We start from the raw sequence: 553,481 nt of genomic DNA, 5'->3' as shown, positions 1-553,481 counted from the left end.
AAATCCCATTGTTTTTTTTTTCTCTGCTCGCCTGTGTGTGCAGGGAAGGGACTGTGCCCCATGGAGAGGGGGAATGGGGGGTTGGGATGGGAAATGCTGGCTTGGCTGGTAGACATTTGTGCTTCTCATGACCAGACAGCTTCTACGTACTGAAATATTGTTCTTCTATAGCGACACTGAGCGGTTTTTGTCCCCTTTAGGGTTTTATTCACAATGGAGGCTGCTGCTATTTTTATTTTTTTGTATTTGATAATTATTTTTTATAAAAATCTATGAAAAATAAATAATCTTCTCATCCTCCATCTCTTTTGCCTCCTTGATTCACCCAAAAGGGGGCCAGGGAGGTGGTTTGCCTGTCCCGACACCTTCGGTCTGACACTTTCTCCTCTTCCCAAACCACGGACTCTCCCAGAACAGTCACAGCCCAGTTGGAGATTTCCTTCAAATTTTGGGGTGTGTAGGGACACTCACCTCCAGTGAGTGCCACCCAGGCAGCTTTTGCTGTGCCACCAGCTGCAAGAACACTTTTGCAGAAGGTCTTCTGCTGGTTATGCTACAAACTGGGTCAAGGCTGGTCACTTTTTCTAATTAATCCACTTAAAATGTAGGGAAATCTGTGTGTCTGTGTGTGTGTGTGTGTGTGTGTGTTGGCTCACACTAGAGCCAGAGGACCATGTGGTATCCTGGCAAGAAAGTTAAAACCCAAGACAATAAAGTTACTTTAAGATTTGGGGATTTTTTTTTTTGTTTCTTTAAGCAACCAGGTAAACTTTGTACCTCTGGGCTGAGAAACCCCAGAAAGCCCTTGCCCTGTGTTTAAACCCCACTCTTCTTCCCCCAGCCATCTCTGATGGCCCCCATCGGTCTTTTCTTGGTGTCTGGTTTTTGCACAGGGACTCAGTCCCAGAGGAGGAACAGCATCTCCTGGTGACCTCAAATGTCCCCTCTAGGGCAAAGCTCCCCAGATCATGCACTCTGGAGAGCAGCCAGATTTATTGAAAAGGAGTGGTCCTTGCTGTCACCTGCTTTCTGGAGATGAACAGAGCCTGCTGGCCAACGCCAACCCTTCCAACACACACACATATCACCAAAGCCTTCCTAAAAACCTACCAATGTGCTGGTGACGTGCCCCTTACAGTCCACTTCACCCTTTTTGGGGTGGTTTTCTCCAAACCCCCATGGACTGCAGGCCAGATGAGCCCTCAGGAGATTTTGTGATGAGCCAGCTGTGCTGAGATCTTCTTCCACAGCAGTTTAGGCTTGCAGCTGCACACGCTGCTGCCAGACAGACCCTCTCCTCCTCCTCCTCCTCCTCTTCCTCCTCCTCCATCTCGTTACATAGCCACAGCTTATTGTGCAGTGAGCTGGTGGTTAACTGCATGGAAAATAGCAGAAGGAAAGTATTGGGGTGTATTTTTAGCTTATTTTCCTGCAATTTAGCACTGGGAAAAGAAAAAAAAAAAAGTCAAGTCGTTCCACGAGACTCAATGAAGTCTGGTTTCCTACGGATTCGTGTGCTACAGCCCCTAAATTCCCGCTGTGTCCTCCCAGGTGTCCTGTCTGTCTGTCTGTCTGCAGGAACCCCGGGCTCTCCCTGGGTCTTCCACCCTTCAGGCAGGGCAGGTGGCAATACACACTGGGCTTGGCCAAGGGACCTGCCCTTTTATGTCCTGATGGCCTGGCCATTCATTCGGCACAACACTGCACTCTGAGTGGCTTCTGGCATCCTTGGCAGACCTCACCTCAGCTCAGGTGCTGGTTTTCACATTCTTTGTGGGACGTTAACACTCGTGTTGCTGCTAGTCCTCTCTCAAAAGTCTGCCAGATGGACTAGGACATTCTCCAGGGGTGGCTGACCACCAGACAGCACCATTCCATCCCCCTTTTATACTAAAAGAACGGCTGAAAGAGGCTTTTTTGGACGCTGCTTCCAAGTTCCCAGCCTCTGTGGAGGTTTGCAAATCAAGGGCTGAGAGACCCTTGCCGAGGATGCATAAATAAATGTGGTTTTTCCCCCAAAGGTGACTGGAGACATCTTTACCTTCCCAGGTCCAGCAGAGCAGGTGGGCAAGGCGAGGCGCAGGACACGGCTCCATCTGTGTGTGCTGAGTGGTTTGGGACTTGGCTAACCCAGCAGGCAGATGGGCTAATGCTAAACTTGTGTGAAGACTCAGCCGAGTTCAAAGGCTGGGAGTGTTTCATCTGTGACCAAAGATGACATCAACTGGACCAAAACTATAAACAAACACTCCAGCTTGCCAGAGCCAGGGATTACTAACAGCTCCGTTTAATAGTCAGTTAAATTATCATCTGGAGTTTTACATAGTGTTACAATGATTTCTGTTGCTGTTGTTTAAAACCTTTTTTTTTTTTTTATTATTCTCTTTTTTTTTAATTAATCCAGAAGGGTTTTGTATTTCTTGCCACATGGCTATCTCACCCTAAAGCACCCTACTTTCAATCTACAGTAGTAAAACGTCACATTAGAGTTTTAATAGAACATCAAGGAACATGAATTGTAGCCATCTTTGTAAAGAAAAGGACCAAACCGTCTTTATATGTTAAATAACTCCACGACAAGTAAAAGGTAGTAATGCTATTACAGGGGTACAGACGCAGCAAAGAAAAGTTAACGACCCAGAGGTTCATCTCAGGTGAATGATTGCTCATTAATTCAGAAATAAAACAAAAAGAAAGGGCAGGGGGGTGAAGGAGGTTGCAAAAATGGTTGGAAAACAGTTCTCGTCCAGTTTTCATGTTGCTGGCAGCTTGGGAAGAATCGGGAGTCCAAGAGAGAAAATGTTGTGCAGGCCCAGCAGTAGGACCCTGCAGCAGATGTGGGTGGGGTCAGCTCTGCAGGGAATCACAGACTCATAGAGTGGTTTAGGTTGGAAGGAACCATCTTGTTCCAACCCTGCTGCCGTGGGCAGGGACACCTTCCACTAGGCCAGGGCACACCTGTTTTGGATGGGCAAGCCCCACACAACACCTGTTGCCAAGGCCAGGCCTTCAGCCATGGCACAGCCCCCCATGGCAGATCAGTCTGGTGCCCCGTGGTGGCTGCTGGCATTTGTCTGAGATGGACTCGTGTGGTAGCTGAGAGACTTGGGCAAGAAAACCCAGGCTTGGGCAAAGCTCTGACTTGTAAAGCCAGAGTGAGGAAACCAAGAAGAAAGCCCTCACAAAGCCAGGGTCACCCTGAAAATGCCCCCACAGCCGTGCCACACTGGCAGGCCCTGCCAGCACGGCGGCTGCAGGGGCACCACGGCAGGCAAACTGGCAGAACACAGCCCTGCCAGCAGCCTGCACAGTCCGTCATGGGACGAGGATGCTGAGCCCCATCCAGCTGTGCAACGGTGCTGCCAAATGACTTTGGAGGGGTGGCTTTCCCCTCACCCTCCAAATCCCAGCCCATGGGGAAGCCGGGGCCCAGGGAGCAGAGTCTGGCCCAGCTGGCTGATGATGCTGCAGGGCTTTGGTTGCCCATGCAAGGCCTTTGAAGTGTCAGCACAGAAGCAGAACAGAAATATCTGCAGAGCCTCAGCGTAAATCTTGGGGCCAGATGAAAAAGTAACCTAGGCAGGTGTGGATGCATGGGGTGTCCAGGGTTTTCCTGGCAGCGTCACAGCGAGTGGCTGGCAGACGGCACTGCTCCCATCCCTGCTGCTGCACCTAGCAAGCAATAAAAGAGAGGAGTCTGCTACCCAAAGGAAAACAGTCTGCATTTCATATAAAGACCATATACATGGTATTACTTGGCGAGAAACCAGCTGGTGTCTGCGCCAGAGCAGCCTTCGTTCAAGCATCCCTTTGAGGTGTTGAGCAGAGGTGCCCTTTGCCCAGGCCTGGATGGCTGCCCAGCTGGAAGTTAAAAGTTGTCTCAGCATCTGCTGGGATAAGCAAAAGGACAAACAGAAGTGTCTTGGCCAAGAGTCTCTCTGGCTGAAAGGAAAAGGAGTGATGACACAGTACAGATCTCCTGCCTGCAAATACCTGTGCATGGAGGTGGCACTTGGTCTTGCTCTGAGCCCTAAGCACTTGGCAGCATCAGGCACATCAAAATGTAAGGACAAACACATGAGAAAAAAGCCAAAAGGGTCCAGGAGGCTTCCTTCTTGCACAGAGCAGACGTTTGTCTGATGACCCCTGCTAGACACATTCATTACAGCAATGATACGGGGATGCCCAGGTCATACTGACTGCTGGTGGCTGCTCCCAGCCGCTCCCCAGTCCAGGCCAGCTGCCCCTGGAGAGAGGTCTGCCCATGAGAAGGAAAGAGCAAAGCACTATGTGGTCCTGCAGGAAGATACTGAACTGCTGTTGAGAAAATACAGGGATGCAGCGCTGCCAGCAGTGACCGGGTGCAGACCACAGCCGCCTCCCTCTCAACACCACGCAAATATTCAAGCCATGTCCTTGGCAGGTAGGAGGAGGAATGAAGCAGAAAATCGTATGAGACAGGCTGAAGAGTGTTCCTGCCAAGACTGAAAAAAATGAAAAGGAAATTTCTCTCTACAGGCATCGTAAAAATCCCACTGTAGGGCTCCAGTCTTGTCCGGATCAAAGGTGCACAGCTGGCAAGTCCAGAGCTGCCTCCTCTGCAAACCAGGCAGGAAGCTGAAGCTAAAAGGAACCTGCTTTCTGCCTCCAACACCATCTGCAGTGACAGGGATGTGGAGAATCATTTGCTCTGAACCAAACCGAGTGTCCCAGTACAACCCCAGCTCTCTGGCTTCAAAGAAAAAAGTTACCAGAGGAAGAGGCAGATGTGAGCCTGAACACAGGCAAGAAACACCCCCAGAAGCCTGTCCTCCATGCCCTCTCTGGGACCAGAACCTTCAGGGCCATCCTGCAGCATGGCACTGGGGTATCCTGCATCCCTCTCCCCTCACCACGCAGAGCCTGGGCTATACCATTGGTGCAGAACATCTTGTCTGTGCCACCAGGCTGCTGCTCCCCTTGCTGGGCTCTCCTCAGCAGCAGCTGGATGTTGCTTCAAAGTTTTTATTGCGGTGGGTAAAAAAAAAAAAAAAAAATAGAAAGGATTTTAAAGTTGACTTCCTAGGAGTGTGGTCCCTCAAGAAGAAAGCTCACGATGTCCAGCTGACCACCGGCCCTGAGGCCAAGCTGCTTTTGTTCTGGAGGACTCTGCATCTTGGAGCACACGTGGGTTTTGACCATGGCAGAAGAACCTGAGGAGATGGGGTCACGATGCCCCTGTCTCTTCACCCTAGCTGATGACACCACGCCAGCTCTGCCCATCAACGGCACCGCTGCTCGCTCAGGTCTCATCCAGACCTCATGCTTTACAAGAGCAAAAAACCCCATCCCAACCCTGTTGGCCATCCAGTGGCTGATTAGCTCAGCCACAACCATAAGCATCTCAACCTGACCTGCATGCTCTGCCTCCACTTTGCCTGCATCACCTGCTCTCCCATCCTGGCTGTGTCACGGTGTTTCTCCCGTGACTGGTGTCCCCCACCCTTGGGGACAGTCCCCACAGCCAGGGCAGGGATGGGGCAGGAGAAGAGGGCTGTGCCCTCCCAACCTGCCTTCTCCACCAATGCTGAGGAACCTCTTGGCAAAATGAATAAAACAAAACCAAGAAAACTGGGTCCCACAAGACTTCTAACTAGAAAGGCTTTTGGCCAAGTTGAAGAAGAAACTAATACTGAATCAGTCCTGCACAGAGCAGCCAGTTTTGCTCCCCAGTCCAAATTCTTGCCTCCAGAAACATCAGTGACACCCTCCCCCTCCATGGGTCCGTGTGTAAAACCCTCAGAAATGCCCATGGGAAGGCCAGCCTGAGAGCAGGTGCCCAGAACCCTCAGTAGTCCTTGTCACCATAGTCATTGTAAAGGACACTCAGCGTCTGCTCCTCGCACGTCTTCCTGAGGTCCCGGCTGAGCTCCGACCAGTCGAGCCCATAGGGCTTGATCTCGCTGTAGCGGCAGGCGAGGTACTTGAGGGATGAGCGCTGGAGGCTGATCTTGGGCTCCTGCAGGAGGCCATTGCACCAGCTGCTGAGGTCCCCCAGCTGCGAGAGGATGAGGCCAGCCTTCCTGCAGTGAGGGCGGGCAAGGGGAGATGCCAGGGGGGCGATGGACAGCGAGGGGTGGCGGGGGTGATGGAGACACCACGGAGAGGATGGCAGGAAGGACAGGAGGAATGTATGAGGAGAGAAAAGTAAAGATAGTTAAGGACACCATGGGAGCTCCTTGAGGGAGAAGAGATAATGCAAGAGCAACTGAGCGGAGCCTAATGCTGCCAGGACAGGAAGGGATGGCAGGGCTGGGGGGGACACACCATCCCCAAGGCAGCACTGCAAGCTAAATCCATGTGAGAATAGCCCCTACCCAGGGCAGAGATACCCATGTCACCATGGCAGTGCTGGGCCTGCTGCACTGGTCTTATGACTCACACTTCCCTGTCCTGTCCCTCTTCTTCCACCATGTGCCACCCACGCAAGGCCAGGTTTGCTGCGAGTTTGTTAAGGAGACAGTCACAGGTGTAGCTGTGAAACTCCCAGCACCTCCTTGGGGTGGATATCACCAAGGACTCAAGTGGCACCACCTGTCACTGTTGCAGCTACTGGACCCCAAATGTAACAGGATGGGAAACTGGGAGCCAATAGCACTGTGGGCAGTGGGGATAAATGCTAAAGAGTGTCAGGCGTGACATATATGGCCAGCCCAGAACAGTGTCACCATGTGTGTCCTCTCCTGTATGTGCTGCATAATCAGGAGCTATGCTGGTTCATGGCTTGGTGTAGGACACAGAATCACAAAATGGTTTGGTTGGAAGAGATCATTTTGTTCCACTCCCCTGTCCCGTGGCAGGGACACCTTCCTCTTGACCAGGTTGCTCCATGCCCCAACCTGGCCTTGAACATTTCCAGGAATGGGGCATCCACAACTTCTCCAGCCAGTGCCAGAAATGCACAGTGCTGGGACCAGCATGCCAGGACACCCCAGAAGATGAGGGAGATTTAAGAAAAGAAAAAATCCAGATCAGAACATCATGCCTGGCTCGTGAGGGTCTGTGTGGAAGGCTGAAGGTGAGATAAAAATTGCGATCCACATAGGATGCGATACCACAAGACATCAGTACAGAGAATGACACTCCCGCCACACGACTCGTAATGCTTAGCAGCAGTTTAGGAAACGTGTCCTACAGGACACTGTGCAAACCAGAAGGGATACACTGGGGCATACATCGGACACATCCAAAAATCTCTGAGGGAGCGGGGGATGTGGCAGAGCTCCCTGGTTCTTTGCACGTGTGTTTTGCAGCTTCCAGTTGTGGAGAACCACATGAAGAAAGGCAAGTCACTGCAGCAGCAGTCTGTAAAGAGCCACAACCCAGCCAAGGAAGCCTTGAGAGATGGTCAGGTGGCAGAGGGAGAGGAAGTCCAGGATGAATCCATCTTCTGCAACAGACATACAGCACACCCAGAGCATCATAACCTCAGTGCAGGCTTGTCCTGGTAGTGAGAAAGCACTAAATTACCAGCCTCTTGTATTGGATGAGACATTGGAACAGCGCAGAGGATCATGGCCAAACATGACCTAAGTAGTGTTCTCTTCTTTGCAAATTTCTCCTCTTAAAATCATGCTTCTAATGTTTTTATCAAGAGAATCAGTTCATACAGATAAAACACATTGTGTTCATTTTAAACTTGTCTCGCACTTTGGGTGATCTCCAGGGAATCTGGCAACTGTGGAGGCAGTGGATTCAAATGAAGCATCTTGGTATCTCACGTGCCTGGAAACCCAGACAAAAGTTTAAGTGATGAGCTGGGATAAGTTTCCTACCCAGCTACAAGGTCAGCTGGTGGTTTAGAATACTCAGGGAAGAGAAGATACACCCCCTTGGTAACTAACTCAGCCTCTGCTCAGCCCAGAACAGGCAGCAGTCACAAATCATGATGCTGAAGGAAAAAATCACATTCTTACTGGACATTCTTACTTAGGATAAGCCGGGAGGGCTGGTTTGACAGTTCATGGGTGTGTGTACCAACCATGAAGGAACATGCACTGCCTCTCCAAACCTCCCTCCAGGCCAGGTACACCATGGCAGAGCTGCTTGGAGAGGAATTAATTTACCCCAAGTCCAGCCAGAGCCAACCTTGGCTTTCCTGGAGAGCAAACCTTTCAAGGTTTGGATGTGACCGCAGCTCCAAGGGCCCAATCTGGAGCCACTGAAAGGTTGTCCAGTTCTGCAGCCACATGACACCTGCCACCCCAGAGCTCGTGTCCAGGGCATGCCAGAGAGTGCTTAGCATGGTGCTGGCTCTGGAGACAGACACCCAAGCTGGCCAGCCATGAGAAAATAGCCAAGCTCTCACTTGTCTTGGTCTCTGCATCTGACACCTGAGCAAGGTGCCACAAGTGCCTCTCCTCCTCCAGCATTACAGGTACCCTCATGGGAATTTCTACCTTAAATGGTCCCACAGATTTTGGCTCAAAGCCCATAGGCACCGCCAGACTTCACTAGGCTTTGCACCAAATCCAGCTTCCACTTATTGCTTGCTTTTTTCTCCATTTCCTTTCCTTATGCAAAGACCAGGACTCTCTGCATCCCTTCTCAGAGTGTGAGGGAGCGATTTGCTTTCGTAGCCTCGGACAAGTTATCTGTGCACTCATGACAAGTTATGCTTCTTCAGTCCAGTAGCCAGCACTGCCAAGAAGGGAGCTGAGTGCACCCCAAATGAGCAGAGAAGGAGGAGGCCTGGATGTGTGGAGAAGGAGGGACATGGTAGAGTCAGTCGCGTGGGTCCACATCCACGACTTCAAAGGAGCATCAGTAACAGTCAAACAAACACTGTCTGCTGGCTAAATAATGTCATCTGCAAGTGATTTGTCCTGTCACCACCAGTCTGGGTGCTTCGCCCTCGCAGACGATCAAACAGGAGGTCTGCTTTCCAAGATTTGTCATCACCAGAACCCGCTGCAGCTGCCTAAATGCCTCTTTCCAAGTAGTTCGAGCTGCAAACACTTCATCAGCAACTTGCGTCATCCTATCCTAAGCACTCCAGCGTTTCCAGAGGGTGCAGTTAACCCTCTGGCTCGTAGATCCACGCAGCAAATGGTATCATTTGGGCAACTCAGTGGCATTTCTGGCTGCTCCGTGCCAATGCACCTCTGCCTCGCGGGGCTCGAGGAGGCAGCTTCCACCCCGTGTTCTGGCTGGTCCTCGGCTTCCTCGCTGGGGCAGAGAACAGCAGTGGCAACTTTCAGCCTCTGTGATGGCAGCAGCTCTGTGACGACTCCAGTCTGCCACGTAAGGAATTTTATGTGCTCCCCATGCAAATCACCACAACAGATGTCAGATGGTCTGTGCAAACTGGGGCTGGATTTCACATCTGGAAGTGGAGACAGAGCGGCATCCCCACAGCTGGGACTGAGACAAAGGTGAGACGTAAGTCCAAGCCTGCTGATCCCACTTGGTGTCAGGGGAATGAGGCAACCCTGGGCAGAGGAGCTGCTGGGAGCCTCTGCCCTAGAAATGGCAGACATCTGTGCTGGGATGTCACTACTGAGCTTGGAGGTTGTGCCTCAAAGAGCTCATATTTCTTAGGACACAAATGGAAAAGGGGAAAGAGAAGAGACCCCAGCTTCGCTCCAGGGCGTGAAGGACCTGGGCATGACCAGGAGACAAGTCCAAGGCACTAAATGCAAGACAGGCACAAGCTATTTGCTGAGTGTCTCTGACTGACTAGCAGAGGTTTGGAGGACAGAGAATGTACAGAGAATCTCCTGTCCTCTGCTAGAAACACACAAGTGATCACCTGGAGAAGCAGGGCTGGAAGACAGACAGTGGTGAGACCAGCAAGAGGAGGTATGGGGCGTGGTGTAAGGTGGAGGCCATGAATTTCACACACAGGAGCTCCTGTTGACGTACATTTGAAAGTAACCCTGATTTCCAGATGAGGTCACAGCTCTGGTTCTTTGGAGGCCAGATGCTATGAAACACCACTGCAGCCCACGCAACCTCTCAGCCCAGCTTGCTAAACTGACTGGAATCATCTGCGTTACTGGGAAACCACGCAGACTAAAGCAGATGCTGAAGGACACGGGGAGAAGGGAACATCTGGCTATCTCCACAAGCCTGGGACATTCTCAGGCAGCTGGAGGGGCTTCAGTGACCTGGAGAAGCCTGAGGAGAAGACCTGGTGCCCATGAAGGCACAAAGGGACTATTTCAGACAGGAAGAGCTCAGGACACACTCCTCCAAAACCTGCTGTGGCAGCTCAGCACTGCCTGGGCACCAAAAACACTCGTGTCACCCCCACACAACCACAGATGTGGACCAAAAGTGAGGAAATGCACAATTCAGACCTCAAGTCAGTCCTCTGCCTGCTGGGGACCAGAAGTTGACAGAGCTCAGCACACAGAGGTGCATTCAACTCAAGCCAAAGCCCAGGAAAAGGCAGAATCCGATCTCCACTCCTCAAAGGGGCATTATTTTTCCAAGACCTTCTGCCTTTTTGCCTGTGGCATCAGCTACCAAGGGAAAGAGAGAATCCCATCCCTTTGCCACTCTGCATAGCACGAGCATACTTGGCCACACTCTAGGGACAGTGTGGGGCTGAGGGGATGGACAAGGACGCTGGGTTGACAACAGTCAGCCACTTTCCACCTTGTCCTATGTTCATGCTCCTTGCACGTGCACAGCATCCAGCAAAACAGAAACCCCACTGTGACACTCTATCACCCATCATCGTGTCATGACACTTGCTAAAGAGATGCCTTCCTGGTGGCCAATATCCATGAGGGACAAGCTTGCTGATGGGCAGGCCTGCCTGCCTAGCCAGCTCAGCTCCCGAGCCTACCTGGGCCCCAGCTCATCTTCACAGCGCCAGGTGAACTCCCCAAAGCTCTCGTAGTGCTGGTTGTAGTGGTAAAGGACTCGGTGGAGGCTGGGGGAGCCCAGGTCCAGCAGAGTGTTGTAGGCTGTCTGCTGCTCCTTGCCGCTCGTGTAGCCGTTGAAGAGGTTGTAGATCTTGTCTGCTATTTCTGGGCAGAAGGACAGGGGGTGTTCAGGGGGGGGCAAGGAAAGGCATGAATAAAGCCCACCAGGCTTTATTATATATATAAAGCTCAGTAGCTCAGTTCTAGGGAAACCAAGACCAGAACCAAGATTTGTCCAATGAGTTATGATTTATATCGTATCAGGACAAGGTCCCAACAGAGGAGCAACAGACTAGACGGCATTCCCTGGACTCAGCCCAGGTTAGCTTCCCACAATTTGGTCTAATTAAGAGAAGAAATGGGTGGCACCATCAGGTAGTGTTAGTGAAACACCATTTATTCACTTTCAGAGGACATATGCCTCCTGAGGCCCCCCATCTCAGCCCTCCACACCACGGGGCAGCTCCTGGGCCACGGTGGGTGCAGGAGATGTTACAGCCAGGACACGAGACGTGTATGGGACTGTGCTGGAAGGGAGAACTCCCTGCTGTCAGTCCCAAGCACCACAGTCCAGCAGCTCCCTCCATCTCACCTTGAGCTTTCACATCATCTACCACAGGGCAGGGCGTCTTGACCGTCACATCACTGGACCTGGAACGTCTTCCTGTGTTGTCAACTCCCCAGAGTGTGAACCTGGATGAGAAGGGAAAAAACTGAAGCTCTGGGCTCCCAAGACCACATGGAAATACATCAAGGCAGCATCAAGCAGGATGACCACAGTCAGGGTGTCGGCACTGCCACAGGCGTGGCACAGGACACTCACATGTAGGTGGTGTCGGGCTCCAAGCAGCGGATGATGAGGGAGATGGTGGAGGAGAGTCTGTCAGGCACTTGGGCTGGCATGGCACAGGGTGACTTGGCACCAGAGATGATGTCATCCACGAAGCTCAGCACCGTCTCTAGGGAGAGAGGGGAGGATGTGCCACTGGCGATGACACAGGTGTCCCCAGGGCTGTGGAGAGCCTGTGCCTGCTACCACACAGGCTGCCTGGTGCCAAGGGCGACCAAGGCTAATGCATGAAGTTGGGGTAAAGCTGGACCCATTGCTTTTCCAGCAGAGTTCACCCCCATGGTATGGAGCTGCCCCTTCTGCAGCATGGTGGGCAGGAGAAGGGCTGCTCTCTCTTCCACAGGATGTTTGACTTGTTGCAGCATCCCCTTGCAAAGAGGAACATCTCCATCTTCTAACATCTCCGTCCCACTCTCCCTAGAGAAGCAGTGGAGTCCCCACTCACCTGTCTCCACCTTGGAGTGGTCCATTCTGTCGGTGACCTTCTCCTGGCGGAGGAGGTAGTCGACGATCTGCACCCCAATGGGGGGCTCCGAGTGGCCCCACTCCAGTACCACCAGTGTGCTGCTGGGCTCATGTACAGTGGAGAGACGCAGGCTGGGGGACAATTTTTGCATTACTCTCTCACAACAAAAGGGATTCAAAGCCATTAACTCACAGCAGAGAGCAACCTCAGGAGAGAAGTGACTTCCCCTCCCTTTCCCCTCCTGGCTCTGGGCGTGCTGGTCCAAAGGACTCATTCACTGGGGTTGCTTTACCAGGGTGGATCCACAGCCAGCTCTGCAGTCCTCAGCTGAACTTAGAAAAGACACTGCAACTCTGTACTCTCTGCCTGATTTCCAGGTCACCCATCAGTTTGCAAACCCATCCCATAAAGGCACACAAGCCCCACCACCTCCTGCCACCACACTGTTGGCCATGACCACCTCTTTGCAGACCCATTGCACCAAAGAGCCACGCTGGGCACGTGTGGAGACCTACATGGGGTGTGGGAGAGGCGCACAGGTGGGCAGCCCGTCAGCCCCGAAGGCACTCGAGTCACAGCGGCACCAGTCCTCGATGACATCCCCGCTGCCCGAGCACCACAGCAAGCTCATGGTGGCCTCCTGCAGGAGCTGGGAGAGAGGAGAAGGGGTTGAGCACTGGGCAGGCAAGCTCCCATCCCGCCAGCGTTTGTGCCAGTGTTCATCCATCCCCTGGTGGGCTCAGCACAGTCCATCCACCCTGGAGAGCAGGGCTGGCCAATGGGCAAGGGCTGCCACGGCTTGACATGATGCCATCTGGGCAAGCTGCCTCCAAAGACAACCACGCCGCCGTCCTGCCACCCCTCCTGCCCACTCCGCCACCCCCAGCACGCGGCTCCTCACCCGCTGGGTCTGGTTGTTGGTGACCAGCTCGTAGAGGGGGGCTGCTTTGGTGACCTCCAGCAGGATGGGCTCGGCTGGCACGTCGGGGCTGGAGGCGGCGTGGCAGAGCGGGCAGGAGGAGGGGCAGCGCCCGCGGCTCTGGCACTCCATCCGCACGCCGGCTGCCATGCGCTTGGTGCCGGACTCCGAGAGGCTGGCGATGTACTCGGGGAATGTCAGCACCTTGGGGTCCCGCTCCCGCTCCTCTGACTCGTCTGAGGGGGAGTTGCCTGGAGAAGGGGGGGAAAAAAGTGACACCAGGGTGGGCTCCAAGCCATGGATGATGGAATATGAGGGGGCTGGAGCTCTGCCTTCCACCCAGGAGAGAGGCAGTTCTTCCAAAGAGCTCCCTGTATCCTTAAGAGCTGTTTGCTCTGTAGGGATGGAATGCTCACTGGTGTTCAGAGGAGGAATCAGGACTGAAAAGCCCACCCTGGCCTCTGTGACTGCAGGTCCTCTGGTCTCCCGGTGCCTCAGTTTCCCCAGCCCCATCCCTACACCTGGCCTGGGACAGACCACCCTTGCAGCAGGTCCCCACGAGAGGGAGCCTCCTTCACGTGGCTGGACACTCGTGAAGGACCTGCCTGGGCACCTTCACATCACACTGACTCCCCACCAGAGCCCCCTGCCGAGCTGCTCTCCTGCAGAAGCCCTCCTGGCCCTACAGCTGAATTCTCCACTCCTCTCCTTCGGATCCCAACCAAAACTGATGCCACAGAGCGCTTTGGAGACCAGAGACAAAGAGTGTCAGGCCAGGGGGAACAGCAGTGATGCTGACCTGCGGCCCCCCCACAAAGGTCTGCAGTCAGCAGCACCGAAGAGCTCAGAGTGAGCAGGGAAGACCTGCCAATGCTGCCTCATGATGCCCAGAAAGCTCCCGAGATGGCTGCAAACCCACTGAGCCCCCGTCCAGCCCCTCCAGCCCTCTTACACTCAGTCCCCACTCAGGGAAATGGAGATGGGGAGCAGGTTCTACCCTGCCAACCCTCAGGTGACCCTGCAACCTAACAGGCTCAGAAAACAACAGTGCAGCAGGAAAGCATCGACACAGTCTATGCTTTTCCCAGCTCTGCACAAGGATGCCTGACACTGGGTGCCACCATGTCCCCAAGGCACAGGGCAGCGAGCCAGACCCTGCACTCAGTGGCCTTTTCTCCAGCGTTCCCACAGCAGGAAGTATTTTGGCACAAGAGTCCAGTATCTTCAGCCCTTGCACAGAAGTCAAAAAGGTAAAATCTGCCCATTGCTGCTGCGCCCTGGGTAGCATCACCCTGCCATGGCGAGCCTTGCCATGACGGGAAACAGTGCTCTGCACACAAAACCCCTGCCAAAGGATGGCCCTGGATTTATACAGAAGAAAGAGGGGCCTAGAGGGACCACTGACAGCAGTTGGTGGGGTTGGAGGAAGCTGAAGGACAACCAGGCAAAGCCTCACCCCCAAGGACAGGCTCAGGCCATCGCTAGTGGTCACTTGGCACGGGCTGGCTGCTGTGGGGAGCCACCATGGAGCATGTCCATGGCTCAATAGGAAAGTCTCCCTATAGCAAGGATCTGTGGAGAAACAGGCCAGCACTAGCCCGTCCTCGAGGCTCCTGCAAAGAAAACAAGGCTGTTAAAACAAAAGCTGGGACACAAAAGTGTTGCTCTGCTCCCCCAGGAAGCTGGAGATGGATCACTTTAGGCTGGCTGTGAATTGCAGCTTAGCAGGCACTGAGGAAAAGCAGAGGAGCCGGGGAATGATTTGTCTCTTGCAATTTCTCAATCAATATCCAGCCCCTGACGTTTGCAAACAAAAAGCAAAGGAAGGAAAGTGGCAGGTGCCGGAGTGAAACCGAAATGTGATATTGTGGGTAGGAAAAGGCTGCCAGACCTGAAAAGCCTCCAAGCAGGAAAATCAAAGAGGAGGAAATTGCAGGAGAATAAAAGAAGTACTTGTAATCAAGAGGTGCTACATCTGGAGACAGCCTACAGCCAAAACAGCAACGGGTCTGTACTCTTCCTGGTGGGCTTGTGAAGAAGTCCAGACTCCAGGAGGCCTGAGCCCACAGGGTCCAGACTCAGGCTTTGAAAGAAGCCCTTCCCACACAAGAGCCCTGGGGACATAACAAATGTCTCTGTGGCTGGGACATAGCAAGAGCAGCACCACAGGCTGGTGCCAATACTGAGAATTAGGAAGCTTCATGATGGAAATGATGTGTCTGTCATGGTGCCTGTGAGCTCCAAGCCCACGCTGCTTGCACCTGGGAATTCCTGGGCAGGAGCAGCAAACCAAGATCACCTAAAAAGCAGCAGCTCTGCTCAGCATTCCCCATGTCCAGGCTTGGGAGCTGGCTTTTGCTTGCTGCCCAAGCCTGGCTGCTGCAACCCACCATGCCCAGCACAGGCAGGAAAATGCCTGCAGGCAGCTTTGCTGAGGCCAGCACAAGAGACTGCAAAATCACAGAATCTGAGAATAGTTTGGAATGGGAGGGACATTGAAGACCATCTCGTTCCAGTCTCCTGCCACGAGCAGGGACACCTTCCACTAGACCAAGTTGCCATGGTCCTGAGGACAGATGACAGCAGGCAGGAGTTAGGCTGCCTCAGCTTTTGTAAAGCTGCCATTCCAAGCGGGCACCACCTCTTCTTCCACTGGGGATCCCTCACAGCTCACTGCAGCCAGGGCACCGGAGGAGATGCAGCAGTGCCAGATGCCCTCTGCACCATGAGGAACTTCCCAGCTCCCAACTAATTCCCAGGCATTAAAAGCACAGTGCTGACAGCCCGGGAGAAGGAAACACATTGGAGGGAGGAAAGTCTGGCTGTGGGATGCAAGTGGAAGAGAGCAGATATGGCAGAGACAAAAGGAAGGGAAGAACAAGATTAAAGACAACAGTTAAGTCCAGAATGAGGCAGGATGGCTTGGCAGGGTTGGTGCACTTGTTTTTCATCTCCCTGGGGCTGTGGGTATTGATCTTTCTTTTTGGCCTGGACTAGTCCCTGCTGCAATCCATGGGAATCCTCTGTCTGGCTCCAAAGGGTGAAAGAGCAGGGTCTAAGTGAGACAATGACGTGGGAGACGCAGTCCTGGCACAGGCAGGGCACTTTCCTTGCTGTGCCAAAAGCAAACCCCCGCTTCCCACTCCCCTGGGGTGGCTGTGAGTGCCCTTTCCAAGGGTAAGCAGGACTCCTACCTTTGCTGATGTCCTCATACTCCAGCCAGAGCTGCCGCTGGACCTGCCTGTTGGGATACCAGATGGAGCAGGACTCCTCGAAGCCGTACACTGCCTCCTGGATGTAGTGGTTGCCAAACTGGTCCAGCAGCGCCACGAAATCTCCACGGGAGGTAGCTCCATCCAGAGAGTGGAGAGCATTGCTGAAGGCTGGGAAGTAGATGGAGGAGACACCCAGCTCCCAGAGCCCATCAAGCCCTTGCCACCTCCCTACACACTTGCAATGGGCAACCAGCCTTTGAGCCCATCACCTGCCAGCAGAAGGCTACATCACCTCTTGCCATCCTTCCTCCCCTTATTCCGCCTGTCCCTGCACACTTACACTGGGAGATGGTCATCTGGTTGAGCCGGACATGGTACATGATGGACTGCACCTTCCAGTGCTGCAGGAGGGGGTACCCAGACACCTCGCTGAAGTTCACCATCCCTGCCAGAGAAGGGACACAGGGACTCAGTGCCACTGGCTAGCCATACCTCACTGTGGGCATGGCTGCAGCCCTTCGTGCCTGGGGCAACACAGCCAGCAAGGTGGGAAGAAGCCAGGGAAAAGGGTTGTGTACACACCACATGCCCCCAGGGAGGCACTGAGAGCTGAGGGTCAGGTGGTCCCCAGAAATTAAAATGATGGCTTTGAAGGAAAACACGTAGGCTTGTTTCATTCTGCCGTCTGGGGCTCTGCGCTGGGAGATAATGAGCCTCCTCCTCCATCCCCTCCTGCCTCCTTCCCAGTGCCCACTCCCAAGGCATGCCCAGGTGTGCTAATTATTTCACTAATGAGAGCTGCGCTTTTTAATGAGCTGTTTGCAGGCCTGGGAACGGTCACCGTCACGCCACGCGTGCCCAAGTGCGACTGGCCAAGAGACCCTGGGTCCCTTTCGGCTGGGACTGAGCTAAGTGGGCAACAGATGGACGGGGAAATGGCTCGCCTGTTGATGCTAATGTTCCTTCAGGACATTATGGAAATGCTGGGGCTGAACAGGACCCAGGGCTTGTCCTTCTCCTTCAAAGACATCCTGTTCTTCAGCCATGTTAGCTGTGGGAAGCCAGAAATTCATGGAGGCCACGGGCTGGGTGGCCACTTATTCCTGCCCAAGGCCCATGGCAGCTCAGCTTCCACGAGCAGAGGGACAGAGAGGCCACCAAGGCTCAGACAAAGGCCCAGCACGGGACCTGAAGGGTGCTCACAGCTCTGAATTTGGTGACCAGAGCATCCCCAGAGTGCCACAGCAGGATGCTGGGACAGGCCACCCCCTCCCTCGCAGCTCCGGTGCTGCACAGCCTGCACGTCACGCCTCCGCCCGGCAAACTCTGCTGCTAAACAGGCACCCAGCAGGAGTTCAGGAGGATAACAGCGGGCATCCCCCCCTCTGAACAAGAACTGAAGGCAGAGGATAAGCAGGATAAGATCCTTTGCCTTCCAGCGCCTCTCTCTTCAGCGCTGGCTGCTGCCGACAGCTTCAAAGCCTTGCTCTTCCATGCAAAGTGTTTATGTAAAAACAGCCCTTCCTTACTCAGCAGCTCTGCCTCCCGTGTATTCACAGCCATATCCAGATCTGCTTCTGACAAGCACAGAATATTTTACTTATTTTCCTTTTTTTCCCCCTTTTTTTTTTTTTTTTTTCTTTTTTTTCCCCCCTTAATCAGCCACAAATGCCAGCAGAGCAGTGGGAAATGAATAGGATAATTTACTGGCTTTTACCTCCCCAGCATAACTGCCAGTGAAGTGCTGGTCCCACTGTGATGCTGGGGCTGAGGTGGCAGTGCCTTCCTTACATCCATGTCACAGGCAGGAGAGCCCCACTGGCAGGCAGGTGTTCTCCAGCATCCCCAGGCAGGGTGGAGCATCCCCAGGGAAGCAGGAGTGACCCACCCATCCAGCTCTCTTGGGGAAGCTCAGCCCTGCAAGATCCCACCAGCACCCTCCTCCCTGGTGAACCCGCCTGCACGCACACCTTCATCACCATGCACCCTGTCAGGGCAAGCAGCACCCACCAGACCCTGGATACAGCCCATGGGTGCTCCCCAAAATCCTCCTGGAAGCTCTGCCAGGCAAAGGGAATGCACAAGGTCTCGTATGAGACCAAAACACCTTACTAACCACATCCTATCCTTAGTAGCTTCTCGATGCCTGGGCCCTTTCAGCCAACAGCAACAAACACCAAGGAAACAAAGGTTATTTATGGGTGCTGGCAACTTGGAGAAAAGGCAGATCCTTGAAGGCTCTCTGGGAACCCACGATAACTTATCACTTGTGGCCCGTGATGCTCTGGCACAGCAAACCAAAACATTTTGGTTTGGTGGCACTGGGTTCATTACATTAGCAAAGAAATCAAAGGTAGCTGGAAAACTTTTTTTGCTTCCGAAAAAAAACCCCAAGAAAAATCCTTTTGCAAATGCCCCAAATATTTGATGGATGCTGGAGCTTTTACACCCCACAATTAATTTACAGCCTTTGCCTCTCCTTCATTTTTAATGCCTTCCTCTTAGGCTGCTGGTTCCTCTACATGCAGCTGAGCATGGGATGCTGAAGCCAGACTAGATATATCCCATGGTAGATACATCCTGTGGGAGGTTCAGGTGCTGAAGCTGGACAAGCTGGCAGCTGCCTCACTGGGAGAGACACGAATCTGGCTGGACTCACTCACCAGTGAGGAACTCAGGGTCGGGCATGGGGTCGGAGAGCTCCTCTTGGCACTGGTTCTCCAAGGGCACTGTGGCCACCACCAGCCCATCCGGCAGCTGCTGCTCCAGGCCCCGGGCAAAGTTGTTCTGCCTGGAAGTGGATTGCAGAGAGAAGAGCAAGGCTGGAGGACAGCAGAAATGACTGGGATCATCCCTGCCAGCGAGGGACCCATCCCAAAGAAACGCCTGGCACTTCTCCTTTCCTTCAGGCACAGATTAAAAAGATGTCTGCTCTTGAAGGCAAGTGTCAGATGCGCCCTCCCCACCAGCCTCTCCATCTTCTGCAAGGCGAAGCCAGACACAGATGGACCAGGCAGCCTGCTAAGGTCCAGCCCCAGGCTCCTTCCCATGCCTTCTTCAGTGAGGTCTGACCCTGCTGGGGTCCCCTCCCTACGTCTGCAACTCACCTGAACGTCCCTTTGAGCACCTGCCCCGGTGCCACCTCCTTGGAGTGGTTGTTGTAGCCATAGAAGATCTCCCCGAAGAGCGTCTGGTTCATGGGCAGCTCGCGGGGCTCGCCGCAGTCCCCCACCTCAGGGCACGACTCCGAGATCAGCTGGCACGACCGCCCGTCCGTGCCCAGCTTGTAGTCCTCGATGCACCTGGGAAGCCAGCACAGGCCCCACTGTCAGCTGCAGCCCCCCACAGTGGGGACAGCCACAGGAACCGAGGAGACCCCCTCCATCCCAACCCTACAAGCTCGGGGCGGCAGCAGCAATGGACAGCAGCACCTGTGGCCAGGGAGGTGGTGGGTCACTCACCCACAGAACATGAGGATGTTGTAGAGCAGGGGGTCTTCGGGCAGGGGGACCATCTGCTGCAGGCACAGCTGCTCGCAGCCCCCGTTGAAGCCATCGGAGCAGTCCACGCCGACGTGACGGTCATAGCAGCCCGTGCCATCCTTCATGGGGCTCAGCCCCGTTGGGCACTAGCAGGGTGGGGGAAGTAAGAGGTGAAAAACCCTGGGAAGAAATCTGTCTCTGGGGCTGAGGTGGAAGGCAGGGCTCCAGCACTGCTCTCCACTGGAAACTGCAGCCTGAGCAGTGCTCAGGGGCTGCAGGGAGGACAGCAGCAGCACCATCCATGGCTGAAGATATTCCTCCTGCACCAAAGCCTCTTTGCAGCCCTCAGGAGCATATCCCCTGAGGTGGGAGCCCTCCAAGCCATCCCCCACCAAGGCAATGTGCTGGTATCAACCCCACTCTCCAGCAACCCAGCTCCGGTGACCAACAAAGCAGCACTGCCCTTTCCAAACCCACTGTTTGTCCACACAGCCTCATCACCCCAATGTCCAGCTCTGGTGACATTGCAACAGTGCGCCCCAGCCCCACAGATTTGGGGCAGAGCAGCTGTGGTGGTGCCAGGGCACACACGTGAGTGATATGGAGCCTCCCCCAGAGCCAACAAACAGATGGACTCTTACTGCCTCGTCTGTGTGTGTGTGTGCAGCAACAGAGGAGATGCCAGCCCAAAAACATCTTCCTGCTACAAAATCAACCTCAAAATATCCACCCTGAAGTGGCATTAAGGGAGGAAGGATTCCCTCTCTGGCCCCCCCTTCCTTGCTCACGCACCACACAGCCCGTCGAGTCCAGCTTGCGGTCCGAGATGCAGCGGAAATTCTTGCTGCAGCCCCCGTTGTCCCGGGAGCAGTCACGAACGGGGCCAAAGGAGTCGAGAAGGACCTCCAGGCTGTCGAAGGAGGACGAGGTCATCAGCTCTTCCCTGCGAGGAAGAGGAGGAGGAGGAGGTGTGTCACTGCTTCAACGAGACGTTGTGGACGCATGCACGACCGTGGCTGCTGCGTGGGTTTTTCCAGAGCTCAGGTTTTCCTCAGGCTGACAGTGAACTGGATGGCAGCCAAGCTTTTAGAAGGATGCCGGAGCTACTGAGATAAGGAGGAATACTGCCAAAGGCTCAGCTTTGCAGGCACTAAACAGGGGTAGGTTAATGGATGTACTCATCTCCACCTGCAGAACGTGGGATGGGGATCCCAGCTCTGTTTGCTGAAGGCCCTCCTGAACTCCCTCACCCTGCTGTCCCACCTACCTGACCTCCACTGCATCCTCCATCACCGTCATGTCAGTCTTGCACTTGGCTGAGGGGTTGATGGCCAGCTCGGCCGGTGGGATGACGAAGCTCTTGCTCAGGGGCAGCCACATGCCCTCCCCCAAGGTGTAGGTGAACCTGCCAGGGAGAGCAGGGCACAAGGGGAAATGCTGAGCCTGGAAGGTTGTCTCTGCCCAAAACCAAGCCCTTGAGCCTCCCTGCTGCCCTGCAGGGATGCCAGCCCAAACTAAGGTGTGTGGGCAGGGTAAAGTGGGGTGGCTCCTCCAAATACACCCAATGATTCCCAAAAATAGCGTGTAAGTTAAGTAATTTAAAAACAAAAGGCACTTTCATTTTCCATAGAAACCCTCCTTCAGAGCCGAAAACTCAGCCCTCACCGTGAACAGAGAGGAGGAGCGGACGGCTGGGTACCCAGCACCCACATGGCAGCAGCAGGGGCATCTTCCCAGCCATGCTCACGTGTCCCCAGGAGGTGGCACAGGACAGCCGTGCTCAGCCCTGCCAGCTGGGCCTCCTGCATGAGTTGTATTTAAGCCCCAAAATGTGCTGAGCAGGTTGGCTTCACCACTTACCGAAAAATCTTGTCAGAGGGCTGCTCGCCCAGCACCAAGTCAAAGCCGCGCTGGAAGATGGTGTACGGCCACGGCCTGGAAAAGGAACCCAGTAGGATCACACCGGCCTCGTGTCCCCACTGCCGCTCACAGCCCAAAAGGCTTCCCCTGCTTAGCCCCCAACTCACTTGCAGAAGGGTCCTAGGGTAGGATGACTCAAACCAAGCTGGGACAAGGGGATAAAATAGCCTCAGATCTGAGATCTCAATTTTGGGGTCCCTGCGACATCAGACTCTCATCCCAGCCCCAAGCTGCCAATAGGCCAGTGATGTATCGCAACTGGATTTTGGGGGTACGGTGCACTCCAGCCACCCCCACATCCCTTCATGCTTGGTACCACCTGCCTGCTCCTGTTTTAGGGATTTGCATCACAGCTATGGAGCTGCAAAAACAAAACCAAACTGCAGCTGGACCCTCTCTCTGCGAGGCTTTTGCCAGGGAGCACATCAAGCCTGGGACCGCAGTTTCACCACCTGCCTTATTACCCTCGTGCTTCATTGTTCCAGGAGGGGGAGCTTTGCAAAGGGGACTGAGAGGCAAGGTGGAAGCTTGGAGCCAAGCAGGAGGCTGGAGAGCTGATGGCCCCATGCCCTCCACCCCTGCTGTTGTAGATAGCACAGGGTGATGAATGATGAGCCACTAAGATTTGGAGGCCGGTGCCTTTCAGTGGGACACCCTTTGGGACATGAACCCCCAGCAGCACAGCCCTGCTGGCAGACTGTCACTTGCAGAGCGAGACTGACAGGAGACCCAGCCATGGTGGGCTTTGAATGAGGCAACATGAACCCCGCTCCCGAACCCCAAAACTCCAAATCCCCTTTGCAAGAGCTCAGAGCTGGGGAGAGAAGGAGATTTTCCATCCCATCGCATCACTGCTGCTAAAATTCAGAGTCAGAGTGTCAGGTGCCAGTGACAAGCCCAGGGATTTTCTCTAGAGGCTCTCCTGCACAAGCACTTTAATTTGTAATCTGAAGTTATTTCAGCCAGGACAAAAATAATAACGATAAAGAAATCCCGACTGCAGGATTACAGCACGCCTTCTCATTTCTTCGCTGGGATACAATGCTGTTCTCCTGCCCAGTCAGCTGGGAGCTGGGGATTACATTCAGCCCACAGATCGGATTGCCTTGAACGAGGTCAGCTTCGGCCAGAAAGAGATGTGCTCCTTGTGTCTCGCCAACACCTCGAATGCTTCACGCCTCCACCTTCCAGTGCTCCTGCAGATGGGTTTTATTCTTGCTTCTGAGGAGCACGTCGGGCCGGGAACAAAAGCAGAGGCTGTACAGAAGCGAGGTATTGTTCCCCCTCAACTCGGGTGGAAAAGTGGTTGTGGAGAGCTGCTCTTGGCTTGCAGCAGAGCTCAGAGCTGGGGCACGTGCTGCAGAAGCACGGTGGCTGCCAGGCCCCCGCCTGGTGGCACATCTGGGAGCCCATAGATGCCAACACACCCAGGACATGGAGCCAGTCGTGTGTTTGGACCCGCCTGGGAGATTGAAATCAGCACCCAAGGCCATGTCGTGTCCACCCAGGATGCAATTCCCAAATGTGGCTAAAATTCTTGTAATCATAGAGTCCCAGAATGGCCAGGGTTGAAAGGGACTTCAAAGATCATCTCATTCCATCTCCCTTCCACTAGACCAGGTTGCTCCAAGCTCCATCCAGCCTGGCCTTGGACACTCCCAGGGATGGGGCTGACACAGCTTCTCTGGGCAACCTGTGCCAGGGCCTCAGCACCTTCACAGTGAAGATATTACGATGAAATTCTAATACCTAATCAAACCTGTCCTCTGTCCGTTTGAACCCATTACCTCGGTCCTAACCCTACATGCCCTCGTAAAAAGGGATGATGGCTTTGATCCAGGGAAGAGGTTTCTGTGCTCCAGGAAGGGACTGTGTGGCATCTCCCCAGCCTGCCGCACTTTTCCCTTAATTGGGGTGAAAAGAAAAGCCCCTTCAATGCAATGTTCAGCCTTTAGCTACATCCCTACATGGCAAGAGAGAGCCAGTGTTGCCAGGCACCACTGAGTCTGTGAGGACATGCACCTTCTGCAGAAAGGCCCTGGGACGTCCTCCACACAAGAACTCCGGCTCAACGAGCGACACTCACCCATCCTCATCTCCAAGGAAGCTCTCCAGGAGCTCAGCACTGATATTTCCACCCACTCACTCTTGCTGACTTCTGCCTTCTGCTGCAGAGGACCGGGCAGCATTTGCTCCCCCAGGCACACCTTACCTCCCCCACAGGGCCTTTTGCCCCTGGTGCCTCTGCCACTGTTTCACCTCCTCCTTCCTCTGCACGTGTCCCCACATGGCTGCCTCCCTCCCCACATGGATGTGTCCCTCCCCACACTCCCCACACGGCTGTCTCCCCGCCTGCTTTCTGCAATCACTGGAGGCACCTCACTGCTCTGGTTTGGGTTGTTCTCGGTGGGCATTTTGGCTGCGTGGTCTTTGGAGCTCACAAAGAAAGGTGGGACCAATCAGCAGCTCTGCAGCTGATCAGGTTGGATTAAATGGGCCAGAAATGACAGCTCTCAGCTCCCTGCAAGCCTTAGCACTCAGGCAGGCATCTGAAACAACAAACTGGGGGATTACCGGGGCAACTGAGAACCAGCAAATTCCCCACACTCAGCCAGCAAGCTCCCAAGGCTGAAGTGCTGCCAGTGCGTCCCCAGGATGATCTTAAGCCTCTTGGCTTTTCCAGACGGACCATTATCTGGATGCTTTGCTCCACATCTGGGCTTGAATGGAAGCTCACAAAACACCTGCTAAGCCCTCCAAACCTGGAGCTGCTGGTGATGCTTTGAACCAGCTCAACAGGGCCCCGGCCATGCTTCAATTGCAGCCTCCAAGGGATGAGGCCAGACTGACTTCTAGCATCAAGAACTGTGCTCCAGCTTGTCCTCACTGCCTGCAAAACTCTTCCAGACAAGATGGGTGGGAGGAGGAATAAGCCCAGCGCTGGCAGGACGCGACCACCAGGAGCTAACCTGGAGCAGCTGGTTTGAGAGGAGCTGGCAAGAGGCTGGAGGGGCTGCAGGAGAGGGTCTCTGCAGAAGGCACGAGAAGCTGCTGCACAGGAGTTTGACTGAAATGTCACTAGCAGAGAAAGCAGTTGGTTGGTACACGCTGAGATAGGTGACTTCACATCTGGTCCCCTGACCTTCTGTGCTCTTCAGGGTTTCCAGCCAGTGTGCAGCACAAGGATGGCCACGCCAAACCCCATCGTGGCCACAAAGCACCAGCTCCAAGTGCCTGCCGGGACAGAGCTGCACCTGCGATCCCACCCCTTCCCCGGCAGCTCAGGAGCTCAGGCCCAGGGTGAACAGACCAGAGCATCCCCACGGCACCTGTGCCCCTCCTGCACCCCAGGACCCCGAAGTGGGGACCCATGGAGACCCAGCACCTGGGTCTTGTTAGAGATTGTATAGTATCAGTTATCTTTCTGTTATTATTTTTTTTAGCTGGACCCAGCACCCAGACCCTGCCGGCGGAAGGGCAGCGAGCAGATGTCACACGAGCACCTCGGCCCATTGCGGCTCCTCCCCAACTTCGCTTTGCAACAGCTTTGCTCGGGTTTCAGCTGCTGGTGCCTCTCCCCTTCCCACCCCCCACCCCTCCCGCCCTGCCATCCCTTGCAAGCAGCTCTTTATTATTAAAAATGCTAATGCTGGCACTTTCTCCCTGGGCTGCCCATAAATCTGCGAGGAGAATGAGGCGGGAGGAGGAGGCGGATGGGTGGTTTGGTGAAAAGGATCTGAAAGAACGAGGAGCTTTTTATCACGCTGTCCTTCAGCTTGCAAAGCCGAGGCACGTAGCAGGGGATGGAAAGAGGCAAGGAAAAGAAAAAACAAGATAGAAAAAGGGGTGGGGGAAAAAAAAGGGAGAGAAAAAAAAAGGGAGAGAAAAAAAAAAAGACTTTGGGCAGGAAAAGTGCTGTCCTTGTCACTTCAGTGTGTCCCTCGCTCTTCTGTGGGATGGGGAGCAGATGATGAGCGGGGATGGGATAGGAGGAGCAGGTGCACTGCCAGGATGGGGATATGTGTGTGCGGAAGAGGCGGGATGGGGACAGGAGGGGACGGGAGGGGACCTGGGGGAGCAGGGCACAGGCTGATGCACTAATTCGGGTCCTGTGATGGAGTGAAAAAACATCTGCAAGGCTGCGGGCGGGCGGGGGAACAGGGGTGGGGCAGTTTGCCATCTGTTACAGCAGGATGAGAGCACCCAGCCTGACATGTTCACCATGTCACCTTAAACTGGCTTAAAACCTCCCCAGGCCAGGGTGAAGCCCCTTAGAAGTTGAAAGAGTAAATTGATAAAGACTCCTTCAATGCAGAGCACCTTAAATCTCAGCGGGGGAGGCTGAAAAGAGCACCCAGGGAACTGCTTGTGCAGAGGGGAAAGCCACATGTGTGTGTGATGGATCTAAGGGCTGGGATGAAAAAGTACAAATGCAGGCAGGTAACAGTTTATTAACTAAAGACAGAATGAACTGGTTTGATTTTTGGCGAAGTTATACCACAAAAAGAACCACAGAAATTTGGTTTGATGAGCAGAGATGAAGCAGGGCTGGTAGGACTGCTAGAAACTGCATCCTACTCGGGAAACATTAGAGTAAGAGCCGAAAAGCAGCTAATTAACAATGCATATCAAAGCAGGGAGACAGACTGTGAACACACAAGCAGCACCAGACATATTTGTTTAAAACAGCTGAAGAGCAGCACACACACACCAAAAAAAAGAAAAAAAAAAAAAAAAGAAAAAGCAGCTGATCAAATGTATCTGCTACCCATGATCAAAAAGACCTGAGTTTTTGAAAAACTGAAGAAGGTTTAGGGTCCGGACACGCTGGGTAAAAGATGCAGTGCGGAGGCGTGGATCTCAGCCTGGTACCCAAAATACACACAGCACAAAAAGCTTCTCACTGCCATCACCAATGAAGTACAAAGATGAATTCGCCTTCATGAGCAAAATTAGATGCTACTGAGCGAACAGACACCGAGCCAACTTGTCAGCACTGTAAATAAAAACAAACCAACGGCAAAACTAGCTAAACCAAAGGGTTGAAATGAGTTTTCAGATAAAAAGGCCACCCTGAGAAAACAGAAGAGGTCATCTCCAGAACACGTCCCTCCCAAGTTTGCCAAGGGATTTGGCAAATCGTGCTCTGTTGACCAAGCGCCAACATGGTTTCCCTGGGGACTGACCCGTGGTGGCAGCACATCACTCCAGCACTGGAGGGCTCAGAGCATATTAGACAAACAGTGGTCAGAAACTATTCAGGCACAGCTGATTTTACCTTGGCATGGGGGCAGAGAGCAGGAGATTTGCAGACATCTCTTTCAGGTGAGCCTGCAGGCCACCCGGTTGGGCTGGAGCTGGGAGTGAGCTGGTGAGCCCAACAAAAGACAGCATGGCAGCTCAACCTCCACCCCAAAAAACAAAAATACCAGCTTACAGCTACAAGTTACTCAGCTAAACAGGCTCTGACAAGATGGTTCTGCTAGGCTAAAGAGACTTCATCACAGTCATGACCTTGTGGAGGCCAAAGGTTCATGTAGAAGAGACCTCCAGCACCACAAGCCCTTCCAGGCAGAGTTGCACTAAGCAGCACCTGGACATCAGGAACAGAGAGCAGAGGAGGAAAAAACCTCTCATTAAACACCAAGCTGCCCTCAGCATCATGATGCTTAGTGTGAACATGCTTTCAAGAGCCCCTAAAAATAGCGGAAGCTGCAGGTAGGGATGGTGAAGTGTGGTTTCAGCTGCTACCATTTTGTGAAACAAAAATCTGATGAGTTCAAGGGAGAAACACAAAATGACCCCGGTTTCAGGTGGCTTCAGAGAGTTTTCTAAGGATGGTGACCCTGCAGCATTGGAGCCTTCTCGATAGCCCAGACAAGGGCAGAAGGACTTTGACAGCCCCACCATGGTTTAGGGCTGTGTTGTACCTCAGGGAAAAGGAGAACTGCCAGGTTTCTCCACCCCAAACAGAAAAATACTTTGGAAATGCTGCACATGATTTGTCATAGTCAACTCCAGTATATAAGAAGAAACACAGGAGAAGATGCACCCTGGCCAGGTATGGATCCTGTTGCAGGAGAAAAGGCAGAGGCTCCTGTGGGAGCATCAGGTTGGAGACGGATCTAAAAAAGCAGCCCCAAATCCCCCAGAGGAACAGAGGAGGTCCTGAGCACCTTTCAGGTGGGCACTGCTGAGGCCAAAGCTGCGTCAGGAGATGCAAACAGGTCCAGGGGGCTTCAGGAAGGTATCAGTCCTTCTTGCCCTTGGCTTCTCTCCAGCTTGTTGCCATCTCTATTTTTTCCCAATTTACCTGAAAGCAGCACCTTTTTCTCTGCTTTGCCTTAAGAAAGCGAAGCAGCTAAATCAGGAAAAAGCTAGAGAAGGGCAGTGTGCATGGAGGAAAAGCGTGAAGCTGCAGACCCACGCCCAGGAGCAAAGGAGAAGCAGAGGGTCAGGAAGCCAATGTTTCTCCACAGTGCTTATCCCATTTTATTACTAGCCTCGATGGACAAAGTCAATTTGCTTTTTGCAAGGTGGTGGGCAAAAAAGCTGCTCTGATGGAGGCAGAGGCTGGCACCAAAGCCACGTGTGGTCATGGGTGGCTGTGGGCTCTTTCCACCCACTCTGAGACACTCCTAAACACAACATATCCTCACACAGGCAAATCCCTGGCAGGGGAACACCCCCCACACACCCCAGCCCATTGCTCAGTGCCTCTTACGAGATGGCACAGAGGAGCTGGGGTCACCCCTCCTGGACACTGGCCCCTGGGGACAAACAGGACAAGGAGCTGTATTTCTGCCTGTGTTTTCCTGGCCCAGCAGAGGTACCTTGCAGAGGTTTGGGGACCATCACCACACCATGCAGCACATCCTCAGCACGGGGCCAGCCGTGCCATGAGCATCACCCCGGCTCAGGGCACCCAGAGCAACAACTTGTCCAACACAGTTGGTGCTCCACGCTGGGTTTAGTTGCTAAATTGCCTTTAAAAGGATAAAAACCAGAGAGGGGGCTGGAGACGGAGCAGCAGTGCTTCCCCCAGGGCCGCAGTTCAAAGGGACACAGCAGGGCCGGCCGGCACTGACAGCCCCCCAGCACAGCCACACGGAGCGGGGAGACGCCAAACCCAGCCTTTGATGATCTTTCTCTCCCCACTGGGAAGACTAATGACTTCAGAGAGGACATCCTGACATGTGCAGGGCCACCAGCGATCCAGCTGCGGCATAATGAGGTAAGGGGATAAAGAAGGGTTTGGAGGTGCCGTGGGACCTCTGAATTTGGGGGTGTCTTGGCTTTCTGCACACCACCTCCAGCCATTCCAGGTGCACCTCACAGAGACGTGAGGGTTGGGGGACAGATGGAGCACCCCCTTGAGGATCAGAGAGAGATGGGAACTTTTGGAATGCACCGCCGAATTGGTGCTGAAACACCAGAATCATTTCCCTTAGCACCTGCAGGGGTGTGAAGCTGGGAGCAGACCGTGACTCCTGTTCCCTCAGCCACAGTATCAGAGCATCTCATTTTCCCAGTTTTCAACGGGGACCTCGGCCCGACCTCAGCCCTCCTCTGATGCCTCACACACCCAAAAGGAAAGCCCCACAAAGCGCAGGATGCCCAGGATAGCGTGCACAAGGCAGCAGGGGAGGAACAACCTCCATCTTCTCCAGGGGGTGTTCACTCTAAAATGTGACAATGGCTTCTTCTACATCATTCCCGATTATTTCAAAGAACAGAAATCCTCACCTCCCACAGACCTGCTGCAGAGCCCAGCTGTGTGCTGACCTTACAGTTCACTGAGGTCCCTCTAACTCTGCCACCCAAGAAGTTACCACAGCCCCGCTCTGCTGCTCTGGAAGCCCAGCAGCTCCATGTCAGGACCCTCCAAGCCGGGGCACTCACCCCTGGTTCGTCCCCCACTCGTTCCGGATGCAGAGGTGCTTGTGCACAGGGTCCTTCATGTAGCCTTCATAGCAGAGACATTCCCCTGTGGAGACAGGGACATGAGGGGCGTGGGAGAACACACATGGGAAGGCTTTCCATGTGCTCCCCTGCCCACTGCAGCCTGCAGCCACCCCAGGGCACCTGGCAGCTCCAGATTGCACATGGAGAAGATGAGGAAGCACCTTCCCACCACGGCAGGGTTCCGGAGGCAGAGGTGAGCTCACAAACCCACCCCAACCTCGACGACACTTACCAGTCTCGGGGTCACACTGGTGCTCACAGGGGTCGAGGAGGCGCCGGGCGCAGAGGTCCAGGGCCCAGGGCCCACTGGAGTTTTGCTGGGAGAAGAGGACGACCTGTGCTGGGTTCAGCCAGTCACTGGCATCCAGCTGGCTCCCCTCCAGCAGGATGAACCGGCTTCCTGCCACCAAGACAAGGGGAGTCAGTGCCAGCAGCCTGCTGCTGTACCCTCCACCCCACGATGGTCCCCTGCATCCCATAAGGGACCCCTCCATCCCGTGCTGTTTTCCCCCTCATTCCTGTGATGGGTCCCTCCATCCCCTGCCCATTCACTCCATCCTGAGGCAGTCCCCTCTGTTCCACAAGGAATCCTCTGTCCTGTGCCCATCCTGTCTGCCCTATGACAGCCCCCTCCATCCCATACCTGTCTTCTCTATCCTATGACAGCTCCCTCCACCCTGTGCCTTTTCCCTCTGTCCCACAGCAGCCATTTCCATCCCACATCCCTTCCCCTTGGTCCCACACTGAGGTCTGATCCCTCTGTCCCACAGTGTCCTACATCCCATGATGGTCCACTTAATCCCATATCCGTTCCCCTCCAACCCACATTAGTCTCCTTGGCCCTATGCCCACCCCCTCCATCCTGCACCAAGCCCTGTGTCCCCCAACAGCCATCTCCACCCTGTGTCTGTCTCTTCTGTCCTGTGCCTATCTCCCCCATCCCGTACCCCTCCATCCCTTGCTCCCAGCATGGTATACCCTCCATCTCACACCAGACCCCTCTGCCATGGACCCACCCCCTCCACCCCATAACAACCACCTCTGTCTTCCACCCATCCCCTCTGTGCTGTGCCCACACCCTCCATCCCATGCCCACTCCCTCTGTCCCACACTGGTGCCCTCCATCCATGCCTGTTCCTCTGTCCTGCCCCCATCCCGTCCATCATTCCCCCCCTCTCCTCCATGACACCTCACAGAGTGGGGCAGGAAGAAATGGGGAAGGCCACGGGGTGCTCACCGTCAGCGATCAGGTGCTCAGGGACGTGGAGGGTGATCTTGACGACCAGGGGGCAGTTCATGTGGGAGGAGCACACCAGGCTGATGACACAGCTCGTCACACTGATGAGGGTCAGCGTGGTCTTGTTCACAGGGCTCCGGGGAGACCCCACTGCAAAAACAAGGGAGCACAGTCAGACCTGACACCTGCAGGACCTGGGAAGATCTCCAAGTGCAGCCAGGGGACCTCAGGATGCAGAGACCCTGCCCAGCCCCCAGGAAATCCAGCATCAACCGAACCAAATGGAGTCACTTTGGACTTTGAAAAGCATGAAGCAGCCTTTGCCATGGGATTCTCCATCCCTCTCCCCCGCTGTGACTAGGATCCTCCAGATCCCCCAGAGCCCTGGCTCTCCCACACCCTGCACTGCAGCATGCTGAGAACTTTGCAGCAGCAGAGCTTTAAAGCAGAGCAGAGATATTGAGGGGAAAAACAGGCAAATGCAGTATCCTGGTCTTCCCCACTCCTTCTTGGCACTTCACTTGGGTTAATTTTGTCATGACAACAGGCTCATGAATGCTCTTGAGAAAGCACTAGAGAGCCCTAACTGCTCAGGGCATGCAGGTCTTTGACTTTTAATCTTTCAGCTGAAGAAGCTGAATGGGAAAAAAACTGGCTGGAGACAAAGCCTGAATCAGCCTCCCAGCACCAGCTAAAGGAGATGCCTCTCAGTCTCGCCACTCCCAGAAAAACAAGGCATCATCCAGCAAACAAGGCTCAACGAGGGAAAACAGACCCTAACTTCCCTCTTGGGAAGAGGAAAGCTCCCAGAGGGATGGTGCAGGGCAGTGGGGCAAGACTCCTGCCTGGGGCCTGAGGCTGTGCCCATCCCCTGGTGCACGTACAGCTGGTGTGTGCACGGTGCTGGAGCAGACCCCGGCAGCACCGTGCTGAGCAGCAGCACGGGAACGCAGGGGCCAGCTTTTGAAGCGTGTTCCTCATTAATATACACCCGTGCCAGGCAGCAGCCTCCAGCAAAACATCAGAATACATTTCATCCTCTGCTGAGAAGCTCCACCGGGGAGCAGCAGCAGCCTGCTGTGGAGCAGGGACTGGTGCCTGCCTGCGGCAGCCGCGATGGCACTTGGGCTTCCATCTTTTTGCCAATGCAAAGGCTCCAAACCCAGAGAAGCAACGGCAAATTAAAGCCAGAGGGGTCACGGCTCATCACCCACCTCGGCTGCGCCTCCGGCTCCGCGAGGGGTCCGTGTAGAAGGTCAGCTGGGGATCGGTGTCTGCCTCTGTCCCCGAGTCCCCCTCGGGGTTGAGAAATGCCGAGCCAGCTGCAGGGGACACTGAGTGTAGTCATGGAGGGGTTGGCACCGTGCCACCCCACACCTTGGCACCCTGCATCACCCTTCAGGGAAAGCCTTGCCCTAAAGACCAGAAGCCCCATCTGCCAGGTGCAGCAGGGACAGCATCTGTTCCCCTGCCTACCACACACAGCCAGACCCCCCCACCATGGGTTACCTTGCAACTTTTCCCCATGGCTGTGCCATGATCCTGAAATATTTACTGGGGCAAACACCCGCTGCGTCTTTGTAACCAACCGGCCCAACATCATTTGCATCCTTGCAGGCAGCACATTTTCTGCTCCTCCCCAGCCAAACCCTCTTTTCCACGCTCTCGCCCAACTCTGGCCCTGTTTCTCCATCCCAGGGGAGGGTGGGTTGCTGGAATGTGGGTGGGTGGAAGCCCAAGGCACTCCATCCACCCCGGGGACCGCCCTACCTCGCGCTTTGTTGTTGATGCGCTTGCGCTGGCTGCTGGAGGTGTGGGACAGCAGCGTGGCCTGCTGGTGGTTCGAGTCCACGGGGCTGGTGGCAATGATGTTGTCCTTGTACTTGTTCATCAGGGACAGCTTGGCGTTATCGCTCCCTGAGCAGGAAGAATTGAAGGGAAAATATTTCAGGGATAAAGCTTTATAAAAGGGAGGGAGGTGAGAGAAGGATTTCCTTGGATCCATCTCTAGATCATCCCGAGGTGATCAAGGTGCTGAAGCCAATGAGCTGAGCTGCCCCCAACGCACACTCATGAACAACTCAAATCCTGAAGAGGACTGGCACCTCCACCAAACTAGCCAAAAGCTGAGAAATTAACAGCCTCTCAGGGCACTTCTTCATATGCAGGAGAGCATTAGGAACCACACCATGATCTTCCCAAACTATGTCTCAGCTGAGTTGGATGGCTCAGTCAGTGATGTGGCCAAAGAACAGTTTTGTTACAAGCCTCAAAGAATCCCTGCTGGTGATCAGAAGGCAGCATTAACTCTGAATCGTACTGATGGCAAGTATAATTTTCCTACTAAAAACCTCAGCTGAAGAAGACACCAGAAATCTGGGGATACAAGAGGGAAGTTTGGGGGTCACAATGGGATAGCATGGAGGGAACCCCATTCTGGTTCTCTGTCAGGCTGCAGGAACCACAGCCTTTCCCCACAAAGCTGCATTGTCCCAGCCATGTCCCACTCAGCAGGGACTGCTCTCAGCTGGCTGCAAGGTCTCCCAGCAGTGGAAGCGCCTTCAGGCAACCACCAACATCTCACACCTGATGAAAACCCAGAGAAACGGGGAAAATGCTCAAGGGAAAACACGTGCCCGGAACTGTGGAGAGAAGACAAGTTGGAAAGGACCCGGCTCAGCCCGTGCCCACCTGGTGTGAGGTCCATGCCGGCCTTCTCATTGCAGCCCTGCAGCGAGTCCAGGGTGCGGGTGACCTGGCTGGCGAAGTCCTCGCCGCCGTTCATGCACTCGCGCTGCAGGTGGTGCCGCAGGTCGGTGATGTCGTACTCGTAGCCGTCCAGGATGGGCGTCTCGCGGATGCTGAGCGTCCCGCTGGAGTTGTGGCCCTGCACGCGGGCGTTGCGCAGGCTCTCCCGCCCGTGGCCCCCGATCAGCACCGAGGGGATGTAGTGGATCTCGTTGGCCGCCTCGGCGCTGGCGCTCTTCTGGGGCTGCGGCACGCGGCGCCGCTTGCACCACCGCCGGCGCGTGTAGAGGATCATCACCAGGCAGAGGATGGAGAGCAGCAGGGCGATCATCCCTCCCTGCGGGGCACCAACGAGAGCAGGGATCAGCCGGGGACCGCCACCGGCCGTGCCCTGGGACACAAACACCCCAGGTGTGCTCCAGGGTGGCCAAAGCAAAGGAATTGGCAAGGGGAGCCTGATCACACCAAGAGTGTGCTGGCACTGGGAGCACCCAGTGCTGGCCAAGGGCTCCCAGATGGAGCCTGCCTCAGGCTGGACCACTTTTGAAGTTGCCACCGAGGCATGAAAAAGCAGCATTTAAAGCAAAGCGTGTCTTGTTTCACTCTCCTGCCTTTGAGAACAGAGATCAGCTTTATTCCAGGCAAATGCTCCTACGGGCAACTTTTTCTGACCCATTTCCAACCACTTTCAGTGCTGTCACTCTCAATCTTGGGAGTTTTTCCCAGGGTATCCGGCAGAAATTGCAGTGCAGATTAAAAGAGATCAAGGCTTGGGACAGGCAGATGACTGAAGTGTTGTTTGGGGAACATCTTGGGGGGAAGAGGCTGAAAAAGCTCCTGTCCCACAGGAACAGACCCCAAAAGAGCACCTGGCATCCTGCCATCCTGCCACTGTCCCCAGGATCACCGTCCTGCAAGATGTCACCCAGAGAGAGGGCGGTGAGATGAAAGCCCCAAACTGGCCCTTTATGCACAGTCCACCACGAATTATAACAATATTAACAATAATAACAATAATAACAATAATAACAATAATAACAATAATAACAATAAAAAGCATGCAGAGCCAGCTAAGAGCTCAGAGTCCATCCACAGCTCCCTGCTCTTTCCTAAGCAACAGGTGATCTTGAGAAAATAAAATAATAGTAATAATCTGCTCCATTAGGATAAAACATTAAGGGAATTATTGGATGAGAAGCAGGAAAGGCAGCTGGAAAAGGAAGTTTAATGGCCATTACAGTTTAATCCACTTTCATTTCCAGAATAATGCAGCTGTGATGCACCCTCCCAGCCTCCTTCCCAACTTTCTCTAAAAACAAAAAAAAAAAACCAAAACAAAAAAAAAGAAAGAAAGAGGAAACAACTCCAGGGATTAAGGAGACCGTCAGTCCTGCAGAAGAGGGGGGGCTGGCTGGCATCCTTCTGGCCAGCAGCCTACAGCCAGGAAGTCGGAAAATCTTTCTGAGGCTGAAAACTGGCCCTGGATCGTAGAAATCAGAGAAACCTACAACGGTTTTGATTGGAAGGGACCTTAAAATTCACCTCATTCCAACCCCCATGCCAAAGGCAGGGAACCCTTCCACTGTCCCAGGTCACTCCAAGCCCTGTCCAGCCTGGTCTTGGACACTTCCAGGGATGGGGCAGCCACAGCTGCTCTGAGAACTCTCTGCCAGGGCCTCAGCACCCTCATAGGGAAGAATTTCCTCCCAACATCTAATCTAAATCTCCTCTGTGCCAGTCTAATTCCATCACTGCACGCCTTTGTATAAAGTGCCTGGCACAGTCACGCAGAATTTTTTGGTGGTGAGTGAGCGCCTGTTTCTATATCGTGCTCCAGTCCCTACGAGTTCCTGTGATCCATAAATAAGTGGGGACTGTCCCCATCCCCACCAGAGGTGGCCTCCTCTGTCATGGCTCTCTGTCACCCTAGGGAAAGTCCACCTGCAGGTGGGGTGACGAGCAGGTAGGAGGAATACCAGGGCATTCCTGGCTTTCCTTCACCCTCCGAATGCAAATTAAGTCCCCCAAGCAGCAGCGAGCTCTGCCATACGCCTGTGCTGGTGAACAGGAGACACCAAGCCAGAGCTCGAATCTGGTGGATGCTCATTTTTTTCAGACAGCGGCTGTGGGTTTACAAAAGAGACTTATCATTTCATTGAAACTGAATTTCTTCTGCCCCGATAGTCTGAGAGCTCAGACTATCCCTGAGAAAAGCAGCCTGTGGACCGCTGAGATTTCAAGAGGCTCTGAGAGGAGGATGAAAGCCAGAGCTGAAGTCTTCCCCACCCACTGCCTGTTGGAGAGGGTCAGGGCATCACCTCAGACCCCCGTTTTCCCTCCACAGGAGCACAGAAATCCTGCTCTGTCTCATTCCCCCCAGTCCGTGTGATGGCTGTGAGAGCAGCCCTGCACTGGATGGGTGTGGGAGCGCTCCTCGCCCGGTCCCCGAGCAGACCTTGGTCACGGTGGATGCAATCCCTCGCTCACACTTCTCCTCTTGGCAACCACGCAGCAAAGAAAGAAAACCAGCCTTGAGAACTCCACGTGATCCTGACTCCTGGCACAAAAGCCAACCTCTATCTGTCACAGAGTAAGGATGCTGTCGGAGCGGAGCCGAGGGTGACGGGGAAAAAGAGGCAGAGGAGGACTCAATGTGTGTGTGCACGTTTTGGTGTGACAGCAGTGAGCTGCAGACATCCTTTTCATCAGCTCAACAACAAGCCTTGATCCAGGCACTCCTGCCTTGATCTTGGGATACAGCAGTGCCCAAGAAGACCAAGACCACGGTGGGGCCAGCCTCTCCAGGGGTGATGCGCTCTCCTAGGAGCAGCTGGGAATGGACAGCAAAATAGAGGTAGTGGTACAAGATGTTTTTGGGAGTGGCTTTGCAAACGATTTTTTTTCCCTCAGACTAATCAAGCACAAATGATGGAGGAGAAACCTGGCCTGGGGCTGCAATCTGGAAGAGCAATTGAAGCTCTTATTAGGGTAGACACCATTGAACAGCCTGTTTGCAGCCTCGGCAACCCGTTGGCTCCGGCTAATTATCTTCCAAGTGGCACAAAAATTGTAGGATTCTTGAAATTGTTTCCAATGTAACAAAAAAACCCCAATCAACACACTGCAGATCTTTCCCCAACACATAGATCTCTCCTTTCTCTGCCACCAAAACCTTGTCTCTGTGTATCTGGGTGGGGGAGTATTGCTGTGCAACCTCGACACATGAGATGCTCTTGCTGTGAAACCATGGCCGCGGGGCTGCCACGCTGATAGAAGTGGTGGTGACAGTGCCTGGTGGCACCGTGACACCTGCTGTGCGTCAGGGCAGAGGGCAGCAGGCACCGTGCACTGGGCAAAGGGCTCCTGACAAGTCAGTGTGAATTAACCCTGGGTTAATGTGCTTGAAACCCTCAAAGCACAGAACCCCCGGGGGCAAATGTATTTTCGAAGTGATGCAAGCTAAGGGAGAGGTTTAAAGCAGCCTGTTAAGGCACTTAGCATTCACCACTCAGAGAGGTGACCAGGGCATCCTAACCACCCCAAAGGTGGGCACAGTTCCCCATCCTAGGGCAGCTGGAGCCAGATGGGAGAATAATTGGCTTTTCATAAGCCACTGTATTTTCTACAGGCTTCTGGACAGCTAAACGGGGGCTGCCTTCCCATCACATACCATGACAGAGATGTGGAGGATCCTCAGCTCCTCCTCTGCCGACTCAGTCTGGGGTTCCTCTGTGGGGTCGAAGCCGGGCAGATTGGGGGCCCCGTCCTGGTGGTGGATGTGGAAGAGCAACGTGCCATTCTCCAGCCACTGCTGCCGCCAGCGCACCAGTGGGATGTCATCCGTGTTGCCTGAGATCTCTGCAAGAGCAAAGCTGGTCAAGGGGGAAATGTGGAGCAGAGGGTTTGTGGGAGACATTCACCTCTTCCCAAAAAATTGGTGGAGGGACCAAAGGATGCACACCCTCCAGTCACCTCCTGCCAGCACCGTGGCTGCCCCTACATAACCCCACAGCCTGAAGGGCTAAAGCAGAGTAAAACCATATTTCTGGGTATAATCCAGACGTAGGCCTCTCCAAAAATGCAGCTGTGGTGCAGGGAGAGAGCACTTACTGACAGCAGTAACCCAGCAGCATCCTCCCAGCTCCAATTTGGACAGGTTTCACCCACACACTTCATGTTAAACGCAGCTTCAGACATTGGGAGCACAGGATACAGGACAAATTCTCAGCAGCATGATAGGATCATTGGGACCACATCACAAATTATTGCAGACTAAATACTTCCCATCCTTTGTGAACAGTGAAACATGGACGTGGCTGCCATCCCACCTACATCCCTGACTTTGAGGCAATTTCAGAGGTTTTCGGTTTTCAAGCGTTTTTTACAGCTCTCCACCCAGGACTCAGCCCAGAGACCTGCAGAGGTACCTGCAGCTTCTGCCCAAGCAACCCTGTTCTCCCTAAGTACCCTTCATTTCAGAGTTTGGGGCAGTGAGACAGATGGACACAGATGGGCTGAGGTGTCACGACAGGAGAGGACACCCAGGCAGGAAGAGCAGCTGAGGACAGGGACACGACATGTTCTCCAGGACACCAAATGCCAAATCGAACCAAATTCATGTGGCTGCCTCCGAAATTTCAGGGACACCCTACAGCTGGGTCTCAGCCAAAGACAGGGTGGCACCAGCACATTGCTAGGAGAGATGGACACTCTTTCAGTCACTACCTCCCTCTCAGACCAGATCAGCTTGATCCCCATCTCACACCACCCTGATCTCAGCCATCAGCTCGAGCCTGCCATTTGCCTGTTAGCTGTTTTTCGTGGAAATAGCAGATTTTGTTGGGATGACCATAAAAAACACGATGAGCTTCCCAGTGATGCGCAGCTTCCCCTCCTGTCTCTGCCCCATTGATGGCAGTGGGAAAGAGCCCGTCTGGCTTTGCAAATTATCATCTTTATTTTGCTTGTTTCATGCTGCCTTCAAATGAAAACTGGAATTCAATTACAGTGCTGAAAAACAACATTTTAAATTTGCTGTTAATTAATTTCATTAGGCTGCCTTAAGTGAGCTGGCTGCTGGGGGAGGTGGGGAGGGGGGCAAGATCTGCATCAGGAGCCAGGTTCATCCTCCCAAACTGATTTGATTAATCAAAAGAAGCATTAGCCACAGCAAGTGAATTGGCAGACTGTTTGTGCTCAGCACGGGCCGTGTTCCTGATCAGCGCACTTGGAGCGTCCCGAGCACAGGGATGCTGAGCGCTCCACGGCGCCGACGGGAAGCAAAACCCAGAGTTAAGTCACCAAGAAGCCAGAAGCACTTCTGAAATTCCCTCTAACTGCTGAGCTGTGTGTTTGGGGACACAGATCCCCCCTTTGAAAAGCCGGTCCTGGGAGCCGGGAGGATTTGAAGCAGCAGATCTCCTCCTCTCCCACATGGTCTTTATTCATGGACTGAGAGGGGGAAACAAGCTTGCCCGCTTTCCCAACTCCCCAGGGCTTCTCAACGTCGAATGAACCAGCTCAAATGGAAGAAAACACTCTCCCTGCACCTGCCTGCTAACGTGAAATTAGGAGTAATTAAGGCAAGAGCTTTTATGCACAACAGGAACTCAACGTTCTGACATTTGGAAAAAATGTAAATACCAGCATTTGCTCCATTGTAAAGAGTGAAAATAATAGATACTAAGTATGTGACATTGTGACATTTAGAAAGCTAGAGTTAGAGATGTTTTCCCCCTGATCTGACATATCATTGTAAAAGCAGCACCCTTCAGCTCATTAATATTTGAGAAGAAATCCTTGATGGGAGTTATTTAAATGATTAATAGATTATAGTAAATTTCAGCCTTAAAATAGGTTGTCATAATTTCAAATTTATTTAAACAGGCTTATTTTTTAAAAGAAAAATATATTTCAATAAAAAATGGATTCTTGTTTTAGACGAGCACAATCCAGCCACAGAGCCTGAGCGCATTATCCTCTTTCACCAGACACCACGACAGGGCCCTGCAGCATTGCACACAAGTCACAAGCACAAGAGACAAAGGAAAACACCCCAGAAATCAACTGCCATCACCCCAGACTGGCAGGCTACGAGCCCTCCATCGCACTGCAGGACAAGGCTGCTCCACCACCTCTGCTCCTGCCCTGGCAAAGGCTCCTGAGGCAGTGCCTGGGTGAGAGAGCTTCCTCCTTGCACCTTCTCCTCCTCTCCTCAAGTGTGTTAGCAACGTGTCAGCTGCCTCTATCCTACTCCATTTCTGCTTGAAAAAATTACACATAGAAATGCTTTCCTGCATCCATGAAGCTCTCTTGGAGTTCTGTTTAAGCAAGACCAAGACAAGACCAAGACCAAGCTTCCTCCCTAATGTAGAATCTCTTTACTCTCTCTTCTCCCAGTCCAATGGATTTTACTTTTCCCTCTGTCTTGCTCTCCAAGCAGACAACTCACCACCTGGTGGGAGATGCTGCGGTGACCCCTGTAGCCAAGTGGGATGATTTATCTGGATGTCCTAGGGCACCAGCTCTGCTGTGGAGCTGGCAGGTGCCAACCCTGCTGACCAGCTTGTACAGCTGGGACAGGATGTCCCAGAGGAGGCAGAAAAGTAGGCAGAAAGCCAAAAATAATAAAAAAAAAAAGGGGCAGGGGGGAGAGGAAAATTTCAAGTTCAAAGTTTGAAAGATATTGATGAAAAGCCTGGTCCCTGCATGGCTTTCATTAAGGCCTTGGATAGGAAGCCATTAGCACTGGTATTAACTTCTTGCACCTCTGTTAAAAAATAGCCTGTCTGAGTCAGAGGTTAATAACAGTAGGAGGCCACTAATTAGGCTGTGCTGCATTCACCTGGTATCAAACGTGGCCCAGGTCCTTCATATCTGCAGGAGCAGCAGCCTCCAAAGGGCCCGGCTGATGCTTTCAACATCCCGGCCGCGGCTGCTCCCCTCCCAGACCATCTGCGAGGGGAGGGAGCGGGGAGAGAAAAGTTCTGCAGGAGCAGTTGGAGGAGAGGACGAAGGACCAGACTGAAGGTGCTGGAGGTGTGGGGATTTATACCTGCTTCATTCTTGATTATCCCAAACAGCCTCATTTCCCTTGGGACAGCTGTCCCACACAAAGCAAATCCTGTCCTTCTGGAGGCAACACCTCTGCACGTCCCAATTATGGGAGGCAACACCCCTGTCACAGCCCAGTTCTGCACCTGAGCTGGTGTGGTGCAACATCAAAACCATGGCCCATGAGCCTGGTGCTGACATGGACCCATTCCCACATCCTCATGCCCCCATCGAGACCTGGCATGGTGGCACACGAGGAGAACAGCTCTCCTCAAAACTCACATCAGCATTTTGATGAAAAAACACCCAGCAAAACAATTTTCCTCTCCATTTGGAAGCGTTTTGCACTAATAGACGCCTCCAATAAGTCAAATGAACTCTGCCATAATGCTGGTCTCCGCAGACTCATTTCATACAGCCAAGCACAGATTTTGACTTGGACTTGTATTTCCTCGTTAACATTTAAACCTGCCTTATTTTCCACCTGGAGCCTGACTGCGTTTTTATTTAAGTTCCCCATTAGCTAAGGCTTTTGCTCCATGCCTAAACCACACATATCCTTCAAAGGGCTCGAACTCAGCTAAATCCAGCCTTGCACTCCTCCGAGGGTCTCCAGTGTCTGAAGTGACTCAGGAGACCTCCCCACCATGAGTCACTTGCTCTCTCTGTTGGGACCTCAGGCCTTGATTTCTACCAATTCAGATGTCAAAACGCTTATCTTGATACTTAACTCATTTATACTTCCAGGGTTTTAGTGACAGATCATTCATGGGATAATATTCATGTTTTTATGGGCCTGTTTAAGAAATTCACATTCATCACTGACTATCCATATTTCATTTGCATTTTTTCCTGTCTCCAGTCTCAGGTAGGAAAACCAGCTCATTCTGCAGGTCACTCTGCCTTTTCAAGACAACCCAGCTTTTCCATACCAGCAAACATAAACCTCACTGTATATATTAGGAACCCACTTCACGGGAGAAGGCCCCTTGGGGGAAAATCTCCAAAAGACTCATGGACATGGGAGAACATAAAGGTTCAAGGAAAAGGCAGTGGTGATCTCCTTGGAGCTACCCTCAGGCTAGGTCAGAGAGATCACCCCACCACGATGCCTGCGCGTGAGGCTGGTACACGTGAAGCCATGAGGTGCCACAGCAAGGCTGACAGCTAACCAGGTGTCTCCTCGGAATGCAGGGTGCCTTTGCTTTTGGGAAGGTCACCAAGCAGTTACATTTCAAAGCTGTGGCCACGCCTTAGCCTTGAACTGGGGTTTTTGTTCGGAAACACCAGAGCTCTAACCCCTCCCTTTCTTTAAAAGCAAACCCTCCATCACTCCGGGAGCTGCACAGCCTTTTTCAGAGCAAAGGACACTGATTCATCATTAGCGGGCCTCAGGCGACCGGGTTTGCCCTGCAGATGCTGACCCTACAATGTGACAGCCCCCGCTGCTCTGCCCTGCCCCGCGAGCCCAAGGGCGTGCCCAACCACACCTGTGCCACAACATCCCCCAGGCTGTTTCTCCATCACATTGGACCTAAAGCTGGGAGAAACAGCAAGCAGATCGGGACATTGGCTGGTGTTTGAGTTTCACTCCTGTCTCCTTACTTTGGTCCCATCTGCCGTAACTGTGAACTACTGAGGAAATGTGGGAAGAGAGGCAGATCCACCTCCTGGACCAACACACGAGTGACATGGTCGTGTTGGGAAGAACCCAAATGCCCACCCACCCACGGCAGGGAGCAAAGGCAAGACAAAGAGAATGTGTGACTCCACTGCCAAGATGCAATGCTGATATAAAAACCCCAGAAAGGACCACGTCTGTAGTTGACCTCTCACCCTGCAATGCTATCACATCACGTCTTCTAGAGGGAAAATCAGGTCTCCGTGGAAAGATTCCAAATGATGGAGAGGCTCCCAGTCAGCCATGGAAAATTCCTGCCCTGGCTAAATTGTCTCCCAGCAAATCAGCGAGAAGGAGGGCACAAACCCCTCAGCTCAGATGGTGCTCACCTACGAACCGCAGAACTCCACCAACACAACCACTATCACTCCCAAAGGGTGAGCAACTCGAGAAGAAAACCTTGAGGAAACCAGAGGAGACCCCAATTTCTATAAAAGCTCTCGTGCATCAAGGAAATTAAGGGCCAGTAAATTCTGCTTGTGCCCTGGAACCACTTTGTCAGAGGAAGCAGTAGGTGCACCAGTAAACATGGGTCACCCAACGCTGTAAACCAGTAGATAAGGGTGATCCAACTTGATGGACTCGTTTCAAAGAGCACTTGTCAAAATCCACCCTCAAAGTTTCCCGAAGCACCGAAGTGGTGTTGGGATAAGAAGGAAAGTCGTCTTGAAGCCCACCAGGTTGGGGAGGAGCAAGGGTTTAGTTTTCACAATGAAAGGAGGTTACCAAGAAGCCCCACGGAGATCTTTGTCAGGCCCTCGGCTGCTCAGAAACACTCTGGAAGAGGAGGCGAATGACAAAGTTGGTCACCAAGGCTAAATTTAGTCTTCTCAAAGCTAAAGCTGAGAAGTGCAGGCAAAGAAGTGGGCAGGTGAAACTCAACCTTGGTGAAAGCAAGCTGATCTGGAATCCTGCAAGTGATATTGAGGCCAACCATCTCGAAACGGAGGAGGCAAAGCTTGGCAGGTTTGGAGGAGGGGTACAAGGAGGATGAGATGTTGCAAATGGCTTTGTGAAGAGGAGAAGCCAACTGTGTTAGGACTCCTCAGTGAAGGAAACAAACGACAGAGTGAGGACGTGATAAAAGCCTATAAAGCCATCGGGCCCATGGAGCAGTGGGAAAGGAATGGTTATTCACTATTTCTCGCTTTGCAAGGATTTACATGGGTAAAAACTAACAAAAGGTTCTTTTTCATCCACCATAAAGCATGAAAGCACTGCGAAAGGTACTGAATTCAGGGAAGGCAGAGCCACCAGCAGCGATTGAGCCAGAGAGCCCAGAGGCACATCCTAGGCTAAGAAATCCCTGCAGCACAGACCTCGGCAGCAGGGAAAGGACCATATAGAGAAATGCTGCGGTTTTAACATTTTTTTCTCAATCATCAGTGGTGGCTGGAGATGCCAAGGGACAACAAACCATTATCCCCCACACTGCCCAGTCTCTTGGGGTTAAGAGTGACTGCAAAGCCAGCCTTGTGCTACCCAGGCCACCATTCAAGGATGCATCCCGCATCCACATGTCCCTTTGGGAGTGGTTGAGACCCTCTGCTCCCCCAGGCACCGCCTCACGGGAGGAGGAGGTACCCCAGGGCAGCTCCCTCCTAGTGACAGAGCCTCTCAACACCCCCTTTCCAAATCCCAGCCCTCTGTGCTGTCAGACCCTACAGACCCAAGACGCTTGCCAAGATTCCCTTCAGCTTTCCAAGCCAGCCAGCAATTTTCACAGGGAGGCAAAGGACTATTTATATCCATCACGGACTGGCAGGGGAGGTAATGGCTGGCCACTCCAGCCCATCTGCCAGGCACTTAGCAGGACATCGGAGCACATCGTACAGGCGAGGTCAGGCAGTGGTGGTGGGACCAGCAGGGGACAGTGATGACATGGACTGCACCTCAAGGGTAAACTCCAGCTCACTCCTGCATACTCATCTGCGTAAGTGCTCATTGTGCCAAGGCCAAGAGGTCAGGAAAATTAGGTGTTATTTTGGCATTTCATTCGGCTCAGCACAGGAAACAAGGGCAGCCACTTGTTCCTCATCTCCCAGGGGGAGAGCCACAGCCTGTTGGTTTTCTGAGGCGTGGGATGGATGAGGTGGCCCTCCCAGGGAGTGAAACGGGACCAAAATAACCTTGTCCGCTCTCCTATCCACAGCGAGGCCAAGAGCTTTTCCAAGAGGTGATCCTCCTCTTCCTCCCACCTGCCCTGGAGGGAGCAAGGCTGGTCTTGGGGGAAGGGATGGGTAAGGCAGGCATGGGCTGCTGCCAACTGCAGCCTAACACCATAAACTCTTTGGTGTTTAGGAGCTCTTACACGATTTCAAGCTCCATTTTCAAGTTTGTGGGGAGGCTTTGAAAGATGGAAAAGGGAGAATGAAAGGGAAAAAAAAAAAGAAGAAGGAAGAAAGATGTAGAAGGGGAAAAAGTTAACTGTGCTTCCTGAATTTATCACTCTTGAAAGAAGAGCTTGTCAAGACGGCCAGAGACCAGCCAGTGCATGGTGATCAATGGGAAGACTTTTGGGTCTAGTCAAGCCTGTTTGAGATTTACGGGACCTGAATAGGGGCATAAATCCATTGCCGCCCGACGAAAATGGAGGTAATTAAATCTGCAGGTGTATATAATTGTCATATTGATGATCTATATAAATCAGCGGAGCCAGCAGAGGCACAAAGCACACACTGGGCACAGAGGAGCTGTTTGCCCACCTGCCTGGCCAGGGGAAAGGGCTGGTGGGTGCAGGACACAGCCCTGGGGCACCCACCTCACCCATATGGCTCTGCCCATTGCTGTGGCTGCAACCTCCTCCTCCACAAGAGACTCCCTCCAACTGCCCCCACAGGCAGCAAAAGCAGCAGGACCCTCCACCCCCTTCACCCACCTGCAGCCTCATGCTGGCTACTACAGAATCTCCTGTGACTGCAGGAGGGTGAAGAGAGGACCACAAGCATGGAGAAGCCCGGCCGTGGACATCGTGGGGGGTTCTTTGCAGCTGCTTTGAAGCTCTGAGCCCAAGTGCAAGTGGGGCACTGACTTGATCTTTTAGCAACACTTCTTTTTTTTCTTTTTTAATTTATTTTAACCTTTGTTATTTTGGGAACTTTGAAGCCTAAGCTGCTCCGAGGCAGCTGCCTTTGTAGGAAGGACAGAAAGCGCAGAGCGGGGATTTGAAAGAGGGAGAGAAACAGGGAGGGGAAGAAATGGTGCTTCACAGCTGAGGTCTGCAACAGCTCCTTCACAGCTTCGCCCACATCCCAACAAACCCACCCCGAGAGGCACTTGGGGCCCTGCAGGAAACCTGGATGCAAAATGACCGTGGTGCCTTCCACTTCTCTAGCACTGTGAAGCAGAGAAACCTCAAAGGCCTTTGCAGACCCGCACACACCTTCTCCCTCTGTCCCAATATCCCAGTGGGATGTCCCTGCGTCCCCGGGGTGGGTGCAGAGCATCCTCTCCAGCCACCACAGCCCAGCCCCGCTCGGGGCCACGGGGGTGCATTTCCTCCTGCCGTGCCACCGGGGACAGGGACACGAGGGAAGGCTTTCCTGTCGTCTCCACCAGCCAAGGCCCCTCACACGTGCCCACGGGCAAACGTCGCACCCCAAGCTGAGCGCCATGTATGTGCAGCAACTGGATAATTAAAAATTAAGGGAGAGCTTCTGCATTGCAGTCCGAATTATGTAACAGCGCTCCTGGGTTCCAGCACCCATCAGCTTTAGTGCCCTCACACGGCAGCACGGCCCTGCCTGCATCCACCTGTCTTTCCAGGTAGGGCTCACACCCTTGGCAGGGAAGTGGAAATCCCAATGTCACAACCACAGGCAGAAAGTTCCCTTGCACTTGCAGAGGGAAAAAAAGAGAAGGAAAGTCTGCTTATTCTCTTGGTGCAGCGCTGAAACTGGAGATGGACAGAAAAAAAGGGATGGAGTTGGGGTGCTTCAGCCCAGCCAAGTGCAAAAGAGTCACCCTGGCCAGGACAGCACTCCCATGATCATGACCAGGGAGTTTCTAAGCGAGGGGCTGCTGTCTCTCACTCCTGCACCAGAGAAGCAGCAGCCCACTTCAGTAAACAGGCAGCAAACAAAATCAAATCAAGGAGAGGAGTCAGCTGTATTTTCAGCATCTCAAGAGCAAAGAGCCCTGCTGGACTCTGAGCACCAGTAACCGCAAACTCCTGCATTTACAGCCACATCTTTGCCTTAACCCTGCCAGTTCTGGCTGCTGCTGCAGGGCTCAACAAGCCAGCCTGCCACTTCCTCCTGCCACCTCCTCCTGCCTTCTCCTCCTGGCACCTCCTCCCTTTCTTGGCCAGAAACCCACTGACTGCCCAGCCATGTCCCTTGCAGTGCTACTCCCAGGACCTGGATGCTGCCATCTGGTGTGAAGCCAGCCATTAATTCCTGCTGTGATCACTCCAAAAGGCACTTCACCAGGCTCTGTGAAGCCACCAAAGGTGCTGTGGCTCACACCCATGGCCAGTGGCTCTGCCATCACTGCTCCTAGTGCCCCTTGGCTTCTGTGTGGCTCCTGCAGTTATTTGCTCCCTCCTGGGCCTGTGCCTCTCCTCCCTCCTCACGGTCCTTCCTTTCCTGCCCTCCCTCCATCTCCCTGGTGCTTCCCTACTGCTGGCACGGCAGTTTCACATCCACGCTGCCTTTCACCCCCCAACACGTGAAAGCTGGGAAGACCCAGCCCTGAGCTGTAATTACAAGGAGGTCAGATACATCCCAGGCTGCCCGTGCCCTTGCCATCCCATGGGGAGACGAGCTGCACTTCCCAGGAACCGCCGCATCCCCCATGCAGCCACCAGCCCCGGTTCCTGCAGGACACCCCCTTCTCTTCCTCCCAGTTTGTGCCACGGGCTGTGGGGGCATGCTGGGGCTGAGGCTGAGCCCTCCAGAGATGTTAGCCAGAGATGTGCCTTGCTCTGCAAGCACAAAAAGGTGGAAACGTGACAACACCAGCTGTGGAAGCCAGCCCAAGTGCGAGGCTGACTCCCCTCCCCAGCTCACAGGCATTCCCACCATCCACGGAGGGGGCTGAGCTATTTCTCCTGCCCACCAGGTCTGAGTGCACCAGGACCACAGCACACCCCAGAGGAGAGCAGCTCCTGCTGAAAAACTATCAAGATTGGTTTCATCTTTTCCTGGAAGGATGTTTCAGGCACTGCCTCGCTTGCAGGTGCTTGGACTCACATCTCAGGCCACAGAAGCTGCACCTGGGCGTGAGCTGGGATGAGATCCTTGCTCATGGAGCAGCAGAGACATTGATAATTCCTCCCGGATTCACAGGCCACACGTCATGTCTGCAAAGACAAACTCCTGGCTTACCCCCTGGGCCAGCAGGGAAGCCAGCAACTCCGTGGCAGCAAGACAGCTCTCCAGTCCCCTCACTGCTCCCCTCCAGAGCTCTCCCAGTGAGGCAAAAGACAGAGCCCAGCTATTTCTGGCTCAGCAACATAGGAAAGGGTGGGAGGTGCAGCACAGGGATGGGAAAACAGCTCTGCATTGGCACAACCACCACTGGGAAAGCAGTGCCCAGGGGAGCTCGGGGCCAGCCCAGGGCAGTGGGAGGCACGGCAGCCTCTCCAAAAGTCCAAACAGGAGATTTCCCAGAGGCTGCAGGCACTGGGGACATCATTAGGGGAGCAAACGGGCCGAGAGCACCGCAGCAATTTACAGACCCTGCGGCCACTGCCGCACAGTAGAGGCTGGCAAGAAAATTTGGGAGTGGGATGTCTCCCCTCCGCAAGCATCCCCCTTCCCTACCGACCCTGCCATGATGCTGCCCTTCCTGCAGGAGAAAGGGCACCACCTCATCCTGCCACCCTCACGAGGACAATTTCCCCTGGCCCATGCTGAGCCACCCATTCCCACGCTGGAGCTGCAACCCGCGGTGCTCTTCCGTATCCTCACCCCTCCTGCAGTGCCCTGAACCCTTCACCCGCACCATCCCCTCCCAAACACTCCACGTATGCAGCCACAAAGGGTGCTTTAATCCTTAAGCCACCTCTCCTAAAACCTACCCTGCCTCCTGCCCCGTGCTGGAGCAACCCCGTTGGAGGAGGGCATTTGGTGGCTGCGGGGCAGCGGCACCGGGAAGCACCAGGCGCCTGCCAGCCCGGGAAACCGGTTCCCAGCACCATACCCTCACTCTCCCACTCCCCTTGGGATGCCAAATTAATTGCCTTGTCTCCTGGAGCTTTTAGCTGGAGCAAATAAAAGAAAAAGGGGGGTTGCCAAAACCCATAATAAGGTCTCCAGTTCCTCTGAGCTACAAGGGCTGCTTTAAATTTCGGGGTTTTTTTCTTTTTTTTTCTTATTTGAAGGAGGTTTCCATGGTAACTGTCTCCCATCACACAAGAGCCTGTCCCGGGGATATTTCGGGGTTGCTAATATCTGCCTTCCCAGGCAGCCACTGTGTTGTGACGGTGACATCGCAGCTGGGTCCTTTCAGCAGGGCAGGAGGGCAGGGATGCAGGAGAGAGGAAAAGGAGGTGCGGCTCCCGAAAAACAAGGTCAAGATCCTGCCTATACCTGGTTTACCCTGCCTGTCAGGCAGGCCTCCATCCCAAAGGGCTCTGGCAAAACAGGTTTTGCTTGGACCACTGCCTTGATTTGGAAAGCACTCCCAAGGCAGTGCAGCCCTCACTGGGCCAAGCAGACGTGACCTGTCCAAGTAAGAGCAGGGGCACAGCCTCTGTGGCACCTTCTGCCACCTTCTCCTGCCCTTCCCCCAACCCTTAGGAAGAAACTCTTTCCTATGAGGGTGGGGAGGCCCTGGCACAGGGTGCCCAGAGAAGCTGTGGCTGCCCCTGGATCCCTGCAAGGCCAGGCTGGATGGGACTTGGAGCTGCCTGGGATAGTGGAAGGCATCCCTGCCCGTGGCAGGGGGTGGAATGGGATGAGTTTTAAGGTCCCTTCCAATCCAAGCCATTCTACAGTTCTAGGATTCTCCAATTCCCTTCCTCCACCAGGTTAGTTTTCAGCTGGACCAGCTCCCTGCAGGAGCAAAGCCAGCTCTCTGCATCCCCCAAGCTGCTTGCTCTGCTACGCTCGTTAGCCATCCTAATTACTGAGATGCCTCAGAGCTGGCCAGAAAAGGGGCTGCGTCCCCTCTTGCATCGGGGCTGCGGACCCCAAACTTCTGTGACCTGTGTGCCACCACCAGCTAGAGGGTTCCTCAAGGATCCTGTACTTCCCCTTGATTATAAACATCTAAAAAAGCCCCTGCCCACTCTCCAGTGGATCTCAGGCTCTGCAGGCAGGAGCCATGGAGGGATGGGGCTCAGAGCCCTTCCTCAGCCCATCACCAGCAAACGAGACCCCACAGCAAAGCAAGTGTGGGGTCAGCTTAACCACGGACCAGGCTCCAAAGGGCCCAGCACCAGGTGAGCATCCATCCCAAGGACCCCCTGCTGCAGGGCAGGAAACCAGGATCAGAAATCCCAACGCAGCCCAGAGGAGCAGGGCACGCTCTCCTTTTGGTGATTTCTCAGCCAAAAGTCATAGTGGGACAGCCAGAGCCTGGCAACCAAAAATCTTATTCCCTTATCTAGACAAATCCCTCAGCTGCTGCTTGGGGTGAGCCACCGGCCACAGCTGCAGAGATGCCAGAGCCCAGCAGCTTGGATGGAGAAGGACAACCAGTCTTAAGTGACAGAGCCGTCATCATCCAGGCACTGCCTTAATCCCACCAGGAAAAAAATCCTTCCTTTGAAGGACTGCTCTGCAGCAAGGCTCCAAGAGAGATGGTTTCAGTCTCTGTCTAGCTGGCTAAGCAACCATGAAAAAAAAGTAAGACATAGTAGAATATAAAATTAAACAGAATGAAACAAAATAGACTAGCACAGAATAAAAAAATACAATACAATACAATACAATACAATACAATACAATACAATAAAATACAATAAAATAACATAACATAACATAACATAACATAACATAACATAACATAACATAACATAACATAAAATATGGGATGCAGCCCAGGAGCTAATGCCACTGGCACATGGAGAGGAGGGTAGAGGTGAGACAGTGGCATCAGGGAGGCGTATGGCTCCAGCAGCGGAACCACAGCCAATTCCAGGGCTGTAAAACCTACCACAAATCCTTGGGGGTCTTTGAGGAGTGCCCACATGGGCAGCCCGGCCTCCAAAACTGGGACAGGTCTCAGGGCAGGAACAGGACCAAGCCCGAGCGTCCCTGCCTGGACGTGGGCTGCGACATTCAGGAAGGGAGACAAAAGAGGGGGCCAGGCCCCGCAGCCCCCTTGGCTGAGTGCTGGCTCCCTGCCCAGCCTGCCAGACCCCGACACCCCCATGGAAAGGCCAAGCAGCCCCACATCCCACTCCCCCCACTGCTTTCTGGGTCAGCGAGATCCCCTCCCAGCCCCGCTGCCGCTGGAGCCAGCTGGATGCGCGGTTGCTGTGGCAACGGGTTCCCAGAGACGAAATCCTTATTTCTTACTTTTTTTTCCCCTTGGTTAAGGAACAAAAATATACAAGAGGCCCTGTATATCCACCGTGCCACCGAAACCTCCGTGCCCAGCGAGACAGAGGCAGTGGGCACAGCATGGGGGCAAAGGATGGGGACACAGTGTACAGCGTGCCCCCAGCACCCCCAGCCTGGCCACAGGGGACTCCCTGCTCCTCCCCGGGGTGCTGTCAGCTTTCCTGCAGCATTTTCCACCCTGCCACGAGGTTTGAAGGGCTGCTGATAGCTGAGGCTGGTGCTGGGCTCTACTGCCTGGAAGAGGGCATGGTACCAGGCATGGGGTGTCCCTGGTGCTTCAGTGGCTCTGAGCAGGTCACCTCACCCACTCTGGACCTAGCTGGAAAAGGGATGTGGTTACGCTGCGTGGCCAAGAAGAGGGGCTGGAATAGGGTCCCACCAGCAGTTTTCCCCCCATTATTAAATCAGCTATTAGATCTTGCTATTAGAGGAGCATGTCTTGTCCCACCAGGTGCTCCAGGGCAGGGCCAGGGTAGGATGCATCCCCTTGATAGATCCCTCTCTGCTTTGCTGGGGACTCTGGAAGCCCCCAGGCCTTGGTGACACACATCTCACACAGCAGACCAGACACCCAGCAGCACTCTGGGTGCTACAGCAGTGTTCCACCACCAGCAGCAACCACTCCAGGAGGATGGAGGAAGAAGGTGGCACCCCTGGATTTTCAGCAGACATACACCCCAGGCATCCATCTCAAATCCATGGGAAGGGGGGTTCGGACCCCAGCCAGGTGATCAGCTGCTGGCAGCAGGAAGGAACTCGGTGAATCCCACTTCCAGGATGGGTGTTGCTGAGGGGCAGGAGGGCAGCTGAGATGGGGTGTTTTGGGTTCCCTTCCCCACCACAGCTCCTGGGACCTCCCCAGGCAGATTCCCCCGCTGCCCTCCAACAAGATGCCAGCAGCTGTCCCCACGCCGGGCCTGCCAGAGCACAGATCACACCGGCGGGTTTCAGAGCACGCGACAGTGTCCAGGATCAAAGCCAAGTTCAATTAATGGCTCACAATCTCATTAGAGAAATTATTTCAGGATCTTGAGTAAAAGTCCGATATATCCACTCCATTCCATTAGTCAGGCTCATTTAGTAATTCAATCAATCTAAGCAAGGCAATTGAGCTCCCCTGGTACAATTTAACTTGGTTATTCTCTAGGTACTTCAGAATTTCTTGGTATTTGCTTCATTATTTCACCATTACGCCAGTTTCCAGGTGCAAGGTTCACACTGTGGGCCCCACGGTGGAGCCAGCCCTGCTGCAGCCCTCTGCCATGCCCTGGTCTCTCAGGATGGTGACATGTGATGGGAAGGGGGCTGATCTGGTGGTGACACCCCTGGGAATTAAGTCAAGCCAGGGAATGGCACCGCAGCACCCCAAGAACTGTTTCCCACCATGGGGAGCTGGGACCAAAGGGCTGCCCTGTGTGCCAACAGCTTCGGGACCCACAGCCAGCGTCCAGATCTAGGTGAGAGGAACAAAACTCAATGGGATGCTCCTCTCACTTGGCGTGGAACTGGAAAAAACCCGGGGATAATGCAACCCTGCAGCCCCTTGGTTCCTGCTCCCCTCCTCCGGGGCCTTTTAGGAGCTGGGGGTAGAGGGCAGAGCGGGAGGACACAATCTCCAGCAGGGCAGCACACAGCAGCGGGGAGGTGTGTGGGACGAGGGTGAGAGCCCACGGGTGTCACCTCTGGCCGCTGCCCCGCGCAGCCTGGCCGGAGAGCCGGGCCGGCCGGGCGCTCCGCTGGCCGTCGCCCCGATTAGCAGCAGCCACATCCCTGCAACCCCCCTGCTATGCTGTTATTAACCCAGGGAAGTCAGGGCCAGAGCCTCCAGCGGTAGAGCCAAGAGCTTAGCTAGGATTTAACCAAAAAAAAAAAAAAATTTATTAGATATTTCAGGGAGATAGTCAGGAGCAGTTAAATATGCCCAGCTCATCGGTGCCTTTGAAAAATCTCACCCCTCTAAAAAATTAGAATTGATTTTGTATTTAAAAAGGAATCTATTTAATTTAAAAGTAAGATAATTTGAAATCATGACAGCTTGTATTAAGGCTGGAGTTTATGATAATCTATTAAAGTCATTGAAGTTAAGAACCGTCTCCCATCCTCTGCTGCTGAGGCTCCCGAGAGGGCAGCGGGGAGTGGGAAGTCGGGAGATGAGGGGCTGCACTGCCCTATTTCAGAGCACACCAGCCGGGCTGGAAACCCGGAGAGGCAGAAAAAGCTCCTTCAGCTCCTCCACACTCAGGGGAAAAAAACAAACAGGACACAAGAAACCATCCAGTATTTCAAGATCTTGAAATATGTGGCACCCAGAAAGCACGAGTTCAACCCACCAGCTCCGCTTTCTCATTCCTCAAGTCGATTTTACACTCAAAAAGGTATCTCAAGACTTTACTTTTCAAACATTTATTGCATTACAGAGAAGGTGAAGGAATCAAAGACACCGTCTTTGGCGCGGCTTTTAATTGCATCACAAATCTCCGTCGAGCCCAAGGGGCTGAGGGAGGCCAGCATGCTCATAAATACCCCTCTTGCTGCTTTACAACCTGCAAAGGATGGGGCCCAAAAAAATTAGCAGCCTGCAGGAGTGTGAATCCAGTTAATGACATATCAGATGTGGCTGGATGCTGCTGAGCCAAGCAGTGAGGGAGAAGGGGGTGTGAAGGCGAGCGGACAGGGAATATTGAGCTGCAAATTAGCATTTCTTAATGGCCAACAACCCAGCAAAACACTTCCTCCCTTCAGGAAAAAATACACCCAACGCAACAAACACGAGACGAGATGAAAGGCCACTGCTCCAAATGAAGGTTTCCCCGATCTAAAGCAGGATGAAAGCAGGTGATTTGAAATGCAGGCAGCCCCGTGCGCAGCAAGCGGCCCCATCTCGGCTCCCACACCCTCGGCACATCCCGAAAATTCAGGAGGTGGGAGAAAACCCCGCAGCAAAATGGGGAGATGGTGTTGGAGTCCCTCTGGGGAGAAGCACAGAAACCAGTGTGGGGTTTGTTGGCAAGAGCCCCGAGCTGCTCCCAGGCAGTCGCAGGCAGCAAGGCAGCACGAGCGCAAGCATGGCCCAGCGCAATTAAAACTCACTCCACTCATTAGCAAAAAGAGCTACAAAGCCTTTGTCCGAGCATCTCGCCTGCTCCTAAACCAGGGGTAGTAACCCCACAGACAGCCCACCTGCTTCTGGAGGAACAGGGGAGCAGACACGGGGTCTGGGAGATCTGAGCACAGCTGTCTGTGGCACCGGGGAGGACACAGCAGGGAGGGTGAGCCCCAGGAAAGGTGCGTGGACAGCAGGCAGCAAGCACTGCCTCACCCTCTCGTGGAAAGATAAATATAAACCTCATCATTAATTTATGCTACCAGAGCTTCTCACCAGGGGTTAGCAGGGATCAGGAGTCACTGGTGTTTTTGGCATGCCCACTTCAACAACCCCCCCAGCACGTGAGTTTTAATGAGCACAACAGGTGGCTCTCCAAGGACCCCATTCTCTAAACACTCCAGCACACCTTTAGTTGGGAGAAAGATCCATGTATCCATCAGTGGGATGCCTGGTTTGGCCACTGGGGCAGGGAGGTGCCACCAAGGCAGGGGAACCACACATGCCAGTGTCTGTGAAAACTAGCTCAAAGAACAAGCTTGAAAGCCCTCACATTATTTAGGAGGAATTTGAGAGGGACACCAGGACTGGAGGCAGGGCTCCCTGACCCAGAGCCTTTCCCAGCTGCTTCCCTCACTCATTCCCCTGCCACGGCCCCAGCCTGCTGTAGCCATCTACCTGCATGCTCCCACCCTCTCTGAGGGGAAACTGAGGCATGGAGAGACCCCCAAGGGAGCTGATAGAGAGCCCACATGGCAGAGCCAAGGCGCCAGTGCCATGAGCCTCTGTGAAGCACTTCATGGTGCTCCCAGCCCAAACCCAGGCCCTTTCTGATCAGGGGCAGCACCTGGGTCTGGTCCAAGGTTCTGTCAACCAGCATGGAGCTCACCTTCCCTTGGGAACCCCGGCCCTGGGCACGAGCCCTGGATCTGAACGCCACCAGAGCAGAAGAAGCAGCTGCCCAGCTGCCCCTGGTTCAGACACCGAACCAGGCCACGCTCAGCAAGTGTGTGGGGATCATCACCTCTCCAAGACATTATTCATTATACATCCAAACTCAGCGAGGTGGGTGCAATGAAGGGGTCTAGTGTTTGCCAGGGATGGTGCAAGCAGCACTGTGTGAAGCCACATTCCTGGAGGGATGCTCAAACACACCCTCCAGGGCTTGTGAGAACACAAATGGCCACCCACAGAAGTCCCAGGCACCAACCTGACACAGCCATGCCCCCAGCAAGTGTGCAGTGACAGCACTGATGCTCTTGGGTTTTTTGGGCTGGGGGACCCCCAGATCCAGAGGTTGCAGCCTCTGAGTTGCCAACTGTGGGTCTTGCAAGACTTCTGTGCATTTCAGAGTTTCTGCCATGCAAAAGCAGTGTCCAGGCTAATAGTGGTGGTGGTAGTAGTAGAAGTAGTACTAGCAATAAAAATGATAATAATAATAATTTTAAAAAACACCCCACATGGTAAAGCAAGACAAAACAGTAACACCCACAGATGGCAAAGTGACCATGCCAGCTTCAAAGCAAGCCCTTTCCTCACAGGAGAGAGGGAGATGTAACATGGCATTCCCCAGTAGTCACCAAGCCGAACTCCTGGCAAACCCCACAAGGTGCCCCCACCTGCCAGCCCAGCCCCAGCATTCCAGGCAGGAAGACTTGCCCTGGGATCACCTCTGCGTCTCCACAGCTCAAACCCCTGCATGCTGGGCACAGCACCATGCACCCTCATGTTTTTGGGGGATCCGTGTCCCAAGCAGCAATGCCCCAGAGAGCCTGGCCAGCACCAGGACATCGAGGTGCACTGGCACAGGGCTCATCATCCTTGTATTTGTCTGGCAGCAGAGAGCAGAAGGAGGCAAAAGCAAACCCCTGCCAGGCATCATCAGTGCAAGCCCTGGCTGCAGTGGGGGCTGCCAGGGCAGGCAGGTTCTTCCCTGCGCTGCCCAGCGTGTGGCACCTCAGGATTTGAAAAATCCCTGAGGAAAACCCTACAGTATGAACTGGGCTCATGCCCAGGAACCTCCTCCCGGTCCCCACCCAGGTGTTCCCTGCTGGCAGCACCCGAGGCCCCGGGGCCTATCGGGGTCTGGCTCCACGGGATCTGGTCCGAGGGGGACAGGAGACAAGCGCTCGGGTGGCCTTTGGGGCATCAAGGTGGCGGGGCTGGCGGCCGTGCCCGCGTCCCCCTGCATCCGCAGCGCTGCCGCCTTGTTGCCACAGCAACGCTCTCCGGCCTCCGCTGCAGCATCCCGCGGCACGGGGCTGGGACCGGGAGCCAGGCGCGCACCACAGCCCGCTGCCCCTCCCCACACCGCCCCTGGGCTCCCGCAGAACATCCCCGGCTGCCCCCACACAGCCTTCCCACGGCATCGGCAGCCCCACGCCTGCCTGTGCCTTTCTCCCGGGGAGAAGGGGGGTGCCCACACAGCAGCCAGTGCTGCCCCATGTCCACCCAGCAACCAGAACTGGGGGAGTTTAGCACGTGGAGGGGTCCACAGGCCATGGAAGTGATGAATTGCTGGGAAGAAAAAGCCAATCTGGGGTCACTGCTGTAAACAAGGGTCACATCAAGCAACACACCAGCACCTCATTTTTGGGCCAACATCCAAACAAGGGTGGCATTTTAAAACCTTCATGGGACACCCAAGGTGTACCCAGAGAAGCAACAGATGGACAAGGCTTGCAGAAGGTGGCACAGCCAATTTTGGGGCTGCTGGGAAAGAGATTGTGGCTTTTGCCCAGGGCAGGACGTTACATGTGGGCAACGAACTGATGTTCTGCACCAATGTCACCAAAAATGAAACATCTCAGTGACTCGCTCCAGGTGGTGAGGAGGGAAGTGGGTCCCTGTACGCACAAGGGGTGCAGGCCTCGCTCTGCATAAACAAAGGAGCAAATTGTTGGCTTTTTTTGGTGGAAGAAAACTTAAGGAGCCCATGAGATAAGGGCAGATGAGCCTCACCAAGCGGATGAAGAGCAGGTGGGAACCACCCAGACCATGTGAATAGGCCAGAGCCTAAAACCTGGGGGCAGAAGCACTTGGAGGCAGCATACACAGGCAGGATGGGATATATTGGGCAGCGGAATAATTTTCCATCAGGCTGCAGGAAAGGTGACTCTCTGCTCAGGGGCAGACAAAGCAGAAACCCTGGCCTCCAGCCGGGCACGCTGGGAGCAGGCCGTGGGCTTCCTGCCAGCACAAGCCGCCGGTGGCCATCGATCGAGCCGGGGACGAGCCCCGTGGGTGACTACCTGGGCATGCATCGAGCACCCCAGGCCTGCAGCATCTCCAGCCGCGATGCTGCAGTGGGTGAACCGGCACCGGGGAGAACCGGCCCCGGGGCTGAGATGCTGCTGCAGCGGGGTGAACCGGCCCCGGGGCCGAGCAGCCGCAGGGCGCCCGCCCGCCGGTGCGGCAGGGAGGAGCCCCGCCGCCGGGGATGCTCGGGGCCCCGCCGCGCTCCCGCAGGCTCACCCAGCACGAAGTAGGGCAGCTCCGTGTTCTCCAGGTCGTCCACCACCACCATCTCGCCGGGGAAATCGTTGCGGACCGAGAAGAGCAGCTTGGGCTCGGCGGCCGAGGGGCCGTGCATGATGCTGAGGTCGTTCTCCCGCAGGAAGGGCAGCGCCGACACCGTGATGCTCTTCAGCTTGCACTCCAGCTCCTTGGCCGCCGCCTCCGCCGCCGCCTCGGCGGGGCCGCTGCCCGCGGCCAGGCAGCACCCGGCCAGCAGCGAGCACAGCCCGGCCAAAGCCATCTTGGAGCCCCGCGCCCGCTCCCGGCGCCGGGCGGGAGGCGGCGGCGAGGGGCGGGGACCGCGGCCCGGCACCTCCCCGTGCGGCGCGGCTCGGCACGGCCCGGTTCCTCCGGCCCCCCGCCTCTCGCTGCCTCCTCTCCCCCCATTCCCCCCCACCAGTCCCCGGGAAACAGGGAGAGCTGCGGAGCGGTGCGGTGGCGGGAGGGACGCGGGACTGCCCGGCCTCCTCCTGCACTGGGAATAGCGTGCGGGTACCCCCCACCCCAGGAGAAATTACAGAACTCCGAAATCCCAGACTTCAAAAATCCCAGGAGAACTCCCCAGACCTCAAAAATCCCACGAGGTGTCATGGAAGGCAAAGCCCCAGAAGAAGTCACTGACCTCCAAAATCCCAGAAGAAGTCACAGACCTCCAGAGTCCCAGGAGAAGTCATGGACCCCAAAGCCCCAGAAGAAGTCACAGACCTCCAAATCCCCCAAGTGCATGTGTTAAATATATATCATTGTCTGTATGTGTAAATACACATATACAAATATACATATATACATATGTGTGTGTATATATATATATATATATATATATATATATGGAGTGTAAGGGCAACCCCAAACCTGCTGGATTTGGATCTTTTTGCCAGATCTGGATGCTTTTTATTTTCACTCTAAGTGAGCACAAAGCAGCCCTGACAGCTTGTCTGACAGCCACACCTTGCTGCAGACACCTGTGGTCCCCCTGCAGCCAAAATCTCCTGATGGAAAATGTTCTCTTCTTCCACTGTGGGGGAAATGCCCAGTCCTCGTCCCAGCAGGAATACATGGCCATGGTCTGCTGGTGTGGATTTTCCCCCTGGGAGCCTCCTGATGGCAGACAGCTCTGGGACAGGGTGTGGAGGCATCCCTGACCTGGAAGCAGAGCTCCCACCCCAAGCTCCACACCATCTCCTCACAGGGGACGTCGTTCCATCCCACCTGGCACCTCCAAAAAAACCCACACACAGCAGATACTTGCAATTTTTTGTACTTTTTTTTTGTGGAGCTTTCCATCTCCTCTTGTGAGGGCTTCCCGAAATTCGCCCTCCCTCATGTGTGCCAGCTGTGAAGCTTAACACGCCCCAGGGTCGGCGTGGAGGGGGACAGTACTGTGCCCCACGCACCCCAAGCAGTGGGTGCTTTTCCCCAGACTGATCTGTAACACCCCTGTATTTTTACCTTCCGTGACAATTCGGGCAGGAAGAACTATGCTCACCAGAGATTACCCACGTTCAACAACCAGAGTAAAGCACTGAACTGAGCCAGTGAGGATGCAGTGGGGTGAGTTTCAGCAGTGCTGTCTCCCCCCGGCGCCAACTGGCTCAGGATCAGGAGAAATCAGGAAAAATCAGGAAAAAAAAAACCAACCAAACAAAAAAACCCCCAAAAATAAAGAAAGCAAATGGGGAAAATTTGGGAAGGAAAATCAGGGAAAAATAACGATAAACAAGCAGAGGTGTTTTGTAGGATGTGGCTCTCCTATTGTGCTCCTTCTGGGGAGCACAGGGAAATCCCATTGGATGACTTCCACAAGGCCCTTTCACTGCTCTTCTTTCACCAGGCGACACAAACTCATTAAAAGGAGCTTTTTCACTCTGAAAAAAATAAAAAAAAAAAAGGTGCCATTGCATTATTTAGAGGCTCTTTCTACCCTCCCGTTTGGAAACAGGATGCACCCCCAGGAGCGGTGCCCCTGGAATGCCTAACGACGTGCGGAGAGGAGCGAGGAAGGGGCTCGGTGGGAGGTGTGAAGAATACAGATGGATAAATAGAACACACGTTAAAAAACCAGCCGAGAGCAGTAAATCTGGTGTCACTGACCGCGTCCTCCTGCTGCTCGCCGGGAATGACCAGCCCATGAGGCTGCCCAGAGAACCTGTGCACGTGGATCCCTGGAAATGTTCGACGCCGTGTTGGATGGGGCTCGGAGCAGCCTGGTCTAGCGGAAAGGGTGGCCGACGGTGGCGGGAGGTCGGAAGGGGCTGATCCCCAGGGTCCCTCCCCGCCCCGCCATTCCCGGCTCCCTCACGCCGGCCTCGCGCCCCTGGATCGGCGGGAGGAGGGAGCGGGAACGCCCGCCCCGCCCCGCCGCGCCCGGCCAATGGGAACGCGCGGGGCCGCCGGCTGCGCCTCTGATTGGCTGCGGCCGCTGCATATATTATGGCGCGGCGCGGCGGCCCCGGGAGCGCGGCGGACCCGGCGGCGGCGGAGGCTGTCGTGAGGGCGGCATGGTGGGGGCGCCGCCGGGGGCCGCCCGGCCATGGGGCAGCGCCCGGGAGGCAGCGGCGGGGCAGCGCCCGGGGCCGCTGAGCCGGAGCGGATCGCAGCGGGACGGGACGGAGAGGCGGCCGGTGCCCCGCCGGCGCTGATTTGGAGCCTGGGGTGAGTCTGCGGGGTCGCGGGGAGGAGCTGGGGGACGGGGGTGAGCCGGCGTGGGGATCCCGCCGGTGGTGGGGTGGGGAAGGAGCGGTGCGGGGGGAGCGGCGGCCCCGCAAGGGCGGGATCCCGGGTACCAGCGCCGGCTCGCTCGGTGACCTTGGTCAAGTTGTGTCCCCGCTCGGGGCTCGCTTCGCAGCCTCCCCGGCGAGGTCGGGTGTAGGGGAAGGCACCGCGTCCTTCCCCGGGCGGGAGCCACCCCGGCGCGGGGCCCGACAGGCGACGGACGGCTGCGACCGGCCCGCTGGGACCGGGTGCTGGCGGGCTGCCGGGATGCCCGGGATGCTGGGACCTGCCGCTGCGTGCTGAGTGCGCTGCTCGGTGTGAAGTGCCGGTGTGAGACAGCCCGCGCCCGCAGGGACCGGGGGAGATGCCCCCGCAAATGTTAAAACAGACATTTCTCCGATGGGCACCGATCAGTCAATAGCCTGTGGGGGGAATCGCCCGTTCTCCGCACCGCAGGGCCCCGCTCCACCACCCCGAGCATCGGGTCGAGCAGTGGGTGCGTGACCCGTCGGGAGGTGTTTGCTCGCCTCGGGCGCCTCGCCGGCACAGCACCAGCAGCTCCGGGAGCCGGGGGGCCCCGCTGCGAGGCTCCGTTCCCTTCCCTAAACACTCGTATTTTCAATAAGAAACAAAACTCTGGGTCTTTAAAGCGCTGGAGAGCATCATCTCTCGGCGCAGCGATGCTCACCCTGCCCTGTCCCTCCCCAGGGGACCCGCGTGTCGCCGCCCGGCAGCGGCAGTGGCGGGTCCCGGGGTGCCCCCGCTGTGGTCCCGGGGCCGGGCACGGTGAGCCTGGGCGCTGCGGGGCCGGGTGGGACCCGCCGGCAGATGTCAGTGTCCCCTCTCTGTCAGCAGCCAGGAGGGTCCCTGCCAGCCCCGGAGATGTTGCAAGGAGGCCCCTGCACTTTTTCTGAAGCGGAGCTGTCTTTGGTGGCCAAACTGTTCAGTGACAGTTTGGAGACCTGGCGAGCAGCAGGGTGCTGGAAAGGGGAGTGGCCCCACTCCCCTCAGAGGAGGGCTCCCTCTCTCTGCCCAACACCAGCCACCCACCACCTTATTTGTCCTGTGCCGCTAACGTTGAGCTACACTTGTGCATCACTGCCCGTCCATGACACTTGTCACCCGTGTGAAGGCAAGGGAGGGAAGGGAAGCAGTGTTCCCCACCCTGCACTGTCCCCAGCTCCTGCATGAGGCTGGTCCTGGGCACGCAGGGTCTGTTAGGGGGAAGGAGCCATCCTCCCTGGGGAGGAGGCTGCAGGGCTGCTCTTTTCCCCCATGCCTTTGTGTGCAGGGATGCTCTTCCCTAGTCCCAGAGATCCATCTGCAGGGATTCTTCAGTCTGAGAGCTCAGCGCATGGTGAGGAAGCCGGTGCTGCTGTTGCTGTCACTGTGCTGGGGGGGGAATTGTATTTTGCACATTGTTCTATTTAAGAAGCTTTTTGCCTGTAGGTGTGAAAGTCTTGGGTGTGCAGAGCCAGAGGGCAGAACACATGGCACTGGTGCGACTCGCTGCACGCAGCTGCCATCTCCCCTGACAGCGGCCCAGGCTTCAACTCATTTGATGTCTTATGCAAATCCTTGGCTCCCTGAGTCCTGGGATTTTCTGCTATTTTCCTTTACTCTCATCTTCAAGTGTCTTGCTCTTGAGGATGTGAAGAAAAGCTAATAAAAGGAACCCAAGTCGTTGAGCCCTACAGGTTTTCTAACCAGTCTCATGAGCTGAGAGGAGGGCAGCGACTTGGAGTCCCTCGGCTGTAGCGACTGAACAGGCTACTGGGGGTGGCTTGTGGGAGCCCAGCCAGAATCTGTTTGCAGCCACCGTGGTGATCTTCATCGCCGCGGCTCCGGCAGGACGGACGGCTCCGAGGTGGCTGTCCCCACGCTGGCTGCCTGGAGCCGTGGCTCCGAGGCCGGCTGCCAGGTGGCTGCCAGCACCCCGCCGTGCCCACTTTGCCAGCGATTACCGCGCTGCTGTCGCTCCGGCGGTGCCTGCTTCGCTCTCTTAATTACCCCGGCAGATCAATGAGGCCCTGGCGCTTCCTCGGGAGCGTGCGGATGCGAGCCCGGCGATGCAGCTCCTTGTAAACCACAGTCGAGCCAGGGCAGGGGGCAGGGGAGACGGCGCAGGCAGGGAGAGGCTGGGCTGGCTGTAGGGGAGGTGGGTCCCACAAAGCCCCAGGCAAGACGGGTGGCTCCGGAGCAGTGGGAGCATCCTGCAGAAATGGAGCCCTTTGGGATTGTCTGTCCCGAGGTGTGCAAGCGGCAGAGCAAGAGGTGGCCTGGGCGCCTGCGTGAATTCATAGGCACGGCTCGGCCAAGTCAATCCACTTGAGAGGCTAAACTGCACTTAGCCTTTGCCCAGGCTCTTTTAAGTGGCCTTAATTTGATAAAGCTTTTCCATGTTTAATGAGAAGGTGACTCAGTCACCCAGTTTGATGTTCATGCCCACTAAAAGGCATCCCCAGGGAGCTCGAGACCCCTCCCTATTGCTCCTGCACGGATGCAGCTTTGCTCCCACTGTGCCCCAGGGACCAGCCCCTGCGGCTGGGCACGTCCCACAGCTCTGACACCAACTGGTGTCCTGTACCTGCCACAGGCAGTGGGGTTTGCTTTGGCTCTGGGCTTCAGCTCAGCGTGTACACAGGGAGTTCCAGAGTCCATCTGGAATCTCCCTGTGCTTCCCAATGGCACCTGGCAAATACCACTGCCCCCCTCCCCAGTGTGTGCTTCCCAGTTTCTGTATCTCGAGATCTGCTCCTGCAGCATGAAAGGGCACAAATCAATGTTAACGTCCCTAACAATTAGCTAACGTCTTAATTATCGAACTCAGCCTGATTAGGTGAGCTAATGGTGGAGCACGTGGCTCTGGAGATGCCGTCGGCATGGAAGCAAGCGGGACCTCGGCAAAGCTCCGATGTTAGGCTGAGGATGTTGCTGCTGTCACTCTGAGCTCCAAGGGCAGTAGAGAGAGGCTTTTGCAGCTTATCTGAGCATCCCCATCCCCATCTCGCTCCCTCCTTCAGCCTCTCGAGCCATTTTGGATGAGGACGCCATCGCAGAAGTGGCCCCGCTGCCATCCCCAGGGTGGGGGGTGCCTCTAGAAATTGCCACAAGCTCTTTTTAAGATGTAGCTCGTGACAAGTGACAGTGTGGGCCATGCATCAGCCATCACTGGGGGAACACCGGAGTGTTCTGCTGCAGGCAGCAGAGACACAGCGGGCTGCAAGGGGCTTGGGAGGAGTTGGCCGTGAAGGAGGTTGTGGTCCTAGGAAAATTTGCCAAGAATATTTGCTTTGGAACTCTTCTTCCACTGCTTTGGGGTTTTTATGGAAGGGGGAAGAGGAGAAAAAAAATTAACAAGCTGGAAGTTTTCCAACTTTTGTGATGCAAAACCCTAAATCAAAAGGAAGAAGAAAAAAAGAGTTGTCAGATGCTTCTCATCAAACCTTCATTTTTTTGGATCAAGGAAAAGTGATAAGAAAGTTATTTCTAGCTCTAGTAGTAAGGTCAAGGGTTGTTTCTAAAGAGCTTTACTCTCCCCAGCATCCCAGGAGGATGCTGGTGTGAGCATGTGGAGCTGCACCCCGAAAAGCATTGCCCCAACCCCACAGAGCAGCAGTGGAGCCCCCCTTCCCCCCAGATCAGAGCCAGTTCCCCCCCAGCTGTAGGGACTGGGGACTGTACGGAACTATGGCAATATCTGCACATATTTATTTTATGTAACTCCTGATCAATAGGAGGAAATAAATTATCCCAGCTGACAGTGGTGCAGGAAAGCTGCTCCGTGGGGACACAGTGCTGCATAGCTCAGCGCAGCCCCCACACAGGCTCTCCTTGCCCGTTCCTGCCTGACTTGGGACTTCCAGTTCCTGTTGGCAAGGATGCGGGCGTGCGTCAGCGCCTGTCCCCAAGCAGGAGGCTCCCTCGGAGGTGCCGCCACACACGGTGTAAATAAGAGGGACGTGTGAATAAAAGCTCACTTAGCGAGGCTGGAAACTTTGCTTCATTTCAGGAGGGAATCTTCATTGGTTTGGCACCAGTTTGCCCCAGCCAAGCTCTGGAAATATCAAATCCTATTTTTAATGCTCTGTAGTAAAACATGAAGTAGCCACAGGGACACATCCCATGCTCAGCCTCGATTCTCAGAACAAGCTCCCCAGGGAAGGCATCAGAGCAGGCTGAAATGGTTTCTCGCTGGTCTGGGGACCACAGCCTAAGGGAAAAGGTGGCCCAAAGTGTGTCTATCCATAATATCCATCCCCATGATGGTGAGACAGATGTTTGCTGCCTTAGCCGTGGTCCTGTGGTGGGAGAGGGGATTAGGAGGGGAAGGACAGCATGGGGAGCCCCTCTTGGCAAAGGCACACAGAGGTGCCCCCCCCCCCCAGAGTGGTGATAGCAAAGGGCTGGGTAGTGCTGGTGGGAAGCAGTTAACATCTAGGATGGTTTGATGGAAAAGACAGTGCTCTGCCTGGTGTGTCCCACCCCCAAAAAATCCCCTCTGTGTTTTGAATCAAAGGAAGGATACTCCGATACCCTTCTGATTTCACACCAGGAAAGCCTCGGAGGGCGGTGACGTGAGTGGTGCAAAATCATCCCTGCCAGTCTGTGGTGGTGTGAAGTGGTGATGGATGAGGCCAATGTCCCATGGCACTTGTGGGAAAGCATCCCCTTCAACCACTTAAAATCCCCTTTAACATCCCCTCTAAGACCTAGGCGAGTACAGACCCCTGTGGGGGGAGGGACACAGCCAGGGAGCAGCCCCTGCTCAGACCCACCTCAGCTGGACGTGGGTCAGGAGCCACTTAAAACCCATGGATGATGGCAGGGGACGAGGAGATGGGGTGTGTTCGTGAGGCAACAGGCAGAGTCCCACTGCACCCAATATTTAAACAAGGTGTTTTGCTGTCACAGCCATATTTAATGCTACAAGCAGTGTGTTTCCATGGGCAGGGTTTAGAAAGATGCTGTTCAAGGATGCTTTACCCTCAGCTTCTCAGCAGAGATCCAGAGTGCTGCTTTCCTCCTTGCTGTGTCGGACAGGGATCAAATCACGGAGGGTTTAGCCTCTGGCCAGTATCTAAACCATCCATGGGGTTTGCTGCCAGAGCCTGGCTCCCACCATTCCTTCCTGGACATGGCAGCTTGTCATGGGTCAGCACAGCAGCAGGACCCATGGCTGCAGGCAGCATGGACCTGGGGGGCTTTAATCTTGAGCTCTGAGGATCCCTTTGGTCCCCAGGCCACATCAATGTTTAATTGCACCAGCACATATTGCTGGGGAGGGGAGCAGGGTGCAGGTCTGCTTCAGGCAGACTCTGCATCCCGTCTGCCTGCTTCCCCTCGGGCCGGCTCTGGTTGCAGGCACGGAGGATTACAGGGCAGCCAAAATGCCTCAGCTGCTCAGCCACCACCCTCACGGGGCAGCACAAGCACCTCTGTGAGCCACTGGCATCGGGTCCTGCCGCGTTTTGGGGGTGTCAGGTGTTCCCTCCAACACTTGAGGCACAGAGTGAGGAAACCAGCCTGGCATTGCCTGTCCTCCACCGCAGCATGGGGGCTGACGGTTTGGGCCAGGATTTGGTCGCAGTCGTGGCCGTGGGGGACTCCACGTGCCAGGAGCAGGAGGCAGTGACTGGGCTCTTATGTGGCTGCCTGCCAGGCTGGGGGAAACCAGGGTGACATGTGAGAAAAGAGTGTGGGGGAACAGAATAAGCCCTGCCTGATGCTCCTGCCCACCCCACTGCCCTGGCACCCAAAACTGGTGATGCGAAAGTCTCAGCTTTTGTTTAAAATTCACAGGGCCCCAGCCTTGAGGGCTGAACGAGAAGCTGAGAAAGCGTAATCAAAGGGCACCCTTAAGGGTTTAAAAATAGAAGAGAGGGAGAAAAAAATTTAAAAATCATATTATTACATGTTAAAGCATGATGATTCATCCAGCAAAGCCCTGTTGGGAGAACGCAGGGTTGGTGTGCGCTCAGCAGGGACGGGCATTTGGGCTCCAGGCCCCCACCAGCCGCCTTCCTGGAATAAAAACCATCCTCCCTGGCAGCCCTGCAGCCATAGGGTCCCTGCTTTGAGGCAAACAGCTGTTGTTGCCTCAAAACACACCTTGATTTGGCCAGACCTTGCAGCTCCCCAGCTCCCACTTTCACTGGCAAAGGCTATGGCCTTGTGGTTGCTGCTCCCCGAAAAGCTCCATCTTTACTTTGCACCCAAAACACCACTTCCATCAGCCCAGCCAACCTTGGAGTGGACATCCATCCATCCATCATCTCAGCCAGTAGCAAGGACACCAAGAAAAGTATGACATCAACCACACATGGTCCAGTCCATACCTGGAGAAGCTCATTTTCCCAGCTCCCCATGATTATTATTGTTAGCCCCCCTGAACTGAGCTGCACGTGCTCATGACGTGTGTCCCCACAACGCAGGGTGCAGGGGCAGCCCGCCATCCCCACCGCACGGGCACCCCACAGCAGCAAGCTTGGCTTGGCAGGCTGATGTACGGCAGAGAAAAGCATAAAGAAAAAGCCAGAAATTCCTCAAACAGCCATTAGCCAGCATTTCATTTAACTTCAGCAGCACCCCCCCAACTAACCCAGCACCCCCAATCCCATAAACTCCTGTGGCATGACCAGTCCGTGCCTGATGCGTGGCTCTCCCTGGAGCGCAGCTTTCCCTCTGTCAGCATCCCAGCAGGCGTTCCAAAGCTTGCGGCTGCTCCTGGTTTGAATCCCTGCCGCTGTCCTCACGGGCTTCCCTGCTCGGCGTTGCAGGACAGGGCCGTCCCGGAGGATCGCCGCGGGGTGAGAGAATGAAGAAGCCGGCCGGGCAGCAGCAGGATGGGGCGGCAGGACCTCCCACGTGCTGACGGGCCCCCGCCGATGCTCCCGTGGCCGCTGGCCCTGCTGGCCCTGAGCGCCTGCTGCCGCTGGGGAGTGGCCGGCGGGGCGGGCAGCACCGTGCCCCAGGGCCATGCAGCCCCGGCGGCCCCCTCCTCTTCCTCCTCATCCTCCTCTCCCTCCGTCCGGGCACCCCTCGACTGGCTCCTCACCGACCGGGGACCCTTCTACCGAGCTCAGGAGTACGTGGACTTCATGGAGCGCTACCGGCAGGGTTTCACCACCAGGTACAGGATCTACAGGTGAGAGGCTGCGGGCAGGCCGGGAGGGGGCTGCGGGGGCACGGCAGAATGGAGGCAGACCCTCCCTAATCCACACGAGCAGACCCCCACGTGCGGGAGGAGGCTGTCCATCGGGTGGGTGGATGTGAGATGCTGCTTTTCCAGGGAATATAATAGCAGCCCCCCCAGGATGCTCGTGGTGTGGCCAGGCTGGGCTCCGGGCAGGATTTGCCCTAAGCTGGGAGGGATTTGGGGCACAGGTTGAGATGGAATCAGCCCTTATGGCAGGAGGATGGGTCTCATGTGTACTCCAGTCCCTTTGGGCATCCTCCACCTACTGATCTCCTGCCCCGAGGTGGAAACTGGGAACAGCAGAAGGGGCAGTGTGCATGTGGTGTCCACCTTCTAGGCCCTTTGGACAAAGATGCTCTTTTGTCCTTTCTTCATGCACAAAGCCATCTCTGTGCTAAATTACTGAACCTGCTTAGACTGGCAGTCCCCTGGGGCTGGGATGCTGCTGGGGCTTGAGAAGAGCCACCCTGACTGACCCCCTGGCGTGTCCCCAGTGCCATCAGCCCACAGACTGCTGCAGTGGGATGCTGGATGCATGGGGGCCGAGGCTGGGAGAGGGTTTCCTGCCAGCAGAGAACTAGGTTTGGCAGCAGTAGGGTCCGCTCACCACAGCAAAGGGCCAGCCCATGACAGCCTCTGTGGGAAACCCTCTCCACTCCACAGCCTCCTGGACCTAACTGGGACTGTCACCTCTGGCTAATGAGCCCTTTTCCCTTCCACTCCCCACCGGTGCTGAGCCCTGGGGGCTTCAAACAGTGGAGCAAAGCCTGGCCACTGCCTCCCGGGAACGCCGACGTGGGTGCCGGGATTGCAGCCTTGTTTTGCAGCCCGGCACCCCCAGGGAGCTCCTCTCCTCTTCCCTGTGTGCTGACGCTGCCATGCCGAGGGACCGGCGTCCTCCAGGGATGCTGCCGGTGACGGTGGTGGGACAGGAAGCAGCAGCCAGAGGGACAGCAGCCGGCTCACACCTCCCCGGAGGCAGAGAACTTGCCGGCAGCCCTCGGGGCTTGCTTTGCCTGTGGGATGGAAGGGGGAAAATTGGCAGCCCAGCCCCGAGGGAGTGTGTGTGCAAGGGGAGAGGCAGCATCCCCCCCCACCGCCTCATCCCCAGCTCTGCTACTGGCCCCAGCATCCCATCTTCTGGGCCCAAAAATCATGATGGGAGGCAACCTGTCATCTGCCAAGACCAGCAGCTGCTGCTTTGCACCCATCCCTCCTCCTCCCTCGCTCTCCATCTTTTCCCATCCAGCCCCAGCAAAACTGTCTGAAAGCCACCGCCTGGTTTTAATTAGAGCAAAATGCCAAAGATTAGGCTGAAATTTGCTGCCGGTTGTTTACGAGGCCGTGGGGTTTTGGAGGCTGGGCAGCTGCTCCCTAGGGCTGGGCAAGGCTGGGGGGGCACATTCACAGCATCTGGGGCTCTGAGAGGACCCACCACCAGCTCCACCACATCCCAATGCCTCCAGCTTCCCACAAAACGCTGCTGATATTCAAAACCAGGATACCCCCAGGTGCTGGATTTTCACCTGGATCCACAGGCATAGGGCTGGAGGAGGGATGAGATCTAAACAGCCCAATGGGCTGGCAAAGGGTCTAGCCCTGCCCTGGGCTGTGATTAATGCCTGCCGGAGGTGCTGGATTAATCAATATCAGGCATCTCCGCTGCTTGTAGCTCTTTATCACCATCAATGGCTCAGGGAGGGACGGCGCTTTTGTCCTGGCTGGATCCATAGCTGGCAAGGGCGTGCAGCAGGTCCTTCACTTCCGATGGGGAGGTCGGGGTGATTCTAACTGGAGTTTTCCACCTGTCCTGAGCTGGAAATCAGGGACAGAAGGAAGGAGAGCATGCGTGTGCTACGGCCAGACCCACCTCACACCCTCTCCCCACTGCTGCTCTCCTCCCACAGAGAGTTTGCCCGTTGGAAGGTGAATAATTTGGCCTTGGAGAGGAAAGATTTCTTCAGCCTACCACTTCCCCTGGCCCCCGAATTCATCCGCAACATCCGGCTGCTGGGGCGTCGGCCCAGCCCCCAGCAGATCACTGACAGCCTCATCAAAAAGTATGGGACACACTTCCTGCTGGCTGCCACGCTGGGAGGTGAGTGCTGGGGGTGCCCGGTCCTGCTCACCCCCCTCGCTCAAGGGCTGCGAGAGGAGGGGAGTGGGGAAAGAAGCACTGCGGGAGAAACACGGCCAAGAAAGGGAACGGGGGGAGCCCAGCAGCCTCCCAAAAGTCTTGCCTGTCCCCCCAGGAGAGGAGTCCCTGACCATTTTTGTGGACAAGCGCAAGCTGAGCCGGAGGGCAGAGCCTGCGGGGGCGGCTGGGAACAGCTCGGGGGTCTCGCTGGAGACCCTGCACCAGCTGGCAGCCTCCTACTTCATCGACCGGGAGAGCACCCTGCGCCGGCTGCACCACATCCAGATTGCCACGGCCGCCATCAAGGTAGGCGAGGGGGCTCGGAGGGGACAGCGCGGGGACACTGCGGCCCCGCGCCTCACTAGCGGCCCCTCGCTGCTGGCCAGACCTAAAACCAGCATCACCCAGAGAGGAGAGAGCAGGGAAAGTTAACATATTCCCATTATTTATGGGAAATTGGGCACGCTAATAAAGGCACATTTTTCAGAGGGCTGCAGGCGGGGCTGCCGCCTGTCAACAAGCTAATTAGCAGATAATTCGTTCTCCTCTCCGCCCATGGCCATCCCTGCTACGAGGAGTGGGGCATGGCCAGCGTGGTCAGGGATTATCTGCAGCACTCCCAGCGGGGTAGCGCGCCCTGCGTCCCCTCTTGTATCCCTGACCACCTGCGTGTCCCTGCCTTAGGTGACAGAAACACGGACAGGGCCACTCGGCTGCAGCAACTATGACAACCTGGACTCGGTGAGCTCCGTCCTGGTGCAGAGCCCCGAGAACAAAGTGCAGCTCCAAGGTAGGGCTGGGCTGGTGGGGATGTGGGGGAGGACAAGTGCTACCGTGGGATGCTTGTGGGTGCACAGGGGCTTGCAGGGGAGGATGCTGGCACGAGATGCTGCTTCTAATTTCAGGGCTGGGGAGGAGGGGGGATGAAAATAATGAAAGCTGGGCAGGATGAGGTTGTTGTTTGTCTGCCAAGAGGAGCCAAGATCGATGCAGAGCCCAGACAAGCGGCTCCACAGCAAATTGATATGATAATCGTGCGAGGGTGGGAGCCCGGGGAGGGGGGAGGCTGGTGCCCTCCTCGGCCGGGTGCTGTTTGAGGGGCTCCGTGCGTGCCCTGATGCTCTCGGGGCCGCTCCCACCTGCAGGGCTGCAGACGGTGCTCCCCTCCTACCTGCGGGAGAGGTTCGTGGCGGCCGCCCTCAGCTACATCGCCTGCGGCTCTGCCGGGGAGCTGGTGTGCCGCCGCAGTGACTGCCGCTGCCAGTGCCAGCCCGCCTTCCCCCGCTGCAACTGCCCCGAGGCCGACATCCAGGCGCTGGAGAGCAGCCTGGCCCAGCTCGGGCGAGCCTGGGAGAGCCACCACAGCCAGTTCGAGGAGTCAGGTGAGGCTGGGGAGACCCCAGCAAGCACCTCCTTCCCCTTGCGAGCAGCCCGATCTGGGTGGTGCGTGTCTGGGGGTGTCTTCTCACCGTGGAGACCTCGGAGCTTGGGTGGAGGGAGGTTGCTTTCAGCTCCACCTTCACCGCTTGTCCTCCGGGGTCTGCTGACGCCGTCCCCTTCTCCCCACAGAGGAGTTCCAGGCCCTGGTGAAGAGACTCCCCACAGACCGTTTCCTGAACAGGACGGCCATCTCCCACTTCTGGGCTATGGATCTGGATGTCCAGCATCGCTACCAACAGCTGGGCACCAGCCTGAAGCTGCTCTCCAGGAAAACCTACCGACTCATCCGGCGGCTCTTCAACCTCAGCAAACGCTGCCACCGGCAACCTCGCTTCAAGCTGCCAAAGGAGAGGTAGGGTGCCATGGCATCCCTTGCTGGGGACGCTGCCCCGTGCCCTGAGCGTGGCTCAGAGCCAGGGTCCACCTCCCTGTGGCCGGGACTGGAGAAGCTCCCACCTGGGAGGGATGCCTGGGGGTGAGCAGGCAGCAGGATTGGCTGTACCAGCTTGGAATGTGGCCCTGAGATATCAGGTCCAAACCTGAAGGTGAAAAATGGGGCTTGGTTCATGGGGGGGCCACCAGCAGAGCAGGAAACAAACCCAGGGTGGGCACTCTTCCGTCCCTAGGGAAAGTCAGTCGTGTCCCAAAAGATGCCACCTAAGCCTCTGTTCTCCCATGTCTCCTCTGCACCAGGTCCCTCCCTTTCTGGTGGAGCCGCGCACAGTCGCTCCTGTACTGCAGCGAGACCACCGTGCCTGGGACCTTCCTGGAAGAAAGCCACAGCTGCACCTGTCCCTCCGAGCAGCCCTCCTGCCAGGGCTCCATACCGTGTGCCTTGGGCGAGGGGCCGGCCTGCGCCAGCTGTGCCGAGGACAACAGCACCCGCTGCGGGACCTGCAACCACGGCTACGTGCTCACCCAGGGCTTCTGCCGCCCCGAGGTGGCCGACTCACTGGAGCACTACCTGGGGCTGGAGACGGACCTGCAGGACCTGGAGCTCAAGTACCTCCTGCAGAAACGGGACAGCCGCATCGAGGTGCACTCCATCTTCATCAGCAACGACATGCGCCTGGGCAGCTGGTTCGACCCCTCCTGGAGGAAGCGCATGCTCTTGACCCTGAAGAGCAACAAGTACAAGCCCGGGCTGGTTCACGTCATGCTGGCCCTCTCCCTGCAGATCTGCCTCACCAAGAACAGCACCCTGGAGCCCGTCATGGCCATCTATGTCAATCCCTTTGGGGGAAGCCACTCAGAGAGCTGGTTCATGCCTGTCAATGAGGGCAGCTTCCCAGACTGGGAAAGGACTACCGTAGATGCCTCTGCCCAGTGCCAAAACTGGACAATCACCTTGGGCAACAAGTGGAAGACCTTCTTTGAAACGGTCCACGTCTACTTGAGGAGCCGCATCAAGTCTCTGGATGACAGCTCCAATGAGACAATCTACTATGAACCCTTGGAGATGTCAGATCCCTCCAAGAACCTGGGGTACATGAAAATCAACAGCTTGCAAGTCTTTGGCTACAGCCTGCCCTTTGAGCCGGACGCTATCCGTGACCTGATCCTCCAGCTGGACTACCCCTACACCCAGGGCTCCCAGGACTCAGCCATGCTCCAGCTGCTGGAGATCAGGGACCGGGTGAACAGGCTCTCACCCCCTGGCAAAATCCGCCTCGACCTCTTCACTTGCTTGCTCCGGCACCGGCTCAAGCTGGCCAACAACGAGGTGGCGAGGATCCAGTCCTCCTTGAGAGCCTTCAACGCCAAGCTGCCCAACGCGCTGGAGCAGGAGACGGGCAAGCTGTGCAGCTAACGGCCGGGAGCACTCAGGCCTCGGCGCCAGGGGGCTGCGAGGAGAGACTTCCTGGGGAGGAGAGAGAAATAACCACCCTAAAAATTTAAATCAAGGCCTTACCTTAGTGCCAACTGCGTGCTTCCATGGTACACCCAGCAACTGGCCAAAGAGACACAGGGCTCCAGCAAATGGAGGATGCCAGTGGGACTAAGGAGGAGGGATGGCTCATGCCGTGCAGACTGGCTCTGAGTGCGGGAACGATGCCACCGTGGCCACCACAGAGGTGGCTGGGGAGGCGTGCCGATGGCCCAGGGGGATGCGGCTTGGCCAGAGGCAGCTGCTGGTCCTGCCCAGAGCAGGTGCCCAACCCACCATAAGGATCCCCCAGTGGCAGCCTCCTCGCCACCCCAGCTTTTGTAGTCTTTTTAAGAGGTTTCTACTGGCACCTTTGCCTTTGCATCCCCCGTGATCCATCCCGCAGCCGTGCCCTTGCACACGGTGCTGGTGGGGCTCCACAGCGCAGGCCCTCGAGACCCCACAGGTCTCCCCAGGGGCCTCTCCACGAGCACCTCGTGTCTGCTGCGGTGCCGAGGCGCCGTCTCACCCCTTGCCTGGGAAGGACCTGGCACCTGCGCCGGGAACGCTGCCATCACAGACACCGGCGGAGACCTCTGGGCCACAATTCCCCATGAAACAAAAAGAAAACAACAAAAAAAAAACTAATGCAAAAGAAAGAAAAAGAAAAGAAATGTTTTATTTATGTATTTATTTATTTGGTTTGTTTGGGACAGGTTTTTTTAAGCCTATTTATTTGGGGAGTGTCATTTCTTGTCAGTGGCTCCAGCCAAGAGACATCTTAGTAAAATGTATCTGTTTAATATATTTTTTAAAAAATGCCTTTTTTGAGCAAAAGAGCAACCAAAACCAACTGAGATTAAAAAAAAAAAAAAAAAAAAGAAAGAAAAGAACAGAACAGTTACTGTCATCCCTAGCCCTGGCTTTCCCCGTGCTCTGTGGCTCCCCTCCCTCCCTTCTTCCCGGTGCTGCTGCCGCTGCTGTACTCGGTGCCTGACCGGAATATCAAGCAGTGGAGCTGCCCGGCTGTCAGATGGGAACGCTGGGTACCCAGACAAGCAGAGCTCACCGCTCCGGTGGCTGCCCTCATTCCTTGGCCGAGGATGAGCCAGGGAGAGGAAGGAGCCGACCCTCCGAGGGCAGTGTCCCCAAGGCAGGGCGTGCAGACAGAGGGGGTGGTGCAGGGGAAGGGAGAGGGGCGGGGAAAGTATCGGCGTGCAGATCTGAGCCCGCTTTCTAATCCTCCACAGCTGGCAAAACTTGTCTGCTTGGATGCTGCAAAGGCGGTGGAAACCTGAACTCATCCATCCTGCTTCTGTCACCCGCCTCTCCTCCATCCTCGGGCTGGGCAGATAAAGAGATAAGCGGGAGGAAAATAACACCAGGAGAGATAAAGAGACAGACAAGAGGAAAATAAAGCGGGGATAGATAAACCATACTTGCTATTTATATTCCCTGTCTAATCTATCAATCCATCAGGCTGGCTATTGTGGTTATAGCAGCCCTCAATCTGTCACCTAGTCTTCTGTTTTCCACGCATCTGTCTTCCTTTGCCCACCTCTCCTCTCTTTCTCCCAGTCCTAAAGGGAAAAAAATCAGGCGATTAAACACACCAGGATGAAATGAGAAGTCAAAGCCATCCTCTGGGCTCCCCGGGGAAAGCTGGCAGACATCAGCCTGGGGATGGGGAGGGTGCAGGCAGGAGGGCCGGCAGTGCTCCTGAGCAGGCAGGGCTGCCAGGCAGGTTCCCAGCCAGTGAAATTGTTTGGGCTTCTGCCGTACATCTTCCATCTCATCTCTTCTTGGTTGCCCAGAGAAGCTGTGGCTGCCCCATCCCTGGAAGTGTCCAAGGCCAGGTTGCATGAGGCCTGTAGCAATCTGCTCTAGTGGAAGGTGTCCCCGCCCATGAAAAAGGAGCTGTAAGGTGTCTTCTAACCCAAACTGTTTCTAGGGTTCTCCCCATCCTCATGTGGGCCATGTGTCAGGCTGACATTCCTTGACTCCATCCCATCTCCTCCAGACAGAGCATTTCCTACCATGTTTTTTGGTGCTGTGAACCAGTCCCACATCCTAAACCCACCTGAACATGAATGCAAGAGCTGTCGGGATGACTGGCAGCACCTCGAGGAGCCTCTGTCCAAGGCACGGTGGGGCAGCTTCCACCCATCAAGGGATGGACCCCGGACTTCTCTGGCTTCATGTAGGCTCCAGGTGGAGGCAGGTGATGCCCGAACAGTCCCGCATGTGAGGACAGAGGGGGATGAAGGCCATTTGCTTTTAATTTGATACAAAAAATAAAAAGGGTGGAGTAGGGGGAGGCAGGCAGCTGCAAGGATGAGCTATCAGCTCTTTGCATCCTCAGCAGCTGCCCCTGGGGCTGCACTCTCCTCTCTCCACAGCCCCTAGCAAGATCCATGATCTATTGCCCAAAAGCACCAAGTTTGGCCCGAATTGCCAATTCCCATTAAGAAGGAGGCTGTGCGTGGCATTCCAAGGCTGGCAGCTGGCACAGCCGTGTCTCAGCACAAAGCACCCCATTGGGAAGCACAGGGACAGGCAGACAAGGCCTTGCTCATCCTCCCCCAACACCATGGGGCTGCACCCCCTCTTCAACCCAGCAGAGAGAAAGACAGAGTTGGTTCCTTGAATTTGGCTGCTAAATTGCTGTATTTTGAGTGAGAGCCGCTTCCACCTTTTTAGGGATGTGCTTGAGTTAAAGGAAGAACAGCAGCAGCAGCAGCAGCAGCAGCAGCGTGCATGCCCTGGGAGGGGACTACCAGGCTGCGTGGGAATCTCAGCTGGAAGCAGCCGGGTCCTCCCGTCCCTGTTCAGCAATTAAGGCGCTCAGTGGAGGTGATTAAAAGGATGAGGTTAATAACTGGAGGTCAGCATTTGATTACTTGGGAGTGCTTTGCCCTGCACAGAACAGCGCTGATGGCAGCGGGGCTGGCTGAAGCACCAGCAGGATCTGGCCTCAGGATGGAAGCAGCCAGCGTGCCACCCTGCACCAGGAATTCAGCATCAAACCCATTAGGTTTTAAAAACTGGTGTGTTTGGGGTTGTCCTTTTCTAGGCTCTGTATTTGTACGAGATCCTCTGCAGTATGAAAGCCAGAAAATGGCCTTTAACGAGCTGAGCTCCTCACTTGCTTGACTGCAGACACTCTGGTTCCCTCCTGACACTCTGCCGGGGAAAAGGAGGCCAGGGAAAGGCCAGGATGTTTCACCCCCAGCCCAGGCAGCAGGATGGGGTTATCTGTGCAGCTCTCCCAGGGCAGAGAGAGCTCATGGCCCCCAGGTTGGGGCTGGTCCTGCCTCCATCTCCCACCCTGAGGCAGCCAGTGATGGGCTGTGATGGGCTGCACCTGAGCAAGCAGCTCACCGCTCCACCTGTGTAACCCACACACTTTTCCCCCTCCTGTCTGCACCCCTTTTCTGCAGCACCCAGTGTGGCCCTGTGTGCCATCAGGTGCTGCCTTCGGCCTCCTGGCCAAGGGCACCTCCACATCAGGCTGGCCCCAAACAGCAAGGACAGTTTTTCCATGAAGAGCCAGGATGGAGAGAGGCTGTGAGGCTAAGTCTGCATTCTTGCTCCAGCCTGCCTCAGTTTACCCTTTGTGGCTCCCAGCTAATGCCGTGTCAGAGAAGAACACGGATGCACAGGAAGGAAAACATCCCAGGGGAGGAGGGAGAGCTGGGAGGGTTCCAGGCGACATGCTTCCCTGGCAGAAACTCTTTTGCTTTGTATGCAAACAGCACACTGGTGCAGATGTTGCTTTTAATCCATCCCCGTGGTCTCTGAGTTCGGGCTGCAGGATGGGCAGGAAGTGGGAATCAGACGTTTGGCTTGGCAGGAAGCTTCACGCTGAGCATTTTGCCCGGGGCTTCTCCGGCTCCGTTAGCCACACGGAACCACCAGGCAGCTGCCAGCAGACCTGCCCTGGGTCTGACAGCGTTTCTGGGGGAGGCAGGAGATTCCAAGCTGCCTGTGGCCCTCTCTGCCCTAGCACGGGGCCGCTCTGGCTCCTTCCTGGTGACTCAGTTTTGCTGCAAGTACCAGAGATGCTCCTGGGCACACGTGGGATCACCTCTCCCTCTCCCAACTAACCCAGCAGATGGTGGGATGTGATCCCTGGGAAATGGGCATCCCTAAGTTGGGCAGTGCCGTGGCCCAGAGCTGCTCTGCCAACACAAGCCCACAGGAACTTGCCACCATTCTCTCAACACGCCAGGCCTGTGGGTTGGTGGGGTTTGCCACCAGCCCCCCTTGCTTCCCCTGCCTCTCCAAAGCCCAGCGACATCTGCACAGCCAAGAGGCATCCCAAAACCTCGCCGGCTCTTTTCAGCCTCATATTTTTGTTTTTCCTCCCCCTTCTCCTGACAAGCTCAGAAGTGCAGTCAAGGTGGCAAATTAGCACCAGAACCTCGTTAATTGGCAGGCAGGAGCCTTCTCCTGCTGTTTGGGCTGTCATCAGCTGCTTCAGCACATTCTCAGCTTCTCTCTCTTTCAGTCTATTTTCTCCCTTCCACGGTGGGCTGTTTTTCCTCTCTGCCATCTCTTTCAAAGCCATCGAGGGCTCTCATCCCCCCGTGCTGTGCTCCCTGGTGTTTTCTCTCAGGAGAGGATTTACAGGGCCTGTGGTAAATGGTCACTTCTTAAAGGAACATGAGGGGAAAATTAACAACCTCTTGAAATGGTGGTGACCTTGGCTTCTCCCTCCTTCTTCCTCCTCCTCAGCCTCCCGCCACAGTCTCTGAAGGAGGTAGGACAATCAGCACAGAGCAGGCAAGAGGAAGGTTTCTGCAAGCCCAGGCATGCAGGAGATGTCCCAGCCACCCTCCTGTGTCCCCACTAGGAGCTCAGTGAGAACCTGGGATGTCTCAAGCTGGTGCGGACCTCAGGAAGCCCCAGTCCCAGTTCCTCAGCTCACTTCTTCCCTCCCCACCAACTCCTCCTTAAGCAAAGATGGAAAAGCATAACCTCACCCCCCCAACCCCACTGCCTGCACCAGCCTGTGGCCTCCTCGAGTGCCCTCAGCTGCTCCCAGCTCTTAAGGAGAACCTGGAGACCTCTTTAGACACCATCAAATAAAGTCCCTTCACAGCACCCCATTCTGCAAGCGGAAAAATTTGCAGAGGACCAGGGATGACGATGGCAAATTGCTTTCTCCACCCTGAGCTCACGGCTGGGAGCTGCTGCTGCCAGCAGCAATATCCCCATCCATTAAATACGGGTGCCCTGCCCTAGAGTGTCACCACAGCCGGTGTAAATCAGCCGTGCTGGAGCCAGGGACACAGCAATCCACAGCCAGGAGCCCGGCTGGAGGACTTACCTCATCCACTGCACCCTGACCCCCGCCCGGGAGAGAGCCCCCCTGGGGCCCTGAGGCCTCAGAGCTGCCCCAGGACAGTGCTTCCCCAGGACCTCTGGGCTGTGCTCCTGGACCAAGGGCTGAGGTGGTCAGATTTTGGTGGGATGATGGGGTGAGGTCTGGAGGGATTTTCCTGTAGGGTGGAATAAAATCCCAAACGAATCTGCAAGGCAGACCTTTTGCTCCTACTGCGTATGCCAGGAGTGGAGACTGGCTGGATGGAAAGAAAGAAGGAGAAAAATCAGTCAAATTATTTTTAAAAGTGCTCTCCCAGCCTACAGGCATCCTCTTCTCTGTACACAAACCCTCCTGGGATACGCAAACCCTCCCAGCCCATCTGCCTCAGAATCAGCAGTGCTTGCTACATCAGCTACCACCTTCCAGCTTTTCCCTTAAAGTGATTCCCTGCAACGGTTCCTCACCCTTTCCTTGCCCCTGGTGGTGTTGATCTGCTCAGGAAGGTGGGAATTGAAGGAAATAAAGGGTCTCAGGGGCCTATTTCCCCACCTGTAGCCCATTTTATCGCTGGGAGAGCCCACGCCACTGAGGATTTATCTCCCACCTTATTTTCCCAAACTAGTTTCTGTGTTTGTTTTACCAGCATAGCAGTAAAAAAGTGTGGCACATAAACCACCCCAAATAGTGTCCAGGGATGTGAAATCCTATAAATCCCAGGAGGCTGCTGGGAGAAGAGTGTTGTTCAGATCAGGCCTGCTCCATTCAAGTCATCTCCTCACAGGCCATAAATCAGGGGGCTCCTCCAAAGCCCACAAAACTCTGTTAAAAAGAGATTCCTTCTCTCCTGAGCCTTGGCAGTGGTGTTGGGAGCAATGCTCTCAGAAAGGCTCCTGGGGGAACAGAATCAGTGATTACCCAAATTAGTTTCTAATAGCTTTTATCTCCTAATTTCTACTTTGTCAAGTGCTAAAACCCATTAATAATCAAGAGACCATGTGGAAAAACATTTAACATCCCAGCTGCCAAGAGCTCCCACCCTGTCACACTCCAGCACAGTTACAGAAGAGGAGGAAAAGCATAAAGTATTATTTTTTCTTCTTAAATCCAACTCTCCAGTTAAACTGTCTCCTGCTTTGGCTGATCAGCAGGATAATGGGACAAATCCATTTATGGTGCAGTAGATCCTTCACCTCCCACCATGCTCCTCTCCTGCCCTTGCTGGACAAAGATTCCCCACATGCCTCGTCCCTGTGTTGGTTCCTTCCTGGAGGGACCCAAAGGTTGGTGGCCAAGGTTTGTAACACTCTTGATGCAGCCTGTACTTACCATCCAAATGCAGGCAGGATGCTGCTCTCCATGGAATAGGCATGTCCACACAGTCCTCTGTGGGTTGAGGTTGGGGTGGACCATTTCCACCCCAGGGCTGGTTCTTTCCAGTCTGCAACAGCTCTGCCAAAATACTGCAGCCCTTAATCCCAGCCCCTTAAGTCTCTCAGCTTTATTCATTCTTTATCTCGGCCCTGCAGAGCCGACCTCAGCCCTCCAGCCACAGCTCTCCCTGCTCAGGTGGAAATCCACCCCACAGCTCTCCCTGCTCAGGTGGAAATCCACCCACGCCCTGCTTCAGTTTGCATCACCACCTCTCTCCTAATCACCTGTTTGAACAGTTGAATGGGCTTCTAATAAAATATTGCATTTCTGAAGCTCCCCATGATGGAATAATTCCTGCTGGCATCCCCAGAGGGATGCGCACAACTGCTGCCCGGCGTCGCCCGTGGCTTTCCCTCTGTGTCTGGGCTGCTTCCCCAGCAGCAGCATGCTGGAAAGAGGAGGGAAACACAGCCCTGCATCCAACCCAGAGGTTGTTGCCTGAGCAACGGCAGAGGTGGGCACAGGGATCCAGGAGGCACTGCCAGAGGTGAGCTTTGGACATGATTGCCAGAGGGTTCCAGGCACGCTGTAGGGAAAAACGTAGGAGCAAGGAAGGAACTGGGGTGTTGCTGCATGAACAGGTGGCTGTGGGACCTGCTGGGAGCAGGGAGGATAGGGGAGGCTGAGGGAGGATGAGCAGGGTCAGTGCCTGCAGCATCCATCATCCCAGCTGTGTGGCTGTGGGTGGTGTTGGAAGGCACAATCCCAGAACCAGGGCGGATGTGGGACAACCTGGTTTAAAGAGCACTGTTGTCCAACATCCCCTGGCCTTACCACATTTGTCCTTCGTCTCTTGCCAAGAGGATGGTGACCTGAAGAAGGAGATGCAGACGCTTTTCTTTGCAGCTTAACCATTACTCAGAGGCAAAATCAAGAGTGACTGACCCAGTACAGCAAACCCAGTATCCCCAAAGAACCAGTAAGTCCTCATTTCCACCTGACTGGGAATCCATCGGCCTGCCCAAGGCCTGATGGGCACATGAGGACCCTGTCCTGAGCCCCTGTGCCTCAAACAGCCCGGGTTCAGGTGCTGGCCTCACAGAAGTGAGCACATTGCAGTGGCACTGTGACCACCTTGGGGCTGGACCCCTGCCAGCCAGGATCTGGCCTTTGTTAGGACATCAGTCCCTCAGTGACTCTCCTGGTAAAGGCTGGCACATCACTACCACCGTGCACACTCATCCCCCTGCTTCCTTCTCCAGAAGCAAGGCTGGGTGTCTGGTTATGGATTCATTCCTGTTTTGCTGTTGGCTCACACATCATTAAAGAGCCGCTGCGATGTTGGCTCGGGAGCTGCGGGCTCCGCGCGCTCCTGAGCCACCCACTGACAGCTGCTCTGTGGTCACAGCCATACGTGGACTTAATGGATGTGGACTCCACCACGGAAATCCTTCTGGGGCATCCCTAGGGATGTGCAACATCACCCAGGAGCAAACCCCTGCGCGGGCTTTCTTACAAAGTGGCGGAATCCACGTCATCTGATCACGAGGTGATGGGATGCTGGGATGGGAGTGCTTTCCAGGGTTTTGCCCCTAACCAAGAGAGATTTAGTTGCTGGGGGTGGGGGTGTAGTAAGGTCACAAACTGAAATATATCCAGACACATACAGTACGTAAAACTACAGTCTGTTTCCCCTCTAATTGGTAATAAATGTAAATGTTTAGTTATGCCTGGCTTGGGAGCTATGAAAAACACATCTGGCTGGCTGGTTTTCCTGCCTGCCATCTGTAGCCAAAAGGAAAAGCAAGAGGTGCATGTGTGAGCACCTGAGGAAGGCAGTGCCAGCAGAGAGGGAGTGGGAGCAGGAGAGAGGAGGAGGAGGAGGATTGCTGGAGCAGGTTGGCACCAGAGGGTGGTTTCTGGCCAGAGCTTTTCCCTGCTCATGGGGACCTCCAGGTTTTGCATCTCCTCTCTGTTCTTGCTCCTCTCCCAGGTAATGCAACCCACAAAGGAATGGCTCATGCCTTCCAGAGCTGCTGACACAGAATTCCCTGGCACTGATGGGAGAAACAAAGCCAGAAAGCTCCAGGAGGTCTCCTCCTGGCCATTAATTACCATTAACCAGAAGCTCTGATCAGATCAAACCTTGAGCAGTGCCTTATGCATCTCTTCATGCAACACAAAGACCTCACAGCTGAAACAGTCAGACCACGCTGGTGAGGAAGGGATGCTCTGTCCCCCCTGCTCCTGTCTCAGAGCCATGCTCAGGATGCAGCACCATCCCCACCAGTTAAAGACTGGGAGGAAACCACTGACCTAGAGAAGTAAATATAGCCCCTTTTCAGCTCTAAAAACTTTCTCAATGCCAGGTCCCCACGGCTGGGGAAGTTTGGAGAGCTGAAAAAACTACTGAGCGCAGAAAAACAGGTTTGGTACAGAATTAAGCACAGGGGGAGGCATAGATTCCCCCTCTCCACTGCACCTGGTTTCCTGCCCTCTCCCAGAAGCTGCTCCAATGCCATCACCACCATTCCTTGCTGGACTCACACCTGCCCCATCCCAGCTGGAGTTCTGGGCACCCAGCAACCTTCCTCCTCCTCCTCCCCTGCCCGCCTGGTTCACTCTTATTCTGGCAGCGCCGCCTCTTACTTTGAAGCAGGCTTTTCTTGGAGAAGCAGCTCCGCTTCCCAGACCGTCCCCAAAGAGCCTGCGAGTGCTCGCTCTCTCCCGTCCCTCCTCCTGCCTTGATCAAGGCTGAAGGCTGAAATCCAAGTGCATTGATCAAAGCGGCTTCTTCGGGCGAGATTCACTGGCGAGGAAAAGCAACAGTTGTTGCGGAGCTGCTCCAAGGGGCCAGCGGTTCCGTGCCAGGAAAGGGATGGGAGGAGGTGGCAAGGACTCCACGGCAGCCAGGGCAGCGCAGCAAAGGGGTTTTCACCCGTGCTGAGGTGGTGGGCTGCCACAGGGGAGGGGGGAGCCGCCTGCTCCCAAAGCAGCCAGATGTCCTTCTTATGGGCCCTCCGTGGGAAAGACGCAACTTTACATGCGGCTGGGACGGAGATGAGTACCGCCTGGGCACGGTGTGCCGTGCCCGAGGTCTTTTGCCTTGAGACAAAAGCCCCCCGTTCTTAGGGGGCAGCCTGAAAGCAGCTCAGACTGCCCGCAGCCCTGGAAGAGCCGAGCGCTGGCAGGCCCAGCCGGCAGGCCCTGCCTCGGCGCCGAGCCCTGGGGCCCGGTGCCAGGTGCTCCTGCCAAGGTGAAAGCGGAGAGATCAGGCGGCCAGATGGCATCCTCCCACAAAAACAACCACCGGGACACACACCAGCTCATCTGCCACCGAGGGCCGGAGCCGGCCCGATGCGGCTGCCCTGAGGAGGGTGCCCCAGGGGGGAGGGGGCAGCAGGAGCAGGGCCAAAGCCCGGTGTAACTCAACCAAACCCATCTACAGTTCCCCAGCAAAACACAGAGCCTTCAAAACACCGGGACAGGCCCTCCTGAGAGGTCACACCGGCCCCCGGTGACTGGGGACACCCACCTTGGTCACTGCTGCCCGGCTGGCCGACAGCTGGGGCCACAGCACCTCATGCCCTGCTGGAGTCAATCCCCACTAGCTCCAGCTCTCAGAGCCGGCAAATCCAGGTCTCCAAGGTCAGGCCGTCAGCATGTGCAGCTCCAGGAGATTTACACCAGCCGTGAGGTCTGTCCGTCTGTGGGAAAGGGTCAGGTGTGGCTGGTGCGGGAGGAAAGGCCAGCAGTGACATTGGCATGCTGCTCCTGGCAGCCTCCAAGCCGCTGCAGCAGCTGCCTTTGAGCACTTTTCATCTAATTCAATGAAAATGAGATGTTCGAGTGAATGAAGATAATTTAATAATGAATAGCTCCAACTTATCGGAGAAGCTCTCCATCCCTGCCTGACAGTCGCTGCCTCTAAGTGCAGTTTAATAAGGGAATCACCATCACTCAGCCCTGTGGTAGCAAATCAACATTTCGCTACTCAGGGAAAAGACTCTGCACTTTCCTAAAGGGTGAAGCTATTTCTCAGGGAGCCTAAACTCTGTTGGGGTTTAAAAGGAAAAAAGGAAGAAAAATAGGAAAAAAAAAAAAAAAAAAGAAAGAAAAGGAATAAAAAAAGCAGAGGAAAATAATGAGCCAGCAAAGCAGCCCATCTTCAGAGGCAAAATGTAATTAAAAATAAAAGCCAGCTTGAAGAAGGCTGTAAGTCATCACAAGCAGCAGCCAACGCTGCGAGCAACAGCGATGCTGGCAGAGCCTGTGAGCACACAGGGGGTCCTGAGGCTGCACTGAGCCAGGGCAGCATCTCAGCAAGACATTTCCATCCATCAGGGTGCTGCATTTTCCAGCCAGGACTAAGATGTCCCCGCTGCCTCGGTGGCTGGGACAGGGCAGCATCATCCACCTGTGCCAGCTCTGGGGATACGCTCCCAGCCTCCAACACCGCGGAGAAGTGCTGCTGGTCGTCTCCACCCAGAATCACTCAGTCTATACAGCAAAACCAGAAAATGCCCACAGAACATGCTCAGTGATGATGGATTGAGCTGGGAAGCATCCCTGCAACGATAACAGGACTACACACAGGTCTCGCCAGCTGGGCAGGCAGCCTTTGTGTCCCTATCCTGCTGCCCGACAGCAGGCAGCCCTCATCCATGCCGGGAAATTCCACCAGCGAGTTATTTCCTCAAGGCATGGGTCTGCATCCTACCCAGTATCGATCCAGGCAGAGGAGGGCTGCGTCCCGCCCGGCGCTGCCTGCTGCCGCGCGGGCAGAGGGAGGTGTGAGGCGCGGGATGCCAGGCCCTGCGGATTCCTGCTGACACCTGCCAGCGTTGAGCGCTTAATTATTAATTGCATTTCCAGTAGCAATTGTTGCTCGTGCCGATGGAGTTGGACTAGACATCACAAGCAATTAGCAGCCCCTCCGCTGGCGTTGCCGGTACCTGCTTAACGCTCCGCTCACGTCCTGCGCGGGCTGCGGCGCCGGGAAGGGGGAACCATTCCCATCTCTGCTCGGAGCCGCCACACGCCCAGGCTGTGCACGGTGGGCACGGGCAGCAGTGCTGCCACCAGCCACGGGCCAGCCCTGCCGTGGCGCTGGCGTTGTCCCCTCCTGTGGAGGAGGACACGCTGGGCATTGGCTGCTGTGCATCCGTGTGCCACCGATAGCCATCCCTCGGAGGCACCAGGGCCTCAGACAGGTCTCCTGGGCAAGCAAAGCCATGAGCAGGAGAGGTGGGAGCTACGGCAGAGGAGCCAGCTCCAAATCCAGTCCCGGGCAGAGCGATCTCAGGGCCAACCTCACCTCTGCCGTGGCTCAGGTGTTCAATCAAATTAATTTTTATCATAACCAAAGTGACTGGTCAGTGGAGTCCAAGTGGGCTCTTCCTGCTCATTGAAACCGTTTCATAGCTCAATTTTGGGAGCTTATTTTCCACTTCATTGAGTGCCATGTTACTGCAAATGAATATATTCCTTGGTTGGTGTGATGGAAAATACAGCTGTAAATGCTTTCTGCTTCATTTGGGTAAAGAGCTCCAGATAGGACTAAGTATAAAGAGAATTTAAATGCTCAACTTCATTAAAAAAGTTGTTTCCCATTCTCTTTCTTCCTGAAAATACAGGGCTGCTAGCGGAGAGAGCAAAAGAAGGCTTTAAATTTCCATCAGTGTCATGCTAACCCAGATCACTCCCCACCCGTGACTGATGGCAGACGTTTGCCAGGAGCTTGTGCTGCAGAGGCTCAGACGAGTGGGAGGAGGAAGGCAGAGGATGGGATGCCCCGTGCTGAAGCCCAGGGTCACGCCATGCCCCTCTGTTTACCTCTATAACTACCTCTGTGATTCCTTTCAGGCAGTTGTAGAGAGCAACATGGTGCCTCCTGAGCCTCCTTTTCTCCAGGATAACCACACCCAGCTCCCTCAGCCACAAGAATTGTGCTCCAAACCCTTGTCCAGCTCTGGTGCCCTCCTCTGAACATGTTCCAGCACCTCAAAGTCTTTCTTGTAGCAAGGGGCCCAAAACTGAACACAGGATTTGAGGAGGATTTGATGCCTCAGCAGTGCCAAGTACAGGAATGAAGTGCTGCCTCTTCCCATAGCCATAAGCCCTCCTGGCTTGTTGTCCTTCCCAGATCCCTCTCCAAGCTACTCAGCAGCCTAGCAGACTCCTTGGTATCCCCCTGGGCCAAAGCAGGGAGAGGATCCTCCTGCTCCAGCTGGGACTGGCAAAGTCACCGAGAGCAATCCCACATCATGCAAAATCTGAACCGATTTCTGCCCTGGAAGTAAAGGGCCACTGCAGCCCAGGGAGACACCTCAACAAATCTTGGGAATCTTGAGCCTTCCAGATCCCAGTAGGCCAGGATGTCAGGTTGTGCTCTGCTCTTACCCAATACTGGCAGAGTGAGGGGAGACTTTGATCTCAGCTAAATCCAATTTCAACCCAGGAGGAAATGCACTCTAGGTTCCCAGGGTTTACCCAGAAACCAGTCATCTCCACAGAGCTGTGGCAGAGCAGGCAGGATGAGTGATAGGCAGCAGGATTACAGCTGATGGCAGGATAAACAGAGTTCACTTAAATCACAGGATAACCACCTATTGCAAGTTTGCTAGATTTCAAGCTGCAACTTCTTACCTCCCAAAGTGGAATTGGTGGGAATGAGTTCCATGTAAGACTCACAGAAATAACTGAAGTTAATCCAAGCTTCCATTTGAGTGGAGAAGCCAGGAGCAAAGTGACATCCATGGCTCTCCAACCTCTAACAAGCTGCTCCACACAGACTGGTCAAACCAAAGGGACCTGGGTCCAACAACACCACGGATAGTAAGAAAGAGCCACAACAGCCTCCCTGACCAGCCTGACACCAGCCTGGCACCCTCACATCATCCAGCTGGAATCCCACCACCCACTACGCCACAACCTTCCCTGGCATCCACCACCATTTCAATAGCTGGCAGCAGGTGTGAACAATTACCACCCAAAACCTGGATGAAGGACAACATGATGTAGTTATCACCCTAATGCCATTTCAAGACTATCACCACGGGCTGGAAGTAAAACTTCAGCTGAGTGAGTTTAATAAGCATACCTAATGTAATATTTGCAGGGAAGAGCCAGCTGGCTTTAGGAAGGATTAGGGTGGCTTTGCAGCTTTGTGTAGCTTTACATGGGATATTTCACATGCAACAGATAAAGCAGGAGGAGCCCGCGATAGCCGCAGACCCCGATCGCGCCAGCAGCCTGTAATGCTGCCTCCCATCTCCTGTTAAGTAGGAGATTACATGCTCAGAGACCTGGTAGCACTGGATCCTTGCTCTGGTTGCCTCCACCATGGTGGCAGCCAGCAGGGTCTCCACCCTCTTGGCCATGGCCAGACACTGTGTCATCTCTCAGGCAGACAGCTGAAACCTGCTGAAGGCATCACATCGTTCTCCACCAGTGCACAGCAGGCTCCAGGCCTGCAGATTCATCCTCCTTGGAGGTGCTCCCCCATCTCCGCCCACTCTGGATGGGAAGAGATCCCAGAGGGACCTGGGACTGGGTTAACTGGGCTCACAGAAGCCCAGCTCTAGGTGCACCAGCCCCCCATGGTGTGGTGAATCCATGTTCCCTCTCCACTTGATGCCTTCTCCAGCCTGGGAGCCTTCACCAGCTCTGACCCCCAGAAGTGACCAGGCCCCTCAAGTCTTGTGCCTCCCTCCAGTGGGAATTACTACTGCCAGGACAGCAGTGGGTAAGGAGTCACCAGGGATTTTCAGCTGGTCCTGCTGGTTCCTGCACCCACAGGGATGGAAATCACAGGGAAGGCAGGTGACTGCACGACAGCTCAAGGGATCTACTGCACATGGCCAAGGCCTGAAACACCCAGCCACAGGGCACCAGGAAGTGAGCGTTTTATTCAGGTCTAGAGACCTTCCTAAGCCTAACAGATATCCAAAATGATTCTTTACAAAGGACTAAAAAAACAGAAAAGAGCTTCGCAAGTCTCAGGTTCCGGTGTGGTTATCCAAAGCAGAAGGTGCCTGTCAGCACCTGAGAGCACAGACTGCCCTGGGGCCAGCCAGGCCTTAGGTAATATCCTATATAAAGCTCCTGCCTCCATGTGCTGCCCTGGAGAGCTCCTTGGAAATGCTGCCTTACTGCCTTGAGATGCATCAGGTTTTGCTTGGCTTTGAACCACCGGGTCACCTTGTTGTTAATTAATGCACCGCTAAAATTATGTTTGGGGGCTACTAAGGTTTATTGGGTAGAAAATTATTTCAAATACAGAGAGCAGGCAGTAAAGACTGGAAATATGTTTTCAAGTATAAAGCTAATTGCTACAGGGAATCCCTCTGGGATCCATTTGGAGCCCTTGCTTTTTTATTTCCTTCCTCCGCTAACGACCTGGCCAAGGTTTGTAGAACAGCGAGCGCACAAGTGATTGCTGGTGGTGGGGTGCCCTCCTTGCACACTGGCAGCTGGCACGGGGGGATCCACAGTGTCCCCACAGTGGTCCTCAGCCACGTGCCCTGTCACAGCAGACCAGGGCAGCCTGGCAAACACAGAATCATCGTTAATGTTGGGAAAGAGCTTTAAGGCCATCGAATCCAACTGTTAACCCAGCACTGCCAAGCCCACCCGGTGCCCACCCACCCACTTTTGGAAGGCTTGCAGGAATGGTGACTCACCACATTGCTGTTCCAATGCTCAACCACTCTTTCAGTGAAAAAAATTTTTTCCAATATCCAATCTAAACCTTCCCTGGAGCAACTTGAGAACATCTCCTTTTGTCCTGTCACTCGTTACCATGGTGGCAACCTTGCTGGATCCAGCTCTGCTCTCAGCCGTGGGGCTGCTTGTCATCCTTCTGTTCTCTGGATGAGCTCAATGAGCCACAGGAGAAGCCTATCCCACCCTCCTGCTGACGTGGTTGTTTCTGGAGAGGAACCCCAAGAAAGGGATCTGCTGCTTTCAGGAAAGCCTCGTGCAAGTCCCATAGACACACCAGTGCTGGCAACTGCACTTCAAGTCTCCATGAGTCCAGAAGCAAAACCGTCCAGATGCAGCCTGGAAAGTAAGACTGGCCTAAGGCCAGACCTGTGACCAAAGGACGTTGCTTTAACATCCCAGAGGCCCCAAAGTACCTGTTTGTCTGAGAAAAGATGTCCTGCCTGATATCCTGCAAGCCTCCAGCCATCCCAGTAGGAAGCAGTGAATCCTCCTTTCCAGGGAGGTGTCCACTTCTCACAGGCGCATGTAAAGTAAAGTAAAAATGCAGTAACTTTCCAGCCCAGGCTCAGCCACAGCTGGATCAGCAAGGGCCAAGAGGGGTTACCTTGCTGAGGGTGCTGAGGGGCAGGGGCTCCCTGGCTCTGAAACTCCAAGGCCAGGCCCTGCTGCCCTGCCCCGGGCAGGGACACCACACACGGCTGCCCGGAGAAGCGTTCGCACACGCCTAAGTGCTTTTCTGGACCACAGCCCGAGAGAACTGAGGGGGCTTGAGTGGCACAGATGGCATTTTTCTTCTTTGTTTTTTTAATTTTTGCCCTGATGATGCCCTCTGAGATGTAAGTAAGTGCACGGTGGTGACCCCGACAGGTGCCTGACCTGGACACACAGAGAACAGTTCTATTCATAAAACCATCCTGTTCCCCGCTCACTTTGGTGATGGGGGAACACACTGAACTGCCTCACTTGCTATGTTGGGCCACTACTTTGCTCTATTTAATTTTGCTTCCTAGAAGAAGCATCTCTCCCTCTAACTGCTCCTTATTCCAGTGCCTCTGAGGCACGCAAGGTTCCAACACAAGCCAAGCATCAGGATCCTGCTCCCAAGTCTGGGCTTGGAGGGTCTGGACAGCAGCAGGGCCACCAAGGAATTTGGAGGTCTGCTCAACCATCACCGGGAGATTTTGATGGTCCAAGCCTGTTACAGTCACAAGCCAGGCAGGGCAGGCTGGAATCACTCAGAAACTGGGATTTGCTGGTGCTCCCTCTTCCCCCGGGGAAGCAGCATCCCTAGGAGCGTGACAGCAGCCAGCAGTGCTGTGGAAGAGATGCTCCATCTCCTACCGAGTTGGCCAGCACAGAGAAATGAAAATGGTGCCATGCTGCCCAAAACCACCCACTCTCTAGAATTTCCCCTTCCAGAAAATACCAACAGAAAAAACCCAATTCACAGCCAAAACCAACCCCCTTAAAAAAAAAAAAAAATCCATTTGTGGTGAAGGAGGCTGTGCCCAGCAATCATGGCCAGGCTCTGGCTGTCATTCCTGACATGAACGCACTGGAATACAAAACCAAATAATTTCATCACTACTGGATTTTATTTCACTTCCTGCTCCCATGGCTGTCTCTCCTGCCTGGACCAAAGGCTTTTGAGGCAGGAACTGGCTCTCCCCAGGAAAATCTCATATTGCTGGTGCTTACAGCCTCCACTCGGGTTGTCCTATGCAGGGCCAGGAGCTGGACTCAATGATCCTTCTGGGCCCCTTCCAGCTCAGGATATTCTGTGATTCTACGACTCTGTGGCAGGGGTGCTCCTGTCATTAGTAGCCAAGTGAGGGACCACATACACTTGAAAGCAAAGCACAGTTCCAAGACCTCTTCATCTGCTGCAGCCCGTGTTAGGCAGCACCGTGCCCAGGCGGCATCACCTCACCGCGCAATTAGTGTGGGGTCATAAACCTTTCCTTTGACCGTGCCCTGAGCGTGGAGCCGGTGCTTACAGGCTCCCCGACCCCGCAGTTCAAACAGCTTGGTCTCAGCCTTGGCAGCAGGAGCACGTCAGCTCCAGTGCTACAGAAACAACTCGCTTTGAAATGCAGATCCTGCCCCGCTTTGTTCCCGCATCTTTGTAGGTGCCGGATTTACAACGCCCTCGCATCTTGATCACTGGCCTTACACCAAGGCCCCCTGCACCGCCCGTGTGTGATGAGCTCTTGTTAGTGTTCAGGACCACGCAAACCCCAGGAGCCTTTTGCCTCCCTCGGCTGCTCTTGACTGATGCTCAGGCAGGGAAATGTGGTGGTGCAAAGCCCGGGGTCAGCAGCAGCCGGACGGATCAGAGGACGCTTTTCAAGTTCAAGTCCTTGGTTCAGAAAGCCGCTCAGAGGAGCAGCCGTTCACGTGTCTGTCCTGGTGCCATCGCAGGGGAGATATCACGAGTGAGAGAAAATCACTGCTCACGCACCAGCAGCTGGAGATACCAGCCCCCCTCCGGGCATGGGCAATCCTTTCACAACGGGAAGCCACATCCCAGAGAGCTTCAGATGGAGATGGATTTGGGATCCCCGCGATGCTGACCACCTCCCCCCGATGCAGGTGCCTGCCCCAGCCTGTCTCCCCTGTCCTCGACCAGCGAGCACAAGCTGCCAAGGGGAATGTGGCTCACAGTCTGCTGGCAGACGCCCCATCCTTTTCAATTACGTGCAGTCCAATTCCCATCACGAGGAGGGGAGCCAGGAGGAAATGCCACCGAAGTCAGCAGAGTCGTGCTGCATGGTTTGGAGGAGCAGGAGGAGATGCTAAGCCTGGCCTACACGCATCATCCGGGTCTCTTATATCTGCCCCGCGCCGGCTCAATCCTCATTTAAATTTATGGCATCCGTTCCCAAACTAGCAGGAGGTGTTTATAATTAATAAGAGGGATGTGGGGAGATGTGTCCTTTTTTCTTCTTTAAAGCCAAACATCAGACAGTGTTCCAGCCTCTGCTCCCTGTGATGCAAAGCCTGCTCCAAAACCTGGTCCCCAGCTGCCATCCTAAAAGCCAAACCACAGGGCCTTGGCCCCAGCAAACATCCCCCATTACAACACACAGAGCTGATTTAAACTTTTCCCAGGCTAAAGCCTTAATGATTCGTGAGCTTGGAGCCCTCAGCCCAGTTTAGCCCGCTTACAGAAGTGGGCACCGCACTGTCTGGGGTGCAGCCAACACACCCCAAAACTTTGGCAGCCACCAGCCCAGGGAATGTATGCTACAGGGCTGTTCCTGCTGGCCCAATTCCCACATGAGAGGAATGAGCCCCCTTTTTACTACCTGTCCTCGCCCCAGGCTTAGGACAGCATGGAAGGGCAGATCAGGATAGCCAGCAGCCACTCAGGATTTCCATCCCAGCACATCTGTTAGACCTGGAGACAGGGCCATGCCCCAAGCTGTAGGACAAGCCCAAGGGAAGTCCAAGAGCCACCACTGTAATGTGGCATGGGAAGCGACCAAGGAAGATAAGCTGCTCTGTGAATTTCTTAGGGCCCTGTAACAGCAGAAAAATTATTCCAGAAAGCTGTAAGATCTGCGGGAGCCTCCAGGCACCAGAAGGAAGCCAAACAAAGCCCTGTGCTCCCTGTTGGCTGGCCAGGGACATTGCTCCCTGCCCTCAGACACAGTTCCAGCTGTGGCCACTCTCCACCACCTCAGAGAGAGACAGGACCACCACCAAACCCAGGAGCCAAATTAGGCCCCAGGGGAGACGAGGATTCCTCCCTGGACTCTGAGGAGGACAGCAGACACCCTGAAGTGAGGGATTAACATATGACAAAGACAGCACAAACGAAGATCAATCCAGTCTCGCTTCAGCACACCAGGTACCCAAGGACTCTCCCCTCTGGAAAGGCTCTGAATGAATAATCCTTCCCATGAATATCAAGAGCTATCTTGAAACAGTGGCTGTCCCTTCCCACCCACCAGCCCTTTTGAAGGCCACTCCAGAAGGATCTCTTTCAAGCATCAGAAATTACTTTTAAAATCCAGTTGAAATTTATTTATGGCCAGCTTATCACACAGGGACTCATCTTTCCTGACCAGAGTCCTTACAAAAGCCAGTGCATTAACAACTGATGTCTTTCAAACCCTACTGGGGGTTACACCTAATCCCACTTTCTATAGTCAGCCCGGGATGCAGACAAAGGATTTGCCCTGTCCTGAAGGGAGACCTTTGATAGGATCCCCAGCCCTCTCCTTCCTCTTGGGAGGAGCAGGGAGGCAGAGTGACTGGATATCTTAAAGCCTACTTTAACACCCCAAAAGGATGTATTTGTAGACTTTGTAGCTGAAGCACCATCAATTTTTATTTCTTCTGCACCGAGGCTATTTTGGGTTTGTCTGGCACTGAGACCACGCCAGCAGAACCCGGCCCTTCCTGTGTGCAGAGCCGAGTCAGGAGGAGCAAACGCAGATACCTGGGATGGGAAGAGGTCCCTGCTACCTGCAGGATGGCATGGCTGCCCTTCCAGCCCAGCCCACAGGGGTTACAGATGTTTCTTAGGCTCCCTCCTGCTTTCTAAGTGGTTTCTAACTCCCACTTCATCCCAGGACCATTAAGCTTCTGAGATCTCTTAGAAACCTAAATAAAAAGCCAGAGACTTTAAAGAGACTTGTAGCCAGTGGTGGAAGGGAATGCTATCCATCTCCAGGAGTAGATGCTGAGGGGGTGGAAAACCAGTGCCAAGCCTCTGGGACCTCCTGGATATACAGAGAGTGTCAGGGTGGCCCGGGACCTGGCTGCCAGAAGGACACCACAGACAAACAGCTCACCTGGACCATCTTTCATGGGGACACAGGAATTCAGAGGGTCCTTCCACCCCAGTAAAAGTTTGGGATTTAGATGCTCAGCGATATGGTTGAAACAATTTCCTTGATCTTTTATTACCCTGGTAAATAATTTATTGGGACAGGCATTTTAAAAAATCCCATAAAAGACCTATAAAACATATTTATCACACAAAAATAACCCTGCTCCTTGGCTCCAACCAACAAGCTGAAAACTTGTTTGTATACTTCACTGCACATAAACTAACCAATGCCTTGTGACAGCTTTAAGCTTTTTAACAGCTCTCTCCCTGCTGCTTTTTATTTCCATTTTTCTCTCTGTGAATTCACAAGGTAAAAAAAAGAAGAACCTGCCAAAACAGGAGAGGCTTCTGCTCTTGGGCAGATACTGACAGTCAGGAGCTGCCCTCCCAGTTTTCCCGACACCTGGAAAATTTAACAAATGATGCTTCTTTTGGCTGAAAACCACAGCTCAAAGTTGTGGTTGTTTGGAGTAAGTTGGGACGCAGGGGTTGGCAGATGTGCACAGAGGGACAGATGCGTGCGTGACTGAGGTGCCAGTGGTACAGGCATCAAGCCACCTCTTTGTGCCTCAGTTTCCCTCCTGAGATCATGAGCACTTCTATCACATTCTGCTGGCAGAGGGCAGGCTCCCTTTTTTTTTTTTTTGTCCAAGCCTTGAATAAATGGAGAATTCAAAGAAAAGGCTGAGGAAGGAGTTTTCCCACCCAAAACACGCAGCAGCCACAGGCACCAAAGCTTTTAAGCTTTTTGGCACTCCCTCGGACACCAGGGGATCCAGCTGGATGAAGCCTGGCCAGCAAGATGAGAGCTCAGCCTGCTGCCAAGGTACAAAACCAGAACCCAAACCACACTGATTGCTGCAGGCAGGATTCCTGGTGCCAGGCAGTCACACAGATCCAGAGGGAGACCTCCCACATCCCCTGCGCTGTGCCCACAAACCCAGACCTCACCCGGGACAGCTCTGCTCAGCAAAATGCCAGCACACACAGGTGACCTGGCACGGGCTGACCAACCTGGGGATGGTCTGAGGTGGGTTTCTCCTCTTCCCAGGAGCAAGGGCAGCTGTGGGAGCAGCAGTAAGGCCAGACTGAGTCTGGAGCTACCCTGCATCACTCTTCCAAGCGTGCAGAGAAGCACTGGAAGGAGAGGGAGCACAGCCCTCTGGGTCAGCAGCGCTGGCCATCAGGGCTGCCAAGGCACACAGACACCCAGGCACACACAGAGCCTGCTCCAGATGGCATGTGGCAGAGGGAGCCAGGAGCAGTCTGGGTCACAGCGCTCCCCATGCAGGACTTGGCTCTTCCCCATCCCCAGGCATCTCCAAACCCCCTCATGCTGGTCCTGGTTCCAACACAGGAGCAACAGAATCCAGTTAAAAGCCTTTTAAGGGCTCAGTCAACACCCCAGCTGTGCTCCCCGCTTCACTGGGCTTCCCCTTCTGCCGTCCCAAAGCCCACACCAGGCACTTGAGCTACAGCTGCTTTCCTACCTGTGTGAGCCAGAACGCTGCTGTCCACACTGGCTGGTTCTCCATAAGGCTGCTCTCTGCCTCCACCATGTTCTCTACAGAGAGATCAGAAATTCAGAGCAAACTCAACCAAAAGGGCCGTTTGATGAAGAACGAGCTCTGAGAAGGTGCTTAGTGGTCAAAGTAAGCCGTGGCTGGGGTCTCTGCATGCTAGGCATCCCTTCTGCCCAGCTCCAGTGCCACCCTGGTACACTTACAGGGCATGGGAGAACTCATCCAAGCCAGGGAAGGTTCTCCAGCTCCAGTGCAAGCCAGTCTCTCAAGCAGACTAAAGCCCAGCAGGGCACCAGCTGGTCTGTGCTCATGGAGGCTGGGATGGGTGGCATGGATCGGTGGGGCAGGGAGAGCCTTTCCTATCAGATCCCCAGTGTTGTCACTTCTCTCTGACACCTCATCCCCTTCCTAACACTTCCCCGCTCCCCAGTGCTGTCACCACCTTTCCCCAATGCCAGCAAGACCCGTGGAGCCCAGCTGGTCTGGACAGCCCCGTGCCCACCATCCCACGCAGCTCAGCACAGGGCCCAGCAGGACACACTACGCTGGGGGGAGGCCAGCAAGGACCTACCGCCCACAGCAGCACAGCAGGGACAGCAGGCTTCCCTCCTTCCTCCTCACGGGACCTTCATCATTGCCAGCAGTGGAAGGAAGCAAAATGGGCACCATGAGCTGCAGTATGGGTTAGAGCCCTCCAAGTTTCCTGGGATGGAGATACAGCTGTGGACCTGAATGGGTCCTTTTGGCCAGGGGACAGCCTTTCCTGGGGCTCCAGGCTCAACTCCGGGGCCTCTCCCACCTTCACCGGGTCCCACAGCTTCTTTGGCTGCCATTTCTGAACTGATGAGCACATTAGCAGTTAAGTCCATTTGCAGATTTAAAAGTCAAACCCTGCCACAGGAAATTAAAAGATAATGCAAAGAATTATTTTAAAAAATTAATCTTTATTACTCTCCACTCCCAAGCTGCTAATAAAAAAAATGTGTTCCTCATGCAGTCTCTATAAAAACAGGTTATAAAGCAGAGGAAGAGAGGAAGGCAGATGCTTTAAAAAGGCATCTTTCATCCCTCCGCCCTGCCAGCCGTAACCATCCATCTGCACCCACGTGTCAGCTCCCAGCAGTTTCCAACCCAGCCAGCCCCCTTTACCCCACAAGGCAATTATTCCCCATTTCCATCTGGTCCCCCTTGTCCTCCCTGTTTTACATCTCCAGGAGATGAGCAATCTGAAGGAGAGAGCAGCCTAGAAGGTGGTTTAATGGCACACCCTCCTTGCTCCAGGTACCTCCGAGCCCTGTACAAAGCAGGATGAATTACAGCTCATTACAAAAAGGGCAGGCACTTGGGAAGTAAACAACGCAGCTATTACAGGTGCAGCAACAGTTCCACAGCACCGGGGCAGGGCTGACACATGCGGGAAACCATGCCTGAGAGAGAGGTCAAGGATGCTTGGCAGCTCTCAGAAACCACTGAAGAGGCTGAGAGGGAGGTGGCAACTGCAAGAGTTTCTTCTGAAAATGCTTCTCTCTAAGGCTGTGCTCAAGAAAGCAGCTCAGTCCTTGATATTCTACCTGCAGCTGCAGCTGGAGCCCATGGAGTCAGAAATGGGGCTGCAAACCACTTCTGTGTCGTGATACCAGGAACAAGTCAGCTGGGCTTTGGTAGGACCAAGAGTAACCACAACTGAGGAGGAGCACCCAATTTAGGATGTGAGAGAGATGAAGAAGCAAGGGGCAGCAAACCCACCAGCTATGCCTGTGCTGCAGTAGAAGAAACAGCCACAGGCACAGATCTGTGTCCCCCCAGCCCTCTGGCCAGCCTAGGGGTGTGCCTGGCCAGGAGAAGACCCACCACCAGTGCTCCTGCCAAAGCAGTGCCCCTGGGTCTGGTGGGAACACAGCCAGGCCAGGAAGGAGAAGGTGCTTCACAAAAAGAGAGCTGAGGGACCAAGAGCTGCTGCATTGCACCACAAGCACACCATGAAAGCTGCTCCATGCCCAGAGCTGGGCCAAAGGAGCCAGCCCTGAGCAAACCCCAGAACACGCCCTGATGGCTCCAGGGGAGCTGCAAAGGCCAACCTCCCCATCCTCAGATCAGCACCAACCCACCCTCAGGCCTCCCCCAGCAGCACACAGTGGGTTTATCCCAGGTACGGCAGCTCCACACCTTCTCCTCACTGGGGATAAAGGGAGTACTTGGCTTTTTCTGACTCCAGGAGGGGCAGGTGCACCTGGAAATGAAGCGCTGGCAAGGAGCAGGTGCTGGAGGTGGAGGAAGGAGAAAGGCAGAAGCACAAGCAGGCTCACCCACGATGAAGGAGAACCCCCTGGGAGGGACAGTGCCTGCGGCGCTGCCGCCCGGGACACCTGTGGTCCCCAGCACGGGCAGGAGCACAGGGGGACGCCGCAGCACGGCAAGGCAGGAGGTGGCTTTCCGAGGGGAGGCTGACTATGATTGATGGTGCCGTGCTGTGCTCTCAGTGATGTAGAAAATTAGAGAGAGATGGCTTCAGATACGGACCCATCTGAGACACTTGTGTCCATCTCCTGTACACAGGCGCCTCTCCCGGGAGCTCTCCCGCCGGCTCGCAGGCTCATTATTCAGAGTGCTGAACTGGGACAAGCAATGCTATTTTACTGCTACTTCTTTTCTGCCCCCAAACTACTGGATTGGAATATTCTTGGGAACATGTAAGGCGTTGATTTCCTTGCTCAGCTACTTGAAGGAAAGTTTGGTTCTCCTCAACTAGGAAAAAGCAGCCCTTCACTTTTTCTTTTCTCTCCCCAACCAAAGCTGGGAAGAGCCTTTATAAAATACAGGAGCCATTTTCTAAGATGGAAATAGCTTCCTTAAAAACAGTGAGTCATGCTCCACACCAGGATGGATCTGATAGCTGGTACTCTACTAATGTAGCCTTGTGCTATTGTCCTCCTGGCAGGATGGTCCCTTCTTGGCTTCCAATCCCTTTGCCATTTAACCTGTTCCTGGTTTATTGTGGCTGCTTTTGTCTTTCCACTGCTTCTCTGCCAGATGACAAAAGAATTTTACAATGGTCCTTAAGTGGGTTTTAAAAAAATCCACATAGGCTTCCACATGAAATGAAGAAGCCAGTGGTCTAGATCAGCACAGGCTGATGTGTCTTCAGGAGAGGTGTCTTCAGGAGAGGAGTCACACCGCAGACAGGACACCCCTGGGCCCTTGACTTCAAACAGTGCTGCCCCTCAGTAGCAGACAACCAGCTTCTTCCCAGACAGGCACAGCATCTGAGCTCACATTCCTTTATTCCCAACATTTTCCATGTTGGTCTAGAAATGGTAGAGGAACCTCTCTGACTGCTGCCCAAACAATCCCAAACAGGCCTTACAGTCCTGCAGCCAGTCACCTTTCTTCAAACTCCCCTGGAGCTCCAGGCACCTACACCAGCCCAGGCTCTTCCACTTTGCAAGCATGGCTAGAGGAGACCGACCAAGATGTTGGATGTGGGAACTCCCGCCTCTGGAAAGGGCAGGGAAATGGTTTGGTCTCCTTCATGACTCCAGACTGAGCCCCTGGTTTCTCCTGCCAACTCTCCAGCCTAGGGCAGCTGACCTTGTTCCCATGGCAAAAGGGCAGGTTTCTTTTTTTAGCTCTCGAGAACAGCTTCAAACTGCCCTGCTTTGAAGCCCACCACCCAACACAGATGTCCAGGCCCCTGAACCTGGGAGCCCCTCCCAAGATGACAGCAGCTAAACCCAACCCTGCTTGTCTCCTTTGCTGAAAGGACAAGGATGCCACCAGCTGCAGCCCTGCCAGGGCTCTGAGCATCCCTTGGGTCACAGGGCACAGAGGGATGGCAACAAGCAGCAAACGCCAAATTCAAGCCGAAGTCTGAAGCACTCAAGAAATCCCTGTAGGGAGACGATTTGGAACAAAGCATTCCTCTTCCTCCCTTCCTCCCACACCCACCAGAGACTGACCCCAGTGCCTGCTACCAATTTTCCCAATGGTGGTTAGTCATCTGCCCTTTGGAAGTCCCTTCTGGGGGTGCAGAACAAATCCCAAAACACCATCTCCCCTTTCCCCATCTGCTAATGGCTTCCCTCCACCCAGGCTGAGCCTCCCCCAGCCTGAGCTAATGGTAGGGAATTAGCATTAAAATGATGGCTTGCTATTAGCGGTGCCTCAGCTCCCCATCACGCTCCAGGAACAGCAAATGACAGGCTGTGATTTCCCCACCGCGGTGCAGGGGAGAAGGAACAACGGCAGCCAGAAGTGCTGAAGACATCCAAGGAAAGTTTTAGGCTCATCTCTCCCACCCCAGCAGCCCTTTCCCTTCGCCATCCCCGTCGTGCTCATCCACCGCACAGGCAATCCTACAAACAGATGGCACCTGGGCAGGAAAGCAGACAAATTGGCTCCCACCTGCAGGAGCACTAAGAGCTTTCAAAGCCCGCTCGCCAAGAGCCCTGCGGGGTGGAAATGCCGGAGGAATCTGCCGTCGGTCGCCTTCCTCGTGGCTCAATGGCTCCGGCTCCATCCTTGCCTGGTGGCAGGCGTGCAGCTGGCTCCTCATGGGAGCTGGTGGCAGGAGGAGACCGTCGCTGTGTCCTGGATCGAATGGAAGAAGCAATTCAGGCTGAGCATCGATGGAGCGATGCTTTATTCCGTGTCAGCACAATGCTTCGGTTTGGAGGGCTCGCAGCCTGCAGCGAGAGGGTTTTCGTGGGTCCCCACTGAACATCCATCTGCTTGTCAAAAAACGAGCTCAGCTCAAGCTGTCTGCTCTTTCTTCCTGCCAAAGTGGGGGTCTGCCCTCCCAGAAACCTCCCCTCCTTGACCAGATAACTGTGGCAAGAGCATGGACAGCCTCATTTCATCTTCTGCCTGCCTGCCTGCTCCTCTGAGCCCACCTGGCTGCAAGCTTCTCTGTACACAGGGGTGAGGGAAGCAGCTCACGTACCAGCCTGCAGAAAGCCAAGAGGCAGGAGCAGCTCAGCAAATCCATGGGCGTCAGAGCAGGCTGTCAGCTCCCTTTGGGCCCCTGAGTGAGCCTGCAGTTACACAGCATAGATGGTGAACTCTTCCTCACAGAGCCCCACGGCGCTGGTCACTGGCAGCAGGGAAAGGGGACACAGCCAGGCTGAAATGTGCAGGAGCATTTGGGTGCTTTTGTGAGTCGTGCATGACTGCTCAAAAATTCCAAAGCTGCATTCTAAGCCACTTAAGGTCAAACTGGTGGCCAGCAACAGGACCCGAAGGAACAGCATGAAGTTGTGTCAAGAGGGGTTTAGGTTGGATATTAGGAAAATGTACTTCACCCAGAGGGTGGTTGCACACTGGAACAGGCTCCCCAGGGCAGTGGTCGTAGCCACAAGCCTGCCAGAGCTCAAGGAGTGTTTGGACAATGCTCTCAGATACATGGTGGGATTGTTGGGGTGTCCTGTGCAGGGACAGGAGTTAGACTTGATGATCCTTGTGGATTCCAACTCAAGATATTCTATGATTTGACAAAACAATGCCCTTCCCTCTACCTCATCCTTAACTCTCTTTAGAAGTACCTGGACCAGCAAATGTCCTCAAGCCCCAGCCTGCCAAAGGCATTGTCGTGGGCCTAAGAGGTGGGATGCAAAAGGCAGAGGGAAAAGAATAGTAGTAAAAAGCAGGATAAAACAGGTTTCCCCTTCCCCAGCATTCCCACCAGCAGCTGGGATGTGGGAGCAAGGAGGACTCGTCTGATGATGGATGAGAGAGAACTGATCCTTGGTAAGGCAGAGCAGGAGCAGAGAGAAGCACAGCTCCCAAAGGCGATTCTCACACCTCCTTGGGATGAGAAAAACAACCATGAGAGGCAGCAGAAGCCCTTCTCCCTGCATGTTTGGAATTCATCTCTGGCCTGTCAGGGGGGCCACGATCCAACCGCACATTTGTATATTCACTGAGCCGTACACCCAGCTCAGGCAGACTCCTGACAGATGCAGATGGGAAGGCCATTTTTCATAAAGTGAGAGAAAAAACGGAAACAAGAAAAAATAGCAAAACAAAGAGAGGCTCAGGCATCAGCTGGAAAAGATACAACAGGATCAGGGCTGAGAGAGAAGCAGAGTCAGATTAAACTTTTGGCTCTTCAAGCACACTAAGAGGCCAGTCCCCTTCCTCTGTTTTCCACTGCGGCCTAGCAGCAGCAGGTGCCTTCATCCTTTTCTCCATAACCAGCTGAAAAATGAAAACAACACGAAGGCTTTGCTGAGCTGGCCCTTGGGGACAGATGCTGGTAGAGGGGCTGCCAGAGCAGGTAGGCACAGGCACCTTTCTCCAAGATCAGCTCCGGCTCAGAGGAGGTGCGAGACAGCCCACAGAGAACATGAACCATTAACATGTACGTCTGCCCCTCATACCCTGACCTAGCTTAGGCCTGGCCCTAAAGAGCATAGGGGCCCCCAGGGCTCTGAGGGGACATCCCTGGCAGACCTCCTGCTGGTGCAAGCCTGCCAGCATGGCAGAGGACCACTCTGTGCAATGCTGCCATGGTGGCAAACACAGCAGCTTCCCCGTTTGTCTCAGGCAGTGACAAGGGGCTTCCCTCTGTCCCAGGTCACCATGCAGCCAAGAGGCACCAGTGACATGGAGCTGCTGACCCAGGCAGCAGAAGTGCTGCTCGGCACAGTGTGTGCTGTCCCCTCAGCAGCACGTGTGTGCCTGCCCTGCTCAGCACCAGGCGCCAGCGGGTCCCAACGCAAGCGAAGGGGAAGGACAAAGAAGAATTACCCTCACGGAGGGGAGGATTTCTCCTCTGCCAGTGACATTCTGCTGTTGTCACCGCCAGCCATAACATCACCCTCTTGATGCGAAATCTAAGTTGACAGTGATACAGGAAAGGAGCCGAGAGGGCAGCCAACTCTGCCCAGCCCTCTTTGTGACCCCAAATCTCCCATAGCTTCCAGCCTCTGCATGGAGCAGAGCCAGCACCTCATTACCAGGTTACTAAGCAAGTAGATATTCCTTTTCCAGAGCCACGGAATAATATTTTCTTGCAGTTATCCATCCTTCTGGACAGCTCCGAGGAGGATTTCATTTTGGTCTCTGCTGCATCCTCTTTGGTTCTGAAATGAGAAACAGATGCTGGAGCCCACACCTCCTTTGCAAAACAACACATGCAGCCATAAGCTGAAGTCACCAAACCCTGAAGAGCTTCTGGTGAGAAAGTCCAGGTGCCTTCAGACTCACTGGAGGTGCATTGAGCCCCACTGATCCCTGCTGCCTGCAGCATTTCCAGCTGATATTCGTTCTCTTTGTCCCAGGAAAAGGCAAGCACAGGGCTGGGCAGCAAGGCTTGGTGAAGGTTACTGCTGAGACCTGGCAGAAATGTCACCCAGCAACACGTTTCAAGAAAGATTCATCCCCACGCAGCTTGGCTCCATAATAAAAGTGTCAGAGCAGCTGACTTGCTTCCCCCATTCTCACTGCATACAGATTTATCCTGTCTCAGGTCTCTCTCCCTCCATAAGCCAGCACGTGCCTTTCCTTTCAATAGGCTGGCAGTGAAACTCAGCCAGCTGAGAACGTAGGGGGAAAGGGAATACAAGAAAGGTGAAGGCATCATAGGGGGGAAAATGCTCAGGAGCCAGGTTTCCCTCTCATTTTGGCTGCTCTCAGTTCTGAAATGGAGGAGGGTGACATGAGAGGTAACTTAACATGGGAATGCTCCAAAACCAGCAGCCATTTGTTCTGATGTTCCAAACCAATTCCCCAGCTGCCAGGCTGTGTCACCTACCTCTCAAGGAGCTCAAATCCCATTCCTGATAAAACCCCTCCCAAAAGGCATAAATATCTCTGAGCCTTCACCCTCCCAGCCAGGGAGCCCCTTCTCAGAGGGCTGTGCATGTGGTGGGCACCCAGGGAGCAGGGAGAGGAGAGATGGGGCTCCCTCTGAGTCAGAGTCTCAGGCTGAGAACCAGCTTACCTTCACCACGGAGACGTGATGTTAATGCAGCACCACAGGCAGCCCCTGAGAGAGAAGAGTCTGCAGGGAATTAAAAAAAAAAAAAAAAAGAGAGAAAGAGATATTAATGGTCCTTCACAAACAACTAAAAATACCCAGAATGGCCAGAGTTTCTTTTGGATTTTTTTTTCTTTTCTTCCCCCACCTTCTGCCCAAAGGAATGTGCCACACAAATTAAAATGATTTACCTCCAACCTGCAAGATAGGACCAGGCAAGGCATCCTTCAGCTGTGAGTGAAAGAGATGGAGCCTGCCTTTGTCAGGAGCACGCCAGCCCCAGGGAGGCGAGGTGGTGGGGGATGGCAGACAGAGCTGAAGGGATCCTGTTGGTTAATTCCCAGTAACTGGGACAGACAGGTCTGTGCCAGGCACTCAGCTGGGGGCCAGGGGGTGTTTCATCAACACAAAGGAGACATCAACAGCAGAAGTGAATCCTGGGCACCTCAACTGCCTTGGGGGGGATGCAGAGTAGGAGCAAAGGGCTGTGGAACAGCTTTCCCTGGAGCAGAGAAAGCCTCTCCTACCACCAAGGCAGTGCTATTAAATTTGCAAAACGTATTGCAGGAGGCAGAGGCTGTGATACCTCCTGGACCCATGGACTTTATCACCCAAGGACATGGTTCTCCTGGCCCACGCCAGGGCACCCACTCAGGCACGTGCCCTAGCACAGGCTTTCTCCTTGCAGCTGAGAGAGTATTTCTAGCAGTGAGAGCTCATAGGCAGGAGGAAAACCAAGACCACCGCTGCCAGACTATCAAAGTGCCGCTTTGCTGTGTCCCAGCTGTCTCTCCCATCTCTCCCATCTGGCTGCAGCCAGCACTCAGAGCACTGCAGGCAGCCCCAGCTCTGCAGTGAGCATCCCCCGTCCTGTTAACAGCAGGCAGGCGAGAGGCCTGGCAGCCGAGGTGAAGGGCCACTTCATCTTCCTCACGTTCTCCTCTGCTAATGAAAATGTTTCTCCAGCGTGTCCTCAGGAAGGTTCCCTTCAGCCCCAGCCCTCGTGTGATTGAAGGCTAATCTCTGTTACTCTTGGCTGAATGGCAGCCCGTGAGGAAGGTGATGTATTGTGTTTCCCTTCAACTCGACATTTAATGGTGCTGGCAAAAGAAGAAAAAGCACCAGATGTTTCTAGGCTGAAAGTGAACTCCTCCCAAAGCACTGAGAGGTCAGGGCAGGAACAGGGGCCTCGTGGACTGGGAACAGAGGTGCACCCCTTTGAATTCCAGCCCGCTTTGAAAGCCCACTTGGCATGCCAGCATCCTCCCTCTCAGAGGCAGTCCAGCTGATAGCAGTGGTCACAGGAGGCAACAGGTCCTCCTGCCAGCCCATGGGACATGACTGGCCTCCAGTGAACTCCCCATCATCAGTGCTGGTCAGCACAGGGGTCTGGGAGAGAGGCCGAGGTCTAGAGTGCAGACTTTTTGGGAGGAAAGCACGTGACAGAGGCTCAGCACTCACAGGTTCCTCTGGCTGGCTCCAAACTTAGTCACTGAAGCCTCAAGATGTGAAGTCCTTCAATCTGTGATGTTAGCTTCCTTTTAAAATGCTTGGAGACCTCCTGATTAAAAAAAAAAAAAAAAAAAAAGAGAGAAAGAATTAGGGTTGCAATCCTTTTGCCTTTGTGCTGCTTGCACTCAAGGAGACACCTGGCTCCATGACACACTTTGTCCTCTGCTCCACAGCTCTGCAAACACACTCCAGACCGCCCCCACCACCTGCTGCTCTCCTGCTGTTTCTCCCCTCGTTGGAACCACCCAATTGTCTATCATGGCATGTCTATCTAGGCCCTCCACCTGCAAAGCTTTGCAGCTTTTCTGGTCCTTTTTTGCCCCTAAAAACCCACTATCAGCATTTGTTGAGGACACCCTAACACAGCATAAAATCTCCTGTTTGCTTTCCCTTCTCCCAGTGGCACTTGTTGTGCGGTGTTTACCATGGACCACACCAAATACATCCCCCAACAGCTAAACCTGGAGAAGGAGAAGAAGGAGAAATTAAGAAAACACACAGGATGAAAAAGAAAAAACTTCCAATTACTGGCAATTAGTTCTACTTGATCACCCACTGTGCACTGTGCCCCAGATACAAATTGCTCTGGCAGGGTGGCACAGCTTGTACCTGCGCACACAGTGCACAGGTGAGCACACAGGCTGTTTGGTGAAGGGATTCCAACCTACTTGGACACCTATTTGGGCTCAGCTGGCTCCAGCCTTTCTGAGGGTCTCATACACACCAGTCAAATCAGAGCTGATGCTCTCCTCCGCTCCCACAAGCCATGGCCCAAGTCCTGGAGCAGAGGCAAGGCACTTGCTTGGAGCCGAGGCCTGCCATGAGAGACTGCCCAAGGGATGTCCATCTTCATTTCCAGGCTCACCTGTGCGGGTTCTCTGGCAGTTTCTCCTTCCCAGGAGACATGCCAGCTCCAGAGAGCAGTTGCAGGCGGCACAGCTCTGCCAGAGATGCCTTCCCCCCACGGGAGGACACGCTCTGCTCCCAGCCACAGGGAAGGCGGAGGCACCCAGCACGCTGCTGCAGTGGAGGAGGCACTCAGCCAGCCACTAATGCTTCCTTACTGTCTTGGAGCAAAGGGATAGATTAGCTTTTATTAGCTCCTATGAAGAGCACATCACTCCTGCCCTTTCCTCCTCACACAAGGCTCACGCACAGGCTCAGCTGTGCTGCAAGTGAAGCAGAACCAACTCACCTACGTGCTGGCGGCCCCAAACTCCTCTTGGGTCTTGTATAAATCTTACAGATCTTAAATCTTAAGCAAGCTGGGAGTTGGGGTAGAGCAATCCTCCTAAGGGTGCTGCAGGTGCTGCCCAGAAGTACTTCAGAAAAGATGGATGCTTGGCTTTTACATCCGATCTCTCAGGTGGCACCGTGCACGGCCTGAAGGAGGGCACGGTCTTCACGCCAGCCGAAGCAAAGCCAAGGCACAGTCCCAGAGCAGAGACCCAACCCCGGGTTTGTTATCTGGGAGATGGTCCGTGGCTTCCTGCCGCACTGTGCTGTACCCCCGACCCCCAGCACCCAGCCAGCAGCGCGGCTGAGGGATGGTGCTGCTCCGGAGAAGTCTCTCTAAAGTCGCTCTGGGGCTTGTTAGCAGGGTGATAAAGGGGATGAATGGCCTCAGAGAAACGCTCTGTCTCCTGCTGTGGCATTCATTATCCTTTAGCCAGGCAATTCTTCACACCAGCCAGGAGCTCTGGGCTGGCTCGTTTATCGTCCGCGGGGGCTGTTTCCCACAAGAGGCCACGCTCGGCACTCGCTGCTCGCCCCAGGCAGCTCGAACGTGCCCGAGGAGCGGCAGCAGGGGCTGGGGCAGAGCGCCGGGGCTCATCCCCTTCCTCCCACACAGCCAGATTGGCTTTCCCAAACACTCAACTCCGTGACCCCAGCCACAGCTGCCCCCGTCCCCAGATCTGTGCATTTTCAGCCTGATTTCCCAAGGAGGGCAAAGCATATGCAATCCTGCTGCATCAGTCTGTCCTCTGCCCACTCCCCAGCAACTTCTGACACTGCAAACAGATTTCAAGCTGATGTGACAGAGCAACAGAGGTCTTGGAGACAGCCAGAGTCTATAAATTTCATGGAAACAGACCACCAAACAGAGGAGACATTATTAGCACCTTCCAAACTGTAGTGTATCATCCCTTATTAGACATCAGACAATTTGTGTGGGAGAGATGCCATAAATATCCCAGGAAAGGGAGATGCTCCATTCAGCACAAAAAACTTACTGGACACCAGAGACTCCAAACCCAAACCGTACATCCAGAGAAGATGGGATTTCATGGATCCCACTGTACACAGGACCAGCAGGAGAAGGTTTCAGGCCTGTTTGGCTGATAGGAGAGCCAGCCAGCTAAGATGGCACGTTAGCCTTTGGAAAGCCCATGGAAATGGAATGTGTGCCCTTCCCTTGTCCTTCTTTGAGAGACCAAGCCAAGGTCCTCCTGCATTTCCAGCCTTAATTGCCCTCCCAGACTTATGGATGAGTTCAGCTGCTGCCTAAAGTGGAAGTGACATGCCCAGCTCCAAGGGGAAGAACTGATGGGCAGAGCAGCTCCCTTGCCCCCCCAACTCCTCCCATTGCCTCTCCACTGCATGGACAGAGGTTTTACCTTCCAGAAAGATGTTTCATCCACAGACTGCTGCCAGGAAAGGCCAGGAAGGCAGCCCAGAGTCCAAGCAGTGCCCAGTGAGCTCTCAGCAGGATCACTGACACATCAAGCTGCCCATCACAGCGTTGACTGATGGGAGCCCGTTCCCCCACAAGCAGGGCCTTGCTGCCCACCAGACCCACACACCAGCTCCAGCATGGGGCTGGCAGGTAGCAGCATGTGTCCTTCCCCCAGCAGGAAAGAGGAGTCCTCAGAAACCCTTCTTCTTCCTTCTGAAGGCTGAAGGGGACTCACCAGCCTCCTTGTTCTCCCTTTAGAGCCAATTAAAGTTCTCACGTCACCCAGTGTGATGCAACCTTGCTAAGGCTGAGCCCGGCATTTCAGGGTTGCCTGACCCCTCTGCGAGAAAGCCAAACCGTATATGCCATTTGGGGATAGAGCAGGGTGATCCCTGTGCTCGTTTAGGATCTGCACTGATAACCCAGGCGTTATCTGTTCGCAGTGTCATTTCCAGCCTCGGGCATTCCAGAGCCCTGGAGGAAGCTGAGAAGTGACAAATAACCTTTTTCCCCTCCAGCTCATTTGTGACACTATCCCAGCTGGCCAGACACGTTTTGGGACTTCTCTGATTCACCTGGTAAAGGTCAAGTCCCAGGAGATGCCTTCAGCCTAGTGGATCATGTATCACTTGTACCTGTGGGGCTTCAGCTCTGCAAAAAGACAATTTAAACGTGCTACAGCACATCCTTTATTCAAAAAAAGAGGGATTTACACTCCAGGGGTGTTGACTCCCTGTTCTGCCCAACAAAAAGAGGGATGGGGGCTGAATTCAAGCTTGTGTTCATTAGAGTAGAAGAAAAAAAGAAAAAAAGAAAATCCAGAAATCCAGTCACTCTATCCTAATTGTTCTGATCCAACCTCTCACAGTGTTGCATTGAGCTAAGGGGCCGCACCTGAAAGTGTGCCAAGAGCGGCATGAAATGTTAATGTTGCAATTAAAACAATATGAATATTGCAGCACTGCTCTGCTGCTTCCCATCCACTGAACAATTCCCACTCAATAGAAGTCAAGTTACATTTCAGGAAATAATGAGGTCTGCTAATTAAGTCTGGCCTAGGAAGACAGTAGTCTTAAAAGGAGAAAAAAATATTCAGATGCCCCCAAAATGTGTACATTTGCTGCTTATTACCTGCAAAGGGGAGTCATTAATGCTGCTCAGTGCCAGGATCACAGGTCAGAGCCACTGTCTTATTGCCCACATCGAGAGGAAGTTCTCTTTGTAATGATGAAATGCATAAGTCATGACCTGCCTTGTCCCCAGGCACGGAGCAGGGAATGCCAGGCTGACATTCAGCTGCCACAGGACAGATCCCAGATTATACCCAGGGAAGGGAATTTTCCTCCCCAGCCATTCACACAACTGAGTGACAGTGACACTGGCTTGAGCTGGTGGAAGCCACAGGGAAAGTGACCCCCGGGTCAGTCCTGGCAGGACAAAGACTTACCAGGATCATCTTGTGTTTTAACTCTAAAAAGAGGCAACAGAGGATTCCCCCCTCCTGCCCCCTGCATCCATCAGACACAAGCACGTGTTGCAATAACATGAGGACACAGAACAGCCTAGAGACAGGAAACATTGGGCTCCAGGGGTCCCAAAGGAAGCTGGCATCAACACACTGCTCCCACGGCCTCCCCATCCTCTTGTTTTTCAGAATATCCCCAAATTTCTTTATCTGTGGCAGTTGCTGGGGCTGCTGCCTCATCTCCCGTGTTGCTCCCAGCTGGGTAACTGCAGGGAGAGGTTGGGCAGGGAGGGTCCATGAGCATGAGTATTTCATGGGAAGAGCAGAAGACTGGGAACAGGCCTACCACGCCATCCTGCTGATCTGATGACATGTCTTTTTGATGACATTGTCTTTTCTCTTTCTCAGAGTTTCAGGAGCACACAAGAACCACTCATCCTCCAGGCCCAAACTCTGCCATCACTCCCAAGCTGACCAACCTGCATGGAGCTGTCCAGGGGACACAGAGGAGCTTGCTGTGCAAAGAGGAGGCTACAGCAGCCCAGACCTCTCCAACCCCTTCCCTAACCTACTTCCCCAAACTCCAGAGGAAAACTCATCCAATGGAGGGGTGAGGGAGGCCAGTGGAGTCCTGGTTCATTCCTTGGCCTCTGCTGACATTCCAAACTTCAGCCTGTCTTTAATACAGGCAACCTTTGTGGTAAGTTCCAGACAGAGACTGAGCCATGCTAACCAAACTTGGCAAGACAATGATCCAAATCAGGGGGAGCTCAAAGCATCAGGAGGGAAACACTTCATTTGAAAGAGGAGAAAAACCCAGATGAAAAGATCAGAAAGGACTTTCCAGGCCCTGGACTGTCCTAAGGGATTCAGGTACCATTTCTATACCCATCTGTGAGAAGTAAACCTATCTGGCCACCAAGGCACACCCAGGTGGATGTCCCCACCTTGTTGCCACCAGCAGCAGCTCACTGTTTTGTGGATGGGTAGGTGGTCTCCTCCCTTCTGACCACTTCTCACTCTATTTCCAGACGAACCAGCACTTGCTGCTACCAAGTGTCTGTTCTGCAATAAAGAGCAATAAACATGCCAGAGTAATTAATGTCTTAACAACTTATTACAATCCTCAGATAATTAATCACAAAAGCTAAACATGCTGTCTCACCCTCCTAATGTGTTAATGCTCTAATTATTATGCCTCAATTAAGGGAAAGTCAGCGCTCCTTGCTTAGAAGTGCATGTTTAATAAGGGTGCCTGAATGCAGGCGAGTCGGAGTGGGAGGCAAGGGGGCGATGGGGGTTAAGGAAGAGGACACCATTTTTAATGAGGTTTCATGGGTGGCTCGAGGCAAGGAATTGACAGCTCCTATCTGGGATCTCACACACGACTGCACGTGTAACTGGAGGCCATCTGTGGTGCTCTGCTTCCCGCCAGACTATTTATAGGAAAAGCAGCACGTGGGGCACAGAGAAGGCAGGGACTGGAGATGAGCAGTCACACCACAGATCTGGCCAGCACCAGGCAGCAGAGGTGGCAGCTCTCATTAAAGGAGTGGTGGTCTCCTCTATGCAGCCCACTTCTTGCTCTATTTCCAGACAGACCAGCACTTGCCACTGCTCCTCACCCCTGCAAAGCATCCCCACTGCCCAAGCCTCTCCACCCAGCCCTATTTCCGTGGTACTCCTTGCCTCCAATCAAGCTAACTCTGGGACATCTCATGGAGATGATAAGAACAGCCTCAGCCCCCACACACCGGGATTACTCTTGGGATGTTACAGATCAGCTCCTCTGATTTCAGCCACTGCCTGGGTGTTTTCCACAGGTCCCTGTTATCTGAGGGAACAGAAAGCCAAAGAGCACACCACTTGAAAATGCTTGGCTTAGAGATGGGGAAACTGAAGGCCGAAAAGGTGTTCTGCAGGCGGCTTGTGGTGGTTACCAGCCATGAATCTGCCTTGCTGCTGCCTGGCTCTGAACCTCGCTGGATGCTCGGAAACTTCAGGAAGAGGTTCTTGCTGAGGAGGAGCTTGAGCAGACCCTGAAGATGAGCGCAGGGCCTGGACCCCTCACCATGTGATAGCAGGAAAGCCCTGCTGCCCTCAACACACAGCTGTGCACCCATATGATATTTGTGTTTGGGAAAGACTTGCAGGACAAAGTACAGTCAAGGCAAAAATGGCATCACGTCCATCCCAGCCTGCAGAAGCAGTGACCCTAAAGAACAAAGGGCTCAAGGCACTGGGATCACAGAACTCTGCAATGCAGCAGGCGTGGGAAGCAGGAACTGAGATAGCCAGGCTGCAGATCTTAGTACCATACAAAAAGCTGCAAGAGGAGAATGGCTGGAGCCCAAGTCTCCCAAACAAAGCCTATAAAAACTTCTTTTTCCAATAAAAAGCTTTTAAAAGAACTCCCCCGCTAAAGTAGGTCTTCACACACAAGAAAACTCTCCCTAAACCAGCCTGGTTCCCGTTCCATCCAAGCCTTTTTAAATTTCTCAGACAAATGAATCACCAGAAGCATTTCCAGCCCAGGTTTGACTGCAAAACGATTGCATTTCTCGAAGAAATAACACACTGTGTAGGTTTGGATGGTTCCCTCTGAGGAATAAGGGAGAGGGAATAAGAAACAAAACAAAGTAAAGCAACCTGGAGGGGACATGAATTTTAAAACCCATGAACAGTTTTAGTTTTCAAACAATCCAAATAAAAAAAAAAAACGTTTCACATAGTTACTTCCAAAAAAATAATTGTGTCACCCTGATTCTTTGGTGAGGTCTCATGAAAAAACAAAAGCAAGCTCTCCACCTCTGACACACCAACCTGACAGCAGCTTGACTGGTGAAAAAGGGGCTGAGGCCTCCCCACAGAGCCAGCCTGTGGATTCCCACAGGGATGAGAGCTCCAAAGGGAGATGTGTGTTGGGCCTCTCTCCACGCTGCTTTCCATTCCAGCAAGAGGCATGACCTGTCCAGACTCTCTGCCATCTCTTCACAGAGGATAACCTCAGACATCCAGCTCTAGTTCCCTGCACTGGGCTGGAGGCATCACAGCTCCTTATTCTCAGCAGCTTCACTTGGCTTTGGGAGTTGCAGCATGGAGATTCCAGAACCCACCCAACCTGCAAGACCTGACCATCCAGGACCACCAAAACCACTGAGATCTGAGCAAACACAGCCTCATTATGAAGATATGCAAGGGATATGACACTTTTTGAGGAATTAAAGGGTATTTCTGCTGCTGTTTTCACTGACTGGTGGAGTGGAAAGTTTTCTACAGATGTTGGCATCTGTGCTGAAGACAGCAGTGCTCAGACTCTTGACTTCTTTTTTTTCCAAACACACAATCCGTCAGGCACTGCAAGAAAGTGGCTTCTGTACCTCTCCCTTCTCACCAGTACCATCAGTGGTACCTGAAAATTCGGGGCATTACTTCTGTTCTGGGGCTAGAAATTTTGGCTTGGTTATCCTAGATTTGACTTATTCCAAAGTGTGTTAAGCCAGCTGAACATCCAGTGCCAGGAGTTCTGGAGAAGTTGCCTGGCTCATGTTGGCATGCTGTGGGGTTGGAAAAAGCTGTTTACCCAGGAGAGAGTAGTAACACCCAGCTCCTGTGCCAGGTATGTTCCCTGACATGCTCTGGGCCTCATTTCGCCTGTACCCACCACCAGTACAAGACCGAGAATCAAACCTTCCTCCCAGTACAGTGGACCCATATCCCCAGTGACCCTCACTCTGCCCAAACTGGGCATGCTCCCATTCCCACTGGTGCAGTCAAAACGGAGAGAGTAATTGCTGTGCCTCTTTACACCTTTCCCATCTGAATTTATCCTAAGTTTCTCGGAGCAAGTCATGGCCCCAACAGCCCAAAATCTGCTCCCAAACCAGCTCACACAAAACACCTGCAGCCAGCAGCCATGTGGACACATTCCCAGAGCCCTAAAGCAGGGCTTGAACGGGGAGGGCAGCCTCTGGAGAACAGCAGAGGAATCACATGAATAGATAAAACATGTAATGACCAGCAGAAAAAACAGCATCACTGCTTCCCAGAAAAAGACAGCCAGCCCAAGGGCATTAGAGGGCTGGACCACAAAGCTGGTGCCAACTGAGCCCAGATGCCCCAACCCCAACCCCACAGCCCCCTCCAGCAAGATTTTTTTTGAGCTCAGCTTACCCCCTCCCTCCACTCCCTGCCTTTAAGACAGTGTGCAGCACGACAGCTGGGAAACCCAATCTGGTCCAAATTTTGTTACAACCCTGCTGGTTTTTATCCTTGTTTACCAGCATTAATTTTAATGGCTCTCCCTACATTAACTTCGTCCTGAACCAGTTGGAGGAAAATTCCTACTCACTTGCCTTCTGGAGAACAGGCTGGGTAATTTTCCCCTGTCATTTAACAGCCTGCCTGGGCTGCTCAGCAATGACAGCCACGTTGTGCACTGTGTGGAGGACAATAAACTCCCCAAGGCTGGGGCAGGAGCATTTACATATCCCTGAATACACTGCCCATTCTTTGTCCAGTTTGGGTCTTGGCTTGTGCTGGCCCAGCAGGTGGAAATTTCTTCCTCCTGCTCAGCAGGGAAAGGAACCTTCTGAGCCTGATGGAAACTTCCTCCTCCTCCTTTTCAATGTGGAAAGGAACTACAGAGCCAGCACCAAGGACAAGTAATGTTTCCAGACAAAGTGGCAACCTCTCCAAGTCTGGGAAGCTTTGGGGTGGGTTTGCCAGTGGCCAGTTGAGCCTCATTTTCCCCTGGAATCATTAAAAATGCCTGTAAAACAGATCTGGAAAGAGATAATGGTGAATGTTTCAGAGAAGTGGGGAGCAGGAAGATGCCTCTGCTCTGCAATGCCCAACTTCTGGCCATGCTGGCAGAGCTGGGCATCATCCAACAGACAGTTTCCCTCTGTGTTTTCTTGTGTCCCACACACCCTTGTTTAGAGCAGGGAGCAGAAGGGAGGAGGAGGCAATGCCTGACCTCTCTCTCTCTCCTTTCCACTCTCTCTCATCTCCGCTCCTTCCAGCCACCATCCTGGCTTCCTGTAGGAGACATCACAGCTACATCCAGAGAGAAAAAGATTGTCCTTCCCTTTGCTCACCAGATGCTGAGTGTGGTCCCACTCCTCTCTCCAGCACAGAGAGGTGTGGTGGCTCAGACCATGGGAAGGAAGAGGAACACTCAGGTCTTTCAGCACCTTTCTGTCCCCACTAAAGAACTAGGTAACAGCTCTTTCCACCAAAGAAATGCAAGGGTTTGATTCAGGTGTTTCCAAAGTTTTCTGTCTCTCCCAGCATAAAAAAGGGCCGTAGTTAGAGCGAGTGAAGTTATTTGTTGTATCACATGATGCCCATACTTTAAAAGTACAGATGTTCCCTCCATGCTCCAAGGGGTGATTTGGAAGACAGAGGACTCAAAACCTCCTACTCTATCCAACCATGAGCACCTGGGCTGCTGTAGAGTGAGGGTTGCCATGGAAAGATGAGGAAGGCAGCAGTGAGGTGGCTGGAGTATTCCCACCAATTATCATGAAGAATTTTGACTGCTCTGCTGTGTTTCCTGCATCAGCCTAGCAACCACCTCTGAAATGTTTCTTACACGTCTGAGAAGCATTAAGCAGGGTCACACGCCGAGGAAGCTGGGTGAGCAGGGAGGGCTCGGTCACCAGACAAAGCCCCCTGGGCACAGACACCTCAATTCCTGCTCCAGGAAACTCCTGCATGAAGTACAGGCAGTTGGATTGGATTGGATTGGATAGACACCAGAGCAGGATGAGGGAAGGGGTGACATGCAAGAGACAGAGCCAGAGCAGCAAGAAGGAGAAGACCTGAAGAAGGAACCAGATGTCCTACCTTCAAGGGGCAGAACAGGGCAGCTTGTCACTGCTCAGTTCAGAGGTCCTGGGCGGAGAATCCACACCAATGGCAATCTCCTGTACATACAAGTGAAATCATCCATGGATTCACGTCAGAGGCACTGCTTCCACCAGGACTCCTGCTACTCTGCCCTAATAAAACAGAAGAAACGAGACCTGCAAGATGTCTCGCACTAAAAGGTTGAGAAACCAAGAGGCCACAGCATCCTACCCTCTTCCAGTCCCTGAAGTAATGAGAAGGCAGATATTCCACGTGTGCCATTCTGGTCTCTTCCACGAAAAGGGTACTACAAACTGACAAGGAACAGCTTCTGCCCATTCATTAGGTTCTTGGCATTAACTGATTTCTCTCCAACCAAGCCATAAAACCCAAAGCTGCATGCAAGGAGCATCCTAAAATACCCTTGTAAATCTCAGCCACCACATTCATTAATTACAACCCAGTGATAGTCCAGGCCATTAGTTCTGGATGGTAACTTCATTTATTCCCACGTTAATGCTCGATGTCAGTGGTTATCTCATTACCACTCTATTACTTACCCACTTAATCCATCATTGCAGCCCAGGCCAGGCGGGAGGAGCGGAGCTTGCCCTGCGTCTGTCGGGAGACGATGCATCAAAGTGCAGAGCACCCAGGAATCACAAACAAAGCACTTCTAATCTGCAGCTGAGGTTATAACTATTAAGAGGAGGAAATGACACAGATGAGTGTTGTCAGGAACACAAACACACTCCAACATTGAAAAATTGTGGATATTGAGGATTGAGTTACCTATTAAATCAGAGCCAGAAGCTTCGGAAAGAATGGAAGCAATATTAGCAGTCATGTAGAAAAATGACATCAGCTCTGCCCTCCTCCTCCTCAGACTCATTCCCCCAAACCCCAGGTTAGATTCAAACAGTTTCTGCCTGTTAAGCAGTTTGAAATGGCGAGTCAAAGTATGGGCACTGGGAGCTGCTAGCTGCTGAATGCTCCAGAAAACACGCAGGCATCGTTGCAGAGACCACGAGCTCTGAGTGTCAGTGAAAATACACCTCAAATGTGTACAGATACCATAGTTCTTGGCACTTCCACATGTACCCAGCTGGAGTTCCTCTTGTGTGGTGGGCAGGCACTTCCAAAATTGTGCTTTACTGCATCTAATACACCCCTGCCTGTCCAGGACTTACTCCACCTGCTGATCCAGTCCCATGGGTCTGACAAGGGTGTTTCAGCCTGGCGAGACCAGCAGCCTTTCCCTGTCACATTCCCTCCTTCTTCCCCCAAAATGTCTTGCTGGAGACAGCATTTCAATCTTCCCCTGCTTGACTCAGAAAAAGGGAAGCTGTTTTTATGTTGACAGGCTGTGAAACCAAGATGTGGGCTGGGGAAAGGGTTCAGAGGGACATCTCCCTTGCAGCAGCACAGCTTCTCTTCAGAGAAAACAGAGCACTTCTGCTCTACCCCAGTATGAAGCCCATACACTAGGGCAGGTGTCTGGTTTTCACTGCTTCCAAATGACATGATATAGGACTGGAATCCTCCAAAGTGGGAGAAGCTGGTGCCACAAAAGCAAGGTAGAGAAAGAAGACACAGCTCCAAGATGATGTCAGTAGTAAAATAGCAATGATATCCTCCATGATCAGTACCACCCACCCCCAGGCTAACGTGCCTGTGCTGGCAAAAGCAGGCTCTAAATGGTGCTGTGCCAGAACAACTGACAGGGCAGGTCTGCGAGATGCCACCATCAGATGTAATTAAAACACCTTTGCTGCCCTGCTTTCCATTCTCTCAGCAACAAAATCCATTACAGAATGCAGTTAGAAAATGATTTAAAACGTCCCTGAAGCCAAGTTGTTGACACCAGTGTAGACAGATGGATTTTGATACACCCTTGATTAAACAGCTTTCTGCAAAAGGCAAAGAGGGCAGGAAGGGAGCTGGGTGATGAGCTGGAGGACCATCCTAGAAACGGGCTGTTCCCCAGGGAAAACAAGTGCTGCTGCAGGAGAAAGATGCCCCATCAACCAGCCAGAAGCTAAAACAGCCTCATCCCCCTGGGAATCAGGCTACAACCCTTTGCTCCAATACCAAACTCCTGCCCCTGTGCTTCCTGCCCAGTCAGGCTGGCAACACCACACGCATCAGTCCTTCTAGCCTCTGATGCAAGGCTGCAGGGAAAACAAACAACAGAAAGCCTCACACAGTGCTCAGCCCCTAGCAGGGCCAGCAGTACTTCCATTTCCCACGGAGCTGCGCATGGCAGTGGGACTCTCCAGGATGCAGTAGGGTACTGTCTCCAAGAACAGTTTTCCCCACAGGCATTCATGATATCTCTCTTCCTCATTCTCTCACACACAGATGCTCTTGCACTGATAAGGATTGAACTCCTTTGGCAGAGGGGGGCAAAGATAAAGCCTTCTCCCTGGCCATCTATTTATATGAAGCTAGTAGGAACTCATTATCTTCAAGGTCTCTGGCACACAGGGCTGCAATCAGCCATCAAGTTATTAGGGGTGGGCAAAAAGGAGCCAAAACCACATTAACCCTCTTTTCCCAGGGAAAAAAGGCAAGAAGGAAGGGTGTTACAACAGAGTGTGGGCAGCTGCCCTGTCCAGTTATTAGAGAGAAGAAATCCAGGTGGGACAGAGGGTTAAGCACAGCTCAGAGAACAACCTGAAGAGCCAGAGCTGAGGTGAAACACCTCTTGAGCGAGCACAGAGGCTCTGCAGGCCAGGGTGCTGCAGGCACAGGTGTGGGTTGTAGAGCTACACAAACTACTGCCCACTGCTTACCAACCCCGTGCCATTCTGGCCTCTCTGGTGGCCGAGTGCTCTGAAGCTGCTGTGACCTGGCAGCAAAGGTTTGCAGGCAAGTCCCATGAAAAAAAGGGGCTTTCCCATGAAATATTCCTCAGGCTTTGTGTACAAAGATGTTTGGCCGAAGACTCCAGATCAGGAAGGAATTATAAATCAGAAAGTATAAGATACTCAGTATCACCAGCTCCTGCAGTAATAAAGCCCCTGTTCATGCACAGCATTAATCTGTCATTACTAATGTACATCAGATGGTTCCAATTTCCCCTGCTCCCTCTCATGGCCTGAAAGAAACTGAAGCAAGCAGCAAGAACCCTCTTATTAAATAATAAGCATCTACCTTATTATTTCTCTGGAACATGCCTGTGATTGCCCTGTGCAAACCTGACCCTTGGGAACCCTCAGCTGCTTCCTTTTATAGGCAGTTTGAGACTTGAGGTGACTTTTGGTGCCAGCCCCGCTCAACACAGTGCGGGTCCATGAGCACAGTACCACTGATCCTCAGACCTGCACAGCTGAGGGGCTGCCGGGCTCCCTTCTGAGTCATCAGAAATTCAGCCTCGAGTTAACCAGGGCACGGCCCAGGCACCACTGCGGCTCCACCTTCCCTGCAGCCACTTAGTCTGGGTAAGGATAATCCTGTCTCCAGCAAGAAAAGCAAGCGTTTGAAAAACAAGCTCACCAGTGCATTTCAATTATCAACGTTTTTAAACATGGTTTCACACCCCGTAAGAATACAGTCACACCTCAGACAGGGCTGCCTCTTCACAGGGTATCACAGCCACTTGCAGACCCTGGGAAAGGCTGGGGGGGAAGAACCTTCATGCTAAGGATGCCTTAAGCAAAGCCTCACATCTTTAAAAACGGGGCGAGAAGGTCACATTTACTGCTTAGCAACTTTTCTCTCCCAAAACTTACCCGTGGCTGTGTGGGCACCTGCACACAGAGCTGAAGGAGCGGCTGCTCCTTGCCTTGGTCTCTGACAGTCCATTCAGGAGCTGACAGCTGAGCATTTTATTCCCCCTGCAAACAAAACACATCAGTTGAGCACCGCCAGGGAAGGAGCAGGACCAGAGCAAACTCCCAGAAAAAGCCTTGGCAGTGTTCCTCCTGCTCTGTGGCTGCGAGTGAGACGGGGGAACAGAGCACGACACATGGAGCAACAGAAGCTGAACACACGTGTTACTGCAAGGAAAATGAACAATATCAGAGGGGAGGGGGGGAGGGGAAGGCACTTGCTAACAAATATTTATTAAAACACAATCTTATCCTCATCTGACCCTAATTCCGATGAAGGAAAATGGGACAGACTGGCCCCACTGCCGGGGCGTTCAGGTGGTGGCACTGACCATCCATGTATATAATAATTGCCCAGGAGGTCCCACAGCCACCCCCTCGCCTTCCCTCCAGCAACCTGAGATGTGTCACTTCACGTCACCCCCCTGTGGCAGGGGGGTTGGAACTGGATGATCTTTAAGGTCCCTCCCAACCCCAACCCTTCTGGGATTCCATGACTATTTTGAGGCCACTCAGCCCCACTCTCCAGGCTCTCAGAGTCCTCTGACAGTCAGAGCATCTTCCAGTCTCAGAGCAGCCAGCTCTCTGTGCATCCTGCTCACTGTGGCCTGTCAAAAGGACACTCAAGTCCTGCAACCCCCGCAGATCTCCTTCCACCCACATCTTCTACAGAGATCACCAAGGGATGTGCTTCCCATCCCAGCAAGCCAGCATGCTCCATAAAGAGGAGGGAAAAATCTGCAGACCTCAGGGATTTGGGGGCTTCAAAAACCAACAAGCTTAGGACCCAAGTGTGCCTGCCCTACTGACAGCTATGGCACTTCACAGGAGCACAGGGAATCATGGTTGGGGTTGGAAGGGACCTTAAAGATCATCTGCTTTCAAGCCCATGCCATGGGCAGGGACACTTCCCATTAGACCAGGGTTTGGAGGCCATAAGCATAAGAAAGCTTGGGAAACCTAGACACGTGCCAAATGGTTGGAGAGACTCCTGAAATGGCTCAGCAAGCAATGAGCTTGGTGCAGTGTCCCCATCAGTCACTGCCTATCAAGCCTAATCCCATGGCATAGTAACATTCCTTGAATATGCTTTACATTTAAAAGATAATGAAGAACCAGGGTGAAAAAAACGCTGGGATGGAAGAGAAGAGTTGAAATTCAAGCCCTGTAAGAAGCCCTAAAGACAAAAGCACATTTCACATTCTGAAGTCTGTAAGAGAGTTGATTTTCTGTTCCTCAGCTTCAATCACCCCTTTTCTAGTGAGATTTGGCACTAGCCCAGGTCTCCTGAGGAAGCAGAGGCGAGGATTTTCCGAAGGATTTGTCACCCACATCTCCTCCTGCAACGCTTCCTTGGGGGTTTTTTAATGAGCAAGGCCCTCCTTTGAAAAAAAAATATCTGCCTTTAAAAGATGAGGCCATGCCCACGAGAAACCCCAGGGCAGTATTTCTACCTGAACCCCAGCTCCAAGCCCCTGCTTGCCTGCAAGCCCTGCTGCCCTCCACCTGCTTAAGGAGGATGTTTTCATTATTGTTCAATTTGCAGTGAGTTTAGATTCACGTCCTTCATTGGATTATTTTTATATTTCATGTCCTCTCCTCTCCTCCTCTTCTTTTTATAGACTGGTAATCCAAGTCCCTTGGCAAGGCTGAGTAATCTTGATCAGATTTTAATCAAAGTAAGCCAGATCCTCAGCTGCCAGTATTGATGCATCTGCCTTTAAATATTTGAACGACACCGATTTACCCCAGCGAGGCGCAGGCCCCATCCGTTCAGGAAATTTAAATTCCTTCCTAGGCATCAAGCTAAAACAACAAGACAGAACAAGCAACCTGCTGCGAAGGGGTTTTAGTTTATAAAACCAATACCCAGGATTTCAGAACTAAATGAAAATCTGAGATAATCCCTCCCCAAATCCAGCCTGGGAAAAGCACTCCGGACAGATAAGTATCGAGTAACTTCTTAAAACACACTTTTTTCCTTTTGTAAAAGCTTTCATCAAGTCAGAGCCAAAGGGAAATTACCCACAAGGCCTCATTCCTTGACATGACCCAGAGAACTCATGTTTTCCACCCGTAGAAAATGTGTATTTTACCCAGACAGGCTCCTCCAGGATGGACCTGCTTCTGCTTTGTTCAGCAATGACCCTTGCACCACTGCCAAACCCCAAGCATCCAAAATCAGCATATTAGTGGGAAAATAATGAGATTTCTGGAATACAAAACGTTGGCTCCATTTTCCTTACCTTCAAAGATGATATCTGCCAGCTTCCCTCCACAGATTAGAAAGCAAAAGAAAAAGCACTTAGATGAAAAAGAGTCTCATCTAATCGCCTGACTCCAGGAGATGAGTTTGAGGTAGAGACAGGGGCTGTCCCACAGAACTCGTCAGTATTTGGACTGCAAACAGTGTCCAAGCGTTGCCAGAAATAGATGATTGCCTCAAATACACTGCTGAAGACAAGAGAAAAGCCAGTTATCCTGATTTCCTTACCCAGCTGGGGTAAGGAGAAACAAGAGGGATTTTGCAGGTTCTCTGGTCATTTCCACTGCGACAGGTGTTACACAAGCATCCCCTGAGGAGTTACACCAGAGCCTCACAACACATCTGCATTTCCACCCCTACTGCTAGAATGCTGAAAGGTCTTCAGGGTGTGTCAGATCCATGCTCTGTTGTAGGCCCAGTCCTGAACAGGGGGAGAACAACTCAAGGATCTCAGTCCCTCCTTCCCTCAGGAGGGTGAGGGCTCCTACTCACCTTCTCCAGCTGTTGGCTGGACCTGCCCTTCCTTCCACCTCCAGCCAGGCTGGCCGACAAGCAAGCAGGCTGGGATCAAATCCTCTCCTGTTCGTGACTCGTATCTGCCATCCTGCTTCACAACTAATGCCTCAGCTTTGCTCTCCACACCCCAAAGCCAGGAAGGAGGAACAAGACCAGTGAGGACCAGCTGAGGGAGATGGGGTTTGTTCACCCTGGAGAAAGAGAGCCCCAGGGGGAATCTTCTCACTCTCCACAATTCCCTGACAGGAGGCTGTAGCCAGGTAGGGTCAAGCTCTGCCCCCAGGGAATAAGGATAGGACAAGAGGAAGCAGCCTCAAGCTGTGCCAACTGAGGTTTAGATTGGCTATTAGGAACAATTTCTTCACTGAAAGGGTGTTCAAGCACTGGAACAGGCAAACCAGGGAAGTGGTGGAATCACCATCCCTAGAAGTGTTCAAAAAACCTGTGGATGTGGCACTTGGGGCCATAGTTCAGTCCACAAGAGCCTGGGGGACTTTGTACTGCTGGGTTAATGGTTGGACTTGATGATCAAAGAGGTCTTTTCCAGCATAAAAAATTCTGTTAGTTCATAATCACCCTCGTGCAAGAGCCCAGCTCCTGAACTGCACTTGGATCCACACCATGTCTTCCATGCAAGTCCAGTAAAACCAGTGACCATTCAACTGAGCAAATACTACAGGATTAGGTGCTGCCCTGCGAGGGACAGAGCCATGGGACAGTGCCCTTAAGATGTTATTACTCATTAAGGGGACAAAAAATGAGCTGAGACTTACAAAAAACCATGAAGTCTGCTGATGGCTTTAAGGGGAAATTACAAAAAAAAGCAGAGCTAGGGATGAGGAAAAACCAAGGACTTTGTTTCTTTCCCCATGGCTCCTCCACAGTTCTGTGAGAAGAGTGCTCACAACCCCACCAATTTCACCATTAAGAGGCACATTAAACCAGCCTGTGAACAATCTCACGAAGGAAAGTGTATGGAGGAGCATCTGCAGGGGGGCTAAGGAGCTCCAGCTCCTGCAAGCAGCGGGCATCTTTTGTCCTTTCACATTAGCTCACCCGAGCATCCCTGATCCGAGACACAGGTTCCTGCAGCAGATGGCCTTATTAGTGTCTGTGTGTGGTGACAAGGAGACCACAACAGGTGGCCCAGACAGCAACCAGAGCACTTCACCCCACTTGCCCCAAAACAGGTTCAAGATCATGCCAAGGGCAACCAGGATCAGAGCACAGAAGAGACTTCATGTGCAAGTAGTCCAAGGCACCCTCGCGTGCCTTCCGGGCTGTTAAAGACTCAGCTGGAACATGTTGTCCAGTTTGGGATGCTGATCTTCCAGACGGTGTGAACATTTGGAGACAGTCCAAGAGAGACAGACAACAGTGACTGGAAGTCTCTATAGGAGACAGTTGGCAAGGAGGGGTAGAAAGCATTTGTGATGCTCAGTCTAGAGAGGATGGAGACGTGGTTACAATCTTCAGATAAACAAAAAGGAAAGGGGCGGGAAAAAAAAGAAAAGCCATCCACCTTTCCCCATCTGTGGAAAGGACAAGAAGTCCTGAGCTTAATTTAAAACAAGGAACCTTTCAATCAAATGTTAAGAAAAATTTTCCAAGTGCACCGACAGCAAAAGTCCTAGACAGTTGTCAGAACTCTATTGCTTTCCTCCAACATCCACTGTTAAATTAAACCCTTTGGGCTACGCTGCCGAAGTCCCCATAATTCAGCCACGAGGCAGTCAAGAGAGTTACGAGCTCATTCTGCACTGTGACGTGGGGAATGGATAGTCCAATGCCAGTGAAAAAGAAATTAATTTCCAGCCCATCATAAAAAACACCAAAAAAAACAAAAAGCCACACAGCAGCTGCTGCTCAGAGGGACCTTTAAAAACCCTTCCAGTGTGAAAAGGCCAGCAAGGGAGGGAGCGGGTGTGTGCTTCCAGGGCTGGCAGGAGCTGGCGAATGGAGAGGAGAAATCCACAGCAAAGCTGGGCCTGTTAAGCCTGGTGGGAAACAGGAGAGAAGAGCAGAGCAACAACGCCCACCTGCTCTCTGTAAGGTGACTCACCCACCACACACTGCCCTGCTGTGCCGCTGGCAAGAGCGGCCTTGGGCCCTCACAGCATCTTCCAGAGCCTGGGATGCTCTCTCCTCCAGCACACGCAAGCCTCACGCTGAGCTGGTGGCTCCGTCCTCAATGCGTCTCCAGGTCAGGCCATTTCCGTGCTGGAGCTCAGGACTGAGCTCCCAGGCTGGCTCTAGCACTTGGTGGGTGCCAACTGCCAGCTCGATGCTGGGTGCTCTCAGCAGCCAGAGGAGGAAGGGTTTTGGGATGACTTTGGTTTTGTCCATGTCCAGCCAAATAAAACAATACATACACTTATAGATAACCAACCAAATAAATCTCAAGTACAGAAGCTTTTCAAGCCTGAGGCCAAGCTGTGTATCCTCAAGTTCTTCTGAACTCTACTTGGAACATGGGAAGGAGCTCAGGATTTGCACCACCCTCCTTGGATTGGGTCCTAGCTGCCTGATGACCCCTTGTGTGAGTCAAAAATACAGTCATTTTTCTGTCTGCCTCGTCATGGGTCTACCCTATTCCAGATACACTGGCTGGAGCCAATTCCTGCATCATACCTTCAAATTCACCCAAGCCAAAACTTCTTGCGCTCTGTCGTCCAAATCTCTCTGAAATTCATCTCTTTGTGTATTTTTGGTTGGATCTGGAATCCAGTAAGCTGAGAGATGCTTGGAGAAACCAAACTCTGGCTAATTGCTTTAGCGCTCATCAGAAAACACAGCATGATGCAGATCCAAGATAAAGCACAGATCTCATGGAGAGTCCCCTAGTGATGCAGATGCGTTTTGCAGGAGGTTTCACTCCAGATCGAGCCATTCCAGAATGACAGACCTGAATTTCAAACCCATAAAAATTCCTCCTTTCTCCTCCCACAATGACTTGTGCTTGTGAGAGGCTTGGCTCAGACCATCACACTCACTGTACTTGCAAGACTAAATGCAGTCAAACTCAGCTCACGTGAGAAGAAACTTCTGGACCTATTCCACCACTCCTTTCCTCATGTGCAGCACAGAGATGCCCGGAGACATGTTTGCAGTGAACTGTTATCCTCTGCACTCTGTGCACTCTGCCTCCTGCTTTGTTTATAGAGACTTTGGGGAGATTTGTGGGCCTGGCGATGAATTATAGGGAGGAAGACAAACATATTTTACTGTTCTGGGCAAGGAGTGCTGGAATCCTGCGGACATCTGGAGGAATTATTTGCAGAAAATTAATGCTGTTTGTCATTTGCATGATGAACTTCTGGATCTCAAATGAATGATGGGAAGAAACCGGTGGGAGATGCTCATTATCCCTGATGGAGTGAAGCCCCTTGACATGATGCTAAGGTCGCCATGATCTATAGACCTGCTGACTGACAAATCTGAGAGCTCTGGAGTTGAACACACAATATAACTGGGGGCGTAAGCGCTCTGCCACATTAAATGCCGAGGCGTTAATAATTGTTGCTTTGCCTCTGATTGCCGGAGTTTCGGATGCGCTTGTTCTGGCTGTCTCACAGGGCACGCACCTTAACTCCTTACTGACTAATTCCAGAGGAGACGGAATGCAAACACACCTGCACGTATCCAGGCAGACCCACAGATTAAAGCTTGCAGGCTGTCTTGTTTCTCTCCTGATGTGCCTTTGGGGATTGTGCTCTCAGCAGCTCCCTGACAGGTTCCCCACCTCTGCCTCGGCAGCAGTTATGAATCCCAGGTGGGGGCAGATGATGGGCCATCACCAACCCTGAGCTCAAATTCACAGCACGGCAGAGAAGTCCTCAAAGTTTTCCCAAAGCTCCAGTGCGGCACACCTCATTCTTCTGCACGTTAATGTTTGCTGCTTGGGAGCCAGCTTCATTTTCCCTGCAGCTCTAATGTGCCAGGGAGGAGCTCTTGGAGAGCTGGGAGCACTGCTAGCAGGGTGGCACGGACCTGGAAGAACCAAGCCTGGGAGATGTCATTGGCCTAGGACATGGCTCTTGGTCTCTCAGCAACCCAGCTTCTTCCTTTGGAAAGATGAAATATTCTATGATCTGTTCCTGAGTTGTTGCTTGTAAGACTTCTGAGTGTTTCCCAAAGTGCGGGGTGAGTTCCCCTCTGCTTCCCAAGGAAAGAGGCAGAGCTGGGGTGCAGAAGGGATGGGAGGTCTCTCCAGGGGAGCAGAGGGGATGCATCAGCTGTGGCATCCTTATTAAAGGAGAGGCAAGGAAAGCAGAGGGCACCTGGGCTCAGATTAAATTCACTGTCTCAAGTGCTTTTGTAAGCTCCTCTGAATTAACTTCCCAATGCTTTCACCCCTGTCTCCAAGCAGAGAGCCCCTTCCTCACTGGGCGCTGGGAAGATGAATTCGCAAACACTTTTAATGCAAGAAGGCAGAAGAATGTCTAACTAGATGGAAGACATAACAAAAACCCCAAGAGTTTTGGGCACCAGGAGCAGCCCACAATTGCCACACGATGAGGAAAGCAAGTTGAGTCCTCTGCTGCTGACTGCAGCCTCCCTGGGAGCACAAGGGGGCAGGGATCTGAGCAGGGATAGCTACACTGACGGTATTCCCAGTGCAAAGGTGCTGCCAAAATCTGCTGATGCCTTTTCTGTTATCAAAGGAAGCGCCGCGCTGATCAGCACGGGCAGAGAAACCCAGCCCCTTCCTTTCTGAACACCTCGAGGCCATGATGTGATGAGCCAGCGGATGGGGCAATGAAGTCTGACCTCACCTGGGAGACAGGGAATGAGAGCGACCCATGGATTTGGGGCAGGCATGGGAGAGCCAGCCCAGAACCCACCAGTGCTCTGGGAACAACTGCAGCTCGGGGGATGGCTCCGCTCCAAGCTCTGTCCCTCCTCACTGGGACTGGAGCTGAGACAGGGAAGAAAAATGAGCATCTGGAAGTCCATATGAATAAGCTAATGCCGCAGGGCTGTCAGTCATGTGCTAATACCCTTAGCTAAAGAAACATATTGATCCTGATTGCCTGGAATTGCACTTGAAAAGGGCTGGGTGACATTTCCAAGGAGACACGAGCTACTTTCAAGTCAATTAGCGGCATTGGAGGATTCATGCTGAGGGGACGCACTCACCTCCGAGGAATGCCAGGAGAGAATGAGAATTGAATTAAGCCTTTTCATACACCGAGAAACAAATCCTTTAATGGCCTGTAACAGCTGACAGGACACCCAGGGTCGCCAAAAGCATGCTGGCAGCAGCTAGGTGAAGAAGTGTCCCTGTGATGAAGCTGAGGACTGCAGAGCAGCTGAATCACTGCGACAGGCCCAGGAGGGCACGAAGAGCTCCACAGGGTAATGCTCTAAACAAAGGAACAGAGGGAAGCAAAGTTTAAGTTCCACTTCAACAATGCAGGTAAAGCTCTTCATTCCTCTCCAGGTACCTGATCTCCCTCCGGGCTCAACGGGAATGTCACAGCCAGCACATCTTACGTACCACTGAGCATCATGCCCCTCCTGGAACAGGCACTTAAGTGAGGTCTTCTGCCCCGCTGCCTTCCCAAAAATACTCCTTCCTCCTATGGATCCCAAAGCCTTCTTCAGAGCTGAGGACCCCAGGCAGGTTTGAAGCCACCACAGCAAATCCAAAGGCAGAGAAATCCGTGTAACTCTGCAATGCCTCTGGTTTTTCTATTTGCGGGTGCTCTGACCCATATTTAGTTTCCATGGTTCCTCTTATGTTCCTATAAACATGAGGCTTGTACCTGAATTCAAGGCTTTCTGGACAGTTTTACAGAGATGATTTCCTGCTCTCTCACAGCAACTGCAGTCATTCTGTCTCACAAGCCAGGGAGCAGAACCCTTCGATCCCTGTGCAGGAGGGAGTGAAAGCCTTCCAATCCACCCGCAGGGTGAAAGTGACCCCACCAGCTACAGACTGGCTGAGGCCTCAGAACTGAACAGGTCCCTGGAGTATTTGAATCTTCCTGAGTACAGCACAGGAAAATGAAAATGGACAGAGAAGCCATCGCACAGGTTTTCTCCAGCCTCAGTTCTGCAACCTCTCAGACACTGTGGGCTTCCCTGTGATAGCGTCTCTCAGCCACGAGCCCAAAGCCATCTTCAACACACCAGTGACATTCAGAGGCCCCAGAAATGCCACCCTGTTCTTATGAGTGTTGCCACAGCCCAGGGAAAGCTGCCTGTTGTCTCCACCTTCCAAAGCCAATTAGTTTAGCTAAGCCTAAAACCCCAGTCATGTCCTCAGACCCTTCCTCATCCACATACCTACACCAGGGATGCTGCACTACAAGCTCTAATGGGGCTAATCCTTCCATGCTGCAGCAGCACAAGTTTAATAGTGAGATTTTTTTACCCATCCTCACCATAATGCAGGTTTTCCTAGTCCAGTACAAACCAAAACCCTTTTGGTGTTCCCCTGGCTTCCCCCCATTACCCTCTGCTACACTCCTAAACTGAATTATAGAGACAGACAGCTCCAGTCCCAAAGGAATTCAAATGGAAGTTGTTCTTCTCAACTCAGCTGAAGAGAAGAGCCTGGGTTTATAAACCTGTAGGCTTCAAGCAGAATAAAAGAATCTCCTAACAGCCCCTGCAGACAGGAGGAGACTTGGGAAACGGATCCTCCCATGGGTTTGCCATGGAGCGCCCCTCGAGTTTTTAACCAAGCATTTTCTCATCTGAGTTTCTTACATGGCCAGTGATTTTCCAGAGAGAAAATGAAATCAGAATTCTGGCACATCTGAAGTGTCCCGCAGAGCCAGAGCCCCTGTTCTTTTGGTGGCACCTCAGACCAAAAACGTCTATCCACAGCACAGCCCAAAACCCTTAAGAAACCCCTTTTTTTCACTAGAACAACAGAGTGCAGCGTGTCAAGCTCATTTTGCAAGTACTGCTAGGAGCCTGGATCTCAATTAAAGCTTCCAGGGCTCAAAATAGCCTTTTGCAGTATATGCAGCCTGTAACATAAAGCATGGGTCATATTACTGAAAGCACCTGAGAAACACAAACGGCTGAGGCTCGGCTTCAAAGTGACCCTTGCTTCAACACCCATTTCTTTTCTCCTGTGGATGGAAAGTGGTTAAAAGCAACACATAAGTACCACTTAATGCTGAAGAAGTCGGTCAGACCACACCGATGCTTACAGGTAGAGAGCTGATGCACACGAGTGACTTTTCCAAAGCTATGCAGTAAATCCAAAACACAACTGAGACTTAACCTCAGGTCTTCCAAACCCCTCCCTTCCCCCCCAAACCATTGCACTTTGCTTTCTGCTCGCTAATAAAAGCCAGATGAAGGGATATGGGATGGCTGCATGGACACACTCAGCAACCAGTGCTCTGGTGAGGAGTACAACCGAGAGAGAGAATCCATTCCCTCTGTGAGATGGGAAGAAAGCAGAGGGGCACAGCAGGGTGCTCCTGGCAAGATGGGAAGGAAAGCAAAGGGTTGGTTTTTTTTGTTTTTACTGTGAAGAGATGTCTGCATTTCCCTTATTAACAGCAAGGCTCAGCCCTAGCTAGAGAACAGCAGGAGAGGCTGAAAAATGGGGTCTTTTCAAAGAACCATTTCTCTATAAATATCAAGCATGAGCTGCTGCCCGTGAAAGCAGCCCATTACTTTTCTGGGGTGCTCTCACCCAGCCATACAGGAAGCCAAACTGATGAAATGACCCTTTCTGGGTTTCAAACAAAGCAACATCATCTCCCCAGCCACCAGCAGTCCAGAAGATCCCACTAAGGGACTAAAACACATAAGAAAGTCAAATTTGGTTGTCCCAGCATCTGTGGGGGCAGAGGGGATGGTTCTCACTTCCAGGTCTGAAGGACCACCATCTCACCTGTATGGAGATGCCACCATATGTGCTGACCTACGTGATCATGTTTTAATAAAAGAAGAAGCAGCTCCCTCTACTGCAGAGCACCACGTGCAGGAGGGGCTGACCCAGCCACCCTCAGCCCCGGAAAGGAGTCTGCCACGGTGGCAGGAGGGTCACGGATGCCGTACGATGGGAATGGGGACAGACAGAGGTACCAGAGGGAGATGTGCTTAACAGGCCAGGTGATGAGCTGCTGGCTTGAGGGGTAGGTGGAAGAGGGAATGACCAGGTGTCCGAGGAAGCTGGAGGGATGGGAAAAGGGGAAGACTTTCAACAAGTCTTAAAGCTGTTTGTTCTGGCCCTAGCTGCCATTATGAATTTCTTCTGACCTTGGCAAAGATGATGCAAAATCCAACCCAGTATGAAGTGGAGGACTCAGGTAATATTTTTTATCCCAGCCAGCTTCAATTCTCATCAAATCCCAGTTCACCCCAGCAATCCCTATCGCAGAAGTCTCAGTGACCCCAGGAGTCCACATCCCTGCACTGGGAAAGCACTTTAAATACACACACACAGCCTGGGGAGAGATCCTCCTGCTACCTTCTCATGTCTAGACCTCAGGGCTCAGCTGTGTCTTCTTACATAGATATTTTTATGGAGGCAGAGGAATTAAGCTTTATTAAAATCCAGGCTGTGATTCTCTCTGTCACATGCACCCACGACACGGGAGTTCAACGTGACATGTATCACCAGGAGGGCTACCAGTAAAATTGCAAGAACTAGTAACCAGGAGAGCCAGGTTCAGGCCAGAGGCAAAGAGAAGACACAACGTGACAAGGGGCTAGATATCTCGTATTGCTCTCACGTGTGTCCTCGGGTCAGGTGTGGAGCACAGACAGTGAGGCAAGGCAGCAATGAAACAATGCTGATCATGTTTCCCTTGCCCTGTGCCATTCATACTCTAAGGCTGTTCCAGCTGCAGCCACGTGCTCCCCACACAGCCACAGACAGAGAGGATTTAATTCTCTCTAAAGCTAAATCTCTAATCCAAAAACCTATGGATAAAAAAACAGGGTTGGGAAAGGAAGCAATGACCAGCTTTCACCACCCAAAAAAAGTCTGCACAACCGCCTGGGTGCCAATAGGACAGAGATAACGATATTGAAGTGAATAAAATCAATTGTTCTCTAAGAGCTTTCTGGGACCATTAGTTAATTAAGTTGCCAACAGATAAAGGTCTGTACAAAAAGCTCTGATCACCTTCAGCACCCAAGAGTAAAGAGGACTGGTGTCCACCCCTGCCTACCTGCAAAATCCCAAACTGTTCATTCTCTGGCTGCTCTCTTTCACAGAGCAGCAAGAGTTAAAAAACAAATCCACACTTCTTCTGCAAAAGCAAAGGCACTGCCAAGCACGGGAACACCAGGGAGAAGGCAAGCACGCGGCTTGCAAGCTGCCCAGCTTTATTATTTCTTGAAACAAAGACATCTCAGTGCAAATGTTTTTCAAGAGGTGCAAGAGATGCAATAACTGTGATGAGTCCCTTTCAGACACATCCACCCTCCTTTTGGGACCATCACTTGGGAGATGATGAGCAACTTTTATTGCTTTGCCCATCCCAGGCCCCACTGCCCATGGCCCCCCGCCATGGCGAGGGAAACACAATCAGCACTGTTTCACTGCTGCCTAAATCCACCTCCATGCCCCCATGCTGGAACTAGATGATCTCTAAGGCCCCTTCCAACCCAAACTATTCTAGGATTCTGTGATCCCCAGCCCATCAAAAGCCACATTCCAGCTTTCCCCTTAAATGTTGAATTGGCCTCATTCTCCCCCAGGGAATGGCAAACCTACCCGATCTTTGCTGTGCTCCTGTGGCCTCAGCAGAGTTAAACTCAGGTAGGGTCCCCTTTGAGAAAGTGCTCCCCTCCATTAGGTGAACTGAAAAGGAAAAAGGGATTTGGAAGCCCAAGAACAGATGGGAGCAAAGAGGAACTGTTCTCTAAAGACCTTCAATGACAGGGTATTGAACAGGGTATATTCAGAGCACCATGAGGCTTGGCAAACAGGAAAGTCAGACTCCAATTACCTTTTTAACCACCCCTGAAGATGCTCCAGGACTAAGCATTGCTATCCTCAAACCCTGCCTTTCCAGAAGTAAGGGCTTCCTGGTGTACCTTCACCCTGCTGGTGACCCACAGAGTCCTTGTCACCACATTTCCACCGTTGCACTTAAATTTCACTGCGGAGCTGAAGTCAGGATTTACGTGGTTCACACACAGCTGCTGAGATGGGGAGGATCTTTTTTCCCTGTCTCCCCACGTGAATTACAGCCCCCTCTGGGCAGTGCAGAATTGCTTTTGAAGAGGAGCTAGAAACACTTCAGCACTTTCTGAACAGATAAAAGGAGAACTGTCGAATCCAGTAGTTCAGGGGAAGAGAGAGGTTTCTGCTTCCCGACGGCTGTTTACAGCTCGCACAGCCTGGCTGGGGCAGCAGCAACCACCGCGGTGCTCCGGCAAAGGCACCAGCACCACCCCACGCTCCCGTCTGCCACAGGAGCAGAGCATTGCTCAAACAGCATCTGGTTAACATTCAAATCCCAGGAAATTCATACACCCCTTGCTGGCCACCCAGGTTTTCTGAGGCTCTGATTCCCAGCGTGCTCGAGTCAGAGCTGGACTCTGTTTTTCCAGCTAGCTGGAAGGCAGCTGCTGGAAAGGCTGGAAAGACAAGCTCCAGGGGAAGACGTGGGTACATCCCAGCACTCCTCTGAAACAGAGCAGTGGGACAAGCTCCCAGTACATCACAACAGCCTGACATGGATGCAGGGCAGTGCATGGCAGTACGACCCCAGGCAGGGCTGGTAGCACCCCAAAGCCAGCAATGAAACCTTAAGACAGAGCATAGCCTTTTACCCTTTGTTTATCCCAATCTCCCAAGGCCTTCCAGCAACGCACGGCTCAGGAACAGCTTTCATTACTTTGCTTAAACCCTTTCCAAACCCATTTAATCTTTAGCATCCACAGTATCCCACAGCAATGAGTTCCACAGTTTGCCTACACGGCATGGCAAGCAATTTCTCCTCCTGAAGCACCCCCAAAGTAATTTCACTGCAGATGCAGAAAGAGATGAAAAAGCAGGGGGCAGTCCGGAGGAGAAGAAATTAAACCATCACAGCTTTAGGAAGAGCTGGCAAGGAAAGGTTAAACGAACTAGGTTCATTCAGCCTAGAAAAAAAAAAGAGAAGACTAAGGCACAGAGGCATAACAATCTTCCAGTAGCTTGCAGGTTATTAAGACAGCAGTCGATTGTTCTCTGTGTTCAGTGGCAGAAGAAGAAATAATTTAACTTGGAGCAAAGAAAGCTTAAGTTTAGACATTAAAAAAAAAAAAAAAAAAGATTAAAAACTTTCTCCCTAGAACAGATACAGGGAAGTTGCAGAATTTTTCACTGGAGACATCTACGGAAAGGTTAAACAAACACCTGTGTGGAGGGGAGAGGTGTAATTGATCTTGCCTCAATGCCAACACACGGTGTAGATTATCTGCAGAGGCTCGTTCCAGCCCTCTGTGAAAACAAAAAACTTTTAAACTACCAACAAAAAACTTTTTAACTGCTTTCTTCATGCATTTTTAATTGCATTTTAATTTTTGGCCTCGTATAGCTTGAGATAAGTCTAAAAAACAAAGCCGTGGCTAACATATCAGAAATTACACGCTTTCCATTCCTTCAATGTAACAAGAAGATGTAGAAGTTAGAACATAGATCCTTCAATGTAACAAGAAGATGTAAAAGTTAGAACATAGATCTAGATATATGTTGAGCTATACAGTCACACCAATAAATATGTATGGGTGTCGCGTCCCCTTTTGCTGTGCCAAAAATAGTACCAAATTACGCCAACCAATGAGAAACCACGTTTCATTAGGAAATGAACTTTAAAATACAAGATTAAAATGTGGTTTTTAAATCAAGATTTCCTGCTTGTTGATTTAAATCATGATTAAAAGGGGTGATTTAAATCAACCACCCTGAAGAAAACAGGCTGCCTCCTCAAGTCTTTAGGGTGGAGAAGACAGAGGTGCCCCAAAGACCAGTCAGGTAATTCCAGTTGCTGCTGCTCTGCTCTTTCTCCATCTTAGCATTCCTACCATATCCATCTTCTCTGAAGAAAAAGCAATTTCCATCCCCAAGCCTGACACTGCAAGTCCCTTCCACCACCCTTCTCTGGACCTCAAGCCTGCACAGTTCTCGTTCCCAAAGAGCATCATCAAGAAATTTCAAGCTGACACAGAATCAGTCTCAAACAAACCTCTCTGCGACAATTATAATCAGATCCTCCCTGGATGCAAAAAGGGTTTCTGAGCATGGGCTCCAATCACAGCTTGTGAATAATTATGACAGGATTTTAAAACCTGCCCCTGAGAACAAGAGGAATATGGAATCAACACGCCTGCTTGAGGGGATGGAGGTACACACAAAAGGGGGAAACTTCCTGCCAGCAAGACATGGAGAAGAGAGTCCCAAAGACCTCGTTACAGATAGATTTTGGATATTTCATCCCAGAGCTGGTCTAGAACATCAGGCTGCCACAAAAGGTGGTGGCTCCACATTTCTGCTGAACACTCTGGTCCAGACACGGCCAGGTCTCGTCTCCAAAGTTACGGCATAGGCTTCATGCGGAAGAAGCTTTCACGGCGCTCTGAAGAGAGCTCCAGAGATCCTTTGGTTTTCAGATTACTCTGCCAAGACCATCACCAGAGGTTTCAGCGTGCACTCATCTGTCAGAACTAGGCTGCCAACACCAGCGCATTTCCCTGGGCCCGTGGACACAGATGGGACTGGGAGAGAAAGCAGAATCCCTGGACAGGATACTTCCCAACCTTCTCTTTCCTCTAAATCAAAGATCTACCTGTGGTTCTGAAGATTCCCCAAATGAATCCCACCATTTAAATTTATTTACCTATTTATTTACCAGATCTGAGGTACTGAGGAGCAACAAACCAGCAAAAATGCTCAACTCAGCTGTTGCAAAGCCAGAATTAACTCTCCAAGCAACACAGGCAGAGATCCAGCCTACCTGACCAACCTCCACGGGCCACAAGGAATGTCTCAGCACCAGAATCTGCCTTTCCTTATAGAAGAAGTGGAGAGAAGTACTCTGAGCAGAAAAATGAAAAGTTTCCAGCAACAGTGTGTGAAATGGAGGCAACTCAGTCAGGCTAAGATGACATCTCTGGGAATCACAAAGACCTTAACCCAACTCGTCCATCCAGGAAGGAAATTCCTCATGGGCATTTTAATGGTCTTGGTGCTGGCAGTTTCAGTGGAACATGAACAGGAGTGGAAAAATGCATCAGCAAGGACGGAAGTGGAAAGGAGAGACCAGGACAAGTGGAAAGAAATAACCAGAACTCCAAGAGGGATTGGTCATCCCACAATCAACTTGAAATTTTCTCAGTGCCTACTGAGATTTCATCAGAAGCAGAACAATTCCACCAAATGATGTTTCAGCACAAATACACCGAACTAAAAATCCAGGATTTCATCACCAGCATGAAAAATTGTAATTTTCTTTGGTTTGGCTTTTAAAAATCAAAAATCAAAGATTTTTAATGGTATTTTTCTTCTTATTCCTGACATTAAATGAAACAAGAAAGAATGGCACCCAGGCAGGATTCACCTGTCTTTCACTTCCCACCTCTTCTAACTTGCCAAGACTTCCTTCTTCTTTAAACAAAATACAAAGAGTCTGTGAAAGGAAAAGCTAACTCATGTTAAAAGCTGCATCTGCAAAAAAGTCAAGGAAACTTTGAATCAAGGACAGAATAGGAATGAAAGACAATGAAAACACTACTAAAAATAAGTTTTAAGCTCTCCATTAAGGAAAGTCCTTCTCCCATTCAGTAAAATTGAACCCCTGGCTTTTTTTTTTCTGTGAATTGATTGTTGTATTGTTTTGTTTGGGCTTTTTTACTGGTTTAATACGTTCCATCTGCATTAAGTTGGGCAGCACAAAAGGGCACTGGGCAAGTCAGACTCGAGATTTTCAGCTTTGGCTCAAAAGCCAAAATCTGTTGTTGATTGCTTGGGTAGAACAGCAGATAGAGGCCAGAGTAAGCTTTAAAAACAAATTCAACACCTTCCGCAGCCCGAGAGGCATCTCTTTCCATCTGCCATCTCAAGCAATTCTCCTTGCAGCATGAGAAGCAGTCCAAGACCTGAGCATATTTTGCAGATCCTCCCATGATTTTGCAAGCTCACCCCATGACGAGGGGAAGAGCCACCGTCTCATCTGCCTCTCCTCCTCCCAGCAAGCGAACTGACTGCCTGGCCCTGGATTCTGTCATTAGAGACAGGAGGCGTTAAGAATTCATGCCTGCTGCCAACACTGCATTTTTTGGAGAGGTCCTGCACTCAGGCAGAACTAATGAGCAGGCAAAGAAAGGGAAGAGCAGTCAAAGCAGAGAACACGCACACAAACACAGCCGAAACGAGAATGCAGACTGATCTGGAGGTCCTCTCCCCTGCAAGGCACTTCGGCAGCGAGGCATAATGAAATGTTTACCCGGGGGAAGGGATGATTGTCATACCTGTGATACGGATGGGGAGGCTGAGGGAGGAAGGATCTAACGGTGCCCAGGCGCACTGGAGGACTGTGGTGGAACTGGGGCCGGGTTTGGAAGCACCGATCCTGACACTTCCATTCAGCCGAGGAGATCACAAGGGGAAGGCAGTGCCTTCAGATGGCTCCAAAGGCTGCAAATTCTCAGCTGTAAAAATAGGCCAGATAATACCTGTCTGAAGGGGATTTACCCTGCCGTATGTGCAAAATACTTTGCAGTCATTGGACAAAGGATTTTATCAAAATACAGCCAGAGGCTGGATGAGATATTAACCTCCCCCTCTTCCAGCTACTGCAGAAAAAAAAAAATCCTGCTGGTTTCTGGGAGCAGAAGGCAGCACTTCTTCCTGCATTTCTGCAGGAACAGCCAGCTGTGGAGCTTGTGCTTACCACTAACAACAACTTTAACTGCAATGGGAGAGCAGAGAACTTAATCACATAAACAAATAGGACACGCAGAGATGGGATTCACAGAGGGACAGGCTGCACCCACAGAGCAGTCTGCGTAAGGAAGGATGCTCTTCAATGTACACATCTCCATGTACAGCTTTGCTGAATTGTCGCTGCCGGAGAATCGTAACTAAAGCATTTCTCACTTCCATCTGTTTCTGTTGTAAGCCACAGTGTTACAGCAGCATTTATTCCTCCTTCCCTCTCTCTTCCCCGGCCTGCTTTTTCCCCAAGCATCCAATTTTTTAGGCCTATAACCCTGAAAATGATGAAAGTCTCCCATTGATTTCAATTGGCTTTTGTTTAAGGGCTTGATAGCAGAGAGAAAAATTGAATGATCATTCATTGAACGAGACAGATTTGGCCCAGTTCCCTAGCTGGTGTAAATCAGCACGAGCACTCAGAACTTGGAGGCTCCCTGCCCTGTGCTGATGACTTAGTCCACTTCTGTGCACATCAGGAATTTTAATGATGCTGCCCTGCCCTGCCAGCACATGGACCCAGCGTGCAGCTTTTAATGCTGCTCAGCAGCCCCAGCTCAGGACTGTGCAGGATCCGCCTCACTCACCTTCAAGACAACCTGTGCCACCGGCTGGAAGACAGCTCTGAAGCTGCCAGGGTGCTCCCCTCGGGCACAAGCCTTTTCACTGCCACCAGGTACCCCAGTCTACTGGATCATTGCTCCCAGCAAGAGGTGGAGCATCCCAGTTAATCCCAGTTTGCAAACCAGGATGCACATAATGTGTTACACCTGTACTCTGGACTGTGGCAAGGGAAGGGTGGCACCTATCTATGAATTTACTTTGCCTCCCTCCCTCTCCTTGCTCACCAGAGGGAATTAGCCTGCCTGGGATTAGGGCAGGCAGCCTGTGCTGGCAACAAGGCAAAAGGCACAAGGGAGGCTTTGCAGCAGCACGTGCCTGAGGCAAGACAAGAGGCACACCAAGCACAACCCTAAAGCCACGCTGCTGCTGGAAATCCCCTGGAATTACCTCCCCCCCATGATGCAGGTACTCTTTGTCTCCACAGTTCACCTGTAGGCCTGTCCAACCTGAACAAGGTGCTCCCAAGAGGGGCAGGAGAGGATAAGGTGCACTACAGCACTGTCACCAGGACTAGCAGTAAGTTTAGGGTCTGAGCAGGAGTGAGGAGGCAGGATACAGGGTCAAAGGTAGTCAAACCTCTGCCAAAATGTGTTCTTCCATGAGTTTTCACTCACCTAATTAGAGACATACTACAAGAGACAGTCTGGAGGAGCAAGAACCATTTGTCTACAAGCCACTAGCATTGATCAGCTGGATCTTTCTTTCCCTGCAGAGGAAATTGCTACAGTAGTCCAGGAAAGGAAGGGGAAAGGCAAAGCAGAGAAATGAACAAGCTAACAAGAGGAAAACCTCTGGCTGGCAAGTCTCTTACTCACCTTGATTAGTCGAGCAGGATATAGACATAAAATTACAATTGCTTCCTCCGTCCCCCCCCTGCCCCCCCTCATTGTGTGGGGAAGATGTTAAAAACGTCAGGCTTGATTTACCCTGACACACTGACTGACTCACGGCAGCTACAAATCCTCCCCACCAAACCAACCTCCTCTACCTGCCACCAGGCTGCAGATGGCGGGGGGAGGAGGGGGGAAACCATCTCCCCCTCTTGCTGTGCACATCAAGCCAAATAACCTCTTCTTTCACCCACCTCCAAAAAGCAGACAGGCAGCTTTTGTTCAGGTAGCTGACGCTGCTGCACGAGTGTGTTTTAAACAAGGCCACGCAATCTCTCCTTTGCTTTGTGCCTGTCTGTGCTCATTTTTGTTGATGCAAGAATCTGGGGATGTGCTGGAGCACACATGTTCAGCTCAATCTGACCACTGCCAACTGAATTACAGCTCAATTTCACCGGGGTGATTAGCTCCAAAAGGAGAAAGGAGACGGCAGGGGGAAAAGTAAACGCCAACCTATCCTTGTGCAAACTTCCAAAGGAACAGCTAAAGTGTGTTTTGGATAGAAAAGCAAGAGAAAGCTCTAGGCAGGAGGGAAGGAAAAGGGGTGGATAAAAGGAGAGAGGGAAAGAGCTAATAGAAGCGGGTGCAGTGCAGTCTGGGATACAGTTCTGGCACGTCTCCAGAGGCCAAAGCAGTTCCTATAGGATGGAGGTTTTCTTTTAAAAATACTAATGGGCTGATTTGCAGAGCTGCCTGGCTCCCAGGTCTCCCACAGAAACTACTCCTCAAACATCATTAACATGTGTGAGAAAGCCTTCCAAATACAACCCCGCAGCCTGACTGCGGCAGCTGACTCGAACAGTGCCCGAACGAGGGATGAAAAGGATCAGCCTCCCCTTGCCCAGGCACCACACACCACCCTCACAGGCTGGGCTTTGCTGTGGCAGCACCACGGCTCAGGGCTGCCATGAGATCCACACACCGGGCTCTGACCTCTCCAGGCCACTGCCTCAGCCCCACGGGCTTGCTGTGTCTTCCACGCCCCCAAGGCCAGATGGTCCAGGTGGGAATCCTGATGTAGCCCAGCATCGTTGCCCTTCCTTCACCACCTGCCCTGTGCTTCCTCACCCAGCACACAAGGTCTCACGTGGTGGGAGAAGAATGGGAAGATCTGTTCCTGAGGAAAGGAAGTGCTGTCAGTCAAACCACATCCTCCAGCCCTCTGAGACCCTGTGTCAAGACAAGAGGACACAGCAGGCATAAGAACATGGCCACAGCCTTCCCCAGGGGAGCAGGGGGAAGCAAATGAGGATATCTATGATTCTCTTCTTCTGCCAACCCTTTGATTACAGTCAGCCTCCCCAGGGATCTATTCCATGATCATCTAGTCCTGCTTCACATCTATTCTCCTCTTTGGGACTCCGCAGCAGCAAGTGATGGTGGAACATATATGTAATTATGCATGTCAGGAGAATGAACTTACCTTCATTTTCTTTAAACCATTTGCTTAATGAGTTCACTGGGTAACCCACATCACAAGATGCTGCAAACCACCCTACTCCTCTCTGGACTGTACTTGGCTTGATCATCCCCCTCTCCCAGCTGCCAGTCTACACAAACAACACATCTCAGTCTGATTAATCTCCCCTTGCGTGGAAGCTCCCCTGTACTTTAAATCACAGACTCTTATCTTTTGGAGGTTTCCTACACCTTTCCCCCCAAAAGGTAGTCACATTTCCAGAAGTGGCAATTTTAGAGAGAGAACTTCCCTCACCCTCCTGGTAACACATCTGATTCCTGGGACTGACCACCACTGAATGCGGGTGAGACGTCCAAACCCCACACTAACGCTGGCAAAGTGTCCCTTCCCACTATTCCAGACACTGAGGAATCAACAAAACTGTTCATGTTGTACTTTTCAGGAGGTTGCTGGAAGGGTACTTTGTCAAATTACCAGAGGGACCAACAAGACACATTCCAGAGCTTGGGGCTACTTGTATTTACTAGCAGAGCCACTACTGAGTTTATATCTTATCTACAAAAGCAAACCCAGAAACCTCTCTGTCCCAAGAGGGAGAAAACACCACTTGCACAGTACAATACAACACAACAATTCTCAGTGACATTGGCATGCTGAGCTTCCTTTTGCAACCTCCTGGTTAAGAAAAGTTCCAAAAAACATGTGTTGTGCCATAAAAAAAAGCAGAACAGCTGGAACTGCTGTGATACAGAATCCCGTCTCTCTGTAGTTATTTATAAACTCTTCTTTCCAATAGTTGGGAGCTTCATAAACAAGAGCAGATCAATACACCTGAAAAGGTAGAGGCTGATCAGAGGGAATTAGATGATGTTGGTGTATGCATCTTTTGAAATAGGAAGAGAAGAGCTGATCAAAATGTGTAGGTCAGAAAGGCCTTTTTTTTCCTTTTTTTTTTTTCCAACCAGATATTTTCTCCATTTCCAAATAAAATTTTCTAAGTGCTTGTCTTAAAAAAAATATATATAAAAAGCATATTTCCTTCTCTCATACCCAAGCCGAAGTAATTTCTGATTGGAAAATTTCCCATTGGAAAATGCCAGAAACCAAATTCATCGTGGCTTTGGGAAGGGTGGCAGGGAGAAATCTGACTTGGGTCTTATTTTCCACTAATTTTTCACTCAAATCCAGTCACCGCCATTCCAAAGCTGTTGAGAAAAAGAAAAGCAAAAGCATTCTGTTCCCAGCAGAAGCACTGCAGCTTTTGGACAGATGTGGTTATTCTTCATGTGCAAAAAACTTACAGGCTCCCAGCAGCTGAGACAGCCTGGAGATCACCCCCAGCCACGGGAACGCGAACACAGCGCCGGGGTTTCTGGTCTGAGAGGCCGGAAACCGCGTCCAACTCTCCAAGCTGCCTCGGAGCCACTTCCCCAAGCTGTCTGCAATCCAAATCAAATCACATCTGACTTCAGGCCGAGTTCAGGAAACTCGATTATCTTTCTCCCCCTACGCGATGGGAGATGGCAGGTTGAGGGGAAAGAGGAGGAAGGAGTGAAAAATTAACACAAGCACTTAAGATGTTATGAAACTGCAATATGCATCTGTAGCCTGGCCCCTGGTCCTCCAGCCCATACATTATTTAACAGAAAAGAAAGCATAAATGAGCCAGAACAATAGCTAGAGGGTGGGAAAGGAATGTGTATATATATATATATATACACATATATATATTTAATTCCTTAAACCATGCCCATTAGTTTTGTTTCTTATTTAGGATACTGCATTAATCATGCTAATATTTTACAGCCGGGCTGTACACTTTAGCCATTACTTTAATCAAAGCCATCAGCGTACCCAAGAACACGCTACCAGGTGGGAATAGCTGCTACCGCTCGCTGTTAATTACTTTGCATTTTACAGCAATCAGCAGCAGGGGCTGAGATCATAATAAATTCATGACTTATGGGTCCATAAAATCATTACCGTAGGAAAATATGTTTTATCAGGCATTCGTCGGGCTGCTGCTCAGAGAGAGATTTCTTGAAGGAAATGACACCCATGAAATTAAACCGATCCTTGCAGTCAGCAGAAATGCTAATGTGGGCACAAACAGAGCTGAGGCTCACGAGGAGCGCAGGGAGGGGAAGACGGAGAAGGATTTCGCCAGCCTGGGAGGAGGGGAGGCACTGGGGGAAGCCTGCTCACCCCAGGATAGGCGGGACAGAGGGAGGACAGGGCACTGGCAGGAAAGGGAAGAACCAAGAGGAGGTTGCAGGGCTGCTAAGGAGTCTCAGCATCATCACTGCCACAGCCTGAGCCTGCAGGAACATTGCTCCGTGGGGCATCTCAGCACAGGGACACAGAGGGAATACTTACTCACACCCTTCCAACAGGAGAATCATAGAATCATAGGCTGACCTGAGCTGGAAGCAACCCACAAGGACCATCGTGTCCAGCCCCTGGCCCTGCACAGAATCCCAACACGAGCCTGAGAACATTGTCCAAACACTTCTTGAGCCCTGGCAGAGAGGGATCCTGCCAGATAAAGACACACCGCTGAGCTGATGTGCAGCAGCTTCATCAGCCCGGGCTACATTCCCTCTCCGATGGCAGTTTTCCAGAAGGAAAATCACAAAATCACTTTGCCTAAATAATGACGCCGAGGGCTTTGCACACAGGCAATGGCAGCTTGGCCTGAACTCCCTATCCCTAAAAAGGGTCAGCCAAAGGCAGGAGCTTTGATTCAATCCCCTAAAAGTCCACACAGGTTACATGGGATGTGATCAGCACAGAACCTGCTCCACACGGAGCACAGCAATGCCATTGCAGTAACATCGAGGGAGGCAGCGAAATCAAGCAGTGCCAAATTGACATAAAGAAGCAATAAAGAAGCCTCAAGATTTGAGAAGCATGAAAGGAGCCTAAATGAACTTGCTGAATATTTTCTAAGTCTTTTCTGCACTTGCATAAAATCCCAATGGCACTTGCAGAGTCATTAGCCCTGCCAGTTCCTAAAAAACAAACAATAAGTTCACTTCTGATTTTTTTTCTTTCATTCTTTTTTTCAATCTAAGATCAACCGAGTTTTCTTTGGCAAGAAGCCACTGGCTCTTTAGAACTCTCGTGTTTCTTGGCCTGTGAAAATGAAAAAGTGAAATGCCAACTAGAAAATACCCCCAAAGTGTTAAATTGGCTAAGCCCTTGTTTTTTGCTGTTTGTTTCAGTCTGAAAATACTAAGGAAGCTCAGTCATAGCCCGTTTGTTTGGTTTATTCGCCTCTTCCAATTACACTGTGCAAACAGGGAACATTATTTAGTGTTATTTAAGCATGAAATTCTAACAGATCATTTTAAATATCAAGGCCCTAAAAATAGATCTTTCTATCAAGGCATAGCAGGTCTAGATCTACTGGTTTGTTAGCATCCACCAGGGTGGGCAGAGGATGGGAAAACCCCGGTGGAGAGCTCCATGTGTGAGAGATTTGTTCCTTTCCTTCCTGGGATTATGAAAGTCTGGGCAGTTTGGCTCCAGGACTGCACTGCTGGGGCTGGTATCTGAAGGAACATGGAAGCAGAACCAACAGTGTGGCCAGAGCACACCTGATACCCCCAAAACATCCTGCACAGTGCCCTGGGCTCTGCCACTCCTACAGAGCCCAGAGGAGCAACACCAGCCGAGAGTCACTGGGGATCTCCAGGGAAGATCCCTCTGGGTCTCACCTCCACGAGTCATGGGCTGTAAGAGGGGTTTTGTTATTCCCTTCACCCCAGGTGGTTTTCCTACACGAAAAGGAATGGCTCTGTGTGGTGCCTGCAGGCCCATTCCGTGGAGAACGGGCCCCCACACCCTTACGGCTAAATCAGGATTCCTGGTCAGAACACATCACGGTTCCCTCTCCCAACACTGCACCTGCATTTCTTTCCCTTAAAATCTAGGCAGACATGGGAAAATACAGAGGGCACGGAACACCCAGCCCACACTGGCCAAAAGGAGAACACGTGGACCTGCACCATGGGAGATGCTCCCAGGTCTAGTTGAAGCTTACCAGAGATTTACACACCAGAGCCCAATAAGCCAATACCACACAGAAATAACAGCCCCAGAGCTATGTTAGCCTGACACCAACCTTCATCCAGATTCCAGCTGCCTTGGGCTACACCAAAATGTCCTTGCTGTCCTAGCTGGGGCCCCAGAGCAAGCCTCAGGGCTCGGGTTGCAGAAATGCTTATGCCAAAACCTCCTGTGCAGCCCCATCAGCCACAGGAGACAACCCCAAGCCCACTCCCCAGCCCTCCTTCCAGGCCAGTGCCGGATAAGAGGTGATGTGCCCAACGAAAACTCTTTGTGCAGAACAAGCTGTGGGTAAGAGCAGGTTGTGGCAGAGCTCTGCTGTCCCCAGACATGCTGCTTTGCTTTGCACGCTGTCTTTACCTTAAGAAACCCCAATCACTCTAATCCCTGGGAGTAACTTGCTCCACATACAGCCCAGACAGCTGCTCACTGCTTGGCATTGCCAGCCTGGCTTCAGCCCTGGCTGAGGGAGCAAGGAGGAACCAAGACCTGCAGCCAGGTGCTCCATCAGCCCTTCAGGAGCTCCTGAGCAACCAGGGCAAGCAAGCCACAGCCTCTCTGTGTGACAAACTGGCTTTCTTTGGGTTTGCCTCTCTTGCCGATCCCTTTCCTACCTCTCCAAGCAGCAGGAATTATCCAAATCACATTCCAACATCTCCATGTGTCAACACTCTCCAAGATTCAGAAGGGCAACAAAACACAGTGAGCCATAAGGAAAACACTTGCCTGGAAAACACCACACTCCAGCCAAGCCTGCCTTCACCCTCCAGGAATTAGGCCAAATTACCTGAGCTAGACCATCCTGTGTGGCCCAGGGCTGGACCACCACCCTTTTGCTTCCCTATAGTGGGTTCCAGGTTGACAGTTCCTACTGGGGCCTTAAGTAACTTCATCTGACAGGTACTGCAGCCTGGAGATTTCCCCTTTAAGGCCCTACCCAGCTATAAATATCCTTTTCTTCTTCAGGGAAAGAGCGTCGGACCCAAAGTGTATGAAGCTTCCTGACAGGCTGGGAAAAGAGAAGAGGTTTAAATGTCAGCTAAAACAATCTTCATTTTCTTTTCTAAATTTGTAAAGCTCCCCGAGTCACTGAAGTGAGGAATTTGCCTGTTTGAAGTTCAGCCTGAAAATCCTTTTGCAAAATATTTGCTGAAACACAATAATGTTGGAATTGGAGGGGATTAAAACAGCTTCGGTCCTTGCCCCATCCCCCTGAAGCCCCTCTTTAAGAGGGTTTCTGTAAAGGCAGACTTATGTCCCCATGTCTTGAAGGCACGAGACAAAGGAGAGAGGGAAGGAAATAAAAACGTAAAGCTCCTAACATCACTATTATTGAAATGCCTCATTTGACATTTTGACTGTTTCAATTAGCTAACAAGGAACGCTCCACTTAATCCACCCGCAGATACCAAAAGAAACCGAGTCTTTCCCTTCCCCCATCCCCCATCCGGCCTGGCAGCTACTTCCCAGCCTCCTGAGAAATCCCAGCCTGGGTGATGGCTCCTGCCCCGGGCAGCCAACAAGGCAGAGCATAGCCAGCCCAATGCTGGCTGACATTAGGGAGCATCCTTCCCTCAAACCCTGGGCACAGCATCAGAAAGTGCAGGGAGGAAGGAAAAGGGCACCCAAAACAACCACTGCCAGTGCCTTTCCTTACCATTTTGGGGAACACAAGGGCAATGTGGTACTGTCAGACCAACAGAGGAGCCTCTCTCCCTCATTAGGATTAATCAACAAGGAGCCTTGGCTGGTTTGAACCGCACCGAGCTGAAAAATTACCCTCAATGATTCAGTACCCGCAAGAGAGGATGAAACACTGTGAAAACATTTCCCACCTCCTGCACACGGTTCTGGGCTAATTCGATTGGGTTCCTTTTATTTCTCCAGGATTTATCCGCCGCTGTGATTTTCCACCAAGGGAGCCGAAGTGCCAGGAGCTCTCGTGTCAGCACGTGTAACAGCCAGAGCCTTCCTCCACGGAGCCTTTTACAACCTTTAAACACACACACACACTCCCCATCCCACGGGTGAGCTCCTGCCTGGGAGGGGACTCGTGGCCATTACAGGGGAGATGCTCCACACTCCATAAAGTCAGGGCGGTCGCCTTCGGCTGGGGGAGCTCTCGGGAAGATTGATTATCCTAGCAGGAGCACTTTCTTTGCTTTGGGCAGGAAAACAATTCACCCGCTCTTCCGTGGCTGGACTTTCACAGACAACTCTGCAGGCACCACCAAGAAGATTTTCTCCCACGTTTGGAGGCGGAGGAATGGACAAGGAATGATGCATACAAAGCCACACAGATGTTTGATGTCCACGGGACACCACCTCATCCAAAACACTGGGGTCCTGGAGGCAGTAGGCCCTTACAGGCCCTTACAGGCAATGCTGTCCACCTTTCTTCATATTTGAAGGGATCAAGAGACTGAAAAAAGCCCCAGTGCTGGGTTAATGGTTGGACTTGATGATCTTGGAAATCTTGTCTGGCCTTAATTATTTAAGTGGATTTAGGTGTGGAGAACTACCTGTGATGCCACCTGGTCTAACTACAAGGACTTTTGGGTCCAAACTGGAACATCTGGAATCTGGCAGGGAGGAGTAGGAGCTGCCTGACAGATTGCAGAGCAAGGTGGAGACAATGCACCAAAAGTCAGCAAAAGCCCTTTTTTGGTGTGTAAGACCCAGGTTTCTCCCTTTCTTCCCATAAAGAAGGTCTGGCACAAGTGATGGGACAAATCCTGCCCACTTTATGCCAACCATGACCTCAGCCTGTTTGTTCTGTCCCAACTGACAGCAACACCCTCCATGGGAGAAGAGCAAAATTAGGGCCATTTGGAATAGCCTGTTCCACTGCTACTTAATTAACTCCCACACCTGTGGCGAGCCTATGTTAACAAGAGATGCAATTTCCTCTGCCCATGAAAATAAACATCGCAACAGCACAAATGTTTCCAGGATCACCTCAGCAGAACCTGTCTTCCTTTTGCACAGAAACCAGCTGGCTTTCAGAGCTGTGTCAGATGCCCTCAGCTCCTGAACACCAAGCTACCTTCCATCATGGGGCTCTCCTCAGCAAAAGGCTTCTGCTGTAGTTCAGGGAAACATATGCGTGTCAGGCAGCACTTAACTGAGTGTGAGACTGTGTGCCAGGAGAACAAAGAGTTTATCCAGGTGCACAAAGGCTTTGTGGGAAACTGACCCTAATCCTCTCCTGAAATACTTTGGCTACCTTTGAGCTCCCAGCCCCAACAAAAGGCACACATGCCATCATAAATAAGACTTGTAAGAAACTCTACATCCAACCTCTGAGCAGTGCTGGAGTTACTTCAAATAATCACTCCTGCTTAGCTTCGCTTTAAACTGGTCCCAGTGCTTCCCTGCTCCAGGACCACTGGAAGGGATCACTGCCCTTCTGCTTGTTGCCAGTCTCCCAAGATCATGGATAGCCCACAACCAGCTGTCCTTGTGTCAACATCTGCTTTCTCTAAACAGTTCTTCTTCCAGAGTGCATCACCTCTTAGCACTGATTTTGTGAAGCCAAACTCGGGGTGTGACAGGGTCTGCGTGATCCCGAATTTCTCTGCGGGCTCCTTTATACCTGCTCCCACTTGACCTCATTGGTCTTCAGATACTTCAGATACTGGCCACAGTATCCCCATTATTCCTGACATGGTCTCACCATTCCAGCTGACAGCAGGGCTAACATTTCCCCCAGCAACATCTCAGTGGGGCTTCCAACAATCCCTGTTACACCAGCCTTGGCTGTGTCTTGTCACCCTGATGAATCACAGAATATTCTGAATTAGAAGGGACCCACAAGGGTCATCAAGCTCAACCCTCTGGTCCTGCACAGGACATCCCCAACAATCAAGGAGCACATCCAAATGCTCCTTGAGCTCTGGCAGCTATGGGGCTGTGATCATGGCCCTGGGGAGCCTGTTCCAGTGCCCAACCCCCTCTGGGTGAAGTACATTTTCCTACTATCCAGACTAAACTTCCCCTGGCACAGATTCATGTCATTCCCTCAGGTCCTATCACTGCCTCACCCAAGCTTTGCTCCTCTGCTTTCCCACCACAGAAATACAGCACAGAGAGCTGGAAAGGTCCTTAATTCCTGGGAAAGGCAGCTGAAGTCTCACCAACTCAGCCCAGTGCCCAGGAGCTCCCTTATCCACTAATAGAGCCATACCCTCATGGAAAAAAAGCACCACTGGGCCTGCAGAAGGGACCTGGCAACAAGTCCTCCATCCCAATCTCCCAGACAATCCATAGGCACCAAATACCTGCTGCATCCCAAGCAGGGGTGCCTCTATTAATCACAGCCCTCTGCAGTTAAAGTTATTTAATTCAGAGGTGACAGAAGCTGCTCAGCTGTTTATGTCCAAGGGTTAAACTTGCCCCAGTCGCACACTAAACACATTTTTTACAATCTGGCAGTGATCCTTGCCTATTAAGCATCTCTGGCTTCAGAGAAGAGGTATTGATTTATCTCGCTTTTATGGCTGGAGGTATTTATTCCTATTTGCTTTCTTGCTTCTTTACCCCAGCTGGGATGGGGGAACGAGGAGGAGAAAAAAAAAACATTACAAAGCTGGTGGAGCCAAGAGGTGATGACTCACAGTTTTCTGATGGAGGGCATGAAGGCTGGGACAAGGGAGGTGGGGATCAGCTCTGGGGCTACGCCAGGCTTTGTCACAGCTTTTATTTCTGCAATGAAAAGAGGAAAATCTGTGGCTGGAAGAAAAGGAAATCACATCAAACTTCAGAGGGAAGGTTCCTATCGAAGTTGTGTCCCTATAGGGTGCTTTGTGAGTTAGAGCTTGATTGATTTGTACCAGCTAAGGACCTCAGCAAATCTCTCCTATGGGAAGAATCTCAACGCTTTCCCATATCTTAAAGCCAATCTAGAAAGGAAGATAAAACCATACAGCTGCAAGAGAGAGCACGGACTAACATCCCTGATTTTAGCCCACTCCCCATTCTGCCACAGACAACCATTTCCAGGCAAGGCTCCCAGGCAGGGCCCCCACTCCAGTGTCTAACACTGTGTTTCCATCTCTTCCTGTTACAGCCGATGCTGGGATGTGGCTGGCTTTGTTCCAGAGGGGCAGTACAAACACAGACTGGCATTTGCACCCTTCCAGATGTTTCTTTGCACACAGTGAGGTGCCATGAGATGCCTGAGGATGTGAAGAAAGCAACAGGAGGACAGTTCAGACCCTCCAATAGAGCAGATGCTCTGGCTCATGGCACGACTCCCATCTCACATGCCCAGCTCGTTCTGCCTCCCAGTCGGGAGTTTGCTTCTCAGAAATGCCAAAAAGTCACTCACTATAAAAAAACCAATCACATCCCTTTGCAGCAGCCAGTGTCAATGTATCAGCCTTAAGCTCTGTCACAGAACCTTCTCACAACACAGGACCAGGAAGAAAGCATCCTGCTCTCCTGTGGCTGCCTAGACTGTTTTGGGGATGTGGTTTAGAGGTGAACACAGCAGTGCTGGGTAACCAGCCAGATCAATGATCTTAGAGGTCTTTTCCAGCCTTAACAATTCAATGATTTTGGTTGCAGGCATGTTTGAGGAGATGATGCTTTTCACTCCCACATGCAGGCAATGCAGATTCAACACAAGCCTGTGGGCTGTAGGCACCATCTTAGGATTTCTGGAAGTACAGTTCAGTCTTCGTTTCTGAAATCCCAAAGCATAGGGCTTGGGGACCGAAAGTGAGCAAAGGCCTGACTAAAACAGGGAAGGATGGGGGAAAGAAGGGGAGGAAAGAGCCAGGGGCTGTGGGGAAGAGGGCAGGAATACCTGGACAGGAGAGATGGAGCAGGTCCTGCTGCAGCAGGGAGAGCTGAAAGGCATTTGAGGGAGGTGGGAGGTGCACTTTCGAAGTTCTGGAGTAAGAAGGGTTGAGGGCTTGGAACCCCATACAGAGGAGCAGCAGCCCTGGAGCACAGAGCACTCCAAGTCACGGCCTGAAAGAATAAAAAAACAAACAAAAAGCTACAGTAAAAGACCTCTGGACACAGCACAGAGCCACTGAAAGACCCTTCTTTGCACCCCACTGAACCTGCAAAGCCCAGGATCTCCCACCAGTCCCAAAGGCTGCAAATCTCTCCTAGAAGAGCCTTGTGTGTCCTCTGACAATTTAGCCTAGCTAAATTTGAACTCCCACCCTGTTTGTTTGTCATCCCTCCCGCTTCCAAGAGGAGCCCGCGCTTCCATCCGTCAAACACAAGGTGCAGACAGAGAAGGAATGAAAGGAAGAGGTGGGCTGGTGGCAGAGAGCACGGAGCCGCCACTGAGTGCAGCCGGTTCACGCTTCATTAGCATCCTCTCTCACCAAGCTGCGAGCACAGCCTTGCAGTCTGGCTACACGCAGACAGGCAGGCAGGGAAGGAGCACATTTCCATTTGGAGCCCATCTCCCCCCTTCCCAAACCCGGCTAACCCCCGTGGAGGCTTCCTTGGGCTCAAAGGTGCACGTTTCTGCTCCAGTGTCTCCCGCACTAGTTAAATACACCTCCAGGCAAACGTCAGGAGCGAGCCCGGTTTGAAACTTACTGTGTTGTCAAGATGACAAGTGCTGTGCCAGGCTGTTAGTCTCTGCTGCCCTTCCTGGGTCTGTTCCCCCTCCCCTTCTCCTCATTAGAAGTTCCCTTGATAAACCTAGGCTGGGTATTTTTTTTTTAATCATTTAAATGTTTTCTTAACTTCAAAACATCAACAGCTGCAGGACTGAAAGAAGAAGAACGATGTTTTTACACGAATACAGACAGAGATTCAGCCTGCTACGAGACAGCAGGATGGGTTCATGGACGGGGAAGAGCCCCAGTGTATTGTACTCATGTGGCCACAAGCAGGAGCCCAGCCTGGAAGTCTCAGTTCCCCACGGGCTGCTGCTGGCTCACCCAGCCTGGCAATCCTGACGAGGGAATTGGGAGCATGTCAGCACATCCTGCAGCCTCATTTAGCTCAGCTTTCTCCATTCTCATATCTAGTATGATCTTCAAAGCCGCCGGTTTCTGTCCTCCACACAACAGCCTCCACAGCCCCAACCCATGTTCATGTGAGGCTGGCACCAAGGATGGACCCAGAGTCTGGATGATGCCCATAAGCATAACAGCACAAAGCAAAAAGTCCTGAGGAAGAAGCCCACAAGCCAGGCAGGAGCAGAGACTGACAGACAGACATCTGGAAGCCCAAAACACAGGCTCAGTCACTACTGATGCCAGCATGAGACTGCAGTAGCCCACAGGACAATTTGTCTCGTGCTCAATGCCTTTGCCTTCAGTAAATTCTGCCCCTCCCCACGTGGCAGCCTCGGGGCGAGGGGCCAGGCCCTCACCCCCTTCCTCCAGCACCCTCGCAGGGAGAGGCACTGAGGATTGACTGTTCTTGGTTCTCTGCAGGACAGACAGCAGGGGAGGGTCGTTAGTTTGGCTTTCTCCTTCCTGGCCTACTTCTCAGTCTCTGTGTCTCCATGTCCTTGGACTTCTGCTCTTGATTACTGGATCTTTTAATCTTATTCGTTAAGAGTTTGAGAAGCACAAAAAAGCTCCCCTTGAAAACAAGGTGAAGCACTGAACCTTCCTACAGGCCTCTTCTATTACACTCACCTGCCTGAGTTCCTCACAGCAATAAAAGAACTCCTTTTCCCTGTTAGCTGGGCTGGAAAGCATCTTCACTAGCAGCCCAACTCCTGGAAGAGCTTGCTTTAAGTCTTGGCCAAGCCATTGAACCAAAGCAGCTTGAGATGGAAGATGAATTATACATTCTCCTCTTGCCTTCTTTGACTCCAGCGGCTCTCACAGCATCTCCAAGCAGCAGCAAGTCCTGCAGCTGGGGCTAAGTGGCCAGAAGAGTCTCCCAACCTCACCTGGGCTCTTCCCGTGGGGTTCTCCAGGGCTGGCTCCCACCCCTTCCACGAGCACACACAGCATCTGGCACTGGGTCTCCAGCCTGAGCAGGGGCTTCTTGGTACCACTGACAAATAAATAACCATGATTAGCTCCTCTAAATGAGCATTCCCATCTTCTAAAAAACATCGTAAAAAAGGAGAAATGAGCCTTAATTCACTTTTATTGTCACAACTGACATGTTGCAAGATCTTAATTGGACTGAAAAGAGTTTCCAGTAAGGAGATGCTGTTTAACTAACTCATTAGCAGCAGCCTGACAGAGAAGGATGCTCCAGCTTTAGGAAAGGGAAAAGAAAAAACAGATCCCACTGATTCTCCACCTGCCCATGCCCCCAGACAGCCCCAGGAAGGAACACAGTGAAGAGCCTCTTCTTTACCTCAGGCACACAGCAGTGTGCAGCACACACCCATTCAAACATCTGCCCTGTGTTTCCTTCCCCCAATCAAGAATGACCCCAGAAAGGGACCTGTGGGCAGCTGCCCTCAAATTGAAATATTTGAGTCCTTCATTCCTATGCACTAACTCCAGGATATTCAAAAGTTCCTGAGCAACAAGGGCTTCACCTCTTCTCCAGCGCTGTTTCCACCCTGGGGCTCTCACAAGGTCTTGGGAAGCAAGGCAAGGAGTGTTCCTCATCTGTCTAGTTCCTAGTTCCTCATCTGTCTCCCAACAAGCAGTGGGACTGCTTTGCCTCACCGACAGAAGAAATATATTAACCCAGAGACTGATAAAACATCACCCCAACAAGGCAAACTTTCCAGCAAATTCTGAACCCCAGGGACAGGAATGGAAAACGCCGTGCAGGTGTCACAGCCAGCCCAGCATCAGCTGCACCCCGGCACCTCTGGCTCGGACAGACAGACAGCTCTGTGCCAGATGTTCCACCCAGCAGATCTGGAGCAGTGCCTGGCTGGTTTACTCCAGCTCTCTCTGTCCCAATGCAGATAAATTTAGTTTTCTGCTCTCGCTGCCTGGGGAAGAGTAGGGAGGGGGAGCTGACATCTTTCAAACGAGACCTTAAAAATAAGCTGTCTGCATGTCTGGACGTTGAAGAATCCCAGGCAGAGCTTTGCCTGGGCAGAAGAGCTCGTTCCAGCACCCTAACCAGGCTGCACCCTAACCAGGCTGCTACCCAGCCAGAAACAGCTGCAAGCATGACTGGCATTTCTTGCTGTGCCCAGGGTGCTCTGGGGGTGCCACCATGCTGTGTGCCACGTACACATGCAGTGACAGCCCCTGCTCTTCATTTCTTCAGCTCTTCGCAGAGATCTGGAGGACAGGAACCAGAGCAGAATCAGGAATAAGAGTCCAGACTGCCTATTTTCCACAACTGACACCCACTCCAGTCACTAGCCCAGCTTCCCTCCCAGAGACACTTGCTTTCCCTGGGGCTGAAAGCTGCTCTGTAAAGGCAAGTAAGTATTTGAAAAGAAAATAACAGCATGAATAAAACCATGTGTTTGTACAAGAAAGCTTTTGCTCTGATCTTTAGTGCTGCAGTATGTTTTGACCTACTATTGCAAGACTCAGCTACATCTTCCCTCCTTCCAAATGTGACAGAAGGCGAAAAGGAAGCCACGGCTGATACCGCAGAGCCCTGTGCTGGGATTCCAGCTGAGAAACAGCCTCGGCAGAGCTGCCCACACAGGCACACAGATCAATCCCCACGCCCTCTGCTCCCCTGTCACCTGCAGGAGGAAGTGCACGGGTACATACACAAATACACACACACAAAGGCCTGAGTCTCGGCTCAGACACTCGGTGAAAAACCAGTAGCCCCCACTACAAGGAGAAACACACCCACAAGATGATATGCTTCCTAATGAGGGCTGGCATTTACTAGCTACCACAAGAATCCTGCATTACCCAGAATAAAACCTACAGACAGAACCACCCCTGCTTGGGCCGGTAGCAATAGACCTCACACCCACCCAACACTTACGAGGAGCTGAGGTTTGCCAGTGGCATCTGCTGTTGTGTGGCATTCAAGGGGAGGATCAATGACTCCAAGTGGCCTTTGCTGTAGAGCCTCTCTCTAGGCTGTCTGGCTACTATACAGCCCTGCTGGCTATCAGTTCTGTGTTGAGACAGAGGAAAAAGGGGCTCTAAGCACCAATATCAGAGGCTCGCAGAATGACGAAGATCCCAAAAAGCACTAACAAACTCCTGGGATCTCACCCAGGACAGGATTAAAACTCCAAGGTTTGTTCCAGAGAGCTTGAGCACCAACTCGTCCTCAGCACAGGCAAGCTCTGAACCACACACAGTCCGAGTGCATTTTTGCAGTGGACTCCAAACCCTCACTGGACATGCCTCATCTGATTTACTGCTGCTGCCATGGAAGGTGGATTTATTCCCAAATTTAGCAGCTGCCAAATCATTGTGACAGTGCTCACATGGGGATCTGCCACAAGCTTTTGTTAAGCCAGGGCAGGACTTGCAGGCTGAACAGCCCTTCCCTCAAGCGAGTGGCCTCGCTCCATCACAGTGTGGGTTGCTCATTAGGTATCTCAGTCTTGCCTAAATCCATTGGTGATCCTCTTTGGAGCTGGTCCCTCACCTTTCAAAGATGACACAGTGACAGAAGACAAGGAGCTGACATGGAAAAGAAGACTTCTAAACTTCAACCCCAGCTTGGCATGCAGGGCACATGGCAGCAGGTTTATTTTTCCAGCAAGCAAGTTTCCTTTCTTCCAATCAACTCTGAGGCAATAAGAAGTGGGTTTCAACAGGGCATAAATCTGCCAGCAGCACATCGAGGCTTCAGAATAGCAAGGGCACAGACAATTGTCCAGCAGAAAAGAAAAAAAAGGGTCAGAGCAGTAATTCTTCCAGTATTTGTTCCACAAACAGAGAGGGTTTACACAGCTTTTCTGGGCAATTATAGGGCAGGAAATAAATCTCAACAGAAACTCATCTTCTTCCTCCTCTTTTTGCAGTCAAATCTCTTTGCCTCCCGCCCCTAGCACTGTCCCCAAAATGCTTTGCAACAAGATGTCACTAACACAACCCAAGGCTGAGCCCCAAGAGCCGGTGGAGAAGTGTATTAAATTTAATAGCATTGCTCCAGGTAATCTATGGCCACTTATAATCAATTGTCCATGCCCGCTGCAGCATGACTGGAGCCATTTTCCCAGGCTGCAGGTGCAGGACCGGCGGAGAAAGCTCCTGTGTAGGCTGGAGCTGGGAGCGAGCTGTCACACGGCCTTGAGAGGCTGAGAGACAGCCAGGCAGCTCACCTGTGCTGCCACACTCCTGGAAAGCCAGGCTCCAAGGTCGCCTGGGGGATTGGAAAGCCCAGGCACGAGCACGCCAGCCCCAAAGAGACTATTATCTGTGCTGGGGGAAAAACAAGGAGGAACCAGTCTCTCTCCTTTGGCATCAACTCAAGGAGGCAAGAAAAGGATCACTGTCTGTTTTATGCAGAGGGAAACGATGCACAGGGAGATAGGAATGATTTCTCCTCTGCTGTGGCAGAGCTGGGAAACAATTGGCATCTCCTGCAGCCCCTGAAATCCAGCACCCCTTCTGTACTTTGCAGAACCAGCATCATTCCTGGTCAGGAGCATCTCCAGGCTCCTCCACAGTGCTGAGGGGGGAGTATGAGCAGCCCTGGGCAAGGGGCGAGGCAGGGAGAGCCAGGCCAGGCAGGCAGAGGGGAGAGGGAGGGGATGAAGGACAAGAGGAGAGCTTCAGGAGCAGAGCTTGCTCCTCCAATCCTTCCATACAGGAAGGAAATGCTGTCACACCCATCTCATCACTTCCCTTAGTGGAAGTGGTAGGAATTAGCTGAAGAGGAGACTGCACCATATCCCAGGTCAGCTGTTGTCACCACACTAGCCAAGTTCAAGCAAGATCTGGGTCCAGCCTCTATTTCTGGTTCACAGAGTAAACCTAATTCTCCCAAGATGAGGGTACACTTAGATTCATAAAACCCCAAGGAGCCACAACATGTACAAACAGCCCAGACCTTTGCTGAATATGGCACTTGCCTTCCACGCTGCTCAGCTCTCCGGGGACCTCGGCAAGGGGCTGAGTTTTGTTGCCAGCTTCCAGGAGGCTGTAAGAGGGAAGAGTTACAGGACCCCAGTCTATATGTGCTGCATTTCACAGCACCCGGGGCAGGAACACATCCCTGGCTTTCTAGGTCTTCCTCTCCTCTTCTTCACCACAAATGGGTTGAGTCCATGATAAAATGTGGTCAGAAGCCAAGTGAGATTGGCACCAAGCTTGAAGCAAAGCTATCAAGTGCAGCCAGTGAGGGACAGCAGCCTTCAGGCTCCCTCCATCTTTCTCCCTTGACACTTCCATAGACAAAGAAAATACCTGTCACGCTGGCATCCAGCAGAGAAGATAAACACAGGCACAGCCTCTGAGGTGTGGTCTCCATCCAGCAGAAGCCCTGGGGAAGGAGAAGGGTACTGAGCCCAGCATCCCCATCACTCAGGCACTGAGCAGAGCCAGGTGCAGGGAGGACGTGGCAGCAAGTGACAGCTACAAGTGTGCAGGAGCAATTACGGTCCTCTCTCCAGCAACACTGCCCTTCCCTAAGCTCCCAGCTCTCCCCCAGCCAAAGACAAGGCCCTAGTTCCACGGAGGCAGACTCCACATGCATTGGGAAGAGCAGAACCCCTGTCTGCATCCTCAAGCACACGGGGGAAACGCCTGAGCTTTGTCACAGCAAAGGACACCCACCACCTTCAAAAGCCCTGCTACCTCCTTGACCAACAGGCAATTGTCCGAGCACTCAGTCCTGAGCCAATTTCATCATGTGGAGGGGAAGGACAGCCAGAAAACTACCGTCCAGCCTGCTAAAACCGCTGGTCCCCCGAGGTCACAAGATTCAAGCCACTTTCACTGAGGAAGCGATAAGAGGCAGCGGGGGGCTAAGCTGTCCACTTCAGCCCGGCGTTAATCGCGGAGCTTCTCCAGAGCCTGGCACGAAAGGGATCCATGGAGCTCGTCCGGGAAGCGGCTGCTGGGCTCCAGAACAGAAACACTGCCATCTAGAGGCCCACTGCCTTTCCTGGGAAAGGGGCTGGGAAAACCTGGGAGGAATTTCCATGCTGCCCAGGCACCCGTGGGGAAGAGAGCTGTCAGAAGGGACAGGCGACCTGAGGTTTGGGCCAGACTCCAGGAGATTTCAGTCATCATTGCTCAGAGAGCTTTAAGGAATGTTCCAACCCTTGGGTCTTTCTTTTCTCCTTGGGAGAACTCGGTCAGAGCTAACGATTGTCCCTTCTGCTGTGGGGTGTTTGAAAGCTTGGAGAGATGTGAGCTGGGGAAGCTTCTCTACACCTTGGGCAGACCATGCTGAGGGGACTGAACGGTCCTGTGGACAGACACCAGCACGGCACCACTGCAGTGCCCGTGAAATGGAAATAGCTGTGAAAGCACCTGGCTCAGCCGTGGAGCTCAAACTCTTTCTGCACACAAGAAAAGTGCCAACCACCCAAATTCCTCTGTAAATGTAGGCTCAGATCCCAGCAGACACCACTTCAAATCAGGCCCACACTCCACAGCAGAGACATTCTCCATAACACTTTTTGGCCCACGCTCCTCTCCGAGTCAACAGCCCCTCCCTGCTGCCTCTATCCCCCAAGACCAGAGTGGCACATCACCAGCACCTCCTCGTCAGCAGAGGGAGGCAGGTCCTCCACAGACCAACACGGCTCAGGCAATGAATGCATGGGACACTTCCAGGGCTGCCCACAGTGTCCTGCACTGGTGCATTCAGTGCTGCAGAAACCACACCTATCCCAAAGCACCAGGAAAGGGGAGAGCACAGCAGCCTCCACCCTTTGCAGTGGGCCAAGCACCAGCAGCCAAGGCCCAGCATTGCTCCTGTGGCTGAGACGGTGGCCTCCATAGCAGGGGAAAGCGGGACGAGAAGCTGGGTAGATCACAGAGGAGAGGATGAGCCAGAGAATTCAGCTGAATTTACCTACCATCCTTATGGTAGGTAAAATAAGGCTGGCCCACTGAAGTCACTGGTGTAGACTGGATTGTACCAGCAGAGAACAGGAGCTGGAGAAGGCAGCCTCCAAGCTGAAGAAACCTCTCAGCCCTACAGAGCAGCCGGCAAGCAAGATGCAGATGTCTAGCGCTTCACTTCACCCTCCAAGATGCCCAGCAACAGCACTACACAGTCACTGTCACACCCAGAGAGCAGCCTGGACCCCCTAACTCTGCCCCACGGTGAGTGCAGACCCTATTGCCATCCACTGCCACAGTGGTGGGACATGCCAGTGCTCCTTCCACCTCTGCAAGCTCACCTGGGAGCGTCAAGCACATCCTCAAATCCAGACCAGTGCTTAGTCGGAAAGCTTTTGTCAGCAAAGATTAATTTCTGTGGTTTGCAGGTTTCTACCTGAGCTACCTCAGAGCTTGAGCTCTCTGGGGAGGAAAAGAAAAGATAATAAAATCCCCTGAATGTGTGATCAGAAAGGAAGCCTGATCAGGTGTCCTGCAGTCCTCTCACGTTTTTAAACGGGTGAATCACTGGAACTACTAAAGAAAAGAAAAATCACCTAGCCTGAGCCCTGGAAATCTCATCTGGGAAGGTGAGAAACTAGAAAAACACACTTGAGGCACAGGTTTTGAAAAGAAACCACTCCTCAGTCTTAATTAGGGCTTGCCCAGAGGAGGCAGCCATTAAGGTGCTTGCACAGGGAGCTGTGGTTAGTGTCCACTAATGGATAAGTAAGAAGACACCCCAGGATTTAAGCTACCAGTGCCTCCGAGGACCAATGGAGGGGAGGCTTCTTGGCAGCTCTCTCTTCCTCTCCTCCACGGTCAGCGGGCTGGTGATGGATGTCTGAGTGCCAGCCCTCCTCTCCCACAGCACATCATTTGATTTGCCGCAGACGCGGGGCTGGAGGTCCCCGGCAGCGCTCTGCGTGCCAGGAGAGGTCACCGGCTCTTTGAATAACATCTTCTTAGAGTGCCAAGAAGTGACATCAAGCTTTGCCCCCTGCCACCCCCCTGGCATCACAGGGATGCTATTCAGAGTAGGGGTGAGAGGAGGCGCGTTCCCCGGCGTCTCTGCTGCCCGTGCGTGATTTATACCGGCTGTGCCAGACGGACAGGCCCAGACGGGGGACCGAGATGGATGGGGATACTGCTCTGCTCCACGCCAGCCCACGACTTCCTCCATGTCCCCTCCACAGAGGGCTTGCCCAGGGTAGATTAGTGTTTGCATGCAGGTGTATGATGGGAGAGCAGCTCCTGGGATGTCACTCTGCAAGGGACCATGTTGGACAGCCCAAAATGCTCAAAAGATCCTCTGCTGAGGTCCTGAGACAACATGTGAGGCAGCAACATGCTGACACAAGAGACACAGATCACATAAAAGGCACTTGCATTCTTATATTCCTTTCCCAAACTTCCCTCTCCACCCCAGCACAGGCTTGCAAGCCTGCCTTCTGCTCTCTGACCCTGCTTTGACAGGCACAGCTGGTCCACAGACCAGCAGGTCAGACAAACAAGAGGTGGCATGTGGCTCACAGAGCCAGATAGGAGCAGCTGAAAGACATACGAGACAGACCCAACCACAGAGGGAGTCAGCACTGTGAGTGAGGACCCCTGACCCCAAGTCTTGATTGTGAAGCTCCTCTTCTCCCAGCATTTGCAGCTTCAAGTTGCTAAATGGCCTTACTTTAAAACAAACCTGAACATCTCCTAACAGGATAGAGGCTACAGGTGTGTATTCTCCTCATTCTCCAAAATCCACCTTTACTGCTGCTCTCTGGCCCAGACATGAACACTCGTGAGCAGCCACCTACAAACATCACAGACCTCTCTGGAGCCATTTGATATTTATTGTGGCATCTCTGCTGACCTCTCCAACCAGCAGGATGATGCAGGACTTGAGGGCATCACTGCGAAGCTCTCAGCCTGAAATTACAAACATTGTCCCACCACTGGGTCACTCACCACAAGATCTTCCACCACTGCAGCCGCTGGGACCCTCAGCAATTTTCAGATGCAAAGTCAGCATTCAGACAGGGCTGCTGCTGCTGCTCTCCCAGCCATCAGCTGGAGATTTAAAAACCACACTCTAGACAGGGAAGCTCCAGGGTGGGTGGCAAGGGGGGAAAATGTTCATTTGGCCTTGGTAGAACAGCACGGCAGCACCAGCAAACCCTCGGCTTTGAGGGCAGAGGAAAGCACTGGCAGCTACAAATTACTAATCAATGTCGAGTAACAACAACAGCAGCTAATAAGGAAGGGCTGATCAGCTTACCATGGCAGTAATTATTCCTGACACCAGCCCTCAGAAGGAGCATCCAGGCTTAGCACGCTGTCTACCATGATGATAACCCAAGATAACTAGAGAAATTTTGTGCTGGAGAAAGGGAGGGGGAAGAGAAAAAACCCTCAGCAATTAGCAAGACTTGTGGTGCTAATTACACTGTGAATGGTGTGCAGGCTTTGTCAGAGCACACTTGAGCCTTCCAGGTGATGCTAGGGAGGGATGAAGTGGCAGCACACCTTTCTACGTGACAAACAATTCTGGCACCTGGTTATTTTTGAGAACAGCACAACTCTCTGCTGCTGACACCGAAGCTGGCACACATCCTTTGCCATCATTGCCTGAGGAAAAGCCTCTCATCTCCATAGTGTAGTGCAGCTCCAGTTCAGCTTCACATCACTAGGTGGTACTGAGCCCACTTAACCTGGGTACAGGACCAATTCAGGATGAGATACAGCCAGCACAAGAATAGAAATCTTAATTAACCAACATGTCTGAGCCGTGTATGTTCAAAGCATGCTGCATTCACCCACAGCTGCTCAGGATCCCGTGGTGACGATGCTCTGCAGTGCTGCAGCAGCCCAGGCACAAAGGTCCCCATCACTTCCAGTGCAGCCACCGGCCCTCCCACTGAAGAGAAGTTTCCATCAACATCCCTTCACCAGCACAGGAAGAGTTACTGCACCCAGCAGGGGTAGCAGAGTGAACGTGTGAACACGTGTGTGCTTCCCCCATGCGCTTCTTACTGATAGATCAGGTGAGAAGAAAATCTAACAGCCCCTGAGGCTCTCGATGGCACACTCTCCTCACCCACCTCTCTCCCAGGCAGGTGTAATTAAAGGCACCGTTTTCTTGCACCCTTCATTCAAGGGGGCTGACAAACGGCTCTCTGAGCAATGGTGTGTGTTTTATGGACGTGAGCTTCTCGGAAGGGCAGCTGCTCTGGGATGCGGGTCACCGCCATTGCCGGCTCACGGCATCGCGAGTTCTGCGAGCCCAGAGACGAATGAAGAGCTTGCAGCACTCCTCCACACAGAGCAGTGCAGTCACGAGGGTCACCGGAGCCTGTTCAGACCTTATCCTCTCCAACTCCTCCCTCTCCTCCAAGACTCACAGGCTTTGGCACCTTATGCAGGATGGGGACTTCACCTTGGCCCTGAGGTCTTTGCAGAAAGCCAGCCCCCTGTCAGGAACACAAACCAGTCTGGCAAGATCCAGCAATTCAAGAGACAGAGAAGGTGCCCATAAGCACTGGGTTTCTGGCCCACACATTTGCCAGCACTTCCCATAGGTGAGTCCTACTCCTCTCCCTCCCTTCAAGGGTGTTCTATGTCAGCCCACCCTTCCCATCCCACACAGAGCTGTCAAAGCCCACAATCCTAATATAGGGCAGCATCAGGGGGACATGGCTACTAGCCCTTGCACAAACAAAATCCTATTACAACAGAGATTCTGATTCCAGCCTTTATTTACAGAAATTATTACTACAAAGGACCCTGAGGGAAATCACAGTTCTATGCTGCATACACTGAATTCATCACTGCTAGGTAAGAAGCCCCACAGTGTTTTGAGACACGCCGAGATGCAAATAACATCTGAGTTTTATGTCGTGGAGTGGGAGACAAAAGGGAAAAAAAACAACCACAGCCTAAGCCATCACAGGAAGAGGAAAAGGGAATGGCATGACTGTTTCTTTTGTCCAGCCCAAGGCAATTGTTATCCACAAGGTGCACTAAATCCTTTGTGCCGCTCGATTAAATTTACAGCTGACCTAAGCACAGATTGCTGTTCTGCCAAAAAAGAGCAGTCCAGACTCAGAGCTGTCCACAGGGTGAAGGGCCATGGCCCTGTGCAGACATGTGGGCAAGGTAGGGAAAGAGGAAGGAGATGCTTGCTGCAGGGCTGGAACAGTTTGGAATTGCTGCCATGTGCAGTATCATGAGCCGTGCCAGCACTGACACCAAATCCTGTGCTGGAACATCTACTTTCAGGTGAGAGAATACAGATGAGGAAGGGGAGCAAACCCCCACTACATCCTCCTGAGATGCCACATTCGGACAAGCAGGGAAAACCAAGGCATCAAGCACCTGGGGCACCCTCCCATCTGCAACTCCTGCATAGCCCAGTGATGCTCAAACACCAACACAGTCCAGCAGTCAGAGAATTCCCCTGTCACAAACCTTGACTGGCTGATAGGAGAAAAGAAGGAAAAGGATTGTGATGTCCAACAGGGAACAGACAGATCTTCCTGGGGCAGATCAACCTCTCATGCACACTGGTCAGGCATACTGGAAAGAAGGAGGAAGAAGAAGCAAAGGCATCTGACCTTACACAAATCTACAGGAGCTGCTCCTAAAATTTGCCAGTGCAAAGCAAGCAAGGTATCAGAGAAGGGGAGGTGAGGTCTCTGACGCTGCAGTGTGGGTTCCATAGCACTGTAAGGGTTATAAATCAGAGGGCTGACACCAGACTGACTGCATGGATCACACCAGGCACCATCAGAATCACACACGCCCATCACAGAGAGACCTCCAGCAGAAGGGTCTCCCTCACACTGCTGGTTGTAATAACAACCCATTATGACTTTGCTGTACAAAGCCAGGAATGCTGACTTTAATGCCAGGCCAAGGATGCTCTCACTACCTGATCTGCACACATTTCCAAGTGATGTTTCTTCAGCTGTTCCCATCCACCTAGAAATTATTAATCCCATTTGCTTGAAAGTATCTCCCCAGGGTGAAGCTCCCATGTCTCAACATTATCAGAGGAAAGCAAATCCTGACAACAAGAGGAAGGTCCCATCAGTTGACACTAATGGGTGAACATGACAGTTCTCCAGGAGGGACTCAGGAGAAATGGTGTTGCTCCGGGACAGCCCAGGTAGGACGGGAACATCACAGAGGGAACATCAGCACAGGGTGCAAGCTCAAAGGCTGAACCAGACTTCCAGAAATGGAGGCCAGAACCAAACCATTCCTTCTTTGTGTCCTCAATCAACTCATCTCTCCTGCTGCTGTCTCCACCAGAAAGGGAGGCCGTGGTCTTCCTCACATCTATGGACCACAGCCAAGGCAGCAGCCCGGACAAGGCAGGGTAACATGAGGGTTGGCCCCTGCAAAGCTGTTCATCAGTATTTCAAGGTGAATCTGACAACACAGCTGGTTACCTAAGTGTTAAGAACGTGCTTCGCTCCAGCCTTTCATCTCGAGCAACACACAGCGCCAAAGGGCAGCTTGCCAAAAGCAAAAATCACATGCAGGACGAAAAGCATCACCCCTGGGAAATCTGCATCCAAGGAAGGCTGGAAACCTCCCCCCCAAATCTGACAGAATTCGAATCCCTCCCCTGCTGAGACAGTCTCTTTCAATTTCTTCAGTGGATGTATTTCACGCCTCACCTGCAGAGCGACTGTTTCCTGGAGAAGGAGGAACCATGGAGAAGTTTGAGCACGGCACAAAGCCAAACCTGGATCGTGTGCCTTTTTTTTTTTTTACCCTTTCACCCCCCACTGAGGTGTGTTAGTAGTGAGATTTCTGAGAGCCCAGCAGTATTGTCAGTGCCCGAGCCCCCTGCCAGCAGCCCTGAGCTGGCAGGAACAATAGAGCCTCTTCGGGAACCTTTCCCGCTTGCTCTCTCCTCACAGCACAATCGGAGGCTAAACTCACACTCCAGCAACAGCGCTGTGGATGAGTCATCCTGGCTGCTGTCAGCCGGAATGACTAAGGATGAAATGGCATCGCTTATCAGCAATGAGGTGGCTGCAGGACCACTGAGACAGCCACAGACTGGGACTAGGAAACAGCCCAAAGCAGGGACTTTCTCAAAAGACCCAACCTTTTGTCCAACTCCTACACAAGCTCAGCATTGCTTCAAAGCCTAAAACCGACTTAAACTTAGCTGCTTGCAGGGACAGCAACTGGCTCTTGCACATGCCTATGGAAGATAAAACTTTGAGGGGCTCAATGACAATTTTAGCACCAAATTGTGTCAAGTTTTTAATGTTTTCAAGTTGGGAGTCCAGCAGGGTCAACAGAAGTGTGCTCACAGATCATAATGGCTCTGACTAATCACAGCCAGCTCTTGGCTGGCTGCCTGGTAAAAACCTGGATTACTCCAATGGGAAGTTGATCCTGATTTAAACTCAGGGCCACATTTTACAGCTTCACATTGCAGCTGCCAGGCTCTCCCTGACATACCTTCTTTATGACATTGCTGTTTCCTCTCACACTTCTGGTGAGCCACCAAGAATCAGGGCCATTAGCAAGGTCTCGTAGCTGACAGGTCTAAGACCGCAACCCGCAGCCAGCAAACCAGTGAGATACATTAAATAGCTGAGCAACTAAACCCACTGGCTAAAACATCAGTCCTGTGGGGAGGTCTCCCTAAGCTAGCCCACGTTAGTATTTATTAATAATAACACCTAATAATACCAGTATCTTTCCACTCACACACTTTTCCATCAGGATGCAGGAACAGGAAACCCATTGCAAGAAAGAGCCACACAAAGTATAAAATAAGACATTAAGAGCATCTCCCCAGCTCCAAAAGCAGTCCCTGAAGTAGCCCTTGGCCTGCAAGACAGGTGTCTGTGTTCCTGTGGCACGTGGAACCCTAAAAAGTCACGACTCACCAGCATTTCCACCCCTGGTATTTGAAATGTAACAAACTAGATGATTTTTAAGGTCCCTTGAAACTCAAGCCATTCTATGATTCACAACAGAGTGGGTATGCAAGAGATCACCTCTTGCCCAAATACATATAATTTTGGTTGGCAGCTGTAATGGACATCAGAGCCTTGCTCTCCAGGGGAGATTTGGCTGGAGATCACCTCCAGATCAGCTGTCTGACTGGAATACAAAGGCAGGAGTTGGCACTGAGAATGGTGCTTCAGGGATTGAGAGCTGATGCCTTCCCAAATGGCCAAGTAAAGCAGATAAAGGAGCTGCAGGTTGATTTGATGATTTAATCAATAAGATAATTATATTAATTCGATAGTTTGATACAAAGCCACTTCCTTTCTGTTTGATTTAACTGCATTTCAGGATTTTCATGGCTGAGTTGATCAAATACATAAAACAGCAAATTTGTGCTAATTAGTTAATATTATATGTATTTTCCTTAACTATGAATTGCAGAGGCCCAGAGGCAGAGAGCACTATCACCCAGCAACCACATCATGACAGCCCCTAGATTTGCATCTACAGTCACTACACAGCCAACTACCTGTGCCAGAATTCATCCAAAATGCAGGACAACTGTGCCACGAGGGAACCCAGCAGAGAACAAAGATGCAAATGCATCCACATCCTTGAAGTGTGGGCATCTACGCTTAATAGAAATTACGACTTCTGCTGATGGAGTAAAGAAGGATTAATATCAGGTATAGAGTTGTTTTCCATTTACAGGAAAGAGGAGTAAAGTGTCATCCTTCAGGAGGACGGAAGACTCTAGGGGTTCACCTTTAGCCTTGCACCCTAAGGGAACACCAGCTAGAGAAGCCAGTCAGCAACACCACCACCCCTGCCCAAAGCTACAGTTACATGGTGAGCCCCATCCCTGCTATTAATGCCCTAGAGAACCACTGTGAGAGGGCCAAAAACCCCCACTGCTATTCATGCCCCAGAGAACCACTGTAAGAGGGAAAAACTGTGACAGCAACTTCTACCTTGTTAGACTGCAGGGCATTCCTCCCCAAGGCAGGGAGCAAGTATTCTTCACTGTCCTTCCCACAAAGGTGCTCCACTGCTCCTGTTGCTGGGCAGCAGCATTTGAGAAAGCAGACTGAAGATGCTGGGGAGCCTGGAGGTGTCTGCACCTTGGTTTTGTCTTGATCCTTGGTTTTTCTGCCTTTCCCTAGGAAGGACAAAAAACGCACTCCCACACTCCCGCCTGCAACTACATCTACACAGTAATTCCCAGTGCTACCACAACCTGCTTTCAGGCTTGGTTCTTTTTCCTCCCTCTTTCTCCACTTAAAAATTCACTAACCCCTGACACTGCCAGGAGAGATGCAGTGAAGGCGATCGTAGGTCAGCCTTCTTCAAACAATTCCAGGCCCTCTTGCCAGGTTTCTCTCTGGGTAATACCATTCCTCCAGCAAGGAAGAAAAGCCTCTAATTAAAAAGACCTGGACAGCAACCCACCAGCTCCCACTCCTGCCCTGATCAATGAAGCTTGCTAATTAAAAGCAGTTGACCTGAGCAAAGAATGGCTTGGATGAGATTAGCCCAAGGGAGACAAGATTTAAGAATTAAATTACTTGACTGGTCTGTTTCATTTTATTTTACAACCCTGCTTCTTCCTCCTCCCCCACTCAGGTAAACGGTGGCTTTGAGGACTCAGTCCCAATTTGTAAGAGCAAGGGAGCAGAAAGCACGGTCCTGCTGCTTAATTCACTGTCAGACACCACAGGCTGAGTGCTTGGGGCTGCCAGAGCAGCTGCTCTGTCTGATCACCAGGTGACAACTGAAAAACGGCTGGGTGGCACCTAATTTCTGCAGTTTGATTAAGTAGTCCTTTGCACCCTGCCACATCAACAGGGCTGGGGACAAACACACCGGCAGTGCCTCAGACACTCGCTCTGACTCCACAGCCAGGGTCTCGCTGACGGATTTATCTCTGCCTAATACCCCCAGGAGATTTATGCTCAGCAACCACAGGGAGACAACCACCACCCAAAAGTAATAGTGCTCAGGTCAGGTCCCCATCATCTGGCCTGACCAGTGACTCACTGGTTTGAGTATCCCACCACACAGGGCTGTGAAGCAGGTGAGAATCCTAAGGCAAACCGACGTGCAGCAAACACACCACATCCCACATCTGGGATGCTGCAGGATGCACTGGGATTGCAAGGAAAGCTCTCTTTGGAGAGCTCTCACATCTACTTTCCAGGGTTGCTTTGCCCTGCTCACGTCAGCGGGAACTGCAGGAGCTCAGCACCTCTAGAAACTGTTAATAAAAGGCAAAGCAGAAGAATGTAACGCTTCCTTGCTTCAGAAGAATTGGGTGGAAACATGAGGTTTTTCCCCAAACAATTAGAAATTCCAGTGCAAATATAAAATATGTTCCCCTTCAACCACCAGTATTCGAGGGCCTTCATCACAGAATAACTTTAAGGGGATTTGCCCAGAGCATATACATTTCTCTCTCAGAGAGAAAGAATATTCTTGAGAGAAACAAGAAGCTTCCTAACCAAACGCTTGGGATTTTGTGTACGTTCCACACACAGTCTTAGCATTCATTTTCTTTTTTAAATCCCTATCTTGGAGCTGAGGGGAATAAGACCAAGCGCAGGAGTGATGGCAATCCTATTTGTGCAACTTATTAATCCACTGCCCTTTTTTCTCTGGCATGCCATTTATTTCCTCTTCACCTCCGATGTGGCTGCAGAGCCCAAAGTGTCCCCCCATACTCCTGACTGTTGATACAAGATCTTCAGAGCATTTCAGCTTTTGCTCCCCCATGATTATTTTCTCTCCTTTTCTCCTTCATGCAGCCTGCAGCTTACCCTTGCTTACCATTTTCCAACCAGCACAGTCGGACACATCTGACACTGAACTGACCACCAGAGCAAGGCACTTTCTATTTCAGCTGCAATTCCCAAATGAAAATAATACTCTATGGCTACTTCCAGTCCCCTTAAAAAAAAAAAATCTGATTGTAGGGTGAGAAAGAAGTGATTGCACAGCATCCAGCAAAAGGAGCTGGTCAAGAATTAAGACCCTAGGGCTCCACCACCAGAAAAAAGGCCACAATACCTCTTTATGAATGCCAGCCAAAGGAAAAATAACTCAGCACCAGAAATCCAAAGAGAGCCAAGCCATCTCAGCAAGGCAGTAATTCGTATTCCTCCCCACCAGGGAAAGTAGTGCATAGGCATGTAGCAGCAGACACAGAGTTAAACCCACAGCTGCTGCAAAGCCAGAGATCTGCCTCTGAGGTGCCCACAGACCTGGTGGGGCTCACCAAGCCCACAGGGATGTCATGGTTCAGGCATTGTTCAAGCTGCATAAACAAAGATGTCTGAGATGTTGTAATATGCTGTTACTCAGGCCTAATTCCCAAGCTGCTGTCCCTGAAGCAATCCCATCATTTTTATTACCAGGAGGGAGCCTACTGCAAACCCAGACACTTCTCCTTCCGAAGGGAAGAAATTTCATCACAGATGCAGCAAAACATCCTCATCTGACTTGTGAAGCAAGAGATTTCTTTAAAGAAAGTAGGTCTCTCCAGCAACACCTCCCTCCTGCCCTAAGGAAGAGAAGTACAGGGAAGCATGATGAGAAGCAAAGCTGGATAGTCCATCAGGGGAGGGTGCCGAGGAGATGCAGTCCCTTCCAGCTACCTGGCTGAAATTCAAATGCTGGATTAGTGTCTCTGGCACACTTCTAAAAGGAGGCAAAGGAGAGAAATGTAGCACTTCCTCCCAGCCTTTCGGATCTACAAACCTCTCCAAGGCAGCAGACATTCCAGCCCACCAAGAGGAGGCTAGAATTAGAAATGAGAGCCATTTGTCATATAAAATTTCCAGGTACAAGGAACAAAGCTGAATTTCTATCAGGCAGAGATGCTGCAATAATGCTGTAGCAGCTGGGAACTCCAGTCAGGTGAAGGTCAGGGCTGCTTGGCATCCACTACAGTCACAGGCCTCTCAGAAAACCAAAAGGAGCAAAGGACAAACAGTTCCCCTTGGCAAGCTCACTCCTGTCCAGCTGGATACAACGGGCTTTGAAGGCTGGAAACTCAGCAGGGCTGACTGCAGCGAAACACGGAGGAAAAGGGAGATATGGAAGAAGAAAAAAAGTTAATCTTCAAAAACAAAGTGGTTTTGTTCATCTTCTCTTTGGTCACCAAGTTGGCTCCAGCTGTGACTTGGGTCTGGGACTGAAAGGAGAACGCTAGCTGGAACCCTAGGGAATTGGAGTCACTTATGTATCCTCTTTGTACTGAGTTACAGCTCACATAAAAATGAGGGTGGCAAGCCCTGAAGGTGCCCTTTAGCCACATAAAGGGAAAAGTGCTGCAAAAGACAGACCTTGATAAAACACGATCCAAATGGGGACACATCCGGCATCCCTCGGGGTCCGTGACAGCTGCCCAGGCAATCATCCTGACAGCGCCGGGCGGGGCTGGGGCTCTGCCTTTGGCCCACATCCATTCCGTGGGGCAGAACACGGGCAAAGTGCAGGGACACTCAGATTTGGCTGTGTCCTATTTCTCCTATCAAACCTCCGCAAAAGCAGCATTCTTCCACCTCCCCCCTTGGACACCTAACAAGGATCAGCAGCTGGAAGCCCCTTACCACTGCCAAGCCCAGCACCCAAGGACCTGCCATCTGTGCTCCAGCCTGCCTTTTGTACTGATTTGTTGCATTTTCGCCCTGATTGCACGCCTCGGGCAGGCGACAGTTGCTCTGTGCAGGACTTGGAGGAGGGAAGTTTTACAGCTTGGCTGCTGCCAATGCACAGATGTTACAGGCTGGGTCACGGCAAGGTGCTAAAGGCCTTCAGAAATGTTGCAAAGCATTAATTATGTTCCTGCAGCTGTTCTTTAACCCTCATCTGTGTCTCCATTCTTCCATGGGCTGCCAGAAAGACAACTGTGAACAGGAAATCAAAGCAGGAGGCTTTGAAAAGAAGTAAGGCAGAGCCTTTAAAGGTTAAAAGAAACAGCACACTGCAAAGACAGAGCTTTTTTAAAGCTGTTTGTCCCTGCCACTTGCTTGGACACCTCCTCTTCTCCTACTTCAGTGCAGTGCTGAACTCCAACAGCATCCAAGGTGAAATGGAAGAGGTCACCCAAATCCTGACATTTCAGAGAGCACATCACAGCTTGCAGGTTGATCCATGAGCTTGGGAATACTTTGTCTCACAAGACTGGAACAAGGAATGATTAGTGGCATGGGTTAACCAACCCTCCCATCTGTGCAGATCTAGAGATGAGGGGTTTCCCTGGTTTTCCACAGGTTTGTGTGAACCTCTTGAAGCGAGTCCAGAGGAAGGCCACAAAGATGCTCAGAGGGATGGAACACCTCTCCCATGGAGATAGGCTGGGAGAGTTGGAGCTGTCCAGACTGAAGAAGAAAAGGCCCCAGGGAGACCTTAGAGCCCATTCCCATGACAAAGGAGACTACAAGAGAGCTGGAAAAGGACTTTGGACAAGGTTCTGGAGCAACGGGAAGAGGGGGACTGGCTCTAAACCGAAAGAGAGGAGGTCAGATTAGATATTTGTAAAACATTCTTCCCTGTGAGGGTGCTGAGGCCCTGGCACAGGATGCTCAGAGAGGCTGTGGCTACCCCATCCCTGGAATTGCTCCAGGCCAGGTTGGACAGGACTCAGAACAACTTGGTTTAGTGGGAGGTGTCCTTGCCCACAGCAAGGGGGTTGGGATGGGAAGATGTGTAAGGCCCCTTCCAATCTCAACCATTCTGTTATTCTGTAGTCAGAAAGACTCCACTGTGCCCCAGCTGGACCAGAGCTGTACTCAAACAGACCAGTGACTAAACTGACCTGCAGAACCCAAGCTTAGAGCCTCTGCCATCCCTGCTACGGAAGCTGGGGTTATGCCAAGTGTCAAGACAGCATTGGAGCAGGCTTACCTGGAACAGCTCAGGGAGATGTAGGAACCCAGGTCTCTGAACTCACTTCATGTGCTTCAGTGCCCTTGACAGCCACCACATGCCAGAGCTGGCAACACACCTCCCGGGGTCCCTGCACAGGCACTTCTCTGGGCAGTGGGAGCCCTGGAAAACATGAAGCTGCTGCTGAGAAAGTAGCTCCATGCCTACAGCATGGTGCCATTCAGAGCTGCCACCACAGGAAAGAGGTCCAGGAGGTCTGCACCCAGATCTGAGCCCTGCTGAACATCAGGACTGATGAGTATCCACACACCACCAGGGCAGCCATTCTGGAGCTGAAACTGCAGCCTGGCTGGAGGGGGCATCTCCATACCCCACAAACCAGAGGTTCTCAAGGGGACAGCTTGTCCATTGCTAATCTTCAGACCAGCTGCAAAGTAAAGCTCCATCTCAAACATGGGCATTCACTAACATATCTGCACAGGCTGGGCTGCAGCTGTGCCACAGAACCATAAGTGGGCTGATAAAACCCACCAGGCTCCTGAAACACCTCTCCCTCCCTTAGTCCCCATGCTTTAAGCTGCAGTCAAACAGAGCATAACTCCTTTAAGGACTTGCAGATGTGTTTCTGAATCTGGCTGGGCAGCTTGTGCTGGCGAGAGGGAACAAGATTGTCTCTGGAATCCTTTGTGCTGCAGCTCTCTGTGCACAATAGGCTCCCGCGCACTCGGGGGCTGAAAAACTTTTTATGCTAGAGATGAAGCAAGAGAGGGGAGAGAAAAAAATAATACAGGCACAATAGCAAACAAACAAGCAGAGAGAGCGAGGTGATGGAAAAGCAGGCAGGAATAGCAATGCTGCTGTGCCCAGACACACAATCCAAACAGCATCTCTCACATCCAAAAAGGCATAGACTAATAAAGGATAAGTTTTTGCCTGACATCTCTTGGACGTGCCTTCGGTCGGGGATCGTTAGGACTCAGCACGCTGGCCAGGACTTGAACTTCTGCATAATGGCCCCAGACAGCTGCTGATCCCCTCAGCTGCTGCTGGCACAAATGTTCATTCCTCTGCATCACTTTAGAGAGATGATAACTAAAAAACCAAACAAAAACCTCAATGTCCAGGCCTTGAAAGGGGATCCCCAACAGCATTAAGCAGTGAACCCCAAGGCCATGTAACACCAGACTGAGCTATGCTGACAGCCACAAGTGAAGGATCTTCCTCCAGGTGGCTCAGGAGCCTCACCCCAGATGCCCAAATACGATACAATTCCTCTCACACCAAAGCAGTGAGTGATGGCTTTCTCCCCTTCCCTCTGGGGAAGCCTGCCCCTGGGTGTGCAGCCATTTCAAGCAGGAATTGGAGACCAGCAGTGTCACCCTGACAGTCCTTACACCCTGGGCAGTCAAAGGTGGGCCAACATCAGATTACCACCAGGATGTACCAACAGCCAAACAAAATCAGATTAAAGGGTTTGCAAGAGCAGCTTTTGTGTTAAGACATTTCTGGACACCCCTGTTCTGCCTAAATATGAGGGGACAATGTTTTTATCTGACTAATAGAGCTCCTCAAACCATGTGGCCCAGGGTGGCTGTTTTAAAACAACATTCAGCTGAGACTTTTGTTTCTGACAGAGCAATTTAACACCCCACTCTTGCTGAGTACTCTCACCCCCAGGTATCAGAGTGGATCAGAAAGGCTGCGCTGGGGAAAACCACAGAATCATTAAGGTTGGAAAAGACCTCCAAGATCATCAAGTCCAACCACAGATGCAGCAACATAACTCACATCACCTGTGATCCTGGAGCAGAAACTCCTACCTGCCCAAAAGAGCCCTCAGCAGGGATTTGCAGGGAGGCAGCTTCTCCAGCAGCCTCTCCCAAACAGCAGCCTTCCTCTTTCCACTTCTTTTTCCAGCATTCTTTATTTATTTTTTAATCTGCTTCTCCCTCCTCCCCCCCCCGCCCCCAACTCCAAACTCAAGTTATGTAAATTTTACAGAGGGGCTGACATCCTCTGATGAAGATGATCCCATTGGTGTTATTGTCTGGCTGCCAGCTCCTGGGAAACAGGCAAGGCACGAGGGTGGTTGCTGTTTTTAACCGGAGGCCGTGTCTGACTCGAGCGTTAGGGGAGTTAATGAGCACTGTGCACAGGGAGGGAGGGCTGGCAGAAAGCAAACAGGGAAAGCTTTATTTTTACATTTCATTATTTTTGTAAGAAAAATAAGCCTGGGACCTTAAGGGAGGCGAAAAGGGGATTTTTAATTTTTTTTTTTTTAAATAGCAGAATTTGCAGCTGGGAAGAATCTGCTGAGATGTCCTGTGCCTAAATAGCAGGGAGGTGCCTGGGTCTCACACAGGGCATTACAGGTTACCTTACTCTTCTAGGTGTCAGCATCTGCAAGGGGGACATCCCTCATCCTATACCAGTGGGTCCTGCTGGGGATGCAGCTGCAGCCATGGTCAGACAGGGAAAGCTTGGACCATGTGCAGTAAAGGCCATGCTCTCCCCTGCTTACAGACCACCTCACCCTGTAGGAATCAAGACCTGTGCCAATTTGCAGAGCATAAGGAGCAGATCACACCTACTAATGTGAACCCCAAGGTACTGATACACACAAACACTACAGCTCTAGGAGAGAGCCCTCATCCATCCAACCCCATCCCATATGCAGGATGGATCTGCACCATTATCTTCTCTTGGGGGTCACAGTCTGCAGGCTGCCCCAAGGAGTCCAGGCAGCCTGGGAGCTCCCTCTCCAGCTCTAAAGCAGATTCAGGCCACTCAGTGGGTGCTCAGCACTGAACAAGTTGAAACCAAAACCAGTAGTCTCTAGAAAAGATGGATGGGGCCAGCAAGCCTGACACTATTCCCCATAAAGCAACAGGGAAGAGGTTAAAAGAGAAGATTTATGGGCATATATCTCTGCCAGAACCACCAGGTGATCATGTGTACACATTTCTCTACTCTAAGACCTAATTTTCCACCATTTCCCTTGATTTGCTGTTCCTATTCTCCCATTTCCTTGATTTAAGGCCCAATTATTTCTTGTCCTCTTGCCAGTGAAACAAAATATTTCATAAGCACTCCTGCTGCCTCTCGCCACTCCCTCCCTCCTTTGGATGCTGGTTTCAATGCCTGACTCATGCTTCATGTTCTCTAAAATTTAGAGTATTTTAGTGAACACCTAACAATGATTTTACCATTTTTCTCAGTGATACAAACGGGATTTGGCACCAACTAGCTCGCTGTTGGAATTTAAGTGAGTCTGTGGCTGCCACAGCTCTGGCACGTCTTTGCAAAGCAGTCCCTGGAGATTGTCACCTGGGCAAGATTTCATTGTGTCCTTCACAAGGAATGAGCCACACATCCTGGGCTGAGCTGGAGATGACTGTGCTGGGACAGGGAGAAGGGCAGACAGGTAAAATCTATAATTCATCCAGGCCAGCCCCAGCCCTCCGGGGGAGAGGTGGGGACACCAGTCCAGGATCTGGTCCTTCTCCTGAAGGATATGGCCAAACTCTGCCCTCATAAAAAGGAAAGAATAATGTCACCGGTGGGTCCTCAGCCTAAACTTCCAAGCATAATCAAATCTTCCAAGTGGTTTGTCACAGACTGGCTTCTGTCAGCCCACTGAGCACCAGTCCTTCAAAACATTCCTCAGCAAGCCCCCTCCCCTCCCCTTGGAGCAATGGTTTTACAATACATTTCCATCCCTCTTCCTCCTCCTTGCCCAGGCTTGCATGATCACAGCAAATAACATTTCCATAGCATCCTCCTACCAGCTCCCACAGCCATACCCAAACCTGCCCCAACACAACACAGCCACGAAAAAGACAGTTAAAAGTGCTACTTCAATACTGCAATCTTTTTCAAGGAGATGGATCCATAATGTTGGGTGAGATTAAACACAGATCAAAAAAAGAGGTTCCTTAGGCCATAAGCCTAGGAGAGGGAAAAAGCTCAACATTGCTCTGAATCAAGCTGAACATGGACTCAAAATTCTCCTGTATTCTCAACTCATGCAGGTCCCCGAGACCTCGAACTTCTGTGACCATCAGCTGCTTACCTCTACCTGCACAACACAATCCATTTAGCCTTTATTTTCTCCCCATAAAAACACCCCAAACAAAACCAAACATAAACCCACAACTCACTGGACATGCAGCCTTTCCATAAAAACACCGTTGAAAAAACTTCAAGTTTGGAAGTTGTAGCTCACCAGATGGCTCTAGCTTGGGTGGTTCTCCAGAAGGGACACCTCCAGAGATTCCAGTCCTTCCAGTGGCTGGCTGGAAGCAACAAGGAGGCATCACCTTGAGAAGATGATCAGGAGGAAGGAATAGGATGAGGTACTCTCTCCTAGATATTTTGAGCTATGCCTGTTCTCTTCAGCCACACAAACATTTACCACAGCACATGGAGAAGCGTCCAAACCTGATCTCATGCTCAGATTTGGGGTCAACTGCGCAAGAGAGGACACAAGCTGGGAGATGCAGAGCCCTGTCAGAAATCAGGCCCTAAAACATTGCAGTGGGAAGCCCTAAGAAGGTCAAAACATTCACACATCCCAAAGCAGGCATGATCTGGTCTTCACACCCACCACGGCTGCTGGCAGCTCATTCACACATTTCATGCAGCCTGGAGGACAAGCTGAGGCCTTCGATGCTGTTTTGCCACACCAGACTTGCTGCTCTGTTATGGGATTGGGCAGCTTCACTCCAAAAAGCTTCACGAAATAATTGATCACCACATGCCACCAGAGTGAGAACTCTATGGTAACCCAAGAAAGGAATGAGTTTTGTTGGGGGGGGGGGCAGCTCTTTATCTGAACTTAAAAAGAAGAAAACTAGCCCTAGCTAGAAATATCAAGTAGGAATGGAAGACATGAGGAAAAACTTGAAAGACTCGGCACATTTCCCTGTACAAGTTCATCGTCTTTTCACAGCTGGGGCTATGCAAGTCAAGACCTGCTCTATTTCGAGCTTGGCCTGGAAAAAGCTTCTGGGACCCCACCTGCCACTCTGTGGGGCATCAGATGTGCTCCGGACTCCTTCTAAGGATCAGCCCAGTGAGGGCTTCTGGATTCCACTCACAGCTTGGGAAGGTTTGGGGATCTGTACCCTCCAAGGTCTGTAAGATCCAGAGGCCTCAGAGGATCCTAGCCAGCCTAACTTCATCCCTCCCTTGGTACAATCAGCTCTGCTAACTGTACTGGCCTGAGGGTTAGTAGATCAATGTCACTTTCAATTTACCATGTGGCTGTGGCTGGCTGGAAGCATCACCCCCAGGGGAAGCTGACTCACCCTAAGCACACTTTTCTGAAGGGCCAGCCAATCCTGCCCACTAGACCAGCTTCCCTTCAAGCTACCTGTCAGCCTAGCACAGCCGAGACAGCCCCCAAAAGCTGACACGTCGCAGTTCATATTCCTGGCAAGTACCATCACAGTGCTTAAATCCCTGAAAAGTACTGGAAACGGTAAAAGCTGGCCATTAGGGTAGTTTTATATGGAATAGATAATCTAGGTTGTAAAGTGTGTTCGGAAGAACCGTTACACTCCCTCGGCTGTCTGTCCTCAGAGGAAAGAAGATAAATGCCCAGACAGATGTTCACAGCCCAGGGCAAGGGAAATACAGCATCCTCTGGGAGAGCGAGCAGAAGTACCGGAGAGCGGAGCCACGCGCAGACTCCGCTCGGAGCCAGCGGGACCGGCTTCCCCAGCGTCCCACCAAACCCAAACCACCTGTGGCAAGCCCACTCCAGAGCCTCTGTGCCACTCTCCCAGCACCCCGGGTGTGAGGTGTTAGGGAAAGAGGTGCTCGTTAGAGACTCCACCCTGACCCTGGACAACACAGCAGTGTCAGGGATGACTCGAGAGAACAAGACTACAGCATGCAAGCAGCGCAGTGCCTCTGTGTGCTTCCTCTGCTGCCCAAACAAATCCTCTCCCATTTGATTTGACCATCCCACAAGCACAGGGAAGAACTGTGTGGTCCTCAGGCAGCTCACTAAGCCAGTATTTCCATAGGAAACGGAAGCTTGTGCAACCACAATCTAAATATAGCTTTAAAAAAATAAAATCAGCTTCTACTCTAGCTGATCAAGAGAAAAGTGTTTGGAGGGTAAATTGGGACAGGAGCGTTTGCTCAGATTTATGGGGAGAAGGAATAAGTTGGAGAGGTCTAAACTGAACCCATCCCTTGAGCAGAAGTGTAACTACATGACCCTGAAATCCAGCTGTAATTTCCTTTGTAATTTTCCTTCAACCTCAGCTATTTCGTGATTCTGTGGGATGCAGAATTCATGGTACTCTATTTTGATGCTGGGAATAGGAGGGATATAGTTAGGGCCACAGCAGATCTTCCATCCCTTGTCCCACCTCATCTGATTGAATACAAACCTTTGTTAAAAAAGACCTCCCGCTCTTTTCCCAAAAGGAGCTGTTAAAAGACATTTATAGCCTTGGAAGAGTAGATGTCCACTAGAGATCAGTTTTTCCATTCATCCATGGGATGGATCAGATCAAAAGAACAGGCACAACACAAACCCTAAAATGCACAGGTCCTCAAATGCTGAAACATTTCTTGGCCTTTTCTTTGCTAGATTGGGGGGTGGGGAAAAGACAGCAGGGAAGAAAGATGTAACTTGGTTTACTGGACACTCCTAATCCAGCTCTAGTGCCTAGGATCAAAGATTAGTTGATTAAAATCCAATTTCAAAGCTTATTAACTTTTGAATGAGAAATGCTGCTATGGTGAGCTTACTCGGTACAGGCTATTTCTGGCTTGGCAGGGAAAAACAGCTCTTTGCTTATCAGCACCCAGCTTAGACCCAGATGAGGCAAGAGGATTTCACCTCCTCAGACCACTTTAAATCAACACTAAATGAACAAAAGGACTTCCCTTAAGCTGGATATTAAAACCAGCTGGGCATTTCCCCTTCATGCCACCACAGCTCATCTGAAAGCCAGGCAGAGCCTTTGCATTGTTTCACTAAGTTACCCAAAATTCACTTTCCTGCACGGCATTCTGGTCAGGCTGGCAAGCGACAGCTCTGACATGAAGTCTCGAGGTATCTTCAGCCTGTGTCCTCCTTGCCAAGCAGCTCCTTGTCCTTACAGCAGCTGTACCACCATGACCAGCTCTATCCCACTACAAAAGGGGCACTGCCAGCCGAGAGAGATGACAAGCCACCCTGAGATCTGTTTGCCACAGGCTCTTATCCTGAGGGACATAAATCCCAGCTCCCAACCTGAGATCCTTTCAGGACACCCACATATATTTTAAAGCACGTAAGATACAGAATCACTGAATCATTTAGGTTGGAAAAGACCTCTTAAGACACAGGGTGGAGCTGCACCCTGGAGCTTTAGGGCTGAACACATTGCTTGTCCTAAGGACAAATGGGGGTTAAGCACTGCCTTTGGGGAGCCAGTTCATCCCATTCCCTCCTGTTTGAGCTAATCCTAGTACTGTTTGCAGAGAGTTTCCCAGCTTCTCTGCTCTTTCCCAGGCACAGCAACCACAAAGATGAGAACTGCAACACACAGTTCCACAGCAAACTTGTTCAGGTGGTAAGGGGCCCATTTCTCTCTCAGGTACACAGTTTTTCAGAACATCTCTCATCCAGGGAAACAGTATTTAAGGCCATCTGTGGCCAAACAATGGGCTTCACCTCTTGTGCAGAAGGACTGAGTTTATCAGCTGAATGCAGTCATTGTCTAGATCAGCTAGTGCTGGGGTCTCATACCTGTGTTGCAAAGGTAGCAGGTGTGAAGCACCAAGGTCTGGGTCTGACTCTTGTCCTGCTCACAGTGAAACACATGATGTATCCTCAAGAAGCACCAGAACTAGAGGAAGTTAACACAAAAGCAGGGGGGGAAAGGCAATTTGTGCTAATGAACTTTAAAGAGGGAAAGCAGCAGGCAGTCTGGGTGACCAAGTTTGCTTTGAAGAGTGGTTGGTGACAGCTACATGACAAATACCTTGTCTCTCTGGGAGGCACCTCAGTAGCTTCTTTCCTCTCTCCTGCTGTGCTCTGGGAATCGCAGACACTGCCCAGAGCAGTGTGGCTGAAGGAACTCCATTTCCAGACACTTTCAGACCCAACTCCAAACAGCCACCAGATCAGTAAACAACACAGCAAACAGTGACTTCTCCCTGGTTCAATTAAATCTTGTCTTACACCAAGGAAAAAGGAAAACAGCCTTGCAACCTGCCTCCGGTACACATGAAGTATGTAGGAGCTCTTCAAAAGGATTCCTGCTCCTGCAGATCAGGCACAGGCTTTCAGAAGAAGAAAATCAGTTATTTCTACACGTCTTTTTGCAATGTTCCTGTTACACATAGTGCCGCTGGGGGAGGAAGCAGTGTGGACAGCACAAACCAGAGGCCTCCCCCATCCCTGACAAACCCTGACATGCGATAATAGAGAGAAAAGGGTATAGCTGCAAACCTCACCTCCACACGGGCACAGCAGGGATCCAGTCTCTGAAACCAAGCCCACGGAAGACTTTGAACATAGAGAAAAAACGCTGGCATAGAAGTGTTGGAGTATAAGAGCTCCCTGCCGGTGGTGAGGCAGCTCTTGCCTTGGGGAAAGACCATGTGTTTCTCCCCTAAACTGTAGGGAGGTCAGGATGGAAAGGCACAAAGTTTCTCCTGTGAGTAAAAAACTGGTTTTTAAACTACCTCTATAAGGAGAGTCTGACTCTCCTGTCAGGCAGCCTATGCCAGCGCACCAGCCCAAAGGGCTAAGAGTCCCCACACAGCCTGGGAAAGGGCCAGGAGGTCAGCGTGGGCTTGGAAGTGCCACCTTTGAGCTCCACCGTGTACTCCCAAGAGCAGTAGCCCTGCTCTGTGCTGCAAGCCTACCTTGTGCATTCCTGCAGCACACTACAACTGAGCTGTGAAACAACACTTGGAAGCAAAGGCAACACCAGATCAGCCAGGCGAGTGCTGAGGAGAGGTGACAGTAACAAGGAAGGTTATGTTTAGCCTCACATCTGTGCTGTTTGGAAGCTCTCTTCACAGGAAAGAAAAAAATAGCCTAAGAATAAATCTTTCACTTGGAAAACATCCAGGCTGGGAATAAAAAACAAGAGTCTAAGAGAATGAGTAATTGAATGGAGAAAGACTGTTGAGCAGGTGAGGTCAGGGGATGCAAGGAGTACACACGAAGGACCACCAGCACAGGAAGGATTTGGGGAAAGCAGCCATCTTCGGGGCAGACAGGCATGCTCCAGCTGTCTTAGCAGGATCATCTTAGGGAGGGGAAAGAACAAAGCCCTCTGCTGCCTCCACTTTGTGCAGACCCCACTCCTACAACAGGGGCAACCAGCTCCATTCTTCCCTGAGCTCTTCCAACCCAAAGCCCAGAAGAAAGACATACCGGGCAGGAACTGGGAGCTACTGGGGAAGGTAGCCCAGTGTGGAAGACATGGAAAGTCACTGAATCTGGGTCTCAGTTTTAAGCCAGCCACTCCACACAGTATCCTAACATCACAGAGTCCACCTGCACCTCCTCTGAAATGCCCTAGTACTTCCTTCTCAATCCTCACTCAGCCTGGATCACCTCCTACTGTGGCAGGAAGTGCCAGCAGAGGAGTAGAAAGGCACACACTGTTTGCTTAGGACCAGTTCAGGCACACATGACTGCAGGCACATTCCCATCTAGTCTTCCAGTGCCCCAGGAGCCAACACACCATGGCAGCAACAGGATCCTTCTCTGCCCACTACAGTCCCAAGAAAGCAACACCACGCTTGGTTAAAATTCCAGACAAACAACCACCCAGGCCACATAATCCAGCTCCAGACAGGCTTGCTAGGGATATTTCTCCATTACTGCTTCAGTGCCGAGCGACAGATCTGAGTCCCAGTGCATTACAGGTGGCTGCAAATCCAATTTCCTTCCCCAAAAAACTAGGCATGTTTGCAGCTGACTCGACCCCCCTGCACCCTGCATAAGGATGGGCGCCCGGCTGAGCAGCGAGTGCAAAGCCCACATGGCATTAATCCTCCATGTTCATATCAGAAATCCAAATCTCTAATTTACTTCATCCTGAAGTCACTTAAATGTAAGCATCACTCCTGGTCCTACTTCTGTGTTTAATTTTTCTGGTTGCAGATATAATTGTTATACTAACAGTGCTTCAGTTGTGATTATAAATACCCAAACTCCCATGCCTATGTATGTGCAGGCACGCATCCACACACGCTCATTCTTCTACCTCTTGAGAAATGGGTCTGTTCCGCTTTCTTCTGCTACTGATAAAATATTGATTAGGGAATTTGAAAATTTGAAATGATTTAGGAGTCCCTGGATGGGAAACGTAATGTACTGTGCCAGTCGCATTATGAGCCATCCATCACCTGTCAGCAAGCAGCAAGAAAGTGACAGAATCAATACAAACGTGTCTGAAGATGGGTTTAATTCATTTCCCTTCCCCCTCAGGCCATGGCTGGAGCATCCCAGCCGGAGGAGGAGGAGGCTCGGTAACACCAGCCCAACCTCAATCCACCCAAAGTGCAAGGGGGTTAACTTCTTCCTTGGCAGTCCAACCACATCAGAGCCAAGATGGGTGACCTTGGCCACATTCCCAGGGGAGCATGGCCAGGCCAGCCAGCCAGGAATTGCTAAATCAGGTCCTGAGGGCTGCATTCAGATACCTTTGTGCCCTGAGATGGTCTGGGATACCTGCAGTGTCCACATGGGTCAGAGCACCTGCACAACTCCTACTTGAAGCTGCTTTGATTGACTTGGGCAGGTTGTTATTTGTCCCTAAAGCCTCCCCATGGCTGGTAATTCCAGCCTGTCCCAGCACATTTTACGCCATGAAACACTCCCATACAGTAGTCTGCTTTCGGAGGGACCAGACTGGCCAGCAGACAGGGTCAATCTCTCCTTGCTTCCCTTCTGCATCACCCACCTTTAGTCAGCATGACCTGATCCAGCTCCTTGCTCCTACTTACTCTCACCAAGAGTTTTAAAATAAAATTTTAAAAAGAAGGGGTGAGCAGAATCCATCTGTAGGGTGATATATCATCCTCCTGCATTTTGCAGATGGACTCAATTGGCCTGTGATCCTATTTTGCAGATTCCCTTAGAGCACTGTAATTCATCCTGCAAGGCATCTCAAATGAGACTGGACAGAGCACTGGAGAAATGACAGGAGCCGGGCGCCCTGCCGCGCTCCCCGGGAGCAGAGAGGGTGACCAGGCAGGCTATTGCTCACGTGTGATTAGAGCTAATTATTCCAGGGCACACCGCAGGAGGTGATGGCAGCGCAAGGGCAGCTCAAACAAGGCCAACAGAGTTCCCAAAAGCTGCTCCTGAACTCAAGCCAGCCCACCATGGACTATGTTAGGCAGCAGCATTAATCCTGGCTGCAGAGCAAATAGTGTGGCACAAGGGACGTTCCACAGCACAAGACAACTTTTGACCTGGCAGCTGTAGGGTGGAAGACCCAGCAGCCAGCTGGGTTGGGAGCAGGAGGATCTCCAGGCTTCCCCCTTGACTGGCTCTTTGTCCCAGCAGAAGCCTGGCAGACAACCCTCCCCTCCTCCCGACATCTTTCAAGGCTTCAAGGAGGCAGCACAGGCCAAGGCATACAGGACCAAGCACTCATCTTCTGGGCAGCACATTTCTGCCCTGATCTTTGGCTGATGATGTGGCTGCAGGTATGACTTCTTGGACAAAACTTTCTCATTTATTTTGATTTTAATTCCATTATTTAATAGACTGCAAAACCCTTCATGTGGGAGTCTCAACTACTGCAACTGTGCAATTCACTCCAGATACGTCCCTTCTACCTCCCCATCCCTAATAGACTCTATAAACGGTTTCCAAATCCAGCAGAAGTGGTCTATTTGCTGCCTAGTATACCATATAATCTTTCGCAGAGGTAGTATTGATCTTACTAAACCTGCAGCCATCGAGTCCTCAGATGTGTCTCAGCATTTGCTTGCCTACAGCAAAGCAAAGTGCCTCTCCCAGCCCCACAGCAAAGTGCAGTGATGGCACCAGCCTACACTGACCCGGAGACGAGAGGATCAGTGCATTCCTGAGAACAATTTAATGGTCAGTAGAGCCATGGCTGTAGGGTATTCAGTCAGAAGCAATACCCCATCTCAAAAAGAAATGTCTGAGTCATTTTAACTGCAAGGGACAGAAATTAGGGACTAATTCAGGCCGTAACAGGTACTGAATGCTGAGTCCACACGCAGCTCTGCTCATGGCTAATGGATTTTGCACAGTGAGACTGGCTCAGGGCTCTCAGCTCATCACTCCAGAATGCTCACAAGACTCACTCGCTGCCGCTTTGGCAAATTTTCCTCACCCGTCCATAAAGGGAGAAACTCATGAGATTATTTGCACGGTCCTCTCCAAACAAGCAACCCTTCCCACAGCACAGGAGCTGGCTCCAGATGAGAGAGGAGACGCTGTAGGAGGCTGGGCAAGGAAAGCAGCATTAAGATGCAAAGCACAGAGTTGGAACTCTAAAAAAAAGGACATACACGCATCTATATGAGCCAGTGCATGAAGCTCACCTTTTTGAGGGAAGGCAGCACCACAGCGTGCTGGGAAGCAGAGGCACAGAGTACAGTCTAACCAGATGTTTGCCTGACAGAGCATCAGCACTGGGTTATGTTCCCAGGCCGCCCCAGCAGCGACATCCAAGGAGAGGACAGATGGCAGCTCCACAGCGCACCATTAGGACCATGACTCGTGTCTTTCTTCTAGACAAGGCTCTGGTGCTGCCAGCTTACAGCAGGCACTGAAGGAAGGGGTGATAAGTGGCCACCGTCTGGCCCAGAGGCGCTGGGATGCCAAGCAGAGGGGAGAAGGAGGCCCGGCTTCCACCCCTTTGACATTGATGCTGACCCAGTTGTGTCAGCCCCGCTCGTCAGCCCATCCGTCACCCTGCTGGCTCCTGCCGGGGCCTCAGGACCTGCAAAGGTGGCTACACATGTTGGACTATTTGTCTTCTCAGGTTCTTGGGACAAGGGAGCTGACAGCCCTATTAGTTATCTCACAAAGCAGAGCCCAAATATGTCCCCAGAGAGGAGGACAGGGAATAACCCCAGGGTACAAGAGAACGTCAAAGCCACATGGCTCCCAGTTTCCCAGGGAAAGGCAACAGATCAGTACAGCCCGAGAACTGAAATCCTTGCAAGATGTACCTGGGGAAGAATCCTGGAAGCTGAAGCTTTCACTCATCACCTGTCATCTTTCCTTAGCCAAGAGTAAGTTGCTTCTCTTAACAGGCAGGGATCATCCCCACTTTCAGCACTGACCTTTTAAGCCTTGTCCTGGGATGTGCCCAGGCTGGGTGACCTAAATTACCCCTGCACTCCAACCCCAGCTAATCCTGCAGTCTTCAAGAAGGCACATCATTGCTCTGGGAACTAGCTACACACTCACACACAATGCTATGCAGAGGAAGAAATACTGATCCAACAGCCCAAAGAAGCCATCCAAGCTGACGTGATGCCCACACATCCTGGAAACAGCAGGTAGGGACCTGGATCTCTCTGTGCCAGAGGAAAACCAGGATGTATACAACAGCTCACCAAGGCACTGAAAGCACCAGGCACAGAGGTCGGGTGACTGAGAATTGTACTACAAGCGCTCAGAACACATCAGTGGGATGTCACATCATCTTATGCCAGAACAACAGCAAAAGAAGTGCCCTGCTCCCCACATTGCCAAACCAACACTCTTCCAGCCAGTGCAAGTACTTCCAGGGCACACGTACACCCAGGCCGTGCATCAAGGCAGCTCCTGAATTCCCACATAAGCTGGTTTTTAGGCAGGGATCTCCATGTGAGTGATTATAACCCAGCTTTTCACTGTCACCCAAAGCTGCCCACCTGCCCTGCCAACACCTCCAGCAGAGCAGGATCCCAGCCAGCACCAATTCCAGGATCTTCCCCAGCCGTTCAGGACACAGCCAGAAGGCAGAGACTGAGCCAAAGCTTTGTAAAATGGAGCATGTCGTAGGTGGGGAGGAGGGGAGACAGCTCTTTGAGCAAGTAATTTCAATTGCCTTGAGAAAACAGGTTGTTAAAATGATAGAAATAAATGGGTTGTTTGAGCAGCCTCAGAAACGCTCTCAGAGAAAGCTTCCAGGTAGGAACATTGATTGCAAATACTTATTAACTGCTCCTTCATTATCAAAGAGATGTGATACATATGTTTACAAATTTCGATGCATTTTTATTAAGCCTACTTAACTGTTTAGTTCTCTAAACCTTCCCAGAAGAACCGTCACCAAGCAACTCCCTCAACACAACTTCCACTTCTGCACAGGCAGGCGTGGGCACTGGAGGTTTCACTCAAGCATCTGCCTGTCCTGAGGAACACATGGCGCCAGTGTTAGATCCAAAATGGCTCTTTTGATCCCAGTCTCTCAGAAAAGGAGGATCTCACTTCAGAGGATGTGTGATAGGGTCACTTACTCAGCTTTGTCCACTCATGAAAGCCATCAGCCAAGAGACTGTAGGTCCCTCTAACTCAGCCTCCTGTCTCCCACAGCAGCTGGGCTTGATGCTAATGGCAAGAACTGAAGAGAAGGTGGAAGGTGGAGGTGTTTTCCCAGGATGATTCTCTAGCTCCTAGCAGCCCAGCACTTAAAAACTCCCAAGCTGTAAATTGTTTCAGGGCTGTGTTTAGGCCCATCATCAAGAGTTATCTGCCATGAAATTGCCAAGTTCCTTTTTAAAGGTTCACGATATTTTTTGGCCGCCACAGCATCCCAGGACAACACGTTTCCAGGGCTGAATTAGCTCCCCCCCACACACAGCATGTAAAGCTGTTCAATTTAAACCTGAAGTCCATTATTTTCTTAGCCTGCAGGAAACAACAAACAATTACCTTCTAATCATCTTCTTGGGTGATTTTATCCGTGTCTCAAGTCCTCCTTGTTGATGCTTTTCCCAGGCTGGTGAGTCCTGACCTAGGCTACCCTCAGATGGAAGCTGTGACACCAAGTTATATAAAGCATGGCTCCTCACTCTTGCCAACATCTTCTCCAGCAGCAATGTCAGCGTGAGCGATGCCCTGTGCTGGGACAAGTGCTCTCCTCTGGGGCTCCTCCCTGGAGCTGCTCTTCCAGTGAAGAATCAGAAGCTCTGTTTATTTTAAGCAGGCTAGAGAGAGGCACAGGCAGAAGGGTGAGAGGAGGATCCCTGCCTCAGGTCACTGCTTCAACAAGAGTCAAGATTTCCCTCCGAGAAAGCCTGTGCCAGAGGGATGCACAGATTGTCACCTCCTGGCTACTTGGGCAGGAATTTCTGTCCAAAGAAGAGGCATCATGCTGAGGGCCAGAGTCCTGCAGGCTTCCACAGCCTACATCAGCCTGCTGGAAGAAGGGGGTCCCGCCAGCCCTTCTCCAGTAATCCTGCCTGAGGACTGCAATGTCCCAGCTAGAAACAGCCCTCTGAGTACACAAGAAGCACAGAAGCTGGTATGGTCTGCAAGCTCCACCTGCCACAGAGATCACAGCCAGTCCACCAACACATTTTGTTTTCAGAAGCTGAAAACCCCGGTGTGCTGCCAAGTCATGGATTCTCCATCATTAGCACCTTGCCTAAGAGTGCACATAGCACAGCTGGGGTTTGCAGGAGAAAATGGGAAACAGCCTCTCTCCGCACACAGCTGTTACAGAACACTTTATCAGAACAGGAAACCCAGCAGGGCCCAAAGCAGAGGTACAAACTGACAGGCACAGTACATCCCAGGGCCTGCATTCCCCGGCAAACACCTCCTACCGGCTCAAGCACTAGAAAAGCAGTGACCCCTTTCTATACACATTGCTTCGGTGCTGCAATTTTCATACCACTAAAGACAGTGGGTTGCAGCACCCAGGTGTGTTTGGGCCTTCAGCACTGCTGCAGGGTGGCAAAATGGAACCAAACTCTTTGCCACAAAAGCTCAAGTCCCCTGTGAGCCAAACCCAGGCTCATGTCTCAGCCACACACCTTCCACAGACACCTTTGCCAGATAAGCAAATTTGTCAGTCCAAGAATGCCGTACCCTGCATAGTTCAATCGTAACCCAGCACCTGCAAATCCCACTGAGAGGTGGAACAGAGCATCTCTGTCACCAGCAGTCAAGCACACCCAAAGCTTTGGGCTCGTTTGTACTGCCCAGGCATTATTTCCCCCACAGAAAGAATGCAGCGGAAGGACTTCTCAGACACACAGACCTTATCCCTCCCTTGCTGCAACTGCGTGGTCCCAGGGGCCTTAATTATCCAGCATCCTTCTCACAGGGAGCTGCTCTCTGGGAGCATTTGCATGTTCGACTCCTCTGGACAAGTTCTGAGGCAGGCAACTAATCCTCTCCCAGGTCTCAATGTCATATCAATTTTCCCGTTCGAAGCTCAGCTCTCTCCATCAGGGGTTTTAAACTAATGAGATGTACCGAGGCCTTCAACTCTGGGAATATCAAATGCAGTGGGATTCAATTTCGTTTGATTTTCGTGTGGTTTTTCCCTTTGTAATTAACACCAGACAGCATGGAACTTCTCTTCATCCTCACCACTGGATAGATACGGTCTCCGCTCAAGACAAACATGTCAGGAAAGGTGATGCTTCTACCCTACACTGCCAAAAGCATAATAATTTGTTTCCTTCCCCCTGCTGCCATGAATATAATCCACTTCTCAAGGTACTATTCAGACCCTTAAATATCCTAGAGCAGTGGCACAGGTCCCTCAGGGTTCACAGCCCCTCCTACTTCTTACTCATAAGGATTATGCTGCACAAACACTGGTGCATGGCCACGAGATCTCAAAGGATTTACTGGGTCAGTTTTTCCTAAACTCCTCAGGGGGCTGAGGATCTCCAGAGTGCCCTAGCAAAGATGAGGAAGTACGAATCCTAGAGTCATTAAGGTTGGAAAAGACCTCTAAGACTATCGACTCCAACTGTATTTGTTTCCATGTGCACCCTTTCCAAAGGCAGCCCAGTAGCCTTTCTACTACAGGTTTTCCACACTGCTGAGACACAACAGCATTGGATTGGAGACCACACAAGCCACTATCCACTCTTTTTTAAAAATCTAAGTGAGCTCAGTTGTGCCACATCTGGCAGGACCTGCAAGAAAGGCCATGCTTGGAACAGTCCCCCAGTGCAGCAAGGGGCTGCACAGCAACGTAACATGGTGCAAAAACCTGATCAGCAAGGGGCAGCTCCTACAGGCGCTGGTATACGAAGGTTTAGAGGGAGAATGTGTGTCTTTTAATGTCCATTACTAAAACCAGACACTGCCAACATCCTATGGCCTTGATCCAGCAGAAATCCCTGCAGAAGGGCTCTCCTGCAACCTCTCTAGCCAGAGAACACCTGAGGCAGGAAGGGAAGATACTGCTCTAAGCAAAAGCAGGTCAGATCTGCATTACACCAAGAGTGAAGAAGCTCCTTCTCCATAGTTAGGAAAATAAAGGCCACCAATCATCTACCCCCTACATCTTGGCCTTGGACTCTCACTGCAGGAGCTACGTAAGGGTTCAGAGCAAGACCTGGGGTTCTCTCTGCCATTCAAGCACAGATATTAAATACACCCTTGTTGAAGGCACAGCATACTGTGTGATATATTCCAAATTAGCATGTAAAATATCTTATTTTTCAAAGAAAAAAATGGTATTGCTTACAGGGGCTCAGCTGTCACCTTGACTTTTTACACAGGATAGCAGAAGCTGGAAGGGACTCACATGGATTAATGAAGTCTGCAAATTTAAAATCATGCTCTTCCCTTGTACGCCTGTAACAGCCACATCCCATTTCTTATAGTGACTTCCATACCATCAGCCCAAAATGACCATTTCAAGAGACATTGCATTGCATCTGCCCTCATCCCAGTTCCCCCTCAAAAAACGTTTAGGTTCCATTAACCACACCATTTGCCACCTGAAGCTGCAGCCAACAAACTTTCCCGTACCTGCAGTACCCCTGTGGATGTTTGAGGGATGGATCCCTCCCTTGTTCACGCTCACAGCGCTGTGTCCCTGCTTTGGAAAATGCCAGCCCAGCCTCTTGCTGCTGCACCAGGAGCCTGCAAGCTCCAAGTGTCAAGCAGCACCTCGGAGCAGAGTTCAGCCACACTTTATTATCGCTCCATCACAGAGTTCCCCACACTGCCTGGCAGCTCCAAATGAGCCCTCCATGCTGTGACAGCACCACAGGACCACCGAGGTTTCATCAATATTCATGTCCCAGTGACACTCCAGCGAGCAAGGGAAGCTCGTTTTCGCCAGCAGATCATTAAACAAAGGGAAATGAGTGACCTCGCAAGGCCAGCTGCATCACTGATGTCACCAGGAGCTGAAGGGACGGAGACAGGGTCATCACCCAGCCCTTCTTTTAATAAATAACTGCTCTAAATGAGCGTGGCCTTGCCATGCCCAGCGGGACCCACATGAGACTGGAAACAAAGATGCCCAAAGTGCAACGTCAGGCACAGCAGTGCCTCCTCTCAGCAACCCTGAGCAGGGGGATGCTGTTGGAGGAAGCAACATCCAGCAAAACAAGGCTGTAAATCTGGATTAAATTGCTGTTTCAGGTAGAGTTAGCCCAGTGCAGGGAACACACACAACTCCCTCCAAGGGCAGTAGCATTTAGGAGCACCCCAGGGCTTCCTGGAAGCATCACAGCTCAGGGTGTTTAGCAGAGAACTTCCCCAGGCTGCACTACAGCACTCCACATGCAGAGACTAGATCTCAATTACAGACCCTAATTGCTCCCATCAGTCATGCTAACGATTAGCATCAGGTTAATGCATTCCCACTGCTCTCAGGAGAGGATGGAGAAGGAAAAGAGAGTCTTAGTCCCAGTTTACCTGGAGTTCACTGGGAGGCCACAAGAAAGCAACTCACAGGCAAACTTTCCACGTACCCAGGTTCCCTAGGATATTCCCAACCTCTGAAAAAACCAAAGCCCCACAGGAAAATTCAGCTCCTTCAGCCCTCCCAGTCCAAGCAGACAGCTGCCCTACCTCCACATTCCCATGTACAGAAAGTAGCTAATGGAAAATCACCTCTCACCAAAAATGAGGCAATCTCCCTGGTGGAAGAAGCCACACACTGGTTTTATTTTTAGTTTTTTACCTGATGTTGATTCCCAGCTCAGGTGCATCAGGTAAGGCTGATTCAGCCTCTAAACTCTCCCATGACCCTTGATCTCCAAACGAGGTATCAAGAGTGCAACAGGCAAGCAAAGAACCTCCTGTACCCCATGTGCATGGCTGCACACTGAGTCTAAGGGGATTTGCAGCACACTCTACTTCAGAAAAGTTTTGTTATTTGACGCCTTACAACCTCAGGGGGACAAAGTGTAGAGTCAGAAACCAAAAATCTGGGGAGCAATCCTAAAATCACAGGATTTGTTTCTAAAATTATTTGCCAGATCTGCAACTTCCACAAGCAAGAAGTCCCCTGTATTTATCATTTTCCTCTGAAAAAGAGATTGCCTGAGTAACAGGATAGACCACGTTCAGTCTTAGAAGAGCAGGATGTCTAATGCCTGAGGTGAGAGATTTGCACACTCACACCCCTTTAAGCCGACTCTAAGGACTGTGGGGAAGCAAAAAGCCTCTGCCGGGCCAAAAAGCAACATAGTGACCCCCCCAAAGAGCTGCCCAAAGCGTGCTGCAGCTGGGCCTAAGGGACTTAAAGGTGCGTGGATGCACACAGGGCTGTGAGGACATCCAGCAACGTGGGGGTCCCTCCCCCTGCACCCACAGAGGCAGAAACATCCCAGAATTAGGAGCCCATCCTCAGGAAACCCGCTGGGATTGTGTGCTGCAGTCAGCCAGACTCACCCCAGCGCAGCATCCTGGGCTTGGCCAGTCACTTCCAGCTCTGCCGTCCTGGGAGCCGAGCAGCCCTGGAGGAAGGGACAGCCAGGTGAGGCCACCTTTATCTGCCCAGGCAGGTGCCCTGAGTTTGCATCGGCCGTGATACCCTGGTATTATTAAAAACCATCAGCCCCTAAACTGTGGGTCGGGGGGGGTGGGGGGTGGTGTTTAAAGCCATCCACACACTCACCACTACCGCCGGCCCCCACAGCACCTCCCTGGAGCTGCCCAGGGCAGCCTGGACTCGGCCCCAGAGCCCGTCCCCAGTGGGCCCCAGCCCCACAGCCTGCCACCAACAGGGCTTGGACCCCAGATTGGGCGCACAGGCCCGAACCCTACGCTCCGCCACGGGTGGGGGGCTCCCCATCCCATCACAGGCAAGTTTTAGCCCCACAGTCCTTCGGATCTAGATGGAGACCCCTCGGCTTGCCACGGGCAGGTGTCAGCCCCACTGCCCACCACAAGGGCGCCGCGAGCGCCCGCGGCCGCACCTCCCACCCCAGCCCGGGCGGCCGCCTTTCCCCTTCACACGGGGGACACGCCCCCAGCCCCTCTCCCGACCAATGGGCGGCTTCTAATCTGCATATAGCGCAGTGCACGCTGGGTAGCACCGCTTCTCACCGTGAGCTAAAAGCAGCGGCCCTAGCGAGGCCGTATATAGCGGCCGGGGCGGGTCCGCAGGCGTCCGGGGGAAGCTCACTGCCGAGGCCACGCACGGGGTGCGCGTCACCCGCGCCCCGCCTCGGGGAAGGTCTGAGGGAAGGGCCGCCCGCGGCCCCAGCAGGGCCCCGCCCGCGACGGGCGAGTGAGCCACCAGCAAGGGGGGGCGCCGCGCGGGCCGGCCCGGGCAGGAGAAGCCGCGGCGGTTCCCTCGCGGACCCCGGCGGATGCTCGTGGCCCCGCGGCGCTTTGAGACAGACTCACGGCCGGCGCGCTGAGTCCAATGGGTGAGGTGGGGCAGCGCCCCATAACCCAATTCAGACTACTCTCCCCCGGACACTTTTTCTTTTCCATTGTCCCCACCCACCTTACCGTCCCCAGACACCCCAATATTCCGCCCCTATCCCTATTCATTACTGACCTCATAACCCCAAACCTGGTACCTTAATGCTCCACCCCTATCCCTATTCATTACTGACTTCATAACCCCAAACCTGGCACCTTAATGCTCCACTCCTACCCCTATTCATTACTGACTTCATAACCCCAAACCTGGCACCTTAATGCTCCACCCCTATCCCTATTCATTATTAACTTTATAACCCCAAACCTGGCACCTTAATGCTCCACCCCTATCCCTATTCATTACTGACTTCATAACCCCAAACCTGGCACCTTAATGCTCCACTCCTACCCCTATTCATTACTGACTTCATAACCCCAAACCTGGCACCTTAATGCTCCACCCCTATCCCTATTCATTATTAACTTTATAACCCCAAACCTGGCACCTTAATATTCCACTCCTACCCCCTATTCATTACTGACCTTCTAACCCCAACCCTGACACCTTAATGCTCCACTCCCACCCCTGTTTAATCCTGAGTTTAAAACCCCAACCCTGGCGCCCAGCAGAGGGCAACAAAGATCATTAAGGAGCATTTCGCTTATGAGGAAAGGTTGAGTGAGTGAAGAGGCAGCTGAGAGAGGACTTGATTAAAATGTGTATAAATATCTAAATATTATCAAAGAAAGCTAAAAAGAAAGATTGGATGGGGCTTCAGGAACCGTACATAAGGGATGACAACGAGTTATACAAACCAGACCTAATTTTTATGAAGGAGGAAGGTGGATGCCTGGGGTCCCACCTGGGTGGCCAAACTGTTCAGCCCCATCTCAGCTCCACACCCTCCCCATTTATTGACTTTGAAACCCAGAAACCTCCCCCTTATTTTACAACACCCCTCACCAAGCAGGCCCAGCCTCTGCCACCCCATCTGAAATAACCACAGACACCGTTTTGGTTAAAAAAAAAACTTCCATCAATTGGTCTTTGCTGTCCCCACCCACCACCTCACAGTGGCTTGGGGTAGCGATGCTGGGAAAGCAGCCTGGGTTGGGTGGGTCGGGCAGCAAGCTGCAAAACAGAGAGAGAGGTGGTGTAAACAACGGGCTGTACCCCAAAACGTTGATTTGCCATCATCAGGATGCAACCATAAGCATCCTTCCTCCATTTCACTCATTCATCACACCCCCCCATCACTGTCCTCCCACAATTGATTTTTGTACAAAAACCCTTATACCCAGGACTGGTATCACCTAAATCCCCCTGCCCACAGCAGATCACCTGAAATCTGGCACCACTCCAAAATCCAGGAGACAGCTCCTCCCCCAAAGTCAGGAGCCACCCCCAGCCCAGTGCAGCACCACCCCCTCAGGAAAATGCTCTCACCCGAGACACCTGGGCTGGGTTGAAGAGAGGGATTGAAGCCAATGGTGGGAGAGGTCCAGGGTAGCCGGTCTTGAAGGACTGAAGAGAAAGAAACTTGACAGACACGCCCCAGTTTCAGAGCCACCCCAAGCAGAGAGGTGTCCTGGACACCCCCATCACACACGGATACGCTTCCCTCCTCTCCTCACCTGCTGTCCTGCTGACTGCCCTCCATCCTCCTCCCATGAGCCTTTCACCTCTGCAGGCACGGGACTAACAGCAGAGGTACTTTCACCCTGCGTTCCTCCTAGGGCCAGCAACCAAAAACAAAAGCCAACTTAAAATTAAGAGGAGAAACTTGTAAAAGGCTGACAGGGGAGAGAGGTGCGGGGACCCACGCGGTATTTACCGGGATTTCTGGCGAGAGGCTGAGCGATGGGGTTTGTGCCAGCTGGGAGAGGGGCATCGGGTGGGGATGGTGACGTCTGCTCCTGAAATCACATCCACCTGTTTAGAGCAGAAGCTCCTTGTGTGGGGAGATGACCTCTGCACCAGGCACCACACCAGGCTTTTGGGGTACCCCTTCTGCACCTGTCCTGCTGGAGAGGTACCCCAGGAGCTGCAGGAAACATGGCTAAGGAGGGGCTACAGGGTCAGGGCAAGCAACCCTGGCACAAAGCTAAACCAGCCTCAGAGTTCAAAATTAGGCAGGAGGCTGGACACCAAGCCTGGGTACAGCGTGACGGGCCAAGGTCCATGGGTCCCCTTCCGTTCTCCATCTCCTGCTTGTTTTAGAAGAATATCCCAACATTTCTTGCTCTGAGACTGTAGGTCATTCTCAACCGGGAAGAAATTTCCAGGGGAGGTTCTCATTCCAAGCCCCACCCCCAGGGATGTGACACCATGAGGAGTTGGCCAGGTCTGGGATAACCACGTATGGCTGCTTCCCCCTCGCTGCTGCACTTCCAATTAAAGAGGTTTTCCCTTTCCTGCATCTCCTAAAACCTGCCACAGCACTGCCGCTCGCAGCTGCTGCGTTCCGCTCCAGCGGAGGGCAAGCGATCCCTGCAGAGTTTGCTGAGGGCTTGAATGACCTCATGGATCAAAGAGGCTTTGTGAATTTAGAGCTAATATTTATCAAGGATTCACTTCCAGGCTAAAAGGGCTCCCAGTCCTGCTCTGTCCCCACAGAGAACGGCCACGGCCCCTGCACGAGGACAGAGGGAGAAGCAGTGGGTGATGGGGAGATGTGTTGCCCGTTCTCACAGCTGCACCCTGCGTGTCACCAGGGACAGGATGGCCTTTTGTCCCCTACCTGTGGTCCTGATGTGAGAGAGTCTGGGTCTGTCTCAGACTCAGCTTTGGGAGAAGTTTCCTTGGTGGGTTTCGACCGAAACCAGCCAAACCACCTGAATCCAGAGCTCTGGGAAGTGGAGGAAAGGAGTGGAAAGGAATAAGAAGGGGTGGATGGATGCCAGCATCCCCCAGGTCCCTGCTGGGAGTGGGCACCATTATTCCAGGGGCAGGGCTGGCATCAGAGAATAGGCAAGCTCAGTGCCTGAGGCTCATGATGGCTCTGGCATGTTCACCTTGTCCTCCTCTGGCTTCATGGCCTCCGCCAGCTCTTGGGCAGCGTCCTCATCTGCGCTGTCCAAGGAGGGCCGGCTGTCCCCCAGGGAGACTGTGGAGGTCTCCGAGACCGTCCGGATCCTCGTGGGTAACTCCTCCTGGCATCAGACAGCGAAGCTGCCACGTGCTGTTCCCGGAGGAGCTGCACCGAGCATGGTCAGAGTGCCCCTGGGACTGCTCCACACCACAAGTCATGGAAAGCACCCCCAGGGACCCCCACATGCCTTACACAGCAGCTGGGGAGCAAGAGCACCCACAGCAGGGTACAAGGGAACAACTGGCACCATGATGGGGGTATTCCATGCAAGTTCCATGCAGGGAAGGATGGGTCAACATGTCCCAAATCCAGCCAGGACCCTCACTGGGATGGTCTCCCTGGCCCCTCTGACTCACCTGCTCTTCTGGGAGGGCTGGCTGCAGCTCTCCAGGGGACAGCCTGGCACCCCAGGGCTCCCCAGCTTCTCCTGTGGAGCAGAGGGAAGGACACAGTCAAGGTTTGATCTGAGGAGCTCCGGATGTATCCATCAGAGGTATTTCCAGGGCTTCTACCATGCCACTCTCCAGAGCACAGCCACCCATGTGGTGGCCAAAATGTCCCCCAAGAGCTGCAAAAGGCCGTTCTGGTTCCTGTCCCTGCCAGCACCACGGAGTAAGTGGTGAGGCTGAACTGGTGCATCTCAAAGGCGACTTCTAAGGAAGAAGTTCCTCCCTGTGAGGGTGGGCAGGCCCTGGCACAGGGTGCCCAGAGAAGCTGTGGCTGCCCCTGGATCTCTGGAAGTGCCCAAGGCCAGGCTGGATGCGGCTTGGAGCAACCTGGTCTACTGAAAGGTTTCCCTGCCCTGTAGCAGGGGGCTGGAAGGAGATGATCTTTAATGTCCTTTCCTCATGCACATCATCCTGGGATTCTGTGATTTTTGCAGAGAGACAAGGCTGCAGCTCTTACCTGCTGGCAGCACCGGCTGCGGAGGGGGCTCAGCAGAATCCCCTCCTGGAGGGGCACGTGTCCCTTGGCCAGGCCCAGGGGGCTGCAGCTCTCTCCCAACGCTGGGCAGCGGCGATGCCACGACCTGAGCAGGTGCTGGGGACCAGAGGGACACGTCCTCCTGGGAGCTAGGTGCCTGGGGTGGCACAGGCTCGAACCACTGGTCATACTGGTAGTCTTCGCTCTGGGGGATCTCATTGCCAGGCTCTCCATCTGCAAAAAAAAAAAAAAAAAAAACACCCACACCTCAGGAGTTTCCAATTTTTATAATGTTTATAATTCTAGCAGGCTGTTGCTCAGATTTCTCCCCTTTTCCACTACACAGCAGCAGGAGCTGGGGGTATGAGGAAAGGCTCCAGAGACCAGGCAAGGGAGGAGGTAGGACACAGCACAGCAACAGGAACCTTCCAGAGGTTTCAAGGAAGGTGGGATGGGAAAGATAGGGGCAAAAAAAAAATTTTAAATCCTGGGAATGTGCCTGAGGTTATAAATGAACTCAGGAGGGGAATGCTATGGAAGCAGAGCCCACAAGCAGCATGCACCAGCAGCTCAAAAGAGTCTGAGGCCTCCAGCCTTTTCCCCCACTCCTGCTGCACACCCTGAGCAGGAAAGATTCGCCAGGCAGCCTTCATTCCTGTTCCACAGCAGCACCCACGGATGAGTTCCTCGCTTTAGGCAGATTTATTCAGGGTTGGGATTTTTTTTGTTTGAAAGGCAGGATGAGCGAGTGGGATTTGTTTTATTTAACACACACCTTGGTCCCAGGTGTGTGTCCAGCTTATTCCAGCTCGGCAGCCTCCTGCCAGAAACACTGGGCACTGGGAAATTCCTCTCCCATTGCTGTGAGACGGGGCAGGCAGGACCCAGATCCCATCAGGAAGGACTATGGCACCTCCTGATGCAGTGCTACCAAACCTTTTACTTTGCTGCCAGCATCACCTGCAGCCCACTCAGGGTTGGCTTCACACCTGTGAGCTGCTCCCACATGGCCTGGAGATGCTCGAGATCCACAGGGAGGAGGATGGATGCTCAAATTCATGCTGCCTGGCAAGCTCAGCTGGAACAAGTCAGGGAGGACAGCCCAGGTTGTAAGGATGGAGAGAGAGGACCATGTGGATCCCAGCTTGGCACCTGCTTTGGCCTTTATCTTTCCAAGATGGATGGATTCAGCACCAAGCCAGCTTTCTCTGCATGCAGGTCCCTCAGGTGGTGACTCTGGACGGCCTTCAGAATGAAGAAAAGGGCCAAGCATAGGGAAGGTGAGCTGTGGAGACCACACGGAGCAGACCTGGCTGCTCGGAGAAGCCAAGGCAATGGGATCATCACACCTGCAACTTCCTTCCAGGGAAGGAAGATCACAGTCTCAGCCCTGATGGCAGCAGAAGGCAATCAGGATTGATGATCCTTTTTACTGCCTGGCAGAGCTCTTTGAAAAGGAATTTGGCAGCAGCAGGGAAAGCTGATAGGAAGAAACGGCTTGAAGGAATTAGTTGTGTTTCATCCTGTCTGCATCAGCCTCTGTTCTCCACACTTCAGTGCCAGCATTCCCAGCAGAAAGCCAGATCCAAGGAGCAGGGGACTGTGTGGGAGTGTCCTGCTGGTGGAGGTGGATGTGAAGGAACACCAGTGTGTCACCAGCCCCTGACTTCTCCTCAACGGGACATCCCAATGGATGCCTGCCCAGCTGGGAAAGAAAAGCTCCCCTGCTCTTCCCTGGACACCAGGGGATGGCTGTGTCCCTCATCTTGGTGTCTCTGGGCCCTCTGGGTGGATTGGCACTGGAGGGGACTCTTGGGGTCCCCAAAGGGCAAAGCAAAGGGATCAAAGAGGCAGCAGGGAAGGAGAAATGCTGGGTCTTCAGGCACAGGCATCCTGCAGCCTGGCACACGGCAGGACGGGCTCCTTCCCGAATCCTTTGCTCTGTAAGTGTGAAATCCCTTTAGTTCGGCTCCATTTTTCACCCTCGGAGGACTGCCGGGGAACGGGGCCGTCTCCCCTGAGGCTCAGCTGCGAGGCTCATCCAACACCCACCCCCAGCTCCTCTTCTCCTCCCACGGCACGCTGAGGGACCCCCGGAGCTGTGGTAATTAGGCCCAATTACTCAGCCTTTGTACGAGGACAGAGCACCAAGCCCTCGCTTTGCAGCCCATGCCTGAGGGATGCATCCCGGCAGGAGCAGCAGCTCCGAGCTCTGGGGGGATGCAAGGAGCTGCTGCTGGTAAAAACTCCAGGGAAGGGGAAGCTGCTTCCCAGCCCACGGCAGCACAATTCCACCCAGGGAGAAGCCCGCTGTGGTGACCACAACCTGCTGCTTTGTTTTATTTACCTGCCATGGGTAAAACAGCACAGGGCAGCTCGAGCTGAGCGGGTGCCGCCTCTGGAGGAAGAGCATCTTCCACCTGCAGAGGGAAAACAGGGTAAAATGGAGAGGAAAAAGGATGGCACGGGACAAAGACTAAGGGAACCACGAAGGCAATGCAAAGGAAAGCACAGTGCTCGTGGATCTGAGGCTCACAGCCCACCCCAGGCTGCAGGAGAGACCCACACCAGCACGGACACAGCTCTTTCCCAACAAGTGAGAGGAGCTGCAGCACCCCTGAGGGCAGGCAGGAGGGGAAACGAGATGGAAAAGACCACAAAACCAAAAGCAGATGTGAAATCTGAATGAAGGGCATTAATCCAAGCACCGGACCACAGTTAAAAGACCCAAGAGGACACCCACCAGTGACCTCTGCGATGTCCTCCCTGCAAAGGGAGACCATCACTCACCCACCAGCCCCTGCCTGCCCTCCCAGGAGCCAAAACAAGGAGTGTTTTGCCCTGTGTGAAGCTCTGCAGCCCTCAGGCACTTGCTGCCACTAGAATCCACAGGTCCCAGGGCAGAGACCACATCTTGGAGTTCACAAGCCAAAGAAGAACAACAGCTTTTGAACCTCCATCCCCTCGGGTTCAGGGAAGAGCAGGAGGATGCTCCTGCAGACAAACCACCATACAGAGCAGCTGTCCCACTGCATCCTCACCCCTCCTTACCTCCCACTCCTGGCAGCAGGCTCGGAGCTGGTCCAGCCAGTCGGGCTCCAGCTCCTGGTCCTGCTCCGGCATCTCCAGGAGCAGAGGGTCGCAGAGCTTCAGCCGCTCAGCCAGCTGCAGGGACAGCAGGGATCATCACATGTGTCAGACCCACAGGGATCCCTCACACCTGGCTGGGCACACGGGCTCAGGGAAACAGCATCACTTTGTAATGGGGGGTAAAAGAGCAGCAGCCTCTCATGCAGGATTTGTTCCCTCTCCCACACTGCCACGGAGGTGCCAGCCCATCCCGTGCCCCACAGTCTCAGCAGGGCTGGCTCAGCACCTCCACAGAGATGCCAAAATGCCTGTGTCAAAGATGCTCCTCACACCAAGGACACAGGTAACTGTCACCCTCCTTTCTCCTGGCTGAGGAAAAGGAGTGCCTTTAATCCCACCCTACAGCCATCCTGGGGCACTGGCAGGTGTGCAGGACACCCCACCAGGAGCCCTGGAAAGAGCCCAGCTCCCAGGGCAGCTCATCAGCTCCTCACCTACCCCATGAGGACGGATGGGAGCTGGTGTTTGTCTGATCTGCATTTACAAATCTCTGAGAAGATTTCGCAGCCTCCCAGGCTTGTCCTGATGCTTGACGTCCTTAGAGCTAAAAAGTTTTTTCTCACTACCTGAGTGAAATCTTCCCTGCTGCAAATTAAGCCTCTCTATGCCTGCTCCGGTGGAAGCCGTGAGAAGAGCCAGGCAGCATCCCCCACGAGCAGCCTCCTTCGTGCTGGAGGGCTGTTATCACATCCCTCATACCCCTTTCTCCCCCACCCTATCTTGCCTAGAAGAAATAACCCTGAGGCCTTCTTCACAGGTCATTTTCCCCTCAATCTCTTATCACCGCAGCTCTCCACTCCCATGCTCACTCCAATTTAGCCCTGTCTCCACATGCAGCAGCACAAACAGGCCCCAGCCAAGACCCCTGAGACCCCAGCATGGGGGGATTATCATCTCCTTGTCTCAGATATGCCAGCTGTGCTCTCACAACCCAGAATAACACTGTAACACGGGTGGGTTATTTTTTTTCTTTTGTAACAGCATCCTGTTATGCTGCTGCTCAGTATTTTTTCCATGCTCCACTATCTCCCCCAGGTCCCTCTCTGCAGTATTGCTGCTGTGTGTTTGATTTCTCCTGCAGAAGAGGGGTCTGTGCTGCCCTGGCTGCAGCCGCCTCGGTGTCCTGGGGCTTCAGCTCCCTTCAGCAGAGCAAGAGTCTCTTCTAGGGCGACTCAGGAGTCTGAGGTGAGATGCAGGGCTCCCTGCAGAGCTAACTCCCTGTCTGGAGGAGCTGTTTAGACAAGGATCCAGTTTTAGGACAGCTGGGTGAGGGGAGATGGCACTCAAAGCACCGCTCTTCGTCCATGTCTTTACTGAATTTTCTCTCGCCGGTATCAGCCCACCAGCACCCTGATCTAGTACAAGGTGTCCCCCATGGCAGGGGAGTTGGAACAAGATGATCTCTGAGGTCCCTTCCAACCCAAACCATTCTATGGTTCTTGGGGATTTCTCCAGTTTCCCCTGGATACTTCATGCTCACTTATCCTCACTTAGCTTTGCTATGAGGCTGCCCCCTTGAGGGCTGCCAAAAGCCACCCAGAGGTGACTGTGCAGCTCAGCCACACAAGACTCACCTATCCTCCCTGCACCAGTCCCCAGCAGCTATTTCTTTCTGTTCTTGAACCTTTCAAAAACAAACTCCAAACCAGCACAAAACACACTTGAGTTTACAGCAAGACAGGACCCGCACAGCTGGACCCCAGAGTGGGATTGGGCTGGCCATGAGAGAAATGTAACCCAGCGGCCAGCCAGGAGCCTGCACTACCTACAGACCCACTGTCCCACCTCTCTACAAACACACCTATGCTCGTCCTAAATCAATCACAGGAAAAAGGAAATTATAAGCGTGATTACTCCTAAATGGGGGGAATGTTTAATCCAAAAGCAAATGTGCACTTTGATCCAGTATTAATGAACCAGCACCTGGTTGTAGATCGTCCCCAGCTTCAAAAGAGGGGAAGTCTTAATCAAACACTAATGTGTATCATAATTTGTAACACAGTCTAGAACATCAAAGACAAGAGCATCTACGAATGCACTAGTTTTCCAGATGAAAGTGTTTTCTCCCAGGAGAAGCATTATCCCCAGCAGAACAGCAGATCTGAGAGGCTGTTAGACAGTAAATAGGCTTCAGTGACGGGGCGAGGAAGCAGCGCCAGCCAAATTTTGGGTGAACTCAGCAGCACCCACTTCAGACAGGCGTCATGCTGCCCCTTACCTCACAGCACCATGGCTTTAGCCCCTCTCATAGAATCAAAGAGCAGTTTGGGGTTGGAAGGGACCCTAAAGCTCATCTTGTTCTAACCCCCCTGCCACTAGGCCAGGCTCCTCAAAGCCCCGTCCAACCTGGTCCTAAAGGCTGGAGGAAGGCGACAAGCAGCCTCAGCACTGCCCTGTCCTCGTGAGAGCCCAGCCTTCTGGGGGGACCTGGGACACTCCTTCACCCCTTTCTGCCCCAGGCCCCTCCTCAGGCAGAAGAGGGGCTGCACTTGGTGCTACAAGCTGGGCCATGCTCCCTCTCACTGCCATCCCAAAACACACCCCTCAGGAGGTACAGAAAATTGTAGATGATGTGCTGGAGGGGAAATGTGCGCTTAGACTTCACTTCTTAAGTTGGTGACATTTAGAAGTTCAGAAACACCCTCCAGATTTAAAAACATCCTTTGCTTCCAAATAACTCTGCTCCTTCTTGGCAGGCAGCATAACACCTTTGTTTCCTACCCTAAATCCACGGGGATTAGAAACCCTGTGGAGGTGTTGGCTTTGCTGTACTTGGCAGCAAACCCTGGGGGGCTGCTCAGAGCTGCCAACCACTCCCACCCACGGGAAACCCTGAGGATGCTTCCCACCCCAGCAGGTCCTGAGCAGGTGTCAGGCCCTGCTTGGGATGCAGGAGGCCCAGACTCACCCTCACCACCTGCCGGGCCAGGACGGGGTGCGCGGCCGGGTCCCGGCGCAGGAGCGCGGTGCCGATGTGCTCGCAGTACTGCAGGGCCTGGGCTGGCAGCCCGTGGTCGGCCAGGCGGGAGGCATAGAGCAGCTTGTACGCCTTGGGAGAGGGAAGCAGAGCAGTCACAGGTGGGAGCAGGGAGATGGGTAAGTCTGTGGGTGCCCTATGCCGTGGCACGTCGCCCCAGCGTGACTCGGAGCACCCTGGAGCCTCAGCACCCAGAGGTCACCTGCAGCCAGGGACCACTTCCACCCATCCCCATGGAGGCATCCAGCCCCCCTCCTTGAACCAGGCAGGGAGGAGCACGGCAGCTTCACAGAATCCCAGGATGGTTCGGGTTGGAAGAGACACTAAAGCTCATCTTGATCCACCCCCCTGCCATGGGCAGGGACACCTTCCACTAGGCCAGGTCGTTCCAAGCCCCATCCAGCCTGGCCTTGAACACTTCCAGGGATATACACATCCAAATCCATGGTGCCCAAGGCAGCAACAGCTGGGTGCTGCTTTGCAATAGGAAAAGCTCACCAGAGAGCAGGAAGGCAATGAGACCTGAGCAAGCACTGGTCAGACACACTGTGCACCCCAAAATCTGCCCTGCCTGAATCCCTTGGCCAAGGCAACTTCCCCATCATTCCCAAAGCCCAGTAAGGGGACAAGCCTCAGGAACAGCTTGAATTCCAGGCTTCAGGGAGACGGGTGCATGTTTTGGGGCAAGTCTGAGCTGCTGTACAAGATGTAGTTGAGCATATCCTCTACCTGGAAGGGGAGCAGGAAGGATTCGGGCTGTCGCAGCTGCTGGCAGTACTCAAAAATTTCCATCCTCTGGATGGCCTCTGTCCTGGCAAACTGGGAAAAGGCCTGGCTGCAGAGGAGAGGAGCAGGGTCAGTGACCAGAGCTCCCTCCGCAAGCAGCCCCACACAGAGCACACATTGCAGCAGGAAAAACCCCGAACAGGGGTTGCTTTTGCATAAAAGTGAGATCCCAGGGATGGGGAAAATGTGGGACAGGGGACTCTGGCAAGAACCCCAGCCTCCAGTGCTCGCTCACCGGCGGCTGCTGCCCAGCAGGGCCATGCGATCTGCCTTTGCTCCGAAGTAACCAAAAGGAATATCTGCCATCAGGTAGCAGAAATGAGCTGCTTCGACTGCTCCTTTGCTGGCTGCATGGCAGGAAAAAGACAAACCCTTAGTCCTGAGACATCACCACGTGGGCAGCTTTGCTTTGGAGGCCCTCAAGCTCACGCAAAAACCCAAACCCAACTGCCTCACTTTCCTGCCCACACAGACCCTGATCCCTCTCTTGTCCCTGTTTTTTGTCCGTTTTCCCCAGTCGCTGCTTTTTGTTTTGGGAGGTTTCAGTTCAGTGGTAGAACTAGGGGAGCCCGAGCAGGGCCAGATCCAACTCTTGCAGGGTGCCGTTACTGGCATGAAATCCCACCACTGGGAGCAAGGCTCAGTCCCTGCAGTCACCTACACCTTCCCTGGGCCCAGCTGCTCCAGCTGTCTCCACGAGAGCAGCTAATGGATGCGCCTGAGCCCGATCCATCTGAGGATCCACTGGCACCTCACCCCTGCCACCCCGCAGGCACTGCAGCTCCGGGGGCACGGGCACAGCCATCCCAGCACCACCCCCAGCAGGGATGTGCACGGTGCCACTGCAGTGCCTGCCCCTGTTCCAGCTGCTCCCACTGCTCTCAGCTCACCCAAAGTGTCTCCCATGGTGACGATGGCTCGCTGGTTGAGCTCCGTGTCTCCAACCTTGTTGGACAACATCACAGCCAGGTGGGGCCTCCAGTCCCCCCACGTGGCATCCCCGCAGCACTGGAGGGAGATGAGGAGAGCAAAGGTGAGCAGAGATGGTCACTAAAGGTGGGTGTCACAGGCAGGTGACAGCACAGGGGAACACATGCCAGGGCCAGCCTCTTGCTCACAGACCAGTGCTGCCTGAGGGATCCTTCCCGACATGAGCTGGAAGAGGGTCTGCAGCGGGTCGTTGGTGGCCAGTGTGCTGGTGAACCTGTGAGGACACAGCAGAGAAGGGCTGCAGAGCAGGACCCCAAACCTTCATTCACCTCCCAGAGCACATCCCAAATGCCCCAGGAAACTGATGCCTTGAGGGGTTTCCCAGAGAATCCAAAAATGGATTGAGCTGGAAGCCACCTTCTAGTCCAAGCCTCCTTCCACAGGCAGGGACACCTCCCACTATCCCAGGTTGCTCCACGCCCTGTCCCACCTGGCCTTGGACACTTCCAGGGATGGGGCAGCCACAGCTTCTCTGGACACCCTGTGCCAGGGCCTCAGCACCCTCAGAGGGGAGAATTTTTTTCTAATATCTAATCCAAATCTACCCTCCTTCAGCTCAAGCCATTCCTCCCTGTCCTATCACTCCATGCCCTTGCAAATACGAGTCAGAGAGGATCATCAGCCCCTGGGGATGAGGATCTGTATTACCTTCAGAGCAGGCAGGTCTCCAGGACAACACTGCATAAAACCTCCTTAAAAGGATTTGGGTTCCACAAGACAGAAAATTTCTGCTTAACTCTCTCTGAAGGGATCAGCCCAATCCAGACTAAGTACATTAAATTCCTCCAGAAAACACTCATAGAGTGGGATGAACAGCTGAGACGGGGCTGGGTCACAGGAAAGATGGCTCAGCTGCCCCTGCCCCGAGGCTGTCTTTGCTAGGGCAGCATGGGCAAAGCCGAAGATTCAGACTAAATTAACCCTGCATCTCCAGGGAATGGCTTACCTCCTGCTTTCCAGCCCCCCACTTGGTTTCTCCTGTCCTGTTGGGAAGTCTGAATGACTCAGGCCTATCTAGATGGATGCCCTCTGTCCCCTTTGCCCCCTCTGGAAGGGCTCCAGCTGGAATCAATGCTCTTTTCCAGGTCAGGGGGCACTGAAGGGGATAGAAGGCTTGGAAAGCCAGCCATGGAACATCATACCTTGCTTCAGCTTCTCCGACTTACCCAGTGAGGACCCAGCTGTATGTCCGAGGGTCCATCTTGCTAGAGAGGAACAGGGCATGGCCCCATAGCTGGTTTCTCATGGCCCAGACCAGAGCCTCCTGCAGTAGAGGGGGAGAAGAAATAGGGTTAGCACCAACTCTGCTTCCCCACCTCCTCTGCTCCTCTGTTCTTCCAGCTTGGAGAAGAGCCCCAATAACTGCTCTGGCTTTAAGAAGCATCCTCCAAAAATCTTTTCCATGTTCAAATCTCTTCCAAGTCCCTTTGTCTTTCTACCTTGAAAATTTACAGGAACTTGGACCTTCAGAGCAATGTGTTGTCTCCCAGATTTCCAGGTCTGTTCTGCCTGTTAGCTCTCCATGCCGTGGGATCCCAGTCTGGGCACCCAAGCTGCTCTGCATCCAACCCTCCTCTCTTCTCCTTGTGCCTGAGGCATCCCGTGAGATCACATAGCTGCAGATGGGTTTAGAACAAGATGACCTTTAAGGTCCCAAACCATTCCAGGACTCTGTGAAACTAAACATGGTACAAGTGCCAGTAAAAGCCTCTGCATCTCATCTTCATTGGGTCCCCCATCCCAGCTCCCAGTGGTGGGAAATCACTGCCATAAGCCCTGTCGTACAGACACAGCTTGGAGGGTTGATCCCACAACCACAAGTCACTTCTCGACCACACTTCCCTCTAAAACCTGTCTGAAGAGGCCCGCAGGTCCAAGGAAAAAACCTTCAGCCCCATGTCCCAGATCCCACTCACCACTTACTTTCTTCCTGCCATAGTAGAGGAGCTTGGTGAACTTCTCCACTATCTGTGCCTGTGTCTCCACGACGGGAGGGACCTCCCCAGTGATGAGGTCCAGCGTGCCCGGCTGGCGCGACGCCCACTCGTCGTCCGTCAGGCCCATCGCAGGGTCCTGCCTCTTGTACTTGTCCTGGCGCCTGCAGTCCTGCATCAGCAGCTCCGCCGTGTCCGAGCCCACCATGGACTGGGGAGGGGAAGGAAGGAGGAGCGTGGAGGCCGCCCCAGGAGCAAAGGCTGGCAGCACCTCCAGTCCGCACCCTTCTCACTCCTGTATCCTCCTCCCAGCACATCCCCCAGCGGGACCGGCTGTGGCCACCAGGACGCGGGTTTGGAAGGAAAGGGGTTCAGCACAATCAGCGAGACCTTCCCAATGCTCCCTCTGACAACCTTGTCCACCTGCTTCCAACAAGCAGCTACAGACTGGGCTGGGTGGATTCCAGCGGATTGAGGGAATGGCCCCCTTTTAAGTGTAAGTGCTGGCTCCTCGGTGGAGGTGGCACCAGTCCACCCTTGGGAACCCCTACCATTGGGCTGCTGGTAGCTCCCAAGGATGAAAAGCAGTCACGGAGAAGGATTTGCTCCAAACATCCAGGCAGCATCAAACTGATGGATAGCGGCATGGGAATGGGATTCTCTTAATGTACACCCCTCCTCCCCAGAAATAGCAACTGGATCAAGAGGCACCTAAGGGATGTATTACTTGTCTCATTTCCAAGGTCAAAAGGGTTGTCCCCCTCCATGGGATACCTACCCCGTTCTGCCGGCAGAGGAGGACCAGGAGTTTCCAGAGGAGAGAGGAATCTCTGCCCCTCTGTGTTGAGAGATCACAGCCTGTGGTTATCTTCTGCTGGCAAAACGTCATCACATCCACCTTGTGCAGATCTTCCCTACAGCAGCACAAAGAGGCATCAAAAAAAACCAAGGCAAAGCAATCCAGGACATCACTGAGGCTCAGTCCCCAGGTTCACTTATGGGGATGCCAAAGATTCCAAGCAAGAGCTGGAGGAAAGACAATCCCCAGTACCAATGACTACTCTTAAGTTCAAACACACTCAAATTTGTAGTGACCCTTGGAAGATTTCTGTGTTTCAGGGATACAAAGTACATTTCAAATCCACTCTTTGCCCTCCTGATAATATTCTCCTCCATCCATCTGCAAAGAAACTGCTTGGATTTGCTGTGCTGCCGTTACATCTGTGGATGTCCAAGGCTGCAGAAGCAGGCACAATCTGTTGTGGAAGCAGAGCGGAGGGTCACCTCCCTTTGGGACCGAAACAGAAACCCCTAAGCTATGTGCAAGCCAGGCAGAGCCACTGCCATACAATAAAATAACCATACAGTTAGAAAGAAAGAGTGGATGAGACAGGAGAGAGAAGAGACTGCAGATGGAGGTGTCGATCCTGGCTCAGTCATTCCAACATCTTATACGGAGATTCCCGATGCACCCGTTGGCACAAGCGGTAACCCAGAGTCATAGAATGGTCTGGGGGTTGAAAGGGAGCTTAAAGCTCATCTAGTCCAACCCCCTCTGCTGTGGGCAGGGACACCTTCCTCTAGACCAAGCCCTGTCCAGTTTGGCCTCGAAAACTTCCAGGGATGGGGCATCCACGGCTTGTCTGGGAAACCTGAGGCCTTGCTACCCTCACAGGGAAGCATTTTGTCCATAAATCTAACCTACATTTCCCCTCTTTCCATCTGCACTCATTCCCCTTCATCCTGTCACTACAGTCCTGGCAATGAGACCCTCTCTGGCTTCCTTGTAGCCCTTTCAGATACTGGGAAGTGCTGTGATGTCTCCACACAGCCTCCTCTTCTCCAGCTCCAGCTTCCTTGGCCTGTCTCCATAAGGAAGTTGCTCCAGCCCCTTTATCCTCCTCTGGACTTGCTCCAACAGTTCCATGTCCTTTTTATGCTGGTGGCACCAGAACAGCTTGCAGCACTCCAGGTGGAGACTCTCTGCTCACGAGAGCAGAGCACAGGGGGAGCTCCAGATCTCCCACCCAGCCTCTGTGTATACACAGCTCTTCTGCTCAGTGAGTGCTTTTTCCTTTTCTCACCCTGCTTTGAAGATGTTCTGGTTGCACCAGGATGAAACAGGGACAACCTGGTGCAACATACCCTGATTCATCCCCAGGCTCACACTGGGTGAAGGTACATACTGGGTCTGACCCTGCTGTGGCTCAGCCTTCTCAGGCTCAGACAAAAACCTTAGGAGAAGCTAAACCACAGGTTGACCCAGGGCTTTAGACATCCAAAGAAGCCCAAAAAAATCATTTTTCTGGGACAAAATGAGTACGAAATAGGGTCAGATGTACAAACCACACTAAACCCACATCTATGAATATTCAAAAAAAAATCTGTGTCCTACAGCCCAAACCAACCCACACTGCATCAAAGGGGCTGGGCTCCCAACCTGAACTTAGACATGGCCTTTGCAGACACCTCAAAACCAGAGTCTGCCTTGAGCTCACGTCTCCTCGAAAAGGAGACAGCCAGGAGGACACAGCTCCTGGACCTGCTGACCTGCTGTGCTGCCATACCTGGCCAGGGGCCCTGGGAAGGCTTGCAGCTCCTCCAGCTCTTCTGTGCCATGAAGAATTGCCTGAAAAACAAAAGTAAATTCAGCAGCTGGACTCCAGCAATCAGACCAGCCCCAGCTGGGCTGTTTGAAAGCCAGTGCCTTGGCCAAGGGGTCAACAGTGCCAGTGAACCCTGGGCTGTCTTAAGGGGCAGAGCACAGCCCCTGAACTATCACATGGACTCCAGGGCTAAGGTCCAGCAGAGAAATGTCTGCTGAGATGGCACCTGCCTCCTTCTGGAGGTGAAATAGGAGACTGGCGTGCTGTGGTAGACTCGGGGGATGGATGTGGCCTCTGTACTGGAGCAGCTCAGGAAGATGAGTGGAGCTGTCCTCTGGAGAGGTACAGACACATCTGTCCCCGTGAGAAGGGATCACTGTGAGCAGGTCACAGGCACCAAGGGTTAATGGAGCTGAAGGCTGAAAGCAACGCCCAGGCACAGGCTGGCACCGTGGAAACTCAAGAGTCCACGAGGGATGGAGAGAAGATGGGAGCAAGGAATGGGAAGGCTGCTGAGGAGGCTGCTTGGGTTATGAACCATGTTTGCATCCCGCAGGGCAGGAGGAGCCACTCCAGGGAGGGGACCAAGGGGGCCTGGAGGGCCAGCTGTGTCCTACCTCCAGGCTGTGCAGCTCCACACGGGCTGGCCGTCCCTCGGCAGGGCACTGGGGACACGCCAGCACCAAGTGGCCCCCGGCTCCAAAGCACAGTGCAGTGTGCAGCTCTGGGAACTTGAGGGGCACTGCTGGGGTCAGGGTGGACATCGAGGGCCCCCCTGCAATGACATAGAGGCCACTGTGAACCCCTCACACTGATCCCGCACCACATCCACTGTGGAGGACTTGACCAAGTCCCAACCTTGTCCCCCAACTTAAGTAGCCCTCCACTGACCCCTCAGCACAAGAATTGTCCCCCAAAGCAGCAGATGTGCCCAGCAGCTCCTACACCTGCCCAGGCAGAGCCTCCGGAACATTCACCCACCCCGCAGCCCCCCAGTCATGCCTTGTGCCTGCACAACCTCCTCCAGGAGAAGACCAAGCTGAGAGACAGCCAATATCCTACCAGCAGCCATTTATTCCCTCGCTTCCCCCTTGTCAGAGCCCCCCATCACACCTCACCTGTTTGTCCCACGTTCCAGGACCCTGGAAGCACAGGGTCGTAGTGGTCGGCACCATCACGGATGTACTGGCTGAGCTCATGGCTGCTGGAGCTGAGTCCTGACTCGTGGTACTGCAGGAGCAGGCTGGGCTGGCCCGAGGGCTGTGGGGAAGGGAAGCACACAAACCTGGCTCAAAAACCAGAGACACTGCTGCTTTCCTGCTCCCAGGCAGTGGGGCAGGCTCTGCTGCTCCAGGAAAGTGCCCAGCAGGAACAGCACAGCCAATTCCCACCCGAGCAGCTCATGCCCTGCACCAGCTTGGGTTCACCCAACAGCTTAGAAAAATAATTTACATCAGCCACAGCTGTAGTCTGTCAGCTTTCTTAGCCCTAATGTGAGCTTCTCGACACAGCCAAGGAGATGGGGCTTGGAAACCCAAAAAAGCATCACCCAGGAGCAAAATCACCAGAGCAGCTTTGATTTGATCTTTTAATTTTCTCTTGGCAAAACCCAGCAATCAGGACAAAAGAGTGATAGAGCATGACTTGGAGGACAGAGCTGACAGTGACACACAGCTGTCAGCTCCCTAGGAAGGGTAGAATCATGGAATCATGGGATCATTAAGGCTGGAAAAGCCCTCTAGGATCGAGTCCAACCATTAACCCAGCACTGCCATGCTCACCACTAAACCACGTCCCCAGCTGCCACATCTACATGTCTTTAAAATCCCCCCAGTGCCTCTACTACCTCCCTGGGCAGCCTATGCCAGGGTTTGACAACCCTTTTGTTGAGGAAACTTTTCCTAGTGTCCAATCTAAACCTTCCCTGGCACAACTTAAGGCTGTTTCCTCTTTTCTGTTACTTGTTATGTGGAGAGGAGCCTGGAGGGGGACATATGGACTGTTCCCAAACCTCTGAGAGATTCCTGTCCTCCACCCTGCCCTCCTCGAGGTTACCTCTTCGGGCTGGCCACCAGCCTCCCCTGAGTCACTGCTGAGGGTTCCTCCCCCTGTCCCTTCCCTCCTGGCAGTGGAGATGTAGCTCTCCTCATAGGAGCTGTAGGTCTGTGTCCTGCAGGTGGGAGCAAAGGGAGACATGCTGAAGGTCTGAGGTTTTTGAACCACCCACCAACCTGCTAATTTAGCAGCAGGGGGTTTCACGAGGTTGCCCAGACTTCCCAGCTTTACCTGTCCTGCCCTGGGGGGCCCGTGGCCAGGTTGGGGTGGTAGCCCCTGTAGTAGTGCTGGTCCCGGTAACTCTTGCCGTAAGACTCTCGCTGTCTCAGGTCTAGAGAGAATCAAAATTCAGCACTATCCCTCCAGAGCAACAACGAGGGTGCAAAAGAAAAGCTGTGAGTCAGGCCATTTGCCATGCCTAGCCAGTTTGCTTCCAAATTATCCCAGCACACTGGAGATGTGGTAATGCCCTGGACACATTTACCAACACAGCACTGATGTCCTTTTCTCTTCCCTCCCTCCCCTTCTATTCAGCCCAGAAAGAGCAAGGAAGAGGCCCTGGCTGCCCTGCTCACACAGCACCATCAAACTCAGGCTGGAACCAGGAATGACACAGGTTTTTAGCCATGGAAAGGAAGACCAAACACCCCTTGGGTGCACCTGGCTCCTGCTCACATTTCCTAAATGCAAGCAGGGAGCCAGTGCTGCACAGAGCACCACCACCCAGGGGTGTGGGCAGGAGAAAGCCCTGGATATGTGGGAGAAGAACCCATCCTGGAGAAAGCATCACTTCTCCCACAAGCTGCCTCCATCCCCAGAGCCACAGGATGAGCCCGTACCTCTGTCATCCTGCCATGCCACCGGCTGCCACTGGTGGCTTTGGTAGGGGTAGCCATCCCCGTAGCCAGCTGCTGAGTACTGCCAGGGGGGGTCTTCATAGCCTTGCCTGGAAAACAACACAACACACTGATCTGGGGAAGGAGGGGCACCACTGCACGGCCCGGGGTCACATCTAGGGTCCCTCCTGCTCAGGACCTTTGGAGACAGAAAAGGTGATGGAAATAAAGCCAGGTCCCCTGCTCTGTGGCAGGGCCAGAAACTGGTCCAGCATCACAGCTGGAAGGAGAAGGAGAAGGTTTGGATGCTTCCCCATCCCCAGCTATGAGAAAGCTGTGCACTGCAGCTTCAGGTGATGCCCAGTTTTATAGAATCCAAGAATGGTTTGTGTTGGAAGGGACCTTTAATGATCATCTCATTTCAACCCCTGCCATGGGCAGGGACATCTTCCACTATCCCAGGGTGCTCCAACCTGGCCTTGAACACTTCCAGGGATCCAGGGGCAGCTTCTCTGGGCAACCTGTGCCAGAGCTTCACCACCCTCAGAGAGAAAATTTACTTCCTAGTATCCCATCTGCATCGTACGACCTCAGCACAAAACCCCACGTGCTGACTCCATCATCCACTGAGGGCAATAACTCAGGCAAATCAGCCCAGATTTGCTGGAGCGCTTGAAGCTCTTTCTCAGTACTGAGAGCATCCTGCAGCCCACATTTTATCCGTCCACTCTCCACTGTTTCAGCAGCTGAGCTTGCAGGCTGCCTCTTGCTCCTATATTACCGCTTGTATTTTTATTGTTCACCTTGCACTTAGGAAAAAAGAACTGCATTTAATCAAATCTGTAAGAAAAAGGCACCTCGGGACTGAGACGGAGCTTGTCAAACAGCAACCACAGAAGTCACAGTTTTAAGAAGAAATCAGAGCTGCAAATGCTACACAGCCTTAAATAACAGAAGTCATGGGCTGCTTGAATAGCTGGACATCACCAGCTGACATGCCGTGTCCCTGTGCAGCCACAGGGGCAGGACCTGTGAGCAGTGCAATGGGCAGTTCTTATTTTAAGCAGGTTTCCAAGAAGAGGGCTCAGCAGGAGCAGCTCTCACCTGGAGCAGGGCTGGCTGGGGTAGCCGCTGTCACAGCGCTCGGCGCGGGACGCCAGTCGGCGGGTGTCACCCCGGGGGTGGTGGCCCTCGTCTCGGGGGTGGCCGGGGAGGTGGCTCCCGTGCCAGGAGCCGGGGCGAGGAGCCTGCCCTGCGCGCAGGAGCTGCCGCCGGAGCGGTGCCGGGGGGCCGTGGAGCCCCTCTGCCCATGGCCCCCGGGCTGCCGGCCTCTCCCAGGGCTGGGGCGGCTGGACGGGGGCCCAGGGCTCCATCACAGGCTTGCCAGCAAAATCCTCTCTGTTTTGGGGGAGCTTAAGCCCCAAATGGCTTTAGTGGCCTGCAAATGATAAGTCACAGTGTGTTGGATCAGCAGCTTTTCAACCCCCGCAAAGCCCCCTTTGAAGTTCGTTGCCAGCTACTCTCTGCTTTCCGGAGCACGCTGGAAACCCAGGATCCTTTCCAAAATGCCCAGAGGCAAGGAAAAGTCATCTCTACATCTTCCTTAACTTGAAGCTCCCCTTAAAACACCAGGATGAAATGATCTGCCTTTGAAAGCAACAGACATCCAGCTCTTCCCAGAACAAGAATCTCAGAATGGTTCGGGTTGGAAGGAACTTTGAAAATCATCTGGTTCCAACCCCCTGTCATGGGCAGGGACACCTTCCACCAGACCAGGGTGCTCCAAGTCCCGTCCAGCCTGATGCTGAACACTTCCAGGGATGAGGAGTTTCCCTGGGCAACCTGTGCCAGGGCCTCACCACCCTCATAGGAAAGAATTTCTTCCCAACACCTAACCTAAATCTCTCCTCTTTCCATTTAAAACCATCACCCCTTGCCCTGCTATGAAATTTGCCTGTCCCTTCCTTAGAAAGCCCCCCTATACCCAGGTGGGGTCCTCCTGCACTCCCAGCTGCAAAGCCCCAGCACTCAGAGCCCCCTCAAGCTGTGAGAGGGTGAGAAATCCCCCTCACCTCTGTGAGACAGCACTGAAACCCCATTTGATATGCAGGAAGGGAAGGGGCAAAGCCATGAGCAGGACAAGGAGTTTTGCTCAAAGAAATGAGCAAGCAGGGGGAAATGGAGGTTTGTTCTTGTGAGCTACGGGATGGGGTGGAAACAGCTGTTTCCTCCTGCCTTTCAGCTCCAGCAAGAATTCCAAGCAGAATTTAGATGTATCTAGCTATAAATTTAGTTTTATTTAGTTATATATTTAGATTTACTTACAACAGTCCCATGAAGAAGAGGAAATCCCGAGGGGAGCCCCGGGCAGCACATGGGTGAAGCCCCAGCTCCCAGGGGATGTCACCCTCAAGCCCCCCACCTTTCCTCTTGCAGCATCAGTACCCACAGTGCCCCCACCACTGCAGGCCTCCCCAGTGCAGGGAGATGGCCAGATGCTGCCTGAACCCCTCCTCACTCCTCCCACTCAAGGTCTAAGGCACTTAGGGGTAACTTCAGGACTGGAAGGCACTTGGGTCGGAACAGAGGTGGCTTGGTTTGTGCCCTTCTAGGTGCCATCCAGGCAAACCCTTGCCCTAAATAGCCCCCAGGCACAAACATCCAGGCACCCGTTTTTTCAGTCCCACCATGGGCCCCCCCCCACCCAGTTTTTGGCCAGGGGTTCCCACCACCATCCTCCCCCCGCAGCAGCCGCACACACCTGCTCAGAGGCCGCCGGGGCCCTGCGTCTGCTCCCTGTTGCCACTTCCAAAGTCCACTTCCACATGGGCCAGTGGGCAAAGGGCAGCCTCCACTCCTCCGCCCCGCGCCGGCTGCTCACTCGGCTCCCGGGGGATTCACGCTGCCCTCGGCATCCTGAGGGTCTCCTTTCCCATCACTGGGGTCTCCTCCCACCCAAGATAAGGAGCATGCAGCCCTCCGAGCTCAGAAAAAGCCAGATCCTTCTCCTGGGGAGTTTTTTAATGCCATGAAGTAAGCAGGGGCTGATAGCGATGGGACAAAGGTGAACAGCTTTAAGCTGTAAGAGCAGAGATTCAGATTAGATGTTAGGAGGGAATTGTTCCCTGTGAGGGTGGTGAGGCCCTGGCACGAGCTGCCCAGAGAAGCTGTGGCTGCTCCTGGATCCCTGCAAGTGTCCAAGGCCAGGCTAGATGGGGCTGGGAGCAACCTGGGATAGTGGAAGGTGTCCCTGCCCCTGGCAGGGGGTGGAACAAGGTGAGCTTTAAGGTCCGTTCCAACCATTCCAGGGTTCTATAAAGTGTCTTCCTGTACATATCCTCACACTTCCTAAATAATAATAAATAAAACCTGATGGGTTTAACGCAGACCCAGCCACAGGTCAAGCAGATAACATCCATCCCACCCTGTACTGCCCAGGGCAGAATTTGGGCAGGGTGGAACTGGGCTCCACCCCAGCACTGCCTCATCTCAGTCATTACAGCACTATAATGGCCTTGTTCTCTAAGTGACCAGGGATTCCTGCCTGGACACCCTACCCTGAACTCCCCTAGGCACCTTAAAAACTGAGAAAATTAGCAAATTAAGGCAAATTATATCATAGAAAAACATATTAAAAGCTAGATATAAGGTCCATCATCTGCCACCCAGCAGTTTAGTGATGTGTCACCTTCTCCCCCTTTCCCAGAGCCTCCAAATTACCTCCCCTGTAACACCACAGCAAGGACTGATTTGGGATTCACAGGCAGGAGAGTTTGCTTTGCATCATGGTGGCACTGTCAGAAACCCCCTCCTTTAATGATGTTGAAAGACCAAACACATTATAGCTTCAGACCTTGAAATTTCCACCCTGCTGGGAGAGTGAGAAATTTTCCCTGGTGATCCTAAGAAATAAGCACTCGGTCTCTGCAGAATTCAAGATTTCAAGTAAAAAAAATACCCTCAGCACTCAGCCATACAGAAATCTGACTGGGAGAAACACAAACCAGGGCAGCACTGTCTTCATGCTGCTGAGCTGCTGCAGCAGAATGAAATTAAGCATCTCCTCTTCATTTCACAGCTGCCCTTCAAAACTTCGGGGGGTTTTGAAGTGAAAGGTCTGTTATGGGCAGATCAGGTCTCGGGGGAAGAGTGACAGGATCCCTAGAAACCATGAGGATCACACTTTAAAAATACACAAATTGATAGGACATTTCATAAATACAAATAACATCATTCCACTTGGTCTCTGGCTAACAATTTTAGGTTTCTAGCCGAGAGGTGACTGCTGGGATGTTTCCAACCTGTTTTCTAGCAACAACACTAATCTGCATGGGGAGCTTGTGGGGCTCAATCAGCATCATATAAAGACATTGAAAAGGGGGAGTGAATTTAAATTAGATATAAGGAGGAAGTTTTTTACAGTGAGGGTGGGGAGGCCCTGGCACAGGCTGCCCAGAGAATCTGTGGATTCCCCATCCCTGGAAGTGTTGAATGTCAGGTTGGACGGGGCTCTGAGCAACCTGATCTGGTTGAAGATGTCCCTGCTCACTGCAAGGGGAGTTGGACTAGATGACCTTTACAAGTCCTTTCCAACCCAAACCACTCCAACTCTGTGATCCTCAGGCTGCTGTTGCCAGCCTAACCTGGGAGGTTTGGATTACAAGGAAGATTTGGGAGCTTGTCTTGCACAGAAACAGCAGCAACTTGTGATGCTGGTGTTTGAGACGTGTGGGAACTCTGTTCTTGTTCTTGCTAGGGAGGGAGAGGTAAGAAACTCCACTCTCATAAAGCTTTGAGCAGAAATGGTTTAAAATGGGCAGGGGAACACCAACTTTAAGGCAAGAGCAGGAACGTGTGTTGGAAAAAGAAAGAGCCAAGGAAAGGGGCTGGGGAATGAAAATGACAGGAGAAAAAACAGATAAAAGGCTCAGATGGGCTAGAAAGAGGGCAAGAAAAGGACAACCTTCTAACGTCATCACAGCTAGCCAAGAAACTACTATTTTTAAGGAGTCACAGCTTTCCAGGGAACATAAGGCCTGTGCCCTGGGACTGCCATCAAGCCCACAGGACTATTGCAATGCAGGCAGCACGTGCTACAGACAGCATTTGTCACAGAGCTGAAGGGACGCCGCTATCGCGCTAAACCATCGCATTCCTCTGCTTTAAAAGATTTCACTGCTGTTGTTACAGCAACAAGATCAGGCGGAAAACATTTTTCTTCATGCCCAGGGTGTGTTTGTGAAGCTCCTCAGGGCCCAGATCACAGACAGCTCCAGGCTCTCAGGTCAGTCCCCCTCACCAAACCCAACCTGATCTGAAACCTTTGTAATCTAAGAGTGGAAATCCAGGTGGCTTCAGCACCTGAAGCTATTTTGAGGTGATTTATGTTGTTTCTACTCGGTTCTGAGATTGGTTTTTTTTTTTTTTTTTAAGCAGAATTGATAGGAAACTTTGTTAATCTCTGAGCTTCAGCCTCCTATAAATGTGAGAAATATATATGTAAACAAACACTTTTTTTTTAGTGGAGATGTCTTGAGCATCACGCAGGGCAGAAATGCAAGTAGCAAATGAGCTACATAAAATGTGAAAACTCATCTTAAATATTCTACACAGCAAAAACGCCAGCCCTGAATGTGCTGCCAGCTTCTGAGACACTTGACAGCCTACTTCGTGTCACACAGAGCAAGAAAACAAAAACCACCCAGGCCTCAGGTTCCCAGACAGCCTGAGCACCTGCACCACATGGGGAGAGCCCTCATCCCCAATCAGGCTCAATGGCAGCTAATTAATAATTGGCTTGATCACCCCTCCCAGGCTCAAAGGGAAGGAGCTGTGAGAGCCCCTGCTTCAGCTGGGGGTGGCATTTGGAGCTTCCCAGGCCACGGGCATCCTGGTGGGAGGAGGGGGTAGCTCCTGAAGCAGCTGAGATGGAGTCTGCTCCCACCTACAAGCACCAGCACCACGCCGTGGGTGTGACCCGGCCATCAGAGCATCACTCCACGTCTTCCTGAAGCCACTGTGTGAGCTCCCGTTCCCACCGATGGTTCTGCACCTTCCTTCCCCACGTGAGGTCGGTTCCAGCTCGGGTGGACTGAGCTGTCCCTCCCCCCCCACCCCCCTGAACACACACAGCTGTGTTCAGCAGCTTCCAGACACGCCTATTAATTTTTGGAGACTTGGGCAAGACTATTAATTGCATTCCAGAGGCATTCAGCGTATTTGTAAAAGCATTATACCCTGCATTGTGTCTGGTGAAGAAACAGAGCTGCAAAAAGCTGTTCTTTGTGAAAATCAAAACACATCCCCAGCCTGGATGCAGCAGAACCGTGACCTCGGCCTTCTGCATGAGCTCCTGTTACCAAGCAAATCCCAAAAAACTTCCTAATCTTGGCCTTACTTCATTCCCACTTCAGCCAGCCCTCCCTAACTCTTGGCTGTGAATACTAAGTCCTGGCTAGGAGAGGCTGTGCAGCTCCTGCATCCCATCACGGCCGGCTCTGCAGCATCTCCCGTGCCTGGAGCCACCGCGGGAAGGGGTTGGGATGCACAGGGGCCCACGGAGAGACGAGAGCTAAACCCAACAGCAGTGAGGAGAGCTTTCAGTATTCAGGTCCTCTCCTTTTCCTGTGCAACACCCCTTCTGTTTTCCCAGCCATAAAATTGATGTTTATCTCGCTTCTAAGTGCCTCGCAGAGATCATTACACATTGCAAATGCAGCCATTTGCGGATAAAACGAGCACCAGCAGCCTGGAGACTGCCACGCCGCCCCTTCCCGTGCCACACGGCAACGCCTTACGACCTTTAGGCTGAAATTCAACACGTTAAAACCAAGGGACCCGGAAACATTTGTCAGGCAAACGCAAAAAACCAAGCAGAGGTGATTCTTCCACCTGCCCCACACCACCCCCTGCTCAACCACGGAAAATTAATTTGTAAGTCAGACAAACCCTGCAGCTCTGCTTGTGGCATTAAGTAAAGAAACAAAAAAAAACCAAAACCAAGAGAAGGTTGCTACTCCTTGTCTAAAAACTCCTTGCTCTAAAATGTCCCTCTGGATCTGGGTCTCTTGGAAGGTGCGGAGGGCGCAGAAGGCAAAGAGGGGGATGCAGATGTCAAAACGAGCCCCAGAAGGAACACCAGAAACCCACAAGACACTTTCAGGTGTCTGTGCCACGAGGGAGCAGGGCAGGGATGCTGAGCTCTGGGTCGGAACACGAGCCCAGGGCTACGCCAGCCCCCCACGCACCCTCAGGCTCCTTTGCTGGTGGCCATGGAGGCAGCGAGCCGGGCACAGACCCTTTCCCAAGGCGTCCACCAAGTGCCAGAGCGAGGAAAGCTCATCAGCTGGAAATCTTCGGCCCCGAGGAGTTCCAGGGCGTCCTTTTGAAAACATTGCCACCTTGTGTCTCGCCAGACACTCGAACGCCGGTGCCCTGCCTGTGTGAGCCACGGAGGAGCTTTATTCCAGGCAATCAGGGGCAATAAAGAGCCGTGACAGCTACAGATCGCTCGCCTGTGTCCTGCTCCTACTGCTACCTTGTAAAGTTGGACAGCGACGTTTCCCTCATTTTTTTTTTCATCTCAATTTATGGCTCCTCTGCCATGAAAAGCCACTTACGCCCTCCACAGTTACACGTACCGTATCCTCCAAGGCCAGTAAATCACGCTCTCCAGTCATGTCAAATTTTGTGAAATAAAGCTAAATTGCGGCTGTACTGCAAGGCGAGAAGCTGCAAAATTGAGAGAGAACAAGCTCTGCTTAAAGCCAGAAATCCAGCTGAATATGGCTTGTAGAGGCAAGGATCACACAAACCTCTCAGTGAAACTCCTGACAGCAGGGAGCCCCCAGGACCCTCTGTGCCACCCCAGGCTGCCTCCGTAGGGCTTCCGTGGTAATGCCAAGAGTTAAAATAGCCCAAACTCAAAGGATTTCACTCTATAAACTGAGCTCCCTCACAGCCAGAACACAGAGAGAGGGCTGGGAGCAGGGCAGAGCCAGGCTCCAGCAGCATTTATTCATTGAGGCTTGGTCCTCAGCCCGAATTTGGGCTTGGAAAGAAAACTGAGGAGCTGATGGGGTCATAGCTTCTTGGTTTAAGTTTTGGGGTTTGTTGGGTTGGTTTTTTTTTGTGCAGACAGAAGTTAGAGAAGAACTGACACAGCAGGGTTTCACTCTGCTGAGCCCATCTGGGCTCACTCAAAGTGCTGGGCACTGCACCAAGAACTGGGGAAACTGAGGACAAAAAAAAAAAAAAAAAAAAAAAAGCTTGACCCCAAACCACCCTTTACATTTTTCACGGGCACGGTGACTTGTCTTTTCCCTTCTGCAGCAGAGTTAAACTTTCATGAAAGCTGAATTAACTTGGACAAGAGCCAGCTCCAAGGACAGACAGCAACAGGATGGAACGAGAGCAAGGAAGACCCAGACCACTGCTGTTCCTGCTAATTCCCCTGCCTGCATCCCACACCGGTAATTTCCAGGGGGCTCCAATTGCTCTGTGCATTGCAGCTTCTCCATCCCACCACGACAGAGCATCCAGCCTGGCACAGGCACCAGGCACCTCTTTCACCATTTCCCAGCAAAACCCTTGCAAAGAAAACCACTGCTATTTGGGAGAACAGAGTTTATTCCACAGTCTAAGCTCAGCAGTCTCCTTCCCTTCACAAGGTGACCTCGGAGCCCACTGCACGAGCCCAGAGCACAAGGTACAAGCTCTCCAGGTGGAAGAATGCCTCCCCAGAAGCAGAAAAGATCCGAAGCGCACACACAAAAGAGGAAAATTATGAGCAGCCATGACAGGGACAAGGAAAATCACAAAACATCTCATGGCAGAGTCTTAGCTGATAAAAACCCAACGTGCACAGCACACCGCTTCGGGCTGGGATACACTTAGTCCTCTCTGAATGTTTAATGGGAGTATATGCATCAGTTAATCAGCAGCACAAGACACAAAGCGTTTTGTACCTCCTCGCCACGTGTTGTGCAATTAAAAGGCTTCTCATTCAGGCACAGAAAGAAAAGTCAAGGGACTTTGGCTGTGAAACATCCATTATTCAAAAGTATATCCATTATTCAAGGTTTTTCTTAAAATCCTATTGTCAGTTTGAAAGGAAAAAGAAAATGAGTTTCTGAAAGCTGTGCTCCGTTGATATTCCACTCCAATTTTTGCTGATTGTAAGTACTAAAACTCCAGAAATTTTGAGGAACTAAAGAAATCCTTCACAGTTGCTGAAAAAGGCAACACCCTGTGGGGAGTCACAATTTCCAGCCCCCCCGACTTAACTCTGCCTAGCAGGGGTGTGAAACACCCCGGCCAACAACGCACTCCTTTCTCAAATTGCTCGGCGACCCCAGCGTGAGGCTGAGGAGCAGCTGCTCAGGAGGAGGCAATAGCAAACTGCTCAGCAAGCAAGAGCAGACACCCACCACTGCCCCCGAGCAGCTGGCTGCACTCCTAAGCTCGGCTCAAGGAAGCCTGGGTGGGAGGCACAGCCTTCCCACAGCACCCAGGAGCTTCCACGCAGGGTGCCAGGGCTCAGCTACAGGAGCTCAGATGGGGAACAGATCCCAGGGGTGCCTCCTGCCATCCAGATGGGAGTGAAGAGGAGCATCAGACCCCACGGAGCCACTGCAAGGGAAAGCACCCAGCTCTACCACAGCCCCTGCTGCACAGGGAGCAAATGCTGGGACAAACAGCGCTGCTCCAGGAAAGATGCCACCCAGGAGCCACCTGGCCAGCAGAAAATATTCAGCAAGGGCAACAAATTATGATAAATTGCTAGCGTTAGAATATAAAATAAGTAGCCAAGGTTTTACCTCCTCTTGGAGCTAAAGGAGAGAGAGTGCTGACACCCCCTGAGAATCTGGGCATCAGGCACCTCTGTAGGGATGGAACAGGTCTTTAGTCCAGATGGGTTAAGTCCCCAGGCTGGAATCAGGTCCAGGGAAAGCACCCAGATCAAACATGCTTGGCCAGGCCCAGAGCAGCAGGGTCTAAGGCCAGGCTGACAGTGCTGAGCTGATCTAGAGATCAGTGTTTCTACTCATGGCTTAGAAAGAAGCCAAGCCCCCAGGCTGAGCTTACATAGAGCCCCAGCCCATGGGTGGGGATGCAGCAGAGGCACAGCAAGGGCTTATGGAGAGGTAGAGCGGCAAAAGGCTGCTGTGCTGTAGGGCTGGCTGTTGAAGAAAGAGCTAAACTGAAATTATTATTGAAGTTATAGATCACATTAAGAGGTAGGGGCTAAAACCTGAAAACTAATTGAGAGTTACGAGCCAATAAAGGTGCTCATTGTTTTAATTTAAATAAACACGCGTGAAAGAGGAACAGGAGCCTTAGAAAGGCTTCTCTGTCCTTGGAGAGGTAAGGCTATAACATATAGTAATCTCTCAAGGATTAAAGATTCTTTTGTGTGAGTAAAGGAAGAACAAAAGAAAACATGGCAGAGGGAAGCAGCATTCAGTGATAAGTACTTGTAACTGTAATACTGTATAAGAATATATGCTGTTAGGTTGGCTTAAAACCTTCTTCTTCAGGATTTCAGTATGTACAGTGTGTAACTGAAATGTGGAACCTCCAGTGGTGTGACCTGAGCACACCAAAGACACGATTCCACCAGAGCAAATTGATGGAAGGGTGATGACTGACAACTAATAAATGCAGTAAGCTGGGTGTAACCTATTAAAGCCCTTAAACACTCCTGGGAGCTCAGTGGGTGCCACAGGGTCGGGGTCCTGCTCTTCCCTAATCATGCTGACTATTTTTCTGCTGTCAGACTACCAACTTTAGGTGTTGCCAATAACTTGGGGAACAGCCTGAGCGTATAAAATGAAGGCATTATTCAGCAGTCTGTGCTGACAGCTATCTTTAAGCAGCACATTTATCTGAAGTACAATGATGCTTCAATAGCAGACACCTGTAGAGTGCTTCCAGGGCACTAAAATGAGCTGGATGTTATCTGCAGGAAGGCTACGGCTCACAGCTTATTTGGACAAATTCTTTGCTGCAATAAGCCATTTTCTGCTATTACCAGTGAAATAAGCTAAACACCCACTTCTTTTCTTCTGCAATGAGAAGCTGTGTGTGATGAGACGAATTTGCAAAGCTTTTAAAGGATGGATGGGAGTTAAAGAACTTCCTCCAGGCTCTCAGGCACTGGCAAGCAGGACCGGAGTTGCTGCTGCAAAAGGAAGCTGGGAGGGGTATTGCAGCACAGGCAGCGCTGAAGCGGCTCGTGGAGCCAGAGCCGATGTGATGCTGGAACAGCAGGGCTCAGCACAGACAAACTGGAGCATTGACAGATGAAATGGTTTGACTGTTGTGGCTCCACAGTCTGCTGTAGCTCAAATTTCTCTCATTAAGCTTCAGAGAGCAGCAGCCAGCTTGTTAGTGGCGTCTCAGGGTCCCTTTGTTGGCAGCGGCTCTTATAAAGGTAACAGTGTCAGTAATGGCCCCTCCTGGGACCAAGCTGGACTGAGGCAGGGTCACAAGCACATTCACTCTCCCCAGGCAAAAATGCCTGGGAATGTGGCAGACTACATGGAGGGCAGGTGGGAGAGCAGTGTCCCTTCCTTGCTGGCCACTGCTGGGGGTGGATGGATTTCATTCCCTGTTCAAAACACACAAACCTGTACCCTGCCATCATTCTCATTTTGGTCCCCATTTCAGCTCAGACCTTCCTGTCCAGCTGCTGCTGGGGCACTGCTCTGATCCAGAATCACAGAGTGGTTTGGGTTGGAAGGCTCATCTTGTTCCACCCCCTGCCATGGGCAGGGACACCTTCCACTATCCCAGGCTGCTCCAAGCCCCATCCAGCCTGGCCTTGGACACTCCCAGAGATCCAGGGGCAGCCACAGCTTCTCTGGGCAACTTGTGCTTCACCCCTGCCATGGCAGTGGCTCCCAAATGGGCACCAGTGGGACCCTGATTGGCCTCAGTTGCTCTTTGTACAGCTCAAACCGTGAGAAGCAGCTGGAAATGAGCCATGGTGCTCTGCTCCCATAACCAGTGACTGCAGCCCATACACAGAATTAGGCTGTTGCCAGGAGGGGGGGGGAAGTGGCCCCCAGCCTGCTGATGGGGTTGAATAAGCAGTGTGAGAGGCCAGCTTACACCTGGAGACAATGACCTTTCCTGTGGCCTTGTGCCGGAGCAGGTGGTTGAAGGCTTCATTTAGCTGCAAATTCAGTCACAGTCACATTTATGGTGAAGGCCGTGGGGCTTTGCAGGGAAGGAAGGGGCAGAATGATGTATAGGAAGAAGTCTGTATCAGAGCCTGGGCTTTCCACTCCTGGGACCCACTGCTGGCAGTGAAATAATGCAGGACCAGACCAGCTCCTGGGTATTCCTCTGCTCTACATCCTTGAGTGTGCTGGATGGTGGCTATGTAAATATTTCTGTGGAGCTGAGCCATTACTTAAGGATTAAAATACCATTGAATAAGTAAAAAAATTATTTGAACACCATCAAACATGCTCCGGGGGGGAAATGCAAATGAAGGAGCATCAGGATCCACTAATCCACTTCTAAAGCATTATCCCAACACATTATTCTTTAAGAACACAAGCCCCTTGGTATGGGAATGAGCGGGTCTTTATGGCATTGCCACTAAGCACATCACAATTCTGGCCTTGCTGTACCCATCCAGGAGTTAATGACTCCCTGGCTCCAACCCAATAAAAGAAGATTTAAAAGGGTGAGGGGAAAATGGGATTTCTTGATTTAATATTTTTGTTTCTTAGAGAACCAGGACCCTGGAGTTCCTGTGCCAGGGGCCTAACTGCTCACAAAACTCTGTTTCTACGAAGGAAAAAAAAAGGAGATTTGCTAGAATGATTCTGAGGAGCCTTCCCTATGCTTACCCCTTCAAGCTTGGAGAGTGCTCCAACATGGGGATGGGTATTGGTGGGGAATGGAGAAGATAAAGGAAGAACTGGAAAAAGCATCCTCCTGGTAGGGACTTGGAATTCTCCCACAGCACAAAGGGTTCTTCATAAGCAACAGGTTAGGGGGAAGAGGAGGGTTTTTCTTCTTGCAAAATCCACTCTCACAATCCTGCCCTCCCACATGAACCTGCAAGGAGAGTGAGGAAAGAAGATGGACCTGCTGGAGGTCTTGCATGTAGTGTTGAGGCATAACCTACATGCTGAGGAGGGCTTTTACTTCAGTGCAACTTTCCAGAGCTTCCTTGATGCTTAGAGGGGATAATGGGAAAAAATTCTTCCCTGGGAGGGTGGGGAGGCCCTGGCACAGGGTGCCCAGAGAAGCTGTGGCTGCCCCTGGATCCCTGGGGGTGTTCAAGGCCGGGTTGGATGGGGCTTGGAGCAGCCTGGGATAGCGGAAGGTGTCACTGCCCGTGGCAGGGGGTTGGAATGAGATGAGCTTGAAGGTGCCTCCCACCCCAACCCTTCCTGTGGTTCTGTCCCTACTGATGGCCTCTATGGCCATGTCGACTGCTCTGCTGCTTGTGAGCGTTTCACCTCCCCTCTGCTCCAGCTGCAGTTCGTGCTGTGGCTTGTGCTGCCCTTCGGAGCCAGCTCACGTTCGGTGTCGTCCCCAGGTGCCACTGTCACCTGAGACTGAAGGCACACCCAGCAGCCCTGCAAAAGCTGCTCTGCTCAGAGAAGCACAGAGCACCTCAGGCGGGATGAGTGAGGTTTTTCTCAAGCAAGTGGGAAGCTGGGGTGTGACCAACTCTTTCTCTGTACGTATTTAAATGTGCATATGGCGCAGTGGGAAAAAACGTGCCATGACTTCTGAAAGGTACAATGTTTCCAGGCCGTGGGAACCCCCCTGCCACCAGGGATCTGCTGGGTACTGCCATCCAAGGAGGACGTCTACAGAAAGGAGCCCCATCCCTTTCCCTCTGCCCCAGTGATGCCATGAAGATTTTTGCCTTTTCTTTTATACCCCTGTTATACCTTTTTACAACTTCTGTATTCTCAGTGTTTTTTGCCTACATTCTTGGACTTGTTTGTCAAGCTAAGAGACTCAACATTTTAGAAGCTTCGTAGCCAGGGATCAGTGTGCCCCAGACCCCAAGTCCTCTCCAGAACACATTCTGTAAACCAAGATAGAACCATCCAGGGGAAGGTTCCTTGGGGAGGGGGGCTCACTTGAGCCTCTCATTGGGGAATCTTTGATAGATCTGCTATTAGTAACACCTATAATGTTATACCCAATGTTGGGGAGGGGGAGCAGAGACAAAGAGAGAGAGATTAGACTCGGTGGGATGCATCTCGATGTATATGACCTGGACGTGTACACCTAAGGATCCTTAAAATAAATACCAAGGTAAAATCCCTTTTCCCCTTCTAACCGTGTATGACTCTTGATTTTAAGAACAGGAAAAGGCATCACCAGCACAAAGCTCTGATGTAGTGAAGTGAAACGTTCTGCTAAGCAAGGACCCGTGTTTGCTGCTGACTTTACAAGCAGGAGTACATTAACTCCAGGCTGTACTGAAAATGTCACTCCTGTACCATTCAGACAGCCCATGTAATTGCCTCTGCTGTGGAGCAGGAGGAGGAAGGTGGCGTGGATCAAGGTACAGAAATGTTTTCCTGCAGCCTGGCCCCTCCTCTGCTGCCGTCTCTCTGTAAGAACCTCAGAACATTGCTTCATTTCAATGGCTTTGTCAGGGGATATTCCCGTGTACCAGAGGAGTGGAGAACTTGGCATTTCAGCTGGCAGCTGCTGCTGAAAATTGCAGGAGTTGGACACCCCGCTACAGCTCCCTGGTGAAGGCTGAGTGGCACAGACACTGCTGCTCACAACCAGAGCTGCTGCCCTGGAGCCCATCCGGGGAGACACGCGGACACGGAGCTCCTCTGTGGTGAGACAGCTTCGTGACAGGGCCTGCTCAGGATGCTTCCCACCGAGGGGAGGGGGGAATTAACTCACCACTGCATGTGGCCTGTGGTATCTCAGCACTGAACAGGTTCACCAGGAATGTCAAATTCTGTGTAGAAAGTTGGTGTTGAACAGTTCTGAAGTTTGCACTGTATCTGTGTGGGTTTAGTGTGTAAGAGTTGCCCTTCCTGCAGCCCCCGACACCTTCAGACTGTTGAAATTCAACAGGTCAGGGCTGCTGACTGAAGCTCTCACTGGCTGCACCCACCTGGACGCTGTGCAATCCTCACCCCCATGGGACCTGCATGCTTTCCCCTGCTTAGAGGGAGGGAAAATCAAGGTGCAAACCTGAAATGATCACCTCAGCTTATAAAGATACGTGCCAAAGAGACCAGATGCCAGCTTTTTTGACAATTTCTGACAGCTGAAATACCCAGGTGTAGAGTTATGCTTCATGTGCTGCCCCCTGAGCAGCTGCTGCTGCTGTTTACCCTGGTTGAGTCCACATCCCGTGGCCAAGAACCAGCGAGATTGTGCCACAGCGGGCTGGCAATTGCACCATGTCCTCATACAACACCTGCAGGGATCTGCTACAGCATCTGATTAAAGACCTGTGACAAGGAATCCCAAGGAGGGATGGGGCCAAAGATCTGAATCCATGGTGGGGCTTGGTATCTGAAAAAGTTTGTTTTGTAGGTTTTTTTACATCTTTTAACAGCCCGCTGTTTGGAAAAGCTTCCCCCAAGCATCCCACTCTGCCAAAAATGACAAGGTAAGGGGGAAAAAAGTAATCTGAGGGTTGTGAGGCAGAACTAAAGCCCTGAACAAAGAGACAAAAGTCTTTGTAGTTTTGGAAAACAATGGCTCTGTATCCTTACCTTCTGATCAACGACACGCTCTGCTGCCGCAGCTTTAGCGCAAGTCACACCACTTCCTCTGCTTCCCTGCCAAAAAAACCCCTTATTAGATGGGTGTCAGGAGAGAAACCACGCAGTCCTGCTGTTCCCTCTGAATTAAACATTTGATTTCCCTGTGTTTTCAGGAAGAACCGTGAACGGCTCACGCTGTGTCTAGTAACAGTCCACTTAGCAGTTGCATTAGCTGCGCGTATTTATCGCCTTCCTCTCCCGCATGTGGCTCCTCAGGCAGAGCCTGCGCCTCCTCCATCGGCAGCGCTCGGCATCCCCTCGTCCGCATCCACAGCCACGGTGCCAAGGCTCGAAGGGGGCAACCTGCACGGCACACACCTGGATCTGCCCCCACACTGGCCCATGAGGGACCGCGAGCCCGTTCCCGAACTCCCGTGTCCCTGCGTTTTCCTCAGCGCCTTTCCCCTGGCAGGGGCCGAGGCGGGGGCAGCTGTGAGCGGCGGAGTTCCAGGCGGGCAGAAGATGGCAGCAACAGCCCAGCAACCGCGCTGCTTCACTGGGCAGGGATTGCCTTTCTCCGGGAATACCGAATATTTTCACCCCTCTGGACTTCAGGATTGTGATCAAGGCACGAGAGACACCGCGCACGGACTGGGAAACCAAAGGAGACGGCTCAGCATGAAGAGCTCGGTGCGAGAAAGGACCACGTAAGCATCGCCCAGGCATGGAAAGGTGTTTGTTCTTCCGGCCTGGGTGGATCTTTACAGAGACTTCTGTGGATTTTAGCTCCTTAGTGCAGGTACATGAGGCTCGGCAGATTTTCCACATGGTCTTCCCAATCCAGGGGATGTTGTCCCATGGGAGGCGGTGGGAAATGGGCAGCAAGCACTGAGGAGCAGTAGTGCTGGGACAGTTCTGTGCTATGCTTCCATTTGGGATGTTTTTTCTTTTAGTCTTTGATCATTGCAGGAGACTTGTGAGGATTTTTAGCTCCTGGGGGGTGCAGGTACACGAGGCCTTTTGGATTTTAAGCTTGGCATCCCCTTTCCCCGGTGCAAATATTTGGGAAAAATTAAAACCTCACATTTTTAGAGCTCTGCTTTTTCAAGGACAATGGCAAACATCCTGAACACTCCACCGTGGTGAGGGTGTAGGCTGGGATGGACTGGCAGACACTGTAAGTGACATGTGGGAGGGGAGGGAGATCTGAACATCACACTGCCTTGCATCCTGGATTTGACCTTCCTCTTTTCTTCAGTCTTCTACACCTTTTGCAACATGCACGTAACTTCTGGTTCTGTTCTGTCCTTAGGTAAGGTCACTGGGATGGGACTTACAACATCTTCCAGCTCTGCTGCTGCTTCTCCTCCTAAAGATCTTGGCCAAGTCACCTGTGTCAATTCAGTGTCCACCCTTGTTAAAGGGAGTCCAAGACTCTCTGTTCTCCTTGATAAGAGCCTGGAGAGGTGGCAGTGAACAGAAGTAACTTTTTCTTGCTAATGCAGCATTTAAAGTGGCTGACTGCAAAGCAGGGCTTATGCTGTTGTAAGGTGTTGCCCAAATGCTAATAAGCAGGTTCTCATGTTAAAGAGGGTTTCAGGGCAAATGGCCATGGCAGAGGGTTTGGAGAGGGGGCTGGAGGCACTATCAAATTCCTAGAGCAGGGCTTTCTCTGGTGTGTGAAGCTGGTGGCCACTACCCTGTCAGTGTTTGTAGAGGGGACAAGGAGAGATCCAAAGTGGAGTGGGTTATGGAGAGGAAGGTGATTGGAGGTGAAAGAGGGGAGCAGAGGAACAGCAAATCCTGGAGCCAGGCAGGGCAGGTACAGGCTCCCTTGAGAAACATGACGCAATTTCCTTCCCCAGTGTAAAGGTATTCGATTATTCTCGGTGATCCAATAAACACCACAAGCCTTTGCAGTGATTGCTGTACCTTGTGGGGCTGCAGAGGAGGGCATGGGGCATCCCATGACCAGGAGCTCTGCCACTTCGGCAGCCTTGAGCATCTCCTCTTCAGGAGGCTTGTCCAGGGATGAACAGCAGAGCCTGCAGCAGGGAAGGCTCTACCATCCTCTCGCCAGGGCAGTGTTTCATAAAGCTCTTACAGCTAAAGCCGAGGAGTACCTTTGGAGTGCTCCAGCATGGTGGTGTGGGAGCAAAGATCTTCAGTGCTGGGCTTGGGGGGAAAGCAAAGGAAGCCCTGTGTGGGGCTGAGCTCAGGCACACCTGGGGGAGCCAGAGGGTGCTGAAGGGGAGAGATGAATGATGGGGAAAAGAAGATGGGAAAAAAGAAAGGATGCTCTGTCCCAGCTTGGGGGGACTGGAGAGGCAACAGGGTCATTGCAGCTCCTCACAGTCCTGTTCCCAGCACAGCTGTGCATCCCCAGGGGACTGGGCACTGATCACTTTCAATATTGGGTAAATATAAAAATGCTGGGTAAATATTTAGAGTATCTAAGTAGATCTTTGCAGCTCCAGTGAGCTACACCAGTTGAAAACTTTGCAGAGGAGCATTTTGGATTCCAAAGGCTTGATTTTTTTTTACTTTTTTTCTTTTTGGTAGTGAGAGAGTGCCTTTGCAGAAGCCTGTGGTGGTTCCCGGCAGCAGAAAAAGGCTGTGTGCTGCCATCGCAGTGTGTCACCACACCGGTTTTCCCAATGGGGAAACCAAATATTCAGGGGCCATGGGTTGAGTCAGATCTCACAAAACCAGGGGATGAGAACCCTGATATGCTGACTCTCCATCCCTCAGTTTAACCACAGATTTGTCCCTTCCCCTCTGGGGATCTTGCACTCCAAAGCTGCGCTGCCATTTGCACATGATTTTTGGAGAAAACTATTTTCAGAGAAAATAATGTGCTTCTTGGGCTGAAACATCTTATAATAACTCTCTGTCCAGAAGGCAGATGGGAATGCATGTGGGGGAGGGATGATGAGACAAAAAATTTGGGGTGGAGAAATCAGTATGGCTATTTGTTAGAGGAAAACCAGAGCACACCCAGCAGTTACTGCTCCGCACAGCAGCTGCCGGACAGAGACCCAGGGCCAGGGCTGGGTGTGGCTGTGCCACAGGCACAGCGTGGCTGTCCAGCCCGTGCCACGCCAGGCGTATTCCCTGGCACGAGGTGGGCTTGGCTGGCTGATTGTGCTGGAGGCAGCCCCAGCTGGCAGAGGTGATCACAGCACCTGCGCGTCCTTATCTGCAGGTGAAGCAGCGTGTCTGCATGTGACCACCCCTTTGTCTGGCATTCCGGATCAGGAAGAGAGGTGGCTTCCTCTCACGAAATCCAGCAAGAGCTCTAAAGAGCAAAGTAACAGCAGTGGGACTGAGAGACAGGATCTGCGCCCCGATCAGGGCTCCAGCTGATGTGCCACAGTGAGGGATGCACTGCAACTGAATGGGTGTGAGATTTTCTGTGTATCCCCTTCTTCCTTCCAGGATTAGCTCCAATAGGTGGTGTTTTATTGCTTAGAGAGAGAGTGCCTTTCTTACTAGGGCCATGACCACTAGCCCTGGTGCCTTGTGGTGACGTGAAGGAGAAGGGAGCAGGCTCAAGCTGAGTGCTGGTACCATTTTTAGTTATACCAGCTTGGTACTAAATATCATGCAGAACTTGGATTGGAATCCTGCAAAAGGGCCATGAACTGACTCTTCTCTGGGACAAGTGGATTTTTTTCAAATACCATCCGTGGTCATAGAAGTGCTGAGACTACACGCCCAGGGAAAATACAGAGGTGGGAGGAAAAATACCCGATGCAGCTCCTGGACGCTCAGTATTTCTCAGGCAAAAATGTGCACTCACACACAGGAAGCCCTAAACATTTTGGACTGTACCTGCAGAGAGGACTGGGCACTGCACACCTGGACAGTGGAGGCTTGTGGGAGCATTAGCTGTGGTTTGGGAGCTCAGGCTCCTGGAATTCAGGCTGTACATCTGCAGGGCCATCACAGCGTGGGCTCTCTCTGCTACGCTGTCCTTCACATGTGCCCTTGCCAGGTGTCAGCCCTTACCTGTGAGCTCAAGTGGACAACTTGAGAAGCCTTTTGCTGCACTTTGCCACAGGGAGCCTGTCAGCTCATTTCATCAAATAAGCAAATGGCCAGCAGTAATTGCTTCTTGTCTCTGCTGTACAGCCCTGATTAAAAACCAGGGGCACAGCCATCAAGTGTCATTGCTGTGGTATTTTCTGCCCAGAGAAACAAATGCAGCTTCCCACCACCTTCCAGCTTCCCTCCCACAAGCAAGGAAGGTCTCACCTCAATGTACCTGCCATGAAGGCAGGTGCAACCAACTTAAATGTCTGTGAATGACCGTGCCTCTGCCCAGGATGACTGTCTGGGGGACTGGCTGGTGTTTCTTGGCTGGCAGTGTAGGAAACAGGATGGTCATCTCCACCTTGAAGCAGTTCAGATGCAATTGAAATGAATCTCTTGTGGAACCCTCCTGGCTTCTGCTGAGCTACCACACAGATGGGTCTGGCTCACTGCATGCTGCAAAAGCCACTTAATTACAGCAGCAGCTCAATTTATTTGTTTTGGAGCATCTTTATTAGCCATCACTTAGGCTTTTAATTAAGGGAAGAATAGGGACTGTAAAAAAGGTACCATCCTGTGCTGCTGGTCTTCTCCCTGTGCTGCAGCAGCCCAGTGTTGCTCCAATCTGCTCAACACCTTCAGGACTCTCTCCCCTCTTGCATGGACAGCACTGCTGTCAGCTGTGCTCCAAATGCCTGCTTTATTCCTGGAAAAGCATGGCAGTGTTTTTTTCCTGGGACACTCTTAACTGACTGGGGTAGAATATCTGATGCCCCAAATGCTACGTAGGCACAGCATGAGCAGCAGGTACCTCCTGGAGGGATGTTGCTGCTCATCTCTTACAATAAATCCCCAGGTAGGTTAGTACCCTCTCACCCAGTGGGAGAGAGCATCAAAATCCTTGCAGAGACCGTGGCAGGAAAAACAAAGGCCTGAGGAGTGAGACCTGAGGCTCACGTGGTAACCAAGGGAGCCCAGACCATCTCCTCAGGAGAGAACGCTGCTCAGGAACACAAAGCTACATCGCTGCTCTGACTGTGGCTGTTGTCATGTGCCGAAATCCTTGTGTTGAGTGGAGGTGTAGCTGCTCAGGTGCTTCTTCTCAAGTGCCCAAGATGTTTCTGTGATTTCCAGCCTGCCTCTGTACCACTGTCCTGAATCTCCTCCTTGCAATCCTACATCTTGATTGCACTCTTGGGGCTGAAGGGCTGCTGTGACAAGCACCACACAGCCATTTTCCACCCTTCCTGCTCTGAGACTCTGTTTTCTTTCGTGCAGCCCAGTTTTGGGATTCCTACATCTTATTTGAAACGCAGCCTGAACAACTACAAGCACTGGCAGGAAGCTTTAATCATCTCTGTGTTTTTCACAGGGACTGAGTATCTCATCCATGTCACCGTGACGCCTGCTCCTGGACCAGGGCCCACCACGGCCATCAACCCTGTGGGATTGGCTCTGCTCCCAGGAGGTTCACAGGTGAGTGTCAGGGATGCATCTCCAACCCAGCATCTTTGCAGGTACTCTCCTGGTGGGAGGCAGGGCTGGACTTGGCTTTGACAGCTGGCAGCTCTGGTCAACTACTTTTGTGTGGTCCAGGAGGAAATTCCCTAAGCTAGCACGAGCAGCTCCTGTTTGTGGTGCAAGGGAATGTGTATCAACTGTCAGGGTCTGCTCACAGACAGGGGAGAAGGCTGGATGCTGCATTTGTGTGCGTGTGAGCTGTTACAAGCTCCAGAGCAGTGGTTTTCCTTCATTTATTCAAACATCTCAAGGAACAATAGGTTGCTGGACTGGGAGGGGAGAGGAGGAGTTTGCTCCTCCGTTCTTCTGAAGTGTCAGCATCTCACAGCGCTCTTGCTCACTCCTGATTGGTGAAAGATCCCATGGTAAACATGGAAGTGCAGTGTGGAGAACCCCACGGCTGTAGTTGGAGTGAAGAGCCATCTCCAGGCTACACCAAACGAGATTATTTGTGTCCTGGTACGACCTTTGCTCGCAAACAACAGCCTCCCTAGGTAACCACACAACAGAGCACAAGTGCCTGTTTATTTGCATCTGCCTCTGCTCACAATAGTGAAGGAAGGGAACCCATCTGTTTGGGCAAGGGAGAACAAAAACACAGGGGAGGCAAGTTGGTAACATCTGTAATACAGGCAGCCCAGAGAAAGAAGCCTGTGATTCTAGAGATGTGGATAAATCTAGTGATTGCTCTTTGCTCAAAGTTCAAGCCAAGTCACCTAACCAGGAGCCTGTCAAGGAAAATAAGGACAAATAAATCATTCCTTCCTTATTGGCCTCATTTCTTGCTCAAAGACAAAACCCAAACCTCTCTGGCTGAGTTACAGTCCAGTAAGTGCATCCTTTCACTGACCCTATGTCCATCCCACGACCTTTTCTGCACTGACTCATCACAGCATCTGTTGTCATCACCTCCCCAGTGTCCTGGGGACTGGCTTTATCACAAAAAAAGGACCTGTTCAAAGGCTACATTCTTAGGTGCCAGTCCTGGGCTCCCTGAAGATGATCCAGCCCATGAAGAGAAAGCTGGCAGGTCTGTCACAATCTCACCTTTGCTTGTTAGAGTCAGTTGGAGAGTTTTACAGATCTGTTCTGAAGGTTGCTGGAGGCTGGTTACTTTGTTTTAAAGTCGAGGCTGCAGCAGACAGGCAGCCACTACTAAAAGGAGAAATTAAAAAAAAAAAAAAAAGTCACTTGGGCTTTAAAGCCAGCTGACTGCTTTTCACAGGCTGAAGGATTTTTTATGTCTGGATGTTCCTGACTTGCAAGGTGAGGGGACGTGTTGTCATGGAAGAGGATTTGAGCAGCTCCACCTTCTTTAACAAGGGTCCTGTGCTGACTTGTGAGAGCCTTTGATCAGACTTCAGGTACCCTGGCATGGCCACATCCAGCCATTCCTCAAGCTTTGTTTCCAGAGAAAAGATCCAAAATCAGACCTTTCTATTCCAGCACCAGCCTTTCTTCATTTCCATCCTCCCTAGATCCCATGAGGATGGAAAAAAAAAATTAAATTTAGTGCTGCATATGCCTTCACATTTGCTTTTTATAAAGAGGTTGGGATTAAGGCACATTTCACCCTAAGAACACCCCATTGGAAGGATAAGGTGCTGTTATCTCAGGCTGCTCCCTTGGTCTCCTCTGAATAGTTCTGCCTAGGTTGAGAGAACGTTTCTCAGCAATTACACAGAAATTGGCCGGTTTGGTGCACTTCTGACACATTCTGCAAAAATACTTGATGTGCCACAAAAGGACTGACTCAATGAGGGGAAAAAAATGTTTCTCATCCAGAAAAGTCACGGAAGTGAAGAGCTCACAAGGCTTCAGCCAGTCACCCCTCACCCCAAACTGTCCACAGCATCACCAGGGTTTATATTTGGATGATGTTCTCCCAAGACTGAGTCATATTTCCTGCCTCAAGTTGCTCCGAAAGGCTGGTGTTTCAGGCAGGGTCCACATTTCTGTCTGATTCATGCAACAGGCCCTATCTGTTGTTTTCGGGCAGGCTTGGATTACCCAGCGCATATGAAAATTAGACCCAAGCTGAGTCAACAAATATTGATCTACTCAACCTCAGGTCACAGCTGAGGACAGTGTTCCGAAGGAGTACTTCGGAGGGGCAGGATCGCATCAGAGGGTGAAATTCAACCCTGCTCCAGGGAGTTTGCAACCTTAGTACAATCAATAGGAGCATCTGAAAACGCTGGTCTCATTCAGGTTACAAAGCCTGGTGTCTCTGAGCGGTTCCTCCTCTAGCAGCTGAGTGTAAGAAAATAATCAATGAATGATTATTCATTATATATGAATAATAACATATGAGAAGAGGAGGGGGAGTGATGCTGAAATAGCTGCGTGTCGGGGGCACGAGGGGCTCTGAGCGGATCGGGATGGGAGCAGAGGGAAAAGCAGGGCAGTGGGACAGACTTGCTTGAGATGATTAATGCCCACCCACACCCCATCATCATTCACGGTGTGAGCGTTCCTCTCAGACGGTGACTTGTGCTGCTGAACGTGCGATGTGCTCATTTTCCAGGTACTTGGCCATTTGACTTGAGGGTTTTTCTGAACACGCCGGGTGAGATGCGATGTCTTGCGAGCACTGGAGTGGAGGCAGCAGAGCGGATTTTCCCCACTGCGGTGAATTAAGTAGGACGTGCTGCCTTCCCGAGCAGAGTCCCCGAGCCTCCTGTGTCTTGGCAGGGTCACAGTTTATTTGCTAACACCTCAGAGAAAAGCCAGTTTGTGTATTCAGACCAATGAGGCTGACTCATTGCAGGCCTGATCCCTGACCAGCAAAGTCTCTGGGATTACCGAGAAAATTATTTTCCCAGTCATAGGATGGTTTGGGTTGGAAGGGACCTTAAAGATCATCCAGTTCCAACAAACTGTCTAGTCAGACGGGTTTTCCCTGTTTTCTCTCCAGCAGGATAGAAGGACAGGAACAACCATCCATCAAGGCACATTGTCACCAGCCCAGCAGACAGCAAGCCCCAAGTGTGGAGAGGACAAGCTCTCACAAGCCCACATTTTTGGGCCTGGTTCCTGTTTCACGTGGCAGCAGGCTGGCCTCGACCCGATGCCTGCCCCAACGGAGCAGGACACGGCAGCTTGAAAGGGGCTGTCGGGAGAAGAACAGCTGAGAGCCACAACGATCCCGGCGCGTGTATAAATAGAGACGGAGCTGTTATCCTGATGAAATGAGACCAGATGTTTCTCCCAAATCCCTCCTCTCTGCTAGGGAAAATTATAGTTTAGTTACAGCAGGGCAAAGCGGGCAGCAAAATATTTTAGACCAACTAATGTTGGGAAGTCAAAGGGGCAAAATGCCTCACTGGGGCAGGGGTAGCATGGCCTGTGATGCTGCAGAGATGGATCGGGCATGGTCAGAGTGGGAACTGGAGGAGTCTCTCGCTGCTTTTGTTCTATTTTTCTGCTTCCTATCCCAGTATTAATGGGCTGAGTTTTAAAGCCCATGCTGCGGCCGCTTTTGTGAGGTAGAAATTCAGTGTCAGCACATGTATCCTGGAGGCAGTTGGCACGAGATGAAGGAGGGATGGCAGCAGCAGTTAAAACTGGGCCTTGGCTCTTTAATATTTAACTTTCCCCAGTGCTGGGGGTTTTTTTTAATCAGTTTGCGCATTATCTGCCATCCCCGTTCAAAGAGGGTTTTAGCACAGAGATTTCAGTGCTTAATCCCATGGGCAGGGAAAGCGGAAGAGTCTCTGTGAAGGTTCCAGGGCTCAATCTGGCCTCAATTACACCAGCCTAAATCAGCAAAGAGTGGCCACGACAGACTTTGCCATGACCGCATCGGGCTGGAGGTAACAAAGTTAGGGATCAGTCCTGTATCTCTCCCGGAGATGCCTCTGATCCCTAAGGCTCCATCCATAAGGGAGTCCCCAGGAGGATACAAACACTGTCAGACTGGCTCAGAATAAACCTCCACCTTGGGCAACAACTAGGGCCTGGCCGTGGCCAGCTGCAGATGCTTAGGAAGGGATATCGGAAGAGGGAGAGTATAAAGTGATCCTTCCTCTGGCATATCCTCCCAGCTCCTGGTAATCAGCAGTTGAGGGACTTCCTAAGCCGGAGGTTGCATGAATTTGTGTAATCCCTTTTGTTTTTTTCCTCATTCGTTTATACTTTTGGCCTCCGTGACATCCTGCGGCAATAAGTTCCACAATGTAATTATGTGTTGTGTGAAAAAGTACTTCCTTTTGTCTGCTTCAGTCCTGGCTCCTGAACATTTCTCTTCAAGCTCTTGTGTTGTGAAGAAAAGGGAAAAGGAATTCCAGGCCCATACCAGACCTCTCTTGACCTCTTCAGACTTCTCTGTCTTTCTTTGCCCCAAGGTTTTGCTCTTCCAAACTGGAGTCTCCCTGTTTTTCTAGTCTTTCCTCCTCATATGGTATCTATCCCATCACTTTCACTGTCCTTACCGCCCTCCTCCACGTCTCTTCTCATTTTATTATTGCCTTTTTCTTTTTGAGATAAGATCACTGAAGTGAGACTTGCTCACTCCTGAAGACATGAATTCATTCTCCTGGAAGAAGGTCAGCTCAAAAGCTTTCTTTTCTCAAGTCACACTGGTGTAGTTTGATTTCTTCTACAACACATACAGTCTTGGGCTTAATGAAAATACACATGCAGCTCTCTTCAAATGCCTGGCTTTCACCTATTCTGAGCAAACCCCCAGCCCTAATTTAACTAGAGCCTGTGGGTTAAAATGACATCCCCAAGCAGATCGACTAATGGGGCTGGTTTACACGAAGGGAATTTCATGCATGTGCTTATATTACTGCTCATTTATGCCTTCACAAATCCCCTGAGCACTATGGGTGGAGAAGACCCCCAGCCAGAACAGCTGAACTGGTGAGCATGAAACTTGTGAGTCTCTGATTTCCAGCACATCTTTATTTATAAAATATGTCTATTTTTGCTCCTGTCATGCCCGCAAAACCAGCCTTCCTATTTTAGTCATCCCTGCTCTTTATTATTGTTTATGTTGCCCTGAACTCCATGAATAAAGGCTGGAGAATGGGTTTTGTCTTCTGCTGCCATGTGAATTTCAGAAACCACACTAGCCAGTCCTTCCAGACCTTGCTGTTAGGATGGCTTCATCACACTTGCAGATACAACCAGTCCTCACTTGATGGGAACCAGTTGCTGGTGTCTTGTGCTGCTCCTACGTCAGTGTCACCCTAGCTTTTTAAAACTCCGCTTTTGGCAGAAGCTTAGCAGCCACATCCTTCCCTCACAACACGCCAGCTCCTCTCCTGCTTCCCAAAGAGGCTTCCTCCCCCTTTCCCCCTGTGTCCACTCGTGTGAGTTTCCTGCAGCAGGGAAAGAGCCTGGGCTCGTGTGAGGGATGGGGATGTCTCTGGGAGACTGGCCACAAAGGGGGCTGTGGGGAGAGCAGGAGGGGAAAACCTTGAGGAGTATATTGGATCGTGGCCACTAAAGCATAAGCTGGGAGAATATGTACATTTTATATTATGAGGAGCAGTGGGAATGAGCTGGAGTAGAGAGCATGTAGGAGGGGAAAACTGCTTTTCCTCCTGCTTTATGGCATTATTATGGCAATTTATGCAGATGTCTGCTCTGGAAGGAGTATCCTGCACACCCTCAACTCCCAGAACTTTGGAAACCACGCTGCAGAACATGTTTTAGGGTGGAAAGGAGCAAGGAAGTATTACTGGGTGTCCCAGCTGTGCTGCTTCTGTGCAGAAACACCCCCGTCACAGTGGTGGAGGGTCAAATCCTCACCAGATTTCATCCTGGTTTAACTCTTCCTGATTATAGGGGTAGTTTTAAAATCCCTTTTGCCCAAAGAATTAAGGCTGACACCATTAAACTCACTGGATCTTTCTTCCCCCTGATCCTGTCTCTTACCTTCTACAACCTCAGGAAGTGCCAAACTCACTGGTCTGTTTTAAACAAAACAGAGGGATACAGGTCCAAGAGCTAATCCTGGGGAACTCCTGCAGGAATAATGAAAAATGGCAGCAAGGTAAGGCAGCGAGATCCTACAAGCCTCTTCACTGAGGGTGTCCACCCTCTGCCAGATATCAGGTATAAATCTGTAGGAAACCAGACCACACCAGTTCTGCCAATCACGAAACAACCTAACATTTGGAAGAAGGAGGTTTCCTCGTTTTCCAGCTCAGCTTGGAAATCACAGCAGGGTGCATGTGCCCACCATGGAAGAACTCATCCTGTTCTCTCCCAACCAGGTAGAGAATGACCCAGTTGTAGGGCGGGATTCAGGTCAAGCTCTCAGTCAAGCATGAGACAGAAGCTCACAGAAATGAGGTTTCATCAATTAATCATGGGGCTGGCAGGACTTTTTTCCTCCTTTGAAATAGTTAATGCAGCTTCCATTGCAGACACAACTATATGGTGTGAGGTTCTCCAACTCACTTGGATCAGAAAGGCACTGTTCACTGCCACTTTGCAAGTGCTCAGCTCCCAAGAGGAGCTTTTGGGAACTCCTAAGACAAACCTTCAGGTTCAGGCAATGGATGGGGAACTGCCCAGCTGCAGAGCTCAGAGAGTTACAGTCCTTCCTTTCTAAGTGAAGTTGCTGTTCTTCAGCCACAACTTGCAGTGTGAACCCTCTTATTCTGCTCTGCTGCAAAGCAAAACAAGATGACATGAGTGTGGTTGGAAGATGTGGGAGCTGTATCTACTTTGAAGCAGCTTTATGGCTGCACAACTGCTACAGGTCCACACTAAACCAACTGCTCTTTCAATGAAGAAAAAATTGTCAGTGCCTTTATACTAATGGAGAAATTGTGTTCAGAGGCGAGGCCTTGGACACCGTCTGTGCTAATGGAGATAATCACTGGATCTGAGCACTTGGGTGAACCCACCCAGGACTTACTGATCATGGACAGGCACAGACTCAGACCAAGAGGTTACAGGGATGGAACCCAACGTAAGCTGAACCCCTTTGCCCACCTTCCCTTTTGAAAATTCAAGTCACAGTGCCATGATTTAAAAGACACTGCAGGATGCATTATTTATTCACAGCTATTCTATTCTAGACTTTTAAAGAACGTGTACCTTAAGCACTGGGAAAATCACCAGAATACAAAAGGGAAATAGAAAATTAAAACATGGTGTACTCGGGGAGGTCAGTAAATAGACATTCAGGACAAACCAACCCGCAAATCCCCTAAATGAAATGCATTTAATCAAGCCAGTTGTCCTCCTTTCCCTGCAGCACATCTCCTCATGTACCTGCGAGAAACAGCCTGTGTGAGTGCATGAAAGATTTATCAGTCTCGGTCAGGCGTGCGAGCGCAGGTCTGAGCCTGGGCAACCCCACGGCAGCCGCTGCTTGAGCCTCAACCCATCACCCTGGCGTTCCTGCGGCCTTACTGGGAGAAAGGGCCGCTGTGAGCGGCGTGCGGCTGCGGCCCCAGCGGGATTATCCCCTGATTTGTATTCCTCTGGAATGCCTCTCCCGAGCCGCGACTCCCCTTCCCGCCGCTCTCCCGGCGGGGCTGAGGGGAGGAACCACCTCGAAGCCCCTCCGGGGCCGCCTCACGAAGCCCCGCGCAGCGAGGCGGTGCCGGCGGCAGCCGGGGGCCGGGGAAGGGGCCGCCGGCGGCTCTGAGGGCAGCGGGGGCAGAGCCTCCCGCCATCGCCCGCCTCCCCCTCAGGCCAGGGGCGGGCAGGGGCGGGGCGCTGGGGCCCCTCCCGCGCTGACGCGGAGGGCGGGGAGGGGGCGGGGAGGGGGCGGGCCGGGGGAGGGAGGATGGAGCCGCACTGAGGCGAAGCGGGGCTGGGGCGTAGCGCGGGCGGCGGCGCCTCCTCCTCGTCCCCACAGCAGCATGGAGGCGGCCGCGGGAGCGGCGGCAGAGCCGGCGGCATGGGCGGCAGAGCCCTTCGCAGAGCCGGAGCCGGAGCCGGGCTCGGAGGAGCTGGAGGCGGGCGGCGCGCTGGACCGCGTCCTGAGGGAGTCGGTCTGCCAGCAGCAGGGCTGGGTCCGCGTCTACGGTGAGGGGCGCCGGGGCGGGGAGCGGCGGAAAACTTCCCGGCCCCAACTTCTTTCTCCCTTTCTTTTTCTCCCTGCGGCCAAAGCTCCCAATTCCCCGCGGCTCCTTGCCTCTCCCCTCCCCGCCCCATTCCCGGAGCCCCGGGCTCACCCCGCGCCACGCCTTCCCTCTCCCGAGGTGCAGGATGCTCCGGTGTTGGGATCCGCGTCCGAAGCTTTTGTGTGCCCGCAGTCCCAGGATGTGCGCCCGGGATGCGGGTGCCGGCAGGGCTGAGCGCTCGCGGATCTAATTAGTATTAATGAGCTACTAAAGGCCTGGGAGGTGCTGATACGGTGGGTCCCGTGGCCCCAGACTTACTGGTCTGTGTTAGATTGGCACCTTTATAATTTATGAAAAGGATGTTAAAATCTTCAGCTGTACAGGACGCGGGGTTGTTTCCCCTTCTTTGTCAAACTCCCCCTGGTATGTAACCTTTTAAAATTAGCTTGATTTATGTGGCCGGGGCTCTGGTTTGTTTAGGCTCCCAGCTGAAGTGCAGTCGGATTTAATCTCTCGATCAGCACCTAAATAGTGGAAATTCTGTTTTATCTTTTCCTTGTCTCTGCCTCTTGTTTGTCTTGGTAATCTGATGATAATTACTCCCACGTTTCAGAGTGAAGAGCGCTGCAGGCATTATTTTGTTTTCCCTCCTGTAACAAATTTGATGGTCCAGCCTTGAAAAGGCACCAGTTGTGGTGTGTTTGCATGTTACCTTTGTCTGATATTGTTATTGTTGCCCCGTCCCTGGAAGTGTTCAAGGCCAGGTTGGACAGGGCTTGGAGCAACCTGAGCTAGTGGAAGGTGTCCCTGCCCGTGGCAGCGAGGTTGGAACAAAACTGTCTTAAGGTCCCTTCCAACCCAAACCATTCCATGTTTCTATGACTATGCAAACCCTGTAAAAACACTTTTTTATCGGTACTTCTTAACATCTCTTACACTGGTGATTGTCCCTTCTGTCTTCCTCCCCTGTCCTGAATCCCAAGGAGATTCTCCAGGTTCTCCCTGAGCTGTAAAACTAGAAGCAAATGCTCTCTGTTACTGGTGTCATCGATCTGTTACTTGGTTGCGTTATTCCTGAAACACAACGATGACATGAGTAAGTTATCTGCAAGAACTCTGCTGCATTTCTTGGCTGATGGCAGGTAATTATTGTGAGTGCCACCAGCCTGAGCCTCCACACATATCAAATGAGGAAGATCAGGCTGCAGGTTTTCTGGAGAGCATGGTCTGTTCAAAGACCTTTGTGTTTATTTTGGAAGCTTGAAAAGCTGGTGCAGTGGGATGAGGTTGTCTGTCTGCTTTCTGTCTGGTGCATCAATGAGCAAAGTTATACTTAGCACAATTAATTGTAATAGAAGTTTGGGATTTTTAGTAGTTTCCACTGTGTTTAGCTTGCTGCTTCTTGCCTAGCTTGCTTTTGTTAATCCCAGCCTAAAGCTGAGACTATAAAATGCAGCCTTATGCAAAAACATCTCTCTGCTGTTGTCAAGAAGAGCTCCTTCGGATTGTTTGTTGAGAATACTTTCTAAAGGTAAAATGAGAATGTACTTAAGAAGAGGATGTCTGGCACCAGCCTATCTGATCGTTACCCAAGGCTGTATCTCCCATGAGTGGAAGCAGGAATGTGGTTTCAAAATTAGCCACAGTGAGGAACATTGCTTGTTGATAAAGTCATATGTTGTGATGTGCTTGTAGTTTGACACTAACATGTAGATAAATGGGAAAAAATTCCCTGTGACAGGGCCCAGCTAGCTCACAGGCTATAAAAATCAGCATACACTTCAAGCACGTAAAAATACATCTCGTAGCCCAAGGACAATAACTAATTATTACTAGTCTGTGTTTAAAAACAACTCGTTATCCCTCTTCCTCATAGAGAATCTGATGTGGTAGTGTCTTCTCTCCTTCCCTGAGAAATTGCAATCAGATTAGCTAGTATTTGTTTGTTTCCTCCTGCTTATTAGCCTTTTTCTTTCTTGCATGAGCACATCTGGAGAAGTTTGCAGACAATGAATCAAGCTGAAACTGTGCCATGTTTGTGCACAGCTAAATATGGGTTACAAACCTCTGAGTGACAAGTGTTATTCATAGGATTAAAAGTAAAGCCTTGCACAGTTGTTTGAGGAACCACAGCAGCATAGCGAAAGAAAACAGGAGCAGAAAGCTTAGCCTTATTGTCTGTATTGTCTGATAAACAATGAGAACACTAACACTAATTATTTCACCATGAATGGCTGGGGGAGGGAAGGAATATCGAGCACATGAAAAGTGGAGAAGCGTTTTCTGGCATGGCAAGAAATACAGCTTTTGATGTCACTGCATTTCTTTTCCACGTGTGTCTGCGAATGTGAACCGCTGTGTGGGGGAGTTGTTCCAGATGAAAGGTGACTGTCTGAAAAGTGCCCCTAGTAGTGGAAACATGTATTTTAAAGGAAAAGAGCTCAGCAGCCACTTAAAGACCGACAGCTGTTTATTTCTGTGCATCTCTGCTTGGTGTTGGTATGCCATCCACTTTGTCCAAAGGGGTAATTACTGCCATGAGGGGAGCTGGTCTGGTTGCAGAGCCTGTAAAACTTCATCTGTTAGCACAGAGAAAAGAATTTAGCAGTAAAGTCCCATTATTGCTGGTCTCTGCGGCTTGCCAGCAGTATGACAGTGATGTGAATACAGTAGGACTTTACAATGTCTGGGATGTGATTTCAGTGTGACACTGAGGTCTTGTCTGACTTCACTACGAGATCTGTAAATCACAGTCTGGCTATTTTTGCATTTCCTGCCTTAGCTGCACTAGTTCCAAGGGTGGCTGTTTCATTCTGTGTTCTGGAGGTTCAGCAGATTCTGCTTAAGGGAATTAGCCAGGACATTATCATGGAAATACAGTTTCCTCACCCAAGGACGGAGTTTGAAATAGAATTAGTTTCCTCTAACGTGATGTTTGAATAGTGGACAGGAGTAGCAGATTTGCTTGTCAGAGTGATAGGTTTAATTGCTCGTGAAACACAAATCATGTGAGTGCTGTTAGATGATGTTTCCAAGAACTGGTTTTGACACACAACTAATGTTTCTGTAAAATATGTATCGACATGTGTTCTGGGTGACGGCTTCCATTCAGACTCCTGGCATGTGTGCAAGGGGTAGGAGAGGGGAGGTGTCTTGCCTGGATTAATGCTATGAATTTTTTTTTTTTCTCTGTAAAGCTGATAACTGACTTTCGAAAGCATCCACCCATGTTTCAAGGTCTTTTTCTCTGCTTTGAAACAGGTTTTGTGAGGAGGAGGCAGGGCAATAACTGAATAGACAGCATTTTCAGTGCTAACTGTGAAAACAGAGCAATTACATTGCCTGGTGTGGCTGACTGAACATCCATGGATTTTGCAGGAATGAATTCTAAAGCCAGCATCACAGCATTGATGTTAAATGTTGCATGTGATGGGGGCAGAATCGGTTTTTGCCTGATGTACAGTCTGTGTCTAAACAGGTTGCAAACTTCTGTGACGGGGTTGTCAGATTCATTGATAATGTGCCTGCTCTAAGCTCACTGCAAACGCTCCTGTGCTAAAATTGCAAAAGAAGAGTTGCTGAGATATGTAAAAAATAGCACAGGGAAGAGTCTGTTCTTGAATGCTCATCCTGCAAACAGACATCGTTGCTCTGGGGCCTTATCTGGACTGGGAAATGTCTTTCTCTTTTAGCAGCAGTGCTAAAAGACGATGGTAGTTGTACAAACTCGCGTGCAGACAGGATGTGGACTCTTTCATCACCTCGGCCTCTAATCCTGCGGGCTGTCTGGAGGCATTCCTCACTGCTGCAATGACCCTGCTCACCCCCCTTTCTCCTGGCAGAAGGAAAAGGCTCTTCAACCTTGGGCTAGAAGGGCTCTGTGCCTTTCCATGGATATTGATCTGCAGACAGAGCTGCACTGGCTCCGACTCCAGAAAAAGCCCTAGACCCTGTGCAACCAGACAGAAACATCTCTTGGCTGCCTCAAACCTGAGTTCCAGGCTTTGAAGTATTGGCCTTCAGAAAATACCAGGCTCGAGCTCAGGACTGAAGCCACGGTAATGTACGTAATGTCATGCAGAGATTAAAAAATAGCTGTGGCTTGGGCACTGAGCAGAAGCATCTCCTAATCATGTGAAATTCAGTTCAAAAGCCCCATTTCTGTGAGTTATCCATTCCGGCAGTTCATTATCTGCCTTGTTCAACTCTTTTATATCAATGATCTCAACTCTTTTCTGAGGGATTTCTGGTTCTTCACAGCCTGCCTCGCTATGACTTTGCAAGTAGCTTTATATCTACCTTTTCTTTTTATATTCTTGTTTTATTCCACTGTTTGCAGTCATAGCTGAAAATGCAAAGATTATCCATTTCCAAACCATCTTGCTCTGGATGAGTACCAACAGGCTTTGGGAACGAGCAGCATCTTGCTGTCAGCAGATCCTTTCCTTCCAGCCCTGCTCGTGCTGCTGGCCGGCTTTTTCCGAGCTGCGCACGCCGGGATGGGGAGTGTGAGCCGCGACCCTCCCTGCCCAGGGTCCCGCCTGCCCCCCGGCCTCCACCCGAGCCCGAGGAGGTCCCACCAGGTGGCGGCATCTTCATTGCGGTGCTGCAGGACCTGCCGGGGATGCCCGAACCACGCGGGGGGATCCCGTCCTCTCCGCTCCCAAACCTTACCGCTCATCTCCGCCAGCTCGCTTACAAAGTACTCCGGAGGCCGTCTGACAAGCGGGAGGTGGGAACGGTGTCGTTAATGTAAAAACCAAAAAAAGCCTCTCAGCCAGGCAGTCTGATAGGTGAGGTGGCTGTTACCGAGAGTCTTCTCCTCGAGACGTGTGCAGATAGCTGGGCTGCCTCTGAGTGTGTATGGAGCTGCAGTTCCGTGCAGGAGAACATTTGCTCTGAGGAAAGACTTAGTGGGAGATAAGGGGAAGGTGTGGCTGAGACCCTTGGAAAGCTGAAAGGCAGCTGGAGAGCTGCACGGTGCCTGTGCAGCCAGTCTTGTGTTGGAAAGGAGGGAAGGTCAGTGTTCACGAGCGTTTCTGCCCCTTCTGATCAAGAGGTTTATTTTTAACTTGCCCAGAAAGTTGGTGCAAAAGCAGGCTGGGAAGATAAACCTTGTTGGGCCGGGAAATGTCATTTCCTGAGTATTTGGACAATGCCTGTTGTGGTGATATTTGACCTTATTGTAGCCTTCAGGTACGGAATGAGGGACAGACACTGAATACCGTTTGTTAGTTTTGTTGAGCTGATAAGTAACAATGATTTTAGTTGGAGCCCCATTGTAAAAGGCAGAGTTTAATCAAAACCAAGGTTTTGAAGTGACTGCGTTTGTTAGAGATGAAAAACAGTCGAGTGTGCTGTGGGCAGAGCTGCTGCTTTCCCTTGTCAGCCAGCAGCAGGGAATATCGAAAGATGAGTGAAAGTGCTCTAACAGGTGATCTGCTCATGCTTGCTCTATGACAGCTCCTCCAATAGCCCCTTTTCAGCTCCGGAGAATTCTTCCAAGCCTGCAGGGGGTGAATTACGGATCCTCTGTGCTCATTTTCCTGTGCATTGGCAGAGGTGACTTGGAGTGGAGCTGAGGGCTGGACACAGCCTGTTTTCTCCTTGGTTGCTTTACTCCGAAATCTTACTGCAGAATCAGCCCTTTGACATTAAAACTGTTTGCCTTTCCTCTTTTTAAAGAGCATTGACAGGAGTTTATGCATAAATGAAGTTTTAATTTTTTTTTTTTTTTTAGGAGTTTTTAGCTGGACTCCTTCAGCTGGCTGTGTTGTTGCAAATGTTGCCTAGGTTACTAATTTATTAAGTCACTTAAATATTTGGAGGCATCAACAATACTAGAGTATGCAGGGGAAAATGAGGATGACATTATTTTGAAACACTGGTTTCCTGACTCCTGTATTTCAGTCACACAATTTATCTCTGGCTGAACATTTTCATGTGGTGCTGTTTCCTATTTTTAAACAATAGGGGAAAAAAAAGGGAAGATAAGAAGAGCATAACTGTGCCCTGTTGACTTATTATGAGATCACGGATTCCTTTTAACTCATATTTATAGATTTTTATAAAAAAATAGCTAAGACTTCAGTATTTTCTGACATATATGCCTCTTTAGCCTCAGGGTCAGAAGTTAAGCTGTCATCTGAATTCTTTCGAAATCCTCTCTGAAGACACAGTAATCTTGGAAATACAAATTGTATCTGCAAGGAAAGTAACCAAGTGAAAAGAAATATTGTTGCATTTTGGTTTGTAAAATTCTCACAAAGCCCTTTGTGTGTTTTGACACCCTCCTATCTCAGAAAGATCACTTTATAAAAGTGATCAGGAGGGAATAGCATTTGTTAATTCTCTCTAATAGGGTTTCAGAAGGTCGCAAAACTGTAGAAAGGCTCTTCTCCAAAAGTCGGGATTATTTTTAATTGTAAAGCAAATTGGAGCAGTGCAAGTAATGAGCTCTTGGAGGTGGAGGGGTCTTTGCACTTAAGTAAATGTAAAACCGAGTCCTAGATTTAGATCCTTTATTATCTAAAGGGATTTTTTTTTTTTTTTTTCCGACTGGGAATACCCCATTAGAAATTAGCTCTTACACTGCAAGCACTGGCAGGCACTTAGTTAAACACATTAATTCTGCAAACTGTGGGAAAAGGACACCCATTTCAGCAGATGTGCGATGCGTCTGGTGTAGATTTGCATAAGAATGCATATGCTTCTCTGTGAGTTTCTGGCTTGATTAAAACTTGCCGGCACCTTTTCTCTTCCTCTAGTGCTGTGTCTGCATTCTTGGATATTAATGGTTTAATTGCAAATACCCCGTTTTGTTCTGTCTTAAGCTAATTCGTTGTATTTACACAGTACTGCGCTGTAGATGTGCTTGGTGCCCTATAGACAGAGGCTGCTTTGCTTGTCTTTTGGAATCTGTAGCCAGGATCAGAGAATAAAGGATACAGCAAACATGAAAAATGGCAAATGTGTTTCAAAGTGGGTGGAGGATTACACGGTGGAGTATCAGGAGCTGGGAGGGGATTGTGTGCATTCAGTCCTGGCTTCCAAGGAGGTGTGGGAATGGAAATCGGTACTGTGGTGAGAAGAAGAGAAGTGTTGAGGAATCTGTGACTAAAAATGATCTCAGACTTAATCCCGCCCAGTGTTAGGCTTTCACAGTAACAGTCCAAGAGATGCAGCAGAACCTCTTCACCTCGATCCTGTTCTCAATCTGGATGGCACAGAAAATTCCTGCAGGTAGACCGTAGATACTGTAGCATTCAGTCTGAGAAAGCTTTCTTAACTCTGCTAGCAGGGAATTGAAGCAGGGTACTGGGAGGCAGGACATGGAAAAAGAGGAAGATTACTTGGATTTTGACATGAAATTTCCAACAAGGAGACAAAACTTTCCAGGAATAAGCATTTTGTGTCCATTGTATCCATGTGTAACAAATACTGGATGCCCACTACCACCTTCTAGGGCTGCTGGAGGAGCTGTTTTGTGACAGGACTGTTTTTAGGGCCTTCTTGGCATGAAGGAGTCAAAGACAATTTAGTGATATTCCAGACAAGGCTTAATGCTCAAGGAATGCAGGTCTGGAGCCGTGCTGCCCCGTGTCTCCTGCTGGCAATGGCTTTGTGGAAGCCTGGTAGCCAGCAGAGCGCTTTGGGGTTGGCCAGCACCTGAGGGAGCATCATATCTTGCCAGCTGAGTTAGCATTGCCTGCATGCAGCCCCTCTCGCTTTGTCCTTTCATCAGCTGCAAGGTGTTCTGTGCTGTAGGAGTGAGAAGGAAAGGGAGGAAACGCTCTTAAAGCAGCGACATCTGTGGGACAGGTACCAGATGGCAGTGGGCCAAACTGCACCAACAGCAGCTTCCTGCTCTCCTGAGGGAGCACTGGTGTTCCCCAGCTCTGGAATAGCAGTCTTTAGGGCTAGGCTGAGTAACTTGGAAAGCCTGGAAATTTATGACACATTGGCTTTTTGGGAGATCCGTCACAGAAGAACTTGAAGTTACAGCATGGAATATAACAACATAACTACACTTCTCTTCTTGGGATACACATCATCCTTTGCCAGGAAGGGCTTTGAGGAAATACAGGTGGGTTTGGCACTTCTGGGGGGTTTCTACTCCATGTTTGATACTTGCATGACAGAGTTAAAGGCCTGCTTGCTTTCTTCAGGATCTCATTACTTGAGTCAGTGGATTGGCTTGAGATAAGTGGAGGTAATTCACACCCTCATTTAGCTGACTCTTTAGTGCACTGATACTAGTCTCAACAAGATAGGGGACAGATGCTGCACTACTCAGCACAGCGTGTGCTGTGAGGGTTCCAGGAAAATCTGTGCAAACCAGCAGTGACTGGGAGGGCTGAATGCAGTCCTTGAATCTCATTTAGAAATTAAATGATTGCTTTGCTTCAGTTTTCTGTTCCATTTTGTCCTGACAAATGGTGACTGCTTTATTAACAATTCCATCAGGGTTAAAGGAGGAAGGATCAGTTTCACTTACTTGCACCATTCATTGCCTTGCTGTGAGTGCATCCAAAGCATTAACAGTTTTATTTGAGAGGGCTGCTCTGAGCTGAGGTGAGGAAATGAGGCACAAATAGGTCAGATAACTTGTTCAAGGACATACAAGAAACTTGGCAACAGAAGCCAGATCTCCTGAGACGCCTACAGCGCTTTGCTTGCGTGCCTTGGGTTGCACTGCTTTGTGTTTGGGGTGCCTCTAAGCCTGCTGTTTTACTTGGATGCTCTGTAACTATTAATAATCCTCTCAAATACCCTATTAGCTTTCAGATCTGTAGGTCAGCAGGGCAAGATGCTCTCAGAGCGGGGGGACTTTTATTCAGGTGATGACATCTGCTTGCTCCTTCTATTCCTTTTTTTTTTTTTTTTTCTTTTTTTACTCCCCAAAAAGCCAAAGGTAAAGTTTTGTTGACCTTCAAGATGGAATAAACTTGTCTCATTACAGTGATAGCAGGCTGGGCCACTGGTATGAAGATGTTCGGATAGCCAGCTTAGCTCATTAGCTTTTCTTCATTCTTGAGCAGGGCTGGGTGGTGCCTAAATCATTAATTTCGGGTAGGTAACTCTTCACTGCTGACTGGGGAGGAAAATAGATCACAGATCAAAACTGGAAAACCATAGAACAGGGATTAAACTGCTTGGAGCTCCAACATCCTTCCCATGGTGTATGAAACCCGGTGCCAGCGTGTAACACAACTTTGGCTGGCTTTGCCAACACTTGACTGATCCATGGTGGTTTTCCATGCTAGCTAGGGATTTTATCTTAGGAGTACAGTGCACTGCAGGCACTAGGAAAGAAGAGGAGACAAAAAGCTTCCTGAAAAGATGTTTTTTTACCTTATGAGGCTGCACAGACTGCACAGGCTGCACAGACAAGTTGCTGCCTTCCCTGCGTTTCCTTCTTGCTTAAATATACTGGAACACGTACATCACGCACCCAAAGCACAATGTGCTCACACTTGCTAGGAAATCATTAGATTTCCTCATCAAATAATACTGAGTATTTCCTCTTTTGAGGTATGCTTCTGTAATTATTTTCCATCTTTTTTTTTTGTTCAGGATGGTGGGTAGTTGATAGGTATCCTGGGAAGTAAGAAGTCAGGAAAGAAACCAACATCCTTCTAAACCTGGCTTGAGAAGATTTATCTTCTAAATGGCATTGGCTTATGGGGTCCCTTTCTCTCTTGTTCTCTGGCAGCACTTGCTGAGGATGTCAGTGAGGTGTGGGGTGATTGATTACCCTGTTGAATGGATTTCATGGGGTCCTTCCTTAACTCCTTCCATTAGCTAAGGCCTTGCTCACTGAAGTTTTCAAATAGCCTCAACTCCCTAGAGATAATGAGTTTTATATCCCATATAGTGAAGTAGCAGAAAAAGTTTTATGGTCTTGCCATAAATATTTATGTCAGTTTTCTTTCACATACCCTTGGCAGGCGACTCCTCTGCTTAAAGAAGCTCCTGTAGTTGTTCATGTCAAATTCTGTAAGTACTATCAGAGCAGTGTGAACCGAGGCCATTTCTAACTCAACTCTCCTCATTTTGATTCCAGTGGTAGCTAATTTCTTAATTTATAGCCATTAAATCATTATAACCATTAAATCAAATTAGGAAGAAAGCCTCTTTTATTTTGTTGTCAGCCTAGACAAGCTTTACAGACAGAAGTTAAGCATTTTCCGCTCTAATTTCTTTTTTTCTTTTTTTTTTTTTTTTTGGACTTACTATTAGGGAAGTCGGGAATGTGAAGTAAAGGACCTCTGTTTGCAGAAATGATGAATGTGTAGGATAAAAGGAGGGATGATAAGAAGGAAACAAATATTTTTTTTTATTCCAGACCAGTACTGGAAATGGGGAATTTGCATGTTGTAAAAGTAAAAATATGTCTGAAACTTTGCTGGAAAAAAAATTTGAGAGGAATGCAGTAATAATAGTTAAAAACCTAAGTGGTATGAAAGGGCATTAATCTTTCCAATTCTGGAACAACTTGCTTTCTGCTATTTTATTTTGTCAGAATACTTTGCTTTTTCTGTGCTAAAAACCAGAGAAGGGTGAAAATACAAAACTGTCTGAAAATGCAGCATGGCTGTCAATGATAAATATATGTTTGCTGTAAGAGCAGCATTCACCTGAATCACCATGTCTCAAATTTTTCTGGATCCCCAGTTCATCGGGGTGTTTTGCCAGTTCTCTTAAATTGTACATTTTTGGTAATTTGGGTTTAATGGCTCTCTTGGCACCTTTAACCTGCTGCGTATACATAATGGTGATACAATACTGGTCATGTGTAATTACTACATATGCGAGCCAGTAATCAACCGTGAATTATACATAAGCAACTAGAAGGAGGCTTTCTCCTTAGTCCTATATTTTGACTTACACATTTTGTTAAAAGCAGAGTATAATCCCTGTCTATATGAAGAATTTGAAGTGCAGTAGCTGTTAGTATCAAGAGGCAGTAATTGTTTTCCTTGCAGTGGCCCCAATTTCTTCTCAGAATGTGCTGGAAACCAGACAGCCTGGGACACAGCAAGTGCTCTGGTAGGGGTTAAGGTAGTTTCCCCTATGAGCAGGTAGGTGTTCCTATAAACAAGTGCCAAGAACTAAATCAACCTGCTGCCTCTGTGCTGAGAAACTACTTGCTCTGATTACAGGTTACATTAGCTTTGATGTTTCACTAGTTCTGGGGAAAAAAAAGGGGTGACTGGACTGCTGGGCCCTAGTTTTCTGTGTGTTCAGGCTGCTGACCTTTTCCAGCCATCTCTGCGGGATGACCACAGGTATCTGCTGGCCAGGCCATGAGATCCCTTGGCTGACATACCCATCCTGTTGTAAAACATCACCACCACATCTGTTTGCAGATCCGTCTCTACCTGGATGGCTCTAAAAAAACTTTGGGATGAATCTCAAATGAAAGCTGTGGTGACAGAGGGGTGTTGGGAGGTTGATACCCAACAACATAAATCTTTGCTGTCAAGACTGCTATTGTTGTTGATGGAGTTCAGAAGGGTTATCACGAGTTTAGTCTAAAAAGCATGCAATTAAGTTTAAAACTTAGAGTAGCTTTGCAGGAGACTTACAAAGGAAAAGCTGTAGTGTATCACCTGGGGTGTACTTAATCTGTTTCATCAGTTTACCAGTTGAGATGTTCTAGCTGTACTTTTGATTTCCATTTATAATAACCACTCAATTCTATAGCTGACACAGTATCCCTCCCTGCTTTGTTACCAGACTTTATTGATGTGGCTTCTTTGTGACCTACTTTCACCACTTTAAGGTTGCTTTTTTCATTCTCTTCCAAAAGGAAGGGCCTTCCATGGGAGATGTTGGAGGCTCACTATCCAGTTTTTAATACTGGTAGATGAAAACTTGGACCAGCCCGAGTGGCCTTCTGCTTACACCCAGGGTAGATGTCATGACTGACCCCTGGGTGCTTTCCTTACTAAGTTCTGTTGCTAACCATTTTGGGATCCTGGAGGTGGGTATTGTGGAGAATGAGGGAAGGAAATGCCTGTATTTCTTTGGAAGTCTCATTACTCACGATGGAACTGGCTAGTCCTGTGACTCTTGAGGGCATTGAGTTGGCCTCTTGTCCTTGCAGCATGTCATGTGCTTATTACTTAAGCACTTGCACAGCTGGAGGAAGCAACGTCCCAGTTCTTACTCCTTTTACTCATGCTGGGGTGTTCTTCATTTGTGTTGTTCCTTGTGGTTTTCTCTGCTGGTGATCCAGTTCGAGGCTGAGCTGTATCTCTCTTCAATTAGTGGTGCCTTTGCTTTTTATCTGGGACAGGACGTGTGTGTTTACTTCTTTGTGGGGACACTTAAAAACAGTTAGTGTGATGCAGATGTGCAGTTTTCAGCAGATACGTAACATTTAGCTAAGTCTTAGGTGGGGATTAATGCCTCATTGGGAAAAAAATAATTCACTTGTGTAATTTCACAAAGTGGATGTAGCATTTGTAATCGTCATCTCATAAAACTGGCTGCTTTTCCCCCTGCTCCATTTCACTAGGGTGTCAAGTGGCATAAACACTGGTTACCCAAAAGAAAAATCTACTCCAGTCCTTTTTCTAGAACCTTGGTGGCTTTCTGGTTTCCAGCAAAGAGTAGCCAGATTTGTGCGTGTGTGTGCCTCTGTTATAAAATGAGCATGCTGTTAATTTTAACTGCACAGTTTCTGCTTGGAACAGCAATTCAAACTGTGAGGGAAATTGGTTTTGTGTGCGTCGATGTTGAAGGAATTTCAACAAAGGTGGCATTCGCCTCCCATTAGGGTCTGGAGTGGGACTTGTCCTTGTTCCTCTGGGGTTGGGTGCACAGTACCCTTAACCCTCTTAGGAAAACCTTTACCAGAAGGAGAACAGAGAACTGGAACTACAAGAGATGCTCAGCGGTGCTGCAGGTAGCAAGGTGTTGGAGGAGAAACTTGTAGCCGACTGTTGTAAGTCACAGTGCTCACTGCCTCCCCTGTTGCCTTGCGTCTAACCGGCTGTGGGCTTGTGTGCTGGGATAAACATGAGGTGGAGTCAGGCTTGTAAATGGAGTGCTGGAAGAGTCTGGGGGCTAAAAATACAGCTGAAAGTAGCTGCAGTGGAGTCATTTGCCTCAAAAGGCAACTTCTGGCGGTGGGCTGAGCGTTACCAGGGCTCTGAGGTTAAAGGAGCTGCGTGTAATTGGGGAGAAAATGCAGAATTCAGCAGGCGTGGGGATGCCAACTGCAGCGAGGTGCCAAGCTGAGTGACCCAGTGGTTTTCTGGGTACACCAGCTATTTCTCCGTGTTTCCTGCCAGCAGGATGCTGGGTGAAAGCGGGGTGGTGCTGTTTTTGTTGGAAGCAAGCTTGGTACAAGAGGCCATGCTAGTCCAGAGGCATTGCATGTGAAAGCTGTTAGTGGTTTGCAGCTTTTTAGGATGTTCTTTTTCTCTGGTTGAAATATCCAGCAAAGCCAGTGAAACATCAACACCCATGAGGGATAGCTACTGAGTTTCATACCTATTTTTTTTTTAAATCTTTCCCTTCATCAGCATACAGGAAACAATGAATGCAAATCTATTCCCCAACACGTGCAGATATGCATTTGTTGCTTGGAAGCTGAGCTGGGCAGGACCTCTGAATTATCAGCATCTGATTCCAGAGCTTTGACAATCTGCAATCTCCTTAATATTCTGATGAGCCACCGTGGGTATTATTCCTCTGTGGGTTTTTTTTCACTTTTTTATTCTCAAAGCTCATATTGCAATCTGAATGCTGTTGGTTTAGGATTAAAAGAGATGTTGGCTGGCTCTATGCTTTGCACAATTTTCCTGTGACAGCAGAAAGAGGGAGAGTGGATAGTATGATTCTCTTTCCTCCACAGTAGTACAAATGAAGCCTGAATTAGAAACAGCTTTTGAAATTGAAGTGTTATCTGCTGTTCATAATTGTGTCTCTCTAATATTATGAGTACCAAGGCACATATATTATTCATGCAAGGAAGAAATCCTCAGAAAGTTTTCTTGAGGAATCACAGCGCTTCCAAGGAAAAACTTTCTGCCTCTACAGACACTTAGCAACTCTGCTCTGGATTCTCTGGCAAGAGTATTATTCCAGTTACAGCTTATCTTTAGAAATAACTGCAGATTAATTTTAAAATACATGTGTCTTTTAAAATGTAGCTTGCTTACCCCGATGGCAATTAGATTCATCTTAGTGGTAATGTAAATCTAGAGTAGCTCTCCAGCCTAAGGGCTGGCCATTTTACCATCCAGCTGTTTTCCAAATGATTTATTTCATTTTCCCCCTTGGTTTCTTTGCCTCACCCCTCAGCTTCACTCTTGCTGCTTGCTGTACAGTGAGGGAAGAACAGCTGCACTTAGCAGCTCCAATAAATGACTTTATTAGAATTAGAATTGTGTCTGCATTACACTAATACCAAAGGTCTTAGTTCATCTTGTAGCCTCTAAAACAGATTGTCATCGTTTCCACGCTGCCTGCTTACAGCGGGGAAGACAGCTCTGACTCAGCCCCTGGATAAATGGGAATACAGGGAACTGAGTGCTGCTGCCGGGCAATTTGTTCAGGCTTTGTCAGTGGCTAGGAATGTCTTTCTCCCCACTTACTGCAACGCTGAGCTTAACGTGCAGGAAGAAGACCTGCTTTACAACAGCTCAGGAATAAGGATGAACTACCTTTCTGTCAAAATGATATAAAAAATTCCTTAAGCTTGAGGATTTAATGTGGATATTTAGAGGACGGTACAAATGTTATCCTAGGACACAGCAAAACCAATCCTCCGTCTGAAACCTGCAAATTCTTTGGCATTCCTTGCTGACAGAGAGAGAAGGTAAAATGAAAAACCTTGCTCTTTTCAGGTGTTCCAGTGAACAGGCTCATGAGTAGGGAGCTGCCTTTTATTAGCTGGGAAGTAGCTCACATTTGGTATGGCAGGATGGAAATTCCTTGCTGCTTCTCCTGGTTCTTTGAACTTTAGAGCAGTGGAAGTACATGCCAAACACAGCAGTGTTATGTGCAATCCCAGGGAAGCCATGCCTGCGGTGTCCTGGAGATGGAGCAGAACAAGTCTTAGAGGTGAAACTCAACCCAAAGGTCCACCTTGTTGCTCCAAGGTCTGTATGAACGGTGTGAAAGATGAGGTGCTGCTTACTGGTGCCTGGAGAGGCCTCACCAACAGGCTGCCTTGCCCAGGAGCAGGATTCCATTTGAAATGCTGCCTCTGGGCCTCACTTTGAGGCTTCCCATCTTTTCTTATCTGCAGCACCAGCATCAGCTGCTACTTGCATTTGTCTGGTCTTTGGATCGGGGAAGTCTCTGCAGAGCCCTGGTGCCCAAGTGGTGTGACTCCCCAGGGTAGTAGGAAAAAGAATTTCCTCTTCTGCATTTTCTAATTTCTTGTATGTGATCTGTAGCTTGTTATTTTTCCAAATTAGTCTCTCTGCTACACCCGCCATGGCTCCTAAGCAAAATTGTATCCCTTTTAGAAGTGCAGCCCAGACAGAATATTAACATCATTCTCATTTATTTTGGGAAAAAAGGGCTAAAAAGGGAACAATTTGCCTTAGCTGTCTTGTCAAACTTGTTTAATGTCAGTACTGGAAATATTTCACTAGAACATCTCCATCTTTACTGTTAGTAAGTGGCTGGTTTTTGTGGCTGGTAAGCACAAGGTATGAACTTCCATTCACACATCTCTGCCAGAGCTCCTTTGCTTCACTCAAATACCAGTTGTTTCTTTTGGGTAACTTACACAGTGGCAAACAGAATGGGTAGAAAAAAAGGGGGCTGATTTTTATCTTTCTTAAGGTGTGCCTTTGTCTTGAAGAAAAGAGAAATTGTTATTCATAAGCCAAAAAATGTATTTTCAGATGCAGCGTGTGGTTTGGAGGGTTTTTTTTAAACTGTTCTACTTTTAACTGGAATCCTGTGGGTGAAGTGCTAGAATAAAACCCAGCAGCAACTTGATGCTGTGCACCCACTTGGATGGTAAAGCAGAAAGAAAAACACCAGGGAAGCTGGGGAAAGGGGCAGCAGCCCTAAAAATGCAAACTCTGCCTAATCCGTCCCTTAATCAATTGTGTTACTGCACTCTCAGGAGCTCACAGGCAGCTTGAAAGCAGAGACCAAAGTTCTTCATGGGAGATTTGACAAATCCACCTGTCAGTGTCACCCGACAGCTGATTTATCATCTCTGACAAGTAGAAAATTGCTTTGACTTGTCTGCAGGACAAGTAAAATTTAGTAACAGTGATGGGGTATTTTAAAAATTGTCATGATCATGTAAATCCTGTTATCTCTGTAACGCAACACTAGCAAGTTCTGAACTGTAAAATGACATTAACTTGCTTGAAAAAAAATTTTAAAAAGGTCTCATATTAACAGATAACGGGACATTTCCCCCCCTCAGTTCATTTTTAAATCCTTTCAAAGGCTGACACTTCTGTCTTTCAGCCCTATTTCTCTGGTAATAGAATATTGAAGAAGATGTCTTTTAAAGAAAAAACCCAGCATGTAGCTATATCACATCAGAAAATACAAAGGAAGAAAGTCTGCCTAATCTGACAAAGCATCAGTGTTTAGGCTATAAGCTCATTATGAGGCTTGTGTAGTGGGAGCTGATTTTTTCAAATTAATTTCTATGATTACCATAATAAACATTTTAATAATATCCTTTCCTTCCCTCATATCCTCAGCAGCTGAATATTATTTCAGTAGGTTATCTGGTCTTTCGCAGCAGCCTTTATCCCAATCAGCTGTGCATGATCTGTTTACAAGAACACTTACAGGTATTTCCACTTTAATTTCATGTTCCAGGTTATGCTGCTTCAGCAGTTTCTCTCAGTGCATTTGGGATGTTCCCAGAAAAGCACTCGGGGAATTTCGAGACCTTTGAATTTCTAATTTTATTTGGTAGTCAATGCAAAGGAGTCGCATCGTATTCTATTTAAATCTTTCAATTGCCTGGAAAACAATTTGCTGCAGCAAACATGCAACACCTCGGCCAGCGAGGCTGGTGCTGCAGCGTTTGGTTTGGTATGTGCGTTATTTGCTGACAGTAATAAGTAAAGCCTCGTGTTCTGCTGATGCAGTGACTGAAAGGTTGAGGGAATCTAGAAAGTAGGAGTAAGGCACTGTTAAATGGCAGAGATTTGTCGGGATTAGGGATCTGTGCAGAGCTGCCTCCAGCTCCGGGGTCCCAGCTCGGGAAGGACATGGACCTGCTGGAGCGAGTCCAGAGGAGGCTCCAGGATGAGCAGAGGGATGGAGCAGCTCTGGTGGGAGGAAAGGCTGGGAGAGCTGGGATTGTTCAGCCTGGAGAGGGGAGGGCTTAGCGGTGGCCTCGCAGTACCTGAAGGGAGCCCCCGAGACAGGTGGAGAGAGACTATTTACTAGAGCATGGAATGATAGGACAAGAGGAAATGGGCTCAAAATGAAGGACCGTAGGTTTAGCTTAGATGTAAGGAAAAAATTCTTGCCTGTGAGGGTTGCCCAGAGGAGCTGTGTCTGCTCCTTCCCTGGAAGTGTTCAAGGCCAGGTTGGACAGGGCTTGGAGGAACCTGGTCTAGTGGGAGGTGTCCCTGCCCATGGCAGGGGGGTGGAAATGGATGATCTTCAAGGTCCCTTCCAGCCCACACCATGCTGTGATTTTATAACTCAAGATTACTGCCATCTTCTTGAAGCTGGTGGAGTCTCAGGCTGTTGCACCACATAGGTTTTAGTCTTGCAGCTCAGCATTCTGATATTGCTCTTCTTTGTTTGCAGCTCAGGAGCAGCACCAGAAATGTCAAAAAATATCGTACTGATCTAGGCACGGTCATAACATGCATCCTCTGGCATCCCTTGTTTGCATCCAAGACTTGTCTTCAGTACTGGCTCAGTTTCCGTAACAATCTCACGTTCCATATGTTGTCCATGATCGCTCCAAAGCTCCTGCTTCCTGAGTTTCTTTCCCATCAGTAGCTTTGAGTATTTGTCCTCGTGCCTTGAGCATTTCGTCTGTCTCGCACTCTCCCAAGCTCGTTGTCAGCAAGTCGAAGAGCTGCAGCACACCAGTTAAGAGATCTGAAAGCCGGGTATGGGAAGGCTAGGTGAGCATTTGAAATCAAAATAAAATCTCCCAGCAAAATAGTGGCACAATCAGCAATTCTAGCATGTAAAACTGGTTTTTTCTAACCTGTCCCTTTTCTGCCCGTGGTTCCCCCTCACCTCCCATCTTTTGCTTACCCCTGCTGTTTGGGCTTTGGGGGTGCGACACCTATTTTTAAAGATGCATTAAATGCACTAGCTGAATTTAGTGACTAGGAAAACAGCACAAGAACAATGTAATGATTGTCAAAACCTCCTATCAAAACCTCTGTAACAGAAAAAAAGCCTGGATAAAATGTGTGACACTTTTGAAGTGATTGCATCTGTTAGTACTGAGGGTAGACAGCAAAGTCTAGATATGATTTGATTTTATTCTTTTTCCTTTTTGAAACTGCCTGGTTGCTGGTAAGTGTCAGCATTATTGCTGTCTTGAGGCTTTTCCAGTGACGGCTTATTAAGAAATTTCATACTCTCAGAACTGCACTATTTTAAAAATGGGGGGTTGGGAGGGTTGTGTGCAAATGAGGAAGTAAACAAAGAGGCTTTGGAATTCCAGTCTGATGCAGAGGAACAGGTTCACTGCTGCAGGAAGAAATTCTTCCTAAGAAACTTTTGGGAAAAAGGAGGAAGAAAATAGCAGCTTAAGCCTGTGACCTGCTGCACACTTTGACAGTGTTTCAACATTGACATGGATACAAGCAGTAAAGATGGAAGATAGGAGTAAAAGCACCTCTCGTGAAAATAATAAGAAGAAACAGGTTTTGCTGTCAAGATTAAATGCTTCTTGCACTTGTATTTTAAGCAATGTTTTGCTCTTTTAAAAGTGTTTGAGGAAGACAGAGATCAAGCAGGAGACAGGATAATTATGCGAAGCTCGTTTACTTCTGACATGTCACGCCAACCATTAAATCAGGAGATGTGATGAAAACAGGTTTAGAAGGTTGTTTTGCTGAGCCTGAGCTGCTCATTGTTTTTCCATTTTAGTTTAGTTGTAATTTTGTCCTGTAAAATCAGTGAAGGCATAAATACATACAAATATTACGGCCTTTTAAACTTGTGTTTCTAGCAAGTGGTGTAGGAAGCTGCTGCTGCCTGTTGACCCTGTCCCTCTGAACATCAATAACAATATGTTTATTTTTCCCCATCTCAAATGTTAAGTTGTTGATTTCAGTGGTTTTGACCTTAATTTCCTGTTGGAATGAGACATCTCCTTTTGGTTTTTTTTTCCTCCTTGGATTTGAAGATTGACCATCAGGAAGCAATGTTTTTTCCTTATTTTAAGTTATGCAACACATATGCATTCTGTGCTTTTTCTGTCCTTGGTTTCAACTTGTAATATCTCAGCTTCTTCCTCATTTACTCCAAACACAGACAAGAAAAGGGCTGTCTTTCCTCTTGCAGGCTCTAAGCCTTTAGTAACACTAGATACTGATATTTTCAACAGGCTGAAGTCCATAGGGTGATGCTTAAGTGAGAAATAAAGAGTGAGAAGGAATTGCTTTGTTATTGTATTTGAAGATTTTTCTCAAGTGGGAAAATGGAGGTCCCTGTTAGAAGTTCAGCGCTATGCCATCGGCGGTGCTGGGGTTTGAAGGTACACGGTTAGAAAGCAGGCTGACAGTGTGATACAGAGAGGATGCACAGCATCTGCCATGCCTCAAAATGTACAGACTCTTCAGTAAACCTGGTCACTTAAATTTTACTCTAGTTTTACTTGTCCGATTTAACATTTTAGGTGAGTTCTGGCAGCTGCCTTAGTTAATGTACATGCGATTGGTTTCTTCATGTCTTCACTTTTGCCCTGCAGCCTTGTTAGTCTGATCCTTCTTTCAGATAGCATCATTAAAATACTGGTGCATTAGAAAAGTGCCAGGTTTTTAACATCATCTTCATGTAGCCTGTGTGCATCTATATTTTGTAGCAATAGTGCATGCACGCTTGCCTTTTTTTCTTCTATATTCTTTTGTTCCTCTTTCCCCCAGTGTATTAACAGCTGTGGTAGATGAACCAAGAGCAGGGACCCCTGCACTATGTCAGGACTCAAGACTTCAGTGGTGACTTATCTGAAGCCTTGCCTGAGTAATGGCTCTGTCAACATTTGCTGGAGGGGATAAATTTGGCTTCCCTGGTCACAGGGTACTAGCCTGACTTTTCTGTTAACACCTTTGACTCTTTTTTTGCTGGCTCAAAAAAACCCCAACAACTTAAGTAACCTGTAGCCAGGGTGGTGCTGGAGGTACAGTACATTTTAATCCTGTCTTTATTTCAACAGTATTTTGATTATATGAGATGGAAAAGTTTCAGTTACTGTGTCTACTTGGTATCAGCAAATCACAGGCACTGTATCACTGTTAACATTCTAAAGAAAAATATTCTTCACATTTAACTTTGGATACATTTTTCCTCTATTTCTTATGCTTGTGATCTGAGAGATGGGAGTATTTTCTCTCCTACTTTCCTCCTTCTCCCCAACCTCCTACTGTTTCTAGACACCGAGAGAGAAGCAGGATATGTCAAAAAATTTACATCAGGTTTGTTTGCAGTGACCTGCCGGACTCTGGATGTTGCTTTGTAGAACAGTTACCTAGAAATTTGGGTTCCCTCTTTTAGGATGGACCTGTTACCTCCAAACTGTTCTGGCTCACTGACCTTGAATAGTGTATTTGTAGAACACTCAGCTTCATGAAGCAAATGCAAATCTACCAGATCCCACATGTCCCAGCAAGAGGCTTTCTGTCACCCTAATTCCCTTATCATAAACACAGCAACTTCAGTTGTCCCCGAATCCTGGCCCATCTGTCTCGGATTTACTAGAATAGTATCATGGTTTAAATAACATTGCCTCCATTTGTGGCAGCAAACATTTATTGTTTTATCTGCAGGCAGAATTGATGAATATTAGTGTTTGCAGGGATAAATGGCATTTTATCATGGACTCACAGCAATATCCCACCTGGCTGCACCTGCTGTCTGAGACAAAGTACAGGGAAAAGTGATTTACAGGTGGACTTCCAGGCCCAGAGGAGAGCCAGCACTGTTCAATCTCTTCAAAGGACATGATTATAAATGATTTTTTTCCCTAATATCAGCTGTCTGTTTAAATTTTGAGTTTTATTTTTGTGATCAAATGCTTGTCCCAGCTCCTTTTCCTGGCCAGTCTCAAGGATTATTTTTCCCCCGTGCAGAATAAAGGATGATAACGTGCTGCAGCCTGGGGACACATTTGTTTGAGCGCTGTCCCATTTGATTAGGCATCCTCGGTGAACCAAACCCACTGCTTTTTTAACCCACCTAGCATGGAGCTGAACTTTGTTTCAGATCAGAATCCCTGGTATTTATGCTGATTTCACAGATGGTGAAACTTTATTTTCCAATTTTACAAGCTGATTTTACAGATATTCGGGGGAAATCATCCTACCATGTAACTAGCATCAGTAAGCATCAAAACTTTTCTCTTTCCAGTATCTTTTTTGCTGACATTTTTTCTTGTTACAGTGCTTTTTGCAGTACTTTCATATCTATTTTATTCCTGGCTTGTAGCAACTGTGAGGAATCTTTTAAATAAGGACAGTTGTTAGTGTGTGTGGGTTTGAGAAGTTATGAATTCACAGCTACTTGAGTGTGCGGGGAAAAAATAGCCCTTTTTTTCCAGCCTTAATGATTTGAGGATTTTTGGGGGAGGGCAGGGAGGCATCAGTCATTTCTGCAGTCATTTCATGCTGCTGGATCCCTTTGCATCCTCCAGCCTGTGTTGAATCCTCTGGTGGGTTTATGACTGTAGGTCAGCGTTGCGAGGTAGTTTGTGCACACGCTCTGCTGTGTTGGAAAGCTTCATTAATTAGAGACTTGTTTTTTTTCCTTGGTATTTTACTGCTCTCACCCTTACTGATCCCAGGAGGAGGTGGTTCCCCAAAGATACAGCCCAAGGCACAGCCACTCCTGCTAGAAGGAAGGGCTCTACTAACCTGGCTTAGTGCAGGGCAAAGGGTGCTGTGAATTTCCTCCATTCATCGATTTGCCACTCCCAAACAAATGAGTAGTCTGTCCTTGTTGGATCACCTGATGACTAGCCAAAGTTTAGGAATAGAAGGACAAAGTAGTATGTGTGCTGTCAAAGTAGCTTCTAAACGTTTGATTATAGGGTTAGAAAGAAAATAATACGACAAGAACATTCAAGTACAGATTACGCATGTAAACCAGATTCTTCCTGGGCTGTTCGGGGAGCCTGGCAGCACACGCTGCTGCTCCTCAGGAGGCTCGATGGCTTTGGGATTTCTTCAGGCTTACAGTTCTCATACTGAAATCACTGCTGAGTGCAGCCTTCTCCTTTAGCCTAAAATAAAACAGCCTAGTATCTGTGCTCTGCCCAGGCTGGGCTTTGAGAGTCGGGTGTGAGCATGGGAGCAGGATAGTTTTCCCCCTGTGCTCTCAGCTGGCATAAAAAACAAGCTGAGAATCTTCTCTTAATTTTTCCACTTAATTTGTGCATTACTCATACATCTCTTGGTTTCTTGCACCATTTTTGGGTCTTCTGTCTGTCTTTGCCTGTTTCTCAGGGTTTGGGACTTGGGTTGTCCACAGACCTTATGTGCTTCTACCTTTCCTCTCCCTGTGAGCACTGCATGAAGGCCAAGTGTCACACATATGACAGGTTTGCCATTCCCTGCTTTTTTTTTCTTTAAGCTACCTTCCTTCCTTTCCCACCACTTCTTTTTAGCATTTTTAGCTGCTGTAATGTTTCTGCTATAATTAGCTCTGAGCATGACTGTTATCTTTCCAGAGTTTAATTTCTAAAAGACAGTCTAGAGGAAGTAATGCTCTCTTGGCTGAAATCCTTTTATTGTTCTGGCCAAGTGGCCAGCTTGGTGATCGTAACACAACAGGCTTTGAAAAAAGTTATCTGCCTGTCTTCTTCAGGTCCTCAGTCTGGATAAGGACCTGATGTACCATGTGACACACAACTTAAATATTGGACACACACTCTGCCCCTAGTGCATGTGCTCGTTTATTTTGGCTGAGTCTGGATTTGTATAATTTCTCTATCTAGGTCATCAGTGAAAATAAGCTCAGGGTATTATATGCAAAGCAAATCTGATTTTTGACTTGTTCCCTCCTGAAGAAGAGTTCTGTGCAGGGTGTTGATTTTGCAGAGGCTGAGGCTTGAATGCATGGAGGGGAGAATTTTTCCGTGCTTTGAAGCTTGTGCCAATTCAGGCTGAGCTGGCGTGGTGCAGGCTGTGCTGCGGTGTTCCTGGGCTGCCACAGCCTGTGCCCTACTCGCTCGAAGAGCACACGGATCCTAAGGGACTCTGCCCTGGCTCTTTTGCCTGCAGCTGCCCGCGGTTGTCCTGGGGCTCTGCTGTGCTCCTTCGCAGTGTTATTTGGGTTTTAATCTGTGCCTTGTGTAGGGTAACTTTTTACCCCGTACACCCTTTTCCTTTTAGCGTTAGAGTGAATTTTGTCTCCATATTTGCTAGTGTGGAATTTTAAAAATAAATAAATTGAACAGGATACAGGAACAGTACTTTGACTTCACCTTGCACCATCTTGCAAACAAATCAGCGGCTATCGTCCTGCCCTTCCCAGAACTGGGTGTGGTGGCTGAAATAAAACATCTCACAAAGAGAACACAGCCCTATTGTTTCAGGGCAGCAGAAGGATGACTTCTGAAGGCTGAAGTGAGGGGTTTGGTAGTTATTTTTACTGTGGGTATCTTTTTTTGTGGGTTTCATATTTTCAAGTAGAATATTTGTGCTGGTCTTCCCACTTTTTCTCCAGTCTTCATTATTTTATTGATTATCTAAATAAAGAAGTTTTACAAGGAGCCTTCAGGGCCAATCTCCGTAATTTGAAGCTCGTTTCAAAGTATCTGCTCCAGTTTAATTGAAGAATTTCAGCGAGTGGTGGCTTAGCTTTGAAGTTTTCCTCTGCACTGAGGAGGGATTGCACGAAGGAGAACCTCCCCCGATATTTAGCCTCAGAGAAATGTTCGCATCCCTTTCTCTTCCACCTCCTCATTGTTTTACATGCTTAAAGCTCATGCTGACATGCTCTCTTGAATCTCAGTTTGAGTTTTCAAGCTGGGATTTTCCTTGTGCATTTGATGATACAGTGCCATGCAGGAGTCAGCCTTGTACCTTAAACCCAGTCTAGATTTAGTGCGTGACTAGGAAACAGGACAAGAAGGCCCCCTGCATAACTAGTATAATTTCTCTTGCTGAATAAACCTGTTCTTATGATTATTTCTTTACTGGCAGCAGTCCCAGAAGGCTTCTGACTGGATGTTTGTGCACACCTGTATCCTGTTTTGTGGCTTGTGCTCATGGATGGGGTCTGAAGTGTCTCTGGTGTAAGTGTAGTGTGTACGTTCCTCTTGGAGAGATGCTGGATGCTGAACAAGATAGCTAGACTTGGCCCAAGGATGACTTGTGGAAAGCTTGAGAATTGTTTTATGAGAAGAAAAGCCTAAGGGACTGTAAGAGAGTCCCTGGGATCTTGGGGTGTGAGTCTCCCAAAGAACCCTGGATGGTGGTGCAGCATAACTGAAGATACAGGGAAAACCACACATAATAGAAGTGTAATTTTTGGTTGTGGCTTCTTGTGCCAAGTAACTATGTGTGGAGACTGTTGTTCTCAGTAACATAAGGAGTGGTCTTTGTCGTTTTTGGTATTATTTACTCCAAACATTCACTGACACTGAGTGTGTTAGAAAGGAGGTGATTTTTAGGGTGGGTTTTCCCCGCTGAAAACACAAAGGCGGAAAGAAGCAGGAGCTTCTTCCCTTGCAAGCACCTGCTGCCATGGGGCGTTGAGGTGTCTGAGCACAGCCCCAAGTTTGACATTTCAGCAGGTCTCCTACTGATGTTAAGTTCACATGAAGTAACACTTGGCAGTGTAGAGCAACATTTTTCTTTCAGCTTCTGTTTTCATTTACAAGCAGCATTGCTCAATTAAAAGTTTTCCCTTTAAGATCTGCAGCTATGCCTTTTATAGCTGATGTTTCAAACATATTCCTGTGTGGCTTTTCCATCTCCTCTATGTTTTCTGTTGGAGAAAATCTGATACAAATGGCTGATTTAAAACAAAAATTTTAATTCAATATCCTGCTTTACTACAAAGCTGATGATAAAAATTTTAGAACCTGAACATCTTGTCAGAGCAATCATTTCAGTTTGTTTACTGTTGTGGACTAATGTTTGATCCTTCAGTCACATTTGGAAATACAAAATTACAAATTTTAAGAACTTCCTCTCTGTTTCAGACTGAAAGCTCAGACTGCATAAAATCCAAGTACGGTAGAGCAACATGTGCTCGTCAAATGAGCGAAATATTTGACGTCCTTCAGCTCTGCTAACAAAAGGACCATAGTCTGTGGAATCCCTGATGCCAGCTGTGTTGAAAGTTGCTGACTTGGCCTGTGGCTGTTCCCTGCTCATACAGAATTACACTTTCACAGACACAATTTGAGCTGTGTGCAGTTTTCTTTTTTTTTTCACAAAGAAAAAACAAACATAAGCTCAAATATAAGCAGAGAAGTATGTCAAAGATGCAAAATAAAAAGCAGGCAACAAAGCATGTTTATTTACAAGAGTGTCTTTGTGAGTAATTTTGGTTTCTGACTATGGTTTGCCACACCTTCACTTCCTTATCCTTTTTTCCTTTTGTTCATCTTCAGAAGTACTGCAGCTTTGCCTAATTCCTTGAAGAGGAATGTAATAAAATGATAGTATTTCTAAGGAATGCAGCATCACATCTGACTGTGCAGCCTTCCTCATGTTTGCTCTTCGACTTCTTGGGCTCTGCTGCATGCAAATAATCCTCCTTCTTTAAAGGGCTTTTCCTGCGTGGTGCATATAATATAGATGAAAAAAAAAAAAAACAAACCAACAAAACAAGAGTAGCTTCTGCTCTGTGCTTTGTCCCTGTTGTAATGGGGAGAGGTGAGTAATGGAGAAGCCTTCCCTTTTTTCTAACCATGGTTCAAAACCCAGAACAATCTGTAACATGTCTAGGATGCACGTTGGGCTCTCTTTGTGAAGATCAGGATGTTGTACCATGGAGGGTTTAAACAGGGATGAGAGCCATGCATGGATTTGATGGCATCTGTAGTGGCTACTTGCAAAAAGAGGAAACTGTGATATTCTTTAGCAAACTTAAGTATTTCCTCAAATATTTTCTGTTCTAGAGAATCGTGGCCTTTAGTGGTAGGACTATGGTAAAATGGAATTAATCTGAAGTTGTAGAAAACGTGCACATATTTTATGTGATTAATTTTGGTAAGCTTGACCTGGGAAAGTAAATACCTGTTTTACAGTGTTGTTTACACAAGAGAGCAGTCAGGAACACGTGTTTCTTTGAAAGATGACTCTCCTGGCTGCAACACAATTTTTGGGGGGGCTCTTGGCATCAGTTTGCTCTGCAGAATGCATTGTGCTCTAGTAGTTATTCTCCCTGTGTGCAGGAGGAGGGCTGGTAGGGTTGACCGTCAAAGGGCTGTTGGGCTGAATAATTCCCTGACACATCTTCCTTACTGCAGGAGAAGCTGCCTTCTAAAGTCTAAAGGATCATTTTCCCAGCAATAAAGCTGTTAGGAAGTGCAGCGCTGTGATTTTCACTTTGCTAATGCAGCTGGGAAACCCTTCGGTTTAGAGGCAAGCCGAGAATTTCTATTGCTAATCTGCGATATTAAGGCAAATTAGAGTTAACTGATGTGCTTCTAAATGTGGCCTGTGTGAAATGAAGCTCCTCGTAGTGTAATGTGGGTTGTTTTTTTTTTTAATAGCACAATTTATTATTCTGTAAGTAGGTAATTCCTCATTGCTGATAAGCACACGTCTGGTCTTCCCTTCTGCCGTCGCAGTTCCCTTCGAATAGCGCCGCGCCTTTCGAAATGCCAGTGATTGAGTTGTGGCCCCTGGAGGGGCTGTATTTAGACTCACTGTTAATAGATCAGTTCGTTCATGTAATTACCGAGCTCTGACAGAGCAGCTTCTGTAGCTCGGAGCACATTATTGCTTTCCATTTGCTCTCAGAGTCGCAGGACAGCCCTTCACGCTTGGTGAGGAGTTTGTGCCTTTAAAAAATGAAGAAATCATTTTGTAGCTCCCAACAGACCTTTCAATAAACATTCACGAGTTCCGCTTATCCGTGAGATAGTAGGAAAATGTTTTCCTGTCTGATTTGTGTGTCATGACTTCATTGGCTCGAAATGGCACCTTTTGGAAGTGCCTCTCCTGCGGGGATGCATTGTCTTTGGCGCTTGGAGTGACAACACCCACCTGTGTCAGTCATGGACTTCACCATGGGGAAGGATCCTAGGTGAAGCCATACCTGGCTTTGCAGCAGCTCTGTTCACCTGGCTGCAGGGAATACTGGAAGGTGTTGGAGATGGGATTTTTTTCCTGAGGCTCTTCCGTTGGTTTTACTTGTGTTTACTTGTCCTGCGTTATGGAGCAGGGTGAATGAGGCCGCGTGGAGACAGGGAGAAAGGCTTTGTGGTTTTTATTAGCAACAACTGTGCAAGCAAACTTAATTTGGCATTCTGAAGCCCGCTGGTGGTGTTCCAACTTTACCCCTCAGCTGTTGCTCGCTGCATTGCAGAGGCCTCTGTAATCTAGCAATTTCTCATTGTCTCCAGCCCCTGCCATTTATAAGTGGGGACTCAGGTTGCATAGCAGATTAAGTGAGCATTCCCTTTTATTTTTAATTTTAATGAAAGCGTCTCCTCCAGTCATAGGAAAAATACACCTGGCACTCACTAGCCAGGGGATACGTGCTTGTTAGCTGAGGTGGAAAATACCTGTATGAGCTTGTCCCCTGTGGTTTTATAGGAAAGAAGCAATAATATGCACTTCGATTATTACACTTCCTATATTTCATCTATTCTCCCACTCCCAAAACAACCAGTCTGGTTTTATTATTTCTCTTCTTCCTCCTCTCTCATTTCCTTCTTCTGTAGTTCGTGGTATTTCTCGTCCTGCTTCCTTTGTCTGTGTGCTTCCCTTCCTTACTGCTGCCCCATGTGCAGGAGGGGTGCCATCTTACTCATTTTTAGATCAAAATTCTTATCCTTTTGATAGGGATGCTTTTTAGGATATCTTTTATCTGCTCTCTTTTTCAGCCTTTAGGAGAACTAGAAAGGTTTGCAGCAGGTGCCCCTTAGAGGCCAAGCCTTCTCTTCTCTCCATGCCCAGGGGACAGTCTCTATTGTCCCCTCACTCAAACTCCAAGTTTGTACTTTTATTCAGGAGAGTAAAAGCATGAGAGGATTTGTGGGTATCACTCACCCTAGCCCTGCTCCCTTCAAGCAGTCATTTACATAAAACCATTTTGCACAGGTTATTCTAGGTGGTTACTGACATGCCAGTGGTGAGTTAGCATGTGAAACCATGCCTTGGGGGTCTGGAGTGCCTTTTGCCTTGCACAAAAATGGTATCCTAGAGCTATTTTATGCTGATGGGGAGGGCTTCTCTCTTGGGAACTAAATTTTTGTCTGCCTATTGCTTGCACTGGTTGCAGTCCAGCAGTCTGTCAAATGTCTGACTTACCCCCCTCTTAGAAAAACTTGAGCAGCTTTGGCATAACACTCAGCTGACGCTCTCCAGCCGCCTGGTGACTCACAGTCTTGCTCATGAGAAAGCAAGGAGTGGTTGGGTCAACTCTGCTCCAGTAAACAAGGCAACTGGTGCTTATGCTTTAAGGTATTCCTAATTTCTGCAATAAAATCAGCAACTCATAAATGCTGCCCCTGCTTCGTGCTTTCTCCCTCTCCAGACAAACATTTGAAGACAAGGAGAGAGAGGAAGGTTAGTGGAGTTTTTTGCTGCTTGGTAGCCTCTAACTGTAGCTCAAACAAAGCCCAGGACTACCAGCACATAGGAGGGAAAATTCACAAAAGTACCATTTAGCAACACACCTGGAGTCTGGTGTGAAGATGTAATTTGCTTTTTTTGGGCTACCATATCTTGTAGCCTTTTTTCCTTCCCCTCTCATCTACTCTAAGATACAAGGGCCATGGGAAGAGTTGTGCAAAACAATTGAAAACAACTGCCTGTCTGTTCTGCTAAAGGAAAAACAATTGCTTCACTAGACTGCCTATTCAGACTTTCACACAGCCAGTGTGTAAATCCATGAGTTATCATAAGGGTCAGTTTTGATTCCCACGATGGCATGGGACTGAAATGCTCGCTTGAGGTTTTGTGAGGGAAAGCACATTCCTTTGCACGTGGATTGCAGTGGGCTTTCAGGGTTATTTCGGAGAGCAAATTACAAGATTCTCCTGTGGTTCTGAACTCTTCTGTTTTCCTTACTATTGTGCCCAAGATGAGGGATTAAGAGTAGGTTTCTGGCAGCTGTCTGCCAACAGCAAAAGCATGGCCTCATATGCCGTCACAGCCATTAAGCGTGTCTGGTCTGTGGTGGGGGAGAAGGGAGATTCCAGGAGGAGAAAGGCAGAGACCAACAAATTTCTTCTGCTGTTATCCAGCAGGACCTAAGCAGTCTAGCCTCTAAGATTATAAATTCCTGCTGGGAGGATCACTCCAGGTGGAGGGTGGCTCTGCACTGTCCTCTCGCACAAGTCCACAGGCAGAACAGTTGGTTCTGTTTATTTTGTGCTGGAGAGGTTTCATAACATTCCTAAAGCAGTATCACCTCTCACTGACAGCAGTATGACCTCTCACTGCCACCAGAATTCTTTCAGAAAAAAATCCCCTCTACTCCAGAGCTCAGTGGGCCTTGTTACTGAGGAATGGTAGGTAGAGGAATGCTTCAGTACCAAGGAGTGACTTGAGGCAGCTGACGGGGGTGCATGGGGAGTAGGACTCCTCCCTTTTGGAGGGGCCAAGCTTGTTGGGTGTCCATGAGCTGTCTCAAGGCTGCAGTTCCGTGCAGAGGTGACAAGCTGGGGAGGCAAAAGGGCTTGTATACCTCTTGCATTTTTAGTACTTGTCCTTAAGACTTAAGGGAGTACTTTAATATTTCAAACACTATTTTTAATAGGTGAGAGGAAGACACATTGTCCTGTCCTAGAGAAAGGTGGTGGGGTGGTTGGTTGGTTGGTTGGTTTTTAAAGTGGTCATTTTGGTTGGCTGACCTGCTTGGTTAAGAAAGCCTTTAGTTAAAGATTAATATCTGCATCCTTCTCTTATCATATTGGCACCCACAATAAACCTATTTCAGACTTCAAGAATTATCAATAGAGCTGCAATGAATAAATTTGATATCACCAGGGGGTGATTGAGAATGAGGGAAATGGATACCTCTGAGTCTCTTGTACCTTGCAGAGTAGCCAAAGCTGCAATTACTGTCAGTTAACTGTATGTTCTGTTACTTACAGAGATAAGATTGTTCTCTAACAGAGCAATAGCAGTATTTTGTTCTTTTAACTTGGCAGTATCCTACAATAAAATGGGAAATTTATTAGCATGCTAATGAATTATGTACTCTTTCTTTGGTGCACCAGCAAGTGAGCTGTGTGAGGAGACACTTGTTCTTTTGTCTCGTTAGCATCTTTTGGCTAGAAATCCACCTCTGAAACAAGAGGTGCAGGGGAGGCTGAGATCTGATGTGTTTTTCTTTGCACTGGTGCTGACAAGAAAATCGTTTATATCACCTCCCAGCAGAGCTGGTGGCAAGAACTGGGAACAGTGCTGTGGTAACAGTGATCAGAAGCGAGATGGATGTTCTGCAGGTGCAAACAGCATCTCCTGCCTGTGCTGAACATGGGGTTATAGAAGTGCACTTGTCTCTTCTACGCAGCCCAGAACTATTTTTCTAGAGGAACGCCATGTGCATTCCCAGCTTTGCTCACACTGGGTGAAGGACTCCAAAGTCCTGTGTGAGGACCCAGGAGAGTACGTAAAGACTAACCCAAGTGCATATTTCTTCTGGTTTTGCCCCATTTAATCTGTTGTAGATACCTCATCTTATTTTAGCTTCCCATCCTCAGTCTCCCTGACTTCCCGTCTTTTCTTGCCTTTCATCTTTAAAACGTGTGGTTTGATTAGGAAGCTGTAATCTCTATATAGTTCATTTCATTTAAAAGCACATTAACCTGCAGAATGAGCCACTGGCTGTTTCTTGTTCAATCTCCAATGAATTCCCTGTTTGTCTGGGTGCTGGGTTATTCGCTCAACAGTTAAGGGAGGCAATTAGGCCACTGGAGGCTCCTTGTGGCTGAGATCTGCCAGGCTGGCACTCGCTGCTGTGTGTCAGCCACAAAGGCTTTACCCCTTACTAGCAGTGGCATCGTTTGTGCAGTTCTTTTTCATCTTTTGGTTCAGATTTCCCATCTTCTGAATTTAGCTCCTTGTCTTTTTTTTTTGGTTTGTTTTTTTTTTTTTTTTTTGGTCTGGCTCAGATTGCAGCTCAAAAGCAGGCTTTAGTATGTCTTTACTTGCACGTTTATGCAGAAAATTGCCTGTGTCCCAAGGGAGGGAGAACAGTGGGAGAAGAGAGAACAATCTACAAATTCTTCTTTATCAAAACCCTTTGACAGAAATTAAAACTTCACTTTTTTTAATTTAAAGTTTCATTTTAAAATACTGTATGAGCTTCAGCAAACTTAATTTGTTCATGAAGAATGTTGTGTAAGAGGTGAGAAATGCTTGTCACTGTGTAGCTCGTATTTTGGGGGAATTTTTTGCCTTATTCTTGCAGGTTTTGTGTGGAGGTGGAACAGACAATTGCAGGCAGTCATGGGCTGTGCCTGTCTTGTTCTGCCACCACCTGTAGCTGCTGACAGGACAAGGGAGAATGGCTTCCTGCTGAAGGAGGGTAGATTTAAATTGGGAATTAGGAAGAAATTCTTCCCTGGGAGGGTGGGCAGGCCTTGGCACAGGGTGCCCAGAGAAGCTGTGGCTGCCCCATCCCTAGAAGTGTCCAAGGCCAGGCTGGATGGGGCTTGGAATGACCTGATCTGGTGGAAGGTGTCCCTGCCCGTGGCAGGAGGGTGGAATGGATGAGCTTTAAGGTCCCTTCCTACCTAAGGATATGAGAGCAAGACTCACTGCACCTTGCACATCCCTCTGTGAAAGGACCTGACCATATCTCCCTGTCCTCTTCTCTCCTTCTCTTTTTTTTCACGGTGGATTGTGCAAACATGGGTTACAGAAGCTATAGGGAGAAGGGAACTTCTTCCAGAGGATGTGGGTTACTGGGGAAGAAAGGAAGACCTGACTCAGGGAAGGAGTCTGAGGTTTGAAAAAGTTGACATAAAACAGCTCTTGGAAACCTCGGTGAGGACTGTACCTCGTGCTCAGACCTCCACAGCCAAGGTGAACTTCACTGTTGAGGGGAGGCTGAACCTCAGCCCTGTACAGAGAACTTGCAGAGCTGCTACTGGGAAGTTTTGATTTTTGCAGAGACTTGGATAAAATAATGAGCTGCATTTTAGAGCATTCATGCTGCAGAAAAGGGTGACTCCATGTTTGTGACTTCTTTACAGTGTTTTTTTTGTCCTGTCAAGAGTTATTAGAGACATTTGGTTTTGATGTCTTGGATTCAAGAAGACAATATGCCATTTTACCAGCACATTTCTGGAAGGGTATGTGGTTCTCCCCACACCCCCTCCTTGCTCTCTGTGGCCTGTAGAGCCTGATCGTTCTATCAGTCGCAGCAGTGTTAGTGCTGCCTGCAGTTACTGATGATTTTCACTCTGTTTCCAATTTTGCTAAAGTAAAACAGAGACATGGAATTGCTATTGGCATTTAAACACAGTAAATAAATACACTTCTGCTCCCAAATAAAGACTGTCTCTGGAGACAAATTTATGGTGATCTCCCATGTAGTCTCAGTGCTCTTTTCCTTGCCTATTTTAATTCCTAGTTAATGTGCAGAGAGAGGCATGGTATTAGAGAGGCTTAAAACATGGAATTTTTCAATTAGATGGCTTTTTCCAGGTTGGACACAATTTTTGAGGATGGGAGGTAGGGAGCTGGTGAGTGTCTGTAGAGGTAGACTGTAAATAAACAACTTAGTAACTTTTTAAATAATACTTTGATCTGTGGTTTGTTTTGTGGGAGGTTTTTTGTTGGTGTTTTTTTTTTTTTCCAAAGAGAGTCTTTGAATGCAGACTGTGCAAATACTTTGAGAATGATCGAAGCTATTAATGCATCATTGATTTCCTCCATTGACTTGTCCATTAGATATTAAATCTCTTCTTTTTAACAAGTGTGTATTTTTCTGTTTCAAAAGCAGCCTCCCACTGTCCCTTGCATAGTGGGAAGCATCTCCTGCTGCCTTTCTGTCGCCTTGCCAGCCTTGAGACTTGGTTTCCAAGGGTGGTTGAACACTTTGGACTTAGCCTGCCTTTCTGCTGGAGTTGGAGGGGTTGGGGAGCAGATTCACCCATTGCATGGCCATCCAAGCCAGTTTAATCTGTCCTGCCTGAACAGCTCATGCTACGATTCTGTGGTTTTGTTGGCAGGAGCAATCCGAAATGCATCTCAGCGGTGTCCTGGATGCTCCCTGTCTGATTTCTTCTGCCCCTCCTCTTTCTTAGGCCAGTTGTAAGAATGTTTTGTTAGATGGTCACTGGTGATGAGGGCTTTTAATAGTAACAACTGCTGTAAAAAACTGCTGAACTGCATCTGTTTCATAGAGCTCTGTGAAACTCTACTTCTAAGAATACATTTCACTTAACCCCTAGGAAACCCCATAAAAATGAGGAATAATCAGCCCTGCACAGAGACTGTATTTTTGCAGTTCTGAAACAACTTGTTGAGCTGCATGCCTGGGAAACAAAGTGATTTGACTCACTGCTTATATTTAGTATCATTACCTACTGCATTAGGTTCCGTCTTCTTCCGAGCATTAATGTTTTTGCTCAGGAAGGTTAACAGGGAAAACGCCCAGCAGAAGGCATTTTTGTGCTTATCGGAGGGCAAATGCATGGAAAACATCAGGTCACTGTGCTGGGTGTCAGCTTGTTGGGGTTTTTTTTTTCTTCTTTTTTGAAGAGTCTGTAGAAGGAGCAGTGTTTAAGGGTGGGGAGAGGATGTCCTTCCTTTTTGGTAAAGCCTGTAAAATTAGAGGAGCTGGTGGATCCTTAGTACAAATGTGACCTGAAATCACAATGCCCTCTTTGTCGTGGTCCAGAATTGTGTATCATAAATTTATGAGATCCCAACCTTCAACTATACCTTGTGGCTCTACCTACCCAAGGGGATATTTTTTCTGGTCTTGAGTATATTTGTAATTGAGACAAAAATTCTAATTGCTGGTTTTATATGTAATAATAAAAATAACATGTGATCTTATATTTCTGCTTGGAAGAAGCTTTTACTACAACTTTCTGTGATCACATGGGAAGCAAAGGGGAGATGCACAGGTTTAAAGTGCTGCTGGTGAAGCTTTCATCTAAAGTTTAAATCTTTGAAGATTGTTTGAAAGCCTTGGCTCAGCTCAGGAAGTTGCATGATTCCTTGTGTTTCTGGAACCAGGTGAGGAGCTGTAATTGGCTTTTCACCAGTGAAGTGTAAAGCATTCTGTTCAGTTTGGTGTGTGACAGGTGAATGAATGCCCCAAACACCAGGGAAGTGGTGTTGAAAGTGGAAGCAAGTAGAAGAGTTGGAGCACAGCTTTGCTGGTCTGAAGCCTGTGTGCTGCTCTCCTTTCTCCTTACAGCCATCTCTTGTGTTAGTGTTGGTCTATCCCAGAAAAGCTCTTCAAGGGGTTAACTGACCAAACTCATCTTTCTGTGTGACCTTTAATGGATCACACATTCAAGACCATTTTTCTTCCACTTATGAGGTTTGAGAAGCTGCAGAGCTGCTCTCACATTTTCCTTTCTGAAGCACGAAGGGCTCTGATTCCTCAGAGTGCTGGGAGCAGCAATGTTTTCTCTCCTTTGCTCCCAAGCAGTCTCATCCTGGGGCTTGTTATTTTTACTACATGGAACCCCTCCGTAACCAGGCTGGGGAGCCTCTGCTGCCTGCAGTGGTCGCTCTGTGCATTGGTGCAAATCCGAAGTGTCCTGCGGTGTCTCCTGAGTTTCCCTGTGATAACCACATCACCCTGCCAAGGAACTCTGTTAATATTCATGTGGTAATCATTTTGGTACTTGGCAGAGATGAGGGTGTTAATGTGAAGCCTTCTTTGGCTGATGGGTATTAAAGAAATGGTTTGTGTTTTGTACTCTAGCAGTGACTTCTTACACTTGAAGAATTAAATTCTGAGTGTCTTTTGGTAGATATGTACATAAAAATGTGTATTGAGGCAGTTAGCTGGCATGTTGGACTGCACCAGCCTCTCCCTCATAAGAAGGATGGAGACCTGTTGGTGCAAGTCCAGAGAAGGGCCATGAATGTAATCTGGAGAAGAAAAGGCTGGAGCACCTCTCCTGTGAAGAAAGGCTGGCAGAGTTGGGGTTGTACAGCCTGGAGTAGAGAAGGTGCCAAGGTGACCTTACAGCACCTTCTGACACCTAAAGGGGCTACAAGAGAGCTGCGAGGGAGTTTTGACCAGGGCATGCAGTGACAGGACAAGGGGGAATGGCTTCACACTGCCAGAGGGCAGGGTTAGATGGGATATTGGAAAAAATCCTTCACTGTGAGGGTGGGCAGGCCCTGGCACAGGGTGCCCAGAGAAGCTGTGGCCGCCCCATCCCTGGAAGTGTCCAGGGCCAGGTTGGAGCAACCTGATCTAGTGGAAGGTGTCCCTGCCCATGGCAGGGGGTGGGTATGAGATGATCTTTAAGGTCCCTTCCGACCCAAACCCAGTCAAGTGAAGGGGAACAAAGACAGAGGGATAATTTCTCAGTGCAACTCTTGTGTGCTAGCAAGGTTTTCCTGGTGAAATGGAAATGAAAGGTTGAAACTGTGTGCAGTTCTTCCACAATGAAGTGTTGCTTTTCATGCTTGGACGGTGGAATGAGGAGAAGGAGCCCTTTGGCAAAAGGCTGCTGGACTTTCACACTGCTTTCCCCTGTGCTCCCTCTCCTCTCTGCAGCTGGCTTCTCTTATGTGGAGGGTTGTTGTGAAACTTCTCCACTGTACCTGGAAAGATTAATGTGAATTTTCATTTTGAGAGCAGCACTGTTTCTTTATTGACTCCAACCCCTTGATCTTGCAGTTAACCTTAAGGGATATCAACAATTCAATTGTACTTTACTTCGATAAGAATTTAATTTCTTGAAAGACTGGGTGAAAAGAAGAGGGGGAGAAGAATCTGCTGTTGCCTTACTAAGAGAGTAACAAAAAACGGGGGTCTTTCAGTAGCCAGCTTTGCAAGGTGGTAATAAAAAGGGTGTTTGAACAGTTGCAGATCTCTCAGTGTTTTAGTTTAGATGTTAAAAATGCCTTTTATGAGATAAGTGGTCTTTAAGAGAAAGATAAACAAAAAGCATAGCTGAAAATGCATAGGCTGGCAGCTCTTCCAGACAGGCACGTCTCATCATCTTGGAGCTAAGGATTGCCCAGCTCCTGGCTTTTTCCTCACTCAGCCTTTTGTCCCAGCCATGGTGGGGCTTGGTTTGAGAAACCCTACAGAGGTCAGGCCCTATCTCATTAGTGTTATCAGCAAAGACACTGCCTGCCAAAGGCTCCAGACCATGAACTACCATAACTGGTGTACTTTCAGAGACAGGAAGAGTCTCCAGTGCTGCAAAGCCATGTGAATCTCAGCCTTTCCTGCCCCAGCTGGATGGGGGAAGTCCACCTTTGGACTTGTGTTTTCCAAGCACTGCATTACTGTGAGCGGGAGGGCTGCTGTGTCTGTGTCCCAGCCAAGGTGAGAATGGTCGCTGTTTGGCTGACCCATGGGGATGGACCAAGACTGCCCTGTCCTTCTTCCCTCTCCTCTCCTTCCAAGGATGCTGGGATGTGGCAGGCTTCCCTGATGGCAGCAGACATGCAGGTTTGGAGAGCTGCTGCTGGACAGAGCAAATGGGCAGAGTCTGTGTGTGTCTGTCTCCCTTCACACACCAGGTAGGACACGCTCCAGAGCCACCCAGCTTGTCACAGTCTGCAGCAGGGTGTCTGTGAGTGCAGTGCTGGACCCAAGTGGCTGCTGCTGTCTCTCTCATGGGCTCTGCTTGCCCTTGCTCATCCTGCCTGCCAAGTACATGGACCTGCTGGGGAACCAGTGGAGTTGTCAAAGAAATCATCATCTTCCTTTGGAGCATTTTGGGTCAGTGCAGCTTGACCTGCCTGCTCTCTTCTCCATCAACAGAGCTTTTGTTGCCAGCAGGGGAGCAAACGTTAGAGCCCTCTGGATCTGTGCAAAAGGGTTTGGTGCATGCTGGTGGTGTGCTGTGTTTGCTCAGAGATGGAGCTGCCATGAGGTAAATGCCACAAAATGGTGGGGAAAGCCACTGGAAACGGAAGGAGCCTGCGGCTTTGTGTGGTGAGGTGGAGATCTCCCAGAACACAAACAGGCTGTGCATGAAACGCTGTGGGGAGGATGCGTTTGACTCCTGCCACATCCCTGCACGCACGCTCACTTCTGCCAGGCTCACCTTGTTCCTGGAGAGCTGGGGGCTGCCTTGTGGGGCAGGCTGGTAGCCAAAGCCATATGCTCTGAGCCTCACAGCATCTCAGTGTCTCTCCTCTGCTCCTCCACTGCCAGGTGCAGCAGCTGTAGCTGCTGGTACGACTTCTGTGGCTTGTTTCTGCATCTGCCTCCCCCTTCTTTGCCTTCTATCCCTGGAGTGACTGGAACACTTTTCATGCACACTTTTTGACCAGGCACTTGGAATGCTTATGGGACACTTCGTCCTGGAAATCCAGGAGACCTCTCCAGAGGAGGAAGCAGCGTCTCCTGTTTGTCTTGAGTTACCCTGTCACAACAATGGCTTCAGAATCTGCCTAATTTAAAAGCTAGTTTTAATCTGATGGGAAGATGTTTGTGTATTTAAAATAGTTATTCCTTGCTGGAGCCACTCCCTTCTTTTGTCCTTCGCTGCTGGACTTTTCGGCTTCACTTAGCGAATCCGCAGTGCTTGTTTACGGCCGAGATACTGGAGCATGAAGAAGGAAGTGGCTCCGTTTAACACTGATTCAGTTCCAGGCTTCCTGTGCGTGTGCATGCACGCGTGTGTGTGTGTGTGTGTGTGTGCTCAGCCCTGCTCCTCCAGTCGCTCTGCAGCCTCTGGAGGAAAAGCCACGGCGCTGGCAGAGACAAGATGCAGGTGTCTTTTTTAACCTCTTCCACCTGGTTTGTGCCTGAGCAGGTTTAGACAACAGAAAATTCCAGTATGGCAAGCCTGATGAGGAAGATGCTGATGCAGGCAAAGACATGGAGTGGTGAGTATGGGAAACATCTTGCCTGATGGGAGAGATAACTGCTCAGAAGGGTTTGGGTGCCTGGGAGGAGAAATGTGGTAGCGAGCAGAGAGCTGTTGGGTATTGCTGCTGTTTCCATCTTTCATCTCCAGTGTGAGATGGCAACCTGAAAATGCCAAAACCTTTGTCCATAGAGAAGATGGCTATCCAGATGAATGTGTGTTTAAAGTCTGTGTCTTTGCCTGCCCTGGGATTTCTGCCTTCACTTGACTCTGTAACAGCAGCACCAGTCCGTCTAATTTAGAAGTTTTGGAGGGAGTGGGGAGCTTGCAGGAGGCAGGCATCTCAGGAGCATTTAAACTGTTGTGTCAGTTGTGACTGCACCAAAAGATGAGGTTGAGAAGAAAACAATGCTGATGAGCTGTAGAAGAAACTATTTTATTGCTTTGTTCCCGTTCTTTTGATTTGGCAGCAGGTATCTGTCTGGATTTCAGTTAAGGTGCTCTCATGTTGCATGGTTACAGAAATTGTCATCAGCAGTGTCGGGTATTTTGGATTTTAAAGTATTCCAGTAGCAGCACCAGCCTGTGCCTGGGGTTTTTCATTTAAATTTATGGTGTTTATCCAGCTCTTAATTGTGCAAATTAGTGTAATTAAGGAGCATGATTATGTGCATACCTGGTGACTGTTTTTAAGAGGCTGTCTCAAATGTCAAGAATTGATTTTATTAGCCTTGTGTCTTTCTGGTGCAAGCACCTTTCTTCATGCTGCTGCTCTGCAAAGCAGACATATCAAACTGCCTCAGCAGGGAGCAATTTCTGCAGTGCCATGTCTAAGGGAATGACTCTTTAATAGGGCAGAAGGCTCTTCAATGACTCTGACTAATTAGGACTGATTAGGTGAATTATCAAAGACTGAAACGGCCCTCCTGAAGCAGGACAACTTCTTTGCTCCAGGTTGGGATAAGGATAGGAGGACACAACCTGAGCCACATGTGGTAAAGTTTATCCGAGTGCCAATTTTATCAGTGTGTGGGTTTTAATGAAAAGTTGGTTTTGGAAATGAGGGCTTTTGTGTGTGTTATTGGCTGCTGCCCATCTCTGCCAGGGCTGCAGCTGAGAGCATGTTTGTGGAGGGGGCACTTCAGGCACAAGCACTTCTCTCGTGTAGAAGTTGCGGACTGGACGTGCCAAGTACTGTGCTGCCCTTTGCTGGGAAGGAGGTCTTGTTGCTGTTCCCTTCTAGCCCAAACTCACTGGTCTCTCCTTACTCACTCAGGAGTTCTCAGAATCCATGAATTTCTGCCTTCAAGAAGAATGGAGATATAACTTGAAACAGAGTAATCTCCTTGATTGCTTTGTGACAGATGTGGTGTGACAAATACAGGAAACTGTAGAGCAGATCTCCTTGATCTCTCTATAAATAGCTTGGGACTTTGGGCAAATTAACCAGTCTTTACTAAAAGAAGCTGAGTGAAAATAAATGTCATAGAATCATGGAATGGTTTGGTTGGGAGGGACCTTAAAGCTCATCTCATTCCAACCTCCCACCTTCCACTATCCCAGGTTGCTCCAAGTCCCCTCCAACCTGGCCTTGAACACTTCCAGGGGTGGGGCAGCCACAGCTTCTCTGGGCACCCTGTGCCAGGGCCTCCCCACCCTCACAGGGCAGAATTTCTTCCCAATATCTAATCTGATCCTCTCCTCTGTCAGTGTGAAGCCACTCCCCCTTGTCCTGTCACTGCATGCCCTTGTCAAAAGTCCCTCTCCAGGTCTCTTCCAGGCCCCTTTTACTTGCTGCAGGGGTAAGGAGAATGGAATTATTTTAGTTGAAATTTCACTTAAAGAAAAAGTCAGTCTGAGAATTAACGCAGAGGTGGTTTTTTTATAGGCAAGTCTAGCAGATATTAAGTGATTAGAGCACACATTTGCCTTGTGTCCATACCCTGTATGCATTTCTTCAGAGAAGTTTTAGTCCATCAGTGTTTGAAAGCACAATTCATTGTTGACAGAAACACAGCCAGTAGGGCAACATGAAATAGCCTTGGCTTTGATAACTTTCAGCACGATTTCGGAACCCCTGGAGAGCTGTGTTGGTTTTTTTCCTTAAATCTCATTATTTACACTGCTGGGAGGTGTGTTAAATGGGTTTTTTTAAAATGCCTGCAGGATGTTAGGAAGTTGAGGGTGCTGGGAGAATGGGATGAAGGGAATGTGATCCTGGAACAAGTGTACCCATTGAAAAAGCACTTGGACAGGGTGTGTAAATATTCTGCCCCAGGCAAGCCAGCCTGGTTTCTGCATTTGGGGGGTGTTGAGTGCTGAGACCTCAGTTTCATAATCCCAGCCTGCTGCCCAGATCTCCACACTAGTCCATGGATAAAAGGAACACAGTTAGCAGTCAGATGGAAAAAGAAATGGCACAGGAAGGAAACATTATAAAGAAGCACAAAGGACACTTACAGTATTTATTTTCCAGTGTTTATGGGGTGGGTAGCAGCAAAAATACAGATCTCCACCTTAGTTTAGTCTGTGTTGTCACATGTAATTTTGGCAGAAAAAGTCTGCTGCAAAAAGAGGCTGATTTTGTCTTTAGTAAGTAGTCTTTGATGACCATTCTTCTTTATTTGACACTTCTCATATCATTAAAAAATAACATTTTCATCCATTCTTAGTTGCTAGGGAGAGACTTACTTGAAGGAGATCTGAAAGTGATCATAGGTTTGTGTGGTCCAAATTCATGCATTTGATTAGCCACCAACAACTTAGAGCAGCTTTCAGAGATTTCAGGATTAATGAACTACATGAAACATCAGACTTTAAAAGGGACTTCTAAGAGGTGACTTGTGTATAAGAACAGATGTGGTCACATCCTATTTCAGCAGGGTTTATATTCCACATACATTGAGACAGTAGGTTTTTTAATGACCTCTACAGAATGTATTGTTTTCATATAATGAAATATTTTTATTGACTCCTATTAATGTATAAATATGTTTAAGGTTGGTTATGCCAGAGAACTTGTGAGCACTTCATGAAGTGGTGAAACTGAACATCCTAAGGTTTTGATCTTTATTTAAAACAAAAAGGTTATAAAATGTCGTGGTCAAAGTCAGCAAATGGCATTTTGCAAGCCTAACAAATGCTGCTGGATTTATCTCTCCTCTCCTGAGATCTCTGCTACTTTTAAATGCTCTTTAATTTGTCTGTCTGATGGTGTACAACTGCGGAGAAAATGCAAACTGTTCTTTGGATTTGGAATAAACTGAAATAAGCTTGAGCCATGCCCTACCTGAAGAGACATTTAAGTCAACTGAAACTGGTTGTTCTTGAACACTGTTTGTCTTATAAAATATAAAAATACAAACTGGATGGAAAACTCAACACGTTAGAGAACAGCAAAGCGACAAAACCGTAATGAGAAGGGCTCAGCTAAGCAGTATCCTTTGTTTTTTAACTGTGACACCCCTTATTTCAGCTGCATCCCCACAGATGATGCTGCCATATCACCTGGGGGTTCTGCCGGGTGACAGTGGATGCAGGAAGCTGTTAAATGAACTTTCAGGTTGTCACATCAAAGCTCTGAAATAGCAGAAAAGCAGCAGCCTTAATGGTTGCACCATCTTTACATTGCTGTCTGGTAAATAATGGCAGCACCAGGGATCTCGGGTAATTTTATTGAAGCGTCAGGAATATCTTCTGTCTGGAGTGCTGAGGATGAGACATCAGGGACCTTTACCTTTCTGTAGGGCAGTATGGCTGCTAAGGGTGGTAGCCCCTGAGCTGTCGTATCAGGACCCATGGCTAAGGGAGTTTCAGGATGGATTTGATCACCTGAGTGCAGTGACATTTCTGCTGCCCATTCAAGTGGACATGTTCTAGAACAGGCTTACCAGGAAAAGCATCTCGTTTAGTGGCAGTCCTGCAGCACAGGTGTCAGCAATATTCTAAATAAATCTGTTCTGCATTTATCAGTGCTGCATTCTTCTCTCATGGAGCCATCAGAATTCTGTCTGCAGAAAGGCTTTTAATATTCTTTAAAAAAAAACCCCAACAAAACAAGAAAGAAAAAAATCAGTTTAAAAATAGCGTGGTATTACCTTGTATGTTCATTGTTCTTATGAACCTCCTAGCCAGGCACAGAACGTTGTGTGCTATTTCCTCTGCAGACAGATAATTGCAGGAGGGAGAGAAAATTGAGCCACGTAAAATAAAAAAAATTAGCAAGCTCCTATTTCTGTTTGCTGGGAAACTTAATATATATTTTCTTTTAAATATTTTTTTGCAATAATGAAAACATTTTAGCCTCTCAAAAGCAAAGTTGGATTAGTAATAAATCACTTTGTCAATAAATTGTATTGCCTCTGAGGGTACCTTCTATTGAAAGTAACCTTTTTCCTATTCTTGTATCTCTGTATCTCCCCTTCAGTAAGGGTCTGCAAGGAAGCTGCTTGTATTGTTCCAGTCACTTTCCTTGTGGGTAAATCTGCAGTCACTTTCTGACATGACAAAACACTAATTATTGCTGCTGGTGTAAACACTGGAAGTGTTTGGGTTCACTCGTCAGTGTATTCTGTTATTATTGTGATTAAATTTGTAATCCTGAGGGTTGTTATCCGATAACAGTAAGAGAATTAGTTTAGAAAATGCGGTTTCCAGTTTCAGTTTTAGTAGGGCCTGAGAGGAGATAACAAATTAGATGATAGCTTAGGTAGTAGGAAGAGTGAATTTAAACTGAGTTTTGCAAGTACTGGAAGTAACTCTGGGGCTGAAAGTTATAATTAGGCTAGCCAGAAAAAATACAAACATTAATTTCCTCCTTGTGCCTGTAGATTTTAAAGTTTTAAAAGTCCCTGTGTGAAACTTTTGCCATGGCCAGGTACTTTCTGGGGCAATCACAGGCAGCAGCCAGCTCTTCTTTGAGCTAAATTCAGCTTTTTCCCGAGTAAGTGCTTTAAATAACTATCCTTGCTAAATTGCAGCTTTCTACCTGTCAGATTTCCAGAGCTGCACATCAATTCTCAAATGTGTATGGCGAGGTAATGGCAGCATTAGACCTGTCTGTGTCAGAAACTGCTGCACTGGAATCTCTTTGCTGCTTCTTTGCTCCTTCTGGAATCTCTGGAGTTAAGCTCTTGAGATAATGAACACATGTTTCTTCCTTCTCTTCCCTTGCCCTTCCTCTCTCAGTCTTGTTTCCCCTCTTGTTTCTGGCTCTGTGTTTCTGAGCTTTAAATGCCCATTTATTCATCCTTTAGCAAGGCATTGTGTTATGTGTCACTATCCTCTTTTGTATTGCTGCATAAACTCTGCCTAATTTAACCTCTAGTGTAGTTTGTGGTGATTGGCTTCAGTCATTTGACAAGGAACCCTTGCATTTAATTGTATTGCATTAAATAATAGGAAAAGAATGTGAGAGCAGTGATTTCCCTTCCCCCTGCCTTTCTCTGGCTTTGGTGGGATTACCCAGAAATTGCCACCTTCTGGTTCATTCAGAAGTTCCCTTAATATCTATGTAGTACAAAATCTAGAGATCTTAATGATAAAAGAGCTGCAGCTTCTATTTTAATATTCTCTCATTGCCAGCTTCAAAAAGAGTGAATGTAAGTTGGTGTTGGAATAGAAATGTTTTGCATTATTGAATCTATTGAACTGTGATTCTTTGGCTAGTCTAGTTATGATTATAAGAAGGACTTTCAAAAATAGACTGAAAGCAGAGGTGCAGGTGGATGAACTCTCCTGTTCAATTCAGTGATCAATCCCTGTAAATGGGAATGGAATGGATATGGACTATTCAGCTGTGAAAAGTACAGTGACTACAACAGGAAAGCTTGTGTGATTTAATCCATTTGTTGGCTGTGTTTGATAGTTGTTGCATGGGAAGAGCAGAGGAGAGTGAGAGGGAAAAGTAACTGAAAGAACCCAATAGGGTAGAAGAATGAAGGACAGAAATAAACCCAACTTTTTTCCCCAGTGAATGTGACAAAGATTCTGAATAAGAAATTGGTGTGCAATCATCTCTGCATAAATCATGCACTATTTCTGGAAAACTTCTTGCAGACTTCAAATTCCACTGCAGACTGATTAGTTAACAAAGGCAGTTTAAGAGGTGTCTGTGTCCTCCCACCTTTCCTTACAGGTTCCTTTGATGAGACACTTGAAACTGTGGAACTGTAAAACCAGAAGAACCAAAGTGAAAGGTTTTAAAGAGCTCAGAACAACCAAGTGCTCCTACAAGGGCAGCTCACAGCCAGGGCTCCTGCAGGGTACAACAGCCCAGTGGGAGCAGTGGGTTTGGGATTTCCTGGCCTTTGCCTGTACTTCTGAGAGCCAGTAAATGTCAAGTTGATTCTCTCTGGACTTCACAGACTTAGTTATCCTCCTCTGTCAAGATGACCATTTCAGCTTTGCAAAGTCAGTCTCTGCATATCTGAATTTCCACCTAAACCACAAAGAAATGCTAAATTGGGTGTACGTTCTACCCTTTAAATGTGGTTTAGTGGTTTGGCAGGAAATGTGAATTTTTATTCACTTGATAACAAAAGCTGTTTAATTTAGGCACAATGAAGGTTTGCAGAGCGGTTGGGATTTGGGGGGAAAGTGCTGGGAGATCTCGTACCCTGTCTTGTGAGTACACAGTGACTCATGGTGCTGGCTCTGGGAACAGAGCATTCCACTTCTCAGCTGCTTGGGGAACATCGTCTGTGGATGATGGGGAGCAAAGAAAATAGAGACAGAAAAGCTCATGCCTTCCGTGCATCAGAAATACAGCCTGTGCCTAATCTTCAGTGATCCAGAAAGGAAAGACTTGAGATGCAGACTCAAAAGAGATCTTGTTAAAGTAACTCTTTATATCTGAAGACTGTATAAGGGTTATTTTACATATCACCAACAAAATTTTTTTTTAAGTGTAAAAGCAACTGTATATTTACTGTAGGGCAGTAAATATCTGTAGCATTACCAGCTCTTCTCAAGCACTTTGGTATCAGTGATTTCTTGCTCATCTGTGAGAGTCCAAATCCGAAAGTTAGATGGCAGATGTGCGTCCCATGGTGACGTTGCTGTGTCTGGTAGATGAATTTATCATAGAATCCCAGAAGGTTTGTGTTGGAAGGACCTTAAAGCTCATCTTGTCCCACCCCCCTGCCATGGGCAGGGACACCTTCCACTGTCCCAGGGTGCTCCCAGCCCCATCCAACCTGGCCGTGGACACTGCCAGGGGTCCAGGGCCAGGCACAGCTTCTCTGGGCACCCTGTGCCAGGGCCTGCCCACCTTCATAGGGAACAATTCCTTCCCAATAGCTCATCTAAACCTGCTCTCTTTGTAAATAAAAGTTCAGTGAAGTTTTATATAATACAAGCTGAGACCCAAGACTTCTTTCTAGTTTAATAATTAAATATTCAAAACCTCTTTATTGAAATGGTTCTCTCAGTGGTCCCAGACTGTCTTGCCCACTTTCTGTTCTGGCTCCTGTGTTCATCTGGTGTGAGAACTTCAGAAGTATGTTTGACAGGCCAGGTAAATGCATCAACAGATGCACTGGAAAATCCCCCAGACCAAACCACAATTTATTAAACTCTCAAGGTGATTTGTTAAGGCTTATCTTGGGGATTGGCTTTTTGTATTTAATTGCAGCAAATTATATTCCTTGAGGGGTTTATATTTTAAGGAGATAAACTCAGATTTACCCCCCCCCTTTTTTTTTGTCTTCTTCTACAGTTTATTGCAGAGTAATATTCAGTTGTCTTCTGTCACTTTTCTAGACAGTTGAGAAGGTAAAAGAAGGACTTGATATGCTTGACAGCTTTTCAGACAGGAAGAACTTGGTTTTGTTTTGGTTTCAGTTGTCCCTAAAGGTGTGTTTGTACAGGGTGGTGAGTTTGGCCCTTGTTGCTGGACGTCATGCCAGCTGCACGATGGTAAAACCACAGCAGCTTCTCATGGGTCTCAAACTGTGTGTCAATCCCGAGCACCAGCACCTTTTGGTCTAAAGCTGTTTGTGCCTGGCACTCTGGTTGGGATGCAGGAGGACCCAGCTGCTCCAAAGCCAGAGCCCATGGCATTGGTTGGAAAGGACATTTTTCTGTGTGTTCCATCACCTTTCCTACTTCTCCGTGCCTGGTGTGAGCAGGAGAAGCACTAACTGGGTCCCTGTGTCCCCTCCTTCCCCCTACATCAGGCTTGCAAGCAAGGAGAGAGTTGTTCTGAGCTTGGGGATCTCTTCCTTTCATCCTTCCTTCCTGTTTAACCATTGTTACCCCAAAATTCTTCTGGCTGCTGCTGGTCAGAGAAGAGACTATTTTGCAGGTGGCTTGGCCAGTTACTTTTGGTCCAGAGATGAGAAGTGTAGGAGGAGCTTTAGTGACTCTTAAGACCTGACCTGGGTTTTCCAAGTTAAAAAAAACCTGGATGCATTAGTATGGAATAGAAGTAAACAGAAAAACTCCAATTTTGCACAGGGTTGACTTACAGGGCTTTTTCTCTGTTTGTAGCATTCCTGATGTTGGTGTTGTCCTGCTCCATCCTCGCTGGCTGTGAAGTGAGGAGGGAACAGGAAGCGAGGACCTTGTGTTCATCTAATGAGGTGGTGTTGGGAATGCCAAATTCTGAGGATTTCCTGGCCTTTCTTGTTTTTCTGGAAAGAAGAAAACAAAACTTTAATAAGACATAAAATCCTTGTCTGTCTGCCTCTTCCCTTGCCACTCCCCACCACTTCTGCCTTGAGCACCACACGCCTGGGGTGGGATGTTTCCAGGCTCTTTTTTGAAGATATTTATAAATAAGTTGAGGTCCATATGTTTGTTTTTTCCCAAATGATTTCTTTACTGTAAGTCATTGTATTTCTGTGTAATTGATCTATGCATGGCAACTTGCATCTAGGGAGGGAAGTTGCAAATGGGTTGGGTCTGTGCTGTGCAAACATGGAGAAAGGAAATAAAAAAATAGTTTGACGATAACCCTAATAATGACAGCTGGGGAGAGCAACTTGTTAAAAAAAATACAAGTTAAACTTGCCTTGAAACAATAAGAATAAATGGGATGCATAACTGTTACGGACTAAAATAGAGCAGGGATTAGAGGGTACAGATTTCTCTCCTCTAGCCTCAGCCTGCCCAGCAAAATTTGGCTTATAAATATCCATAGATCAAGGAGGGCAAAGACACTTTAAGATGTGAGTATTTTTAGCAAGAAGGAAAAGCATTTCGGCGGTGTTCCTTCCCATACGTTGTGGTTATAAATCCCATGATCTTGGTGTGCCTCACAACAGATCAGCATTTCAGGTTCGGTGCCCTCAGTGCGTAGATTCTGTTTCCAAACACAAAAGGGGGGAATTCTTGTTTTTTTACGTGCTTTGGGAAAGAGGAGAGGGAATACATGGCTGGATGTGTGCTGCAGGCAGGAATGTGTGGGGGAAAGATAGGAGCCACAGCAGGGCAGGGGGAGCAAATGCCCTGCCGTGTCCCACGTAAGGAGATTAGGTTAAGACTGCAGCCTGGACTTAGCAAAAATTAGAAAGGATAATGCTGCATTTATTCACCCAGGTCTAGCTTCTGTAGCACAGTGACAAAACAAAATAATAATAGTCTAAAAATATAACCCTGAATAGAAGAACTTTCTCCTCCTCCCTTTGCCCCGTGCTCCCTCCTCCCTTCGTTTCCTGCTTGGGCACCCGAAGTTGGAAACTTAGAGTGGGTTTTGAATGGGATTTTTCTTCCTCCCCCCGTGCCTTCATTTGAAAAGAAATTCAATTTTTTTTTTTTTTAATTTTATTTAAAAAGCCGGTTTCTGTAGCAGTGACTCAGTCCTGCAGTGCCTATCTGCCTTGTGTCAGGCATGGGGCTGTCTGGGGGAAGCAGAGTGTGCACATACCCAAACTGTGAGACAAGCTTTGAAATTGCACCAAGTGCACTCGGAGCATCAAATGTGCCGGATCATGCTGTGATTCCAGTAACAGCCAGAGCCCTCTTGGCTCCCAGTGGGAAAGTGGTCATGCTGCTCAAAAAGGGGAGAGAGGCCAAGCTGCACATTCGTTTGGATAATTAGGTAAACAGTAAACAGGAGAAGGCCTCTTCTAGTCAAACTCCATTGTTTTTTCCTGAAGTTCTATATTTAGATTTGGCAACCAGATTTATCCCAATGGTTGATGCGTTGTTTAAACAAGGTCACACTGATGTGTGTGCGTGTTTATCTCTGCTTAACTGGATTGCTTATTTGAAGTAAAAATACCTCCAAAAATATTATGCAGAGCTCTTGAAAACTTGTGTACTCGTGGCCCAGAGCACATGGTCTTTATTAGAAAATAGATGCAATTATTCACGTTCGGTTTTGCAGCTTGAAGTCCCAAGGGATTTGTACATAAAACTGTGGAGATTTGATTACATCCTGATTTTATGTCTCACTGGTATATGAGTGTTTCATATGCGTAAAAACCTTTTTATAAGGCAGAGATTATAACAAGTTCCTAAGTGAAGTCAGACGGGTGCTGTCCTGTCTGTTGGAATTGGAATACACATGCTCATTAATTTAGTCTAACTCTGGTAGTTGCTTGTGTCTTTATAAAACCCAGAGTGCCTTTGTGTTTTATATTTAGAGCAAATATTCTGGACTTGTTGGCAGGTTGGCTTGAGACTTCAAGGTACAATTTCAAAGTCAGACTTTATTGTTCACAGCAGTTCCATGCTGCTTGGTGAGGATGGAGCATGGTTTACTAACAGTGCTAGTGTGGTTAAGGTAAAAATAGCAAATATCAGCTCATTTTCCCTTTTACCGATGAAGTGAGAAAACAACAACAAAAAAAGGCATTTCAGAAATGTCAGCTTGAGAGGATTTTGCTCTAAGCAAGAGCATGCAGTTCTGGGGGTGTTTACTTCCTTTGTTTTTTTCATGGTTCTGTTAAACCTTTTGGTTAAATTTTTTTGTAATGAAAATAGTTGAGAATATATATATATTTTAAAGAGATTGCTGAACAGTGGCTGTCTACTGGAAGTGCTGCTTGCACAGACTTACAAATGGGACTGTGTTCCATTTGGGAAGGATTGACCTCAGAGAGAGGCAGTTCTGGTCACCTGGTGTTCACACCAAATGAAGCAAAACCAGTCATTTTGGAACTTGAAACAGAAATGATCTCTGGCACCATAATAATGAATGAAAAGGCACAAAAGAGATGAAGTGCTTGTGCATGGCTTGCTGGAGGACAGGGCTCCATGTGCAGCTGATACCCACAGCAGTCCTCAAGGATGGCTTTGGTGGCTGGGGACCCTGCCTGGGATGCAATGGCTTGTGCTTGGTACAAATCCTTTTTCACTACGTCCACTTCTTTGTTTTGTCCTGTAGTGAGGAAGTGAGTGCACGTGTCACAAATTAGTTCCTTAAATAGCCTCTGAAAGAGAAATGATCTTCTTTCTCTTCCTCCCTCCTTCCTCTCCTTTCAAAGGCTGAAATTATTCTGTACCTTTCCCTTTTGGGGAGAGCCTTTTTTTGTACATTTGAATTCCCAGGCCAGAGTCAGCGGTGGGGCAGACAGGTTCACCTCTCGGCGATCAGGCAGTGTATCACGAGCCATGTCCTCCACTGGACATCTTTAACCGTTCTTTAAAGCGCAGGCACGCAGAGGTTCAGTCAAAGAGGGCGTGCTCCCTTCTGTCCCCGAGCCCTGGGCTGTTTTGGTGCCTGCAGGTCACCTTGCTCCATCCCTCGGCTCGCAGCAGGCCCAGGCTGGCAGAAGGTCCATCTTCATTCCAGCGCTTCAGCACTGGCCCTGGCGTGGGGCTTCTGCACTGATTCGAGGCTGTTCCTGACAGACAGCCTGTGGGGAGAGAACTCTGCTGGTTAGGTCATTTGCGTTTTGAAAAAGCTCTTTTTTCTCCCCCCCATCTCTTTTTTTTCTCTTCTCTTTTGGTTGTTTCTTTTACTGCTTTCTCTATGCAGGTTGTAGTAGGGCTGCAGCACCTGGAATTTTGTACAACCCTTTTTCCATGCTTCTCCTAAGTGTTTTAATTTCAGACTTTTGGCATTTTGAGATACCAGGATGTTTCATCTTTCCTCTCTGGAGTTTATTTCTCCATTTAGATGAAGGTTTAATCTTTAATTCCAGATGTCCCTGGTTTGTTGTCAGCCATTGCACTTTAATTTGCTGATATTAACACAACATTCTGATGGGGCTGCAAGGTGAGTGTTAGGATAGTTCTCATCCTGCTCGAGGAATTTCCCTACCTAAATTCAGAGCCTAAAATAATTCTGGATCTGTAAATTCTTCCTTGTGTTTTGTTGTGTGCCCAGCTCTCAGTGCCCGTGTCCGTGGCTAATGCTTTAATGCTGTCTAGGGACGTCGTTTAGTGGTGCCCTGGGCAGTTTTGGGCTCAAGGTTGAATTCAGTCTGAAAGGTCCTCACAGCAGACAGAGTATTTCTTTTACTGCTGGTGTTTAGATGGTAAATGCAAGGATTTCATTATGCACGTTGCTAAAGTTCTTTATTTATATACACTGTAAGCGTACCCTCTCCAGTGATTTTGAAGATTGTTGTCAATTAGCTGGTGGTTATCTTTTGCTGCTAGTTGGCTTTACCGTGGGATTTCCAGTGCTTGAGAAGCTTTTAAAATGTATTTACATTTTAAAATTTATTTGCAAAGCTAGTGTTGTGTGGAGGAGTTGTTGATATAAAGATAGTTTATTCACTCTAAAAAAGGATAAAATAAGATAATAAATAAATAAATCATAAATTAAAAAAGAGGAATCAAATAACAGTTACAGCAACTAATTAAAAAATATACAGAATGAAATTATAAACCCAGCTCCTAACATCCTTGGTGGAGAGCTGGTAGGTCTTATTTTTGCAGCAGTCTGCAGTGAGGATGTGTTCCTTTCTAGTTACATAAAAATAAAGGCTGGAAAGTTCTAATAAATGCACCTGCTGTTTGGGCATAGTTTCCTAGACCGTTTTTGGGATGTTTATCCATTAACTTGCCTATACAGTATAACTGTATTTCCTCTCTTAGTAGTTTAAGCTGCAGTTGGGTTGATGAACACAAGGATCCCATCTAGCAATAAAACTGTGTTTTGCTGGTAAAACCCTTGCTTTAAGATTGCAGCAGCGATGATTTTTTCCCCCACTCTCTCCACAGATATCCCAAACGCTTCAGTTGGGAATGAAGAGGGATGATGGGAAGTTAATTCTGCCTGATGAAACACAAGGCTATTAAACACTGAAATGAGCAGCTTGTGTGTGATATTTCTGAGGGTACTAAGCCCAACCTGTAATCGTGAAGAAATGGATGTCAGACTGGGCATAAGTGCTTCTTGCTCTATGTAGTCAAAGTCTGTTTATTTATATAAACGTAAGATTTATTTGTGCAGTTGCACAGGTTGCCAGTGAAGTAGGCCAGTGCAGCTGTCTTTCCTCAGGGGCTGAGGTTGGTGATGTGTGGCTGCAGAGGGTTTCCTGCGGGCCGGAGCTCCCTGCGCGTGCCAGGGGCTTCACAGCTCTGCGTTAAGGCCGCGGAGGAGCCGCCCCTGTGGGGGCAGCTGTGCCACAGGCTGGGGCCAAGGGCTTGCCTTCCTTTCAGAAATCCTGAAGTCTCTGCAAGTTTCTGAGCTCACTCACTGCACACAGGTCATTTTGCTGCCAGGCCTTTCCATGCTGCAGAGCAGTTGCCGGAGTGTTTACCCCCAGGCCATTTATTTATTTATTTATTTATTTATTTATTTATTTGCACCAGTGCATGTTGCTAAAACCCTTGGCTGGCTGGCCTGGCTCGCAGCTGTGTGTGGGCTCAGCCGCTGCGTGTGCCTGGCTGGCTCCTAAATGTACATTTTTATGGCCCTTGAAACTTGGCACGAGCTGTGTTTGGTCGTCAACAACGACAACAAAAGATTGCTAGTGAAATTAAAACCTGGCATCGCCGTTCTGCAGGTTTATTCGCGATGTATTGAAATGGGATTTTCTTGCTAACATTTCCTGGCATCCATCCAAAGCCCAGCATCTCATAAATTTATATTATCTCTCTCTGCTCTGCTCAGTTGACAGGGCTGTAGCAGCTTCTCATGCAGATCACAGGAACAGCATGGAAAAATGAAACCAGGAGGCTTTCACGTGGGGAGTTTCTATCAGCAGAGAAACTGTAGCGGTTTTGCCAGGGAATTAGAGGGCAGGAATCACTGAATGGGTCACATTGAAAGGGAGCACAGCAGCTCATCTGGTCCCACCTTCCTGGTCAAGCAGGGTCATCCCAGAGCACAGAGCAGGGCATTGCATCCAGACAGGTCTGGGATATCTCCAGTGAGGGAGACTCCACAACCTCTCTGGACAATCTCTTCCAGTGTGTGGTCACTGGACAGCAAAGAAGTTCTTCCTCATATTCAGGTGGAAATTGCTGTGCATCTTGAAGAGTTTTCAGTACCTGCCATCAGAAACTAGACCATGGCAAAAGCACAGCCGAGTCAGGCTGCCTTGCCACAGCTGTGGCTGTAATGACAGGTTGGGCTTGGAATTGTGGGGCAGGGACAGCAGGTACAGCCTGCCTTGGCACCGAAATTCAGGTGAGGGAAATGAGGTGCTCTGTGGCATTTAAATGCTCCTGCTGTCACCATTTAGCTTGTTCAGAGGCACTTCAGTCTCAGCATAGTGATAGCGGAAACAGCATATCCTGATGTATCTGGGACAGGTGAGCTTGCAGTGTGGTCACTGGTAGGCTCTGCCAGCTCCAGGCTTGGAAGAGGCACAGGTGGCAGCGTTGCTCTCAGGAGCTCCAGTTTGGGCTCAGTAAGGGATCTCTGGCTTCTAGCCATGCCACCTCCAAGCCTGGCTCTTCAAGTCACCCTAATCCCAAATGCAACCATTTCTAAGGTGCTGTTTCATTCGTCCTCTGTGTAACTTGTAAACATTAATTAACATTAAATATTAAGAGGTCGAGTAAGTCAGGTGCACTGGTCTGTGCTGAGCTGAGGAAAAGTCATATCCACCTGCAGGAAATGTTGCAGGGGGAAACAGATGCATCTTGGTGATAGGAGATGGGAAGGGGATGTTAGGTCATTAATTACTTAGCCTTGCATAAACAAAACTTAATATTTTGAGAAGTCTCTAATTTAAAGGGAAGGAAAAATCTTTAATCTTCTGTGCTATTTAACTACATGTCAAGTTGGGTCAGTTGGAAAACTTTTGTGTTCATTTCTGCTTTATATATTGATTATTCCTCCATGAGCTGTTCCAATGCACTGAGCATCGGGCTAGTTTTAAATGGGAAAAGAGCTGACGGGAGCTAGACTGCTAAATCGAGGATCCCTGACCCTCCCTATTCCTTCTGGTTTCTCTGGGCAGGATACAGAGTGCAATTTGATTCACTTTTCTACAGGTTAAAGCTCATTTGATGGCTTGAACTGGGATCTTCTCAGAAGTGGTATTTGCTTTGCCTGCTGATTTTTTCAGTTAAAAGAGAGGACTTGATTGAAAACCCAAGCGTGGTGAATAAATGTTCAGGGTTTATCACGAATGTTGGTGGTTGTGTGGCATTTTGGTTTTTTTTTTCAACTCTCTTCTTTCCCCTTTTCCCCCTCTATTTATTGGTTAAAAAAATCTAAAAAATGAGAAGCTGGTAAGTTTGTTTGGTCCAAAACCAATTTAGAATGGAGCAGTTCAGTCATGGGAGAGTGCAGTTCATCCTTCTTTACAATATAAGCTATGAACTCAAGTTTTACGCGTTATAGTGCCTTTACTCAAGCACTACACAGCTCTCAGAGAGCAGGCAAGCATTAAACATTAATTTGTAACATCAGAGCCAGGTTCTCCTCCTTCCAGCTGCTTGGCAATGGTGCATTTGGGGTTTTTTGTGGTATTGCTTTTTTACTTTTTTAATTGGCTGCTAGTATTTATTAAACAACATGCTCAGGGAAATTGCTGAAGCTCTGTGCAGCAGAGCTGGGTACTTTTTCCGGAGAGCTGAATGGTGGAGAGCGGACTTCCCACACAGGAGGCCCTTGCCAAAGATTTATCTTCATATGGTCGGTGCAAATGTAAGGCTGCTTGTGTATATTTTCTGTGAAATGTTATAAAGTTGGGGAAGATTGTTTTCCCAGGACAATCTTAAAGCTGAGATACAGTTACATTCCGACATAGCAAATCTGCATTTTGTGCATAAATTCCATCAATATCTAGGAGCAGTGAAATATATGCTGTTAAACATGTCAAATGTGATGATTAAGTGACTGGATTGTTAGGAAGAAAATAGTAATTTTCTGAAAAGCTAAATGAATGGTTTGGCACAATGAAGTGCAAACACTACCAAAACAAAGAAAAAAAAACCCTGAGGAAGATTTGCTAGTGGAGGATCACGTTTGTAGGCAGTTGGTATTAAAAACAAGAGTGAAAATATTTCAGATTTTCTCAACTTAATTGACAAACTCCTTTCTTCCCCTGACATTATTTTACCTGCTGACAGCTGCGTGGGTGGCTTGGCACGGCTGGGGATCTCACATCACTAAGACAGTGGCAGTCACTGCTGTAAGCTGATTTCTCTGTGATACTGAGACTCTGTAAATGCTTCCCAGGATAAACTGCTGCTCTGGAAGGACTGGACTGGAGCCTGAGTAACTGGACTGCGGATCAAGGAGAAAGTTCTGCCTTCTGAATCACTCGCCTGCATGTTCTATGGACACAAGAAATGCTGGAGCCACTTGAGACCAGTTTTAACTTGGTGGCACTGGATTAGTGTAGACAAAGGGGTTTTTTGGACATCATTGTTGCTACTGACAATGTGTATAAGGAAGAGAGAGATCAGTTTGACTCGAAGCCCAGGCCAAAATTTTTGAGATAGCTGTTTAAAAGAATTGTCTTATTGATAGACTAAGCAAACTTGTGTATCAGTGTTTTTATGTTAATAAACATGTAAACCTTGTCTGCCTTTTTAGAAGCACTTTGAGAAAGACCCTTTTACCCTCTGTAGAGTACACTGTGGAACCTCAGCCAGGCCAAGGGTAACTTTTCTTTGATCATGACATGTGGTCGTCTAAGCAGTGGTAACATGAAATAAAAAGTGAAATCAGAAGTAAAAAAAAAGTAAAAAGCCTTCCCAATGTTATTCAAACTTAAACTAAACTGTGACTTTGATGTTCTTGGGCTTCACGTAGAGTGCTTATTGAAGCCTTTCTCTGTATTGTTAGGTCTGTACAGAGCTGTGATCCAACCCCTGGCCACACCAATAAAAATAGTTTTGAGTAGCAGTTAACCCATAACTGGTTTTGCACGTTGCTTCGTGCTGTAACTTGAGATGTGGTTAATCTTTGTGTGTTCCCTGGCTGAAAGGGGTGGTCTGTGTGAGTCAGTGATCAGTGTAATGACAGCTGCATTGGGAAGGGGATGGAGGGATCTCTCTGTACCGTCAGGTGATGAAAAAGGAGGGGAGAATCCCAGTGATCATCTCTGTCCTCAAGCAGAGAGCAGTGTCTTGCCTAAAGTTCCATCCTGTCCAAAGTGCTGTTGTGCTGAATCCCTGCCTTGGTACAGCTGGGCTCACATTATCCGAGCTGAGTCACTCCTCAGTGGTACCAAGTGCTCTCCAAGGGCTGTTTGAAGAGCAGGGTCTGTGTGGGTGCCCAGCCTGGCAGAGATCGGCAGGAATTACAAAGCACACTAGAAAGCTGCAGCAAGCAAACCCAGGAGGGCTTCAGCTCCTGTCTGCCTGCGTTTTCTGTCCTCCTGCCCTTCTGTGCTCCCAGCCCAGAACGAGATGGCAGTGTGTTAGCAGGAACTTGTGCAAGCACGGCTTGCAGAGCTGACCAGAAACCTACCTCACCTTCTCAGCTTTCCCTGCTCATTATGGCTTGTGCCACTGGCGCGAACCACATCGTCATCCGTGGGATTTATTCATCTTTACTCCTGATGTTCCATAAAGCCTGCTTTACCAGACTGCCTAATTCAAGGCATTTGGCCAAAGCACTGCTGCCACATTAGCAGCAAAAGGCTCCACCAGGAGAAGGAGGACCATTGCTGGAAGGGGTGGGAGACCCAGTAACAGCAGACCCAGTTAAAACTGGGGTTCTCAATACTGCTGGGTTTGCCTCAGTCTTGAAAACGTGGACTCCAGGGCCTCAGGGGAGAACAGCTACCAGCAATAGATGAGGATCAAGTCAGGAGTTACTTTAAAGAACTCATCTGAGCCCGTGGGGCTAGATGGGCTGCAGCCAAAGGTGATCAGCAACCCCTGGGATCAAGAAGCAGGAGAAAAATACCAGCTCACTTTTTCCTGGTGGAGTCTGTGTCTCATTTTCACGGGAGTATCTCCGTGTTCATTGCTCCTTGTGCTTCCTTTAGTCTTCATTGCTCTGGATGGAAATTGTAGCAGAGTTGTGGTATAGGTACATGTTGTCATTCCAGGCTTCTGTCCTGAGCAGCATGATGTCCACAAAGCACGAGAGGCAGCGTCAGTATTTGATGCAGAATTTGCGTTGCAGTATCTGAGCTGGTTTTGGGGTTATTTGTTGTGGCTTCTTGAACACGGTCCTTTTTTACATAGTTGCTTCTGTTGTTTTGGAAAAGTCTAACTCACTACTGAATAAAGAAGTTATTTTTTTATTTGATGGAGGTTTTAGGGTAACTCCCTCTCTGTTCCAGGGAGCAGTGATACCGTTTCCCATATACACTTAAGTAAGGAAGTTTTTGCATCTGCAGCTGTCAGGAATGTACTTTGGCTGATGAATGCAGCCTAGGTTAAAGGCGAGATCCCATAGTGGGTCAGTTAAGCTTTATTGGTCTGCCAGAGCAGATTATCATTTTATTTAACCAGAGAAGTAGTTTTCATTGTTACTTTATTGCCAAGGGTCTGTCAGCGTTTCCATTATAAACCCCCTATTTTCAGGGATTTGAGTAGACTTGAGATTTAAGTGTTCTGGTCTAAAACCTGGCAAGCCTGTTCTTAGTTCACCAGCGGATATTTTCTTTATGAGATTTTAAAACAGTCAGCTGTTTCTTAAATTGTAGTGAAGGCAAGAGGGCTTTTTCCTCTTGGTTGAACAGATAGGACTGTTTTTTTCCATCTCATTTATTGCAACTAGATTTATAAAAAATAATCCCCTATTCTGTTGTTTAAAAAGGGAAGAAAGGGGGAGGAGAAAAATGAATTGCTGCCCTGTTCTGTTTGCCATGCCTCAAACCCTTCCCTTTGGCCTGTGTTTGGTGAAGTCCCACCCACCCTTTCGGTCCCTTCTCTCCTCCTCTTTGCTTATTTCCCTTCAGTGTATTTACACTCTCACTGCGTTGAGTTGCAGGGTTTGCTCTCCTTGCTCCATTCCTCCTCTTTGCTTTCCTGTCTCGTGCTTCCAGCACTCGATTCTGATGAGTCTGCCTGTATCATCTATCTCCAAAAGGCAGCTCTGAGGTACTCTTAAGTGATACAAAATACCTGTAGTAAATAGAAACTTTACCTGTATATATGTATGTAGTAATATACTTTGCTACTTAACTGAAGAGCACGTGCATGACTCAGTACTGCAGATTTTCAGTGCTTTTCTGAGACGTTGCTGTGTCTCTAGAGCAAAGTACTTTTGCATTCCTTTTTTTTTTTTTCTTAACCAAATCTTTAATGTAGACTGAAAAAAAGTGAAGTGTGATTGGCACAGAACGGCCCTGTGGGTTTTCATGGCTGGGCTCTTTTAGTCATTTCCTGAGAGCTTGGTGCAGAGATGTGACAGCCCAGGAAGCAACAGCAAGCTCAGCAGGGCTTCATGTGCTGTTAGAAGTCGGTGTGCTACAGGTGAGGGCACGTCCTTCTCGTGGAGATGTAGGAAATACCTGGTTCTGGGATCGGTGCTCAAGATCTCTAGGAAGAACCTCTGCTGTTTTGGAACTCACAGCCATGAACAAAGTAAGTGGGGATGTAAAGTGGTGAGTGAGGAACTACGGCTACGTGACCACTAAGCAACAAGGAATGTAAGTGAAGCGCCGGAATCCAAAGGGTAGAAAATGAGTGCTTTCAAAAAGCATCACAGTCTCTCTCCCAGGACCTTCAGGAGATCTTTGTCGGAACAAGATGCTGGCACAGCTGCCCTGAAGGACTATCATTGGTACCACCGAATGAAAAGCAAGAAGCTGAATAAACAGATGAGCTTTGACTCAGAGAAACCTCTCGGAGCGTACAGGTGGCAGACACATCCTTGGCTTCCCTGGAGGGTAAGCAAAAGAGAGGGCTCCTTCAGTTTGGAAGGGGAATGCAGTGACCCAAATCTTTCCAAAAGTTCTGCAAGCGTGGATGCTACCAGTGCTGACGATCTCCACGAAGACCCACCCGAGAGACTCTTCCCGACAAGGAGCAGGCCGTTGCGGGTTCCCTTCAGCCGCTCTCTGTCCGAGCCCGTGCCGCAGCCCAGGAGCAGCAATGCCAGGCCGTTCCTGCAAGCCGGGCGCTCGCTGGACTCCGAGCAGCAGGGCTACTTCATCCGTGGCATCTTCTCCTCTCTCTCAAGTGGCTTTTCAAAGATACTGGGCCGAAAAGGGGACCCTGCCAGGGAGTCCATAACTGAAGGGACGACAGAGGACAATCAAATTGTTTGGAGCGCAGGTAATGAACTCACTTTTGTTTTGTTCCACTTCTGTTTGTGTAACAGGTGAGTGCAGTGAGACATACGGTAGTTGTTTAAGCTGTTTTGTAACTTGGCTTTATTAACATGACGTTGGTGATGCTCTGATGTTCTGTCTTGATTTTTAAAAAGCAACTGAAAAAAAGGGTCTTTTCCTGATAAGGGAGTGGCATGAGGTGTTTTGGTGTCTGCTTTAGAAGTTGGAGGTCCCTTTAAAACAAGCATCAGCTGGTGGTAGCAGTAGCATTTCCTTCCCAAGTGCACCCTGTATGTGGTGTGCGCAGTCCTGCAGGCACAGTACCCTCTGTGGTGTTGTGCTGCCCTGGTTGACTTATCAAGCCTGCTCCTGTCAATGAAGTACTTGGGAGAGAGAGAAATTTAGCTGTCTTTTAAACAGAGCTCCAGACAGTGGAATGGATCTAGTTCCTCATACCAGATTCTCCATTTCGTAATCAAGCAGCTGAATTGGTGTCTGCTCTCTGGTAGATGCCAAGGACCGCCGTGTTGCAAGGGATTGCAAGGGATTGAGGTCAGCAAGATGCCAGTCTGAGATTTCATTTAAATCTACCCTTGCTGATAACAACACTCTTAAGACAGGGTGGGAAGAAAGAGGGGGGAAAGGAGATACACTTGCCTTTTTCCTCAGGCTTTTCTGAAACTTTCTAGTGGGCTACCCAGCTTGAACCCGGTAACTGATGATGCCTGGAAAAAAATCCACCAAGTTTAAATTTGTAATGAAACCAAAAATAAACCTTCCTTCTCCCCAAAACCTCAGCACTTTCCAGAGTCCTCCAGATTGTCATGTTAAAAACCTGATAACATCTGGATATGGTTGAGGCTGCTGGACAAGTCATCAGTATTCCAAAACATTCAGCAGTAGTAGTGAAAGAAGAATATACTATGTCTGCCAGGGGTGTTCAGTCTTTCAGTCCTGGTGGAATGTCCCTGACAGGATTGTGTTTGCTATTGCAAGCTGTCACATTGCTTGAAAACAAAAACAAATGACCAAAAAGAAGAAATAACTAAGAAGGACTGTATCTGTTTAAGCCTCTCTATTTACAGTCACTGATTCGTTTCTCCAAGACCTTTCTCAATAGGAATTTGGCTTGATGATGCTTAATAAATTGTGTGGAACACATGGGGGGAAAAAGAAACTAACAGAACTCCTTTTTTTTCCTTTTTCTTTTCTGTTGAGGTCTTCTCGTTAAGCAGTTGGTTGGGGTTTTTTTCTCTCCTCTGTATTTATTCAGATTAGGAACAAAGGTTTCTACTACAGGCTCTCACTGTTGTTGAGACCTTCTGGGAAGGTATTCTGTGTGATATGAACATATTGGATCAAAATCCCACAGTATATGAAGGGCAGAGCATCCTTCTTTCCTCTGTTCTGGTGCTCTTTGATACCAATGGTTCTCTCCTAACTCCTAAGTATTGCCAGTGGCTGCATTATTGGGATGCTTTGCTTTTAGTAGTGTGTAAAGTAAACAAAGGAAAAGTATTATTTGTGGGAAGGCATCACTTGGTAAATACTTTGTGTCAGCTATGGGACAGTGATGGAGCCTTTTGGCTCTTTGGGGTAGGCCAAACCTCTGTCTGAGCCTGCCAAAACTGGTTTTGCAAAGAGACTCACAATTCAGGAACTGAGAGAAAAACAATGGGTCTCTAGATTAAAAGTCAAACTCTCTCGAGGGAGGAAATTGTAGCTGAGAAGGTGTTTGAGGAAATAAGATTGATGAAGTCACCCATAAAATCACTTGCAACGGCCAGGTCCTGCTTGGGCCACTTCACAGGAAAACAGAGCTTTTGGTGGGATGGACAAACACCTCCATGGGGTTTCTTTTCACCCCTTGCCATCACAAACGTTCAATGTCTGATCCCTCAAGTAGGTGACAGCTTGTGTTTAACAGAACCAGTTCGGCCTGTAAGAGGTGCAGCTGTGTGGGATACACAGTCAGAGGACAACTCATTGCTCTCCACTGGTTTTATTTTTCCTTAAAGAAGTGCTGCCTATGCCTTAATTAGCTGGAGCTGCTGGGCAGAGGCTCCTGCCCCATGCAGGACTGTGGGCTGAGAACTGCTAAAACAGTGGCAAAACTTGTGAGCTCCTGGGGTTTAGATCTGAGGTCTGAGGGAGGTGACTTGAAGAGAAAAGGGGTGACAGAAATACATATCTGTCATGTTCTTCAACCACAGTCGAGATGCTCAGAAGGGATCAAATCTTGTATTCTTCCAAAAACCACATGAGTTTAATTCTGTGGGGGTCACTGAATTGTCCACTGACTGTTTTGGTGCTTGGGTGGGCAGAGAGTGTCTTTCCGTGCCTATAGTCCTGTTTACTGTTTAAGGAAAAACCCAAGAAAACGAATGTATTCCTGTCCACAAGAAGCAGAACTTGGTAATCCTCGTGCAGCTGAGATCTGTGGTAAAAGTGCTCAGGCACTTAAACTAGGCACAGGATGGTGTGAGACATGGGGTTTCTCCAAAGTATGCAAACAGCTTTACATGGAAAAGCTTCATCAAAAGTCCCCCAGGAAACGTCTGTTTGGACAGAAATTCTTGTCACAATGACTGAAACCCAAGAGTCCTTTTCTGTGTTGTGAAATCCACAGTGGGAGAGGCATGCTTTGGACTTGAACCAGGAGAACCCAGGGGTGCACGTTCCGTCTCTCTTCTGTCCAAGGAGCCAAGTCCTCTACTTCCACAGCCTCACTCAATTAAAACTCTGAAATGCTTGGAGATTATCAACTTTTTAAAAAAGTTTGTCTTTCCTTCTAATGCTTGCCTGGCCTCTTGTGTTTTGCTTCATCTCTGTGCCAGAATTGCAGAGGGGTTGCCTTCTTCAGGAAATGTTTAACTCCCGAAAGAGGACCAGTTGTTTTCATGGCAGCTTGAAGAGGGAAGTGGGATTTAAAAAGAAAAGAATAAACAAGATCTGGATAAATATTTTCCATTTGGTCTCACAGTCTAGGAAGCATGTTCAGACACTGTTTCATCGGTTCTTGGCTGTGGAAAACCCTCCTGGATGGACTCACTCATCCTCTCAGGCGATGAAAGGATGCTGGACCCCGGGAGAGCTGCGTCCTCCGGCTCTGCCCAGAGCCCTGGCGAGATGCAGAGGCTCCCCGGAGTGCATGGCAGGCTGTCTGCATCCTGCTGCAGTGTGGGTTTGGGGAGGAAGGGCACAGATGGAGTGGACAATCAGCAGGAATAGCAGAGCTCTCTCCTGGTGTGCTGCGTGGCTGTGCCCAGGAGCAGCCTGGGCCGGCTTTGGGTGTGAATGAAGTGCTTTTGATGCACATCTGCTGATTTCTAACCACTCCTAGAGCCAGGTGTTTGGAACCAGCATTCCCACTGGCATCTGCAAAGCCTGAAGGTAAAAGGTCTTTTACTCACTTTTATTATTATTTACTACTTAAGAAATCTAAGAACATATTAATTTCTAGTAAATTTGTCAGCTTGAGGAAGGAGAAGTGTCATTCTGATAAACTTCTTGATTGAGAACATACTATGATATGGGTAGAAAGAAGATAAGGAAGGAGCTATGCAGGCAAAGCCTTGGATACCAGGGCTGGTATATACTGTGGGTGAGCAGCTGCACCTGTTCTTATTATTTCTGAGTGTTACCAGTGACCCTTTCACACTCTTGGGAATGGGTTTGTGAGAGGGTTCTCAGATAACATTTATTTCACTGTTGCTTATCTGGATCTCAGGGTGCTGTGCATTTAATTGTAGACTGATGACAAAATAATCCTTCAGTAGAATGCCTTACCTATATCTTCCCTGGTTATCTCTGTTTTGGTTTCAGGGGGTGAGGGTAAACACTGATTTCTTTTATTTAGTGTGTGTTTAGTTTTCACAATTGGCCCCTTGTTAATATTTTCATAAAGACAATTCTTCAGAATTCCTTCCTCCTCTTTTGTTGCCTGGATAAAGATATGTTTCTCCAGTCTTTTAATTTTGATTTCAAGCTTTCATTCATTTTATAGAGGATTTTTTGTGCCTTGAGTGAGAGAGAACATTTTATATCCTTGCTTTTCCAGAATTGTTTGGGGGTTTTCATTATTCACTACAGGTATTTGAACTCTGTGCTCTTTTTAATATCTTTACGCTCTAGGTTTATTATATTTTATTTCTTATATATTTCCATATAAACTTATCTAGACATTTGTATTTTCCCATTTATAACTCAAAACCGAGGCAGGTCCCTGTTCAATTTTTTCAGCAATTCCCAAAATACAAAGCTGTTTCTTCCTGAGTAGGAATTTAGTATTTATTACTCATTGGAGCAGCTTTTCTGTATTCATGTTTTTAAAACCACTTGCTCGTTTTAGAAGCCCTTCTACTGACTCATGTTCCTCCACTCCCAAATCTCTTCTCCTCTTAAGTAGTTTATTTTTGGTGGAGTTTTTATTAGGGAAGTTTTACACAATTGGGCTTATTCATGTGTTCCTTTAAGTGCTGTACTAATGCCTTGTGCTGTGAAACCTGATGTTGTTGTTGCAAGGTGTAGCCTTAATGTTCAAACTCCTTCACCTTTAATTATCAGAGCAGATTCAAGATAGCTGCTTGTACAAAATCCCTTGTTGCATTGAACTGTAGGTTTGTGTAGTTATAAACCTGAAAATAACACATTGCTGTCCGGTTTCTCTCTCTTTTTTAAACTGTAGTGTGCTCTCGTGGTAGTAAATGTTGTGTTAACATGGTATATTTGTGATTACAGGGGTGTGGGGATGCACAGGGAGCATTGCTGGCATTTGGCAGCTTTAAGTATCTCTTAAACATCCCTCCCCACTGCTTCCTTTTGCCTGGTTCATCCCAGGCGTTGTAACGTTTAATGTGGGCAATAGGCTAGCACTGTGCAGCTGAATATTTATGAACCCGAGATAATTAGCCATAATATCCGAAGCCAATAAAATTATGCTTATCTGATTTTAATTCCACTTAACGGATGGTGTCTCTGTGCAAGTAGTTGCGGTCACTTCAGCTTGGCTGGTGATTTCCACGCATTTAGTCCCTAGACCACTTAGTCAGAACCAAAAATTCACACTTGGTGGGATGAATGAGGATGTTTCTATTTGTGAGAGCTATTTCCTGACTCCTGAAATCATGGCAAGTGAGTGGCAGGGTGTCACGTTCCAGGTTGCTTTTTGTCGTTTCTGTGGTCGGTATCCGTGGGGCCGTTGGGATGTTGTGCTTCATGCTGCTCGTGCAGAGGAGTCTGGCAGCTGGCGCATGCAGGAATATTATCTGTGATTACCTTGATCATGAGAAATTACTGCGTGGGAATTATCTGAGGAGAGGGTAATCGTGTCCTGGAGACGTCTTGTCTCCTGTGTTTTCTTTGCAGGGAGAGAGGGGTTTGAAGAGATGCAGCTTTCTTAGAGGCAGTCAAAGAGTGGAAGTGTGGAGATTAGGAGAAAGGGCTCCCAGTGAAGTAAAGCTCTGGGGTTTTGGTGGGAGAAGCTTTTCCTTTGATAACAGGCCAGACAGGGTCAGAAAGAGGTGGCTGGAGGAGGAAAAACAGTCTTTGCTTTCCAAAGGAGAAGCTGTGTCTGCAGCAGGCAGATTTGGAGTCTTTGACAAAGCTCTGTGTTCCAATGGTGGAGCCTCCAGAAAGAGAAGCTTCAGCTGCGAGACCCAACGGGGAAGGATGTGCCAGAGGGCAGCAGGAGATGCTCGTGGCCCAGGGCTGTCTGCGGGATGTCAGCACCTGCCCCACAGCCCAGGAGGGGCCCAGACTGGTCCTTGCCAATCCCCTCGAGGGGTCAGCAAGCCCAGGCTTTGTCAGTATGAAAGAAACTGTGGTAGACTCTTCTCAAAATTCTGTGTTCTTCTTAAAGACAGGCCTAAATCACAGCTGCCAGAGGGTACAGAAAGGGGAAGTGTACCCAGTGGTTCGGTTTCTGCTAAGCTTATTTGACACTGGAAATGGGAGCCTTAACTCTTCCTGACACATGTACATTTGGGCCTTGCAGTGAGAGGGTAAGTTCTGCCGTGGTAAAATTTTCTTCAGGCAAAGCTCCCTGGTTTGCATTTCCACAAGTGCTGCCCGTAATGGAACTTGGCGCGAGATGAGAATCGCCTGCGTGCTTACAAAACGAGCGCTTCCTAGGCACATTGACCCTTTTTTCCTTAAAATAACAAACCCGGAGGAAAGTATTTGGGTTTTAGGCCTTTGGGTTTTTTCCAAATAACGAATGGTGCAGATTTGCAGTGCTAACAGTATGTGATTTAGGACTCAAAGCAATGGCATTTTAGAAGTAAACATGTGCAAGATTATCTCTGTGCACTTATTTATCGCATTACTTTGGGATAGAGTTACTTGATTGCTTGCTTTAACTAATTAATTTGTATTATCGTTCAGCCTTATGCTTTCTGTGGTGATACGTTCTCTGTGGTAGTTACTCAAGAGGCTCTTTAGACTCTTCTGAAATAAATACTTCAGAATCCTGTAAAACATCACTTGTTTAAAGGAAGCTGTTTATGTAAACAATAGGCTAATGCATGAAACTCTTGACATGTTAGCATCGAAACCAACTGTCCCCCAAGTGGTTTTGTTCTTACTCTGAGGAAAGCTGAAGCTCGACATCTGGTCTTCTGTAGGTGAGAGAGCTTTTTACAAGTTACGGGACCGCTTGTTCAAATGAAGTTAAAAAATATTTCCTACGAAGCTGACCAAAAAAAATTACTGAAATAGCTTCTTAAGGAAGCTCATGTTTTAGAGAGCAGGCTTTCTCTCTCTTTGTCCCTTATGGGGAATGAGCTGGTCATTTAAATCTGCACTTGTTATAGAAGATCCTTCTCAAAACACGGGCATTTAGTAAGGACATGTAGTGATAAGACTAGGGGTTATGGTTTTAAACTGAAAGAGGGCAGGTGTAGTTTCCATGTTCAGAAGAGATTCTTCCCTATGAAGGTGGAGAGGCCCTGGCACAGGGTACCCAGAGAAGCTGTGGCAGCCCCTGGATCCCTCGAAGCATCCAAGGCCAGATTGGCCGGGGCTTGGAGCAACCTGATCTAGTGGAAGGTGTCCCTGCCCATGGCAGGGGGTGGAACAAAATGATCTTTAAAGTCCCTTCCAACCCAAACCACTCTGGGATTCTATGGTTCTGTGAAAAACCACTCGCCTGAAAATTGCTGCAGAGAGGAGCCAGATGAGTGACAGTGATGTGTGAGAACAGGAGTGAGCAAATGCACTTCTGCAGTCAAATGCATTTATTTGTGTCAGCTGTCACCACACATCGCTACTGATGCTGTCTGTAGGTTTGAGACTTAGGGGATCAGAATTACTTGGGGTTTTGAGGTTTGAATTCTAGTTCTTGAGATTTGTTGATTGTGCAAAGATCTCTGATTGTTTTTGCCCTTCCTTGCCACAGACAAATCCCTCTTTCTAAAAAGTTAAGTGCAAGAGAGTACCCTGTCAAATGCAATGACAAGTTGTAAACAGACCTGCTTATTCATTTTATGTCTGACTTCAGCTGCTTTTGTATGTTTTATGGGTATTGAAGAGCTTTCCTGTATCTTGTACTCTGACTCTACGCCCAAGTAAAATCTTCTCAGATGATCAGATATTTCTGTGATGATGGTACGGTCAGAGTTTTAGCTGCGTCTCACTCATCCTAAGATGAGTTGCTATCTATTTTCTTCTACTTATGTCTATGAATTTACAACCCATTTTCATAGAAAAAAATAGTAGCCCTTTTGATGTAGATACCCTTTTTTCCTCTAACAGTCATTTAGTGACACAGATGCTTTGGCAGGCAGGTTTGGCAGGTTTTGACAAAGCACTACAAAGAATCTGCCGAACTTTAAACTCGTGCAGTGTGTCTCCATCTACCTTGTCTTTCCTGTTAGCTCTGGCTGCACTTGTACACAAGAAAAGGCTTTGTTGGCAGCACAGATCCAGGCAGTGCCACTGAGGGAGCTGCCTGTAAAGGGAAGAAGGTGAACACACAGACCCAAACATCTCCCAGTTGTCTTTAGTTACCTCCGCTCACGCAATGCTTTTTTTAACATCACTGCTGGGGTATTTTGGCTGTGTCCTGTATAAATAGCCTCTCTCAGTAACCAGTGCCTCTGCCAGCTTTATGAAGCAGTGAATCCTTGCATGCCTGGTGTACCATGGTGCTGCTTTTGCAGGCTGGGCTGGCTGAGAGCGTGGTGCTCAGCCAGGGGACGATTTGGGCTGCACTGCGGTTTGTTGTAGGTTTCCTGTCAGCTCTCCTGTAGCTGATAAAAGGAGCATGGTTCAAGCCACTGATGTCCTCTATGGTGGCCTGTTCCTTTACTGAGGTAGTACTTAAACAATAATGAAACTTATTCTTACAGAAATTAGGACAAAGTTTTGAAAAGGAATGGGGAAGGAAGGGATAAGTGTTCAGGCTGTTGTGGCAGAGACAAATCATTGTCTCCATGTTGGTTTTCATTATTTCCAACTGTGACTTCTGCCCCCACTTGCATATGCAACAACATATGATAATTTGGCTCTTCTTTATGGCATCCCAGTGTTAGGCCTGACCTGTGTCAGTAAAAGCCTTTCAGTCCAGAAGATTTGGTTGGCAGCACAGGGTATCTAGGAGAGTGTTGAGTACCCTGGCAGGGTGGCAGGTGAGGCCCCTGTGCCTTTGTGGGGTTAGGCATCAAGAGGTTTGTGCATCTTTTATATGTCTTTTTTATATCTTTTACTGTTAATACATGTCCGAGGTGGTCACCCTGGTCCTTCAGCAAAGTCAGAGTATGTGATTAACGCTAAGGAAAGGGCAAACCTACATATGTCAGGAAAAGGTGGTGCAAAGTTCTCTGTGTCTTGGCCCTGCCCAGGCAAATCCTGTGCATGGCCAAAATCAGGCTGGTGCCCTCCCACATGCTCGAGTGCTGGTGGGCACAGGCCAGGGCTGGGGAGCTGGGACTGCTGTGGGGTCTGCCCAGACCCAACGCAGCACTGCTAATGAGGTGTTCCCTCTCCTCACACAGACGTGACTGCTGTGTTCCCTGCTTTAGCTGTGCTAACAAGGTGTTTTCAGCTGCTGTATGCACAGCAGCAGGGAGCCACAAAACCTGCCCGAGGAGCTCGTTATTATAATGACAGTTCCTTAGCTCCTGCTTGGATATACTCTAAAAGGGGAAGACTTCTTTCCAGGAAATACGTTTTCCCTTCTTCATCAGGGAGTTTCTTCTGAGCTTTCCGTGAATGCTTCATGCCTACAAGCAGAAGTGGAGGCCCTTAAATATAATTGTAACATGCCATTGGTTTTTGTTTCTGGGGGGAATTGTCCATGTAGAGCAGGAGTTTTGAGTTACTTTGACATAAGACATGAATGGCTCAAACATATCAATTGAAAAATTTGTGTTTGCACAGGAACCAAAACAATTTATTGGGTGGGTATGTGGCATCTTGTAGAGCTAGCAGCCACCAAGTGCAGGAGCCTGGCTGTGCTGTGCAGCATGTGTGCCCAGACTTCCACCACCTTCCTACTGTTACCGTGGAAACTGTAATTTCCACCCTGGCCCTGAAACAGGGGGTTTCTATCTGCAAAAGGGGACAAGGTCTGCAGATGAGAAAGAAATACTCCTGTGCAGTATGAAGCCAGCTGGGGCACTGACTGTACTGGGTTTGCGTGGTTGTGCTTGATGTGGAGTTCCATATTCAAATGGCTGTTGATGTGCTTGTTGTCATTTTAATGGTAAAAATCCAGGTGGGTGTGTTGTATATGCCCTTAGACATATGGACCTGAGGAGACCTGTCCTGAGAAATGGAAGCTAGGGAATGCAAGGGAAAGGAAAACATCCTTAGAGAGGCAGACATTTCTGAATTGTCAGGTACACAGATGGAAAAAAGTGGCAGTGTAAAGGCTCATCAGACTCCCTCCCTGCCCCCGACTGGCCTGGCCTGAATTAAAAACACATACAGCAATCTCCACTCTGAATAACTTCTGCATGGCTATAGAATTTCAAAGAGAAACGCTTTCAGGGTGATGATAGGTTTTGTCTACGTCTGTAATGTCTCATTTGTCTTTGGATACCCAACAGCCTTCGCTTTGTTTATTCAGTGCTAAGCAAACATGAGGCTGAATGTACTTTTCAATGATCAATGTAAATCAACTTGAAAAATGGCAATCATTACGAAACAGACACACACGTATATATTTAGCGAGGTTTGCTAGATTGATTGCTCCTAAACCTAGAGCTTGGCTCCTCTTACGTGCAGGGAATTCACAAAGAGACAGCCATAGCCCAGGGACAGTGAAGTGTGGTCACTGATGGATAAAATAAAATTCAAGTCTGTTTGCATTTTAATGGATTTTAATCCAACATGAGAGTTTGGAGGGAAAACAATACATTTTTTTTTTTTTCTTTTCATCATTGTGTCTGATTGCTTCAGGGCTAACAAAAGTGGTCCCAGGTACTGAGCTACCATTTTCAGTCCTTGTGCTCCTGTTGAAAAAGGCTTTTGCAAAGACAAGGGATGTGCACAATCATCATTAGTCACTGAGAGCAGGACAAATAGTGCTGGTCTGTAGATGTGGCAAGGAAAGCAGAGCTTAAAGTTTTTGGCAGACTAAGTAGTGAGGAGGAAATGAACAAGATGCCATGGATGGTTTTTATCACCAGAGATTTACAAAAATAGGCTTGACATCCGTCAGGGGTTGGGGGGTAGGGTACCATCCAGCTCTAACCATGTGGAAGCAGCACCATCTGTCTCTGGCAAGCTAAAACTCCTGAAAAAGGGGAGTTGTTCCTTAGTCTTTCACTCTTTGGTGCTGCCTCTCATCTGTTTGTCATTCCTGCTGTCTGTGGCACGATCTTCATGCGTATTTCAAACGTTCTTGCTTTGTGCTGCTGGCAGGGACCAGCTCTGCCCGGCTCACCACTCCGTCCTGCCGTCCCTGCTGCTGCTGCCTCATTCCTGCTTTGTCAGCCGCTTGTTTCCTCTGGAACCCCGTTCCCTGTGCCATAATATTGGGTGAGATTTATCCTTCAACCCTCAGAAATAATTTTTTGTTCAGGAACACTATTAGGACGGCTAAGCCAGGTATTTTGTGATAATACTATCACTAAAAAGGAAAGAAAAAAAGAGAAGGTGGAGCAGAGTGTGTGTAAAATGCCAAGGTATTTCATGAAGGGCAGAAAACAGAGAAGCTCAAGCTTTTTGCCCCGTATTTTCTTTTTTTATGTCACTAAGTGGGATGTTTGTGTCTGTTTATACTCGGATTTCTTGTGTGTTTTGAAATCTCATTGTACTCGGTGGAAAATTGGCTGCTTAAGTAAAGGCATGTTAAGGACAGCTCTCTACAGTAGCTGGAAGGAAATGCTTCTCAAATGTATTGTCCAAGTTGGTTCTAGTTAATAGTCTCTTGGGTATGTGAACTTTCCTTGGCTCCTCCACCCATCTTCTGGCAGCAAACAGAATTCTTAGCATTTCAATTTAAAAATAAAATAATTAATAAAAACCTGTGCTGCCCTTCTAAGTTGTTTCCCAATAGGAGTGAAATGTACTTCAGTAATAACTCATAAAACCCACTGGTGTGGGTTGATTATTCCTGCTGGGGAGGGGATCCCCACTAAACAGCAACATAAAGCAAATCTCTTGAAAATATGACAATTACTGCATTTCTATAAAACCCCTCCTCTCCCCTTCCCCCTGCTCTGGTTGGATTTACTGTTATGAGATGCAATTGCTCAGCAGGACTGCTAATTAGATGTTACCAGGCCTGTTTGTGCAAGGTTGTGACCTATAAATTTCTGTTTAGCATTGCTGGAGGACAGACATTTTCTCTCCACTGGTTATTATTTGTCCTTGCTGAGTTCACGTGTTCTCCTTCTGGGATTTTGGAGAGGGCCACCTGTGGCTCTACCCTTCGGACAGAAGGGGGTTTGGATGTGCCGTGGGAGCTTTGTGATGTCAGTTTGCAAAGCATACAGCAGGGAAGATGTCTGGGAACAAGTGCACGTTTGTGCTTAGGCATGAGATGTAAATATAAACTAGAATATAATTTAAAATATAGATTTACAGTACAAAAATGCAAATCAGCTAAAAAGCAGCATAGCGAAGAACAAGAGGTTTGGTCTTTGCGAGCTCTGTATTTTACAACTCTTGGGGAACAGAGCAGGAGTAAGGAGGAAGAAAGTAAGTAGGTGAGGGCTCAAGGGTAGAGAGTGTTTGGGGTGAGGATGTGGCCTTTATTCGTCACAGCCTAAGCTACTGGAAAGAGGAGGAAGCATTAAGTAGAGGGAAAACCCAGCTGAAGAGTACCTGAAATGCTGCACCCTGCCTCCAGATCCTTTTAATTAGCCAGCCCATCCTCAAAGGATACATGAATCATGCTGCTTGGGGTTTGCCAAAAGCACAGGGAACCTGCTCCACCCGTTCAGGTGGTACCTCAGGAGCCCTGAGCACGGCATGGCAGAAATGTCCAAACCAAGCTGGCTCACGAGAAACGTCCTTCCCCTGGCACAGGGTTAGCTCAGCACTTGCAGTTCTCTGCCTGGCGCTGTTACTTCTTCCCGTGTTGCCTCTTTCTTTCACGGCTGGTTTCCCACAACACGGAATCCTAAAGTGGCTGGGGTTGGGTGGGATCTTAAAGATTATCCAGTTCCAACCCTCTGCCGTGGGCAAGGACATCTTCCTCTCGCCTGGGTTGCTCCGAGCCCTGTCCAACCTGGTTTTTGAAACTTCCACACGGCTTCTCCAGGCAATATCACGTGGAGTAGGCAAGAAGAAAGAAATCGCCCACTCTATGCTGAAATTTTGGGACAAAATTAAGCTTGATTTGCCAATCCTGGCATTGTGTGGTAATGAGGAGAGCAAAGCACTCTGAGTCAGGAGGCTCCTGAGCCTTGATGCCAGCCTGCAGCTCAGTGTCCTGCTTTGACCATGGTGGTGGTGACCTCCTTACGCTTAACTAAAGGGGATTTTTCTGCCCAAGCCGGCTTTCCTTCCCTAAACCAGGTGCAATAGCTGGGTTAAATTACACTGGGAAACCAACCTCACATAACCCTTAACTGAAGGTTAAAGGGTAGAGCTGATGAAAGAGGTACTACAGGTTGTTGCTGTACTGCATGAAGTGTGGGATTCAGGTTATTTGCCATAAGACATCTCTTTGCATAAATCTAAATATGGCTCAGGATCCCCATTGCACTTTTATAAGACCCAGTCTCCTTCCTCTAAAGTTTTGTGTCTGAACTATCATTAAATGATGAAAAAGGTCCAATCTTTTGTTTATTAGTGTTGATTTACTGAGATGCATGAAGACTTTTCAGATGTTGGTGAGGAAAATGGAATGAGGAACGTTCTGGTGCCTTTGCTTTTAAGTAGGCCAGATCAACGAATTGGTGTGTAATAACCTGGTGGTTCCAGGTTCTTCTGAAGACATTTTAAAGGTGCCAGAAGGAAGCAGAATGGGTCTGTCTAAACAGCATGGGGAGTACTGCAGGGCTTCTTGTGCATTATATTTGAATCCCTTGAGGAGGTCCCTTACTAAGTCACTTGTTTTAGGTGGTTAAAGTATGAAAGCTAACTTTAGCCTATATGCCTGAATGACCTGGTTAATATGCAAAAAAATGCACATAATTGCAGCAGGTTTTAGTGTCCTGTGAACTCTCCCTTTGACAAGGGAAATAAGCTCCCCTCTATGCGACGTCATCAATGCTCACAACTCCTCTTTTCCCTTTTCCCCAAGTCTGTGGAGGCAAGAAAGAACCCAAACCCAAAAGAAGCACCTAATTGCTTCTTGTGTCTACCCCAGCTATGAGGAAACATTCAGGCTGAAAATAGCTAGAACTGTACAGCAGCAGCCAGCTGTGCAGTGGTGGCAGGGTGAGCGAGCATTTAAAGCATCATGTGCCATCTTTGTGGGGTTTTTTTTCATATTATTCTTTTTTCCTGTATCCTTTCTTGTCATAAACACCACCACATGCAGGAAGGGCTGGTTTGAGATCACCTAGGGTGTGTTTCTGTAGAGGTGGGTTTCACAGAAGAGGAAATTCAGCAACCCTGCCATTGCTCTGGCAAATGAAGTTTATAGGGTGGGATCAGTGACAATGAAAATACCTGCTTTCTGGAAAGGAAGCCAAAGATGAAAGCTTGTGAAAGAGACAAGCCTGCATGGTGTAGTTTGGGCTGTGCTGGAAGACAGTGGGTTTGCTTGTCAGTCGTTCATCTGGAACTTGTTGTGGGCACTGTCCCATCACCTGCTCCGTTCCCGTGGCTCCTCCTTGTCTCCGCAGAAACGCTTCCCTGCCTTTGCCATTCCCATACCTCCCTCCTCGACAGGAGAGAGCAGAAGGGTCCTGCTCTCTTGAAAGAGGTCTGTGACAGATGAATGTCAGCTGGCTGATGCCTTCTTGGCAAGGGTGGGGGTAAAGGGGTCTGCGAGCTGTGGTGTTGGTGCTTTTGCCAAGCTCTGTGCACTGCTTGTGCCACACACCTTTAATTTTGACCCCAAGCACACTGGTACATTTTTGTGTGTGTGCACCAAAAATATGTGCAGGAACTGAGGAGCTTTTGCCTTTGAATTGTTTTGTTGGGGTTTTTTCTGCACAGCTGCCTTGGGCCAAGGTCCTTTTTAAGTTCAGGACATTTTTTTCTTTTGTCCTCTTCCTGCACTGCTGCAAAAAATAAAGAATAAAGAGGGAACAGCCCACTCTGGATGCCTGCTGCTGAAGAGGCTGTGAGATGGAGATTAGGGGTTGGTGAGAGCAAGCACTGCAGAGGAGAGAACAAGGTGAAGGGCATAGAGCTGGGTAAAAAAAGGACCATGCATAAATTAAGAGGAAAAACTGCAGACTTTTTTTTCTCTCACGAATAATTAACTTTTCTGCTATTCTCCACTTTTCTGCTTTCTAAACCTCTCACGAAAGCCTCTCCTTGCTTTGGGGAGAAGTGTCACTTGAGAACCTTCTCAGAACTTGGCAGCTATGTAATAGGGGCATGTAATCTTTTATAATCCTCCTTACAGGTTTGTAATAACCGTTTCTGGTTTGAGATTCCAAAGCGTTTTGTAGGCCAAGTGGGAATTCAGCTGTGAGAGAAAAATGTACTTAATATTCAGGAGCAAAGATGAGTGGTCCTGGGCAGGGAACGAGACCTGAATAAGAAGGAGGGGAAACCTGCTTAGCATTGAAGGAAGGGTCACAGCAATGGCTTCAAGCAACTGCGGCTTATTTGAAATCTTAGGTATCCTGGGAACCAAATTGGTTTTTCGCACGGGCAGCAGCTTCTGTTGTGGTGATGTCATGAGATTTACAAGGCTGCACAATGAGGCGCTTGTTCGCAGGCAGGGGCGCAGGGAGCACGGGGCGCACCTGGGGATTTGGGACATCCCCACCTTGATTGGGCTGTGATTTCTGGTTCCACTTGTTGAGCCACCGAGCGCACGGTGATTGCCTGATTTGAGGCGGCTGGCACTGGCCCACGTGGGAAGGTGCTGATGTCTCCCGACAGGCACATCCTTCACGGTGTGTCCCCTGGACCGGGCTGGGTGCAGCCCACGGGGACGGGGACGGGGAGCGAGGCGCAGCCGAGGGAAGCGAGGATCAATTACCCTTTGTAAGTTTAGCGGTTAGCAATCGGCTAGGCAGCAAGTAAGAAGCTTAGAGGAGCTCAGTAGTATTCGAGCTAATTGGTGGCTTTAAACTTCTATTAAGAGCTCCCACACCTTTTGCTCAAAGAAGCTGCTCGGTGACAGCAAGCTGGTGCAACTTTCTGCTTTCTAATCAGAATTTCCCTGCCAGGCCAATCTGAGCTTTTTGCCTAATTTTGGCCTCTGCTGTTAGCTCCTTAGCTCTTATTTTTTAGGACTTTTCAAGAAAGCTTGAGACTGTTGGCACACTCAGCATCTGCTCACTAAACTAGTCGTAAGATTTTAAGACTTGCGGTTTGTTTTTTGGAACTGCTCCATAATTTTTCCTTTTGAAAATAAAATCTCGGTGAAACTGCTCACACAGTTGTGGCCTAACTGAATTTGTGCTCTCGAGCTTCTGCAGAGCCCTTGGGTACCAGGGAACACTGAGCCCTTTTAGGAAGTATCAGGGGCTGAGGGTGGCAAACGTGTTAGCGCAGGCCTTGGGAAAGGTTTGGGCTTGGAACTGCGCGCATTACGGGGAAGGGAGAAGGGAAATCTTGGCTGATCTCTGCCGTAGTCTCAGGCCTGGTGTGAAAACTCCTGAGCTGTAAATAGGCACAATGGTGACGTTGCAAGAACAGGGCAGATGTATTGACTCGGGCCCAAGGGAAGTTGGCAGAGCCGCCTGGGAGCTCAGCTGCGGGAGGGAGGCTGCTGTACCTTGCTCGCTGCCGGCTGACTCCTGTACAAACAAGTCACATCTCTCCTAGGGGAGGAGTTGAGGGGCTGGGAATGATGTCAGCGAGGAGAGGCAGCGAGAGCCCATCCTGCTGGGAGATGCCAGGCTTGTTGAACAGTAGCATTCTGTATTTTGTCTCCTGCTGGTTGCAGAGGAGACAGCCCTTGGCTGCTAAGGCATTCGCTCATCTGATGGTTTATTGCTTCCCACATAAAAATTGCTCCTGCCATATTTTCTTAGTGCAAAAAGTCCATAGGAAATCCAAGAGTCTGGCTGGTGGCTCTGGTAGTGGACAAAACGTTGGTGCTCACTCTTGGAGTTGTAAAGGTTAATCTTTCTTCCTTGGTGCTGAGGTGAGACTGCTGCACGTGAGAAATTCCAAGTAGCCAGGTGACCCTTCTCCCACCCCATCACAGCTCTTGGCAAAGCTTTCAGCAGCAGGTGGGGAAAAGCGATGCCTTTAGCCGTTGGCAGAAGAGACACGCAGTCCTCATTCAGAGGAAGCGAAAATCCTTAAGACCTCACCTGTAAGCAGTGAACAGCAGATACCTTCGGACTTCCCATCCCTAAATTTTAAGAGATTCCTTCTCCCAGAGCTGACATACTGATGGTAGGCCAATGGAAACACACACAGCAAGCATGAAAATTGCCACAGTCACATGTCTTTGAGGACACAGGGCATGAAAACTGCACCTGACTGAACAGTTTTCACTTTAATCTCTCTGTGGCTCATGAGGTTCTTCATTGGGGGAGTGGAAAACCAGTCTTGAGACTGTGTCTGATCACTGCCACTCAATAAAAGAGCACTGGAAAGTTAATAGGTTCGATTGGCAAGATTGGCCTATGCTAGAAAAGTTAAAGATCTTGTGAAGAACATGTGTCTTCATGTGCCAAATACGTCAGAATCTGAGTGCCAAATACGTCGGAATCTGAGAAAGTCATGGCACTGGTCATGGCTTCTGCCAGCTTCTGAAATACTGTTTTCACCTACTTAAACCCTTTATGACTTTATTGTGTGCAGAATGGGTTTTCCAGGTAGTGTTTTGGCTGTGAGCAGTTGGCATGAGAGCTTCTGAGATCCCTGAAACCTGCTGGTTTGACTAAGCTTTCTTTACCTCCTACCAAGGATATCAGATTTCCATACAAGAATTTGGTCATCATTGCACGCAGCTGCTGGAGGAGAGCAACTGGATTCAGCTGGATCGAGGGCTGGCCCGTGCATGTGTACTGAACTTTGCTGAGTGTGGCTATTAAATGTAATGGGAGAAATTCACACTAGATACTTACCCCTGTAATAACATCCTACATAAATGGCGTGCCTCTCATGCCAAAGGATCTGCTCACGCTTTCTACACTTAAAATGCCACCTGCTTCGCCAGGGATCTGTTGCTGACCATGAAAATGTGGGTACCTCTTGGCTGAAACAGAGCCATGCCACAGAGTGGTTTAGAGTGGCAAGTGAGCACTGCCGTGCCTCACGGGCAGCTGTGAGAAGCTTCCTAGAAAACCTGCAGTCAGTGGCAACATTGTGCTTTGGAACAAGATGCCAGGATTAATGGTGCCGTTCCTAATGCGTGCTGGTCGTATTTCTAAGTGCATTGTGATTCAGAGAAGAGTTAATCAACCCTGAGAGCACCATGTTTTCTCTGTAGCATGGGAGTCTCTGCGTGGCCACACACAGCATGTGCTGAGTTTTCCTGATACCACGCCATTAGTCACGAGCACTGTGTTTGCTGTGTTGGGGCAGTGTGGTGGTTGTCCACACAAACCTGGAGGAGGAGGGTCGCTTCCTCTTCCCAGTGAATTTGTACATCATGGTAGGTTTCTCTTTGAACGGTTGTTTTTGATAGTGGCTGCCTGCACTGTTCTGATCTCGGCTGGATCAGAAACCATTGCACGTGGCTGGGAGTTGGTTTGAGAAATAAGAAACGCAAACAAGAGCTCTGGGTATCAGCATGAGAGAAAATAGAAGTTGCCTGGATTGTGCTTTCCCTAGCAGCCCCTCGGTGGCTGACCATCCTCTCTCATCCTCTACCCTCTGTGCAAATGTTGAGATTGTCCCTCTTGCAGCTGGGCCAGGATTGCTCTGATGCCTGCATCTGCTCTCAGGGCAGGGGCCCTTGAATTCCCTTCTACATCCTGCAGATCTTCATCTGAGCATCAACAGCTGTCTGAACTAGGTGCACATGCACACACAGCTGTGTGTCACAGAGCTGCTGTTGCTGTTTATTTTCACTGACATTAGTGACTTCCTTTGCACAAATCCTGTCTTGTTCCAGGCTTCGAGGGAATGGAGCATGCTGTGTATTTCCCTTTCTGCCACATCTTCCCCTTGAGTGCCCTTCAGGAGCTTTGAGATGGTGGAAGTTTAGTGAAAGGACTTGTAGTTGGTATTTATCTTTGAAGCTTCATGTCAGTGGTAAGGCTTGTTTCAACTTCTGCTCAAATGTGCTTGATAAAGGTTGGAACTGCTGGTTACTCAAACTGGACTGTGTGGTCATGCACAGCTGGGTAGGTTGGGGTTCTGACAAGCTCTCAGATGACAGCACTTACCTAAAAGGCTTTTCTCTCACCCTGTCTCTATGGCAAGTCCATAAAACACTGTGGAAACACTGACATTGCGCAAGCAGACCTGTTGTCAAAAGGTGTTAGGGCTCCTACTAATCTCTCTTCAGGGGAAAAAGATTCCTGCCAGCATACAAACTTGGCCTCTACGTTAGTTACTCAGCTGCTTGGCAGCTCCTTGTTGGAAATACTAGGAACAGAATACGGACCCTAATAAAGTCGAGGAGAATTTGGCAAGTACTTCAGTTAGCCCTTGATTTCACCATAGGAATAGTGCAGTTCAGAAAAAGGAGCTCTGAGGTGTGCCAGGGGTGCTCTTGTCATCACTGGGATGGAGGGTTATTTCTGTGTTTCTGTTCATGGTAAGTAGAGAGTGCTTTTTGGCAGAGACTGAAGGCATGGATTTGCCTTTAATGTAGTTCTGTTGGCTTGATTTCTGGTAATTCTGTCCTTCTCACTAGCTCTGAGGAGAGGAGATGCCGCTCTTCTGGTTGTAGAAGAGCTGCTGGGGACTAAATGGCACTGAAACACCCATTATCCCTTGGAAATAATTTTCTGATTCCGCCCATTGCCTGCTTTTTTGGAAAATATTCTCCACTCATGAATGCATTTGGAGTTTTAAGGAAAATAACTGTTGCATGTTTGCAATGGAAGCTTTCAGAAATGTTCCCATCTGACAGCCCTGTTGTGCTCCATCAATACTACTAAAGTGCCATCAGTTTTCCTAAGATGGCCTACCCTGTGTGTGGGGATTGGCTTGGCACTGGCTGCTGCTTTCCTTGTTCCCTCGCCCTGCACCACTCAACACTTCTGTTGTTGATGTGTGATTATGGCATCACTGTCCCTCTATTTCCCCCTTCTTTAAAAATAAGCCCTGTACTTCAAGAATACTAAGGTACAAGTTGTCATCTGACTGAAAGAAAGGGAGCTTTGTGGATATTTATAACATGCCTAGTGGCATTTCAGAGCCCTGAGAAAAAACAACACAGTTTCCAGTCTTCAGCGATGTCGGATGTGGCAGGAGGCAGCGGCAGGGATGCACCAAGAAGGGGATTTTTTCCAAGCTGTTACTTAACTGATATTAGCATTTGAAGGCACATAAGGCCTGACCTTTAATCCTGTGTGTAGACTGGCTGATCTGCTTGCTTGAATGCCTCACTGTAGTGCTGCAGAATGAAGGGATTGCATCAGACCCGAGAGAAATCTTCTGTCACCGGAGCTTGCCCACGTAACATCTGCAGACTCAGAGCTTTCAGATGCACCTCCCTGATCTTCAGCTCCTGTCTGAAGTTGCATTCATCAGTGAGTGATCATTCATCTCCAGAGCTCAAGCCTTGCTGTATGAGCTGACAGAGAGCAGCCCCACAGTTAGAAAGGACAGTCCTGACCCATGGTCTTTCCCAAAAGTCTGTTCCTAGTTACACATGGACTTCTTGCAATTCACTTCTATAGCGATTCAAATGGTGGTTAATTAGTTTTATGGGGCTTCAGTGAAAGAGCTCGGTGGGTTTTATTGCATTCACGTGAAAAGTTGGAGCCAAGAACGTAAAATGAAAACCAAAGATGAAGAGTACCGGAAAGCAGAACAGGGTTTGTGAGGCGACCAAGTGTGTATGTGATACTGTGCAAAGTCCCAAAGAGTCTTCTGTCTGAACTGGTAACATACTTCAGAATAAATTTTGAAGTCACAGCTGTTGTGAGAGGCTCCAAAGATAGCAGCCATGCAGGAGGGCGAGCTGAGAAATAATTTAAATAGGTGGGACTGACGCACCAAAGCTGCGCTCAGGTCTTTGTTGCCGTGAGTTTTCTGGGAACACGCATTCTGCGTCCGTGTAGTTTGCGATGTGCCTGCAGTGTCAGCTTGGGGAGAGGACTGAAGCTCCAGGATCTGACCCTCTGGAAAAGCAGCGTGCTGAAGAGAGCACTTGGTCAGGCTTGCAGGGCTGGTGGGGCTGTGCCCTGACATGCGTTCAGAAGGATCCCAATACAAACACAAAATGTTGTTGCTGTGGTGTTCTCCAGGGCTGATTGACAGCTCCAGACACCAGCATGGCATGTCACTCTGCCAGCAGCCTGTGCAAAGCTGTTCTGACGTAGCCAACCCACTTGGCAACAGAGCCGTGGCTGGCTCACAGCGCCCGATGACTCAGTGAAGTCCTGGAGTTGTTGTTGCAGTGGAAGAAGTCGTTCTGTTCTTCGATTCCTTTGTGCAGCCCATGGATCAGTTGGATGGTATCCTGCCAAGGCCTGTAGTTAGAAGAAATCATAAGGCAAAAATCTTTGGGGGCTGGGCAGGTCGTGACTGTAGATTCTGCGTCGGAGCCGACGGTCCGGGAGGGTTTTCTTTTGCCCTCAGAAAGTTTGCTGGCAGTTCCAAATCCAGTTTACTTGGTTACTGCTCGGTGCAGCAGCTGGAGGCACTCTCGCTGCCAGCCCACCCACACGAGCAGGACAGGGCACGCACGCCTCCATCCTTTTCTCCCCCTGCTGATGATCGTGTGCTCTCCTTGCCCAGGAGACCAGATCCCCAGAGCTCTCCTCTCCCCATTTCTGTAGCACACTCATGCCAGGAGCTCATGGCTTCGTCCTCCTCTCTCCTCTGCTCTCTGCCAGCTTTGTCGTGCTGAGGCAGGGGTAGGGCTCGTGCTGCTCTTTGGGAAGCCAAGGTCTAAGCAGGAGCAGCAGTGGTTTTATTTTACATCTGGTTTGGTTTTTTGGTTGGACACCATGATAAATGTGAGTTGCAGTTAAGCCAAAAGTCTGCCTGGAGGGTTCATGTCTGTAAGATGGACTAATACATAACTTGTGGGAGAGTCTGCTGTGCTCCAGGAGTGTGCACAAATGCACTTTTGCTTCACAGAGCTTATGGTGGTTTCCCTTAATTATGCTTACACTTAATTAGAGTTTGGGGCAATTTTGAGACACACAGCCCTAGTTGCCACTCTCACAGACTGAGTCGTGTTGGAGAAGTAACAGTGTGGAGCCTGACTCTGCATCTCAGCTTCTTCCCTGAATTATTTTACCTGAAGTTAAGGGCGCAGAGGCGCACTTCATTATTCAGAGCAGCAGGAGCCATGCAGCCCTCTCCTTTCTCTTGCTTAAAGGTTGCCTGTTTCAAGCACTTCCCTGAACCATCACAAAAATCCTAACGCTGCTGAAAGGCACCTTCCAAGTCTGGCTCTAGAAGCTGACCCATTCCCTGCAGTGCAGACGCAAAGGTGCAGGAAGGGGGCATGAAGATGTTGCAGCGTTTTTGATAACGAGGTGGCACATGCAGGGGCTGCAAGGAGGGAAGTGAGCTGGAGGGGTTCCTTAGTGCAGGTTTAAGGCTGGCGTTTGGGCTGGCTCTCCCTGGAAGGTGCTGGGTGATTGAGGATTCGCTGGCCTCTAGTGGTGGCGCTGGGGAGAAGCGACGAGAAGCAGCTGTGTTATCTGCGTGCGTATTCCTGTGTGTGCTGAAAGGCGGCTAATGTTGCAGAACATTTTGGGTTTGAACACTCAGTTTGTTCCTGAAACCGCTGAAGGAGGTCCTGGAGTCCCTTGATTTTTGCAGTGTCTGTTTTAGACCCTTGAGAGTTGAGGTATCTACAGTGTCTACGCTGATGGTTTTTAGATCGTTGCAAGCAAGTTGCATAGAACTAGATTGCAAGATAAAAGTGAAACTTAATCTGACAAAGCAACCAGAACCTAATATCAGAACTTTATAAAGAGATGAATCACAGAATCCTAGAATGGCTTGGGTTGGAAAGGACCTTGTTGGTAGTGAGAGGCACGACGTCATACGCAGCACAATCGTGAGAGACTTATGGGAAATTGATTTTAAAATGAATTTTAATAGATCAGGACTGGGAACCAAACAAGTTGGTTTATGGTTTGGTTTGTGGTTTTGGGGGTTTTTTTTCAAGTATGAGTTTTTGTCGCTGTAGCGTCTGTGGCTAAATGAAAATGCACAATTTCATCAAGTAGGTTCCCCACCACAAGATGCTAGTAAGCCCTTCCCAATTAAATGCCCATCCCTTTGAATTTTTCCTTCCCTTCTTCGAGCCTGCCTTCCTTGATCCCTGTGTTCCTTCCTATATCTCTCCAGTCTCAAATAATCCACTTTATTATATTTATAGTATACTTTATTAAGATTTAGAGTACATTCAGAGCAGTACCCCTTTGAACCATGGTTTTGAGAAGGGAGTGGAAGGAAGATTAAGTTTTCATAAAAGCTCTTGGTCTTTTCTTTTCAATATATTTTTCAGCCTTTGACAAAGACATTTATATTGATCTCTGGTATTGCCATTTTTGTGCCTCCCAGGATTCCCATTTTGCCTTTTAAAATGCTGAAACAGGCCCCACTAAGCACGGAGTGCAGTTGTGGTTCACATCTCGCTGCAGAACGGCGAAAGCAAAGCAGGTGGTTAATGCCACGTGCTAACAACATCGTGGTTTTCTGTTCCCAGATGTGAAGGGACCACCTACCCACAGACTGTCCTGCGGCCAGTCCCCCTACACCGAGATGACAACATGGGAGAGGAAATACTGCATCCTGACCGACAGCCAGCTGGTGCTGCTCAACAGGGAGAAGGAGGTGAGACAAGCCCACGCTGGCGCCTTAGTATTTGCCTTTTGGCTTTTATTGGTGAAGGAGAAGGCAGCTTTCTTCATCTCCCCTTTATTCCACTCCCAAATCCTTTGAAATATCTGCTGATGCCTGAGGTGGCCACCTAAAACACAGAGACTAGACAAGAATAAGAGAAGAAAAGGAGGTATTTATTTGAAGGGCCTTCAAAGGTAAACCCTGGGCAGTCCAAAGGCTGCACCCAGGATGGACCCTGGGTCACAGGTTCTTCACCCTTTTATAAGTTTGGTCCATTTGCATATCAGGGTTTGTACTAGTTTGAAAACAAACCAGTGAGAGGCACCAAGTCAGAATAACAATTTAATGGAAATTAAAGAAAAGGAACAGAAAGTAAAAGAAAACACTGACAGAGTCAAGATACAACCTGAGTCTCTGTTAGGCAGGGTAGTGGTAGCAGTCTGGTGGAATGGTGGCTGCAGTCCTCTGAAGTGGTGATCCTGTAGTAGAAGGGGTCTGCTCTTCCTCAGAAAGTCCAGCGGTGGCTGTGTAGCTCCTATCCTCTGGAAATCCAGTGGAGCCCATGTCTTTCGTGCTCAGAGTCCCAGTTATATCCACGATGGGATGCTTGGTTCCTCCCTCTGGGTGGAGCATCTCACAATGGAGTAATGAGTCATGAGGCCAAGTGTTGATTAGGCTCGTTAACAGAAGATAGTCTGGAGGGAGTTATCTCTGAGTCATGCAGCAGGACAATGATGGGCCATTAACAGAAAGATAGTCTGGGGGGAGGAGGCAAGGAAACACTGCCCCACCTGATTTCAACAGCTCATGAGGATGGTAATAGAATACACCTCAACCCAGGACAGGGTTAATTCTCCAATTATAACCTCAGTCCATTATGTAATTACCCCAAGTTTGCCCCCCCTTCAGAGGCTTTCAGTTTACACATTTTGTGGCCTGGTGTCCTTGGTGTGGAAACCTAGAGAGGTTTGTCTAACCAGCATGAGAGAACAGCAGCTAACAGGCCACAGGAAAACACTAGGCAGTTAAACACTAGGCAGTGCAGGATTTGAAAAATAGAAAAGTTAAAACCTAAGGCATCAGTGCAAGGGGGAAAAGGGAATTGAAGAAGAAATTCTTTACTGGGAGAGTGGTGAGACACTGGAACAGGTTGCCCAGGGAGGTTGTGGATGCCTCATCCTTGTAGGTGTTCAAGGCCAAGTTGGATAAGTCCTTGAGCAGCCTGGTCTAGTGGGAGGTGTCCCTGCCCCTGGCAGGGGGTTGGCACTAGGTGATCTTTAAGGTGCCTTCCAACCCCTTACTGTTCTATGAAAAGGGGAGCTAAGCTCTCCTGTGCATGGATGGCGTGGTGCACACAGTTATAATCCAGCTGGCCCAGATGCTGGCTGCATGGAAGAGGTGACAGCAGCCTGAGGGCAAACTCCCTCCTGCAGTTCTACAGCCTGTGTTTGTCTGCCACTGTGTCTTCCTATGTTAGTACTTCTTTTAACGGCAGCTAAAGCCACCACAGGTATGCAAACCTGCCTCTTTATGTCAGTGCAGCATAAAGGTAGGGAAAAGTGAAGGCTTTTTATCCATGAGATTTAGTCTAATACCACAGTTTCCTATATTTGGAGATGGCCCGAATTTTTGCGTTTTTTCTTGATTCTTTTGAAGCTCCTGTATGTGGCTGTTACAGACTGAGAGTGAGACCTGTTTCTGGTGTAGAACAAAATATCAGTCAGCTGCGCTCAGGTTTATTTGCAATGAAATATCCCCTTGCATAGGGAGAGTGGGAAGAAATGGTTTAGAGAAGGACCTGAGTTATTGGAAGAGAGCAGCATTAATGCTGAGGCGGAGGAGAGGTGATCAAACGCAGGCAAAGTGGAAGGCCCATTTAATGGTATCTGTTTACTATGTAATTCCTTTTCTAGTCTGACAGGACTGACACCTGAGGAATTAAAGTATACACGGAAGAAACTTGAGGAGATGTGAGAATCATTTCTAAAACAGTGCTGTAGCAGCATAGCTGGACCAAAAGGATGCATCTCATTAGGGAAATGTGACTGAAAACAACCCTGGCTCGTATCACAAATAGTTACCTGAAGGTGGTAACCATGCACTTAGGGATTCTTATTTCTCCTAACACAGACAGTTGAAAGCATTTTGCTGGGAGTAAGATGAGTCTTTTGACGAGATCCTGAGGAGTAAATGTGGGAAATCCCATGTGTCGCTGGTGTGTTAATTCACTATATGCTGTGTTTAAATACACGTTGGGTTTTGTCAGAAGCTGAGGAAATTCAGTATCAGGCTGTAGAGAGCCTGAGGTTTAAGTGTAGCAATAACCCCACGAAAGCAAGCAGTAGTGTAAATTCTTGCAGTGTGCCCTCAAAGGAATCTTCCTGCACTATGACAGTGAGAAATTGCTTGTTTTGGGAAATGCTGCATGCAGATGGGCCAGGCAGACATGCCTTTGGTGCAGGTGTGACTCCACATGCTGCTAATGGGATTTGTTTCAGAAGCCTGTAGCTGGAGTCAGATTTGCCATTCTGATTTTCAAGTAATTTGTGACTACTGTGAAGTGAAAGGAAGAAGGGAACTCCTTGCAGAGCCATGAGTGCTGTGTAGGAAAACAAGAGGTTGGTTTAGCCTGGCTTGTGAGTCTGTACACACAGCAGTGTGCAGACAGCCCCTCACAGAAACACACAATGTACAGAGCTGCCAGTCGGCAGAGAGACCGATACTCTGGATTTACACCTCCTTCTAGTTTTTCTCAACTAGGAGTATCCCTTTGCAGCCTTCCTGAGAGAGGGGAGGGGTGGCAGCGCAGTTAAATTTTTCTTGGCAAGTCATTCAGAGTTGAAAGAGGCTCCATGAAGTGTGATCTAGAAACAGGAGTGCACAAAGGCCTAAGGCAGCAGTGGGGAGAGATCCTTGTTAAGAGCATAATGATGGAAAAGTATCTACAAGGGGAATCGTATAAAGCTCCTGGGTGGGACCACTGGGACAGGGAGCCTAAGCAAAGGCCAGGTGAACGAAGAAGAGGGAGCTTACTTTAAGAAAAAAAATGAAGATTATGTTTAGAATAAAATTACTGGAAAGGTGATGCTGGAGGAAGTGTTCTGTTAACCCAAACCAGGCAACAGGCATTGCAGGAGATATTCCTGCTCTGAACGTGATCATTGCTGGTAGAGTGAGTAGGTCAGAATTCCTGTGGGCTGCTGGAGAGGATCTTGGGAACAATGTCAGGACAGAAGGATACCCACCAGTGAGTGGGAGGGTGTGTGGGAAGAAGGAAGAGATGGTAACAGCAGGGTGCCCTTGCAGCCCAGAGGAGCACTTGCATCATCACAAGGCTGACATAACTTGAAAGGTGTAAGTCTGAAACATCTTGTTTTATTCTCTGTGCCTATTACTAAAGAAAACTCATTTCTCATAGTGTCCCACCACTATGGATTTATTGTCAAAGCACTTTGAATAAAGTATGTGCAAGAGAAATTTCGTGCTTTGCAAGAGCAAGAGTAGGTTGAAAATCAGGTGCTTTTGAAGTGCAACTTGGTCCAAAAATACCTGTAATTACTTAGACAAAAATAGTCTGGCATATCACCTTGTGTAGTGTTGAAACACATTAATTACTTGACACCTTGTCAACTTTATAGAATGAGAATAGGTGAGACTGAAGAATGGAAATTATTAATGAAAGGAAGGGATCAATGCCCAAGAAGTCAGTAGAAAGAAAATGAATCCCTGTAGGAACATGAGAGACGACTTAGCAAAGAAGGAGTCCTGAGTGACAGGAGATGTGCAAGTGTTACAACCTATCCCCGTGTGATAACATTTACCAGCATTTTCCAAGACAAGGAGAACAGGTCGAGATTGATGGCCATACAAATCAGGGAGTTTTTCTACAAGGAAGAGTTTCCCCCTGTCAGGAGGGTGTAGATGTTTTCACCTACTCTGTGAAACCTTTTCCATAGGGTGGGAGGAGCTGTGAGGGTACAGTCGAAGTGTCTGTAAAATCAGAGCCATTAAAAGAGGGAGAGGGAATGAGTGTTCGTGCAGAGTGGTTGCAGACAGACGACACCTGCACTCTGAGGGGTGTGACAAATGGCTGCGCCTGCCTCTGGGCTGCTTTTTCCTTAGGCTTTGTCAGCACCTTGGCTGCAGTCCTGCAGAACGTTTCCGTCTTGTGTTGGCTTGGAAGTGAAGATGGACAACACTTTTCACTGTGTTTGACACTTCCTTTCTCCTCCCTGCACCCAAACCTCATCTTTCTTCTTGGATTCAGAGGTGGTTTTAATCAAGGGCAAAGGATAGCAAAGACCTGCATTCACTGTGACGAGATCTACTGCTCACTGGTGCTGGTGACAGAGGCCAGCAGCAGGACACCTGGGATGTATTTTCCTACTCCTCCATCTCCTGTGACTGACACCAGTAGTGGTATGACAGTGGTGATCCCAAGGGAAAGCAGCAGGAGCAAACACTGCTGCACGGGGCCCTAGGGGAGGCTCTTCCCAGATCCCACTGCCCTGCTCAAAGGACTTGCCACATTGGGGTCTTACAGCAAACATGTTTCACCTGTAAAGAAGAGTTTGTCAAAGCTGAACCCAGCCATAAGATAAGATTTGTCTCAATTCCCAAGTTAATTTAGTTATTTAATTTCCAGGGGCCCAGAGAAATGTTTGCTGTCAACATTTTTACAGTGGATTTCCATGGCAAAATTTTAGCCAGCTTCTAACTTTCTGGAGGAAGGTAAAAAATTAAAATGAATTATTTAACTGTTTTTCTGACACGATTCCAGACTTTCTGACTGTTGGATCAGAAGAGTCTGTAAATTCTCAAATTTATGTCTTGAACCACTCTTTCCAGTCTTGAAAAAATCTTATCTGCAACGAAGAGACTTTTTTTCACCTGCTTTGTTTTAAGGAGACTATCTTAGTTTACCTTTAAGAGGCATTAAATGCTTCGAAAGCTCTTACTCCTATTTCTTCTGAAATCCCCTCATCATCAAACTGCTAGAAATCCCAGATACAGACTTTTTATACTTTAAAAGTATGTTCAGTGGCAGGTGAGCTGGATGCTGCTCGAGGATTTAGAGTCTGAGCTCTGAACCCATCCTCATTAAATTGTGAAGTTTGTCACGGAAACGTGACCTATGATGAAAATTGTTAAGATTGCTGAAATGATCAGCATTTGGACTGTCCCTGTGTCTCTTTATCACAGAGTTAACAGTGCTCAGATCCCAGCCCCGAACCAGCAGCTTCAGCATGGCAGCTCAGGGTCAGAGAATTCCCAGGCTGGTGAAGTCTCAGCAGAGCAGAGAAGAGGATAACAAAGCTGGATGGGAAAAAAAAAGAGCCGAAAGGCTGAATCACCATTAGAGTCCTGACTTTGCAAGACTCTCTCATTCTCTTTGATCCTTTGCTGAGCTGCCTGCTGGAGTGGTGGGGACTAAAGGAGTGTTGGGAAGGTGGCACATGTCTGCCTTGGTCTTCACAGGGTATTTATTTGTGCACTTGCTCGTGTTTTGGTGCCTCCCCATCCATTAATCCATTTGCCCCACCACAGAGGACTTTATACTACTGTTTAAAATGTGTCCAGTCCCAAGAGATGCAGAGGGGATCTTTTTGAGTTACTTTGCTACTTTAATGTTGTCAGTTAAATTGGGGGATGATTACTCTCTGGTGTAGAACAAGCTGTGTAGCATTAGCAGGTTGGAAGGTTCGCAGGAGCACCGCCCAGCCACAGGTTCCAGCCATGGTAACAGACCGTGTGGTAGCCGCCAACAGACAGAGCGTGTGGTGGCCAGTACCGAGCGGTACGGCTGCCTGCATGGCTGCAGGTGCCGCAGTGTCTGGGTTGGAGCGACCACAGATCCAGTGGTTCCCCAAGACTGAGCTCGGTTGTTACCTGACCATGCCAAGACCTGCTCAAGCACAGCCATGAGCGCGTTGCCCTGGGGCCTTGATGTTTGGAGGAGGCTCTCTGCAGCCTGGGGCCGCCTGTACAGCGCCTTTGTCCACCAGGTAGCTGCCGCAAGTTTTGCTTCTCCAAAGTTTGGCGTGTAGCATCTGAGCAGCCGCCTCTGCCTGGCTTTGGCAGCGTGGAAGCAGCCACGGGGCCGGCACTGGGAAGCAGTTTGGAAAGGCGGGAGAGTTAGCCGGGGGTGGGTTTTGTTAGCCGGGGTGGGCTTTGTCAGCCGGGGTGGGCTTTGTCAGCCGGGGCTGGGCTGGGTGGTGCCTGGGCCCCTGTGGAGCAGGGGCTGCTCCCTCTGCTCGCGGCCATCGCCGGGCTTGTGTGCGCTCCTCACCCGGGGAGCCTCCGGAATTCTGCGTGAAGGCCGCAAATGCCAAACTGTGCCCGAGAGCTGTTAGCAGAGGAGTAGCAAATGGAGTCCCCTATGAAGGTGGCACATCACGGGCGCGGCCTGGTGGCGAGTTTACAGCTGTCGGCATGGTTTTTCCGCAGGTGCCTACCGCAGGGGTCCCGGAGCCGCAGGATGCGTCCCGCGGGCGCTGCCTGCGCCGCACCGTCAGCGTCCCTTCCGAGGGCCAGTTCCCCGAGTACCCGGCAGAGGGGGCCGCCCAGCTCGGTAAGAGAGACCTTGGCCACGGCACCCAGCAATAGAGCAGCTGAGCTGCGAGCTCCCGGAGGGCAGAGCCTGCCAGAGCAGCGGGCAGCTGGGTACCACCGCAGGGGGTGGAGGCCGTGGGTGAATGCCTCCAGCAAGGTGCCTGCCCAGCACCTGGGTTTATCCAGACACCAGTGAGATGGCTGTGGGATGCTGGGGGAGCGTGGCTGTGGCTGCGCACCGGCAGCTTGGTGGCTGTGTTTTTAAACTCACCGGGCAGCCCTGGGATTTCCAAGTGAGAGCTGCTGGATGCGGGTCAGTGGGCATGCAGCTCTTGCAGGTGGCTCTAAGTGGTTCCTGCTGGTTTAGAACTGTTAGGTGCTTGTGTTTTACCTCACCTCTGGAATTTCCTTTGCTTCATATTTTCACAACAAGCACCGAATAACAGGTTTTTCTCTAACTTACCTCATGCCTGTTCAGGGTGCAGTTCCCAAAAGAAGCAGCCGTCTGCCTGCTGCCGGCTTTAATTATCCGTGTTGAAATTTAGGCAAAGCCAAAGAAAAGATAGGTATTAAAAATGATGGACAAAGGCTGTGTTGCAGTGGTTTCCCAAGTCCAGGTTTGGCCCAGTTCCCTCTCTTCTCCACCCCACCTGTGATTGCATAAAGAGCACTCTTTCCAGAAAAGAAGGAAGAGGCAGCAACCACACACAAGCGAGCTCTTCTTTCTCTCCCCAGCCTATGCAAGAAGCTTTCCTTGGCATAGGCTGGGGAGACTTAGGAGCAATTCTTCCCTGGTTCAGCTGTGAAGAATGTCATTTCTGGGAGAGTGAGCTATGAGGAAAAAACATGCATCTGTAAATAGTAAAGCAGCCTTGGTAACTCCTATCAAAGGTAAAGAGCAGATGAGGTATTTTTTAATTTCACAGCCTCAGCTGTTTTTTTTTTTTAACTAAGAATTTTATTCTGGGAGTATATTGCACAAAAGTTAGGGAAATCCCACTCTTGTAGATAGTTACTTAACACATTGCAACTGTATTGCTTATTTATTTGTACTTGTCAATAGCACTGTTTAACTCTTCCTTATTTGAGGAAGGCAGATAAGGTTCCTTTTTCTATTTCTTAGCTTCCTGGATTGGAAGTCTGAAAATAAACAGGGCAGAGTTGGGGGTTTAGAGGGAAAATACTTTGAGATGAGCAACATGAAAAGAACCCTGACTGGATTTGTTTGTGGCATTTCAAATGTACCTCTAAATGATCATCTTGTTTTGCCATATGAATAAATGTTCATTCTTGTTTGGAACTAAACCCACTATTAATCATGTGTAGGCAAAGTACTTTTTTTCCAGGTGTATGGCTGGTGGTGTGAATGAAGAATTGTATTTGCAGCCAGTGTGCACTAGGCAATGACTATTATTTGTAGCTTCACAAACTAGAAAGACCTTTAAAAATCTAAGATTTAAATGCCTTCTTCTTCTTCTTCTATACCATGTGCAAAAAATGTGTAGATTTTCTAGACTTCACTGAGCCTCTCAATAGCCAGAAATCCCAGTGTTATGTTTTTAAATGGAACCGTGTAACATTCTTGGTTTTTCTGGTGGGCCAGAGAGAATGGATGACTCCGCTGTTTGGTACCTGCCTTGCTGTGTATTTTGCTTCAGTTTTATATGCAAGTGGTGTTTTGTAGTGTGTTACTTGATATCTGCCTGACAAGAATGTATTAAAAGTACAAGGTATCTTCATGGTCTTCTCCATGTGAGAGCTGCAGCTGTAGTGAAGTCACAAAGTGTGTAGCCAAAGCAACTGGGCGTGCAGTGGGAAGGGAAAAATTGAGCAATGCCCTTTCTGTGAGTATGGATGAGAGTGAGGGGGAGGGAAGGTTGTATATAATCTCGGATTGCAGTGCCCTGGGTAGTTGCCTTGTTTTCACATCCTGGTTAAAAATGACTCTTGTCATGATTACGGAATTCCTGCTAATGAAAAAAGTGGGTTGATAGCAAGCAGTGGGAATAGCTTTGTGTCAAGAGCCAGAGGACACATTAGTGAAGGGAACCACTGCACATCTTTATACAGAGTAAGAAACAGATGGTGGCAGCCAGGACGTGTCACAGGCAGTAGAGATAACAACTGCACTAAAATAGCTTTGGAATGGACACCAAAAGCTGAAAGGTGCAGCAGAGGCAGCTCCAGTATCTGGTAGAGAAATTGCTATGCAGACCTGATAAGAATATCAGGCTTGTCCTAGGGAAGCACATGGATAACATGGCAACTTCAGGCACTGCATCTGACAGTGATATCTGAAATTACTCCTTGCAGAAGAGCTCCTTAGGAATGGCTCTAGTGCAGAGGTGGAGGCGTAGCAATCGCATTTGCACTTTTCTCTGAGTAAGGTTACCAAGCCTCTCTTGTGATTTACTAATTAATAGATTTGTTGATTAAAATGATTATTTTAATGTATTTGTTAATTAATTAATTCTTTATTTATTAAAAATTAAAAAGGGGGGATAAGGTGACGGGGCTCTTTTTCATTTGTAGCAAGGAAGTTATAACTTACTTGTACGAGAATCTTTTTGTGAATGGAGCAAACGGAACGGTGCGTGTCCTTCAAGGGCTTTGCATAATCAGCAGTAGTACCCATTCTGCAGATTTCTGTGGCATTCTTTAGAGAATTATGCACACATCCGTGTAGCACCATTCCTAGGAAGTGTGTGGGAGAGAAACTACCCACGTTACATCTGAGAAATTGAAGCAAGAGATGTGTAACTCCCCAGAGTTCAGCATGAAGTCAAGTGTGACATTCACCCACGGGCTGCTGGAGTCGTTCTCGCCGTCTCTTTCATTTTTCACCCTTGCTGCAGGGGTGGCTCAGCTGTTTGGGAGGCAGCTGCTGCACCACCGTGGTTACAGTCCCGTGTACTAAGATAGACACCAATTTCCACACACTTCAGTACAGTAAGCCGTAATTTGTGATGGTTCAGCAGCTGCCGGCAGAGCAGCTGAGCCATCCCTTCTGTGCAGGCAGAAACCACTGTGGTCACCCTCAAATGAGGGCCAGAGGGGCGGACGCAGAACAAACCACAAGATAGAAAGTGACTTGTTTAAACACTGAAAACTAATAAGATCATTTAAAAACTCTAACTCCAGAGGCACTCAGCATCTACTGCTAGCTTTGGAGCTTGCCCTCTGCTTGCAGGCAGCGTTGCTAATGTTGAGATTCTTAATTCCTGTCTGGAAGATACACCGTACACTGAGTTGTGTCAGCAAGCCATCCGTTAAATATATGCCATAAAGTTTCCTTGGTGCATAATCCCTGTCACTGTAGTTATACCTCTGTGAGTGAACAGGCATACTCTAAATATGTCATTTACTTGCTGGGATTTCATCTTGGCAGCACTTAACTCAGAGGAGCCTCCATTCAAGAAAGCTAAAAATGTAGCTGTAATTTCTCCCTAACTCCAGCTTGACAGCCTCTAACCCTCTTTCAAGTGTTACTTGCAACGGGCCAATTCTGTTACAAAGTGTGATGCAGGCCCTGGAGGCCAGCACCTAAATGTCATAGGAAGAGGAACTCAAGCTGGGCCATCTCCGTTTTGCCTCCGTTTCTGCTTCAGATCCTGCTCTTTTTCTAACAGGTGTATTTTTTCCTGTTAGGGAGATTACATCCTTTTAAAGGATCATTGTTTATGATAGTGTGTTGGAATTAGCCATTCATACAGTAAAAGCATGATTCAGATTTCCACCATTCATGCTGTTTGACAGCTAGTAGCAGTTACCACTTCCTTTCCCAAAATAATCGTCTTCTCTCTTGCTCTGCTTCCGTCTCGCCACCTGCTCACTCTAAATGAGAGTTGTTAAGGAGAATACACAGCACAAGTTTGGATTCTGGCAGCTTTGTGGCATTAATAAGAGATTTTTTTGCCTGCATATGTGAAAATATCAGGAGGAACTAAAAATGGGGAAAGGCTTTAGGGTTTGGTCTTTGTTGCTGTTGGTTTTTTAAATTATTAGGAAGGAGCATCATCATCAGGGAGAATTTTTGAGATTCTCTGATGCTTAGAAAGGCTAGTGGTGATGCAAATAAATCTTCTTTTTATATTTGGAGGTGAAATCACCCAAGGGGGGGAAAAAAAAAAGACTGTTTCACTTGTTGAAACAAGTTAACCCTGCTTTTTCTCAGGCTGAATATGCATCTCTTGAAAAAAAGGTTGCTAAAAGCAGGTCAGAGGTGAAGATGCACCTTGCAAATTTTAGTTTTGTCCTCACCCTGTATCACTAGCATTGAGAATGAAGCACTGATCTGTTTTGATGCCAGGCCCAAACTGCATTGCTACCAGGTGAGCAGTTAGCTGGGCAGAGATCCTGCCTCTGTACTCTTCTAAAAACCCAGAGGCTTTGGAAATGGAGTGAGCAACAGAAGATGAGTTAAGCAACATCTGGTTCCATTGCTGCCTGGTGTGTACCTCTTAGAACAGTTCCTGCAAGTCTCTGCTGAGCCCTCCTGCCTGGGGAGGATTGCTCCAATACCCAGCCCGTGCTCTTCTTTCAGGTAAAAACCTGGCAGCAGAGAACAAACAAGAGCTAAAAAGATTTCTGGGGTGATTTTAATAGCTGCTGGTTTTAAGACAAAGTTGTTTACAGCTAAAACTATCAAAGCTGAGCTTTGCTTTCTGTATATTCCAGCTGGAATGAGTATTTGTGATGAAAGAAGAAATAGATTTACTCTGTGCTCACCACATAATTATGATCCTTGCACACTAAGAGCTAGGATAAATACCTGGAAAGTGTTACTAGTTTTAGAGGTGGGGAGAGGGAGACAGTTTGTTTTGGAGGAAAAAGGATTGTTTGTGACCTGCTCAGTGGAAGAACCTGCAAGGCACCAGTTTTTACATTCAGTAAAGATTTTTATGTCCAGCAAAGATTGATTTAGGAGCGATGCAGGAATTTGATAGAATGGAAGTCCTGTAACTCCTGAGAACACTGTGTGCTGACAAGAGGGCTGTCCTTCACCTTCCACCACTCAACTTGGCCTGCAAAGAGTATCTGTTAGAAAGTAGGGATGAAAAAATGCACTTCACAGCTCCCTGTATCTCATCTGTAGGGATTTACGATGTGTCTTGATGAAGTAATTTTCCCAGTAGCACTGTCTGCTTTGTCACTGTGCTGCCATGTGCAAAACACCCATCCACTGCCAACTGCTGTGCATGGCAGGGATACAAAACAGGCCTTGAGTTTAGCCCTCAGACAGAGGGGTGTGTTTGGCAGTATCTGTGGCAGGAAGATGGATTCAGATGTGCTGACTTGCCATGTTTGCAGCTCTCTGGGTTTGCCCGACCTGGGCTTGCACGAGCGTGTTTGTGTGTACCTGTGAGAGATTCCCATCCTCCTCTCTGCAGGCCCAGGAGTCTGAAGGAGCAGATGCCTTACTGCCCGTTCCCTTTGTCATGTCATTTAGCAAGCCCCAGTGAGTGGCTGGGGATTTCTTTTTCTTTTTGACCTGTGCTTTGTACCACAAGCCTCAGTTGCAGTGCCCCCAGCAGCTGCAAGAGGGGGAGCACTGTTCTGCACCTGTGGGATGTGACACCACGCAGTGTTTCCACAGGCTGCAGGTGGTCCCGTGCATTTTGAGTGCCGTGGCTCCATTCTCTGCTTCCCTTCAGCCCAGACCTGCCAGAGGTGCCAAAACCCATGCGTGGGAGCCTTTAGTGTGCTGGGATCTGAAGCCTTTGGCTCATGTAATTACAAGGGTTTGCTGACAACTACAACCTTTGCCTGCTTCACTGTCTGGTGCCTTGGGTCATGATCTCTTAGTGCTGTGACTTGGGTGTTGTTAGTAGGGAGTGTAACTATGCCAAGATCACTTGAAATTCTCAGACTTTTAAGTCTTTAGGTGACGTTGTTTACCCATCGTGTCCGGAAATGCAAATGCATACAAACCATGAGTTGCCTCTTAAAAAACCCCCTGTGAAATCCAGCTGCTCCTCTTGGACATCTTTGCAGGCTACACAGGGAAACATCTACTGTGTGCAAAGTGCCCTGCTATCTTTTGCATCCACAAAAGAGGTTAGGAAACTTTGGGAAAAGCCCTGAAGTAATCTGAAATTTGGACAATTTACAGTGCAATTTGCCTGCCTGGGAAGGATGAAGAGTTTAGACAACTCTGCTTGAAATTAAAGCTGACTCCAGGGAGGCTGGATGTGGCAAACAGGATGCCTGGATCTCGGTGACATTCCCCTGGGCAATTGGAGTTATTTGTATACAGAAAATTGCCAAGCTGCTATCTTTCTTCTTCTATAACGCAAGCGAAGCCAAAGGATTTTGGTTTGTTCTGAATGCTGCTGAAACTTTATCCCCTTGCACACAGATCATTCTGTGCTGAAAGCCGAGTTTCATCATGAAGCAAATTTTATCTGTTTAGATCTTAAACCTTTTTAGGGCAGAGGTAAGGGGTAAGAACACATAATCTCAGCTTTCTAATATTGACACATAATCCTTTAGGGCTCTCCCCCCCTCCCCCCCTTAGAAATGTATATTACATCCCCACCCACTGCTTCCAGAGCACACGCAAAACAATCACTTTAGTGATTTTTAGATTTTATGTTGTGAGCACGAAGAACACTTTGTAAGGAGAGCATGTTGTTGTGCAATGTAGAAATTTCTAAGAACTGGTAGCTCTTGGGCCATCTGGGGCAGATTTGTTGTCTGTGTTCTAACCAAACCTTGGTTTATTATGAAGGACACGGTGATTTTCCTTTGTTTTCTCAAGAACAGCAATAAAAAATTATTTATTAAATTCTTTTGAGAAATCTGCCTTTAATCATGCATGAACTCACTGTGGATTGTTCAGTTTTGTAGCTTCTCTTTTCTAGTTGTTTGTCTTGTGGCAAAAAGTAATTACACTTCACCCAACCATGTATACTTACCTTTTTTCCATCAGTAACAACTGGCTTAACACTTAATGGAAAATTAGCCTTCCTTCCTACTGCCTGAATTTCCCTGTCTTGCCTAGAGTTAATTTGACCTGTTGAGCTAAACTTAAAAATACTGATCTGGCTCAGAGTTTGCTATTAGTTTACAGAATGAGCTGTTGATCAACTTATTGCTTTAGCATAAATTGGTACTCAACAATGCAAATATTTACGAGATTGGATTAGATGCATCTCCTTTGAAGTCTGTATGACATTAAACACACAAAGCTCTCTCTGCTGTGCAGGGGTGTGCACGTTCCTGTCTCCCTGCTTTCCCACCCTCCTTGGTGCTGCTTCTGTCACTTGCCAGGGGAATCGATTCGGCTTCACGCAGTGAAGTCATGCTCACTTCCTTGTTGTGTTGATGGGTTGGCTTTGAATCTGACCTGGGAGATGTTCCAAATTACCCCCAGTAGCAGCCTGCAGTTAGAGCAGCTTGGGTGTAATACGAAGCTGCTCTCTGTGCTGGCTTTGACGGAGCCAGTGCTCTTACAGTGGGAGTGGAGCCACAGCCCAAGCGCGCACTGGGGATTTTACTGACCTGCCACCCTTTGTCAGTGATCCCTCTTTTGTGGCACAGGGAGAGGAAAGAATGAGAACTGTGATTTTTATCTGCAAAATGGACAAAAGCGTTCCAGCAGCTCAGCAGAGATATAATTCACTTCAAGGAAAAATAATAAAGCCACAGAGGGAAACTGGGCTATTGAACTCCACCGGAGTTCAGCGGGAGCTCTTCTGCCAGGCACCTCTGTGCTCCCAGCTAATCCCAGATTCCCAAAGCAGCCTCGGAGCTGGACAGGACTCTACGTTCTAGCAGTGATCAGTGCCCATTAAGATACAAGTGGTGTCCAGTAAAGTGCTTTTGGTACAGACTAATAATTCTTGATGCATGTTTGAGGCTGCTTTATCTCGTGCATCACCCAGTGAAGAAGTGAAGGGTTTTTCTGCTTTATTTTTTTGTCTCAGTTGAAACTGCAGATATTTCCTTGACCTTTCAGTGAGCTGGATGCAGATTAGGTGAGGATCTGACCATTGAAAACTCCAGTCATCTCACGTGTTCCTCCTCACCAGTGGTCTTTTCCCACTCTTCTGTGGCACGGACAAGCTGAAGCAGTAGCAGAAAAGTCCTGTTATTTGAACCAAAGTCACGTAATATTATCAGGGGGTTCTAATAATTTTTATTCAATGTCCCAGTCTTTTGGAAACAGTTTTTATCCCTAGACTTTGCAAATTGCATTTCAAGTTTCTGAATCTGGGTAGATTTCTAGAATAATTCCAAGTACTTGTATAATATAATCTGCCTTTCCCCCTCTAATTTATTTATTTATTAATTGCCCCATTCACTCTTTCTGCCTAAGTCTTCAGCAGATGTCTTTGCTTGAGTCAGATTCTTCAGCATTTCAGAAATCTTTTTTTGAGGTCCATGCAGCAAGTTGTAGGATTGACAGAAATAGATACCATGATTGAACCTTCCCACATCACTAGAAATGGCTTTTTTGGGAGAAATGGGCAGATTATGGCCATATTTCAGAGCTGAATCAGAAGTTTTAGCCCTTCTCTTTGAACCTGATTTTAAAACAGAGGATTCCTAAATGATAGAAAAAGCAGAACGTGGAAACAAATCCAGGCAGATTCTGAATAAACAAATAAATAAGAAGGAGAAAGAAAGCAAAAAGGCAGGATTTTCCCATAGAAGCTCAAGAACCCTTTGAAGAGACGTACAGGCTAACTTTCATGTCCCAGTGCTCAGTTTGGGCATCTTTCCTCTCCATCACCCATGGCCTGTGTGATGTTGCCCCACCCTCCGGAGAGATGCTTTCCTGCGGTGCTGCGGAGGCCGCTGGGACAGAGCTCCGGAACGAGGAGCGCTCTGTGATTGATCCCAGAGCATTCACGGCTCTCCGCCGTGCCCGGGCGGCCAGGGAGACGACATCCTGGTCGCTTAGAAGCTCTTGCTGCTCTTCTGCAGAGTCTGGCTCCACCGTGATCCCAAGTTTTCCCTACTGCTTCCAGCAATTAGGCATTTCCAAGCAGCAGGTCAAACCAACGCGTCCTTCAGAGGGACTGTTTATTTTGTTGTGCCGCTGTTAGCGACAGATTTTCGGGGGAGAATGCCTCTTGGTTTTTGGAGTTTCTCTTCTGTTCCAGTGCTACTCTTGGTGCAGGATCCCTGGGTGTAGTTTAGTGATTGTCTTTAGAGGGCAAGGGAGCAGGTAACAATTTGCTAATATTTATTTTGCAGTCAGTATTGTTTGAGCACACATTCAGTAAGTTTCTTCCCCAAGGGCTAGGCTTGCTTTCCCCGCAGATTTTCCACGTGAGCCTTGGCAGGAGGTAGGGTGACCAAAGCTACTGTTTTCTTCCAGGGGAAACGCTGAGGGTGTGGGAAATGGTTACCTGAGAGAATGTGCAGGAGCTCGTCTTGAGTAACCCTGCCAGAAGAAAGGTCATGGAAAAAAGGACTGAATCAGAGGAGAATATTGTATTGCAATCAAATGGCAGAATTAGAGAAAATTAGGGGGAAAAAAATGAATATAGTTAAAAATAAACAAAATATTCACTCTTGACAACAGCAAAAGTTAGGAGGAGGGAGCATGCAGCCCCTCAGCTCTTGGTGAGCAATTTTAGCCCGTTTAGCAACAGGCTGAACAACTTCACATTCTTCTTGTGTGTGTGTGTTTGTGTGCTCTGGTCCCCCTGGCTGGCAGGTGGGATCTGCTGGAGGGCAAACCAGGGGCTTTTAAACTGACCCAACGTGACACGCTCTTCTGTCAGGGATGCTACAACGTGCAAAGGACAGCGTGGTGGCAGCAGCAACCAAACCGTGTGGGGTTTGGCTTCTGTGCCTTAAAGAGCTGTAAATAAATAAAAAGGCCGTGCCTGGAAGTTCAGCCCTCGGCACTTCTAAAATGAAAAAAGAGCAGAGCTCAGGAAAAGGCAGTGGGTATCAGACTTCACCATTTCGCTCTCAAAGCCACAGATCTTCGAATTTAAAGACAAAAATAAAAGGCAGTGCACAAAACAAAGAGGGGGGAGGGAAGTTCATTGTTTACTTCAGTGACTCTTGGGGCTTTTTTGGTGCTGTGTATTTTGTAAGTTGTAGAAGCATTCGAAGTGGGGAAACAACTTCAAAGGAAGTGCAGTTTTTCGGACGCATTCAGATGTAGTTCCTGGTCCAGCTCATGAGATGTTTTCATCTTCACTGGCTTCTTGCACTCTGGACAGTGTACGCAGTGATATCACCCTCTTAAGTTTCCCTGTAGCTGATTTTAGACTCGGAGTCAGCTGCTTGAAATCCCTGCGTTTTCTCAGCATCGGACGGGTTTTCACAGGAGCCTCTCCTCCTGCCCGCAGCCCTTCCACCCCACCCCGATGCTTGCGCTGCCCGCCGGCTCCCCCGCACTCCCTCGGGCCGGGAAGGACGGAGAGCGTGCCCGAGCCGGGCGGGTTCGGGGGGCAGGCGCATCCCCGGCGCGGAGCGGGCAGGCGGCTCTCGGGGGGCGGCTCTCGCTCAGCCCGAGCCCAGCAGCTGAGCAGGGAGGCTGGCGCTGCCCGGCTCCGGCTCTTGCGCGTTCCTGCCCGGCTGGGAGGGGAGAGCGCAGGGGCTGCGCTGCCTTCCTGCTCGGCATCCCGGCAGGACCACGGCGGAGCTTTAGGATGCCCTCGGAATGCAGTGCGCAGGTGAGACGGATCCCTCCTGGCACGGCCGCGCAACGGGGGACGGCATTGCTGCGGTGATGCCGGCGAGGCGGGGTTGGCTCGGAGGCACGGAGGTGTTCTGCTGCCTCAAAATGACTTGACGCAAAGCAGCTAGGAACTTGCAGGGGGTTTAGCCACGTTGCGTGTGTATATCAGCTCATTTATTCATTATTTCACCTTTGTGCACAGGTTTCTAAAGAGATGCTTGCATTGGTACTTTTCTGCTCTCTGCTGCAGAAATTGAATGTTAGCATTAGAACAACATGCAGATGCAAAGATGAAGAACAGGTTTTTGTAAACAGCTTTCAGAGCTAAAAATCCATTTTATTGCCACTTAAATCATGAGGTTTATTTTTCTGTCTCTCACTGAAAGCCTTTACCCAAGTCGGTGCATTTTTAAATGACATTGGATTTCCGGATAAGGCCAGACATCATCATTCAAGGGCACACTGCGGGACTATTTGTCAGTGTTTACTTGTGGCTGGCATTGTGTGATGTTTCCAGCCTAGGAGGGATGTTGCCAGCCTTGCTTCCTGTCCTCCAGAAAGTGATGGTAAATCAAAGCAGTTCAGGGAATCCTACAGGTGGCACATAAAAACCGAGAAGATTTGGGTTCCTTTCAATATAAAGGGCACTGCTTTAGCAATGCCACTTGCTTTTCCAGCAGCTTTTGGACACCTAAAATGTATTAGGTGATAGCAAGCTAGAAAGCATTAAAGTTTCCTGCCTTGTCAAGTAGGTACAAAACCAAAAAATGTTGTCTAAGGAACTGGGGAATGGAATCTCCTGAGTCAAATGTTTTCTACCTCAGAAACCTCCTTTAATAGGTGCTGGTTACGACGTCCTCCTTAGTCATTTTCCTCCTCATCTGTAGACAGGGTGAATACTAATTTACTAACTTGGAGAGACTGTTTTTGTTAGCCTGAACCAATGGGCTTGTTCTGCAGCTGCTTTTGAATTACACGATCAGAAAATGAAAACCTTCTGCCTTAGCATTTTTCAGACAAACACACGTTTCTTTGAAAAACAAGCAAACTTCTGCCAAACTGCTCAGGAAAGTTCAAGGCAGCACAATGCCTATCCCTTCCAGATTTCATTTAGGTGATTCTGGGGTAGTTACCACCAGGTTGCCTTTAGAATTTCCTGTCTCTTTTTGGGGCTCTTTCATATGATTAACATGTTAATAGGGTAGTGAATTAAGAGTACAATACTGGGGAGTTGTGGAAGGCAGACGTGAGCAGCAGCTTACATTCCTGCAGATTCTTCGTGTTGTGCCCAGCTTTCTCTGATATTCTGTGGGTGCTCTCACTCTTTCTCTCTTTAAAATGTCTGGGGAGGGAGAAAAAAGTGGAATTGCAATGAATACTTGAGGTGACTTGTGTCAGAAAGATCTGTCATGGCTCTTTAAAGCTCATGGGAACAAATCGGCTTGGTTTTTGCATAAGCAGGAGGAAGGGACATTCTGCTACACGGAGCCTTAGCCTGCCCCTTGCCATTTTGTGGTAGCCGGGAGTCAGTGTAACGTGTAATATTGGAAGTCAGAGAATTTGGGGAGGCAGCATATTGCAGGGTGTGGATGGCATTTGTAAATGGCTCGTTGGCATCAAGAGGCAGATTCATTTTCCAGCCTGTAGAGGTACGTACCTTGTCCAAGCTTTAATTCTGCACAAAGGGAATGCTTCCTTTCATCTAGATTTCTTGGTTAATTGGCATCAGACAGCACAAATGTTTTTTAGGAGGACTAATAATGGTGGGATTTGAAACTGGGCCAATGGCAGAAGGGAGACCTAATGATCCCCTTCCATTTAATTTTCTTCAGCTATGGGTGACTGCTTCTGGTAAGGGAGAGGGAAATCTGCACAGGAAGTCAGCAAGCAAATGGTGCAACTACAGGCAGAGCTTATGGCTGCAGCACTATCACCTCCACGTGTGAAAGTGTTACAGGCTAGGGGTATTTATGTTACGGATTTAATGGGAAATGGTGCTGAAATTGTTGTGGTACACATAACTGCAAAACTGGGTTATAGAGGAATAGCTGCTTCTCTGAGCAGGTGCTGGCAGCTGTGAGTGGCTGTGGTGAGTCTGTGTGGAACCATGGAATCATTAAGGTAGGAAATGATCTCCAAGATCATCAGCTCCAACCCTTAACCTGGCACCTTCGAGGCCACCACTAAACAGTGTCCCTGAAAGCCACATGCACACGTTTACTGAACACTTCCAGGTGACTCCACCCCTTCCCTGGGCAGCCTGTTCCAGTGCTTGACCACTGTTTCAGTGGAGGAATTTTTCCTGATCCATTCTTCCCTAGCAGAACAGTGTTGATCCTTGGGCTGTGGGCCTGCTGTGGTAACACATGATACTGCCTTTTTCTTCTCCTTCACCTGCAGTGTGCTCAGCAGGGACTTTAGGAGGGCAATGTTGTGATGTGAACGCCTGCCAGAGAAGTGAAACAGCTCTGTGTTTCCTTGGAGTCGAGTCTCTGGTCAGCCTTCAAAAGTGGCACCAGCCACAGGCATTGAAATATCAATGTCTGGCTTAAAAAGAGGAGATCAAAGCTATTTTTTTTCTATTTATTTATCCATTTTCCTAGTTGTTTTGATTCGTTTTGGAGTAGGCTTCCGTCAGATTTCCAAGCTCAGTCGCACTGAAACTGTGACAGACAGGTCCTTTTTCTGGAATAGATGTTGTAATTGTCTCCACATTTGTTTGGTTGCAGAGGTACTGGCAACAGAAAAATGCCAACTGTACAAAGTAAAGCAACATTCTAATGCCAGCTTTCACAGCATTCATGCTCTTAAAGGCCTGGCCTTGGATGTCCCAAGGTCACTCCAGAATGTCATCTGTATTTTCTCCAGGGAAACTCTACCCAGAGTGTCCAGGAGGAAGCTCTAAGATATTGCATCAGTCAGAAATGAAGCCCATGTCCACAAGATGGAGGACTTGGCATGTCCTTGTAAAAATCCTTAAACTATGCAGTCTCTTCCCTTGCCGTGCTTCCCCACTAAATCTGGTCCCTAATTTGGGAACAGATTAAAAAACCCCTCCATATGCTGCCTTTCTTGCAGCAGTCTCTAGTGTTTGGCAGGGCCCTGGGCCTTGGCAGTGGCTGTATTTTGATGCTTATGCAGAGATTAACACAGCCTTCCTATAAACACAGGTGGAACTGAGTGGTGAGAGGGAGGGAGACCACATGATTCATGGGCAGGGGTAGGGAATCATGTTGCTGGTCACAGCCACTCATTCTCTGGAATGCTCCTGCTTTTCTGCTGCCTACCTGGTAAGTGCAAGCCACGTGCTTTCGGGCTGCTGCACACTAGGAGCTTTTTGGTGGTGGTTTTCTGTCTTGTTCCATGGTGTTAGAAGTGCAGGTAACTTCTGTGCCAGTCAAGGAGAGTTCAGCTCCCACCTGGTGGTGTTGGCAAAGCTGCGGTTTCTTGATACATAAAGGGAGGGAGCAGTGACCTCAGGGTGGAGTAAAGCTCCCTGTTGGCACAGCACCCTCAACCCTGCTCTGCAGGAATCGCTGGTATTTAGGCTGTGCTGAAAACAAGCAAGCTGAACTCGTTGTGGGAGCGCTTCAGTAAGGCTGTTAGCTGGTACCAAACGCTGTAGGAAGAGGGTAAATAGTGCTTAAGTTGATGGGTTGATGTGGCAGTTCCTGTGTGAGCTGGCCAGAAGCTTAAGTGTCATGGTCAGTAGATTATCACATTGATCAAGGTGAATGGCATCCCACTTGGAAGCCATCCATGTGGGTGTCAGGCATTCTGATGGAACCAGGGTGTTGCAGACTGAATGGTAAGATACTTGCTTCTCTCTCTTATTTAGTTCTGTCGTGTGAACTGTTTTTCTCAAAATCCTAGTTCTCTGTTACCTGTGTGATGATGTGTAGTCATCGAAGGACAAAAGATCCCAAACCAACCACCACCCAAACCCCAGCCCTCACTAACTTGTTCTTTCATTTGTTTGCTTGTTGGAGATGTCGTCCAAGTGAGTCCAAATAAGAAAAATCATTCCTGGGTGTTGCCCAGCTCTGGTTGAGCCTGGGTGCCCAAGGAAAAACAGTAGGTCAGGAAGTAATAGTAGAGACCAACGCGAATGGTGGAAGCATGCCAACAAAACTGCCTTCATCAATTATTTTCACTAAATACAGCACTTGTGAGGACATGAATTGTGCAAACAAATTGTGGCCTGCAAGGTGAGCAAGAAAAACTCTTGGGAGAAATGTCATCTTATGAAGCCAGCATCAGAAATGAAGCACCCTTTACATTCTGCTTGTTAAATATATAGCTGGGTGTATTCATACTTCAGTACAAGATGTCTGTTGACATGAGACATATGGTTCACAGTCTGGAAAGGCACTCCAGAGCGGATGGCTCTGTAAATAACGTCTTGGCCCTAATTTGGAATTAAATTATCTTAATATTTTTGGAGTGGTCATTAATAGGTACTTAAAACTTGCCATCCTGCTAGCAGTGCAACTTAGCTGAATCCCTTGGCTATTCTGAGGATACTAAGGAAGTTGGACTGAGTACAAAAATGTAATTAAGTTGGTGTGGAAGTGGGAAAAAATACCCCTTGGTTGTTCATCAGTGAAGTTCTGAAAATCCCACAGTTCTGCCCTGCTGAATTACCTGTATTATTATATGCTAGAGAACTTCAAGGTTTGCTGTTTTTTCTCACTTCCACTTTGAGCCTTTCTGTCCCTATTTATCTTTGCAGGCTGTCAGCAGGCACAGCTTTCACTGCCCCTTGGTTCCTCTCTGCTCTAGAAATTGTTATTTAGGAAATTCTTTTTTTTCTCCTCCCCTCCTGAGTAACCACTGGTTCAGGCCTGTGATCTCAGCTGGGCTGGAAAGGCTGGTGGTGCTCACTCTGGAAGTGAGGGGAGCAATCACCCAGATAAGTGATGATATTGCATCAGTGTGCAGAGGTTGTCATCTGCAGCTGGGTGAGAGCTGTTGAGAGTGAGTGTAGAGATCAGTGACTGTGCTAAAATCACTTCATTAGGCAATGTGAAAGGATAAAACACTAGACGATAATGTGTATGTGTGGGCTGGCACTTCATCAGCAGGGTTTCTCTTTCCACAATAAATGAACTGGCTTGAAGAGACACTTGAGTGTCCATCCCTTTTTTTTTTTTTTGTATTAAAAAGGGCTTTCTGTGTACTTTGCCATGCTCCAATGGGGCTGTCCACATCTTACATGTGTCCACATCTTATATGTGTCCTTCTGCATAAACCTGCTACTGATTTACATTGCAACAGAGTGATTCTGCTCGCAGCGTGTTCCTAGGATCATGTCACAGCACCACAGGATGGTTTTGCTTAGGTAGCTTAAGCCAGAAAAGTTTCCCATGTTCCAAAATAACTGAATACTTCCATCATGACTTCCTAATACAGACCGAGTTACTCAGCCTTGTCCACTGGGATCCTCTTGAACTAGATCACAGCTTGGTTAGGAGGCTGTTATATTGTAATGCTGCTCCTCAAAGCAAAATTACTTTCATTATAGATAGGCATTTAAAATGATTTCATGAAGGAAACGGAGCCTTGTGCACATAGAATTGACATTTTTAGGTGTCTGGGAAACTTATTTTCTAGCTAGCTCCTTGTTCCATGCTGTGGCATTGAAAATAGGCTTGAAAAGTTAGTACTGCTTTGCATTTTTCTGGGGCAAAGTGCCTCCAATAAGTACTGTTATTTCCTAATGGGCAGGTGTGAAGGTGAGCAGTTTTGCCTGACACATGACATTGATCCAGGAGTTGGAGAAACAAACATTCATTGTTTCTTATTTGCTCCTAAATTATCTGGAAGACATTTTAATAAGAATGACTTGGGTGTACAATACCTGAAGTATATTGCTGTGAGGACATCATCTACTGACTAAAGCAATATCCATCAATCAGTCTGTCAGCACCTGTCCCTAGTGCATGTAAGACCCATTTTTCCTCCCCTCGAAAGTGCCTCATGCAGAGAACATGAATACATTATGATTTATAATACCACCATGACTATGTGCTTACAAAGCATCTGCATCACAAGGCGTCTGTGCTCTATTACTTGCGTATGTTTGGAATTCTCATTTACTGAAAGTTCCTGCAGAAGACTCTGAGACTCATGCTTCTGGGTACTTTCACTGATCAAGAAAGCCAATTTTTAAATCTGCAGGATGGCAAAGCTGCTTAGCCTCCCAGGTTTCAGACTCGTCCCTGCAGGAGAGTGACATTTGTGACGACTGCAGAGCTCCGTCGGGGGCTGTGGCGCAGGAATTACCAGGGAGGGATGTGTACACGTTTTAAGTGATTCGTTTTTATAAGATGCTCCAAAGCAGAGGGGCTTGGTGCGATTTCCAGGCTCACAAACTCATCTGCTTTTAGAACTCGGGGGTGAGGGAGATAAACCCAAACACTGTGAGCAGGTTTTCTGACGTTCTCACCTGCTGTCCTGTACAGCTCCTGGTGCTAATTTTGGAAAGCAGTCTCTCAAGGCAGACATTAGCTGCTTGTTGCCCCTGCTTTTTGATTAGTTTTTTGATTAGTTTTTAGTTAGGGTTTTTATCACTACTTTGCTGATCCTTCCCACCTCTCTATGTTTTCATATTTTCCATACTTCTGCTCTGGTCGATAGAGCAGTTTGTATCTGGATTTGCATTGGTTCAACAAACCCCCAGTGTAGGTAGGTCCCACAGCATGAAAATAAGTTAGTCCTGTTTTGAATAGCCTTCTCCTGCTGATTTGCATTTTATCTCACAATCTGGCTGTCCTGTAAAATTTGGGCAAGACTTTTCTTACGGTTTTTGGAAAGCTTTAGAGCACAAGGCCTCCTTTAATACAGATGTAAGAAGCTATTCACAGTTTAACTTCTGCTGTGACCTGCACTACATCACTCCTGCAGCTGTGGAGCTGTGTCTCTGGCTTTCTTGCACAGAAAAGGTTTAAAAATCAAAATCAATGCTCCAGAGGAGTCCAAAGATGTATTTGAAGGGATTGTTTGAAACGAAGTATCCAAAGGATGTAAGCAGAGAGGACATTTCTGATACCAGGGTTTCAAAGCATACAAACGTCAGCCAGTCCCAGTGGCTGGGAGATGAGGCTTGATAAATTCAGTCTTGGAACTAAGGAGCAATTTGCTAAGCAGGAGTGGAGTTAACCACTGGAACAGCTTACAGGGGATGTGACAGGCTCTTTGTGTCTTTGCCGTGTATGGTGACAACTGGATGTCCCTTTTCCTGGAAGACAGGTCTTTTGTTCAACCAGAAGCAATTCAGTGAGTGGATGAAGTCACTGGGTGACGTTCTACAGGTGTTTCATTCAAGTCAGGTTAGATGGATTTGGTGGTTTGTAGTGTCAGTGGCTCCCCTACATCTTATTTATCACTTTAAATTTCCAGGATTTCTAGTGGGACTGTGTTCATGCCTTACTTTATTAGAAGGACTTTTTAATTCTTGCCTTTGTTCTGATGTCTATGTCCGCCTGAGAGTGACCTGCATGAGAGTGACCTGTTAAACCACACAAAACCAAGATAAATAATAGGGATGTATTTATGCAGGTTTTCCCCCCTCTGTGGGTTTCCCCAGGAATGCTAATTCACAGGAGAAATCTGCTTATCAGAAACTTCACTGTCCTTTCAGTTCCTAGTTGCATCCTCCTGACTGAAGTCTTTGTCAGTTCTAGCTCCATTTTTTACAATTTTTTTTAATGTTCCCGTATTTTAAAATACTCCACTAAGCCAGTTTAATATTTGATATTTAATATACTTCCCCTGTTATCGTGAACATTTTAAAATATCGAAAGGGATTAATAAGGCTAAGTTATTAGACCAGATGAGGCAGCCAGGGAGGAAAACAGGATCTGCATGTGATTTGTACTCCTAGAAAGGATGCAAACTTGGTAAGCATTCATGGGAAATCAATAGTCACAACTCTGTTTTCTCTAGAACCTTTTATTTGTGGAGCTGATAGTTAATCTTGCAAGTTTTTAATGGAAAGACACCCAGGTGATTGCGGGTACAGTATTTGATTAGGGAACTAAAAGAGAGGAGTTGAAATTTTTGTTTCATGTTGGCCAACCAGATAGACCAAAATAACTATCTAATCCTTTCTCGAAAAGTTCTCTAATTCCATTCCTGTTGCAAGCAGATTTACGTCATCAGTTTGCACAGTCTTAAAGAAAAGGTTGTGGAAGTTGGACAAAATGTGATCCTCGCACACGCAGAGGGAAATCTGGTGGAACAGTTCATTTTGTAAAAAAAAAAAAACAACCAAACAAAAATTCAGCTCTTTTTGCATAGACGGGAAATCCACCTTTCTATCACAGGATTTGGTGGGATGTGGGGAGTGTTTCTGGGGTTTCATCCCTCTGCTCACACTGGGGTGGGGGTATGCACTTGTTCTGTGGGGCAGGAGGGCAGCTCTGCTCAGTCCAGCACGCTGCTCGGGTACCTCGCTCCTGAGCCGCCTGTCCCATGTCCCCTCACTAATTGTGAATTCTGGAGAGCATCTGCCCTGCTTGGCAGGTGTTTTATGAAAATACCTGTCCTGCACAAACAATACTTGCTACAGTTTATCTTGGTAATTGGAATTTTCCTCCCTGCTGGGACTTGATAGCTGTTTTTTTTTCCCCTCTTCATTTGTTGGTTGGTATCTAATGTTTTGCTTTGCTGATCTAATGGCTTTTTTGGTGTAGCTTGGGTTTTAGTCAGTGGTCGGCAAATGTCCTTGTTTGTAAGAGGGATTGGCAAGTGTATAAATTATTTAAAATAAAGACAGGTTCCGAAACCGGTGAGCAAAAGGCGGCTGTCTCTTTAAAGAGTGCAGTTTGATCAGAGCATCAGCCCCATCCCCTGAGGACAAAGGCAATTTTGATTTGTGGGGCCCAGGAGTCCCTCACTTACCAGGATTCGTCACCGCTCGTGCATGTGTAAACCTGCAAAATGCTCTTTTGTGTGGAATAAATCTTGGGCCGTACGATTAAACGCGGCCCTTCATAAAGTCACGCGGCGAGTCCTCACTGCAGAGCGAGCTCGCTGTCCAGACAGGGCAGAATTATTTCCCATCTAGCTGGCTTTGTATTTTTTTCAGTAAATAGCCACCCATCCGTGTTGGTGGCTCCTTGGAGCCCCCAAGAGCGCTGCTGCCTCCTCAGCTCTCCCGGCTCTGCCCCGTTGCCGTGGGGCTGAACCCGGGGGCTGCGGGCGCTCCCGGCGCTGAGCAAGAGGAGCAGTTCCCCCGTGCTGCTGCTCGGAGCAGCTCCCTGGCTCCCGAATCCAGCAGATTCCATTATTGCCGATCGATGCCGCCGCCACGCAGGAGGAGGGGGGAGGGAGGGGTGGGAGCTTCCTATTCACGGATTGATCAACCTGCCATTGCATGAACAGATTCCTTGCAAGGAGGGCTGGGATGCTGGGATAATAGCTGGAGCAGGAAGGGGCTTGTAAACAGGGGAATGCAGGCTCGTCAGCAGTGGGGAGGGGATTTAAATTGCCTCTGAGCTTGCTGGTTTTTCTTCTGGCATAAAGCACAATACCTGAGCCTTCAAACAAAGCCAACACTGTGAGGAGTGGTAGGGCTGTATTGCACTTAGCCCATGAGCTATTGTGCTGACTTATTTGAGCTTCTTCAGCACTGATATATTTCTACTTTTTACTTAAGTTGATTCTGTCATAACCTGCTGCCTCTTCAGGATTTTGGGACCTCAGTTTCCCCTGCTCCCCTTTTTTGCCTTCTTTCTGTTGCTGCTTGGACTGAAACCTGACACAAAGGGACAAGTACAGATCCCAGCTGCTGCTCCCACCCATGCTTGCTGTGTCAGATGTAGGGTTGAGAGAACAGGGCAGGATCATGCTCTCATGTTTGTCAGTGTAGACAATAACTGGAGTACTGGAATCCCAAGACCATCAGCTCCCCCTCATCCTTCCTGCCCTGCTTCGTTCACTTACTGTGTTCTGTATGGAAAAGTTTTCTGGCTGGAGAATAAGTCTTCTTTCTCCTGGGCATGTGGCCGAATGGCTGGATAGCAGCACGGAAGATGAGAAAAGCCTTCTCTCGTTCCTTGGTACGGTAGGGTACAAACTGTATTTTTTGGGTTTTAACACTTTGCTGGGAAGCCTTTACTACTTTGGTGCTTAATTTCTTCAGTCTTTCCGTTACCTGACCTTATTTCTTTTTAAGAGCTTTTAGGTGGTGTGCAGTGTTCATTAAGCTTGGTTCCAGCCTGTTTGGAACAGTTTCAAACACACTGGACAAAGGTTACCTTGTGGGTGGGCACGTGCCCTGCAGCACATGAACTAAACTGGACTAAGCAGTGTACTGCTCTGCTTTTCTTCCCTGTGCCGTTCGCCGAGCTGGTCACTGGCTTCAGTCCACTTCATCTCATTGCTGTCAGCTTGCCTGACTCCTGAACTGTGTGGTGGTTGCAAGATAAATCAGGGGAGACTGCTCAAAGTTTCTCTTCTTGAGAGAAGAGTGCGGATGCGTTTAGAATGAAAATTCCCAAGTGGTGTCTTAACTCTGGGACCGCGTTTAGGGTGCACTGATACCTCTCGGACGTTTGCAGTACATTGGGTCTTTTCCTGTGTCCATAACAAGAACTCTTCCTGCTCGGGGACGAGAAGTGCTGAGGCTCGGAGCAGCCTTCTGGGCCTGGGAGAGGAACGGGCAGGAGCTGCTGAGCTTCGGTGCATTGGAGAGCCAGTGAGGCTATCCCAAAGGATTGCTTTTTAGAGAATGCCTCTATTCACAGCCCTTCTACAGGCAGTAAAAAGATTGGTTTGGAAAGCTGTGGCTCAAGGCTGTTGTTTAATAATGAGGACAATAAATATTGATATCATACTAATGTGTGTTTAAGTCATAAGCCTCTAAACAAATTAGGCTGCAGGAACAAGTTACCATGCGTCAGCTGATCAGCGTTAATTGTCTGTGTGCAATCTCTGCAGCAAACACAAGGTAATTTGAATTAGCAGGGGCAGTCCAAGATCATTAGGAGCTAACGAGGACATCAGCACCTCCAGGTCATGGGCAGTAGCTCCTTGTCTCTGCTTTTGTGTTGGTCCAGTTGTCCGGGCAATTTGTTTGGCTGTGTGTGGAGTCAACCATTAAGGGAGGTTTTAGAGGCAGCTGCGTGAGGAGGTCAAAAAGGGGCAACTATCTCAAATTACGTACAGCCACGAACATCAGGCAGAGGATATGTTGAGCAGTTTAGGGACCTGCATCTCTTCATTTCTGACTTGGTTTGCAGAGCTGGAGGATTTGTTCATCAGTCTAAGAACAGCTGATGGTGTCCTCTCTCAATGCCGTGTACAGTTTCCTCCAAACTTTCAGGGAAAATAAATCATGGGAGTTTATACTTGAAACCCCAAAATTGTTCTCTCCCGTGGCATCTGTGCCCTTTCTTCCAGCCTCCTCTAGTATTCATCTTCTTCGCTTGTTAGGTCTTCTCTTTCAGACTGTAAAGTCGTTCAGGAATCAATGACTTAAGTATCTTTTAAGTGACTTAGTGTGTCATTTAGGTTGCTTGCTTTGCACCTTCTGTACTGGGCACTAATTCAATTACACCTTTTTATTATGCCAGCACAATGCAAGTGTCTAACACCAACAGAATTGCCTGTCTGTAAATTAAAAACCTTTTATGGTTACCTGGATCATCTTCCAAGACTTACCTGATCGACTCAATCCCTAGTAAAGCACAGTGTCTTCTTTTCAAACCCCTGCTAATGGACTGGGAGAGTTTTTGATCGTAGTTTGTATCTAGCAGTTGTTTGATGCTGGAGTTCTACAGCCAGTGAGCTGTGCAGGGTTCCCTTTGTATTTCCCTTTCCAGGCTTGCCAGCTTTTGTGCACTTCAGTGTCCTGAAACTCGGTTGCATTCGCTCTGATGTATCTTCTTGTGATTTTTTTCCCTGTCTGGTTGCCTTGATAAATGTGGAAAAGCTATCTCTGCGAATTTCCATTTTTTTCCTCTAAGTTATACCTTGCAGGATTTGCATAATGTATTTAAGTCAGAACACAAACTTGGACTTCAAGACTTAAAACAGATTAGGGGAGTTTGAGTTTGCTTTTACCTTAGGCTTCTTGTACAGGCATTTAATGAAATTTTTATGATAGTCTGTGAACTGGGCCTAAGTCTGAATCCTCCCTAAGTGTGCAAAATGAGGGAGAATGCTTACTGCAATATAAGACATTAACAATTTTATTTATTTTGATATGAGGCTCCCTATTTCACTAGGTAGTACCCATCTGAAAAATGCTGTTCAGACACTTCTTCCTCTTCTTGTTCTTTCTCCTATACCTGCAAACAGTTCCTGCCTGGCGTGGCTGTCCCGCAAAGCTGGGAGGTTTGTTTAGTGTCTGCTTCTCCCACCTGGAGGGAAAGCTCTTCACAGTGAAAATACGAATTTCCACCACAGCAAGGCTTTCAAGTGGCCACAGCACCCAGCAATAGGAAATTTAGGTAACCCCCAGAGGCCTGTGGTGACCAGAGGTCGCTGAGGCTACACCACTGTGGCAGAGAGGGTTCCCTTCAAAGGAGGGCAACCCTCACCACTACTCCGAGTAGTAAGTGGCACCTGGCTTGCACAGACCTGCCTCGTGGCCTACAGAACGAGCTTTGGTGTTGCTGAGGGTAGAGAGTGGTGCAACAGGACGGGAGAGGAGACCTGCCTGCATTGTATCCCTGGGCAGTTCCCTTCTCAGAGGCATCTGCCACTGCAGGGTAATTGGCTCAGCTAGTTTGGAACTGACTGTTGCTATTTAGTGTGTAAATACTTGTTTGGGTAAATACTTATTTACATAAATATTACTGCATATCACCAAGATGTCAGGTGGTAACAGTGACCTGTAGGGATGTTTACAACTCATTTGTTTGGTGGTATAGTGGAAGGTGTCCCTGCCTGGATGATCTTTAAGGCCCATTCCCTCTCAAACCATTGTAAGATTCTGCAATTACTTGTTGAAGGTTGAATCGGGGAATATCTGTCAGGTGGGGTCTTTTTTTCCCTTTTTGCCTTCTTTTTTCTTTTCCTCCCAGAAACAGAAGGGCTGAAAAGGGTTTCAGATCCTTTTGATGGATAAACAGTGTGATTTATCTGTAGCCTTGGTCCCTGAGAGTGAGCAATGCAGAAAGCAGTTGTAATTTAATACTAAGCTGATGAGAGGTGCATTGATTTTTACCGCAGGTGAAGATGATGCAAGAGTAGCCCCAAGCATTACTAGTGGAGCAGGGGAGGGAACTGTCTAATTTTTTGCCTGGTGGTGACAGTACAGATTTCTTTCACAAGACTCAGCAAAAATACTGTTCTACAGGCACCATAGAAAGTTGCTTCAGCTTTTTGATTTCCAGTTAACATATCCCGACAATTTTGCTGTATCTGGGTCTTCCTTTTCCTAGGGACTAAGCGTGTCTATTTGCTCCTGTTTTTCAGAAGGAGAAGGGAGGGGAAGGTAGTTTTTATTTTTAGTTCACTGCAGGCAGCACCTAGTGAATATTTCATTTTCCCTCTCCCATTTGGTACACTTCTGTGACGGTGTGAGAAAAAAAGAAACTCATTCTACTGATGAAATGTCAACATTTTATTTGCAGAAAACTTGGATTGCTGCTGGGTGGATGTTGGGGGTGAGAGGGAAGGCAAGGGGAGCCCAGCACGTTCCTTGTGGTAGCTTTTCAACTCCATTCAGTTGAAAGTTAAGCTCTTTCCCGAACTGCCGCTCGTGCGGAACGTGTGGTGGGCTATAGTGGGGAATTTGGGCTGGTGTTTTCATTGATGACTCAGCAAAGTTAACAGACTGTTTGAAGTTACCGGAGCGGCTTTGATGTGATTTCCTGCGCGTGAGAAGCGGAGGAAGCCAAACCTATTACGTTACTCGTTACTATTCAGTGTAACATAAGAGGTGCTCTCTCTAGCCCTGTTCCAGTGGAATACATCACTCCCATTTGCCTTCCTGGCATGGACATGGGAATGGCAGGGAATGGCAGAGGCAGTTCTTTAAATCCCACCTGAGGCAGCTCTCCGGGCAGAGCGGCACTTGGAGGTGCTGCAGAAAATGAAGTTTCCCTTCATCCAGGCCAGGCAGGCAGCCGGTGGCATCAAGTGCATCGTCAGGTAAAGCCGGTGGCACCGCAAAGGCTCCTGAGGTGGTGGGACTGACTCCAAACCTCGGCCCTGGCCCTGCTCCAAGTGCTTTGCTCTCCAAAGGTGCCCCGATGGGGACTTACCCTCCCGCTCTGGAACAGGTGATGCTGTAGCAGAACGCGGCCGGTGCTGCTCCAGAGGAGGAGGGCTGTCCCCACAGGGGCATCTCAGTCGCGGCTGCCGCGGGCTCTGGCGGGCCGGGATGTGCTCGCTCGGTGCCAGCAGGGCTCGGGCATCGCCCTCGCGGCCGGCTGTGCCCTGCCCGTCCCCCGGGGGCACACAGCGCGCCGTGTGTCGGGCTCTGGCTGCCCGCTTCACGAGGCTGCTCTCCCTGCCAGCTGCTCTTTCCTCAGGCAGGCTGAGGGGCTCCGTGTCAGCAGTTTGCTTTTTTAAAAAGATAAATATCTACCGAGTGAGACACTAATACTGCAGGGTCCAGATTGCTTCGCCTCTCCTCCGCTATGCTCCATTTTGTCGGTCTCCAAGCATCCATGGGAGAGACGTATTATAACTCTGCTGAAATCAAAATCCGGTATGCAAAGACATCACAAGTAATGTTATCCCTGAAGAAGGCTTCTCTCCTATTTTTTTCTCCGGCTCTTTGGAGGAAAACGCCGCTCTCGTGGCACCAGCTGGCTGTCTCTCTCCATAGACCTTGTTTTTTGCTGCTGTGAATCAGGATATGCAGGGGAAATTTCGGTAGCGGAGGGAAGCCGGCAGTTGGGCGTCTGTTAATAGCCTGAAAGTAACTAATGAGGATGTGCAGCCGGAGCGATTGATTGAGGAGCTGCAGTCCTGTGTGCTGCTGCTGCGCTCGCTGGCTCCCGGGGAAGGGAGGGCGATCGGAGACACCCAGCTCCCCTCCACTGGAAGTCACGGATCCCCAGGGCCAGGCGGCCAGCGATGGAAGTTTAGGCGGCATCTGGCTCTTGAAAGGAGAACGGCAGGAGTCAAAATGTCACTGCCTGGAGTCACGGCTTGCTCCTTTTCTCTAAGACTCAGAAGACAACAATGGACTTTCTGCTAGGAAGTGATTTTTTCCCTCCCCGTGTTGGGGGGTGCTTCGTGAAGCTGGATTCCTTAAAGTCTGGCAATTGAGCTGGAGATGGGCAGCACTTGTGATAAAGGTATCTGTATGCATACATATGCATATCTAGCTCTATGTAAAGATGCATATATGTGTGTTTGTGGAGAGATTTTCAGTGCTGTCTGTACTTCATTATGCTATTATTCCAGTATTTGTACTAGTCAAAGACATCAGTACAGCTTTTATGAGTATTTGTGCTCATCAGATCAGTCTGCATGGATTTAAGATGCCAAAGTCGTGTCTTAGTAAGGTCATACTGCCAGAATGAGGAGAAGGTGACCTATTTTTTTTTTATCTGCAGAGATATATATGTCATATTACCCGGGCACTTATAAGTCTTCTGCTGGTTGCGTGCTCTGAGCAAGTAGTGTGACCATACACGAGTGAACTTTGACCTTTGCCAAATTACGTTCAGCTGGGAGTAAAACTGAGCTTCCCTGGCTCTTGATTGTAGTTATCTATTAATTACTGCACTGCTTATGTAAAAAAATTAAATTTGAATTAAAATAGATTTAAGTTTTCTGAATAGTGTCTCTCAAACAGTAACAGAATATTAAGTATGTCTGGGTGTTGATCTTGACCAGCACTTTTTATTTTAAACTCCCACAGTCAAGTCAGATTCACAACCTTGAATCTGCCGGTGAAAATGCCATTGCAGGTTAATAAGTGAATAAGAGATAGGTAAATAGGTGGGTTAATTCAGCAGTTTAGTAATGCACTTGAAACTTGCCTGAGGCTTCTGTCCTACAGAGCACAAAACCTGACTGTTCCCCACCCCCGGGCACCCATTCACCACCTTCTTCTTCTCTTCCTCAGAGGTCCCAGCAGAGAGATCTCCTCGCAGACGGAGCATCTCGGGGACCAGCACCTCTGAGAAGCCCAACTCCATGGATGTTCCGAACACTTCTCCTTTCAGAGTGCCAGTAAGTGTGCCTGCCCTGCAAAGGGGCATTTGTCTCATCAGATGGGAGGAGGAGATTCGAGTATCGCAGCGTACAGCCAGGCTGCGGGAGCCTGGGGGGAAAAGGAGTATTTGGTTCATATTTCCAGCTGACCAAGAGGTTTTGCTATCAAGTGTCATATATTATCAATAAGATGCCTGGTAGATCCTTAACTTGCTCCTTTTTGTTGCCTTGATCTAAAGCTGCAGATAGAGAAACATCAGTGTTAATGTGGGCAGCGACCTATATAAATACTTTTGAAGTCGCCTCTGGGGATTGCATTCCATATTCAATCTTGACAAGGAAACAAGTTCCTTTAGGTCGGTGGTAGCATGTTGTTTTTTCCTCTTGCCAGTGAAGTACATGGAAAATGGAAATGGTTTTATAGTTTATTCAGTTTATGAGATTTCTGCAGGTGTTTTAATTCTGCTTTAGCTCTTTGGGTTTTCTCCTGAGTTTGGTTGGCTGTGGGTCTGTGTGAGAATGGTTCAGCTACAGCCTGGATTTTGCTTGGGTCGGTCTTTGGTCAGTGTACCCAAGAGCACAAAGGCATTTCTCTTATTAGACTGAGGACTTCAAGTTAAAATGAGGTGCTCAGTAATTTTTAACAATATTTGTTCATGTTTTAAAACATCTAACTTGAATATTGCAAATGTTTTCATGCCCTTCTTTACTTTTGGCAAGTAATCTGCCTACTTTGAAATAAATCTTGCATCATGTCATTTTAAAAATAAAATTTAAAAACAGCCAAAAGATTTAATGAGAGTTACTTAAATTATTCAAGGACTAAGGTTGGTCAGAGTGTGTAGAATTCATGGTGTTTAAAGCAACCTGTGAACCTGTGGTGTGTTGGAGTGGAGAAGGGGACCGAGGAAGCGGCGAGTACGCTGGGTATCCTTACTTGGTCCCTTTTCAGAGTCATAGAATAACACAGACTGGAAGGGACTAGGCAATCTCCAGAGGTGCTTTCCCACCTCAGCTGTTCTGTGTTCCATGAGCAATCCTCTGTCGCTTCAGAGATCTGTTCTCTGGATTGGGGAAAAAAGGGCCTTGTTCTAGTTGTATGTGAAGTTGATACAGGAATATTCTGTTATGTCAAGTTCTGAGATTTTGATACTGAGCCCATGATCCGCAGAGTTGCAGGAAGATTTCTGAGCTTTGAGAGCCTTCAAAAGTTTTATCCATGTCTTCATGTAGAAGAAATTCTCTGTTTTCTTTGCCTTCATCTATAAGAAATAGCCCAGGCCTTTAGATGTGTACGTGCATTGTAGTACCTTTGTCTAACAACGGCAAGCTGTGGATCAGAAGTGTTTGAGGACTGTCTGTATTGTTTATTTTATATGCCTCCTTTTTTCCTCATTTTTGTACCATTCCTTTTAATGATGATCCTGTCTTTTAAGTAGTGTTTTAATGGCTCTCTCATTCTTCTCTAAGAGTTCTCTAACACTTCTTAGCTCCCGCTGCCTTTCAAAACAAGAGCCTTGCAGAATGTTTCTCATTTCCCCTGGTTGGTGTGTTGGGCTTCCAGGACTCTGGCAAATAGGCTCAGGAAGCACTACCTGGCTGCTTTTCTTGGGCATAAACCAGCAGAGAGCTAGAAGCTATTTGTGCCACGTGGAGCTGGGTTCTGCTGCTTTGTCTGCCTGACCACCTGTGCAGCCAGGAGCATAATGCACCCTCCTGTCCTCCTCATGGGGACAAGGCTTCTGGCTTTGGAGGTTTTGTTCTGAGTAACCCATTTATACCCTGTTACTCCTAAGTGGGGGCTGAGGTCACCCTGGTTTAAATCATGGCAGCTTGTGATCTGTTTAGAAGAGCGAGCTGCTATTAGAAGTCAGCTTGCTTAACAATACAGGTGAGCTCAAGCCAAAAGTGCTGAAACCAAACACGCTGGTAACTTGGTAGATTGGCACACATCTCATAGGTGGCTGAGAAGATGGGGAGGAATCATGTTCCTGCCTCCTTTGACTGATAATAAGAATTTCCCAGCTCTCAGAAGGAGGAAAGGTGACTTGAGTGCCTCGTGAAAGTCTCAGTCTTGGATCACTGATCTGAGAAGAGCTTCAAGTGAAGGATGCAAAAGGTGCCTGTAATGGCTTCAAATTTGTGTCTGTGAGGTTGTGTCTATTTGACAAGCATTTATTCTACATATAAAGGAGATTATAAGGGATAGAGGGAACTTGCTTTTTTGTTTTTTCAGGCTTTGTCACCCCCAGTGCAGGTCACAGGGCTACAGGCAGCTGCAGCATAGTGCTGTCTCAGTTATTCTTCCCGTGACTCTGTGCCATACCTCGTCTACTCACTGCTTGGATTTCTAGCAGAAAGCAGCTTAAAGCAGGGGACAGCTTAACCTTCTTCCATCCTGATGGAAAATTATGCTGAGACTTTCATAATAAGTTGCTTTTACAGCTTTTTGTCTCTCAGAACAGCTATTTAAAAGCTGTCTTCTCCATAGGACAGTAGCTTCCAGCATGTTCTGTGCAGGTTTTTTCCTTTCAAGCACAGGCAGTGGTACTCCCTCAGAACAAGGCATCTGGTTTTTAATACTGCTAATTGGCATTGCTTTAGCATCTGGAATTTTGATTCATAACAGCATAATTGCCTTTAAGCAAACATTTCCTTGACAATACATTTTTTAAGTAGTCTCTTCAGTGGCGGTGGTCAGTGACGGATTCATTTTTAAGGGCTGATGTGTAAAGTTCAGGAAATTTGCCTTTCTACCTCCTGCATGGGCACTGGAGGAAAAGATGTATGTTTAAATTTGCTAGTGTGTGAAAAGCAGAACTTCAGTAGTTACACTCTTTCCCAGGATGTGCCACTGCATGGAGCAGCATGTCCTACGTGTTTGTGAGGGTGGGGAGGCCCTGGCACAGGGTGCCCAGAAAAGCTGTGGGTGCCCCATCGCTGGAAGCGTTCAAAGCTGGGTTGGACGGGGCTTGGAGCAAGCCGGGAGAGTGGAAGGTGTCCCTGCCCATGGCATGGAACGAGGTGATCTTAAAGGTCCCTCCCAACCCAAACCATTCTGTGATTCCATGATTCATTCTGGTCATCTCCCACCAAGGGGAGTAAAGGGGATTCTGCCAATGCTGACACTGCACAGCCCATGCAGAAAGAAGTGTGCATACAGAGAGAAGAGCTCTTGGTGCCTGTCCTTTCTTTTTCTTCCCCGTTGCCCCAAATTTTCTTGTCTGCACTCAAAACATTAGTCTCCATCTAGGTTCAGCTGTGTACACTGATGTTTGACCATTTCCAGGCATGTAGAAAATAATATTGAGAGAGAAGGGAAGGGCACAAAAGGTGGGGAAATGGAGGTGAAGAAATGTGTCTTCTCACATATAGACAGATGTGTGCTGCTTATCCATACGTGTCTAGGAAAAGTCCTGTTTTTAATAATGGATATTATTTGCCTGAACAAATAGGGAGGCAGAGGGAGCTGGCTGCAAGTAGGCACTGTGACGCGTAGGTGGGCGAGAAACCAGCTTTTCCCTTCCCACACACACCATGTCCTGGCAGCGCCTTGGCCTCCGTGCATCCCGTTCCCTGCTGTGGCCCTGCGGAGCCCCGGTGGCACTGCTGCAGCCTGACACATTTCCTCATTGCTCTGCCCTTGGAACTGAGGGGCCAGCGTAGATGTGGGGCTGTCCACATCCCCAGACCTCCTGCAGCAGCAGGATGGAGAGGAATCTGTAAACCACCCTTCAGACTCTTCACTGCGCTCTCCAGTTTTGGCTCAGAGTTGTTATTATAAATAATATGATTCATCCGTGTCTGCTGGCTAATGGGGAAAGAAAGATGAGAAAGAGGCAAAGAAACAAGTGCAAATGAGACAGGAAAGGCAGAGCACAATCTTTGAAGTAAATAAAAGGATTTTGATAGGAACCCTGATGTAGGATACTTGCAGATTGCCTTCCTTGGTTTGTTCCTGGCCAATTCTGGTATAATTGGATCTATACAAGTGCTGTCTGCCTCTTTGCTCTTTAAGAGTCCTGCTAAATGGAACAGAAGACAATGCAGCCAGCCCGAGTGAAGGTCAAAGCTTGATGAGATCTCGTGGCTGCCCGGCCTCCTCTTTTATGCAGTCAGCAAGATTGTTGCTTCTCCAGAGCACTGCTCCGCTCCCGCCGCGCTGCCAGGGCGGGACACGTCCGAGCTGTGCTGCTCGTGTGACCCCGTGGCACACAAATACATGTTTTTAATTCTGCATTGGCACCAATGCAGAGATGGAATTGGTGATTTGCATTAGTGGGAGGCACCACAGCATCCTCCATGAAAAACTGGCTGTGCTCCAGTCTGTCCCCTCAATACGAGATTTACATTTTTCCTTCCACTTCCAACTCTTTTCTTCCTGTGACATGTTTGTTTGGATCTGCTCTAGTTTTTATCACTTGCCTGTGCTGGGATGGCTTAGATATGCTGGCTGTTCCATGAATTCTGTGTCAGAAAGCAGAAATGGGTGAGTGGCTGTCTCCAGGATGCTCACCACGCTTTCATCCATATCTTTATTCTGGGATAGTGCTGTTCATAGGCTCTATAACCTTCACAGTGTCCTGCTGCCACAGCAGATTTGTTCATTGCATCAAACTTCAGTGTTGAGTCAGATGATGGGGATATCCAGGCTCTGACACTCTCTGGTGGACCTCCACAGCAGGAACATTGTTCTCATGTTTGGTGTAAACCTGACTTTATCCAATTCCCTTTATTCCTTAGTTAATGTAGGGGAGCTGTGAATGTACATAGCTTCAAATACTGCTCGCATTCTAGTTGTCCTTGGCTCAGTAGTATTTAAATATGCACCGACTCATTTTATTCTTCACCTCCAAATCATGACTTAGTCAAGTTATGCAAAGTTTAATTAATGCATCCTCTGCAAATGAGTCCTTCTGGCCCTTTTATCACTTTTCTTGCTCTTGTGTTTTTAATTCCCTTCAATTGATTCTCCAAGTTCTGGTACTGAAGTTCACAGGAATGTGTGTTACCAGTTTCTAATTGCTCCTAACCCTTTGTGTTATTTCTCTGTCCTGCCTGGCCCTCGCTTCACCTCCTAATTTAATATAGCTCAGTGTAATTAATGTGCTGTTTAACTTTTCTTCCGGATGATTAACAAGGATGTGAAGCAGAAGCAGTCAGGCCACTGTCCCCACCACATCCCATTGGACCCTTTTTTCTACCCTGATACCTTATCACTTGTTGTAATTACTCTTCTAGGTATTCCTGCAGCCATTCCTCAGCTTTATGTTAGGAGCTTTAACAAAGCTCATTTTTAGTAATTGTTGTGCTTAGCGTGCGTGCTGGGTTATCAAAAGGTGTTCTGAAGTGTTGGGCTGCTTAGTGGCTGCCTGCCAGGGAAGGAGCCGGGGTCAGGCAATCATTGCCCGCCCTTCCTGACAGGCTCAGCTGACCTGTTTCTTATCATGTTAATTTTTTATCACCGTCTTTTCGGCGTTCTCCAGACAGACTTCTTACCTTTATTCCTTAATTCCTGGGTAGGCCCTTTAAGGATGCTCTTTCCATCTGCTGTTCCTGCTGTGGGCAGCTCCCACAAGGGCAGCCAGGTGCTGCTCCCAGTTGTGACCTTGCTAAGCACCTTGCTGAACTGGGATCTGAAAAGCTGATGTGGCCCTCCTGGCTATCAGGTAGCTCTTGCTTGTTCATGAATTTTTCAGTATAATTCCCAGTGACTTGGAAATTCGATTCCTGTAGGACTTTTGGCTGCACATCGCACAGAGTGCAGCAATCTTACGATGCATTTCATTAACAGGTGTATCATCAACGTGCCCTTGTGACAGTATCCTCGGCATTTCCTTGGGCTTCTTATTACTGCTCCTAAACTTGTTCCTCCTATTCTGCATCCCTCCTGTGGCTGTAGGCCATTTTTCATTGGAAAGTTGAAATTGTTATCTGGCCAAATCTGCAGTGCTGTCCCATCAGGGGAAAAATATCTTTCCTGATCCTTGCTGTTGATCAGCTTGTGTCCTGAAGCATGATTATTGCTCACTCTTGTTATTTTTAAACCTGACTAATGCAGCTACATATGTTATTCTTCCTTATATAAACACATAATCCTTTTTTAATCTTGCTGAAAAAATTTGTCTGTATAATATCTTGTGGTGGTGAATTGGATGGGCTTGTCTATAGATAGCATTAGGAGAGGTCTCCTGATGATCAGTGAAACGTGCTGCCTCTCATGTTAAATTGCCCTTTGGTTTTCTTACGTAACAGGGTGCATGAGGAGCTTAGGTAATTTCCATTCTATTTGTTTTATACGTCTATAATCCCTTCTTGCCTTTGTTCCTAAAATAAATAGTTGGTCTTTAAAACATATCATTTGTAAATCCCCCTCTTGTCTGCCTTTAATCAGTTTATACTTCTGGAGTTCTGTTTTGTTCTAGTTTTTCTTGCTGAGATGAGAAAATCAGAAGAGTGATGCATTAGTGTGAAAGCTACGGCAGATTTACATAAGACCACTCTACTTTTATTGGGCTTTATCCTCTGTTTGTACATTCAGACATGGTTTTTATTGTTTTGTGCCTGTGCACAAACCACCTCTTCAGTGGCATAGTGCCAGGTTTTTGGATGAGTAGATGGTGGAACGTGGCTGTTGTAAGTCCCTGTCTTGTTCTGTATATTGCCTCCAAGGTGTAACTAGGGTTGTTTTCACCTGCTTTTCTCCTGTGTGGTGGAGAGTCTTTTTAAAGGGAGTCACTGCTAATATTTTAATGCTGAGTGTTACTGGGCTCACAAGCAAGCTTTACCTCCTCGCTAGTTAAATTGGCCTTTTGCTGTTGTTCTGCAAGAAATAGCAAACTTCACCATTTTGCTGCTCATTCCTGGAATATCCTACTAGTTTGATCTTTCCATTTTTACAACCTGGTGTTCTCACCCTGCTTCTTTGCCTCCTGTAGCTTTACAGCATTACTGGCACAGGACAGTGTTTTCACTTGGCTATGACACTATTTTTTTCCTTGAAAGCTGCTTGTGAACAGCTTAAGAAATAAAATGCCTCGTGTCCTCACCACGCACAGTAGCAGGGAGGCAGTTCTGCTGTCGTCCACAGTCGCTTGAGGGTTATCTTTGTACCCATCCAGTCCTTCCCCTCAGAGAGGATGAGTCTCGTCGCTCTGTAAAGGAAGTTACCCACCTGGCATTATTAATAATGCATTGGTGCTCCTCCTCAAGAATTACAGATGTTCAGGAGGCTTTGCAAGGCTCAGATGCAGTGTGTTTGTCCCCAGAAAGAAGTGATGTAGGTAACAGCACGGTGTGTAAGATGGACCCTTTTTGTTGCCCATTTTACCCTAATACCATTGCACGTTATCGACGGCTGATCTGTGCTATGGTTACACACTTCCATTCGTTCATGGCTGAATTAACCTTTCCCTTCCAAAGCAGCCAGGACAGTCATTATTTATTATGCATGGGCTGCTCTCCCCGGAGTGAAGCATCGTCATGTCCAGAGGGAGCGGCAGTCCAGGAGTTGAGTAGCTCGGACTTGGGCTGCCTTTGAATTTGTCAGACAGTTCCTGTGCTGCTCTGCTCGGGTTAAGGACAAACAGCCAGCTGGCATCTTTGGCACAAAGTGAGCATTTCCTAAAGCCAAAACTGCCCTCCACGACCACCACCCCTGGGGTGGAAATACTTGGGGGTGAGAGTTTCTGTGCTTTCCCCATGCAGCTCTGAGGGGAAGTTCCAACAGCCTGCTGAATTATCCCTTCTCCTGTGGAGATTGCTTCTTGGCAGAGCAGGAGAGTCGAGTAGCGTAACTTCCAAATGGGATGAATAGAATTCTCAGTGGGATTGAATTATTTTTAGATGTTGTATGATTGGGATTCCTTAGGCCAGTGTTTGATGCTTTTTGGATGAGATGACCAACCTGCCCTGACCTATTCCTGACTGCACGTGTGGTTGTGGACCATCACTCTTTTCCTTCCCTGTTCCCCTAAACCTGTGGTTCTGAGGGCAGCTTGTACCGAGCTCCCTCTCGTTAAGTGTGAATCTCAAATCTGTCTCTTTTCAAATGTCATCCTGGTTGGTTTATCCTACCAAATATTTTGTACTTTTTTGATTAAGAACATAGTCTTGTCAATTCAGGTAGTTTGGGTAATAATTTACATCTTTTGTCTGAGGGTGTTTGTTCAAGCAGTAAAATTCCCACTGTTTTTAAAGAAGCTCCACGATGATTCTTAAAGCTCAGACACTTCTTTACCTTTAGGTATCAGAACCAAACAAGGATCTGTTCTGTGCTGAAATAAGGATTTAAGAGAAATACCTAGACAGTAAGAAAAGCAGTAAAAGTGTTTTTGTCTTTTTAATGGTGCAAGCTGTTTCATAAACATTGGCAGGGATTTTTTGTCTATAAGAGCAAAAGGAAACAAACCTTTCAGTTAGGTGGTATTGTTGCAGATAGAAGTTTATTTCTCGTCACTGCATCTTTGTTTATATCTGCATTTGGTATTTAAAAGCATCTCCTTTGGCAAATGGAAGTCGAGAAACTGCTCAGTTCTGGCACGTGTGAATTTCTCATGCTGCTCCCAGGTTGTCCATCTGTAATCACTGGTCCTGCGTGAACTGCCAGCACAGAGCAAACATTGCAAATTTTTTCAAGTCTTTTGAGGATGACCAATAAGCACACCCTTTGTTTGAATAGTTTTTGCTTTTAAATATGTTCTTACCCAATTTGTTTGTTTGTTTGTTTGTTTGTATAGTCAACTCTGGATGGCCTTATTCAACCCCACATAGAGCATTTGTTCCATTGGGGTATAGATTATGTTCAATTAAACCAAGAACATGTTCCATGTTAAAGCGGTGCCAATTTAAAATTGTACACGCACACAAAAATGAATACTCATGGCCCTTCTCTGAGTGGGATTTGGAATTATTCAATATCAGTATTTCTGGACCCCTGCTCAATTGGGTCAGCTTTGTCTTATTTGCCCTTAAGGGGAAAAAGCTGTGTTATTTCTTGTTTGCAATTTGAGTAGACTGAGAGGTACTGAACTGAAGCCAGGGCCCCCCAGATCTGAATCCCTGTGGCTGGGTTTGTTACCTTTTATGCTGAGAGGTCAGAATATAGGAAAGTGCCTTTGAAAGTGCTGTACATCCTCTACTTGAATTCCAGCAATGGCCCCAAGAGAAGCCCAGGAGCATCTATTGATTACAGGGCTTTTTCAAAGGCACTTTTTCAATACCAGAGCCAAGAAAATGCAGCATCATGGGCAGAGTGTGAGTGGCACACACAGCTGAGGACCCTCCTTCCCCTTGGACAGTACCTTTTCTCCCAGCACATAGGATACGTTTGTGGGGTTTGGTTTTTGTGTTTTTTTTTTTCCCCTGCAGTATTTAGTTATCAGGCTTTCTCTTCCACTTGATCAGGAGAATGTAGCAGCTTTCACCCCTGAGGAGCCTGCTGGCTGGCAAGCCTCAGAAACTGAAGGGCAGTCTTAAATGCAGCACTGCCTTCAGCTGCAGAAAGCAGATTCCCCTTCCTTTGTTCCCTCTGTCTCCAGAGGTTTTCAGTACTTGGCTAGACCAAGTCAGAACTAGGCTGACCTAGTGCTGGCAGCACACCCCCATGGAGCAGGAGATGATCCCAGAAGCTCCCTCCAGCTAACGTGACTTTGGGCTGCGATCGCTGGGCGAACAATTGTAGCTTGTAGACAGATTCTTCAAAGATTTATTTTATTTTTAGATCCTAAGTAGATTTTTGAACTGAGCTTTGCTTCTTACCAAGACTATAACTGATATCTGAAGCCACTGGTGTGTGAAATGCTTTGAAATTGTCCATTCTGGCTCGCGAGAGCACTGAACTGATGAATTATTTTAACGTTTAACGTGCTATATCTAAATTAAAAAGGAAAACCTGGCTGCAATTGTGGGCTCAATAGAAGCTCATAATATAAGACATCTATACTCTTAAGCTCACCAAGAAATAGAAACATGGCACGTAGAGGGGAAGTAAGAACAAATACTGATATTGATGATTACTCCTTATTAAATGATAATGGTGGGGTTTGGGTCTCCTGTGTAATAGCTGGAATCCACTGAAGTGCCCCCATAATGTGAGTGGTGCTAATTACTGCAATTGGAAGCTCTCACCTCCTGAAACTGTCACTGACAATCCAGCCCTGCCTTTCTTCCTGCTCAGAGGAATCCCAGTCGGGCCTGTTGTGTGACCGGCATCAGCGGGAATCACCTCTGTGTTTGGACTCAGGGACAGTGCACTGAGCCATTCAGTACTGGCATCAGTTTCCCTGTTTCACTTCTGCAACTTCTTGTTTCAGGGCTTCTTCAGCAAGCGCCTGAAAGGATCCATCAAAAGGACAAAGAGTCAATCCAAACTGGACAGGAATATCAGTTTCCGTCTGCCCTCTCCCAACAGCTCCGAGGACAGGTAAGGGGCGGTGCGGCCTCAGAACTGACACACAGCACGCGAGTGCCCTCCCAGAAGGAGAGCCAGGAAGGGGATTTATTGTCCAGCTGGCAGGCTGGGGGGTTGTGGGGCTGCCTCTGGCACGTTAGAGGTTTAGTGTGCAATGTACTGCTGATACAGGCTGGGAAACTGCTGCTCTTCACAGCTGTCGAAAAGCTCAGGTTAAGCAGATGGACTCCCAAACCTTCTTCTGCATCTGTTTCAAATGAGCTGCAGACTTCCAATTTCATGATACAAAACCCTGGGATTGATCAGCTGGAGAGAAATTGGCCTTGCTGCATGCAGTGCTTGCCTGCAGGCCAGTGCTGTGGTGAGACGAGGAGTTGTGTTGGTGCCAGCAGGGCGGTTCTGCCAGCCCTGGCACAGCCCAGAGATGTGCAGTGCAATTCAGGCACACCCAGCACCCTTGCAGTGTCGGTGTTTTAGTTACTGCAGAGTTGCTACAAGGAACAGATGATCTGTTTTTCAGAAAACTGGAAAACTCAGTAACTTTTCACCATCTTGGTGCTCCATTTGGTGTATCTTTGCTTGTTTAGCTTTCAGCTGGAGATCCAGGCTGTGAATGGATTGCATATGAGGCAAGCAAAGGCTCTTACACGCAGTGTTTCCTAACTATTTGCAAAGTCTCTTGATTGTTTTTGTTAAACATATTCTGTGTTACATTCCACGGTAGGCCAGCAGGGGAACTAGATAGAGTGAGAAGTAAGCTGGCCTGTACTCGAGGCCACGGCAGGCTTCTGTGATTTGACATTGTTCAGTGCATTTTCCCTTCTCCTTTAGCTGAGCTGAATTCATTAGTTGTATCTGTCATGCTGTGCTGCTTCAATCAATGGGGCTGCCTTCTCCATCTGAAAGGCAGAGCAGAAAATGACAGAGACAGCAAGGCTGTGGATGCTGGAGGTCTGTTAACATCAGGAGTTACAGAAAAGCCTGCTGCTTACCAGGTGTGACTAACCATCTAGATGGCCTTGCTCCTGTAGTCCGCCCGCTCTGCTTTGATGCAAGATTTTCCTATAAAACTCTATTTTCAGGGTGCTGCAACGTGGCTATAAAAGCAACTCAGTGAGCGTAAGCATCTTGAATAATGCCACCATGTCATCCAGTACATCAAGTGTTATTTTTACTGTTGTTTGAAACCAGCTTTGCTTGAATTTTTGTAATGCAAAAATCTCTTTGCCATAAATAATCTGGTTGTCTTTCCTGAGCTTGGTACTCATGCTGGATACTTGCTTTTGTAGTGTCAGGGAAGCGCTGTTGTTCTGGGAATAACAATAATGTTGTTCTAGCTATAATTAATTCCTACATCTTTGGGTTAAGACATGATGTTACACACAGCAAAGCTGCCTTCTCTTTAAAAGCAGAGCCCCTTCTACTCCCTGCCCATGTGGGCACGCATTTTCAACTAGACTCAAATGAAATGTGAATTTTCTCCGATGGCCTGAAAGCATAAAAGCATAAAATCCAGGTACTTGATCACATGGTGGCATTATTGAACGTGGAGCTGACTCTGATTTCAGGAGAAGGAATTGCCGCTCTCTCACCTTCTGTTCTCCCCACATTCTGTATGAGCCTCGGATCTGTAGCAGGGAGAACTTTCCTGTCCTGCCCTGGTGAGTCAGCCCTTTCCCATTTCAAGCAGGTGGTTCTAGGTGATGTCATGGTGTAACACAGGTTTTCAGGGCCAGGTCGACTGATAGCATCTCCCTTTTCTTGCTCTGACAAACACAAGGGTCCTGCCTTCAAAGAAAGTATTATACAGCTTTATAAATTAAAACCCTGCAAGGATTAAAATGAAATAGAGGCTGCTGTCATACTGCCTGTTCATGCTTTTGGGGTGTTTGGGACTTTTTAAGAAAGTGGGGATGTTTGTAGATAGATACCTTTAAAATTCTGGAGTAAGGAAGATTGGTTATTGTGGCGCACAGCAAGGCTTGGGATACTGTAACACTGCATGCCATGCTGAATGGTGACACAGGAGGGATGCTGTCTGTTCAGAGTTGATTTAAAACAGAAAGGAGCCAGGAGTGCTGTAGGGAGCAGTGATGGAGATGAGTTGCAGATTCTTCTGTAATCAGATTTTCTGCTCCAGCAGAAAGCAATTGGCCAACATACCTTTTCTGTTTTTTAACTTTATTTCAGTGTGTCTGGGTTAGTGGGTGGGGAGAGAAGAGAGTTCTGGTGCCCCTCTAGAAACACGGATCAGCATCCAGGTGTCCTGTAGAAATCCACAACCTCTCAGCCTGTAATTCACATCCCTCCTGTTACTCAGGCTCAGGTTGTTTGGCGGGGGATTTTGTCCTTGAACACGTGTATGTTGTCTTTACAAGAGACTGATGTGGGAGGACTCAGACTGTGCTTGTTTGTGAGCCACGGCAGGTGGGAGTGAGGCTCTTCAGTGTGTGGCCAGTGCAGCATCTCACCAGGTTGCCAACAGCTCTCACCATGAGGCAACCTGGCACCGTGTCACTGTAGCATCTTTCACAGCTTTTCCAGCCTGTTTCCTCCTGCATCCTTTGAGCTTTTCAACTCACACATTCATCTTTAATGTTTTCTCAGCGTCCATAATATATAAAACATGTTAAAAAGCATGAGAAAAAACTTAAGGAAAATTTCATTTGAAAGGAGAGACCAAATTAATACTTCCAGTTTGTGGCCAGGAGTTTGAGAGCATTTCCAAGGGACCAGCAGTTTTGGTTACAGAGAGGGAGCGAAGATGATTGCGACTGGCTGCATATGGTCTCGGTGCCTGCAGCAGAGCTCTGCAGACAGCTGGGAGGGCTTTGCCCTGCTGGGATTTGCTGCCACGTGGGAATCGTCCTGCTTTGCTAGAAGTCATTTCATGGCTTTATGAGGTAGCGGGGCGCGGGATCCGCTGCGCTGGGCTCGGAATGGGCTCCGGCGGGGCGGGGGACGCAGGCAGCCATGGCTCTGGGCTTCATGGTCAAACGGTACCACTCCTCCAGCCACAGCTTCTTCTACTTTCGGTGAGTTGCCGCTCCTCCCTCCTCGCCTCTTTGCAGTGAGAAAATAGCACAGGTCGTGTAAATAATAGAAGCAAAACTTGCCATGGTTTTCAGGTTCGTTCTCACTTAATGCCGCTTTTCAAAAAAGGGTGGGGGATTTTCACCCTGATTTAGCTGTCAGGATAGAAATCTGTCTTACACAATGCGTTATTAAGGCTTGACTCACTCCCAGCTTGCATTCATTCAGCATATCTGTTGCTATCAGCACACTGGAGTGTGGGGAAAGGGGAGCAGTGGTTTGTTTCTGGAGGGACGCCTCACTCCTGATTTGGTGAATGTGTTTCTTTCAGCCAGTTTGTTTTCCAATCCTCACGCAGTTGTTTGGTTTTTCACTGGAAACTGAACAAGACCCCAGTGTTTGTCACAAACCTTCCCCTTAGTGCTGGGCTGCTCTCTCCCACCTGCAAGCTCACCTGACCCCTTTATAAATACATAGTTCTTAATGGCTGATGCAAAGCCCAGGCTCCTCCACGTAGCATTCACCTTGAGCTTAGCAGGGAGATGAAACGGAATCAATTAAGTCTTTCTGGTCCATCAAAACACTCCAATTGGAAACGTTAACAGCAGAGACCAGGTGACAGAGGAGAGAGGAGAACTCTCCTGCTGTGAAATTCAGCAGCCTGCTTGGCTGCGCCCTGAGAGGTGTCTGCTAGACAAGCTGTGATCCACAGGGAGAGCGGGCAGGCAGGGAAGGGGTTTGCAAATCCAGGATTCAAACAATGAGGCTTTGGGTAGGACCTTGCCAGAAAAGACCAGAATCTCAGTGGAAGACTAGAACAATACACTCGGAACAACCCAGCGTTGAATCGCACCCGAGTGTAACCTGCAGATAAATAAGTTACCCTAAGTTTCTGATTTAAAAAAAAAAAAAAATTAACAGTGAAACTGGTTAGACTTGTAGAATTGTTGACCAAGTAATAGGATGTTCAGATAATTGGCAGTTGGAAAATGCAGTGGGGTGTGGTTCCTACCAAATGAGCATTTGGACGGGGAAACCTGGTGCTGCAGCAGGGGGAGAGCGCGGGTGAATTGCAGGTGATGCTGGAGACGGTAGGGTCCCGTTCCTCAGGGCTGGGAGCTGGGAGAGCAGCAGAAAGTTCACTGCATTGCAGTCCAGGCTCTCTCCTGTGACTTTGCAGAGCAGCTAATACCGAATTTGACTTTCTGCTCTCAGGGAGTGTCTCTCAGCACTTGGGGATTGCTGGAATTATTTGAAGCGTGTGGACGAACAGCTTCGTGGAAGGCCAGCTGGAGACTTGACTGCAGCTGAGTGCTTGGGCTGTGTTCTTTCCTTTCACACCAGTTTGGTAAAGGAAAGTTCATTGTTAAACTTTTGGGTTTTTGTTTTTTTTTTTTTAAATCTTTTGGATTATTGATGTCCACAGGCTTGTTTTACAAGTAATATAGTGCTCTCCCTGGTAAGCTCGGTAATTGGAAGCCTTTTGTACCATGTAGGTTGGCTTTTAAATAGGTCCAAATCAGCAGGAGAGCTTCATAACCAGAGCAATTAGGATTTTAACCCTTTATTCTACGTGCCTTATAGACAGTAGACTATAACAGAACTTTGCTAGTAGGCTGCTGTGTGCCATGGGCAGCCACTGAAAGCCAGAGGTTTCCAGCTGCCGGCTTACAACCGAGATCTTCCTGTCACGGAAAATTACTGAATTATGGTGTGCAAGGAGAGAGGGTCAGCTTGGGGCTGGGCCAGCAAGATGGGGTGGTTGGAGAGCTCTTTTTCAGTGGCAGTTGCATGCTGCTGCCAGGTCAGGGGTTTAGGGCATTGTCTGGGCTCTGATTTAGAAGGAAATAATGCAGCTCTGAAGACCAGTACTCCAAAACATGTGAAAAGAGGGGAGAAGTTTAAAATGTTCCCTGACATGCTCCTCCTCCGTCTGTTTTTCCTATGGGAAAGAAATTATGGAGAACGTGTAGGAATTACGTGGTGCTTTGGTAACTGTTTGCTCTGAACTCTGTAGTTCTCTGTTGTCAACAGGCGTAGACAGCAAAAGCAGCAGGATAAAAAGTTGATCATGGGAGGTTAGTTGTAATTTAAAACAGGATTCGTGTTGTTAATGGAGCTGTTTAGCAGAAACAGATTTGTACAAACAACCCTTCCCCCACTTTTTGCATGTGTGATCTTCCTGTTTACAGTAATCTGCTTCCCTGGGATTACCTCTCTCCTGACAGAGTCTGAGCAATACTCATTTTACCAGTAGCTTCCTACCTAATACAGGAAGGACCCTGTTAATCCAGCTCCTTTGCTGGACACTGGGACATGAATCAGTGGCATCGCTGCCAAAAGGAAGCCAGCAAGCAATTTTCTTTCCTTGTTACAGATTCAGCACATCAGATGAGGCTTTAAAGCAGCAGAGAAGTATTATTTCTGTATAATTATTGCCTGTATTGGTTGGGATGCTGCTGATACAGGCACAAGTCCATGATTTGCTTTGCAGATCTATCAATAGATGAGATCTACACTGTGGTGCTCACAAATGCATGTACTTGTGTGTGTAAATGCATGTGGTTGCATCTAACAGCAGCTTTAGGATGTTGCTCTGATGTTTATGGAAGTTAAAGTGTCAATTCTAAGCCACTTAATCAGTTTTACTGAGCTGTTTTAAATATGGTAACTTCAAGGGATTGCTAGAACAGGCAGACATTTGTCTGCCACGGGACCCTGAGTCAACAAAACTACCCGTGCTCCAGCTGCTCTGCAACAAACCCAAATGCTCACAGCTCCCTAGTTAGAAGAGCAATGGAGCAGAAGAGATGCTCCTAAGAGGTGTGACTTGCAAGATGGGATGCGCAGGCTTGGAGTACAGCTGCTGTGTGTACCTGCCTTCGCCCCTGCCCTGTTCCCAGAGGGCGTTTGGAGGCTTCCTTGGAAAATTCCTTGCTCTCTCATGTTGCCTTTAATGTTCAGATCTCATCAGACTCGTAGGGAAGGACAAGGAGGAGCTTCTCTGTCTGCAAAGGTCACCTTAGCCACGCCTGCGGAGCGGCCTCCCGTCACCTGCTGCCTCTGCCGGCTGGCAGCCCTCCCTGATCTCCTTGGGGGATGCTGTGCCCTGGCACCGCGGAGCGCGCGGGAGCCCTCGGGCAGCGCGGGGCCGGTGGGAGCGCGGCTGATGAGGAGGGAGCTCTCCTCACCATGGCTGGGGCTGCTCTCCTGGCCCCCGCCTGTCTGCCTGGCGTGGTGCTCCTCCGAAATCCGTAACCTGAGGCTTGAGGAAGAGCTCCTCTTGGATTTGTTTGTGCCTTTCTTCCTCTCCGGGCAGGATTTCTTGTCTGAGATGTAGGCCAGAGCAGGGAGTTTGGAGGGAAGGGCTGTGGCACAGGGCACTGCTGTGGTCTGGGGATGCACTGCGAGTGGCTGTACAGCTGTTTCGTGGAGGTCTGCTTGCCTTCTCTTGCTCCAAGCGCAGCCTCCGCTGAGCTGGAACTTGCCAAACGCCCCTTTTTTGTTGTTTTTTCTCCTTTCTTCGGTAATTATTCCTCTTTCCCTCCTCTTCCCCTTCTTTGTGCTCACTCCATGCTTTCATCCACAGACCGGGAGCTGGCTGCAGGCTCTCAGTACTTTGTGAGGACGGGAATTGCTCAGAGTTTGAGGCAGGGACAGAAGCCAAGTGACCTCAGCAGTGCTTTCTTGAGAGGAGAAATTAGAGAGGCTTTTGCAGAGATGACATTAAAGTGGTGTATTGTGGTGTGTTTATTTTAGACTTGCCCTACCTTAACTGCAGCGAGTGCTCAATTATACATGGCTGAGGTTTGGGTTTGCGTTGGTTCAGCTGCTGCTGGAACCTCTTAGAACAAAGCACAGCACAGCCAACTCTCCTACTGGGGCTGCTGCTTTGCATCTGAAATCACTGTCTTTGGAATATTCCCCCCATCAAAGGGTTTTGCTGCCTGCACTTAGGTCGTTCAATATATTAAATGGGAACAAAGTCCTCCCTTACTGTTGAATAAATCTTACCGTGTGTGAATCTGCTCCAGTACCTTCAGTGTTGCATTCTGTACAAAAGAGCAGCTGGGTGAACTCTGCTTGCTGCATTGCCTGTATCCTTTGTGGTAGCCAAGGTTTTGTTAAGCAGCCTTAGGTAAGATGCCTTTTCCAAGTGTTTGGGGGGTTTTTGCCTCTGAGTTCCCCTATAGAATTGCTCACAGGTGGGAGGAATTTGATTTTGCTAAGGATAAAGAACGTGAGGAACTTTTTCTTTTTGTATATGTGAGGGAAGTATACAAAACCTAGTTATTTTTCAAAATTAGGGAAGCTGTTAGAGGTAGCTGTGCTTTTCTTTCCTCTAGAAATAACATTTTTTAGCATTTTCCATTCGATACTGGGAGCCTTGACACTGGGAATTGAAGAAAAGAGGAAATGCTGTGAGGATGAACACAGGAGCACTGTGTTTCTCCGAGTGATGTGTAGAGAGCTGATGCCTCTCTACTTCCACATCTGTTCCTTGTGCCCAGTCCCACTTGCTGGGTGGGCAGGCCACATTTATGGACTCGCCTTCAGGGCTCATTGAACATAGGGACCTCAATATCTTAACAAAATCTAGACCTGCCAGGTCAACAGCTCCTTCTCTGCTGAGCTGGGACTCTGTGCTCTTCCTCCCTGTTGGTCAAGTGTGAAGGATTTGACTGAATTCCTGCCCCAGGAGAAATAAGTTGTGTCTGCACACGATGTTTAGCTTGAGATGCAACTTGTGCCTCAAGTGTTAGATGATTGTTGCAGAAGCCTCTATGGTAGGTGTCAGTTTGCAGGCAGAAGGAGCAGAGGTGAAGCCACGTCACCTCTAAATTGGGCACATTTTGCAGTGCTGTTGGACAGCAGAGCTCCCCACTATGCACAAATGTTGCATTAAATCATATTGGGAGAGTACAGAAAGGGTTAAAGCACGTTTGATAATGTCACTGTTGGTTGCCAAAAGCTGTGGCACAGTGGAGGGAGGGAAATGTCTTTGAGAAGTGTTCAAGAACTGGTGGGGACAAAGAGAAAACTGCCTTTGATACAAGGTGCTGTGAATTTGGGGGATTTCAGCTCTGGTGGAGCTCAGGGATTTACAGGACACTCAGCTGGAAAGGAGAAGCAGTGTGTGTTAGTGAGAAGTTTAAAAGAGAAAGTAGGTATCCAAAAAATTGGATATTCAGGCTGGAAGAAGCAGCTGAAAAAGCAAATGCAAAATGACTGATGTGAGCATCGTGAAGTGGGAAGGAATTTGTGTATTTGACTTTAGTGTAAAGGCTTTGTATGTCAAAAATCACGTGTATTGTGAAGGGTCATCTGCTCTAGTGAATAATCCTCGTTCTGCATTGGTTACAGATTTAGGGATCCATGTGCTCTTTGCTGCTAATACACAATATCTGTCTACTAATCTAGCTAGTAATGAGCATTTTCAGTATTATATCCAAAGCTACCTATGGGCTTTTTTTAAATTTCAGCAGTTAAGTTCTGAGGTTTTTGCTGTTGTTCTTTCACTGACAACTTGGCAGCTACAATTTCTAGGTCAGTGGGAATGGACTTCCTAGGCTGGATATTCCCTTGGGAGTCTGGGTTTACTGGCCTAATGTTATTTTCATAAGGTTTGCAGACTAATTGTAGAAGTTGTTCTGCATAAGCACCAAGAAGCTGCATCTGGGATCTTGCCAGCTCTTTTGGTAATTGTGAGAAAAAAAGACATTTCCTTTGCTCCTTGTCCTACAGACCACGTGAGCTGCCCAAGCTGAAGGAGTCCCGCTCCCATGAGTCTTTACTGAACCAAGGCAGCACCATAGAGACTCTGGACTTTGCAGCAGAAGAAGCAGTCTTTGTCAAACCACTTCACAACAGTATCCTTGGACGAGACTTCTGCTTTGAGGTAGGGACGGGCTCCAAACAGGCAGCTGCCAGTCCCTCTGAACCCTTGTGGGATGCTGCTCCAGGACTGGGGAACTGGGAAACAGAGCAGCAGCCACGGCCATGCTGAGGTTTGGGTGGGGGCTGTGGAGCCACCATGTGACTTTTAAAGTCCTTGAGGTTAATGGCATCAGTCACTGAGCAGAGAGAAATCTTCCTCAATTACCAGGTCTTCTAATTGAAAAACCTCTTCAGTTTGATAAATATCTAAGCATTTGTAGTGGCTGTGCAAATGTGTGGTTGATACATACAGCACAATGGACATGCAATAGTATGTACATTAGCTGTGTGTTCACCCTCTCCAAATTCACCTACAATTAAATTTTGAAAACTCACTGTAACCGAGAAGTGAGACTTCCAGTCAGAGCCCCCTTTCCATTAGCTCAGTGCTCTCCAGTTGCCCAAGGAGAAGCTTCAGTGGCTGTGGACATGTCCACTGCACCGTGGAGCAGGATCCAAAGATCCCTTGGCTGTTTCAGCAGAGGCTGCAGGCTGTGGCTCCCAGCCCTGCTCCAGAAACAGGCAGAAACCGTGTGTGTAAGCACAGTCCTGTCCTCACAGCTCCAGCAGTGGAGCCGTGTGGGTTTGGATGCAGCTGAGGCCGTGTCACCTGTCGTGGCAGGGGCAGGTCACTCTGTCTTCAGCAGGATTAGTCAGACGTGTCTAAACTTCTGGAACAAAGATCTGTTTACAACCTGGAAAATTCTGGCAGTGAACCAGCGTATCAGGCTCTGTCCCTCGGGGTGCATCCAGGAACTGTTCCTGTTTGCTTCAGCCTAGTTCTTCTGCTTGGAAGCACTTTGCAGCTCGCTTAGGCTTGGGGAGTTGGGTGGAAAACACCAGCAACAACTTAGCTCTGAGGCTGCTGCCTCAAACTGCCTTGTAATTGTGTGCACAAATGAATGGAAAGAGAGAATGGGGCTCGTCAGGCCACGTAAGAGGGGGAGAAACCGAGGTGGATCCCTGGTGTGGGAAGGCAGAGCTGTCAGGGCTGGGGCAGAGCACAGCTCCCTCGGTTTGTTTAGGCTGTTGCTGTCTATATGGACCCCTGGAAATAGCTTGTATTCACCGAAGTCATCATGTCCAGTGTGTTTTGCCTTATGTTAATGCACTGTCAGTTCTGTCTGTCTTTACACTGTTACTAACCAAATCTGCCCCTGGGCCTTCACGGGGAAAAGGCAAGCTTTAATAGCCACAGATCAATTACCAACTGTTTAAAAAAAGAATAGATTAACTGGCCGATTAAAGCTTTGCTTAAAAGTCTTTAAGAGGAGCCTCTGGTGCTCTTAATTTTATTAATTTAACTTCAGTTTCTCTAGTTTTATATAACCTCAAACTTCTTTTGCTCTCTGCGTTTTGTGGGCCTTTTCTCCTCTCTGCCTTCTAGGCTGCTGTATTTTTACCTGCCTTTTTCTTATTTACTTTGCTACTCGAGCATTGTTTATCTTCCTCCTCACTTTTTGCAGCCTCTAACATGTCTCCTAGGCTTGCCTGAACTCAGCCTGTCATTTATTCGTTCCAGGTAACCTACTCCAAGGGCAGTAAATGCTTCAGTTGTTCCTCTGCAGCAGAGAGGGACTGGTGGATGGAAAACATCTGCAGACTATCGCAGCCGATGAAGGTAATAGAAACTGCGGAAATAAGATTAGTGGGGGAATGGAGGTGGTATGATTGGATTTTAGTCCAGTGTACCAGGGCTTCCCACAGATGCATCCTCAATTAATTTAGTCTGGGGAGCCGTCCGCTCATCCGTGTGTCTAAAGCTGCCCTGTGCTGTTGCAGGGAGTGCAGTGGGTCAGGCCTTTAAAGAGCAAATACACGCCGGCGTGCTTCCTGATCCCTGCCCCAGTGCCGGCTCGGGGTGCTGCAGACTGGATTTCTGAGGCCATGCACCGGGGAAAGATGGGGCATGGCTTCATAAGGGTCATGCTTTACTGTAGGGACACAGATAGGGGTGGGGGGGGAACCCAAAAAACCCAACATTAAACAAAGCAGGGAATCAAGTTATGGATCAGCTGGAAATATCTGATAAGTCACTCCACAGCTGCCATCCTACCTCCCAGGGACAGGCTAGCAGTGCTCTGGGGTTCCTCACCAGCCTGACAGCTTTGGAGAGGCTCTTGTGCAGAGTGTTTGTTTTCTAAAGCATTTCAAATACAGCTTTTGAAGAAGAAAAATATTCTAGTCCCCACTCTTGACATACCAAAGACAGCCCTTTGCCTCTGTTTTAGAAAATGTCCAATTTTCTAATTGGATGATGCTGATTCTCTCTGGATCAGACAATCTCATTCTGAATTCGGACTCTGTCCTTACCTCAGACACAAAAGGCAGCCCTTTGCTGCTGCTTTAGAAGGTGAAATATTCAACTTTTTAGGGGTTTTGAATGAAAGAACTGATCTTTTTCTTCTGCACAGGACAACTGCCATCGAGCTGAAAACGTGCTTCGCCTCTGGATCATAGAGGCCAAGGACCTGACCCCCAAGAAGAAATACTTCTGTGAGCTGTGCCTTGACGACACCCTCTTTGCCCGCACCACCAGCAAAGCAAAAGCAGATAACATTTTCTGGGGGGAGCACTTCGAGTTCCACAGTCTCCCACAAATTCAGAACATCACAGTTCACATCTACAAGGACGTAGAGAAGAAAAAGAAAAAGGACAAGAACAATTACGTTGGCCTGGTCAACATTCCCACGGCCAGCGTGACCGCCCGCAACTTTGTGGAGAAATGGTACCCAGTCAGCACCCCTACAGCCAACAAAGGCAAGTCAGGGGGGCCTTCCATTCGCATCAAATCTCGCTACCAGACCATCACCATCTTGCCCATGGAGCAATACAAAGAATTTGGGGAGTATGTTACCAGCAACTACGCCCTGCTGTGCTCCGTGCTGGAACCCGTCATCAGTGTCAAGAGCAAGGAAGAGATGGCTTCTGCCTTGGTGCACATTCTTCAGAGCACTGGGAGAGCCAAGGTAAGCACAGGTGGCTCCTGTTGGAGTGACTCTGGCTACTGATAAGTGATTCCTGGTGGAAACTGGGGGGGCCTGTGACAGTAAACAGCAGCAGATGCTGTGTCCAAAGTGTAAGCAGGAGGACTCTGTAACTTCATGTTATTCTGAAAATCAGCACCTGTGTTGGAGTGGTCAGGGACCTTCCTTGCATTTCTAAAGTCAGGATGTAAGTCAAGAGATAAGTGAACAAGAGGTTGGTAAACTGGAGAATGGCTTCTGTGAGTAAGTCTGTGACACAATGAGCAGCGGGTGCCGGCGCTGAGTCGGCGCTGAGTCAGCGGATCAGTGCCAGCATCGATCTGGTCAGCGCTTGAACAGCCATTTGGAGGATCTATACCGAGTTAATGGTGATCCCACCTGCCCCAAGGATGCTGTCAGGACTTCTGGGTGCACACTGATTCCTTCAAATGGATTGAGGGAGAGCACCCTCCAGGTCGTGGGCAGTTCTGGGAAGCATTAGCACACATTGGTCTAGCTGGCTGCTGCCCACCAGGTGCTGTGGGAGTAGTGCCATGCTGTAGGCAGCTCCTTCCAGTGAAACCAGCAGCCACCAGACACAAGTCAGAGGGACAGAGATATGGAAGGATGGCTGTAAACAACATCCAAGGCACAGCCTCATCCAAGTGTTCCAGAAAAGGTCCTTTTCTGCTTGCATGATCACATGCCCCTTGAAAATATCTCGGGATGGCTGGTGCTCTGGGACAGTGTGTGTGACAGGAACTCGTTCCTTAACAAGTTATCTGACGGGAGAAGCTGGTAGCTAAAATTCGGTCGAAATCCTGCTGGAAAACAGGCTCTGGGTTGCTGCAGTGCCAGCTGCAACAAGTAGATAAGTTAGTGTTATAACTTTGCATTCCTGGTGTGTGAAGTTTTGAACCTCTGTTTATGGGAAGCACCGGGTGGCTCAGGCTGCCATAAAGCTCCTAAGAGGGTACATTTCCAGTTTGTTCTCTGCTGATGAGGATGCAGCTGGATGTTCCCAGTTTGCACCAGGTGAAAAGAATTCTCTCGGATTTTGTTGGAAAGAAACAGCAATAATGGCCTGAAAACCAAGAGTACTAAATGTCGTTGACTCACATAAAGTTATCACTTCAGGAAATAAATAGTACTGTAGAATTAGACCCTATATCAAGAGGTCATTCTTTGTATCAAGGCTCACTGACAGTTCCTGCCTGGACAATTGAATACAGTTCAAGATAAGCCATATAGATAACCAGCAAGTGGAATGTTAACTTCTTTTTTCCCAAATCCTAAACCACTTTTGGTTTGTGAATTTAATTTATTAAGCCATTCTTCTTATTTAAATATCATCAAGCTGTACTAACTTGTGCATCACTTCCAATTTGGATTTTTAAATCCATGTTGGTATGAAATATTCCTTATAAAAAGGTATATATAATAGCACAGTTTCTTTCAGCAAACAGAGCCTCTGATAAACAAACTGGTGAGAGGTTCTGTTCCAGAGCTAAACTGAAACACAAGCGTGGCTGTAAAGGCTTTTTTTTAGAGACTTTTGCTACACCCTTTATAATTTGTGATCTGTATCATTCTCTAAGTATAATAAACCCAAGAGGAGCCCTGGCTGTTTCCTTGGCCCTTAGTTCATGTAGCAGCTGCACCCCTTTGTCTCAGGCTGAGCAATTATTTATTATCCTGACATATCCTTCCTTCTTGGCTTCTGCCATTAGCCTGGCACGACTGAGCTGGCTAAAATCACCTTTGCCATTTGACCTTTTTCCTCAGGACTTCTTGACAGATCTGGTGATGGCTGAGGTGGATCGTTGTGCAGAACATGACACCTTGATCTTCAGGGAGAACACACTCGCTACCAAAGCTATTGAGGAATACCTCAAGCTGGTAGGACAGAAGTACCTCCATGATGCACTGGGTAAGAAACTCCCTGTCTGCCACCTGTTTGCACGGCAAGGGCTGACCCTGAACTGTGTCTGCAGCTGGGAATGTGGGATGGGAAGGGACTGCCTCAGCACTCAGCCTGGGTGTCTCATACGCAGAGAGCACACTGTCCTGTTCTCCATGCCCTTTGGCGCCTGCAGGAGTAGCACCCAAAGCAGGGCAAGCTTGATTTGATGTAGCTGAGCCCCTCTTCAAGTTTGTATTACCATGTTCTGTTTTTCTGGGTAGCTTTGTTTTGTGTCTCTAGCATGTTGAGGAGGCATAACGCTGCAATTTCTTTGTGACCAACGGTGGTTGTTGGGTCTGATACACAAACAGGCTTTAAAAAGGGGTTTTGACACATAGTCCTTAGAGAGACAAGGCCAGGGAGAGGGGCTGCAAGGCTGCCCAGCATCCCAGGGCAGGAGATCAAGATGCATCCTGTCTGGGAAGCCTCTTGCCTGTGTTTATCCCGAGTGCTCACTGTTCACTGACTCATTACAGCTGCCTGGCCATCCCATGATCTCCTACTCCATTCTCCCCACCGGCTCTTCATGCACACTGTTATGTGCCAGGGTGGACTCTGATCATTTTGTTATTGTCCCCCCTCCACCAAAAGGCTCTGCTCCAGTCATAAGCCACGGCCTTGGGAATTCCTGGCCACACAAAGACAGCAGTAAAGGGGACCAAACCCAGGCTCGCTGTCTTCTGCAGACACACCGCAGTCGGCCTTTAGCAGCTCCGCACAATCTTCCCTACCCACAACTGCACAACAAGCCACCCACCCCCTGTTGTTTCTGGGATGGAGAAAGCTTTGGAAATTGATACGAGAGAAACAAGATCAGGCCAAAGCCAAGTCCCACGCCACATCCTTTCACAAAAAGAAAAGAAAGCCAAGCAGCTTGCTTTCCCAGCAGTCCCTCTTGTCCTCAGCAATCGCAGACGCTGGCAAGGCATCAAGGACGTAGCTGGCTGAATTAGTGCTCCAAGGGTCAGCATAGCCAGCTCTGGGACTATATCCAGTTTGGCCATTTCTGAAGTGTAATGAGCCTGTTCTGGTAGTCTTACTCTCCTGGGTGGAACCGCTGAGCGTAAGTCACAGTCGTGGGCTCTCACCTGGTAACAGAGAAATGAGCAGCCTGGTACTTGGGGCTGTGCTTCCCAGCAGGCTGAACATCAGCTGTGGGACCACTCCATTACAGCTGACACAAGCTCCTTCATGTGCACTAATTGCATAAAATATTTTAACATTAACGACTTCTAATACATCATTTAATGCTGAGTGATAAGATGGTAAATCATAGGCAGGAGAGATGGAAAATGCTCCTGAGGTTGTCCAGCCTGTCTATAGCTCGGGGCAGCGTTGCTTATGACAATATCCCCATCTAATTCTTGGTCAGATTTTAAATGTCATTTTACTCAGCTGCCCTGTTCTTTGAAAGGATTAAGGACACCGTGGTTGGTGTTAGCAATGTAACATGTCTGTAAGGGAATCTTATATCTGATTATAGCAAGGTCTGGTGGCCCACAAAGAGTAAGTTTCAAATATGTTTAAGGATAAAAAATACTATCCAATAAACAAGAGTTAAAACAGAATTGGCTCAACAAAAGTGATGCCAACAGTTTTGCAAATGAGAGATGTAGATGCCCTCGGCAGCAATGTTTTGGACCCCATCACCAAAAAAAAAAAAAAAATGTGGTGCCTGCTTTGCTTGCAACAACCCCAGGCTTGGGGAGGGGCTGAGAGGAGTTTAAGGGGTTTTAGGAAAGCAAATGCTAAAAGCAAACCCCTTTTGCACAAACAAGCCTTGTGTTAGCTCAGAGCCAGCGAGATCATCTGAGGAGATGAACTTGAAAGACATTGAATCATTAAACCAACGAATAAAGAGTTTTTCCTAGTGAACAGCCAGCCGTTTAAAAATCACTTGGAATGCCTGCATATAGAGGAGGGAAACTAGTGAGTAGTTCATTCCAGTCTGCCAGACAAAGGCAACTTCATGTGGCTTGTATGTGAGCAGTTTCTGTTGTGATGCCAGAAGGGAAGGGCAACAGAAATGCCACGGAGCTTTGAAAGATGCAGGCCATAAAAATGCTGTAAGGTGTTGATATAAGAGGCTGAGAAAATTAGCAGCATCTAGCTCGTGCTTGGATATTACTCTTATTCAAGAGCAAGGTGACACATTTTAAAACTACAAAAAAAAAAGTCAGATTTAGAAATAATAGAAAGAAATACCATTGCCAGCATGTTTCTTGGGGAAATTATGAAGACAAATAGCACGCGGCTTCATTCCCAAGACTGTGGATACTTTTGTAGTCGATAGCACAGTTTGAATACCAAGTCAATGCTCCTCTCTAGGCTATAAGGGAAGTGCCTGCAGGGTTGCTAAGCAAAGCCATCCTGGTTTTGCCCCTGTGCCTGCGGACAGCGAGGGCACGGGAGGCTGCAGCAGCAGCAGAGCCCAGGCTGTGCTCTGTTGGGAAAGGGCTGGGAGGAGTCATGTGCCCAACATCTGGTGTCTGGAGGCTGTGCTGCAGACACCCAGAGCAGGACAGGCAGTTGCCAGGGAAAGACATAAGCAGGATTTGAAGGTGTGTCAAGTAGGCTTTTCCTGTAACTACCCTGGTTTCTCATCCTCTTCCCTTTTTCCAGGGGAGTTTATCAAGGCTGTGTATGAGTCAGATGAAAACTGTGAAGCAGATCCCAGCAGGTGCTCACAGAATGAATTAGCAGATAATCAGTGCAACCTGAAAATGTGCTGTGAGCTGGTCTTCTGCAAGATTATCAATTCTTACTGGTAAGGCATCTTCCTTCCCTCCCTTTGTCCCCATTTGCTCAGAGGTGCCTGTTCCTCCTCTGAGGGTGAGAGAGCAGCAGTGGCACAGGGAAAGGAGCACAGACCCATCCATCTTCCCAGGCTGCTGCCTTTGTGCCCTTTCCTCACTGCCTTCCTGCACGTGACTCCAGGTTGCAGGTGGAGCTTGTGCCCAGACTGAGGGGTCCCAACCCACAAACCACACCTGTGGGGGCTTCTGCCCAAATCCTCTGCCAAGGGAACACATACTGAGTGTGACTGGATAAGGAGGGAATACAGTGGGAAGATAACAGCTTAGCTTGGACTTGGCATAAAAAGCTGCAAGTTTTGATGTGTACAGAAAACTTTTAGACCCTTCAGATGTGTGGAATTGAACAGGAAATCACAGGGGGGAAGCATCGGCAGAGAGATTTTTATTAATCTCTGAGTAGCAGTGGAAGAAGAGGGGCCTTTCTGCTTTGGCATGAAGCAGAGGCACAGTATTGAGAGCTTAACAAGCAAGGTAAAACTGTCAGATATGGAGATGAGCTCAGTTTGGCTGGGTTTGTTTTCAGGATTCTAACACCCTGTTTGCTCCAGGGTAGCAATGGGTAAGTAGTTCTTAGCTTGCAAATCAGCGTGTCTGGAAATGGCTTCACTTAGCACATACGAACAAGGGGTGTTTTATAGAGTACTTAAGTGTCACCAGATTAAATGGGGATTTATGAGTAGATGCCTAATGACATTACCTAGCCTAGAGAGAAGGAGAGAAAAAAGGAAGGTAAAAAAAAGCTGATGTTTTCTCACAGATCACAATGCAGGTGACTGATCACCAGTTCAACTTCTTGCATCTCGTTGCCAGTGCGATTTTATTTCCCGTTGTTTTGCTTTTCAGCGTGTTCCCTCGTGAGCTGAAGGAGGTGTTTGCCTCTTGGAAGCAGCAGTGCCTGAACAGGGGCAAGCAGGACATCACTGAACGCCTGATCAGTGCCTCTCTGTTCCTCCGCTTCCTGTGCCCTGCCATCATGTCTCCCAGCCTCTTCAACCTCATGCAGGAGTATCCTGATGAGCAGACCTCTCGCACGCTCACCCTCATTGCCAAAGTCATCCAGAACCTCGCCAACTTTGCCAGGTAGGTGGTGCCAGTGAAACTGAAATCTGTGGCGTGCAAGGAGAGCCCTGACTCCTAGGTGTGCTCCCAGGCAGCTGATTCTCTGGCAAACTGAAGCCAGCTTTAGGAAAGGAGGAGTCTTCTCACTGAGATGCAAACGCTGTTCCCATCGAGACTCCTCAGATAAATTCTCCTTGAGAATTCTGTGGAGGGGACACATCATAAAGCCAAGAAGTCATGCACTAGCATGTTAGTGTATGTGATGTTTCAAAAGGAAAGAAGCTGTTCCCACCAAGGATCATGATTTTCGTGCTCTCTCCCTCCAAAACTCCCAGCTGAATGATACAAAGGGCATGGCACGTCTCCTACACGGGAGGAGAGAGAGAGTATCTGTGGGAGGGAAGGGGGAGAGATGTAATTTGTAATGTAAACAGTGAAGTAGTAGTATTTAAGTAAGTACCACAAAGCAGTGAATTTCTTAAATTGTCCATGTGGTTTTTTTCCTCCAAGACTTCAAATTCTTCAGATTTTGATATATTTTTTTTTTTAATACTCCAAATCTTCAGAAAGGCAGGTCTAAAGTAAAGGGTTTAAGTAATTGTCTGTAAGCACTTGTACTCTGTTTTTTGGTGTGGAGGTTATTGACTGGGTTTCCCCCCCACCTCCCTTTCCTGCAGGTTTGGTATTAAGGAAGAGTACATGGCTTTCATGAACGAATTTCTGGAGCATGAGTGGGGAGGAATGCAACGTTTTCTGAGGGAGCTCTCCAACCCAGATACCATCTCGAACATGCCTGGATATGACGGCTACATCGACCTGGGCAAAGAGCTCTCCGTGCTGCATTCCCTCCTCTGGGATGTTGTGTCCCAGGTTGATAAGGTAAAGCTGTTTGGAGGCCCAGGGATGGTGCCATAGCAACAGTAAACACTAGGGAATATCCAGGGAAACCAAGAGCTTTGGAGGGGAATGTTTGATAGTGGCATGTCACAACTGCTCCTTCGGTGATTTCGGATCAAGGCCTGCAGCAGGGTGTGTGAGGTGGCTGGGCTTCAGCAGCAGGGCAAACACTCTGCAGAGCCTTTGGGAGGTCAGGTGCTGAAGGCATTGCTTAGAAGTAGCCCTGGAATTCCCTGGGCCGCCAGTCCTTTCTCGTAAGCGAGCTGGAGGAAAGGGAGTGCGTTGGGACAGAAAAAGGCCGTGTCGTGGTGCCCTTTGGGTGCTAAGGGAGGTGCCTCCCTGCACCCCAGTTCTGATGGAGGAGTGAGTTGGCCCTGCAGAACCGTTCTCGTCAACAACCCGATCCAAAGCCTGCTGAGAGGGTCTCATTTGTAGTCTTTGGTGCTGGCATACAAGGAATGCCACGTAAAGAGGGGATCCACTCCGAGTGTCCTCCTGCAGCACAGCGAGATGCCTTGTGCTGTGCACTGCGCTGAGCTCACATGCGGTGCCCAGGTCCTGTCCTTCTGATCCCAGGGGACACCACCAGCAATAAACACGGCCTCCATTTAGCTCTAGAAGGAGGAGAGGCAGAGCTTTGCTCTTCCTTAGCTATGTGGGTTTGCAGGAACCAAAGTCATTAAAATCTTGATAGCAAAGATAGATGAGAAGGCCCAGAAATGCTGAACTGTGAGTCTTCATTTTTTTTTTTCAAGTGCTTGGAACTATTCCATACTTCTCTTATTAGAGGTGCATTATTTTGTCCATATTCTATGTATATTATTCTTTCTTTTGAAACTGGAGAGGTAAGGTGAATAGCAATGCACTCTATTTTTATTGCATTAGGGTTTGCCAAGGTAGTTATTGCTTGGATATCTATTTTTTCACAGTACTTTATTTAAAAGAGAAAACAAAAAACTGAGCTTGTTGCATCAGAGTAAACTGAAATGTCCTTGACTCAAAAAGACAGTCTGTATATTAATCTTGATTTGATAACGAGTCATGATCTTGTTTTTCAATTTACCTCGTACACGCACACGGTGTACAAATGTATGGATGTGCATTGCCCTTTCTGTAGGTTAGATGTATGGATCTATCCTAGCAGGCCCTTGAGAACTGGTACAGTGGTTTCCTAAGAAGAGAATTAAGGGGTAAAGTTACATGCATTATGGCTTTACTGCAGGGAATGACTGGGAAATAATGAGAGGAGCCACCCTGGCGATTTTAATAGCCACAGTGCTGTATGAAAGTGTCTGTAAAGAGACCTTGCTCTGGGGCCAAACTGGCTGAATACCTGCTTATGGGGAAAACAAGGGTATCTTTGAGAAGAACATTGGCTTTGTAGCAGAATTTTAATTTTTAAATAAATCTGCAGCTCCTTTACCTTCTTCCTGCAGTCCCAGGAGGCTGGAGATGCCCTGTAGCTGATCTCCCAGCAGTGGCCCAAAGGGGTGAGAAGCCAGGGCCTGGAGGAGCAGCCTTCCTCGCTGAAGGCCAGCTGCTCTTGCCCTCAGCCTGGCCAGCACTGAGCTAACCTGTAACTGGAGCCACACATTTCATCCCATGCTGGTGGGGTGATACTGGGATGAGGATTGCTGATGCTCTTGTGCAGTTACTGTTCATGTTTGGGTAGGGAACAATGGCTTCATTGTTGACAAAGGTGCAAAAGGAGATGGCATCCGCGTAGGATACCAAAAATGAAAGGCTTGTGAAGTGAAAACCTTCCCTTTCCCCATCACCCTCAGCCCCTGCGACCTTCTCATGATCCCCCTCATCTGTTGGCATGCATTTCCTTCACCACGTCGACACCCTTTGCCTGGAAAGTTCCCCCCACCGGCTGCTTCTGTAGCCTTTGAATGCCCTTCAGTGAGCAGATGCCGTAGTTTTCACTTTGACCTCACCCAGCCGGGACTCCGTGTGCTTTGCATGATAGTTTTGCATTGGAATGGCAGTAGTTTTGTTTTGTTGAGCATGATTTTTATTTTTGGGGGTCAATCCTAATTTCTTTTCTATTTCCTTTTCTTTCCTCAATGTCTGCTGCACCCCGTTTCGTCTCCTCCATCCATCTCGTCGCCGTCGTTGCGCTGCTCCATAACGCTGCATCGCGATCCTGGCACACCCGCACACAACCACCCGCCCTCCTTCCTTCCACTCCATCCCTCCGCCTCTGTGCACCGTAACCAAAAAACCCTGGTGGATGTCGTGGTGCTTGTATCCAATTAGGGTGAAAATTCCTTCCTACAGGCAACCGTGGCAAAACTGGGAGCTCTCCCTCGTATCCTTGCGGATATCGCAAAATCCATGGCCAACCCTACAGCCACGCAGCAGCAGCTGAAGCGTTTCACAGAGCACAGCTCCAGCCCAAACGTCGCTGGAAGTCTCTCCTCGGGACTTCAGAAGATCACTGAGGACCCCACCGATGGGTACGTCCCAGCCAGGGCTCGAGGGCGGCTCCGGGGTTGTTAAAGCTGGGAAGAGTTGGAACTGGATGATCGTCAAGGTCCCCTTCCAACCCAAACCATTCCGTGATTCTGAGGGTTGAGGGCTTCATCACCTGAGCTGGCTGCGCAGCCCCGCTGTGGAATGGGGAGCTTGGGCCTCTCTCACGGGGAGTACACCATCCCAGTCAGAGGTGCACGAGGTGGCACTGGAGACCTGGAGCTTTGGACTTACCCAGGACTGAACCGCATCTCTGGGAGCCAATGACCTGAGCTGATAAAAAAGCACTTCCGTGATTTACTGCCAGCCTGAGTGCACGGTCAGCCGTAGTGTTTCCTTCTGGCCATCAGGCTGCTAATGGAAAAACTGAGCTATAGGTGAAGCTTCCTACCTGTGGCACAGCCAAAAATAGTCCCTCCTGTGTTTGGGGCAGCATTTCTCACACTGGTACAGCTGTTAATCTGGAGCTGTGACACGGCAGAGCTGCAAAAGGGCTCGGCTGCTGCAGACCCAGAGTAGCACCTGTGCTGTCAGCCTACAAGGGCCAGTTTTGTCACGTGGAATTCTCTGCCCTTTGAGATTACACCCAGCTCTGCAGCAGCCTTCACACAACTCCTGCTGAAATTTAAGGCCTCCATAATAACACGGAGTCATAGAATCATTAAGGTTGGAAAGGCCCTCTAAGAGTATCAAGTCCAACCATTAGCCCAGCATTGCCAAGGCCACCACTAAACCATGTCCTCATGTGCCACACACCTTCCAAGGATGGTGACTCCACCGGTGCCTGGGCAGCCTGAGCCAGTGCTGGCAATTCTTTGGGTGAAGAAATTTTTTCTAGTACCGAATTTAAACCTTCCCTGGCACAACTTGAGGTGATTTCCTTTTGTGTCATCTCTTGTTACATTATGGCAAAGGGTTAAATGGCAGCTGAAGGCTTGCTGGAGACAGAAGTGACTGAGGGGGCAGGATTTAGTGGGAATGGTTTAGATTTCACCTGTGAAAAAGAAATAGATTAAGGACTTCTTGAATCAAACACAATCCTCCAAGATAAGTGGTAATTAAGGAAGAGTGTGTTCTGACTTGCACACAAAAAGCTCATAAAAGGAAGTCTGGCTCCTTGAAGCTTTCAGTGGGGGGAGGTTAAGTGAGGTAGAAAGACTTCTCTGGGACAGGTCTCTCGGGGTCTTGGCTGCTCAAAAATTAACCAAATTCCTTTCCACTCCACAGTGACATAAACAAGATGAAGTCTCCAACCCAGGAAAATACAGATGGACATTTTAGGGGCAAGACTTTACTGCTGGCTCAGCAGGTATCCACCCAGAGCATAACTTGCTCAGATAAGGATGAAAAGGTAAGTGTCTTGCCCAATGGACGTAGCATCTCTCTGATGGACCTGCAGGACCCTCACACAGCCCACAGTGACACTGCTTCCATGATGCACGACGTGCCTTTGCGCCTGGCGGGCAGCCAGCTCTCTGTCACCCAGATGGCCAACACCAAACAGCTGTGGGACACCCAGAGCACCCCCCAGAGCGCTCCTCAGGTCCGGAGGCCGCTGCACCCGGCGTGGAACCAACAAGGCAGCCTCCGGCCTCTCTCATTCCAGAACCCGGTTTACCAGCTCAACAACCCGAGCCCCGCCATGGCCAAGGCCTCCATGGACACCAGCCCGGAGGACCTGAGCAGTGCCAGTTCCCGGAGCCGCAGCAACAGCGAGGACTTCAAGCCCAGCGGGCGCAGCAACAGCAGCCTGGAGGACTCTGGCAAGCGCAGCTCGCAGAGCGAGGACTCGGCGCGGCGCCCCGCGGGCCCGGACAAGCGCGTGCCGGTGGTGCTGCCCCGCCAGAACAGCAGCAGCCAGGCACAGATCCGCAAGATGGACCAGGCCGTGCTGGGCACCAGGGCCAAAACGCTGCACGCCCTGGTGCACAACCCCTCCCTGCGTAGCACGGGCAGTGTGTCCGGCGCCTCGGGGGCCATGGGCATTGAGCCCATCCAGAACGGGAACCGCTCCCGGCACCAGTCCTCGTCCTCGAGGGAGAGCCCCGTCCCCAAGGTGCGGGCGATTCAGCGCCAGCAAACGCAGCAGGTAAGGAAATCCTTTCTCCAGGCCTCTGCTTTGTAGTTCAGCCCGTTGCTTCTTGGCCTTCTGAGCTTTCTTGACCTTGAAGTCGAGCTGACTCAAAAGTAGCAGCACCTATGCCAGTGGCCAGTAGCAAGTGTAAGGAATAGTCATGCTTGTCACCCTCACAAGCTTGGCAAGCCACTTTGTCTGTGCCACTGGGATGCTTTTGTACTAAACTTAAAAAAAAGGATCTGTTTTCCGTTTACTAAGGTAGCAGCAAACCCACTGAAAGAAACAGAATTGGAAAATTTCCCTGAATGCAAAGAAAGAAAGCAGGAGCAGCTTTGTTGCAAACGGTAGTTCAGATGGCCACGTGAGACTGCGTTTGCCCCGTGGTGCTAATTTAAAAGCACAGCTACCTCGAAACAGGGAAATGAACAAAGATAAAACATCACAGAATAACTGCTGCCAAAATTACAAATAAGCACAGTTGCCGAAAGCGTGGAGAAATCCATATTTCACCATGATGAAGCAATCTCTTGCTGGCCCTCAAATAAGTGCTGCTTTTCCATTAATCATCCCACACAATGAATAATGCAATCTTTTTCTGGAAAGGAGTGCTTATATCTACCAACTCCTAATGCACTTTATCTGTTGTTCATAGGCAACTATAAACCAAGGTCTTCTTGTCAAAAAGCCAACATTCCTTTATCTTTTTTTAAAAAACAATAATAATCCTGTTACGATTTGCTGTGTATGAAAATATTTTCCTCAATTAGTTTAATTTTAAAGAGAAAGTGAGTATTTCAGTGCTTGGCACTACAACGAAGGTAGAAAATGTGATCTGCAGGTCAGAGGTTTTGCAGGGGGAAGGCTTTGGGCTGTGAGGTGAAGCTGGCAGAGCAACCTCTGCTCTGCCCAAGGTTTTCTTGGGGCTCCCTGACGGTGGAGCTTTCTCGGCAAACTCCTGAATGTTACAGGAAAACCTGGCTGGTGCCTGGGAACCCAGGAGCAGTCAGGGCTTCAGAACTACTCTGATACCTAAAGTTCATTGAAGTACGAGACCAGAAACACTGAATCACAAACCAAAGCTTAGTATGCCAAGTTAGTAATACCCAAAGAAGTAATTGTTTGTTATTTGAAGTGTGTGTGTTTGTGTCCTCCTGCAGAGCGTGTTTTACGCTGGGGCACAGGGGCATGGCTAGGTGAAGGGTGTTTATGGGATACAGCCAGGCCCTGTGTGGTACTGGGAGGACATTTTTAGGCCAGTAACAAGGATAACTGTGAAGGGGATGTGCATCCACTTGTTTTCCCAGTGTACTTTCTATACTAATTGTTTCCACTGGATTCATTAGAGTACTTGCTCCTGCTTTATTCAGTGAAATCAATTTGTTCTCTCCTTCCCCACACCCATGAACAACATCTTGGACGGTGCCAAATTGAGTGGTCAACATTTTTTTCGAGGCAAATTCCACTGCGTCCTTTTAATTGCAAATCTTGTTGTGGAATTCTGTTCTTATTTTAAAAAGAGAAAGAGAAAAGAGAAGTTGGGCATGTTCTTTCTGGGCATGTTCCTTCTAGGCGTGTTTTGTGGGCGTTATAATTATTAGACTCTGTTCTCTACAAGTCCCGTTTGTTTCTGAATATAGAGCTGGGCCCTTTGTTTGCTGGGAGAGGTCACTTTTTGCCTTCCATTTCCATTTAGGAGGTAGGTGGGAACAGAAAAGCCAGTGTGTTCCTTTGGAAGAGAGGCAAAGAGGGGAATTAATACGTGATCCTAGCAGACAAATTCTTTTTCTGCCCTTGATGAGAGAATAACTTGTAACCCATTAGCATGTATGACTTGCCATCCACTGGGTCTTTGACAGCTTTCAGGATCTGGCTGCTGGAAATACTCTGTCCTACGCTTGGCAGGTTGCTTGGCCAGGTTTGCTGCTGCTCAGCAGTCTGCTGCAGGGCTGGGGATGTACTTTACAGTCACCTTTCTGCTGTCTGAGTCCCCCATAGCTGCAGTGGATGGTGACAGTGCTCATCCCTCGCTGCTCCTGGTCTCTCCAGCGGTTCACAGCCACGCACAGCCCATGGTTTGCCTTCCTCTGGCTGCCTGACAGCAAATGCCATCGAAGAAGTCAGAATTAAGGAGCTTTGCTAGGCTGCCACACTGCACCTAAGGGGCTATTAGCGTTTTTGCTGTGAAAACTTCCTTCTAGGGAAAAGGCCTTTGCCTAAGTCCCGGGATCTTTGCCTAATTCCTATGCCTTTTCTTTGCCTAATTCCTATGCCTTTTCTTTGCCTTTACATTTTTGCTGAGGCTTCTTCCAGTGCTGGAGTGTCCATGGCTGCTCAGGACAGCTGAGCTGTGGGAGCAGATCCAGCACCCGCCAGCCCTGTCCTCCTGAGCAGGAGAAACACAGCAGGAGAGTGACGTGATCCCTGAGTCCTAAAGAGCTGTTCCTCCCCATGGAGAGCTCCTGGCTGAGACTGGGACTTCAGAGCCCCCAGCCAGGGAGCACGGTGCGCTTGGGTGCACCACTGAGCCAGGCAGGGAGCTGAAGAGCTGCCTGGGCACAAAAAGAAGCTGCAGCTGGGGAGAAGTTGATCTTTTGCTTTTCTCAAAAACCTAAGACAGTGTTGCTCTTTCAGGGGTAATTATGCTAATTCCTGCGCTTATAAACTTGTCTTTGTCCATGAAAATTGCTTGGAACTTGTTTTCCCCAGAAAAGCCATGTTTTCCCCAGCCATGCAGAGAGACCTTCTTGTTTCTTTTCTTGGCTCCCTTTTGGGACTCCCTTAAAGAGGAGAGAGAGAGCCTCCAAAGAGCTTGGACAGTTCTCCCAGTCAGCACAGCTGGCCCTGGCTTGGCAGAGGCGCTGCAATGGACCATCCCAACCTGGCAGGCACTGCCGTGACCATGTCACACCTCCCTGCCACACCCAGGTCCTGCCGTGCTGTCCGGGATCCAGGCTGTGCAGCCCCATGCTCCACTGTAGTCTGTCCCAGCCTGGCTGAGGAAGCTGCTCCCAAGTTCAGCTCCTCAGCACTCCAGGGAAACAACCTGTCTCACCTGAGCAGCTGCGAGCAGAGCTTTGTCCCTGTGTTTGCTCTGTGCAAGACGTGGCAGGGTGAGAGAGCCTTGCTGGCAGTGTGGCAAAGGGGAGAGGTGGATGTGAACGGGATTGGGAAACAAGAACTTTTTCAGAGAGAAGCTCACTTGGAGAGGAAGAAAAATTTCTAAAGTGCGTGGGTTTTAGAGGGATTCAAGCAGGTACTGTAGGTCCAAAGCCAAGGGAGGATGGAGTATCCTGCAGGAGATGTTTTGGGGATCCTTTGAGGCTGACAGATTCATGGGTATATTTCTCCTCCAACTGAACTGGGTTTGAGAGCTGGTTTGTGTGCGGTTTCTCTGGAGAATGCTGACAGGTGTCTCTGCCCCAGGTGCAGTCACCAGTGGACTCGGCCACACTGTCCCCAGTGGAGAGGACAGCTGCCTGGGTGTTCAACAACGGGCAGTACGAGGACACAAAGAAGGACACGACTCAGAACCTGGACGAAGTCAAGCACGCTGAGAAGGTAAATTTGATTCTCTGTGCAGCCAACTTGGGGGGTGCCACCGAGTCCTGTGCGCCCCACAGCGAGCTCAGAGGGGCTTTCAGGCCCTGCTGTCACAGCGTCACACATTCTCACACAGGTGATATTGGCCAGAGTGATCACTAACTCCATAAATAAAGTAAATCCGGATTGTTAACCTGGCTGAGCATAGCTTAGGACATGCACAGGGACTGTACAGAGGTGCAGCTCAGCCTTCGTCAGTAGCAGCAGTCAGATTTTGTCTTGGGCTTCTCCTGAGGCAAATGCCTGTCACCCAGCTATTACACTACAGCATTTCTGAGCTGCACAAAAATCTTCATGGTCTGTTTATAAAGTGTATGTTTTTTTCAGGAGTAGATCCCATTTTTCCAAATACAGTTAGAGCCATATGTTGCTGTAGGGATGGAGTTGTTGTGTAAGAGGTTTGGTATTTTGAGAAGGCAGGGAGTGAGGAGGAGAACATTTGGTGGACAGAGAAGCAGAGACATAGGATTGTTAGGAAAGGTGAATGAACCCAAACCAAAGGAATATATTGAGATTCGTGGCACTATTGCAGAAATGGTTGCCCACAGAGACTAGAAGAACAAAAGCTCAGCCAAGTAACCTGACAGGCTCTGGTTTGCAGTGACTGGTTTGCTCTGACCTCCCCAGCGGTTTCATGCCCTGATGATTAGGTCCTGAAGAGTGAGTTATTTGGGTCCCACACGGGTCTGCTTTGTACGTTTGGGCAGCCCAGGCCATTTCTGCAGTTGAGCACTGTTAGCAGCATCTGCCTGAGAACTGCTGGAGTCTGAAGCAAGGAGGGATGTTCCCAGTCAGGGCTGAGGAGCCATGTCAGAGCCCTCTGACTGCTTGAATTATGCTGCAGAGCAATACCCTGCAGCGTGGGAGCAGCTTGTGATGCCCAGTGGGAGCCCACGTGCTCCTTCTCTGTGGCTGCCCCCATGTTTGCTTCTCATTTCCTTTACTTCAATCAGCTTATTTTTCATTTAAGAAAACCCCAACGCTCCCCTGAAGAGCAGCAGAGCGTTATAATGGTCCGATCTCTTCTTCTTCTCCTTTGCATCTGCCTCCCTCCTGCCCGCAGTACGAGCAGGAGATAGCCAAGCTGAAGGAACGCCTGCGCGTGTCCAGCCGCCGGCTGGAGGAGTACGAGCGGCGGCTCCTGGTGCAGGAGCAGCAGATGCAGAAGCTGCTGCAGGACTACAAATCTCGACTGGAGGACAGTGAGGACAGGCTGCGCCGGCAGCAGGAGGAGAAGGACAGCCAGATGAAAAGTATCATCAGCAGGTGAGGCTTTGGAAAGCTCTGGACTGGGTGGGTCCCCTGTGCCAGGTGTTCTCTTCATCCTTAGAGCTGAAGAAATGGGGATGCAGGTGTGGAAACTTGCCTGAGATTGTCAGGAGAGTGAAGGAAAGTATTTAGGAATTTTTAACTTTGGTCTCTGTTGTACTTACTATAGGCCTGGTTTATTGTTTGTTTGGAACCTGAGACTAGCTTTTCAAAGTAGTTGCATTTTTGGCAATGTCCGTTCTGAGAATAACAAGGTTGGGCAGCTGGGAGTGTCAGATGGAGGGATAAGCTTTCCTGAGAGCAGCAGAATTCTTCTCTTGCAGAGCCAGGAGAAGCAGAGAAGTCAAACCAACAGGCCGGAGTATCTGAAACGCTCGGAAATAGTATTATGTCCTAATTTGTCCCTCTCTTTGCTCATCAGACTCATGGCTGTTGAAGAGGAGCTGAAAAAGGATCACGCTGAGATGCAAGCAGTCATTGATGCAAAGCAGAAAATTATTGATGCACAGGTAGGTAAAGAGCTCGGGATCTCCCAGAACCTGTGTAGAGAAGCTGGTTTTTGCCCCTCTCTCCTGCCCCAGCACTGTTCTCTATCTCCCAAGCTGTACCGGCCCGCGGTGTCACACGTGTCGCTTATTGCCGCTGGGAGAGAAGTGGGGGCTTCAATTAGTACTGTCTGACCTGGGCTTTAAGGCAGCCTGGCAACAAATCCCAGGATGGATCACTTCTCCAAAACCTTTGTTGCTTCATGAGATCCCAGGGGAGTAAAGGAGTAGCAGTGCATTGTGTAGATGTTATTCCAAGTGTGGGCCTGGGACTGTGGGGAAGCTGTGCCTCAGCCCAGCGTAGTTTAGCTGCCGTGTGCATGCATCTGAGCTGTGCCAGCAACAGCATGGCTTTGGACAGTGGAGTCCAGGGGAGAGAATGCTGCAACAGAGCATTGTCCTGGGAATGTCACAGGTGGCATTTCACCTCACGTGCCGGCCCGGCAGTCCTGGGGAAATGCCCGTTTCCCACAAACCTGCAGCTCCCACCTCGGTCACCCGGGCAGCTGTGGGGAGGGGAACCCCGCGGGAGTGCATGTGGGTGTATCCTGTGGGGTCATTCCAGCTTTTCCTCTGTGTCTGTGCCGATCCCACAACAGAACCTGGGACTGGTTTGTATCTGCCTGCCGTGTTACATTTGTGGTATTTGCATTTGGAGGGTCTCTTTCCTGCTTCTGGGCTTTTCAGTAGTTCCAACTGGAAACTTTCCTTAAGAATTTTTTCAGGAATAACCCAAGTTATTCCCTACACAAAGAGTGGTTGCGGGAGTCTCAGCTGAGCATGGTTAAGGATGGCACTGGGGTATTAGAAATAGTGGAACTCATGTGGAACTGTAGGGAAAATATAAAGCAGCAAAAAGCTGTGTTTTTTGGAGATAGGCACCATCAGGTCATCTTGCTGTTAAGGATGTGGAATGGCAGCTCATCCAGGCAGCAGCCTGGACTCTGAAATGGGTGGATGCATTTTTCATCTGCCTCAAGAAGGTGGGAGGGGCACTGATATGAAGAGCAATTTTTGCAGGGGAGAGATTGTGACTGAGTAAGAAACTTGCCTGTTAGCTGTGCGTGCCAGCAGGCTCTCAGCCTCGGTGTTGGTTGTGGGATAGCAAGGTGGAGCAAGGATCAGTGTGATCCCAGTGTCACCAGCTGGCAGAGGGGACCACTGCTGACTTGGGAGACCTTCAAACCCTCAGGACTGCAAGAGTGTAGTCCTTGGTCACACTTCATCAAATGACGTAGCATTTATTACCTGTGGTGGAAACTGGTGGAAAAAACAGGAGCAAAGCAGCAGCTTTAATGATTTGACTCGTTTTTCTTGGGCAAGAAAGGTCACTGGCAAACCTCAAGTGCTTCAGTGTCAGGCAGTGCATGGGGGAAGTGCTGTTGTCACTGTCCTTCCTCGAGTGCCTGAGCAGAGGAGGAACCTGATGAAAGATTCAGAACAGACTCACCAGGGGAGCCCAGGTGTCTGCTGGGTTCTGTAGAAATCCCTTGAAGTCATGCTTGGAAGATTTTATTTAGTCTGTGATTCCTTCGGTGGCTAGAAAAGGAAAGGTCTTTTTTCATGTGACATTTGTCGAGTGGGGCTGGAGCCCGGCTCATGGCAGCCAGCTGAAGAGTTAAAGGCTGCCAGGAGCAGCAGTGACCTGGGCTCCTGCGCTCACGGACACGGGCCCGGGATGGTGTGAGAGGGTGCAGTGCCCCAATGCACACAGCCACGAGCTGTTCTCCTGGCTCTGGAGCCTGGCTCTGGGCCTCTGAGCAGGGATAGGTCTGGCCAGACTCTCTCCTCGGAGTGGCGCAGCTGCAAAGAGAACTGGCCCAGTTGCTATTGCAAGTGACATCTCCGCTGTGTTAAATTACAGGTCATAAATGGGGATGAGATAATTCCAACAGGCAAGTAAACCAAATCAGTTCTCTAGCTGAGCAGTACCCAGTCCTGGCCCAGCACACTGACCTCCTACCCATTCCAGCTCCTCCTGCTCCCTGTGCCCTGAGCGTGTTAGAGACGTGCCTGGTAGATCCAATTCTCCTTTCAGTGAGAAGATGCCCCTACTCAGCAAGCTCATGCTTTTAAGATTGATTTTCCAAGTGTGGATTTCCAGCTGTTTTGCAGATTGGCTCAGTGAGTGCTCAGCAGTGCCCGAAAACACCCAGCCTTTCATTCTCAACTCTTTGGAAAGATGTTTTAGAAATTTTTCAGAAAATGTTTCAGAAGGAAAGTTTTCATTTTAAATTATATGTTCCGGGTGAAATATAGTCGGAGGAGTAGGAGCTTTGCCCACTGAGGAGCACATTCCTGCTGAGGCAGTTGTGTTCTGCAGGGTTCGTGTCAGCACAGGAGGAAAGGCCTGTAACTCCTCGGCTCCGTGTCCTCCCTGCTCCCGTCAGCTAGATCAGGATGAGGGCTAAGGCAGCCTTGTGCCTCGTGCCTCCTCCTCGTCCTGCGTTGGCTTTACACAGAGCTCAGTGTCTTCAGGGCTGTGGCAGAAGCAGGACTTAAATTCTGCTTTGTTTTTGCACCGAGCTGGGTGCTGGGAAAAGCAAACGTTGCTGGTTAGTGCTGTAGCACGCACTGATGTGCTGGGGTCTGGATCCCAAGGGGCTGTGGCAGCACATGAGTCTCCTGAGCAGTGTGGCTGAACTGTTCCTTGATGTTTATGCCTTCGTGCATCATTTTTCCCTCCATTTTGTTTCTCAGTGGGCTGGACTGGGAAGAGTTCCCACATGCAGCTTGTTTCAGTCGAGCAAATTAGACATTTTCCCTTCTCAAAGAACAAAAGCCAATCAGCTGGTGGCACGGAGAGCACAGTTACCTTCCTGTTGTCTCTAGCACTGCCTTCTGCAGCTGCATTACTGTTATTTTTTTCAGAAAGATGAAAATTGTCATCTCCGGTTGTGCTGACAACTCCTTGGCTTGCCCCTGCGGTGCTGTATCCCACTGCAGATGTCCCACTGTTAGCAGGCTGGGGCTGGTGACGAGTTATGTCAATTTAGCACACATCCCTGAGCTGTCTGCTCCAGGTGCAGGCCGGCACGTTCTGGGCCAGGACAATCAACCGGGCACGTGGATTCGTGGAGCCCAGGAGCCTCCCGAGCTGGAATGGGTCTAGGAGCAGCGTGTTCCGTGTTTGTTCTTTGTGTTCTGTTGATGGCATCTCCCCTCCACCCGCGGTGCCCTCTCCCCCTCACCTCCAGTAACCTTTAGCGTTAGCTTTGGCTGCTGCTTCTGTGTCACTGTTGCACCCTCACCGCAGGCTGCCATTATCTGCTTTTTTTTTTATTATTTCTTTATTTCAAGCATCCCATGAGTTTACTCTGAGCACACTCCATCCAAAACACAGAGACAATGGTCGGTAGATACCACTTGCACTTTTCTCTGGCAGATGAAACCCCCACCACTTTTATTTTCTGCTGCCTGTTTCTGTTTTTCTAACGTACTTCTAAAAACTAATATTGAAATTGGCTACCACTGTTATTAACACCGACACCCTCCCACTCCCCTGTGGCACAATCCTGCCTCGTTGGAGGCTGGCTGGGTGGAGCCTCCATGCCCGGATCAATTCCCCGCTGTAACTCCGAGTGTCGCCTTCCATCGCTCAAAGAGTCCCGGAGGGCCCAAGCAGCCGCAGAGGAGCCCGTGGCACCCCGAAAACAGAAAGAGGCAGACAGCCCATCTCGCCAGGGAATGCTGGCCCAGCTGCCTCTGCCCGGAGCCGCACGGCCCGGCCGGCCCGGGACGCTCCCACCATGGGCGCGGGGCGTGCGCTGCAGCTCTGACGCTGTGGGGTGTCTTTGCAGGAGAAGCGGATCGCGTTCCTGGACTCGGCCAACACACGCCTGATGGGTGCCCTGACGCAGGTAAAGGAGCGCTACACCATGCACGTCCGGAATGGCAACCCTCCCAAGCTTTCCATCACGGAGAATGGTGAATTTAAGAACAGCAGTTTCTAATTCCACAGGTGCTCCGTGGAAGAGGAAGACGGAGCAGAGCCAAGACCCGTCTCCGCCGCTGATTGTTGCACATAGTTCTTCTGTTAAAGGAAACTTGTATTGTTTGAAGATGGTTCTAAAGCTGTTTGAAGATTGTTCTAAAGTTGTTTGAAGACGGTTTTAAAGTTGTTTGAAGATAGTTTTAAAGTTGTTTGAAGATTGTTCTAAAGTTCTTTGAAGATTGTATGAAAGTTGTTTGAAGACGGTTCTAAAGTTTAAAGATTGTTCTAAAGTTGTTTGAACACAGTTCTAAAGTTGTTTAAAGATTGTTCTAAAATTGTTTAAAGATTGTTCTAAAATTGTTTTAGAATTGTTCTAAAATTGTTTTAGAATTGTATTTTAAAGTTGTATTTTAAATTGTTTTAAGATAGTATTGTACATTCAATAAAGTTGAAAAAGCAACTCTGTGAAGGGTGGGCTTTAATTCCCCACTCAGGGCCAGGAGAACCAAGCTCCCTAGAAAAATTCCTTCAGGATCACTGTGTAAATAGAGGGAGCTCTTGGGTTGTGTACAGAAAATGCCAATGTAATATACCAAAAGGAAGTGAATACTGTAGATTTTTTAATTATTGCTATTTTTTTTATTATTATGATTATGTTGTTGTTGTTGTTGTTGTTGTTGCTGTTGTTGTTGTTCTCTTGTTGAAAGCACTGCAGTCCTGGGAGGAGGAAGAGGGGAGCGTGTGTGTGTGTGTGTGTTGTGGGTGAGAGAGGTGAGCAGTGGGTGACCCGAGACAGCAACTGGCTGGTACAAGGACATGAATGGAGTGAAATGAATTCCATAGGAAAAACTCATCGGCTGGGTTTATTCCCCTCTTCCCCAGCTGGTCTTTAGCTGAATGCAAACTTGATAGCAAACATTTTAGCAAGAGAACTAGCTCTTGCTGTGTCCTGTACCTACTTTGGATAGGACTCTGTCAAAGAACAGTCTTTCTGAAGAAGGTACAAAGTGGGAGCAGCAAGCTGGGTTCCTGGAATTTGCACAGTTGGGCTTCCTGTCAGACAGAGGGAATCTGCAGGATTTTGTGGTAGGATTCTTTCTTTTTTACCCCAGTTCTAATGCAGTTTTCTATTTTCTCTTTGGAGAACTTACAGACCTGTAAATACTTTAACAATTTCTAGCCAATCCCCACCATATGCCCCGTGCAGCAGCACCCTGAATTCCTTCTCTGCTCTCCATGGGGAACAGCCAGGTTAATCCTCTCAGGAAAGGGCTAACCAAAGGGTGCCCATGCCCAGCACAGGAAATTCCATATGCAAAAGTCCCTTTTTCTAGAGGATTTTTGTATTTTAATGCTCACTTATTTTCACTGTTTCAGCCACTTGCTTAGCCAATGTAGTTCCAATGAAAGGTGCTTTCTGCACCTTTGTTGAAAGATCTTCCATTTCTGCTGAAATTTTCCTTTGTCTAGATGCTTTAAAGGGATGATTGTTTGGGTTTTTTTTGAGTTCTGTACACGCCAGTTTTTCTTCAGGAGTTTTGACCAAGTTTTCATCTCCAGTTCCTTTCAGTAGTGTTTTAGAGAAGCATGATTCCAGACTGTATGTGAATGGGATATTGTTCCAAAGTGACCTTCTCCTGGGAGATAGTGGCATTCACAGCCTGTAACAGATCAATAGTAAATGGCTTGGTACGGTCAATTCTCATGATTTCAGAAAATGCCACAATATTTAATCTGAGAGAGGTTTGGTTTCTTTAAAATCCCAGATTCTGGAGTCAGGTGTGAATTTTTACTTCCAGTTTTTGCTGTGCATTTCTAGCCCCCAAACTCTCGCAGTAAATGAAATTATTGTAGCATTGATTGAAATTTTTAATTACAGAAATGTACTGATAACAGCAAGCGTGATTAACCATTCACACATGCTGTGGAAATTGGAAAAGTTTACTTCAACTTGAGACAAAACCTTGAGATGTCCCTCGGTGTGGGATTGTCTCATGAAAAATGCAGGAGTGTCTAAGCCAGTTCCCTGCACGTGAATTATTGGGAATAGCGAGACCCAAATGCGGTGTCTGTTGCCAGGTTTGCCTGGTTTTTTGGAAATGAATTCATCCCAGCTCTGTGGCTGATGCAGGAGGTGGCAGAGCAGTGTGTGTGCTCTGGTGTCACCACACTCAAGCTACCGTCACCACCCCCATGTGTTCTGTGACTGAGTGGGCATCAGTGCAGAGCCCCCTGTGCTGCAGGATGTGTGTGCATCCATCCTAGCCAGGCCTTCTGGAGCACAGCAGTCTGCAGCGAGTTGGGATTTGGGATTAATGCTTGGCTCTTTGGGATCAAAGCTGCTCCGGCTGCTCGGCCGGGACTCGGTGCTGCCGGCACTGACACACCTGGGGTTGTGCTCTGCATTGGCTCAGCAGTGGTTACTTTTCCATACTTTCCAAACCGTCTTCCAGCTCTAGATCCTTGCTGACCTCTGATATTTTATTCTTCAAACTGTGCCTTTGAGTTCCTCCCTTCTCCCTGCAGGCATTGCAGCCGTAGCAACTTCTCCACTTTGTGTTAACCTGTCATGTGAGGGGCTCTTTTACACAAACCCTTTTTGTGGGGTATTTCTGTGGGATCTGCATGTCCCTGTAGCCATGTACTGTAATTGCACAGCTGTAGCATGGGGGAACACGTTCCCATCCCTTTGGGATGGGCGTGTGAACTGCTCCCTTGTGCCACCGTGCAGGTGATTGTGGGTGTGCCATGACCGAGGTGTGAGTGCCTGTGGGGCTGCACTGACAGAACAAGGCAGAAGCAGATGTGTTGTTCTAGGAGAGTTATTCAGGCATTACTTTGGGAAACACCTTTCCCTGGAGCTCCCCAGTGCCCTGGTAATGTCAGAGGTCACGGGCTGAGCTGTGTGGTTTGATGTTGAGGGCTCTGAGATGTCCACTTTGGTTTCTGCAAAGAAATGCAATAGGGGCACCATTTCAGCCTGGATTTTTAGAGGGGAAATAATCCCTGCCCCAATATCCACCTGTTTCGGTGAGGTCTTTGGTAGTACTTCATTCTAATGCTGTACCTTCTCCTGGGCATTTCTCAAACTTGCAGAATGCTTGTAGGAAAAAGCAGCGGCTCTCTCAGAGGCTGACCCCCTCACTCTGGTCTCACAGCTCTTTGCAGGGCTGCTTGTTTTCTCTGCTGTTGCAGTTTCTCCCCCAGGGTGCCAAGCATGCTCCTCCAGCTCCTGCTGCCGAGGAGTCACTGCCTGCAGACCCCGGAGGGGTGAAGGTTGCAGAGTCAGTGCTGCAAGACTGGAATTGATCTGCTGCAGCACAAACCACTGCTCCTGAGTCCTGCAGGCAGCTGTCTCTCCTAGTTTGTTACCGAGCAGCCTTCCAGAAAATTTTTCAGCTGCCTCAAGCTGACAATATGTGAAAATGCCAGCCAATTTCTATTTTGTCCAGACGGATAAAATCCAAGTGGCACTAAACCATGTGTCTGTCAGGAGCAGGAGCCCTGCCTGGGCCTGATCACGTTTGGGTTTAGACTCAGAGCCAGTGGGTTCTGCAGCAGCGAGGGAGTAAATGGTGCAACCTGTGATGGGGAGCGTGGCGGACGCTGGCTTTGGGCTCCCACTCTGAGCAAAGGCTGTGCAAGGAGCTGCTGCTTTCACTGGGGAACAGATGAAGTAGTGCAGGAAAAATTGAATAGCCTGCAGGAGGAATGCTCGTGTGTTCCTCAGACTGAACAGGAAAGTCACCCCGTCCTGGTGTCTCAGTCAGCGCTGGCCACATCGGAACTGTTCTAGGAGGGTTCTCTCCAGACCTCAAGGCCACCTGGGCTTCTTGAGTGCTCAGGAAAAGCTCATGGCCAGCACAGCAGAGCAGGGAGATGCAGCAGCCTCTTGTGTGTGGCCTCTTGGCAGGTTGTGTGTGGTGTGTCTGCAGTGTGTGAGGTGAGCAGGGTGACAAGGGACAGGCACTGAGAGGACAGAGGGAGCACGGCCTAGGGGCAGCATCCTGTAAATCCCTGTTCTTTGCAACGCTAGGAATTCAGACCTTTTTTTTAAGGGAAATAGATTTCACCTCTAGGAATTACCAGCTGTTACTTCCCTGGTGTATCAGAAAATGGGCAGGTATGCACAAAAGCACAGATTCATACAGCTACACATTTTACCACATTCCTCTCCAGTGACATAACTCAGGCAGGGACTCTACAGGAGCATGGAAAGGGATGTGTGTATTTTCTAGTTCGAGAATATGAGGTGTATCCACTAAGGAATTCTTTATCCATCTAATAAGTCATCCCAAAAATTTGGTTTATTTTGCATTCATGGAATTGCTTTGGGTTGGCTGTGAATTTTTCCCCCATTTCATGTTTTGATGCTTGCATAAACCCACCAGGTTTTAACTCAGAAGTCCATGAATTTTACAGCCGTGTCCATGGAATGTGTCAGCAATACTTACTTGTGTGTATGAGTTCTGCTTGTGTTCTGCAAAAATGTCTGTGTTGTTCCTGGGGAACAATTCCTGGCCGAGTTGAACCATGATGTGTATTTCCATCAGTGGTGGGCAGGGTCAGCCACAGGTATCCAGCGGAGTCTGCCAGAGGAAAAAGGGTTAAATTTAGGGTGATGTTTTTAGGTGTTTCCTTCTTCACACTAAGTGAACTCCTAGGAGAGTGAGCATGTCCTTACAGATCATACCTGCCAGGAATCCTACCTGCAAAAATAGATTTTCTGTCTCAAGGGCCTTAATAAGAATGTTATTACACAGAACTGTTTTACAATTATAGCTCTAAATAATTTATTTTTTATTTCAACAAAGTACACCTTTAAAAAGGAATAAACTTGTTTTTCAAGCCGTATTTTTATGCTTGTAGCACTGGACTGTTTGGTCTCTGAGATCCATTTCTGCATTTCATTGCCTGGGTTTGTTCTAAAGAAGATTTATTTTTGTTCTGTGAATAATTTTTGAAGGTTCTTGTAATATGTACAGATCCAGATACATTTGAGGACTTTTATTGATATTCCTACAAAGAATACAAATAAACTTTAACTTTAAACAGTTTGGACTCTGTTTGCACTGATTTTAAACCCCCCTCTCTATGCTCCAGTTGTGCTTGTGTTTGTGTAGCTGCAGAGGGTGGAGGGGACGGAATTCCCACTGTAACAAAGTGTTGGGGACAGAGCAGCTCCCACCTGGAGCAGCCTGAGCAGGCCAAGGGCTCCGGGGCCGGGGGGAGCCGCAGGGTTCATTGCTGGCCGCACAGCTCCCCGGGCTGCAGCCCGAGTTCTGCCTGCCCACGCCTGCGACCTCGGCGCTCCCTGAAGCTGGGAAATACCTGGCGTTGTGGACTGAGAGAGCGACAAGCTGTGGAGACACGGACAACTGCTCTCCGCTTCTTTCGGCCGTGGGGGTTTTCGCTGAGCGGTGAGAAGAGAGTTCCCTTGTATGAATTAACGTGGTTATTCCCCTCACGCCAGACCAGTGGGTGTGATCAGCCCGGTTTTCCTGCTCAGTCCATTCCTAGATTACACATCCTCACGCAGCAGCCCAAAGCTGCAGAGTTGGAGGCATGGGTGTGCAGAGGGATATTATTTACAGGTTCACATAAAATGCTGGATTCTAAGACATTGACATTTATTCTTCATATGTATATGAAATCTTGTGTCTAGTGAGTGGGAAAACCTTCCACAGTGAACTTATTGAGTGCAAAATCCGTACTCAAGGGGATTTGGGATGAAAAGACTTTGGGAAAGTCTTTTCGTTTCACAGAGTTACTCTTTCCCCATAGTTTAGAAGGCTGCAGGATGCACACGGCAGACGTGTGGTGCCTCCGGGCTGGCCGTGCCCCGTGTGCGCTGCTCCAGCCCCTGCGTGTCCCGCCTTGCTCCTGCCGGGGCCGCCAGTGCCGTGCCCGGGGCTGTGTCCCTGCGTGTCGGTGCACAACCCACGGCAGCGGGTCCCGGTGCCCGGCGCTGGAGGGGCACGAGCAGCGGTTCTGGAGCGGGGACAGCCGTGAATTCCCACATCCTGCCCCTTCCCAGCAGAGCCCCCGGCTCCACGGCCCAGGCCAGGAGAGGCGGGGGGCAGGAGGGTCGGGATGGGATGGGATGGGATGGGATGGGATGGGATGGGATGGGATGGGATGGGATGGGATGGGATGGGATGGGATGGGATGGGATGGGATGGGATGGGATGCAGACCTAGCGGGCAAAGTGATCCCAGTGTCGTGTCTGCTGTCGTGGTTTGGGGAAGGGAAGCGGGGCAGAATCAACGGGAGAGGGATGGGGAGGAAGAAACGAGCAAAGGCTGTGCTGAGGGAAGGTGATGTGGGAAGGTGAGGTGGAACAGGAGCACTGCACCAATGCCAGTGAGGATGGCACTGGGATAATACAGTTACACCTGGGGCAAGTCTGGGCTTTTCTGTCCCAAACTCAGGTGTTCTATCCTGCAGAGGGCTTTGGATTCCACTCCACTGTGTAAAACTGTATGTGAATGTGCAAATTCTTCTCCCGTTTCCAGCCACTCTGGACAGAGCGCACAGGGCTCTGGAGCCTGTCCTGTCACTCTTGCAGTTCACTTGGGAAATTCCTTGGGAGAAGTTCCCCTCCAAGAGTCCTCCTCCCCAAAGGCTGCAAGTGTACAGCCTTGACTGATTTCCAAGGATGTGTGCTGCTGCTTTACGTTAAGCAGCAGCTGCTGCTTGGATCCATTAGCAGATGGAATAGCAATTTGCTTACGCTGAGATATGAGCGTCAGGAGAAGAGAGTCCTTGGTCTTGCTAGGACCCATCTCACGTTGCTGTCCTTCACCTTTCTCCTGGTCCCACAGATTAAATATCCTCACGTCTCCAGAAGATGTATTAAATTCCTGCTTTTTGCTTTAGGGGTAGATCAAATATCCTGGTTGTAGGCATGAAACCTGGCTACCTGTCAGTTCTTCCTGCAGCCAGCATGAATTCCTTGTCCTTACTCAGCTCCATCCTGCTGATGTGACTGGAAACACGGGTTCTGGGGTTCTGGGGACCACTTTTCAGGACCCAGCTCAGTAGCAAAGCAGCCAAGTCTGAAATGGAGGAAATTATTACCAATATTGCAGACTCCATGGTGGCTGCCAGGAGCAGGGCACTTGGGATGGATGTTCCCAGCACCCTCCAAGTTTTTTCCAGCTTTCACGCTATGATGGGACCCAAAGGGCTGGTGTGTCACAAGTGGAGGGGGATCATGAGGGACAAATACCCAGTGCTGACCCAGTGATACAGTGATGACAGAATGTAACTCAGAGTGAAACGTGACCTACACAGAGATGAGTGCCATTTCTCACCCCCTTTTCTCTGCTGTGCAGGCTTCTGTTGGCAGCAGGATGCAGACAGTGGGAGCAGTTGCTGCTCTGCTTGGCAAGGAGCAAGTTCTGCCTGCAGTGAGGGAGGAGGAGTTGGAGCTGAGCTGCAGGATGCAGTTCCCCAGCCCTTCCCTCCCCTCACGAGAGTGAGACAGGGACCATCGTGCTGGACCCCACCTGAAACTCCACTGTGGATTGGTACCGCTGGAGGGGCTGTTCTGTGGATTTGCCCTTCCTTCCTTCCTTCCTTCGAGGCCAAGGCTTGCCCTGCCCTGTCAGGCAGCGGGGCTGTGACACCCTGAGCATTCCACAGCTGTGCAGAACATCCTGCTGCAGAGCCAGCAGCATCTCTGAAAGGAGGAGTTGCCCTTACCAGGGACATGAACTAGGAATGTCCAGTAAAAAACAGCTCTCTGAAGGCTCTGAAAAGATGCTGGGTGGATTTCAGTTCTTACCAGTCAGAGAATTTACTTTGGCCTCCCAGTTAGCTGCAGCACCTGGGAGCCCACACCCCCTTTGGACATGGGGCCTCACCCTTGGGCTTGCACCTACTACATGTCCCTTTTCCCTGGACCTCAGGTGTGGATCCACAGCCTGTGTCTCACCGTTCAAAGCTTTGTTCCTGAGTGACACCTCTGTGGGCACTGGTTCCCTCAGCACTGTCAAAGGACTTTTTCCAGGACTCAGGACTTCTCTGGTGGGAAGGCAGTGAAAGTGGAGGACTGACTTCCCTTCTCCTCGGTATCAGAAGGTACTGCAAAAATTTGGTTTATATCATTGGATGGTTATCAGCATCAGGAAGGCCTGAAGAACTTGGACCTGATAGGGACTGTCATAACTGGGATTAAGTAGAGCCTTTCAGATTTTTCTCGTTCTTCGGGAAACTGAGTGGCAGCTCCCTGTCATGCCAGGATCTGTGCTCTACTGGGGAGCATTTAGAAAGCCATTGCTGCAGCAACCAGTAAGGCTAAAAAAGTTACTTACCATCTCCTCTGGGCTTGACTGAAGGGCAGAGAGATTGTTGCTCTCTCAGTTACATTGTTTTTGTCATGGGTTTTTGTTGGGATTTTTTGTTTGGGTTTTTTTGGTTCGGTTTGTGTTGCGGTGTTTTGTTTTTGTTTTGGTTTTGCCTTTTTCTGTAAGAAATACTCTCCCCATGGGCAGATTCCAGATTGTCGCTTTGGGAAAACAGAGATCTTAAAATGGCAAGTCCATCTGCCCCAACTGCTGATTTGACAACTGTGCTGCTGGAATCAGCCGTGCGCCTGAAGGGAAAGATGGGAAGGCTGAAGGAGACCGTGTCCTCAGTCCCGCTCGCAGCTCACTACAGCGATGCTCTGTTCACTCGTGGCTCACGAGGTGTTGTGAGAGCTCTGCCCATGTGCTGCTGCCTGAGCTGCTGGGGGGTTTTCCTGAGGGTGCTTGCTGTGATGATGTGCTCTGGAGAGTTGGCATCATATCCCCAGCTACTGCTCCCACCTGGATGCAGGGCTGCTCCTGCCCTGGCCAGGGGTGGAGGCTCGGTGTTCTCATGGGCACCTGGGGAGTCCACAGCGAGCAGCAGTGGTTATCCCAGAGATCATAAATCCTGGGGAAGAACGACCATTTACTGTCAACAGTGCTGACAGTGGCTTTTCAAGTGCCTTTCAAAACTACTGAAATGACCTCATTAACCTGTAGCTGCTGGGCCCCTGACTGCATATTGCAGCCACCCCACTCCTCAGAGGAGCTGGGTTGGTGTCCTGTCACCCAGCTCTGGTGGGGAGCACAGCTGCTGCCCTGCCCTCAGCCCAGAGCAGGAATGGCTGCAATGCTGCGGGTCAGGAATGAGCTGCTTTGGCAGATTCAGCCTCGGGAAGCAGCTTGGATAGTCCTTGGGTCAAAAATACACAGGCATCTGATTTCAGGATGATTTTAGGATCCGAGTATTTGGCTGGTTCTGGAGATGAAGATTCGGACAGGTGTCTCCCTGGTGATTTGGCTCTGTGCAACTTTCCTGGATTCACACCTTTCCTGCAGTTTGCCCACGTGTAGGACTGTGCTGGTACAGATTTATTCTCTCACTGGGGCAGGCCTGGTCTCATGCTCATGCTCCCCAACAATAGATGCCCTTCCAGGCTGGGGCAATAAATACTAACCTGGCCTGTCCCCGGTCCTAAACAGTAGAAGCAGTTTTTCCTCCAGATATGTTCATTGCACAGTATACTTGGCATGAGGTAAAAGGGGGATTATTGTCCCACAGTCTTTGGAGCATCAGTGCCAGTACTTTGGCTGCTGAGATCCTCCTTCCCCACCTCCCCCCCCCCCCCCCCCCCCCCGACACAAAGCAGGATGCAATTAAATAGTTTGAAAATTTTGTAATGACAATGAAGTTTTTATACCTTCTGGTACAGCATTTGCAGTTTACTTAGATCAGGGATTGGAAGGTGAGATGTGCATCACCATAAAGAGACCATCCTGGTGGGCTCGACAGAGTGGTGGCCCAAAGGTCTTTTATCAGCTGATGGAGAACCTGGAGGAGGCCAACAACCTGGAATCTGCTTAACTTAGAGCTGGCCCTAGCCCAGTTTGTGGCAGGCTGGCTGCCTTCCCCATGGGAAAGGAGAAAATGAAGTGAGTCACAAGTTTTGGCTTTGTTATTTCACCCTACCTGTAGTTCCTCCATGTGGGGATTGGCGTTTTCATTGCCAGGGCTCCGCTGGGAACCTCAAGTTTTAAATTTCATTTTAGTCTCTTTAATAGCTGTGTGAATGGTGGGTGAGTACCTGCCACACTGGTGCCCCGTTTTTCCTCATTTCTCACATTCCTGCTGTACTTTTTGGCTTCTAAGGGTCACAGCTGTAGGAGGGGCCTCTACTGGAGTGAGTCTGGAATGAATTTGATAAACGATTCTTAGGAAGGCAGGACGTGAACACACTCATTGCTACAAGTGTTTCTTTAACCACTGCTCCCTTATCAGCAGGAAAAACAAGTATGTGGAGTATCTTGGGCAAATACACTTGTGCAGATGCTGGGAGAGCTACAAGCCTTATCAGCAAACTGGTTCAGGGCTAACATTTGCAATTCAATCCACTTGGAATTGCTGTCAGTAGAATGCTCATCTTTCCTGAAAGCCTTAGGCCATGTCTGCTAACTCCAGTCCTCTCTGAGACCACGTCAAAATCTTTTGCTGTGACAGTGTCCACGGGAGACTTCCCACACAGGCTGCCCTCTAATTCGTGTCCCACTGAAGTACTAGGAACATAAAAAGCAGGACAAAGCAGATGCTTCCCAGCTAAACAACAAATCTCTCCTTCCTACCCACAGGGCTGGGCTGCAGTATTTCTCTTACGGAAGTGATACTCATTAGGAAAAGTGAGCTAATGACTAACAGCTGTGCACTAATGCCCTGATGTACATAAAAAGCCTGACATGAGGAGTGGACACACAGCAATAATCACAGGCTTTGCTCGTGTCCACGGGGATGAGCTGGAAAGCCATGAGAATTAAAGGCCACTTCAATCCCTGTGCTCCCAGAGAGCAGGAGAGCCCATCTCAGCAGCAGGGCCTGGTGTAGGGGAAGTTGGCTGGTAGGAACTGTGGTGAAGGATCTCTCTTGGGCTGTCAAGCAGCTGCCATGGAATGCTGTGGTTCCCAGCCACTCTGAACCTGGGCTCTCAAGGAATCCAATCTTAACAATATTTGTGTCTGTAGCCCCCACATTTGTATTTCTGAAGGTTCTTCACCATGGAACCTACTCTCCCATGGCAAATTTTCAAGCCAACCAAAAAGATCAAGCATTGAGACTGTGAGTAAAGAACCTCATGTTTCTGTGACCGGGGGGTGGTAATAGGGAATATCTCCTGTTTGGGAGCTGGGGGCTTTCCCCATGAGGGATATACAGGAGATCTTGCTACCTCAGCTTTGGACGGATACTGGATAACACATGGAAAGCTGTTACTTTCAGTGGAGGTCAGAAGATTGCTACCAGACTGGAAGGTAAGAATCTGGAAAGGAGGGCAGTAAATGATCATAAACTGCAGTTCCAAGACCTTGATTAGCACTTATGTATTTTGACCTAAGGATGAACAGCATGGACATGCTAACGAGACTGTGGAGGATGCAAATTTGGGAGCTACCTTCAAACATGTGAGGACCAGAGTATTCTGGAAAACTAACTGAATGGGCTGGAATAAAAAGAACAGGGTTCAGGTGGGGGAAAGGGAAGGAAAGTACTGAAAGTAGAGAGAGGTAGAATACAACTACATGCAGTAATAATACTGTGACTGGGTTTGGATGTAGTAATTAATGATTCACTGTGCAGAAATGCATGAGGGAATCCCACCTGGCCTATCAGCCAGACAGACAGCAGGCACAGAAAGGCTGTTCCACACGTAGCCATGCAAACCATACTGGAACCATGGGAGCACTACCCAATTTGCATCTCCTTTGCAGGGATGGAAGTTTGTTACACGTATCAGGGATTTTCATTTCTTCCTTGTGCTCTGCCAAGAGAAATCCTGAGGAGAATGAACTACTGTCACATGGGCTGGATGCTTTGCTCACTGGAAACAGGGCTAAAAAAGACTCAGCTTTTGTGCCATCTCAGGCAACGTTTTGGAGGGTTTGCACATTTCAGTGTGTTATTCCAAGAGGGAAGGATCCTGTGAGGATTGGCCTTTGTGGCTCCATCCAAAATGTGTGCTAGGCAAGCAGGACAGATCCAGCCCTGAATGAAGGAAGTTGATCTGCATGTGAGGATTTTAATACCATGTTCCCAGCAGAGGCTTTGTGGGGCTTACCTTGGCTTCATGCTGAGCTACAACACGACTGACGACTTCCACCATGGAATTTGGTGTATTCACTCCCTCCCCAGGCACCCAGTTTGCCAGGAATAGAAAATCAACAGAGAAGCAAAACTCAGGATTGTATGGATTGTATGCTGTGAATTGTGGAGGCAAGAAATTAGGTAAGACATGACCCTTCCCTGTGCTTCCTGCTGGTGCCTCTCTCCCGTGTCTGGAGCCAGACGAGCCCCCTGCAGAGCTGGAGGCAGACAGGAATGGTGCTGTAAAATCCCCCGAGCTCAGCTCTGACTGTGGCATTAGTGGTTTAAAGCACAAATTTATCACAGTCATCAGAGCGTGCAGATTTGTGAGATGACGTAAGCAAATCCAAAGGGATACTGCACTATCCCTGGGACACACAGCTGGGGCTGTCGGGAGCAAAATCCTTTCTGTTTGGTTCAGTGGAGTATTGGAGAAGCTGTTTTGGTGAGGTTCTCTCTGAAACACTAAATGCTTTGGCCAACCCATTGCTTCTGGTTTATGGTGGCAGAAACCCAGCCCAGGACGCAGCGTAAGTGGTGTGAGCCAGGGCCCTTAATCCCTGGCACAGCCCCTAAAACTTATCCCAGGGAGAAAAAATTGGAAGGCCAAGAAGAACTTGGAAATTGCTGCCGTTCAGAACTTGCTGTGTATCATTTCTCCTGTGCCTGCTAACGCTGGGATCTTCCACATCAATTGCTTCTGCAAATGACACCCCTAACAGGCCTGACCCCCTTCCATGCCACTCTTATTTGCATTCTCTGAAGCACGAGCTCTAACAATTACATCCTTTATATTTGCATACACCTTCTGAATGCTTTTGCGCTGATTTTAAAGGTCAGGCTGAGTGGTGAAGTGCAGGGAATTTAAATAGATTCGTCTACCTCAGATGCTTGAAGAAGAAGAAATCACTCTGGGCTAGATACTGTCCTGATACACATCTAAGTGTACCGTTATCATGGAGGGCATTGCACTGAATAGTGCAGTGGTCCAGAAACTAAATAAAAGCTGATTTTCAGTCCTGTCTTGTCCTCCCCATGCTGTAATTTCAGAAGACACAGCACACAGTCTCAGTCACTGTGTAATGCAGACACCAGCTAATGCAGGCAGGAGATAAGGATCATGTAGCCGCACAAGATTTTGGATGCTTAGGTCTCTTTCTTAACTCATGGATCTGCAAAATAGGGATGGAAATTTTGCAAAGACTGTAACGCCTGCTCCTTTTCTCTCTGATCTCAAGCTAGAATGTAGATGTAGAACTGTTCAGAGAAAATCTAGCTCAAGTCTTTCTTTCTGCTACTGAAATGGATTCAGCATTAAAGATTTGAGCAGGGACAGCATTGGTTTCCTGCTCCCCAGATGAGCTTTATGCTTCAGAGTGTCTGTTTCCAAAGATTACTGTCCATGCAATGCCAACCAAGTGACCATCACCTCTGCTGGCATGTGGGAAGTGCCAGTGGCAGCGCTTCCATCCCCTAAAGCTACGCTCTTCCTGCTGCCCTGTATCCCATTATCTCTGTGCAGACATTCCTTGTGTTTACCTGCCACGTTCCTGCCCTGCAGGCCACTTTTACAGCAATTCTCCCCAACAGTGCAGCCTTCAGGTGCAATCTCAGTGCCTGTGGTAATTACGTTTGAAGGTTAACGTTTCATAAAACTATCAAAGCATTTCTGCTCCTCAGCTCATGATTTTGGTAGAAGCCAGAGATTTTTTTTCTCATTTGTTGTGGTCTAACAGTTACATGCTTGGCAGCTGGATGCTTGTTTCCATCCAAGGTTTAGTCTACCTGACAGAACTTTATTAAAATATGAACTGTGGGTGTGGTAGTCTTTTGGAAGCTGAGGGGCTCTGAAATGGCTTTTTCTCCCTGAAAATTCCCTTGAGTGCTAAAGCGATATTTGGAGCTGTGTCATCAGGCTGTACTTGGCCAAAGATTTAATGAAAGGCCAGAAACAAGGTGCTTGTGCTAGTGATTAATGGCAAACCCCAAAATACTTATTTTCTGGCTTTGCTATATGACATAGCAAAGGGAAGACTGAAATAAGAACTGTTCTGGCTGTAAAGAGAACCCTTTTTCTTAGAAATTTGCTTCTCACGTCTTTTACAGGTTTTGTTTTCGCTACACAACCTGGGGGGAAAAACCCCACCTTCCATAAAAATAAAATTCCTGCACTGTAAAAATACTTTCAGTTGACAAGAACCTCCTAAACCACCAACAGCACTACCCAAAAGGTAGGGAGATGGGCACAGATGGCGGGAGGGTTATTTCAAAGCAGAAGGTTCACAGACTCCCTTGGCTTCATTTGTGCTAACCAGGGGTCGGATTTTGAGGAGTTTGATGGTAAAATGCCTGCTGAATTCATATGGAGGCAGTTCTGCCTCTGGTAGCAGAAGCAATCACCTTTTCTTTACCTTCTTCCCACTTCCCAGAGTGGCAGTGGTAGGTGTGTGCTAGAGCCTCCATGCATTGGCTGCCTCCCTTTCTCCTGCAAGTGAAACCATAGTGGTGCTTGTACATTGTACAAGTTGCTGCTGCATATAAAACTAGCTTTATTTGGGATGAGCTGAAGAATTAAATAGCTGCTATAAAATGCTGTGAAATTCTGGTTTTACAAGTTAGATTTTGCATGGGAGAAGAAAAGATGGCTGCGTTTTTTTCATGTTGTTTGTGCATCATTTTCAAGCCTTAATTGATGAATGTGATATAGTTTGACAGCTAAACATATCAAGCCAGTTTTGTGGTGAAAATATTATTAAAATTAAAATAAATACGGGCCTCTCTACATAGGTGAGAGAGAACACACTAGGGAATGCTTGAAGTCAATAGGTTTGGAAGATTTTTAGCCTGGAAAAAACCCACAGCTTTGCTTACATGGGACACACATTGGTTAAAATATATTTCAGCTTTTCCATGTGTTTTTGAGTATTTAGCTAAAAATGAGGCATTGCATCTGATTAGAATCTCAAAACTCACAGACAAATGCTACAGACTCAACACTTTGAAATGTAAATAGAACCACAGTCAAGATACTGATATGGGAGTAATAAAGGCGTAAAAATGTGACACACCTTCTTAAAAGTTGAGAAAGAGAAGCTGGGGCAGGTAGGAAGGACCAGAGCAGTGATGAGAAACAGAATAAAGGACTCTAACATTTCACACAGGACTTGAGTCTGTCTAATCCAGAACCTGCTCCCCAGAGTCACCAAGAGGCATTTCAGTGCCACCCCAAAGCATTCTGCCTGACAGGGATACTGAGGGGGGTTTGTGGTGGGTGAAGAGGTGGTATTTGCCTGAACCTCACTTGTCACAAATTTGGGCCTTAGAGCCTGAGAGTTGCTGATGTGTATTTGAGCATTAATTAGGTCAGACGTGAACTATTTACTTATTGGCCAACCAACAGAGCTGGAGCTGGCTTTGAATTTCTCGAGGTTCCTGTCATTAAAATTGCAGCTTCATTTAGAGAGCTGTTCCCTTCTTGAAAACTTGGGCAAGAAAAACCTTCCTTAAAAGCATCCCCAATTCTAAAAGTTATTTGCAAGGGTTACATCAGCAAGCAGTGCCTCATCAGAGAAATAGGAAAAGTAGTTAAAAGGCAGGAACAGGAGTTAGAAAAGAGAAGTTTTACATCCTAATCACTCCCAAAATCACTGCAGAGAGAGACGAGGTCGTGGTGCTAGCCCAGCCAGCTGGTTATTTGGAAGATGGTGAGTGAAATGTTCAAAATTTGCAAATCCCAAAGAGGATGGTGATGGCTGGTGCATATCATCTCAGAGTAACGATAAATCCCCACTTTATGAAGGCACAGGCCACAAAGGAAACGGCACTCTGGCCTGGAACAGCTCAAGCTGTAAGACAGCAGTGCCCATGCAGAGGTCTCCAGTGCTTCAGCTTCAAAATCCGGTGTGGTGTCCCTGGACCCAGAGCAGGGGCAGAGGAATGCTTTGGGGAGCTCCTCATGGCCACAGGGTGGAGCTGAAGCCCTTTTCGTTGGTGCCGCTCCTGTCGTAACTTGGCGTTCGTGGAGAAGAAGCGCGGCTCGGGCTGTTGGCAGCCCCTTCGGAGCGCTCATTATCCCGGTGACCTCGTTCCGCTGCACGGGGAGGTCCGTGCGTGCATTTCGGGGGGTGAGGGTGCTCCAACACGGTGCACTTGTTGGGATCTCCATGTCAGACACAGCCAGGGCTTGTGATGAATTTGTAGCAGAGTCGGTCACGTGAAATCATCGTTGTCTCTGAGTGCCTGTAATAAAGGCTCTGACCTGAATAAGTGAAGGGAAAACACAGCTGAGAGGAACTTATCGGGGTGAAGAATGTGTGTGTTAAACAATACGTTTTCTTTGTTTCTCAATTCGGCTTTTCTGCTCGAAATGATTTTGAGTGACAGCAGCGGATCCATGAAGGACAAGATGGGAGCTTGGATCAGAACAGGCGTAGGGAAAATAGGACTTGTTTTGAAAGCAAATTCCGAGCAGATGGGGAGGGCAGCGGGAGGGCGAACGCGGTCGTTCAGACCACTTGGTGCTCATTATTTGTTCTTTGTCCCGTCCTGCTTAGTTGCCTCCAGTTCCCTGTTTTCCGCCTGCAACCAGACTCCCCTTATCTCACTGATTCTTCAACTGCCCTTTTCCCACAGCTGGCTCGGAGCAAAGCCTGATCTCCTGGCGGCTGGCCACGTGTTGGGGGCTATTTAAGAGCCTTTTGCCCTGCCCGTCCTCCCTGCCCCTGTCCTGAAGGGTGGCCGGTGCCCAGCGGAGGTGGCACTGTGGCTCTGGCTCTGTTTCATGCACCTCCTTGACGAGCAGCTTCCCGAAGTGTGCATCCTGGTGGTCAGCAGCTCCATTTGACGATCCCTGTTGAATTTAGCTATGGTGGCTGAACATGACCATGCCTACAGCCTTGAGAGCAAAACCATCTCCTGGGGGTAGAGCAGAATCCAGCTGGGACTGTGGCTCCAAGCTTTAGTCCCGTGAGGGTCAGCTGTGTCAGGAAAAGGTACAGGTGTAGATGTATCACTGGTTTTGTTTCCTCGGTTTTGTTAAGGCCATGGAAAGACACATTGCCAACAGCTGTGACCATGGAAGACATTCCCATTGCAAACAGCTGTGACCAGTGAAGACTTTATTTTCCTCTTGTACTTGTTACTGCTCTGCTGGAGACTGCAGTCCCCTTTATGTGCCAGTAGCAGAGACTGTGCCCTGGCCCACCCCAGGTGAGATTTAAAGTGCTGATGGACGTGGTTACAGCTCACTCATCCAGCTTTGTCCAAAGTGTGAGAGTGCTCACAGATTTCTGGGGGTAGCTCCCAGCTGGCAGGTGCTGATGGACACTTGTGAGGCAGAACATCTTGAGTCAGCTCAGCCAGAAGTGCTGGATGAGGACATCTGTCATTGGCCTCGGGAGACCGGACAGCTAATCCAGCCGAAAAGCTCTTCCCGTTGGCCACGTTCTGATAGGAGCTGACACAGCTCTGCTAGTACAGATACAGCTGTGGAAATACTGCAGCGTGGAAATATCCCTTGTTCTCACTTTTGAAATACTGTGGACATTTCCAAGATGTCTGAAGTTTTCATGTCAGTCAGTAGCTCCCTGTCAGATCCCATTACCAGTCCCACCTCCTCACTTCCTCTGTGTAAACCCCTGTCAGAATGAGCACACATGGTGCTCCCCTGCCCCTGAAGGCTTCTGGCTCCAGCCGGCACCACTCTTGAACACAGTAAAGGAGTGAGACACCCCTGGGTTTGGTCCCTATTTCCCCTGTACTTTTTGTGCTCCACCCTGGGTCGCTGCTGATATAATTAAAGTTGACCAACACAATGTATCATTAGGCCATGGTATCAAATGCAAGTGTAATACAGCTTATGGACTGAAACTGGTGGAGGGATCTTCTGATACCGTAAAAAGGCTCGGATGTGAGGTGACGTGATTGTAATCTTTGCATCTATTCCCTGTCCCATGTGATGATGAAAAGGGATAATTATTGCACTCATTAATAATTTAGGAAGCAAAGCAACAGCACCTGGAAATTAGGTGTCAACTTTGCAGGATTTCCACAGCATGAGTAAGGACGAAAAATAGGTCAGGCATGGTTATACTTTTGTCATTTTGAAGAGGGGAAGGAAATCTTTTTAGTAAGAAGAAAATGCTTTCTCTCCTGGCTCTGCAGCACAAGTAGGTGCCCGTAACTGATGAGGTTTCTCACACAGGATTGCTCCAGGCCTGACAGGTTGCTGATGATCTCCCCAAGCACTTGAAGGAGTTGGTCTGTGTGTTCCTGTGCTGGTAGTCTCTCTGTGGGCATTTCAAGGGTCACCTTCATTTTGTCCTTTTGGCTCAGAGGGTTTGTAGTGCCACAGGGCTGCGTTCTGCCACGGATTGGTGTCATTTCTGAGTCATTTTCCCAAGCCAGCATCTTAAAACACTATTTCTTAACATTTATTTCTCCAAATAAGTAAATATGGGAGCAATACTCACATACTCCCCTCTCGGTGAGACAACAAGAGTATGGTAGTGCTGTGGAGAGCTTGGGCTCATACACAGCTGTATAGGCTGGGACAGATACAGCTCTGGAAAGGGTTGGAGTGCTCTGCTCTGTGCTGTCCGTTCTGCTGCAGCTTCTATTAGTTCTGAAATGGTTCTCTCTTTCCGTTTTTAATTCCTCCATCTCCCTTCAGGCTGCCAGTGTGGATCGTGGGTACTTAAAATTGCTATCAACAGAGCATTTATATGGCTTATTTTTAAGAGTACTATTTAAAATGTGAAGCCGAGTTGTGACATTGGGCATCTCTCAAGAGTGATCATGTTAAAAAGGAAAACTTCAATTTGTAGAAATATATCATTACAATTCTAGCTAAGGAAAGGCCACTTCTCAAATTAAACATGTTTAAATCACACCACTCAACTATTTTCCAGTATACAGCAGTACAATATGAATATAGCAGCCAGTTAATTGCTCTGCCTTCTGTGCTATTTTTTTCCCTGGGTAGCTTGAGGACCTTTGCAACTGTTCCTTTAGTGCTTTGTGGCCAGTGGGGCTGTTGTGGTCAAACCATGTATTACCAAACCACTCATTACCAAAACAGAAGCCACATGCCTTCCCCACTCTGCATTCAACTCTGGATGAGCTGCACATCCATTTCTGGAAACGTAGTTGGGAGCACCTTACAGGAGACAGCAGACTCATCTTCTGATCAGTTGGATTTGTTTTTATGCACCTCAGGTGTTGGAAAGTCACTTCTCTTTTTTCAATCCCACACCACCTCAGCAATGTGAAGCTTGTAAGCATTTAGGTGCGTGTGGGGTGAATATTTCTCCGAACACAGCTGGTGTTGGGAGTGGTATTGATGGAGTAAGTTTTTACTCTTTGCGTAAAAAAGGATGGCACAGTGACTGTAACTAGAGAGCTCAAATGCAAATGAAGTGTGGAGACAGAGCAGGCTTAGAAGGTAGGCCAAGTCCTATCATCTTTCCTTTCTAGGCCAGGGCACAGTTTTCCTGGGGTAAAAGAGCACATCACAGAGGATTTTGCCCTCCGTCCCATCACTGAAACCAGTGCAATCCATAACTGCATCAGGAGTTACTTTCCCCAGCACTGATAAGCTTGAGTCACTTTATATGTCATGTTTGAGTTTGTCGTATCACCTTGTGTTTCAGAAAGATATAATAGTATTGAGTCATATTTCTAAAAAAAAACCATTTTTTCCCTGCAGCTTTGGGGTTTTCATGGGGAATTATGAGGCATTAAAAGCTGCTGTATTTCCACAACTGATATGTTCTTTTGCAGCCTCGGCTCTGAGCAGCAGGAAGTGTTCTACATTCTAGAAACCTCCGTTTTACATAAAGCTGGTGGGCAGGATTCCTGCTGGATGGGTCCCAGCACATGTGTGTTTACAATGATAGAGATCTTAGGGTTGCTTTCATTTTTTGAAACCATACTGTTATTTCAGTGCTTATGTATAAAATGTAGGATTCTGAGATGCCTTTTTTTAAGTTTCTAGAAAGTGAGTTGTGAGTGCACCTTTTACAGCTTCTCTGTCAAGAGGGATTTACCGGCATTACTCTTTATCCAGAAATATCAGTATTCCCACCTGGCCCTGTGAAGTAACACCCAGTATTGGCTGGTTTTATTGCAGTGGAACGATGAACATTATTTTTATGTTTTATTACAGGAATCAAACCATTAATTCATCTGGGCAATATCAATATTTTCTTAATAAAGTCTCATTTTAGCATTTGGTCAGCCTTACTCCTTAGGTTAACTTTCAGTGCCAGCAGTGTTTACATAATACATACACTGGTACCTGTAATAATGTGGTGTTTTACTTCCGCAGTTCATTATGGGCTCTTAAGCACTTAATCAAATTCCTTTGGATTATCTCGTGCATCCTCTTCTGCAGGCAGGTTGGTATACCAATTTGATCATCTTTATCTGGGGAGTGCTTTTAACCTGAGCACATATGGGACTGTTTGTTCTGGTCTTACAAATCCTGGGGAGTTACATCTGCCCTTGGGAGCATGGCTTGCCACGTGCTCACATTTCAAAGAGTATTAGGGTTTCTTTTGTTTCAAAGTAGACCCCCAGTAATATTTTTCTACTCTTGATACAATTACTCTGCATTGCATTGCTGTAGCTGCATTTCAGATTTCAGTCCATTCCTGTTTATTTCTTTACATAGTTATAAAGCTTTCTTTTTTTTACTCTTTTAATTTGTAAACATTTTAGGATACCCAGGAGAAAATGCTTCTTACCATAAACATTCTGAATGTATTTGTTTTGGTCTTAAATTCCTTTCCAATTTGTAGTGACTGCAGTGCATTACTGCCCATTGCTGCCTGTTGGCAGGCGTGACACCGAACCCCTTGTACTGCTCCTTTTCCACGTGTGCCAAGTTTTTGTGATTTCCATTGCAAAGAAAACCTTTTCCCTCTGTTCAGCTACCCTTACATTCTGCCTTCATGCACTGGTATGTGTTTTTAGCCAGGTACACTGTCTGTCTCTTGGTTCTCATTAGATATTTTCGATTGTCCAGCTTGCCACCGCAGCAGCAGTTTCTCCTGATGGAGATTCCTCCTGATGGCAGGATTGGAGCCAACAGGAAATGTGACATTGTATGTGGTGCTTTGAACACTCCTGGCAACTTTACCCTGTTTATTAAGAAAGGTGAAAAAGGGAATAGTTATAAGATAGGAATGTGTAAGGAACATGAATGTATGTGTTGAAATTTGCACAATACCTTCTATAAATGGGAAAAGTGGATGAGAAAATTATCCATTTTAAAGTCTCATTATTTTCAGAGAACCATTTTATCAAATTCTCTGTCCTGTGATATTTTTGAGGGGCCAGACTTCTCTCTGTCACATAAAGGGCATGCAGCTGGCAGTTTAGACATTGAGGTGGTGACTGCTGGCAGTACCTCAGGTTAGACAAACATGCTCTGTTCACGTGTTTTAAAATTTAAAAACTCCAGCAAATAATTAAGACAAGTTGTTGACTTCACATTAGTGAACTGGTAATTCCTCTGTAGAAACAGAGACTTTTTTGGGTTATGCAGCTTTTATCTGTAATTATTTTTATCTCCTGTAAGCAACAGGTCCAGATTAGAGTTCATGGCAAATACAGAACTAGCCAAGCAAATATCCTTTCTTGAGACTCAAAAATCCCGTTTTTCCCTTGAGCATCAGCACATCCTCTAAGGCTATTTGGAATTGCAGCTGCATAGCAGAGGTAGAAATACCATACAGCTGGGTCAAAGCCCTTGTATTACCATGCAGCTTTCAGGCCACCTGAAGGCCTAATCTTACTATGTTGTGATTCTGTGTTTCTTTCTGCTGCTTTGTTTCATCTACCTTTTGTTTAAAACATTTATATTTTATTTTTTAAAAAGAGGATGCAATTAAGAAATCCTTTGTGCTTCTAAGACATACTGCTGCTGTCAGAAGCCACAAGGCCCACCACCCCTCATGATTTTGGGCCAAGCTGTCATGGACAAAACTCCAGGGAACACCACATTTGGATCAAGTTTAGAGGAGCTTTGGTGTTTTTCTGGTTTTATAGATTCCAGCTATGTGAATCAGAACTTTGTGAAGCTTTTATTTGGATTTAAAAATACAGGAGAAATGAGATAAAGGAACTTCTTGCTATTATTCATGATGGCACTTTTCTCTGTAATAAGCACGGAAATCTGGATTAAACCAAACTGGAAAACTCACAGGAGTGACCCACAGAATATAAAATCTACTCTGCCCTTCCCTCCAAGTTAAACATGGTGTAGTCCCAGTTTTGTGGATTCTTCAAGAACTGAGTGGATCCTTGGAAATCCTTAGGAGTCAGTTGTCTGTGAAGCCTGAACCAGATGAAGTATAGTAACCCACAAGGGCTCAGAGTCTGGAAGAGAAAACCAGCAGCAAATTCCTTCCAAATTTGAACTGTTGGCTGTGTTAGCAATCGGAGTAGGCAAGGGCAAAAGACATTGGTCGTGAGCTGCTGTGGCAAAGCTGCAAGGAGTGTGGGTCTACTGTTGTATGGCTTGAGAATATTCATATTCCTCTTTCCTGACCATTTCGTGAAAATGTTGGAAAATTTTATAACTTCACGAAACCAAAGCTGCAAAAGCTATCAAAGGCATGTACTATCTCCTTTCTTTTTGCTAACACTAGAGTAAGAAGCCAGGATGGCCAGGTGTTTTTGCACGGCTTTGGCAGTGTAATGGCCTCATCCACCCCGTAGCCGGGTGCACGCTCAGCCCAGGACCTGCCGGGCAGCCCAGCTGCACCTCCAAAGCTCGGTGGTTACACCTTGGGAGTAAAGCTGTGTCAGAGCTCTTGCACACCAGCACAGCATTTTAGTGCAGGCCTGGGCTGTTGTTCCTCTGCCAGCCCTGAGCAGAGTCACGCTGCTGCCCAGACCGTGGCAGACATCCCAGCCGGGATTCCTTCGCAGCTGGTGTCAGTGTTTTCTCTTCCACTGCACCCACATACAAAGGTCCCGTGTGGGAAGTAGAGCTTGGCAGTGGAGATCCTGCCCCGAGACCCTCGAGTAACACAGGGTAAAGCCAAGCAGTTGTAAAGCTGTTTGGCTGCAGAAGGATTTCCCAGGTGTTGGGAGAGCTCTGGAAAGGGTACAGCTGTGTAGACAGCTGGGAATTACCCTCCTTTCTCCAAGACAGGAAAGGGCAGGGAGGGAAAAGGGCATGGCTGGAGCACTGCTGTGTTCTGTAGGTGCCCTGGGGGCACTGCAGCTAAAACAACTTTCATTTGCTCCTTGGATCCCATCTGCTGTATGGGACACGAGGAACCAAGTAATCATTGAGAGAGGCCCGTCTGTTTTGTGGGGACAGATGGGACGACATGGCAGGGCTGGGTCATGGGTGTCTAGACAAGCACGCTGAGCTGCCACTGGACTTGGTGTACTCAGATTTTGCTCAGCAGCAAAGCTCTACAATGCCAGAGGGTTCTGAGGTGGAAAATTCTTCCTCGATGCCCAGCCTGCTCCTCTGAGCAGAGAGGAGAGTGACACTGAAGGGACAGCTTGATGGGTTGCCCAGTGACATGCAGTTGTGTCAGACTGGAGACAGTCTAAATCTGGTGGTCTCTTTAACAAGCTCAAAAACTATCAACACTTATGGAATTGGAAAATGAATTGGGTTAGCACAGTGATGCATGATCTGCAAGACAGTTTTGTTGTTTGGAGTCCAAGTACTATTTCCATTTATTTCTGGCAAACATTATACATTGTCATGGACAGTTCTTCCATTTGAGTGTTTCCAGTGTGTCTGCCGCCCTTATTTGTGCCATGAAATCCCTAGTTAAAAATGAAAATGATAAAAAATACCCTGTTGGTGGTGGCTTAGAGAGTGACCAGCAAATAGGGCTGTGTGTGTCCACGTGTCTTCCAGAAGTGCCACAATACAGATCATCAACTGCTACTTATGGGAAGGTACATACAATGTATAACGAGCCAAGTGTCTTGCTCCAAACTTAAATGAAATGGATTCAGTTAAACCACCTTCACTGACTGCCTTATTTTACTGTATTGAATAATACAAAAGTTACAATTATCACTAGCAATCTTCTCATGGGAAATCTTATAGTGCCAAGGGTATTCATCAGAATAATTGTATTAAAGACAACTTATTGAGAAGATTATTTGAGTAATTTGGGTAATTTCCAAAAGAGTTAATGGGAAGGAAGATTCCTTTGAATTAAGATTCCATAGATTTTAACTTCCTAAAAATTATGTCATTTTCCCTGTCCCACTTGGAGGAACTTATTTCAGACAGTCTTCTGCTTTCATGTGCAGATTTTGTTGCTTGGTTAGAGACGCTTCATGTCCTGATCACTCCTGATATTGTTCCCAAGGCATGTTTGAAAGGTGCTGTATTTTTCTTTCCCATAGGGTTGTATAGAAATGTGTAGCCAATTAAAAGTGTACACGCACTGAGTGGTATGTATGTATAAAATCCACAAGCTTAGAGTATCTTTCTTTATTTTATGTTCAGTGAAAGAGGCAGTCACATGCCTCTGTTTTGCTTAGAATGCTTTTTACTGAAGTCATGGCTCTCTTCGGTATTGTATTAAAGCCTGTATTTCCAAACTCTTGACCTAAGTAAAAAAGCATTAGCTGCTTGTCACAGTTACCAATCGCACTGAGATGCTTCAGATCTGGGAATAAAAGGCCCAAACACAGCTGTGTTGAAAACAGCACAGTGGCTTTTCAAAGAGCTTCACCTGCAAAATTGGTGTTCTCGTGACCTCTGAGATCTGGCTGCTATTTACTGAGTTCAACTCAAGGTTTCTTATGTGTTCGTAAAGGGTTTTAGTAATACAGGGTTCTGATCCTCAGTTTTGTTCCTCCTATTGCACTGTATTACGACAGAGGCTCTGGAGAACAGAATGCCCTGGGAGGGGGAGGCCGTGACCCACAAGATGAGAATCAATGGCACCTGACAGCCAGTTGAGGCCCCAAATCCCTTGGGTGACTTGCTGTCACTGGTGAGGCTCCAACCTCAGATTTCCTACCCAGGACCTCTCAAGTCAAAATGTTCCTCACCTCATTTAATCACCAAATCACCCTACCATGCTGCTGATGTGAGTGAAGCAAAAGGAGTTTATTTATGTGCTTGGAGGTTGTTTTTTCCTAGTTTGAAGACTGTGGCTTTCTTTCACAGGAATCACTATGTGGTTTTGAGAAATAAATTTTGAAATGCCTGTTGACATTTCAAGGATGTTTGCCCTACACTGATGCTGAGTTTCTGCTGAACATAAAACTCGGTGTGAATACCTTGTGAGTTCTGTAGCACAGTACATCTGCCACCTGGAGAAACCATTCTATTGCTGTTCCCGTCGCTGTCATTAGGTGGGCTCCCTGGGGCGGGTGACAGCGAATGGCGCTCGGTGTTTCCCAAGTGAACACGCTCTCAGCCAGGAGCCGGCGTCAGGGCGAGCATGAGGCAATGAGATGTGACAGTCACTGTAATGCCAGGATATCCCTGCGCAGGGACAGGGAGTTGCTGGGCACTGGGCTGACAGCCCGACCTGACAATTGCTATGTTTCCTGACAGCCTTTCTCTGCATACATAAAAAAAGCTTCAATGTAAATAGGCAGGAGCAGAGCTTTTTCAAAAACTCTCACAAATGTCAATGTTTTTTTTTTCCTATTTTCTCTCACTCTTCAGTAAGTTCCAGGGTTGATTTCTCTTCTGATCAATCAGAAAAGACAAGGGAGAAAAATTAATAATTAAAAAAGCTGTGTAAAGTACCTTGGCATTGTAAGTGGAGGGGAAAGATGATTGCAAGCTGTCTCCCAGTTCTAAGACTCCCCCTACAAAAAAAAAATTGCAAATTCAGGATACTTGGAAGCTCTGCAGATGTTGCAAAGAATGGTGGAGTAAACAGCAGTACTGTTCAGCAGGATTCTTTTGCACCTTTTAATTGCCTGACATAATGTGGATAGCAGACACTGCTGCTCCGGGAAGCATCTCTTCCCCATCCAGAGCTTCTTCCCTCTTTGCATGAGTGTGTGTGGGAGGGGGGATTAGTGCATGGCCATGTGGGAGGGAGCTCACACAGAACAGTTTCTTACTGAGCCCCGCTGCAGCAGCAGTGCAGAGCAAAGGGAGCAGGAAATGATGGAGGAGGGGACAGGGCTCCAGTGACACTTAATGGAAGGGATGCAGAAATCCCCTGAGGGGCTGAGGACATGGAGGCTGTGACCCTTCCATATGCCTCACAGACCCCAACTGGACAGGCATCTTAAGTAATTTATCAGTGTGAACTCCAGAATGGTTTTTTTCTACTTCATGGGATTTTCCACTGGACATGAAGGAGAAGTATGTGTAGTACTTAATAGGAAACTGAAAGGAAGGTTGGCTGGTTGATAGTTCTTGTGTAAATCAGTAGGCTGGATCATGGCTTTATGTTCATAATATATTAAAGCAGGGAATCAGCTACTTTTAACAACATCAATCCTCCTTCCTGGGTACCGAGAGCCAGGAAACTCCAAATGTGAAGGGTGGGGGAGGGGGTGAGTTGTGTGGGAGCAAGGCAGGACTTTATACTCTCCTTGTTTCATTTACCCAGGATCAAATCCTCTTCTACATTTCTGAGGCAGCTGCAGACTTACTGACCTTGCATTCAGTCAGTGACCCATCAGTACTGCTTGGTTTAAGAGAACTGCCCGTAAATCAGCATTCATCCTCCTGGCCAAAACTTTCCCCATTCCACACGGAAAAAATCCCAATGCTCGAATGAGCCCCAGCTTTGCATCTATAGAAGGAAATCTCAGTGAGAGAATTCTTCAGACTGTCTCAGATCAACAAGAGAGAGAGGTCCCACTGAAATCTGACATATCCTCTGGGATCTGTGGGAGTCAAGGACAGCTTTCCCCAGGCAGGCAGCTTTTCCAGCCAGCTCCCTAGCTGCATGGTCTTTCTCTGAGACACTACATGGGAACTGTGCAGAAGAGATAATATGGTCCTCTGCCAATTAATTTTTCCTGGCATGTTTCCATGGGCCTGAAGAGCAGAAAACATGTGAAGAAGTAGGAGGGAAGGTCTGGCCCTGTGTATTTTCCTGAAAAGCTAGCTCTGTTCCACACAGCTGCTAGTGGTTCTCTCCCTTTCTATTTTTCCGAATAAAAAGAGAAGCATAAGGTTACTTAATTATTTTCCTAAGGATGTTTTCTGAGCTATTGTGCATATTCTGTTATTGCTTTGCAAGTGTTGCCTGTTTTATCGCACAGTGGCATTTTTATTCCCTTTATTCTCGCGGGTCAGTAGACCAGCTAGTAAGTCAAATTGCCCTCATTCTGTTCTGCTTACAAAAGATAAGAGCTGGGAACTGGGTAATATCTTCTCAATGTACTTCTGTGAGCATCCATCCAACCCGCTGCCTTTCCTCATGGCTCATTATGCAGCAATTGGTTTAAATACCTGTCTCCAGTTACTTAATAGAAAGAAACCAGCAGAAGAAATTTATTAAATTGAAAGGGAAAAGTCTTGAAAGATGTTTCCTACCTGTAGGAATCCAAACATAAGCACTTAACTCAAATGGGATTAGAGGATAAAAGGGAGAAACAGGCCTTTTTCCTAAATCCTATCCTAATGCTCTTTTTCCAAATACGCAGTGACATAAATTTCACATATGCACATGCTTATTCCCTCTGCCTCCAAACAAAATTGATGCAGTCTGACTTTTTAATAATCTATTACAAATAGCTGGTCATAAAACCCCCCAAATACTAGAACCAAGGCATAATGAACCTGAACTTTATGTAAAATAGATAAAGGAGAGAAATTCCTCTAGTAAGTGATCAGTTTATGCTGTGAAGCACCACCAACAGTAAGGCTTGCAGTTGCTCTCCCTGCCAGCACATTGTTATTATACATCTACGTGTCTAACCATTAAAAAAATCTTCTAAGCTCTTTGTTTCCTTTGCTGAACTGTGTTCTCTGGCACAGAGCCCCACAGCCAAAGTACGTTGCATTAATATGCATCTGAAGAGCGTAGAAACTGTCACTACCTGCAGATGTGTGTACCTACAGGTGCACTGGCCTCCTGGTGTCACTGGATGATGATGATGATGATGATGATAATGGACATGAGAAATTTGTCTCTCATTCTCAGTAACATCAATAGAACAAAGCACTTAAACACACTCTTTCTAGTTTCTCTTGTTTTACAGTCTTATCTTGTAGTTCTTTCAGATTCTTCTTCCTAATCCTCTTTTTAGTTTTTGATATGTATTTTAAGCCAGAAGGCAAAATGCAAAATAGTGTTTAAGCTAAGGATCTATTGCTAAAAATATTACCATATTTTTCATGTTTTCCATATGCTCTGTTTAGTTATATAGTACTTGTATCCTATTCAATTTTTATTGTTGTATGCCCATAATTAAGCAAACCGCTTGATTTTAACTTCATCTTCTAAAATCTGCTCCCAGCACCAAATCTACATTATATGATATTTCTCTTATCTCCATAAACCCCACCTGAGCTGCAGTTGCTTGAGACAGAGTTCCCAAACTCAGTTTGTTTGAACAGTATGCAGAAGGCCAGAAGAATGGTCCTTGTGAAAGACCACTGGAAAACTCTAGTTTCTGACTCCAGTTCAGTATGTGCCTCTTCAATCTTATCTTCTCTACTGAAAACTACGACCATGTTGAGACACACCTACAACACGAAGCGTCGCAAACCAGTGTAGCTCATTTACACCTCTCCTCCAGGGAGAGAACAAGATAACAAATTGGTCCAATTTTAGTTGCTGTTCATAGTGTGCTGAAAAGCGTTCGGATTGCGTGTCGGCAAAAGTGATGTCATAAACTGTGGTATAGAATCAAATCCAATCCTACATTATGTCAGAACAATTGGTGGGAAAGTATTTTCTCTTGCAGCTCTCAAAGGATAATTTATAATGAATGTCTAGGTTTTTGGGGTGTAATAATGCTCCTTTGAGTCTTAGCTATGTGTTTTTTCTGATGTTACATTACGTGACAGACAGAAGTAGCTGGAGAGAACATTTTGAAGTGACAAACTTAGATTTTAGTAGTGCTGAATGTTTACTTCTAATGTATTTGTAGGAAGTATTAACCACAAACTGTCACAAACTCTCTTTCCAAATCAGTATCATGGATTAGGTTCCTTGTCCCCATGATGTATGGGTCCTCTACTGAAAAGTAAAAGAAAACTCTGGAAACAGAGATTTCATCCTCTCACTGAGTCAGCATGTGTCTTGTTTAGGTTTGTAAGACTCAGATTTCCATATTTAAATAAGTCTTTTAATCTTCCCAAGGATCTCAGTGGGAAAGGATGATATGCAAATGAAAATTAGCTCATAGATGTCAGATCTGGCCCCGGACTCAGACTGCACTAAAACTTCAGGTGAACACCAGCTAAGTACACCCACTGTATTTTTGAAATTTGCTTGCTGAGTGTACTTTGAAGCCTTTCCAGAGTATACAGGAAAAGTCTCTTCAAAATTTCAGAAGTTCAGAAACCATCTCCAGCTGAGTCACATTTATAAACACTGGACCATTTAGTCCAAGTGCTCCAGGTCAGATGATTTTTCTCAAGAAACAGGCCTTGCTTCTGTACACACTGACTTCTTATTTACTTTCAAAATATATTTATTGGTGTGGTTTTTTCATCTCTCAGAAGCTATTCTGATGAATGTTAAAGTGACTTTTCAGCATGGGTATGACAAGGATGTGAAAATGTCACGATTATCCTTCCTATTTAAAATGAAATTTTGGAAAGTCTCTACTTTCCCCATGGTATTTGTATTGGTAAGAAGACTCTTTCATACCTTAAGACAGAATTTGGATCTAGAAACCAAATCTAGAAAATTTTATACAGGGATTTCTCAGTTTGGGTAGAGAATACTGAAACCTTATGCAGGTGTTTTCCTAAATGTTGTCTTTTCCTTTTAATGTAAGTTGTCTAGAACAGTGTTTGCTAAGTCCTAACGTTCAGCATTTTCTCGATGTCCTGACTGTGTAACTGAACCAAATCATCCTGACAGCACCCGAGATACACAGGAAAAAACGCAGTACTTGGAGGAGCTGAGGCATTACCTTTTTCTGTTCACTTGAAAATGAGTGAGTATACTATAACTTGGCTAACTTTCACTGAGGCAGCTATGGAGGTAGGAGATATCCACCTAAAAAACCAATATCCACCTAACTCCAGCTCCCAGCAAAGCCCTTGGCATGCAGCAGCATGGTACCAAAGGGATTACCAGCAGCTCAGACTTACAGACAAGATGCACGGACTACAGCAGATGATGGCTTGCTGCTCTGCTTTATCCCAAAGGTGTTCCCAAGGCAATTGCATCAGTTGTTCTGAAAATGCTGGCTGTAAAACAATGTAGTTTGTCTATCTGAGTACTTTAAGCAATAGTATTTATTAAATCTAAAGCTGAACTGCCTGACTCTCCACATCCTTCATAGCAAAGTTCTCCAGTAGTGCATGGCAAGCCCTTTAATGGAGCTGCACCTATTTATACCAGCAGACATTACACTCCTAGATTTTCCGACAGGATTATTACCTGTGGATAAAAAAGCCATCATAAATTTCCTTGTTACGCATTATTTCTGAAAATGCTTCACAGTGTTTTACAAACAGTACAAAAAATTCTGGTGTCCCATCTTTGCAAGCAGTAACCATTAGAATGGTAGGGGATAGAAGCAGCATAGTAACCCAGCCAAAGGAGCAAAGACTGAAAAGCAGAGGTACCGAGTCCAGCTACTTGCTATGAAGCTCAGGGCAATGATTAGGTAATACCTGTAATTTCATCCATATAGGAGAAAGCAACAGTCCAAGAAAATAAAGTTTGGCAAAACTCCTAGAGAAGGGATGAGGCAATTTTTTAGTATGACAGTATTGTCATTGCATCAAGCCTCTCCTGTAACAAGATGTTCAGTGCGTCTCTTAATACCTTTCAAGGATTTCAAGGCTCTAAATAAACACTAAGAGATGGATTGTGACTGACCATTCTATGGCTACAGAGGGTGATGGATGCAGAGTAAAGTGCTCCCTTAATTAATGTGGCCCACATGAGGACCAGCAGGCTGCAGTCTTGCCCAGGCGGCAGGAGCACAGGCTCTGTGAAATTGCTGTTCTTTGGTTCTCCTCAGGCAGAAAAGAGAGCAAGCTGTGGCTCTGTCCTTCCTGCTCCTCCATGCTTGGACAAGAAGAGGTAAGTACAAAGCACATCTCAAAGGAGTACAACTATCAGGGCTTCCCACAGCTCAAATAAAGAATTCTAGGAAGTTTCCTTCTTGTTAAAGCAAAATGCTTCCTGATTTCCCCATACAACATTACCTCTCAATGACAATTGGACTGATTAACTGAACGGTAGTTTAATCTGCTTCCAATTTATTACACTCCATAACAAAACTATTTGAATCTATGGGTGCAGTGTTTCCTGTTGTACAGTCAGATGTAAAGATCCCTGGAAACTTCAGCTGAGCATCTCACTAGTAACCTTTCCAACCACAGAAACAATTGAGAGCCAAAGGGTTTGTGAGTTTGGTTTTCCATTTTTTTTTCAAAAATCAGTTATTAAACATTTTGCTCAAAAATTGAAAAATGCTTTTTTCCTTTTCCAGATAGTTGTTTAATCGCTGCTTGAAGTTGGAAAAAAGTGCACTGGAGCAGATGGCAAGAACATGGGATTTAAGCAGGGGACAGATGTAACCCATATTAGGGAGCCTGGAAGATAAATCTCTTGAAACCTTGTGGCAGACGTGATCACTACTTTGTTTACATAGATGAAATATTACTAGTTTCAATTAACAGTTGCTGTTGACCATATTTGGTATCTTTCCCCTTCGGATGGTCATTAAAACCTGTTGTAAACCATCATGTTTGTGCTACTTCCATACTGTGCAGAAATCATGTAGGCATCCTAGCATCTCAATCCTTGATGGAAAATGTGTAGATAGGTATTTATACGACATAAAAAATGGTGCTTGCTTCCTCTTAAGCAGTTCACCAGTAACGTCTCTAGTGATGTGCTGTCTCTGGTGATGTGCCAGGGAAGCAGAAAAAGAAGGACATCTGCATTCAGCCTCTGCTGTGCTGCCAATCTGTGCTTTGCCTCTGGCTCCCTCCCCAGTGCTGCCAGCAGTGTCCCTGTCGCAAACGGCTCAAACATAAAGCACGTTTCTGAGTTCCCCACATCTGGAGCGTGGGAGGCAGCACAGTAAAGAACAGCATTCTCTTTCGGTGCAAAAATCCATAGGTTGTGTGAGAGGCAGTGAGGAAATAACGTGTCACCTGCGTGCAGCTTCCTCGCTGCAATGTTTTGCAGATGTAAAGAGGCAGTCCTCTTAAACCGGGTCTGGGTGTATATACTCACTTTACATGTAAACAGATACCTAGTTACATGTATGCTTGGGCGAATTCAGAAGCTGCTGCTTGGATACACTCTTCTTAAAAGCTGTGATTTTTAAGATCTTAAGAGCAACCCCAAGCTGGTTCAGACTGCTCTTGTGTTGTTCTAATTGCGACTCATGCCTTCATCACTGCCGGAAATGAGAACCAAGCAGAGGTGTGAGCCTAAGGAGGTGTTCTAGCGTTAATCACAACACCTTTGGGAGCAAACATTAGCACGTCAGTTGAGCACAATGAGTGAGAGGAGCTGTGAAACAACCATCTACTCTTCAGCATGGCATTCTTAGTAACATTTTTCTCCTCCTGCTCTGAACTCTAAACACATAGGATGTCTAGTGTCTATTTGAACCAGATTTGTCTGGTACAGACATTTTTATCAATTAAAATATTTTTAATGCTTGGTTTCAAGTTTAACTGAATGGACTGAAAATTTCATTTTGTCATGATTGAAGCAGGAAGCTCATCCTCCTTGTTAAGGGCTAGAAGCTAATGTATGTGTATTATGTATTAAGCATAAACCTTCCTCCAAAAGGAAAGAAGATGGTGATAGTTACAGAAATGTTATATTAATCCGATTCTGACTCCTGTTTTTTTCCTGTAACGAAGGCAAGGACATCACAGAGGATCACAGGTCAAAAAGTAGGAGTATGTAGGTGTAAATGCCACAGATTGTGCACCTTACTAGAACCTGGATATTAATTGCACAATTAATATTAATGGCACTGCATTTATAAAGCCAGACCTGTGTAGGTAAGCACTCCAGAATCAGGAAATAACAGAATTCAGGTGGCAGACGCCACAACTGTGCTGCAATTGTGAGAAATGATTACACAGTTTCAACAAAAAATTATACCATTTTCTTCTCATAAGTTGACAAGTAAATTTAGCAATATTTTATATTTCTTCAGTGTTTCTCACCCTGATGTACTTGTGTGAACTAAGTGCAGTCAGACTCACAGAATAACTTAGTCAAAGAGTAAGAATAGAAAATAGCACAGGTTATAGAAATAAAATATTTTCTACTATATTCTCATTCCTTAGGGAACTATATACTGTAGCAGACATCCAGCTGGGACGTCTTACAGCAAACTGATTTTAACTGATGACTTTTTATGATAATAACTGGTTTTAGATTCAGGCAACGACAGAAGAACTTTACTTAGTGCCAAGCAATTAGTAATTAATGAAGTACTAACTAGATGCCAAAATGTAAGACATACTCTTTCAAATCATTCGTTACAAGATTAAAAAGGTACTTCTTGAGTACTTTTCTGCAGTACTCAGAAAGCTTGGCTGAAAGACAGCAAAATTAATTTGATTTTATATTCATGTATAGTTTTAATCCCAGAGCATGGTATGTCCAGTCATAATAATGTATTATTTCTCTTTCTCTTAAAATGTGTAAAATAATTTGGGTTATAATCTACGCAAGTCAAGTCAATTACATTAAAGTAACTTACACTAGGAATGTTTTATTCTAAATTGCTTATGTTACCTTCTGTTAATGAAAAAGTATAATAAACTGGACTCTGTTGGCATTTTTGTAGACTTAGAATTTACAACAACTAGTGCTCTGGTTTGCAATGTCAACATTTCATTACAGTTGCTCCTGCAAGCATATTGCAGTTTGTGTGTGGAAGCACACGCATTTGGTGTTGCCTAATGGAAAAATGATTTTCATGTGTGAAATTAAAAATAGACAGATAAATTTCCTCCTCTCAATTGGTAGATTACATTAAAGATGCAAGATGTTGCTTTCAAGAGGAAATGTTATATCCTCTGTAATTTGGGAGGGTTGGGTACTGTGAAGCAGAGAGATGCAGCTTGTTGGGCAGTGAATTAGAAAAATAATCATTGCTAATAAAATCTGGGATACGTATGTCCAAAAAAAGAACCTCTGAGATCCACAGTAAATAATTATTCAGAAGAATACTGCAAGCTGGCCAGACAAATACCATTCCTAAATTTGCTCTTTTGGTGAAAGTTGGCGATGGCAAGAGTGGTGTCCTGTGGGCTGTATGATTTTCAGCTGTGTTCATTCAGAGCAATTCCCATGACTGTGTTGGTTCAGGTTTGGCCTTCTGCGCCCATTCCCTCACAAGCTGCCAGTCACAAGGGACAGCGGTTTCCTGTTACTTTTGACAGCACCTTTCTTCATTATGACCAACTATTTTGCCACTTATTTTCATCTAGTTACTTCCTCCTTCCACTGTTTCCTGTAATTTGACTATCTAACAGCACAGCTGCAACATTCAACTAATAATGTATTTTAATGGAATATTTATTATAATGGTGAAGATCTGTACCTATAAAATAATAAGGAACAGCAGCTATGTGTATAGAGTTGGCAACTGAGTATTGGAAGGTGGTTTCTTGGAAAAGATTCTGGAATCATAGGTGAAAAGCAGCTAAACATGGGGCTCTGGTGTAAAGCTTGAGTGGAAGTGGGCATTTCCGTTTCACAGTCTGATGTACATTCTCCTCCCTGCTCATTCTGTAAAACTTTTTTATATGAAATGATGGCAAGACAGACAACATTTTCTTGTTTTCTCATATTATCTCTTGAGACATTGCGTGCGTGACCATCTTCATAAACTGAGGAGAGATTTCTACCGAAGCACTGCCTAGGACGCCCGAGCATTTCTTATACTTTCCTTTGGCTTAGATCCCTCTGTGGTGCCTACACAGAATTCTTTCCTCCAGTACCCACTGCACTGTATTGATGATTATTTATCAATACTGAACATCACCATATTTTCTTCCTACACAGCTGGGTCACTCCAAGTATGTTCCCAATCTGCCCCACAATCGGCAGTGATGTTGTGTCTCCCACAAACGTTGTCTCCTTCTGTAACACCTTTTTTCTAGATTCTTTTAAGGGTATTTACAAGAAAATTAAAACCACTTTACTCTTTTGGATTTTCACCATGGTTATGAATGACCACACGTTCTCTGTTAGTTTTTGGCCCATGACATTGCTTTTTTCCTCACCACCCATGAGGCAGTTTTTCTGGAAGCATTTAGTGAGAGGATTGTAAAATGTCTTTGAAAATTTGTCACCTAACCCATATATACCCCCCTAATGCCTAGAAGCTTGTTTTACAAGATAAAGTAGTTTGTCTCCTGCTTTAGTGAAGGAGAATAGCTTACCAAAAAAATCCCATTGCTTCCCCCTTCTGAGGTGTTTTTACTACTTTTTCCTTTCTCTTATTCCTTGATGATTTTAGAACTCTTTTCCAACTTTAACGATTCTGTGATTCTGTAATATTTTCTTATTTCTATGTTACAAATTGTTGTGTTACAAATCTGGTGAAACAATCTTTCCATCCACTGACTCACCTGTCGAAAACCTTGTAGCAGGATGGCATTTGGCATTTTATTTTCCTTTCATTTATTCTGGTTCAGAAGGAATTTGATACTGTGTCAGATTACGGTGGTAAAAAAAACAAAACCAAAACCAACCAAACAAAAAACACCAAGAGGAAACAGTGTTCTCAGTGTTTCTAGGCACAAAGCTTTAATAAAATTGGGGAAATGGCACTGTACCTAAAAGTAGTGCTTTTCTTTGCTTATTGTCAAACTTGGGCCTGTAGTTTCACAAATCCTTCCTGCCTTATTTCCCTGTCACGGATTTAAAAGCTGGTCCCCTCTTTCCAGCCTGCTGGACTTGTTTAATCTGGATCATGGTACCTATATTCTCACCAGTCTGCAAGTCTATTAAAAATCAGGCACTCTGCATAGCAGGTGGCTCTGTATTTCATTAAAACCCCACAGCAGGTGGCCATAGATCCAATGGCAGCAGTTCCAGTACAGGAACAAATTACCAACTCCATCTCCCATGGATGTGAAGGAAGCAGTTGACTGTCTTAACTCCACGACAGGATGAAAATAAGTCAATTCACAATTTAATGAGATTAGGCCTTGCTTTCAAAGCATTCAGAATACGTATAAATGGTAGCTATTAATTATTGCAATAACTCACTGGGGCCGGAGCCTGCCTGGCTGCGGATGGGGAGGTGGAGATGCCGATTCCTATCCCCACGACAGTAGCGCTGCCAACTCTGGCGACTGCGGAGAAACTCTTGCAAAACCTTGTGGTTTTCTGAGGGCTTTCGCTCCAGAAATGGTGCAAACACCTTGCAGGTCTTGTTTTCCCCTCATAAGCTGATTATTCCCTAACGACTGTGGGAGCAGAGAAAGAAATCGTTAGGAGTCATTGCACTGCGTCCCTTCAGAACGGAGCCCTTAGCAATGTAATAGTTTTAATTTTGGGGCCAGTTCCTTTCCTTGCCCCCGTTGTCTTTTTGCTCTTTAGAGAGCGGCGCCTCACGGAGAGCTCAGCCTGCAGAAAAGGAGGCTCAGGAGAGACCTTCTGGCTCCCCACAACTCCCTGACAGGAGGGGGCAGCCAGGTGGGGGCCGGCTCTGCTCCCACGGAACGAGGGACAGGACAAGAGGGAATGGTCCTAAGCTGCGCCGGGGGAGGTTTAGGTTGGACACCAGGAGGAATTTCTTCACAGAAAGGGTGAAGATGTAAATGTAAATGAACTTTGCAGTGAGGGTGGCAGAGCACTGGAACAGCTGCCCAGGGAGGGCGTGGAGTCTCCCTCTTTGGAGACATTCCAAACCCGCCGGGACGCGTTCCTGTGTCACCTGCTCCAGCGACCCTGCCTGGGCAGGGGGGTTTGGACTGGATTATGTCCGGAGGTCCCTTCCAACCCTAACAATTCTAGGATTCTGTAATTAGACACTGGAACGAGCTGCTCAGGGAGGCGGCGGAGTCACCGTCCCAGCAGGTGTTTAGGGAAACACCGGACGTAGCACCGAGTACCTCGGTCTGGTTGACACGGTTGGTGTTGGTCATAGGCTGGACTCGCTGATCGCGGTGCTCTTTTCCAACCTCCTTGATCTTCTGAAGGAGCGAGCGAGAAAACTCCCCGCCCTCAGCGCCGCTGAGGGGCGGGGGGACGGCGGGGGGACGGCGCTGAGGCGGCGCGTGCGCAGCCCGCGCGCGGCACCGGGAGGAGGCGGGTCGGGGGGGTCTCTGCGCGCATGCGCGGGCGGCGCGGGCGCCCCCCCACGCCGTGTGTGTGTGGGTGAGTGTGTGACGGAGTGTGGCCGCGGCCGCCCCGCGCCTGCAGAGCCGGGGGCGCGCAGGGACCCGCGCAGACACCGCAGCCCCTCCGGGAGCGCCTCCGAGCGGCCGCCCCGCCGCCATCCATCCCCCCTCTCGCAGGTGAGCTGCGCTGTCGCGGCGGGGAGAAGGAGGACGAGGAGGAGGACGAGGAGGAGGGAGCCGGCGCCCGCCTCCGCGGGGCTCATTGTCCGGCTCCGAGGAGGAGGAGGAGGAGGAGGAGAGAAGAAAGGAGGCTTCACCCCGGCTCGCACGCCGGGCCCTGCAGGGCTGTTGCCGGCCGGGGATTGGAGGCGCTCCGTCCCCTCCCAGATCCGGGGAGGGTCCCGGCCCCCCGGGGCTCCACCGCCCACCTGCCGCCCTCTGCTCCTCGTCCTCCTCCTCGTCCTCCTCGCACGGGGGTGGCGGGGAGCGGGGCGCCGGGCCCCTTCTCGCCGGTGTGTGCGCGGGGGTGCGCGCAGGGCACCGGCCTGGCTGCCGGACGGAGGGATGCGGGGTGAGATGCTCGCCCCCCCGGTGCCTGCGTGCGGGGCTGAGGAGTGGGTTATAACGTGGGCACCTCCCCGTCGCTGTCTGGGGAGCCCCCGGGGACGGGGGTGTTGGTGCGCGGGGACGGACAGAGCCGCGTCCGCCCGCGGGGCACCGCGGGGGCCGGAGGGCGGCCGGGGCGGAGCGGGCGGCGCGGGGGCTGTGGCGGCGAGATACCGCTATCCATCGGTCCTGCCCGAGGGGTGGGCCCAGCGACCGGGACACGAGGGGCCGGGCAGCGCACAGGGATGCGGACACGAGGGGCCGGGCAGCGCACAGGGATGCGGACACGAGGGGCCGGGCAGCGCACAGGGATGCGGACACGAGGGGTAGGGCAGCAGGAAGGCATGGGGACACGAGGGACAGGGCAGTGCCCAGGGATGCGGACACGAGGAACATTGGGTGTAAGCAGGGGATGAGCGCCACGTTGCACCACTTTCATGGAAACCAGGGTAATTTCAGAGCATGTTGCCTTTCCGTAGACAGGAATCTGCTTTAGAGGATGGACGAATAGATGCTGTTTATTAGACTTGAGGCATGTTTAGCATTATTTCTTTCCTGGCAGCAGATGCTGGAAAAGCAATTCTGTAGATATATTTGAAACCACGATGAGTGGTGATGACAGGTAATAGTTTGGAGTTACTTGCCCTGTGGGTTTAATAGTAGCTACAGGCCTGGTGAAATTCTGTGGATGTGTTTATCTATTTGCAGCTTTCCTATACTGTCACTATTTGAGAGATGCCTCTACTGACAAAAGGTGCCTTTGCACAGGTCTTATTCCCACACCCCTCCTTCTGTGCCTCTGCTGAATTAAGGAGCTTTGCAGTCACAGATAGCTAGAAGAGGTGGAGACTATTTCTTTTCAAATGGGATCAGTAGATAACCAGGCAATCAAATGTTTGATAGACCTACAGCTTTTTAGGTTTTCTCAAGATTGGAAAATATGGGATGCACAGTGATTATTTTCTTTTTCTCTCATCACTGCTTGCTTCTGCAGCGGACTTCATTTTAGTTGTACTGTGGTGGTGTTTATTTCTAAACAAAATGGGTGTAACATTCTGTGCATGCCAACCAGTTGTTTGAGACCCTTCTTGGTATACAGACCTATTGTATGTTTTACTGGTTGTGCATAATTTTATTTAATGAACTTCGACTCACCAGGTGCTTGTTTTAAAACATTATTAACTCTCAACAGGGCATTAGAAATAATACATGGACCAAAGCTTGACAACTACTCACACATTTTTTTCATGTGTTATTGTAAGCTGTAGTATCTGATAACAGAGCTAGAGGACTTCCACAGGCACCTCTGCATGAACTGTACTGCCTGGGACCCTGCTTTTGGGAGTTGATATGATCCACACGGGTGCCAAAACTGCTGGAGTGAGTTGGCACCAAGTGCCACAGCATAACATTGTACAGAAGTCGATAATTGCGATTTTTTTCTAGCAGTGTCTCTGATAGAAAGACTCTGGAAAATATTTTATGTTTCTGGGCTCTGTAAGTAAATTTTTTTTTTTTTTTTTAATTTAATTTCTATGGTGGGCTTTTTTTTTTTGTTTTTTAAGACAATCTCTTGTAGAAGCAGAACTGTTTCTGCTTTCCACAGCCTCTGCACATCCCTGCTTGTGGGCTGTCTGCAGTCCTGCTCAGAAGTTGGCCGAAGCTGGGTCACTGGAACTGAGAGGTGCCCTCTGGTGACATCTGTGTTTGGAGCTCGGGCTGCGTGTAAAGGAACACTCCGGCTGGTCTGGAATTAAATCCCCCTCCCAGCACAGCTGGGGGTGTGCTCTGCACTGAGCTGCTGGTGTGGCATGGCCGAGCTGGGGAGACGAGCAGTTGTGAATTCGTGTGGAGGATGTACGGCAGTCACCTGGTGTCTGTGAGCTCCCGTGTGAAATATTCTGCCTTGTAATTTATTTTGCTGCATTTTGATAAGAAATGCTTAACTCGGTCTAATGGAGACAAGTCCGCCTAGAAAACCCCCTTCATGAGGTTATCCTGGTTACTCACCAGTGGGTTTTGTTTGCTTCTTTGGGGTTTTTTTCCTGTAGAAATGTGGGGATTTTCCTGCAGAATTTTGGAGAGGTCTTTTCCTTTCCTTGCTTTTCTCTTGCCTGGTGACTGTAGATTAAAAATGCCAATGTTTCAATGTTTTATTGATCTTTATGCTGCTCAGCACTAATGAACAAGAATGAAGATACAGGGCTAACTTTAACTTCAACTACTTGTGTAAACTTTGCTTTTTGAAATTGACTGTGTTTGTACAGAAAAGTAATGCTCAGTCATAGTGTGCTAATGCTCTGCTTGATGTGTTTGAATATTAAAAAGTTTGAATTGATAAGCCACACCTCCATCTTAATCAGCTTGTTCCAGTATTTTTTTTTTTAATTGAGATTAGGGGTTAATCTTTTCCTTTATATTTGCTTGAAGCTGAGTCATTTGAGCTCCTCCTTCCATTCAATAACTAAAGCTGAGTTGAAAATATCCTTTAGGGGTGGGGAGTGTAATTGGTTGCATTTTGTCAAAGTATAAGCCACCAAAGGCATGATGCATTTCTCTTCTAAGTGTTGGTGTACAGCTCTTGTTAGAAAACACACTTAGAAATGTATTTTCAAAATTACCAGGAAACATTTCTGTTAAAAACCTTTGCATTTAAATACCTGGAACTGCTGCAGTAGGAATCACCTTTTAATATAAGCGTGTGTGTCGTAGTTATTGCATGAGCAGAAGCTTTGTGGGCTTCATGTTTTGTCTGTTTATGAATTAATCACCTTAAAAGACTGCTGAAGCGAGTGTGTCTTAATATTGCGGTTGGGTGTTTTAAGTAGATGCTCTGTATGCTCAGTCCTCTGGAACATGTGGATGTGTGACTGAAACTCTTTTTCCTTTACAAAGATCCGTAAAAGCCTCATAGGATTCCAGGGAAAATAGCACTGGAGTCCCTAGTTGTGGGCAAGCTGGTCCCACTGAGACTTCTGCCCAGCAGGAAGGGGCCATCCGAAATCCAAGCTGGAGCAGGGCAGTGTGAAGTGTCTGCGGGCTCCCAACGCTGGCTTTGTGCAGTCAGGAGGAGCTGTGTGAAGTGGAGAAGGTGGGGGAACAGGGAGAGGGTGGCCCGAAGCCCTGAACAGGGAGGATGTATTGTGCAGCGTGGTGTGTTGTGAACGCTGGAGCTGCTTGCTCTGACTCAGAATGGCATAGATGATGGGCATTGAACCAGCTTGTGGCCAAGGGAGGCTGTTCCCAGTCTGTGTTTCAGTTTGTAGGAGAGTTTGTCTAGAAAAAGGGACCTGTTTGCTAAATCTTACAGTACAGCAAATAAAACACTGGGAAATCTAATGAGTCACCACAAAGTGTTTTAAAATGTGGTGCTCCTGACCTGCATTTCAGGCTGATCTTTACTCTCGTGGACTTGCTGCTCTGAGGTGTGCTGCCCTAGTACACTCTCAGCTGGTGTTTTCAAAACTCCTGATGGGCTTCCAGGTGGGTTGTAGGCTGTCATATGGCACAAGTGGTGTCTTCCTTGAACCCATGGAGATCCCCTGAGTTTGCTCACAGAGTCCTTCCCACCCCAGCCTTATTGTCACTGTAACTTTTTACATGTCAGTAACTTCAGCACAGACAAACAACAGCTCGATGAGTAAGGTGTACTTTTCCAGAAGGATGGGATTCCCTTTCTCTTGCCCTGTCTTTGTTGTCCTACAGTCCTGACTACAAGAATGACAGTCTAGGTAGAGCTGGGAGAAGAAGCATCTGTGTACCCTAGAGGGCCTGGAGGCTTTGCCCTTCTTTCTATAGGTCTGAACTGTTTAGGTGTGTTTTGGTTCTTTCTATCAACTGCATCAACAAGTCAAGGTTTCCTGCCCCAGAAGCTCCCTGGCTGTGCTGCAGCACACACCTTTGCCTGGCACTGAGAGGCTCTAGAGCTGCTTGGTCAGAATATCAAGAAACACTCTCATCAACCCCTCCTGAGCATAGTATTTGTGGTTTAAAGACCTGCCTATTTCTCAGTGGTAAAGAGCAGCCTCCTTTGTTAAAGATTAAGGCTGTAACATGGCAGTTGATTTGGTGCCAGACTTGAGAGAACAACACATGCATTGCTGCTCGATGGTCAAGGGGCAGCCTTTCCCTTTTCTCTTCTGCAGGCAGAAATTGCTTGCAGTCCCCTATGATAGGACAGATCTTGATTCAAACTCTCAAGAATAGTTGTTTATTCTGTTTCTATGAGATGTAGGACTTGTGGCCTGTTCTCCACGTCTGTTTCAGAAGTTCATTTGTATCTGGATGTACGCTTACATTCCACAGGCAAGGGAAGCTTGAGGTTGCATGTGAACGTGTGCCTGCCCTATTTTCCCTGGTCTGTCTGAGGAGACTGCGAGTCTCTGCCATGAATTGCAAGTGTGACCACAACAGTTAATGTAGCTCAGTGCCTCATCAGTATGTAGTTGAGATTTGAACGTGGATTCGAACAAGGTGGCTGAAGTTCAATGCAGATAAAATATACATGATGATGTGGATGTAATTCTCAGCCTCCCTAATTGAAGGGCTGCATTTACCATTTGGTAGAAGTGTTAGTGCCCTCTGGTGACTCACATTTATTACTTGTTCTTAGCAATCCTATTGAAGCAGTAAAATCAGTTTTTTAAGTCTTTGACTGGAAGAGTGGTACCCCCTCAACTGATTAGACCTGGAAAATTTGACTGGAAGGCATCTTTGCCCTTCCTCCCATGGGTTTTAGATAGTTTTGTAGTTCCTAGTGCAAGTAAGGAAATATAACAAGCCTGGGTCAGTTGAGGAGTTGAGACCAGCATGCCCAGATGATAAGCAGAACTGCCAGCAAGGGGATTTGACTGTCAAGCTTGCTATGATCTCCTCTGCCAAAAAGTGGTTGGCCCAAACTATTAATTTCTTGGAGCTCATGAATCTCTTGACTTACACTGCTTGTCCTGTGCGTCTGTCAGCTGTCCGAGGACTGAAGCGCACACAGAAGAAATGGGTAACAGGGTTTGCAGAGGAGAAGCTTGAGATACCCTGGCTCTCGTGCTGTAATTCCATTTGAAAGTGATTTGGATGCAAAATGTGGTGCAGAAGGTTTTGCTGGCTTTGGAGCTGCCTGAGTGGCACTTATGCTTTGGGATATGTATGTGTCACCTCTTTTCCTCTTTAATGGAGCAGTGCTATTGGCAGCAATCAATGAAGTCTGAAGTGACCTAGGTCTGCCTGTCCATGCTCTGACCATTGCTGTAGTAGTGTGGCATTAAAAGCTGTTTGATTTGTGCCTCCCTCATTATTCATTAAGGGACAGCTTGGAGACTATGGAATCTTCTCTCATTGAAATGGGCTCAGACTGATTGTGCTGGGGAAGACGGATAGTGATCTTTTTCAGAAGCTGAAGGTGTATTTCTTAGATAATAGTGGCTAGATAAAACTGGCAGAGGTCCTGAAAAAAGTGATCTTAATGCAGTTTGTAAATTGGATTGCTTTTATCCCATTATTAATGTGCCCAGGGTTTGGGGTAATTGTCTAGACTATCGTATTATATTTTAATTTAGATTTAGAATTAGTAGTATAATGTCACAGAGTGACTAGACTTGGACCAATAAGTGAATAAACAGGGCTGGTACAAAGCACATTTTCTGTTGTGATACATCCTTTTCAGATTAATGTGTAGGCAGGCAGAAGCCTCCTGTGAAAAGCTGAAGGTCTTAAATGACTGTTTTTCTTCATGTATGAATTTGTCTGAGGAGGTGTGTAAGCACAGGTGAGTTCTGTGTAAAACTCAAATTTATAAACTCTGTAAATGGTTGTTTCTAGTCCACTTGTTTTATAGCCAGGTTGTTTGTTTAATCTTCTAATTGCTCTGAATTTCTGTTGCTTACTTGATAACTTTGAGGTCCTCCACACTTGTAACTAATTTAAGTTGATTTGTAATTGACTTAGGTTGTGACCCCATGTGCAGTGAGGCAGCTTATTTATTGACTGCTCACTTCTCCCACTGTATTGGCAGAAATAGAGAGATAATGTAGTAGAGAGAACTGCATCAGGGAACTTACGCAGCTAAGAAATTAACCCTCCTTGCCTTGTTTTTTCAGTTTGATAGTTCCCCCAAACTGTTCACTTCAGCCACACGAAATCTTGGGCTAATGTGACAGCAGGGAAAGGAACAGGCAAAAGCATTAGTGGTGGAGATAACTGGCAAGTATAAAATCAAGTTCCCATAAACCAGCTGAAATTAAAAGTGGATCAGATGACATTTGTTTATAGCTGAGCTTGTGGACTGTTGATATCTGGTTATCTTGAATCCCTAGGTGGGTGTGCAAGTCTGGGAGCTTGGGATAAACTTTGTTTCAGATTTTATGCAGAAAAATTGGAGGCACTTTAGGATCCTTGTGGCAGTCCTGAAAATTCCTTTTGCCCAGAGCTGAACTCTGCCATTCTTTCATCTTCTGCAGTAGGCTGGTGGAGTGAGTTGAGAGTGATGATGGTGTTACTGGAAACTTGGTAATGTAGCTGATCATGTCCAGAAGTCTGTAAAGTATTTTGGGGATTCCAAAAGCATCTGCAGTTAGCAGATGCAGGGTGTTAGAATGCTGGTAGCATTGCACAGTTTCCTACGTGATCATTGTGGATTTCAAAATGCACATAAATTCCAAGTGCCGGATCAGTAGAAGATACAAAGGTCCAAAGATTCAAGCTACTCACTCTCCAATGACTGCATCACTGTTTTGTGCTGTTGCTAATTAGTACCTTTAATATGATGAAGTGTATTGCTAAAGCACGTGGTTATGTGGATGACTCATGACTGTTGTATTTCCTCTCCCACGGTCATGTAATTAACTTTCCCTGTGTGGTTAAAGGGCACCTGAGCAGTGCTGCTGTTGCTGGCCTGTCCAGACCCCTCTGCCAACAGCCACTTTTCCCATGTGCTTTATTGATAAGTTTACCTGAGTAGTGGCAGCTATCTCGTTTATTTTTAGAATATGAGTCATGTACTTTTAGACTGACCAGTGTGTTTAGGCATTAGTCATCAGGCTTGTCTGGTAAGTACCTCTAAATAATTGTGATATTATTATTGATCAGACTTTTACAGAAATATGCCAACAGGCATTTTGGAAAAGAATAATGTGTAAGAGTGGAATCCATTGAGTTCAGTCCTTACATGCAGTTGAAGTGATTTGCAAGTATTTTCTGGAGCTCAGAGTGCAAAATTATTGAAGTATTAGGAAGATTTCTGCTTAGCTACACAGAAGCCCTCTGCTTCTGAGAGACATGAGTGTGGTGGCAGCGAGCAGCCTGAAACTCGAGGCATTTGTTAGGGTGGGTAAAACCTGGCCCTTGCAGGTCTGCCTCAAGATAGGATGAGGTTAAACATTACCTAGCTATAAGGCTTTGTTACTGTTACCTTTTAATATGTCATTCACTGATGGTGTCAGGTGTGTGGTTTCTTAGGAAACTGTTCTCCCTGTTATTTGTATAATGGCAAATGTCCCTCTATAGTAGAAATGGTTTTGCTGCTTCGTGTTTGAAAAGTGCTTTGCTCACCACCTGTGGCTGGTTGTTTCTCTGTTGATTATAATTTCTTATAATCCTCCTCTGGGGATTTTTGTCCCTTCCAGGCTGGGCCTGTTTTGGATTTCTTTTGAACAGACTTTGCCAGATAGCTCTTTGATAATGGATTTTGGTATTCTTAGTGATATGCCTTGCTAACTTTTTAATGGTGCTTTAAACAAGTACATAGTGTGTTACATTGGACAAAGGAAGGTAGTAGTACCAAATCTAATTGCAGTATGAAACTGGGATTCTTTGCCTGTATTTTATACCCTTATGGAGCCATAGGTATGCTGGCAAAAGATGACTTTGTGGAGATTGTTCAGCTCTACTGCCTATATCTATTAAAGTGGTCAAGTGTCCACCTGGAATAATTTGAAAGGAATTTGGAGAGGAAAATGGTGCTAACCAAACTGTAGTCAGGAGATGAAAGAAAAAGGCAAGCTTGATAAGTTTTCATGGGAGATGGGTGCCAGAGGTACAGTGTTTTATAAAGCTGAAGTCACATTAAAACAAGATTAAGTGAAAAAAGCTACTTCTGAGGTACAGTATTTCGTTACCTTTGAGGAATGGCAGGTAAACAATGGAGTGCTCTAGGGGCTGCTTGTGAGTAGCTTCCTCAGTGTCTGCATGTAATGACTTGCCCTTGTACTTAATGAACTCGCTGAGGTTTTTTTTTAATGCGGATAGGGTCTGTGTGACAGAACTTGAACCGTATTTCATGCTGTGACTTGCCTTTAATACTTCTGAAAAGTCAGTCTTGACTCTTCTGAAGCTTAGTGGTGGGAAGGCTTCTTCAATTAGGACCTAGTTCATGTTTCAGATAAGGCAATTTAATTTATCTTCAAAGAGGCATTTCTCTAGCTGTGTATAAGCTGCTATTCAGGGACATGGGTTTGTTAAGAAGAGAGGTCTAAACCTGTGTTCGAGACCAGCGGCTGGAATTGTTTTAATTTCTTGTGGTTTTGGTCATGAATGCCATATGACTGGGAGGGAGAGGGGAAAGAAATACCCACGTATTTGTTGTTGCACATTGCTAAATTATTTTTTTGTGTGTACAATGGAAAGTTTTTAAGTATTTAAGGTGACGTTATGTCAGGGCTTATAGAAAAATTCACCAAGCAGGAAAAATGGGTATGAATTCTTAAGGATGTTTAGACTAAGAGAAGTGAACAGTATGCACTATTGATTTGAGGCTGATGTGGTTTTGTTGAAGAATAATTCTCGATCTGAATTGTATCACTTACAAGACAGTAAAGACATTAATTGAAAGGGTGTTGTTGAGGCCAAAAGTCTTCTATAAAGGGTAGGTTTGGAAAATGTGCAATCTGTTGTGCAGATCTGTATGTTGATACAATTCAGAGGTGTCTTGTATTTGTGTTGCGCTGTTAGACAGACACAGAAATCCAGTTGGCATCTGTTAAGTGATACTGCTAAAAAGGGAAGATAGCTCCTTGCATTATTTATCAGACAAACATGAGAGATGTCTTGCTAAACTATTGCACCCACAAAACTTTGCTTAAATCCCTCATTTGTCAACAAAGGTACGTTGTAGAAGAGTTTAGAGCTTTATTTCAGCTGTACCTATTTTTTTTTTTTTTTCTTTTTAAAGCTAGCTCTTGTTTTCCTGACTTAGGAAATTATTTTCCATACTTCTTCTTCATCTCTTTTTATGAGGTAATAGTCTTAAATGGAAAACAGAATCAGGCAGTAGTGGAGTTAAAGGACATGGGCAGAGGTGAGGTCTCTCCAGGGACCAGGAAAGGACAGGCTTCCCTTTGCTGCCTTGGGATTTGCCAGAGTTCTGTGTTGCTTTCAGGTGTCAGATTTCTGTGTCTGGTACTGAATGTCGTGGATATCTTCTTGATTTTACTTGAAGTGAGGGAGGGAAGATGAGGAGAAGTGATGGACTTCAGCAACTGAAGTTTTTGTTGCTTGTCTCTTTCTCTGGTGTCATCTTTCCCTATTACGGTCCAGCCCATTAATGGAATTGGATATCTTTTTTCCCTGGGGCAGTAGGGTGTGTTCTATGATCTTATCATTAGACTTGCTGATCACTGTTTCTTTGTGCCCTCTTCTGTATTTATGATTCTCCTAAAGTTGGTAGAAGTGCTTTGCTTACAGGAAGAGAATTGCTGTCTTCTGGAATTCATAATGAGCATCTTCTCTGATGCTGGGGAGGCCAATGTTTTGTAATGTAACAATCCTTAAAATCAGAGAACGCCTCATGGAAGAGATAAAGGAGTCTTGCCTAGGTTGGAGATTCTGCCTCTTGTGAACTGTGTTCTCTTTTGGGTAGGGGGCTGGGTTGAGCATGTGCTTCTGTCCCAGGGGAACTGATGTTGAATTGGCTTCATTTGTCAGTGAGGGAGCTGGTTGATGCAGCAGGCTCTGGTAGAGCAGCCCTGCTGTCTGATGTTTGCCAGCTGTCAGATTTATGGTGTTTATTAGCCACACACAACTCACCTGGAAAACCCTGCTCTGTTGTTTGTGAACAAACTAGATTCTTCTGTTGGGAGGACCCTGTAAATCCCTGTATTGCATTTAAACTGGTAGTTGTCTTGCCTGTTTTTGCTTAGGTGGCTTTTCTTTGTTGTCTTGGAGGTAGTGAAATATGAATTTGTATAGGTCATTAAAATATCTTTGCTTTTAAGTGATAAAGCTGTTTCAAAAGTATCACCTGCCAAAACACACTAACCATGTTGTGGCTGGAGACTTCAGGGTATTCCACCAGTAAGGTACTAATACCCTATTTATGATGTGGCTGGTTCTCATTTGTGTTTAGATAACAGCAGGACCAGCATGAACCTCCCCTACTTGGCAAGCTGAACATGAAACTAAAAGATGAAAGTGTTTTCAAAGTGCAGCCAAGGTATTGACTTTTTCAGCCATTCTTTCAGCAGGTAAGAGGCAACTTGCTTCCCGCTAGTATGGAATGGGGAAATGAATTACTAATTTGTGTTCTGGTTTGGTTTTTTTAGTTTGATGATATGGATGATCTTGACTTTTGGATAATACTGAAAGCTCTTAATTAATTGAATTTCAATATATATACACACACACAGACACACGTACACATACATATATTTAATTGGGTTCCCTGTCCAGCTCTCCCAGCTGAGTTTGTTCCCAGCACAGCTTTCTCTTCACTGGGGCTTTTTTGTTGCTCAAGGAAGGCTGCTCCCCCTTTGGTGTGCAGCATCCCCTCATACTTCTGATGTTGACAGATTTCCTTGTACCTGCAGAACAAGGACAGTTTAATGACAGTAATAACAAAGCAGTATCAAATCCTTGTCCAGACTGTAACCGAGGGTACTCGTTCCAAATACTTAGAAACTATTGCTGAGGCCCTTTCAGTTCTCTGTGTTAGGCATGGCCATTTGTCATGTTTTTTCCTCCTATTCAAGGTGAATCTTGTAGGAGAGCAAAAATGCTTGTCTTAGCTAAGCTGTGTGTTTATGTGGCTGAATTGTTGCTTTAAGGCAGCAATACAGGGCATGGCAGGGCTCAAAGAAGTGTTGTATTTTCATTTAGATGAAGTAAAGAATTCATTTTCACTGGCTTATGCACAATGACCAATGGCTGTTGCTTGAGAATAAGCCAGTGCTGTTGGGTATTCTGGGCCAGAAGATGTCCTCTGCAGAAGGGGGGAAAAAAGATGTTTGTGCAAAATTTAGGACTGAATTCCTGCAGGATTTCCTGCCGGAAGTTGCCAGGAAAATGCTTACCTGGTAGATGTCTTAGGATGTGAGGATCTTTGCTTCAGTTCTTCTACTTGTGGTTTCCCTGAGCTTTGTGCTACTTTATCACTGTGATGGTTTTGGTGAACCTGGAAAAGAAAGCAAAGCATTTTCCAATAATTTTGCTAAGATTTTGGCTATTAGTATTACTGAAGTAGCAGTTCATAAAGGATTCTTTTGGAAGGTTCTGATCTGTGAGCTTTTGAAAGATAAAGTTGACATCACCTTGTGGTCACGTGACAGTGGGTTTTATATCCCTAATTGTGATAGCCTCCCTTGTCATGCTATGCACTTTCTTGCATTATAGCATTCTAGATTTACTTTTTATCAGTTAAAAGATAAGCAAGAAATGGATATCACTGTCTTTTTAGTTAAATGAAATGTTAAATGGCATGATTTCCTTAAAAGGAAAGTGTTATCTGCTGTAAACCAATAGTTAATATTGAAAACACCATTCTCCTTCAAACCTCTGTCACAACTATATTGTGTACAGGATACCTCTGTCGTTACTCTTGGACCCAAGCTTTTGGCTTGCACATATCTGCACTTAAATCAATCTTTAATGTCTGCTTTCATTGATTTGGCAGAAACTGACTCAGCTGTGTTTCGTAAGCTTAAGGATATGTTTGAGTGATAATTATCCAGTCATCCACAGAATGGAACAGCTCAAATATCCAAGTAGTTGGGTAGGATATCACTTATGAACATACTGTGCTGAATTCATAGTGCTGGAATAATCTTAAAAAACGTGCTTGAAAGTCTGTATCGAAGACATGTCATTAATCTTAGCCCTGCAGTGTCTTTCTCTTGGTTTTGTAACAAGAGTTTGAGGCTTGCCTTTACTGCCCTTAGAGGTATACAAATTATTTTGTATAGCTGGTTCTTACCCTTTGCCAGCTATGCTCTTCAAATTAATGCTTGTGCTGCTACATCTCAGTGTCTTTTTGATGTCTTCTGGAAAGCATTGTATTCTACATCAGTCAGACAAGTTCTGTAGATATTTATTATGTCATTCCCTCTTTAGGACAGATCCTTTCATCAATAATGTAGATAGATGGCTTAGAAATGGCTCCAGCAGGGCTCTCATTGATACTGCACATTTACCTGAAATCACATTGGGGTTTTTCTGGTGACTGGGCTGTTGCTAATGCACAAGCAATAAATGGGTTTACCAGAATTTCAGGTCTTCAAATAAATTCTTGTCTACCTTGAGTGTCTAAAGAGACAACATTGCCCTATGGTCTACTGTAAGTTTCTATTTTGATAACAAGAAAAAAGTCTGATACCATCTTAAAAAATATACTGTCTTCCTTCATGAAAAAGTTCACTCTGAATTTCAGTTGAAGCAAGCATATTCTTGGTCAACAGTTCCAGGCACTTGGAGTAGGTCCCTGGTTTATGGTTGGGCCATCTGACTGTTGGAGTTCTGTACTTGAATTTACTTGGCTTCTGTGTCTCTATGTAATTTGGTTTCTATGTCATGTTTTATGAGGCAGATGCTTTGGTGGTCACCAGTTGCTGACTGATCTTGGGTGGAGAAAGGTGTTTAACATTAAACTATGGGTATTTGGGTCTTCATCTGTTCTTTCCTAAGTTGGCTGATTGACTGAGGCCCTTCCAAAGGGAGTTAGAAATGTGGAAAAGAGGTGAATGGGATGCACCAATCAATAAGTGGTTTGTGTGTTGTTTGCTTGTCAAAGTTGTCTACCCTGGGCTTGACACACTTCTGTGAATGAATGCAGGGGACAGTGACACAGGCAGAAGACCAGCTCTCTTCCCCAATGTCTATTGTAGTTTCCCATAATAGTCATCATACCAAACAGGCAATTCATAGGCTGATAGATTTTTTCCTGTTAGCACCATTTCTATAGCAACGGTACATATCAATGCATGATGTTCAGGAAAGAATAATTATAGAGCACATCATGGAAATGTTGCTATCAAAGGTGTTATTGATAAAGACTGTACTCATCTCTCTGAAAGCTGAATTTCCAACCAGACTATGATACTGTGTGTCCTCTTTGAGAAAGGTCCTTATTTTCTATTAGTAGCTTTACAAAAAAATACAGTAAAATGTTCTCTCAACAGTATTTTCTTGAGTGAGAAAGTCAGGCACTCCATGGGGGAGGAGTTTTGCCTTCTTTTCCTTAAATGTCAATCTTTTTTGCCTTCCTGTACAAGGCAAGGGTGCAGTCGAGGCTGGTGCATGTACCGAGTCCTTCATTCTGTGGATTTGGAGCCTGTTACTCAGCAACAGTTGGGACTTTCTCATTTCTCTCTCGTTAAAAATCTGTCCTAGGATGATTGGATCATCTTGGTTTTGATTTGGCTGTTTGTAATTTTGACTCTAGCATTTAATGCTTCCAGGAGTTTATTTAATGAGTTGCGTGGATATTTGAGTTTTCTTCACATCCCTATGTGATGTGTGGGTTGACACAGAAAAGTCGTCGTGGATCCTCAGGCTCAGTTTTTGTCACTGTTTTTTTTCTTACGTGTGCTTTTGGCATGTGAGTTGTGGTGATTGCTGGTGTCTGAGTTCCTGTAGCCTGTTTGCAGTAGCAAAGCTCCGGCTGTCAGTTGTCATCCCTGTCTCACAACTTACAAGTGTGCGGTTGTACATAAAATGATATTCAAGTATTTTTCCCAGATCTTTTTCCTGTGAAACACTTTCTGTTCTGAGAGAAGGCATGCCACCTGCATGGATCCATTTGCAGATCATTGCAATGGTTTTCTTCAAGTCTGCCTTGTGCTGATTTTTGTGTTGCCTTATTTAAAATAACAGTATAAAAAAGCTAGGAATATAGAAGGCAGTTCTAGAGACTTTTCACAGTGAGATGTGATATTTTTGCTGATGCGCAGTCTTAATAATGCTTCCCTATTTATGTGTTGTTTGTATTATCTTCAAACAAAGGAAAACTGGATCTAAATCCCTCTGAAAAGAATTTTTGGATCCTGAAGTTCAGGTTAGCAGCATTCGATGCTCCACTGTAGCATGCTCTTGAATGTGATTTCAGAATGGTGTATGCAGATGTGTTCTTCCTTGATTAATTCCACTGATATTGTGCCTGCACTTCTTAGCCATAATAACACTTTGCAAACTGAGCATCAGTTAATCAAGAGGATATTAATCATTTACTGCTCCTCTTGTGTGCAAACAAAACTGACAACTGTATGGCCACGTGGTGGAGGTCTTGGAAAATCCAATTGGGGAATGATTATCATCTTATTGAATGGCCTAATTAATTAAAAATATTTGCTTCTGGTTTAAATCTTATTGTTTTTCTTTGCCATCTTCAAATTCTTGAAAATAACTATCAGTGGCTCCTGTCCTTCAGAAATACCTCTAGGTTATGTTTTTTCCTGTTGTGTATCTTTGGGGCAAGGAGGGATTCTCCTCTGGTTCCTCACTGAGGAAACCTGGATTTCTTCTTCAGGATGAGAAGAAATGTTGCTCAAAGAGATTAAGCTTTGGGTTGGCTTTAGTTGTTGGAGGGAGATGAGGAGGGTAGAACATTATGCTTTTGATGTCCTTTCTGTGCTAAAAGAATTCCCTACTGCTTACTCTTTTGGCGTATGGGAAGGAAACCAAACTAGGTCTCATACATTCCGAGGTTCCCTCTTCTGATAGCAATTGCAAAGTAATAGCCAGATCCAAAGGAATAGAGCTTTCTTCTGCGGACTTTTCTCAAGAACTACTAACAAAGCTTGTTGGTGATCTCTGAAGGAAAGTGCCAGGGACCTGATGATTTGTAAGCAGTTTGTGAGCAGAAAGTTCTTCAGGTTTTGTGCAGTTATTTTCTTAGCATGCCTGCATTTTGGCCTTTAACACTCAGCTGCTGCTGGAGAGGCCTTTGGTTAGCAGAAGGCCAACCTCTTGTGCCCTCAGGCTAAACCTAAACAGCACGTACACATGTTCACATTTTTGGCTTACTCCATTTGTTGCCTGCAACGATCCTTTTCCTTCTGCTTGATTCATGTTTGTGTGAGGGCCTGGATCTGCCACTGCTTGCAGCTGTGTACCAGTTCTCATGCTGAAATTTGTTGCCTTGTGCTAGAATATCTCCCAGTTAAGTCCTGGCCCTGGGTCAGTCCACTGAGGAAAGCTGCTTTTGTGCGGTGGGAGTCAGAGCGGTAAGGATCTCCTTCCTATTTGTGTGTAACTAACCTGGAAAAATTGCCATTTTGAGCTGAACCTCTTGGTGGTTGTTGCAAGTTGATGACAGACTGAGCTCATGGTGTGAATTTTGTAATAGGATTTGGTAAACGAGTAACTTGTGCCCTGGAGAAGGATTTCCTGGCTTTCACTTTTGGTTTTTCTTTCTTTATCTCATCCAAGGAAATGGGAGCTGCAAGTTGTACCAGTTCTTGAGATTAAAAAGGAGAGCACTGGGTACTGGAGAACTGTGGAGAAGAGGTCTAGATAGCTGGAAACCAAGATATGAATGAGACAGAGCCTTGCTATTACCTTAATGTTCTCTCTCTCTGTTTCTTTTCTCTCTCCCCCAGCCTCCTTCCATTCCCAGAGTTGGGGAATGAGGTGCATAAAAGCAGCAATAAGATTTATTCAGGACAAATTATAGTGAAAGTGCTCTGTGAATAGTGTCTTCTTAAAGAATAGTAATTTTACCTAATTGCCAGGTAAAGCCTTTTCTAAGGTAAAAAAGAGAATCTAACTTGAAATGAACATGTTTAAATGAAGCTTCTTTTTTTATTTAAAACTTCAGTGTCAAACCTAATGAAAGAATTTTTTGTTCCCTTTCTTGCTGTTCTGTGGATTCTAATTTCATCTGTCTTGGAGTTTAACCAGCTGATACTGCCGTGACTGTTGAGCAACAGTGCTTAGGGAAAGAATGTATGTGTGACATGAGTGAGCTGTGTGAGTACAGAAGTGCTTTGAGTTTCCAGCAGGACTCTGGAAGGCAGGAGTCTGTGTTACTGGGTCAGCTGTGCTGCTGGTGCAGCACCGTGTGACAAGGTTTCTGTCAGGAAGGAGTCCAGCAACAGCTTAAGCAGCTATGGGATATTTGCTGTTAGTGGTGTTGTCTGGAAACTGTTCAAGAACCCAGTTGTTGTTATGCAGATTTTGAGCGTAAATTTGCATTTTAGTCATACTTCTGGTGCATCTTCCTGATAGTTAAACGCGGCAAGTGTGTCCTCAGCAGATCTCAGTTTCGTACCATAAGCAAGCTGGGGTCTCCTGGGTTCCACTTATGAAAGAAGTGTTTCACTGTCTTCAGAATACTTGCAGAATATCTGCAAGCCCTTCTGTGCATGCATTTCATGGAAAAAATGTTTTGGAAGCAAGGTGACCAGAACTGCATGGAGTACAGCATCAGAGTCCCTTCGGCATTGTTTTGCAGGTGGTGTTGGTCCCTAATTAATGCAAATATCTGGGTCTCATCTGGCTACTTTATGCTTACAGCTTTAGTGGCATAATTTCCAGCTGAAATTCACAGCAGAAGTTTTACAGCTACCAGAGTCCTTTAATGATTGACTTAACGTGGTTTTTTTTTTGTTCCTCTGTCCATCGGATAGCTTTATTTGTCCTGTATTGTACTGCTTTGCTGTATTTCTAAATGGTTTTTGTTTTAATATTTGTAGTGGTATTGCATATTTAATAACTCTTAGTAATCTTTTTTTTAATGTTATGCTTCCCTATATGTTTTTGTCATGTCTCTCTCCAATGTGTGTCTTCTTGTGTCTCTTATCTCAGTCTTCACGAGATAGGCACAGATTAGGCAGTGCTTTGCCAAGATTCACGCCCCTGGAGATTTCATAGAGTTTCATAGGTCTGGGATTTTATTCTTTTCAGTGATAAATTTCCTGCAGGGGAATGGAGTAATACTGAGTTGCTTGAGCTATTATTTTGTCTTTTGTGGAAGTTTCTATTTTTATCAGTTTTGCTATCTTAATATCATCATGCTTACCAAAAACTGAATTAAAGGATGGCTTTAGGTGACTTTCATGTCTCTTCTTTAAGGGTACATACATACTACCTTTATTCTTACAGTACAGTAACCTGGGTGGGTTTCTGCTTTGGTGGCTCGAATGTGAAACTGAAGGATATCGTTTGGAAGGTGCAATTTGTTTTTTCTTTGTTGTTCTTTGCCTATTCCTTGGTGACTCTGCTTCACTGTGGGGCTTTTATGTTTGTTGGGTCTTTTTGGTTTGGTCTGGAGTGTGTGGTTTGCTTTTTTTTTAGTGTTTGGTCTCTTAGGTTTTTTGGCTGTGGGTTGTGTTGGTTCCTAGCAGTTGTCTCAGCTTTTGCCTTTTAGACAGTAATTGTTTTCCTCCGCTCTCTAGTTTCTGCAAGATCAGGAGCTCAGGTTCATTGTGCCTGGAACAGACTTTTTTGGTCCCTACTGTTTTTTGGTCTCTAAAGTCTTTGGTAGTGACTCTGCATTTATAGTTAATGATGATTCGTGCAAGGCACTTTTGTTTTCTTAATGGGGATCTGTGATCAAAACAAATGACACTCTGTACTGATATTATGAGTAAGAACAAAGAGGATATTGGTCGTCATGACCCTTGAGCTATTCCTAAAACTTCACTGACTTTGTTTCTTCAAAGCTGTTGTACTGTTCTGGGCAGGAAGTTTTAAATGTAATTTTAGGGTCGTCTTTTAAAGTGCTGTTTGTACAGTATTTTTGGGACAGTGTTTGACCCAAACTGAGTCAATAATATCTGCTGTGGAAGGGAGTCGGGCATCACCGTTGTGTTAGAGATCTGTGAGAGTCCAGTACGCTCTGCCCAGGTTCTTTTGGATATTCCACACATGGAGGGTGTAATGCTTAATGTTAAATTAACAATTTGAATATAGTTGATGTTACAGAGGATTTCTGATTTAGCAGTGTGGTACAAAATACACCGAAATCGCCATACAAATGCAAGTTCAACTCAGCAAACGACAGCAATTGCAGTGTACAGTTGAAAGACAATAGCAGCGAGATCCCCATTGCTGTCTCTGGAGTGTGCTCGCTGTCACGATGCTGGTGTCCCCAGTCACCAGGCAGGAGCACGTGGGTTGAAGCCAGCTCAAGCTCTCTGAAAGTCCTTGTTTAGGTGGTTTTGTAGAGCCACATCTCTGCTCCCCCGTGCTGCTGTAGCTAACTCGGGGAGACTGTCACGTCTAGCAATGAACTCGGGCAGAAGCATTTACACCACCAGTTGATTCACTCAGCTGGGATGCAGTCAGTTGATCTACTCCACTGACAGAGCTGTTTATCTAAAACAAAGGGCACTCTCTGGTCCCCTTTGTGCTGAGATCAGGTCAGCTCTGCAGCAGCTGTGCTTGGGCACACCCTGCTACTGCCCTTGCTCGTCCTCACCGAGCTGCCTTCCCTTTGGGGGGGGGTCTAGGGAATGATCATCAGCACAGCCTTGGCTGAATTTGCAGAAAAACTCACTGAAGGCACCAGACCCTGCTTAGTTATGCTGGCTTTGGCTGGGATAAAGTTCATTTTCTCCACAGTATCTAGTGTGGGGCTGTGTTCTGGATTTGTGCTGAGAACAGTGTTGATACCACAGGAATATTTTTGTTACTGCTGAGCAGGGCTGACACAGAGTCAAAGGCTTTTCTGCTCCTCACCCTGCCAGCACGTGGGCTGGGGTGCACTGCAGATTGGGAGGGGGTGTAGCTGGGACAGCTGACCCCAGCAGGCTTATTCTAGGCCATATATGCAATAATATAAATCTGGAGGAAGAAGGTGGGAGGGGTGGCATTTGGAGTGGCTTTTGGCTTTCCAAGTCACTGTTACACAGGATGGAGCCCTGCTTTCCTGGGGATAGCTGAACACCTGCCTGTCCATGGGAAGCAGTGAATGAATTCCTTGCTTTGCTTGAGCACACAGCTTTTGCTTTCCCTACTGAGCTGTCTCCATCTCATCCCACAAGATTTTTCACTTTTATCCTGCTGATTCTCTCCCCCGTCCACTGTGGGGGAGTGAGGGAGTGGCTGCATGGGGCTGAGCTGCTGGCTGGGGCTAAGCCACAACAATAGTCTAGATATTTTCATTGTTTGGGTGTGATGAATATTTGTATCAGTCTTTTGAGTTTGCTTTCTACTGTACAGTAAGTATGGCATGAAGAGGTAGGAAGATACCACACAGTGTGTTGAGGCTTCAGGCTGGCATTAAATGCTTAGGTATTTTGTGCATCCTATGAAACACTCTCAATTCCATGTGTAATGCGTTTCTGAGCACAAAGGCATTTATTAAATTGGAGAGGAGAAGCAGACTGGAAGTTCAAATTACTCAGTGTAATTCAGCTTTGGTAATTGGATATACAAGGTACACAGTGAAAACTGTGACTCACTATTGCAGAGTGGTGACAGTCATTCCACAGAGCCGGCTGTGCTGCTCTGAACTTCTGTGCTCTTGCTCACTTTCTGATAGTGCTGTTCACAGATCCTTTTGCTGTTGAGCAGAAGGATGGTATAGGAAGCAAATGATTTAGTTATTCCAGTGTGAGGATTTTTTCAATATTTGTCTTAAGTGCCACACTGACTGAAACTGTTGCTGTGACTTTTCCTTGTTATGGGAGTGGTGATGTACTTTTGAAAGCTGCTAGACATGAGAGCATTGTAAAGGTTGCCAATTCTGGAACTTTAGGGTTGATAAATATATATTTATAGCAGTTCAGTACTAATTCAGCTCCTTACTGTATCCTCACAAAATGTGAAAAAGTATAAATATATTCAGACATACTCTTGTAATGCAGCAATGGGCACAAAGGTATCATTGTGTGGACAGCTTTGTTAGGATACAGCTTGATGGCAGATGTTACATTTTGTGAACTCTGTTTCCTTTGCATGGAGGGGTTTTTTTCCCTAAGGGATTTTCTACTTACTTTTAAAAAAAATTTCAAAAATCCAATGTTGGCGTGCCTCATAGAAGTCACTTCTCAGCATGGTGGCCCCACACCTCACTAAGAGACAGAGTTCTCTCAATTCCCATCACAGTAACCAGGTAGAAGAGGAAGACCTGGATGAGCATGCAGCACTGCTGAACCTTCCTCAGCTCCTCTGAGGTGGAAAGTCTGTCAGGAAATACAGGGAGGAAGTTCTTGTGGATGGCTGTGGGTTAGGTGAGACTAATAATTGAGGAAACTGGGCTTTACCACTTGCTGATAGAGGAATTAGTGTGCTCTTGTTGATGTGAGGCTGATCTGCCAGCTCCATAGGCTTCTATGATATGTGGAGTTTCTTTTAATTAGCACCATCCAAATACCTCCCCAAAAAAAGCCCCCAGAGCTCAGTTTTTTGTTTTTCCTTGCACGGAAGGGCTTCCCTAATTCTTTGCTTTTTTGCCTCCCGTTAATAAGGGGAAGGGGAACAATTGAAGCCTGTGTGAGCCAAGGGTCAAATATATAACCTTTAGTTTAAGATAGTTTGAGGAAATGGTGCAGTCTGGCCCATAACTGTATCATACAACTACTTTCCTTAAAAATACAGTGGTTAAAGAAACTCCCAAAATTTTAAAGGGTAGGGCTTTTTTAGCAGAGGAGATTACTTTGGGATAAATGTAGCACTTTGAGCATGTGGGGTGCCTGAAACTGGTTTTGAAGATGTGATACCTCTGGCCTCTACTGTCACTACAAAAATGAAACTTTTAATGCATCAGTTAGAGCTTTATTTCTGTGCTTTTCTCTTAAGTAAATGAAAAAGCTGTAGGAGAGAGGCACTGGGGAGCTGGGCATTTGGCAATATTCCACAAGACAATCTGAAGGGTAATTGAGGCGGGAAAGGACAGGACAGCAGTGACACTCAGAAGCCAAAGATGAGGTTTTTTTCTCTTTGTGTGACGTGTTAGTGTAATACCAGCTAAAGCTTCAGTGCAGTTGAGTGCATTTTTAGTGGAGGAATCAGTCTTAATTAAAGCACGTGGGCTGGGAGTGTAGCATTAAAGTGAAATGTAACATCCTGTGTCCTGTGACTGAGACAGTTCTGTCAGTTTTTCTAAGACAACAAAGGGTAGAATGTGGATGGCTGTCCTGAATTGCAGAAGTACAGCTCAGATGGGACGGGTAATACTCAAAAATACCTGGAAGCTGTAGTGTTTGACTGACATTCCTATGGTGACACGTTAGCATTTGAGGACATTTTCGTATTTAAATATTGCAGTTTCTTGCCTTCTGGGCTTGTCTGTCTGACCTGCTTGGTTTAGATCCCTTGGAGATACAGCTTTTCGGATTATTTTATTTCATTCCTTAGAGGCCTTAAGTATGAGCTGCTGTGATACCATTTTGTCATGTGGAATTACCCAGCTACCTGCCACTTCCCTTCTCCATTTATTTTCAGACCATGCAATAGCTCTGAGTTAAACTACAAACCAGAAGTGAATTTAATAAACAGCAGCAACTTTGGAAGCAGTCACAGCTGCTATAGACATAGATACATGGAAGCTGATTTATAATAGTTTTCACACTAGAGGGCACTACCAGCTCATTAATTTCAGCACCAGCCAGTTTTTATACTCTGTAGCACTTTGGGGTTGGGTAGTCTTAGTGTTTTTATAGTGGATGCCAAAGGTTTCCATTTCTTTGCAGCCTTTTCTCTGCAGAAATGAAAAGTCATAGTATTCTTGCAAGGATGCATGAGAAGTTAGTGTGTGGAGTTTTCCTTTGTGTGTTTTTCTGTTTGTTTGGTTTTTTTTTTTTAACTAGGCAATAATTTGGGTCATTTGTGGAGAAAAGTATAAATTCTACTTGTACTTTTAATTGCTTTCAATGTGATAATTTTCACTTGAAGCTGGTGAAGAGTCATGTAAGATAGGAATTGATTGGATAATACCTTGTTAAAGTTGTCTAGTAGAGTTAACATCTGGAATATCCTTTTAAAAGTTGGTAATAAAAGGAAAAACATCATCTGTGAGCTGATGTTGCAGACCTCACTTTGTTTGCATATTGATTCCTGGTATAGAGAAACTAGTAGGGGAAAAGAATATGGTAAGTCAATACTGCCAGTAACTGTTGGATTTTAATGGAACCTTCAGTTGTGTATGTTGGTTTTAAGTAGGTAATTCTAAAATACGTGTTAGAATCTGAAGTCTGGACCTCAGAATGGTGTAGCCATTTTGGAAGTCCTTTATTTTTGTTGAGGATTTTAGGCTCTGAATCTTGATTAAATGCCCTGAAGAAAGTGGTTTCTGATAGCTTTTTGCTCTCTGTAGGAATGGTTATTCGGTTGCCTTGGAGATGATCCTGCTGCTGTAAATGTAGGGCCGAAGATGAATGGTGTGGCCAGTATGGACCTAATGAACGGACAGTCCAGCAGTGTTAATGTTGCAGCTACTGCTTCAGAGGTAAGGATTGAAAACCTCACTGGGTAACTGAGTACTCAGTTTTTACTTTAAGTGCACTAAAATAGAAGTTTTTCTTTTACCAGGTCTCGTCCAACAGATTCTTGTTCTGTGCATTGGTTTCATGCACCCCACTTAGTGTGAATAAAATGTAAAGTCCTGAACTTGGCATACCACAGGAGAGCATGAGCTTGCCTTTACAGTCTTGCCATAGCCAAAGCTGCTTTTTTCCATGTTCTCTTCCACCACATCTAGACAAGGAAGCGTTTCTTTTCAAGTTTTAACAAGAATAGATGCTCTTAGCACATGAAGCTGGGTTGGCAGGGGCAGTGGGAAATGTTCTTTTCTTTGACAGGTACTTGTGTGTGTGTGTGTACTGAGGAGCAATCTGACACAGTAGCAGTGGAACAAAGTTGTTCCCTTTGTCTCTTGGACTATATTCTGGCACAGGTAGGGATCCCTCCTGCCCATCAAAGCTTCTTCCCTCTAGGAATGAACAGCTTGTGAGTTGAGTGCATGCATCAGCCAAGCAATAGAGATTGGCCTCATCTGCTGATGCCTCTTATTTTGAAGCAAATGTAGTTTTCCATTTGTCATCTACTTGTTAAGGAAGAGGCTTGGGCTGAAATTAGAACACTACAAAGTCAACAGTGATGAGAACCACAAAGTCCTGGCTATAGTTGCTTCCTTCTCAAATCTCTGGACTGTACCAAGGATGTTTTGTTTATTTGCATATTTACAGATGAGTTTTGATAGCAGCTGTGTGTGGTATGCACTTGCATATGGAAATGGGGAGTTCCACAAACAAGCTGAAAGGAAAATTGGAGTCGTGTTACCAAAAGGAACCAAATAATCCCCAGCACAATTTCACAAATATTGTCAAGAAAGCTGGCATCAGTCTCCAAGACCTTTGTTTGTTTTTATATAGATTCTTGTTACTCCCCTTATAATTGTTTCATGTATCATTGACTATTTTTTGGCATGCACCTGAAAAATTTCCTTGGAGGAAAGCAACTTTTTTACTCAGCAAAATAGTCTTGAATGTTTAGATGATGTCTGATAAAATGGAGTAAAATATATTTTGGCAAAATTACATAAATTTAAGCAAGTGGTATTTTTTTTTCTATCTTGTCTAAGAGGTAGGAAAAAGGACTTGTAACTGAAATGTTTCTGTAAGCATATTGTTGACTGAAGATGCCTGTCTGGTTTGGAGTTTTTGCTGGTGTTTTCAAAGGCAGATTTCTAGAGAGATTCTACTGTCAGAATCTAATTAAAAGTGGGCATCCGTTATTAAATAAGCATTTTCTTTAGAATGTGTCCTTATAACAGAAGTGCTTGAAAATGGACAAGAGTTGATTTCAACTGGCTGAATTCTCAAGGACCCATGTCCACAGTCTTGAAAACTTTGAACATTAGCAGGAAAATGAGAGTGTCAGAAAGGGCCTTGACAGTGTTGGCCCACTGGCCACCCCAGCAACCCCACCCTGTGCGTCCCTGGGAGCGATGGCCAAACCCTCCTGGAGCTCTGGTGGCCTTGGGGCTGGGACCATACCCTGGGGAGCCTGGTCGGTGCCCAGCCACCCTCTGGGGAAAGAACCTTTCCCTGATAGCCAACCCAAACATCCCCTGACCCAGCTTCAGGCCATTCCTTCAGGAATGAATGAATAGAATCTTGGTCTGCATCTCTGTGCTAGAGGAAGTGATTGCTCATAACACAAATGTATTACTTTAATGTGAAAACCGTGTATGAAACATATGAAATCAATATGAAGTATTAATTTTTTGAGTCACATTTGTATTTTGCAGGGAAGTAAAATCTTTATTTTGTAGATAAATGTTCATAGAAGAATATCCTAGGACCTGGGTTTTTTTGCAAATGTGGATTACTATAATTTAAAAGCAACACTAAAATTCCTTATGCTAAATGTCTTCAACAGGAGCATGTGTAGCTCAGTGTAATTTTTGTAAGCTTTCATGTTTTTAAGAGAAAGAGGAAGAGAACTGATAACTATTCCTTTGGGACAGACCTTGTCTTTTTCCTTACCCTAGTGATATTTTTTCTGTTTGAAATTCAGTGTGACTGTATTATTGTTGCTGATAGAGTTGTTGTTATTACCTTTCCTGTCAACAAAAATGGAATTTAATTATGCGTTGAAATATAACGGTTGTGTTTTGAGGAACTTGTTTAAAATCATGGGATTACTTGGATTGGAAGGGATGTTAAAGCTCATCTTGTTCCAACACCCCTGCCGTGGGCTGGGACACCTTCTACCATCCCAGGCTGCTCCAAGCTCGGTCCAACCTGGCCTTGAACGCTTCCAGGGATCCAGGGGCAGCCACAGCTGCTCTGGTCACCCTGTGCCAGGGCCTCCTAAAGAGCTCTCACAGGGAAGAAGTCCTTCCCAATGTCCCATCTAACCCTGCCCTCCTTCAGCTAGAAGGAAATCCATGGAAATCCAGAAGTCACTTTGAGGGTCGGATCTTTTGCAGTCCGTGTCAGGAGAAAGTGTGTTCTGTGACTGACTTTGAATTGATAATTTGCCTGATAGAAAAAGTCTGTTAACGATGACGTTTGGACAGAAATTTTGTTTTTGGGAGTGTGAAAAAGAGAAGACAAAAAGCAGAGGACAGGTCCAAAACAGCCTCAGTGTTTTTGTTTGTTTCTGCAGAAGAGTAGCAGCTCCGAGTCCTTGAGCGACAAGGGTTCAGCTGAACTGAAGAAGAGCTTTGATGCAGTGGTATTTGATGTTCTAAAGGTTACACCAGAGGAATATGCGGTAAGCAAGTCCAGGGATTCTAATTACTTTGTGTGTGAATCTCCTTTTCCTCTGCTTCTCCATTTCTGTACTTCTTTTGCCTAACTTCTGTCATCCATGGGTTTTAAAAACAGTCCTGTTCTTTAGTTCTTCATTGTCTCTATTCTGTTTGAACTTAAGGGATCTTTTGGGGCTCTGCTGTCCAGGTATTTTTCCTACTCTTCTATGTAACATAGACCAAAGATTCTTCAGTCTGTGTGATGCAGCTTAATTCTGACGTGCCTATTTTAGTTGCAAGACTATACTTGATCTGTACTTGTGGTTTTTTGGAGGCATTTTGGTTCTTAACTCTGTTAATTCTTGCTCTAGGAAGCTTTTCTAGTTTTCTTCTTTTTGGTGCACAGAATGATGAGATGTTTAACCAAAACACTGGGTGATTGTTTTGTGTTGTTTTTACTCCCAGTAGAGGTGGGGATAACAGATGGTCCCTCTAAGTGATTCGAGTATGTTACTAGAAAGATTGCTAAGCTCTTACTGCATTTCTAATTCAAATGATGAGATTCATGAGGAGTTGTCCTGGGGAGATTGTTGATATGGGGTAATAGGTGTCACAAAATATTCCCATTTAGTTTGTTCTGGTTTGTAATCATTAATAACAATTTCAGTTAATTATTAATGGCTAAATTGATTTTAATGCGAACACTGGAAATTTAAAGCAGCTGGATTGTGAAGTGGTACTTACACATTAAATTCTTCTTGGCTAGGGATCATAATTAATTATGGGATTTATTCCTGACTGAGGCTCAAGTCATGTGCTTTGGGCCTCTTCCTTGCACTGTTGTCACGAGCAGCTGGGCAGTGAATCACCTACTTTCCACGGGAAGATGTTTTTTGGGGCTGGCTATCCTTCCAGTTTTATCTTATGATTCCTGTACATAGAGTAAATCTAAGTACTTGGGGAATGTGGGGCTAGGGCCATGAATTCGAGTGGAATGATGCATTCAGGCCAGAATGAGTTTGTTGAATGGCTCTACTATTTACCAGAGGTGGGTGCTGCTGGGCAGCAGAGTAGATCAGTCAGTCTCTGTGGAGCTGCTGTCACTCACTTTGACAGCAGAATGTACAGAGGTGCCTTGTCTTGTATCACATGTTGTAATCCTTTTGCTCCACCATCTGATCCTTCTTCTCTCATATGCAGAAGCCTTTGACTCCTTGTGTTCTAAATGTTACCTACTTAGGAAATAAATCTTGCTTAGATGAAAATCTGTATTCAGATCCAGTGTTTTTCCTGCTTTCATGTTATTCCTCAAAGTGGGGTAGAGTTCTACTCACCGACAGGAATCTTTTAATTAAGCCTTTCACATTACAGTTATGAGGCTGTGCCTGTATTTTCAGTTTCTACTACTAAGCATCATTTTGCTGTTTTTTTCAGTCCCCCAAAGGAAACATCTTTGCTCTTACCTCTTTCCTTTTAAAGTATCTAGCTCTTCATACCAGGTTTAATTTACTGTAAATCAATATGAAATATCTTGTGTGTAGAATTCTGAGCAATTGAGCAAAATCATCAGTATTCAGTCCTTTGGGAAGGAAATAATTAATTTCTTTTTCAACGTTTCTTTACACAGCTGCACTTCTTTGTTAATGTTTGTTTCCCCAGGCACACATATCTGCTTTTCCAGTAGCACTTTCTTGCTTTGAGTGCTGTCTTTTTCTGATCATTCTTGCTAAAGGTTGTAGAAATAAGTAAATTTGCCAAAAACTTAGGTACCCTGGAGGAAAAGTACCTTTGACCCTTAAGCTTGTTTTTATTTTCTTGGCCACTTCCTTACTCTTCCTGGGTTTAGTCCTGCCATACCAGAGAGGTGTAAAATCTTCATCTGGGTTTCAGTGTTAATGTGAAGACTACCAGAGTGATGCAGTAGGGCCAAGCTGTTGAGGATGCAAAAGTGTGTGAGGTTTCCTGGTGGTGGGTAGTACCTCTTGGGCTGGACATGGATATGCTGCCAGTTGCTTTTTCAAAGTATGAGAAAGCTCTTACAAAATGGATACAGTGCAGGCTGCAGACATGTCTCTGTGACAGCTGAACCAACACTGTTTAAAAAGAAAATCATTGATTTTGAAGTGGTAAACTGATGGAATAATTTGTGGGCTGCCTAAGTACCTTATTGATGGAGAGGAGAGCTAATGTGAAAAAGCCAGTAAAAGAGCAATCAAAGCAAGTTATCACACAAGAGGCAGTTAGACAACTGTCTAAATAACGATTAGGAAACCTTGGCTCCAGTGGGAAAGAGCTCCAGTACGTAGGTAGTGCAAAAGTGAGAGTTAACTGATCGAGTCACCATAAACATCGTGAGGCCCCGTCCTGTACCTGGTGTGATCTGGTGTGTTTTGATCAGAACGGGTCACCGTGCACAGATGGGAGAAGTACAGCTATGCCAGAGGAGGAAGAACACAAATCTCAAAGATAATTAAGTTTGAGATATGCTGGAAATAAGATCCATGCTAGTGATTTCAGTACCAATGAGAGAGACAGATGTATTTTCAGTTCCCACTGCCTCAGAGACATCATTGTTATTTCAAAACTCCATCTGTTTAGTCGTTTAGTGGGTAAGAGACAAGTTGGACAACAAAAGATATCCCTTGTAATCCTGTATTTTCAAGAAGCTGCTACCAAGCCAAAGAGAAACCCAAGTGCAGATATTTTTGGTGATTTCATTTCCATATTCTCCCCTTTGTCAGTCATCTAACACTGTCCTGAGCACACAGGAGGAGTCCTGTTGCATGTAATGGTCCTTTGTCTCATAAGCAAAAGTCTGCCAGCCCTTCAAGGGGGCCAGTTTGAACAGTAATGGAAATTGTTGTTGCAATAGAGATGTAATAGTCAGTTATAACCTTGTTACCAACTGGGTGGTTTTAATTCTTCCTAAGGTTGAAGGCTGCTTTAGAAAGGGCCAAGTCACAGAAACGGGTGAGATCTTCAGGCCCTGCAGCTGCTGTTGCAAATTTATAGTTTGCTTTATCACCTTGCAGCTTGCAGAAAGTTTCCAGGGGATGTATTGAATACCTGCGTGTTGCATAGATTTTGGGGAAGAAGAATCCCATTCAATGAGTATGAAGTAGGACACGTTCAAGGGTTCAATGGACAGCTTTGTGGGTGTAACTAGTAAGGAAACCATCTCTGATTTAAAGACCTGCTTTTAGGCTGGTCACTGCTCAGTTCTTCATTCCCGGGCTGGAAGCCACAGCCAGGCTGGTGCCAGGATTGCCCCGTGGTGTCTGGCCCTGCTGGGGGGGCCGTTGTGTGCCCAGGGTTGGCGTGGTCACAGTGAATGCTCCCCATTTTCATCCAAGGGAGAAGTGTGGTTTTGAGCACACAGGGCACAATTTGTGGGGGAGGGATCTGTCGGAGGTGCAGTGGCAGTGGGACGGGGAGGCTGGTGAGGCTGAAGGAAAGAAGGAGAATGCTTGGGAGCATGAGCTCCAAATTAAGGTGCTGGCCAACCTCAAGTTGAAGAAATATTTATTTTTTGCTTTACAGTAAATTCCTATTCCTTAGACAGCTACTGTTTAATTATTAGAGCGTTTATTACTTTTTGACTCACTTCTCCATTTTATACTTCAACTTAGCCACTGTGGTGTAAATATTTGAGGTAGAATTAAGGGAAGCGCAGCTGTATGAATCCATGGCTTTTTTTTCCACCTAGTTATCTAAGAAGGATTCTTTATTCTTTGCCCTAGTCTCTGGAAGTGCTATGGAGTGAGCTCATGCTAAGATCTATGTGTATTTCCTTCTTTTTAATTCCGATGAAGCTTTGTCAAATGGTTGTTGGAAGGAAATCCCGCTTATTTTGGAAACAATGTGCAAATAGAGTTTATTTATGAACGGTTTCAGTGAAACAAGGAGTTCTCAGAGACGTTGTTATGACAGTGAAATATCAGGTTATCTACATCCTGTTAGCTTTACTTTGCAGAAGAATGTTAGAGTAAATATGTTCCCAATGAGAGCAAGAAGAAGCAACTTAATTACAGCGTGTGGAGGAACTATTAATGATAAAAGTTTTGGAGTGGACTTTGTGAGAAAACAAGTAGAGCTTCAACACAGGAACTTGAATCCCCTGGTGTTTGTTCTGGGCTGCAGAATTATTCTCCTACTGATGCTGTGCTTAACAGAGGCTTAGCTATATTTGCAGTGAGGAAAAGTATCCTGGCAGCCCAGAGAGACAGCGCTAAGCCAAGTTGGAAGGCTTAAATATAATTCCTTCTAGCAATTCAGATTAAGGAACAATTTATAAAGTGCTGCTTGAACCAACATGGCTTCAAGAAAAATCAGGTGATGGCAGTATTCTTCAATGACCAGAATGCAGACATTTGACTTTTTTCATCTCAAATAGAAACCGAGTTTCTTTTTACACTGAGGGTTTCTGTCTGGGAGGGAGCTGTGTGGGAAGTGCCCTGTCCTCAGGGTAGGTACATGGCAGGAAAACTTGGAGTACAAAGAGCAAGTGGCCTGATAGAAAGAGTTCATGCTTGAGAAGGACTAGGGACTAGAAAGGTGGGAACATAGGCCAGGTCCAGTGAGAACTTTCATACAGGAATGTGGAGAGGAGCTTAATGCAGTGGTCTTAACTGGAACCAGAAGTTCTTATGTTCCAGGTTTTCCTGGAAGGAGGGTAATCCATGTGTCCTCATGGAAAAGAGAAAGAATCAGGAAATATTTAAAAATTTTATTTCATTAAGCTTTTCCATAGTCCTCAAAGAAGCAGCACACAGAAATGTAAAATTTGTTTGAATGTAAAATTTCTGACCTGGCAGAGCTCCCCGAGAGAGGGGTAAAGCCTCTTTATATGAAGCTGCGTGGTAACAATTTTAGTATTTTGAAGTACTGAATTGTTAACGGGTCCAACTTCTCAACACCCACGAGAGCTAAAATACTTTTAAACTTGGCTGTTGGAGGCTCCCCCGGCAAGGTCTGCTGCACATGCAAAACTCCTATGGCTGTGTAGGGGTGGGGAAGGATCTTCCAGCTGCCATTCCAGTGTGGGGATTGGAAGATGGTCGTGCGCCGCTTTTGAAAGGCGGTTTTCTCTTGTACAGCTCTTCGAGTGGCTGAGAATTGGGAAATATTGTTGTGATATATTAAAATCATACCTTTCCTAATCGTGTTCTGGAGCTGTTCTCTGGGATCTAGGGCAAACAGAAACAAAACCTCCATTCGGCTCACCCTGTGCCTGTGCAGTGATGAAATACTTTATTATATAAATGAACTTGGTAGACATCATCACTTCTGGAAAGAGAGAAAATACCAAGTTTCCCCATCTTTGCATAATCAGAATGCTTATTTAAATGCTAAGTAAGGACAAGTTCCCAGTTTTGTATTGCACATGTGATTATTTTAATTTTTTTTAAATCTATGCAGCTGGCAGCTCCAAAACCAGAGAAGTTATGGTTGGCGTGCTTCATGTAACAAGTTGATTTGAAGACTTATAATTTTTGGTTTGACTATTAAAGCATTAAACCACATTTTGGGAGAGGGAAGCTCTCCAAGAATTTGTATTGGCTGGGTTAAGGAGCTGGAGTGAGAAAAGTTAGTGCGTTGTATCTGTCTCACTTGCAGAAACCAAACTAGGGGCTTTGTTTATTGGGGTTTAAATTCCCCTGGAGATGGTCAAGGCAGAAGTTTTTTGTTGCTGTTAGAGTTGAGCAGTGGCACATAACATAAAACTCATAGATTATTTTTGAAAGTTTGAAGTGCTGTTAATTAGACTGCCAGCCTTTCAGTCTGCTTTATTTACTTACTTAGCAGTGAGCGAGCCTGTTTTAAAAGAATAAAAATTCAGTTGTTAGACTTACAAATGCAGACTCTTAAATCTGAGCACGTTAATGTTTCACAAAGTCTGTTGTGTTAAATGGTGTTTTAGACTCTGACGTGACTTACGCTGTCATTTCTACAAACTCAAGTGGCTTTTTAGCAATCGGCGTCCATATTCAGCTCTCAGTGCCTGGATTCCTTTGAATTAGGAGCAGTTTGCTCAGCCCTTGGAAGTTGCAATGGAAAAGTCAAGCTCTGTAAGAAAGGAACTGCAGGAAGGGATGTTTCTTGAACAAGTGCTCATGTGATACAGTGTTACTTAGGATTTTAATAAAAGCACAAATGTGTCAACCAATGAAGGAAAAAAACTGCATCAGCCTAGTATCAACATGATACTAGAAGAAAGAGGTTTCTCTGTTAAAACTTCCCGAGGTTTTTTAATTGTCAGACTTTTTAAAATACTGTAATATACTTAATAGCAGTTTCAAATTGAACATTAATTCTGAACCTTGCCACTTGTGTGTTTTTTCAATGTTAAAATGTCCTTTTTAATATCCCCGTTAAAAATGTATGCATTTCTTTTGATACATGAATTCTTTTGTGAAGTTCTAATAATACTTTTTGTTTCATAAATATTTTGTATTGATCCTGTCTTAAAGTAATGATTTGTTTAGGAGTCACTACTGAAGCAAGTCAGATTCAGCTAAGGCAGTTCAGGCTGATGAAGAGGATGGATTCTGGAGGGCTGGCAAGAAAGACAAGGTTTCTTTTTAAGTCTTCTCTCTTCAGTGTGAACAAAGAATCAGTTTCCTGCCTCATTCTTATTGTGCTGTTATTGTAATCTTGTTTCAGTGAGGAGGATTTGCAGTGAAACATTGATAACTATTGAAATGCCTGTGCCTTTTGTAAGGATCTCTTAATGTACCTTCTGTTTGAATTTTATTGAAGTGCCCTTTCTTTTCATTTCACCTTCTCAAGCCCAACCAATTTTCCTATTAATTTGCTTTACTGGGAAGCATAATGATGCACCCAGTCAGCCACATATTCACCAAAAAGAACACATTTCTGAGGAAGCTTGATAGACTTAAGCACACAAATGGGAGACTGGAGACGGAGTTCTGTGGCTGGTGTTCCAGGACTGGGTTTCTCACAGTGGAAATCAAAAGGAAGAGTTTAAGCCTTCCCTTGTGTCTTTCCAGCCACTCTCCCCACAGGCTGGAGCTTTTCCTGGGGTTGTTGTGATCCAGGGGCAGGACCCAGCACTTGGCCTGGTTGGACCTCATGCCACTGGCCACTGATCCAGCCTGTCCAGATCCATCTGCAGAGGCTTCCTGCCTGCCAGCACATCGACATTCCAGCCCCACTTGGTGGTGTCTGGGGAAAGAGCAGCCGGCTAAAGCAGAGCCCGGGACGGAGAGTGTGTGGAAGTGAAACACGTAAAGGGCTAGTTACTTCTCTGGTGTATATGCAAAATACCAGATGATTGTGTCCAGCTGGTTACAGACAAATGATAGATAGAATTTTTTTATGCTTGTCACTGATTGTCAGAATTCCCATGTCACAGTGCATTTAGAGGTCAAGATGTGCTACCAAATATAGATTGGGTTGTCTTTGCAGAACACATCCTGCCTCATTAGAGCAGGTACATCTGTGTACTTGCTGACTTTCAACCAGAGCATCCCAGTTAAAATTTTCCTGCAAGGCTGGTGGCTTTCTCTGAGGAGCTGTTCCACCATGCAGAGTGGCATCCAGTGGCAGGTGCAATTTGTGGGAGTCACAAACCTGTCAGTGTGTACCTTGGAGTGTATATATGGGACACTGCTGTTTTCAAGGAAATGGGAATAAAGCTGTGCAGCTGACAGCTGGGGGAACAGAACAAGGTCCCTGGATTCATTATGAAAAGAAAATTTGTGGTATCCAACTCGGATGGCACTGGTATTTCTGGGCTACCTTCGAAAGAAATGGTCTTTTTTTGGATACATAGGCCGTCAGCAATCCTAAATTGTGCAGGATTAATAAACTTAAAATAAGGCTCTGTGAATGTATTTCAAAATGCAAAACCTGGTCTTTGACTTCACTCTTTTCAAAGCTGAACAGACATCCCAGAATGAAAATGCACTTATTGACTCTGCGTTGCTGGAAGAGAAATGGCTGTGTTGAATTTTAACTTGCTGAGCAACTGAACAATTGCTTTGCTTAGTTACTCAAATAGGGTTCAGGTATTGATTGAAAAGTTGTAGGGACGTTTCAATAGAATTGTGTAGTTGGACTAACATTCAGAATTTGAAGAGAAGCTACCCTGGAGCAACTGCAGCCAGTTCCTTGTCTTCCTGGGGAGGCTCTTAGATCGTGTTTCTGAGGTCAGGCTCTTACTTGCCTGTGTAACTAACTGCAGGATTATGCTCCTGAGAATAATTTCTCGTGATTTATTATTTGTGTATGTAGAGCTGGGAGCACTTTATTCTTTGGTTTTGCAGGATGGGCTTGTGGAAGAAGCTGAAACCTCTGAAATTAGGTACAAAATGAAAGCCAAATAAAAAAAAGGAAACAGGACAAATGCAGTTCTTAAGCAGCACAGCACCTAAATGGAATGAGAGGTTAATTTTGATGTTAACTTACATTTTTTTGAAATTTTTATTCCAGGGTCAAATAACGCTAATGGATGTGCCTGTATTTAAAGCAATTCAGCCAGAGGTAAGTATTTCATTGGCTTTGTTTTCCACTTTAAATGAAAAAAGCGATGCCGTAGTATAAATTCTGGAACTGCAAAGTACATGTCTATAAATCTTAATTTTTGTCCCAATCCATACAGCTCTGAAGCAGATGCTTTTTTAACAGAAAAGTATCTGGAAATAATAGTTTGTTTGGGGACTAGTATTGGTATTTAATTCAGCTTGTGCTGGAGATGGAAGCATCTGGGATTTAGTGTTTCTGAATGACAAACATCTTGATTTGATTATTCCAATCATAATGTTTTAAGTTTCAGCTACTGATACCTGTTTTAATCCTTCATCCTGTCCCGTGTTGCCATAACTGCTTCACATCTCCTTTGGAAAATGAAATTGGTTGTAATGGCGTTCAGGATGTGTGTGATCTGTGGATATGTCGGGAGAATACACTGGTGATTTGTGTTCTCTCATTTGTTTTTATGTAATGCCATATTCCTTTCAGATTTTAGCTGACTTGAGCTCGTTTCAGCATCTTCACAGTGACTATTAATAAATGATGAATTCGTTCCTCCTTATTTCTGTACCATTAGCATTTTCCTGTGGGCATTGTTTTGCACTTTTGAGGGTTTATTTTTCAGTTTATTGTCCATTTTATCTGTGCTGTGGAAGTTTTTATCAGGTCATCAGTCACTTCAGTCCATCGCAAACTATTTCACTGGCAGCAGGTTTGTCATGTCACTCTTGTGACACGCTGAAAAATATTTTGTGTTAAGTGGAGAAACCTGCTCAGTCTCTTGGCTGTGATTATTGATTTCATCATTTCTGTTACCTGGGAATTTTTTGGAAGGCTGCTGTTTGATCTGTACTTCAAGATGTCATGACTCAGCTTTCTTATGATTTCAGCAAGGTATTTCCCAGCTCTTGTGGATCTGTGTGGGTTTTTGGTTAATTTTTTAGTTTGTTGATTTGGGGTTTTGGGGGTTTTTGTTGGTTTAGTCCTTCTGAGGGCTTTCCATTTGATCTGATTTGAACCTACATCACAGCAGTACTTAACATGAGCAAAAGGAGTACACAGACACACATATGAGGAAAACATTTAAAAGAGATAAAAGGGTAAAATGCTTTAAAGCTTTGGAGAAGAGCTGTAAAAGAAAGAGAGATCCTACTAGAAGATCAGGATAAACATATTCTGCCAGCTAAAAGCACTCCAAGGCTATTCAGAAAAAATACGAGAGTGTAGGTGAATATATCCAGAAAGTAATTATGTACAAGAAATCTGTGTATTGCATAAGAAAACCTGGTGTGATGCCTTCACTGGAAAGTACCCCCGAGGAAGGGTGGCTGTTTGACTCCTGTGGGGTGCTCACACACAGGCAGGTGAAGGCTCTGACAGCGTGCAGGTATTACCTGTCCGTCAGCGCTCCCTCGCAGCGCACAGGGGGCTGGCGTCTGATGTGTCTCTAAACTGTGTTAATCCCCTGAGGAAAAGGGCTGTGAAGATCAGCTCTCCCATCAGAAAAGGCTAAACACAATGAAATTGCTTTTCTCCTGGTTTGCAGAAGGGAATATCAGACATGGAAGACTAGTTTAGCTCAAGGCGTCTTGACAGCAGGTTAATGAAGTGGTGTAGATTTCGGAGTTTCCTTCAGGCTTCTACCACGCTGCGCCGTGCCCGTGTCTTGTTTCAAGCTGTAAATCTGTATCCATCCCTTGGCATGCACGCTCAGGCATTGTGGCGTTTGCAATTAGAAAGCAACGCACGACTGAGCGGATTTCACCTGTATGAAAGGGCTCCTAAGCTGAGTCTTCAATGAGCGGCTGAAAGGCACTGTAGAATTGGGTTTGTTCACTCTAAATACTGATACCAAATTTCACAGCTCTCATCTGTGTGCACGGAGGGAGATGATGATGAGCAACGCTTTTCCCAGTGTGCTGTGGTTTGAAAACAGGATGTTTATTGCAATCTGTAACTCACCAGCAAATTTTGTTATGGGGGCTGTGAATCTCCTTTGCTTCCCAAACCGCAGAATGGTCTCTAAATGAAAGTTTTTAGCTGTTAATGTGTGTTTGTTTATTTTCTCCAATAAGATTTCTGAAAGATGTACTCAAAGTTCCTAATTTTTAAAATTTCTGGAGATGAATTTTCATCATCTTTAGGCTCTGTGAGCCGTATTCTTTAAATATCTTTTGAACTATTGTGGTGCATCTTCCTCATTGTGTTAAAATATTTTTTAAATTATTACAGGTGGCTTGTTTTTTTTTTAATAAAAAGCAACACCAGAACTTAATCTTGGTTATCTTAAAAAAACCAGAGGTGTATAACATTTTTCAAAGCAATATGCAGTAATTTTTCTTTCAGCATCAAGGTCAATGAACATGTTCACAGCACACTTACATACTTTGGCAGCCTTTTGCCTCTGCCTGTAGCAAGTATATAAAATTATTTCTGTTTATATTCAAATTTCTTAGCAATGTTGTGGGTTCACATGCGTGCTCAAGTTCCTGCACGCTGCCCACTACAACTCACCATCTCCTGCTTGGTGAGCAAACAGACTGGGAGCTTAGTGTTGCCCACAGAATTTGGGATTAAGGAAAGCAGTAGATCCCTTTGCATTTGGGGTGAGCCAGAAGCAGGGACTTGAACCATTTTCACGGTTAGATACTCGATGGTGACATGATCCTCTGCCTGAGCTATAAGCAGGCTCTGTCACTCCTGGATTCTGGAAACCACCTTCCTTCTTCATTAACAACGCCTGCAAGTGACTTCTGAGAAAAGAAAGGAGAAGGAAATACTGTTTTGTTGGTAATTAATAGTTAGTGGGCTGCAGTGTAAGAAAGAAAGATTATAAAGAACAGACCTTTCTGACATAAACATCTATTTGTATGAAGGCAGCCAGTTTGCATTTTAATTTTTTGGGGAAAAAAATTACGGCGTTCCCCCAGTTAGTCGTAAGATTTCCTTCTGTTCCCTGGGAATGGCAAGTGGTGTGTTGGTTTTTGATCTCTCTTTCTTGTAGTGGTTTTGGCTTTCTAGAGAGCAGTGACTGTAAAGCAGGAAGGAGTCTTAGATTTGCTCGGCTGTGCTGCTGGTAGTTGTGTTAACATTAAATAACAGCCACATGACCCCTTGCAGAACACATCAGCTTGATTTTTTTTGGAAGATCTGATTACTTATTTGACATGTTTTAGTACATCGTCCAAAATTATTTGCCCATATGTATTCATATTGAAAATCTCTATTGGGTTATTGTCTTTAACCTCTTCATCCCTTCTGCTTCACCAGGCTAGGCAGTGAAGAAAAAATTCACTTACTCACTATTCTTAATCTCTACTTTGAAGTTGTAGAATGGTTCCACTCTTAATCCTTGCTTCTTCTCTCCTCTTTTTGAAACTTTCCCTTTGGTCTAGATAAAGGTTCTAAATGGTCTCGCTCTCAGCCGTGTAGTACAGGTTATAATTTAAACGTTCCCACAGTATTTTGTTAAGGACAGTAAAATTCTATTTATTCAAAAGGGAATGAAAACCAAAATGAGTTACAGAGAAAGTTTGGTTTTTGTATTCTTGATCCTAAGTCTTTCAGTTTTTCACATCAGTTTAAATGTACCACATTAAATAAGAAGTTGGTGGTTGTAGTGATGTAGCTCCTGTGCCAGAACTGACTGGCAGACTAAGGAAAATAATCCTGGGGAATACTTCAGGTTTGAAACTTCTAGTGGAAAAAGTGGAATCCTAGAGGAAGATCAAGAAACAGAGTAATGGAATAGGCAGCACAGCCTGTTTAGCAGAGAAGTGAATATTTTTCTAGAGGCCTAAGAGTGGTTTCTGAATCCCAGCATGGTGTATGAGTGCATTTTATTGCCCTTGTGAGTGCAGTCCCATCTGTCCTTGTTGGGACTGTATGGGACTGCTCGGGGCCAAATCCAGGGAAGGCAAAAACCTTGGTGACTGCTCCTCTGCTGATGGCATCTTAGAGCAGTGGGATGGGCAGTGCCAAGGGCAGCGAGTTCACACAAGCAAGCTCTGGAGAGGGGCAGGAGGGTTCTGAGCAGGGGTCCCCTGAGGCAGAGTGCTCAGGTGGTCATGCTGGGAAACCTGACAGGCAAAGGGAAACCACTTTTCTTTTAGTTTGTAGACCAGAGGAAAAAAAGTTGGCTGCACAGGGGAGATGGGTCTTGCAAGTGAGATGGGGAAGCGTTTCCTGTGCTTCATAAAGGGAGGGGGAAAATGCTTTTGGAAATCTGGAAGCTCTGTGCCTCTCCTGTGTCTGTCCCTGAACAGTGGAGTGGATGTTGCCCGAAGCTGTTGAAGAATCAGAACTACTGGCACAGGTCCTGAGTGCCTGTGTGACTGTGCCTCAGCACCTCTGGAAAAACATTTGGATGTGTGTCTTTCCAGTCAGGAGCAGGATCTTCTGTTTTGCAGTGTTCTCAAATCTGTTGCCACTGATGCCTGTACCCTGTGGGCCCTTAGATGTACAGGGCCAGGGCAATGGGGAGCTTCTGCCCAGAATCCTTATGAGTTTTTTACTCAGTGATGAGAATTGAACTTGAAAGACATGGCCTGAATTTGTAAGAAATTACTATGTTTTCCCTGAACCTGAGGTGACAACTAATTTTTTCCTGCTGTTAAGGAAGGATTATCAGATGCCAGTGGATGAATTCCCTTGTGCTCCTCTGAGTGCAGAGCTGTGATTCCAGTGGAAACTAGAGATGCTGGATGTAATCAAGAGTCTCTTGAGTGGCTCCCTTCTCCAGTAGCTGGCTCTCCTTTGGAACAGGAGTAATTCAGGGCTGTGTGGTTGTCTCATGCACAGTCATTGAAGAGCAGGTGTAAGGACATGGGCGTGTGCATTCCTGTGCTGAACATGCCACATTTTCCAGGATGGGCTTGGGTGGCACAACTTCCTAGTGAAATTTGAAGGGATGGCCCTAAATACAAAGCCAGAAATTCCACATTCTTCCCAGTGCCTGGCCAGGAATCTCAGAGTTTTCTCTAACCAATACCAGCACACCACAAACTTCCAAGTAGAAGAATTCAGAGTCCCTCTTAACTGCCATGAGATTCTGTAGTAGTTTTGGGACATTGCTTGGAAAGGTGTTAAGAAGTTCTTGATTTTAAAAAGTCAAAAAAATTAGAGCTTAGACTATCCAATTACAAATTCTTTTGAACTGTGTCTTAAAGGGCACAGTTATTGGCTACACATTGAGTCTCCTTACCTAAGTCATATGGTAGCTGGATGTGTAGTGTGAATCTGGCTTCAGTGAGTAGTTCTCAGTGTGGTGATAAAACTGAGAGCACTTCAGAGCGGATCATCTGGAAGGAAGACATGAGTAAGTGAAAATGAAGGGCTGTACTTTGCTGTTATACCACTTGAATAATTAAGCTGTGTCTGTATTGATGCTTTTTCTTGGTAGCACTGTGGAACAGGTTGTGTGCTGAATGCTGTATGTCTTTGCATCTATTCATATGCTCTTGTATGCAAATGGAAGAGCTCATTTTGGTACATTTAGTTAGTTATGATTTTAATGAAAACTGCTTTGTTGAAATTAAGTGATGGTAAATAACAAGATGATGTAGTTTCCCAAAATAGGCTCCTTTGGAAGGGAAAACTGAAAACAGTATTTCTTTTATTGTTACTGCAAAAAATAACACTTTTTTGGTATTTCTTTAATGCAACATGCAAAGTTAAAAATATGGGACATGTCTTAGGTTGAGTTAACAAGGTGTATCATCTCTTTAAATATCTTCAGAAAGTGATTAAAACCAAAAGGACATTTTGCTCTCTAGCTCAGATTCACGTTTGAAGCAGGATTTTCTGTGGTAACAAAATTAGGGAAGCCCTGATTCAGCCAAAGAGGAATTGTAATAATCCAATAACTCAACGCAGGTCAGAAATGACACTTGCAGAATCTCAGTTTGCAGAAGGAATCAGAGCAAGTGTAACTGTATGACTTCAGTGTATTGTTGCTCTCAAGTTATTTCAGAACTTACAAGATTTGTGTCTCTCTATGCCTTTGGCTCTGAACATGAGTTATGCACTAAATTAAGGAAGTGAATTTTCATCCTTGTTCTCCCAGGAGCTGGCAAGCTGTGGCTGGAATAAAAAAGAGAAATACAGTTCTGCACCGAATGCTGTTGCTTTCACCAGAAGATTCAATCATGTGAGTTATTTTTTTCCAGCATTATTACATGTACACATTTTAGAAAGTCTGTGGGATTAAGTGTTCTGGCACATCACTTTTATTTTGGATCATAGCTGATTACTTGACAACTTCAGGAACTTCTTTTAGCAGATACTCTATCTACAGGATACGCAGAAAGACCAAACCAGTGTTGAAGAAATGGCCGTGACTCTGTTTTAAATAGCACTAATTGATGACAAGTGCATATTTTCCCCATAACTGCTGGCTGTCTTTTATGTAAAGACAGAATCGTAATTACAGCTTAGAGGCTTGCCATACAGGATTTCTGGACTAGTAATTAGATGTAATTTCCTTCTGTGTTAGTTGAGTGTCTTATGCTTCACATAGATGTTTTTGTCCCTAGAAATAGAAGCCTCTTGTCAGCATGGTAACCTTTTGAAGGTGATTCTAGGCAAACTTTTTAAAATTCCAAACAATTTTTCTGTACGAAATTTGTTCTTTAACTCTCTATTTGGCATCATTTTTAGGTCGTATATTTGAGGCTTATGGTCTTCTTACGTAACAATGTCTCTGTATAAAATCAGCTGCTAAAAGAAGAAGTCTCCCTTTCTCCACAATTGAAGCTGGAGGAGTCCAGCTGTGTAGTTACCCAGTCATCTCTCAAAACTGTGATGCTTCTTTTAAGTGATGCCATATTTTCTCTTTCAGATGAAGTACTTCTCTTACTCTCATCTCTTCTCTTGTAAATGTTTAATGATGTCTCAAACTTGCAAGCTGTCCTCCAGACTTAACCTCTGTACCTGGTCTCAGACTTACAGAGATCTTTGTTAATCATCTGAAACTCAGACCAAACCTCTGCAATTTTCAGGGTTTTTTTTCTATTAATTCTTGCATACTTTCTTACTTTGCTCTCATTGAGGATATGATCAAATCCTATTACTTTTCACTGACAACACCAAGAATATTTCTTAGCCTACTGACTGAAATGCTTGTCTGGGTTTTGGGCACTGGACCAAAGAGGAAATGTTACACTGCAAACTTTTTGTGAGTGTACTATCTGCTGAGATCTGGGGGATTTGGTCAAATTTGGGGTTTTTTTTGTTTTGGGTTTTTTGTGGGGGTTTTTTGTTGGTTTTTTTTTTTTTCTTCCCCTGGGATTTTTTTGGTAGTTTTTTTTGAGGTTGGTTGGTTGGTTGTTTTCTGGGGGGGTTTTTTGTTTGTTTGTTTTTGTTGTTGCTGTTCTGCATTTAGCTGAAATTTTCCTGATCTAGCTTCTGAAGTTGCTCCTGTTAGAACGTATAGGCTAGTATAAAAACACTAAAGGTTTTGACACTAATCTCATTGATAGGTCACTGATTCCAACATTTGCTGCCTTGCTTATTCATGGAAGCTGACTCTTCAAAGAAATGCTCAGTTTTGCTGAATGTTGTGGAATGTTTTTGCAGGAAGAGCCACGTTAGGCAGTGTAACTCATCAAGGAGCTCACTTCTCAGTTGTTGTTGTGTGCTGTACTGCAGAACTGCAGGAGCTGCCTGAAGTCAGCTTCAGACATACTAAAGGATTGGTAAAATATGCTCAGGAGGAAGGAGGAGAAACCTTATCACAGGAGCAAGGGCTTCCATGAAGTTTACATCAGCCTTTGTTCTGGCATCAAGGAAAGCCATCAGTCTTACTGCTGTATAGGAGTGGAGAGGGAAAAGGACAAGGATTGTTTCTGCTCCACTTACCTGGGGGGTTCTAATGCTTAGTCCTTAAATAAGTAATTGGGGAAGTCATCAGGACTTCTGGCCTTCTTGGGCAGGAATACATGTCATCAAATATTTGGTAACCTTTGAAATGTGACTGGGTTTCAGTTAAGCATTGTGCATCTGTCTCTTTCCTTTTTGGCCCCAGCTTGTCAAAGGAAAACCATGAGCAGCTTTCACTTTTTAAGTCGAGAGAATATTAAATTACTAACAGCTGCTTCTCAGCAAATTGCTGTGCAGATAGCATTTTGGGAGCAGTGATGATTCTATGCAGTTGATTACATTCCACTGAGGATGAAGTGGGGCAATTCCAGCATTAGTTATGGGATAATTGTATGTGGTGCCTGTAAAAACAGATTGAGTTCAGGGAAGAGAAATCAGTTGAATCCTTCCTTGCCAGTACTCTCTATTTTTGGAGAATTCATTGTTACCTGCTACTCCATATAAATCTACATATCTACTATTAAAAATTGTTTGAAGATAAGTAACTTCTTCACTTTTTTTTTTAAACTCTGATCTCTCATTTTTCAGCTTTCCTCTGAAAGTGGGTTCTATACTTGCTGCTGCTGTTACTGGTAAACCTGTCAGAGTGCACAGTTGCCAAGGTCACTTACTGGATCACTGTCCTACCTTTTAAAAATAAACTTTCATCATATGTTTCAAACAAACACAGTTCTTTTAAGGTAACTCTTTATGTAAAGGTAACTCTTGCTCTCTTGATTATCAGAGTCCCTCAACTGAAAACCTCTTTCTTGAGGTTTTTATTTAAATGGGAGTGGAGCTGTGCTGCCACAGAGCTTAAAATATTAGAGAAACTTGTCAGCTAGATTCAGTACATTGGAACAATTTCAAAGGAAGAGATCCCACTTGCAAAAGAAAGATGTTATGTTTTACTGACTCTGTGTTTATGGGGCTTTTTAGTTTGGTTTTTTTTTGCATCCTTTTTTAACCCAAATGCAAACATTATATGTAGAACTTTGTCTTGAATATTGTAGTGTTGCTGAATTGCAGTGAGTTTAACTGGGATTGTAGTAAAGTAAGGAACGGAGTGATTAGTATGCATGGAAGATGCCTGAAAGAAAAATCCAGAAACTGTCAAAGAGATTTTCTTGAATTTCTGTATCTTTTGATTAGCACAGAAAGTACAATGAGTTTTGGAAGCCATGACTGTGAACTTAAAAGCACCAGCATAACAGAATTAGTATTTCAGATAATTAAAAAATCTTAAGATGTGATCCAAGAGCAGATATGTTCAAAGTGAAGCCTGTTATTCTCAGCTGAACCTTAATAAGGAGGAATATAAATATGCACTCATATGTCAAGGCTTTAAATGCTGCCTTGAACTGGTATCAAAGGCATTGATACCCAAAGGCTCTGAGTCATCTCGCTGATTGATGTTGGTATAATAACATTTAAATGCAGCAAGAGAGGAATATGTGGAACAAATATGTATTCTTTCTGTAAAGAATGAACAAAAGTATTTATTTAAATTATTGCTTTTTCAATACGTGGAATATATTAGGTTAAGGTGCTGTCTAAAGATACCAGTTAATAGACAAGAGCAGCCAAAACCCAGTGTTTATGTTGGTAAAAACACATCAAAGAGGACTGGAAGTGGTTGAAGTGGAAGTGATTAAGTGTGTTTAATTCTGTATCTCTGTCACTGAAGGCACTGCAGGGCTCTAAGCTTCGAAGGAAGTTTTGTTCTGGTTTGTTTGTTTTTTTTTTTTTTTTCCTGCAAGAGCTTGGAAGCGTTGAGGTGAGGTCTGGCTGGCACTGGGTCAGAAACCAGGCTTCCTTGGGTGAACAGGAGCATTTGTGTGTCACAGTGTTTGTGTCTCTGTGATGCCAGTGGACTTCCACAGAAGTCGGGAGCAGCAGAGGAAACTGGGGCAGTTTTATCCTGATGAAAATGCTTGAGCGTTGCTGTGTGTTCCGAGCAAGTGTGTCACAGTCTGGCCTACCCCAGGCATTCTCCTGTTACAGCAGCACTCTGTTCACTTCAAATCAAAGAGATTTGGGATCTTAAGGCGCAGTGCTGCGTGTGTTGTCCTTACCTGATTCTTTATGATACAGAAATCTATGTTAAAAATTTAAATTCCTTTGATCTTCAGTGGGAAAGCATCTCCTTAAACACTCATTGATCAGTCAGGGGAAAAAAGTTCTTTTTCTCAAGCTGTGTAACTACAGCAGAGCACCAAACTGAGGTCAAGCTTTTTATGACAACATTTTGAAGTACTGGCAAATATTTTGTGTATTCAGTACTTCTGTATTTGATAGAATGGTAGAATATCTCAAGTTGGAAGGGCCCCATAAGGATCATTGAGTGCAACTCCCTGCTCCTGGCAGGACTCAGTAAGGACACCTTCAGAATATTTATTTAAAGAAAATACTGGAGCAGACCTGGCAACAATCGACATATTTTCCTTTTCTAAACAGTAAAGAAGCTGCAAGAGTGTTCAATTCTCTTTTTCTCTCACTACTGCTGACATTGTCTCAGCAGTTGGAGCCCCGTCCTTAAAGGAAAATTGTTCTATAACTGAACAAAGGGAATGGGCAATCTCTGTCATTTAAATACAGGTACTGTCACTGTCATTTTCAGGTTATTACAATTTGATGATGTACCATTAAAATTGAGACAAATTTCCATGTTTTCTCCTTTTAACTTTAAACAGTGGTTTCAAAGCATCTGCCATTTTTGAGCATGGCAGCATGCTGAGATTTTTTTTTTTACTCACATGGAACCATTTTTTGTTTGTGAGGATAACACGGTTTGTCAGCAGATATTTTTCTTTACAAAACAGAAAGAGAGGAAAGAAAATGAAGAAAAATGAAAGGAAACAGAAACCTGAGCTCCATGGTTAATTCTTTCCTGGCTAATACAATCTCAGACAAACAGAGCAAAGGAAAGTGGTTCTTATGCAAGATGTTTGTGGGGATTTTTTGTGGGTTTTCTTGTCATTCTTCCATTTCTCAGTTCCAAAGAGCTGTCGTGATTTAACATCCCAGTTTTCATCAGATCTCTGTAGCTTCACTGTAAATGTAATAATTTTGGAGGTGTGGATCTTCTTGTGCTCTTCTGTGGAAGGAGCTGTCGTACTGAACAAAGTGGAACAGAGTATTTCCTTTTTTAATTGAGACTTTGGGCAGGAACCTGAATACATACACAATGTTAGTTTACACAGAGTAGTTCAGCATCACTTAAAAATCAGAGCAACATGACACGTTGAAAGGTTTTTATGTATGAGAATGTACATTTCTTCATACACCATTTTCAGTAGTTTTGTAAATACCAGTCATGCTCTACCTTGATGATAATTAATTTTTTTCCTAACTCACAGTAAATACATGAATAAAAGCTGCAGTATTTGTTACCCTTTGCTAATTCTTTGCTACTGCTCTATCACAGTTAGAAAAGTGTTTATTTTTTATCATTCTTTGTGAGGGCAGAGGAGCAGAGAAGAGAAAGCAGTAGAGTTTAGACACGTTACCAAACATTTCCAGAGTATAGCCTTTATGAGAGGTTTGGGCAAGTGTGAAATGCAGCAACCATCCTTTATACTGAACGTAGCAGCGATCTTGCACAGCAGTGAATTCAGTCCTGGGAAGCTTAACTAAGAGTGATACTGTGCTGGATATTAGCAGGTAATTGGCAGAGCCAGAAAGAAGAGTACAACCTATGAGCTGGGTTATGGCAGAGCTTCCTACCTTCTGTTCCAGTTTTGTTCAGGATTAGTTGTTTTTCGAGGTGTTGGAAGTGTCAGTGAACTGTAGTTGAAGCTGTTCAGTTCCTGTAATAGTTGAGCTTTGATGCTGTGGAAAAGCAAACCAATGGATATGATTCAATGCTAGTGTTTATATCCCCTCATCTTGTAGGCTTTTCATAACATTTCTTCATTATTTTATTTTCTTGGGAGAGCATTGTTCAAAGTTTGAGTGTTCTTGCCATTTGCTTTGTGTGTGATCTCTTCCTCAAGCTTACCCTGAGCTCAGGTGTGTTTCCATAGATCATACTTTCATAAAAATAAATAAAGCTTTTACAGGTATAGCATTGAAACTCTGTATTTTTTAAGAGGATTTTTTTCTACTTTTTAGGTAAGCTTCTGGGTTGTTAGAGAGATTCTGCATGCACAGACTTTAAAAATACGAGCTGAGGTTTTGAGCCACTACATTAAAACTGCAAAGGTAAGAATTTGTATTGTGAAGGGGGTGTGGGATTCACTGTGATCAAAGGTTTTATATCTCGTTTGGTCAGTTCAGAAATACACATGGGGAAATATTGGTCTGATACCTGACTTAGCTGTGGTTGTGTCTGCTGACATCAGTAACTGTTTGGGGTTTTTGTGTGTCACGAAGTGTTCAGTCAGTTTAAACAGCATCAGTCAGAACAGAAATGGTTTGTTTGCTTTTGGAAGGAAAGGATCTTTTACTCCAATAATACCAACTTCATAAATACGAGTTGAAAAATAGATTTGAATTCAGAAAGCGTTTTGGAGCTCTCAATCTTTCCCAAAGCCTTTTGGACTGACACTCATAAGAAAAGGGGCAGCAAATCGGGAGTGACATTTCTAACAGAGTGAAACTTCTTCACAGTAGTGAGAAGAAGGGGATGTTTATCAAGTGTTTGCTGTCAGATGGTGGCTGCCTTTTACTACAGCTGACTGCTGTGACCACTCTGGGTTACCTGCAAAAAAAGATGTAAAATATTTGTTAGTTAATTAATTAATTCTGTATTCAAATGCATTCCCTGTCTTGACAAGCCCTTTTTTAACGAAGCAATATTTTACTCCTATGGGATTTAACTCTCAACTTTGGGCAAAGCAAGAGCTAATTTTGTACACAGGCTTTGCTCAATAATCATGCTGTGGTCATAAACTGTTAATGATCTCTGTTAAGCATCCTTTGATGTCTGATGAGTTAATGTATCTTCATCTCATGTATTTTTAAAACTCAGCTCTTGTGGTTTTGTTTGAAATAAAACATACAAAAATTGTCTTCGTGATCCATGTCCCTCAACAGGAGGGAGAGGTTGAACTCTGTGTGGCCATAGTGCAGAACAGATGTGTGCAGCCAGGTGGGCTCAGGTTTGGTTCATACTGGGATGGGACTGGCCAGTGCTGGGCGTTGTGGGCTCCCTCTGGGCACAGCCCCCTGAGCACGCCTGACCTCCCCAGTGCACTGCAGGCTGCAGTGTCTGCTGGAATGCTGCTGGCTTGGAGGCAGTTATGTGCTCTAACAATCAGATAATTGAGCTTTGCTTACCTGTCAGTTGTAAAAATCAGTTACAAGAAGCAAGAAACTTTGGGGTGTTTTTTTAATCAGTTAATTTATTTCTGTGCTTGTTCCCTTGGCTTTGCTTACATGTGGCTGCTGACATGCAGTGACTGCAGTGGGGGCTGTTGGAAGGAGTTTCTGTTTACACCAAAGCTATTATCAAAGCACCTTGGTGCCAAGGGTCACACCACCCTGATTACCTTTTCTTCAGAGAAGCTGTAAATCCCTTCTGCAGTGAATTCCTTGTGCTGGCAACGTGTGGTATAGCTCTCGAAGTCCTTAAATGGTATCTCATCTATACTGCTTAATGCCTGAAGCAATTAGACCCAATAGTTGCATTTTCCTGAAGTTCCTAGACTGTCCTGGTTGGTGATGGCTTCTGCTTCAATGCTGGCAGCAGCTGGGAAAGCCCTTCTTTTCATTTCTTATCAGCTACACTGTCCTTTGGTGTTGGGAAATAGAATTATTGGGATCAATAAAAGAACTGTGCAAGCAATAGGCCTGGAAGTTTTTAGGCTTGTGTGTGAGAAAAACTTTCCATGGGAAAGTCCCTGTGTGAAGGAAACAAACAGGCCTGAGAAAACAGAGAGGGAGTGAAAAACTTGCAGCTGTGCTATCCGGGAGTGAACAAGGGAGATGGGCAAAGAATTCTTTTGATCATAACAAGACTGTGGAAACTTGCCAATATAAGTCCAAGTATGTAGAAATAGAAATGTGTCTTGATAAGCTTTAAGCCACTTAGGAGCTAACAAGCTGGTATACTATATAAGTGCCTTTGGACTGCTAATAAACGGAGTTCATTTATCAACCTTATTGGTTTGGATTCTCTTTCTCTCTCCCCCCGCCAGGGGCCCGAGCTCCTCGTCCCGCGGAGCTTCTAACACTTTGGGACAGCGAACTTTATTACCTTGTTTGGGATGTGTGTGTGAGGAAAAAGGGTTATTGTGTAAGTGGAGGGACAAACCTCAGCAGGACTGCTTGGAAGGATAATAGGACTGTGCTGTATGACAAACATCCAACCCCCTCCACCTTGCCCCACAAAATACTGATTGCCCTTTACACTTGATTACTAAGGAGTCCTCCCAAAAGAGGATGAGGAGAGGGAAGGACTTCATCAGAAAGTGTGGGCAAACTCCCACTGTCAGCAGGACGTGCTGGAATCGTGGGAGTCTGAGCACCCAGACTGGAAATGCGACTGGGGTGCCATTAAAAGTGGCATTTCTAGCTCATACCTGTGAAGACTTTGTTCCATAAAAGGCTGTAAGTTTCCTGGCAGTGTGTTAAGTGGAGAGAGAATCGTTTGCCCTGTTCTAAAACTGTTAGCCAGAAAACCATCCTTGTGGAAGCACTTTCATCCTTCCAAATAGAAGGTCTCCTTTGATGTTCAGCATTTAGTCAGTATTACTTTGGTCTAGTTTTTTGTCCTTTTGCCTCATGAAAGGCTTCCGAAGCAAGAAGTAAGCTGAGTTTCAAGCAGGAAAAAGGATTTCCACCATTTTTTGACTAGGAAGGGTTCCTTATTTTTTCTTGCTGGAATCCTGGCCTATCTTGGTGAATATTCCCAATGGATTAAACAGGATTTGCAATACTGTGATGATCGTTTCTCTTCAGCAAAGTTTTGCTGTTAGGGGTAAAACCTCAGTTTGGGTGCACTGCACCAAAAATGAATGTACTTTGGATCTCTTGGTGCTCACAGCTATCAGAACAATTGAAGTTGCAGAAGAGATTCAGGAATTTTCTTCCAGACTACTCATGAGAGTAGTACCAGTAGTTACTTGGCCAAGGCAGTGGATAGTTTTGGAGACAGAGGGAAAGGAAAAAGAAAAGGGAGGGGAAATTCCAAATGTGTAAGAAAATGCACATAAATACAGTGTTTTGTAGAGAGGTTTTGAGAAAATTCTTTTACCCTAATGTTTTCTCTGTTCAGTTTTGATTGGGTTGTTGCTTCCCGCTAGTTAGTTGTCATACCCCAAAAATGGCCTTTCAGTGATAGGAGTACTCCAGGTATGTGGCTATTGAAATTCACCTCCTTGATTTCATCCTGCTCAGATATTTTTTGGGTGCTTTGATGTAGCCTTGGTAGTTGCATAAACTTTAGGTACTGACACGATTATATCATTCACCATTGAGTTGTCCTTTCTGGCGTGTTGTGTTAAAATACTCTTGAATGCTATGAAAGGAGTTTGTTGGGTTTGAATGGCAGAAAACTTCTGGCACTTCTAATGTATTCCCCAAGATGTGTGTCTGTATAGATGTTTTTAAGGTTCTCTCTGGGCTAGGAAACAGCTAGTTAGTGTAATCCAAAACCATGGAGATGCAGTAAGGAGAAATCTAAAAGTGGTCTGGGCGTGCGGCAGCGCGCTGGAACACCTCATTTCAGACCGTGCAGGATTTCTGCGTCTTTGTGTTGTTATTTATTCTGCGCTCGCTCTTGGCAGCACTTGGAATGCTGCTTATTGCTATGATTTATTTTTTTCCCCCCTCAGAAGCTGTATGAGCTGAACAATCTCCATGCTCTCATGGCAGTGGTGTCAGGCCTCCAGAGCGCTCCGATCTTCAGGCTGACCAAGACGTGGGCGGTAAGTGAGCAGCAGGGCCCTGGGCTTCATTAGTCCTTCGGTAAACAGAACCTTCTGAAGCTTGTTTTCAAGGATGCAGCAGTTACTACAGATAGCTTTAAATTTATTCTGCTGCCTACATAATGCTTCTAGTTCCTCTGAAGTCTGTGGTTTCCTCCTGAATTTTTTTTTCCGTTCTGGTGTAGAAATACTTTCCTCTGAAAAATCGTTCCCTGCAGGTTCTGCTAAATGCAGAGCCTTCTCATTTGGCCAGAAGCTATTTTGTATTTAGTTGCTGGAAAATTCTGAATGCCAAAGTGGGTCATACTTTAATCATTTAGGAGTTTATACTGTTGGAATTTTTCTTTTGCTGTGGAGAGCAGATGTTCAGAAACTCTTGCTTCAGTTTCCGTAACGAGATTTGTTGTTTCTCTGACTGATAACTAACTCTAGCACTTTTCTTTAGTATTTCATAGTTACAGCTCCATTAGGCAGTATATTTGTAGTTCTGCCTTTGTACAGTTGTGAAAGAGCAGTATTCTTTGGAATCATTTGTCATCTGTTTTTTGACTGGCATTAATATGGTTTTATCATTGTATCCTTGATAAGGAGACTATAAGGAATTACTTTTGCTCATTGATACCTCAGAGCATAGAAAACAGTCCTTATTTAGGGATATATTGTGTAGTTTTCCAGCTGTTTCCGATGAATGTGACATTCAGTGTGACAGAAATAATCAGGTGACTGAAATGCTCCTGTGTAAGGGATACATATAAATAGATCACTAAAAAAAGCTGAAAACTTTGACTGAACACACATCAGTGCATCCTTGGATGTTGCAAAAAGTGTTTATTTGTCTGATAACTGTGTGAAAATGTTGTTCAGTTGATAAATACTACCAAACACGAAGATAATTCACCCCTGCCAAGATACTCATTGAGAATTCTGGTCACATTTTGCAAATGCACAATTAAGTTAGACATTGCTTCCAAATACCAAAACTCTCTCTGAGGAGATCTTAGTGTAATTAACACTTCAAAATGATCTTGAGGAGAACTTCTGGTTTTCAGGTTTTATGTCGAAGAATTAATGCCTGGACAGTTTTATATAACTGTGAGGCCAAGTTGATTCTTAAATCTCCTTTTGTACACAACACAAATCAAATGTAACTATCACCAAATATTGATGATAACCACATTAGTTATTACCATGGTGATGCCATTCAGAACTGGGAGTTCCCAGTTGCTTTTGATGCTTGGTTATGCACTGGTTTACACTTACAAGGTTTATTTGTGTGCTCTTGACATATGTATCAGTCTTTAAAGTTCACCCCTCTTCCAACCTCTGAAATTCCAGGTAAGGTCTCCCACATTTCTGCAGGTGTTTGATTCCTGATATAATCCCAAGCGAGTCTGTGCTTTTCATCATCTTGCATAAGCCTTTGTAAATTCCAGTTGCAGGATAGCTCCCAGCAGTGTGCACTGCAAACTGATTTAGTTGTCCTTCTCCTGGAAGTTCAGCTTATAGATTCTAGAAGTAATTCTAAGCCTTTGGCTTTGTGTATATTAAAAGCGAGAAAAGGCACACCAAGCCTTTATTTGAGTCACCCAGGCATTTGGGAAAGTTCTACAGTAACCCTCCAAATCCTTCAACAAGGAAGGATTTCTTCTCCATTTCTGAGATGGTTTGTAGCAACCCTCAATCAACTCAACTTACAAAGTCAGGAAAATAGCTGCAAGTATATTCATTCCCTAAAAAATAAGCCACCTTATATGGTTGGAATCTAGAGTTGAAAGGAGCCATTAAATACTTGCTTGGTAATCTAATGTTCCTAAAAAAGATGAAATTCATGTCTTCTGACGGTATGTCTGAATTTGTCTGAAATTTGTCTTGCTCATTGCCTGCACACACTCTGAACTCTGGAGAATAATAAGTGCTGCTTTTAGTGTGTGATTTGCCCCATTCAAAGGTTGAAAAGAATTTTATGAGCCTTTCCAAGAAGGTTCACAGAACAGAATATTCAGCTTCTCTCCATTTAGTGTAAAGGAATTCTAGACAACCAGTGAGGATTTGGGCAGTGTAAGCAAATAATCATTAAATAACTGAAGTGGGGTGAGCCAGCATCCTGAGACCTCATCTCTTCTTGCTGGCATTTCAGCAAGGTTGTATTCAGGGCTGGCACGCTAGAGCTAGAAAGCCAAGAGCAATTTAGAAGGCTCCAAATCCTTCCCTGCTGCTGTAAAGTGTCAGCCTTAGTTTTTATTGTCTCTGCATATGTACAGCTCTTCACTGTTCTTTTCATCTAGGAAACAGAAGAAGAAACATTATTTAAAAAGGAAGCAGCTTCAAAACTGAAGGACTAAGAAATGGGTCCTTACTTGGTCCTCACAGAAACATTTCCAATGTGCTTGGCTTCTCTGTACTTTTCTCCCTTAGTGCAGGAAGTGGAGGCATGGCAGGAGTTGGCCCGTGAGCACCAGGGGAAGTGATGCAGGATCAGCTTGTTATGAGATGATCCAAAGAGCCTGAAAAGATGCATCAGACTTGAATAGGAGTGAGCAAATCAGCATGTTTTGAGGAAAATAAAATTCATTCAAGTTTGAAGTCAGGCCATTATTATCTCTGTTGGTCTTGTCTTTCCTTTCAGTCTGCAAAAGTACAAAAACCTTCCAGACATGAAATGATGGCAGAATATTTTAGGATATTAATAAAAGCAAGCTAGTCCAGGCTGATAAAACTGGAACCAGCTTTGAGGAGATGAACTTCAGAAGATAAATGTCATGTTTGGGTGGTTAGAAAGGAGTACTGCCAGTCTGCTGCTTCCTTCTCCTGAAAGAGTTTGCAGTTCTAATGAATGGGAGATGCTGTTCATTTGAGTGTTGGAACCAAGCCTAAATTAAAGATGCCAATTAATTGCTGGAATGTCAGTGACCAGTATGTCTTGGGAAACAATTCAGTTTCAACAAGTGGCTTTCTCCTGAAAGCCAGTGTTCAGTTTGTCTGTCCTCATGAAGAGTTGGATATAGGAAATGTAAGTAAAAATAATATATTTCAAAGGTGAATTTACAGAAGGGAGACTTCACTTCTGTCAGGATCACCTAGGTTGATCTTTAACTGAAGTGAAAAGGGAACATGCCTAGAGATTTAGTGATCTGACCCTTGTGATTGCATTGTAGGGCAAAAATGGTGACTGGGACTTGGAGCACTGAATCTCTTGCCCAAATGTTCGGTGGGAGCATCTTCCCCCCTTGGTTAAATTCTGACTCTGAGTTGAAATGAAGACTTTGAGGCAGTTTTGCAGCAGCAGTTCAGCAAGATCTTTTGAAAATAACTTACTTCCCAATCTTACAAAGAGAGCCTGGTTGCTGTTACTTCTATCAAAGGAAGGGGTTGGAGGCAGGGGGAATGCATAATGAAGGAGAAACATGACTTATAAGTTTTCTGTTCAAAGTGGATGTTTCTGTAATGTTAAGAGCCAGTAAAATTGCCAGTTGGCAGAAGAATCCAAGTCCATGAGCCTTCTGTAAAAAACCATAGGTAAAATCCTTCCTCTTTTCCAGACCTTCAAGTACATGGATGTGTGTATATCTGCATTCATTATTTTTGAAATTGTAGTTTAGGTAAAGCTATTTATCAGATCTTGATGGCATTGGTTTGTTTGGAAAATTGTTATTTAAGATGGATCTCAATTCAGGAATAAGAGGGTATTTTGGAAATTGTTTTTTTGTGAATCTGGATTAGTATAAAATTTCTCGGGGTACCTGACAAAGAAATGGTAACATATGCCATGGTGTGGTGTGTGGAGCAGAAAGGGCCCTGATTCTGTATAGGCACTGCTCAGCAATAATAAAAACGTGTCTGTGTTAGCAGCACTGTTTTCAGCACAAATCCAAGGTGTAGCCCACCCTAGCTACTGTGAAGAGAATTGACTCCATCCTATCCCAGGCCAAGACACTTATGGATAATCAGAGTGAAAAGGTTACTGGTGTGGGTACTGCTGCTGTGGACAGCACATGAAGTTGTGTTAGCTAGATTAGTCTTTTGGTAACTTACATTGTTTCAGAAGGATCCTCAAGGACACCAGCGGTTTTACCTCCTTAATTTTTAGAATTTTTTTTTTAATTTAACAGCCAGAATAGCTGTTTTTCTTTGTAAACTTTCCAAGTGCTCCTCCCTAAGGTGTAAATGACGTAATTTTGAAGCAGTTGAGTTCACAAAGAAGAAAAAAAACCCACCAAAACAAAAAACCAAACAAACCAGAAAAAACCCTCACACCAGTAACAGCAACAGTAATGGAAAAGTGGAAATCTGTGCTTGTAAGGGGAAAAGAGAAATCATAATGATCAAACTTAAACTCATCTGGTTTTGCCCTCTGTTTTCTTTCCCTAGTTACTGAGTCGGAAGGATAAAGCCACCTTTGACAAGCTGGAATATGTTATGAGTAAAGAAGATAATTACAAAAGGCTTAGAGATTATATCAGCAGCTTGAAGATGACTCCTTGTATTCCCTATTTAGGTAAGTTGTAGCCTGTTTCTGCAGTAATTACACAAGCTAAATACTGTCTTCTGAGCATTTGTGAAACTCTTTCAGTACTTCAGTGAAGAATCTGCAACCCAAGGTGATTTCTGGACACTCTATGTGGCAGGACAGAACCTCAGAAAAAAAATACCTCTTAAACCTCACAAACACTGCAGCTTTTACACACAGTATCAGTTTTCTAGGAAACGATTTTGCCACGTGTTGTACAGATACGCTGACTTCTGGAGAAGTACTTCAATTGTTATGCCTGCTAGCCCTCCTAAATACTAAATACATGGCTGTTCTAGGAATGGTGGCTTTTAATTTATGAGAAGCCATAAATCAGCAGCATCTGAGAGGAATAAATTTAGAACTTAGAGTTTGGAACATGGGAAAATCTGGAGATATTGCTGCATTTAATAGGCACTAGTGTGACAAGAGAAACTGGGTTGTTGTAACTGACTCAGCATGGAATAATTTTTAGTAAATTGTATTCCTGTGTATCTAAAACCAAGATGAATGCATTTAGTACGTGTTGGTTTTGTTGTCAAGCTAATTTAGTGTTACTTAAACTGAACAGACATTAAAGTGATTAGTGTGCTGTTTTTAATGTAGCTTTTGTTTCATTAGATGTTGGTAATCACATAAAATTAAGGAGCTGCATATCCAAGTTCTTGTATTTTTGCAGACAAGAAGTTGCTCTTACACCTGAATTCAAGATGAGCTCTTGTAGTCCTTAAGGCCTATTAAGCTGTCCTCTCCTTATTTCTGAAGTTTAGTGCTTCCTTTACTCAGCTGGGCTGTTAACTTCTTCAGGATTAATTGGTTGAATTTTACATGCTTGATACAGGAATAGAAAAAAGTACTTCACTGTGGGGGGGACCAGATTTTAATGCCCTGCAGTGTTTGTCATTCAGGGCCTGAATTGGAAGGCGCAGAAAAGAAGCCAAGCATTATGTGATGTGATGAACCACGTAGCTTTCCCACCTTGGGGACATGGACAATATTGAGACACGATACACAGTTCTGAAATGCTTCCTGTGCTGATGCTTTTTACCCCTATGCCATGATTTTTGAAACATGAAGCTAGCATCAAATTGTTTTCTTGCTGATTGTAAAAATCCCAAGCCAAATATTGGGAAACAGTTTTGAAGTTTTGTTCAGTTACAGATGTTTTCCCCAGTAAGTAGCAGCTTCTTGTCTAATGTTTGCATTAGAATAACATTTGGGCTTGACTTGATAGTTTGAAATGAAATGTAGAATTCTCTTCTGTTTAGAAAGAAATGCTCTTGACTGTGACCTGCTCTAGTTAAAGCATTGTGTTGTGACCTGGTTTCATGTGGTACCAGTTCTTATTAGGGATGTCCTGAAGCCTTTTTTAATTCTCCAAAGGAATAGCAAATTCCCACTGGTGCACTCCCTCTAAAATGAATTCTTGTGCAGTTTAAAAAAGTGGCAAAAAGAGCAAAATTGCCTTGAACATACAGTCATGATAAATCTGGATGCACTCTGGAGGATTGATAGTTGAGTCCAAGTTTTCTCATTTGATGAAAGCTTTAATCTCTGCTGGAGATTAAGAGAGATTAAGACCTGGATAGATTTGTTATTTCTTCAGTCTCCTTCCCAAGGCATTTTTACTGATGTAGGAGTCATATGGAACAGAAGGAACCTAAATTGCTTGTTTAACTTAGTGTTTTAAGGTTACCAGTGATAGGTTACAATTCCCAAAAGGAGTACTTCTGCTGTAAGGTTCTGTAAGGGAGTAGTGCTGCTCCTGGTTTAAAGCATGTGGACAAGCCTACCTAGAAGGCTGCAGATGGAAATGGTGATCATGGCAAGTGCTGGGAAGGGGTTCCTCAGGGAGGACCATTCCCTCTCGTGGAGGAGTGGGGGTTTCTTCAGTCTTGGTGGGGAGATCCAGCAGCTGCCATGCTCCCCCCAAATGCTCTTTGGAAGAGTGCAGAGCTTCAGATTTGCCACACAATTAAATTTGCCATTGCAAATCCCCTCTAGAGAAACTTTGGCACTGGTTGTGGAGAACGCTCTTTGGAAGGTCATAGGGAAAATGAGCATATAAAGGAATTTCAGCTGCAATTTCAAGGATGACTGTTTTGCCCTTATGCAGCCAAATACCAGATGTGGGTGTAGATTTTTTTTCATGGCCATCATGGCATTGTAAGAGAAAGCTTCAATGGTGTAGATTTTGCAATAGGAGCAGAGCCACAGAAGTACAGATTGTTGTCTTATTTTCACAGCTCTGTGGACAAGAAAATGATGTCCTTCCACATTTAACTGGGAGGGGGAAATATGTTTCTCAGCTTCTTGCAGCAATGATTGTGATGTGATTCCAGAATTCTAGAAATGCAGGTGGGAGCAGCACATCATCAGTGTGGACTCACCTACTTTAATGGGAGTGTGAAAAGCTGTGCAACACCAATAAAGGTGTTCAGCACCGGGCCCTTGATGCACAGCGTGGGATATGTCATCAGTGCTGCATGACCCAGGCAACTAAAGCAGCCAACAAATGGGAGCAGTGTATGTGATGTTATATTTCACCTTAGAATAAAACCCCATTCTCCACGGGAGCCCAATTCCAGAGCTCTGATCAGTTTGAGGTTGCACAATGAAACAACTGAGCCATATCTTGAGAAGTAAAATTTTTATTTAACTAAGCAGTACTACCTTGTGAGATATTTTTCTTATAGCTGTCTTTGAGGAGTTATATCCAGAAACAGAAGAGCTGAAAACAGGTTATTAAGTATTCACCTGAAGAATATTCAGCTGCTTCAGTGATAGCGCTTGCAACAGATCTTGGCAATAGATGTGAAAACCGTGTTTCCGTTGTAAGTTGAACTTTCTTGAGGTCTGCCTGGTTAAATTTGGACTGATGGTGGAGGAATGGTGAAGGCTTTACCCCTCCCAGACAGACTGCTTCTGAATGCCCAGGGCAAGAGGCCTGAGGGATGCTACAGCCTCTTTTGAAAATCTTTCAAAAGAAGAAGTGTGAGAAAACACTGAACTTTTAAAGTCATTTGCCCTGCTTAGAAATTCAGCCCCAAAGCTGCAAACTGATAGAGTTACCAGCATTTGAAAGTGAATTATTGTACAGAGTACAAACCAACCTGAAAAAGACATGCTATGCTTTCCTTCCTTGTAATCTTAAATTGGCAGCTTAATTAAGTCTTTCAGAGCACAGCATTTGTACAGTCCGAGGTTTCTGGGTGGATTTTGTAATAAGGTTTAGTTAACGTCATCCTGCAGCTTTAAATTGGGGAAGGCTCACTTTTTAGATGTCTAATATATAAGATTTAATTAAAAGGCTGAGTGCAAGCTAATTTTACTTTGGGGTTTCTGCAAAGTACACCTTTCACTGAGTGCACTGAATAAACAAACACTGTTTTTGCAGCAGGCAAGAGATTCTTGGGGTAAAATAGGCTCTCTGCCAAGGAGAGGAAATCTGCCGGTTGAATGAACTAAAAGCTGTCAAAAGTGATCATTAAAGGGATGTTTTGGAAGGCATTTTCCCTTTCTAAGTTTACCTGAACTGCTCTTCTATCCAGCTACCATAGAGAAAAAAGAACAGACCATAGAGAGTCTGAATTTTAAGCATTTGCAATTAAAAAAACGTTTTGCAGGACACTCAGTCAATGAGGTCTGTATGATATTTGTAACAAACAAATATTCCTTATATGAAGAACAATGTCAGAATTGTAATTGTAAACATTTGTGTCAGTTAAAATTCTTGGAATTTGGGAACGGAATATGCTGGGACTGATTCCCCACCGCTGCCAACCCCAATTAAATATTGGTGGAACTGGTTGGCTTTGATCTTTGACCAAAGATTTAACTACAAGCCTTGCAGCCATACATAATCAATGAAGCTTTATCTACTCCAGAGAGTCTGTTCTGAAAGCAGAATGCTGTTTTTTCTCCTCTGAATTACGTACGAGGCTTTGCATAATTGATACTGACTAATTTAACATAACAATAATACTAGATTATTCTTTTAGCTATTATGGTTTCTTACTTTAAATAGGGACAAAAGTTCTTTAAAAGCCTGAAGGCACATACGAGGTGCTAAACAAACACATTGGTTACAATTCAGAACAGTGTATTCAGTTTTATGTAATACAAAATTAAATTAGGCAGCCTGTGTGCCTGTAAGTGCAGTTATTAAACAATTGTGTGTAACAGGAAGAAAGCTTTCATTCTGAGGTTCTGGTACCTAAAACGAGTGTTTTGTTCTGTCTGATTTTGGAAGTATCTCACTTTGAAATCAGTGTGTGGTGTAGCTTTTGTTGAATGTTGGGAAAGTATTTTCTAATTGATTTCTTAAATTACATATTCATTCCAGTGGAAATCTGGTATCTAGAAGATAAAATTTAGTATAGGCTGTATCAAAAGTTGTGTAGGTGTGAGGGAAGGGAAGTGTGTGTGTCATAAGAGCGGCCCGAGTTTGGGATGCCAGGGAGAACACACCCAGAGCTGATTTCTAACCTTTGTTTTACTGTGGGAGCAGAAAGCTGGGGTGGAGGAAAGCTTTACTATTCAGAGACTTCTCTCAATTACTGTGTGTGAGTGCTTGGTCAGCCCTCGTCACTCCTAAGTGGAGCACAGAAGTGTCAAGTCATGATTTTAATATCAGGACTTTTAGTTTTGCCATTTAACTTCAGAGTTTAATTAGGAAGCTTGAATATGGAGGTTGAAAGTAAAAATATACCAAGTAACTTGATTGTCTCAAGTTTATCAGTAATTTCATACAATTAATTTTCTGACGCAAGGAACATTTTGCCTCAATTTTTACAGAAGGAAGGACTTGCAGATCTTAGTAGTGTAGAGAATTCCTTAAGAATTTCTGTATTTTGTGTTTAATTTGCCTCTTCATTTTGAAATAATTATTTGTTGCAAAAATCTTTCTCTGCTGGCAAAGCTAAAACGTCTCCAATTTTTTCTGTAGGTTCTTGGAGTACATATCAAACAGTAATGTGAAGTCAGATTTTTCATTGAAAGTAATACCAACATTTTTAAATAAATTGTTAAATAACTGATCAAATTTCACATTAAAGCAAGACAATGTCATTTCACATATTTACATTTAAGGGTTGAGCTAACCTGAAAAAGCATAAGCTTTTTGAACTGGAAAAGCTTCTATCTTGTCAAAGATCTGGAATTTTTTACCAGCTTTGACTGTTGACATAAAGTATGTTGATCTTGAACAAAAGATAAATATGCTTTGCAAACACAAAACATCTGCTTTTGTGAATGTGTGTTTAAAAAAAGCCACCGTCTGTCACAGTAGAGAAGGGTCCTAAAAATGGAGAGGGAATATGACAGGGGGAAGAAGATAGGAAAACTGTAGACCTGCTTTTTGCAGGGGCAGATTGTGCAAAATAAGGATTAAAAAGTAATATTTTATTTTTCTTGAACGCAAAACACTGAGAAGTTTTTATGGGAGCGCTGTGGGATTTTCCTCCTCAGTCTATAGGTCTGATCATCATCTGAACTGCTTTCAAGGAGTAGGAACCTCCCCGGTACTCAGCCCAAAATATTCCATCCTGGTACTTGCTCCGGTAGTGGCCTCCTCGGTACCAGACCCCGTTGAGGTTGGAGTGGGCACACGCGTTGTACCACCAGCCGCCCTTGTGGAAGTGAGCGCAGTTTCCTGGGGAATGGAAGGACAGGGGTGAACTTCAGCTTTAGGCAGGAGAGATGGAGATTGCTAAATGTTTTCATACTGGGCCTTATTCTCAGAGGCAGCTTGGAAGTGCTTCGCAGCCTGTTGTGGCCACATCTTGCAGTTCTTCCTAAGCTAGAAATTCTCTTTAACAGCAGCCATTGCTGGAGGGGGGGGTTATTGACATGATCTGTAATGTGACAGCTGAAAACGAAGGAGAGAACTCTTGTCAGCCTGCCAGCACTGCTTCTCCATGAGCTAACACCCAAGGAACTCGGGTTATGTGCTGTTTAGAAATACTTGAGTGGAAGCAATGCCAGTTGATGCAGCCCCGAGCAGCACGCGCGGCCACGGTTCCACAAAGAGTTGCTTGTAACTTGTGTTTTTCCTGTTACAGGCTTGTCTAAGAGTTGGCAGGATTTGTCCAGCTTTATGGTTATTGACAGCTGAGGAAAAGCAGTTGAAGTACTGCGCTCCCCAGCCGTTCTTTTACTGCAAGGGAAAAACTGGAGGAAATGAAAAAAAAAGTGAGCAGAGGACACAAACCAAGTGATGTGCCCCTTTCTTAAGTACTGGTGCATAACTAAACCTCTGCACACTCGCAGTTCCTTTCATGCTCCTCAGAGGCTTCAGTTCCTGGTGATTATGTGGCAGCAGCCCTACTCAGAGAGGCCCTGGACAGAAATTCTGGCTGCAGAGCCACGTGCAAGTGATGAGCTAAACGGAAAATTGCTGCAGTGTGTTGTCAGTGAGGGTAACAGACTTTGAATTTCTGACAGGTGCAGGGGCTCTAGGGGGGCCCTGCCAACGTGGGTTTTATCATCATTGATTTGAAGCCCCTTCCAATGGGGTCATTTTATCAGAATTTGCGTACTTTCTGTACTGAGCCGTACTTTCTGAGGCGGCGTCACTGATGGGATATCCATGACCCACTTTTGGCAGCCGTGCTGCTTTCCTTACCTGAATACGTGTCCCTGTCCCTGTCCAGCGTGGTGAACTGCTTCCCGTTGTGCCATATCATGGAGTCGCCCGCGTTGCCCTGGTACGTGCCCAGGCGCAGCCGGTAGAATTCGCTCTCGGGCTCCAGGCGGAAGCTGCTGTACTCCGCGTAGACCTTCTTGTTGCTCCAGTCCTCCAGCTCAATCAACAGTCTGTAATTATCCTGATTGGTGAGCATGTAGATATTTTCTAGTCCCAGCCAGTACTCTCCATCAATGTTCCCGAATCCTTTCTGTGCAAAAGAAGATCAGAAGGTGCTGTTAGCCTGTTTTTCTGTGTTTGTTAAAACACTCGTCAGCAGGAGGGTTATAAACCAGTGGAGCTTGGGTACTGAAAGCCTCTGAACTTCTGAATGACTTCAACCCGTGCATTTAAGTGCTTTATTTTGCTGCAGTAGGACTGCTAAGTTACATGAGATGCTGCCAGAACCGGTGATGGGGGCAAAACATCTGTGTTCTTGCTGTCCTCCCCTTTTTGAGATAAAGGGAGGGAGAGTAGGGAAACTGTAACAACATATTTCTTGACAAAGCTAAGGGGATTTATAATAATGGGTGAATAATGGAATTTTAGGTTGTATTTCCAGGTTGGAAAAGGTATTTATGGGTCACCAGTCTCAATGCTCAAGGCAAGTAACTTCCTGTTGCTTTTGTATTGCAACTAGTGTTGGTTTTTACTGTGAATTTAATGACACAGTTCCTCTGTGTTCTTTACAGGATTTACTAGAAATGAAATATAAAGACATCTTTTCTTTCAAATCACAGACTACCAGCACAGTAGCTGTGAAGTGGTACTTCCTATCTGCTGTCTCCTTTCCCCAGTAAACCAGTGTTGTTTGGTGTTGCATTATGTTCAAAATGTTTGTGGCTGCTGTTATGGTGCTCCATGACTGCCTTAAAACATTTTATAACATTTAACACTCCAAAGCCAAACATGTACTGCTCTGAGCAGTATAGACTTTGCATATTTATTTGATCTGTTTGTTTATTTATTGGATAATTGTTTTAGTTGTTACTGATTTAGGGATTCATATTTGAATCACTAAATTCCAAGGATGCAAAAATCCTCACATTAATTTGTGTCATATATGATGATGTCGTTGTTGTTGTTATTACCTCAGCCAAATGATCTTCAAGTTTCCTGTTCAGCATGTAATTACTCCAAAGCAGCATCTTCTTGTCATCCTAGACATTCTGCCTGCTAGTGCATAATATCACAATAACACACAGCAATGTGTTTCCCTTCACCAGCCTGACATCTTTAGATTTCTACCCTAAATTAACAGGTGGAAATGATTTCCTTTAATTCATTATTAGGACTGTTTTTCAGTTGAGTCCCCAATCCAGCAGATCTATTAGCGTGTTTAGATGAATAATTCCACTGGCCGAGTTTGCTTATTCATAAGGGAGACAATGAAGCTTTACAAGTACTCACTGTAGTTGTCAGTGCGTTAATAAAAGTCATGTGTTCAGTGAGAACTTTGTAATAAATGACTTCCCAGCCGCTGTCTAGAATCACACATGTCCCAGTTGTGTTGTGCATTACAAACCCAGGCTGCTTCAGACAGGCAGGTTCACCCCAAGTTAACTGTGCATTGAGGGAAACAGGACATTCCCCCTGAAATGTGTTGGCCTCTGGGGATGATCACTCTTTCCAGTTATCTTTCTTTGCCCACTGATTTTTCTGCATTCTAGAATTTACCTTGTAACTGTCCCAGTTCCTGAAAAAGTTGACAGATCCATCTGTCCTCTTCTGGATGACTGCCCATCCTCCAGGGTCCAGGCTGTTCTCACACCAGAGCTGCATGGGCTCGTTGCTGTTTTCGGGTTTGATCATGTAAATCCCACTGCTGGCATGCCCAGCATCCCTGGCTTGTTGGCAGTCTTTGAATGGACCTTTTGGGAAAGAAATACTGTAAACCTTCAAGATTGGCTGTGCAGTGCCCATTGTCCAGGAATATTTTGTAACAGAAAGCCAGTAATTCAATTAAGGTATAAACCTACCGTGGAAAATACTGCAAAAGCTACTGTCTGAGATCAATTTTATCTGTAAATAATCATGTTAATATCCTCTCTCCATAGATTTTTGAACAAAACCTTCGTTTTGCTAAACAAATAATAGTCTTTGGTTAGCAACACCCAGTTTTTTTTATCTGCTGTGGCAAAGATTTGTACTCTGGATTTTGATACTGAAGAGCATTATGATTTTTTTTCATTAATTATTTTCTTCTTTTTTACAAAAGGCAGACATCAATTTACTTCATTTTCTGGTGTACCAATTTGAAACTGGCAGAAGTGAAGACCAAAACAAACTCAGGATACCCAACGAGCCCTCCATATTTCTGAATATATAAGTAGTTTGAGAGCTGCTGTAAGAACTATTTACTGCCAGAGTCTATAGACATGGAATTTAGTCAAAGAGAATTCTTACGCTGCATTTTTTCTGCCCTTGCTTACTTACCCAGGTTGAGGATGAGGCTGTTATCTGTGGCTAGGAATCTTTTTAAGTTTCATGTGTCATGCTGGTGTGATGTGTGTAGATGGACACTGATGAAGGAAATAAGCGAGCAATGGAGAAGGATTTTTGAGCTAAAAGGACTCCTATGTTTGTTTTCAGGGCTGTGGTTGCACAGAATTGCTGTTGCTGTTGTTTGTGACTGCTGCTTGAAAGCTCTGCTTTAGTCCATGTGAACAGTGATTTTACAAATAATACCCAGAGAAGACCATCTGGTCCTTCTCTGAGAAGGATGCAGCTTACATGTCTCTGAAAACCTTGCCTAGTTTGCCTTTTGGTTTTTGGTAATGTTTTTATTTTCTGCTTTTTAGAAAAAAATTTGTTGGTGTGTCATTGCTTCAGTTGGTTTAGAGAAACTGTAATTTACTAATGAAAAGCAAAGTGTGTTCTAATGACTAGCTAGTGGTGGATGCCCTAAATGTGTTTGAAAACTCAGTACCTCTGAAAATAAATTAGCTACAGCTTTCCTCTCCTTCCAGAGGGCTTATTTTCTCAAATCTGCTTGGAAATTCAGAGAGAACTCATCAGTCACAGAAACAGCTCATGTACAAAGCAGCACAGAAGATACTTGTTGGGTTTTTCTTTAATCAAAAGTAGAGGCTGAGGGAAAGGGACCTTCACAGCAGACTAAGCTTGTGTGACAAAAGCAGGCTGATTTCCTTAGATTTTCAGGTGGCAGTTGCCAGTTGGACAAGTATGTAATTAGCAAGAAATCCATAAAGCATTGCATATTAATTGGAGTGCATGAAGCTTGTGTATCTAATGAGGAGCTTCTGGCTGTGACAGGAACGTCCCAGACCCTGAGCCCTTGCTGTAGGTGCTGCTGCACTGGCAGGATTGTGGTGGCTTTGTCATTCTTCCAGTGCAGGCAGTGGCACCGTAGGAAATAAATCCTGTAGCTTTGGTATACAAGTGCTTTTTTTCCCCTCTCTTGTTCCCAATTAAAATTTCCATGTGGATTGTGACTATTGCAGAGTTTGTCCAGGGGTTAGGTAATTTCCTGGGCTAAACTGGGTCTCATTCCCATTTCTTGAACTGTCTGAAGTAAATTTGGGTGCTCTCTAATTGACAGGGATGTTGTTCCAGAAGTACTTTTGTGAAACAGTTACTGCTTTAGGAAAAGTATAAACAAAGAAGCCTTATTTTTTGGAGTGTTAATTGAACTTTAGGAATAGCTTAATCAGATCTGCTGTTGTCTGGGTGTTATCCCACGTGATTATCACTGGAGGAGGAATTGAGCACTCGTTTTTCCATGAGAGACCCAAGCAGATGCTTGGGGTCATTTTAAGTAGTTTTTAAGGCAGACAGAATTGCACCAGTGTGTTTATGTAGTACTTGGATCACTTCTGGAGTTCAGCTGGCTGTAAGTTCACAGGATGCAACTTGTCTGCTTTGATGCTCAGCTTTGTCTGCGTGTATATACATAAGTTAATGTTGTGGTAGAGGTAATAGACTTCTGCTCTGAGTGTAAGGAAATATCCCAGAATTTGTGGTATATAGCCTTGAATCCTTTTAGTGAAGTAAATTCTTTGTTATGTATAATTGTTTCAAGTTCACGTTCTAAGAACTGATCTTGTTCAGTGGAAATACTGAGGTTTGTGAAACTGAGAGACTCCCCACAGTGCTGATGTGGGTGGAGGGAGGTCTGACTGATGAAAAAAGCATGAATTTCTGTTTTAAATCTTACAGGTGATATAGTTTGTGTAAGAAATAAGTATCTTGTGCACATCTAGTCTTTTGTAACAGTCTGTGTACACTAAGTCACTGAGACATAAGTCAGAAATACTCTGAGAAGATGATCTGTTAAATATTTCACTTCTAAAATTGTGGCTGAGGTGTATGAATCAGTGCAGATCATATTCTGTGCTAAATTAAATGAAGTAGAGAAGGAAAGGGATTACATATTTTAAGTTAAAAGCTTGATAACTTGATGGCTTAATCCCATTTTGAGATGCCAAATGTTATTGTGAACAGATGATACAGAAGTTGTGCTTGTGTGAGGTTCATAGAGGGGATTTTGGGGGGCATCAGTAGAGGAAAAGTCCAAACTGAAATTGGGCATATATTAAAAAACAAAGAAGCTATATTGTTAACCAAGAGGTATTAGAAACAGGGGGCAAGGTGTGTTGGATTTTCAAGTACTTCACTAACTTGAAACTATTTTTTGCAAAAATAGTGGCAGTAATTTTGGGGGTCACTGGTTATTATTCCAAATGTTAAAGTAATTGTGGCAACTACAATTCACAGATACGTTAATCTTGCTCAATTTTTAGAGCAATTTTTGTACAAATTAACCACCATACTCAGAAAATAGAACTTCATCCTTTTGTTTGCCATATATTTTGCATTTTACTCTCCACCCACAATATGAAGATGCACATTGACCTTTCTGACCCATCTGCTGCATGCCAAGTATTTGTTAGGAGGTCCAGGTGTTTACTCTGACATAAGTCTTTAACAGGCCTATTTCTAATTGGGACTGTCTGGTTTTCATTGGTCTTTTTTGACATATTTCTATATTATAAATAGTCTTTATCTTTGAACTCTAAAGTTCTTTCTTCTGTGACATGGTTTCGATTCTGTGCACCATTAAGTCTGTTTACCTTAATTTTAAAAATCAGGGGTAGTAACTGGGCACTGTGTTGGAATGTACAAGTTTTGGTTGTGCTGACCAATGCTCTACCAGCTGTAGCAATTGTCAGCCCTCCTTTTCCCAAGCACTGCAAGAAACTCTTAAACTTCCAACTCATGAATCCAGTATTAAAGGACAGTGAGTAATGTTACAATAAGCTTCCTAGGATTTCTTTGTGTTCCCTTCCAGAAATGGCTTCCAACTCTGAACTTTTAGGGGTAGAGGGGTTAGTGAACACCAGGGTAGATAATTCAGAGGATAATACTTAGTGCTGTTGCCTCGTTTGTGTGTGTGGAGAAAAAGATGCATTCAGAACAGAACCTGGAAGCGAGGGTTCGCTGGGAAGCAGGAAGTCGTGGCTTTTTTTAGAATTGTACTTGTGCTGCCTGACCAGACATCAACGCAGTGCTTTGATATGAACTGTTTCCTTTCTGTCATGATGTGCCACTGAAATTCACATGACATCTGGCTTTTTGCTTGGGCTCATGCCTGAATTTTCTGCAGACCTTGAATAAAAATAGTTGTTCTTTACATCAGCAGCTGATTGGTTGTAATGCTGCAGAACAGTCACAACTAAAGGTTTGGCTTCATCTTAGGAACCAAGTTGAACTTTTAACGGTGACTAAAAGCAATTTGAAAGAAACAAAACCAGAACTGCCACCTAAATGCAAAACCCCCCACCAAACCCTTTTGCCATGCTAACAGAAGCCAAGAGCAAGCACTCAAAGGGATGTCTGAGGAAAACTTGGTTTTCTGAATCCCTGAATATTTTTAAATCGCAGTTCTGTCAAAATTTTAATAAAGAGAGAAACATTATCGAGTTCAGGGCAGCTCAGAGGTTCTTGATTCCTAGTGATGCATGCATTTATCTAATGACCTGAAGAGTTTAGTACATGAAGATCGGATGCAGTCTCCCGAATGTGTTTTCATAATATTTATGGTTTTAGTTTAACTTGCCGTCCCCTACTGGCATCAGGTTACTGGGAATGTAGTTACTGATTTTAAATTTTCAAAGCTGAGTGCCTCCAATTGGGTCCAGCCTTGATTCAATTATCCTTTCAAACTTACCGCTCTTGAGTATTTCAACTGAGCGCTCAGAGGCTCATTGCATGACTGTGTTGGTGGATTTAGATGTTCATTTTAAAGCAGGTCAGAATAGAAGGATGAAAATTCTTCTAGTAGAACTTTCTTCTGGCAAATGTGTACATGTAAGTCTAAAGGACAGAACCTTAAAATGACTTAATTTGTTTATGATGAATTAGTTTGTCTTATTCACCCTTGCCAGCTACTGTAAGGTGTAGCTAGCAGGCACCATCAAAGAAATGGGTAAATATTAGAAAGTTTATGCTAATACTGAATTTTCACGTTTTCGTAAGTCAAACCCAGCTGCAGAGAGAACCTCCAATGCTTTGTGACTTGAAGGCAAAAATTGTTCAGATTGAATTTCTGAGTATCAGCCATTTCCACAAATTCATCTGACAGAGATTTAGGCTATTTGGCAAACGAAAGCTTTCCCTGAGAGGTGGAAGGGAGCAAGAAAATCAGGGGCAAGAGCGAGCTGTAACCAAGTACTTTCAGTTCTTCCTTGTGTTTCTATGGTGGGGACAGTGTCCCTCAGAAATGGAGAAATCTCAGGTTAGGTAAATAGTGGCAGGTGACTTACCCTCGTTAATCAGGGCCAGAGGTGGTACTCTGAAAGGACTCTTTGTAGGAGAAGTGGCTGGGTCAGGTGGTGGCCTTCCATCTCTGTCCCGGGGGTAGCCCGGGTCTCGCTGTATCTCGTTGCCTCCCAGCAGGACGGGGCTGTAGGGCTGGCTGTTGGGAATGTGCTGCGGCACGACCTGCACCAGGGGCGGGGAGCCGTGGCTGTCCTGGCGCGAGAAGATTCTCAGGCACTGCTCCTCCAGCAGCGAGATAGTCGCAGACTGGTTGTTCACCAGGTCAGTCAGTGCCGCGTATTTCACTTCCAGCTCCTTGTATTTCGTTGCCATCTTCAGCATTTCTGTTGTAACATTAAGGACTTTGTTTTCCAGCTGGGAAAGCTCGAGTGAGTTGTCGCGCTTTCGAATTATCTCATGCAGGAGTTGCATGTACAGTTGGGTCACACGAGAGTTCATGTTTCGACTTTCTTTCCTCAGTAACTTGACTTCGTTCACAATGTTTCCGTCCACATCCACTACCAGCTGCAGAATGTCGATCTCCCGCTTCTGCTTGGACAGCACATCCTTCAGGTTCTCGATGTCCATCCTGGTGACTTCATCGTTCCTGCTCCCAGCGCCCAGGCCGTTCGTGTTCACGCAGATCGGCCCTGTGATTTTTTGTTCTGGCACCAGGAAGGTGTAACCACATTTCCTCCCTTCCTCTGCCCCGTCTGCTGAACGGGGCTGCCTCTGCTGGGGCGTCTTGCTCGGCGTGGGTTGTTCCGTGCAGCGCCCCATGGACAACAGCAGGAACAGCAGGACACCCAAAGTCCACTTCAATACCTTCATTTCAAAGCAAGTGTGACGGCTGTCAGGAGCCTGTTGAACAGATAAAAGATAAAGTCATTAAATCAGAGGCGCAGCTAAGGCTCCTGGACTGTTGAACTGCCTACATGGATGGGTTTGCCATGCTTGCACGTGTGTAGCCAAGCCTTTGGAATCTCTTACTTGGGGTTAGATTCCATTGGATTGGCTGTTTGTTTTGAGCAGCGAACACTAAAATTTAGATACAGGGTTTGGCAGAGAAGTTGTTGCAGTGGGGCAGTTTTCAGAAACAACGGTGTGCTTGGATTCTGTGTTACACTTCCATTATCAGTTTGACTGCTCAGGTCTGTGCTCGCTGCAATTACCTGCACGGGGCTATGGAACATAGAGCGCTTGCAGAATACCTTCCTGGAAGGGAAGTAGAGAGATGAAGTTATTTATATAAATGTTGGATTTTGGATGATATAAGCCTTTCTGGTCCTCTTTTAGCTTTATATATAGATGTATCCTTTGTTAAATAGTATATACATACTTATTCATATACACACCCATGTTTCATATTTATATATACTCGGTTTTAGTAGACTTGAAAAATGCATCTTTAAGACTATTTTAGGACATGAGTGTTAGGCAGGAGATTAGATACTGTTTCAAACATTGAAAATTACTTTTTCAAGTGACTTGGAATTTGCAAGGAAAGCTTAGAACACTGTTTGCTCTGCATATGTGTTCCTATTTAGTTGCCGTGAGATGAAGGTTTGGAATTGTTGTCACACAATTTTTGTATCTTTGAGAACATCTTTATTCTTTATCCAAATAATGCAGAAGTATCAGGTGTGTTATCATTATAAATACCACACTGAAGCGTTTCATTCATCTTTTAAAGAAAATTAGGAATTCCTTTTAACTCTAAAGAATTAAACTGCAGTGATGAAGCTCCACGAATGTTCTTGAGAGGTGTTTTTTAGCTTTAAATATTTGAGATGATAAACAAAGGTAGCGCTTAAATAAGGCAAAAAACCTTCACTTTTTGTGGTTTGTTTGCTTTGTGAAGTAGATCACTCTTCTTATCTCAGCTGTTGATCTGGCTTTCCTTTCCTTTCCTTCTGCAAACCTCTGGATAGCCTTTGTACAGTGGCCTTTGGATAATTACAAAGAGAAATACAGTGAGAGCAGGGAAAGTTAATTATCCTGCTGTTCCTGCTAAGTCCAAGTTTAAGTGCATTTGGCAGTCCTGACACAGTGATCCCAAAGGAGAAGCAGGGCTGTGCTGCTGCCTTTGCACTCACATTACAAATGATAAGGTGACTTGTGGGTCAGGTCACTTTTCCCAGGTCTGTTAGTGGCTTTAATATTATTGCAACAGATGGTGTCTGCCCAGCCTCAGGAAACCTGTCAAGTCTTTGTTATTTGCCTTCACTGAGAGCAGTGGTTACAAGCTTCAAGCCATGATGTACATGCAGTCAGGAGTTAGAGCTAAAAGCTCTGCTTAAGTGTTTGACAACTTTTTGTTCATCTGATGGTTGTCTTGCAAGCCCTGCTTCCGGGAGGGGAAGAAAACACATTCAACACATACTGAAAATCCTTTCTTACCCTCTATAAATGGAGGGAGCACCTAAGTTTGAGGAAGTTTATTTTTAAAAACATATTTCTCTTTGTTTGTAGCAATAGGTATTTCTGTGTCTACTAATAAATATTTTTATCAAAAACAAAAGTTAAAAGTTTTGTTAATATTTCTCTGCTGAAACTGTAACTTCTGTTTAAAGGGAAAAAAAAAAAGTTAGGAAGAGGTGTCACTTTTCTCCAGAGCTGGTTATGTGTTTTTCTTTGGTAATTTCAGACATTTAAAATATTAATCACTTGGACACTGCTCAGATTTGGTAGTTGATTAGGTTAAATGTTCACATGAATCATGGGAAGCACATGGGAAACTGGTGTGTGTGTGGTTTCTAACTTGACAAGGATGAGCCACATTAATAGTCTGAAGTTTAAAACCTCTTTGCATCTCCTAAATTATTTTTCAGTACTTTTGCATTTACTATTTGCAGACTGAGGGAAAGGAACTTCATGGCATATGGTTGAGGATGAAGCCATAGTACAAGTCCAGTATTTTACTGTTTTCAGTGTGTAATGGTACTTCATGGTCCGAGAAAGTGAATAACATTTTAGTTCTTGGTAGCTTTTAAAGACCCTACAGAGTTACTGAAATAATGAATGGCTGGGGATTTTTCCCCAGAGCAGCACGTTTTCTCCCAAAATTCATAGAATTTAAATGAATCTTTCAAAACCAAGCACTTTGCAACACAATCCACATTCTAGCCATGTATTCTGCTGCAGTCTTTCTGCATTTCTTTTAATATTGAAGGTGTTCATTTTGAACTTTTACCCTCATATTTTAAAGTGTCAAGCTCTGTGTCTATACGTGTGCTGTCAGACCATTAAATGAATTGAAGGGTCAAATACAGCATAGCTAAATCCAGCTGCTGCATAAGATTATGCCCTAGAATTTGAAATGATTCAAATGTCTTGTAGTAATCTGAGACATTCAGATAAGCAGGATGAGTTCCTTCTGAGAATCTCCGTGGTAGGGAATGTATATATGCTTCCATGGAAATGCTGATGTTGAAAAAATTAAATGTCTTAAAATGTTGCTTGTCAAGTTTGAGCAGCTTAATGCCTAACTTGTTATACAAGAATAGGTTCTGAGCAAGATATTTACCTGGAGTTTTAATCAGCTTAGAAGGAAATGAAAATACTGTTTCAGAAATTTCCTGATGTTCTGGGCAAGCAGCTTAAAAAAATAGGAGCTGTTTATCCAGAGTATCACAGAATGATAGCCTAATATGCAAGAGCTAAATGACAAATTAAAATTCGAGTTGGGAAATAGTTGTAGGGTTTTTAGATCAGACACATTTTGTCCTGGATTCCCAGGTTTGGATGTTTAGGTGGTGGCATAACTGTTAGGAGATAGCTGAGGCTCAGGGATCAGTTCAGAACCACGGCCTCCACCCTCCCTGCAGGCTTGGGGTCGCCTGTACTGAGGGGGGCTGCTGGGATACCTGGTGCAGACCTTGGGAGTGAAGCAAGGCAGTTTGTGATTACAGATCCCATTGCTTTAAAATACCTTATGTAGCTCTTGAGTAGATGTCACGCTTTCTGGATTAGAGTAAACTGTCACTTCAGCTGCTTCTGGTGTGCGTTTCTGTGCCACCCAGTTTTGGGTCTCAGATTTCTGTGGAAGTTTCATTACCTATGTTCTGGCCTGCTGATGTTTTACAGCTTCTGCAGAAGAAAATGTGCAATTGTTCACAGCAACACAAGCTTCTTCATCAGCTTGTCAGAAACACTCAGAGCTGTGGACAGGGCTTCGATACCATTTTATTTTTAATGCCATTTCTTCTGGTTTCTTTCTTTTTCCAGAGTGATCCCTGTGCAAAGAGAAACCCAACTTGCTTTCAAAATTAGTTTTTGATTTATTACTTTAAAAAGTATTTAAAGGTACAAAGTTCCAATTTAAAAGAGCACCACAAGCCAGTAACTTCTGTTTTTAACTGCTGTAACACAGACCGTGTTACCCCCCGCCAAAATACTGTAATCACGAATAGAGAGTTGCATGGATCAGGATGTGGGGAAGCTGGTATATATTTGGCATTTTTTAGCTCTCTGCACAACAAACTGTTTGTTCTTTGTTGTACTGCTGTGACTCATGTTCAGCAGGATGTAAAATTTGGAAACCCACAACACAAATTGGAATCTGTTCCTCCAGCGCTGACGAAGGCTCGTTCTCCCTGGGCAGCGTAGGGTGATATGGGTGAATGTAACGAAGCTGTTGCAGGTAAATGTGGATATAGGATTCCCTTTGTATGGAAAATGCAGTATCAGGACTTATCTCTATTCCAAGTATTTATTAAAAGAATATGGTCAAGAGATAAATGCCAGCAGTGCCCTCTTACATGTAAGAGGAAGAGAAACAGACTGGGTTCTTTGAGAAAGTAAATTACAATACTGAGACTAAAGATGCTCTGAGCATGATACCAGCTAATCAGGGAGCTCTGCTATTGATGTTACAGGTACTTCATTTTCTGTTGAGCTTTGCCTGAGCAGCTGAAATCAATAAACCCAGCTGTGTTCCCCTACGCCTGCACAGGCTAAGTGAGGATTTTTGTGGATTTTTTGAGCTTAAAACTGGGTCCATGACATAAGAAGTAATACTAATGTGGGGAAGATACTCTTCCTATAGGAGAAATGGTCACATGGATTTCAGTATATCTATATTTAAGTAAGTTACTTCTCCCTGTATAAAGAAGTGCTTTTCCGGCAAGTCCCTCTGCCTCTGCTGCAATAACAGGATTACTTTCAATTGTATTGACTGGGATCCAGGAATAATATGTTCTTGGGTTTTGTTTGTCAGATTCGTGATGTATTGAGTCACAGAATTCTGCTTCTCAGAGATTGCCATGAACCTGATTCCTTTTAGGAAAGGCAGTCTAAAAATCTTCAGGGGGTTTTGAGGTTGTCATTGAAAGCATGTCCCTTTTAAAAAATGATAAATTCTTAGATGTTCTCCGCAGAAGATCTTTGTTAATTTTGTCATAGTAGGTATTCTGAAAGCACAGCAAAATTTCATGGCATTTCCAGATTTTTTGGTGAAGTTTTTTTAGCGTGGGGGTTCCTTTGTTGGCAGCTGCTGTGTGTGTTTGCACTGTTTGAGCAGGCAGGTACAATGCAGTGGTGCATTTTGTGTTTGGAAATGTGTGATTTGGGGGCTCCAGAGTTCTGCTTAGAACAGATACTGAAGATATTAAGCATCTAGTTATGCTTGCTATAGGAAATTGTACTTCATTCATTGGTGTATGAATTTTAAGGACCAAACCAATGGGGCACATTACAAAAAACCAAGCCCAATAAAACAATAATTAAGACCTGATAGAGCCATGTAGTTACTGCAAAAGTTTGAAGGTTCAGAATTTCCATTCTTTTTAGTAAGTTCCTTTAAAGCTTCAAATAGTATATTTTTTTTTCACTGTACTTCAGATCATTCTTTGGCAGCAGCAGCGTCATATTAGCATTGCATTATTTGTTTTAAAATAAACATTTCAAAACTTGAACTCTGAAGTTGGAAGGCAGCAAAGGAGAGAGAGTTAAAACCTTGTATACAGCCAGTTTATTGCATTAAAATTATTGACTCAGCTGTTTTCATTTGTGGGAGATTTAGGGATTGTTCTAAGCAGCGTAAATCAAACCCTTGGCTGATGATGAATGAATGGAGCCCGGTGTCCAAAGCACATTAAGCGCTTCAAAGGGGGTTGTGGTGGTGTTGTTGTCCTTCTTCTGTAAATCAGCACAAAGGGATAGTAAGGAAAAGGGCTCAAGAACTTGGAAAGGATCCATCTTTCTTGTTTATCAAGGCTGCTTCAGACTTCTTTCCTCTGGTAGCTACTAAATCTTAATTAAGTTTGCCTTCTGTAACACTTTGTCCCTCCTTTTAGCATCAGCCCCTTCATTCTCTCTCACTGTGTCAGGCATCTCTGAGTTTGTTAATGCAAATACGTCACTTAAATTTATTTGCATTGTTCTGGATTATTTAGTGTGTTTTAATTTCCAAGTCAGCATGAAGAAAGTTTTCCTGTGTATTAGCAAGTATTTTTTGGTTTTCATCTGTACTTTTGTCTTCTGTTTGTAACCAACTTTCTTGTTTTAATAATTGACTTGCAGCAGCATTCTTCTCCCTTCCTTCCCCTAATGAACTGTAACAAACCCCTCAATTTTCCACTTAACATAGTGTTGCTTTGTACACTGCATTTCATGTTTGTCAAATGGATCTGTATATAGAAACAAACTGCAGTTCATTTGAAGTACAGTTAACTTCCCAGAAATTGCTGAAGGAAGGGAGTAGTGCCTGTTGCAGCAATGTCTTTGGCTTTTCAGCTGCACAATTGATTGTGCTACAAACTTGATTATGTTCTGAATCAGTGTATGACTATGGTTTCTTGGTTGGCTCTAGGACTCAGGCAGGCAGCTTCTACTCCTCAGAAGTACCAGAAATAAAAACATGCTTGAAACGATATACAATGATTGCTACTTACAGATGTGCATTGATTTGCCTGGGACTTTTCACAGTGGTTTTATTGAGGTATCCATTTTCTAGTTCTAGTAATGCTAGGTCTATGCTCTGGTGTTGGGTGAAATCCAGCTTCCCTGAAATCGATAGGATTTTTGGCTTTTGCCTTCTGGTGGGATCAGAATTTCACATGAGTATGTTCACAGTACCCAAATTACAAGCTTAGCAAAGAATCTGGTAGTGCTAATTTTCTGTAACTGTAGATAACAATACAGCTGAACAACTGAAACTTGTTCATCCCTACAACTGGAACAAGTTCGTCTGTGCTCTTATGCAGTGCCTTTTTTAATTCTTTCCAAAGTCTACCAAATGCCACAAAAATGAGTCTTAATGTTAGTTGTCAAATTTTTCTCAGGCTGAGAGGGATTTGTTTCTTCACAATTGTATGTTGAGGAGACGTGTGTAGCATTCAGAAATAGCTCAAAATTAAACTTGTAAGTAAGAATAACTTTAAAACTTACCAAGAAATAAAGTCTTCCAGCTGGTTTGCTTCTGTGGCAGATGGAAAATCCAGAGGCCAAGTTGCTTTTGCTTCCTATATTACCCGATGGTGTGGAGTGTTAATCTGCAGCTGGAGCTGAAAACTGCTTTTGTCTTTCTCTGTTAGATCCAAGCTGTATTGAGGAGTTGGGTTTCTCCATACGATAACCAAGCTAACTAATCAGTTAAAAAAGGAAAAAGAAGTAATGCTCCAGTATGCGTTATTCCGGGAGAGAGAGAGAGAGAAGTGTTTTTTGAAATGGCAGTGTTTAATTCTCACATGCAGAAGTGCTCTAAGCAGCTACAGCTGACCCAGATTCCATATACATCACTTTTGGACCGTGTTTTTTTAAACAAACACACGCTCGGCTCAGCCGTTCAGCCCACCTATGATGTCACCGCGAGCCCTCGGAGAGCAGGAGAAACTCCTCCTTCGGATTTCCTATCCATACCCTCCAGAAAGGGAGGGGGCAGGGAGGCTGAGAAGTTAGGAACAAGGAAAGATTGTTTGCCAGTAGAAGGGAGGTACCGTATGGCAACGGACTGTGCAAGAGTTCAGCAGGCAATTACAAATCAAACATTTTTACTACGCTGCCTAAAGATGCCTTTCAAGTTATTACAGTACTGGGCTTCATTTAGAAGAAAGATTCTTTCAGGCTGATAAAACTCGATTTGTGTTGCTGGGAATAAAAGGGGCAGCCTGGCTGGATGCAACAGGAAAAATGAACCATTTGTAGTCTAGAAGAATGTTCAGCAGAATGTTGCATTCAGTTCTTGACGTTCACTTAATAAGAAACAGTTCCAGTTGTTAGAGGCATGAATTCTCCAATACACGTGGAAAAAGTTAAAACTCTGTGTGTGATGGTTTTGGGTAGGTATCAGAATATTTGACAACATCTGACTGGTGTTAGAAGTAGCAAAAGCCACAGAGATTACGCTCTACAAGAAATGCGGGATCTGGCTTTGGTTCTGTCCCTACTCAGCCAGCACTCGAGTGCATTCACTGTATTGCCACTGATCTTTCTGCTTTCTTCACAAAGGCAGTGCCATTACATTTGAAAGAGAATTGCCTTTGTATGCTTTCAAAATTATTTTAGATTTCACAGAAATGCATCCAGCAGGTTTGGAGGACTGCTCTTTACAGAAGACTTGTTGATTTTGCTAAAAGAAAAGATCAGTGCAAGTCATTCAGAGGTAATTGCACAAATACAGTGGTTTATAAAATCCTGCATAATAGTGCAGGTGCCTGTTACAGGGAATTTCCTTAAATACAGTTAATAAGTATGATTTACGTCCTTCTGTGGAAGACTGAGCAGGTTTGGGTTTTTTAAGGCTTGTTTGGACAAGGGTTAGTAAATTCAGGTTCAGGACAGGTTATGCACTCTAGGTAGCATGGCAATTAAATGCGACTACCTGATGTTTCTGATTATCCTTTCTGGTTTTTAGCAAACTGTTTCTAGCAGAACAGAAAACTGAGAGATTTAGTAGTATATCAGGTCATGTGTAATATCTTTTTATTCACTTTTTTATATGTCACCTTTCAACCACAAGTATTTTAATTTGTTTCTGTGTGTGCACACACGTGTGTGCGTGTGCGTGTGTGTGTTGGTTTTGGAGGGATGCCCAGAGTTTCCCAGCTCACATTTGAGGACTGTACTGGTTAGGTGCTGTACAAATACAACTGCTGTTCTTGTGAGGTTGTATTAATAGTCTTCCACCTGTAAAGCGAAGTCCTTGTTATGATTTTGGTTATACAAGGCTGAGAGGTGAAGTAAAATATAATTTTAAAATTTCCTTGTTACTGAAACAAGTTTCTTAAATAATATTATTTAAGTTTGTGTAGTGTTTTAATTGAGATATCTGTGAAAGATGCAAGGGATGCAGAGCAAGTCCTTTGAACAGCAGAGTTGGTCAGGATATGCTTCACTTATTTGAGACAAATGGATGAAGTTCAAGAAATGGAGTTGTGTTTAGAAATAAAATAAATGTTTCATCTACAGCGTTACTGTGTAAGGAGGAGGATTTTCCTCTCTACGTTATCAGGGGCTTGAGGGAGCAGTGAGGTTGCAAGCAGTGCAGGGGAAGAAGGCAGGTAGGGGATTTGAAGTGACTTCCCTGGAAGGCTGCTGGATCTGTGGAGCTGTGATTATTACAAACTGCAGGATTCATTCATTTCAGTCGGGGTGCCCATTTTCCCTAGTTAATCTTTGCCAAGTTGCTGCAAGTTGAGTTTGAGTTTTTATTTATCTTGAAGAGTTGTGGGTAGGATTTATTCTTCTATTGTTTTTTAATTGCTGAATTGGAGGAATGAAGTAGTAGACTTGCTAAACAATTAATTTTGATTGTGTATTTTAGGACTATGCAGTTAGTATGCTTCATATTTGTCAAAGAAGTAGTAAGTTGGTGCTGTGGAGAAGATGAGGTTTATGAGTAGTTGTGCATGTCCTTGTAATTACTTTTAGATTTCTAAAATTATTTCCCATTTACATCCAAAATGCTCTTCTGAGACAATGCTTTTGTCAACCTGCTTTAATGTTAGTGAAAGCGAAAATTCTTCACAATGTTCTTGGTGAGGGTTTTTTTCCTGCTACATCAAAGACACTAAACAAAGAAACTTTTCATTCTAATCTCATTTCAGGTATTTATCTGTCAGACTTGACATATATTGACTCTGCCTACCCCTCAACAGCAAGCATTCTGGAAAGTGAGCAAAGAACAAATTTAATGAACAACATTCTTCGAATTATCTCAGATTTGCAGCAGTCGTGTGAATATGGTAAGCTAGTGTGTAAATATCAGAGTGTTCAAGAGAAGAATTTAAAAGCTTTATTTGTCTGCTGGATCCACGTGAATGCCATTAACACCCTCCCTCATCCTCTCAGCCCTGAAGTCTAGGTTTATTCTAGTATTGTTGGTTAAGACAGAGCATCAGGGTGAGGAGACAGAATAAAATTGCCTTTCTCTTACATCGAGCAAACTACAGGATGTATTTTCTGATGGTAAATGTGTAGTAGTACATCATGCTCAGCAGTAGTTTTACTGGTATTTAGAAGCTTGTACCCCTGTGTTTCCTAATTTTATGACTGAATTCTAAAAGTAGGATTGTTTTTGGAGTTGTACTTTTACTGGAGAAGATAAAATACGTTCAGCTTGTCTTTCAGGCATTTGTAGTTCTGTGCACAGACCAGATAATGTGTTTTCTTCAAAGATGGTTTCCCTCACAGTCCTCTTCCTATTCTAGAAAAGTCATAAGGCTGTGTTTGTGGTGCTGGACTGTGAATCAGCACAGGATCATGGCTTCCCTGAGAGCTCAGTATGAAGAGAATGTGGGCTGTGAAGGAGTCCTCAGGCAGCCCTCCATGTTCCAGTTCTGGGCCTTCAGTTTGGCCAAGGATGTTGTCTTACTTCTCCCTTACATGTGCTCTGATGAGCACCTCTAGGGTTTGTGTGTGTGGGGTGTGCCAGCTCAATGCATGAGAATTGCTATGAAGTTCTAAAATTTCAGTGTCCTTAGGGCCTGTAGTTTGTGCTCCATCTCACATAAAAAGGCAAGAGACCTGAATCTGTTCAAATAGCTTCTGGAAAATACTTGGCTTACCAATGAGTGGCACAGTGTTAATGAATGCTGTCTGTTTTCCAGATATTCCTATGTTGCCTCATGTCCAAAAATACCTAAATTCAGTTCAGTACATAGAAGAGCTACAAAAGTTTGTAGAAGATGACAATTACAAGTAAGTACAAAATGCTACAAACCGACCATAACTTAACTGCAAAATAGCTTCTGGAACACAAAGCCTGTCACTTGTGAAACTGCACTTGGGTTGGGGAATTGTATGATATTATGTGGGTGTCCCTTGGAACTAGATGAGATTTGGGGTTCCTTCTGAGCCACACGGTTCTGTGGTTCTGTGATTATGCACCTCAGACCCACCAGTTGCGAGCAGCTGTGGTTCCAGCAGGATCCCGCGCCCAAGGCACTTTGCCACGTGCTGGATGGCATAGCTGCTCCCTTTTCTGTGCCAGACTGCACCAAGCCCTCGCTTCAGGTTGGTTTGGTCTGCTGAGAAAGACTTTGTACACGTGGCTCACCTGTAACACTGTTCAGTCAGCAAGAGGAATCCTGTGGTTGGAGATGGCTTAAGTCATTCTTCATCAGAAAAAAAACCAACTGTGCATCCAGTGCCAAGTTCTTACTGAGGGTGACTTAAAGCTTTCACTTTCAGATATACTTCATTTTATACTTTTTCCTTTGGTTAGGTTATAAAGTGTGAGTAAAATGTAAGCACTTGATTTTTGAGAGGCAAGTTCCTGTTCCTCTCTGCCTGTTCCTCCCAGCCTCCCATCCAAGGTTTCTATGTCCTTAATTAAAAGATTATTACTGTATTAAGTGATTTGACATCCAGCAAAACTGGGGGAGTGAAATCTCTGGCAAGAGACGGGAACTGAGGATAGGAAACGCCCTAAGGCAAATCTGTTGCCTATGAAGGAAGTTTTTGTTCATTGGCTGATGTGCTCAAGGAGGTTCCCCACCCATTCCCATCCTGCCCGCCTGGGAAGTTTGTCACCTCAGAGGGGTTGAATTGGTTGCTTGTGCAGCTCCCTTGGAATGGCAGGAGGGGGATGCACACTGTAGGAACAGCTGTGCTTTGCCATTTAACAGCCCTAACTTGGATTTACTAAAGGCAGCAAATGGGGACCCTTTGGTTTATGTCAGAGCACAGCTAACGAGGACACAGACCCTTGGCTTCTCTTCTGAGGTCTGGGAGTTGTTCTCTGCAGTCCATGTGGAAGCATCCAGCTTTACCCTTTTCCTGGGATGTTCTGCAGCCTCATTTGGGAAGTGTCACTTGTCTGTCACTGAGAGTAAAGCTCTGTGGTCAAACATTTGAAGGAAGGAAAAAAAAAAAGCCAACCCAAACCCAAGTCTCTTACCTGCAGTGTCTCCTCAGTAGCATTGTATCCATGAATCCCACACTCCAGCCTCCTCCACCTTCCCTGGGTAGGACTCACTACCTGTGGGACTTTTATTGCTGAAGGAGCTGCAGTCTCTGCATCCACTGCCATCCATGTTTTGATAGCAGGACAGTGACTGGAGACAGTGGCACGTAAATCAGAAGCATGGCTGCTGTTCACAACGTCTGGTTTTGCACTGATGGGTTTTGTACATCTCCAAACTGAATGCTTTTAGGGCTGAGGAGTGCATTTGAAGAGTTGTTCTTACTTAAAGTGGCTCTTCTACTTTTCATCCCCTTACTAAGGTGTCTGTCAGCAAAAAGGTTGAGAGAACAGTGACTATGACTTGAATGCGTGGGGTTTTTTTTTTTCCTAAAAGATTTTATTTGAAAAGATTAAATTATAAAATCGTAATGAATCGTTGCTAAACTGTCTGGGAATGGAAGGGAGGGGAGCTGTCAAACTTTAAACTTTTTCTCCCCAGAGTTAAATAGATGCATTTTCAGTGTTAGTAGTTTCAACGATTTTAGTTCTTCAAACCCTGTGGACAAGATACACTTTATCTTCCTGGAGTTACCTGCTCCTGTAGTCTGCCTTCTGTGTGGGACTGCTGGAAATGGCATTAAAAAGCTGCAGAAAAAGCTTGAATTATGGCTGAAATCAAGTTGATCATGTATTTTCCAAAACACAGAAGATGATTTTGGCTTTTGAACCAGTAAAGACAAAAGCCTTGGCACTTGGCACACTAGTGCACTTTATAGAAAAACTTAAAATATGAAGTGTTCCAAGAATAAATATTTTAGCCAAGGTGGGGGGAGAAGTTGTATATTATTTTTATTTTTCCCAGGTTTTAGCTGGAGTAGCAGTTTCATGTGGGTGCCAGCCATCCCAGGGCACTGGAGGTCCTGGTGGTCTGTATGAACCAAAGCACTAGGCAGGAAAAATCAAGTTTGGAAATAGCCTGTGCTAAAGATAACTCTGCACTGTTTGTATTACCTTCATAGTATTTCTTGCAATCATAGAATCAGCTTGCCATCATAAATTTAAAAAATGCTTCTTCACAAACTTATACTTTTATTTCCTGATAAAGTAATTTTTAATGTTTCTTTAATGCAGACTTTCATTAAAGATAGAACCAGGGACCAGCACCCCCCATTCTGCTGCTTCCAGAGAAGATTTAGTAGGTAAATGCTTAATAAATGTGAGAAGACTTGAGGTTGTCATGTGCATTATTTTAGAATTGCAAACGTGGAAAATATTTGCCTGAGGCTGTAAAGAAGTGTGAAGTTTAAACACTGCATGTTTGTAGTAAAAAGTCTAGAGGTGATCTGTAAAGAAGGAATTGAGTCCTTTTTTTTAGGTTCTTTAGGTATGTATTGTGGCACTAAGTTGTTCATGTCATTTGGGGTGACGAGCTATTAAATATTCATTCTTTGTTGTGTCTAGACAGAAGGGCCTTCATCTAAACTTTTCATGGCATAATATGCTTCCAAAAATGAACATTCTTGGTCAGTGCCAAAAGTGGTTGAAGGCAGGAGTTTGAAAATGTAGAATCAGTGGGATGTGTCCAGTGCTGGTGTAGTGAATGCAGCCACCTTTAGGACTTGCAAAATACTTTCACTGGATGGTCTGTTTGAGCTGTGTTTGGTTTTAATCCTGTGCAAAAGCCCTGAAGTGCAGGGGGTTTAATTATCAGTAGATCAATGAGTTTCATTGCAGCTATCTCTTAAAAAGGGAGTTCAGGAAGTTTTGTGCAACGTTTCCATGGTGTTCTAAGAAGTGACCCTGACAGTAATTCTGAAGTGACTTGGCAGTAATGTCTTTTTTCTTCCCAGGCTCTGAAGTCGGAGCATCTCCACAAAGTGGACGGAAAAATGTGGCAGCTGAAGGAGCCTTGCTACCACCAACACCCCCTTCACCTCGGAACCTGATACCCCATGGACATAGGAAATGTCACAGTCTGGGATACAAGTCAGCATTTTGCTTCACCTAAAAATCCTAAGCTTTTTTTTTTTTTTTAAGTGATATATCATCTTTCAATACAAAAGCTTCGCTTGTAAAAAGTAGTGTGACTTGTACACAGTACTTCACTTACAGAGCAGTTTGTGGCCAGGGAGCAAGCTCAGAACTATAATGGTGATATCCCAACCCAAGAGAATTAATCAAAATAGGAAGGCTGAAATTATGATGATAAGACTAGTCACTGAGTTAACCAGAATGGTTCTTTCTGAATGACAAAACTATCCCGTTTAGTAACTCAATGCCATTGTAATTATTTCAATTTCAAAATTATATAACTGCTTTATTGGCATTTTTACAGAGAGACCTCCTCTGTAGACTTTCGTGTAACTCTATTTAGTAATGGCTTCAGGCTTTTTCCATAGAAGTATACTTCTAATAATATCTTGATCATTATCTGATCGTTTCCCTTTTCAGCTCTTCAAAATGCAAGATTGTAGCTACCCAGTAATTAATAACTTCTATTGTGTAAGTTCACCTTTAATGAGCTAGAATGCAGTTCTACAGTTCAGTTATGTGTTATAGCAGACAAAAGTAGCATAAGATATTGAAAGTAATTATTAATGTACTCCTGACTTCCTCTTTGTTACGCAAGTTCTGTGCAGTTCTAAAACTGGCACTTCCTACAGATAATTTATTTGTGCACAGTTGCTTACGGCTTGGCCATGAGTTAGTTTGGCTTTAGGAGCATGGTGCATGCAATCCTTCAGGATGTTGAAGGAGCTCCTGAGACGTATCAAGGCAAGGCTGTAACAGTTGTGTCCTGTTCGTTTCCAGTTTCATCCACAAGATGAACACGGCTGAATTCAAAAGCGCGACGTTCCCGAACGCAGGACCCCGGCACCTGCTGGATGACAGCGTCATGGAGCCCCACGTGCCGGCCCGCGGGCAGGCCGAGAGCTCCACCCTTTCCAGTGGGATTTCCATAGGTACCGCCTGCGAACGCGCCCGTGGCCGCCTGGGCTTTTGGTGGGATTGCAGCGCCATTGGGTGCTGGCTGTGCCTGCAGCAGCGCCGCTCTGAAATGCTGCTTCTGTTCAGAACAAATCTCAGAAGTGTAGGGGAAGGAGGGTGATGGAATTTCTACAGCATGAACTGAGAAATGATGGAAAAGAAGGTTATTTTTTTTTCTATCCCTGTTAGTGGTACAGCTTCTGATACTCCTATTCCTTGATGGAAGTGGAAGGAAGGGCAGGGCATGGTTTTCTATTATCTTTTTTTATCCCCCTAAATCAGTTTAAGTTTAAAAAGTTTTATAGTGGGATTTCTATTTAAAATGCCATATTGACTTGACAGTGTAAATTGCTGACAGTTTTAAGAGTGTAATTTCTAAATACTTCTGACTTTGACAGAAGATGGCAATCTGACTTTCAGATATCTCAAAATGTCAGAATCTCCTTAATTTTGATAAATTATTTATCTTTGTATATTTGGGGTGATGCTCTTTTTTTTTTTGAGAACTTCTACTTCCTGAGTCTCTTCTGTGACAAGAGTTGCTCTCTTTTCCTGTTACACACAGATTCTTTAAGTGAAGGGAGGACAGGACACAAGTGCCTCTCAAATCCACCTGTTTGCATCCAGGGCTTACAGTGGAACCTCTCACTGCAGTCCTTTTTCTCAGAACTATTTGTTTGATAGAATTCAATGGTGTTCAATTTGTACACATTGATAGTAATGAAAGACCCTTGTAGTGCTTCACATTTCTTTGGATAACTGAATTTTAAAAGCAGCTGTTTGGCTTTTTAGCCTTTGTGGAGAGAAACAAGGTCACAGATTGTCAGACTACGCTGCTTTCGGGAGCTGTACGTGTATTTTCTTGAGGAGAAGGCGTATGGAACGAGACCAAAGCAGTTGGTCTAAGTGAACCTGTCCATATCAGGCAGCTTCCACTCTTGAATGTGCATTGCCTCTGTTCCCTGCAGGTTCTCTGCTGTGGCAAAGTTTGCCATTTCAAAGTCATCCATTGGGAGTGGTGCTTCTCCTCAGCATCCAGGCAGCTCCCACTCCCAGGGCTTTCACCATGCAGGGGAACCAAGTTTGTGTCACCATTGCTGAGATGTAGCATTGCCCTTTTCTCAGGGCAGTGTTTTACAGATGTTTTCTATCTAAATACCTAAGAAATTCTCTGCAGTCAATCCTTTTGTTCCAGGGTAAATTATTTCTGTACCTCCATTAGAGCCTATCAGGGAAGGTTTGCCAGTGCTGACAGGCGGTTTTTCATGAGGTACGGTTGAGAACCAGTCACCATTTAGATATTTTGGAGAATATAGGATCTTCTTGCTTTGTCTCCTCTCTGAATTTTTCAGTTCTGTTCTCTAGCTCAAGCATGACCTGACAAGCTGGAACAAAATTGCCCCTTTAGAAGACTTGTATAAATGACTTGCGAAACAGCAACCTTAGGCATTTTGTGCAAGGTCAGTGCTTGTGTTTAGAAATTCCCCTCTCCCATTCTCTTTCACCTCCAGCCTCCCCATACTCAGATGAATCAGTTTTATCACTGTTTTGACAGTCCAACAGTGTTGTTATTTTTGCTGCTTCTTGATGGTGAAAATTTCAATGACACAAAAGGTTGATAGAGGTGCTAGAAATACGTATGGAGGAAGAGGGTAAGTTCTAGAGGTTTGCAGTATCTATTACTGCAGAATTCTTGGAAATGTAAGTTGTCTGGCATTCTGTGCTGCTGCCTCAGCAGGATTTAAGGAAGTTGATTGAAGCTGCTGAGTTCCTCCATCATGTTTGAAGTAGTCTGTTTACTCAGGACTTGGAATTAGTACAGTCACTGCAGCAGAGAGGAGGTTTATGGTATTCTACAACACAGCTTCAAAAGACGGTCAGGAAAATGTCTCCTGAATGTGTGTACTGAAAGGAGTGTTATTCCTCACCTTGCCCATAAACGTGGATTTAAACCTGTTGCTCTAGAAACAGGACTACCTTTTTTACATATAAACCTATATAGGACTTAACTTTTCGGGTAAATGATCCTTCTTCAAAACATGGACAGAGTTTCTGCTATGTCAGCACCTTGAATGGGCCTTTGAAGGCAACTGTAATGCTGCTCTAAATCACTCCTGTGTTTTGAGGGCTCAGAGGTGTTGAGACCTTTCCAGGCCTTTCATATTGGAGGATCTGATAGGATCTGCCGCTGTTAAAGATCTAAACCCCGCCAACGGAACAGCACTGTCCATAGGAATCCATCAGCCAGTCTCTAACCTAAACCACACATTGAAGTGATGATGGACATTTTGGTTATTCTGTGCTGGGAAAGGCTGACAGTCCCTTCTGGGAATGGTGCAGAGCATGCCACAATTTCTATATCAGTGTAATTAACCTTTCACATATGAAGAATATACTAACTGGGTGTCTTTCATTGCAATGAATGATTCCTAAAGCAGAAGCAAAGCAGAAAGTGAGACAAGTATGGGGTTTGCTCAGAACAGGCATCTGTGATGTGAAGCCACGGTCAGAGACTTTTAAACCTTAAGTTCAGGGATTGGAGGCTGTGTACATTCAGCTCATTCTGAAAACAAACAAACTCAAGAATATTAAAGATACCCTTTTATGTTAATTTCTTGTGCTTGTGTCAAAACAGTTCTTGCTCCTAGCACTGTGGGACGGTGTTCCATAGCTGATGGTTGTGTGCTGTGCTGGCATCAGGGAGCTGTACACCTGGTTCTGTTGCCATCCTCCTTATTATAAACAGGTGCTTGTTATTGGGACAAAAGATCTTAAAAAGTGAGAAATCTCTTTCCAGCAGTGCCAGGGCTATCCTAATAAGAAGGAAGAAACATTTGTCCAGTCCCATATACAGTGTCAGATGGGAAATGTTCTCTTGAATTCAGGAATGTAATAACATGAGGAAATAGTCTCTTGTAAGTTTTAGGCATTCATAATGTAGGTGGCTGCATTGGAGCTGGTTGCAATTGGAGCTCTTTATAATCACACAGAGAATTAAAATCCTCAAGGATATGATTCGCCTCATTCTTAGGTGGGTGGCTAAAAAGAGGTTATGTGACTCGAGTCCTTAAAACCCCACTTTATTTCTGTTGGTTGTAGAGGCTTTTGAGAGGCAACACATGAAAATACAGACAGATGAATAGTGCTGAAAATGTCTGTTTTGTGCAGACAATCCAGATATCTGCTTTCAGTAAATGGGGACAGATGCTTTTACTTTGTGGTGGAAGTTCACTGAGAACCCCCACTCACTGCTATCAGCCAGGCCTAAAGCTACAAGGTGGTTTTGTTCTCGAGGGCTGTGTTTGGATGAGGTCACTGTTTTGGTGAGGTCAGTGTGTACACTCTGCCCTCCTGAGGTGTGAGCATTGCTCTTGGCTGGGTTCGAGGAACCACCTGCACACTCATACCACCTGTTCTCTTGCCTGTATTTGCCTCCTGTCACCTCCTCACCTAAAAGTAGGATAAATTAAGATGATTTTACTAGGTCCTGGTTCCACTCAGAAATAGCATGAAACTTCCTTTAATTCATAAGATATTTTTTTAAAGAATACGTGGTTCTCTATTAATTCCCAATTTCTTACACTTTTAAAATATTTATTGCTTAAGTGTGCACTTAAGTATCTTTGCAGCAATGTTCAGCTTGTTTCATTAAAGTTCTCAGAAGCTTTGGATTTCCACCATTTCTTACAATTTGGCTCTGCTACATTACTGAATTTCTTAAGCTGAGTTTGTTTACAATGGCAAAATGTTCAGATAATTGTTAAGAAGTAAAGGGACAGTGCAAAATAGGCCTCTTTTCATATATTGATTCTCTGTGGCTTTTCTCCTCTTAGAGCACCTAACCTACAGGATGCAAAGTCATTTTGCTAAGGAAGTTATGCTTTGAGAGTGCTGTCTCAGGTATACCACTTAAAAACAGATGTCAAGGTATGAACACAGAAGCACTGCTGAAATTGAGATTGTAACTTGAGGTGTTTAAAAATTCAAAGGAAACAGTTATGGATTGTACTTGTAGCAGTGTTGGCTGCAAGTTCCTTCTCAAGCTATTTTTTTTTCCACTTGTTTTTCCTAATCTACAATGATGTAGATGAAAGCTCTGGAAAAACTAGAACTCTTGAACATTTGCCTTTGTTTGTGTGTTGCAATCAATGGAGAATAACTTCAGCCTTTGTTCTAATGCAATTGGAGGAACTAATGCTGCAGAGTCAAAGAAAGGTATTTTAAATCGGTGTGAATTGATGTAAGAAAGTGCCTTTGTAAGAGCAGTACATTTCCAAACCTAAACTGGCATGAAATGCATGTGAGAATATCAGCATTTTAATGAATTCCTCTATTAAGTCACCACCTCGAAGTTACTGAATTCTACAAGGGATTATATTTCTCTTTAAATAAATGAAGTATAGGTGTAGGTATACAGTGTATGCGTTTACTTTCAGGGGTCTTGGCAGCCTGTACTGTAGGGAAGACCTTTACACAGCAAGTGTTTGTTTGATTCTTTAGCCTGTACTGTGCTGTTCAGGTGTGTAGGACTCTGAGTCATCAGATCAGATTTCAGGTAGGGTTTTGGGCAGAAGAAATATGTCGGGTTTATTTATATATTTCCTTCATATCAGTTTATAGATGCCTGTCCCTTGCCCTAAATGTGGATACCCGGCTTTGCTATTGTGAACTACTATTCCTTTAGTGATAGGATAAATATAAAATCTGTATAACAGTAGAGGTTAAAAATGCACATGTAGGTGCCTGGATTTGAGAAGAGAAGATATATTCTAGCACCCCAGTTCTTCCCCAATCCTTCCTGGTACTGTTTGGTCCAAGGCTTATGCTCTGGGTGTGTTGCAATCAATGTAGTTGTACAGACCCCCTGTTTCTGCCCCATCTTTATCCATTTGGTTATTTGCTTTTGCTGATTTTTCACGATGAAACTCAGTGATGGTATTAAAAGTTTGTGTCAGTTCTCTGGCATGATATTGCTCGAGTCCTCTGTCAGAGTTCCTGCCATCTGTATTTGGTTAACTGGGGAGCCAGAGTTGAGCTGCTTAAGCTTTACAATATTAAATGGTCATGAACTCGATATGACGATTTTCAGTCCATCTGTGGACTCACCAAAGCAGAACAGAGCTTTCAGGGCACAGAGCCCATCTCTGTGGTGTTATCTGGGCTGTGCTGTGCTGTGCTGTGCTGCAGCCAGTGATGTTCAGGCCTCTTGACCAGTTTTGTGTGTTTCCACAGTAGAATTTCCAGCTCTGTCGGGTCCGTCACCAGCTCTGGAAACACGGTGTAACCGGAGCCAAGAGAGTGTCGATGACAGATTTGGGAAGGGGAAAGAATTTTTAGTCTGAAGACTTTTTAAACTCTTTGGGGTTGGTTTGTTTATATTAACACCTGTTTAACTTTGGGGACTAACTTCTGGATAAAGGAAGTCTGTGTTAAGTGTTCAGTATCCCCAGACCCGGGGCAGTGAGTGGGTGCCGTGACCCGGGGAATGGGTAGGGGGTAGCGCAGGCATTCGCCATCCCAGAACTGGGGACCCCACGCTGTTTGTGTGGCTGGAGCACAGACATCTCACAGTCATCTATGTGTGCACATCTGCAGATGTGAGCAGAAAGTTCACATCTGACTGGAGCTGCGGTGCTGGGGCTGTGGAGGCAATCCTGAGCCTTCTCAGATAATCACTGGCACAGTTAGCAGAAAAGCCATCTTGCCAATTGCTGTTATTCCTAAGATAGAAAAACCCTTCATAAAGATTTTATTTTTTTTCAGTCCTGCACAAGAAATTAATTAGCAATGAAGAAAAGTAGGAAGATAGTGTCTTGTGTTAGGTGGCTTCTTACATAAAGCCAAAATTTGTTTAGAGCATTAACTAACAGAAAAGGCTTATATTGCCTAGGATTTGTTATTAAGTTTAACCTGAAGACTTGCTTGAGGTTGTTGGAAAAACTCAAATATTGAGTGCATACTTGAGAAGAATTTAAGAAGGTGATATATTTTGCAGAGTACTGAAGGAATGAAATATTTCCAGTTGAGGTGACACTCAAATAGTGCACTTAATGTTTAAACAGAACTTGGCTAGACACGTAACTTTTATTAAGTTAAAACCAGTCCCTTTTACCTCTGTTTTGTTTTGGAAGGAGGGATGTAAGGTATTTTCTTTTGCTTTTCAGGAAAGGGGTGTTTTTAGTATCAGAACCTTTAGTGTCATGCAGAATATCTCCTAGAGGTTTTTAGAGTCTAAAAAATCCTGTTGAAGATGTTTTTATATGGATGTTAGAGGAATGGTCAAATGCTAAAATTCAACCTTTTCCAGGTTTTTGTTACAATTTTTATAACTCCTATAGGCATCAATGTAAGTGTTAGATCAACAGCTGTGATGTTTTGCCCTATTCTTTTACAAATTGATGTTCCTTTTAAGTGTGATTGGCAGTTTCTGTATAGATTTAACTTTTTAAGTGGAACTTTTTGTTTACAAAGCCCCCAAATTCCTGTAGGTTTTCTCACTGTACTGGTACTGTACCAAGGATTGTCTCTTTGTGACAGGTGACATTTCAGCTCTTGCTCTAGTTTGTTTTGCATTTTTACAAAGCAACACTAGCTTTTAAATCTGTAGGGTACTTACTGCAGCAATTGAATTATAACTTTATTAGCAAAGCTGCTACAGTTGCCATCAAAATGTCATTTTGGGTAGAATTTTAATCTATCAGCCTGCTTTAAATATAAAGAATTACTTCATGATGCTGTCTTATTAGGGGGTTTTACTTGTGTGGATTTATCACACGGGTCTCAGTTAAGCAGAGCTCTAGTCATATGAGATCTGCACGTCTTGTGAATATAAAGCTAAATCTAAGCAGCAGTAAGAAAATAAATAAGATTCTACATGTCCCTAATGCTTTCAGTGCTGGCTGCATGACTTGACAGGAATTGCTGCACTATTTTGCAGGACAGATTCCCCCAAGTAGCCAGAAGGAAAGCTTCAATTACATGCCAGGAAAACTTCTTTCGTGTTGGGGTTGAAACCTACCATCCCGACTGTCATTCCACCTGCTAAAGGAATTTCAGCACCTTAAGGTCTTGCTTGCTGTAAGAGATTCTACCACAAAGAGCCTTCTTCAAAGACAGTCAGCTGGGAGGTCTTACCCAAAGTGCCTGCTTAAAGTTCTCTCTGAATTGTTACATCTGATTCTGTCTCCTCATCCCCAAACTGTGTTACTTATTTATTTGAAGAGGCTTCATGTATTGCCTTACAGAGAATGCAGCTGTGTTTTCGTTAGGATGAAATAAAGCACTGAGCTTTTCACTGTGATGTGGATTGTGGAATTTCCTGAAAGTACTGAGTGACAGTTGTTTCTTCCAGGAAATGATGAGCAGGCTTCACCTGGATAGGTTACTCCAACTGGTCACTCCTTTTTTTTCCTGGAGTAATTCATGATTTATCTGGTAGTCTTTCTGTATAGAATTGCCTGGAATAATGTGGACTTCAATCCACATATTCTCTTTTCCACATTGCAGGGCAGGTGTAAACTGTGCTGAGCAGAACTCCAGGTTATTTTTATAGTCACTTCTTTGCTCACCTGCCCTGTGGCACCTGGATGTTTGCTGATAGATTGAGAGTCACTTGAGATGTGAGCAACTTGAGGTAGTAGCTGGGTCTCTTTGGTCACTTGCCCTCCCAGCCACAGAGGGAGTGTGAGTCTGAGGAGAAGGAGTAGCTGTACTACTCCTCTGTGGACAGAACTACCTGCTGCTGTATCCCTTCCAGCAGCTGGATGCTTAAGGGTCAGTGATCTGCAAATGGAAGTACTAAAAACTTTAGGGCACTTGTAGAAAGTAATGAGAGTTACCTGTTGAATATTTTACCTCCCTGCTTACAGCCTTTCATGCTTCCACTGGAACATCACTTGTGTGTCTCTTAGCTCCTTCCACTGTACAAATGGCTCTTACTGTAGTGCTGGTGTGAACCAGGTTAGGACTTTCCTTTAGGAGAAATTCAGAACAAGCTGAGACCAAATTATCTAGTATCCCATAGAGATCATGTTAATATGTGGATGTTGAGCTAATGTTTGCAAAAGAGGCATCTCAGCTGAATTGGCTGGCAGATAAAGGCATGTATTTTCTCTTCAATTTTGCACAGAGGGAGCTTCAGCCCATGCTGAGAGTTTCATGGCTCTTGGCTGGAGTTACCCCTGCTGTGCGTAAATCTTTATTGCCTCCATCTTTACTCCGTGTTTACTCAGTGAATATCCAGACTTACTTTGTACACATTATTTTTCAGGGCACCACTTTTCCCTGCTGATTTCCTGTGTAAAATTACAGGAAACTGGTTCCCATTTTCAGCTGCTGTTTCTCTGAGGGAACTCTTAAGTAAGGAGCACTGATTCAGATTCGTTGTTTGTTTGTTTTCTGGTTTGTTTCTAAATAATTCTGAATAAATTCTTCACGGGTGTTCAGGTAGCAGAGCAAACAAGATGGCAAGTTAGTGTGCCAAAAGGTGGCTTCAAGCATTGACTGACATTGAATTGCACTGAAATTTAGGCATTGGGATGATCTGGAGCCAAAAATGTTAGTTTGAAGTGTGTTGAACAAGGATAATAGCTCATGTGGGCAGCTGGACTGGTCTGAAGGGTGAAGAGCAGCAAGGCAAGAGTTTGGAATTGTGTATAGAAGCTACTGAGTTCTGTTAACAGCATCTCTATACTGATAATTATTTACTGATTTTTACCATTATGGGTAACACCCACCTTGTATCTGTATTTAAATGTTCATTTTCAGACTGATGGGATTTACTGGAATTGTAAAGTTACTGTCTTATTTATGGGACTGCCATGAGTGGATGCATCAGACATCTGGGTTTTGGGATTTTCCTCTATTTTCAGTGTTTAAAATAAAACAATTGTGGTAACATTGGATTAGTCTGCAAAGCACAGAAGGAAATAATACTGTTGTGATCTGATAGAGTAAGTGGGAGACAGCTTTAAAAAGTTGTTTAAGGCTTCCCAAATCAAATTCAGCAATGAATTTGCACCTTTGTGTCATGACTGTGTATGGCTTGATAAGAAATTATTTAAATAAGTGACCTGTTCTTCTAAATGCAGACATATCTGTGTTTAGGGTGTTCTTTATATTTTGAAAATACGGTTCCCATTTATTAGTGCTCCTTTTCTTCAATTTCTTAATGTGGAACTAGACCCTGTCCCTTTAATCTCCATCTCAGTTTATGTGAAGTTCCTGAAGCAAATCACAAAGTGATTTTTCCTTGCGGTATTTTACTGAAGTATTTTTGTGTATATCATCTGAAATATTCTGATATTCAGAATCTTAAATATTCTGATTCTTTCAGATACAATTGACAGAGATGGCTTGTAGATGATGAAATAAAGTATCATTTGTTCTTATGTTTCTCTAGGTAGCAGTGATGGTTCTGAACTCAGTGAAGAGACTTCCTGGCCAGCATTTGAAAGGTAAGAAAAACCTGGTTTTCTCTATTCACATTGTTACTTACAGTCTCTCTCTGGGTCCTGAAAATGCTGCTTGTTTTTACTGAGCTAGAGATCTTCCATATGTAAACTGAAACTTCCATACGTACACTAAAAAGCTGTAGTTAGTTCACTGGGTCTGTTAAAGCAGCAGAGAAACACCTTCTTCTCATTAATAGTTGATAGGGCTTTTATCTAATTGGGTGCTCACTCAGTGCACACGTTCTTTAAGGAGCTCAGCCAGAGAACCCAAAGACCCCAAAGGTTTTATGTATGTGGATTTCATATGTGCTGTTCGAGACCTGTCTGATTTTCATTTTCACATTCCCTGAGACCCTTGATGTGTTCATGGTCCCTTTGCTCCCTTGTCATTGACATTGGCACCTCTTTTTGTCTCTCATCCTCTTTTCCCTTCACTGTTACCTGCCCCTGTGTGACATGGGAAGACTCAACAGTGCCCCTTGCCTAATGTCTGACTTTGTGGTGCAGAATTACCAAGTTGCTCCTCATCCAGCACCTGCAGGTGCTCAGGGGGCATTGCCCACTTCAGCCCCTTCCCATGTAGCATTTGAGAATGTGGAAAAAGACAAACAGCTGTAGTTTAACACAGACAAAGGTGCAGTATTCACCTTCCCACAGCTGAGGAAGATGCACAATACAGTGCATTGCTTGCTTCTGTAACACAATTTCAGGTAATCCATCGACTTCAGAGTTGCCATGGATGACTTTTTCTACCACACTTTGGCATTTTTTGTGGGAATTTTTGTCAAAACACTTTCTTTATAGTTGAGAACTGTTACCACAAATGTATATTCTGCTTGAGCTCACTGAAGCAGTTACAGTTCTGTGTTAGTTTTGGAAGAAGTCTTTGAAAATCTCTCTGTGCCAAAGGTGAACTCCTGGGTGCTTCATGCCCTAAATATGAATCCATACATGAGGAAAGGCCCTTAAGGGTTTCATTAGGTAACATCCCACATGAGCAGAGAATGCAAATGGGGTCAGAAAGGAAAACTCTCAACTTGCAGGCTGCATCACAGAGCACATGCAACATTCAGAAGGTTTGCTTTCTTTTCCGTCCCTGCTGCCTTATGGAATTGTGTCTTGGTACCAAGTTATATCTCAAAGATAAAAAGTCGTAAGTTGGACAAAATGCTGAGCTGAGTGTTTTACCCAGAGCAGCATAAGAAACTTAAAAATTTTAGTAAGCCTCAGGTTTAAACTTAGGGGAACACTCTTCAGAATTGTTGTGTGGACTTCTGAGGCAAAACAGGGGTTTTTCATCCCTGTGCTAATGAGAGCTGGCAGCCCCAGGCTCCCCCAGTACAAGGTTTGCTCCATGTCAAACAGAAGATTCCTCCTCCAAATTCCACTTGCCTTCTGTACTTCCCTCTCTCCTGGGAGAGCTCTCTGAGAACCCTGGTGGGGGTTTCATGTGTTTCAGGGTGAGTTCTCTTGCCTGCTTCCAGGGAGAGGGATAGGATTCCAGACACCATGTGTGAAATTCCTGGCGTGCTGCAGCAACCTTGAGTCTGCTCCTTGGTTTTTAAGATGATGAGGCATGTTTTAAATTTTAGTAGGTAATACACTGACATGCAAGTGACAAAATTTGAGATTAGTAGAGAGGGTCTCTCTCTGGTTTTGGTCTGTACAGTGAAGGACAGTGGTTTCCATTCTTCACGAAGACATTTAAGTGAGGAAGAGGCATTAGCTGCCTGGAATTATCAACTCTGGCAAAATTGGGGTACATCCAGTGTTGAATAATACTATTTTATATGCAGTGCAAGTAGGACTTCAGTATTTCTCAATGATTTAGGAACAGTATCTTTAGGTAGGAAGGCTTAAATCTGCATCATGTGCCTTAAGAGGAAGAAAACAGTTCCTGCACACACAGGTTCCCAAAGTAACAGAAAGAATTGTAGAATGTATTCTTGTTTTTCCTGGCCTTTCTGCTTGTAGCTGGGGAATGCAGAAGGGATGAGAACTAGAGCCACTGATTGTTTTTAAGTGCAACAGAACCTTAGTTTGAAACTTGAGAAAGTTTTCAGTGTTGGGGTGTCCCTTCAGGCCAATCAAAATTACTGGAAGAACTAAAATTCCAAGTCCTGATAAGTCACATCCTGTTAAGGGCAGTGTATTAAGTGACACTTCAGTCTCACTGGTTGTCATCCTGAGTGTCTCTGAATAGATTTCCCTGAAATAGCAGGATTGCAAGAGTGATAGCCTCCTTGTTATGCAAAAAAAAAAAACAAGCTTAAAGGTAAGAGAAAAAAACATACTTAATTTGCATGCCAAATGTATGTATACAAAAATAAACAGCTCATATTGCTTTTTTTTTCTTTATTGTTTTATTTGCCTGTGTCTTGAGTGTGTTCTAAAAAACAATTCATAAGTTCAAAGATACCTGTTACGTTGAGAAAGAAATGATGGCAAATTCTGAAACAGATTAGTAGATGGTGATTCATTAATATCTTTTTGATAATTCTTCTTACAGCAAGAGCAGCAATAGTTTGGGCTGGTTTAAAAAACCAAAATGACAGAAAAACCTGATTCTCTTTGTTTAATGCTGCTGCCCTTTCCTGTAGCCCTTCTTTAAGCATGTTTTGCCTGGTGTCCTGAGTTCAGGGTGAAGCATGGCCATGCTGCTGGTTTAGGTCTCCCATCCTGAAACACTGCCCTGTCCAAGCACAAGCAGCTTCCCAGCTCGTGTAAAGCCCTCTCACAGGTGACAGACAGATTTGTACTGTATTGGAGACTTTGCCTGTAAGGTTCCCCTAGGCTTGTACTTAACTGCCTGCTTCCACAGAATTGCTGATTTTCAGTCTTTCAACAGGATACCAGCAACTAGAAAAATGGATAAAAACTAGGAGGTGAGGACAAAGTGCCTCAACAGTGTTTATACTTAAATGGAATTCGGCCCATTAAGGGATCTGATCCAGAAAAACAAGGTTCAGTGAAGCAAAGCAGTGTTCAAAAGGCAGGTCTGAGGCACAATTCCTCAGTATGGACCAGGTAAATGATTTTAAAACGTGAAGCCTACAGGTAGAGTGTACAGCTTAGATGAACAGGAAAATGGAAATATTGTTGAGCACAACAGGATTTTAAACAGTGTCAGGTGTATTTTTGACAGAGCTTGCAGTTCCTTTCAGCCCAACAGCTTGTGTGTGTTCATAGTCGTAGAAGTTGAAACCATTTTTGTAGTAACATCTGAAGTCAGATTTCATGATAAGTTTTATCAGTATGGTTCCTTTACATTTATTTAGTCTAAGCTAAATGCAGATTTTGCTCTCAAAATGTGTTATTCTTCAGTGCCAGTAAAACACTTCAGTATTGTGAGTTCTGACAAAGAGAACATCCAATGAAATGAAAAACCATATTATTTACTTCTGCATGCATTTTTCTAAATAAAATTATTTGCTTTTTTCTTACATGGAAGAAGTGGCTTTGTGATATGCACACAAAAAAGTTCTGTGCTGTTTTAGCAGTCGTGCTGTTTGTGTGAATGCAAGTATATGTAATATATACAATTTATAATGGAATCCAACAGGAACAGGTTGTACCATTCTCTCGGTCCGGGGACAAGAGTGTCACGAAATGGCCATCGAGGCCACATGAAGGCCAGCAGGTACACTCCCACTGCACACAGAGGTGTCAAACCTTCCCTCTGCTGTTGGTGATTTGGTTTGATTTAATAATTAAGTGGGTGTTTTCTGATGTTACCTTTCTAACTTACATGTCAAAATAAAGGTAGAGACCTTTTTTCTTCAGTCTTAAAACTTTCCCCTTCAATGACTTACTCTATATCAGCATAAGGACTGTTCATTCCAGTTTGCAAATCCAAATTCTGAACCATTGGATCTTTCTGCCAAGGCTTAAAGATGTTTTGCCAGGGTAGCTTTTGAGCTGCCTGCCACTGGCAGTGCAGGTAGTTCTCGTGGGGAAAACAAAGCTGCTTCTGGTGCTAATGGATGGCATTCCAGATGTTTTCTTTGCTGGCAGTTCTGTACTGAATTCCTTTGCGCCTCTTCCCTGAAATCAGAGAGATGCCTAAAATGAGTAACACGCTCAAATTGCCCCCAATTTAATATATGTAATATTTGCAAGCTGACAGAGTAACATAACTGATGGTTCTGATTCTGCATGGATACAGATTCTGTCTCCAGCTGTGTCACTGTAGTTGGGAAAAAAATGGCCATTGACTGTGAAACCTCTGTCATGTTAAGAAGCAAGCATTGTCTCACTGAGTTAAACCCATGTTCACATCTGTCAGTGTCCAAAATTGTCTCCATATCATCATCCTCAGTAGGTGCTGCAGTGAAAGTGTTTCCCACATTTCCAGTTTACTTTGGACAGTCATGACTGTTAGGATGGATGAAACAGCAAATCCTGGCTTACTTCAAAATGATTTTCGGGTGCTGTTCATTCTCTTGGCTTTTGTAGAAAGCTGCTGGGTTCAGCACCTTAGTTACATGCACTGATTGACATTTACTGAAATGATTTCTGGTGTAACTTGCCTCTGATTGAAAATGTTTTTGAAGCCAGTCAGCTCTGTAATTTTAGTCAAGCCCAGTTTTCTTTCCTCAGTGCTGTACCTGGCCTTTGTTTCAGCCCCTTGCTCTCCAGTCCTTCACAGGGCAGACGATCAGTAGAGCACCAGTTGCACTAAAACACCTTAAAGCTGTGGTTTGGGTTTCTACTCTTTATTCCTTCCTGCTCCTGCCCACTCTCCTTGCTTTCAGATATTTTAAAGATTGTGCATGTTTGAGCTGTGCTTTGTTTTTGATGTGCTAACAGTTCTGGTGTTTCTAACCAAACAACAGTCAAATCTTTCCTGCAAGGGCTGAAGGAGAGGTTTAACACATACAGCAACTGTCCCAATGTACTTCAGACATTTGCTTTTTGAAATTAATTGTTCTTGTCTTTCAGTCGTGTTTTGAGTTTTAATTTTTTAATTAAGGATTACCTGCTTGGCTAATTAAATTTTTCTGATCACTTTTGCTTGCGAGTGTTAATTCCACAACAGCAATTCCTTGTAACAGCCAAAGTCTTTTTCCACAATGAAGTCAAATAAATAGAAAGTTGACATTTTCAAATTACAATAAAGGTATTTGCATTAGTTTTTGGTAATGGTTGGAAAATTACTTTAGGAAAAATATTTTTTCACACAACTCTTCAAATGCTCCTTTCAGCTCCCTAGAATCTGAAGATTTGGCTGTTCATTTGTATCCAGGAGCAGTTACTATTCAAGGTGTTCTCAGGAGGAAGACTTTGTTGAAAGAAGGCAAAAAACCTACAGTAAGATTTGTTTTTTTTAATAAATCAACTTTCTCACCTTCTTCCTTTGCCCAGTTATGAATACAGTAAATTGGCCATTGGGCAACTAGTTCAAGTGTCTGAGATCTCCTCTGCCTTGCTGATTAAGGTTTAGGGTCACTGCCCGAGTTTTCATTCCTCTGTTTGGTGCATTTATTCACTTGGTAAGGCTATACACATAATCCAGGAAGCAGAAGAGAAGAGAATGCTGCATAAAGTTTTCTACAATTGCTGACAACTTCAAAATAGAGAAACTCCTGTTTTGTCTCCCTTAACAGTAGGTAAATCCCAGCAATTTGTCAATAGATAATAACCCTTAGCATTTGCATTGCAAGTAGTTGATGATAAATTATAAATCAAAATACGTATTCGTGACAATGGGGGATACCTTATGGCAGCACCCAGGATGGAAAAGGAAAGGGACAGACGTGCTCTGACTCCATGAAGGGTTCAGTAGGGACTGCAGGAAGCGTAGAGTAAGATGCAGAACATTTTTCTCAGATTAGAGAGGAAAGGCACATGTTCTTTCTGCTTTCTGGAGTCTTCATGCCTTCGTAGGCCTGCATGAATAACAAACAGCAGCTTTGGAAACATGGCTGATGCTTGGCTGGACAGTCAGTGCCCTCATGTTCTTGCAGGATGGTGCCTCCTCTTTTACAGCTCAGTGATATGAAACATTGCACTTAGCCATTGCACTTCTGGGTTTGTTTTTTTTTTTTATTTTTTCTCCAGGTAGCATCTTGGACGAAATACTGGGTAGCACTGTGTGGAACCCAACTCTTCTACTACGCTGCAAAATCCCTGAAGGCTACAGAGAGAAAACATGTATGTAAACCAGGCATATTCCAGTATCACCTGCCAAAGCTAAAATGTGATTTCCTGATGTAAACACTGAGAGCAGCTCGGGCCTTGCCTGATTTCCAGTCAGCACTATCCTGTCTCCCAGTCAGACAGTCACCTCATACGGAAATACCCCAGGGAAATATCATTTACATTTACATGCTACACCAAGAACATCTGCTTTGCATCTGCCATGTGTCTCTGATGTTGCTGGTCTTTTAGGAAAGGAACTGTGTCATTGGTCTGTCCATTTTCAAAGGCAGAAGGTCTGTCTTCTGATGATTTCAGTCTTGCAGCAGCTTGTTGCAGTTTGAAATCCAGACAAGCACTGGTGAGGGAAAATGGAGCAGTCACAAGGTACAACAATTAAACATGTACTAATTTCCTATATGTGGTGAAATTAGACCATTTGGTTTTTCTGTGTAGTCCTGTAATCCATTAACTGCAGTGGAGCACAAAACACTTCATCTGCTCAGCAGAGAGCTACGATGTCAGGTGATGCTGGCGTTCCTTTTATTTGCTGCAGCTTGATTTGAAATAAGCTAAAAATGCTTTGCTTATGTGGGGAGGGAGCAAGAGGATTTTCTGTACCTGTCCCACGGATGTTTGGATGTGCATTGTTCCTGTTCGAGGTCCCTGATTAATTATAATGATTCTCTTCAGGAACTGGGCAAAATTGGAGATACTTGAGCCTGAGTTCATTCACTACTCAGAATCATTACTTACTTGCCTTGGCCAGTGTTTCAGGTTAATTTATGACAACTGTCACTGTAGAGCATTTGCTTTGCATAAAGCTTATGGGATTTTGCAAACTGAGTTGTGCTTTTGGAATCCTCGTAAAGGGGACTTTCTTTCTCTTTGGTACAAATTACTGTTTTCTTATCCTAACGTTTTTATGTGCAGAGGGTAGAGATTTGAAGCTCAGTATTTCTGGTTAGCAGGCTCCTGGATATTTGAAGTTGCTGTGTGGAAACTGTGTGTAAAGTTCTCTTAATCTAAGAGATTATTTCCCACTTTTATTGAAAGTGCCTTAGGAAACAGTATTCTAATACTCAAAGTAGCTTAATAAAAGCTAATTACTTTTAGAAATATTTGCGTGGTTTCTTGGCCATCCACCCCTACTAGCTTTGCTTAGGTAAGATCAAAACTCCATTTGCCTAGCCCGGGATAAAGGTTCACTAGCCAATCCTCCTGTCTTCTGGGTGTCTTGGGAAAAGTGTGTGTGTTTGGATGCATTTGTCCCTGGCTTCAGTGAAAACTTCAGGGAAGGATTCCACCTCATTAAAAGGAAAGAGCAGACTTGTAAGCTATTATGAGTAGAAATGCAAAGTATTAAAAAAAAAAAAAAAAAAAGAGGAACCAGGAGAGAGCTTGTGCTGGCATTATGTCACTCACAGCTAGTTGCTTGTTTTTTCTGGAAACTTTGAGAAATGGAAAAGAAATTTTTGTGGTAAGGTCAGACTTTGTGTTCCTGTTACTGCTGTGATTCCTTCAGGTTTTGTGCCAAAATTGCATTTTGTTTTCTTTTAGGAATGGAGTATGTAGTTGTAAGTCCCTCTGGTTCACTGTTCTTTACAAAATTATGGAGGACTTTACCAGACTTGTATCTATTCATTCAGAAGCTTTTTCACTCTAGTGTATTAGCATTTTAAAACAATCTAAATAGCATGCAGGTTTAGAGAACTTGAAAAAATTGCTTAGCAAGGAATTACGTTGTTTGGAAATTAAGTACATTGCATTCTCACTGCTTACACATTTCCTTCAGAATAACCATTTCAGTCATTTAAATAGTCTTGCCCTTTCTATAGAAAAAGTAAATAAAGGAAAAAGGTGAAAAGTCTGATCCTCGTGACACTGTTGCTGCAAAAGCCTTTACTTTGCCTTGAAGTACAGCCACATCCATTTAGAATGCTCTTTCAGAGGTTGTTTTCTAAACCTCTTGAATTGACTTCTAATATTCCCCAGCTCACTGATATGTTGTGACAGCCACAACACCTAAACTGCTGGTGAACAGAGGCTTAAGAAGCCAAAATCTGTCTCACATGTGTGTGTGCTCATGTTTCTTTGTCCAAGGATGTTCAGCAGACCAATAAGGAAGTTTGCAGAGAGGGGCAAGGACACATTTGAGTCCAGGGTGGGCAGGATTTCCCATTAGGAGCCCACAGCCTCGTTCTTGCAAATACTGAGAGGAGTTTGAGCAAGGCAATTCCCAGGAAAAGGAGGAAGAGGAGTGGTAGTTAAAAGCAGTGACTGCTGGAGAACATGAATTTCTTTTTAATAGTTGGCTCTATGAAGTTGGACTGAACTGTCCAGCACAACCTTGGATTTGGCTGTACACAGCTCATGTCTTGCTTTGAGCTTTTTAGGGCAGCAAACATGCTCTGTTCTGTTTGTGGATGCAAAGCCTGTTGTGGAGCTCAGTCTCTGATTTGGTTTCCTAGGTGCAGTCAAGGCTAACCTATTGTAATAACGATTTGCTACAGTTTGGGTTGTCTTTTATTGAAACAATAGTTTGCAACGAGTGTTCACAGCAAACCTCTGCTGCAGAGGTTGTTGTAACTCAGAGCATGACCTTTATGTTGAAATTAAGGTGGAAAATCACCTGGTTACTGCTGCTGAGGTTGAGGGACTGGGGAAGAGGCTCTAGTTTATTGAACAGGCCAATAATAGGTGGTCAGTAACTTGTTCAGCTGCTCTGCCTGTGTTGGCCTTCAAGCCTGGCTATTGATGGCTTAGGTTTCCATCCATTTCACTACAGAGTTGTTGTACAAAGCCTCAGCTTTGGAGTCTGTGGAGATGACTTGTCAAGGGTCACGCTTCAGCTCACATTTGGTTGCATTTTCAGGCAAAGTTAATCAGGAGAGAATGAACTGCAGATGGCCAATCATCCCTAGATAGCTAGAGCATGAGTAAATGCTCCAGATACTGTCCAGTGAGATTCCTAAGAGGTTTGCTCTGCAAAATGAAGAGATCCAAGGCTAGATTTAGGCTTTGGGGTTTTTTACTTCCCAGATAAAAAGGATGATGCCATCTGCTTTGAAGCAGCTTTCTTTTTCAAAGATTGATACATTGGAGATTTCCCTCAGCAAAATATTCCAAGCATCTTCTGGAGCCATTTAAACATCTGTCTTTTCTGCCTCCTTTCTCAAGGCCTCTGACATGGAAAGGAACGCTGGCAACAAAAGAGTCAGTCTGCTATATAAAGTTTCCTGGCTGGAGCTCTCATGGTAAATGTGTCTTGATTACAGGCATGCTTTTGACCACTCTGCTGCTGCAATTGCTCCAGGCAGCTTGGAATGCACCGACACTCAAAGCTCTTCCAGGCTTATAATAGCCAACCTCTTTGGAAAATTACCTCATAAAAATCCCAGTGCAGTTTCATCAAAAGGGGCAAGAAATCCCCTCCCTTTTAGATGCGGATAAGCCAGCTCTTCTCCTGCCTGTGGTCAAAGGCCAAGGAGTGCATCCAGTATTGTGTGCTGCATCTCCTAAGAGTAACAGCATAAAATTAGCATTGATTTTAGATAGTGAACAGGTTTCAGTTATTACTACAGTAACAGAGAATTGTCTATAAGTGAGCATGTGAACTTCGGGGCCCAGAGATGTAGTACAGCACAATCTAAGAGGAATGTGTGGACAGTGGCTGTCTCTTGTATGCTGAAGTGGTACTCACAGAGAAGCCTCTGTGAAAACCCGTAGCACTTGTGCACCTTTAGAAAAGGGCAATAGTAAGAATAGCCACTTGAACTTAGACTTTAAATAAGCACCCTGAAAAATGTGAATACACCTGTAAAATAACTGTTTATAGTGATTAGACTGAGAGTCTTGCCAATTTCTGTGACAACATAGCATGCATGAGAGATTTTTCCATGTTTGTCGGTACTTGGAAAGCAACAGAGACTTTTTAAGGCTTCATGCTTGAGCACAAGCCCTTGTTTGTTCCAAGCCATCCATTGCATGCTATAATCAAAATTAGGTCTATTTATTTGCAGTCTAGAAAACTTGGTAGTTGTGGCTCAGGCACTTTCACTGAAATACCCTGATGAAGAATGCTGTCATTCTGGGAAGGATGTTCAGCCACCAAGAAAATGACTTGAATATTAGAAAGCTGTAGAATCTCAACAGGAGATGTGGAGGAGGAGACTGGTAGGTGCCAAAATGTTGGAGTGGAAAGTCTGTTCACAAATTAATTCAGAGTTTTTGATTCAAAAATTTACTTACAAAAGCCTTTGAGCTCAGAACAGCAACAACAGCAAAAATCAATTATGTGAAGCCTCATGCCAGGGCTGTGCAGTTTTCCATGTGTATAGTAAGAGTCATTCCGGTGGCCTGTGTTACAAAAAGCAAATAGGAACCAGGAACATTAAATTACAATGAAGCTTTCATTCCCTTCATGTTAACAAAGCAGACTTGCTGTTAGCAAGGCTCTGTGCATCAGCAGAGGGTGAGCTGCCCTGGGGGACTGTGTAAACATGGAATACAAATCCAGCCGAGCACAGGGATGGAAAGCTGACACGTGTTTCAAGCGATGACGGATTGATGCTGGCAGGAAACACTTTGCTTGTGTGGAGCTTTTCATTTTATGGAGAAGCACCATGATTAACTGATTGTTTTGAGTGAAATGGAAAGCGAGGAGCTCTAGCAGTATCACATAGTGGATACCTGTTGGGATATATAACTGAGACAGGAAAGCCCAACGTGTTGTTTCCATGAAACTCTAGAAATAAGTGTTGTTCAAGAGGTACGGTTTGATGTGTAATCCATTAAAACTGCTTTGTGACTCAAAATTCCACCTCTGTGAAAAGGACCTATTAATGCTTTAGGGCTACTTGGAAGTTTGCATTTTGCAGGTCCCTTTTAAGTGTTAAATTGTGTCTTACTTTTTGAGGCTGTGTCGTCAGTGAGTCCATAACAAATCCCTTCTATACACTTCCCTTTTTTTAAAGAACTCGTGAGCTGTATCCTTACCTTTATTCCCTTTCCTTGTCTTTATTCCTTCTTTCAGATAAAATGCCTTAATGTTCACTACAGACTGACATTACTTACTGCCTCCTCAAAGATCTTTCAGTTTGTTTGAAAAGGAGTTACAACCCTCACTGTAATGAAATCTTGTCTGATAGAGCTTTATCATTTAACTCCTCCTCTTTTGAGGCATTACCACATGCATCCACCTCCCAAAGGCTGTGAGTTACTTAATTTTAGTGTGTATATACAAAGAACTGGACTCTTAAACTATTTTGAACTTGGTTAAAATGCTTTTTCTTTCAACTACTGTTCATTCCAAGTTCTAATGGATTTTAAACTAAGGTTTAAAATGGAGCCGGTTGTGCAAGTCCCAGGCAGATAAACTTACCTGGACAATGGCTTCAAAATGACAAAAGGCAGGGTTAGACTGGATGTTAGGGAAAAATTCCTCCCTGTGAGAGTGGTAAAGCCCTGGCACAGGGTGCCCAGAGAAGCTGTGGCTGCCCCATCCCTGGAAGTGTTCAGAGCCAGACTGGATGGGGCTTGGAGCCATGATTCCGTGATGATTCTGTGACCTTCCAGGTCTTCAGTTCAGTATCTGTGGCATAGATTAGAGTAACTGACATTAGACTTGCAATGGAATTTTATTTATAAAGTAACCGTATTTGCATGCAGAGAACATTCTTATAAACTCTTACTTTGCTCATGGTGCCTTCCAGCTTATTACCAGTAACTCTTTCCTTGCTTGAACCAGAGTTCCAGGTTTGTAATTCTAAAGCAATAGTTCTAAAATGAAACAAAAGATGCTTAATGTTTTGCATCTGCCTTGTGGCACTAGCATGAAGAATAAAAGTATTTTAGAACTTACAGATTAATGACTCAAAGCTGAAAGAATCTGAAGGATGTTTTATTGTTTCTAATAATGTAATTAAGGAGAGATCAAAATGACTGTGCTAATAAAGAGGTTGGAATGGGGATTCACAAGATAGGAGGAAGAGGCATCTCTGGTGAGGACGAGCATTAGAGCAACCAGAGTTAGACCTTCTGGGCAGAGAAGTGAGGTGAAGCACTGCAGAGGGTGAGAGGGCAGGGACTGATGGAAAAATCCCTGTTGGACCCAAGAACATGGGACGAGGAGACCTGGCAGCTGAAGACATGAGAGAAACTGAATGAATTAGGGGTTGGGGCATGGATGGGACTGCCTGAGCAAGCAAGGAGAAGCGAATTGGGAGGGTCTACTAATAGGTGAAAAAGGAGGCCAGGGAGAAGGAAGCTTATGGTTTGGAAATAAGTTGGATTTAATGGGTGAGTAAAGCCTGGAACTGAGAGAAGCATGAGAAGGAGAAAATAATACTGTGACCAAGTGAATGAAAAACAGTGGGATCAAGGAGCTGTCAGGAGAAGGACTAGTGGAGCAAAGACAAGTGTTGTGCTTAGGCCTAAGTTACCTGTCAATGCATGTATAACACCTGGAACAGGAAAACCCCATCATTTTGAACATCTTGTCAATAAATGAGCATGCCTGCCCATTTCTGGGCACTTATTTATTGAATTTACATCCTCACTTGATCCATTTATTTTGTCAGATCATAATATTTAATTACACAGTTGTGTTATCTTGTCCCCGGGATTCATGTTATGTGTAATTACAGATTACTGTAATAATTAGTGCATGCTAACTGTGAATAGTTACAGCCCAGGCAAGTTCAGTTCTTCTGTTTGTGAGCAGTGGGGGGAATAGGTTTGCATTTATTAATGCACTTTTGAACTATACTGTACGTTCAAGTGTGCTCTAATGGGGTGAGGAATGCTGTAGTAATCATGCAGTGCAGATTAGATGTCTAACAAGCTTTTGCAGATGGTGATACTCCTTTTAATTTGTTTTGAATATCATTCTTTGTATTAAGTTCTTTTTTCACTGATTTCATACAAACTCTGTTAATTTTCTTAATCTTGTGAAGTGCTCTGCTTCGTCTGATGTTACCCAATCTCTAGCAGTGTCCCTGAGAGGAGCTGCCCTTCTGGGTGCTTGTTCTGTGCAGATCTGGCCTCTTGTTCTAACCCCATTTCCATCTCCGTTTGCATTTCCAGTTCAAATCCACGCCAAGTAAGAGCATCTCAGTGGTGGGCTGGATGGTGATGATGGCAGATGACCCTGAGCATCCAGATCTCTTCTTATTGACTGATTCTGAGAAGGGTAAGCAGTGCAATGATTCCCAAAATAAGCACTGGCTTTGCTGAGGTCATCTGTCAGCGAGTAAACGAGCAAGTGAAAGGTGACATCCTCACAGCTTCAGCTGCTCTCCAACATGTTGTCTTTGCCTTTAGAATGCTATGGGAACAGTAACCCATGGAGAATCCTTAGTCTTCACTGAGTTCTAAGAGCTCTCCAAACTCTTAACAACCCCAGATGTGATTTTAATTGGAAGTATTCATCTGCATTCATTTCAGCTATATTTAGAACACTTTGAGGCATTTTCACGTGTGAAAATGTAAGTAACGATAAAAAAACCCCATTCAGCTAACACTAGGTGCTTGAGCAGTCCCTTCTCTCCAAATGAAAACCAAAACCCAAACCATCTGTCCAAATGTAGTGCTATTACCAGGGAAAATCTCTCAGAAATCTTGTCTGTTATGTGGAGAAGCCTGTGGATTTCCATTACTCCAACACAGTGCCTGCTTTCAGCTAAAACTCTGAAAAAAATGTTACTTTTCCACGGCACTTCAAATTGTGGAGAAAGAACATGATTAAAAGTTCTGATAAAGGAGCTTAAAATTATTTAATGCTTTGTCTGCTTCATGTCTTAGTACATTTTATTTCCAAGCATCTCTTCTAGCACCACTGACAGGAGGTATAAATTGTGAGTGCTTGTCAGCTTAAAGTCTGCAACAGCAATCTGAAATGTTTTTGTAACACTTGACCTTCCTGAACCCAAACAAGCACTGTGTAACTCCAGCCACTGAAAATACTGGTCTGAAATGGATCAATACGTTTAGGAGTGATTTTCAGATATTTTCAAATGTAGCTTTCCAGGGTGCATTTCAGTGGTATCTTGCACTTCATCAAAAAATCATGATATTATAAACAAATTGCAATAATGGCATTGAACAAAAACATTTTTGTTTTGAGGGATGTTTTGTTCTTTCCTAGTTGATGCAGGCATTAGTTGAAATGTAGAATGCTGGAAAGGAAGACAGGCAAGCTGAAACTTCTCTTCAATAGGTCAAGCAATTGCACCTATTCCAGACAAAGTGTAAAGTTATATGAACCTTCTGTTATAAATTTAGAGGTACTTGAATACAGGTAGGATTTAAGTGTACAGTATTATTTGTGTTCCTTCATCTGGTTTTTTTTTCCTCTTTCTTAGGAAATTCATACAAATTTCAAGCTGGAAACAGAATGAATGCAATGCTCTGGTTTAAACACCTGAGTGCTGCCTGCCAAAGCAACAGACAACAGGTGAGAGCAAGACAATGAAAAGGAATGAGCTTTTAGGAGCTCAGAACTGATGGACCTTCGAGCTGCCCAGGCTGTCACTGAGGGCTTTGTGTGTTCCCTGAGCAGCCTCTACACCCATCTCATGTGCTGAGTGATTTGCCTTGGCTTTTCTGTTTGTCCTTTGGCAAACAAGTCCTCAGAGCTTCTGGGGTAATGAAGAAAGATTTGGGGCTACCTGGAGGCTAATTTAAAGCAGCTGGGGAAATGAAAGGAATGCCCTAAAATACCTGTCTGAGTGGCAGTATTTCTGTATTGCCCATTTGAAAAAGGCTATTGTACAGCTACATAAAAAGCTGTAAACTGCAGCATTCAATATCAATTCCAGATAACTCTCCTGAAGTGCCTTTTTTCAGGTCATGGACCCCGGTATTTTCTGCTGTTTATGTATTTTGTATTCCTAAAATGTATACAAAGTAGTTTAGCCCTTGTTACATTTTCCAGTCTTTGAAAGCAAAAGTAGCATTTTCCATGAATCAAAAAGGAAGACAAGACTGCTCCAACCCTATTAAAAGCTGTTCTGGTATAAATTCTTACTGACCTTTTTCAGCAGCAAAATCCTTTTTAAGTTACTTTGTCTCCCTGAACTCTTCCTTCTCTTTGTACATTTGTTTATGGAGTTCTCAGAGCAGAAATCCTACTGAATTTCAAGGGGAAACAAAAAGGCTTTTCCAGATCCTTTTGTGCTTTCTTGTTCAATTCTGACTCTGAGAGAGATCTTAAGAAGTAAGGAGGGTTGCAGGAGCTCCTGTGAAGGTATTTGAGACAGTGCAAAGGAGAGAAATTGTGTTCCTGGCTGGAGAAAGTGGGGATGGTAGCAATTAGTGGCCAAGAGTTTGCAAGTAAGTGGTGAAAAATGCCTCTGAAAACAGCTTTGGTTCAGTAAGGGTTAACAATGCTGTTTATTACTGTAAGCAGTGCAACTGCCTTAGAAAAATTGGGTGTTTAAATGTGTTTTCAATAGAGTATAAACACCTAGTCAGCTGAACAATACTAAGAACTATTTTAATAGATACTATTTTTGATTTTAATGGTGCAGCTTTAGCCCAGCTGAGCATTCTTGCTTCTACAGGTAAATGGTAGATGCGAGGCAAGAAATGCTGGATTCAGATCTGACCATGCCGACTATTCATTGACAGTCAGCAGGAATGTGGTGCCTCTTTAGTAACCTGACTAAACAAGAGATGTTGCTGTCAGACAGATTCCTGATGGATAGAAAATGGGAATATAAACTAATGTATTGCAAACGAGCTTTAATCTTCATGAAAGGGAGTGATACTGCTGCAGGCATTCGGGTTTCCTAGGGGAAAAGCCCAAACAAATGTTTGTGCCTCATTTTTTTAAATTACTCTTAAAAAAAGACTAAGGGGCCTACATCAACCACTGATCTTTGTGCCAAGAATTTTCTAGCTGTGGCTCAGGTGAGAGGTTCTTCTTGTCTAGCAGAGCCGAGATTTATCATGTTAAGGTTGTGCTGCTGACAATTTAAATCTTAAATGTCCTTAAAATTAGGAAGTTCTATGGCCATATAAGGTTTATCATTTGATAAACCTTACAGCAGTTTAATATTTTGATTATATTATTACTGGGTTTTCTACAGCTCTAAGTGTATTTTTACTGCTAGGTGATAGTTGCATTCCTTCTCCTATTTTTGAAGACAGAATGATGTGCATTTCGACAGGTGTCTAGTCTGTGAAATATTGAATGCAAGTAGCTACTATCGGAAGTAAATTCTTTTATCATTTATATTTTTGTTTCCAGGTTCCTGCCAACTTGATGACTTTTGAATAACAGGCAAATTCAAAACAATAAAAAAAAAGGACAATTTGAACCATCTCATAATTGAGAACAAGGTCCTGATGAAAAACGTGCCAGCTGTATTCTGTGCCAGAACAGAACCTGTCAACTCGATCTCTGAACTCTGGAGCCCTGAACAAAACCACTAATGGTCGGGGAGAGGAGTCCCCCAAATTAAAAATGGATTTGCAACATGAATTGCCATGGACCATGCTTCGTTATGTTCTCAGAACTGACCTGTGGAAACCACTGCCTTAAAGAGTGAAAGGAGAAACAACATGAAACACCAAATAGTGTGTGTGAAACTTCTGGCGGTGCTGTGCTTGAGTTAAATAGATTGTAGCTAGTTTTGAGTTTCTTTTAACTTTATACTAATTTTGAAAATAACTCACCTTTTTAGGCATTCTTAAGAAAGCAGGTAAGCTGGTATTTAAGAGTTGTATCAAAAGCTGTGTATGAACTGGGTGAAAGGTACTCCATGTTCTGGAGATGTTCTTTAGACTATACCAGGAGTCCTGGAGGGGAGCTTGTCGCAGGCACACTTAGCCTGGAGCAGTGTTATTTCTCTCAGACCTGCAAGTATAAGAAATGGAGCACAGCTGTGAGTTTAGAGCAGCACTGAGCTTGCAGACCTTGGACCTGTTATGGGAGCCAGACTCCGACAGTGGCACAGAGGCTGAGCCAAAAATCAGTTTGGTACGTTTTGACCTAATTCCTGGTTAAAAACACGTGTTTTGGGCAGTTTGCGGGGGGGGGGGGGTGTGTGTACAAGACAAAACTGAAAGCACTGTTGGGTCAGAACTGAGTGTTTTCATCCCGTTTGTTTTCACACCTGTGACTCTCCTACACAGAAAAGCTGAATGACAAAGCACCAACACCTGGGTACAGCTCACTGAGACGTTTGACTTTGGGTATCTGCTAATTATCAGTTAGGGACCACTGCTAGTGTGTGGTGTTTCATAATAGCACTTCAGATGGACATTTTAAAAAGATAGAGGCACAACTTCAAGCTTTCATGTTCTCATTTGGCAATAATTGATTTTAGTATTTGTCTTGGTCAAAGTAGTTGACGTTGTGTGGTGTTGATAACATGGCCTAAAGCAGACCTTACATACAGAAGCTCTTTTGATCTTCAGGCAATTGACTAATTTATTAGAAGGTAGGATAACCTAAAGAGGGAAAAGGTGTGGGGCCATCAAAATTCCATCCTTGACAGGAATCATTCTTGGTCACTGAAATTATTCACAGAGAAAAACATAATGGTTGTAAAAAGGGAGCTGTGCTTTATGTGTGTGTTTGATGCTTAAGACTTTGATTCTTGCTTTATTGGGGTTTCCTTGACATCACCTGGTTTCCTGGATGATTAGTCTTTCTTTAATCTTCAAAAATATGATCTTTGTAAAGCAAGGAAACATTGTCCAAAATATGACTCTGATATTGGAACTTTGAATTCTGTGAAAAAGTAGTAACTGTTCCATTGACATTGTGGTTTAGTGGCCGTAAATACGCTAGCAGATTCCACCATGAATTCTCCTTTTTAAACAGAAACAAGCTACCTACCAGTCTGTTTCAGAGTTCTCTGACTATCTAATAAAGGTTTCTACTAGTAGTTGTTATTTTGAACATGTATAGTTTGTTTATTGCATCTGAGTAGAAGCCTGTAAATTCACTTGTGAGGTTTTTTTTCCAGAGTCAAATTAATCGCGTAATGGAAATGATTAATTTTTGATTTCTGGCAGGCAGAAAGAAGGATAATCCAGTCTAACAGTAAAAAAACCAAAACAAAACACAAAAACCCCAACCACTTTGTGATGTAAAGGGTAATAGGCTGGTTTGTCTCTTCAAGAATTATTCTGAATTGGCTCTTGGTAGAAAGAAAACAGTAGAAGGATGCTTCTGTCGGAATCACACCACAAGGACCACGAGAATTTGGCTCCCCTTGCAACTCTTTTGTTGCTGTTTTTTACGTGGGGAATGAATAGTCTGTTCTGAAGTCGTGAATTTTGGGAAGGGGTTGTTTGTGCTGAATCCCTCTGCAATTGACACATCTCCCACGTTTAGCCACGTCGGGTGTAGAGTAAAGACAACATCCTCACAGCCAACAGTGTTACTTAGTAGACTTTGCACAACTTGAGTTAGGGTTTTTTCAGTTTTAAAACTTATTTAAATGTGTGTTTCTTCTCAATGACTTAAGTGTTTGGGTTTTTTTTAACAATGTGTGTCCTTTTTTTAAGCATTGTGGATAATAGCCTGTAGATTTTGAATTTTTGAATAAGCTATTCTAGGTTCGTTGCAGCATAACTGTATCTGTTCTTTTGTTAGTGAAAGGAAACATGCAACTGGCAGCCACAGCCTGACAGCCCACAGCTTTGCTAAGGACAGAGCCAGGTTAGCACGTGTCATTTATTACTGGATTTTTGCATTTTTCCAGCTGGTTTGAGTTAGGTCTTTATGGTTAGGAGGATGCTGGGGAAAAAATTCACAAATCATCCCTTAATGAATTGTTGCTGTTGCCAGCTTCCATTGTCCTTAGGCCTCCTACTCTTCCTTGTTTTCTGCCCTCAGGTACGCTGGGTTTTTGTGGGAGAGATTGAATATTGTGGGAGGAGTTTCTTAAAATGTGTAGCCAGAATAACTGGAGTGAGTAATGACAACACAGGAAGTACTTCTGGCACTTGCTACAGTGAGTAGTTCAGTACTTGCCCGTTGTTTTTGTCCTCTTTGGCCACACAGTGCTGCAGGGCAGCACAGGAACGCTGGCACTTACATGGCTGGAGATAAAAGAGGTGGTGGGTGGGTGTGTTCCCTCAGGGAGAGCTGCCTCAGCTGAGCCTTGGAAAGACTCAGACAAGTCAAATACACTGTAAAGAATGTACTAATGCTCTTGTTTTTAAAAAAAAGGAGTTAAAGTAAGTTAGCTAACTGAAACTATTGCTGAGTAAACAAGGAGAGCAGCGAGCTCATGGTATTCAGGTAAGACTGTCATCCAGACTGCTTCAGACAGTTGGCAGTTTCTCTTTTGATTCTCATTTTTAATGTGTTGCTCTAATTGTTTATCTTGTTAATAACTGCTGAAACACTTCAGCTGATATTTGTCACTTTATCCCATAATGTTTGGATTTTGAAACTAAAGATGCCTCTTGAAATCCCTCATTTTGGCTGCATTTAAGCAAAAATGATTTCAAGTAGCTCTTCTAGCTTACTTCTAGCAAGACTTCAAATATGAATATTAATTGCCTGCTGACTGATAACCATCTTTTTAGCTAAACTAAAATTTTTGGGAAAGATAAGCAACAGGGAATGTCTGGTTTATGAAATTGGTGCATTGCATTAAAAATACATAACACTGCACTGCTTACTGCTAACTTTTATCTCACTTAATCAGTGCTACTTTTGACTAGGATTTTCAAACCTGACTTCTATTCCAGTGTCCTTAGGAAGCAAATCACTTTTAAAACTTTTGCTTTTAAAAAATTCTGGTAGTTTGAATAAACATAGCTCATCCCAGACATGTCTTCATTTTCAAATGTCTGTTTCATACCAGAGGAGTATTACTTGAGCTATTATGATTCATTAAGTATTTAGGTGCAAGTTATGGGCATTAAAACTACAAATACTAAATGAAGTCACATAAATACTTAATGAATGAGCTTTAGCACCCAGCTTTAAAATTGTGTTTAGAGAAATATGCACATTGGAAAACATATTGGGAGCAAAAGGAAGCATAAAAAAGCACAGCAGGGTTTCATCAGTTACCTACTCCTCACTAGAAGTAAATTCATATAATTTAATGTTTCTTGCAACATCGGCCTCCTGTATTTGCATTTACATATTTTCAACACCAGTCCTCCTCTGTTAGTGTCAGACATAACACATGGTGACAGCAAATCTCTCTCCCAGCAGAATCAGTTGCAGGTTTCTGTGCTGCTGAGGCACACGAGAAGCAGAGGTCCCCTTTGACAAAAGGCAAGTTGATCTTATGGTTTTGATTAGCTGTAACAAATCTTGTCCAAATCAAGAAAAACATGGGTTGCTTTTTCTTCTGGCTCTGTCAATGGCCTTTTTCTTCATTGCATGTCCTTTTTAGTTTTTTGGTACTCTTAACTCACCAGCTCTAGTCGTTCCAGTCTTATTCGTGGCCAGCTCTTTGTGCTGCCTGTTGCAGCATCAAGAGCCCAGTACTAAATCACATCAGTGAATTGTCTGTTCTTCCTACAAGGAGACAGCTGTGAAAGTTTTGTTATTATTCTTTAATATTAGCCTTTTTCTTTCATTTTTCTCTAAAAGCAGCTTGTGCATAAGGTGGTTGGGCTTGGGAAAGTTGTCATTAAAAGGATCTGTACAAGTGGACATGGAATTCTTTCCTAAGGGTTATCCCTTTTAAAAACCATCATTCTAATTTGTAGTGCATGAGGAGGATGAGTGCTTGGATTTGAGGAGGACTTTTTGTCAGTGCCTTATTATTAACTTGAAGACCAATTCCTTTATTTCAGTGGTGGACTTGCAGGCTGTGTCCTCGATGTACCAGGGGGTGACATTCCTGACAGCCTTTGCATTTCTGCAGCAGTCAGTTGTTTTGGTCAGTGTAAAATAGCTGTGGCTTGAGTTGCTTTAGTATTATTTTTTTTCTGTATTTGAATAGCCTCTTTTTAGGAAAAATGCAGAGGTTTTTGGTAGCTTGGGCTTGTTCAGCTTTTATCAGAAGTAGCTCAGACCTCTTAAAAATTGACTTATTTTTATTTTGGTATGTCTCGGGGGGATGGGGGGAATGAAGAGCATAGTCCAAGTCATGGTCTAGACCACATGAGCTCAGAAGCTCACATTATTAGAAAGGAGCTTGCTTTTGTCTGTCCCACTTCGATGTAAACACTGAGGAGCATTCTTAGGCAATGATTTATCTTGCAAGCTTTTTGTTAATGTAAAATAAATACCACAGGAAAAAACTGTTTGGGGAAAGAGGAGGCTTGGATAAATCTTAGTCTTAATATCCCAGAAGGTTTTGTATATTGTATTTCTTGTGCCATCACTGTGTAGGGAGAACTGTCCTTCACTGAAACAACTGCTAGAGACTTTTAGCAGCAAAGGCTTCAGAAGCTTTGGAAGGGGAAATGAAAGAAAGAATGTGTTGTTCTTAAGCAAGTAAATATTTGTTTTCCTGGAATACATCCTTATAAAAACACAGCAGTTTTACTATAGTCTTTTTATAAATTCAGATGCTGGAAGGGTAATTTGAAAATTAATCTGATGCTTTCTAAGAATATTCAAAGAGAGCAGAAAGGTCAAAGGAGAAAATACAAATTACGTGGTATAGCTCTGGCTGTTGCAGAACTGAGCTGACAAGTTTTCTCCAAGCTACGTTGCTGAGGAAAAGAAGGTGTATGAAATGTAATAAAATGCAAGTTCCTGCAGATCATGGCGTGGTCCTGCCTGGTGGCCTGGTCTTGCTCTTGAGGGGCTAAAAACACCGTAAATACTCCGTTTCCTTTGTGTGCTTGATCATTATTATTGTTTCTCTTTATTCGGGTGGGTTCTGGCCTTCGGCTGTGTTTGCTGAAGGAATTTCTTACCATTCCAAAGCTGTTCACAGCTGAAACTGCAAAGCAGACAAGCACTATAAAGTGATTAAACGTTGAAATAAAGGGTTCTGGGGTGCCTGCTTTACTGGCACTAGTGCTCTTTGTGTGCAGGAGTGCATCCATTCAAACGCTACTGCTCTGCAGTGGGAAAAGCACCAGGAAACACAGATGTGTTTTATAATAATCCTGTAGGGACCAACCATCGCTGGGAGGGGGATCAAGGTGTCATGCAGTAGAACACAAGCCATTTTTAATGTTCCCTGCTGGCGTGAGGCGTTCCAGGGATGGAGGGATTGCACTATGATCTCGCTGAGTGATGTGCAGTTTGGCTGTCCTCGAGCCTCTTCCTTCACCTTTTATAATACTTTGTTCTGTGTGTGCGTGTGAAAATCGTGTGTTTGCATAAGCTAGTTGAAATGAATTTAAGAACAGGTTTCAAAAATCTTTCCTACTGAAATAAATTATTTAAAAGATGGCCTGTGTCTGAAGTTTTAATTTCTCAGTTAAAAACCTGCATTGAAACTCCACAGCTAGGTTTTGCAACGTGGAATTTGACTGCCTTTTGGAATGGAGCTGAGATCAGCTGGAATTTTAGTGGCGTTTTTCAATGTACCTCTGAAATGAAGCATGTAAAGTTGTCTGCTGGTGCAAAAGAAATCCAAAAACTAGCAGGGAAATACAGTTCATTGAAGAGATTTATGTCTGGTCTCAGAGATCGTTCTGTTAAATGATGTGGTTTTTCTCTCCTTGGTAGTTTATCAGATTTTTTTTTTCCTGTTGTCTCTATACTTAAAGCTGTGGTAAATTTAAACTCACTGAAAGCAGTCATCAGGCAGATTGGCTTTTAAGGAGCAACTCCATGGAAGACAAACTGAAAATGAAGAATGAATGAACAGCATGCAAAGCCTTGTATTTCCTTAGCTCTTTGTTTGGTGTTGCTTCCCTACTCTGTGCCTTTGAAACGCTGTGAAGCCTTACTGGTCATACAGCCCTGGGGGAAATGCTGTGGGGTCAGGCTGTGAAATGCTTGTCAGAGTGTGAGCCTTGGGCTCCTTCACCTTTTCTCCTTAATGGAACCATTCATTTCAAATGTATTTACAAAGACAGAAGGAATAAAGTAGATTTTTGTAACCCCTCCTTTTTCTTATTTCCAGATTACTGAGTTTGAGAAACGCTTTGTGCTCGATAGTGTGAAAAGAAACACAGAATTAATGAGCTGGTGATTTTTTCTTTTTGTTCCGTTTGAAAGCTCTTTTTGTGGCAAACATTTTCAGATAAGCTGCTTTATTAACTTGAAAGCTGACTCCACACTCTGCAAAGTGGGGGGCACAGACAGAGCAAAGGGGTTCTTGGTTCACATCCTTCTTGGAAAAGCCTTTCTCTCCCGTGTTTGCACTCATCTCTGTCCACAGCACAGATTCCAAGTCTGGCTCTGTTAGCTCCATTGTTTATCTTCGACTTCTGTCAGTCAGCCTCTTCCTTGCCTTTAGATACTGAAAGGCTGTAGCATCTCTGCAGGGCCTGATAGAAGTGGCTGGAGTGAGAGTTCTTTGACATATTTTTTTAATTTTATCTTTTCTCCAAGTCAAGGAACATGTCAAGGACTCCTTTTTCCCCTTTCCTCATGTTCTTGTCTCTCAGGCTGCTGTTCACAGGAGATGGCGTCCAAATCCACAGAGTGAGAAGAGAGCTGGGCGAAAGGCACCTGATCCTTCCTTGCTTCCCAACTGGAACGATTTTCATTCTGGATATACATGTGCTATCTTTCTCCAGGTGTATATACTGAGTCCATCAACTCAGCGTTCCTCTGGAAATTGTAAGATTTGAAAGAATTGAAATTGCCTTGGTTTCATAACTTCACCTTTAGTTTGGTTTTTTTTCCCTTTGGCATGGGAAGAAACCACAGTGCGGGGGGAGGGATTCACATCTGTGGGAAAAACAGAAAGCAGACCACGGATGTATGAAATAACCCAGGCGAAAGGAGATGATCTTTTCCCCTTTTTTTATGTTAGTTTTTGTAAGTGAGACTGTTAGGTAACAAAAATGTGAGCAGATGACAGCCAGATGTAAACAGATGACACTGTTTTGGCATAACCTACATGCTGTGACAGAACAGAGGAGGGTTATGGTTTTTATAACAACAAATAAATTGAATACAGAAGATCGAATCCATGCTTCTAACGTGTAATATTGTAATTAGTTTTATTCATTTTTTTGCTTTAATTGAGCATTACTACTGAAACATACATCCTTACATGGGTAATACTTACCTTTGCCTCCTTCAGTTCCCCATTTTTAGTTCAATTCAGTACTTAGGGACAAAATGCAGATCCAAAAGAAAACCTTCTGCTTGTCTCCCTGAGCTGCTACAAGAGATTGTTAGTTGCTGCTGTGCAAAACTGGCCTTTACTGAATGTCTTTATCATGCTCTGTAAAAGAAGTGTTTTTTCTACAATGTGTATAGTGTGATAAACATGTCAAGCACCTGATGAATAATTCTGGTGTGTAAGATGATACTGTTTTAATTCTGAAACATTGAAAAGGGCCTGCTCAAAGGAGATCTGCAAAGGGCAAAATAAAAGCATATTTTTTTTAGGTTAAAAAAGTGTGGGGTTTATGTGTAACAAAACACAAAGTGGGCCCAAGGCATTTATTAAGCTAAAGGGAGACCTCGTACAAGAACAGAGCCAGCAGCAAAGTGCTGATCTATCTTTCATCTTCTTTTCAGGCAAGAAAATGTTTTGCTTTCATTGTGGAAAAGGGATAAGGAGCTGAAACGTTCTAAGGTCAAATAATACAGCAGCTAAACATTTAACTCGAGCATTGCTTGTTGGAGATGCATGAGACAGCCAAGGGTAAACTGTGGCCTGTGTTTCTCACTGCCTGACTCTGCAGATCTGTCCCAGATTGTGACTGGAATACTGAAACAGCTCATGAGAAGAGGGAGCCATTCCCTCAGACAGGAGCAGTCCCAAAGCCGTGGCTCAGAGACAAATTAATAGTGGTGTGAGTAGCTCAGTTATGTGTCATGGTAGAACTGGTAAAAGCAAATGCAAACCCTGAGTTCTTGGTGCTGGAACAGCAGGATTCTCTTTAATGAGTATAAACATGAATCTAAGACTTACTCAAAGCAAGACAGTCAAAATGAGATAATTGTGATCTGTTATAATTTCCTGATTTGGGGATATTTTGTGTTGGCAAGCATTTTAGGAAATTCCAATTAGAATTGCATACCCAAAATACTGTGTATTGGAGTTACTAAACCTGAGTCACTCTCACCAAAGTCATCAGGTCCCCATCAGTATTAAATTCTATGATGTTGCACCAGTGCTGCTTTTGTTGTAATTCCCTGTCTCTGACACCTGTATCAGAGGCT

The 553,481-nt window shown here is 47.5% G+C and overlaps 6 protein-coding genes and 1 long non-coding RNA gene across 23 annotated transcripts; 4 read left to right on the top strand and 3 right to left on the bottom strand.

Annotated features, from left to right (window-relative positions):
* Window positions 1-5,652: 5,652 nt before the first annotated feature.
* On the bottom strand, window positions 5,653-57,822 carry ASTN1 (astrotactin 1). Of its 2 annotated transcripts, none has more exons than XM_069022828.1 (23): window positions 57,540-57,822; window positions 37,386-37,573; window positions 33,659-34,052; window positions 32,738-32,884; window positions 32,182-32,289; window positions 30,968-31,117; window positions 29,942-30,130; window positions 29,668-29,752; window positions 21,706-21,780; window positions 21,113-21,250; window positions 20,638-20,788; window positions 19,825-19,991; window positions 19,471-19,665; window positions 19,027-19,154; window positions 16,704-16,808; window positions 16,343-16,531; window positions 13,131-13,399; window positions 12,745-12,878; window positions 12,209-12,360; window positions 11,737-11,872; window positions 11,506-11,606; window positions 10,835-11,018; window positions 5,653-6,062 (listed from the first exon to the last, which is right to left on the bottom strand). In XM_069022828.1, exons 1-23 carry the CDS (start codon window positions 57,820-57,822, stop codon window positions 5,828-5,830), a joined length of 3,903 nt encoding a protein of 1,300 aa, XP_068878929.1. In that variant the 3' UTR covers window positions 5,653-5,827. The 2 variants fall into 2 exon arrangements, with proteins under 2 accessions (XP_068878929.1, XP_068878930.1); XM_069022829.1 differs by having other exon boundaries at window positions 29,963-30,130.
* A 9,285-nt stretch (window positions 57,823-67,107) lies between these two features.
* Window positions 67,108-73,846, top strand: BRINP2 (BMP/retinoic acid inducible neural specific 2). Its single transcript, XM_069022682.1, has 7 exons — window positions 67,108-67,440; window positions 69,399-69,589; window positions 69,744-69,934; window positions 70,313-70,418; window positions 70,774-71,010; window positions 71,198-71,420; window positions 71,762-73,846. Exons 1-7 carry the CDS (start codon window positions 67,139-67,141, stop codon window positions 72,876-72,878), a joined length of 2,367 nt encoding a protein of 788 aa, XP_068878783.1. The 5' UTR covers window positions 67,108-67,138; the 3' UTR covers window positions 72,879-73,846.
* Window positions 73,847-95,681: 21,835 nt separating this feature from the next.
* SEC16B (SEC16 homolog B, endoplasmic reticulum export factor) lies at window positions 95,682-212,468 on the bottom strand. The gene is given in 37 exon segments (XM_069022672.1): window positions 95,682-101,804; window positions 102,665-102,724; window positions 104,162-104,261; window positions 114,205-114,359; window positions 114,768-114,906; window positions 117,942-118,046; window positions 148,539-148,705; window positions 150,609-150,715; window positions 169,504-169,647; window positions 189,311-189,375; window positions 191,113-191,423; window positions 191,739-191,816; window positions 191,927-192,024; window positions 192,127-192,208; window positions 193,033-193,140; window positions 193,307-193,444; window positions 193,740-193,810; window positions 194,290-194,541; window positions 196,655-196,727; window positions 197,359-197,472; window positions 200,366-200,506; window positions 201,164-201,269; window positions 201,456-201,567; window positions 202,111-202,228; window positions 202,343-202,424; window positions 203,377-203,474; window positions 204,134-204,355; window positions 204,923-205,058; window positions 206,712-206,773; window positions 207,368-207,525; window positions 207,869-208,010; window positions 208,806-208,920; window positions 209,037-209,136; window positions 209,645-209,751; window positions 210,746-211,041; window positions 211,044-211,079; window positions 212,403-212,468. Coding segments are annotated over 27 exon segments (3,174 nt in total). The 3' UTR covers window positions 95,682-101,804; window positions 102,665-102,724; window positions 104,162-104,261; window positions 114,205-114,359; window positions 114,768-114,906; window positions 117,942-118,046; window positions 148,539-148,705; window positions 150,609-150,715; window positions 169,504-169,647; window positions 189,311-189,375; window positions 191,113-191,360.
* A 16,149-nt stretch (window positions 212,469-228,617) lies between these two features.
* On the top strand, window positions 228,618-233,918 carry LOC138114276 (uncharacterized). Its single transcript, XR_011152562.1, has 3 exons — window positions 228,618-228,764; window positions 230,771-230,874; window positions 233,837-233,918. It is a non-coding gene; the product is annotated as an uncharacterized lncRNA (long non-coding RNA).
* A 4,778-nt stretch (window positions 233,919-238,696) lies between these two features.
* Window positions 238,697-398,255, top strand: RASAL2 (RAS protein activator like 2). 10 transcript variants are annotated; one of them, XM_069022358.1, is made up of 21 exons: window positions 297,219-297,813; window positions 321,145-321,272; window positions 327,729-327,852; window positions 354,521-354,627; window positions 364,923-365,032; window positions 373,799-373,952; window positions 375,513-375,611; window positions 376,405-376,959; window positions 378,742-378,886; window positions 381,542-381,686; window positions 382,579-382,815; window positions 383,472-383,673; window positions 385,954-386,153; window positions 387,397-387,520; window positions 387,776-388,258; window positions 391,670-391,804; window positions 392,910-393,112; window positions 393,537-393,624; window positions 395,525-395,555; window positions 397,461-397,520; window positions 397,622-398,255. In XM_069022358.1, the coding sequence occupies exons 1-21, from the start codon at window positions 297,219-297,221 to the stop codon at window positions 397,762-397,764; spliced, it is 4,068 nt and encodes a 1,355-aa protein (XP_068878459.1). In that variant the 3' UTR covers window positions 397,765-398,255. The 10 variants fall into 10 exon arrangements, with proteins under 10 accessions (XP_068878460.1, XP_068878462.1, XP_068878461.1 ...); XM_069022359.1 differs by lacking the exon at window positions 297,219-297,813 and adding an exon at window positions 238,697-238,917 and having other exon boundaries at window positions 387,397-388,258; XM_069022362.1 differs by lacking the exon at window positions 297,219-297,813 and adding an exon at window positions 277,056-277,291 and having other exon boundaries at window positions 387,397-388,258.
* A 36,919-nt stretch (window positions 398,256-435,174) lies between these two features.
* On the top strand, window positions 435,175-550,581 carry RALGPS2 (Ral GEF with PH domain and SH3 binding motif 2). Of its 7 annotated transcripts, none has more exons than XM_069022345.1 (21): window positions 435,177-435,356; window positions 437,392-437,664; window positions 458,242-458,373; window positions 461,040-461,147; window positions 469,579-469,629; window positions 475,682-475,765; window positions 481,588-481,677; window positions 485,253-485,345; window positions 489,714-489,840; window positions 513,364-513,501; window positions 514,366-514,456; window positions 516,795-516,862; window positions 517,514-517,649; window positions 518,475-518,626; window positions 528,052-528,106; window positions 531,666-531,743; window positions 533,308-533,413; window positions 534,164-534,256; window positions 541,328-541,433; window positions 542,605-542,696; window positions 544,494-550,581. In XM_069022345.1, exons 2-21 carry the CDS (start codon window positions 437,641-437,643, stop codon window positions 544,521-544,523), a joined length of 1,854 nt encoding a protein of 617 aa, XP_068878446.1. In that variant the 5' UTR covers window positions 435,177-435,356; window positions 437,392-437,640; the 3' UTR covers window positions 544,524-550,581. The 7 variants fall into 7 exon arrangements, with proteins under 7 accessions (XP_068878448.1, XP_068878446.1, XP_068878450.1 ...); XM_069022351.1 differs by lacking the exons at window positions 435,177-435,356; window positions 437,392-437,664 and adding exons at window positions 442,671-442,825; window positions 446,119-446,236 and having other exon boundaries at window positions 461,019-461,147; XM_069022347.1 differs by lacking the exon at window positions 437,392-437,664 and having other exon boundaries at window positions 435,175-435,356; window positions 461,019-461,147.
* ANGPTL1 (angiopoietin like 1) lies at window positions 494,950-507,281 on the bottom strand. Its single transcript, XM_069022789.1, has 5 exons — window positions 507,249-507,281; window positions 503,323-504,178; window positions 498,215-498,408; window positions 496,478-496,748; window positions 494,950-495,505 (listed from the first exon to the last, which is right to left on the bottom strand). The coding sequence occupies exons 2-5, from the start codon at window positions 504,146-504,148 to the stop codon at window positions 495,318-495,320; spliced, it is 1,479 nt and encodes a 492-aa protein (XP_068878890.1). The 5' UTR covers window positions 504,149-504,178; window positions 507,249-507,281; the 3' UTR covers window positions 494,950-495,317.
* Window positions 550,582-553,481: the final 2,900 nt, after the last annotated feature.

This window comes from Aphelocoma coerulescens, chromosome 8 (assembly GCF_041296385.1).
Source record: "Aphelocoma coerulescens isolate FSJ_1873_10779 chromosome 8, UR_Acoe_1.0, whole genome shotgun sequence".
Lineage (NCBI taxonomy): Eukaryota > Metazoa > Chordata > Aves > Passeriformes > Corvidae > Aphelocoma > Aphelocoma coerulescens.
Note: the sequence above shows the minus strand (reverse complement) of the source record. Positions and strands in the feature narration are given on the sequence as shown.

Coding starts and splice junctions, on each gene's coding strand:
- RALGPS2 (XM_069022345.1), top strand. CDS start 437,641: ATGTACGGCAGTCACCTGGTGTCT. Junction 469,630..475,681: donor TTAAAGCAATTCAGCCAGAG/GTAAGTATTTCA, acceptor TTGTTCTCCCAG/GAGCTGGCAAGCTGTGGCTG. Junction 485,346..489,713: donor GGCTGACCAAGACGTGGGCG/GTAAGTGAGCAG, acceptor TTCTTTCCCTAG/TTACTGAGTCGGAAGGATAA.
- ANGPTL1 (XM_069022789.1), bottom strand. CDS start 504,148: ATGAAGGTATTGAAGTGGACTTTGGGTGTCCTGCTGTTCCTGCTGTTG. Junction 498,409..503,322: donor TCTGGCCCTGATTAACGAGG/GTAAGTCACCTG, acceptor CTTTCCCAAAAG/GTCCATTCAAAGACTGCCAA. Junction 495,506..496,477: donor GGACAGGGACACGTATTCAG/GTAAGGAAAGCA, acceptor TCCATTCCCCAG/GAAACTGCGCTCACTTCCAC.
- RASAL2 (XM_069022353.1), top strand. CDS start 297,219: ATGAGTGCTTTCAAAAAGCATCACAGTCTCTCTCCCAGGACCTTCAGG. Junction 375,612..376,404: donor GACTATCGCAGCCGATGAAG/GTAATAGAAACT, acceptor TCTTCTGCACAG/GACAACTGCCATCGAGCTGA. Junction 391,805..392,909: donor AAGTCAAGCACGCTGAGAAG/GTAAATTTGATT, acceptor TCCTGCCCGCAG/TACGAGCAGGAGATAGCCAA.
- BRINP2 (XM_069022682.1), top strand. CDS start 67,139: ATGGGGCGGCAGGACCTCCCACGTGCTGACGGGCCCCCGCCGATGCTC. Junction 69,935..70,312: donor TTGCCACGGCCGCCATCAAG/GTAGGCGAGGGG, acceptor TCCCTGCCTTAG/GTGACAGAAACACGGACAGG. Junction 71,011..71,197: donor CAGCCAGTTCGAGGAGTCAG/GTGAGGCTGGGG, acceptor TTCTCCCCACAG/AGGAGTTCCAGGCCCTGGTG.
- ASTN1 (XM_069022828.1), bottom strand. CDS start 57,822: ATGGCTTTGGCCGGGCTGTGCTCGCTGCTGGCCGGGTGCTGCCTGGCC. Junction 12,879..13,130: donor CCAACAACCAGACCCAGCGG/GTGAGGAGCCGC, acceptor CCTCTCTCCCAG/CTCCTGCAGGAGGCCACCAT. Junction 12,361..12,744: donor GCGCCTCTCCCACACCCCAT/GTAGGTCTCCAC, acceptor ATTGTCCCCCAG/CCTGCGTCTCTCCACTGTAC.